Source organism: Paroedura picta, chromosome 8 (assembly GCF_049243985.1).
Source record: "Paroedura picta isolate Pp20150507F chromosome 8, Ppicta_v3.0, whole genome shotgun sequence".
NCBI lineage: Eukaryota > Metazoa > Chordata > Lepidosauria > Squamata > Gekkonidae > Paroedura > Paroedura picta.
This window is the reverse complement of record NC_135376.1, coordinates 67,623,589-68,152,857: the sequence shown is the minus strand read 5'-3', so window position 1 is coordinate 68,152,857 and position 529,269 is coordinate 67,623,589. Positions and strand designations below refer to the sequence as shown.

General features: G+C 42.3%; 1 protein-coding gene across 3 annotated transcripts; it reads right to left on the bottom strand.

The window, feature by feature from the left end:
* Positions 1 to 46,907: 46,907 nt before the first annotated feature.
* ADGRA1 (adhesion G protein-coupled receptor A1) lies at positions 46,908 to 499,694 on the bottom strand. 3 transcript variants are annotated; one of them, XR_013233660.1, is made up of 20 exons: positions 498,988 to 499,694; positions 444,338 to 444,409; positions 370,425 to 370,496; positions 363,605 to 363,676; positions 354,015 to 354,086; positions 351,973 to 352,136; positions 307,208 to 307,421; positions 283,892 to 284,056; positions 277,345 to 277,543; positions 276,542 to 276,691; positions 273,115 to 273,276; positions 267,522 to 267,725; positions 161,413 to 161,620; positions 160,319 to 160,527; positions 145,479 to 145,606; positions 140,984 to 141,107; positions 111,170 to 111,315; positions 56,186 to 56,287; positions 50,760 to 52,679; positions 46,909 to 50,309 (listed from the first exon to the last, which is right to left on the bottom strand). XR_013233660.1 is itself a non-coding variant. In XM_077350198.1 (19 exons), exons 1-19 carry the CDS (start codon positions 499,209 to 499,211, stop codon positions 51,458 to 51,460), a joined length of 3,909 nt encoding a protein of 1,302 aa, XP_077206313.1. In that variant the 5' UTR covers positions 499,212 to 499,694; the 3' UTR covers positions 50,663 to 51,457. The 3 variants fall into 3 exon arrangements, 1 of the variants encoding a protein (XP_077206313.1); XM_077350198.1 differs by lacking the exon at positions 46,909 to 50,309 and having other exon boundaries at positions 50,663 to 52,679; XR_013233661.1 differs by lacking the exons at positions 307,208 to 307,421; positions 351,973 to 352,136; positions 354,015 to 354,086; ... (2 more) ...; positions 444,338 to 444,409; positions 498,988 to 499,694 and having other exon boundaries at positions 46,908 to 50,309; positions 277,440 to 277,543; positions 283,892 to 284,024.
* Between the last annotated feature and the right edge of the window lie 29,575 nt (positions 499,695 to 529,269).

Sequence of the window (529,269 nt, the reverse complement as noted above, 5' to 3'; positions counted from 1 at the left end):
TCTGAAGTCCTTAAACAACTTAAATGTTGAAATAATTCAGCAGAATCAAAAAAAAGATTTAGACAAAGTTGTGGCCTAAATAAGTAGGTGGCAGGCTATGATGAGAAAGTAGTCATATTATTAAATACTATGGGATGGGACAAGATGCAGTTGATACTTTAAATATGTACATCACATTGCAACTGATTTATGGCGACCCTAGCAATGGGGTTTCATGGCAAGTGAGAGGTTTTTTTTGTCATGGACCCATCCATGTACTGACCCTGATGAGATTTGGTGAGATTAGACAAAACTCACCCTACTATAATGATGCTTTTAATACCATTTAAGCCATGCCGAGGCCAAAGTATACTGTGTACCTGGAGATTTGGGAGGTGAAGTCTGGGTAAGTCAGGGTTTGGGGAGGGGAGAGTCTTCATGAGGGTACAAAGCCAGAGTCCACCCTCCAAAGCAGCCATTTTTTCTAGAGGAACTAATTACTTGGAGATCAATTATAACAGCAGGAGATCTGCAGGTTCCACCTAGGGAATTGTAACCCTAACCATTATCCATAATGGAGGGGGAACTATATAGGTCGCTGTTTCCCCATTGCTGCTACAGTGAATAACTGCTTTAGAGAAGAAAATTTCTGTTTTGGCTTAAACACCCACCCCCAGTTGTCCTAGGCCAGATTCAATCACCTCTGCTATGTTGTAGTAATAAAGAAAACATCAGGAAATCCAATTAAAGATCTTCCATATATAATGTATAATTTGGTCCTCTGAGAGAGCACAGTTATGTGGAAGTCTGAGGAGTTTTGCACCCCAAAGAAGGTACAAGTTTTAGGAACCAACGCAGAGGAATGGAGGATCATTTGAATAACTTTAAACAGACTTATAGTTTATATGTATGTGTTGCAACTTTTAACACTTCCTCCCAAATGATCAGATTGTGATTGGCTCTAGAGACTCATATTTGCAATATTTTTTTTTCATAAGACAGGCAGATCTCAGCTCAGTTAAAATGTACAAATTACCTGAGAGTACCTGTGCCAGACTAAAAATAATGGCATTATTTTAGACAGAGTAGCCAGATGCCAAAGAGATCAAGTAAGGTACAAGAAAACAACAAAAGAACCAGGAAACAATGTGACGAAAGGCACAAGCTGCAAATTTATAGTCCAAACCACATTGCCTTGCTTTGGGAAAATACCACAATTTGTGCTGGAGGTACAATCATTCTGCAGGTATACAATCAGAAGCAACAGTATAAGACAGAAAACTCTGCAAGCTAATGAGGGACAACAGGACAACCATGGAGGCAGCACTGAATAAGACTTCGATGAAGATAAAGAGTTTGAATTTAAAAAAGAGAGGAACTGATGGAACACTGATCAAGCCTTTAGTTCATAAAATGGTGACAAGGCAGTGTCATTTTGGATGATGATGTAAATGTGAAATGATGAGGGACGGAAAGGGAATACGTAAAACTACAGGGACACCATGGAGACAACTGAATGGCAAAGCAGAAGAGCAAGTTGCATTGGCAGTGTTTCTAGGAGACAATGGGAACAAGTTCCAGGATTGTTTCTAGTTCCAAACAAGCTGAGCAAGTGTGCTTAAAGGGGAAAATTGCTCCTCTCCTGAGATGAACATTTTGGTGATAGAGCTGATACCAAATATTTCTGGTCACATTAGATAGATTCAGACATGTTTACTATGTGAATTCTCTTTTTATAAACTTTCAATACTCGCTTTGTAGATACTTTATTTACTTTGCCTTTTGGAATACAATAACCAACTGAAGACTTTTCATAGGGAAAGGCAGCAGTTTGCACCCAACTCCTCTTTGCATGTCTCATGAGTTTAGTAGACCAAGTTTCTGACCATCAGGGATGTGTACAAGGGGATTAAACTTATTAGGCTGAATTACTGGTTTGAATACACTGATTTAATTTTGGAGATTCTGGTTCTCTGAACTGATTTGGCTCCATCATAACCTATGGCGCCATTAACATCAATGGGACATTCTGGCTTTTCATTTATTCTGGTGTAATGTGGGTTTGAGGTAGAGTCACCAAATATTCGGCATAGCTGTGAAAGCATCTTCTCAAAGGATCCCCCCAATTTCAGAAGGATTAGACCAGGGGTCCAGTTCTCCAGGTATCCAATTAGTCTGTTCCCTTCTGAGCTCCATTGTTTCCTATGGTGGGGGGAAATGGATAGGAACAGAGAATCTCAGCACAGACAAGAACAGAGAACCTCAGCATTGATTTAGGTACTTTTCAGCTTATCTCAATCAAATGGCCCATCACTATTTTCAAGAAAGCTCAGAAGCAGTATTTTAATTAACAGGGTGTACTCCCAGTACTACTTGTGCATTATTTGTTGTCTAGATGCCTGAATCTAATCTTGGTAATTAGACTTTTATTCAGATCTGCATAGACAGGTAGCTCTGCCTTCTTGCTCTATCTTTTTCACCTCTTGTTGATGTAGCATTTACATTTAGTAGAATCAGTGACATACTACTTAAATGAAATGAGTGATTCAAACTAATTATACCAGCTCATACAATCAACATATGGCTTTGTAAAAAGAAAGCTGACTGCAAATCTGACCACGAATGGGAAAAGCTGAAGCCATTAGTAGCAAATCTTACATGTCTTCGAGAAATCACAAGAATTGCAATTTGAAACCACTAACGTTCCTTCTCTGTTCAATGTAGTGTAGTAGTTAAGAATGGCAGAGTGTAATCTGGAGAATTGGGTTTGATTCCCCACTCCCCCACGTGATGCTTGCTGTGTAACCTTGGGCCAGTCACAGTTCCCTTAGGACTCTGTCAACCCCACCTACCTCACAATATGCCTATTTTGGGGAGAAGAAAGGAATTCCTTTGTAAGCTACTTTGATACTCCTTAGGGTAGAGAACAGCTGAGTATAATACTAACTCTTCCTCATCTTTGTCCCTCCTCATTGCCCAAATTTTTATAGGCACCCTATTTCTGGTTCTCTGCCCATTAGTTGTCATCTGTCCTTTCCCAAGCTCTCTGCTTGCCCCATAGTTCTACAGCCCTTTAAGTCTGCTTGATGCTTTAATTAACAGTAAAAATAACAACTGTCCCTTTTTACAAAGAAACTGCATGGTAGTAATTTAACATATTTGTTCTCTCAGCAGTTGCCATAGCCATGAACATTCCTTGACAGTAGCTCAGCTGAATCTTCAGGGCAAGCACAACAAACTGCAGATGGGAAGAGAAAAACGGATGGTGGAATCTTTACTGCCCTGGCACATTTTCTCATGAGCATGCTTTTAATTTAAATTACTAGGGTTTTCCCTTCCTTTTGATTATAATAATTAGGCTATTCTTCTTTATGGATTGCCTAATCATAAATGATTCTACTACGTTTTAGGAGCACCACTACTGTAGATGAAAGAGTACACATTTGTTATACTATAATTAGAAGCATACTCTATTTTTAAGAGCTTTGTTTACTGCCAGCTTGCCTGAAGGTTTTCATTTTAATTTAGTTTGGGTGAAACCACCAGAACCAGAGGGGTGCCAGTATAAATAATAATTCCTTGCACGTGGTTGGCCCATTCAGTTTCACTTGTTTGACTTTTATTATGATCATTTCTGTTTAATAGCAGTTTCATTAATACTGTTCCTTTTCTTTTTCCACTTCTTCCCCCATATAGCAATTGCATCATGATTTAAGCAGAGGAAAATTTGTTCTGGCAATGGCTGACTGTAGCTCTCCGTGAGGCAGCAGTGGGAAAGCCGTCATGAGGAAGGAAAGCAAATCATGTGCCATTGCCCTGTTAACCTCCTACTATTAAGTAAACATGAATGCACTAAATGCAGGTGCAAAGAGGCTGTGGTTTTACATGGAGCCCCATTACCCATGGCATAGAACCCTCTGTACATTATTACAATATGAGATATTATTTGGTATTCTGAATACCTTACAAGCATATAAAGACTTTTGAGATTGCAGTCGTTGCAATTATATCCTTCTAAAAGAATTCTCGTTGCAGCTGAGTCTCCCCTCCCCAACAAAGGATTACAAAGATGTGTCACAGGCTGTTTCATGTAAAATGAAGAATAAGAGTGGTAGTGTGTGTGTGTGTGGGGGGGGGGGAGATGTCTATGTTTACAGATGATACAAGCATCCTTAGATATAGGTTAGTGAAAAGCCCCGAGCAATCACTCCTCCTTATCCCAGTGCTTAGTGGTACTCGGCTGTTTTGTTTTGTTACGGAAAAATTGTATTCAACAGAGAGAAAGCTCTGCTTGAAGTAGGACAGTCAGATTCTGACTTACCAATTGTACCTGTTTAAGAGATGCAGAGTATATTTGCTTTGTATGTGAATGGCTGCAGATGTACCCTTTGAGCAGGACTAGCTTCTGACTGGCTGCATTTTTTGAGGAAGAGCTCCGATCCAGAGGGAAGAGATTCTGTAAAAACTTTTCAATGTGGTCTTGAAACTGCAACTTATCACTATGTAAAATCAGAGTCCAGTAGCACCTTTAAGACCAACAAAGATTTATTCAAGGTGTGAGCTTTCGAGTGCCAGCACTCTTCCTCAGACTAAGAACTCCCTACATGACAGTGGGAATATATAGCAAAAAAGTAATTCCATTAAATTAGTAAACTGTGTCACATATCCAAATACTGCCATATGATAATTATTTGCCAAAACAGCCAATCAATCCCCTGGAATTCAGCTGTAGTTCATAAAAACATAGGAGAAATAAAACTCTGTCAGTGATCAAAGGCTCCCACCCCACCATTTGCTGTTTGCCCCATCTGTCACCATACAAGTATGAAACATTCCTGTAAGAGAATTATATTTCATTGTAGCATTGACAATTTAGCATAAAACAAAGCTGCAATGGGCAAGCAAGTTGCATCAGCCAAAATTCTCCTTTCTGCACAACAGTTTGGGATATTGGATTATTGTTCCATGCTGATTATGTCATCACCATAAGGTATGGGGGTTCAGGAAAGGAAGGGTGTGACTAGAGGAGAAGAGAAACAAATGGATAAGCTACACTGTCTGGCAGGCAGCATTCAAGGACATGATTTGCGTAGAAGAAAATCTCCCAGTTCAGACAGTGAGTCACTGCACACAGCCAGTTTGTGCCATGGGGGCAAAAGGAAGGATATTCATGTTACCATAATATGACTTTGTCACAATGCACCTCAAAGGCTGAAGAACTGTCTGAAGCCAGTGTGTGGGGAGATGTTGTTGTTCCTATGTTCATTTGTTTGATCACTCTCAATCAGCATTGATAATTTGGAGGGAAAAAATCAAGGCTTTCCACCATCTCCTTCAACCCTGGTTTTGTAAGGTTTGGAAGAAATTGTAAGTTACTGCCTTTTGACATGTTATTGTTTGTGATGTGAGAGGTTGAAGGAAGATGTTTTCTTGAGATGTGGGCACAGTAAAAGCTCACACATGAAGGCAGCAGCCACAAGACCCAGTTCTAGCACCCCTGGCAAGAGTAATGCTAATAGAAACCCGAAGGTAAATCAATCAACATCACTCATGCAAGAAAGGAGAATTTCCACTGATTCGTCTTCCGTTTCTTTGCTCTACAGTGGATGTTTTTCTGTCACCCTTTTCTCAGTTTGAAGCCTTTGTCATCTCTTACTGACAGCCAAATTTTGTTGCTTTCATTTGTTCAGCATTGCTCAAATCATGTGTTCTTTTCTTCTCACACTTTGGTACATTTTCTTATTGTGTCTCACACAGCTTATTGTAGAGCTCAGCCGGTCAACATTCCTTATTCTCCTGTTAACAGTGCCCATTGCCTTCAATGGATGCAGAAGTATTTTCTCTCTCCTTAGGATGGCATTGTAAGTCGCTCATTTCGGTCTGGCATTCCACTGCCTGTTTTATATTTTTTCCTATATAAAATAATGGTTGTATGTCTCTGCTTTTATTATATCACACTGGTTACCTTCTTTTTAAATTCAGGCAAGGCTTTTGTTATCCTCATTCAAATGATTCCATTCTCTAGCATCTCCTAATCTTTGATTTTGGTCTGTTGGTCCACTTGATTGTTAGATTTTTGCCAGTTTTTTGTTACTCATTGACAGCACAATCCTAAGGGCTGGGGTGCAGGAGCAGCCAGCTGATGATGCAAAAGCATTGCCACTGGTCCAAACCTGACCCCATTGGATCTTGGAAGCTAAGTAGGACCATCCCTGGCTAGTATTTGCATCCTCTTTGAGTTCTTTCCAGAAAGTTGTTGTCTTTACTTCTTCATAATCTAAAGAAATTAGCATTGTTTATTCATGTACAAGCCAGTAATGTAATGTTATTCTCTTTCAAATGTCATCTACCACTGATAATCTAATCAGTTTTAAACAGTATTTCTGGTTGGCTATTGATCTTGGTTTATGACAGTAAGGAGCATGTCAGAGGAAAGTCAAAGAGCAAAGTTGTAAAGAGCTTTCAGCCTTCAAAAAGATGAAACCAGGGACTCCTCCCACATGCCTCTGTGAAACATATGCATTTTTCCCCTCTGGGAATTTTAACAGTTTTTTTAAACCTCTGGACACAGAACAGGCAGGGCGGAGGAAGTTAGTTGATGGCTCTCTATGCTCACCTCTGCTACCTCAAGAAATGCTAATAAGTCAAGCTAGACAATGGAATAGTCAATCCTCCACTTAATGCAGGGAATAGAGATTTGGAAGACTTTATACTAGACAATTTCCAGGAATACTTTCTAGGATTGTTTATTTCCAAGAAGTAACTTCTGGAGATCTTCAGGAAGTGCCTTGTTAACCCAGCTTGATCTGATCAGGGGATGGAGAAACAGATATGATAAAAACTTCTTGCAGCAAGGAAGGGGCTGTTTTGTGCTGAGTCCATCAGTGGAGACAGAACTCTTAATCTGAGGTCTGGGGCAGACAGTCATTGACTACGTGCTCGTCTAGAGATCTGAAAGAAATTGCAAGATACTGAAAACCCTGTAGAGACCTGTGACTTCTTAAGCTATGGAGGTTGTACTATATTTTACTAATAGAGAGGGATAGAGGAATTGTGTTTCACACATTTTTAGAACCTCTTGCTCAGTCTGGTGCTGTGCTAAAAATATGCTTGTAAACATTTTCTTTATAACAAATATTTTATAATTTAAATGCTAATAGGGATTCACTGTACCACACAGACTTCTATTATCTTGGACACACTATTGTAAAAGAGTGATCCAGGAGGGGGAAGTCCAGCAGTCAGCAGTTATTCTTCCAGGGGTGCACAAGGCAGTAAATTAGCCCCATGGTGGCCAGGCATTATGCAGTAGAAGATACAGAAGCAAGGGCTCAGAACACGGAAGTAAAGCTGGGAGTCTTGACCCTCTCAGTGGGTAATTCCAAACAAAGATCAGGTGGTGGTGATGAGTTACCCGGGAGCGAGAAAGAGAGAGAAGCCTCTCCAGGTCTGGGGAAAACCTTGGAATGGGCAGGATGGAATAAGGCCTGCAGGCTGAAGCAGGCCTGTTACATCACAGCTTCAATTTTAATTTTATGATTTGTTGTATGAAAAGCTGTTTATTTATCAGCAGCCATTTATTGCTTCATGGATTACATAATAAAAATTATCTCTAGAAATTGTAATAGTTATTTGCATGTGGATCAGATCAGAGAATATTTAATCAACTGTTTTGAGATTTTATGTACACACAATTTAAGATAGAGCAATTATATTTCAAGCCACAAGAAAATACTTTCATTGATTTTATTGACTCAGCCTCAAATTAGCTAATATGCTACTTTCCTTTTCTGGCAGGACCCTTGTGGCATTCAGAAATAAATTAAAAGATAATACAATAAAGGGGTAATGAGATGTAGATATTAAAGGCAGAGTGTAGAGGAAAGGACTGGGGTAGGAGATATACCCTTAGCTGTTACATTTGCCTTAGTTCCCCTTAGCACTTCTGTCGCCAATAAAGCACTTCGGTTCATTGGCTTCAGCTCGGGGGGGGGGGGATATCACCCTGGGTCCTCTTCCTCTTCCTTGCTTCTTCGGCTCAAGAACTCAGATTTAGTCATGAGGGAAGAATCCTTGGCCACTGCCTGACTAGCTTTATTGTATCTTCCAGATAACCATTACGGTTTTCAGCCCTTTCCATCACACATCTGAGCTCTAAGGGAGTGTCACTATCACCATAGTAATGGGATTATTTCAACCTACCTTCTCTCTGTCCCTGTCTTATTTGGGCACAATGTTGATTCAATAACCTGAATAGCTGTAGTGGGAGAACACAGAATGTGTCCTCATTGGCCTGTTACCCAAATATGAGGTTTCCAGATTTAATTGGGGAAATTAGTGATTTAATTAGAGACTTAGCAAGAGGTGAGTAACTATGGGATCTCCAACAGCATTTACAGAGAAGTTCCCTTAAAGTCTAAATAAATCAGTCAGCTTTTTATATAGCTTTTTTTCTGACGCACATGAGATACACTCTCAGCACAGAATTATATAATAGCAAAGAGTGGTGACCCTAGGCATATGTCATATAATGGTTGGAGCCATAATTTACAGATCCCATTCAACCACTCAGCTACACTTTATAATGAGGTTAGTCTAAATATTTTATATAGAGTGTATTGTCACAGTTCTGACCACTGAGGAAGACCCAGTAGGGTCAAAACGTGTTTGGTCTTATGTGCAGTTAGTTCTGTATAGTTTTTATGTACAGTATTTGCTGGCGTATAAGACTACTTTTCTCCCCTGAAAAACATGCCTCCAAGTGGGGGGGTCGTCCTATACGCCGGGTGCACTTCAGTTGGGATAGACATAGCTGCCCATAGGGGCCCATAGTACTGTATTTTGAGTGGAAATGTTGAGGGGTCGTCTTATACGCCCAGTCATCTTATATGCCGGCAAATACGGTAGTTTTTATTCTGTTTTTAATTGTAAGGTAAAGGTAAAGGTATCCCCTGTGCAAGCACCGAGTCATGTCTGACCCTTGGGGTGACGCCCTCTAGCGTTTTCATGGCAGACTCAATACGGGGTGGTTTGCCAGTGCCTTCCCCAGTCATTACCGTTTACCCCCCAGCAAGCTGGGTACTCATTTTACCGACCTCGGAAGGATGGAAGGCTGAGTCGACCTTGAGCCGGCTGCTGGGATCGAACTCCCAGCCTCATGGGCAAAGCTTTCAGACAGCTGCCTTACCACTCTGCGCCACAAGAGGCTCTATTTTTTTAAATTGTACACTATAATAAATAATCCACATTTTTACATTATTTTATTTTACAGCTCAACTTCTGAGTTCCTTCCAATCATAAAACCCAGCCGTTTGACATTGCTCAGATAGATGGGAAGGAGGCAGAAAGGCAACTTTTCTGACAGAGCTCTTTCCCCCTTGCTGCTGCCAAGTTGCCACTGTGGTGACGTAACCTACAGCAAGGAAGTAGTTTGCCTTCATAGAAGGTGTCCAATGCCTTCCCTTGTTAGCTGGTCTAATGAGACTACTGAGCAAACCAAAACAGAAGTCCAGCGGCACCCTAAAGATTGGCAATGAGAAATGCCTCCTAAGCCTACCAATCAAGTCTTGTGTTTCTTTCTCCCAAGACAAAGGTGAGCAAAACCACGCACGCAATCAATGCTTTTATGTAACACTAGAGGCAAAACCCATTGTACCCAGGAATACAACGGGCACTAGGATGCAAACCTGCGCTGAGGGCTGACATGGTAAAAGCTCCTGCCCACTCTTGGACTCCCGAGGCCCCACTTCCAAACTTCAAGGAACTTTCCTGATCCAGGGGTTACCAACCTCCAGCTGCAGCCTGGAAATCTTGTGGAATTGGACTATAGAGATCAGCTCCCCAGAGGAAAATGGCTATTTTGGAGGGGGGGGGGACTCTACAAGACAACTCATCTCCAGGCTTCTGGAGAAGTAAAGGCTTACTTAGGAGGGGCCAACTCTGTGGCAGAAAGGCTACAGAATGGGAGAGTTTGGGACCTGGGGATTTCCTGGAATTGCAGGTCATTTCCAAGCAACAGAGATCAGTCCCCCTGGAGAAAAGCCCTGGCTTTGGATCCCAGGGAGGTGCAAAGATGCCAGGCTCCTGACGGGAAACAAAGAGAAATGCTGGGTGGCAGTAATTGCTAATAACACTAAACATCAAATAATTCATAGACTTGTCTTTGTTCCATGAAATATTTAATAGATAGCAAAATTTGCTTGAAGAACCGAAAAACTTTCAGTTCAATATCAAAGTAAAAAAAAAAACAGCTGTGTGTTACTATCAAACAAGAAAACATTGGTTGTCAGCTTTTCTCAACTTTTTTACCATTGAGAAACCCTGAAAAACACTAGAAGTGGGATCTCCAGTTCCCAGCTGGAGGCCAGTATCCCCACCACTTGTCAGGAGTGCCAGCCTCCAGGAGGGCCCTGGAGAAACCACAGAATGAAAGCTCCTCTCAGGAGTGCAGAGATCAGTTCCCTTGGATGAATGGGCTGCTTGGAATGGGGATGGAGGGCTGTGTTGCACTCCTCTCTAAATACACACATACACAGAGAGAGAAAGAGAGCCAACGAACACAGAAGACAAAAGTATTCCTTTCTTCTGAAATTGCAAAACTTATTAACCACACAATCACCTCTCTGCATAGGAAATACCAGAGTGTCTCTCTCCATTGGTCTTAAGGTACAAATTTAAAGGATAAGAATCCCATAACAGTCAATGAGCAAGTAAAAAAAAGACTTACACCAACAGCTTTTCCTGCCTGTGCTCTAGCTACAGCTCTTTAAGGCAATGGTAATCTGTACATCTTGGTGTAGTGGTTAAGAGCACAATAGAATCAGAGTCCAGTAGCACCTTTAAGACCAACAAAGATTTATTCAGGACGTGAGCTTTCGAGTGCCAGCACCCTTCATCAGACTAAGAACTCCTTACATGACCGTGGGAATATACAGCAAAAATTAATTCTGTTAGATTAGTAAACTGTGTCACACATCCAGATACAGCCAATGATAATTCTTTGCCAAAACAGCCAATCAATCCCTTTGAAATTCAGTTGTTATTCACACAAACATGGGAGAAAAAAAACTGTCTGTGAAAGTGATCAAAGGCTATCACATCACCATATGTTGCTTGTCCCAACTGTGCCCATACCAGTGTGAAACATTCTTACAAGGTAATTGCCGGTAACTATCTTATCCCAAGGCCAGGGATAGTGGGAAACAGTGTCTCCCTCCTCCACATGTCCCCACGGTGCTTCTGTGCTCTCTCTATACTTTCCCCATCTCTTATGCCATTGGTCTCAAATTTGCTTTGTTGTGATGGTCTTGGAAAGACTGCAACAAGACCAAGGGGGTTGTTGTTGTTATGTGCGAAGTCGTGTCCGACCCATTGCGACCCCATGGACAATGATCCTCCAGGCCTTCCTGTCCTCTACCATTCCCCGGAGTCCATTTAAGTTTGCACCTACTGCTTCAGTGACTCCATCCATCCACCTCATTCTCTGTCGTCCCCTTCTTCTTTTGCCCTCGATCTCTCCCAGCATTAGGCTCTTCTCCAGGGAGTCCTTCCTTCTCATGAGGTGGCCAAAGTATTTGAGTTTCATCTTCAGGATCTGGCCTTCTAAAGAGCAGTCAGGGCTGATCTCCTCTAGGACTGACCGGTTTGTTCGCCTTGCAGTCCAAGGGACTCGCAAGAGTCTTCTCCAGCACCAGAGTTCAAAAGCCTCAATTCTTTGACGCTCGGCCTTCCTTATGGTCCAACTTTCGCAGCCATACATTGCAACTGGGAAGACCATAGCCTTGACTAAACGCACTTTTGTTGGCAGGGTGATGTCTCTGCTTTTTAGGATGCTGTCTAGATTTGCCATAGCTTTCCTCCCCAGGAGCAAGCGTCTTTTAATTTCTTTGTTGCAGTCCCCATCCACAGTGATCTTGGAGCCCAGGAAAATAAAATCTGTCACTATCTCCATTTCTTCCCCTTCTATTTGCCAGGAATTGAGAGGGCCGGATGCCATGATCTTTGTTTTCTTGATGTTGAGTTTCAAGCCAACTTTGGCACTCTCCTCCTTCACCCGCATCAACAGGCTCTTTAGTTCCTCTTCACTTTCTGCCATTAGAGTGGTATCATCTGCATATCTGAGGTTGTTGATATTTCTCCCTGCAATCTTGATCCCAATTTGTGACTCCTCTAATCCCGCATTTCTCATGATGTGCTCTGCATACAAGTTAAATAGGCAAGGCGACAGTATACAGCCTTGCCGAACTCCTTTCTCAATTTTGAACCAGTCAGTGATTCCATGTTCAGTTCTCACTGTTGCTTCTTGACCTGCATATAAATTTCTCAAGAGACAAATAAGATGCTCTGGTATTCCCATCTCTTTAAGAACTTGCCACAATTTGTTGTGCTCCACACAATCAAAGGCTTTAGCATAGTCAATGAAGCAGAAGTAGACGTTCTTCTGGTACTCCCTAGCTTTCTCCATGATCCAGCGTATGTTGGCAATTTGATCTCTAGTTCCTCTGCCTCTTCGAAATCCTGCCTGTACTTCTGGAAGTTCTCGGTCCACATATTGCTGGAGCCTAGCTTGTAGGATTTTGAGCATAACTTTGCTAGCATGAGAAATTAGTGCGATGGTGCGGTAGTTTGAACATTCTTTGGCATTGCCCTTCTTTGGGATTGGAATGTAAACTGACCTTTTCCAATCCTGTGGCCATTGTTGAGTTTTCCAAATTTGCTGGCATATTGAGTGTAGCACTTTTACTGCATCGTCCTTTAAGATTTTGAATACTTCCACTGGAATGCTGTCACTACCACTAGCTTTATTGTTGCTCAGACTTCCTAAGGCCCATTTGATTTCACATTCCAGGATGTCTGGCTCCAGGTCAGTAACTACCCCATTGTGGTCATCAGGGATGTTAAGCTCGCTCTTGTATAGTTCTTCTGTATAATTTTGCCACCTTTGTTTGATCTCTTCTGCTTCTGTGAGGTCCCTACCATTTTGGTCCCTTATCATACCCATCTTTGCATGAAACGTTCTCTTCATATCTCCAATTTTCTTGAAAAGATCTCTGGTCCTCCCCATTCTATTGTTTTCTTCTATTTGTTTGCACTGTTCATTTAAGAAGGCATTCTTATCTCTTCTAGCTTTTCTCTGGAATTCTGCATTCAATTGGGTGTATCTTTCTCTTTCTCCCTTGCCTTTCACTTCCCTTCTCTCCTTAGCTATTTGTAAAGCTTCCTCAGACAGCCATTTTGATTTCTTGCATTTCTTTTTCTTTGGGATGGTTTTAGTTGCTACCTCTTGTACAATGTTGCGAACCTCCGTCCATAGTTCTTCAGGCACTCTGTCTATCAGATCTAATTCCTTAAATCTATTTGTCACCTCCACTGTGTATTCGTCAGGGATATGATTTAGTTCATACCTGAGTGGCCTAGTGCTTTTCCCTACTTTCTTCAATTTAAGCCTAAATTTTGCAACAAGAAGCTCATGATCTGAACCACAATCAGCTCCTGGTCTTGTTTTTATTGACTGGATAGAACTTTTCCATCTTTGGCTGCAGAGCACATAGTCAATCTGATTTCTGTGTTGACCGTCTGGTGATGTCCATGTGTAGAGTCGTCTCTTGGGTTGCTGGAAAAGAGTGTTTGCTATGACCATTGTATTCTCTTGACAAAATTCTACCAGCCTGTGCCCTGCTTCATTTTGTACTCCAAGGCCAAACTTGCCTGTTATCCCGGTTATCTTTTGGCTTCCTACTTTAGCATTCCAATCCCCCATGATGATAAGCACATCATTTTTGGGCGTTGCTTCTAGAAGGTGTTGTAGGGCTTCATAGAACTGATCAACTTCATCCTCTTCAGCAGCAGTGGTTGGGGCGTAGACCTGGATCACTGTGATGTTGAATGGTTTGCCTTGGATTCGAACTGAGATCATTCTGTCATTTTGGGGATTGTATCCCAAGACTGCTTTTCCTACTCTCTTATTGATTATGAATGCTACTCCATTTCTTCTGTGAGATTCTTGTCCACAGTAGTATACCTGATGGTCATCTGAATTAAATTCACCCATTCCTGTCCATTTTAGTTCACTGATTCCTAAAATGTCGATGTTCAGTCTTCTCATTTCTTGTTTAACCACGTCCAGCTTGCCTTGATTCATGGATCTGACGTTCCAGGTTCCTATGGAATAAAAATCTTTACAGCATCGGACTGTCTTTTCGCCACCAGTTACTTCCACAACTGAGCGTCCTTTCGGCTTTGGCCCAGCCGCTTCATTCATTCTGGCGCTACTCGTACTAGCCGTCTGCTCATCCCCAGTAGCATATTGGACACCTTCCGACCTGAGGGGCTCATCTTCCAGCGTCATATCGTTATGCCTATTGGAACTGTCCATAGAGTTTTCATGGCAAAGATACTGGAGTGGTTTGCCATTGCCTTCTCCAGTGGATCACCTTTTGTCAGAGCTCTCAGCTATGACCTGTCCGTCTTGGGTGGCCCTGCACGGCATAGCTCATAGCTTCACTGAACTACGCAAGCCCCCTTGCCACAACAAGGCAGCGATCCTTGAAGGGGGTATCCATATGGAAAGGGAACATCTACATTTTCCCAGTCCCACCCCCATCAGCATTATTTTCCCTGCTGCAATTGCCTGTGATGGCTACCCCCAAAGCATTTCTCTCTTCTCAGATTGCAAATCGTAAACCTCACATGACTTACTCATGAGCAAACATTCCTAGGGTAGAGGCTTTTCCAGAACACCCTGGGGCCCAGAGAGCCAATAGGGAGACTGTTTCTGGACTTCCTGCAAACCACCCCCCCCCCTACTTCAGAAGAAGTGCAGAAACTGCTCCAGCTTCCCCCCACATATCCTCCAAGTTGAAAGAGGCCATGATAACTTCCTGGCAGCAGAGCATGCTCTGAAGTTGGCTCCTCTTTCACTCACCAAATCTCTGAAACCACCAGGAAGTTGGAGGTAGAGAGCTGACTCATTATTAAGCCCTTCCTGGCTGAGGGCTGCCTCCTGATTGGGTCTAAACTACCTGGGCGGGCCATTCCTGAATGAGGGCCAATCAGTTAGTGGGTGAGCAGTCAGTTTGGGTTTTATAAGGTTTATTGATTATGATGATATGCTCTCTTTTCAACAGAGTGTTTGACTGTATTGCAGCAATTGTTTATTTTCCAAATCCAGGGATAATTCTCTCTAATTCTTGTACCCAAGCATACAAACAAGACATAAAATAAGTAATGATGTAAGTCATGTGAAAAGTGCATATAAATGGAATTAGGCAGTTGAAAACAAGAACCAGAAAATCATTCAAAGCTGACTGCAAAATGGATGCAAATCACTCAAATCAAACTGTTGCACATCTGGTGGTAACAGCATCACAGCACATGAGCGCCTTCCCTTTGCACCCAACTATATTATGTCCAGTGCACAGGACCAGTGGAAGACACACTTCCCATGTACAAAGCCCACTGAGGTCTGGCACTCCACCTGAAGAGGCAAGTAGAGGCTTAGGGGAGATAGGAGGGAGAGTTGACAAGAAAGGAAAACACAGTCACAAAGGTTTCAAGAACTGGAGCCTGGCCACCCTTCTGCCAAATTTGTCAAGCAATTAACCTGTGATAAAGAGTGGTAGAGGAGTAATGTTGCCAAAATGTGGATGGGGTGGGGATGGTTCAGAATACTAATTTGCTCATATTCCAGAGTCAAAGTATCACTCTGCCTCAGCTGATAATAAGAAGCCTAGACCCCTTATCTCTGTCCTTGGGCCTCCAAGTGCAGGCTGCCTTGTGAGATGAAGAGAGAGAGAAATCCCTAAGGTTGTAATCTAAATGCACTTTCCTGCAAGTAGGCCCCATTTAATAACACGGGCTTCATTTTTGAATAAGCTAGCTTAGATTTGCTCCCTGAGTGTTTTGTCTTTCACTTGTGAGGTTTCTGAAGCTGCAGCATATCAGATGTCAGGAAGTTTGTGAAGTTTTTTAAGGGTATCTGAGTGCACTGGACTTTTCCAGAAATGTACAGGAGAAGAGACTGCTTTCAGTTGTGGAGAGATTGCTTAGTTTACTGAACTCAATTCCAAACTGAGCCCAAGAAAATTCAGGTTTAGAATGTTCAAAGAATTTTATGTAACTGATCTTGTAAATGTTTACAATGTTTACAATGATGCTTTGTGATAGTCTAGCCAATCCTCAAACTACTGGAAATTTTAAATTCCTTGAAATATAGTAGCATTCTTTAAAGGTTTTTCCCTCCTCTAAACACTTTTTTTTTCTAAGAGAATACTGTACATTCTATTTCAGCTCCTGAGAAAGATAAGATGGATGAGTTGTTCTTTATTTGCAAATGGATTTCAGTAACCTCTAAGGTATTCTACAGTTATTGTTTTGGACACATTATTTATCATGTTTCTATTTTAGAGAGATAGTTTTGAATCAATCCATATGCTCACTTATTTCGCAATGGTATCATTCCACATTTTTCTATCAGTTCTCACATAATTATATCAATCATAGATACTCAAAAGCTGGAAAACAGAAACATTTTTTTTTGCCTGAGGATAGCAGCTCTTGCTTTAGCAATTCTATTTTGATTTAGCCTCCGAGCAGGAAAAATAAAAGCAAATAAATTTCCTCAATGAATGAGGTTTAGAAGTGCAAAAGTTTCCTCGGTATACTCCCCAAAGATTACATGTTATCGGTCAATAACTTTATTCGCTGATGTGGAATATGAAATAAAGCATTTGGCCCTTTTCATGAATCTCATCAAATTGCTTTTGTACTTCAATACAAAGAGCTAACCCCTAAATAAGGAGGTGAATTGGGAAGTGTGGAAAATGTCAGTTATTTCCCACATTGCAACTCTGCAGCTGAACTGGTAGAGCTGTGCTAGACATTAGCCTTTATTTGTCTCATCCTCTAAAACAGGGGTAGTCAAACTGTGGCCCTCCAGATGTCCATGGACTACAATTCGCATAGAAATTGTAGTCCATGGACATCTGGAGGGCCGCAGTTTGACCACCCCTGCTCTAAAAGCTTGTCCTCTCCTTGCCTATTTGGTTGTTGGTGAGTGTGATAAATAGGACTTTCAAATCTCCTTAGTATGTTCAAAATTTTTCACAGTCAGAGTAGTTCAGCAGTGGAATAGGCTGCCTAAGGAGGTGGTGAGCTCCCCTTCACTGGCAGTCTTCAAGCAAAGGTTGGATACACACTTTTCTTGGATGCTTTAGGATGATTTTGGCTGATCCTGCGTTGAGCAGGGGGTTGGACTAGATGGCCTGTATGGCCCCTTCCAACTCTATGATTCTATGATTCTATGGTTGGGTGCTATGCTGTGTGAATCAATAGCTTGGTTATAAAGTGGCAACAATGCCTTCTCTAGTAGACTTAGGCCTTTGTATATGTGGGACATCAGCACAACGGGAGTTGTAGATCACTCTCCATGTGCAACAAATGTGAATGTATTGTACAAGCAATTGTATGGAAAGTGTGTCTTTCCACACAGTTTATTGTGCAAAACTAAGTGCACATTTATTGTTCACCAGGTGTCATTCGCAACTCCCATTGTGGTGATACTACATACAAGGATTGCCTACAGAAAAGGGCCATAATTAAACACAGAATGCAGCATGTGGTAAAAAATCTATTGAACTCAAGAGCTTTAACCATGCTTGAGTGGATTATGGTCCATTAGTTCTATGCTCATGTTATGAAACCTTACATCTGGGCCCCCTTGTAGTGCGTACCTAGCTACAGCATAGAAGGTATGGGAATATTACAGGTTTGAAATTTTGGTCCAGGGGCTGTTTTTAGTGTGGTATCTGACTGCTGTAGCCTGATAAGATGTTGTGGTCCATGAAATAGCCTGGAGTGGACAATGGGTTAGGCTAGAGATACCAGTCCTCAGGTTGGACTTGGTGATCCCTCGGTTCTCCAGCTCATCTCCACCTGACAGAGATCAGTTCGCCTGGAGAAAATGGCTGCTTTGGAGGGTAGACTCCATAGGAATGTATTCAACTGAGGTCCCTCCATGCCCCACATTCTGCTCACTCCCGGCTTGAACCCCAAAGTCTCCAGGGATTTCCCAACTCACAGTTGGTAACCCTAAGTTGGTCACAGAGTGTCCAGTGGCAAAGCAAATTCCAGATTGGAGCAAAGCAGATTCCAGAAATCAGATCAAACCAGGGAAAGCTATGGAAAGACAACAGATAAAGGAAGCTGTTGTACAGATGTCCTAGAAACCCCATCACACTTCAATAGCCAGGGCACAGCAAATTCACCTTGTGGAAGCAGCCTCAATTGCATGTAAACAATTAATCAAACACATGCCATAAGCGTATAGTAAAGGAGGGGTATACTAAAGCTGGAGCATGTTCACCCACTGCTACTTCATCTCTCAGTCAGTTGTATGTTCCAAGGCATTTGTAGGGTGATTTTCCAAATTATCCCAGGGTCTTGCATTGTTACATTCTACACAGGTCCAAATACAATGCTGACAATAGGGATGGCACAAAAGTAAATTCAGCACTTGTTATATAGCCTGGAGAGACTAAGAAGTATCTCCTTTGCTGTTGACCTCTAAGAAATGAGGGTGTCTGTTTTCGTAAGTATAAAAAGTGAGTGCTTGTAAATTTGAAACTTTCTATCTGACTGACCTTTTATCACTGAAACTTCCTTGCAATGAATTAGAAATATAAGGTTATTGTTGTGTTTGCCAGTTGAGATAGCTGTATCTTCTCCTATCTGCTCAACTACTTGTGAAAGTCCATTGTTAGCAAGAAGCAATTATTTTAACTAATCAATATCGAATTGCCATTTCAAGTGGAGTAATTTCCTCCAGTGTTTTCAGACAGTATGTTTCAGATTTACCTCTATGAGAGAAGGATTTTTTTTTATGGGGGTGGAAAAGAAATCATCCCATATATATGATTTGAAGTCATAAGAATCACTCCTGGGAACACAACTCAATGATATATTAGGAAGAAAAGGCAATGTATAATAGAGACTTCATAGCTGGCTTCTCTATTGAAAAATCTCATAGTGGAATGTAGAAAAGGGAATATGTAAAGTATGAGGAAATCCTGCTTCTCTTTTTCCTTAGCCCAGGTGGGTTTATAGTACTGATGTGCTGGGGTTGATTGCCTTTTTATTTTTCCTAATCAAAGTATTTTATAACAAGGACTCTTCATCATAATCTGTCTGAAGGCAGTGCAACATTGGCTAAAATGTATGGTGGATCTCAACAAGGCTAATTAATATGTATGAGATACAAAAATTTATTAAATTGTCCTTGAAACTAAATAATGGATTTTTACCTCCATCACATGTGGTGTTAACAGCACTTGTCTTGGAAGAAGACACACAAAGCCAGGTATATGGATGACGACTTACCCATAGATCTAAAATCTGGATTCAGTCAGCCAGTTTATTAATACGGTCACTGACCAGTAAAGTCGCCAACACAACACAATTGTTGTTACATGCAAAGTTGTGTCCGACCCATCGCAACCCCATGGACAATGATCCTCCAGGCCTTCCTGTCCTCTACCATTCCCCGGAGTCCATTTAAGTTTGCACCTACTGTTTCAGTGACTCCATCTAGCCACCTCATTCTCTGTCGTCCCCTTCTTCTTTTGCCCTCAATCGCTCCCACCATTAGGCTCTTCTCCAGGGAGTCCTTCCTTCTCATGAGGTGGCCAAAGGATTTGAGTTTCATCTTCAGGATCTGTCCTTCTAAGGAGCAAGCAGGGCTGATCTTCTCTAGGACTGACCGGTTTGTTCGCCTTGCAGTCCAAGGGACTCGCAAGAGTCTTCTCCAGCACCAGAGTTCAAAAGCCTCAATTCTTTGATGCTCGGCCTTCCTTATGGTCCAACTTTCACAGCCATACATTGCAACGGGGAAGACCATATCCTTGACTAGACTCACTTTTGTTGGCAAGGTGATATCTCTGCTTTTTAGAATGCTATCTAGATTTGCCATAGTTTTCCTCCCCAGGAGCAAGCGTCTTTTAATTTCTTTGTTGCAGTCCCCATCCACAGTGATCTTGGAGCCCAGGAAAATAAAATCTGTCACTACCTCCATTTCTTTCCCATCTATTTGCCAGGAATTGAGAGGGCTGGATGCCATGATCTTCGTTTTCTTGATGTTGAGTTTCAAGCCAAATTTTGCACTCTCCTCCTTCACCCACATCAAGATACTCTTTAGTTCCTCTTTGCTTTCTGCCATTAGAGTGGTATCATCTGCATATCTGAGGTTGTTGATATTTCTCCCTGCAATCTTGATCCCATTTTGTGACTCATCTAACCATGCCTTCCTCATGATGTGCTCCGCATACAAGTTAAATAGGCAAGGTGACAATATACAGCCTTGCCGAACTCCTTTTGCAATTTTGAATCAATCAGTGATTCTATGCCCTGTTCTCACTGTTGCTTCTTGACCTGCATATAGATTTCTCAAGAGACAGATAAGATGCTCTGGTATTCCCATCTCTTTAAGAACTTGCCACAATTTGTTGTGCTCCACACAATTAAAGGCTTTAGCATAGTCAATGAAGCAGAAGTAGTGGAACTCCCTTGCTTTCTCCATGATTCAGCGTATGTTGGCAATTTGATCTCTAGTTCCCCTGCCTCTTCAAAATCCTGCCTGTACTTCTGGAAGTTCTCGGTCCACATATTGCTGAAGCCTAGCTTGTAGGATTTTGAGCATAACTTTGCTAACATGAGAAATGAGTGCAGTGGTGCGGTAGCTTGAACATTCTTTGGCATTGCCCTTCTTTGGAATTGGAATGTAAACTGACCTTTTCCAATCCTGGGGCCACTGTTGAGTTTTCCAAATTTGCTGGCATATTGAGTATAGCACTTTTACTGCATCATCTTTTAAGATTTTGAATAGTTCAACTGGAATGCTGTCACCACCACTAGCTTTATTATTGCTCAGACTTCCTAAGACCCATTGACTTCACATTCCAGGATGTCTGGCTCCAGGTCAGCAACTACCCCATCGTGGTTATCAGGGATGTTAAGTTCACTATTGTATAGTTACTCTGTACAATTTTGCCACCTTTTTAAAATCTCTTCTGCTTTTGTGAGGTCCCTACCATTTTGGTCCTTTATCATACCCATCTTTGCATGAAATGTTCTCTTCATATCTCCAATTTTCTTGAAAAGATCTCTGGTCCTCCCCATTCTAATGATTTCTTCTATTTGTTTGCACTATTCATTTAAGAAGGCATTCTTATCTCTTCTAGCTATTCTCTGGGATTCAGCGTTCAGTTGGGTGTATCTTTCTCTTTCTCCCTTGCCTTTCACTTTCTTTCTCTCCTCAGCTATTTATAAAGCTTCCTCAGGCAGCCATTTTGCTTTCTTGCATTTCTTTTTCTTTGGGATGGTTTTAGTTGCTACCTCTTGTATAATGTTGTGAACCTCCGTCCATAGTTCTTTATGCACTCTGTCTATCAGATCTAATTCCTTAAATCTATTTGTCACCTCTACTGTATATTTGTCAGGGATATGATTTAGTTCAAACCTGAGTGGCCTAGTGCTTTCCCCTACTTTCTTCAATTTAAGCCTAAATTTTGCAACAAGAAGCTCATGATCTGAACCACAATCAGCTCCTGGTCTTGTTTTTACTGACTATATAGAACTTCTCCATCTTTGGCTGCAGAGCACATAGTCAATCTGACTTCTGTGTTGACCATCTGGTGTTGTCCATGTGTAGAGTCATCTCGTGGGTTGTTGGAAAAGAGTGTTTCCTATTACCATTGTATTCTCTTGACAAAATTCTATCAGCCTGTGCCCTGCTTCATTTTGTACTCCAAAGCCAAACTTGCTGTTATCCCAGTTATCTTTTGGCTTCCTACTTTAGCATTCCAATCCCCCATGATGATAAGCACATCATTTTTGGCATTGCTTCTAGAAGGTGTTGTAGGGCTTCATAGAACTGGTCAAATTCATCCTCTTCAGCAGCAGTGGTTGGGGCATAGACCTGGATTACTGTGATGTTGAATGGTTTGCCTTAGAACTTAGATCATTCTGTCATTTTGGGGATTGTATCTCAAGACTGCTTTTCCTACTCTCTTATTGACTATGAAGGCTGCTCCGTTTCTTCTGCGAGATTCTTGCCCACAGTAGAATACCTGATGGTCAGCTGAATTAAATTCACCCATTCCTGTCCATTTTAGTTTGCTGATTCCTAAAATGTCGACACAACACAAATAAGCAAATTAAGGTATTGATTAACAATTGGGAATGACATCATTCCACTTCTAAATATATTCCAAGCAAATATTAATTTAATTCAGAGAAAACAACCATTAAAAGTTACATTAAGTACAAAATACCCAATCTGGATTTATAATTTAGATCCAAAATTTAAGGGAGTATTAAACTAGTTAAACTGCCAGGCCACCCCCATCAAAGAGTTCTAGTGGGGCATATTGTCAAGAGTCCAGAGCAGCTGTTTTCTCCAAGCAAACATAATCTGTAATACGGTGATCAGTTGTAATTCTGGGGAATCTCCAGGTGAGGAGGTATGGGTGCCTACTTCTCCACATCTCCTTCCTTGGCTACCACATCTCCCTATTTATCAACTGCTCAAGGCTAACCACAGGGTGGTAGAGAGAAGGCTCAAATCATGGACAGTCACAGCACCAGGTCATGTCCCACACTGGGATGTCTAACCTCCAAGTGGAGCCTAGAGCAAATTAATTCCCCTGGAGAAAATGGTTGTTTTGAAATGTAGACTTTACAGTATTATACCTCACTGAATTCCCTCTACTTCCCCCTCTCCCCCACATAAGAATTTCCTAACCCTGAGCTGGCAATATTGCTGCTTGGGAATGGAGATAGGGTTACTTGAACAAATGAGTCTGTACTGTTTGTATAACCAGAGGATTATTAGCAGGAAAGTTGTTTTTACAATGAGTGTTTCACATCACATAAAGGAAGTAAAAGCTTCCTTTTGTAAAAAATTTTAAGAAAAAAATACAAGTGCTGGAGAATAATACATTCCATCAATTCCTTTTACAGCAATTTACCAGCCACATTCAAGAACTGTATACTTTGAGTCAACTCTCAAACAGGTTTCTATTTATAAGCAGGAATGGGCAGAAGTTTAGCAGGATTCCTGGAATCCATGACTCAAGTGATGTTTCAGAGAATTTTGTTCTGAAATAACGTGTCTCTGGAGAGACACGTGCTGCTTGAACCTGGCTTAATTTCAAGAAAAGGCAAGAAGTTGAGAATCAATCACATCTACAGGTGCAGCCTACAAAAGAAGCAAAGAAGTGAATGGACAATTTGCCTCGAGGAACTCCTAATCAAAGACACACAATAGCTGCCACAACACTAAGGCCCATTATGCACGGCCGCTGAAACGGCGATTTCGGGTCACATGGAAAACGCGGAGGGGGAAGACGCGATGCACACCAGTTATGCACGGGGCAGGGCGCGACGGCGGCAAAACCCAGAGTAACCGATTATGCACGCGGCGATCCGGGCGCCGCTTCTGGTTGCGCCCCAGTCACCCAGAAGCAGCGCTTTCTTCTGCGTTTCACTGACGCAGCTTTTTCGGAGGCATGCACCGAAGCTGCGGCCGGTTGCAGCTGGCACTGTGCGTTATCGGTGATTTTAGTCGCCGCCATTCCACCCCGAATGTGCGCTAAAACCCCCGTGCATAATGGGTCTAAGAGATGGAAAAGTTAAAGACTTGGACTGATTCTGCATGAGGAATTTATCCCCTGGACAGCCTCTCATTGATTACAGGTTTTAGCGCTGCTTCCACATGATGTAGGCAGCAACCCGGAGCTCTCCAGTGGGCGGTGCAAGTTTTCCTCCAATTTGCTCCGCAATGAGGGATATTGCCAAATCCCGATTTCCCTTGTCTTATTGTGGTGCAATCCAGTGCGCAAACAGGGGTAAGCTTGTCTGGAGAGAGAAATGCATGATAGTCTCGGTAGCATTTTGCCCACCCTCTCACCCACCCTCTTCTCTCCATTTCCAGATAGATTTTAAAAAATGGTGTGGTCCACATTGCTGCAGGACCACAAAGCTACGTGGCCTCAATAAAAATAAAATATTATCCTCATTGCATATGGAAATTTTGGGATCGGGCAACCAACATTCCCATTTGTATTTTCTGGTGGTGAGGTATGAACGGGGAAAGGGGGGCAGGCTGTAATGAAGCAGCCCTCTCCCTATTAGCTTGCCATCCGTACTCTGTGTTTTAAATCTTTACTGTGGATACATAATCATCGGGGTCTAGTTAGCATGGCCAGCCTATCACAAATATACCCAAACATAAAGAGAGGCCATTATACTGAATCCTGAAAAGATATCTAAGGGAATGTCTTATTGTAGTGGCGTAATCCCACAGTAACACGGAAGTGTAAGTTTTTTTTAAAAAAAATTGTTCTACTGTTATGGCGTTGCACCATAGCGATGTGGAAGTGCTTTTTTAAAAAATTAATTTTGGGGCTCGGGGGAACAGAAGTTTGAGTCCCAAAAACAACCACTGTGAAGAAGGGATTGGTGGCTTGCCTTGATTGACGAGCTGAGGAGTGGGGGGAGAAGTTTGGGTTATTCTCGCTTCTGGCTTCTCCACTACCTTATTGGAAAGCAAAGAGCCATGATGAGGCAGCAAGAAAACACAGGAGGGGTCTCTCATCAGGAAGTTTGCAAATGAGCGGTTTCTAATCACATGTTTGTAAGCAGGAGGTGGCACAAATTGTATGCCTCCATGCAGAATTGGTCTTGGTCTTGCCTAGTAAAATCTCTTAGCCTGCAAGGGGAAGTTTGGAGGACTGAAAGCTCTCCATTGCTGGGAATGGCCCTTTGCACTGGAAACCAGCAGCCTAGTAAGAAAGCTAGGCCAGAAGTTAGTAATAGCCAGTTAGGGGATCTTTTGTCATATCATCTGATTCTGTCATCTGCAGTGGTACAATCTAAGAATATTTTGACAATGTAATGAGTAGATTTAGGTGCAGAGTTGTGTTGGTCTGAAACAGCAGTATGAAGTTTGAGTCTAGTGGCACTTTAAGATGAATAAAATTTTATTCAAGATGTAAGCTATTGTGATGGGCTGTTTGTCTAGATTAAGTTTAAGTGTTCTACAGGCATCAGCAGATATGCTGAAATGTCTACATATTTCAACCTGCCTATTGCTTGAGTTTATCAAGTTCAGATATGCTCAAACTGTTGTATATTTTTTTGTTTGCTGCTCAGGCTAACTCTGCTTTACCGTACATTGTACTGCCAGAGGTGCTAAAGGAGCTGTAACAACAAGACTTGGGTGCCTTACTCTATGTACTACTCTCCAAAGGAAAGAAATGCTCAGTTCTTCTTCAGCACAACCACCAAGGATAGCCAGAGCATAGTACTGAAGTTAGCAGGTCACCAGAGTTCAAGTGGTATAAGGGGCCAACAGGATGTGTCTGACCTTTTACTCAGCTACAGCAACACATATTTATTTATGAAGCACAGATTTAACTGTCTGTGATAAACCCATTGCTGTAAAGTTCTATGTGGCCAGATATGGAGTCCCTTATATGAAGAGTCACATCCTCTCAAAGTTGACACATTTGTTTTTATGAGCCCAAAACTATTTGAGGTGGCTCTTCAACTGTTACAGTTTGACTCCTTCTACCATTCTCAGCCTGCTTTCAGTAAAGCAAGGCCAAGTCAAATTCCCATCGTCCAAGTTCTGCACCATAATTTACTGAGAGAGGTACCTGTTGTGTGAATGCCTGCACCCATCACAGCTCATGAGCCATGCAAGCTGTCCACACTACATGGATAATCAGCTAAGGGAAGCAAGAGAGAACCATAGCCTGCAAAACTTCTATCTGATGCTATACTTAGGGCATTCCCGCATCCTTTAAAAAATGTAGTGAAATGCTTACATTATGTAGTTGTTATATTCTGGCCCCTCCATATGACGTCGCCAACATCCAGCATCTGGGTAGTAACTGGCTGGCTACATCCTCCATTTTAAAGTACTAGCTGGGGAATCGCATAAAGTAGATTCCCCAACCTAGTGGTCCCCAACCCCCGGTCTGGGGACCGGTGCCGGTCCGTGGATCAGTCAGTACCGGGCCACGGCTCCTCCTCGTCCTCCTCCCCAACTGCTGCCTCAGCAGCTGCCCTGCCACTCTGCTCACCTTTGGTGCTCTCCAGTGGCCACCATGGGCTGGGGCTCCCCCTCAGCGTGGCACTGCGCCGCTGCTGCTGGCAGGGTCACCCGCAGGAAAGCAAGTGGAACAGGGGCTCAGGCGGGGCTGGTGACGCCCCTTGGCAAAAGACTACCCCCCCGGGCCTCAGTAAAATTGTCAAGTGTTGACCGGTCCCCAGTGATAAAAAGGTTGGGGACCACTGCCCCAACCTATTCAGTGTGAACTACGGGAGAGCAACCAGCAGGCAACCAGCAGAGGGCAAGTATGGAGGTTACAACGCACTAAAGGCACCTGCCTTGTCCCGTCCTCGCACCTGTCTCCCTCTCCCTTGTTCCCAGGGACAGGAATTTCTTTTATAAAAGGTCTAACATCCTGGAGCAACAAATAGGCAGACAATCATGCAGGTGATGCCAAAAATAATTCCCCCCCCCGGAGTTGTAACACAAAGCATGCCTCTCTAAAGTCTCCCCCACCCCTAAATCAGGAACAAGATTAATTTTTATAAATTATATGTATAGGCATTTAAATGAAGAATTTATGAATTGAAAAAAATTTAGCAGGCATCGTGGGACCTTTAAAACATGGAGAAAGGGGATTGGCTGCCTGGATTGATTCACAGGCGGAAGAGAGTTGTGTGTAAAGTGCATTGCTCTCTTCCGCCATTTCCAGCAGCACTTGTGGAGGGTGAGAAGTATGAAAAGGCATCAGATGAAAGCGAGACAGCAAAAAGGTAAGAAGGGGCTTATTTAGCGCTACGCCATTCAGCTGGCCAGTTTGGTGTAGTGGTTAGGAGTGCGGACTTGTAATCTGGCATGCCAGGTTCGATTCTGCGCTCCCCCACATGCAACCAGCTGGGTGACCTTGGGCTCGCCACCGCACTGATAAAACTGTTCTGACCGGGCAGTGATATGAGTGCTCTCTCAGCCTCACCTACCCCACAGGGTGTCTGTTGTGGGGAGAGGAATGGGAAGGCGACTGTAAGCCGCTTTGAGCCTCCTTCGGGTAGGGAAAAGCGGCATATAAGAACCAACTCTTCTTCTTCTTCTTCTGGCGTAATGCTATTTGTTTTGCACACAGAAAAAGAAGAGAAGGCCTCTGATCCAACTTCAGAAGTAAATATTCAATTGAACATCTTAAAGTTGCCAGATCTTTTTAAAAAATGTATAATACCATTACTGTTTTTTCTCTTTTTAAATTGTCTTAGTTTTTAATTGCATGTACTTGAATTTTTGTCTGAATGACCGTAAATAAATATTGATTTGATTTGAAGAAGAAAAAGAGATAGATGGCATCGGAGGATTAACGGTCCAAAGGTAGGGCAAAATCTGGAAGTATTTTAACTCACCATGACATAGTAAGGTCATTTCTCTCTACATCAGGGGTAGTCAACCTGTGGTCCTCCAGATGTCCAAATGCTGGCAGGGACTTATGGGTGAGCAAAGTGCCAGTTCCCCCCCTCAACTTTCCTGTTGATTTGCAAGATTCAAGGAAAAGTGACTCTCCTAAGACCGAACCCTCACAGCACAGAGTCATAAAGTGTCTTAGCTTGTGGCCTCCAACACTTTACAGCCATAAAGTGCCCTCCATTTAGGAACTGCTACTGCCCATTAAAAGTCATAAAGTGGCCTCTTGTAAGGAGCAAAACGATTCAGCCCATCTTGGTTAATTACTGTGTCACATTAAGTAAAACTCTCCTTGTTTCTCTTAGTGCAGCAAAAGAAAAGAAAATAAACAGCGGCTATGTACTAACCACCTCTGGATGCTGCAACTATAAGCTACAGCTATTAATATTCATTATACAAAGGACGACGACAAAATAAGAAATGCCCAGAAGGCAGTGTTGGAACTTAAATACTTGCCTATTTCTATTGTCTCTTCTCACCCTGGTTGATTTGGCTGACATGCCCCAGGAATACTGGAGAAAGACCATCATACTTATCAGCTGCTGCTCTGCAGATAAAGAAGGGTTGGCATGTGTACATGGTTGCAGACATTACAAAACTTACAGTGAATGCAGAAGAGAATGTGGACAATGCTCCACATTCCGGTGAATATCTGCCATCATGGAGTTATCCAGGGGTAGTCAAATTGCGGCCCTCCAGATGTCCATGGACTACAATTCCCATGAGCCCCTGCCAGTTTGACTACCCCTGGATAAATGTCATCAGTCACCAAATGGAACTCCATAATTGCAGACATTCCCCTGATGCAGGAGGGACCACAACGGTTTGGCCATTTGCAGTTAATATATTAAATAATGACTTGTTTACCAGCAGAAAGAAAATAAACCTTTGCACAGCAAGCCAGGGCAAAAGCAAAAGCACAGGGCACATGCATATAATTCCTTCCAATGGATTTATAATCTTATCTTCCAGGGGGAAATGTGACAGAAAGGGGCAATGTGCATTTTTCAAAGCTGTACTTTTCATATTTCTCTTTTACTCTTTCAACTGCACACAAACACACACATCGTATATTACAACAAAGGGAGTTCACAATAGAGCTTCTAAGAAATGTTGGTTTCTTCAGCTTCTTCACAGCCAGTACAGGATGCTGAAACTGAAGGGCAAACAAGACAATAGGCACTCATGCGTGAAACAAAACATTCATTTGTGAAAAATGAAAAGCAGCCCTGGGGGTCTGTGATTTGAGTAGAGGAATAACATATACGTGGGCTCAATCCACTCCCAGTCAACTGTTTTCCTACTCAGAATCATTCCCTCATGAGATTTCCCCCCGGCATGTATGCGTATCCTGAGCACATATCTGAGCACATATCTGGAATACCATGTGGGGTGTGATTGATGGAGGGGGGGGGGTGGCCAGGAAGGTGACCTGCATGCAGCACACTCAGCCATTCAACATCGCAGCCTGTAGAGGCTTCTTCTTCGCTTGCCCCTGAGCTGTCCGTTCTCCTTTGGCATGGTGCCCATGGAATTCCACAGAGTCCAGGTTCCACTGCAGTCCCACCTTGCCATGTCCCCTGGCAGGGCTCGCATTCTCACACCTTCCCTTGCCATGGAGCCCTTTTGCTCTGTCTGCTCCCATCAGCCAAGCAACATGCATCCCTTGTTATTCAAATGTGTTTATACAAGGCTACCCAACGCCCGGCCGTACATCAGGGGCAGAAGATTAAGTGCGAGTGCTCCTGTCCCAACAGTGCTTTAGTGGTTTCCTTATGAATAAATTCTAGACCAGCCTGACATTTCAGGGGCACCTACATAGATTTACATTCACCGTAAATATACAAATTGGTTACCGGCATGACACACAATTTCAGTCTAAATAATATTGCCTTGCGGAGCTTTATAACAGCATAACCTCGATGGAGCAAAGAGTTTGTGAGCCACTAAAGGGGGAGGAGACAAAGGATGCCCTCTTGTTGTAAAAGAGAACTGAGTAGCCAAAGTATGTAGTTAATAATTAGTTACCAATAGGTATTACTGGTCACTATTAATTATTAAAATGAAGGAGACCTATGACAATGTATTTTTCTTCTGGTTTAAATGCCAGTGATTCCAATCTGGTTTGTCAACAGATGGCAGTTTCTAGTTTCATAAGTGGAAAAAGTTGCATTTCTACCTAAACCCCCTTTGTGTATACATAAAGTGCCATCAAATTACAGTTTTTCAAGGCTGTAGATATTTAGAGGTAGGTGGCCATAGTCTGCCTATGTACAGTAACCCTGGACTTCTATGGTAGTCTCCCATCTGAATTTTACCCAAAGTCAACCCTGCTTCACTTTCAAGGTTGGACAGGATTGGTCTCGCCTAGGCCATTCAAGGCCATTTACATGGAGGGAATTTACAGTTCATAGGTATGAACTGAACTCCTTTAAAAACAGCAACTGACAGGTACTGAGGACCACAACCTTTCTTGAATCATTTTAGCTGCGCTTCCTTTTTCCTTGAATGTAATTGGATATAATTGGAGTTGACACACGGCTCCTCTTTTTGCTAGGCTGTGGTAGACATGTCAACATCCAGGTTGGGAAACTGGGAGCATTTTCATTATTATTGTCAACCTTGACATAAAAAGGTAAAGGTATCCCCTGTGCAAGCAGCGGGTCATGTCTGACCCTTAGGGTGACGCCCTCTAGCGTTTTCTTGGCAGACTCAATATGGGGTGGCCTTGCCAGTGCCTTCCCCAGTCATTACCGTTTACCCCCCAGCAAGCTGGGTACTCATTTTACCGACCTCAGAAGGATGGAAGGCTGAGTCAACCTTGGGCCGGCTGCTGGGATTGAACTCCCAGCCTCATGGGCAGACAGCTTCAGACAGCATTTCTGCTGCCTTACCACCCTGCGCCACAAGAGGCTGTACTTTCTAACCTTGACATAGCCTTGGGTTAATTATCCTTGTGGGACCGGGGCACAGAGAAGCACAGGTTCCTATTTCTTATTTTAAAATTTCTTATCAAATCAATGCATTGCATTTAACCAAAGGTTATCAGCACTTCCCATCTTAAGAATAGCCATTATCATATAGCATTGAAAGCTTTCCTTGGTGGAATAGCCATAATTCCAGTACCATTGCAATGAAGCAGCATTATTTTTTTTAAGTATAATGTTATGTGCAACTAATTAAGACTCCCATTAAAGATCAGCTTCCCACTTTAAGCAAGCTGATGCCCAGTGGGATGGGGATTTGGCTCACTATTAGAGCATAAGTCCATGGCTCCTTTAGCTAAAAGAATCAAGAAAGGAGGTTGAACACCAGAGAGCTGCTGCCAGCCAGAGAAAGCAATTGGCCTTGAGAGACAAATGGGCTCTATATAAGGCAGCTCCAGGTGAGATTCATCATGTGCTTTAATTGCTACTGAAATGAGGAAGGCTCAAGAGGTTGTTAGTTCTGGCATGGTGCAAGGGGTTGGACTGGATGACCTTGGAGGTTCCTTCCTACTCTATGATTCTAGGTCTGCATGAGGAGGCTTCCTTAGGGTGGTGGTCCCCAGCCCTGGCACTGGGCCGCGGCTCCCTCTCCCCGCCCCCCCCCAGTAAGAAACTTCCCAGGTCGCAAGCAAATCAGCCGCAAAAGCTGCCAATTAGCTTGCGGCCCGGCAAGCTTCTTTTTGTGGGGGGGGGGAGGGAAGCAGGGCCGCATTTGCGCCATGCGAGGCTGCAAACGCTTATGGGCGGCCGCAAACGCGCATGCGCATTCCATGTCAACATCAAATAGTGCTCAAAGCAAGTGTATCAATAAGGCATGAATATAGATGTTAAGTCATTCCAGTCAGAGAAGAAGATCTATGGTCAGATGAAAATCATGGGTCACGTACTCAGGGGTGTACATGTGCGTGTATGGACTCATAAACCAGTCACCTAGAGAATGGACAGCACAATATAGTTTGGCAACACAGTCCACAACAGCAGGAGCATAATCACAGCTTGTTCCAGGCTACCTCTTGCCATCCAGAATAGTCTTTCTGCACAGCATGCAAATGATATCTTTCAGGCCCTACCTGGCCAGTACTTTCAACCATGGTTTCAAGCTGCGACGTAATGTGCAGAGCCAGTAGAGGTTATTAAGGAGAAGCCCATTGTTCACAATTCAACTCACAGTCTGAGTGAGAATCTAGAAATACAGAACCTCCTCCCTGCTTGGCACAACAGAATGGCATGGCTTATCATAGAATCATAGAGTTGGAAGGGGCTATACAAGCCATCTAGCCCAACCCTCTATTCAATGCAGGATCAGCCCAAAGCATCCAAAGTAGTTGTCCAGCTGCTGCTTGAAGACTGCCAGTGAGGGGGAGCTCACCGCCTCCTTAGGCAGCCTATTCTACTGACATTTGTTATAGCTTCTGAGTCAAAACTCTGTGGCTCACGATAACCCCGCTGTCTGTAGCTATGGACAGATTTAGAGGAAAGAAAAAGTTCCCACTAGGAACACAGGAATAGAACAAATGGCTTGATGGGTCACAGAGGTCTATTTGTCATGCTATTTTTCGCTGTGCTAGCACTGGCTCATTGGCAGTAGGTGAAGAGTTTAAGATAGCAAGAACTCTGATTAGCTCTCCTAGTATTTTATATAGGATTAAATTTAAAAAAAAACACCCAGGAGAAGTAAATTGGATCAAGAATAGAAATAGAAAGCACCATTAATAAAACAGAAAGCACCATTAGGGCTGCCAGTTCTGGGCTGGGAAATACCTGGAGACTTTGGGGTGGAGCCAGAAGTGGGAGGGATTTGGGGTGGAGAGAGACCTCAGCGGGGTATAATGCTAAGGAGTCCACCCTCCCAAGCTGCCATTTTCACCTCCCTTTACTCTGGAAATGAGCTATAATCCCTGGGGATCCTGGGAATGGCATTCAACTCAACCATCCACATATAAATCAATGTGCTTTTTGCAAGCTCTTAATCTATTACTGAGGGAGAGGAAGCATCTGCTGTGCAGGAATTATTTCTGTGGCTCACTGAGAAGCAAGAATATTGGAGGATGGGAATGACTGAAGGAGATGGGAATGTATCTAAACATTTCCCAAGGTTCAAAGCTCCGAAAATCCAATCAGCAGGTTGTACTGCAATAAGCAATAGGCTGTTAAAACAATGGCAAACATACGTATCTGGAACGAGCACTGATATTTATATGAAATCAATACATGGGATGAACACATGGGTTTTTTTTTTGCAAAGGAGACCCTGGGCATGCTCTGTCAATTGGCTGGGATGATAACTCTCAGTGCAGAATAAAAACCTTTCCTGCTCTCCATTTTTATTAATCCATAGTATCTGCCATACCCAGAGAGATAAATTTTCCTAATGTGGCCATTGAGCTCTCATAACTGAGCAAAGATCATCCCAATGTTCATTCTACAGCAGGCCATTTTAACATCCATCTCATTAGTACAATTTTCAGACCCAAAAGAAGCTCGGTCAAATCGAAGTGCAGAACCAATAAACTGAGACACTTAATTTCAAGGCCAAAGTTTGCCTCCTCTTCCAAAATGTATGGCTGCTATCAGAAATCACATATAAATGGGTTTATTTTCCAAAGATTTGACGGGCTCAGCACTTCATCCCCACCTGTTAATATGAAACTATGTTGGCAAATGAGTTCCAGGATTAAATTCTGACACAAAGTATCACATTTGAATCAAAGCTGCAGATCACCTATGCAATAGAAAAGAAATTATTCAAACACAAGCAACACACAGCAATAATACAGTGACCTTTCCTCTCCAAATGTTATCGGTTGTCTCGACATTAATGGTAGAATACCAACCACAAAGACTGACATGGAAAAAGGCAAACTTGTGTCCTTTGAAAAGCAGTAAGTGTATTTTCATATGAAATGATCCTGTTTCAGATATATCCATGTTTTGTATCCAACAGCTGTTTTGTTGGCAAAACAGATCTCTCTTCTTTTCCTTTCCCCCCAAAGCCTCTTTTTAGAACCACAAAAAGCATAACTATGTGAAGGGGGGAAAGTGTGTGGGTCTGGAGGCTGCACTGAGAAAGGGAACAGGAGAGATTGTCCCTCCTCCCACTTTATTAGTGGAACGGGAGTAGTTTGCCAGCCTGGGTTAGAAGTCATCTCAAAGCAGAGACTATTTTGCCTGCGTTTCCTTTGAAACAAATCTGCAACAATAAAGCTAGTGGAGGTGACAGCATTCCAGTTGAACTATTCAAAATCTTAAAAGATGATGCAGTAAAAGTGCTACACTCAATATGACAGCAAATTTGGAAAACTCAGCAGTGGCCACAGGATAGGAAAAGGTCAGTTTACATTCCCATCCCAAAGAAGGGCAATGCAAAAGAATGTTCAACCTCATTTCTCATGCTAGCAAAGTTATGCTCAAAATCCTACAAGCTAGGCTCCAGCAATATGTGGACCAAGAACTTCCAGAAGTACAGGCAGGATTTCAAAGAGGCAGAGGAACTAGAGATCAAATTGCCAACATACGCTGGATCATGGAGAAAGCTAGGGATTTCCAGAAGAATATCTACTTCTGCTTCATTGACTATGCTAAAGCCTTTGATTGTGTGGAGCACAACAAATTGTGGCAAGTGCTTAAAGAGATGGGAATACCAGAGCATCTTATCTGTCTCTTGAGAAACCTATATGCAGGTCAAGAAGCAAGACTGAGAACCGAGCATGGAATCATTGATTGGTTCAAAATTGAGAAAGGAGTTCAGCAAGGCTGTATACTGTTGCCTTGCCTATTTAACTTGTATGCGGAGCACATCATGAGAAAGGTGGGGTTAGATGAGTCACAAATTGGGATCAAGATTGCAGGGAGAAATATCAACAACCTCAGATATGCAGATGATACCACTCTAATGGCAGAAAGTGAAGAGGAACTAAAGAGCCTGTTGATGCAGGTGAAGGAGGAGAGTGCAAAAGTTGGCTTGAAACTCAACATCAAGAAAACTAATATCATGGGTTGATGTTTTAACTATTTGTATCCTTACCCATTGTTCCTCTTAATATTTGTGAAACAGCCCTGGGTTGGAGAGTGTCCTGGCTGTCTGAGTTGGAATAGGGTTGAAGAAGTGACCCCTTTACTAAAGAGCTGTTGCCTATGTGATATCCTGTACCTGTACTAGTGATGTTATATTAAGACTATAATTGCAACTACTGAAGAAGCACTAGAAAGCGGGATTGGATACCTGGGGCCCCGTTCTGGTTGCAAAATCATTCAGGACTGCATTTAATAAATTTCAAGAACACACACACAAACTAAGATCATGGCATCAGGCCCTCTCAATTCCTGCAAATAGATGGGTAAGAAATGGAGGCAGTGACAGATTTTATTTTCCTGGGCTCCAAGATCACTGCAGATGGGGACTGCAGCAAAGAAATTAAAAGACGCTTGCTCCTGGGGAGGAAAGCTATGACAAATCTAGACAACATCCTAAAAAGCAGAGACATCATCCTGCCAACGAAAGTGCATCTAGTCAAGGCTATGGTCTTCCCAGTTGCAATGTATGGTTGAGAAAGTTGGACCATAAGGAAGGCCGAGCATCAAAGAATTGAGGCTTTTGAACTCTGGTGCTGGAGAAGACTCTTGCGAGTCCCTTGGACTGCAAGGCGATATGCCCAATGTGGTCCAATACATCTCTGGACTGAGCTATGCCTTCTGTGCATCCCAGCAAATCCCTGCCTACTGCGGGAATAGGCAGATACCAAGTGGCATCATTCAATGAGAGGCAGTGGATTCTCTGGGAGAGGAAAGAACAGTTAAACAGAGAGAAAGTCTGTCCCAGGCTCAGGGTGGTCTTGGGGGAAGCGACAGAGAAATTGGGAGAAGGATCAGGAGAACAGTTAGGCAGTGAAAGAAAACAACCCTACAGGAAAAGAGGCCTGAATGTACATAGGTCTCATGGGCCGATAAAGAGAAATAGAGGAGGTTAGGAAAATAGTAGGTTAGGGACTTGTAAGGGGATTGAGAAAAATACCCCAAGAGATAATCTAAGTCTGTTTCAATAGTTTGAGATTTTTGAGTTTAAGGAGTTCTAAATGAAATAATTCTTTCTGTCTGAGCAGAATAGCCTGTCAGTTCGGGCGTGTGAACCTGTAAATGTTTTAAAGCAGAGTTCTGCTGTTCCTCACTGTAGTATCCAATAACTTGTTACATTTCTTGTCTTATGCACAAAACAGCAATCCCTTCTACAGAAGAGACAATAAATGTGTTTGCCTGTGTTGTGAAAGGGAAGTGTGAGTGTGAATCACTCTAGACCAAGGGGAGGCAGTAGTAGGGGAATTACTATTACCTCAGATTACTATTCTGTCTCCCCAGGCTTTTCTACAATCGCAGCACATAATCCAGCACACTTATGTGCTGACAGACTATTCACAACGCATGCCAGATCTAGCATTTGTTCTGTCACAGCTAGGCGTGACAGGTGTCAGTGGAGAATTGGGAGAGCTCCTGGCCATTACAAGAGGTCAATATGCGCTTTACATTCTGAACGTGTAAACTGAGCTTTAGTGTTCCCATAAAAAAAGACAGTAGTATCAGGGCCGGATTTACATGAAAAGAGGCCCTAGGCTATTCCACTTATGTGGCCCTTTTACCTCCCATTTTTAAGTTTGTAAATTACATGAGATAATAAAATACATCATTACTGTGATATATATCAATTTGTTAAATGAAACATGTTGTGATTGGTACTAACCTTTATAAAAAATGTGGAATATAGGCCCCTCTTGATCTTGAGGCCCTAGGCTGAGGCCTAGTTAGCCTATAGGAAAATCCGGCCCTGAGTAGTATTAACCTACAAAGTCTGTAACCACCCATAACCAACTTCCTTTTAAAAATTCATCCCATTTGATTTCTCAGTGTTTCTTCTAATTCACTAAATCTCATCAACTAATTAAAGTTTTTTTAAAAAAATGATCAGTATGTACAACAGCTTGAAAAATCAAGGTTTACTCAAAATATAGCATTTGATCATTATTCAGATCCATCTTGGGGGTGTATGTCCTGGTGGTATTTCAAATGCCCTCAACATTTGAAATCTCCAGCTTCCTTGATTTCCACAATGTGGCCCTTTCAGAAAGTTTCCAGAAAGCTGCCTTTGTTCTAATTTTGGTCTAATTTTCTTGAATTGAGTCACTGCTGTCAACAATGTGACCTTCCAGCTGGTTAGAAATGGAGAACAACAGGCCCTTCAGAGCACAAACGTTGAGAAATTGCAATTCACTCACTCTCTACCTGAAGACAAAGGGTGCCCTGCTGCTGGCGAGAATCCAGCCCCCCTTGATTTCTTTGCTACGGAGCCAGCCAGCACAAAGACAGACAAGACAGAATTTTACACAATGCAGGTGAACAACCACATGGGCTCTTCCAGATGGGCTTATTGGAACAAGTGGACCAGGGCAGAACCAGCTGGTATCATCATCATCACCACCTCATTCAGGGAATTCACTGTTCATAGAAGTGTGTAGAAAACATCCATTCTCAGAACTAACAAGTAGCACAATTACATCTCCCTCCTATGGAACAGGTGGCTCCGGAATCTATGAGATGGGGTTGGAACCTTCTGATGATATCATGAGTCCTTACCTGAACCAGTTAAAATTATCTACCCATCCTGCTAACATATGTACAGTTTGACATGTCTTAAACACAAGCTCTCAGTCTTTCCTATTCCGCAACCTGACCTTCAATAATGAATATGTTTTCCAGCTTAGCCCACCATGTCAGCAGGTCTTTCCATCCTCAGAACAACCTGTCCTCTCTCCTTCCAGATGCGGAGGGCGAAAGCGTTCCTGCAGATGGCACGTATACTTGCTGTGAACAAAACCTGTTGTCAGATTGCGCCCTTGCACAGTCAGTTTAGTTAAAGATAACAATCAACAAAAGAACTGGGTCTTTTTTGGGAACACAGAGCAGAGTCTACTGGAAATTGTAAGCACGCCATGTAAGAAAGAGCGAGTAAAGGATCGCAGTGCTGAAAACCTGTTTTCCCTGGTGCCATCTAAGCTCCTCTACTGTTTCTTCATTACAGTAACTGCTGTGGTTTGTGAATAGCTGCAGCCCTCTTGGCCTTTATAACGTTGCCCTGGGTCAGAAGGCTGAGCCTGGGACATAAAGCTCCCTTTTCTCCAAATTAGTGAATGACATATTTCCCCTCTGGTCTCTGTAGTTTAAATTAAACACAAAAATGGGGTGACCTCCACCCTACATACCAAATTCGGTTTTAAAATGTCTCATAGGCATCAGAGGAGGTCTCTGTATCTCCTAATAGCCAGATTGATTCAGGAGGAAAGCGTGAAGGAGCAAGGGATGGTCTTGAATCGTTCTATTATACCATCTTGCAGTCAAAATCACATAATATCAGAGTCCCCAAAAGCATACAGGCACGCCCCAGTAATTTTCGTGAAACAGATGCGTCTGCATATTAAATTGCCATATCCTATTTGGGGGCGGGGCACTTCACAAAGGCACTCTTCTTGGGCTGCTGGCGCATGGCACCATCTGAACTGGAGCTCCCTCACTAATGAATCCATCACTCAACAGCTTTGGATTCTGGATTCCAAAATAATGGCTGTTTTTTCATGTGGCATGCCAGAGTAACACAGGGTTGCTGCTCAGCCATTAGTCAGGGACAGACCTTCAAGGTCCCCCCCCCAACAGAATCTAATTTGAGAAGAATCCAGGAAACAGCACAAAAAAGCTGCTGGAAGAGGCTTCCTGACAGCTTTCTGATATGTTGTATCTCCAGTTTTCTCTCATTGTCAAATATTCCCTATGAATGCTAGCCATCTTCAGAAAGGTTACAGTTGACCCACTCAAAGGAGATGGTCTTGTCTAGTTGTGGAGACTATCAGCATACTAGGGGTGAGCCAGTTGTATGCTTTCCCCCCCCCCTTTGGTGACATACAGCCATCTCTTCTTCTTAAGATGTTATGCAAGGAAAGGCAGGTTGAAGTCAGGGATTCCATCCCTGGCATCTCCAATTGAAGAAACAGGCATTGGGGTGCCCCCTCCCAATTCTGCTTGCAATCTTCACAGAATCACCACCAGACATAGCAAACAACACCGAGCAAGATGAATAAATGGCCTGATGTAGTAAAGTCTCATTTATTTTATTATTTGGATTTCTGAGTCCTCCAACTTTTGCAGAATCTCTTGATTCTTACAAAAAAAATTAGCACAAGAGCTGTGAAATTTCATCAGCTCTCCAATACTAAACAGCTTTGCGTGATATCAAACACTGTCAGATCCTAGATGCCAGGGCCCATTTCAGGTTTTGGGAGGCCTTAGGCAGACATCACTCAAGGGGCCTCTTCTGCTGGCCGCCAGTCCCCACTTTCCAGCTATCCACCTGTGTATTTCCCACTTGTCTCTGAATCCTTACCTTTCTCACAGGTCCTCCCACCACCTGCGCTCACAGCCACCTGTACCATATTCATACCCTTTCCCCAGTGTGTGCAGCTGCTGTGGCCAGCAGGAATACTGCTTCTATGGCTCACCTGCATGAGGTTCTCCATCAATGTCAGGAAGCTGAAGGTGTGAATCCTCAAGTGCTTGCAAGCCAATGGGCAGAGAAAGTCACATGGACAGGCAGCAGCAGGGAAGATGATAAGGTGGGGGCAGAGTCTGTGAGACTGGGCCCCACCAGAAGCCCTGGGTCCCGGCACTCGTCCCACCTCAGAGTATGCTGATGCTCCCCCTGCTCAAGGCTGTTTCTTGGCAGGCACCTCATCACATCACACCCAATCAATGCTGTCGAATAGCAGTCAGACATCAAATGTGGAAACTGATGCATCCAACCAAAAGTACATCTCAAGAAAAGGGCTGTGAACATTCCACATAGTGAGAGAATAGCTGGTATATATACATGCAATAAGAGCCTCTTGTGGTGCAGGGTGGTAAGGCAGCAGAAATGCTGTCTGAAGCTGTCTGCCCATGAGGCTGGGAGTTCAATCCCAGCAGCCGGCTCAAGGTTGACTCAACCTTCCATCCTTCCGAGGTCGGTAAAATGAGTACCCAGCTTGCTGGGGGGGGGGGTAAAATGGTAATGACTGGGGAAGGCACTGGCAAACCACCCCGTATTGAGTCTGCCATGAAAATGCTGGAGGGAGTCACCCCAAGGGTCAGACATGACTTGGTGCTTGCACAGGGGATACCTTTTATACACTCAATATATATGAAAAGCCACAGGAAAACTTCAGCTTTAGAGCATGCTCTTGGAGAATGTAGGCAAAGGTCAGTCTAGAGTTAGGACACACAGAATATGGCCCCTTGGTGCAGAACAAAATGCCTGCAGGAAACACAGTGGACAGGAAGAGGAGGGCACTTATTAGCTGTTCACATTTGCTGCTGTCCTGTTTATCAGAAGCCCTGATTCTATTGCCAAGGCTTCTGAGGTATGACTCAGTTAGCAACCCTTCTGGGGATACTGTTCTTCTTTTCAATGCCAAATCCATTTCTCTCTGGGGAACAAACAAACAAAAAATCCTCATGCAAAAGTAAACCTCCACCATTCAAAACCAGGATTAATTGCGAACGGAAATCTTTGTGAGCCAGTGTCTCATCTCTTTCGATATTTGCATCACGCTAGTCCCTGGCGAACAATTTACTGATTGGAGGTTGGTACAGAATCAACCAAACGGAAAGCTGCTCAATTGCTTTCCGGCAAGTGCCAGCGTATTTGCCAGCAATGACATCTTCTCCCACGAGTTCAGGTTTATGAAGGACAAGCAAGGTCTTAAATATCCTGGGTGGCTTTTGCCTTGGGAAAGAGTAATTCTAGGTCTAAGAGGGTGCATTCCCTCCCCTCCTTCTTCACACGGCATTCGGCATAGGCTGGTGTATGATGTTTATGCAACACGGATGTGTCTTTTTGTTATTTATATTTCATCCGACTTCCGCACACCGTTTATTTTTCTTTTCCCCAGAGCCTCGGCTGAGCTGTTCTTGCTTGATTGCCTCGGAGCCTCAATCTGATGCCTGAGCCGAATGTGCTCTCGCACCGCTCAGATAAAAGGCTTTCACTTCCAAGTCGTGATGAGGATGAGGCTGGGGATCCTGCCACCATCAAAGCGGCAATGATGACACGCTGACTCACCCAGGGCCAATCAATGCAAACACGGGCTTGAATGAACAGGAGAGGGACTTGAAAAGAAAGGCCCCAATCCCACCCACCCCAAACCTGGCTCTCGTAAAGCTCTTGCTTGCCTGGATCCAACTGCAATCCAAGAGCCCGAGTGATCAATATTGTACAGTACAGCAACCAATTTCCACCGGTGTTCAGCACAGGACAAGACAAGGGGGAAAAGGTGCATCTCTAAATATGTATTTCATTTGTTTGATTCATTTGCATCCTGCCTGAAGGTGTGAATCCTTGAGTGCTTGCAAGCCAATGGGGACCCAGAATAGCTTACACTGATCTCCTTGCCTCCATTCTATCCTTGCAACAACCCTGTGAGGTAGGATAGGCTGAGAGAATGTGTCTGGTCCAAGATCATACAAGTGAGCCTCCATGGCACAAGCAAGGAGTCTTGGCTCTCCCAGAAGCTAGTCCAGGGGGAAAACATGACCAGAACTTCTAAATACAGTGCCAGATGTCAAAACACCGACTGAATATGGGCCCTCCATGATGTCCCATTGAGGACCCAGGCAGCCGCATTCTGTACCAGCTGTAACTTCCGGATCAAAGACAAGGGCAGGCCCACGTAGAGCGAGTTACAGTAGTCTAGTCTGGAAGTGACCTATATTCTCGGCCTATTACTATTACTTTCCTTTCAGACATGGAAGATTTCTTTGCATGAGATTGCATCTATGGGATGGGACCATATGTCTGTGTCTGATCTGTGATACCACTTCCATTGGATCCAGATAAATGATACCTGAATGCCAAGCTATACCTGAATCCAGTGTTATACAGGAGCTGGTATTTGGAGCCTGGGCCTGGGAAAACCCTGTGTAACTCAGTAGGGTAGCCTCTCTTGGTCTAAGCACCTTTCTGGGCACCGTGGGGAAAGGTAGCTACAAATGCACACCATTGCATTCAAAAGCATGGCTTACATACATTTGTAAAACATTTCAATTTCTTAACAAGAAATGACTGTCAAGAACTGAAGTTCTTTCTTAGTGTCATGTGCTGTCATATGTATTCATTAATTCACTAAGCAATAACATTTTTACCTCACATCATCTTCAAGATGTTCATGGAGCTAGACTAAGCTCAATGAATCTGCCCAACTATCCTACCAAGGAAGTTATTATGACCAATATAAGAACAGATCATAGCTAAGGACAGGTTTATTTGCCTGATAGATTGTCTCACTATAGTTTCCCCCTCCCCTATAGAGTTAAAGGAAGCTATTCTTCCATCTGTCAAAAGGTTTTGAACCCTTGAGAGGGTCTGAAAATAGACCTCTCCATGGACCTACCAGCTGTTCTCAAAGAAATATCCTGTGCCCATCCCCTGTCACAACAGAGGTGACTGATGACAAACTCTTCTCTTTTCATTTACTACCCACACATTTCTCAGATGCAACAAGCTCTTGATGAGAGACACTGAGCTGCAAATACCCAGGTGGGACTTTTTCTAATTTCCAGCAACACAGAATAGCTTGACCTTGCCTATTCAGATTGTGTGCCTGTTGATTAAACATGCCCCAGAAGCTCTTCTGTAGCATCTAATGTAGTAGGGATGTGAAATGCTTTAAACTTCCCTGAAATACAGATAACATTTGTGTATCAACAGCTTTTGCTGAATGAACCTCTACTGTCAATAAACAAACCTCTGAAGCCATGGCTGATTGACCTCTCTGTGTTAAGCATTGCACAGCCTTAGTTTCACAAACTCCAGTGAGGCTGAAGACCTGCTCGCTGTCCATCATAGCACAGGTCTACATAGTTTAGCATGAATACAGGTGGAAAATACCCCCAATGTTTTTGCTTCCAGAGGAAAGGTATCAGGTTCCTGGTAGGCTACAAGAATGGCTGCTACTGGAATTAAGCCTGGTGGGGTACAATTAGTAAAAGCCTGTAGTATATCTTTTGCTGCTTTCTCGAGATTTATATGAAGAGAACACAGTCTTTATGCAATCTCCAGCTAGAAGTCTGTGAAAGCACTGCATCATTTTGAATAGGGGCCTAGCCAGCACCTGGTTGAATGCTCTTGGAAATGGGGGCAAGATGACCTGATCCAGCAGGGCACCTGTTATGGTCTGATAACCCAGACTGGCCAACCTTCACCTCTAATAGTTGTCTCATGTCAGCTGAAGTGGTGCCGTGAGCCAGCTGTTGCCAACTGACTCTTCCAAGGATGAGTTGAGCTGTGGGGAAACACCTCAACCAGGACAGCCAGAAATGATTCAGAGGCTGCGGAAGAGCAGGTGGGAGAGCCACAAAGCAGGCTTGCTTCACCCCATGTGGGGCCATCTAGGGAGCAGGCTGAGCCAGGAGTGTCAGCCGAAGCACTCTCAGCATGCCAGCAGCTTCACTCTAGGCCAGCTGGAGGCCCTCAGGCTGATAGCTTCCCCCAAGCAGCTGTAGGTCATCACAGACAGCATAGTTGGAAGGAATTAGACAGTAGAAGGCAGAGCACATGACTCATGAGATGCCAAGGCTTGATCACTGACTAGAGTTCTCAAGAGGAGACCTGAAAGGAATGAACTTGGAACCCCTGGTTCTTACAAGGCAAGAACTGTGATTGTGGAAAGCCCCCTCCCTGCCTGAACACCACCTGGAATTCCAGCCCAGCAGGCTGCTGAAACTCCCAGCCTGGTTTCCGACCATGACAGTTTGTGACAATCTCTTAGGCCTCAGACACAGAGTAGAATTTGTGAGAGCTTATTTCCCAGTTTACCAAAAGCTGAAACAAGGTGACCCTCCATCACAGGCTACAAAAGGAGCTTAGGGGTGGCCTTGGGCAATCATATCAGCTGTATCTCAACTTAGTAATCTTATTGTCTCCCTGGAAAAAAAAAAAGGTCATCATCAGAAAGCCAATTTCCCCACTGCTGCCTGCGGGGCCCTTGCAGTTGGTGTGACACATAATACTCTTATTTCAGCACAAAAGGAAACTAAAATGAGATTCATTTGGAAGGAATGAGTTAGATTAACAGCAATCAAGTCTCTGTTTCTGTTAAGGCCACAAATATCATGAATGGCATTTGATAGATTATTAGGGTACCTCTTGTGTCATGTTGCTGCAGAGAGATGTTTGTTAGGAAATGACCAGCTCTTGAAGCAAAAGGACGGCATCGTTTTGATCTGTGGCTAATGGGAATGGCATGTTGGACGGTCTGGGCGAGCGTATGCAGCTGTGAAAGATTTTGTAAAAAAAAGTACTCGCTGTTCACATGCAGCTAAAATATTGGTCAGACAAGTATTACAGCTCCCCTTACCAGAATTCAATCCCATTTGAAGGCTAACAGCTTGGGGGGGTGGGAGGGAGAGAAACTCAGAACATTGCTTCTAAAGCTGAGAGGTAGGGACACAAATGGTTGCTGATCACATAAGTGAAATAAATGACTCACTTTACTAGGTTTATGAATGACAAAAATTATAGCCCCATAGGTCTCAAAGGTCTTGGTGATTGGTAGGTAGCCAGAGATTTGTTAATTATATCATATTGGTCCAAGGCTGTGTACAAAAAGAATGGACAATCTCTGAATTGAATTGCCTTGATTTTTGTTATTTGGCCGTGGCTCCGGAAACAACATTACAATCTGCACAGTACACCCTGTTCATTACTCTCCCCGATGAAAATACAATTTCTTCAAGTAATTTTTACTTGGACCTAAATATGCGACATGTCATCAGGTAAAGAAACAGACTTGCTAAATGCCTTAGTGTTAATTATATAGACTGATAGGATGGAATAAATCCATGGGAATAATAATGGATACTGTTAAGCTTGCAGTACAATCCTAAATGGAGTTACAAACTTTGCAAGCCCAATGATGCCAATGGATTTAGAAGGGTGTAAACGTGTTTAGGATTGTACTGTCAGTTCAGCATCTGGAGTTCCATCACAAGTCATCTGCTTTTGCCCTCTACACCAGGGGTAGTCAACCTGTGGTCCTCCAGATGTTCACGGACTACAATTCCCATGAGCCCCTGCCAGCAAACGCAATTGTAGTCCATGAACATCTGGAGGACCACAGGTTGACTACCGTTGCTCTACACTGCTCTTCATTTCCCATGATGTATTTTTGTAGATATCTCCCTACCTACCCCCCTTCCCTTCCCATCATCTAACACTTTTCAAACCTGGAAAACTTGGTCTGAATAAAATTACACAGATTACTGTGAGATTTTTTTTTTTTTTTAGAGAACGGACAATTTCATCCTAAATTCATTTGCTAGCAAGTAAGACCCTCTGACTCAAAGAACTTGCTTTAGTGTAAGAAGATTTAGGATTATGTAGCCAGGCTGAAATTGGGTTGGAGGGTGGAGGGAGCCCAATCTTTCACTGAGTAGCATTTCAGCTCCAGGGGCTTTCTAGCTAAAAGACCTGTTATGCAAGTTGACAGGCGTGCGCACGCATGGCATTGATTTAGGACAAGAAGAACTGAGGGCTCTTCACCTTGAGCAAAACTGGGAAGGTTTGTGTCAAGAACTAGGTTACAGAGTCTGCACTTGGTGCAATGAGAGCAGAGGGCAGCAAGTGTCTGTATATTATTAAGAAACATTTCCTTTTCACACCAAAGCATAGGCTTGCAAAAGCTGCCATTTTTCATTGTCAGCAATGAAATCTCAGAGGTGCGTGTCTCATGCTGGTTTCAGAATTGCAGAAAACACATATACCGCTAAGGATAATCAAGCACAAATGGTTCGTTTGGAACTATGTGAAGCATTGGCTTTCGTCCTTTCCCTTTGAACAGTTTTCAGAAGAACTGTATGATGCTTCTATTAACATATACATTTATAACAAAATACAGTTTACATTTACAAACCAACCTGGAACTCCAGTCTCTCTTACAATGGTCTATAATTCAGTGGTCTTCTTAATCTACTGCGATTTATATAAAAATGGCTTTCTTCAGACAATGCTTGAAAGTTGTTGCTTGGTGGGGCAGGGCTCCCAATGAAGGCCATCTGGATCCCATTTATCCTAAGGGAGGCTTTACATGTTACTTTGGTATTAACTTTTTTACTTATGGGAGTTCTCCAATCAAGCTTTGGCCTAGAGATCTGAGCTGAGGTTCAAAAACATTTGGGATATGTGAATTTTTAATGTCAACTTTACTTACGCTCAGAAGTACAAAACATACATGAATGTGCAAGTGAATTGTTTTTTTTTTATTGGGTTCAACTTTGTCCCATACCTAGCGGCTATTAAAAAAACCCACAAGAATGTGAGGAAACACAGTAGCAAAAGAAGGCCAACCATGAGTCAACCTTCAGCAATCTTAGTGAAGATTCCAGAGTAACAGATGCCAAGCCAATGTGATCGAGGTGCCTTCAACAGACAATATTCACACAAACAAGATACAGCTGTAAGAATCCATGACTGAACACAAGGTACAACAGACTTAGACATGAGTAAGGATCTAGAACATCTTGTTATGGGCCACAGTAAGAGCAGAGATCCAGGGTTTTCTGGAACATTGAGGAATAGCTTAGCAAATGTATTCATCCCCTGCCAGATCTTGGAAAAATATAAAGACATTTTGCTTTGGTAGATTTGTAAAAGAACCATGGGCACCATTTCCAGAGTTTAAAAATTGTCAACCAGGGCAAATCTGGAAAGATGTTAGAAACTTCCATTCCCCCTCCTTCAAATTTCCTTTTCCAGGATTAGTAAGGGATGCCCTTAGCTATTAGCAAAGAAACCACAATAATCTGCTTCCTTTGTTTATCAGTTATAAGCTTGGTATACCTCAAATCTTTTAATGCATTTCATTCATTTATTTGGAGTTAATATAATTAAAAAAAAATTCTAATCACATATACGTATATTTCAGGGGAAAAACTGAATCTAACATAAGGAAGGTTTCAGATCTCATTGAAGGAAGAGTAAGGAGAAATTGCAGCCCCTGCTTGGCATCCCTGTCTCCTGTAAATGGACAGGTGATAATTGGGATGAGCTCAGTTTATGAGCTTTCAAGAGGCATCTGGCATGGTTGAGGCTTTAACAAGAAAGCTGCACTTGATGGGTACAGCCAGCTGACTCTTGGCTTCTAGCAAAATAGGATTTTATATATACAATGTCTACAGCAGGGGTAGTCAACCTGTAGTCCTCCAGATGTCCATGGACTACAATTCCCATGAGCCCCTGCCAGCGGTTGCTGGCAGGGGCTCATGGGAATTGTTCACGAACATCTGGATGACCACAGGTTGACTACCCCTGGTCTACAGTGAGGGGAATGCAACATCAGGAACATATCAAGCAAAACATCTGATGCAAGAATAGCATGTCATAGGCCCATTATGCACATTATGCACTGAAACGGCAATTTTGGGTCACATGGAAAACACGGAGGGGGCGAGATGTGAAGCACACCGGTTATGCACAGGACGGGGCGTGACGGCGGCAAAACCCAGAGTAACCAATTATGCACGCAGTGACCCCGGCACCGCTTCTGGTTGCGCCCCGGTCACCCGGAAGCTCCGCGTTTCGCTAACGTGGCTTTTTCGGCGGCATGCACCGAAGCTGAGGCTGGTTGCACCGTACGTTATTGGTGATTTTAGTCGCCGCCATTCCACCCCGAATGTGCGTTATTCCCCCCGTGCATAATGGGTCATACAGGATTCAGCCAGTGTTTCCTTCACTTGGAATGATTGAAAACACAGGCCACTGAAGAAGAGGTTTTTGTCATTTCCCCCTTGCGTTCCACACAATATGTCGGGACAATCTTTTAGCTAACCTCCACCCAAGGCTCTCCTCTGTTTACAGAGAGAATCAGTTTTGCGCAAGGTTTTGTACTGGTAGCAAAGTGTTAAAAAAAAAAGCAGCTCAGCAATTTCTAGATTATTTATACTTAACTAAAAGTACTCTTTTAACAATGCTGCATAAACACCCTGACCCATTTCCCAGAGCCATCAAGTGCAACCTGGTATAAGAAGCTGTTCCTGTCAATGAAGGGGACCCAGAATTCTGGAGGGATTCAATTCGGCCACTTCCACTTTCCTGTGAGTCACCACTGATCTGTAGAATCCCAGTCTGGCTTATATTGTTGTTGTCATCAGCCATTCAGTCATATACGACTCTTGGCGATCCCACAGCACAGCTACCACCAAGAACCCCAACTTATCTATCTAGCCCCAACTCCTCAATTGTTCTGTGTATGTGACTCCCCATTCAAGTAGAGAAATGGACACAGGGGCTGTAGTGCTATAAGACCCCTTTCAGGGACTGAGCTCCGCTGAACAAAATAGGACTTACTTCTGAGTAGATCCGCTTATTATCGCTCCCAGATTCATCCATGCAATGGTGTTTCACTGCAACATTGCATCCACATCCTAGAACTGGCCAGTGAATATATACAACAGGCTGCACATTATTTTCTAGATAAAACAATATAGTTCTATCTTTAAAAAGGCAAAAGGACAAATAAACTGGGGTCACATCTGATGTTACAAAACATTTTAAATTTATTTAACATCATATTCTCCTACTCTGTAATTATATTGTATATTTCCTAAAAAAAATAATTTGCAAACAGATTATTGCATAACATCTCCCCCCCCCCCCATTAGCCCAGAAACATTTGCTAACTTAATATTCAGACACAATCTATGAAAGGTGTTTCGATATTTAATGTTAGTCTTCAGGAGAGGTATCTAATTGAAGCTCTTCTGTGGAAAGCAGCACCCATTTAAGTATCTCTCTTTAGGTGTCAGACAGAACAACAGTGGCAAGAGAAACACAAGCTGGAGAACTTTGACAACTCTGTTCCTGAAAAGTGACCATTTCACTGGGACCTCAGTGTGTGTGGACTAATTTGCATAATTCTAGAGACCTTCTAAGACTTAGCTAGTACAGAGCATAAATATCGCTGAGCTACAGAGATCTGGCATTTTACATTACACCTATGCCTAAATTGTCGCACAGATGTTGCAGAATGGCTGTAACATATACATGGAAAAGAATGATGAAAAAGAAAATATATTATGCACACAATGCAAAATACTGTATTTTAGTTTTGAGACAATTCAAGCATATACAGCATATACAGAATAAAGCTTAGAGCATCCCCCCCCCCTTTTTGCACCATCTAAAAGGAGCCATCGTGTAAAGGCGGAACACGGTTCAAAACACCCATCTAGTGCATTTCTGCTTTCTTCACCTTGGAAAGACACACGTAGCACACGCACACACAAAATGGATACATTATCTGTTGTAATTTACAATATATATATGTACATATATATATATATATATATATTTGAACTTTATAAAAATACAGAAAAAAAATTCCTTGCACTCAGATACTGAGCATTAACCCTTTGAGTACTAATTCCCAACTGCAAATACTGCAGAACACATTCATCCGACATGTATATATATATTTATAACATTCCAACAAGGATAATAATAATAATTTGTTATATACACTTTTAAGGAAAGAGATCTGTACATATCACAAATGGAGGGATTCAAACATGCTGATAAAGAAACACAGAATGGGTTGAACTCTGTAACGATCATGACAAAATAAACTCCTTAAAAGTGAATGTTTCATCCCCAGGGAATTGCCTAGATTACAAGTAACACTGCACTTACTTAACCTTGTATATATCTATGCATTTGCCATTGATAACCATATAACATTGTGCTTTTTCTTTTAAAATGTGGAAATACTGCTCTCTTTCACTGCAGACATTTCCCCCTCTTCTAGCTTTAGGATCCCATTCCCATTATCCCAGCAATTTATAACCAGACTCTTTCAGTTTAAAAATAAAATAAAAATAAGGGTAATTATAATTTTATATTTTCCCCGTGACTTGATCCTTTGTGTCCAGATGTTTATGGGTATCTCTAAAAAAAAACCCCTGCTTGCCCAAAGCATCATGAACAGAGGACATTACTGACCCTAGCAATGTCCCGGAGCTGAGTGGAATAAATCAACAGAGAAGTGCTTGCTTCTGAAGGTCAAATTGGCACTGAAGAATAAAGATAATCCTAAATGTGCTTTGGGAGAAGATTCCGGGACATGGGAGAAAAGGGGATTTCACCTAAAATTAGAGCGTTCATAAATACATCTTTAAAAGTATGCTTCTTTAAAGTGACGTAGCCTTCCCTTTTCTGAGGACATCAGACTACCTTGTTATTATCATTGTTATGTATACCTTCATATACAAGTCTCCCTCCCCAAAACAAGACCAAATAAGACCCACTGAGCTCTGTGTGTGTGAGAGGGAATACTGGAGCAGGCTGCTTTCCCCAAAAAAGAAGAAGCTCTTAAAGGGCTTCACTTGGTCTGGATTGGGCCTGTTGGTTCTGTTAAATGCCCGTAGTAGTCCTCAAAGAGTTAATGACGACACACTTTTTGTTACCAAAAACGAAGAATATAAAGATTGCCAGGCAGCTTGCTGTTGGGTTCCAAAAGGCATACTCACAGAGAGGTGAACGTGGTGGAAACAGCGTCTAATACACTGCACGGTGCCACAGACATTGAACAGAGCATGCGCACAAGAGACATTAGAGTGGGCCCTTATCAAAGCTATCATAGAACCTCAGACAAAGGATTGTGCCGCTTGAATAGTGCAGATTTTTTTTATCGTTCTTTTTTTTGTAGATTCAAAATGTTCTAGGTTAATACCTATAGCAGTGGTCCCCAACCTGCGGGCCGCGGCCCGGTGCCGGGCCGCAAAGGCCATGGCACCGGGCCGCGGCTCCCTCTCCCCGCCCCGCCCCCGCAGTAAAAAACTTCCCAGGCCGCAAGCTTGCGGCCCGGGAAGCTTCTTACTGCGGGAGGCGGGGAGAGGGAATCAGGGCCGGGCCGCGCCTGTGCGGGCCACGCCCGCTCGGCCCGATCCGCGGGCGCGGCCCGATCCGTGGGCGCGGCCCGGGCGCGGCTCGCAGGCGCGGCTCGGGTGCGGCCCGATCCGCGGGCGCGGCGTGGGCGCGGCCCGCGGGTGCGGCCCGATCCGTGGGCGCGGCCCGCGGGCGCGGCCCGATCCGCGGGCGTGGCCCGCACGGGCGCGGTCCGCGGGGGCGCGGCCCGATGCCCTGCCGGTCCCCAGCCTCGGAAAGGTTGGGGACCACTGACCTATAGGAATGATCAACAGCCTTTTACAGCCCCCCTTTTTACAGATTTTAACACTAGAAAACAGCAAATGGTATTATCTTGAGGTGTGTCATGCAAAAACAATAAAATTAAATTAATCAAAAGTACAACCAATACAGCACCAGAGATGTTAACAGGGATGTGACCTAGCACCTAGACACAACGGGGACTGTACATGATTTTACAAGCCATACGCCACAGAAGGTCTTTAGAGGCAGTATCACTTTTGTGTGTCTGAAAAAGCTGTGTCAGTCCGTTTAGAAAATCCTCCTCATCTTTCTACCACTGAAACTTTCAGTGTCAAGGGAACAGCAACAATGACGACAATAACATTTTGCTATAAGAAAAATAACCCAGGAAAGGCTGTGGTTGATGTGTGTAGAAAAATGTCTGACATTAATGCAGATCTTTAAACCAAGAAATGTAATGTGTCATAACAAAAGGATATTGCCTCACATTCTGGTTCCACAAATTGCCTTTTAGGGTTTTGTCCCCCTCCCCCCAGAACCATGCTCCACAATTCTTTAAAAAAAGACTCTTGCTGCTTTTAAAAAGCCTCCTCTTATTAAGAAAACAAGGTTGAAAACTCGTACAATTGATTCATGTGCTACACAAACACGTATCTCACTCATTACAGAAGGGAAACAAAGATTAAGATGGCAGGAGCTGTGAGAGGACAACTACACAGTAGTTTCATTCTTCCAAGGGCCAGTTTTGATGTTTCCTGTACTGTCGGAACCGTAGATCATGGCTTCATGCATGGTTCCCTTTAGAATCCCATTGTGGCTGGTGGTGCTGAAGGGCAAGGACTGTGTCCGAGGATGCATCTCAAAATGAGCTGCATGGTGCACTGAGTCGCTCTCGGGCACTTTAGCACAGCTGTAGATCACAGTACTCACATCGCTGCTTTCGGGCTGGCTGAGGGTAGGATAGGGATCGTTTTTCGCACAACACGGCCGCCTGTGCCCCGACTGACTGTCATGCGTGCTGTGTGGACTGTCTGTGTGTGAGCTGTGGATGCTGCCGTCAATACTGGACGGGATGTGGTAAGCGTACTCTCTGTCTCCTGCAGCGCGGTGTCGGCTGAAGTAGCGTGGCTTAGTTCTGCTTTTCAGGCATCTGTGAATGTGCATGTTGGGTCTGAAAGTCCCCTCGTTGTGTACGTGAATGTGAGCATCGTCTTCCAGGAGTTGATCGCAGTGCATTTTGGCACAGCACGGTGTCACTGGCGAAAGGCAGTTGACGTGGTTTTGCACAGCCTGTAGATTGGTAAGTTTGCAGTGACTGGCAGCCGGGTGATTAAAGACAGCAGACTTAGTAGGGCAAGGTGACTCCTGGAGGCACGGCGCATGAACCTGGTTTTCTCCATTGACGTTAACCTTTGGGCGGACGTTCACTTGCACCGAGTAGGTGTTTCTTCTAGATGGGCAACAGGACCACCAGCAGTGCCAAACGTCATCTCGCTTTGCACAGTGATGAATCAGGATAAAGAGCCCTAAGGTCACACAAAACGCTCCGTAGAGACAGCTAAAGATCATATCCAAGAAATGTCCTTGGGAAACAGCAAGGGCACCGAAGGTCCAAGTGGCGGTAAACAGGAACAAAGTGAATGCGGCTGCTCGAAGCTGAGCCTTGAACGAATGCTCATTTTCCAGCAAGGAAGAAGAAATCATTGAGCAGGTAGCCTGGGAGACCGATCCAGCATCTGTCATGTGACTGTGGCCAACCTCAGGACTTGCCAGCCTCTGCTGATCTTCTGTCCTTTCCTTTAATTCATACTTGCGTTCTGGGTGGCGCCTCAACTGCACATAGGTGCACAGGAAATAAATGCAGGTGACCAGGACGATGAATGCGACAGGCCCGTAGAATGCACCAAGGCTTGGCTCCCAGGCCATCCAACAACTGCAAAGAAGAAAAATGTGCAGAGGGTGTGGGAAAACGGTTTGACCCAACCAACCAGACCATCAACCACGCAACGGAGTTATCGTATTTTTAACTCCAGGTTTTGCCAGTATAAACCAAATAAAGCCTGTCACTAGTGACTGGAAGGAGGGGAGAGTTTGAAGCAGGATATGGTAATAACTATTTTTATTAACACAGTCTTTTTTTTCTCACACAGCGTAACTGTAAAGCCAAGCCTTCATTACAGCTTAAGTAATATGCTAAACATGGTACAGTAATAGAGCTAGGAATAACAGATGCAGTGATCTAAACACTTCACAAAACTGATCTGGGAGGAGAGTCAAACATGGTACTGGGTAGGCATAAGGCAGCACTGTTTTCTGGCTTCCTTCCTAGCTGCCTGGCACCCCTCTCAGTGCTAAATGAGAGGATGGTCTAGTTTTCACTGAAGTCTCTGGGATGTCCTCTCATTTCTGCCTCTGGGCCCAAACCCTTCTAAGCCAATACGTATGGGGGGGGGGGGGGAGCACAGCTTGACTGAGGAAGGACTGCCTCTTTGCATGGACATCATGGATCTGTGCTCACATCCCTCCCCCAGGCCAGACTGGCCCTTAGTTGTTTTAAATGAAATATAGTTTCATTACATTGCTTTGTCCCTGAGATCAACTCTTTCTTATCAGAAGAATCACAGATGATCTAATTGCAAAAGCTACCTGAGCGCTGCCTTGGTATGGAAATACTTTCAGGGTCCACCTGAGAAGAATGCCCTAGCAATGTCATAGTGGATGCTGCATCGCTTCAGCACAGCACCTTGGAGTTATGCGATGTCTTCGTCCGGCTGTGAAAAGATTGTCCTTGCTTATTAGGTGTGTAAACTGTCCATGGGGTTTTACTAACACTCGCAAAACTGGAAAATAGGGGAACGATTTTCATCTCTTGAGAGCGACCCACAAATCCATGTGCATGCCTTTAAACATGTAAAGACTGCAGAGTTTCTGCCAAGTGAAAGTGGAGCAATCCCCAAGGGAATTTTCCCTCTTAGGTTGCTGTTATTTTCAAGAGGAACCTCACCATGGGCCACTTCAGAAATCAGCTCCATAAAGAACGCATCGAAGTTGGTGCATCTACATTTTTATGTAGTAACATTATTAAAAATGGATAAGGTGCATCACCCACTGAGCTGTTGCTCAATTTGTAGCATTCTCTCCCCAAGCAATTTTATCACTCCACCTGCTTCCCAGTCTTTTTTGCTCACATTGTGGTATCTGGTATTGATTGCCTGTGATTAAAGTGATTAAATGAAAGGAGTAAAATCTCTGCAACAGTGCCAAAGGGAAAGTGTCTCACAGGTTTATGAATATAAATAATCAGACCTTTTAATACCCTGTTGATTGTAAGTGATTGTCTAATCACACATATTGGAATAAATAAACCTTTAAAATGATAGAATCTTCAGTATAGCCTCTGTTCCGTTCAGATGAGTGGCCTTCAGCCCTGCCAGATCCATGACCACTTTTCTCTCTCTCTCTCTCTCTCTCTCTCTCTCACACACACACACACACACACACACACACACCAGGGATGGCATGGGAACAAATGAACAGCAAGTATATGAAAGTAGCATGATTTTCCATTACTTTTGCAAAGAGCCTTTTCTACCACGAAGAGACATACCTCTCCATTTTGCCGCTTCTCTTAGTGTGCACACAAAGAGAGGCAGGAGGTGTTTTGCTGTTGCTCTTTGCAGATTTGCATTAGCATATCCTTCTAAAAAGCAGCAAAAGTAAGACACATCTTGTGATTCACCAGGCGGAGCTCCATGGCCCAGCTGAGGTTCCTGACCCATGGGTTCAAGACCTCTGGTTTAGGAGAAGCCGTGTAATAACCTTGCACATTTGATATTCCTTTCTAAAATAGCGTTTATTAAAAAGTGTTTTCATAAAGTAAAATATTTGCTTTAGTTTACTTCTTGTTAAAAGCAGGATAATACTGTCTTATGTTCTACCAAAATTCTTTCTTGCTAAAGGTTAAGTTTTGGGGAGGGGAAGAGAGAAACCTCAGCAGGATGTAATGCCAAAGTAGATGTTTGCTTCAGCTGAACATCCATTGTAACAGTAGAGGATCTCCAGGTGCCATCTGGAGACTGGCAAACCTATTAAAGAAGTTAGCTCAGATACCCTTACAGCAGCATAAGCATTCAGCTAAGCTAATGCATTGATGAAAACAGCAGTACAGTTGACCAAAATATGTTGAATCATAGCACCTGTGTAGACCTATGAGGCAGCCATAATTGGAATACTGTGTACAGGTCTAGTTGCTCCACTCTTAAAATATTTGTAAAGCTCGGAAAAGTCGTAAGAAAGGCAAGAAATATTTTCAAGGTGAGAAGGGTGTCATATAATTCTAGAACCGGCAGGAACCCAATGAAGTTAATGGACAATAGATTCAGCATGCATACACGGAACTGCTTCTTCACACAATTAATAATTAACTTTCAGATCTCACTACCAAAGAATGTGGAAATAGCCACTAGTTTAGGCAGCTTTCAGATCCATTGGCAGCTATTAGCCATCATAGGGATAGGTCAAACCATGAACTGAACCATGAATAGATATGAACCAGAAGGCTGGTTCACAAACCAAACCTGCTTGTATTGTTCTGTGATTCTTGCTTTCTGTTCCCCAATGCTCTGTGTGGTGAAGGAGGGGTCATAAACCAATATGAACCAATTCATGGACCACCACAAATGGCGTTAAAATTCATGCAAGTTACTGGTGGCTCTTCAGTTTACAAACTTTGGTTCACAGTCCATTACCAGCCAAAATTCGTCATGGACTTTCATTTGTGAGTTGGTTTATACTAATTCTTAATCATGGTCAAATGGGATCTTCAAACTTGAAGGTAGTATTTATGTGAATGCCAGTTATTGTGGAACAGCAACAGTGGGGGCCTTTGGCCTCTATGCATCTGTCAAAATCATTCTATCAGGCATGGTGAGAAGCTGAATGCTGTATTAGATGGATCACTAGTCTACTACTGCAGTGACCTTCTTAACTTGTGATGATCTAGGATATGTCCTCTGATACATACATGCAGGAGCTCTCTTGTGTGCTTTGAAGTATTCATAATTCTCTGGATCAATAGTATCCTGAATGTGTTTGTGTTGATAAGTTAACTTTTAACTCCCATTTACCTTAATTCCATTTTGTTTCCAAGAAGCCCAGGAGATATCACCTGCTCCTTGAAGATCATTGAATCTGCAGGTGCATGAATCCAGGCATCTAGAAACCAGTTAATCTGGAACTAAAGTGCTACTCTGACATCCTTCAAAGAACAGTGGATCATAAATTTTCCGAAGAAAGACATGATGGGCGTTATCAAGGCAGCTTTTAATCCATGCTGTTCACACAATGCTTGATACAAAGCTACGTTTCATGGCTCGTTAGGACGATGGTACAACTCAGTATGGCAACTAACAGTTTGAAAACATATTAAATTATACTTACTATTGGGCATCAGCTTTGCCTTCTATTCCGTAATTATTAATGTTGGTTGCTGCTGTAATTCCACAAATAATAAATGGAACGCCTCCACTAATCAGATAAAACCTGTTAACAGAGAATGACTGATGGTTGAATTTGTTTAGATTCAAGTCAACAATATTTTTAATGAAAATGATGTGTAATGCTTGAAACATCTGTCTGTGAAAGCACAATGAAGCTTAGATCGTTAACTTTAAATTGCCAATATAATCAGAATAAAAGAACTTTCAAAGCAATACCTATAAATGACTTTTGGCTAAGGAGTGGAATAGAACTATTGTAAATAAAATCAAATCAATATACCAGTGAACAGGATCCCCCCCCCCAAGGATAATTACTCAAATCTTGGGCTACTCAATAGTAGTTTTACCATAGATTTTCTTGGTGAACCCTAGAGCCACCCTTTGTCATGCCTGGTAAGAACTTCTAGTAAGTAAATGAGGCTGCATTTTTTAAAAAAGTTATCCTGTGATGTTGCATCTTCTCAACATTTCTGCCTTGTAACAAACACCATCCCCAAGCCGCTTACTGCTGTTGCTGCCTTCCACTGTCTCTATGCAAAGGTATACATGGAACAGTGATTTCACAAAGGCCCTAGCAGTCTGGAACCCCTTCCCTTCCTCCTCATTTTGCTGCCTATCACATCAGGGATTGTTTAAAAAAAATGTAAAGAGTCAAATGGGGAGGGGATGGCATACAGAATGACCTACCTCATACCATGTTGATACAGGAGCTTAGCTCTGTCACTGCCCACTGCAGTGGCCACACAAGTTGTTCCACTGTAGCCACAATGAGAAATCCCTTTTGAAACGTCTATTTTTGATTCAGTAATCCTATGAGGTGTACATGCCATGCATAAAATGCCCTGTTGACATTCTCACTTGATTCTTGCTTTATATTCTTATTACACATGCTACATCCTGGGTGGAGGACACAGAAGCCCTTCTGGGCCCGCCAATTAATGGTCCTGGGTTTTTATTTGTGGACATTGATAAAGGTGAAGTGGCTGGAAATGACTGTCAGATGAAATTCCCTTATGTTTAACTCTTTTCTTGTCCTGCCGCACAATGGCATGTTAGAGAGTGAAGCCAAGACCTAGAAGGGCACTGATAGTGTCTTTGTGGAACAAGGAATTGATTTAACAACTTTCTCCCAACTTCCCCAGCTTACAAACAAAAGAACTAGCAAGCTCTAGATACTCTCAAGGAACAACAGACAATCAAACTAAGCAACAGCAAAAACTGTACTTGAAGCAGAGAATACAAAAGAGGCATGAGCGGTAGAAAGTGCCATCAAGTCACGGCTGACTTAAAGTGACCTCGGTGGGCTTTTCAAGGCAAGAGACATTCAGAGGTGGTTTGCCATTGCTTGCCCCTCTGTACTCCTTGGTACTCCTTGGTACCTTGGTACTCCTTGGAGGTCTCCCATCCAAATACTTGCCAGGGCTGCCCCTGCTTTACTTCTGAGATCTGACAAGATGAGGCTAGCCTGAGCTACCCAGGTCAGGGCAAAAGAGGCATCCTTTCTGTTAAATCGCTGGAAAAAGCATTTTCCAAACACCCTCCTTTAAATTTCCTTAGGAAACTTCAAGTCACAATGGAGTGCCTTCCAAAGAGTCTCAGGAAGACTGTTCAACATAACCAGGAACAACATGCCAAAGAGGAGGTTTGAGCCAGCAGCATACCCCAACCTATAATTTTTTTGCTTTAGTGGCATCAGCTTTATTATTGATCACCAACTCCTCAGTGTTGCCTGGTCTGAACTTCAGTGTATCAGCCCTTATCCATCCCATTCCCTTCTTCAGGTACATGTTCAGGACTTCTACAGAATGACCTGATCCAGCTGGGTATCATTCACAAATTGATAGTACTTCACTCAAAATCCCTATATGATTTCTCCCAGCAGTTTTGCATCGATGGAGGACAAAGTAAAGAACTATGAGACCCTCTAGAACAAATGACAGAGAGCTGAGAAACAATTCACCAGCTCCATCTTCTGAATTTTGCCAGTGAATTAAGAGCAGAACCATAAAGGCATGGTGCCCCCACTCTCAACATGCCAAACCTCTCCCAAAGTATATGATGGCTGATGATACTGAAAGCCACTGAGAGATCCAGGAGAATCAACAGGGATGCATTCCCCTTGAAACTGTCCTGGTAAAGATCATCTGGCAGGGCAACCATGCTCAATTCTGTCCAGAAAACAGATCTGAATCTGACTGAAATGATCTAGATCAGTGGTCCCCAACATTTTTATCACCAGGGACCAGTCAACACTTGACAATTTTACTGAGACTTGGGGGGGGGGCGAGGGACGTTGCTGCCGCCTGAATCCCTGCTCCGCTTGCTTTTCTGACAACGCCCCTGACTTCCCGCTGCCCATTGGGGGGGGGGGGTGCTGCCAGCAGCAGCTGCACAGTGCCATGCCAAGGGGGAGCACCAGCCATGGCGGCGGCCGGAGAGCATCAAAGGTGAGCTGGCAGCAGAGTGGCAGGGCAGCCCCCGAGGCAGCAGCTGGGGAGGACCACGAGGAGGAGCCACTGCCCAGTACCGACTGATTCACAGACCGGTACCGGTCTCCGGGCCGGGGGTTGGGGAGAGCTGGTCTAGATAATCCATCACCTCCAAATCTGCCTGAAACTATATAGCTATCAACCAACCAAGCATTTTGCCCTGAAAAGGGTTGGGGACCACTTCTCTAGAGTTTCAAGGTGGGAACAATCTGCCACCTACAAGCCATACCAAGCAAATGGCATTGCCCACTTTCCTGGAATACAGGGTAGGTGCCACACTGTGGAACAGATCCACAGGTGATCAAGATGCCAAGATTAAGGGGGGACCCAAAGACCAACAAAAATGGAGGCCTGATGGCAATAGTTTTAGAAAAAAAACTAAATATGTGTGACTTGTGTGGAATGAAAACTAAAATACATGATGTCATACACTTAACTGCTTAAATATTACTTTCTTAATTCTTGGAAACACATTCATCCAAGTGTATGTAATGTTTGTTAATAATAGTTGTAGTAGCTAATCATTATCACACTCTATCATTAAATTAAAGCAATTTCATAAGAAATGCTTTTATCCTAAATAGCCAATCTAGTGACACATCCCCCAAATTCATGACAGTGTCACCTAAGTATTTTTCAAATGAATGCAAAGCTCCATTTCCAAGCTGCGGTTGAAGACTGTCCAGAAGCTACAGTTGGTACAGAATACTGGGACCAGAATACAGAGTGGTGTGGGCCCTAGGGATCATATCACTCCATCTATACTGGCTCCCAATTTGCTTCTGGGCTCAATACAAGGTACTGGTATTGACCCTTAAAGCCCTATATGGTTTGGGGTTAGCATACCTGAAGGACTGCCTTTTCCCATATGAAATTCAAGTCACCTTTGGAAGTTCTGCTTTGGGTATGGCTTCCAGCTGAGTATAGACACATGGTTTCTGAGGTGAAATTTCCCAGATTCATTTATTGAATAGCCCAGTCTATACCAGCAGCAGCTCTGATCAGCTTCCTCCAGTGATAAGGCTGTAGTACTTTCATTCTGATCCAGACCTAGCATTACATGCCCTCATCATAATCTCCACTGGAATTAAATCTATATGGGGCTATTACATTGCATACATATTCAGAGACATCATCTGATATAAAACATGGTAGTCCAACTTCTGATAAAGATTAGGGGTATTAAAACATGTGCTAATTTTTTAGTTTGGATCTATCCCCCCCCCCCTTAAAGTGGTAAAAGCAGGCTACTGGTAAACTCTTGTGGCACAGAGTGGTAAGCAGCAGAAATGCTGTCTGAAGCTATCTGTCCATGAAGTTGGGAGTTCGATCCCAGCAGCTGGCTCAAAGCTGACTCAGCCTTCCATCCTTCCGAGGTCGGTAAAATGAGTACCCAGCTTGCTGGGGGGTAAAACGGTAATGACTGGGGAAGGCACTGGCAAGGCCACCCTGTATTGAGTCTGCCAGGAAAATGCTAGAGGGCGTCACCCCAAGGGTCAGACATGACCCGGTGCTTGCACAGGGGATACTTTTACCTTTACTGGTAAACTTAAAAGGTGGCTTAAGCGCTTAATCCATGCTCCATCATCACAGGCTTTCCCATCCAGCCTCCCCCCCAGCAAATACAGAAAAGTCAAGAGCATGAATAGCTGCTGGTTTTTGTACCCTGCTTTTCACTAACCAAAGGAGTCTCAAAGTGGCTTACAATCGCCTTCCCTTCCTCTCTTGATGCCAGACACCCTGAGAGAGCACTGGGAGAACTACTCTGTGAGAACAGCTCTGGCAGGAGAACCCCCCCCCCCCCAGGTCAGCAAACCAGAGCAGAACAACAGTACCTGAAGTTGGCAACCTACTGCAACAAGTACAATAGCTACCAAACTGAGGGCTACAGTGCCCCCCAAAACAAAACACTGAAATAAAGAACTGTAAAACTGAACACTGAGAGAAAGAACTGCAAAAATCAACTTTTAAAAGAAACACAACCCCAAGAAGAAAAGGCAAACAATGCTGCCCCTCAGATAAAAGAAGAAAGAACTACTAGGAGAAAGAAACAGTAAATCCAAAAAGCACCCCGAAAACCTAACCCACCCACAAAACCCAAAATAATAGTTTGGAAGAAGTTATTAGGAAAAGAAGGGGGGGGGAATATCAGAATCCCTCAGTCAAACCATTGATGTTCTACAAGCTGCCAGAGTAAGCTCAGTTTTCAAGATCTTTGCAGAAGGCAATGTTTGGCTAGGAGCAATTAGCTCAGCCTGCAAAAAGCTCAGCTAGCAAAAGGCAATGCTACGATTGGCTGGTTGAGAGCAGGCTGTTATTTCAATTACCCGCATATAAGCCGAGGAGGGCTTTTTAGTGCTCAAAACTGTGCTGAAAAACTTGGCTTATATGCGAGTATATACGGTCGGTGATGGGAGGGGGGTGGGTCCATTCACTCAGATAGAAGGGAATAACTCTTTTGGTGACTGTAGTGTTAATCAGCATCCTTAATCCTTTTATTATCATAGAAGATTCATGGTGACAGCCTCCTAGTGGGAACCCTGCTTGCTTCCATAGCTGTTGCTTATCCAGATAGTTCCCCCTCTCTGCACCTGGCTATCTATTAGAGCATCCTTTCTGCTCACCACTCTTTCTTGTTCGGCATTCCTCAACTGTAAGGCCTTCACAAGGAATCGCCTCCTGTGCCAGCAGCTCTGAACTGCTGCAGTGCCTGAAAGATCTCCTATGCAAGTCCCAGGCATCCTTGGTAGCTATCTGAGAAGCATAGAAGATTCTTCCCTCAGAAATCCAAGGGGCTTTACGCACCGGGATCTTTGTTGCAAATTGGTCACTGAATGAAAAATCGCCATTTAAAATAGTGGAATTCGTCGTTATGCATACCTGCCTTTGTAGTGGAATCCAGTTGCGTTTTGTAGCGTTTCCCACAGCTTCCGGTCTCGGCAGAAATCGCTAGAAAGGAAGCGCTATTGCCGAGCTCGTCCCGCCCCTGGCCGTCAAGCAGCCAATAGGCAGCCGTTAGCATGCTCCCAAACAGCCCCTTTCCCTTTAAGAAAGGTTTTTTTAAAAAAAAACAGACCCATTGTAACGAATCTGTGTAGATTCGTTGCAACGGAGAGACCCATCCAGCTGCCTAATGTGTTTGAGCTGTCGTTTGATCGTATGATCGTTGCCACGCTGCCTCGAGTGAAAAAAAAAATCCCCCCCCCCTCACGGGCCCGATTTTCGGCTGAATGAATGTGTAAAAATTAATGGGAAAATACATCAGCAAACGGGCTTTTCTGTGGTTTGTGCTTAGTGACTAAAGGTGAAGGACTGAAGCCAGGGAAGCCTCTAAACAGAAAGAGGCTCGCTGGTGCGTTTATCCCCGCTCGCTTGGAGAAAAAAAAATGGTGATCGCTTCGCCGGAAGTTTGGAGGACAGGCTCAGGAGGAGGGACTTTGAAGAAACCGCAACAATGTTAACGCACAGGTCTTTTTCGCTAGTGTTGCAGATTGGTTGCAAGAGTGTAGCGCTTTCCGGAGGGTGAATCCACTTGTTGGGATTCCCCTGAAAGCGCTACAAGGAAGCGCTTTTTGCAGATTGGTTTCAGGTGTGTGGCAGATTGTCTACGACGTCGTGCGTTATGGCAAATCAATAGTGTTTCCAATTGGCAACCATTGTGCGATTTTGAAGGCGTGCAAAAAGCCCCCAAGTCTGAACCTGTGTATTTTTCAGAAGAATTTTCCTTTTGGGGTTTAGCATTAGGCAAAGACGGGATAGTTTTGATGAGAATGTTTTCATTTTGCCATGTGCGTTACCTGACCCAGGTAGGGGTGTAGGGAAGGGCTGGAAAGAAAAACAACTAGGCAAACAGATGAATAATAAAGTCTGAAAATATTTTCCAGTGGGAGATCCACTAGTAGCCATCATATAAAATCATTTGTGTGTTCGCGTGCGTGCGTGCGTGGGGGGGAGTCAGAGGATGTGACAAATGTTAGCACTTCTCAGGCACTCTGGGGAGCATGAGCAAGACAGTGCTCTAGAGAAGGACAGTCATCTCTTGCCCTGCTCCCAGTTCAGCTGCTGTGGCTACACATGAGAAAACACATCCTAGAAATGACACAGTGCAAAGTCAAATGCTTCCCATGTACCTGAGGAGGTACACTGCATCGATATCTAGCACTGAGTGCCCTGTCTCATTGCCAAAGGAAAATTAAAATACTGTCTAGAAATGACAGGCTGTACAAACGATTCTTCACTGTAATATCAAGCCTCTTTAGGGACAGAGGAGGGGGGAGAAGTAGCCTGCAAGCCTCTATGCTGAGAAAACACTCCCCCTTGGAAAAAAATCAGAGAGCAAATAAACAAGAAACAAAGGAACAGGAAGGAATATCCATTGGAGAATATAACAGGTAGGGTAAAGGCATTTTATAAAACAACGGAATTAAATCCCGTATCATCCCAGTTGTGCCCCAGGTCTTTGAATTAACTGATTTACATTAGCAACAGTGAAATCAGAATATACCAAGTGCCTCTGTTTCAGCTGAAACCCCTCCCCCTTAAAATCATGACTATAAAGTGATTCAACTGTAAGGATGAAGAACAAAAACCAGATTTAAACTGGCAAAGGCAGTGTAATGTCTGTGGAGATAAATCCAAAATGAAGAAATTGAAACAGAAAAGGTCTAGACGGCTGCTATTCATAAATACCGACTGCTGCTCATTTTTGTGTACGTGGAGCCTTCGTTTCCAAAGACCTTCCACGCTGCATTCTGGTTTGCCCTTCGTATACAGAGCCCCAAAACAAATTCATTGGAGAAATCTTAAAAAGCCTAACATGGATTTGCATGTCTCTTATACAATAGCCCAGTTTTCCCTAGCAGCTATGACATTTCATGCTCCAGCTGTGCTTGATGTTTGAGACTCTTTCACCAGTATGCAAAGAAGGTGCTAATCCATTTTTTTATGAGCTGTTGGTATATGTTTTTTAACATTATAGCTTGGTTGCTTGCTGTCCTTTGTCCATGTTTTACTTGTATGCTCAACTGTGACAACAAACACACTTGAGTTGACATGAAATAGAAAGGGGAATGGATGCAGCAACAGAAAACTCTTACGGAAAATGTGAGAAAATACTTGGGATGAAATGGGATATTAGGATAATAGTATGAAAAATGCTAAGTTATCTGTATGTACATTCACCCTACTGTAGACAAACCTAGTTATATCTCAGAAGCCAAGGAGAGTTGGTTCACCAGGGGAACTGCCTGCCTTAGTCAGGAGTTCAGTTGTAATGCTAGGAGATATTCAGGCCTCACCTTGGTGGTAGGCAACTTCATCAGACCATTAGTCCATCGACCTCAGACAGACAGCAACTCTCCAAGGTATAAGAAGCTGCTTTTCCAGTGTCTGTCACTTGAAGCCCTTCTGAATGGAGATTCCAGGAATCCAGACCAGAATCTACATACTGCGTATGTGCCCCTGTCTCTCCACAAGTGATTGCCTTTCATCGTTTGAATCTAGCCTTCATTGCTACTGTTCCATTCATCATGTCTAACAGGCAGTATTCTTTCAAAGACAGCACCAGAAGAAGAAGAAGAAGAAGAAGAAGAAGAAGAAGAAGAAGAAGAAGAAGAAGAAGAAGAAGAAGAATTGGTTCTTATATGCTGCTTTTCTCTACCTGAAGGAGGCTCAAAGCGACATACAGTTGCCTTCCCTTTCCTCTCCCCACAACAGACACCCTGTGGGGTGGGTGAGGCTGAGAGAGCCCTGATATCACTGCTTGGTCAGAACAGTTTTATCATTACCATGGCAAGCCCAAGGTCACCCAGCTGGCTGCATGTAGGGGAGTGCAGAATCGAACCCGGCATGCCAGATTAGAAGTCCGTGCTCCTAATCACTACATCAAACTGTCTCACTTCTGAAATGATAGACTATCCTTCACGCCTTAGGCAATCATCATTGCAGCCCCATGAGTTATTGATATACCATTAATTGTATTTAAAATACTTCACTCCTGCCTTGTTGTCGGTCTCTGAAATCCCTGCCCTGGCTCCCCTGCCTTACCTTTTTCAGAAGCAAGACTGATTCTGCACTTACTTTGTTTATTCCGTTATGGATCCTGCTGAATTCAGATCAATTTGAACTCAGGTCTTCCTCTATCCCCCCCCCCCCTATTGAAACAGAAAAGTGTTCTGTACATGGTTAGGGAAGCTCAGAAGGGGGGAAGCTAAGCGCAGCAGGAGCCTCTTTCTTTCTTTTCTTGAAGGGAGGGAAGAGGATTGGAGACAGCAGAGGAAGGGGAATAAATCCAAGAGGAAAATTTCTGCTGAGAGAAGTTAGGGTTTCTGGAGCTTCTACCGAGAGAAGTTAAGTTGCAACCTGGGAACGAGGAAGCCTTTGAATTGACGCCCTGGCCAATCAGGACTTTTCTACAGCATTGGAGGCTCAGCAGCAAATTATTTCAGGGAAAGTGGACAGCTGCATGCTTACTCATGCCAATTTTTCAAATAATGAGGGCTATATCAGTCCAGGATATCACAGGGGAAAGGTAGGGTCACTCTGGATCAATCATGCTTGTTGCAGAGGGAAAACTTAAAGCGTCCAAAATCAAAATGGAAATCTCATTCAGAGTAGATGGCAGGGAATTGAATAGATTTGGGATTGGAATAAAAGCTCCATGCAGATTCAGCCCAGGTCTCTTCCACAAGTCTGTACACTCAACCATTTTTCTTTAAAAAAATTGTCAAATCTCCATTCTCTTCCTTTGGAGATATATTTTAGTTAAATATGTGCCATTAAATCCTACACTGCGATATGTAGCTGAAAAACTGCCAGTGAAATGAAAAATAAAATGAGAGCAGCAATAATTTTAACAAAACCAGACACTTTGCCTCACGTGTGACATTTGAGACAGACTGCCTCTGGGTGAGCAAAGCTCAGCGATAATCCTTAGAATCTTGAGCTGGAACCATGTGCTGACTCTGAGCCTCAGGCGCTGCTGCATTGTTTTAAATGGAGACAGCAAGACTTTTAACACCACGTCCCCTGCAGCGCTCTGGGAACTCACAAGGGCTTTGTTCGTCCTATAGGAGATGGAAGCTGGAGGAAACGTAGCCCAAATGTGACATTCAAATATGAAAATAGGCCCTTTCAAAGAGCTGGAATGATGCACACATTATAACATTATTACATTTACACACTGTTATTCAAAGGACAAAGAACGATGAAAAGATATTCTGTAGTGGGATATTCCGAGGAACCAGACGCCTGCAGTCAAAGAACTGGCTGGTTAGGGTAAGCCAACATGACAAATCCAGACCCTTCTCCTGCTTCCTCTTGGCCCCTTTCAAGTTGCCAGGGCACTGAAGTCATATTTTGCTCCATTCTGGGCATATCGTAGAACAAGCATTTTCTATGTTACATTTCTAGCTTGCCATCCCTCCAAAAAGTTGAGTCTGCATACATGGTCCACTCTTTTCCATTTTACCCTCACAACAAAGTTGTGAGGCATTAATATGTGCTGAGAATAAGAGAAAGTGTGTGCTTGGCACAAAGTCATCCAGCTAATTTAAGAGTGAGTAAAGATCTTAGAAAGCCTCTTGTGGCGCAGAGTGGTAAGGCAGCAGACATGCAGTCTGAATCTCTGCCCATGAGGCTGGGAGTTCAATCCCAGCAGCCGGCTCAAGGTTCACTCAGCCTTCCAGCCTTCCAAGGTCGGTAAAATGCTTGCTGGGGGGTAAACGGTCATGACTGGGGAAGGCACTGGCAAACCACCCCGTATTGAGTCTGCCATGAAAATGCTAGAGGGCGTCACCCCAAGGGTCAGACATGACTCGGTGCTTGCACAGGGGATACCTTTACCTTTAAAGATCTTAGACTGCTTATCCCCTTACTAGATGTGAGACTGGCTCTCAGGAAGTCTAAATCTATCAGCCTTAAAGTTTTCTACCTCAGCGTCTCAACATTTTCAAAGCTTCCACCTGTTCCATTTCTGCCCCTGTCCCATCCCATGGCCCTATGTGAGGTTTGGCCTCAGTCCTACTTTTCTCACAGCGTGTGTGTTTGTACCTTTTCTTCAACAGCCGACTGGCAGTTCCATGCACTCAGCAGTTACAAATCTGAGAACATTCCATGAAATCAAATTGCTGCCAGGTGCCTTGCTGCCATAAAATTATATATCACTGAAATGTTTACTTGGAAAGTTTCCCTCTGGGGGCAAAAATGCTACTGCTTTTGTGTTCCATCAGCATTGCACTTAGTCTAGAAGGATTTCAAGTTCTTTGGTCCGCTGGTCTCACTGCCCAACCAGTTGCCTTCCTAACCCTTTGCCCACCAAAATCCAGCAACCTCCAACTCTGTCAGTTGGCCAGCAGTTACTAAACTTCCAAATTCCTTTTTTTCTTTCTTTACACCATTCCAATATACCCTCTGAAAATGCTTGCCTGAGGTTGCTGGAAGGCAGAACTTAAAACCTTCTGTCACACACGATATTTGTAAGGATAAAATGGAAGAAATTAAAGTTAGGTAAGCCACTTGGGCTCTTCCTCTCCTCATTTCCCAGGTATTTGAAACACAGTGCAGCAGGCTTCAGAGTATGTGTCTCATAAATAGAATCTTAAATATGCCATTTCCAAATATTCCAGTTCTAATTCTTAAACAATCCAATTCCAATGCGTTTCTTACAGAAGTACAACAAATCTAGAAGTTCCTCATTTCCTCCTTGGAAAATCCTTCCTAAAAGCATCAAGGCAAACAGTAAAGATTTCTTTGGATGACCAAGGAATAAAGGGATTGCTAAGGAAGATGGTGAAATGATAAAGCTCAATGAAATTTTTGCTTCCATGTTCACACTCCACAACCACTGTTTTCAGGAAAAGAATCTGAAGAACTGAGTCAAATTGAGATGATGAGAGATGAAGTTCTAGACCCATTTGGGAAATTAAAAGCTGATGAATTCCCAGGTCCTGTTGGCATGCCTCTGAGAGTTCTTAGGGAAGCTGAATGTGAGATTCTTGATCTACTAACCCATATATGTAGCCTATCTATAGATTCAGCTGCTGTACTAGAAGATTAGAGAATAGCATATTTTAGACCATTTTTTAAAATTTCACATTCAGAGAGGAACCATGAAGTCACAAGCTAGTAAGCCTAATATATTAATCAGGCAAATTAACAGAAACTGGCATCGAAGACAGAATTATTTGGTACACCAAACAACAAAACCTGCTGAGGGGAAATCAGAATGGCTTCTGCAACAAAAAGAAGAAGAAGAAGAGTTGGTTCTTATATGCTGCTTTTCCCTACCCGAAGGAGGCTCAAAGTGGCTTACAATCGCCTTCCCATTCCTCTCCCCACAACAGACACCCTGTGGGGTGGGTGAGGCTGAGACAGGGCTGATATTCCTGCTCGGTCAGAACAGTTTTATCAGTGCCGTGGCGAGCCCAAGGTCACCCAGCTGGTTGCATGTGGGGGAGTGCAGAATCGAACCCAGCATGTCAGATTAGAAGTCCGCACTCCTAACCACTACACCAAACTGGTTCTGCTTCGCCAACTTTTTGCAGTACTTTGAGAAAGTGAACAAGCATGTAAATAATGGTAAACCAGTAAACAATATAGACTTGGACTTTCAATAGGCTTTTGATGAGGAACCTCACCAAAGACTCTTCAGCAAACTTAAGAGTCATGAAATAAGTGTAAAGGTTAATTTATGGATTAAAAACTGGATAAATGTCAGGAAGCAAAGAGCAGGACTAAATGGACAATTCTTACAATGGAGGGAAGTAATCAGGTCACCCAAGGATCAGTATTAGAGCCGGTACTATTTAAATTGTTCGTAAATGCTCTGGACCTAGAGTATAGCAGATATAGTAGCATAGTAGCAAAGATTGCAGATGACAGTGTAGTGGAATGGTCCAGCTCTGGCTTGCAGGTCTTGTTTCACTTTGCCCTCCTGGGTTTTCCAAAAATATGGAGGGGCTTATCTCTCTCTCTATTAAGCTGCTTCCGCTACCTGACCTTCATAAGAATTGCCCCCTGGGAGGGCCATGACTCCCAGCTTCTCTTCCAAGTTCAGAGGCCTTGCCTCGGTGTCTCCTACTACTTAGTGCCTGGTTACTATGGGGACAGCTTATTGCAAGCATGATAATGGCCACATCTTTCTAGACCTCAGTTAAGAGTTCTGTCTGCTTCAATGGGATCAGCACCCAAAGAGTCTTTCTTTCTTGTTCCCAGGGCCTTTATCATCTGTCTTTTGCTCAACCACTGACTAGGTCAGGCTGTGTCGAAGAAGCTTTTCCTGAAGTCTCCAGAAGTTTCTTATTGAAATCCTTCCTGAAGTTCAACGCTTTGGTATTGACCTTCAAGGCCCTTTGTGGTCTGGGACCCACATACCAAAGGGACTGCCTATCACCTTATGTTCTTTGCAGAGCTCTGCAGGTTCTAATTTGTGGGTGATTCCTAGCCCCCGGGAAGTTTGCCTGGCCTCAACCAGAGCCAGGCCTTTTTTGTCCTGGCCCCAACCTGGTGGAATGAGCTCCTAGAAGAGCTGAGGGCCCTGCAGGAGCTTTCACAGTTCCAAGGACCTGCAAAATGGAGTTCTTCCACCAGGTCTTTGGTTGAGGCCAGGGCACAGAAGATCTAAGGGCCTCCTCCTCCAATTAGAATGACAGTTGGCACCCCTGGAAATCTATGCCTTGAGGAACTGAGAGTGGAGGACCGGGGCGGAGGGATGGGGAGGATGGATATGGGATGAGTTCTTGATTTTTTTCACTGTCAGAGCTTGTTTTCTATGCTTAATGTTAATGTATTTAATGTTTTAATTTATGTGGAGTTTTATTTTGTAACCCGCCGCAACACATTTATGAGAGCAGTGGGTAATAAATCTAACAAATTAATAACAACAACAACAACAGTACTTAAAACCTCAAAATCTCTGTTCCCTGCTGAAAGGGAAAGAGCTTGACCACCCCATTGTCTCTTGTTAGATCTATTAGCATTTCTAAAAAGATGGTTGAGGTAAGGTTAGAGCGGTTTCTCAGTGGAACAGGCTTCCTCAGGAGGTGGTGGGTTCTCTATCTTTGGAAATTTTTAAACAGATGAGCAATAGGGCTGTGAGTGTCCTGCATAGTGCGGGGGGGGGGGGGTTGGACTAGATTACCCAGGAGGTACTTTCCAACTCTGTTATTCTATGATTCTAAGGTAGAAAGCAACTCTTCCCTCCTTTACCTGTTCTCTGCCCAAAGAGAAAACTTCTTAAAATTCACAGTGAAGGTTTTGTTCAGTTCAAACCTCCAAAGACAGAAGATACTTCTTCATAGAAACAACATTTTCCAGGATGGTGAAAACCAAGGATGTTTATAAAGAGCTTCAGAAGAATCTCCAAAAACTGAGTGAGAAGGTGACAATGTAGTAGATGATGTTCAATGTTGGTAATCCAAAATTCAACTATAGGCTAATGCAGTGGTTCTCAACCTTCCTAATGCCACAGCCCTTTAATACAGTTCCTCATGTTTTGGTGACCCCCAACCATAAAATTATGCAAGTGTTCTTTCACAGAAATTAAACCAAAACTAACCAATGGCATGAAGATCCATTGTTCATGATTTTATATAATTTTTTTTCAGGGTTTCCCAGTTCAGCTTTGCCTCTTGTCCCACCATGCTGATCTTGCTCTTTTCCGCTGCTCCAGACAGACGAATGCTCTATCTCAATCTACCACGCAAGGCTGTTGTGTGGATGGTGCCCCCAGCCAAGCTGCTTGCCCTGTCGCAACCCCTGTGAAAAGGTCATTCGACCCCCAAAGGGGCCCTGACCCCCAAGCTGAGAACCACTGGGCTAATGGGATCTGAACTTCCTGAGATTTTGAGGGGAAAAAAAGATTTTGAGGTCATAGTGCATAGTTCAAAGTGTCATCCCAATGTGTTGCAGCACTGGAAAAGACAATGTCTATGCTAGGGATTATTAGGAAAGAATTGAACATAAACAGCCAATATTATAATGCCCCAGTATAGATCTATGGTGAGACCTCACTGGGAATACTGTGTGTACTTTTGGTCACTGTATCTTAAAATGGATATTGTATAGCTGGAAAAAGTACAGAGAAGGGCAACCAAGATGATTAGGTAGTTGGGTTACCTTATTTATGAGGAAATGCTGTCTGGAACTTTTCAGTTTGGAAATGAGATGAGTAAATGGGGATATGATAGAGGTTTATATAATAATGCATGGGATGGAAAGAGCTGAAAATGATAAATTTTTCTCCCTCACCCAAAATACTACAATTAGAGGGCATCCAGTGAAGCAGACAGGCAGTAGATTCAGGCAAGACAAAAGGAAATCCTTCTTTACACAGCTGGTGATTAAACTATGGAATTTGCTGCCAGAGGATGTGGTGATGGTTACAGGCATAATCTGCTTTAAAATGAGTTTACCTAGATTCATGGAAGATAAGTCTATCAGTGGCTACTAGCAACGGTGACTAAAGGGAGCCTCCAAATCCCTAGACACTGAACCTCTAAATCCCAGAACCAGGAGGCAACATCAAGGGAAGGTCTCAGCCTCTGGGCCCTGTTGGTGGTTCAGCAGAGGAATTCTTTGACCACTGTGTGAGACAGGATGATGGACCACATGGACCACTGGTCTGATCCAGTAGGCTTTTCTTTATGTTCTTAAAATCTCTTGTAATTCAGAAGACTGGAGAAGCTAAAAATAAGGGCTAGGGCCCTTCTATATCTGCCCAAAGTTTTTTCCCCCTTGTTGACAGTGCTCTGAGGGAAACAAGAAGAATTAATTCCGACAACCTTAATAAACTTGTATGAATGTTTTAGTCAGCCTGCCAGGGAATGTCATATAGTATGAATTTCCTCAAGCCAAACAAATGGAGCCTGAACAGAAATGTTTACTTGGAAAGTTTCCCTCTAGGATATAGTATATATATATATATATAAAATACTACCGAGCTTGTGTTCCATCAGAATTGCAGCTGTTCCAGCAGGTTTTCAATTACTTTGGTCCAATCATGTAAAGCCACTGGGCATATTCTTACCATGTATGATGTGCACAAAAAATCCATTACGGTGGGTAAAATTCATATGAGCACATGTTCTTGCTGATGGAATCAAAATACTGTGTGTGTGTGTGTGTGTGTGTGTGTGTGTGTGTGTGTGTGTGTGTAAAGACTGCTATGTCCTTGGGGGGGCATAATGAGAAACATGAAATGAAATACATAAAATTCGGGGTAAAGTCCTAATTACATTTAAAAGTCCAAAATGTCCTTATAACAATGTCACAAGAAAAAAATTCTTACTGCGTGCATTGTTTACTAATGGTCCATCTGCCTGAGGAGACTGTGGACTCTTGGAGGATTCAACAAAAAAGCTAAGCAGGGTACTATTACAGCAAACACATATCTTGATTAAACTGCATATCTGTTGGGTATTTTCATGATGCTGTTTACTAATTTACCGCTAATTTACTCTCTCCTTACATATGTAGCCTGGTGATTTCCTTTTCATGGTCTGAAGAAGTGTGCATGCACACAAAGGCTCACACCTTGAATAAAAATATGTTGGCCTTAAAAGGTGCCATTGGAGTCAAACATAGTTGTTCATTCCTACTAGAAATGTTTCAACTGTGCCTTAGGGCAAGAAGTAAGATAAGATGACCTCCTTGATTCAGAGCACATCTAGGATTTTATTCCACAAAGGGAACTATTTTCCATACTTTTACTTTTGCAGTTAACTTTTTATTTTCTAAGTTACTATAAAACTGCACCCCACAAAAGTGTCAAAAGCATAGTCATTGTTGCAATATAAAATGAAATAACGGGTGCTTATTAAATTTGCAGATGACACTAAACTGGGAGAGACAGGATGATCTTGACAGGCTGGAAAACTGGGCTAAAATGAATTTTAATAGTGAAAAATGTAAAGTTCTGCATTTAGGTAGGAAAAATTAAATGCATCACTATAGAATGGGTGAGACTTGTCTTGGCAGTAGTATTCTTAGTAGTCTTAGTAGACCATACACTGAACACAAGTCAGCAGTGTGACTCGGTAGCTAAAAAGGCAAACAGGATTTTGGCCTGTATTAAAAGAAGCATAGAGTATCTTGAGTCCATTGTTCAAAACTTGTTGTGAATGACTGCTGAACTTGAATTCATTCTTAAGTTCCGAACAATTGACCCTCCATGGGGATATAGGATACTTATCTCGCTGAGAAGCTAATTTTCAACTCTCAAGCATTTTCTCTTTGCTTCAATCAAGCTGATCGCAATACGCCTTGCATCTCTGCATTCCAAGATCCTACTTTACAACATCCATCCCACCTTCTGACTGGGATATAAAGACTTGGAGATTGCCATTCTTACTCATTTCTGAAGAAGGGACGTTTGACACTGAAAAATTTATACCTCCAAAAGCTTGTTGATTTCTAGGGTGCTACTAGACTCAAATCTACATGGTGATAACACTGTAACTATGAAAAATGCATTTGAAGAAGAAGAGTTGGTTCTTATATGCCACTTTTTCCTACCCAAAGGAGGCTCAAAGCGGCCTACAGTTGCCTTCCCATTCCTTTCCCCACAACAGACAACCTGTGGGGTGGATGAGGCTGAGACAGCCCTGATATTCCTGCTCGGTCAGAACAGCTTTATCAGTGCCGTGCGGAGCCCAAGGTCAACCAGCTAGTTGCATGTGGGGGAGCGCAGAATTGAACCTGGCATGCCAGATTAGAAGTCCACACTCCTAACCACTACACCAAACTGGCTCAGATTTGGCTTTCCAACTCATTCCACATGTGTTACAGCAAAGTGCCCATGTAAACAGCCTTGAGGAGGCAACTGTCATGCTGGCTCCACTCCTCCGAGCATCCCTTATTTACATGGTCACAGGGCGGTCATGATGTCAACCTTTTCAGCTGCAATAGTTGACTGGTGATTTTTAAAATTGTTTTTAATATTGTGTGGATTATGCATGGGGTTTCAAATTGCATGTGCATTGATACTGCTACAACGATTTCCTTCTGCTTAGCCTTATGTCGTTGTTTGGGGAAGGTTTTCCTGTGTTTTAATTAAGCTGCCTTGAGCAATTTCAGTGGGAAAATATAGCTTATAAATATTTTAAATAAACAACAAGCCAACTGGTTGATGTCATCACAGGGGGGACACCTGAGTAAGGTAGAGAAGCCAATTAAGTGAGGGTATGAAAAACAGCTTTTGGAGTCCTGGAGAAAAGCTTTGAGAGAGGAGCCCCAAGTCCTTGCAGTCATTATAATGGGGAATAGGAAGTTCATGTTACAGATCTCCATTCTGTGAAGCCAAATTTGTTATTCTAGAATCCAAGGACACACTTTTCGTTCACTGGCAGTGGGAGAGTGTGCATCTTAAAGGTATGCATTCTGCCTTTTGCATGCTGTGTGATTGTCCTCAAGGAAGAAGACAAGAAAGTAAAGGTGAGAGAGAAGGACTTTTATTTTTCTGGTCCTTCCCTAAACATTCCAGGATAGCCATCAGGAATACTTACTACTATTTTCCAGTTCTTTTAAACGCATGCCACCTTTTCTTGGGCTGTTAGGTTAGTCTTTCTGTGTCACAGAAACATTGCCACTGTCCTTGTGGTTTATTTACAGAGCTATGCCAAGTTACACCCCCTTTAGCCTGCTGACTGCAATGAACTTCAAAGGTGTAATTTTGCTTAGGACAGACCTGTAAATCACAGATACATACTCCAGAAAATACATGGAAGACATTATTAAAAGCAGTGTTTAAGACTAACTTGATATAAATGGAATCCTCAAAGGATGACCCCATTCATGTTGTTTCTCAAGGAAACCTCGCCAGCTTTTATAGCTGAGATTTACTCAAGTATAGTTTTAAATTAAATGAATGACAAGTATGATTTCAATTTTTGATGCTCTGCCATTCCAGCATGTGCAGGTGACTTGGCATCATTTTTACACAAACTTGCTGATTTATTATAACCAAGCTAAATTTTAGGTTAAATGCAATCAGGGTCTGGTGGAAAACTGCTGACAGGTCAAGTACCAGTTTTTAAAAATGCCTGCTACTTAGCCTGTTATGATGACAGGATAGAAGTAAAGCTGAGTGAGATTCTATGCCTTAGAAAGATTTAATTTAAAATATCATGAATAAAATACTAAAATACTGGATAAAACACTGAATCCTCAGCTGGACTCCACAGTTGTATCAACAGCTGGTAAACATTCTGGGGAGCATTCAAAAATCCTAATTACCTGATTAGAAATGAGTACGCAAGTTAGGTTTCCAAATCTTTTGGGGTGGGAAACACACCCTGTGCATAAAATGTAACGTGGCCAGTAGAACATCTCTCTCTCTCTGTCTGTCTCTCTTTCTTGTCTCTCTCTCTATTTTCAGGCTTACTTTCAGGTTATATCTCTATGACTGAGTATGCATGGGGCAGGTAATCCGAGGTGGTGGCAGCAGGGCAGCCCCATGGCCCCCCGCTCCACCCGCTTGGCTGCCGCCTCTGGGCAGTACGCCAGGCTTTCCATCCCCGGCATTTTGCATGCACGCTATGCCGGGGCAGTCTGCGTACATCGGGGTATTCCCTCCCCCGTGCATACATGGGAAGCATTTGAGCATGCTGCCCCGACACAATGCCCGGCAGCAGCCTAGCATGGCTACTGCCGTGCATAATGGGTCTATGTGGTTTTATGTAGATACATGTACTATAATAGTAAAGGATCCTATAATAAAGGAATAGTGACATTAACGTGAAATCTGAGACTCCCATTAGTTTAAAAGGTATAACCAAACCAGAACAGCTGATAAAACTGATTTTTTATGAGAATTACTAGATAGAAAGCCCGTTGTAACTGATACAATGGGTGCTAAAAGAGGGGGAGGGGGAGGCATGCCTGCTGCCTTGGGGCAGGAATCCCTCAGGCGTCTCAGCAAGGAAAGTGGAGGGCCTCGCGGGCCAAGGGTGAAGGGAAGGTTTCCCCCCTCCCCCCCCCCCTGGGCTGCCCATAGGAAAAGACACACACACACACACACACACACATATATAAACAGAAGGGAAGGATGTGAAGACAGGAAGAAAGAAAGAAGGGAAGGCAGGAAGGAATGAAGAGGAGAAAGAAGGAAAGAAAGAAGGAAGGGAGGGGAGGAAGGGAGAAAGGAATAAAAATTAGGAAGGAAGGAAGGAAGGAAGGAAGGAAGGAAGGAAGGAAGGAAGGAAGGAAGGAAGGAAGGAAGGAAGGAAGGATGAAATAGAAATCAGGAAGGAAGGAAGATGAGAAAGAAAGAAAGAAAGAAAGAAAGAAAGAAAGAAAGAAAGAAAGAAAGAAAGAAAGAAAGAAAGAAAGAAAGAAATGAGGAAGGAAGGGAGTAAGGAAGGAAGGAAAGAAGGAATTAAGAAAGAAAAGGCTGAAACACCCCCCTCCCACCTGCAGCCTCCCAGGGGACCGGGAAGCCTTCTCGCCCTCTCTGCGAGGCGGCATGAGGGCTTCCTGGCTCAGGGGCAAAGGGAAATCCCCCCCTGCAGCCTCCCGGTGGATGGAGGCTTCAGCACAACGGAATAGCCTCCTCTGCTGCAGTCAAGCAGAGCTCATTAGCTTCATTGGCAGCCTCACTGGTCAATTGGGAGCCCCCCACAGCTGTGGTCATGCTGGCTCAGGGTTCCAAGGCACACATCTCTGCTCAGCCTGCAGCTCCAGGGATGCCGTCCCGATTCCCAGCATACCAGGCTTTGTTTGACTGGGGTCCCGCTGGGCCTTGGGCCTGGGTTGCTGACCCCCCACTTCTGCAGACACAGAAGTTAGTTCAGCTTCTCTTTGCAGTCCCCTTCCATGGTGGTGTGAGCATAAGCAGGAGCTTGCAACACCCAACCACTTTGTGTTTTCACCCTGGGCTAAGGCTCATAGGAAGGAAGGAAACTGTAGGAGGAAACTGACTGGGGAAGGGGTTTGCCCTCCCTCTCCAGGCAATGCCGCTCTGGCTCAGTCAGCCCATGAAGATTTCCCGCCTCCCCCACACAGCCTCCCAGTGGGCCAGGAAGCCCTCATGCCACCTCGCAGGAGCAAAGGGAATTCCCCCCTCCCTCTGCAGCCTCCTGGTGGCGGCGTGAGGGCTTCCTGGCCTAGGGGTAAAGTGTTTAAGTGTTTCTCCCTGGGTGTAGTTCCAAATAGAGCCCTGGAGGGAGTGTCACTTGATCACCACCTCTCCTATGCAAAAGGATTATCTGTTAATGAAGTCATCTCTTAGGAATGCTGCTTCATATATTATGTGTCGTTTGGTCACACTTAATTCAGGCTTGTGGCCCTGGTACCTTAATGGCAAAATGTGATATTCAGTCTGCCTTCCACCCAAATGATCACTATTTGTTGAGTTTAATGGGGCCTGGACAAGGCAATGGGCAATTGGTTGCTCAGTTGCTTGTGAAGCCTTAAAGGCTTCTAGTACTTTTTTTGATCTCTGCAGATTGAATTCATTCAAATTTTTTTGTCAGCATTGAGTTTGGTGCATTTTTCAACGGTCCCCGGTGAGCTAGATGTTGGCCTGCCAGTTGGGCAGGGTCAGACATCCTTTGGGATCTTACCTCTTGGCACAGATTGATCATGCATGGAGCATTTAATTATATCATTCACGTGAAATGATGTTCATTCTCTCAGGTGGTGGGGGCTTCATGGATTTTGCCTTGTCTAATGCATTCCTTTCAGATTGGGGCTGCCACCTCAGCTGCTGAGTGTGGGCCATCTTCTGATGCAATGGGACCAGTGGGCCAATGGAGATCCTCATCTTACAGTGCCCACGTCTGCCCTAATGTTGGTCTTTCTACTAATTCCTCTAATTTGTAGTTTCTTTAAAGAAGAAGAAGAAGAAGAAGAAGAGTTGGTTCTTATATGCCGCTTTTCCCTACCCGAAGGAGGCTCAAAGCGGCTTACAGTCGCCTTCCCATTCCTCCCCCCACAACAGACACTCTGTGGGGTGGGTGAGGCTGAGAGAGCACTGATATCACTGCCCGGTCAGAACAGTTTTTTATCAGTGCCGTGACGAGCCCAAGGTCACCCAGCTGGTTGCATGTGGGGGAGCGCAGAATCGAACCTGGCATGCCAGATTACAAGTCCGCACTCCTAACCACTACACCAAACACCTAAACTTCATCAGGATAGTTTTGATCACTTGGTGTATTATCATGCACTAGGCCAGCTGCTACACTGCCTCTTCCGAATGAAGGACTTTGTCAGGATTGTATGACCATCTGTGGATTGTTTGGATGGGACAAAGGGGCATGCACTGGGACATCTTCATGCCTACAGTTTTGTTTGCTGTCACCTCCAGATGCCTTGGTGATACTGCTGGGGGTACATGACCTACCCAGTCATAAAAGTATTAACCTTACTTTGGTTATTCTGGTGTACTGGCAGACCTTGCATTCTTGGCTTCCTCCAGAGAATTATTTTTGTTGAAGCTGCTAAAAAGGAAGAATTGGAGGGGTGATGCTCCCCTCAGGTGGACTCAGCAAAGTGAAAAGTTTGCAAGGCCATAGCTCAAGTTCGAAGTTCAGTAATTTGCCACCTGACATTTATTTTAAGTTTTCCGCTCCATATAGGGTCAATGGGGTCCATTTGTCCTGCTGAGGTCAGGACTTCTGGCTTCACAGTGTTTGGGTCTCCCTCCTTTATTGATTGCAGGGCTAAAATGGCATACACCCAGCTCTTTTTATGGTTTTAGGCATTGAGCTGGATCTATTTTGTGGGTAGGCTGTGCCTGTGTGCCTGCCTCCACCGGTATGGGGCCTCTCATGGGGTCTTGTAGGTCAAGTCATTTAGCAGCATGCCCAGCTAAGGGGTGGTTGCCCAGCTACACTCCCAGGTGGCAAGGGTTTCTCACATGGACATGTGCCTTTGTGGGATCACTTCTAGTCACTCCTGATTTTCCCCAGCATGTGGGCTGGGATGAGGTTCATCCTCCGACAGTCAAATTGCTTGATACTTTGATCCTGTCCTATGCTGTGCCAAAATGCTCTGAATGGCATAATGGATAAAGGTGTTCCAATTCATTGCTTGTGATGTTTTTGTTATTATATTCTGCCTCCTTCCTCATTTGGTGCCCACATTTCCCTTAGGAATGCAAACAGATATCAAGGGAAATAACTCAGAATTAGTTATATATTTTAATTTACAGTCTAAGGATTAAGTGCTTATTTTTTACTTATTTTGCTCAGCTCAGATAAGCCATTTATTTTTAGAGAGTTCTGAACACACATTCTGATTAGGCTATAGAAAAAAAACATTACAGAAGCTATACAGCTGTTACAGTATAATATGAAGGAAATTAATCCAATAAAAAGCTGCAGAGTTATAAGTCATAAATGCTTGTAAGGTTTACTATGCTCTTTATATTTAAAAACAGAATAAACATCAACTTTCAATGAGAGTTGTATTTCAGAAAACACCACAGGAAAAAGATACGGAAAAGGCAGCAACATTCGCATCCCAGTATTTGTAGGTAGATTCAGTCTTCTCCATAGAGGTGTGCAAAAACCCCAAACAACAGCCCTAGTTGGTACAAACAGCCCTCCTCCCGTATTGTTCACGTATACTGAAGCTGATATATATTGTTATTTTCCTGATATTCCTAAATCCCAATACTGGTACGGTGTTCCGATTTGGTAAATATAGGGAAATGATGGATTTCCCCATAGGCTATAATGGAGCTGATAAATTCAAGGCCACACCTGAAAAATATAGTGAAAGGATTACCTTTTGCAGACACCATATTTTTGGCATTTCTCATGATATCGTCCAATTGTATGCCCCCCCCCCCAAGGGGTCCCCATCCTCCATTGTTTCTAATGGAGTGGGGAAAGCCATTTAAACTTTAAAGAGTACATGGTCCCTTTAAAATACTTCCCCTCCACTTAGATCATTGCCATACTGGGAATGAGAGATTTGTTTCAGCCAGAACTAGTCTGAAATAAGGTATGGATCATGTTCATTATCATTATATCCTTCCCTTGTCTGAAGTGTTACTATACAAATGACCCTGATCCAGCCATGTGCCACTGCCTGTGTCCTTGGTGCAGATACTCTACTTAAAAAGATGGCTTTAGCCAGCTCAGAGGGAAATGGATGAACATCACAGTGTAGACACAGAGGAAAGCCCCTTTTCTGAATCAAAGATTGAAATGCTACAAAATTTTATTATGAGCAAGATTGTTTTACACATTTTTTAAAAAACCTTATCAGGATAAGTTTTTTTAGTAGTATTTTATAGATGGTGTATATTGTTTTCATTAACTGTATTGTAAGGTCTCTTGTAAACTGATTTGTTCATTTGAAGAAGCAGAGTAAAAATATGTTATATAAATGCATAAATTAACTTGAAATACAGCTGCATTTTGTCCTTGAGGACATAGATTGGTGAATACATAAGCTCACAACATAATTAAACAAGATACATTCTGACATTGCAGCAACCCATAGTTTATCAACTATAGTACAATGATTCAGGTTTGGTTTGGTGTGTTGGCTGCATGCAGGTTGCCCAACAAACTGCTAAACATGGTCTCTAAACTGTAGTTTGTAACTGGCTCATTAATTTTGGTTTGTGCTGTGTTTTGTCATGATGTCTGAAAACAAGACCCCCATTTTTCTCAGTAGCACTGGTCCTTTTAATCTGCTGCATACAAAAAGGGAAATATAGCTAATCTGTAGCTTCCCTTTCCTTCTCCTTGTTTTCCCTCCACATCCCTCCCTCCCTCCTAGCAATGACTCACTAAGCAGGAATGTGCATTAGAGTCTTCAAGGAAGAACTTTACAATGCACAGTGTGTATGTCAGTTGCCTATTTTGTTTAGGGATGTGTTGAAGTCAATGGACAGAAAGTGTGGGTGTGGGGAGGATGACTAAGAACACAGTAAGGGGGGAAGTATTGCAACTTTTTTGTTTAAGTTTAGAAGTTCTAGAAATCTATAAAACAGGTAGACAGAAAGGGAAAGGACACAACTGCTCATATTTTATTGGACAGCTGAATGATGGGCTTTTATACAGCCTATCTTGCAATAGCTGCATTGCTACCTTTAAAATTCATAATGCTTCACTTTAACCTTTATGACCTAAGACCCCTCTATCTGAAGGACCATCTCTCCTTATACAAAACCATATGCTAGTTAAGTTGGGGTCAAGAAGCCCTATAATTGGTAGGGCTTGTTGTGCTTTTTGTGCGAAAGTTCTATGCTCTGTAGTGGAGCTTTAATGGCAGGCACTCAGTGACTATTTTGACCATCTATTGAGTCTTTTAAACTATTCATTCATTCATTCATTCATTCATTCATTCATTCATTCATTCATTCATTCATTCATTCATTCATTCATTCATTTATCATACTTCTATACCGCCCTCCCCGGAGGCTCAGGGCGGTTTACATTATAACAGAGAACAATACATAAAACAGTCTGTAAAACATGTATAACTGATAACTAATAATTGTAACCAAATAACAACACAGTATAACAGTAAACAATATAGTAATACAAACAGGCCCAGGGCTTATTGATGGGATTCTGAGGGGGGTGGCTTATTGAAGGAATTCTGAGGGGGGGTGGGGGGAGCAGGGGCCCTTGGTCGCTGTTGATTACGTCTGGTCTAGGCCAAATGCCTGGTGGAGGAGCTCCTTTTTGCAGGTCCTGCGGAACTGTTTAAGCTCCGTCAGGGCCCTGATCTCCTCTGGGAGCTCATTCCTCCAGGTAGGGGCCAGAACAGAGAATGCTCTGGCCCTGGTCGAGACCAGACGGACTTCTTTAGGGCCAGGGATCCTTAGCTGATTGGAGGCAGTAGAGCGTCATTTTTTTCAGGGAACCTCGAAACTGGTGAATTGGATGTGGAAGTAAGATGTGGGATCAATCAATCATTTACTGTTTCCATTGTTGAGAAAGAGACTAGGCCTGTAGAACAACAGGGGAAGTGGGCTCCAGTGACATTTAGTGATGTCAGCAGCCATCTGAACTTCTGAGAAAGGCTGCATAACCCCTGGCAAGTTCTTGCATAACCCCAGGGTTCCCCAGAACCTTGGTTGGGAACCCCTCCTTTATGGTTTAGTAGTTAGACTATTAGTTTCTGAGGTACAAGCTAGTGTCTGGGTGATGCCCCAACTCCGACTTATGGGGGACATAAGTGGGCTATAAATATTTAAATAAATAAATGATATAGCAATTCATTCTGAATTAGATGCTATTGTCAATGAATGATTTATAGGTTTTTTAAAATAAAAAAACCCTTTGGCTATCAGAAAGGTGGTTATACATATTTTATAGCAGCAAATAAACAACATCTTGGGTCCCTGTTGTGTATAATCAATTTGATTTGACTGAGAGGTGATGCAGAGTGATATGGCTGGACAAAAGTTCCCTGTTGGAGTTAGAAGGGGTAGTGGAAGCTGCACTGGAAACAAGGCTTGTGACTCAAGCCTTGGTTTCCTGTACAAATAACCTGCATGTACTAAATAAAAATCTCATCTTACAGAATTTCTCACACAAACCAGTTTCACAGCTGTCCCTTTCCTTGGGAACCGTTGCAGGGTTTTTAATTCTGTTTAAAATGTTAATTGCTAACAGTAAAGTGTCAGAGAACCTTAACACGGGCAAGTGGCTTCTTCTTTCTGCCAGCTACATAACTATATCAGTACAGAGGCGCTATCTAAAAATCCAATTCCAACTCTAGCCTGGCGATTCAAATGCAACTGCATCAGCAGGCATTAATACACCTTCAGAAAGTCAATAACCATCACGATGTCCTTCCGTTTTCCGGAGGAGAAAAGAACCATTAGCCTATCAACCCTCATCAGCATGAGAAATTCCAATTGCCCATTCATTACTGTGCCATTTTAGATCCTCTACGGCAGAAAGGAAAAGTAAGAGAGAAAAATAATAATAGGTGCATTACCTTTAAACTGCACCATTGCTAAGCCATTGTTTGTATGGTATCAAGTGTTTTAATCTTTTGTGGTCACTGCATTAGAACACAGTCCTCAAACCAGTCTGTAAACTGGATAGATTACAGCCAAATTGGCATAACTCGGACACTGGCAGGGTAACCGGCCAACGTCCTGCCATTGGAAAAGCGGTGTTGAGGCAGCCGCACCATCATAGGAAACAGAAACAGTCAGCAGGGTTCAGGCATAAATGCTCCCAATGAACTCCCATCAACTGCTCTCCCTGACTATCACTACAGGGGCACAATTCATTTTAGGAACCAGGGCAGTGGAGCAGATCCAACCACCCTCCTGAGCAGCCTTCCTCCAACTTTAGCACCTCCTGCAACAGAAGAACTTATTAAGTTAGGGGTGGACTTCCCAAGCTGTAAAAAAACTTCACAACTTGAGCTGGAATAGAAGGTGAGGTATGAACACATCTGGGTCCTGTTGGAGTTGTTGTAGTACTTTTATTTCCTTGGTGTGGGGCTATGAGAAGAGAGTGGGGGCCATTCCGCACCAGGATCTATGTAGCAAATTGGTTGCGGAACGAAAAAACGCCATTTTAAATAGTGGAATTCATCGTTATGGATACCTGCCTTTGTAGTGGAATCCAGTTGCGTTTCTATCGTTTCCCACAGGTTTCCGGTCTCGGCAAAAATCGCTAGCCAGGAAGCAATATTGCCAAGCTTTATCCCTCCCCTGGGCGTCAATCAAACGAGCAGCCAATGGGCGGCCGTTATCATGCTCCCGAAAAGCCCCTTTCCCTTTATGGAAGGAAAAAAAAATGGCGATCGCTTCGCCGGAAGATCAGAGGAGAGAGCCAGGGGGAGGGACTTTGCAGAAACCGCAACAATGGTAACGCACAGAACTTTCTCGCTAGTGTTGCAGATTGGTTGCAAGAGTGTAGCGCTTTCCGGAGGGTGAATCCACTTTTGGGGATTTCCCTGAAAGCGCTACAACAAAGCGCTTTTTGCGGATCGGTTTCAGGAGTGTTGCAGATTGTCAACGACGTTGTGCATAACAGCAAATCAGTAGCGATTTCAATTTGCAACCATTGTGCAATTTTGAACGAGTGCGGAATGGCCCTGGGTCTCTGTGGAGAGAACAACCTGACCGGGATTGCCCAGACTAGCCTGATCTCATTCGATCTCAGAACTAAAGCTCTGAAGTTTTTGGATGGAAGACCTCTAAACAATACCAAAGTCGAGATGCTGATGCAAACCACCTCTGAAAGCCTCTTGCCTTCCAAACCCATGGGGTTGCGATTTGAAGGCAGTTTCCACCACCATGGAGAGAACACAGGTGTGCACTGACATTGTGACAGGAATGCACAGTTGTCCAGGATTTTAGGATAGCACTGCCTGTTTGTAATTACATGGGTGGGGGAAGAACTCTCCATTAATGGTGAAAGAAGACATACTTCAGGTAGAGGTGGTTTTGGCTTATACTCACTGCTTTTCTGGGTAGATTCAAATGAGTAGCCATGTTGGTCTGAAGTAGCACAATAAAATCAGAGTCCAGTAGTACCTTTAAGACCAACAAAGATTTATTCAAGGCGTGAGTTCTTAGTCTAACGAAGAGTGCTTGCACTCGAAAGCTCACGCCTTGAATAAATCTTTGTTGGTCTTAAAGGTGCTACTGGACTCTGATTTTATTGTGCTTTTCTGGGGTATTTGATTTCAGGGATGGGACATGTCTTCAAGCCACCTGAGGCAAACATCTTTCCTCTTGGAAAGATGTCCATGTTAATAACAAATTCCTGGAATAAGAGAAGCATAAGGAACAATGTAGGGGATTCCTAGGACCAAAGATGAATGCCCACCATACATGTTCACTCCAAGTCCCCCTTTTCCTATTTGCTCCTGAGAAGTTTGATTGATTTATTAGGCTAATTAAGAATGCAGAGGGTAGTACAATACCACTGTCAAGAACCACATGACCATTGCTATGATATGTGCATTTGCTGATTGAACGTTATAGCTGCAGCTGCATTTTATGCACAGCAGAATTTGTACGATGGCATTGGCAGATTCAAGGGACAGCATGTCAAGCAGATTCTTCCATCCCTGTCTCATAGTTCCTCTAAACAATACCAGTCCCTAAAAACCCAACTGTGCTGCAAGTGGTCCCATTCTGGACTTACAAGGTCTCCCAGATAACATGTACATGCAGGTACAGTTAAAGAAAGCAACCTGGATAATCTTGGCATCCCTCTTTGTTATTCCCATTGTGTGGCAGCTGCTGCAGGCAAGTCAGGGCATTTTCTATGTGCTGAAGTTTGCGTGAAAGGGAGCAAAAGCTCTGAAGTGTGAAATACTGGAAGCAGGATTGCAGGCATCACATGTAGGAAGGATTTTCCCTTGAATAGCTACAGTGCACACCGGGGTTACTGCTTTCATAGGAAGGAAATAGTTAGACTCCGGCTCCTAACCCCCACCCTCCCATAATTAATGCATTCCTAGTTTGGAGTATTAGGATTTTATCTTACGGTGTGCATAATGACATTAATATAAACTTTTTTTAGGGGGGGGGAGTTTATAGATATGTTCAACCTTAAAATGAATTTTTACACAACACCTGGCAAGAGTAGGGGTTTTGTCTTTTTAAAACATCGAGAACAAGAACAGTCATGGAAATATAGCTCTAAACAAAAGAGATCACCAGAGATTTTAAAAACAATCCTCTCTTCAAAGGCAGAATCATTTAAGCATTACACAAAGGCATGTATGATTGATACTGACATTAAATTTATGTGCCTCGGAAATGTAATGCGTCTCCATGAAATTTTCCATTTGCATTATAAAAAGAATATGCTATTCTAAATGAAAGAAAAATTATAGGCTAACACATTACGTATATGTAATATTGGCTCATTTCTTTAAATGTACCAGCTGGCTCAATCAAAAATAGTAACTGTTAGGCAAAGTAACCTGTCACAAAGAGGTTCAAATTATACCTTTTGGGCCATAATGTAAAACATTGCTGATCTGTTTGATTTCACAGATGCACATTTTTCCCTACATTAGTCTTTATTATGTTGTGAATTTTAAACTGAAAATGATATGTTTTGCAACTTGCAGAAATCTGGCAAACTGCCTGCAGAGGGTAAAAGCCTCTTCTGAGGCTCAAACAACACATTCAGTTGAATTTTGCATTCATTTTCCTGGCAATTGTACAACCTGCTCTGGATGGCATTACGCACACCCCAAAAACATAAAGAGATTGGAATCATGGTTTGGAAGGCTGCCCACTGTCTTTGGATGGGCAGATGACAGAGGTTCCAGTGGAGGGACCTTTTGCTGTCTTGGGGTCTTTTGCCAGTTATGGCTGCTGCTGAAGGAAGCTGTTCTGGGCACTCTCTTGTATATCTTACTAACATCTAGACTAGACCACTGTAACATGTTTTATGTAGACCTACCTTTGAAAATGGTTCAGAATCTTCAGTTGGGACTAGGGTTGCCAGTCTCCAGGGGACCTGGGATGTCCTAGAATTACAGCTCATCTCCAGGCAACAGAGATCAGGTCTCCTAGAGAAAATGGACTCCACAGCATTCTATTCCATTGAGGTCCCTCCCTGCCCCAAATCCCACCAACCCCTGGCTCCACCCCCAAAGTCTCCTGGTATTTTAACCTGGAGCTGGCAACCCTAGTTGGTACTAACCATGCATACATTCAAATGCTGCAATACCTGCACTGGATTTTAGAATGTTTCTTGGGCCAGTTCTCATTTTGATCATTAAATCCTTAAAATTGCTGCTTAGGTCCATAACACTGACTCTACCCATACCAAGTCATCAGAACCTTGAGATCAATGACACTGCAGGAATCTGCAGGATCAAGAGCTTACAAGAGGGCCTTTCTCAGCCATCATTCCTGGTCTATGAAGTTCCTTCATCCAGAAGATAAGAAACACATTGTTTCTTTTTTGCTTTTTGAAGGGGACTGAAGGATTTTTTTAAAAAAATACTGGAAGTCTTTTTCATTATGCATTATTAGGCATTTGTATTGTTTTTTGTTGTTCCACTGTTTAAACTGATAGCTGACTCTGTTGTCCTCATGGACACAATTGGCCACTGCATGTAAAAATTGGATTATTTCACAGTGCCATTGCATTCTGCCTGCAAAGCACTCAAATGTAGGGAAATGGATCTCATTACTGCTGCCACTTCCATCTCAGCTTAAAACTCTGCATGCATTCAAGTCATTAAAGAACACATAATTTTGTTGAAGTAAGCCTACTATCAGGTAAAAAAAAACACTCAACAAAAACTGTAAAATAGTAAGCAGTCCAAAGGCCGTTTAACAGTCTTTAGCAAAGACTGAACAGTGTAGGAATGTCCTGACTTAGATAGCTCAATCCCATTGGATCTTGGAAATGAAGTAGGACCATACCTGGCTAGTATTTGGATGGAAGACCTCCAAGGATTTGGGTGGTAGTTCCTTAAAGGAACATTAGAGGTCATGACATGGAGGCAGGAAATGGCAAACCACCTCCAAACATTTGTTGGCTGACCACCAGACAATCCTTGGATCTCCTGCCATACAATAAATAACAGTGAAGGAATTGGGCATGTTTAACCTTGAGAAGAGATGAGACTACACTCTCCAAATACCAGAAGGGTATATTTGTTTTCTGCTGGTTTAGAGGGCAAAAATGCATTCAAGGGGACTGGTTGAATTAGAAGTTTTCTGACCATCAATGTTATTTGAGAATGACCCCCACTGCCCCTCCCCGACTATTTGGAGGCCTTCAAGATGAGGTTGGACAGTCCTCTGTCTGGAATGTTCTAGTTTTGGATCTCATGCACTGACCAGGGCATTGGACTAGACAGCCTATATTTCTACATGGCCAGACTCCATGTTTCTATGAAAATGTGAAAAGCAGCCTACTCTCCCCTTCTGTTCACTGGTTTATATTGAAATCAGTTGCTTGAACAAGGATGTTTTCATGGTTGCCAGCTTCATATTGAAAAATTCCTGGAGGTTTGGGGTTGGACCCTGAGAAGGGTCAAGTTTGCGGAAGGGAGGAAGCTCAGCGATAAAGTTCAGCAGCTGTTTTCCCCCAATGAACTGATTTCTACAGTTTGTTAATCTGTTGTAATTCTGGGAGATCTCCAAGTGCTACCTGAAAGTCAGCATTCCTTAGGTTTCTTATAAGTGTCAAAGAAACGCTGCCTCCTAAAACATCATTCTATAAGCTTCTGCAAGCTGTAAAAATGAGCAGAGAGACTAAGGAGAAAATAAGGGGAGGCAAAGAGAGGCCTTGCCCTCAGAGTCTGAAGAGTTTAATTAAATTACAAGACTTGGCTGTGAAGTTGGACTATGAAAGAAGAGGTGCTGAAACTTGACCATTTGACAGGACCATTTGACAACACAGCTGTGAATAAGCAAGTCTGATACCTCAAGATCATCTTTCTGTAAGCTCCTATAAGCCACTGCAAAGACAGCTATCAGCCAGAGAAGAGTGAGAGTAAGAAAGATACCTTGAAGAGAGGCTATCCTTTTGATGTAGGGTGTGGAGGTGAGAACGGAAAGATAAGAGCAGTGTTAAAAAAATAACTTTTCAAGAAATGTTAGAAGCAAAAAAGTAGCATTGGCAAGGTGCAACTTAAAAAGGGCTGCCTTCCAGACTGAAAAGCAAGCTTAGCGTCATTTGTGAAAACACCCTCAGGTACAGCAGCTTGCAGAACATTAAAGAGTTCAAGCCCATCCGCAAGACTTTCCCATTAATTCCATTGGCTTGCAAACCAAGCCAAGAACCAATTTGTTGTCATGCATTAAAGGCTATTCTTTTGAGTCATTCATTTTTAGCAGAAATATCTTTTAAAATTTTCATTTGCTGCCGTTGGTCAGACTGATGAGGACATATGGTGACTCATGCAAGTAATGCCCCTGGCCTCATTCAGGCCCTATGCAGATAGAAAGAGTCCAAACTCCACATGAATCCAGACTACAGATGAGCATTGTTCTTCAGTGGAAACTGAACCATGCTGGGAGGAATGCATGCAAAATGACAGCTCTTTAGTGGGTTTTAAATGCCAAATTCTTTTGCATGAATGAAGCCATGGCTCCCTCTTTTGACAGTGCAGTTTTACAACAGATTCAAATGCCTAATGATTAATATAAGCTGACAATGCTGAAAATCTCTTCTTAAAGCCAGGGTGAATGGGTTCTAGTTCCCGGACTCCCATAAGCTAGACTTCACATATTTTGATTCTCTTCTACCTAGTACCCTACAATTTTCAGGCCTCAAGGATGAGGGCTCCATGTTAATATACTCCTGTGTGCCATTATGGAAAAGCCACAAACAAAAAATTGGATTTGCAGATGCAGCCATTCTGAAACACTGGCCATAGTAGCTCTCTTCATCCAGGGTACATCATTTGAAATCAGGGTGCAGAGAAGAGAAATGGCAGCACGACGATTTCCGCACTGGAGGCTCTGCACTGGGCTGCAGGCGGGAGTTTGAGTCGGGGCAGGTTGCCCTGCCTCTTCCTGCTCCCACACAGGAAAGCATTTGGCCCAGTGCATCTTGTCTGTCCCAGATTTGTGCTCCTGCAGAGGAACTGGGCAGTAAAGTTCCCAGTGTGTTGGCCCTGCTTCCTGAATACATGTGATGTAGACAATCACAGGGGCAGAGCCCATGGTGATACACACATGTAGATGCCATGCTGATGGTCTAATGTAAGGCTTCCCAAAGTGGGCATTGGAATGATCCAGGGGGGCGGGGAGGAATTCTGGGATAATGGGGGGGAGGGCTACAGTCTGACTGCTGCTACATTTTCCTAGTTAGAGACGATCCAAGGTGGCTTGCCATTGCCTGCCTCTGGGTAGTAGTGACCCTGGACTTCCTTGGCCATCTCCCATCCCAGTGCTGACTGAGGACAACTCTGCTTAGCTTCCTGAAGAGAACAAGAGCTTCAGAAGCTGGCCAGGAGGGTATTGTATTCCTGTTGAGCTCCATCTGCTGCCCAGGCTCCACCCCAGATCTCCAGGAATTTCTGAACTGAGGGTTGGCAACCCTTCCCCAAAGGTCCCCATCTTTGGAAGGCTGGAAAATCCTTCTCCTGCTTGCTCTTGGCCATGGGATTATCCTTTATTCCCCCCCAGACTGTTGCACATGGCCACTGCACAACAGCCCTCCCCACACAAAAAAAGAAGCATTGGCAATATTAGTGTGTTTTGAATTTGCAGTAGGCCTAACACCAAGAAAGACACATATGTTCATATGTGTGGGTGGGTGGGTGCAAGGACAATGGCTTAGGAGCTGAGGGGGCAGCCCAAAAAACATTTGGGAACCACTGGTCTAATTCAAGAAGGTCAAACTCATTGGTTAGAGAGCAGATCTGACATAAATGTCACTTTGTCAGGTCAGGTCACATGTGTCCTAAAATGCAATGCCAGGCACTAGAGTTATTTTACCACTGACCGTGACCCATATCCCTCCTCTGCACCTAACTAACCAATCTGTCCTTGATGTGATTAAGTTGTTTTGCACAGTACAGAGAGCTACTGCCTGACGATCAGGGTGCAACAGCCAGAGACTTACACATTTCATAAGCTTTTTGATGAGCTGGATCGTGACAGGCTGCATTCCGTTGCTGCAAGTGTGGCAGCCAAAGAGCATCAACCAGGGGAACCCAGCAAGTACAATTCTAAAGAAACTGCTACAGTCAATAGGCTTCGGGGAGGGAGGGAGGGGGTGAGGCTGCCACACAATCTAAAGTCCCACACCGAGCAACAAGCTTGGACCTCAAGGCGAACCACGATGTTCCCCAGCACCACAAACCGCCTAGACGCACTGCCACTCTCAAAAGATGCCAGCTCCACTTTCATTGCCTTCTGCAGACAACACGGTGGCATTATTTAGCCATGCAAAATATTACTTCCAATGTGCAAGACACACATCCAGCATCTGTCTCTGCCGTGTGCTAACCTAGTGTGCTTTTCTGAATGCCCGCTTCTATCCCTTACTTCCCGCCCTCTGTTTCCATATAAGGCAGCACTTGAGTGCAGGGAACCTGCAGAGTGTATGTGCATTTTGGCCTTGCCTCTTATTTAATCCTCCCTGTACTGCTGCAAGAGGGAAGCAGGAGAGGAGTCCTCCACATTTTGGGTTAGCGGATTTGCTGACTAGGCAAGCCTCCTCCATCCACGATCCTTGGCATTCTGCATGCATTGCACCCTTTAAATAACAACTGGGCTTTCCTTTCATGCAGGATTCTGTGCACAGCATGCCCTGCTTGGCCAGTTGCTTCATTCACACACTTATATAAGGGAGCACAAATGGCGACCCAGCCAGGGGGGTTTCCAGAAGCACCTGGAGGTGCCTTCTCCAGGCTGCCCAAAAGTAAGAAGCTGCTTGGCTGGGCTCAGGGAGGTGGAGCCAAAGAGATTCTGCCTGCCACACATGAACAGACAGTCATCTTTCAAGTAGCCCAGGTGATACAGGCAGGAGTCCAACATACTGCGGCCAGATGAGGCGGAGGCAGCAGAGTGCCTTGGCCAAGGGTGTCATACAGGCCCCAAAGGAACTGGCTGGCAGAGCTAATGGTCAAATCAGCCCTCCTTGCCCCTTATGGTTACCAACATCTGGTTGGCCAATCCCTGGATATCTGGGGAAAACCCTTGCTTTTGGGGAAGGGAGGGACCTCAGCAAGGGGTATAATAACAAAATATATAGGTCCTTTTGGTTCACATTCAGACTTGTTTTTCCACCATTGTTCACAGGTTAGATAAGAGCCCTGAATGGGCTGGTTCAGGCCCCTAGGCCACATGGTTGACTATTGACTAGATGGGAGGACTATTGACTAGGCAGGGGGACAGGTTACTGAGCCTCCTCTTAGTTGATTTCAATGCTTGTTTAAACAGGACTACTGAGTTAGAAATTCAGGCAGGAGGCTCTTCAGCTGTCTCCCACATGCTGGAAAATACCACCAAGTTACAGCCAATGTATGGCGACCCCACAGGATTCTTACGGTAAGAGTCAAGCAGAGGTGGTTTGCCATTACCTGCCACGGTGTAGCAGCCCTGGACTGCCTCAATTGTCTTCCATCTAAATATCAGCCAGGACCAACTCTGCTTAGCTTCTGAGATCGGACAACATCAGGCTAGCTTGGGCCATCCAGGTCAGGACAATGTCTCTTACGCAGCCAAGGGTAATGAGGGGCAAAGAGAGAATATTGGGGGCAAAATATAGCATCACATCCAGCATCAAATATTAGGAACATCCCCTCCCATTTCAAAAGACAATGAGGGAGTAGGATGAACAGTTTAGTGCACTATCTTCCCCCTTCTTTTCCAATCCAGCTGCTTGAATTCTATTTCTAAATATGTCTGAAACAGTCCATATTGAGAAACTTTGTTCCCCGTTAAAGCTGCCAGTGCAGACAGGGAGTCAAGTTTAAAGTGTCAGAAGAGGTTTCCACATTACTGGGACAAGATGGCAGCCAAACACCATGTAGTGCATGAGGATCTATTTTAAGACATCAAGTAGGAAGACTCTTGCCTGCTATTACCTGAGTTTTCATTCCTCATCCCCTCCCCCAGCTATGGCCAGCATGCCTCTAGACAGAAAAATTAATGATGCTAACCAAGGAGCAAGATAAGTGTTTTTTGACACAAAAGGTGAAGACAGATACGATGGAAACTGTGATTTTCATTTCTGTTAAATTAACTCTATTCTAAATTAGTTCTATTAAATTCATATATTGAAAAAAATCAAAAGCAATAAGCAAAGTGTCTGAGTATAGTAATGGCATGCATGTACTACTTTTCCGCATGTTTCTAGGCGGCATCTAGTGGGATGTGGAGAGATCACACATCTAAAGAACACACATCTAAAAAAAGAATTATCTTTTTAGGAGCTTTTAAAGTTGCCTAGGTCTTGAAATGAAAAGGACTTAATTTCTACTGTCAGGCATAAGTTGGGAGATACGACGATCATTTGACAAAATATGCGGCCTTATGCAGAAACGCGCACATTAAATAAATTAGATTTACTGTAAAAAACATACACATATACATTTAGGATGGCTATGGCAGATAGTTAGGCTGTATTGCTGTGGTATATGGCAACTGGGATTTGTAGATGCCTGGTAAATTTCAATTATTTTTAAATTAGTTTTTGGGTGTTATCAAAAGATGTTATAATGGGTTATTTTAATTTCCTGGAAATGGTACATAGTAATACAAGAAAGTAGAAGTTTGGGTGTCCCCCCCTCCCCGTTAATAGGGCGTCATAGAACTCAAAGAACTAAAACTCGGAATGGTGGGTTGTAGATGAACATGTGAAAGGCAACAGTCCTAAGACCATGGTCCTAGGAGTAGGCTCTACGAATAAAGCGGGGCTTACTTCACAGGAGACCCACTCTGGATCACTCGCTAAATTTCCAAAGAACATTTCCTCTGTACTTCTAACTTTATGGCCGTGACCTAGCAGAGTAAGAATACCTGGAGGACCCGCTGCCAGTTTCCACTAGGCTCACAGTATTTCCAAAAGACCATGGGCAGATTTAGCACACGTTAGATTTGTCAAAAACCGGTTGCATAATAAAAGACGTCATCCTGCAATAAGAAAGCCACAGTAAACCCTGTATCTGAATGTGAAAATGTCACGAATGATCATGTTTACACCAAGCAAATATTTTTTCCTAACACATTTTAAGCAAGCCAAGTGCCTTATTTCATCCATCACCATTATAACCTCCTCCAGGCAGGCTATTGTTTAGAAAACTGAGACTTAAAATATATTGATTTGCCACAAGTCATACAATGCAGCTGTGACAGAATTGAGTTTTGAACCATGCCACACCAAATGCAGTGCAGGAAAACATCTCCCACCAGCTCTAGATGAACACAAATAAAAGCAGTGTTTTAAAAATGATTTTGTGGGGACATCCCTTTATTGACTTCCATTATTTATTTCATTTGGTGGCCTCTAAAGTCGCTATGATTTTGCTTCCCTCTAGTTTCTGTATCTTGTTCTCAAAAACATCTCATCTCTAGGGCCTACATGGAAGATTATATGACTGTTGTCTTCTAGGCCAACAGAGCATTAATGAGATGCACACACACAGCTTACATCACGAAAAAACAGGCAGTTCTGAATAAGTATCTTAGCAGAAAAAGAGAGAACCTGTCCCAGGCTATCAAAATCAGTTAACAATATATTTATACAATCTCTATTTTAATGATTAATGAAACAACCAGAATGGACTCTAGATTTTGTTCCGTTTTCAAAGTAGACCTTTCATCGGTGGTTGTTTCCTCCTATGATTTTGAAACTTATCCTAGAAGTTTTCAATATTTCAACCAACTCAAAGTTGTAATCAAAATTCTATGCATATAATACCGGCCTTTAGCTCACAGATATGGGAGAGCTTTGTCCGGATACCACACAACTTACTGCAGAGAATCTGAGCAGTCAGGCTTTTAATCTTGACTTCAGATTTCTGTGCCTACTGCAGACCCCATTCTTTTTTCTCCAGAGTATTTATACTACAGGCACAACCCAATTTTTTTTCTTAATTGGGATGAGAATGTCCTGAAATTGACCAGACTATATTTGAAGCTGACTAGACCACCTGTGAAATTCCCTTTTCTTACTGCCACACTCTAGTGCAATGGTAGTCAAACTGCGGCCCTCCAGATATCCATGGACATCTGGAGGGTCACAGTTTGACTACCCCTGCTCTAGTGGATTCTCTGTTATGTTATTGGCCAGTGTGAAAAATGGAAAAGAATCACCAGCCTCCACTATCCCCTCCTTTCATTGCTGGTCTTTGCTTCCCCCCTTTCAGAACATGGGAAGAAGCTTCTTGGAGAACTGCTAGATAAGCATTCCCCCCCCCCCGTCACTTTTTTCCTCCACTGAATCCAAATTAATGATAGTCTTAGAGCAGCCTCATGTTACTTATAATTTTTTTGAAATGTAAAATAACTAGGGAAAAGATGGTGCTTGTGTGCTAATGAAGAGGGGGAGGTGACAGAGAACTGTCCTTAGAAATAAAGAAAATGGCGCTTTGCAGCTGCTCTAGTCAGACTAAGGAAGTTTTGTCAGTTTCATGGGGATTTTTTCTGGCTTGAGTGTTTTTCTTTGTATTCCCTTTGATGCAAGGGACTGAGCCATGGGGATTTCAATAGAAGGTACAGGTTTGCTGTATTGAACTGTCATCATGAGTAATAGTTTTATTAAATGCCTCTTAATAAACTTTTAACCGCACACACACTCACATACACACCATCTAAGGATTGGTAGTCACTGGACTTGCTGCAGAGCTTGATTGGTTGCACATGACCTGATGCTGGTTTTGACCCGCCTCCCTCCACCATTCTATTAAAATCCTCATGGTTCAGTCTGTTGCATGAAAGGGAACACAAAGAAGTGGAGTCACTCATATTCCAGGGGAGTGCACAAAGCAGAGAAACCCAGGAGACAGCTAGGGCAATGGAAAGAATGAGGGAGCTGTGAGGGCTGGAGGGGGGGGGTCACTGAAATGGGAAAGGGAAATAAGATCACATTTTGTATGAAAGTGCTTGGTAGCATGTCCTGTATGTGGGTGTGCATGCGTGCGCACACCCACCCACACACCAGCTAAGGATTGGCTGCTGCTGCACTCACTGCTGGGCTTGACTGGTGGCACAAGACCTGATGTAAATCTTGACTCTCTCCCCCTTTTCAGAGCTTGCAAAGAGATTTCTTGGAGAGCTCAAGTCCATTTAGCCAAAGAACTGCAAGGTAACGCTATCTCTTGCAAAACTTTTAAAACTTTCCCTGTCTATACTCTTTCCCCCAGTATTCCAAGTTTAGTGATAAACTCATATCACTAGACTAATTCAGCTTGCTAAATATGCCAACCCCCCCCCCATTTATATGATGGGGAAAGTAAGCAATAGTGGGCTTTATACCCTGATAAAGGGATGAGGTTGGTTGAAGGTGCAGAGTGGGAGGTACTACCTCAATGTGGGCAGCAGAATGGATTTTGAGGGGCTGGAAAAGGGTAGAGGGGAAATATGAGGGAATCTATGTTTTTGAATTACCTTTGGCTTGAAAGCAAAGTGAAGGGGGAAACTGCCACTAAAGCAGTCTCAGAAAATATGGGGAAAGCAACTGAGCTCTGAAGGGAGGAAAAACAATGTAGAATGAAAAAGTAAATCTGATGGACATGCACAGTGAAAGAGGTGGGGAATTAATAAAGAAAAAGAAAACCTGATGGACACGCATGTGAAAACAAAGGAAAATACAGAATGGGAAAAATATGGATGTGTACAATGAAAGCGAGGGAAACACTCTTGCATAATAAGCCATTAATAAGATTACCATTTGTATATCTTATTTGAGCCATTTATACACCACTTTCCCTCAACTGCTCAAGGTGCTATTTAAATAACAATAGCTTATTATTAGATCTGTCTGCAGTGCTTGACACAGTTGATCATTCTACTCTAGTCAGCTGCCTAACCTAACTGGGTAAGATACTGCCTTATCTTGGTCTGTGTTGTTCCTCCAGGGATCCAGAGTGTAGCTATTGGAGACAAAAGGCAGACCAAGCAGTCTCTGGATCTCACATGGTTTAATCTTGTCTCCAATATTATTTTGTATTTTTATGAGCCCTCTAGCAGAGTTCAGCAATAGGGTCAGGACTGGGTGCCACCAGTATGCTAATGACATTCAGCTCTTCCTCTTGCTGGATAAACATGACCCAGTGTCTGGATGATGTGGTTGACTGGCTGAGGCAAAGCTGGCTGACATTAAATCCAGCTACGACTGAATTCCTGTGGCTGGTAAAAGCTGGGTCATTGAAGGATTTGCAGCTCCCTGCTTTGGGTGGAGTCCAGCTTATATTGGAGGCTTGAGCATCTGGCTGGAAACTTTGCTTATCTAGGGCAAACAAGTGTCCTCAGTGGCAAAACTGGCATTTTTCTATCTCTTCCAGGCTGGTCAGCTGCCCCCTACTAATCCAGGTTGGATCTGGCCACAGTGATTCATGAGACAGTCACCTCCAGATTGGACTATGGTAATTTGCTCGATAACAGGGTGCCCCTGAAGATGCTTCAGATGCTTCAGGTTATTTAGAATGTGGCTGCCAGGCTGTGCATCAAGGTCTGCACATCCTGCAGATATCGAGCCTTTTTTGAAGCAACTGCTCTGGCTTCCAATTGGTTTCTAGCTCAAATTCAAGGTGCTGGTTTTAACCTTAAAGGCCTAAATGGTCTGGGACTATCATATCTTAAGGACTCCCTCTCCTATTACAACTCCCTGTAGTGCCTCTCTCACTTCATCCAGACTTCTGTGATGCCTGGCAGAACAAGAGCTTTTTCAATTATTGCCTGAGAGACTTGAGCTTGCCAATGGCTCCTCGACTCTGCACTACCACCTGAGTACATGTTGTGATCAGTGATAGCACTAGGACTAGGACCTGCTTACACAGCCTGTCTTCCTCCACCCTCTAGCTTGCCCAACCCTTCCACAAAATGGGAGAGGAGAACAGGAGGCCACCAGCTCACCCATCTCAAAGGCCTGTCCCATCCTCAGCAAACTCGCTTCCTGTGATTCTAGTGAATGTATTCTGTTATTGCTCTAAGGTGTTACCATACAGTTTCTGGCATTTTTTTGGTCTCTTCCCCTTTTCTGCTCACAGTCCTTCACCTACCAATGGGAGCTCTGCCTTTGTCAGCGATCACATGTACATGCCATTTGTCCTGGCAACCGAGCTGTATGTAAATTAGTAGAAATTACCCTGTGGTATTTATGGCAGTGGAACACTCCGGACTACAAAGCTATACCTCTGATCAGTGACGGGGGGGGGGGCACAAGTCCCCAAAATGCAAATTCAAAGAGGGAGGCAAGCTAGGATTAAGATAAGGTATAGATAGAGCACAGCCACAATTTATTTATTTTTTTTATTTATTTATTTATCATACTTATATACCGCCCTCCCCGGAGGCTCAGAAAGGTGGTGGGGAGGGAAGGCACTGGGCACAGCTGCAGAGCAGACAAACTCAAAATTTAAAGGGACAAAACCTGCTCCCTCCCTTGTGCTGGGTCAAGAATGCCCACTGAAAACTATGGGAAACACAGTGGATCTGCAACAGCATTCAGCATCTCTCATTGTCCTAGGAGGGTGAGGGAGGGGGGATTTGTTCTTGGTTTGCTGTATCCCTCCCAGTGGTTTGGCACTTAGGTGCCCTCAAATTTCCTGAGACCTCCTGCCTGCTGCTGGAGGGGGGGATTTGTGCTTTCACTGATCTAGAAAGGTGCCTTACTCACGAGGTGACTGTGTCTTGAATGACAAGAATGCCCATTGGAAAGCATGGGAGATGTTGGAAGACCCGCTGAAAAATTAAGGGCAGCAAGAATGCCAATTGACTTGCATGGGCTCCATTGAAATGTATTATAGTAGGGAAACAGTTGCAAAGAAAGCATGGAATGGATTATCCATTACACTCAGATAAACTACTCTGGAATGGCAAGGCACAGAGTAGAATGACAGCCACTGGGAGAACCATACGGGATGGTCGCCAGGGGCGAGGGAGGGGAGGGAGCCGAAGATGGCAACATTGGGGGATATACTAAAACCAATGAGAAACCATGGAGACGCTGGAAGACCCATTGGGAGGGGCTAGGCAGATACAACGACTCAGATTTTCTGTGATGTAGAACTGCTTGGGACATTGTATTTGAAAATTTCCTGCAGAATGCAGAACCACAAACATTTAAAAATGCAACGGAGTAAATTTAAAACGTTGCATTTTAAAACAGTTTTTATTGGGGAATGCAGAATACGCCTAGGAAGGCCAGTGTGCTGGTTCCTGCTTGAGGATCTGTATCTGGCCCTTCAGAGACTGCCTCTTCCTGCAGTGCATCAGCAGCTAATTGTGGGTTGAGGTCAGGTCTGCTGGCTTCCTCTTCCTCGGAGCAGTCTTCTGTGTTTCTTTGCTCTGCCTGGCTTGGCTGGTCCACAACACAGCCATTTTTAATTTTATTGTTGTCCATCTGCTGCTCTGAGAGGTAGCTGGAAATAGGAGCTGAAGGCTCAGGGATACCTAAAAGCCAAGCCAGGCTTAGTGTATTGTGGATGGGATGTTCTGATGCATGGGGCAGAGGCTGTGGTGAGCAGCAAGTTTGCTCCCAGCTTGATCATTGCTGCTGACCTTACCCCTCACTTTCTTAGTTTATGTATATTCAAAGGGAGGCTTGTGGCCACATCTGGTACTTGGTAACTTTCAGAAGCCATATTTTATCATAGTCCCAGGTATCAGCATCTGGAGTAGAACAAGACCAAGACTTATGACTTTGGGTTAAGCTGTCTAAGTAAACTGCTATGTAGGATTCTGGTAGGCCTTTCTTTGCTTTTCCTGCATAAAGTTTTACTTTGTTTACTTAAGAAGACCCACAGCATGCTCCTTTTTACGGCATCCTACAGGTGGAAAGCAAGAATAACTAGCATTTGAAAGGAATAACAGGCAAAGATTTTTATGTCACTGTAGGGCTTCTTAAAGATGCTTTACAGATGTGAACAGCTGTCAGTAATCCAAATGCAAGCCATGAACACATTTTTGCCAGGACACCATGACATCACACAGTATGCTCCTGTATAGATCTATGGCTTGTTGTGGGAGTTTCTGTAAGCCAATACCTAACAAAGGAATTGCAACAACCAGTGCTTCAGCTGCAGAAACTTTATAGATTATTAATCAACATGTCAATTATCAGTAATGTTAAGCTGCATATTTTCAGTTATGCAAATAGACTTTATTATACCGGCTCATAAAATTTTACTGCTGTTTGGTTCTCTAATTATAAAAGGTTACCGATTACTGGTTTAGAGCATATTATCCAAGAACATGAATACGTGAACAGAAACAGGTAACTTTAAACAAAGAAACCTTCTTCTCTGGCAGCCATTCCCTGCACATGTTTAAGAATCAGTGCATATATTTCATGGTCAAGTTTTTCCCATTGTATCATAGTTCAAATACAATTTATTTGCATGCTTCCTCCAAAGTAATTAAAAACACTTGAAAGCTGAGAAGAGATTCTACTCTAAGGCCACTTCTTTATTAAAAGTTTGGATAGAAAAACATCATATCTCACATGACTATAAGTAAATGAGCTGCCATTAAACTACCACAGTTCAAGATGCTGTGAAAATATTTGATGACAATTCACACATTTTCTTTGGGTCGAATTCTTTATTACTCACAATAATTTCTAATTGACAGCAACATCAGTTTATAATCAGCAGAATCCCACACATCTCCAAAGATCTGGTGAATTGGAAGAATCTCTGTATTTTGCAACCTGCAGTTATCAGGGAAACATGTATGTGAGAATACCCCCAAAATTAAACCCTTTATAATTTATCTCTACAGCAGATCTTAAAATTCGAGACAGTCTGAATCAACTCAATGTGTGGCGCGCCAAGGTTTTAAACCTGCTCTATAAAGCATGTTTCTATAATCATTCAAATTTTAGGTGCCCCCCTCTCTTTCCCTCTGTGGTACAGCTGAAGCTCTGACAGATATGATCAGCTGTTCTTCACACTGCCAACACAGAGGAGTTACTAGTTTGTCAGGCCAGGACCTAAATCAGGCTTTCTCAACCAGGTTTTCGTGAAACCCTGGGGTTTCTTGACGGCCCTGGAAGGGTTTTTCAAAGGGATGGAAATAAATTAATTCTTAATATATTTTTAAAATTTGTTAAACATTTATCAGGTGATATGATATATCACCTGATCAACCGACTCACCCCCCTCCCAACATGGCCAATGATGAGTCTGAAGGGGGTGGGAAGAGAAGAAGCCCCAGGTACACATGTACACATCCATGTTTCCCAAACATATTCTGGATGACCATACCACTTGTGGGGTTTCTTGAAGCCTGGAGAATGTTTCAGGGGGTTCTCAATGGTAAAAAAGTTGAGACAATCCTAGACAATCCAGACTCAAATGTCAGTTTATTTATTAAATCCATTGGTCTAACCTTCTTCAGATAGTTGTGATGAAGATGACATGATAACCACACATGAACCTCCCTCATCTCCTTGTTGCCATTTTAAGAGTCTTTCTGTCCTTGGATATATCCAGATTAAGGAATCACTAGGTTCAGAATGATGGCATCTTTATATACCAGGCATTTCTTAGGGAATCTATCCATGAAATTGTTGGCCTTCTAAATAAAATGCAGTTAGTAAAATGTGACTTCTTATTACAGGAAAATCTGAAAGGAGGCAATGTAACCAAGTTTTTCTAAAAATAGTATCCAATAATTTCTAATGGGATGAAATTAATTCAAAAGAATTTCCGTCTGAACATCCAGAAGAAGTTCCTGACAGAGAGGTATCTCAGTGGAACAGGCTTCCTAGAGAGGTGGTGGGTTCTCCATCTTTGGAAAATGGATAGCCATTTGACAGAAAGGCTGATTCTGTGAAGACTCAAGGGGGTAGCAGGTTACAGTGGATGAGAAATAGGGTTGTGAGTGTCCTGCATTGCAGGGGGGGGGGGTTGGACTAGATCACCCAGGAGATCCCTTCCAACTCTGTTATTCTATGATTCTATGTTTCTACATATCTCAGATTTTGTTGTTGAAGAAACAGAATAGAGAGGAGTCAAGAGGGAAGCATTATTGATAAAACATCTCTCTCAGGTAAACTGATGAAATACATTACTGAAATTGCATACACAGAATTAGCTTAGATTTTATCAAGGAAATCCTGTCTCAAAGTTCTAGAATGTTGTACGTGCCTCAACAAGCATGAAAATAAGGATAACCTGGCAGATAATATGCCTTCTGCTGCCTCCAGCAAGATTCCCATATGGGCTATGAATACTCAGAACTGTGCAACACAGGTAAACTGCCAGCCTTGCCCTGGTGAAAATTTTTCACTTTTCTCCAGGTCAGATGATACTTCTGGGAGGAAGGGAACAAAGGAATAACTTGCCACCCTGAGTGCTTTCTGCTCAGGGGCCACATGATCCATCCCAATGGCTATTAGCAGATGGCTGAAGGGAAGCTCCATGCAGTATCTCTGAATACCAGATGACCCTGACCAAGTGTTTAGAGCAGGATGAACCACACAAGGGTTTTTTTCTGTTCTTATTCTTGCAATTTAATCTGCCGCTGCAAGTTGCTACGTGTATTTTTTATTCACTGATACATTTCTCGTAAGTAGTACTTTGCTATGAATTTCGTGTTGTTCACTTGGGCTAAACAGATTTATTACTGAATTTCCCTATTAAGTTATGCCACCAGTAGCTATCAGTAAATGCCAAGACTGATAACTTTCTCTTTAAAGCTAGCATATGGTATTGCTTATATAGCATTGCTTATATACCCTAGCTCCTATAATCAACTTATGTCTATGCTCCACAGTCTATTAATTTTGGAATGTGGGAATAAAGCATTGGACGATCATCATCTGTGTGGCAGATTATTTATTTGAAAAAACAGATTTGCTACATCTGAGGGTTTTTTTTTTAACAACCCCATCGCCCAGAAGAAGCATGAATGTTTTATCTGAAAGGTTTTCTAATCGTGGGCCTACATTTTGTTGAGAGCAGCAAAGCAACATTCTAATTTTGCCCTTTCGCTCAGCTTTTGGTAACAATTTATGCATTACTTTGTGGAAACAATGAATCCAATCACAAGACATCCAATTAATCCATAAGATCTAGATGTGAACTTCTGACATAATACAAGACGTAAACTCACTCATAATGCTTCAGTACATAGCAAAGGAGTTACGCTGTTATTATTTCTTTAGGACATACACTGTGGGATGGTTCAATGTGAAACTACAATGTGAAACTGCAGCTGGTTTGTGAAATCAGGATTCTGCTTCCAAATTGCCCAACTGTTCAGTGGGGCAGTTTAGGCAACATTATTATTTATTATTTATCATATGGCATAGTGTAGCCAGGAGATCCTATAACTGTAGGATTGTATGGCAGCCAGGCAAGAGATGTCTGATGGTTTGCCATTCCCTGCCTCCACATCATGACCCCTACTGTTCCTTGGAAGAGCTCCATCCAAATCCTTAAAGGTCTCCCATCTAAATTTATCCAAGTATATCTGATGCGTGTGTGGCATATTAACAAACATGAGGATTTCATAATTCATCAGACAATATTTTCCTTGCTAAAATTATTATGAAATCACAGCCTTGTATAAGGAATCTATCCCTCAAGCAGGCAATTTAGGGATCTGATCATCCAAATGGACAATTCAGCAGCTTGGATCCTATTATTTGTTTCCGATAATGGAAAGGCATTTCTATCATTTGAAGATGAGGGAGATTTCTATCCATTCCCCTTCCCACCACAGACCTCCGCTTTGTTCTCTATATTGTTAATGATGGTATCTTGGTCATCAGGAACAGAACCGAGAAGGAGGTGGAGGCTGAAGTTTCAGGGGGCCATTGTCACGAGAAGGTGGACAAATCCTGCTCCACAAGTTCTGTGTCATTCACAAATCCCACAGTATCCAAGTCATAGTTTTGAGAGGAGATATTAGCAGAAATGGAAGGGAAAGTGGGCATGGTGGAGCCCAATGTCATCACATCTCAAAATCTAAGCAGGGTTGGTACTTAGATGGGGACCACCAAGGAAGATTTGGTGCAGGGGAAGACAATGACAAGCCACCTCTGCTTCTCACTTCCCTTGGAAACACCTTACTTGGATTGCCATAATTGGTTGTGACTTGATGGCACTTATGCACATATATCTTAGAAGTAATTTTGAACTCCTATTGCTCTCTGCATAACCAACGAAGGTGGTAATCATGAGCTAAAAGAATTTTGGTAGCATCCCTGGGAAAGATCTCTAAAACATTAAGAACCTTTTCCACAAAGGGATGCCAGTCACCAGGTGGGAAAAATAAGGGGAGGGGGAACACTGTTTGAGGCTTGTAGAAAATTGTAAAAAATGGAACAATTCATGAATGTTCATGTTATTCTGAAGCATTCATTTTTTTAATTTTGTACTAGCCTCAAATAGTTTCCCTCCTATTTTTCAGCTTACACCATTTGGCCTTCTCATTTGAGTTCACAGGTGGGACCAGGGGATCCCCTGGAATTACAGATTATCTCCAGACTAAAGGGATCAGTTCCCCTGAAGAAAATGGCTGCTTTGAAGGCTGAAGTCCATAGCATTATACTCCACTGAGATCCTTACCTGCCTCCAAATCCTGCCCACTTCTGGCTCTACCTCCAAAGTATTTCCCTACCCAGAGCTTGCAAATCTCACATAATTTCAAACCTGATCAGACAGACATTATAGATTTTTGTTCCTCTTTTCCCCAGCCATCAAAGTCTTGTTGGCCTCTTAGGATTATAATACAACTATTTTACTAAAGACCAGCACTGCTGATTTTTGAAACGGTTCCTCTTCAAATGCTCCAGTAGTTCTAAGTGACTCCTTTGGTTCACAACAGGCCCATGACAAGGAATAAGGAGTTTGTTTCCACTCAGTCCAGCTTCACTAATTGAATCCACCATCCAGTGTGCTGTTTTGCTTTACCCACCCCTTTTTGTCCTGAAAAGCTCTAATAACAACATGGGGGAGAAGTTAAACTCCTTTCTTCTTCTCCTAGACTGTTTCTGCATTAGGAGACATACCCTGTTTTAGCCTCCCTTTGGATTTCTTTTGGACGACTCTATTGTTTCTGCATTTGGCCTTCATTTCCTTTATTTACCAAGCTGAAATTTGCAACATGCTTTCTGCACTGACTCTGACAGAGGCAGCTTCTCATCATCCTTTGCTCTCCTCCCCTTTTCCAAAAATGTGTTTTTTGCAAAATGCTGCCTGTTTGCACCTTCACTTTCATTGCGCCCCTTAATCCCACCATTCTGCATCATTGATCACCTCCCCCATTTCCCCAAAAATATCCTGAATGTAATTTAAGAAAAACCTAAATTATAACATCATAATGCTGCTGTGTACAACTGTAAGAATGCTTTTTTAACAATTTAGAAGCAGCATTGTAAAGGGCTTATTAAAAAAAAAACACCATGTTTTCCAGGGATTCTTTTCCTGTGGGGCAAGTGAGGGGGCAATTGAGGCCTGTGACTGAAGAGGTGAATTTTAGTGCAGAAACGAACAAAAACCATTTAAAACTGCAAATCCAAACAATATCCCTAGTGCAGAAACAGTCCTAATATGGTCCCAACTTGAATTGGAGCTATAATTGTGCTTTTAAAATTAATGCAGATCTGTGATCTCTGTTTGCATCTTGGCAATAGGGAAAAAAGGTCCAAATAAGCACATGTCACTTAAAGTCTTTTTCAGCTTTTCTCTCATCTTTGTTGCACATATGTGGGGGGGGGGGGGAGGCAGTTCTCAAGTTCTTGTATTGCGCTTCTGAATCAACTGGTAGCCCTGCAGGAAGGTTGATTTGCAACAGTATTTTACCCTTCCAGTGCGTTACATGTGTAAATTTGATCTGGAGCCCTTATAGTCCTTCTAATTTGCAGATACTTTTATTTGTATGGGAATTCCTGAAAGTATTAGTCTTTTAATGCAAATTTCTAAAGAAAACATTCATTATATTGCATTCCCAACATTTTCTTTTTTATTTTATACTTAAGCTTTGGCATAACATTAATTGGCATTACCAGCAATCCAGCCCAAGGCCAACAAAACAGCTGTTTGTGAAATAGTATATGCTGAAATTTTAACTGACTACTTCTGCTTCAGCTACTGGAAGACTTCAAAAGGCTATACTGTTTTTCTGCATGTTGGCTCAAATTTCTTGGCAAGTATTTTAAACTTCAATCCAAATGCTATGAGGGCTGCTGAAAAGAGAATTATATCTGGAAGTTTCTATCATGTCGTGTGTCCTTTGATCGACTTCTATTATTCAAGGAACATGCAAGTCTGCGAATGCATAAGAATTGCTAAAAATTTCCATTGTTTGCTAATGAATTAAGCTAATTACAGCACAATTCACACAATCCAAAAATATACATTACAATTACTTGCACAAAAGAGAAGCTCATTTACAGTGGTCCATTGCTGAGATTAGAAGCATCTGAACTGACATCAGAGACTTAAGTTATATTTCCTGTTTTCTTTTGAAATGATGGTAGGGTATAGCTGTGTACAAACCCTATATCAATTACTGCATTACTTATCCATGAATTAGTACTACTTTGCAGCTCAGGATCCAAACTATTCATCCCCCAAGAAGAAAAAGACTTATGCAGAACAAAATATTCCTGAAGAGCCGATCTAATCTCCACTACTATTGGCTTCCTAATGATGCCATGTTCTGTACCATCTTAAAGTCTGAAAAAGTGCACTAATGTAGATTGAATTATATTACAGTAACCTGAAAAAAATGAATGGAAACAGACCCAGCTTTGGTATTATAGTGGTCATACATTTAATTATTGTCCCACTGTCTTTATCATGTATCTCTTAGATAATAGTTCAGTAGGTGTCACATTTACCTGCCTGGGATGTGGAACTACCAGCTCACTGTCCTAATTTCCTATCCACAAGGATTTTCTTGCCCTACCACCTAAGAGACTAGGGGAGCCAGCCTACAACATTGTCTAGAAGTGACATCATATCCTCCTAAAATTCCATCTTCCTCCAGCACTGAACTCCAGACTCCTGGCATTTGCCAAGGCAGTGTTGGTAGCCCTATAGTTCAGTGTTAAAGAGCATGATTTGCACAGATAAGGTCACAGTTTCAGAATCTAGCATTTTCTTTTATCATATATCAATCAAGATTAGGGTTGACAAGCATGGCATGGCAACCAGCAGGAGTGGGGGCAGGGATATGGGGGTGGCCATCAGCAATGGCATGATGCCACCTCTGGGAAAACCGGGAGCTCATTCCCACCAGGTGAGGGCCAGGACAGAGAAGGCTCTGGCCCCAGTTGAGGCCAGGCAAGCTTCTTTAGGGCAGGGATCATTAGCTGTTTGGTGGTGGCAGAGCATAAAGCTGTTTGTGGGGCACAGGCAGGGAGGTGGTCACTCAAGTACACTGGGCCTTGACCATGTATGGCCTAAAAAGTAATTACTAGAACCTTCAGCCTGATCTGGAATTCACTTTATTTATTTATTCATAATTACATTTTTATACCACCACTCCCAGCAAAGCCAGCTGGTGGTGGTTTACAGTAATAAAATATACCCTAAAACATTAATAAAACCTCTAAAAACATCCTTAAAAACATCAAACCAGATTACATTAATACCCTGAAATCCCAAATCAAAACAAAAATCGAAAACAATGGTGGTTAAAATATAATCTCCTCCCCATGTCTCAATGCACACACAATCAAGCCATCACTGTTAAACATGATGTAATACAAGGGGAGTTGCTGGCCCAGTAGTCATGGGCACAGTCTAACACCAAGGTCAGGGACCCTAGGGAGGGGTGGGTGACCTGATCATATAACACCCCAGGCTCTCCACCCAGCCTCAACCAAACACGTGGTGGACGAGTTCCATCTTGCAGGCCCTGTGGAACCATGAAAACTCTGTTAGGACTTGCAGCACTTCAGGAAGCTCATTCCACCAGATAAGGTCCAGGACTGAAAAAGCCCTGGCCCTGGTTGAGGCCAGGTGTACCTCCTCGAGCCCTGGGACAACCAGAAGATTCATACCCGCAGAGCAAACTACCCTCCAGGGGACATGAGAACGTAAGTGATCTCGTAGGACCCAAGCTGCGTATAGCCTTTAATGATCAAAATGAATACGCTGAACTTGATCTGGAAGTGAACAATCAAGCAGTGCAGCTTCCTTAGCAACAGCTGGACATGGGTCTTCCAGGGTGACTTAGTGAAGACCCATCCTGCTGCACTCTCTGGGTCAAAGACAAAGGTAGGCCTACATAGAGCAAGTTACAGAAGTCAAATCTGGAAGCGGGTCATATAGGCAAGTTGAGTTAATTTCTGGCATTTTTCTCTTTTGAGGAGATTAACTGCATGAGGAGAGGGTGGGTCTGAAAGAAGAGGACCCTTGCCTGGACAGTGGTTTGGAAACCCTACTCAGACACAACCCTTCCCAAATCCCAGTGAGCTTTGAACTCTAGCAGCCCAACTTCTTTTCTCATTCTGTCTTAGATCCCATATAAATGACATATTCATGTTGATTGTGCTAAAAAATCTTTTTGCCACATGACAGGCTAACACTGACAATCAGATTTTCTTCTTCAGTGCTCTTTGTCTGTATGGCTTTGTAAATCCTAAATAGACATGAGCCTCTTGATTTCAATGGTTAAGATGACACTGTTAGCAACTTTGTCCATCAACCACTGGTTAACATCTGGACCAATTGCCAGAAGGCCGAAGCATAGGAGGAGTTTTATCTTGCATTGTTTACTGCCATTTTTATGCTGGAGTTTTTCTGTGGATGTTAATATTGGGGTGTTTTTATGGAAGATCTGTTTTATGTTCTATATTATTTGTGAACCACCGCGAGCCAGCTTGCTGGGAGCGGAGATCTATAAATCTAATAAATAAATAAAAATAACTTCCCAGTCACAGTAAAGCTCACAATTCACCTTGCAATCGGTAAGTGACTTTCAAAGGCATTTTGAGTTTCCAAGCATTGATTAGGTATTTTGTGGCTAATTCAATTGCCCATTAATCACATCAAGTTACACCTTTAAGGAGTTCAATTTGTATGGAAGTTCTATGGTAAGTGTTTTGAAGCCTGTCATTGTTTATTGTGGCGAAACAACAGAAGAACAAAATGTTTCATCATGAACTACTAGCAAATTCATCAATGTGCACAAGAAAATTAATTTTGAACTCTAATTGAAAAACATGACATTATTCAATTTTATAGCGCCATAAAGCATTGTACTATGCAGCAGAAGTCTTTTTGATTATCACAGTTTAACAAGGAATACATGAAGTCAAACATTCCCAGACCCACATAATAACCAGCTAGTGAAAAGTAATAAAATTGAACTGTGGAGACTGGCTTAGAAAAGACAAATATCTACCAATACTGACAAGGAACAAAACCTGGTAAAACTAAGTACATGCAGCTCTTTTCTTGTCCTCCGACAATGTTTTCTATGAACCATTCCTTTGCATGGATCTATGTTGTAATGACAGAGAGTTCTGAGAGCAATTTCCCCCTCATCCCTCACAAGGATTATGGTCGGTATGTGTGCACACAAAGTATAAAGAATAGCCTAAAAAAAGAAATCTAAGCCTTTACTGTTGGCTTCCATGCACATTCCATGTTGCCATTCTATATAGAAAACATTTGACATGACTTTGAAACTGATAACAGAACATTCACTTGCTTCTGCAGTTCCACCTGCTTCAAGAAATAATAGTATTTCCCTTAAAATGTCATTTTAAAAATATATCTTGAGAGGCATCTTGGTTACTTAATTGTGTGCAACAGTATTCTTTATTGAATCACTGCAAATAGCCACATGTCCCCTAAAGCAACAGTATTCTATAAAAATGTCTACCTGGTACCTGGGAAACCAGTCAATTCAGCACATATAGTAAAACAGGCAAGGATTGCATCAGAAAAGCCATTCTTCCATTATTATTTAGTTTAGCAAGAATTACTGGATACTTTAGGTATTTCTGGGGATGTGTCTCTAGAGTGTACAATGCCTTTAGCAAACACACCATAAAATAATTTCAGACAGCTATTAAATGCTTCTGCTTCTGTACTCGATTGCTTCAAAGGTAATCTTGTGCTTTCTATGCAGTTCCAAGATATACTATTATAACACTGTTGAATTGACAGAGGACTAATTGAGGTTATCAACTAGGAACTGGCCTTCAGAAACACCTAGCATACCTAAAATGTTTTCCCTTAATAAGTTTATTGCAGCCTACAAAAATGGGCTACAATTCATTTTATTATGAACTATGGAGTGAAGAACATTAGAATGAATCACAAACTGTGTAGCTCAATAAAAAAACCACACACACAAACCTTGTCAGTTATTGGGCAGCACTCAGAGCTTCCATTAGGTAGATTTTTTAAAGAGCCTATAATCAGCCACCTCTGGCTAGACCACATTTTAAACAATAGAAATCCAACGAGGTAAATAAATATAGATGGGCTTTTTGAATACAGAAATACAGCAAATTACTTTACCTTTTAAACATATACTACGCAGTCACACAGCAGATTTCAAATTCTCAAGGTAAAATGCCATTTTTTATGCTGAAGTGGGCATGCTGGATTGAATTCGCCTGCATTTATGGCCGCTGGGCAATTGCCAAACAATCTGTGCCACATGGCTTCTAAAGCAAGAGCTCAGCCCCTTCAGCTATGCTGAAAGATCTCCAACAACCCTGCTCTAATAGCCACAGTCACCGGGCCCTTGACTTTGAAGTAGACGTTGGATTTAACTGGATGCTGCTTAGCCTTTTAATTGAATCCGAGTTAACCTAAGAAAGCACTCTGTAACCAAATGGTGGCCTGAAATTTATCTTCTAGGGAAAGAAAAACAGCAGAAGGGAGATCTGTATCCCAGAAAGAGAAAGGAGATCATAGATGGGGGGGGGGGGGGGGCACTGTTGACAAGAATACTAACACAAAAATGACAGAAGTATACAGGGCATACAATTCACTTGATACTGATGTTTATGATCCAGTGGCCCAAAGCCTTACATTTAGTGCGGAATTGTCAGGCTGTCAGAATTAAAATATCAAAAAGCAAAGAAATAATACTTCTCTGGCTGGGGGCAAGTACGCTTTGCCCTACAAAATACTAGAAATCTCTAAGGCTGTCCAGCAACCATTTTGCAAGTGTTTGCCATGTTTAATGTTCACCAATGATTAAATGCAATTAAGCTATAGACATAGGCCATTCTTTTGCCCTATACTCAAGGGCTAAAATCCATTATGAGTAAAAGCATCCAAGGTTTTTTGAAATGAGAAATAAACCACCAATGAATAATTCATAGTGAAACCCTCCAATGTGCTCCTGCCTGTCTACCTTTTATGATGAGTTAGTTTTTGGATTAGTCTGAATGTACATAAGGAACTTCATGGTTTCTATACAGGCTAACTAGCTTTAATGATTCAGTGGTTAGTCTTTCTACCACTGAATAATAGAGTTGCCGGTTGCAAACGGATTCAACATCGACTTGACCACAGATAGTTTCAACTATATAGTTGAGCAACATCAAAATCAGTTTTGGATGGTTTGTTTGTCTTAATAACAATGTGTGGTGCTTTCAAAAGATGCAAATCAGTGCTGGGTAATTTCCAGTGCAATGTTTTTGGACATGCACTTGTATGTATAGCAGAGTACCCACATTTTAATGGTATGTTTTTAAAGATGTGGTAAAGGTACATCTGAAACCTTCCCATGGGCTATGTTGAAAGCTATGCAATTCTGGCTCCATTCAACTGCTATATATTTTGGTGCAAGATCTGAAAGAAACTTCATTAGGCTGGAAAACAAAGAAATGTTTACATTTCAACTTTGATCTGGAGGGTCTAAACGCTTTAAACTGCAGAATAAGTCCCACATAAATAATACTTATATTCATCCATACCTGAGCAATGGCTGTTTGGGGTAAGAAGGCTGGTCACTGTTTGGGGCAGTCTGAGGCTTTTTTGTGACTTGCTTATATATATTTCTTGCAGTCACTCCAATCCACAGCATAGTAGAGAGTGTAGAATAATGCAACACTATCCCAACCTAGAATAAAATGATGATAGGATCAACAGATGGCTACAAGAACGACACATTATAGTGATCTGTCTGCTGTACATATTTATATGTAACCTGTAATATTTTTTTCAAAAATAAAAGAATTGGTGGCTGCTTTAAGCAAACTTTTTTGGATTTGCCTGACGCGTCCAATGCAAGGAAATGAAAGCAAACTGAAAATGAGGGAGCATTTCAGGCTTAAACCCATGCTGATATTTTCTAATACTTGGCAAAACAAGTAGGATTTTTATAAAGCACAACATGCAAAATTCGTGAGTTTCTTAGAGAAAGATGGATTGTTACCACGACCCTCTTATCCTACTTAAAACAAAAGTAAGCGAGTTAAAAGAATTTTAGGTTTAATTAACTGCTCAGATTATACAGATACAAAATAAACCACAGCAAATTTGCACAGATTCTTCCCCTTCTTCCATTGTGTACCATTTAGGAAGTTTAATTTATTTCATTTATCCCCCCATCCTTCTTCCCCCCACTGAGTTCAAGACACAATTTTAACTCACCACAACCCTGTAAAATAGCTTGGAGATATAAAGTTTAATGGAATGCTCCATTTGATTACTGGGGATTCCAGGATCCCCCCAGTTTTACATGCTTTAAACATTACACCACACTGAACTATTCCCCTCCGCCATATTTCAGATCATTTGTGAGAGTTCCTCCAGATGGGGTTACCAATCACAAGGTGGTATTAATAGCCAAACCCTGTCTCGCTTTTGGGGGATAGTTTAGAGACATTATGAACATAAATGTCCTTACACAGCACCTCACATATTATATCTGCAGTGCTCTGTCTGGCAGAAATAGACTTTGGAATAGATGGCCAATGCATCTAGATGCAAAATGGTATGCAGTCTGCTCCTAAGAAGAAATAAAGTTCTCCAGGCCTTTCCTGGAATCTTTAGATTAGTTCATTGGGAATGAAGGGTCTACTACAGTGGTCCGCAACCTTTTTAAGGCTGCGGACCGGCAGGGTGGGGAGGATGATCTCGTCTGTGCCATGTGCGGCACTTCTGCGCATGCGTGAAGCTGCTGTGCATGCATGTTTGCGGCTGTGCATGGCGCAAACGCGCATGCGTGGCCCTACTTCCCTCCCCCCCACACAAAAAGAAACTTGCCGGGCCACAAGCTAATCGGCCGCTTTTGCGGGCCAATTTGCTTGCGGCCTGGGAAGTTTCTTACTGCGGGGGGGGGGGGGGCAGGGAGAGTGAGCCGCGGCCCGGTGCCGGGGCCTTCGCGGCCTGGCACCGGGCCGTGGCCCGGTGGTTGGGGACCACCGGTCTACTATACTAGAAGAAAAAGAATTGTTTTTATACCCCATTTTTCACTACCCAAAGGAGTCTCAAAGTAGCTTACAACTGCCTTTCCTTCCTTTCCCCACATGGGGTAGGTATGGCTGAGAGAGCTCTGACAGGAATGCTCTGTGAGAATAGCTCTATCAGGATTGTCACTTGCCTAAGATCATCCAGCTGGCTGCATGTGGAGGAACAAGGAATCAAACCTAGCTCATCAGATTAGAAACCACTGCTCTTAACCGCTATACTGAACTTTCTTTTCCCACCTAAAGCAGGGATGGATATCTTTGGGACAATAGGCCCTCTTGGAAAGGTACTACTAATCATATCAACTCCCGGTCTCTCCTTCCCTTCACACCCCCAAAACTCAATTAGCAATCACTAACAGCCTGCCCCACCTTAGCAGTTTCCTGTTCAGCAATCAAGGTAATCAAGAAACAGTAACATCTCAAGTTCTAAGTCCATTAAAACAATGACAGGTATTGTGCACTACCTGGTAACTCATCATAAGTTCACCCTGGGTATTGCCCCTACTCTGGGCAACCCTATCACCTGCTTCCTAGGTTCTTTGCCAAACACAGACAATTTCATCAATAGGGTGCCATGTTAGCCATACCCTGAGGTTATAATTTTCCCATACAAGTAGAGCACCTAGCACCATTCCATGTGTGTGTGTGTTCTGGGTCTCTCCACACTCCCCCCACCTCTGTATGGGTCTGCCTCCTCTTCCTGTGAAATGCTGGTCATTCTGCTGCCTCTTTTCCCCAAAACACTATCCCTTTTCACCTCTTGTTTTTCTTAGACTTCTTCAGTGTGTGTTTTACATACTTTCCTATGCTTGTGCTTCAAATTCTAGTTAATAAGTAGAACTTTCTAGTTTACTTTGGACTGGTTTATTTAGAATTTCTTCAGGGCATATCTTGTTAATAAGTAGAACTTTCTAGTTTACTTTGGACTGGTTTATTTAGAATTTCTTCAGGGAATATCAGTATAGTTATTTATTTATAGTTGCATTTATTGACCGCTACTCCTGGGCCCCGCTGGCTCATGGCGGTTCACAAAAAATGATAAAACATATAAAATACAATTAAAAAAAATACAACCCGATAAAAGGCAGCAAAACCCCATCTAAAAACTCCTTTCCCTTTCTACCCACATCCGACCACAGTACACACAGTCCCACACTGCCATCTTATGGGGGGCGGTTAACCCCTACCCAGATAACCAGTACATTGGACTTATAAAGGGCCTATATAGGGAGGGACCCGATCTTCCTAGCCTGGCCTCAACCAAATGCCTGGTGGAAGAGCTCCATCTTGCAGGCTCTGCACTGCTGTGATGGCTCCATCAGGGCCCTCAGCTCTTCTGGGAGCTCATTCTACCAGATTGGGGCCAGGACTGAAAAGGCCCTGGCACTGGTCAAGGCCAGGTGTGCCTCCTGGGGGCCAGGAACAACCAACAGATTCAAACCCGCAGAGTGAAGGGCTCTGGATGGAGCATAAGGAGACAAGCAGTCCCTCAGGTAAGCAGGGCCCAGGCCATGAATAGCCTTAAAGGTAAGAACAAAAATCTTAAACCTGATCCGCAAGCTAACCGGTAACCAATGCAGCTGCCTCAGCACAGGCTGGATGTGGGCCCTCCACGTGAGGATTCTAGAAGCCGCATTTTGGACCAGATGCAATTTCTGGGTCAGAGATAAGGGAAGACCAGCATATAACGAGTTATAGAAGTCCAGTCTAGAAGTGACCGTTGCATGGATTACCATGGCCAGGTGTTCTAGAGACAGGTAAGGCATTAATAGCCTTGCTGGAACTACTATAATGATCTGAGCCTCCATAAATAGAGGCATCAAAGATCACCTCTAAATCACCCTGATCTACGGATTTCAAGAGGACCTTCATGGGTGCAACATGTGTTTCCCCTTCCTATCTTCTCAGACAACTCCTTGCTCCGGTTCACTACGGAGAAGCTCTGCCTACCTGACTTCTGGTTCCTGACTTTGGCCTGACTCTTGACTACACACCCAGCTCCAGACAGGATTGGTGCTTCAGCGTATGAAGTGGTCATTTGCGCCCGAAGCAGCCAGCACTATGGCGTGGCCCGAGGGGGAGGGGGGGCGCTGGTGCTGGTGCTCATGCATCAGTCGGTGCACACACACAGGCGCAGAGCACGAATGGCCACTTCGGACGCCAAAGCATCCAACCTTACTTTCAATCCAACTCTTGGCTTTCAATTCCTGTCAATGCTCCCAGCTCTAGACCTAAGGCTTGGCTTCTGACTTGTGGGGGGACCCTCTTTGTGGTGTCACATGCAATCCATGCTGATGAATCCTGATTCTTTTCTAGAAAATCTTTATTCCTTTCTCTACATGCATTTTGCTATGAAGAAGAGAAATGAGTGTTTGGGTGGAAACAGGAGAGTGCTCCTGATGACCCAAGATAGAACCCCCTTAGAAAGTTACCCATTTGTGATAGATAACAGGCTTTATAACAGTTCCAGTCCATGACTGTGAAAACTACTCCCTACGTAGCTACAGTTCACGTTTGAATTTAAGCTTCTGGAATTAAAGTTGAATTGATTCGCTAAGCTTTGCTGGCAGGCAGATAATAGACCTGCTACTGTTTTGCTAATTATGTTGCATGTAATGCAAATTAAATGTATAGGGTCAATGAAAATGCAACCTCTCCCTGTAGCATTATACCATTAACATTCAATTTAGCCTTGAATAGTGATTGGAGTGGCACATCCTAAATCTTTCTCAAACCTATACAGTAGTGAACTGTTGACTGATAGCTTTGGCTTGGAAGAGAGACAAATTTAATTACATTGGCTCCTACTGCCAATGTAAATTAATATGTTAAAACACCAATTTTAAAAATTAATTTTAAAAAACATTTGTAACAAATATTTGATTTAATTTGGATATTTTTTCCTTTTCATTTTTCCACTACACTGCTTTCTAAAATAACCTTGTTGGATTATCTGAATGTATTGCAACTAAAATGTATTGCATATGGCTAAAGGCCACTACAATCTTGAGAAAAATCAAGAATATATAAAACACAATAACATTCAAAAAAGCAGCAATGAAAATGGATTAATACAAGTTGTGACAGCCTGCCTCTCACAGGTATGTAGAACACATATCTGCTCTGGGCTCTTTGGTCCCTCCCTCACACTCACACAGACACCTCTCCCCCCCCCCTTCACCTCCACTCTCCCTCCTTCCCTCTAGCTTCTTCAACCTCCTCCATGATCCCTCTCCTCCCTCTCAGACAGACAGACAGACAGACAGACACTCCTTCTCCCCTCCCTCCTTACATCTCGCAGCAGGAGGGCCCTGGCCTCTTCTGGAAGCCTAGGTGACATCCCAGTGACTGTGTGGATCATAGGGCACCCCCAGCAGCTTCAGGGGTGGTGCCTTGCCCTGCAGCAGTTGTGTAAGTCACGGGGCAACCTCCAACAGCTTTAGGAGTGGTGTCTCGCTCCACAGCAGTCACACTGGGCGACTTCCGGTGGCTTCAGGGGCACTGCCTGTGCCTCAGCTGCAGACTCAGCCTCCTATGCTGGTGGCATACCTGCATCTTCTGGCTTGCTCCCTGGGGTGGTACTACGGACGTCATGTCCATATCCATTTCTATCCCGGGGGGGGGGGCGTGCCAGAAGATGTGCTCTACATTAAAAATGCCCAGGATGATATTGTACAAATTCATAGTCTCTTTGAGCAGAATCCATGATCCATCAAATATACCAAGTTAAAGATTTTTTTTTCACAATACGGTGAAGGGAAATATAACTTTTGAGACTCTGCTTCACAAATATATCACTGTGGGTCATAAATTGTACTTGATATTATAGAAGTTATAAATATTACTATGACAATAAAACATCATGGACACTTACTTTCTAGGACACTGCTTACTCCAGTGATCAGTAACCCTAGCTTCTGCAAAGTTTTGTGCATTTACTCATATGGACTGATGAAACTGCTTTATACTGAGTCAGACCACTGATCTGTTAAGGTCCGCACACTATCAGGCCGCTTCTGGGGCTTCTTGAAACCTGAGGAATGTTTTAGGGGTTTCTTAACGGTAAAAAAGTTTTAAAAGGCTGGTTTAATTTGAGATGTCCGAGACTCAATGTGGTACTTTATGCATGCCAAGCAGAGGTTCTACCATAACCATGCCCTCTTCTTCTCCATCGTTAACTGCATATAATCATCAAGCGAGTGTATAAGATGTCCATCTGTCCATCTGTCTATCCGTCTATCTTTAGATTTATACCCCACCCTTTCTCATGCCTGATAAAACAGGCATGACAGCTACATGGCTAGATATTTTTAATTATACTCCTTGATCTATTCAAAGCATCTGTTTAGTTTAGTTGCAAACAAAGTGGCTGCTGCTACAGTTAAAACCTATCAAAATGCATGCTTTTCCAGATATAAGTAAAGCAGAAATTTAAATGTATCCCTTTTATAGTTAATTTGGGCCAGTGACTCCACTAGCCTTGATTTATATCAATCCACTGTTATTTCCATTGTGGAAAAATAGCCCCAACCATTCCCCAAAACAGAACAACAGAGTAATAGAACAACAGAGTTTGTAAGTGGAATGCGTTGAAGTCCCATCTGACGTATGACAACCCTACAGGGTTTTCAAGGCAAAAGTTGTTCACAGATGGTTTGCTATTGCCTGCCTCTGAATAGCAACCTGAACTTCCTTGGTGGCCTCCCATCCAAGGAGTAACCAGGACCAACCCTCCTCTGAGATCTGACAAGGTAGGATTAGCTAGCATGGGCCATCTAGATCAAGGGATGTGTCCTGCAAATATTTAGAATCAATATTTAGGTTCCTATTACCAAAAAAAAAAAATTAAGTCTCATTATAAACAGTATGGCCTCTTATGCATGGAGGGGAAGGTCTGTATTCAGAGTGGAATGGCGGCAGAGGAAATCACCAATAATGCATGCCAGCGGCGGCAGCTGGGCGCAGAGTCGACGTAGGCTGCTGAAAAAGCTGCGTTAGCGAAACGCGGAAGAAAGTGGAGTGGCTGCGTGCATAACCAGGGAGGTCCATGGGGTACAGAGCTTCTGGGTGTGCTTGCTCTTTCCCCTTCCATGCCCTTTGGTTCTGCTGGCAGAGCCTGCACCTGCATGTGCCATGGCCGCCCTGCCTGGCGGCTGCTTCCAACACAACACCATGCTTGGCAGCCCAGCCTCAGTCAGCACCGCGCTCGCCTCCCTTCCTGTTTGCTCCGCATTGCCGCCTCGTCTGCTGCAGCCGGTGGCTGCTCTGGGTTTTGCCGCTGTTGCGTTCCATCCCGTGCATTTGCGGCTTGCCTCGCTTCTTCCTCCTCCGTGTTTTCCATGCGACTGCCAACTGCCGTTACGGCGGCCATGCATAATAGGCCTATGTGATACCTCCATAGAAATAGTTGTCTCATAGGTGGTTCTACCCATCCTATCTTATTACAGTACAAGGCCTGCCATTACATTGTGTGTTTTCCTCTCCTCCTGCATCACAGGCCCTTGCTGACAGAGAAATGAACAATGTAATGGCGTAATGACACAAAGTACATACCCAGGGTAAGGAGAAATGGGATAACAATGCACATGGTGGACATTTGGGGGTAATAGCTGTGTGTCTGGACAAAAATGTTTACTGTTCTCAAGCCTCTGTATGTTACCCAATTTAGGGTTGCCAGCTCCAGGTTAGGAAATCCCTAGAGTCTGGGGAGGGCAGGGCAGGGACCTCAGTAATAAAGTCCACCATCCAAAGCAGCCATTTTCCCCAGGGGAACTGATCTCTGTCAGCTGGAGATCAGCTGTAATTCCAGAAGGTCTGCAACTTTACGCCTCATTGTCAGTCTGCCTAGATCAGCATCATTATGAGAAAAGGAAACCTGATAAAATAGAAATTTACCTTAGAGAGATAGAATGGCACCATGTAAGATGTTGCCTAGATAAGAGCCAGCTTGCTTTAGTAGTTAGGAGTGTGAACTTCTAATCTGGCGAGACGGGTTTGATCCTGCACTCCCCTTCATGCACCCAGCTGGGTGATCTTGGGCTCGCCACAGCGCTGATAAAGCTGACCGAGCAGTGATATCAGGGCTCTCTCAGCCTCACCCACCTCACAGGGTGTCTGTTGTGGGGAGAGGAAAGGGAAGGCGACTGTAAGCTGCTTTGAGAGTCCTTTGGGTAGAGAAAAGTGGTGTATAAGAACTAACTCTTATTATTCCTCTTCTTCTTCTAGATATACAAGATCTAATAAGACAAAAGTCAAGAGCCCCTCTTCCCCAAAGCCATTTCCCTCCCCCAAAAAAGCCAATGCAGCAGCTGCACTCACAAATGAAATCACACACTGTTAAAATGAAGCTTCAAAAGAAATATATAGTGAACAGGTTGGCCTCTTGAGTCCACAGTCTTCAAGGTCAAATGTTGTCCTTTGACACTTTGGTTCCACCATATTCAGAAAGTCAAACAGTGCTCTAAGTTAGATGGTTTTCCTGTTAGGAGTTAAGACTGCTCTGAGGGAGATTTTGGTTCCACAGTGTTGAAGAAGTCAAAAGCTGCCCTGTGAGAATTTGTTTCCATGAGGTCCAGGAGGTCAAAACTTTGCCTCTGGTATGAGACAATTTCCTATTAGATGCGGTCTTTGTGGTAAAGCTTTGTCGCTATAGAGGAAAACAGGAAGATTAATGTGTCTTGAGAGGACTTTGCTTGTTCAGAAAAAAAATCTTCCCCTTTTGAAGAAAAGAGGTCCTCATTGGGTACTTCCCCCCTCACTTAATTGCTACCCCCACAAAACAACCAAGGAGTAACAGGTTAAGTCATCCCGGGTGAAAGGGGATATTCCTAAGGCATTCAAAATGCAAGGCCGTTCTGCTTGTTCAAGGATTGTTTTGCACATTACACGAAGCATGTGCTCAGCTGGGATCTGACGATTTAGAATCTCAAATTAAACAGCTTAAAGCTGTAAATGAGGAAAGCGATACAGCGGTGCCGGCTATTTTGAAACAAAGAATGGAGATCACTCAAAATGTGGGAGGGCAAGAAGAATGCCAACAGCAGATGGATGCTTTAAATGCAAAGAAAGGGGATAACTGCAACATTTGGCTAGGCAAAAAATGAGGACATGAATTTAAATGGAACTGTAGGAGAGGTCTAAATGGCCTGCTGGTGGAGGGATCTCAGGCTTGCGTTCATGTATAGAACTAGCATTTCAGAGGAACTTATTAGTTCGGAATAGGTCCCCAGGGGAAGAATTTCTAATCACTAAAGGGCCAGAGCATGCTAGGATTTGGTTTGCAGATGGTTCTGGATACTATCAAAGCAGGAAGCATTTAACCAGATTTGCTGCCATGCTGACGGATGATGCAAAAAGACAGCAGGCAAGGGCACTGCACGTTGCATGCAAGGTGCAGTAATCATCGCTATCTCAAACTGCGCTTTAGACAAGGCAGCCATTTACTCAGATTCAGAGTGGATATGGGACATCACATTGACTGGGTTACAGGTCTGGCAAGGAATGGCATCAGGAGTTTAGATGGCAACCCCTCTGCCCACGATGAAATCTTTGGTTTGTATTGTTTGCTCAGACTGGAAACAACTCTTCTAGATCTCAGACAGAAATTTCTTCACATGCCCTGATCATTTGAATTGCAGATGCTAGGAATCTTCTGTGCACAAACTGATGTTGCACCACTCAGCTACAGCTGCAATAAACTGGGCACAGTGAAATAAAAAATAAAGCTGTGATACCAGAAAGACTTCTTTAGCCATTTTAAAGACAACCTCGAAAGCTTCTAAGCATTATTGTAATCAATAACTAGGAGTATTTGGACATGGGCTCCAGAGAACATCAGGTCATTATTGTCAAGGGATGAAAACACAGAATAGCTCACTGCTCAGAGGTGAGCACAGTGTGGGGAAGCCTGTCCTCTTTGGTTCAAGGCGATTCAATCATTTCAGGTTGTTGTTTCCATTCAAGATGGTATGGAAGTTCATTTTCCTAACTTGACAAAAGTTTTGAACAGAGGCCATATGTTATTTATATTTATTGTTCACTTACTTAGTTATTTATACCCTTTCTTCTCCAATGGAGAAACAGACTAGCTTTCAGCATTCCCTACCTACCATTTTATCTTCACCACAACCGTGTGAGATATCAGCCGCAGTCAAATTCCGGATCAGGCTTAAGGTTCTGGTAATCACCTTTAAGGCCCAGTTTACTTGAGGGGCCACCTTTCTGCCTACACCCAGCAAAGAGCTTTACGCTCTGCTACCTTCAACTGCCTGGTGATCCTGGCCCCAACGAAGCTCGCTTGACTTCAAGCAGGGCCAGAGCTTTCTCCATCCTGGCCCCCACCAGGTGGAACGAGCTCCCACAGAAAATCAGGGCCCTAATGGAACTTGAACAATTCCACAGGGCCTTGCAAAAGGGAGCTCCTCTGCCACGCATTTGATTGAGGCTGACCTGAACTAATCACCTCCCATTGGTCCTCGAGCCTCCCTCACATGAAAATCACTACTGATTCGTCCAACCCACGGGGTTGTCAGTATGCTGTAGTGTGAATTACTGTTTTTACCACTGTTCTATCATATAGTTCTGTTTGTCATCACTGTATTGTTACTGTTTATAACTACTGAGTTATCCGTACTGTTCCCTGTTCCACTATTTTTTATGTAAACCACCCTGAGCCTCAGGGTAGAGTGGTATATAAATATAATAAATAAATAAATGGCTTTGCAAAACTGCTATTTGACCTCTTGTGCAAAGTCCATATGCTTATTCCAGTTGAGCAAACAGAAACTCAATAGGTCTGTTTAGAGATCAGCACAATTGAAAGTGTTAAAACAGAATCAAAATAGCTACTTTTCAAAAGGCAAGTGAACAAAAATGCTTGGAAACTCCGGTGAATGATTTCCTAGTGTCATAAAAGCTCTTCTGTCTGCGGCACACACAGAGAGAGATGGCAGGTTGTAGCCAAGAAACTAAGTAGCAGACTTTTATAAAAAAGACTGAGAGACATTCTGTTGTGTTCGTCTTGTAGGAAGGAAGAAATTTACCAAGAAGGCACTGGAAAATTGCAGTCCAGAGTCCTGGTTTTGTTGTAAATAAGAGCAGAATGAATCACCTAAAGAACCGATAGTTCTGTCTATTTAAAAGCGTTCCACAGAAGATAGATAGCATCTTGGATTTGAGATCAAGCAAGCCATCTTAAAAGAGAGTGCTTCTTCCAGGTTTCTAATAACCTTTTAATGGCAAAAGCTTGGCCAATGCCAAGATTCTTGGGATTTAACAGATGCCTTGGTAGTTTTTTTTCACTGGAATTTGGCTATGAAACATGAAAAAAAGGCAACAAAATGAAAAAAATGAGAGAATACTGGATTTTTTTTCTGTGAAGGTCCGTACAGGAAGGTCCGTAAAGTACCATTTTATCAACTGGCTCAGATATTAATGGCAACATACAAGGTCAGTGCCATAGCTGTGAGACAGGGTGATAATAGTTTTAATTTGGAAATGCAAATAAATTAATCTGCTACTGTTTATCAAATGTAATAGGACATTAAGTTCATCATTGTTCACCAGTATGGACTCAACGCACATTAAAGAAGTATTGAATCAGTATAAATCCGTCTCATCATATTGGGAAAAAGAATTTATCTACCATTGAGCAGCAATTCAGGTACCTGAACCTCGTGACTGATTGAAAAAGTAAAGTAAAATAGAGAAGCCATTTTATTGCATGACATACAAAATAAACCCTGTATTGAGAATCAAAATACAAAGAGAGCTGTGAACTGGTTATTTCATCCCATGATGGCAACTCAAGGTTTGAAGATTTGTAGGGTCTTTGGGATCCTTTACCTCTATTGCCCAACTCGGATAGCTCAGGTAAGCCTGATCTCATCAGATCTTGGAAGCTAAACAGGGTCGGCCCTGGCTAGTACTTGGAAGGGTGACCTCCAAAGAATACTAAGGTCATGGTGCAGGGGCAGGCAATGGCAAACCACCTCCCAACATCTCTTGCCTGGCAGCCAGACAATCTTAGAATCTCCTGCATGACACACATGCTATGTGCCAAATAAAATAAAAAATACCTCTATCTCAAGTCAGATCTTTCACTACAGGTTCCCTGAGATTCTTTCTGGACCGTTCATTACATGGAGAGCCAGCTTGGTGTAGTGGTTAGGAGTGCAGACTTCTAATCTGGCATGCTGGGTTCGATTCTGCACTCCCCCACATGCATCCAGCTGGGTGACCTTGGGCTCGCCACGGCACTGATAAAACTGTTCTGATCGAGCAGTGATATCAGGGTTCTCTCAGCCTCACCCACCTCACAGGGTGTCTGTTGTGGGGACAGGAAAGGGAAGGCGACTGTAAGCTGCTTTGAGCCTCCTTTGGGTAGAGAAAAGCGGCATATAAGAACCAACTCTTCTTCTTTATCTGATTCCTTCTCCTCCATCCTCATTCAGAAGAACCTGCAGAAGATGTTTCAGTAGACTGGGAATCTGCTTTTCAGATGTAATTTGTCCAGTTCCACTAGACAATACGGACCCTTGGAATGTTGTACCTGTTGCCCACTCTCTTGGCAGTACTGCTACAAAACAAATTGCTGTACTGAACATTCAGTCCAGTAGGAACAGTCAATAATGGTGGGCTCATTGAAATCGGGAAGGGGGTCTAGTAACAGACCTTATACCTCAGGGTGCTCTCTGGCAACACAGCAAAATACAATACCAATGCCTTCACAGCTAACCTTTTGTGCATCTCATTTAGAAAGTTTTCTTTTGTTGTTGTTTTTATGTTGAAGGAGTCTGCTATTCTGAATCACGAATTTTAAAAAAATTATAACTGTGTCTGTTGGCACACAGAGTATTGGTTTTGAAAGGGCAGAAGAAGAACTGTTGGGTTCTTTTGGACCCCACTTTTTACTACTCAAAGGATGCTCAAAGCGGCTTGCCTTCCCTTCCTCTACCCACAACAGACACCCTGTGAGGTAGGTGAGGCTGAGAAAGCTCTGAGGTCATCCAGAAAGCTCTGTGGTGACTGGCCCAAGGTCATTCAGCTGCCTGCATATGGCAATCAAACCCTGTTCTCCAGATTAGAGGCTGCTGCTCTTAACCACTACACCAAAGCTGGCTCTCAATAATTTAATGTTATCTTCTTTTGCATACGTTTCCTGAGGAACCTAGATTATGAAGTTACAAAGTTCTCTCCTGTAAATATTTCTGGTAATATAGAATCCTAAAATAACAGGAAAAATTTGATATAAGGAGATGATATATGTATTCCGAGAAATGGCTCCAGTAATGGATAGGGAAGCCCATAAGAAAGTTATCTAAATGAAAACACTACTCATTAAATCTTTTTTCCCTGTTCGATTGGCTCCTAGGGGAAGGTTGGGTAGATATTAACTAACTACAAGATTAGTTAATTGCAAGATTCTGGATTTCCATCATCATTTGAGGATCCTTTACACCATCTTCTGAACAGACACGCGCCTGTAGAAGGTCATCTGCTTCTTTAGCTTACATTTTCCCATTTTAACCAATCAGCTTCCACATTCTAACAGCACACAGTAGAGTTCATGTGGCCAGTAATTACCCTGCTCCAGTATCCATGCAGAACGAGCCATTTATGTCCATTCAAAAGTAGATCCTACTATTCACCTATGTAAGTGGGCAGCAAATTGCAGCTTGCAGACCATAAAACTGAGTTACATTCTGAAGGGTGCATTATGCTTATAATAGGTCATTGTCTGGAATTATCATTTCTATATCACACCCTTTACCCCCAAGGCATAAATTGTAGAAGCAAAGTAATAGGCAAGCATGTCAGGAACCTAGTAACTGAATGATGACTGCATCGCTATATCTCAAAGTCAAAACCCAGTCTTCATGGGGATAGCCAGACTTGTACAATGAGGCCAAACATGACTACAATCCTTAGGGAATGTTCTAAATCTTTCTTTAAAATAAAGCCTCCCCACCCGCAAGTTAATAAACGACCCAAACAGTGACAGTGGCTAGAAAGAGGTTAAAGAGGTTGTGATTGTAGCACGGGCAGAAAGAGAAGAATCCGTAGACGTGCGGAAAGCAAGCCAGAGCCAAGGGAGAAGAGGGAGGCAGGGTGACAAGGGAGAAAAGGGAGCCAGGCCCAGCAGTGGAAAAAGTGGAGGGGATTACACCTGCCCAGTTATTCCTCACAAGTTCTCATTTTGTCCATTTCTGTGACTGAGATTTTATTACCCTTTCCAGTGTGCAAAGTTTCACTCTATTAAAAAATGAAGAATCATATACAATTAGTTTGTTGGATGCGGTACCCCGCCCCCCCCTAATTATAGCAACTGATTCATTATTGTAATAAAGCAGTGGATCACTGAAGTAAGACGAACGGAGAAACTGAAATGAAACATGCATGTGGTAGTATTTAATGACAGAGAATAAACTTCACATCTAGGTTTAGATTGTCCATAAGAAATAGGAGGTTTTGTCTCCTTCCTTGAGCCTTGGTTTTCCTTAATATGTAAAACAAGAAGGTTCCATTTCCACTGAGGTTGTTGCCAGAGGTAACGGCCCAAATACACACAATGGTGTCCTTATGGCCGCCATGAGGATGCCACCACCATTTAAAAGTCATGGGGCGTAGCTGTTTTGGCATTTGACAAGGCACAGTGAAGGGAAACAAGAGCACCTCTCCCAGCTGCGTTGGGGCTAAAATGACTTTTAAATGGCACTGGTAGCACCCTCATGAGGATACTGTCATGTTGAGAAACAAACAAGCAACTTAGAGCAATGTAGAGCTGGTAGATGTTGTCAGTCCTACAGCTAATGCTGTCCGAACCTATTCAATCAATGACTAGCTTGCCACATCAAAGGAATACTGAATTGTGGTCAACAACCAAGGACCTTAAAATTCTATTAAAGACCCAGTCAGTGATAGTCTTTAACGAGACTCAGGGACCTCATGGACCTAACATTAAATTCCACAATAAAATCCGAGTCCAGTATCACCTTTAAGACCAACAAATATTTATTCAAGGCATGAGCTTTTGAGTGCAAGCACTCTTCATCAGACAAACATATTTCTACTATTATGATGGTCAGTTCTTAGTCTGATGAAGAGCGCGAAAGCGCATGCCTTGAATAAATATTTGTTGGTTTTAAAGGTGCTATTGGACTCTGATTTTATTGTGCTACTTCAGACCAACATGGCTACTCATTTGAATTAAATTCCACAATGGACCTAACATTAAATTATTGAATTCAGGGCTACTGTTGGTGAGAACAAATACAAGCTACTAGATATATTAAAAGTAGGAAGTGTTAATATACTGTCACAACAAAACAAATTTCTCTGCAATTTTCAAGAAACATCACATGATTTCCACCCAGGCTTGCATTCTATATATTCTTCTGGCTTGTATCCCGTAATTTCTGCCACAGAGGTAGTACTCCGTTGTGAATGTACTGTTCTTGCACACAGAAGTACATGTTCTGCATAGAAGACTGCCTGCAAGGGTGTAAAGTCTGGGACCAAGAGGGCTGCCATAGTCCCCACAATAGCTGAAGAGGACATCACAGATATAAGATCCAAGAAATGGCTTTCATGCATTTGTAGCTTTTTTATTTGCCTTTAATGCACAGAGAGAATACATGCTGATGAAGATCAAGAACAGCTACTGGTTACCCCTTAGATCAGACTTTTTTTCACCATTAAGAAATTCCTGAAACATTCTTCAGGCTTTAAGAAACACGAGAAGTTGTATGATAATGCAGAAGATGGTAGGGATGCATTGCTGGGACCCTTCCCTTTCCTACCCCCTCCAGGCCCATCACTGGCCATTCTGGGAGGGGGGGGGCAGATTGACATGACCATATATGGTCATATCACACAATAAATGTTTAACACTTAAAAAAATATTTTAAAATTAATTAATTCCAGTTGGGAACCCTCCCAAGGCCATCAAGCAACCCCAGGATTTCACAAAACCATGATTGAGAAAGCCTGCCTTTGATTTTCAAGTAGGTGCAAATGTTGATAAGTCTGCTTTTTCTCTTACTATGGATCCCGCTTTTCAGCCCTGATGCTTCAAAAGGCGTGCATGTCATAGAAATGTTTCACATTCAGGGAAAATCTTATAAATACAGGCAATTAAAATAGCTAAAAATAAAACCTATAAAATACACGTTAATAATACAAACCAGATCTTTCCGAAGCCAATTTCGCACACACACTTTTGATTAAAGAAAAGCATTAACAAATAATTTAATATCACAACATAGCAAGCATGTTGTGGAAAAAATGATGGAATAAGCAGCATGTGGAATTTTACTGGTAGGCTGACCTGATTGGAAGTTGAATTAATGAGGATGCCTACCATGCTGCTTTCAAGATGAACTAAAGTTAATCAGGCACTAAAAGGCCTGGTGATGGATACCAAAGTTAATGCCACACTCAAGGCCTAACAACAAGGTACATTTTTCTGAGGTATCTATCTGAGTTGTGACAGATGCAGTCTGGAATTTCCATGTTTCCTAGGTGCACATTGGCCTGAGTCAGAAAGAAATTGTGGCCTCCAGAAAGAGTAAACTTACACCTGCTCCATGTGCTTACCCTGAAAGAGCCTCAGGAAGTAGCTATTTCCCCTGGTTGACAAACATAACACACAGCCACAGCAGTCTATATTAAGTACTAAGGCAAATTGTTGCTGGGGGGTGGGGGTATTTTGTCAGGAAAATAGTGTGGATAGGAAAGTGTAAGCCCATTTCCCCCAAATGCCATGGTCCTGATAAAAACTGGGCTTATGCAAACCTGGGCCCATTCTGCACACCTTAGATAATGCACTTTCAGTGCACTTTAGAAGTAGATTTTCCTGTTGTGCACTGGAAAATCCAGCTGCCAAAGCACATTGAAAGTGCATTATCCTGCATGTACGGAATGGGCCCTGGAAAGCATGAAATTCCCAGACCATACCTATCAACCTGACTCAGGGATATGCCTGAGAAAACTGTACAGTATGTATAGTTCGGACCAGTCAGCAATCACAGGGAAGTGTGCTCGATGAGTTAGCTTAGCTGTATTTTGCCATACTGCTTGGATTCAAAAGAGACTGCATACCAAGCAAGTCTATTTTTCATCCGCAGCTCAATGGGTTGGATGCTATAACTTTTCTATACTACCCTGCGGCATCCATAGTTTTTTTTTTTGCAGTTTCCTAGGACTTCATGGAACGATTTTTTTTTAAAGACAATTTTCTGCAAGGTTGGCTGACAAGCCAAAAACGCAAACAAAACTGTCAATGGCTCGGCTGTCTGTATGAGGTGACTCACTGCTGTGTTGACACAGGCCAGAAGAGTTTAAAAAGAGTAGGTGATCAAACAGAAATGCAGATCACAGCCTCCAAATTAACACTCCCTGGGTGTGAACTGAATTAAGGTGCAGATACACAAGCCTGAGGATGAGTATGCACCTTTCACTTTCCAGGTGGGAGTTGTTCTGCTTAATTTACATTCACTGTCACAAAGCCAGTTCATATAGTTGGTAGAATCAAGCAGTAAAGCTTTTCTAGCATGCTGATCTGATGCCGTGCCATATGCTGAAATGTTCTTCTTAGAAAAATAACTTCCTTGTCAATCTCTCTGTACAACACTTGGTCTTGGGTGAGTGATAGTTCAAAGAGTAATCTGATCCAGGATTTGACTCTGGAAGGAAATTCCTGTTTTCGCTCGAACAACATGATTCATCTCCAGAACCTGTGTACTATGGGGACTATTATATATGGAAAATCAACAGAGACACATAGGGATGCCACTCCCCAGGCGGGACCCAGGTATCCTCTTGTTTTACAGCTCATCCACAGATGACAGAGATCAGTTCCCCTGGAGAGAGTGGCTGCTTTGGAGGGTGGACTCTGTAGCATTATACTCCTTGCCCCCAAATTCTGTCCACTCCCAGCTCTGCCCCCAAAGTCTCCATGTATTTCCCAACCCAGAGCTGACAACCGTAAATACATAGGTGCTTCTGGGTGGCTATGGAGACAAAGCATTGTACATTTCTGAGATAGCTTTTGATAGTATCTTGATTTCTGAGCTAAAACTACCTGGCTCATTGCACACTGGTATAATAGGTGGATTCTATAGGAAATCTCCCTGTGTAAAGTTCTAATCTACACAGTTTGGGTAAGTCACACTTAGAAGAAGAGTTGGTTCTTATATGCCGCTTTTCTCTACCCGAAGAAGTCTCAAAGTGGCTTATATTTGCCTTCCCTTTCCTCTGCCTACAATAGATGCCCTGTGAGCCAGTTTGGTGCAGTGGTTAGGAGTGCGGACTTCTAATCTGGCATGCCGGGTTCGATTCTGCGCTCCCCCACCTTGGGCTTGCCGTGGCAATGATAAAACTGTCATGATAAAACAGTGATATCAGGGCTCCCTCAGCTTCATCCACCTCACAGGGTGTCTGTTGTGGGGAGAGGAAAGGGAAGGCGACTGTAAGCTGCTTTGAGCCTCCTTCGGGTAGAGAAAAGCGGTATATAAGAACCAACTCTTCTTCTTCTTCTGAGGTAGGTGAGGCTGAGAGTGCCCTGATATTACTGGTCAGTCAGAACAGCTTTATCAGTGCTGTGGCGAGGCCAAGGTGACCCAGCTGGTTGCATGTGGGGGAGCGCAGAATCAAACCTGGCTCACCAGATTAGAAGTCCTCACTCCTAACCACCTCACCAAGTCTTAGAAGTCTGTAATTCTGTTTAGGGATGCACTATACGGTTAGAATGGTAAAGTGTACAAAATCTTCTGGACACATGACTCATGCCATCATCCAATGGAGAACTGGGCAAGCAAAATTCAATCTACAGCCTAATACAATAAAAAAAGAAAAGAAGCAACAACCCAATTGTAACAGATTCAGATTCCACCATGCATTATGAGAAGTATTTGTGTTTGCCTTTAAAATCTGTTCACTTTCTTTAGAGACAGCTTAAGGAGTACGGGATGTGGCAGTTGCTATGGTAATGACTAGTTTCATTATTGATTACTGAATAAAAACTTGTGTAAACCTACATAGCATGCTGGCGTGTAATACTCCCTTGGGGAACCTTAAGTTGCACTTCTTTCCTTTAGTCAATTTGTCCCCCCGCCCATGCCTTTCTACAACTCAGGGTTTCTCCTGCTATAACTAATCCATTCTAACACAAAAATTGTGCAAGCTCCATACAACCTACACAAAACTACACAAAGCTGGCATTTTCATCCAAGTGATCTATCTCCCAGCAACATGAGGTTACGGGACTAAATGCAATTTTCCAAAAGCCTGAACTCCCACTTCAGTTGTGGGTGTTGTATGGAATTAATTAATTTGCCTGAGTGCTACAGAAACCGATTGACTAGTATCTTATCTACGAATGATATATTATTGATGAGTGACACATTTTTCACCCATGCAGTTTTAAAAGAAATCTCCCTGAATGCATGTGTCAAAATTCTCCCTCCTATAGTATGCCAGGAGAAGCATTAATTTATTAAATATTAATAATTTTTATTTTATGTTTTATATTTAATACTTTAAAAAAATCCCCAGTAAATAGCAGCAATGGTACTCCTTGTGCCACAACACTACCATCCATTTCAAAAAGTTTGTTTAAAAGACATCACCATCCATGGTAACCTCTCCTTTCCGAAAGAAAGGGAGACAGAGAGCTCAAGATTTTCCCTTTCCCTACTGTGGAAGAACAGTCCTTCTTTCCCCCCAACATAAGGAGGGGCTTTTCTCTCTCTCTGTTCAACTGCTACCACCACATGACCTTCACAGGAATTGCCCACTAGGAGGGTCAGGGATCCCAGCTTTCCTTCCAAGTTCTGAGGCCTTGGCTCTGTGTCTCTTGTTCTCCAGCTCTTGGTTACCAAGAGAAAAGCAGCCTTGTGCACCAGTGGGAAAGTAGCCATTTGTCAACTGACAGCCTTCCCCTTCCTCTTGGCACTCCATTTAAAAATAGCATGTCCAAGATGTCTGTGTGGCACAGAGAACCACTACCAGGATCAAAAGTCTCCGGGAGTTTCTTCCTGGAGTCATCCTAGTACTTAATTTCTCCAAATCTCTATTCCCTGCTTGGGGTGGGGAGCTTGACTATGCCACTGTCTCTTTCCAGATCGATTAGCATTTCTAAAAAGGTGGCTGAGCTGATTGATCTGTCTCTCCCCCTCCCCTCTTCTGCCTGTTCTTTGCCCAGAGAAAAACTTTTAAAATTTCTGGTGAAGGTTTTGCTCAGTTCAAACCTCCAAAGAAAATAGGCATTTCTTCACACCTACAATATTTCATGGTTGTCACAAGCTAAGGTGAGCACCTGAGTTCCGATGTCATATGCTAATTCAACAAGGATCCATTTTTTTGGCATTTAACAGCACTGGCTTGTAAAACTGTGGTTGTGTCAGAATTGAAAAATCTAATCTAAGTTGGGTTCAGCATGAACAGTTTGCACTCACTTAACTAGCACAGCCTATGGTAGAGCAGCTGAAAGCAAGTTTAGGTAGAGGAGGAAAAAATGAAGCTGCCCTATTTAAAATCCATCTTGTCTATTCAGATTCACCATGGCTCTCCGGGGTCTCTGACAAAGGTCTCTGACATCATTTACTGCCTGATCTTGCCAGTGCTAGGGACTGAATCTGGGACCTTCTGCATACCAAGATGATGTTCTGCTACTGAGTCACAGTCCTCCCCTGTGCTACTATGGGTTCATATAAGCTCACTAAGGAGTAGAATCTGATCATTCTGCAGAAAGATTCTTCTTGAAGTTGATACTCCCAGAGTACAAAACTACTGTAGACAATTCATTTCATTGGGGGGGGGGGGGAGATGTCTAAATTGCCCCTGGAAAATGTATAAGTAACTGATTCAAGAAAACCATTGTTTTATTACCATGTTAATACTGTTGCCTTGCAGTATGCAAGATAACCAACCAGACTCTGATTGCAATAAATAGCCATTTGTATTCATGTAATCACCTAACTGAAGCTACTCTCACAAACTAACCCACTGCCCCTACTTGCAAACTACAGATGAAGGAAATGCTGATTAGCTGTGCCTAAAATTAACACCTCACATTAACAGATATTATCTCAGAATAATAAAATGAAGCATGATTCGTGACAAAATCTAAGGCTATGCCAATCTCAGACTTTGCATTTTCTCTATTAGTAGATAAGCCTGTGACACAAAGACCTGCAGCCACCATATAAACAATTTAAAGTCATAAAAAGTAGATATTTTGTTTCCATTGTATTGTATGAAAATCATACAATGCAAAGAGGCAGGAATAAAGACAATGGTATGCTGAACAGGGAGCGATTGAGGGCAAAAGAAGAAGGGGACGACAGAGAATGAGGTGGCTGGATGGAGTCACTGAAGCAGTCGGTGCAAACTTAAATGGACTCTGGAGAATGGTAGAGGACAGGAAGGCCTGGAGGATCATTGTCCATGGGGTCGCGATGGGTCGGACACGACTTTGCACCTAACAACAACAATGCTGAACAGTGGTCACCATGAGCTAACGTGGACTGAATAGCACAATCTTGAGACTAATCAATGCATGAAATGTTCCAGTGGATTTAAGTGACCCTTAGACAGAGGTTTTTGCAAGCTGTGTATTCCTTTTTTTACCTTCTTCCTATCTTGACAGGATCCAGTGGCCAGAAGCTAATAAAAAGGGCAAGAACAATGTCGTATCCCTCAACTGTTGGGGTTAAAAACTCTGTCTTCTGCCTACTCACACAGAATTCTGTTCTGCAAACAAAGGCCAGAATTGAAGTCCAGATTACAGGGCCAGCATCAGCATACTCTTAGGTGGAGCAGCTGCCAAGCCCTAAATCTTCTGGTGGGGCTCATTGCTGATGCCCTCTACCCACTCAGCTGCCCTTCCACCCATCTACTTGTGACCCCTCTCACCACCTGCACTCCTAGTACATTCATTGCCCAACATAGTTAGGGGAGGGTGGGAGAACAGTGCGGAGACTGGAAAATGAGCAAGTGGGTGAGGGAAGGACAGATGTTTAGCTAAGGGGGATGGGAATGCAAGCCAGTTTTAAAGTATTTAAAACTTTAAATACTTTTATGAGGTGTGAGGGGGGCACAATAGCAAGTAGAAGAGGGGAGGGCCCCCAGGAACGCTTAGTCTAGTGCGCACTGAAACCACAACTGGCCTTGTCACATACTATTCAATATAATCATAGGTAGCCTTCCTTCTCATTAAGCCTAAATCTGGAAAACAGGTTCCTTCTCATGTTGAATCTGTGCAAACTTTTAGAATATTGGTAACAGAAAATGGGAACCAACTCTCTGTCATGGAGGGTCAGGGCCAACCTGAAAATGGTTGCCATAGGATATTGGAGCCAGTCACAAAATATTGAAAAGTTGCAAGTCACTCATCCTATGTATCTGGTTTTCCTGCTTTGATGAGGTGGAGGAAAACTTGGACTGGCTCTTTTCTTTGTAGTCATTTTTTGCTTTCAAGTCACAGCTGACTTATGGCAACAACATTTTTCAAAGGAGGAGACATTCAGAGGTGGTTTGCCATTGCCTTCCTCTGAGTCATGCCCCTGGTGTTTCCTGGAGATCTCCCATCCAAATACTAGGAAGGGTCATCCCTGATTCTGAGATTGATCTAGCCTGGGCTTTCGAGGCCAAGGAGAAGTAAATCAAGAGGGGAGTTCCATGATGCTTATAGGTTCCATGTTTGAAGACCAAGAAATGGCAAATCAGATCAGTTCCTTTTTGCGGTTGGATACTCTTTCCCAAAGAGCCTCTTGTGGCGCAGAGTGGTAAGGCAGCAGAAATGCTGTCTGAAGCTGTCTGTCCATGAGGTTGGAAGTTCAATCCCAGCAGCCAGCTCAAGGTCGACTCAGCCTTCCATCCTTCTGAGGTCGGTAAAATGAGTACCCAGCTTGCTGGGGGGTAAACGGTAATGACTGGGGAAGGCACTGGCAAACCACCCCGTATTGAGTCTGCCATGAAAACGCTGGAGGGCGCCACCCCAAGGGTCAGACATGACCTGGTGCTTGCACAGGGGATACCTTTACCTTACTTTTCCCCAGTTGTTCCAAAACAAAGAACTATTCCTCAAAGAATAGTAATAAGGGAGAAGTACTGGTTGAGCAGATGTTTGAGAAGTTCCCTTATATGCTATTCCCTTACATGCCATGTTCAGCTTTCCATTCCAAACCTCTTTTTAAAAAAGTGTTTAGGCAATATTGTCTTGCAAAACCACAGAAAATGAGTTTTCCAGCAGGACTGTCTCCTCTTCTCCGCAGAGTACTGAAAAACAATTCAGCCTTACCTAAACCTAATATGCTACAGACAGGACATTTTTTACAACTGTACTGTTTAAAAAATCAGGCGAGCACAACAATAAACATGGAGGAAAGTACTGACTATCTACAGGAACTCACATAGACACACACACAAAAGGTATTAAGAGGCTTGTAGCAAAAGAACTGACAGGTTAGTTCGTATCAATCAATACACAGACATCAGCCCTCTCCCTTAATAGCTTCTTGATCTTCCATAACAGTTTAGGTTGTCAGCTTATAACTGGAGAAATTTTTATTCTATGCAGGTTTTAAAGATACATCAGCAATATCTGCTAGGGTTGGGTGCTTTGGCGCCCGAAGCGGCTGGTCTCTTCCGGTGCAGCCAGTGCCGCGCTGTGGTGGGGGAAGGGGAGGCGCGGGCATCAGTGCATGTGTGCCAAAGCGCCCAATCCTAATATCAGCTAGGCACGTGCACAGGAAAAAAATTCTGACCCATCACTGGTTTGGGTTCGGCTGAGTCTGAAAAAGTACTGTTTTTTTCTGTGCATATGTCTCCCCCCAACATGGTTGCCTGAGAAAGGGGGGACATTTAAAGGGTGCAGCAAGCAGCTGATATGTCATGATCATCTGCTTGGCATGCCCTTTAAATGTATCTCCCTGCTTTCTCAGACAACACCTGGGAGGAGGCATTTAAAGGGTGTGCCAAGCAGTTGATCATGACAGAGCACCTGCTTGGCTGAGCCATCAGAGGGCACTCCAGAGGTTGCAGCTGATCCTGATCCATTGCCCGGATCCGGAACTGTCCAGGCATCATGTGTAGATCTGGCCAGTGAAGATCAGGTTGGGGATTGGGACCAGTATGATGCCTTAGAGCAGTGGTCCCCAACCTTTTTTTCACCGGGGACCACTCAACGCCTTTTACTGAGGCCCGGGGGGGGGGTAGTTTACTCCTCTACTCTCAACCACTGCCCTAGTGCTCTCTGATCGCTATGGTAATGTTTAAACATCCCTTCAAAATAAGATACAGACACGCCACAACAATGAAGTGTGTTGTAAAGGGCTGGGGAGGGGGTGAAGTAAACGGCCGGGGGGGCGAAGGCGTCCTTCGGGGCCCACATCCAATTAGTCGAAGAACCACATGTGGGCCGCGGCCCACAGGTTGGGGATCGCTACCCTAGAGGACAAGAAACCATGTCCCAGCCAGACTGGTGCCCAGCCTGATGTGCCAACCCTGAAGACTCACTGAAGGAATGGCATCACTGGTCCCAGGCGAAGAGCCAGCGAGTCCCACACGACAGCATCAGAGGAGACAATCTACTCTGACAGCTGTCAGGAGATTGGAACGCCTGGCAGTTTGCTGTCAGGGTAGATGGTGCTCAGCTGTACATCCTTCTTCTTCTGAGGTCTATGACCAGCAGCAAGCCCTCTGGCTGAGGGCTGCCCCACCTGGTTTGGCTGTATTTCAGAATGGCCTTGAAGCAAGGACTTTTTGGCTGCAATGTGTGCATTACCTGCCTGTCTTCTCACACAACTCTTTGTTATAGTTCACTATGGCAAAACTCTGCCTGACTGACTCTTGGTTGACTGACTTTGGCCTGACTCCTGGGCCCATTCTGCACTCATAGGATAATGCACTTTTAATGTGCTTTGGCAACTGGATTTTCCTGTGCGGAACAGGAAAATCTACTTCTAAAGTGCATTGAAAGTGCATTATCTATTGCATGCAGAATAGCCCCTGATTACACTCCCGACTCCAGACCCTTGGCTTTCAGTTCCTGACTATGCTCCCAGTTCTAGACCTATGGCTTGGCTCCTGACTACATCCCTGGCTTCTGACAATGGTTTGGCTTTGACTGTTTCTCTAACTCCTGACCCCAGCTCAGCTTGACCTTGCTCCCCACCCTGTCTACTGTGTGAACTGTCACCACAACCCAGTCAGGTAGGTGTGGCCCAGTAGGACAGCACACCCAGCCTTCTCAGGTATTGCCTGAGAAAGTGTGTGTGGAGGGGGGGAGGCATTTGAAGGGTATGCCTGAGAAAGGGGGGAAACATTTAAAAGTCACATCAAGCAGCTGATCTATCATGATCAGATGGTTGATGTGCTCTTTAATTGACTCCCCCCCCCAGCATTCTCAGGTGGTAGAAAGCACCTCTGCTAGGATGGCTGGGAGAGTCATTTAAAGGTCAGGCCAACAGCTGATCATAACAGCTGTTTGATGTGCTCCCTTCCCACTGACCCTTCCTTTAAATGATTCTGATACCACCAATTAGGCCATTTTAAAGTACAGAAGTGGGCTATTCGTCTCAGATCTGAAAAGCACTTGAACCAGCACTGATTCGAGTACTTTTCAGCTTATCCAAAGCAAATCAACCATCCCTACAGTTAGTGTCTGGACTAGGCTGCTTACTGGCACACAACCCCCCCAGCCCTCCTGGATAGAGACAGCCATCTACAGATCATACGTGAGATTTTGTGAAAGCTCTGCTTTCTTGTTGGAGCTTCCTTTCTGTAACTGCATCTCTCCACCATCATGTTCACTACAGCATACACAGCCATGCTAGCTTAAGCCTCTTGTGTTTGGGATAGGGCCTCCCCTGCATCATTGCCTTACTTCATCTCAAGGCATACAACTTCTCCTGATCTTCAATACTGATCAAGAGGTGAGAGCTCTGTAATGAACAGTCAGATCTCTGTATATGAGAGAGGCCATGACTTAAGCTACCATCTCTAAAAGCACTTCTGAATGGAAGGATCAGCTGCCCATTTGAAAGCAGAAATGACTGTGAGTATATTCCACCTTTATAAAATTAAACTATTGGGTGGAGAGGAGATAAAGCTAGCACCTTTTATTCCATAGGTCACTGAGGATTACTGTTTAAAGCATTTGATTCCACCAAGCAAGGTTGCTGGTACCTTGGAGGGTGCTTAAAGGTACCTTACATAAAGCACAAGATGAAATGATTCAACCGAGCACAGGATTCATGCACATATTCAGTTTTTTTAGAGTAGACCTCTATTTCCCTGTCCATATCATGAAAAAGCAAAAACAAAACAAAACAAAAAAAGGAAGAAAAAGTTATCACCAAACTCCCAGGTGCTAACTCCACACAAGAAAAAGTAAACAGTGAAAACAGGGTCTCTAACCTGTTTGCAATTTCTAACAATTCCCTTATATGAAAGCTACAATATCTGAGAATTTCATTCCATTTGGTTGTGACAAAGTTAGAGCTTGGATTGTGTTTTTAATTTCATTGCCACTAGAACAGAGATGCTTTATCCTCTCAGCCTGAAATTTGAGAGGGAAGATCCCTGGATGAAGGGTACAATCCCTGGGACTCTCATTTCAACTGGGGAAAGTAATAATAATAATAATAATAATAATAATAATAATAATAATAATAATAATAATAATAATAATAATAATAATAATAATAATAATAATAATAATAATAATAATAATAATAATATGACCCAATTAAAATATAAACCCTGGTGGCAAAAAAGCCTATCCTCCCACGCCCGCAACAACTAACCCCCTCTCGGTGTGCCATGGAAGGAGTCTATGGATGCTGATAGTTCACCACAGGCGATGGTCTAGCCTGATGCAGTCTCTGTCCTGGAGGGACCTATGATCTTCAATGCCATGGCCTTAGCCATAAACCTGGCAGAAGAGCCTTGTGTAATGCAGGGAACTCCTGCAGGGCCCTCAGCTCTTCCAGGAGCTCATTCCACCAGGTTGGGGCCAGGACTGAAAAGGCTATGGCTTACTGTTTGATTTCTTCAGCATGAATCCCTGTTCTGCTCTTATTGTTGGTATAAATGCACACGCATTCACACCTACAGCAATGCTATCACAGAGGGTTAATCTCCATGGTATCCCATTACAAGAATTATGTTTTAAATTATATACAAGAAGTATGCGGAGTGGCAAGCATGAGGCAATATAATGCAAGGCATCATCAAGGAGGTACAGAAGTGTGAACTGCCTTCCTGTCCACATTGTTCCCTACCTGGAGCAGAGGATATCTAGAAGGCAGACAACCACATTTGCATAAGATCCCCAAAAGAGCTAGTATAGCTGTTTGGATGTTTTTGGGGTGGGCAGGATATGCAAAGGAAAGTTAAAGCAACCTTCCTCTCCCAAACAGAATTGTAAACCAGCCCCACATTATAATGTACAATTTTTTTTTGGGGGGGGAGCACAAAGATCAGCATAATACCAAACCATGGTGTACATTGAATCAGAAGTCACTAAGTTGGATCATACAAGAGAAGGCAGGAACAGAAGGGACAGAGGGGTGAGGTGGGTTGGTTAACATAATACAGGACCACAGTTTATTGGCCCATCTGAATCAACCTATAGATTCATACAGGCATGCAAAAGGATTGTTCTGCAGGCTTAGGACATCCTATGATGAAAGCTATGTGAAATGTTGATAAAATATAACTTCCTGGGTCATCCAGAGAGAACTGCTGCAAAGCAATTAAAATATATGATTGTCCCCTAAAAGAAGTAATTTAAAACAGCTGATTTTGTCCAAAACCAAGAAGAATAATTTCCAAATTAATTTTGAAAAGGAAAAGCAGATTACTATTGTCAGTGAAGATTTATTACAGGGGATATCTCCACATCTTTTCATAAGCTAAAAACAAAATGCTACGAGAGGAGAGGGGCAGAACTTTGTGTGGTGTTATGGTCAGACTATACAGACTTTCAGTTTTCTCAAATTAAAGGGAAACAAATGAAAGATCTCCCGCATACTCATTATCATTACTCCAAAACTGAAGAGTTTTAACAAAAGGATACATATTTCAAAAACTAGAAGTGTCAATCCTGAATCTGTTGAATAAAATTTAATGGATTTATAGATATTATAAGGAAATTCTGAGACAATGACAGAAAACATAGTAACAAAGACAAATAATTAAAGGCTAAATCATATAGCAATTAGTTTAGATAGGGAATAATTGAGAAATGGGTCTCTTAAATACCCCTTCCCCTCAATTACCTGATGAGGAAGACCTCACATATAAGTAATGTAATACAGACACCAGTTCTCCAAATGTTCCAATCTGAAAATCCAGATGGTATCTGGAAGTCTCCCAGTATTACAATGGATCTCTAGACTACAGAGATTAGCTCTCCTGGAGCAAATGCTTGCTTGGGAAGATGGACTCTATGGCATTATAGCTTGCTGCAGCTCCTCCCCTCCCCAAATCACACCATCCCAAGTCTTCCCAAAATAACCAGGCATTTCCCAACCTACAGTTGGCTATCTTACTCATAGCCTACGAAACCTCTCATGAAACCATCTATCTCCAACTGAACTGTTTGGTCAGCAGTCTGCCTTCAGACTGAAGCTCAACCAAACCAGAGTTTGCTGTGATATCTGAATGCAGTAAGAGACCAGAGTAATTTCTGGTTTGAATCTCATAGATGCCAAACCAAATTCTCATTCTACAGTGTGGGGGAAAGACAGGGTTCCCAGGTGGTTTGAGGATGGGGAGAAGCTTTCCAGGAGCCTTTAGGAGGGGAGGGGACCACCAGGACTCGCTGACATCACCTAGAAATGACATTAACACATTAGGGTTGTTGGGAAGGGATGATGTTCTAGTTTTTGGGCAAAACTCTTACAGTAAAATTTGCTTAAAACTATAAAATTTTGCCCCAAACCCTTCCTCCCCATGACCCAATGTGCTGACATCAATTCTGGGTTATGTCAGCAGGTTACATAAAAACACAGAGTTCTTCTGGATCAAGGTAAGTTTAGGGAGGAGTTGGGAGGGGTGAGGTGAGTCTAGAAGGCAGGGGACCCCCAACCAGTCCAGTAAACCTGGTAACCCTAGGATAAGAGCATGGGCATTCCATAAAAAGCCTTCTCAAGGTTAATTGAGCATTGCATGCTCAGTATTATTCAAGCCTAGGGAAGGAACAAGCAGTCATGAAACTTGTTTTAAAGAAACACTGATCTAAAATGTAATCTCATTGAAAATTCTCTCTGAAACTAAACAACAAAGCACCAGCCCTTCCATTTTTTTTATTTCATTCAAGGAACGGTCTATTTTCAAAACAAGATACCCAAAAGTGTACTTAGTAATGACATGTTAAGAGCTGATGATATAATTTAAAAGGCTTAGAAGTACTTAACAAGAACACTCTCAATACAAGATTGTAAGGAGAATTACAAATAATAAACAAATTTGTTCTAAATGGAAAGAGTAAAGGAAAATAGCTTTGCAGTGCTGGTCGTAGAACGTAAGAAAGATGAAGTTAACACATTTAGACTATAATCCAACACATATATAATTCCAAGTAAGCCCCAGTGAGTTCAGTAGGAGGTACCTCTAAGTAAATATGGTTAAGACTGAACTGTACCAAAATTTCCCAGGCCTAGTAAACCAAGGCACGTTCCCTGCCTGAATTATTGTGCTTCAAGACTCAGGCCAACTTTGGGAATACAAATAGGATTGCGAATATATTAGGGTTGCTTTGGCTAGCCTGGCAACCAATTGGAGAGTGTGGGGAGCTGTGAGAGACGAAACAATCCCATTTCTGGGGGAAACCAGAGAGTGATGTCTCGCCTCTGGAACCCTAAGTCAAGCCAGAGTTTTAAGTTATTCCTACTGTAGGACTGTCAATGTAATTTCCAGAGAAACCCCAGATACAGTACCCGTCCTCTCTAGACATCAGTAACTTTCTGGTTTTACCATGAGGTTTCTCTGGTTTTACCACAGAGTTTCTGGCAATTTATGGAGAATTGTAATATCACTTCTGGGATTCCCTGGAAGTGACATCACACCATAGGGACAATGGCCTTTTTATACATTTATTTTCCTCCTGCTGTTTCCACCTCTAAGTGATGCCTGAAAAGAGGAGCTTGAGGTTGAGATCACTTACTTGGAGGCTGGCAACCCTAGAATATGTTTATCTATCTATGATTCATCTATTGGCATAAAAAGTACTAATGACATTAGTCTGTACAATGCAAAGCTCTCCACATTATAAAACAAAAGCTAATTGTAAAGGCACACACTCACCGCTTGACAGACTATCGGATACTTTACACGATTTATTCCACCAGCGAAAACAGCAAAAGTGAGAGCAGTATGGAAACAGAAGTTGAGAAGCATGTGCCAGCCTTTCCTGCTGATTCGAATGGTGCTGTGCAAAGTTAACATAAAAGCAAAGTCATATATCTATTTTTAGAACTGTTAAAGAAATTTCAACAATACTTTTGAAAGACACTGCCATGGCTACAAATGTGCAGAGCTGGGCACTCCTACAGACAACAGGAGAAGTTTGAGGCAGAGACAAGATTGCTATCTGGCATCAGTAAGCCTTGTTTTCATAGACGGAACTTCTCAAAATGGCAGGATTGTTTGGCCTCAGCCTAGTACCTTGGGGACCATATCTCGAATCACTATGTTACGTCCATACTGACTTTTGAACATCACTGCTCTTTGAATCCCTGGTCATATGCCAGGTATTGCATAATCTCCTATCCTGAGATGACTCAGAGGCAAGGAAAGCATGCATTTAATCAGGGTCTCTCTCTCTCTCTCTCTTTTTGCTTTAGCATTCAATTAGCCATTTGAATGTGCAAACAAAACAGAGCCGGAAGCAAGTTTTAAGAGGCCGTTATGCAAACAAGCCCTCAGAAAGATATACTACCTCCAGAACAACAAATGCTGTTTTTACATTAAGCTCAATTAACAACGTGGTAAATATTAATTTATTTGTTGTCTTTCTATCCCACATTTTTCCTCCAAGGAGAGGCAAACTCTCACCGAAGAACAAGGCCTGCTCAGCTGATTAGCTTCATAGCTACATTAGCATGCTCCTGATGAAACAAGGAGTAATATAAAAAGAGGGATATCCTCACATCTATTAGAGCCAAACTACACGTTTAACCCATGACCTCCATGGAAAGTTAGATGGTTTTGCATGGGATCTCAGTCTCATGTGTGCAAGGTCCGGATTCAGATCAAGATCAGAGAGCATGGGAAAAATCTTGTCCTCCTCTTATGCCATTTTCCCCACTCAAAACAGACGGGGAGGGGAGGAGAATATTTGTCCTTTTGGTGGCTGCATGTGTATTGATGGGTTGCACAAACAGCAGCCAATGAGCTAAAATGTATCCTCAGGGCCATTTTACTTCAGGAAAACATCTCAGGGAGAGCAAGAGTCCCTTCTCTCATTTACTACAGCTACAGTCTACATGAGGAAAGGTTGAGATAATTTAGTCTGTTTAGCCTGGAGAAAAGACAACTAAGAGGTGATTTGATAGCCATCTTGAAGGGCTGTCACACAGAAGATGGAGTTGTTTTCTGTTCCCCCATAGGTTAAAATGAATTCAAAAGAATTTTCAGCTTAACATTTGGAAGAAGTTCCTGACAGTTAGAATGGTTCCTCAGTGGAACAAGCTTCCTCAGGAAGTGGTGGGTTCTCCATCTTTGGATGTTTTAAAGCAGAAGCTAGATAGCCATCTGACAGAAATGCTGATTCTGTAAATTTAGGTAGATTATGAGTGTGTGGGCAGAAGTGATTGTGTCAATGCTTGGCTCCTCTGGCTATTTCAAGCATGCCCAGGGAAATGCTGATTGCTAGGGTTGGGTTCTTCGGTGTCCAGAGTTGCGGTTCACACCTGAAGCAGCCAGCACTGCAGCGCAGGGGGGGAGGGGAGGCACGGGTGCCCGGGTATCCCCTCTCCCCCATGCTGCAGCGCTAGCTGCTTCGGGTGTGAACAGCTGCTCCGGATGCTGAAGTGCCCAATCCTACTGATAGCTTCTTTGGGATCAGAAGGTGAATTTCTTTCAGGCTTTTGGGGGGCATCATTTGGCCATGGCATTGTGGTCACTGTGGTGGGCAGGTAGTTGTGAATTTCCTGCATTCTGTAGGGGGTTGGACTAGAAACCCTGGGAGATCCCTTCCAACTCTGTGATTCTGATCTCCTGTATAATATGCCCAGAACCTGCATTATCCCAGCAGTATGGGAGCTGTGACAGTACTACTACTCTTTCACAGGTTGCATGGGTAATGCAGGAAGGTTGGAAGCAAAATAGCCCATCAGAGAAGCTGACCTTGATAGACCAGCTGTCTGACTTAGTATAAAGCAGTTTCATGTGTTTATGTACTCAGGTTGGGGAGGGTGCATATGCATACAGGAAGTTTATGTTTTAGGGATGTCCAGAAGCCTCTGTTTGGGAAGAGACTGACAGAGTCAAAAGATTGTTTGCTCAAGGAAAGTCCTGGAGATTTCGGGTTGGTGCTTGGGGATGGCAGAATTTGGGGAGGGAAGGGAGCTTAGCAGGATATGAGTCTGCCTTCTGAAGCTGCCATTTTCTACAAAGGAACTGATCTCTAACTATAATTACTTATAATTCCATGAGAACTCCAGACCCCAGCTGGAGCTTGGTAACCTTCTGGAGCCCTCAAGCACTACAGTTTTTCCAAGCAATAGTAGTTGATTTTTCTCCATGGGGAGAATGACACCTATTAATTTGCAAGTTGAAAAACAAAAGGGCACATGACACGAGAGTATTACTACTGGGGCCAAGCCCATTGCATTCAGGAATATAATGGGCACTAGATTAGAGGGGGTGGAGTGGAAAAAGTCTGTGGATTGGCTGGCTGCTGGAGAAACAATCAAGCCGGTTGGAGGAGGAGGCACTCAAGGGCGGGAAAGATGCCCTGAGTGGGTGTTAAGCGCTGAGTAGCACTTAAGCTATGAGACATGTTCATCCTCCAAGGCCTTACCGGAAATATACTATGTGGAACAGATTATTAAATGAGATTTATAAACAGCCCCTATGAACAAAGACTTGGGGCAGGGCACAACATGTTTAAATTACATAAACAGTTCCAATAAAAACCATGTACACTAAAAACACATAAAACCATCATTTTAAGTCCCCCAATATTTTCCCAATTGATCATATTCTTAGCCTATATCATTGGCCAGTTATGCTGGTATGATTGGGGGAGGGGATGTCCTGGGAAAGAGGGGGAGACCCACTGATTTTGTCATTTACTCTGGCCTCAACTATATGCCTGATGGAATAGCGCTGTTTTGCAGGCCCTGTGGGACTTTGATAATTTCTTAAGGGCCCGGATCTCCACTGGCAGCATATTCCACTGGTCAAAAAGACCCTGGCCAAGGCCAGACACACCTCTTTTGGGCCTGGGATCAACAGCATTTTGGCACTTGATGATCAGAGGGCTCTTCTGGGGGAACATTGGGAGAGGTGAATCATTGAGCTGAATACTATTCCCATTTCTAGCAATTTGCAATTCAACTGTTTGAATTAAACCTATCCCTGTTTTTAACAGCTCCATCTTGAATTCTGTTTCCAGGTCAGGTACAACAAAACAGTGAGAGCTTGGTGTGCCAGTTTAGTCGGACGGCAAGACAAGCATTCTGATATGATTAATGTCACCATGGAAGCAAGTTCATCTTAAAATTTAGAATTTGACCACCTTTATCATGCAAACGTTGTTGTTGCTACATTGCTTGTTTCCACTGGAAAACCAGAGCCTCTCAAACTCTCTACAACAGGCTTCCATAATGTACACAGAGGGGAAATGTGTAACCAAATCACTAAGTGAGTGGTGATACAAGTAAGCGAGGTTAACTCTTACAGCGAACTGAGTCATGGCTGAGTGAAGATTTAAATTCAGCAAGACCTTGTAAGCCCCCTGTCTTCAGAAACCACAGACCCAGCATTTAACACAAAAGCTGCTGAGCCCTCTAAGCTTCCCTCTTCTGTTGGGTACTTAGCAACTGGAACCATGCCTCTAGGTAGTGTATTGACAGGAGCCGTCAATCATCCAAACTATCCCCACAATTCAAAAGAGGGAGCTTTGATCTAGCTACTCTCAGACAATAAAATGACACCACCCTGGTTTCCATTAGGTTCCATTCTTCCTGTCCTGCTGAGAAAGAGACATGGCTGCCAATCACAATGGAGCTTTCCCCAGGCCTTCAGTTCCAAAACCAGCATTCACCTCTAGATAGTAGGTACCAGGGAGGACTTCCAGTCATCCAATCCTAACATTATCACACTCTTTATGAAATAATCTCTGTTCTGTGTTTTGGTGACCTATTTCCAAGGGAGCTGCTGGAGCCTGTCTGCCAAGCTCCTAGATCCTCCTGTGCTATTGTAATGCTCTAACCACTACAGCACAATGGGTCTCAGATTTAACTCCTGGCACATCCAGTTAAAGGATCTTAGGTAGGGAAATATCTGTAGCTTGATACCCATGGAGACCTGTTGTCAGTATGACAAGGCAATAGGGAATTAGATGAGCCAACTAGGCCAGGTTAATATTGTTTGGTGGAGAAAACCATCTAGACAGCTCATTAGGGGGGGGGGGTGGTGAGCACAGAAGACAGGCCACAGGTTTTCACCACTGCCCAGGACAAGTGTGCATATGCTAGACTGTGGGGAGATTGTGTTGAGTTAATTTTTTACGCAGCAAAGAAAATACATTCTGGCGCCAGTAATTAATAGGAATTATCATGTCCCTTCTTACCTGTGATGCACAATATAGGTGATAATTGAAGCAAACAGGCACAACAGCATGACAGCCGTACATGCATAGACCACAGGGTGCAGGAACTCCCCAGGGTACTGGGGAAGGGTCAACACTGTCTTCAGATCCTGCCAAGGGAGAAAAACAAAACAGATTCATCTTCTATAAGAGCAAACCAGATCTTTTGCTTTGGTGGCTTCTTACTAGACCAGAATGATGGCGGCCCTTTTACAGTGATTATTTATTAACCATTGTGGTCCTTGGTCATCAATCCTCATCCTGGAAAGGAAGGACAGTGTGCTTTGGAGGGCAGACTCTAAGGCATTATTCCCTAAAGAGGACTTTTCCCTCCCCAAATCCCACCCACACTGGCTTGCACTGGCCCTTTGCTGTCTACAGCACCACAGCAAGAATTACAGATTCCATTGAATTCACCTTCCCACCTTTTCCCACCCCTTGAAGGTCATTCCCCCCCAAACTGAGGGCATTCTGACCATTCTGCCCCTACCAGCACCCCCCCCCTGCCATTGGTGCACAAGCTCCATTTTCCTCTCATTTTTAAATGTTTAACTTTTTGGCATGAGTCCAAAGATATGAAACTATCACTAGTTTCAGAATGATGATTAAAAAAAATTTTTTTAATTAAATGACTGGTATAAGTTTAAACGGAGCTGCATGAGGTTTAATTCCATTCTGGTATTGACTTGAAAGGGGGATCAGAGAGGAGACCAATGACAGCATCCCCAGTGCAACCCCCCCCCCCCCAACAGTTCTGCATGCAAACAAAAATGGGGTGGGGGTCAGCATTGTGGATTGAAATTGACATGAGATGTAAAGAGAGAAAGACACTGGGATGGGAAGCCTAAAGCTTTGAACACATTTTTCCTTTAATGCTTTAGTGAGCAAAGTTTTGAGGGAACCATTTGTGCAGTCTCTGAAAGCCTAATATTCAAATAGCAGCTGAGGCACATGGTCCTCCTGGGAACTGCTGAACCTAAGAATTGGTTAGGATCAAACAACTGGAAGGAAGAATGCAATCCACATAGGGCAAGTTTTTCAACACTGCCGAAATCATGACCAGTGTACAGGATCAAATCTGAGAACCACAAAGAGAAAACCATGCAAATTTGCAAGAAAGGTCAGGAAATTAGTGTCACTATGTGGCTGAACTACAGCACTGGTGAAAATACCTCCTTCTCTTTCAATTTAGTGGCACAATATTAAAAGAGGATTCCTTCCCCACACAAATTTCAGGCCTGTGTAAAACATGGTGGAGTTGTAGCCAACATTGCACAGGTGTATGCACACACACACATATTGCTAACAATCACAGCTTGCAAGGCCTGTGTCAGTGGGTTCTACCATGCATTCTGAACACTCAACATGTTTTCTCAAATTATGAGATTGTGTGACTCTTTCCTATTTTTCACAATGGCTGATAACACAGCAGAGAATCCCCAGTATGGAAAACTGGTCTTCACAGTTTTTTTTTTTAAGGCTAGTCAATTTCAACAGCGTGTTTTCTCCCTTTGCCTGTGTTGCTTTCTGTTCACTTTCATTCAATGAAATATATATGTGCAAATATACGTGCAAAACCTGAACCATGAAGATTTAAATGGGCTTGCTAAACACCACCATGCAGCTGTGAGAAGGCAATTGCCTAATTTTTTAAAAACAGCTTTGAACTTCACCACTCCTCATCACAAGTAACATTCCATCTCAATTTAGAAAAGTGATTTAAAAAAATTGTAGCTGCAGAATAAATACACCTGAGTAAAAGAACAGTGTGTAAGGCAGGATTAGAATCTGAAGCCAAGATTAAAGGCCTACCGCTCTGAAAAATCTGCAGTAAGGCCTGCATGTGTAATAGGCCTCAGGCTGCTCTTCTTTATACCTCCAGAAATTTAAGAATGTCACAATTCTCATCAGAGAAATGCAGCCCAAATGTTCAGCAGTTGTTCTGCTACCTGTGTAGTAGCACAAAACAGCTATACCAAAGTTTTTAAAACTTCCCCTGGTGTGATGATTGTTTTGGACTACCGCGTCTGCAGGTAGAGTTGCAATTCTGTTATCAGCACACACATACTTTAGAATGTATCTTACATTACAGAAGCAATGAACGGATTTCAGCGAATAACACTTTTGTGATATTGCTGTACCTCTTCTTGGAAAAGGAACATCTCCTGCTCCTCCACACACACACAAATTGATAACCGAATGGCTGCTGCCTAAACACATTAATGGAAGGTACAAACAAAACAGCACTGGGATAATAGCAAGCTCCGAAGAAGGTCATGCATACAGCCCCGCTGACCATATTCAGGAGCACGGCCCAGTATTCATCTCAACCTGTTATGCTTAAATGGCTTCATGAAAGCAAATGCCATATATCTTGCTGAGCTGAGCCATTTTTGCCAGCAGAAGGAAGTCGTGAACAATCAAGCCTTTAAAAGCCCTTTTCATTTCAAGCCAGTCCTAATTTTATCTTTGCTTTCAGTTTTGATCCTGCACAGTAAACCTGTCAAGCAACGAACCTTTTTGTTCAAGTACTACAACATATTAATGACACTGCAAAATACCCTTTATTCAAGTTCTGTATGCAGGGAACTGATTTCATTACAGATACATGATAAATTCATCTCATCTGCCTTTTAATGATAATTAAATCTTATTGATCAGTCAGCCTCCCCTGAGTGATCCCCTGAGAGAAAAAGCAAGCCGAAGTTAAAGATAATTTTTCCACATAGTATGCAAACTAGTGTAATTGTACATCGCATCAGAACAAGGCAGTCTGATTTTCTTTCCGAGAGGGGAATAATGGGAAGGTGTTTTGGGAAGATTAATAATCAGGAAAAATAAATATTTAGCATGGCCACAAATGGGGAAAGATGGAGCCCTTAGTGATAAGGAACAGAGAACAATTCTTACACCTGCCTTTTCATTTCAGTTATTCTGAGCCAGTATTCATCAAGCATCTTCAAATAACTGAGGGCCAATAGAAAAAAATATCTCTGAAAAAAAACCCCATAATACATGGAAAGTGTATATAAATCTTTAGGTTATGAATAAGAAGAAGAAGAAGAAGAGTTGGTTCTTATATGCCGCTTTTCCCTACCCGAAGGAGGCTCAAAGCGGCTTACAGTCGCCTTCCCATTCCTCCCCCCACAACAGACACCCTGTGGGGTGGGTGAGGCTGAGAGAGCACTGATATCACTGCCCGGTCAGAACAGTTTTATCAGTGCCGTGGCGAGCCCAAGGTCACCCAGCTGGTTGCATGTGGGGGAGCGCAGAATCGAACCCGGCATGCCAGATTACAAGTCCGCACTCCTAACCACTACACCAAACTGGCTACACCAAACTAAGAGACAACTTAGAAGGATATCTTCAAAGTAAATATTGTGAGTAATGAGGATAGGGTTGCAAGATCATAGAGTTGGAAGGGGCTATACAGGCCACCTAGTCCAACCCCCTGGTCAATGTAGGCAACCAGAGGGATGAGGGGCAACTTATCGGGAGCATGAGAGAGGTCCATCCGATGTCCAGCCATGTGTCTACATCACTGACCATGAGACATCGCATCTGGGTCACATAGGCAGCGATGTAGAGATGTCAGAATCTCCCTCTTTTGGGGGGTAATATTCCCCCAACAGCCAGCTGAAAGGCAGCAGAGCAGGGTACCCCCTGCCATTACCAGGCAGTCTGGCAACCCTAAATGTGGAGACAGTTCTTTAAGTATGTGGTAGTTGAACAGAAATAATGCTTCTGGTGCATCAGGGTTACGCTCTGTTTTTTTGGGGCAAAAACTCTATGGTAAATTTGGCTTCTTTCATGGAGTTTCTGCCCAAATACCAGAGCTTCACCCTGATGACCTCGATGATGTGATGACTGGATCATGCTGGCAGTGATGTAGACATGTTGCTGCATGTCAGATGGATCTCCCTTTGTGTATGTGGTGGTAACTTCCCTTCCTACCAGCCAGCTAGTAACCAGGTAGCAGGGCATGGAATTCCTGCTATTGCCAGGTTGGGGTGGTGGTGGTGGTAGTCTGGCAACCTTATATGAAGAGATGGTTCTTAAATTTGTGCTAGTTGAACAGATGCTGATTTACTTCTGAGTACAGATCTTGTATATCAGTGGTCCGCCACCTTCTTGAGGCTGCGGACCGGTGGCAGCAGGGAGGGCGATAGCCCGGCTGTGCATGCACGTTTGCGCCATGCGCGGCAGCAAATGTGCATGCGTGCCCCTGCTTCCCTCTCCCCCTCCCTCTCCCCCCTTAAAAAAGAAGCTTGCCGGGCCGCAAGCTAATCGGCCATTTTTCCAGCCTATTTCCTTGCAGCCTGGGAAGTTTCTTATGGGGGGGGGGGCGGGAAGAGGGGACCACCGTTGTATATGACAAATCAGAATCTAATTCATGACAAAACAGAATCTAATAATACTTATGGTATGTGCCAGAAGTGACATTGATGCAGTGCTGGCAACAGAAGCTTAGGCCAACATTTACTGCTGGTAAGGCCTCCTGCTGGTTGGATGAACAAAACTGGCGTGCAAAGTGGGGATCCCTAGCCCCTAGTGAAGGTATGGGAAGCCTAACCCAGAGCTGGCAACCCCAGTTATTTGCTCTTGATTCCATGCTAATGAGAAGTGCATGGGTGCTTGCTCACCCACGCTCTTGGGGGTTCCATGGCTTTCATCGGAGTTTTCCAAACCTATATTGCAGCAAAGTTTTGAGAAAAAAATACAGCAAAGCCTACCATCTAAGTGGGAAAGGTTGGATTCATGGAGCAGTCATTCCCCCCACACCATCCATGTCTTTCCCCTATCACTTGCAGACTTTCAATTTGTTTGTTTTTTAGACTGACAACTGAATATCATTGTAGCGATACAACCCTTCAGGATGTCTGTTGTGTGGTGAGGATGGGGAAGCAATAGGAAGCCCCTTTGAGATGGCCTTGGGTAGTAAAAGTGGGGTACAAAAAGCCAGCTCTTCTTCTTTGGAGGAATGCTAAGCAGTTGTCAATTTAAAAACAACAACCACCCTGAGAAACCTTGGTGACGTGGGTGGGGGGTAGTTTTTCAAGAGGCCTTCCCATTCAGATTTTCACTATGAATGTGAAGAAGAAATGCTAGAGAAGTAATGATTAGCCATTGGGTTTTAACCACTGAGCACTTGAAACCATGGTGAGGTCATTACTTTCATCAAGGCCAAGTGCTCAGAGTGAATAATTCCAGCAATATGTACGACTTTCAGTAGAGAATTGCCGTCATACATACCTGCTTCTCTCAGTAAGTTCAAAAAAGGCTGTCTAGTCTGAGTCATCATTATTATCATCCTGTGAGGTTTGCTTCCTTGAGGTAGAAAGCAGCCCAAGCTCTGAAGTCACACTCGATCGACAGTAAGTTATCTCTCTCTCTCTCTAATATAGGTAGTAACATCTATATTAAGTTATCTCTCTCACAAGATTTACAGACGTACAGCAACTCATCTGCAGGGTAATGATTACAGGCATGGGGTTAATATTATCAGGCACAGGGGAGCCATAACTGTACCCAATAAACAGACATTCAGTGCCTAGGACTCTGCTTGTATGAAAACAATGGCTGGAGCATGTCTACTTGCTTATACAGGGTAGAGGTGCCAATTTCTACGTGGTGGCAGAAGAAGAAGAGTTGGTTTTTATACCCCACTTTTCACTACCCAAAAGAGTCTCCAATCAACTTACAATTGCCTTCCCTTCTTCTCCCCATAATAGACAACCTTGGAGGTAGGTGGGGCTGAAAGAGCTCTGAAAGAAATTGCTCTGTGAGAACAGTTCTAACAGGACTGTGACTAGCCCTAGGTCACCAAGGCTGCACATGGAGAAATGGGGGATTAAACCCAGGGCATTTCCACACATTGTTAAAAATACCGTTACACCAGCTGAATGGTGTAGCGCTAAATATTATTGTGCCTCCTGGTCATTCCACACCCTTTTGCTGTCTTGCTCTTGTCTGCTGCCTTTTCACGCTTTTCACCTTCCACAACTGCAGCTGGAAATGGCAGAAGAGGGCAACATGCTTTATACACGACTCTCTTCTGCCTGTCAATCATTCCTGGCAACCAATCCCCTTTCTCCATGTTTTAAAGGGTCCGCAATGCCTGCTACTTTTTAAAAAATTAATACTTCTCCGTTTAAACACTTATGCATCTAATCACAGATGCATAGTGCATTCTGATCGCCACCCCTTATGGAATCATGAGTCATGATACTTTAAAAAATTAATCTAGTTCCTGATTTTTTTTGGGGGGGGAGGGTTAGAGAGGCATCCTTTTTGTTAAAACTTCGGGGGGGGGGAATATTTCTGGCATCACATGCATGCTTGTCCGCCTATTTGTTTGGAGTTTTAATTTTATGTGGTTTTATGGGGTATGTTGCACTTATTGCTGTAAGTCACCTTGAGATGACTTAGTCAAGAGGGGTGAGATATAAATCAAATTATAAATAAAGAAAAATAAAATAAATTTGTACCTATTCATACATTTATGGATTCAAGAGACTCCCAGCATATAGGACTAGGTTTCAGATTCCATCATCATGTTTGATGGTATAGGTATCAAAGGAATATCTCCCTTCTACAGAGCCCTGCAGAGATTTGTAAATCTGAGGGCCTTTTCGCATGGGGATCTTTGTTGCAAATTGTTTGCGGAATGAAAAATCGCCATTTAAAATAGTGGAATTCGTCGTTATGCACACCTGCCTTTGTAGTGGAATCAGTTGCGTTTTTTAGCGTTTCCCACAGGCTTCCGGTCTCGGCAGAAATCGCTAGAAAGGAAGCGCTATTGCCAAGCTCGTCCCGCCCCTGGCCATCAAGCAGCCAATGGGCAGCCGTTAGCATGCTCCCAAACAGCCCCTTTCCCTTTAAGAAAGGTTTAAAAAAAAAAAAACAGACCCATAGCAACGAATCTAGGTAGATTCGTTGCAACGGAGAGACCCATCCAGCTGCCTAATGTGAGCTGTCGTTTGATTGTATGATCGTTGGCACGCTGCCTCGAGTGATAAAAAAAAAAATCCCCCCCCCTCTCACGGGCCCGATTTTCGGCTGAATTAATGTGTAAAAAATAAAGGGACTTTATTTCAGCAAACGGGCTTTTATGTGGTTTGTGCTTAGTGACTAAAGGTGAAGGACTGAAGCCAGGGAAGCCTCTAAACAGAAAGAGGCTCGCTGGTGCGTTTATCCCCGCTCGCTCGGAGAAAAAAAAATGGCGATCGCTTCGCCGGAAGTTTGGAGGACAGGCTCAGGAGGAGGGACTTTGAAGAACCCGCAACAATGGTAACGCACAGGTCTTTAGCGCTAGTGTTGCAGATTGGTTGCAGGAGTGTATCGCTATCCGGAGGGTGAATCCACTTTTCTGGATTCCCCTGAAAGCGCTACAATGAAGCGCTTTTTGTTGATTGGTTTCAGGAGTGTTGCAGATTGTCTGCGACGTCGTGCGTTAAGGCAAATTAGTAGCGTTTTCAATTAGCAACCATTGTGCTATTTTGAAGCCGTGCGAAATGGCCCTGAATGTTGAAAAGTATATCTGGGGGAGGGAGGGAAACCTGGCTTGGTCTCACCCACCCAAAGGAGCTGTGGAGGAGGAGAGAAAGGGCCTCTTAGCTTTCCAAGCTAGACTCACCTGTCTGGGAACTATAATCCCACACTGAATGTGGCCCACCCAGGCACCACTCTTCTCACCACTGGGAAATGTTCTGGTGCTCATAATGGTCAGTCTCTCCTACACAGAGCATAGATACACACTGTGCTTTCCTATGAAATCTTTATCAGTGGGTATAGACTACACTGTATCAGACTTAGATTACATGTTATGCTCTTCCCACAATACAGGATTCTTTTCCCCACAACATCCAATGATTGGGATTCACCTGACAGAAAAGATAGGTCCCACAAAGACTGTTTCCGCATTTGGGACATACCTTGTTTTAGCCTCATTTTTTATTTTCATTTGAATCTGCAAGTCGATCCTAGGCTTTCCACATTTGGGCATTCCCCCCCCCCCCCACACACACACCTTTGTTTCCCAGGCTGAAATCTGCCATATGTTTTCTACATTTGGTTAGAAAGGAGGCAGCTTTCCATCATGCTTTACTCCCATTCCCCTTTTCCATGAATTTTTTTTAGTCTGCACATGCTTTGCAAAATGGTGACTGATTGCGCCTTTCTTTTCAATGTGTCCAATCATTCCACCATTCTGTGCCCTCCTGATTTCATTACTGACTGCCCTCCCCCCTTCCCCTCCAGTATTCTGGATATTAATATATATTTTTAAATGTACTTTACCACATTACAACACTGTGTTAAAAGTGAGGCTGCTGCTAGTTTTTGCTTTAGAGACACCGCTGTAATACACTCATTCCCCTTAAAAATGTTGGGGGGGGGAGGGAAAGGGGGGATGGTGGGAGGATGGTGACAAACATGATGCTGGAGGGGAGTGGGGCACCAATGGCAGTCACAGTAAAGCCAAATGTTAGAGCTTCCTCACTTGATAGTTCTGAATTGGAAACCCACCTCAAAAAACCAAATCGATGTATTCGGGAATTCATTTATTGCAGGGTAAGTGAACAGGCAATTCAGGTCTGTGCCTGAAAAGGCAGATTTAAATGCAGAAATGGATTCAAACTTCAGCGCTTTAAAAAGACAAAACTGATGGAAATTGCAAGTGCGGAAATGGTCAAAGGCACCATTGGCATAGAAGGGGCTAAACTTGTTTACTGCTCCTGAAATTCGCAAGCATGTTTTTAACTGCTTAGTTAACTCTGGTTGCTGTTATCCTGCTCTTTCTTCAAAAAGCTGAGAATGATATTTTTCGTCTCCTCAATCTTCATAGAATCATAGAATAATAGAGTTGGAAGGGACCTCATGGGTTATCTAGTCCAACCCCATGCACTATACTCACAACCCTATCGCTCATCCACTGAAAAATCACTCTAACTGTCAGGAACTTCTTCCTGATGTTTAGACGGAATTTCTTTTGAATTAATATCATCCCATAGGTTCTGGTCCATGCTTACGGGGCAAGAGAGAACAACTCTGCTCCATCCTCCATATGGCAACCTTTTAAATACTTAAAGACGGTTATCAGATTCCCTCTCAGTCATCTTCTCTCCAGGCTAAACAGACCAAGCTCCCCCAACCTTTCTTCATACGTCTTGGTCTCCAAACCCCTCACCATCTTTGTTGCCCTCCTCTGGACACGCTCCAGTTTGTCTACATCCCTCTTCAACTGGGGTGCCCAAAACTGAACACAGTACTCCAAGTGAGGCTGAACCAGAGCAGAGTAAAGCGGTACCATCACCTCCCGTGATCTGGACAATATACTCCGTTTGATACAGCCCCAAATCCCATTTGCCTTTTTAGCCACCAAATCACACTGTTGACTCATGTTCAATGTATGGTCTACTACTAGATCCTTTTCACACATGCTACTGCCAAGACAAGTCTTCCCCATCCTATACTGGTGTATTTGGTTTTTCCTACCTAAATGCAGAATTACATTTGTCCCTATTCAATTTCATTTTATTCAGTTTAGCCCACTTCTTGAGCCTATCACGATCATCCTGTATTCTGATTCTGTCTTCGGTTGTGTTTGCTACCCCTCCCAGTTTAGTATCATCTGCAAATTTGATAAGTGTCCTCTCTAAACCCTTATCCAAATTATTTATAAATATGTTGAACAACACAGGCCCCAGGACAGATCCCTGGAGACCTCCACTTGTCACTCTTCTCCAAGAGGATACTGACCCATTAACAAGTACCCTTTGAGTATGATCTGTCAACCAGTTATTGATCCACCTGACAGAATTAGGATCCATACCACATTTTACCAACTTGTCAACAAGAATATCATGTGGAACCTTATCAAACGCTTTACTGAAATCAAGATAAACTATGTCCACGGCATTCCCCCGATACAGCAAGGTAGTCACATTCTTGTAAAAAGAGAAGTTTGGTCTGACATGATTTGTTCTTGCAAAACCTGTGCTGAGTCTTATTTTATCTGGAGTGTGATGGATAAGCATATATGATTTACATTGTACATAATTCAGCCTTAGGGCTGCTAGCCTTCAGGTGGGGTCTGATCTCTAAACTATAGACAGCAGTTCTCCTGGTGGAAATGGTAGCTTTGGCGGGGGAACTTTATTATACGCTCTTGCATCATACCCTGCAGAGTGCCTTCCTCTCTCTAAATTGCATCCTCTACAACCAGAATCTCCAAGAATTTCCTGACCCGGATATGACAACTCTAGTCAACATACACTGTGAGGTTGGTAGATTTCAGCCAATGCTGCTGCAAAACTCCTCTTTCCAGGGTGTGACCTTTTGAAGTGAAGCATTTCACCAACCAAATCTGTGATTAACCTTCCAAGTAGAAAATAAAGGACCGCTATCAACTGGGAAGGTAAATATTAACACATGATCCTTTGGTTCAAAGACAGCATGAGGGAAAGGTTTTCAAGGATGCCAATGTCTGCACTGCTATTTCAGGTCAATAGCAAACTACTTTGGGCGTATGGATGGAAATGTAGAGTTCCCAGATCCAGGTTGGGATATACCTGGTTATTTGGGGGAGTGGTGAAGGCTGGGGAGGGCAGGGGGTTGGGAAGGTGAGGGACTTCAGTGAATTATAATGCCACAGAATCCACCTTCTAAAGTGGCCATTTTCTTCAGGTGAACTGATCTAAGTAACCTGAAGATCCCAGGAGATCTCTAGCTGCCACTTAGAGGTAGGCAAACCTTCTGAAACACCTAGAGCTGTAGGTCATAGTTTAAAGTATGATACAAAGACATACAGTCTTCTGAGCATCTAGCCTTCCCAAATCATGTTGTCATTTCACAAAACCCAATAAGAATAGAAATTCCTATTCCTTATCCTCTTTCTAATCTTTTTTACATTCTATAGCTCCCATCAACATGTATGTTTCCTCCTTATTCTTATTAACAGTAACTTGTATTTTTTGTGCTATTGTAACACAATTTTGTCTGCAGATTATTGTATTAATTCCTACTTCTTTTCCCTCTCTCCCTGGAATCTTAATTAGAACACTGTTATTTGTATCTGAACATTTCATGTTTTTATTTCATGTTTTCATCTTTTCCCAGATCCCAGTTGTCTACCTTGGTTTGAATGCCACTTACTGAATAAGCACCTGTTTTTGTTTTTTGTTTTTACCTAGTGGTTCAAGACATGAACTTAATATTTTATTTGTACAGCTGCTCATATTTTACTTGTACAGCTGCCTTGAGTACTTGGAGAAAGATGGACTGAAAACAACGTTTGAACAAATTATTAGCATAAAATAAAGCTGGGGATGATGCCCCATAACATAGCATCCATTTGTTCCTCAACATATTAGTTGGGAACTCAGTTCATTTTTGTTAAGTATCTTTCAGTTGCAGGCAGGTCAGGTCTGTTCTGATTCAAATCTAACTGTACCCCTACTGATAAAAATGGCTGCCCTCTGAAACCTACTCCCACTGATTATTTGTGTACTTGTCCTTGTTCCAAGGAGAGTGGTAGACATGGTAGGTAGAAATGGTAGGAAATGGGTGGAGGTTCCAGGAACACCTCAGAGTGTTATGACATTTCCCAGAGACAATTTAATTACACTCTAGGACAGAGTTTTGTGGAAATGTGGTTTTTCAATGGAAGTGATGCTGTGCACTGACATGCCTATCTACATCCCCCAGTTTATCCTGAGTGGGTTGTCAAATGTGTTTGGCAATCCTATTCTGTTGATTCCCACACTTAACTTGGCAGCTGTCTCACCTTCTGCCACCTGGGTTGTATAATCTACTACAAGAATCCTGACTGACTACACATCAGGGAGAGATATTTACAACTGCTGATGCACAATTGTGTCAGGTTTATGCCTTCATAATAAAAGAATTCCAGTCAGGTGTTCAGGCCCATGTATGAGCAGTGTTTCCTCTAAGCTGTGCATGTGAGTGGCTGCTCATTGACACAGGAAGCCCCCCTCTACAGCAATCTGGAGATATACAGGGTCTTGCACTGCCCATTGCCCATTTTAAGATTACGGTAGTTATATTCTGTTCAGGATGTGAACTGCTCTTCTCAGTGGGGAACATTGTGTGTGGGTAAGTATCCTGATAATGGCAAACTACATAAACAGGTAGGGGTGGAGCTTAAGGAGGTTTGGGGATGGGAGGGACTTCAGTGGGGTATAATGCAATTGGGTATAGTCTACTTTTCAAAGTGCCCATTTCCTCCAGGGGAATCTATTGCCTGGAGATCAGCTTTCTGATCAGAATAAGTACCATGCTACAGAAAGAGCCAGATATTTCTTTTTCAGGAGCAAAAAACCAAAATGCTCCTAAAAATTTAGAATTCTGCAGTGATTTCTCCCTTGTCTGAAATCCAAACACAACATCTAGTTTACGTATCAGAATGAGCAATGAGATCATTTCAGAGCAACTCAGACAAGAAACCTTCCCTTGGAGTATGCCACTTTATCACACTTGCATAATATCCTGCTTTAGCTCCAAAAAACTCAAGATACTTGAGGGCTCCTTTCATCCACGGAGCAACACTATAAGGTTGACAGACTAGTCCAAGGGCACTGAATCAGCTGTATGGCTGAATAGGATTAGATTTCAAAGCTTCCTAGTCTAATTCAAACACCCTATCCACAACAACATTTTGCATTAGATGGCATGCCTATGTGGACCTTCTGTTGCTTGTACAGAATGTATAAGGAATGATATATCAGGACTAATGTGAAAAAAGACCCACAACATTTATCACAATGGCTGATGATAAAATGACACTCTTTATGGCATATCCTGGCACTTATCAACCAAATGCACGTCAACGGACCTCCCTTTTCCATTCCAAACACAGTCTGCTGGAATGGAAGGGAACCATTTTACAAGACCTGCACTAACAATGCTAGTTTAAAGTTTTCGGTTCATCATTTTAGAAGAGTTAAGAAATCACCCTTAATGCCCATGGCAAGTGACTGGCCCCTAAAAAGGGAGCGAGAAACCATACTGGGTTCTTCCTAGTTTCATAGGCACTGAATGAACATTATGTGCTGCTTCTGGCTTACAAAAATGATTTTTAAGGATATGCCACACAGTGAGGTTTCACTGTTCATTTGCCAAAAACCAAAGTCCCATCGAAGTCAATAGTACACATCAGGTCAAAATAGTACAGACATGCCTTTAAACTGCATGGAACACCACCATCTTTTTCAAGATATATCCATTATATTAAAAGGAAAGGAAAGGAAAGCAGAGGAGAGGGGATGGAATTTCTCCTGCCTCAACCCCCACAAAAGTTTTGCATGCATCACTGAGGACCTGAGTCAGTTCTAGGAATGAGTCAGCCATAATAGGTGTGGCTCCTGCAGCCTCAACAGGTGTTGTTGAGAAAGGATACGAGGACTCCAGGGCAAGCAAAGCTACATTCTCTAACACAGGATTCAAAGGGCTCCGTGTCTGAGGTAAAACTGCATTCAGGGGGGCTGTTTAAAAAGTGACATGACGGATTTGACAGCATCGGTTTCACAAACCTCTCTGGGGATTCAAAGCAAGTCTTGTTGTGAGTTAGGAAAAGAGAAAAGGATCAATCACAATAACATGAATGGAATTCAGTTCCATGAAACAGATGCTCGTATCTGTACTTAACTACTTATTGCCACAGCCTTGTGTAATGACTGGCTATCATCGGGGCTCCATCTGACAGCAGCAGATTGGTATTCTCTGCACACGTCCACTCAAATCCTGTCGTCTGCCTTTGCTGTCCTTTACACATCACACACAAGGCGTTATTTACTCAACTATAAGCCTTCCCGACGTGTTCATCAGCAGCACCTTCCAAGGAGCCATCCGTGCACCAGGATTAATGCCTGGTTCAACAGGGAGTTGCAGCTCTGTGAGCCCTGACTGCTTTAGAAACAGATAAATAGATGAACACCAAGGGGTTCTGAATAACCCTTCAGAGCACTGCAGAAGATACTCCCCAGCACGGTTTCCTGCAAAATGTTTCATTTGCTATTTATGTTGACTTCTCCATTTTGATGCGGTGTGCTATTTAGCGTGTCTTTCGGATTTGTCACAGTAACTTTCCAGGTAGCAAGACAGTTAAATAACTGCATTCTGAACTGCAAGAGGGACTGAGAGACAAACCTTGGTAAGCCTGGTGTGGTAGCACTGCACGAATAATTTTTTTTCTTCACAAACAGCCATTTAGTAAAAGGGATGCTGTTGTCAGCACACCGATTCAGACTCCAAGAGCAGCTGGCAAAGACCAGGGTATCCTTGTTTAGAGAGAGACGCAAGCTATCTTATTCGCTCCCATTTATTAAATGATTCAACATTGCAGTATGCCAGCAACTAATTAGTATGATCAACACCGTACTGAGCATGAATAAGGATAGGCAATCCCCCCCCCTTTAGAATGTAAAGCAAATGGACATTTCATACATCTGGCCATGGAATTTATCACACACACACACACAATTTACTAGTACCTTGATGAAACTTTGGCTTTCCCCTATTGCATTAAAAGTCATTTGTAGCAGGGCTTGTAATGAGATCATATTGGTTGAACAGATCCCCTTGTCTTATTCCCAGGCAGTAGTTAAATTAGTTTCTTCAAAGCAATCTCTCTCTCTCTCTCTCTCTCTCTCTCTCTCTCTCTCTCTCTCACTCACTCACTCACACACACACACACACACACACACACACAGAATTGCAAGATAAATAACTAGATGCTGACAAGTATGGGCCGTAATGGGTCCAACACAGACATACCCACAACATACGTGAAATGGCATACTTACCATTAGCACAGCAAAGTTTCCGAAGTGAGTACTATGAAGAGTGGTAATATTGTCTGCTGAGTTAATTATGTGGCACCCTTCTCCCCACCAGCCTCCATGTCCATCTAGAAGGTCAAAATCCCAGAAGACTGCAATGGGGTTTATACCCTGTGTAAAGTGCTTCAGTGCTATAGTAAGAGGGCTGGTGAGGTTTCCGATACTGCACCCATCTGCAAAAGGACCAAACAGTATTAGAGCAGTGAAGTGGCAAAGGTGCTATTGCTATATGATTTATACAAGGCTGCTTACCATTATTTATATATGCATGCACACCGCTGCAAAATAAAATAGCCCAGATTCCTCTGAAAATAGGCTGTAGTTTATCCTCTAAACTTTGAAACGCTTAACATTAATCATGACAGGCATCTTAGTAAGTTAGTGTTCAAAGGATCTGGTGATCATTCATAAAACTAGATTTAGTGTTGACATCTCCTAAATTGAAATGATGGCAGATTATTGCTTCGGGAGGGGGAGAACCCTCAGTATCTTTGACATGATTAACAGTGAAGGCAATTTCTTAATCTGAGATACACTTAAAAACCTAAAATATACACAGAAACATGAACACGGCTGAAACTGCATAGGATAATCTTCAGTCCGTTACTTTCACCTTTAAAAGCACCTGTTTTTGACTGATCATACCAAGAGGTTTATTGATGACAACAAATATACATGCAACAGGACTCAAAGCACCCCCACCGCTGTCTGGAATGGCAAATCTCAAGGATTTGACATTTCAATAGTCACAGTCAAGATTTAGAAAGCGACATTCTTCTCCCTCCCCCGGCCACTTTGACTATACTTGCGAACTTTAATAAGCAAAATAAGGAATACTGCTGAGAAAGATTAATCCTGTGCTTGCAGCTACCGAGCTTTGGTTAATTGCAAGTTCATCTGAATAAAACTACAGAGGGATGAATTAACTCACATCTCTGTCTTAAAAGCAGAAGCAAGGCTCACATCGGCATACCTGCGTACTCCACTGCACCATTCTTTTATATCCTCGAATGTACAGCCTAGCTTTCAGATTAAGGGAACGGCAGCTCAACACTTACCTATTTTAATGAAGATGACTGTGGTCCCGATTGTCCTGTACGTCCCATAATCTGCAAGGTGAGACGAGTTGCCAGTGCTAGGAAAGAGTTTCCCATTCCGAAAGGCGATAAACTGTAGCTTGCAAGAGGAGTTATCAACAGATTGCAAGGCTGGAGACCGAGAGAAGGCAGACCGTGGCAAATGAACTGAAGCTACTGCCACAGCATTCTATGCAACGAGAAGGGGGGGGGGGAGAAGAAAATTTAAAATGCAAATCACAACAGGGTTGCTTTCATTATCTTTTAAACTCCTGTACGAGAAATGCAGTTTCCAACATACTAGAAGCAACCACAGAAGCAGGAGCTGTAACCATGGGAATAGGACTGGTACAGTGCATATTAAAACAGAAAACGTTTTTGATTGAATGTGCAAGCCTGTATGGTCAAGCTCCCTGCTGCAGAGGTGAGAATGGTTCTTACCATGCCTGCTAGAGGGTCCATCAACACTGCAGATCTGATTTAAAGAGACAACCTCTACCAGGTTTTCTCCTTCACTTTAAACAGAATCAGACAACTTACATTAAAACATATCTCTCTGGAAGGGTAATTAAAGGGGACTGAAATGTGTTTTCTTAATATAAAGAAATGCATCAGAGAACGGCTCTCAATACTGAAGTATGCAATGCAGTCAGTATCTTCTTCCTTATAAAAGCATGATTTCATCCTTAAAGAAAATCCTGCATCCTACCATGGTAGGAATTGTAGAATTAGATGTATTAACATAAACACACTAGAACCAAGTAAGGGAGTTCAGCAGGACTATCAGACCATAAGAGTGGATCAGACTTCTGGTGGAGTATTTCCAAGGTACCAGCACCAAACAGTTTTCCATACACACCACTAAATAAAGATTAAGTTCATTTTCTATCAGTTGACTCCCACTTTCCTTGCACAATGGTGACCTTGTCATCATTAAATCCAAAGACATGAATGAAAGGGAGGGGGTTTCAACACAGAGTCCAAAGAAGACACAGAGACAAAAGAAAAGTCTGTTCTGAGATTCACAAATTCTTGTATTTTTTTCCGCTTAAAAAAAATAAGGTAAGGACTGGGATCCTTTGCAGTGCTGATGGGGCTGTACTCCATTCACACTCTCTTCCCTTTCTTCCTCCTTCTGCTGCAGTTATCTCTGCCTCTAAAACTGTGCTCTTATGGGTCAGAGGACCTCCAGGAGTATTACGGGACAGTCAAGGGAGGGCTGTAGTGAGGAGAGGGAGTCAGCAAAAATCACCTTCCCCCTCTTCTGCCAGCAGAAAAGGAGTTGAGGATTGAAGCCCTAGCAGTTTTCATTCCTGCCAAAGGCAAGCTTCTGCTTCAGTGGCACATCATTAACACACATTATTCCACAGCTTTGTAAACAGACAGAGTCTTTTATGAAACAAGAAGAAAAAATAAGTTTTGAAATCGTACAGATATACGTAATATTATAATATTTACATGAGCTGGGATGATATCTGACCAAGAAGCAGACCGCCAAGCAAAACGACATGATAAAAGAGACACATAACTTATGATAAAGAGGATGAAGAGAGGAAATGGAGCAAAGCTTGAGTTATGGTTGGAATTACTAGAAAACTTGAGGAGGCAATTCAGAGGCCATTTACACAAAGTATTCCCTTTGCAGCCAATGGGCCAATAGTATATGAGGCATCACAGATTTACTCTGCAGATAAGCTCTGGCTCTTTCACAACTAGCTCTACTATTAGGCAGCATGAGATGTTTCAACATTTTTGGATCCTATCAAAGGGTGGCAATTTGTCAGATTTCTAGTTTATTATTGCTACACATTATACTTATTATTGCTGTATGTTATTGCTCTATATGAGGGATGGATTTTTTGCCTCAGGAAATTGACAATATCTCGACTCTCCTCCTGTACATAGTTATGCCCATTTTACTTATTCATGAGTGATACAACAGTCTGTTAGTCAAATGGTCAGTCACCTCAGAATACAAATCACCTCTTCTTGTGGCAAGCAAGATTTCACCATCTCAGACAAGAAAACTGAGAATTCAGATCAGCAGCAGAACCATCCACACATCTTGATGAGACAATACAGTTGAACCATGTAATCATGGTCATGCACACACCAACATAAGTTGCCCTTGACTATATTTGCATGGGGATTTGGGGCAGTTCCATGGAGGTTTAGAAAAGACTTTAAAGAGAATTAGATGAGGCTAAAGAGAGAGATGCTAAAAGGTGCCAGAAGTAGTTTTAAAGTATACTTTCTGTCCTGAAAACTGGCTGCTTTGGAGAGTGGATTGCACAGCTATACTCCACTGAAGTCCCTCCCTGCCCAGATACTGCCCACTTCCAGCTCCACCCCCAAAGACTCCAGGAATTTCCCAACCCAGAGCTGGCATTCATCACACCTCAGAAGGCCTGCTCACATACCTCCTTCCTTTATGAGTGTAATTCTATTTGGAAGAAAAAGCCAACACATGTTCATTTTACCAATGAATCCATACTGGTGTACCTGGATAAATGTGGGGTTTGTATCACATGTTTAATTGTACATGTGTTGACTGCAACATGAGATTTACTCAATGCACGTACAAAGAACCATCAAGTGTACATAGATGGTGTATGAGTTCACTGTGACCTGTGAACAGGGCTAGAATGATTTTCTTCATCACAGCTGCACAAGTCTTCCTTCTTATCTCAAAGTCCACAATGCCAAAATGGCCCAGTCAGGTGTCAGCATGAGGCAGGCTACCTGCAGAGCTAGTTTCTCAGTTTCAAAGAAGGTGAAAAGGCTCCTTTGTTATGGAAAGAGCCTTCCGATGTGAAATCCTCACTTCTTCTTAGCATTGCAGCGTGAAGTTGGTAGTATGAGATTTCAGAAAGGGCTTTTCTTTTTAGGTGCCCGCTGAAGCCCATTTCTATTTTTTGAACTTTAATAAAATGCAGTGATATGAAAGTGTTTGCATTTTAAAAGGAGGGAGGTGACGCTTCAGCAGTTATTTCTTGCTTTACAGCTCTGGGGCTTGACAGTTTGAATCTTGCGGCAGCCTCTGCTTTAAAGGATGCTAGTGACTGTATATATATAAAAATTCTGGATTGTAGTCCATTTTATTAGTTTAGAGTTGTTTAGACCACAGGTTTCTTTATCACATCTTCACCTTGCCTTTCTCTCCAATAGGAACTCAAAGCAGCTTATATTAGGGCTATGCAAACCCACAGTGTTTTTTTGGATTCAGGAATACTGAATCCCAAAACTATCAGTATTTCCGATATTCCCCAATCCCAATACTAGTATGGTGTTCATATTAAGTAAATATTCAGGAATTCCGCTTTTTTTCAGATCCACTATACCTTATGGGGATCATTATAGTCAATGATCTCCATAGGGTATAATGAAGTATCAGTCCAGGGGTATCTTGGGCTCTGCAGGGATTATGTTTTGAGATAGAGGCACCATATTTGCAGCATAGCTGCTCCTCAAACCCCAAGTTTTAAAAAGCTTGGACTAGGGGCTGCAATTCTATGGAGGAGGGTGGGGAGGTGTTTAAAAAGATCAAGGCCTCTTTAAATGCCTTCTCCAAGTCATGACTTTGGCTCGGAGTAAATTCCAAAGGTATCTGAAAGGCTCACAATCACTTTCAATGCCTTCTCCAAGCAAAGAGTTCACCTGGAAGACATTTAAAAGGAATGTGATCCCTTTCAATGCCTTTTAATGTCAGGATTTTTGGAATTTTGGGGCTGGGCCATTGTGAATAACCGAAATTCAGCCCAGTCTGTATCCAGCAAAAGGAATATCCAGGAAATACTGATAAAGGCATTTTTGGAATTTTTTTGGCTTGGATTAGCTGAATGAACACCCCTTGCTTATGTTGTTCTCCTCTCCTCCATTTTATCCTCAAAACTACATTGTAAGATACTTTAGGCTGAAATTGTATGGCTGGCCCAAGGTCACCACATGAGATTTCATGACAAAGCAAGGATCTGAACTGGGGTCTCCCATGCTGGCTCAATGATTTGCATTTTCAGTGCAAGAAGTCTTGGATTTGATTACCAAAGAAGTCCATGATTGTAATTAGGCATGTTGCTCTAGTACTATGATTCAGGCTTAGGGTCCAAAGGCCATGGGTCCAAGGGGTCATTAAGAAGGAGAGGCTGCTTTTTTATTGACTTCTCTATTTTTGGAACTTTATCTTAATACTTATAAACCTTAAATACAAATATTATTTTTTAAAAACCCAAGGAGAGGCTGCAGCACATCTTCAGCATGTGCTCTGTATGAAGAACAATTCAGTACAACCCCTAGCATCCCCAGTTAAAGACATCACAAACTAGAAAAAACTCTCGAGAATAGCTGTCAGTCACCATAGACTGGATGAACCAATTACTCAATATAATACTGCTTTGCATGTTCAAATTAATTAGAGCATATTCATGTGTGTATATGTTCTCCCTTTCTCTTCTTAGTTCAAAAAGGAGTGATTTTTCAAATTTGGCAATTCACCCATTACTGTCTACTTAATGCCATTTGCCTACTGCAGTGTTATTGACTTAAAACAGCAATCTTTGTTGTGCCTTTGTCTCGGTCCTTTAAAGAAATTTAGAAAGGAAGAGAACTGAAATACCACCTGCACTGGAGCTCTAAGGATTTCCTCCTCTATGGGTAGGAAGGATGTCAGTTATGACCATTCAGTAACCAGGCTAGGATTGCAGGTAAGTTATAATATTATCACCATTTACAGGAAGCTAAAATAGTATGAAGATTACATCCCAGTGTGTGGTTGGAGAGTTCAGTAACCTAGGTCTAACTAAGCAGGTCAGGTCAGTAGATAATTGGCACCTTCTAGATCCACTACTTTGTAATCCGTGGCAGAAGAAAGGTGAGAGAGAAATGCAACACTAGAATTCATTTCTACACTCAAAGTGACTACCACTACATATATTGTTTAATGTATCAAATTGATCAAGCACATCTAAATCTCTTTAAAATTTCCACTTTAGTCCTGAGCACACTTAACTGAGAACAAGTGCACAGGATTTCTGCTGTTACTTCCATTTTTACCTCAAAGGGCCTAGGATATTCTTAATTTTTGCTGTTCCATTTTAAAAAAAATAGTAGTTGTTTTTATGTCCAATTTTGGGGAAAATGGGTATCTTTTGGAATTTGGGTTCTGGAAGGGTATAAATAACAGTATTCTTGGTTTTCAAGTCCCAGTTACCATTTCAACATTCAGATCCTCCCCCCTTCAGAATGGTGAGATTTTGAGGGTCAATTATTTCCTAAGAGGCATGTATGACTGTGTGGAGTCAGTGGAAATGTAGTCCTTCCACTAAAGACCCCCCCCTCCATCTCAACTAGATTAGATCAGTGAGTCCACTTCTATGGGGCCCCAAACAAGGTTCCCTCAGCCATCTCATTTGTCTTCATGGTTTTCTATGAGGAAAAATTCCATGCTTCTTACAGCACAAAGAAGGCAATAGCTAATCACATAAGAGGAACTCTAGGCCAAAAACCTCCAAATGCAAAAAGAGCCAACAAGCACAAGAGAGTCGATACCAAACTAGAGAATTTAAGCAGAACCACAGACCAGTGTGGCAGCCTAATACAACCGATGTCAAAAAAGGTAAAGCACTAACCTTATTAGTCAGTCAGTCAGTAACCTTTTATTGGCATAAAACAAGTGTAAAACATACTAACCTTATTACTTACTGCAATACAATAGAAAACATATAAGTCACATTCTACATGATTGTTCTTCAATGGACAGAGGAAAGGATACTTCAAGAGGACTTTGGGACTGAGGTTGGATTCTGGCCTGGATTAGTTAACCCCTTACTGTCCAAGTACTGTCTCATAGGGCCTGTTCCATAACCCCTTCTACCATATTTGTTGTCTTCTTTCTCTTTTGCTTTCTCCCTTCCTTAATGTCAGCAGGCACACGTGAGAACAGTAGACAGAAAACTGTAGATAGATTTATCTTTGTTGGTTTCTCTTGGAAATTTGCATCAACAGTAGTATTGAGATGACTTCTGGTTTGACCTGCATGACTTACTGAATGCAAGGGACGTGGTTAATGATGAAGGCATTCCACAGTTGAAATTATTTCCTAAATAAGAGGGAAATCAGGAGGTAAACCATGCATGCCTCTGATACTGTTTTTTCTCTCTGGCCAGGGAAAAACAGAAATTTTGCTTCTTCAGCCAGAGCATGGGGTATGCTAGTGGGATCTTATCTTCACTCCATGCTGTATTTGTATTTCTAAGTCAGCCCAGGCACATTTCCTATATGATTGATTAACAACAGACGTACTGATGAACAGAGGTTTTATCTATGATTTGAACAGATTCCTATGGTGAGAATTCTCTCTCTCTCTCTTTCTCTCTCTTTTTTGAAGTTAGAATTGATAAGCACATTACCACTCATCAATTTATGACTTTTTCCACAGAAAGCAAATAGAAGTGGAAAGAATTTATGGCTTCTGAGATTCTCATTTTTCTAACAAGTCATTATTTCACTGTATTTTGTTTGGACTTTTCTAAAAATATCCTTCAAAAGTTTTTTTTTCCAGTTGACGAATGTTTGTTGGATAATGAAGATACATTGGGCTGCTGAGAAAAGCTTTTTATTTACATTCCTAGAGTTCCAATTTAAGATAAGACTTATAGAAACTCTGTTGTCTTGGAATTGTTTAGCAAGAGACGTGCATAACCAACAGAAGAGTGGTTATTCCAAAACTGAATTACTGGACTAGATAATTTTAAACTCCCATTAAAACATCAATCTACTAACATGACGGCTAAAAATCCCATCCCTCCCCCAATTATCAAAGAGGTGAAGAGGAAAGGATAGGGGAGTAGCGTATACTCCAACTCCTAGGGGGGGAGCGATGTCCCTGATTCGCTGACCCCAGCCTCAACCATAGACCTGATGGAAGAGCTCCGTTTTACAGGCCCTGCGGAAAGCTGACAAATCCCCAGGAGCTCATTCCACCAGGTAGGGTCCAGGACTGAAAAAGTCCTGGCCCTGGTTGAGGCTTCCTTTGGGCCGGGGACGACCAACAGGTTCTCACCCGCAGAATTAACAACAACATATTGCACTGTGAAGATCCAAATTTCTGATGGGTATGTTATGCAGAAAACCCAAACCTCTGATGCTGTGAGGAATTACTGAAAAGTGAAGAATACGAGGTCAACTCAATATCTTTTGTCTAAGACAGCAACTTGAAACACAGCCGTCATAAATTAAAAACAGTCATCCTGACTCATAGACTGATAATCCCTAGTCATCGTCAGAACAAAATCATACCACAGGCATATTAAGGATTTCTTTCTCAATATAATTGCATAACAAACCAGGAAACAACACTTTGGCTTTGTCCCTGCAGCCAAGTACTGAAGCATCCCTTTGGTCCTGGAATTCAGGAGCTAACACTGCCATCCTACCTAGAGTTATGGCCTTCAATGCCCATTGCATCACCACACCTAGTCAAAAAACTGAACAATGAGCCTTGTCACATTATACACATTATACGGCTTTGGTCAAATCACTTAGCCCTGTACCTGAACATCCCCCCCCCCCAACTGCAATATGCAAATAACAATTTAATATATAGGGTCATTAAAAGGGTTAAATGAGACAATCACTATGTACTTTGGTGGCTCTAAAACTTCAAACATTATCATTACCAAGCAGTCAATACAACAGATAAAATATTTGCATGCAGTGAATGTTGAATGCTATTGGAAGGTGGTTATGAATTGCTAATGCCTTCCAGACATATATCTGTTAATTGAAGAGATCAGTTAAGTAATTAGCTGTGAATCGTCCTGTGAGTAATATATTATATTGAAAGGAATATATTGATTTGGATGGACACATGGGTCATTTGAAATGTACTACTGTGCTATGATAAAATTAAGATTTCTCAGAACTGTTTCTAGATAAAGTTATAAACCTTGCATTGGAAGCAGGCTTTTATATAACACTGACCAAAAACTAGATCAGGGAAGCAATCCTGTCAAGTATATAGACTAATCTTCACCACTATGCTGCAATTCTGTTAAAAATATATTGCAATGTAGGTTAGCTAGTCTTAAAATGTAAACTAAACTAATACTAATATGTGTCACATGTCAACTAAGGAGAAATCCTGTAGACTAAGGATTGCTTCAGGTTGCTCACACTGCCTGAATTGGACAGGGTTCTTGGGGCTGTGTAAACCTTTCCCTCATCAGATTGATAATGAGCTCTTAAGAAAAAATAAGGCAGTTATGTGTAGTGGTTAGGAGTGTAATGGTTAGGAGTGTGGCAAGCCAGATTTGATTCCACACTCCCTCATATGCAACTAGTTGGGTTGCTCCCTCACATGCAACCAGCATTCAGGAACTTTTCCTTTCCCCATGTAGGTTTAAGCTGTTTGATACAGTCATTATAAGCAAAGTCAAATGCAGTCTTGAATCAAACATGAACTCTATCTTCAGAACTGTCCAGTATGAGCAAAGCTGATCAGATTTAGGGAGCTTCCAGTTTGAGAGCTTCTGCTCCTGGCAGAGCCAGCTTGGTGTAGTGGTTAGGAGTGTGGACATCTAATCTGGTGAGTCAGATTTGATTCTCTGCTCCCCCACATGCCACCATCTGGAGGGCTTGCCACAGCACCGATGTTTTGACCTAGCAGGAATATCAGGGCTCTCTCAGCCTCACCTATCTCACAGGGTTTCTGTTGTGAAGAGAGGAAAGGGAAGGAGAACGTAAGCCGCTTTGAGCCTCCTTTGGGTAGAGAAAAGCGGCATATAAGAACCAACTCTTCTTCTTCTTCGTCATCATTGTCATTGTCATCTTGGTTTTCTATCTTTGGTTTGAGGTCATTTCCTTAGAAGAAGCAACTCAATAAAGATAATTTGGTGATGATTTACTCAGAAAATTGGGCATCCAGGAATGGTATTAATGTAGTTCACAGATCCTTCCCTGTTATTAACATGCCTTGTGTCCTTGTGCAGAAGACTGAGGGCTTGTCATCATACCTAACCATTATCCAATTCTAGAGCCAACTAAAACTCATCCTGCACGGTTTCCTCCCATGGTCCTAAAACCTGCCCCCTTTTGTTCCTCTTCCCCCAGCACAGTGTGAATTTAGGGCTTAACTAGAAACTACAGCATCATTGAAACCACTGTGGGGAAACCACAGTCATTTTAGGAACAAAATTTCCCTCCGTTTACAAATGTCACAGGTGAATGATACTGATTTGGCTTATGGCACAGGGGAAAGGCACCTTTTTCCTCCTGCTTGCTAACAGGTTAATCAAACACCTTAAAAAGGTGAAGGAAAAGCTAGGGTCCCTCAGTTTCAAGTCCTATTCCTCTTTTGCTTTCCATGCTCTGAAATAACATAATGTCTCTTTTTTATTGTTTGACTTTGGCTGCAGTATTGGATTTTTTGCTGGAACTCTCAATTGTTATCTCTCTTTTCCTTTCCCTTCATGTTGCCTTCAGCTTGGGCCTGCCTCTATATTTTGTTTTCTCTTCCCCTTCCTTCTGTCTCTTTCATCCAAGTGGGATAACTTTCTTGCCTTCTTAGTATTCAGTACTATCATATTTTATCATTCTATCCATTTCCTCTCTTAATGTATTTTATTAAGATTTATCTTCCCAATAAATCATTGCTCTAATTTGTATCCTCCTTAGGTTTTTGGTCCATGCCTTTACTCTTTTCAGTTGTGCCCAAGCACTTCATCACTTATCCTATTACTGGCATGGGGGCCATTGCTCTGGGTTGGTGTTTACAGAGTCAACAGATCTTAGGAAGCCATGAGGAGTGCTGCTCCCTGGAATGTTTCCCTTGAGCCAGTGTTAAAATCTGAGTAGAAGGGTTTGCGAACTCCATATTTTGAATGTGGACTCTGTTCAAGAATACAACCACATGAATGAAATAACACACTTTTTTGTCTCCATGTGGTCACATTAATCTAGGTTGAGGTTGATGATGGGATAGAAGGAGTTAAGCCTTCAGCTGAGAAGTTCAGATGATGAAAATGTCATCAGGAGAGACTGTGGGCAGTAGGAATGGAACACCCCAAAATCAAGGCTTGGAAAAGGGATTATATTTTACCCCTCAACATAATTGTATAGGCTTTAAATGGGGGATGACAGAAAAAACAATGAAAAACCTTTGCAAAGCTAAGGCCTTTCAGCTTGTACTGTCATTAGTGACCATAACTTGGTGAAAAAAAACAGATCACAATGGTTTCATGTTCTGCTTTTTGTGCTTCTGAAGGATCACTTTTCTGATTTAGTTGCAAGGCAAATTGGCATACTGGTTCTACATCTTAATGTATTGCTATATATTCTTTCACAATCTGTCCCCAAAAGCAAGATCCTATTATATGGCTATCTGGAAGTAAGTCACCCTCAGCAGGTTTCTCCTTTCCCTGGCCACTTTGCTCTGGTTTCTTTGCTTTCAGTCTCATTAGTTCCTTCCCATTTTATAAGAGCTGGTTGGTTCTCTGAGGCATTTGCAAACTAACAGCTAATCTCAGTTCTTTTGCTTTGGGTAAAGGGTATATGTGTATGTTAATACTCCTTTTCATTTTGTACCCAGCCCAACTCATCTCTCACTGTTCATTACATTTTATTATAATAGTGCAAATTAGTGCAAATTAATATATAGTCAATATAAAATGTCTACTACTGCTTTGACTTTCACAAGGCAGTTTGGAATGGCAGTCGTCCACTGATATATTTTTTCAGGTAAAAATCATGTATGAAAAATGATGGGGAAACTGTCTAAAATGCAAAAGATTGTCAGTGTTGCCTGCATTGTCCATAAAAGATAATGGCAATTCCAGACTAAATGACCCTTAATCTGAAAGCACATCTCTGCACGTGCAGAACCTTGTTTTCTATTGCAGACAGTGGCATACCTAGCCTATTTTAACACCCCCCCCCCTCTAGGTTTTTAAGTTTGTCAACAAGTCACATCTGACTTAGGAAACCCTGTAGGGCTTTCAAGGCAAGAGACATTTGGTGGCCGGCCTGCCTGCCTGCCTATCTATCTATTATATTGTTTGGTGTAGTGGTTAGGAGTGAGGACTTCTAATCTGGAACATCGGGTTCGATTCTGTACTCCCCCACATGCAACCAGCTGGGTGACCTTGGGCTTGCCACGGTGCTGATAAAGCTGTTCTGACCGAGCAGTAATATCAGGGCTCTCTTAGCCTCACCCACCTGACAGGGTGTCGGTTGTGGGGAAAGGAAAGGGAAGTAGACTGTAAGCTGCTTTGAGACTCATTCAGGTAGAGAAAAGTGGCATATAAGAACCAACTATTGTTATTGTTGTTGTTGTTGCCTGCCTCCACATCAGCCCTGCTTAGTTTCTGAGATCTGATGAGATCAAGCTACACTGGAGCTACCTAGGTCAGGGCCCTTCCTCTATATCAGTGGTCCGCAACCTTTTCCAGGCTGTGGACCGGCAGTGGCGGGGATGGCGATTGCCCAGCTGCGCATGCCACGCATGTGTGGCACTCCTGTGCATGCGCTGTAGGTCGTGCATGCACGTTTGTGCCATGCGCGTCTGCAAATGGAGTGTCGCGCATGCGTATTTGCAGCCATGCTTTTGCAGACGTGCATGCGTGACCCGGCCACACTTGCGCTTGCACAGGAGTGCCGCAAATGCGCGTTTGCGGCCACACATGGCGCAACTGCACATGCGCGGCCTGGCACGGCCCAGTTGGGGACCACTGCTCTATATGACAAAATCACTTTCATGAATAAACTTTAACTGCTCCTAGCGGAGCGGATTAAATAATTCGGTAAGGGCCCCGAGGGTGGGCCCTGTCCGTAATGAGGAAGGGTGCTGATAGGCCCCTTCTGCTGGACTGACTAATCGGGAGGTGTAAAGCCGCCGCCATTACCTCCTTTGCCTCCCAGGCGGCCAGTCGCTGCCTCGCTGGCTGCCCAGGAAGGGCCAGCTGCCGCGGCCCTGGTGCCGCCTCCAGCCGCGCCCACCTCCAAAACACCTGCCCCTGGATCACACTGGCGGGAGTGGGCCGTGCCGCCACCCGCCATAGCAGCAGACAGCGGTGTCAGCGGCGGCAATGCCGCCACCCCGCACACACATGGCTTGCCCGGCCTCGGAGCCTCAGGAACCAGAAGCCTCAGGAACTACGCCCGCCACCAAAGACCCAGCCCCGCCTCCTAATCCACCACTGAGATAGGCCATGCTGCGGGATGGGGGGGGGCCGAGGACGAGCTGCCGCCGGGTCACATGCCGCTCCTTGCCCACCCTCGGGTCCCGGCCCTTCCCAGCACGACCTGCCAGACTCCCGAGCCCCGCTAGTGCCCGCTGCATTCAGAGTGCAGCCGGCTTATTTAGTAGTCATGAAATAAAATGAATACTAATACTGGCCAGAATATAGATTCAGTTGGGAAGCTTAAAGCAGCAGAACAAAATTTGTCTTAAAGTACTCTCTTTCAGTGGCCAGAACTGAATTGCAGACAGTGAAAGACTTTTAAAATTTAATTTCATATATATAATCATGCTAGTAAAAAAATACTTTCAACATTGTTCTATCACGAGAGCCAGTGAGGTGTAGCATTTAAAGCGTTGGACAAGGATGTGGGTGACCTTAGGCCAGTCACGTTCTTCCTAACCTAACCCTGACCTGAATAGCCCCAGAATAGCTTGATCTCATCAGACCTCAGAAGCTAAGCAGGGCTGACACAAAGACAGGCAATGACAAAACACCTCTGAATGTCTCTTGCCTTAAAAATCCAACAAGGTTGCCATAAGTCACTCTGTGACTTGATGGGAGGGGGGGGGTCCATCAAACCACTTGCAGGCACTAAGGAGGGACTTCTGTTCCCCAGTTCTGAAGCCCAAGAGATGACCATTCCAAACATCTACATGCATTTTTGAATGATAGGAGTCTACCTTTATACTATCTTTTACTAACTAGCACTAGCAATAACATCACAAAATAGTGATCATGTGTCACCAGACTTGTTGTTGAGAAGCACACTATCCCTCAAAGAACGTATCCCAATCCACAATAGTTTCCAACATCAAACCAGAGAATCTCTGCCATAGAAATTGAAGTGGAGGCATTTTTGCAAGCCCAGCAGAACCCATGCAATATACAGTACCCAACCATACCTGTGAAATCACAGAGTGGCTAGCAATACTTTATGTCATTATGGCAATGATTATGGCAATGCCGGCTGATATCAAGCACAGAATCACAGTCTGAGCAAAGGGCTGTGTATGTAAGCCCAGCAGAACCAGTGCAATGTATAGTGCCCATCAAACCCAGTGCCTTCTGTTTAATAAAGATTTGCTAGTATTTTACTCTTAAATATATTCTGTCACCCAGCAGGATAGGTATGAGAAGGTCTTGAGATAAAGAAATAAAAAAAAGGGGGGGGGGAATTATGCAGAGAGAAAAATGAACAAGAAACATATGGAAAAGGGAGATAAATTAAGAGGGGGAAATTTTTTAACTATGCTGCTTTGCAAGATCTGGTTTACCTGGGTGTAGGAAAAGAAGAGGAAAAGGCTAGGCTACTGGAGAAAATTATTTGCTGGCTAGCAATTATTGTAGCATCTATTAGAATCATGGCCTGGATGTTGATAAGGAAGTTTGCTTCAGTCTTGGAGAAAAGGAAGTTAACCAATCCTAGTGTGCTTTTTGCTATACCCAGACTTCTCTGTGTCCCTAGTGGCTGCAGCTAGAACTGCATTTTTAAAAATAAAAGGAAAGGTATTAATTTGGACACACCATGACGCTGGCTTCCTCTCTTCTTCAAGATGCACTCAGGGTGAACTGTACCTTTACCCCACCTGTGGTACGCCACTGATTCCAAAACATAGAAAAAACTTTTAAGAGAATGGATGTTGGATTGTAATACATCTGAGCCTTATTAACTAGGAAAATTCTAATTCTGAACCAGAGAGTTATCAATTTGGGGAGTCTCATTCTCCCCTTTCTTGCCCAGAACTTGGCTTCTGTGCTTAGCTACTTCCAGTCTGCCTTTCCAAAATATGGCTGCAGTCCAGCATGGCACTATGCCCTGTATTTTACAGATCCCCTATCAGCAGCTTCCCCAAGGAACACAGAAAGAAAACAAAGCCAATATGGCAAAACATATAAGCACTCTGCTGCATCACTGATAGCGAGGGTTTTTTCAGAGATATTAGTAAGTTCTGTTCCCATTCCCATCCAGGTATAGTATCTTCAGGGCTTTCAGGGAAGAGAAACTTTCTAAAAATTTAGGAGGTTGGTGATTAGGGAGGGCATATTTTGGTTCTTTATACTTCTCACAATATTGTCCATTGGATGCAGTTAGAATATGTGCATACTGACATGCACATTTCCTCATTTACACTGGGCTGTGCTCATCCTCACTCACTCTCATTGTCCTGGCTTGGCTGGGAACCTGCTGTGCCAATCAAATGACATGATGTAATCAACAGCAACCAAAGGGCCCCTGCTCCCCCCCCCACCCTCTCTCAGAATTCAATCAATAAGCCACCCTCCTCAGAATCACATCAACAAGCCCTGGACCTGTTTGTATTACTATATTATTATACAGTTATATTGTGCTGTTATTTTGGTTACAATTATTAGTTATCAGTTATACATGTTTTACAGACTGTTTTATGTATTGTTCTTTGTTATGATGTAAACCGCCCTGAACCTCCGGGGAGGGCGGTATATAAGTATGATAAATAAACAAATAAATAAATAAATAAATGACATGAATTATCTCTTAGTCACAACTGCAAGAGTGGGTGCCCCCCCCCTCACTTCTTCATGGTCCCGTCAGCCTATTTTTTTTTACCACTTCCAGTTAAGTTCAGACCACACTATTGCAGAATTTCTCCCAAATTCAAAGCACACCTTCCACCACATTGATATCTCAGTAACTAGGGACAGATGTACGCAACCCACTCTGTTTGTGGTGGCTGCTTTTCGTCACCTACAAGCAGACTGCGGCTCTGCACATCATCACAAGCCTCTTCAGTGTAGGCAGGGTTGTGTCTTGGAACAGTGCAGGTTGATGAGTCAGACTCCCTGTTTGTCTTTAGTAGGGAGAAGCTACCATAGTCATAATGGAAAAAGAAGAGGCTACTGTAGGAGAAGCTGGGGGCAGTCAGTGACATTGAGCATAGGTTCTTTGGGGAAGCAACAGACGCCTATTAAAGAAGGCTCAAAGCACGGTGTGGGCATGGCACATGAGTTACATGGTCACGCAAAGACCATTTGGTGGTACAAATCATGCTAATAGATTAAACAAGCAACTTATTGAAAAACAAAACTTGTGCTGCCTTTAAAAGCTCCCAAAAGTTTGCAAACTAATAAATCTTTGTCCCAAGCCATCTAGCTGCAAGTAGGTACACAATACTAGTTACAATAAATTGAGAAAGAGTGATGACCATCTACTTGAAAACAATAGTATAGCTTGAAAACCTCAACATTTGAATGAATATCCAAATCACTGTATCACAGCTGCATTCTAGACCAGCTGCAGTTTCTGGATCAGCATCAAGGGAAGGCTCACGTAGAGTGCATTACAGAAATCTAATCTGGAGGTGAACATTGCATGGATCACTGTGGCTAGGTTTCAGGATCCACCTGGTGAAGATGGTAAAATGCCAGTTGAGCTACCTTAATGACCGGTTCCTCCATTGACAAGGAGGCAACAAAGATCATGCCCAGATATCTAGTGGATCATGCAGCAGTAATCTGCACCCTGCCTAGGCAGGGCAATCACACTTTCTTGCCCAGTCATCTCCACAAGACCTCCATCTTGGAGAGGTTGAATTTCAGACAACTTGCTTAAGCCAGATTGTCATGGCATCCAAACATCTGGCAAGTGTTTTTTGGGGGGAGTGCAGCCAACCATCCATTAGGAAGTAGAGCTGGGTGCCATCTGCATATTGATGACATCCCAGCCCAAACCCCTGAACTAGCTGGGCTATTGGACACGTGAAGATGTTAAATAAAGTGGGAGAGAGAACTGCATCTCCAAGGAATACCAGGGTCGTGACATGGGGACAGGGAATGGCAAACCACCTCTGAATGACTCTTGCCTGGCAGCCAGACAATCCTAGGATTTCTTGGCTATACAACACATGTGCCATACAATAAATTAATACCCAGGACAGGAGGGAATAAACACAAAGTTGCTGATGCCACTTCAGAGGCATACATACACATGCCTTGCCGGTTTCTGTGACATCTTACCAGAACTACAGTGGGGAGTCTTTGCTCCTGATCATCAGAGTTGGAAAGAAACTAAAAGCCCAGCAGGAACATCTGCACACTATCGATCAACTTCCGCAATCCAGACACACAGCAAGACATGAATCCTCTTCTCTTCCAGGCCATCCCTGAACAAACGGCAGCCTTCTCCCTGGGACAGCCTCCTGTCCGTCATCTGTGGCAACAGCCCTGAAAGAATAATTAATGCCAGACTATCCTCTTATTGCTGAAAAGGTAGCTTAATTAATCCTCAAGTCATTTATTCCATAAAAGCCCCACGGAAGTCATATGCACTACCCTGAAGTGAACGGATTGTGCTTTTAGCCTTGTTTGAACAGAGTCACATTTCATTAACGTGAACATTTCCCATAAGAAACTAAATGAAATACTGAAACAGGCGATCGCTCCACAATAACCAGTTTTTAAAAGGACATCTGTTCTGTGGGATCATGTATGATGAGTTGTTTTGGGCTACCCAAATGAAAGCCAGAAATGGTAATTAATTTACAGATAATTTCTTTGGGGTTTTATGGCTTCATCCAGAGAGTAGCCCACTGACTAAAGTGTGAAACGACACAGCCCCATATCAAAGCCATGTGTTTTTTTATTCCTAAATGAATCTACTTGGATGATTTTGTCTTCCTTGGTTTCAAAGAGCAGCCTTTCCTTTTTAAAGTGTCTACACAACACTATCATTTTATATGCTTTTCTGTCCTTAGTACATACTTTCTCAAACTTTGTGCGGTATGATCTTTCCAGAAAGCCCAAGTATGTTCACAAGCCATTTTAGAAGTCTACACTCACACCATTTTCCTTGCCTCAGCCCCTGTGAAGAGGCCAGCATGTTGTGGGGCCAGGGATGGAGCCTGGGAATCCATACCTTGAAAAGGCATGGTGCTTAGGTGCTCGGCCTTTTTGCCCTCATTGGAATCTTGCCACTCACTCACCCATCCACCCTATGTTTTGGGATTTTATGGTAGCTGTTTACATTGGGGGGGGTCATTCTTCACTGGATGTTTGTTGTTCAGTGTCATTATTACATTATTCTGTATGCCTTATTTGTTACTTCATTATGACTCATGGTTTTGGGCTTGGGCTGGATCCTTTGAGAGTTGACTGTGTCTGCACACCAGATTCTCCATCATGGGAGCCTTCAGTAGAGGCAGTGTGGATGCTGAGTTGCGATACCATCCCTACTGGGTAGGCCCAGATGGGCTTGCATTTCCAGGTGGCAGAGGGTGAACCATGTAGAGGTTCATACCTGAGAGGTTCCCCCACAACTTGCTAACCCCTGGTGGATCCCAGCTGGCAGGGAAGCTGGGCTCCAGGCTAGCTGAGGACCTTGGCAGCCATTGTAACTGCCACTGGGATCAGGGTCATCGCGATCTACTGACCATAGGGGTCAGATCTGCCACATGCTGCACCAAGGCGCCTGCTGGAGTTTAATAAAGCCATGGCTTCTTTTATGCCAAAACTGAGATCTTTCTAAGCCTCTTTCTAAGCCCTCAGTATGCTCTCCAGCCATGCAATCTAATGCTGTGATTTACTAGTTCCTCAGAATTATCAGCTTTCTTTTTTTATAAAAGTGTGGAGATATAAACTGCAAGGGAAAAAAACAACAAGCGTAAGGGCAATAGCAATTACTGTATCTCTAAAAGGCTGAGACAGAAAGAGAAAACAGAAGCTGTAGTAAGGAAATGCACAGATAATTTCTTTGTGTAGGTCTGTTGTAAGTGTTCATGCCTTACAATGAGAAACAGAAAATCCTTACCTTGTCGATCAGTGGTTCTCAACCTTCCTAATGCCATGACCCTTTAATACAGTTCCTTGTGTTGTGGTGACCTCCAACCACAAAATTATGCTAGTGTTCTTTCACAGAAATTAAATCAAAACTGACCAATGGCATGAAGATCCTTTGTTCATGATTGTATATAGACTGTTTCCTCCCCCCCCCCCGGGGTTTCTCAGTTCCGTTCTGCCTCTTGCTCCCCAACATGCCGATCTCGCTCTTTTCCACTGCTCCAGACAGATGAACGCCCTATCTCAATCTACCCCACAAGGCTGTTGTGTAGATGGTGCCCCCTCCCAGCCAAGCTGCTTGCCCTGCCACGACCCCTGTGAAAGGGTTGTTCGACCCCCAAAGGGGTCCAGACCCCCAGGCTGAGAAGCACTGTTGTGGATGAAGCCTAAGAAAAAGGAGTTCATGTACGTGAACTCAGTTCCAACTCCCTACACTCCTAATGCCACCCATTTACAAACTGGTACCTTTATTACAAATCTCAGAGAACAACAGGATATCCACCTAGCTGGTGATTTTACTTCAGTAAATGTGCTTTGAACAAAGATGTATCAAACTAAGTCCAAACTTATGTATTTTTACAAGCTTTTCTCACAGCAAGTAAAATTATAATTAACGTTTTCACAATGCTCGGGTAAATAACCATAGGGAAAGCAAAGATACTTTGAAATTGGCAGGCCAGAGAAACCCTTGGCTTATATAACCTAGAACTATACAACCTAGAACTAGGCATGCTCGAACACCCACTGGTTCGGCTCACATCTTGGCAAGCTATTCATGTGTCCAAACGAATATGGATGAGTCCATTTGCATGATTACACTGCTTTCTCGCATGATTATAGTACTTTTTCACAGTAACTGTACTCCACTATTCATTTGTCACTGCCTCCAATTTAAAAAGCCACATAGTTAGAAGGGATGGAAAACTTCACATTTTTTGATCTGAGACTTACTATTAGTGTCTCTGTGTGACCTCAATGGTTTCCTTTGAACCCACTTAATTTGGCAATCATTCTTGCAATTAAATTACTTTGTGAATATATGCCACTGACTGCATAGGGACAAAAAGCATAAAATGCAAACTAGCCAAAATGGATTTTTTTAAAGGATGCATCCAACTGTACAAGGGCAAAGCAGGGCGAATTTGCAAGTATTTCTCTGCATTACAATATATGCATGTCAGTTTAATGCCCCAACCATGAGTTAGGGAAAAACATACTTCCACTGTCAATTGAAATGACCTATTTCTACAACTTGACAAAATTATCTGCTAGTTACATCTTAGACCCTGTAAAACAAGTGGCTGCTAAACAAACACAAAATGGCTCACGGCAGGACTTGGACCATGACTATGGAGGTGATCCAATAAGGAGTTCATCTATTTCATAGAAGGAGTTGAGCAAGATGAGTTTGCCCGGTGACTGTTTTTATATTAAATTTCACAGTGTGCCTATATAGAACTCCAAAAGAGCTCCATCAGGTAACACCAATCTATGAATCAGGGCATCATCAGATAACACAAAACTATGAAGTAGATTAGAACTAGGAGTGCAGCTCACCAACAGAAATCACCAAGATGTTCCTGACAAATAAAGCCAGAGCATACAAGAGCCTTATCTCAAGATCTTCATGAACTGATGAGTCTGCTTCAATCAACTCAGAGTTACCTTGGAGTGTGGTTAATATGAGACCTCCAGAATGAAAAATAAGTCAAACTCAGGGCATTTCCGTACATCAATAAAAATAGCATTTTGCCAGCTGAATGGCAAAGCCACTTTGAGCCTCCTTCGGGTAGGGAAAAGCGGCATATAAGAACCAACTCTTCTTCTTCTTCTATACAATTACAAATGAAACAAAGTGGGAAGGAGTAGGCAGCAGAACAGAATTGATATCCACTTGCAGTTAAGAGAAAGCCATTTTGGTTTTGGCTATGCTGCAAAAAAGGCCCTGAGTAAACTAATTAGACCATACAGGAATTCTGGGCTTTGGACAACTTAGGCACCTCTACTATTCTTCCTCAACATAACTTTGTGCATAAGCACCATCAAGTCTCAACTTATAGTAACTCCCAGCAAGGGGCTTCCAAGGGAAGCAAGAAGCTGAGCTAGTTTGCCTTTGCCTACCATTGTACAGTTTGCCTGGTCTCCCTTCCAAGTACAGACCCTGCTTGGCTTCCGAGATCTGATGAGATTGGGCAATACTAAGCCACATTCCCTGAACGCTCTTTAAGATGATGATAATGTGAAAGTGATGATTCATTACAAGGGGCAACTAACAGGAAGAGAACTGCTGTTTTTACTAGAAGTGATCAGGAAGTGAAGGTACAAATGCATGGTACAAATGCAGACTTGCTGACTAGCTACATCCAGAGCCTTGGGACTGCCCCAGATCAACCAGCTACTCAGCATTCACACACCTGTTCAGTACTGATTGAGATGCCTCCCCTCCTCCCTTAGTCGCCCTGCAGCGGCAGCTGAAGGTTTGCATTAGTGAACTGCTTCAGTGGGTCTCGCTTACAAAGACAGCAGGAGTCTATACTGATGTCTCCTTCAAAGGACATTGGTTCTGTAAGAGCTGCTCTGGGTTCCCTAGTGGCTGGAGAAGATGAAGCAAAGCGTTACGAAAGAAGCCTTGTGGAATTTCGTTGATAGTTTTCAGAACAAAAATCCTTTTATTATTGGGTTACATATGAAAATCTTAAAGTATGCCAATCTTATTCAAAACGATTAATTAAAAGGTAGACAGCCAGATAGTCAAGGTATTAAGAGTAGATTCTGACAGCCATCCTTTTTATTGTGAAATTACTCTCTTAAAAAAAAAAACATTTTCAGGTTGGATTCGTTCGTGAAATTATGAGATGCTGCTATGTGCATGAGCCCTTTAAGGAACACTTGGACTCATCTCCTCCGCCTTTCCCCCTTTCCCTCTGAATTCAGAGGAATCCAGAATTTCAGACCGAGAACAAACCACTATGTGGAGACCTGATCTTCAGGGAAACCACACCAAAACCACATTAAAGAAAAAAAGTATCTAAAAATAGAGCCAGCTTGGTGCAGTGGTTAAGAGCAGCAGCTTTTAATCTGGAGGACTGGGTTTGATCCCCCACTCCACTCCTATCTGCAGCTAGCTGGGTGACCTTGGGCCAGTCACAGTCTCTCAGAGCTCTCTCAGCCTCATCTACTTCACAGGTTGTCTATTGTGGGGTGAGGAAGGGTAGGTGGTTGTAAGCCACTTTGAGATTCCTTCAAGTAGTAAAAAACAGGGTACAGAAACCCAGCTCTTCTTCTAATTAGCTAGCTGTGTGTGAAGGGAGATGGAAGATAGAAGAAGCAGTACAGAAATCTCCAAGGCATCTATCTCATAGGCTCATTTATGTAGCACTAAACTATGGTGTGTTTGAACTCAAGCCTAAATCAACTGTGTTCACAAGACTGGGACTCCATTTGCATAATTTAAAAGTGTGTGGTTACTATGGCCACTCACGATGAAGGAAATATATCAAACTTTATTGCACTAGGCCATCATAGGCCATCACAAGATCAGGCACACAATAAAATTGTTCAAAACAAGCACAGATTGACCACAGTTATCAACTAAACATAATAAAAAATTACCTTTAACCCATATATTCTGCTCATTAGCTATTTAGAAAGCCCACAGTATTTGCCACAAGGCCAGCTCAAACCTTTCTTGCAGCCAATGCAAACGTGTCAATCCTTTGTGTCACAAATGGATTCATGTTGGATATCAAATATCTTAATTTATCATGAGCTGAAGAAAATGCCCCTGGAATAATTTTATTTAGAAATTTCCTCCTTGGATCTGTGTAAAATGCACATTCCAACAGATAGTGTGGCAGATCTTCAACTACTGGGTTCCCATAGATAAAGAGACATTGTGAAAGATCAACTTGAGCATATCTCCTGGTCCAAACAGAAGAGGGCATTGACTGAAATCTCAGGGCTGAAAACGCTGTGATCTTTTTTTAAGGGTCTTTAACCACAGAGTACACCTGGGCTGCTTCTGCACTGTTTATTCCGGTGTGGATCTTGCTGAATTCAGATCAATTTGAACTCGGGTCATCCTCTATCCCCCTCCCCCCCATTGAAACAGAAAGTGTTCTGCACGTGATTGGGGAAGCTCAGAACGGGGAGGGAAGGCAAGCACAGCAGGAAGCTCTTTCTTTTCTTGAACAATTTGGTGGGGGGGGGGAAGGAGAGGATTGGAGACAGCAGAGGAACGGAAATAAATCCAAGAGGCAAATCTCTGCGGAGAGAAGTTAGGGCTTCTGGAGCACAGTCACTTTAAGGGAAGCCTTGCAACCAGGAACCAAGAAGTCCTTGTACAGATGCCCTGGCCAATCAGGGCAGACTCCTTTGCTCCTAGGCATGGAGCAGTAAATTAATTTGCAAAAAGGAACCATCTACACATTTACTCATGGTGGTCTTTCAAATATGGAGGCTTATATCCACTCCAGGATACTGCGGGGGAAAGGTAAGGTCACCACATAGAATAATAGAGTTAAAAGGGATCTCATGGGTCATCTAGTCCAACCCCCTGCACTATGCAGGACACTCACATCCCTATCACGCATCCACTGTAACCTGCCACTCCCTTAACCCTTCACAGAATCAGCCTCTCCATCAGATGGTTATCCAGCCTCTGTTTAAAAATTTCCAAAGATGAAGAACCCATCACCTCCTGAGGAAGCCTGTTCCACTGAGAAACCGCTCTAACTGTCATGCATGTTGCAGAGAGAAAATTTAAAGCACCCCAAATCAAAGTGGAAACCAAATTCAGTGTAGACTGCAGGGATTAATTCGAACTGGGAATGGGTAAAAAGCTGTGTGCAGACTACACCCTGGACTGCTCGATTAAAGATCTGTCAATTTTGCATCCTAGAGGAAAACCCACTCGCTTAGGTCTTTATTATTTCCTAGTGCTACTAATAAATCATCTGGGACAGTGTAACATGAAATAATATCATCTATGAAGGCAGAAAGCAGCTCTTTAACTTCTATGGCAGAATGAAGGAAATAGTGTGAATCTGCTCTTAAATGTACAGCACAGAATTCTATTTGATACAGGTGGGTAGCCGTGTTGGTCTGAAGTAGCAGGGGGGGGGGAACTGCGCCCAAAGGCACCTTTAAGACCCACAAAGGCACCTTTAAGACCATCAAAGTTTTATTCAAGGTGTGAGACAAGTTGTCTGAGGAAGTGTGCATGCACACAAAAGCTCATGCCTTAAATAAAACTTTGTTGGTCTTAAAGGCTCCTTTGGACTCAAAATTTTGGGCCTTTACGCACGGGGATCTTTGTTGCAAATTGTTTGCGGAATGAAAAATCGCCATTTAAAATAGTGGAATTCGTCGTTATGCATACCTGCCTTTGTAGTGGAATCAGTTGCGTTTTTTAGCGTTTCCCACAGGCTTCCGGTCTCGGCAGAAATCGCTAGAAAGGAAGCGCTATTGCCAAGCTCGTCCCGCCCCTGGCCGTCAAGCAGCCAATGGGCAGCCGTTAGCATGCTCCCAAACAGCCCCTTTCCCTTTAAGAAAGGTTTTTTTTTAAAAAAAACAGACCCATTGCAACGAATCTGTGTAGATTCGTTACAATGGAGAGACCCATCCAGCTGCCTAATGTGAGCTGTCGTTTGATCGTATGATCGTTGCCACGCTGCCTCGAGTGATAAAAAAAAAATCCCCCCCCCCCACTCACGGGCCCAATTTTCGGCTGAATTAATGTGTAAAAAATAAAGGGACTTTATTTCAGCAAACGGGCTTTTATGTGGTTTGTGCTTAGTGACTAAAGGTGAAGGACTGAAGCCAGGGAAGCCTCTAAACAGAAAGAGGCTCGCTGGTGCGTTTATCACCGCTCGCTCGGAGAAAAAAAAATGGCGGTCGCTTCGCCGGAAGTTTGGAGGACAGGCTCAGGAGGAGGGACTTTGAAGAAACCGCAACAATGTTAACGCACAGGTCTTTATCGCTAGTGTTGCAGATTGTTTGCAAGAGTGTAGCGCTTTCTGGAGGGTGAATCCACTTTTTGGGATTCCCCTGAAAGCGCTACAACGAAGCGCTTTTTGCTGATCGGTTTCAGGAGTGTTGCAGATTGTCTACGACGTCTTGCGTTATTCCAAATCAGTAGCATTTTCAATTAGCAACCATTGTGCTATTTTGAAGCCGTGCAAAAAGCCCCTCAGTTATCCTTCAATTAGTAAATTATTCCAGATTTATAACTAGTTACTGGGTCTGCTCTTATTCTCACAATTAAAAATATGAGCTAGAGTCATCAACAGTACCAGAACACATAAACCTAGATGCAAACATGGGGAAAACATTTTGTTCTACCTTTCAATCTGCAACACCTTAGTCTGACTGAATATTCAGTCTTCTAAAGATTCATCGAAAATTCAAAAATACTGGCCGTATGTGGTAAACAAAACTTTTAAAAATGGTATATTCAAATATCACTCATCTTAAACTGGAATACATTACATAATAGACTTTAACAATTCTTTAATTACTTTTGGGGCAAGGAAGTATTAAAATATTCAAAAAAGAGAGGTAATAAAGCAGACATACTAGTACCATGTATAATTTTAATCCAGATTTTCTATTGACTCACCTATTTTTAACCTCACATTTTGGCTGCAATTGTAATAATGCTTTCCTAGGAGTCAGCCTTATTGTATAAATGAAACTTGCTTCTGAGTAGACCTGTGGCCTGAGCTTACACAGGTTTACTCAGGAGTAAATTTCTTTTACTTTAATGGGATTAGTCATCAGAGGTCAGGTTTAGTGGATCACATTAAACCTCCCATTAAATCTTCAAATAAAAAGCAAAAGGCATTATCCAAACCGATGCCTCAGTTTTTGTTATTAACCCTTTATCCACTTTGAAACCTCTTACCAAAGAGAAGAAAGTGAATTAGTGAGTAAATCACATGCATTCTTGCAATCTCATGATTTCAAGACCTTGCTCGATGCACCTGAGTGGAAAAATCAATTATTCAAGAGTCAAGAGCTAGGAGAAGCTCTTCCGACAGAGTATGGGGTGAGGAAAATCAATAATGGGAGGGGGGAAACCTCAACAACTACCCCTCTTGAGACCAACAGAAAGGCAAACTGTGTATGCCAAAATGAATAGCTAAAATTATTATCTGGAAGAAGACACTGTCTTGGAAAAAACATTTAGCTATGTCCTAAACCATTTACATCAGGTGTCAGGAACCCTCTCAACTGCCTCCCTTCACCGAACCATGCTCTTTTCCCTGCAAATGCACCAGAAAACATTATTTTCTGATACAAAGCGAAATGTAGTTTAAATTCATCTGGAAAAGATCTCGCTCCTTTTTAGCAAAGCAGTTTTTGAGATCAAACACTGTTTCTACAAAAAGAGGTATAAGCACACTTCCCCTCGGAAGTGATGCTGCATTTGGCAAGCAACTAGCAACAATTCCTTTCTTGGAAGTTTGCATTAAAACCATTTTAAGCTATTGAAATGGAACAGTGTAAGTCAGTGCTTTCTTTTCCGCCACGTCCAAAAGTACAGCAAATAAAAACAGCTGAAGATCTTTATGGTTTTCTGCTGTATAAAAATGCGACGCCTCTACAATTCGATTTTCACGAAGCAATGGTTGTGACTCCCACTTCGCAGAGCAAATACATTGCCAGATATATTTTGAAGAACAGAAAGGTAATATGATTACAAAGTTAAGACTAATTTGAGTCTCTCATAATCGAATTTATTCCTCTATGAGGAGTCTTATTCAACCCCCATTTCCCTGACTGCCTTTGATGGAAGTGTATTGCCTGCTATTTAATAGAAATGCTTGCTATCAATAAGCCGACCTGATATGGCCAGAGGTGCCTGAGAAACTGCATTATTTTCTAACGCAACCTTGACATGGATAATGCTATATATCTGTAAAGGCTAAAGCCTGGTCTATTCAGCCACATTGTGTCAGCATTCTTCACCAAGTGGAATTAAAAACGGCACTACCGTTACCATGACAACCAGCTGTCTCCTACACACAGCATCCGTTTGGATTTGTGCAGGCCATTTCTAACAAAGATTTAAGTGAACAAATTCAGTCTTGCCCTGAGGTAAAACCTGGCTTAAGAACAAATAAATAAAAATATGGAAGAGAACATATTTCAGCTTCATGTATTTACATTTGCTAAATCATTCTTACGTCATTATGCTTCATTTCTCTGCCGTGACTTTGGTCAGAAACTTATTGGTAGGGGAGACAAGACATGCCCATTCAAGCAATAACTAGGGATCAATAGTACTCATATCCCAATATTTTAACCACTCTCAAATATGATTAAAAACATGTTATATTCCAGATACAGATAATTTTTCCCTCCCTCACCCCTTGCCTCCTACACATACTGAACTCATTACTTTAGAAGTTAGACACGTAATAAATGGAAATGTGTGCAATATCAACATTTACAGCTTTATTTTAAATCTCTGCAAAGCATAAAATATAATTACAAAGTAAGAGGTTGCTGATCCCTTTTGCTTTAACAATTCTGCAAATTAGCCACCGAACTGAAGAGTAAAGCTTGCGTAACTAAATAAATAATTTAGGGCAAGCCGGTTAGAAAAGACAGCACTGTCCCCAATAGTCCAATATATTACAAGCTAATATTTATCACTATCTAATTATGTTCTAAACCACTGCATGGATTTTCTCCCACAAAGGCAATGTTATTACGCACTGGGGGGAAAGGCTCACACTATTTATTTCCTTCCGAAGAGAGAAACAGGTCGACAGGGAGGCAAAATACAATTAAGAGACACATGGCAAGTACCCAACCAGCCATAGACTCCCAATGTAATCCTAAGGGTATTTACCAGGAAAAAGCCTCATTGAATAGCATGGGACTTACTACTGAGGAGGCCTGCTTAAAAATGTTCCCTTAATGGATTGGGGTGTTCCTGCCTTTGCCTCCAGCTTCAGTCCACTGAGCACATTTTTATTCTGGGGATGGGTAGCAAATCTTCAGAAACAAGATAGGAGGCAAAATTGGAGTATACAGTAGAAGGGGGAATTGGAAGAAGTGGCTACTCTCTCTTTGATGAACATCGTCCCATGAAAGGAATTTTTGGGTTAGATAAATGCCAATATCCGTATTAATTAGTAGCCGCTACCCAAAGGCCTATGGATCTCTGATGTGCTCATGCAGCTCCATTTTAGCAAGGTGAGTCATTCAACAATTCAGGAATGCTCAATGTACACTGGAGGGCTGGGATCATTGAACATAGGTATAATTGCCTAATGCATAAGTGAATATGCACATCATGCAGTATATGTTAGACCCCCCCCCCCACCACACACACATCCTAGTTTGGCATAATAGTTCGAAGTGCAGACACCCAACCAGCTGGGTGACCTTGAGTTAGTCACAGCACTGATAAAGCTGTTCCGACCGAGCAGTAATATCAGGGTTCTAGCAGCCTCACCTACCTCACAGGGGAGAGGAAAGGGAAGGTGAATGTAAGCTGCTTTGAGACTGCTTTGGGGAGAGAAAAGCGGCATATAAGAACCAACTCTTCTTTTTCTATTTCATTGTCTCCAATGCACCTGGTAAATGCTTAATTGACTTTTGGGATTAGTAGTAAAATCAGGAAAGGTTCATCCATACTCAGTATTAAATGTATCTGTAGTTAAAGGTCACTTCTACACACAAGTGTTTCGATCCAATTTGCTTCTGAAATTGCAGACTGATTTTTAGTTTCCACAAAGCATGTACCTTCTGGCTTCCACCCACCCCCCTTTTCTGTGAACTTTCATGACCTACATCATAGTCAACACAAGGTATACGCCACAGGAAAGTGCAGATTTTTTCTGGGCCGACTCACAACACCACTATTTCTCCTTTCCCAGTTCCCCTGCAGCCACCATCTCCTCCCCATGCAACTGGAGCAATTGGTCTATTACCATTTAAGGGGGGGGGTTACGAAAATCCTCCAGTGGTATGTGGGGACAGTCACATGGGATTTGAACAGGGAAAGTGTGGGGAAACCTGACATGACTGCTGTATTAACAATGGATGCCTCTGCATTCCCAGCAGCTATGAGAGCCCTGTAATAGCAGTACCCAAAAAACATATTCCACAGTATTTAAGCCTATGAAGAACAGAAGAAAAGAGGGGATACACAATTTCAGATTTTACAAGAACATTTCACAAAGAGTTTATTGAGTAAAATAAATTTCACCACCTATACTATGTTATAAGTGCTATGGAAGATCTGCCCAGTACAGCAATAACAAAGATCTATGTTGTCCTGACTAAAACTTGACATCACGCCACATACCTGTGATTTATGTGAGAGGGAGAAGGGGGGGGGGAAGGTGGTGCAGAGATAAAATGTTGCTTATTTAGCCGTACCGTGATCAAACCCAGTTTATCTAAGTTGCTGTTATGTCTGTTAAGGTTTTCTCCTAAGCGATTATTCTTGTGCAGTATTTTCCATAATTAATTGTACACTTTTGAGTAATAAGAAATGCATATGACCTTGCTTTTTAGCGGTTTAACCAAGATGATTCTTGACAGATTTAGCAGAAGAAAGCACCACGGGTATAAAAAGATGAATTAACTCCTTTCTCAACAAAAGTAGAAAGGGTAATTGAAGGAATCCAATACTCCGGAAGCAAAGCTTTCATTATATCTCTTTGTGGACTCCAATAGCCCACATGGGACCAGAATACACTCCTAAACAAACTGAGCTCAACAGCTCTTTAGCAGCCCACACCTCCATCATATTTGGAGAAGCCACATTATTTTTCATAGGCTATGGCACCATACAGTGCAGGACTCCACTGTGCTGGTATTAATCTGGTACTCTTCCAATTAACAGCTGGTTGACTACTTAATAATGACAATCTAGGTCAACTACATTCTTTCTTTGTTATGTATATTTACTCCTGCTCAAAAATTTTGCTTACCATATTCAACAAATTCCACTTCATGTGTCTAGCATGTACTCTGGAAATTCAGGTCAAAGGCACAACAGATGAAGAAAAACAAAGCCAATCTTTTTCTTCTGCACATGCCAACTCATTTAAAAATCTATTATTTCTTCAAGTCTCACCTAATTCCTTACAGGCTTACTATATTATGCCAGTTGATCCATTATCTGTACACCGCCCGTGGCGCCACAGGCGCCACGGGTGCCACGGACTAAATAAAAGAGTAAGGGGTTGTGGGGAGGAGTTAGGGCAGGACTGGTCCGGGATAAAAACTCGGAGGCATCCAATCAGGAGCCGCGAAGCGGCTCCTGATTGGGCCCCTCCGAGTGCCACTCGAGGGCCAAGTGGCCAATTGGGAGGCATGCGTAGCACGCCTCCCTATTGGCCATTTGGCCCACCCTGGACTGGCCGCCCACATCCGCCATTTCCCCACTTGCCGCTGAGCTGGACGCATCTCCAGCAGGACCAGCGCCTCCTCCTGTCACCAGCAGCCCGCATACGGCTGCCAGCAGACTGCCTTGCCGCCCTCCCAACCGGCTTCTTCTCGCCCGCCAACACACTCGGCCGCCGCCCACCCGCCGCCGCTTTCACCTGCCCCAGTGGCCCTGATGCGAGCCGCGCCGCCGCCAGAGCCTGCCACAGAAGCCGCCGCTGCTGCACGAGGCCCGGGACACGCCCGGCAGCCTCGCTCCCTTCCCCAGGCCGGGAATCGGCCCCAAAAGCCACTGCCGCTGGAGGCCCGGGAGACGCCCGGCAGCCGCGGGGAGAAGCCCAACCGGCGCCACGCCCTGAAACGACTCTTCACCGATCTGGAGGTGCACCATCTCAATGCCAGCCGCCCGGTGAGTGAGCTCGGGCCAGCAGCGCTCCGCGCAGCTGCCAGGCGCTCCCTGCGGCAAGAGGCTAGCGCCCCTTGTATTTAGACATACAATGGGCTTTTTTACTAGTACAAATGTATAATACTGTAATACCGTATCAATATCGCAATATAATTACAGGTTAATAAAATTCATTGAGCATTCTTTCTTTGAGCATTCATATGTATATGTATATGTATATGTATATGTATATGTATATGTATATGTATATGTATATGTATATGTATATGTATATGTATATGTATATGTATATGTAAGAGCCTCTTGTGGCGCAGAGTGGTAAGGCAGCGATATGCTGTCTGAATCTGTCTGCCCATGAGGTTGGGAGTTCAATCCCAGCAGCCGGCTCAAGGTTGACTCAGCCTTCCATCCTTCCGAGGTCGGTAAAATGAGTACCCAGCTTGCTGGGGGGTAAACGGTGATGACTGGGGAAGGCACTGGCAAACCACCCCGTATTGAGTCTGCCAAGAAAACGCTAGAGGGCGTCACCCCAAGGGTCAGACATGACTCGGTGCTTGCACAGGGGATACCTTTACCTTTACCTTTACCTTTACCTTTACCTTTACCTTTACCTTTACCTTTACCTTTACCTTTACCTTTACGTATACGTATACGTATACGTATATGTGACAGAGATAATTATACAATAAGAACATACTTAGAACCTAGTGTATGCAATTCTTACAGTGCAGCAAATAATCTTTGGTGTTTATTTGATAATATAGCACTCCCCCACATACAACCAGCTGGGCATGCCACGGCACTGATATTAGAAGACCATAACAGTGGCTCTGGTTACAAAAAAATTAGACCTAGATTCATGTAGGTAGGCATGCTGGTCTGAAGTAGAAGAACACATTTGGTGTCCAGTGGCACCTTTAAGACCAACAAAGTTTTATTCAAGGCTTGAATTTCTGTGTGCACAGCACACTTAGTCAGACTTAAGCCTCTTTTGGTGTAGTGGTTAGGAATGCGGACTTCTAATCTGGTATGCCGGGTTCGATTCTGTGACCTTCTGCACTTCCCCCCATACAGCCATTTATGATACATTTTTTGGTTCATAATAAAACTCTTAACTGTTCATAATTATCTGAGCAGATATGCTTTAGATTACTCATAAACATCTTCTAAGCTTGCCATATTTTTATATATACACTTAATCATTTGTAAAGATTTAGGTAAACCTTTAAACCAGGAAAAAAAATCAAATGATTCAGGCAATTCATTTTGATCTTAATAAGGAAATGTAATGGGGGGGGGGAAGAGGTGCCAACCTGAGACTGAACCCAGCAAGAGCATTTGTTATTTGGCATTGATCCAGAGCCATGATGGAACCTCTGGCATGAACCTGGAAGTGACATCATCACATTGTACCAATGCTCTAGGATTCTATTGAAATTATATGGTTTCCTAGATCACCATTCCTGTACAATGACATCACTTCTGTGTCTACTCCAGAACTGGCACTGTGGCATAAGAGTGATGCTGATTCCTTCCCCATTCTCTCCCTACTGCCCTACTGAGCTCTGATGGGGACTAAGGCTGCCAGGAAAATCTGCTGCCAATGTGGGAGACCTGGTAGCCCTGTAAGAGGCCCTGTAATACAAACTGCTGACCAATGCTGTGAGCTACAAATTCCCAACAATTCCCCAAAAATGGTTGTTTCATCTCTACCGAATTTAAGCCCATTAAATCTACCAGTAGATACTGCATGTCTCTTCCGCATGAAAAACTTACATGTATTTGAAGAGCCTTATCCTGTCCTTCCTACAAGTCCTCTTTTTTTGTTTATTCAACTTTGTTTATTGCCTGCCTTTCTTAATGAGACTCAAGGTGGGTTACACCATACAGAAAACAATTCAATCAGATAGCATAAGACCTCCAATAAACTAAGCAATAGCGGAAGGATTACGGAGATAGAAAATAATGTGGAGGGGGAACTGCTTAAAGCATAAGAGCCAGTTTGGTGTAGTGGTTAGGAGTGCGGACTTCTAATCTGGCATGCCAGGTTCGATTCTGCACTCCCCCACATACAACCAGCTGGGTGGCCTTGAGCTCGCCATGGCACTGATAAAGCTGTTCTGACCGAGCAGTGATATCAGGGCTCTCTCAGCCTCACCCACCTCACAGGGTGTCTGTTGTGGGGAGAGGAAAGGGAGGGCGACTGTAAACTGCTTTGAGCCTCCTACGGGTAGAGAAAAGCAGCATATACGATCCTCCTTCTCCTCCTTCTTCTAATATGCCATATGCAGAAAGATGATTATAAAGGTAGAAGATTATGCAGGAAAAGCAAGGCGATACATACAAGAAATGTTGGAATAGACTACAACTGTACTCCCTTATAAAAGCATCCTCTTGAGCTATTCCATTACACTACAGTTCTAATCCCTTTTTACAAAATGCCCTGCTGAACATTTCTGTTTGACACATTCTGTGAAATGACAGTAGTGGGGGCTCATTCTTGATCTACACAGACAGGCTGCTCAACAAGGTGGCTCCCATGACAGACAACACACTTGTATGGGCAGTTGCTAATCTTATTCATTCGGTATCTCTCCCTGTTCTGTGTCATCCAGAAATCTGATATGGATTCTCTCCACTCATTACCCAAATCGTTGCTAAATATGCTGAAGACTACAAGGTTCAGAATGGTGCTTTCTGGCACACCACTCAAAACCTTCCTCTAGACTGTTCTAGTCGCCCATCAGAATAAATTAAATCTTCAGTAAATCCCCCTTTCTCTAGAAATGTTTGATTTTATGTGACACCACAAAAAGAGAGAGGGAAAATACCCAACCAAGAAAGATAATGAAAACTAAAGGATTGGGAAAACAAAAGAACACTGTGTGTTGTAGATATCTGTATATTGCAATATACAAATAATGATCAATTCAATGGTGTACACAAAGCATTGCCCAGATAATATAATAATGATTACAGAACAGAATACAAACATCCACAGGTAATGAGACACAGAGGAAGGGGGGAAAGGATGAAAGGGAGGGGGAGGGTTAAGCAGAAAAATTAGATGAGAAAAAGTAGTTTGACAGGGGGAATGTGGGGGGAGGGGAGGGAAGGGGAATTAGGCATTAGGAATTTCCATGTAGATCACCCTGAATTATTACAAGCTAAACTGGTTACCCTAAATTATCACAAGCCATGTCCTCTAATTATCACAAGCCATACCCCTAATCCTACCAATCATTACCACAATTAATAATACCCAACAACAACAAAATCACAGCTCCCATATGTACTACCCAATCCCCAGAAATAAATAACTAAATAATAAACCGAAATAAACTCAGCTACCACAGCTCCTATAAGTACCACTTACTCAGTTAAATGAAATTCACCCTTAAAAAGTGTTCCTTTCCCCTCCCTCCCACCTGATTGGGAGGAAAAAAAAGTACTTGGCACCCTAACTAAAAAATCAGCTCCAGATTGAGTAACCCTGAGATGTAGCAGATGATTGGGCCATCCCTCTGGAACTCAACCCACCTGAAACTACCAAAACCAGATCAACCCGTCTGACTCAGACTCAGAAAACCTGTATTGCCAAAGCAACCAAACCCAAAACAACCAAACAAGAGCCAGAACCAGGGAACAAAACCATAGAAATCAAGCAGTTCACAATCCCAGGGAGAAAATACAACATCATTCATGGACAGCTCCCAATCATTGAGCCCAATTAAGGGTACAACAACAACAAAGGGGGAACCAAGGGAGTCAGGGATCCCAATAATAAGGGGAAGAGGCAGAGACAGTGGTGGAAGGAGGCCCTTCAGGGCTCGGCACTAACAATTCCAGGAATTGAATGTGTTGGCCATGGGTGGGGCACAACTGAGAGCTTGGCCATCTAGCTGGTGTACTGCATGCCCAATGCACCTCCAGATGCCCTGTTCACCCTGCTAGAGGTGGGCACTGCCTGGACATTACAGTTCCCTAGACTATTAGTTCTGAGGGACTTTAATGTCCATGCAGAATTGCCATCCTCTGTCAATGGGCTGGACCTGGTGTCAGTGATGGTGACGCTAGGGCTCTCATAATTTGTGTGGCCCTTCCCACCAGACAGGACCTCATCTAGATATCACTGGTCAAAATAGGAATACCGGTATACACATGTACCAAAGAAAGCAGTGAAATTGTAAAAGACTGGATAATTTAAAAAATGAGATATAGTTGTTAGAACACTGAATATTTTGTCTAGTTGTAGGATTGTTGGTTTAAGTAAAAAGCCAGAAGAGAGAGAATGTGGACCAAGATAAAATCTGTATTGTGCATGCCTTGCCCTAACAACAGCATAACAGATTTTTCAACATAAAAGAAAAATTGGCAAGTGTGTGAACTTAGAATCTCTATAGCTACATAAGCATCTTGTTTTCAAGGGAAGTAAGAATAGTGGATACAAATTCTGCTGTGATTACCATCCTTCAATCCCACAGGGGTAATTCTCATCATCTGTTCATTATTGAAAGATAGCAAATTAAAAAGTAGTTTCTTCCCAAGGGTTGGAAGCAAATTAAGACATACTTAAGAAAATGAAGGATATTTCTGTAAACAACCCTGACAAACTACTCTCTTACAAGCAACCTTTCAGTACTTTTCAATGTCTTTTTTGGTCAGCCTTATGATTAAAACATTTAAATAATAATTATTGACTCTGTACCTACACACATATATTTTTTAATGTGTGTTCTGCATTATTTTCTTTTCTTAAAAAAAATATCATATTTCTACAAAGTTTTGGACCTCTATATTAAAAGAAGCTGTTCTGATACAGAATGTGAGCATAAAATGACAGCATAAAATGACAAATTATCATTTAATAAAGATTCATAACTCAAAGCCCCATGGAGCTCCCGTTCAATATATTCTTGGTTGTGCTGATGGAGCTTTCCTCAAGATTAAAATTGACAGAACCCCAATGTATACATAAGACACTTATTTTCATGGATTTCAGCTGTAACATCCTATATATGGATTATTTATTAATATACTTGATAAAACACTTTTACAGCTAAAAAAAATCTCCTCCCAAGGATCTTACAGAAGTGCTAAAATCATAATAAAATACACAGTTAAAACACAATAATTTAAAACAAAATATATATCAAAAGTCATATTTAAAGGAGCCAGACAATCCATTTCCCCTAAGGAAACTGAAGTTGTAAGGCTATCACCTGACCCATCAGATTGTCCTAAAGTGTAAAAAAGCCTAAAATGGCTACATGGTAATATCAATGCACAGATTAATCAGAAGTTGTTACACTACTGGTTCCTTAATCTTCATGGGAATGACAACCTCTGTGTCATCCAAGTACCCAAGGTCTACGAGCTGTCCTGAATATCCAGAAACAGATATGTGTGCTTGTTGTGATAGATCTTGCACACACTCACCAATCTTGTCCATATCTTCAAGGACTATGAAAATAGAATAAATGGTAGTGATTGGGGAGAGGAAAGCACAATGGAATAGGCAAAGGGTTGTAAGCTCTGGGTTGGGAAATACCTGGAGTCTTTGGGGGTAGAACTGGGAGTGGGCAGGATTTGGGGTGGAGAAGGACCTCAGTGGAGTATAGTGCTATACTCACTCCAAAGTAGCCATTTTCTTCAGGGGAGCTGATCTCTTCATTCTGGAGATGAGCTATAATTTCAGGGGATCCCCAGGTCCCACCTGAGGATGGCATCCCTAAATAGGCAGGTGGCAATAGCAATCTGAGAGTGAAGTAACAGTTATCAGTAGAAAGGGAATAAAGGAGGAAATCTAATTCCCCCCTTTCTTCTTGTATTCTTTCCTACCAATGAAGACAGTACTCTTATCAGCATGGCTTAGCTTTTAACACAGAACAGAACACCTACTTTCCTAAGCAAAGGACCAACAAAGAGTGACAAAATGGTGCAACAGCAAGTGGGTAGTCAGTCAGAATGGACATCTTCATTCCAGGGAACCACTGCCCATCAGTGTTACCCACAAATGAGCAACAAAGGACTATACCAATAAATGAAGATAGATTCAAATAGGTAGCCATTTTGGTAAGGATGCCAATTCTCAGGAGGAACCTGGGGATTCCCTTGAATTATAGATCATCTCCAGTCTAAAGAGATCAGTCCCCTTGGAGAACATGGCTGCTTTGGAGGGAAGATTCCATAGCACTGAACCCCATTGAGGTCTCTCCCTGCCCCAAATCTCTCCTCCTCCACCCCCAAAGTCTTGGGTATTTCCCAGCCAGAGCTGACAACCCTACAAGTCGTTCTGAAGCTGCAGAGCAAAGTTTGAGCCACTAGGCTCAAATGGGAGTGTCTGGAGGGGGGGGGAGCACAATAGAATAGGGCTCAAACTATATCAATAAAAGGTTTAACTCTCTACAATAAGCTCTTTATGTATACCAAAATGCAACTTCTAACTATTGACTAATTTCAACCAATTTTTTAAGTTACACTAAAAGTTATCCAGCATCAAGACTTCCACCTTCATTTTCAAGGATACTGCCATTTCCTTTCATCAAAAGGGGACCTGGTTATCTCATTAGATGGCTGGAAGGATTATCTCTTTAGTGTCAGAAGAATAAGAATAAGAAGAGTAGGTTTTATATGTCACTTTTCTCTACCCTTCCCTTTCCTCTCCCCAGAACAGACACCCTGTGAGGTTGGGTGAGGCTGAGAGAGCCCTGATATTACTGCTAGGTCAGAATAGCCTCATCAGTGCTGTGGTGAGTCCATGATCACCCAACTGGTTGCATGTGGGGGAGCGGACAATCAAATCTGGCTCACCAGATTAGATGCCCACACTCCTAACTACTACACTAAGCTGGCTCTTCCAGGAGCAGAAGCTCTCAAATTGGAAGCTCCTTAAAACTGGTCAGCTTTGCTCACACTGGACAGTTCTCAAGATAGAGTTCATGTTTGATTCAAGAGTGCATTTGGCTTTGCTTATAATGACTGCATCAAACAGTTTAAACCTACATGGGGAAAGGAAAAGCTCCTGAATGCTATCCTTTATGGCTAACGGGTAATACTGTAAGCACCGATGATATTAAGAAGTTTTGTTTGTGATCCATTTTTATCTGTATCTGAAGGCCATAAAATTCCTGCCCTTCAGCGAAATCTAAATTGGATTCCAAGTAAAGATTCTGAGTATGGCCTATTCTAGTTGCAGCTTCAATTTATTTTTTATTTACTTAGAGCCCTTGCCAGAGGATAAAAGTTGGGAAAAATAAACAAAAACTAGCATGAATCAGTGGGAAACAGCAAGAGAAAACCATTTAGTCCCCAGCCACTCTGGACACATTTGTTATTAGTGACAGGTAACGTGAAATGAAGCATAAACTGAAATCAAACCCATCTTTAAGGTTACATTAAACTGAACTGACAAGAACACTACATGCAAGGGAGGGAGAGGAATGAATTGTTATATAGTGCTTTGATCTCCTAAAATGGGACTGCACAATATTTAATTTTGAAAACATGGTGGAATTCAAGGCTGAGAGAAAGACAGAGTGTCAGGAGCAGCATATGGTGGCAGTTTTAATCTGAAGTGCATTATATCCCACAAGTGCCAAAAGATTATTAGTCTCTTGAAAGAAATCCAGGGAGAAAACAAAAAAACATGAAGAGGCACCAGTGGATATGTCTTTCTGATGATCCACAGTTTCTAACACATTGTCTCTTCTATGTTTGAAAGAGGAATAAAAGGAACAAAATGTTCAGTGCATTTTTTTCTTTATTTTAGCAATCAAATATCTATTCCAACCCAGTGGTTCAGCAGGTTCGGAATGGTATGGTAACCCTAACATCATCATATATTATCTGGACTGCCAGATTAGTCAGAAAAGCCAGTAGTACAGTGGGGGGGGGGGATTTACTGGGAGCTAGAAAAGATGTCCCTGTATAACCTGGTTGTGATGTAGCATGTCACAGATGTCTGTGGAGTCGTTCTTTTTTGTTGGCAAAAACTCTACAGTAGAACTGGCTCCTTACCATATAGTTTGTTGAAAAAATCCAGTGGTACCTCCCCAAAATCACCAACCTAAGTCACTTCTGAGTTATTCAGAGATATCATCTTTACCGCCTAGTTATTCCTTCCTCACCCCTCATAGGTACCCCAGGCTTCTTAGAGCCTTAAAATGGGGGGGGGGCTCAAAATTGGGGGATTCCATAGTAATGTACCACTTAGCAGTAGTGCAGCTGCATTCTCCATGAGTTCTAAATTGTTCTTCAATACACTCCTAGACGGCTTCCCCCAATGGATGTGGCCTCAAGGCAGCTGACCATACACAAACCATATCAAGAAAATCCAGCATGTCCATATCCAATACCAATGATTCGGCAGCTTAAAACCAGAAACACCTTTTGTAGAGTAAAAGGCTGAAGAACTTGGGCAAGACAGTTCTTCTGAATAGAAACACAAACCATCTTCTCATCCAAGGACAGATAAGGCAGAAATAGTTCCAAAGTAGGCAATTGCCCCTTTAAAAAGACCTGGAATAGGTTTCTGTTATCTGAACCTTTCTACAGGCAGGCACAGAGAAGTTGACAAAATGAGCAGCGCCAGCACTCAGGTTCATACATGGAGAACTAAAGTCATTGAGATTGTTCTTAATCTAATGAAAACAATGTACATAAATAACTGGACTCTTTGTTTCATTCCAGGAAACCTAATGTCAATAAAACATGTGAATTGTGCAAAATGCCAAAACTGAAAGGCGTTTTAATGGGTGAATTGCTATTTGGATCAACTGAATGAAAGGAGCAAGTCAGGAATGTTTATTTAGTTCTGACCAATTTAACCTCTTCATAGAGATACACAAAAGGGATATTGGATGAGGAGTTATTTGTGACTTCTACTCACAGAGAGGAAATAACATTTTCGGTTGTGCAGATAATCAAATGAGAGATTTAGAAGACTTGGCTGACTGAACCAATTATGCCAGTCCAAGCTTTGTGTTCCCGATAAGCAAATTAGTACATAATGAACAATCCTGTTCCTAAGAGAAGTTTTAATTATCTACAGTGGAGGGTACTGGGCAGTAAAATTAAATCTTGGAGCAGAAACGTAGAGATTTCCCCCCATACAGATTCTTTGGCAGCAAATCCAGCTATAGTGAAATAATTTTATAGATGAAAGTAAATTTTCTTTCTTGCTATAGGCCAGATTCTGCTGAACTCAATAAGAATCATTTTAAACAAAAATAAAACTCATTAAGAATAAAGGTACTGACTAGCTAAATGATCCAAATTTGTGAGAAAACTCAAAATATAACCATTCAGCTTAAACATATATCCAGATAACTTATAAAGAGATTTATATAGATATTTGCTTCTCTGTAAAATTGCAAATACTTGATGCAATTCAGGCAGACTTCCTTCTTCCCTTTTCCAGTGAATTAAAGAACAATACTGGACACTTTTACATGTTTTCTTGGTGATGTTCCTCTTCATACCCCAGAGAAGTTATTCCTCTAAGAGTCTTCTATAAGGAGAATGGTAGGTTCTCCCAATTGGAACTGATTTAAACCTGACAGAAGTGATTTCTCTTCAGTTTCCTCCTCACAGTGACTTCTAACATCACCCTTATGTGAAATGTAGCTTCCAACTGCACAATGTTACACCACTTGTGTGAAATGAAGAAAGGACTGGCTCTCACTGAAACTCACCAGGGCACACACACAGCACCCTAGTCTGGAAGCCTGCCCAATCCCCAGCAGTGGCATATTGCAGGAGTGTAGGAGGGTGCTGGGAGGAGAGAGTGGCAGTGAAACATTGCTTTTGTCAAGCTGTTAAGGCGCCATTGGATGCAACCCAATATCATAAAGAATAAAGAAGTCTGAAATAAGGCACCTATTGGACCCCCCCCCAAAAAAAAGGGACTCTATTGAAAAGCAATTTAAAGAACCAAGAAAGTGTAACTTTCACTTACTATATTTATATCCATGTATAGAAAATGAAGTGCCCAGGCTATTTATCTTCAGTATTTGTATCTGTGTATGTGTTTTGGTAATAAAAAAATCTACTTATTAATTCTTCCAATCTTGTTACAGAGCATTCTTGAACACATGAAACTTGCTTTATACTAAATCAAATCACTGGTCCCATGAAGCTCTATTTGGACTGGTAGAGGCTCTCCAGGGCCTGAACCAGAAGCCTTTCCTATCAGCTACTACATGATCCTTTTAACTGGAGATGCTGAGCCACATCCCCTCCCCCTAACAACCCCTCTTCTCCTATTAACTGTACCCTCAGTCACCATTATGTCAGATGAAATGTTTGATTCTTCTTGGCACTGTTTTCCAAAGAAAATGCCCTGTGACTTCAACCCATGGCTGCTGCTGTCATTTTAGGGAAGAGTCTGACTATTGGAAGGGGGTCACAAGGAATGTATATTTGTAGTATTGTGTTTATGGAGAATCTGTCCCTGAAGATGCAATCCACTATATCTACTTTTGTCCACTGAATGTGGAACCTAGGGAGAAATTCTTGGACAAATGGTTTTCAGACAGTAATAACCTAACAGTTATTGATAAAATGGTTAAGCTTTTTTTTTGCCTTTAATTACCTGTTGTTGTTAGGTGCGAAGTCGTATCTGACCCATCACGACCCCATGGACAATGATCCTCCAGGCCTTCCTGTCCTCTACCATTCCTCGGAGTCCATTTAAGTTTGCACCAACTGCTTCAGTGATTTCATCCAGCCACCTCATTCTCTGTCGTCCCCTTCTTCTTTTGCCCTCGATCACTCCCAGCATTAGGCTCTTCTCCAGGGAGTCCTTCCTTCTCATGAGGTGGCCAAAGTATTTGAGTTTCACCTTCAGGATTTGGCCTTCTAAAGAGCAGTCAGATCTCCTCTAGGACTGACCGGTTTGTTCACCTTGCAGTCCAAGGGACTCAGTCTTCTCCAGCACCAGAGTTCAAAAGCCTCAATTTTTTGATGTTTGGCCTTCCTTATGGTCCAACTTTCGCAGCCATAAATAGACGCACTTTTGTTGGCAGGGTAATGTCTCTGCTTTTTAGGATGCTGTCTAGATTTGCCATTGCTTTCCTCCCCAGGAGCAAGCGTCTTTTAATTTCATTGCTGCAGTCCCAATCTGCAGTGATCTTGGAGCCCAAGAAAATAAAATCTGTCACTACCTCCATTTCTTCCCCATCTATTTTCCAGGAATAATTACCTATGACATGTAATATTTTGCACTGGCCACAAAAAGGATTAGGGTAGCCTTTTTCAACTTTTTTGCCACTGAGAACCCCCTGGAATGTTCTTCAGGCTTTGAGAAACCACAGAAGTGGTGCACTTATAAAGAATGTAGTTGGGAAGCATAGCTGTGTACGTGCCCACCCAGGGGCCTTTCCCTTCAGGCCTATCATTGGCCATTTTGGGAGTGGGGGCAGGTCAACATGTCTGTATGTGGTCATATCACGATAAATGTCTGCCATATGTTAAAAAATTAACAAACTCCCATCCATTTGGGAAACCCTGGTTGAGAAAGCCTGGATTAGGGCCAAATTAGATGAGAGCAAACAAGATACTAATTAACAACAATCTATAAAGTAGTCTTGTAGCTTTTCTCCTTTTCTTCTTTTTAACAATATTTTATCTGTATGGAGATAATTTAATTTTAAAATATATACATTTATGTTATTTATGTTATTTATAATTATAATTGTTTGGAATGGATAATTTTAATGTCTTATGGCTCCATGCAATCAACCTTTGACTGAACGTATGAAGAGACCAAGGATATAGCCCCCCCCCAAAAAAAAACAATTTCTATCCAAGCAGGATCAGGCCCTCGTGGCATTCTTTAAATGATTAAATTCTTCCCTAACATGGCTACTTCAGTCATGGATTGAATCCAGGGCCTCCATAATGTCTGACTTGGCCCTAAGGGTTCTGCAGAGAATAGTGGATCATGAGCCAACTGCAGCTGTAATTCTTTAGCCATAGCCAGAATTCACGACAACAATAATAATACACACAAAGTACTAAGCAGTCTCTTAAATGTCAGGAATCATTAATTAAACTGATTGCAGTTTGACTGAAGTCTGCGGTGATTAATAAGAAAATATAACCGCCTGCTACTCAAATACATCCTACGCATTTTACTCTTAAATATTAGTGCTGGGAAACTAGTAATTTTCTTCATCATTGTGAATACTACTGTTTCCATAAATATGCCCTGCAAAGGTAACTGTTTCAACATAATCTTTGCTCCTGCTGAACTTGTTTCACGACATGCACTAGACCGTATAATGAACATGGGTGAGGAGAACATGGTGAGCATAGCACCAATAGTTAACTCTGAACCACCAATTTGGTCCAGGCATGCCAAAGTCCAGGAAGGCTTAGACAGCAATTCTAAGTAGGTCCATTCAGAAACCTACTCACTTATGGGAGTTACTCCTAGGAAAGAGTCCTTGGGACAGGCACTGTATTTGCTGCCTTGTTCAGGTCAGGAATTTGTTATGCCATCATAACATGAGGTTGACAAGTTAAATATATACTGACTTATATCATAATGGAAAGCCCAGGTGAGCCCGATCCCGTCAGATCTCAGAAGCTAAGCAGGGCTGACCCTGGCTAATATTTGGATGGGATAACTCCAAAGATTTGATTAGTAGTTTTTCCAAGGAACACTAGGTGTCATGATGTGAAGGCAGGAAATGGCCATCCACCTTCGAAGGTATGTATGATATGTGTGTAATGTAGCCACAAGATCCTAGGACTGAAGACTAGTCTGGCAGCCAGGCAAGAGACATTCGGAGGTGGTTTGCCATTGCCAGCCTCCACGTCACAACCCTGGTATTCCTTAAAGGTCTCCTATCCAAATACTAACTGTCCCTGCTTAGCTTTCAAGATTGGACAAGATCAGGTATGACTGATCTTGTCCAATCATGCTTTTGTCTTGATCATGCTTTTGTCAACATTTAAAAAATGAAGCTGTCTCTTTCCCCGGAGGGATGGACCAGAACCATTGGGATGAAATTAATTCAAAAGAAATTCCGTCTCAACATCCGGAAGAAGTTCCTGACAGTTAGAGCAGTTTCTCAGTGGAACAGGCTTCCTCAGGAGGTGGTGGGTTCTCCATCTTTGGAAATTTTTAAGCAGAGGCTGAATAGCCATTTAACAGAGAGGCTGATTCTGTGAAGGCTCAAGGGGGTGGCATGTTACAGTGGATGAGCAATAGAGTTACGAGTGTCCTGCATAGTACAGGGGGTTGGAATAGATGACCCAGTAGGTCCTTCCATGATTCTATGATTCTGTGATTCTATGAAGCTCTTCCAGGAAAAGACTTTCTCACATTTACATATAAACTAGTGCAAAGACAAGAATACAGCTTTCATTAAGCAACTCTTCCTAAGGGACAGAAGGCAAAGGAAAAGGAAACCTGTCATCGAAGATGGAGATGGAATAAAGAGAGACAACACAAATCTTTAGATACTGAACAAGTCCCAATTGAATAACCCCAAATTCAAGTGAATATTTTTGGCTTGGTTGTACCTGAACTCGCATACCTAGTCAGGACTGCACTTCAAATACAGATAATTCTAGCAGATGAAGGATTCCAGTTTCTCTCCCAGCTACAAAGGGTGGATAGGCAGAAATCATATATGCAAATACTATAGGAAGACTGGAATATGACTGTAAATCAACCTTCCTGAATAGACTGCATTAGAAACTCTAAAAAGAAATGTACTTAACACATCTTTATTCTTTTTCCTCCTGCAGCAGCAGCAGGAGAGGGGCTGAAAGGCACGTTAAGTGGGCTGTGTGAATTCAGTCTTAAAAGCTGCCTATGAATATGCTGACATTGATTATTACTTAGATGCATACAGAACAGCCACTTTAAACAAAACATACAAATGCTAGATTGAAGAAACTGTTAAATACTTTTGTACATTCAGTGGATACAAACAGAAATAAAAAGATAAATACAGACGGAAAATGCCATTCCTGTATCACGACAAGGTAACAGTTTTACAAATAGCCCATGATTCCCACAGCTTAACCAAACATGTATTTTGTTCTTCCTTATTTATTTATATTATTATTCTATTTTTATTTCTAGGCCACCTCTCTCTAGCAACAGTCTTGGGGCAGCTCACAGCAGTTAAAACTTCATACATAAGATAAAACCATGCACATTAAAAACAATCAATTAAAACAAGGATGAAACAAAATGAAACAACAACTTACTCCATCCCTATAACCTGGAGACAGATGGATCAGAATATCACTCAGGCCTAGACGGAAGAAGAAAAGGGGTGGCAGGGGTGGCAGTTCCAAAAGAGCCTGGCTCTTGACTGGCGACTCATTCTACCAGACCGGAGCCAGGGATGAAAAGGCTCTGGTTCTGGTTGAGGCCAGGTGCATTTCTCTGGCCGGGGATTTGGGGCTGATCATTTATTGTATGGCATATGTGTCATGTAGCCAGGAGATCCTAAGGTTGTCTGGCTTCCAGGCAAAAGATGTTTGGAAGTGGTTTGCCATTGCCTGCCCCCACGTAACTACCGTGGTATTTCTTGGAGGTTGCCCTTCCAAATGCTAGGCAGGGCCAAGATCTGACAGGACCAAACTTGCCTGGGTTATCTGGGTTGCTGCACCTCATTGCTCCTCACTCTCTGTGTCTAGGTTCATGTCTAGGTCATGTCTAGGTCAGGCACTCACCTCATCAGACACCACAAGCACTTCTTACATACATCTTTTCCTTTCCCATCTTTGCCCTCCCCACTAGGGATGCCAGTACTCAGGTTGGGCCTGGGGATCTCCTGGAATTACAGGAGGTCATCTCCAAACTAAAGAGATCACTTCCCTGGGAGAAAATGACTGAGGAGGAGAGGAAAATCAAACCCAGTCCTCCAGATTAGAGGCTGCTTCTCTGTGTGATTCATTCTCACATAACAACTGTAATAAGAAATCACATGGGTTGGGTAAAATTCTGACACTAGTTCCTAAACTGGCTTCATCTCTTTCTGCAATGCTAGTGTGGAAATGAACCATGCAATTTATTTAATACCTCAATTTACCTATACTGCATGGCAACCAGTCATGTACTCCAGCATCCATCCATGCATTTTGAAAGTTGTAACTCGGATGTGCCTTCCCTGCTTTACTTTGTTCCAAGTATGCATTCCATCATCAGGGAAGGATGATAATGGGTAATCTTTTCTCAGCAGAGTGGCATTAGCTGTTCAGGAGAATTTAGATGACTGGTGATTAGTAGACTGAATAAAAAATTGTCAGTGATCAGATCTAACACATCCAACTGGTCCCGTACTATATATCTGTCATTGACGTGGCTATACTACTGTCACACTTTGCTCAGTGTAAAAGGATTTCCCCCCCTGAAAAAATATGACCATCTGACAAGCTTACTTTATGGACAGAAGGCATTCCAACTCTAAAACGCCCTTTCTCTCTCCACTGGAAGCTATACTTCTTTGAGAATGATGAAAATGATATAAAAATGAAACTTATAAAGCCATTCATTCTTTAGATGGTGTTTATAAAATCAAAGTCGTCACTGGAAAGACAGGTTCATTCCCCAAGATTGACAGCAGCACTTTCCCCCTCTCCACATTTTAAAACAACCACGTGGATTAGAGAGATGAAATGCCTGCAGTCCAAGTACCTTCAGCTCCTGCTGAGAACAGAGTAGCAATGAGGGCTAAACAGCATAGCAGCATCTAGGGACATCTCTTCACCACCTATTTTTAAAGCTGTCAGGAAGCATTTGCTCTTTTGTCCTTAACAAGGGCTATGCTTTCTAGCCAAATGTTCCTATGTATATCTTTCATCACATAGTAGGTTTGGATTAGTTACAGAGGATCCCCACAGGCCTCTACTCCAACGCTAGCATTCCTTAATATTTACAGCGGCATTCCCTGCTAACTCGCTGGCATGTGTCCCTATTAAATTCCCAGCACACACCTCTCTTACCAGCTGGATGATACCTTTCTTGATCTCCCCTTCTCACATAGGGTTTACACATAGGGTTTACCTTTACAATCCAGGCATCATGGCTTTTTAAATCCCATTGAGCCTGGATGTTCCTGGATGCTTCTGGATGCTTGTTCCCTGGCTACCTGTCATATCCTACAGCTGTGGTATCACCTGTTAACCTCTTGGCCTCCAATGAATTTGACAAGTTCCAGCCAAGGTGCCAAGCCCGTTCCAGATATGCGGCAACCACCAAGCAGAAATACTCCACATATCCTCTCATCCGGTTAGGAATGAGCAATCTACTTGGGATGTCTCCTTTTTTTTCCCCCTCTTCTTGGATTCCGTCCTTTGGGGCATACCATCTTGAAAACATCCACATAATACCCATCCAGGGCCTGTTCCCACAACTTCCACACTAGGTATGTTCCTGGGGGATTATTTCTGGCAGGATATCCTGACAGAAGCATCGTTGGAGTAGTTGCGTCATAGCCCTCTGTAAAATATGCATTGGCCAGCCCCCTTCAGGCTATTAGCCATGAGGGAAGCCCTGGCACAAATGTGCCTTGAAGCCAATATGTTCCATCCCTTTGGCTCTCTGTCATTTCGTCTTCTGAAGAAGACTCATCTGATGTGCTCGTTCCATGCCACACACTTGTCTTTTTAGCTATTCCTCTCCTTCACCTGCTGGACCCTCTTGAGGTTGTTTGCTGGCCCCCTACTTGCTGCTGCTCTCCCAATCCCTATTCTGCCGTTCCAGCTTCTGCCCTTGCCTGGTTAACCCCAGAGGGTCCCGCCTGCATGGTTGTGTTAGTGCCATTATACTGCTGAGCTACGCCTGGGAGATGCTGCTGCTGGGCGGAGAAACCTGTGGGATGCATCCTTTTCCTCTGCGCATTCTCATGGCAGCAAAGGTTCCTTGTGGGTTAAGTCCCTGTTGCTCTTTTTTTCAAAATCATTAAAAACACAACTACAAGCAACTAAGGAAGTAATCCTAAACAAGTCCCATATTTTTGTTCCAGACACTCCAAGGAAATGGTCCTTAGGAGTGCAGCCTCAGTGAATTACTCGAAAACAGTGCAAAACAATGTTATCTGGAGAGATTTAAGATACATAAATTAATGGTATGATTCACTGGATGTTGTCGAGAAGTAGACAAGTCTATTTGTCTACCCATCACTTATTATTTTACTTACTTTTCCCCAAACAAGGCCCAAGGTGACTTGTATTGTTCTCCACTCCCATTTTATCCTTGCAACAACCCACTAAGGTAAGCTAGGTTGACAATGTGTGACTGGCCCAAGGTCAACAGGCAAGCTTTTATGGTACAGTGGGGATTTGAATTTCGGTCTCCCAGATGCTAGTCTGACACTATAATATAACCAGTACATCAAAATGGCTCCAGAAACAAAACCAATTTCTTCAAGGCTTCAGGGCAAACACAGATGATAACAATATACTGTGGCAATTAAAAATTAGCTAAACTAGCAAATGTCAGACTTTCCTTTTTCAGGTATGGAGCTCTTGGTGCTCTTCCAGCTGATGCAAAGGCAGAGGCTTCCTTACAACGTTAATATAATGTACTTTCAATGCACTTTGGAGGTACCCATCCAGGGCCTGTTTTGCACAGGCAAATCCAGTTGTAAAAGCACATTGAAAGCGCATTATCCAATGTGTGCGGAATGATCAATAATGGCCAGGAACAACACAGAACAAAGTAGAATAGAGTCTTTCTCCTGGAAGGATAATCTTTCAGCAGGAAAATCAGCAAACATTGAAATACAATGGTTTCTAAAATCAAACAAAAAACTTCACAAAGGATGAAATAGTTTCTATTGCATAGCTTGTCACGACTAAATTATCATGCTAATTCATAAAGGATGAAGTAATTTAATTCAAACTTTAAACTGAAAATAATGTGGTCACAAGCAGATGTTAATGCAGTTTTAACAAACAACCCCCCCCCCCTAAATCCTGGAGTTGTGACATGATTTTCAGAAGGCTGCACATAGTGTCTACAATGTCTTAATTAGCCACAATGGGGGAACTCTAAGAGAAATGCAGGTCAGTAATGCAACAAGGTGCCACTTCTCCCTTTTTGAGAAGTTTCTGTTCCTTCCCTCTCGTTGCTAAGCAACCACCTGTGGGAGAAACACTCAGGAGAGTCTTTATGAAGGCCTAGTTCTTAAATTATTTTTGATTATTTATTAACTGGACTTAACCGCTGGCTCGTGGCGGTTCACAAAAAAGAGACAATGTACAACAAGTCACCTCTAAAACATAACCTAAAACAATCCCCAATAATCTTAAAAACAATCTTCAACATCATAAAAGGCAGTATACTTTGTATACTAATAAAACCTCTGTTCATATATTGGATCATCGGGCCGGTGCTAATGGCAATATTGACAGGCAATAAAAATAGATGACACAGGATCCCTAATGTTGCCTAATACTATGCACAGGGTAATGGCAGAAAGTGAAGAGGAACTAAAGAGCCTGTTGATGCAGGTGAAGGAGGAGAGTGCAAAGGTTGGCTTGAAACTCAACATCAAGAAAACAAAGATCATGGCATCCGGCCCTCTCAATTCCTGGCATATAGATGGGGAAGAAATGGAGATAGTGACAGATTTTATTTTCCTGGGCTCTAAGATCACTGCAGATGGGGACTGCAGCAAAGAAATTAAAAGACGCTTGCTCCTGGGGAGGAAAGCTATGGCAAATCTAGACAGCATCCTAAAAAGCAGAGACATCACCCTGCCAACAAAAGTGCGTTTAGTCAAGGCTATGGTCTTCCCAGTTGCAATGTATGGCTGCGAAAGTTGGACCATAAGGAAGGCCGAGCGTCAAAGAATTGAGGCTTTTGAACTCTGGTGCTGGAGAAGACTCTTGCGAGTCCCTTGGACTGCAAGGCGAACAAACCGGTCAGTCCTAGAGGAGATCAACCCTGACTGCTCTTTAGAAGGCCAGATCCTGAAGATGAAACTCAAATACTTTGGCCACCTCATGAGAAGGAAGGACTCCCTGGAGAAGAGCCTAATGCTGGGAGCGATCGAGGGCAAAAGAAGAAGGGGACGACAGAGAATGAGATGGCTGGATGGAGTCACTGAAGCAGTAGGTGCAAACTTAAATGGACTCCGGGGAATGGTAGAGGACAGGAAGGCCTGGAGGATCATTGTCCATGGGGTCGCGATGGGTCGGACACGACTTCGCACATAACAACAACAAAAATGCACAGGGACCTAAATGGGGCGGGGGGGGGGTAATAAATTATCCGGATGATGTGATGGCTGCTTTTATGTCGTTGCATCCTAAACTACTCTGGCAATGTTGAAACAAACAATGCACTTGGGATGGGTAGATTACAAGGTTACTATGTTAGCTTTTGCAATTGGCTCCCAGTGAGGGACAGTTTACAAGGAGTAATGATGATCTGCCAGTTCTGTTCACAAATTAAAATAAAATCATCCTCATGTTAATCCATTTCAGCCAGCGCTATAATTAGATGGGTAGCTGAATTTTTATTATCATACTTAAAGGACACAAACAACCGTTATCCATATATAGAATTTCTGAAAACCCAAATAGGATCCCCTTGAGTTCGACCACCTGATATTTCTTTATGAAATAATGGATTAATTAAATATTAATGAAACCAGTCATTTTAGTAGTATCAGAAGGAGCCTAAATGAAACATATAATATTTGTTGGTCTAATATTAATTCAAAAATTTAAAATATAAAGGTAGAAGAAACAAAATAAATGTTGATTCCTATATTAATTCAGAATGTTAACTTGTGGATATATAATTTAAACAAGCCTACATAGAATTAAAAAAAAATCATACATGGTGTGTGCATTTGGTAGTGGGCAGGATCATGTTCCCTGGCCATGACCTTGATCTTGACTTCAACACAAATCACTGCAGAATTAAACTACGGGCCATCAGCTGGAGAGGTAGCTGCAATCTTGCTTTCCACTAACCACCTACAGTGCACAGTTTCTAACATCTGCAAGGGCTGGGGCCACTTAAACAACAGATGTTCCAGTTCAGACACGGTTGCATGCACAGTTTTCTTCTTTATCAAAGATCGAAATCAGATGGTGTAGAACTTGCTACTCTTTAGTACTTCAGGAGTGCTGGTGAGAAATCTTCTTTATTAATTTTCCCCAAATGTAAAATTAAAAAAGAGAAGAAAACAACAATCTTTGGACAAACAGTACATTAGAAGCATATTCCTAGCATAGTGACCTCTGTTTTGTGCTAGTACTCTGTGACTGGACATTCTAACAAATGTTCAGCATGGTGGACTTAGGCTGGACCAACTGCATATGGACTTAGGATGGACCATATTGCACTGGTACTCATCCATAATCTGACACAGTTCTAGAAATACTCCACCTCCTGGTTTTTCTGGAAATGCAGCTCAACACTGGAGATCTGAAAATAATTAATTTGAGCTCATGTCCAATGACTACACAAAATGTTTCTGTTTCCTTTTGAGTAGAAGATGCTTTATTTTCTTTCACATTTTTGCACAGGGTTCTTCATTTACACTTCCCAATAAGTGTAATAGGATAGGAAATCCCCAAGCCTCCAACCTAGTAGGATAGGAAATCTCCAAGTCTCCCAACCTAATAGATCTCCAAGCCTCACAAGAGTCAGTATAGTCCTCTTTACTAAAAAGAAGACAACCTTCTGTGAACCAGGGGGAAAGAATTGTGACACTGCACAGAAAGAAAATGAATATTCAACTATTGCCTTCTCAATATAAGTTTGATGAAGAAACAGGGGTAGCTGCTGCTGTTCTGTTAACCCGGTCAGGTTTTCTCAACCAGGGTTTCATGACTCTTTGTACCCCTGCAGAAACCTACTCAGTCAGAACACAATAATGAATAATACCCAGAGTTCAATCACCTACAGAATACAAGGCAAGGTAAAAGGAATCAATGCCTATAAGGCTTATCTTCTTATTACAGTTAGCAACCATCTTCTGTCAACCTCCAAGATATTGAGACAACAAAGAGACACTGGAATGGCGTCCTGCAATGTCACAATGTTGAAAGTGGCATTAAAGGTAAAGGTAAAGGTATCCCCTGTGCAAGCACCGAGTCATGTCTGACCCTTGGGGTGACGCCCTCTAGCGTTTTCATGGCAGACTCAATACGGGGTGGTTTGCCAGTGCCTTCCCCAGTCATGACCGTTTACCCCCCAGCAGCAAGCTGGGTACTCATTTTACCGACCTCGGAAGGATGGAAGGCTGAGTCAACCTTGAGCCGGCTGCTGGGATTGAACTCCCAGCCTTATGGGCAAAGCTTTCAGACGGCTGCCTTACCACTCTGCGCCACAAGAGGCTCTTCGAAAGTGGCATTACCACAGTACATTTAGAATTCCTTAAGAAAAGAAGTCAAGCACCCTTCTTAAGGGTGTCTTTTGCTCAGGGGTTTTGAGCAGCCACAGCTCCAAATGCCACTGGGGTTAGGTTGTTCCTGGAAGTGATGTCATAATGCTCTAGGAATTTCCCAAATAGGGGAGTTTCCAGAGTTACTTTGGAGTATTCAACAGGACACTGTGTTGTCATGTGATATTTTCCCCCAAGTTCCTACTCGCCCCCCCCCCAAAAAAAAACACTCCCTTTCCTACAATACACCCATGGTTTAGATAACAAAACGTATTGGAGATTTTATGCTTTTTTCACACTGTGCCTTTTCATTCTGTGGGAAACTTAAAAAGCGGTGAGATTTATTCTTACAGAAAAATCTCAACCATCCAGTTTCTTTTACAACGAAATGAGAAAGGAGACCTTCATTTCAAGGGTTCTTTGACTATAAAAGTGGAAACATACAGCTGGTTTAAATGTGAAAGTTGGATCTTACTTGCTCAGAAAATTTGTAACTTCAGGGTAAAAATGTTTTTTGTGCAAAATTCCAAGGTCCAATCATTTTAAAATGACATTGGCCAAGGCAACAGGATTACAGGACAATATTTGCTTTCCTTTGCACAGCATTCAAGTCAGAGGCAATCACTATCAATTTGACTATAATTCTTGACAAAATGATTTCAGACACCTTGTAACAATTTATTATAATTTAAAAATAGGAATTGGGGCATGGAAACAAAATCTGTTTTCAATGTATAAAGTTAAAACTGGGTAAGAGTGCAAGGATTAGAGGACCCACAAGTTCTGCAGTTCTGTTTTTGAACTGTCCAAACAAATTCTCAAATCTAAAATTACAGCCGTTCATAAGTCAGATATGCAAGAAAGTTTTAAAGGTTGTCAGAAGAGATTCTTTCTACCATTTAGTAGTGTGAACTGGAAATGTGCCCAAATTAATAGTGTGTAATAGGATAGGAAATCTCCAAGCCTCCCAACCTGTCATTGTAAATTATATTGGGTTAGCGCTTTCCTCGATGCACGGCAGAATAGATAAACACCATGCCATTATCAGTTTTGGAACTGTAAGGGGGGAAGTAGGAAACATTTTAAATTAAAAGCACAAAATTCAATTGTGCCTACATCTGCACAAATTCTCTCCAAGAAATTCATGGTACTTAAAGGAGTTTTTACTGAAAGCGGAACAGCTTCATATAACTCACTCGTAAGCATATTTCGTTTATTATTCAGTGGCACCGCAGGGGCAATAGTAGTGTTAATAAACTACGGCGCATTTTATCTGGGTTTTTTTTTTTGTCTGTCTCTATTTATTCTTGGAAGAATTATATCCTCCCGAACCACAAAATGCAGTTTTGTTGAGCTGCTGTGCCCCTGTGGTTGGATTATTCACGGTTATGTTGAATGGCATGGTGGGTATTATTTCCTATCACTTCCACAGCAGTGCTAAACGCAAAGGTAGCAATTCCCCTTCAGAGTAAATGTTGCTTTCAGTATGATATAAATATTCTATTTGTTGCATTATGCATTTTTTTAAAAGAAAAGTATTAAAGGTTAAATTCAGAATATCCAGTTAAGTGATCATATGCTGAACAGAAAACTACACAGATCCGAAATAACATTATTTTCAAATGGAGAATTTTGCTTCAAGATACTCATCAGAAGCTTTTCTTATTTATTGACGTAGTAACAACATGTTTTTTTATTCCACGCTTCCTCCAAGGAGCTCAAAGCTATCATTCTCCTTTCTTCCATTATCTCCTTCAAAAAATCCTGTATTGCAGCAATCGCCAAACTGTGGTTCTCCAGTTGTCCATGGACTACAATTACCACGATCAATTACCAGCATGAGGTCATGGTAATTGTAGGCCGAGGAAATCTGGAGAGCTACAGTTTCGCCACCCTTGCTGTATGGTAAGTTACACTGAAGGGGCACAGTCAATCAGCAAGCTTCATGGTAGAGTGTCTCCCAGATCTGAATCCAACATTCTAAATCAGGGGTAGTCAAACCGCGGCCCTCCAGATGTCCATGAACTACAATTCCCATGAGACCCTGCCACTGAATGCTGACAGGGGCTCAAGGGAATTGTAGTCCATGGACATCTGGAGGGCCTCAGTTTGACTACCCCTGTTTGAAACTGTATATCACACTGGCTGGGGGGGGGGGGGCTGAGAAATAGCAAGAATCTGAACTGAATTGAACTGTTTCAGGAAACTAAGCAGGGTCAGCCTTAAATAGCACTTAGAAGGGCAACCTGCAAGGAAAACCAGGGTCGTGACATGGGGGCAGGCAATGGAAAAACACCTCTGAACATTTCTTGCATGGCAGCCAGACAATCTTAGGATCTCCTGCATATATTAGACACATGCCATACGATAAATAAATATAAATAAGAAGGCAGCAACGCTTGACATTTTACCAAACACATTTTTTAGCTTTTATAAATGTTGCTTGGCAATTGGATACAAACTTCTGAATTCATTCAAAAATTCATTCAGGAAATGTCACCCACTCATGAGCACCATAGTTAAGCAACAATCTACGGGACTATTTGAATCAGTCTGTACATGCAGAAATGGCTTCTGACCAGCATGGTCCAAGATTGCAATTTCATTCACATATAAGAATTTGCCTTAACAAGAAGTGAGCTCCAACCTGGCTTCTCTTCCTCACAACTCAAATGGTATATAAAAAATGACCAAGAGGCAGACTGCTCATATGCATGCCATCTAATACAGTAAGGACAGCATCTTATTGATGAACCTCTTTCATTGATCAGCCTCACTCAGGGCTTTACCTAAGAACCATTTCTCAGGATGATGGGTTGCTGGTTTTAATACAGGTAGAGAAAGTAACTGGAGAACAAATATTGGCTTACACTTAGAGAACCTCTGACACTGCTTTCAGAATCTTTAGTGTCTACCCTGCTTTTGCTTTTAACTTCTTTGCTCTCTCAGAAGCCCTTGTCAACTTTTTTACCACTGAGAAACCCCTAAAACATTCTTCAGGCTTAGAGTAAGCCCAGAAGTAGTGTGATCATACAGAATATGGGAAGCATAGCTGTGTACATGCCTACCTGGGACCCCTCCCTTTCCAACCCCCTTCCAGTCCATCATTGGCCATTTTGGGATAGGGTTTGGGTTGACATTATCATGTATGGTCATTACACCTAACAAATGTTTAACTATATATATAGTTGAGAAAGCTTAGTCTGGAGAGAGACAGTAAGAATTTAGTCACAATTAACAATAACACCACTATGAATTAACATTGCCTCTTTATTCCTTGTGGATATGTTCTTTGGGGATACAATAGAGAAACATATGACAAGACCGCTAACCAATGCTGGGGAAATTATAGTAAAATGATTCTTGATTTTTTTTTAATTCCGGAAAGAGCGAAATATGACCTTTCTACATAAGTCTCATGATTTGCATCAACATTATTACATTTGATTTTATCCTCCATTATACCCCCATAATAAGTTGTATGACAAAGGATGACCAATCCAAAGACACCTACCAATTTTCCCTGGCAGAGAGTGAGTTTTAATCTGGGACATCCAACTCTTTAACCACTACATTACATAATGTCAACAGGCTGAAAGGAAAGTAATTTCAAATGAAACTTTATTCTTTAAGAGTAGCAGACCATCAGGAACACCATAAAGAGCAAACTCTGAAGAGGAAATCAGCAGAGACAGCTGCCCCTCCCCTTCTCGAGAATTAAAGGTCTCCAGAAATACATGGTTGGATGCATGACAACATCTGTACTTTGATCCTTTTCTGATATGACATCTAAAGAATTCTTGTGAATGCTGTAAACACTTTATTAGATCAGAAAGAAAGAAAAAATTACCTTCAAATGGAAAAAAAAACAGAGCAGAGATAATCTAACTATCATGTGGCTGCCGAGACCACCTATAGACATTGTACTTTCTTATAAGAAAAGCACTAGAGATAAAAGCAAGGAGGAAAGTAATGGTTCACTGGCTGCTATAATAGAAAAGTCCAATGATGACTTATCATTTTCATCTGGCAGCAACATGGGAGAAAATACATTTTGAAAATTAAATATCCTAATTGTCAGATTAAAAGCAATACAGAAGAACAGCAAAAATCTTAATCGTTGGTTGTATTGAGAACATTCATTGCAAGCATTTCAGTATCACTACCTGGCAAATTCTCAGGGAGCCTTAAATTATTTTCATTAAGGCTAATTATTCCAGAAATTATTCACTATCAGCCATTTTTAAACTGGTTTCCTGGAATCACAGGACTTCTCCCTTGGCCTATTCAAAATTAGTAGTGTTGGAAGAGCTTTCGGGAAAGACAGGTTGCGTAATACTATTGATCGTCTCCTGAAGTGCAGTGCTACCAAGGTGTGCTGGATGTGCTCTAGGGCAGGGGTAGTCAACTTGTGGTCCTCCAGATGTTCTTGGACTACAATTCCCATGAGCCCTTGCCAGCAAATACTGGCAGGAGCTCATGGGAATTGTAGTCCATGAATATCTGGAGGACCACAGGTTGACTACCCCTGCTCTAGGGTGACTCTCATTTCCCACATAATGATGAAGCCCATCAGGCGTGACTGGTGCTCTGTCCTGCACCTTTGAAAATTTCCTAGATTCCTCTAAAACATGTAGGAGGTCCACAGCAGATGTGCAGGAGCTTTGCAGCACAAAGTGAAAATGCTACGAGAACTAGAATGTTTGGAGACTACTATACTAACAGTGCAATTCTAAAAAGAATTAAACTTAAAATAAGCTTAAGGTAAAGGTAAAGGTATCCCCTGTGCAAGCACTGGGTCATGTCTGACTATTGGGGTGACGCCCTCTAGCGTTTTCTTGGCAGACTCAATACGGGGTTGGTTTGCCAGTGCCTTCCCGAGTCATTACCGTTTTACCCCCCAGCAAACCAACCTCGGAAGGATGGAAGGCTGAGTCAACCTTGAGCTGGCTGCTGGGATTGAACTCCCAGCATCATGGGCAGAGCTTTCTGACTGCATGTCTGCTGCCTTACCACTCTGCACCACAAGAGGCTCAGTAATAAGCATAAAGGTAAAGGTAAAGGTATCCCCTGTGCAAGCACCGGGTCATGTCTGACCCTTGGGGTGACGCCCTCTAGCGTTTTCATGGCAGACTCAATACGGGGTGGTTTGCCAGTGCCTTCCCCAGTCATTACCGTTTACCCCCCAGCAAGCTGGGTACTCATTTTACCGACCTCGGAAGGATGGAAGGCTGAGTCAACCTTGAGCCGGCTGCTGGGATTGAACTCCCAGCCTCATGGGCAAAGCTTTCAGACGGCTGCCTTACCACTCTGCGCCACAAGAGGCTCTTAGTAATAAGCATATAAGGGTATAATTTGTTATTTAAATAAATAAATAAATAATCTAACTTAAAAGGCTCTGCAACTCACTTGCCAGGGATAGTTCTTGTGTAAAACATTCATTGTAGGGTAGTTCTGAAAATGTAGTTTTCTGTAGTTCTGAAAATGCCCAATAACAATGTGACCATCTAACAAGCCAGCTGTTTTTTATACAGTGCTAGCCAAACATTTGCCAGGGGTCCGACTTAATACAAAGACAATTTGATTCAGTTCATACAAGCTGTTGGCTATTGTAAAAGGCAGACTTCATTGCACAATGACAGCAGAGCAGCAAAAATAAGAGAACATACTCAGTCGTTGTCTGGAACTACAGAGCTCCTCGCTTGGTAGCACCGAGAAAAATGTCTATGCTTATTAGCGCAGACTTGAAAGTTGATTCCTTGTCAACAGACTAGGTTAATCTGCACTTTGCTATGGGGTCAGTTATCACCTGTGGATCCAAATGGCAGACAAGCATTCAGTAAAGCAACTGCTCTGCCAAAGTCTGCAGAGAATTATGCTGCTTCACAGCATTGTTGATTTCCATGTCAAAGGATTGCAGACAAGACCCAAGATTCCACAAGTGACATGTAATAAGCAATTTCTGGCCTTTCAGCAAGGGCTGTTCTACGATTGCGGGAATCAGCAGCAAATACAAAGGAAGCTACCGCATACTGAATCAGATCATGGGCATATCAAAGTTAGAACCATCTATACGGACTAGGAGTGGCTCTCCAAAGGCGCAGGGTTGTTGTTTTTTACATCACTTGCGACCTGATCCTTTAAATCTTTAAATCTGGTTCAATCTTTAGCATCTCCAGTAAAAGGCAGCATCTCGGGAAAAAGGCAGTAGGTGATGGGAAAGACTGCTGCCTGGGAACCTTGAGAGCTGCTACCAGTATGAGTAGACAATAATGACTTTGAACAGTGGTCTGATTCAGTATGAGGCAGCTTCCTGTGAACCTTTATCTGGAGATGCCAGAGATTGTTCCTGAGACCTTCTCTGCATACAAAGCAGATGCTCTACCAGAAAGCCATGGCCCCCATTCAGATTATTAGCTATTCAAATCACAAAAGGAAGTAAAGAAGTGATAATATAGATTAATTATCTTCTGCTATATTTGTTCACAAATGGTCCTAATATCTACATCAGTGGTCCCCAACCTGCGGGCCGCGGCCCGGTGCCGGGCCGTGAAGGCCATGGCGCTGGGCCGCAGCTCCTTCTCCCCGCCCCCCCCGCAGTAAAAAACTTCCTAGGCCGCAAGCTTGCGGCCCGGGAAGCTTCTTACTGCGAGAGGGCGGGGAGAGGGAATCAGGGCTGGCCGCACCCATGCGGGCGTGGCCCGCGGGCGTGGCCCGATGCGTGGGTGCGGCCCGCGGGCGCGGCCCGGTGCGTGGGCGGGACCCGCGGGCGCGGCCTGATGTGCGGACGCGGCTCACGGGCGTGGCCTGATGCGCGGGCGCGGCTCGCGGGCACGGCCCGATGCGTGGGCGTTGCCCGCGCGGGCCGCGGGCCTCGCCCCGATGCCCTGCCGGTCCCCAACCTCAGAAAGGTTGGGGACCACTGATCTACATGATATGATTAGTGATTTTGCAAATTCCTGCAAAAGACAACCTTGTGGGGAAAAACTTCTACAGAACAACATGGTGAACTCAATGGGCCATTCCGCACAACAGGCAATGTAGCTAAATCTGAGCGCTATTGAAAAGCAAATAGCATCAGGTCTCGGTAACGCACACAGCCGTTTTTTTCTCGGGAAAAAGGCTCTCTCACTAGCGCTGTTCTCGTAATGTACAAGTTTCCGGTCTCGCTGAAATCACAACAAAGGAGGCAACATTTTTCTGCGCTTCCTCCCGCCCCTGATCGTCAGTCAAACAAAACAGCCAATTAACTGTTGTGTTTGTGCTTCCCTTTAAAATCCTTTAAAAAAAGTTTTTTAAAAAACCCAAAATACCTGTAGCAGCGCATATTTGTTCATTCGATGTATCAGAAATACCTTTTTGACTGGCGTAGGAGCTGGCACTTAATCGTTTACACGCTCTTAAAGTTAAAAAAAAAAATCCCCCCCCGGGTGCAAAGAGTCTAGCAGTTTTTTTTAGGGCAGCCGAAAAGTGCTACAATGAAGCGATTTTTGCGGTGGTGTTGCAGGAGTGTTGCAGATTGTGTACGACATTGTGCATTATGTTTAAAAAATAGTATTACACAATGGTAAGACTTCAGCAACATTAACACTGTGCGGAATGGCTCAATGTGAATCCACAACAGTACAAAAGGAATGTGAGCCAGTGGAGATACATGCCAAAACTAGAGTGACATGGTCCCTATGATTAATACCATCAATATTCTGTAGAATTCTGTACCAATTGAAGTTTCTGAACACAAAGAGCTCATTGTAGTAATCTAGATGCATGCTGCAAAAATCACAGGAATAAACAACAAATTCAGGAACTACGAATGGAAATGTGTTTATTAAGCTGGTTCCCAAATCTGAAAGCCTGGTTTACAGTGAGCCACCATTACATTTGCATTGGATAAGTGGACAGAAAACATCTGGGCTATTTTGCAGTAAATTAGTCTCCAAGGCACCAGAGAGATCTGTTCTATGTATTTTTGTATTGAAGTTTTATATGAGAGCACAATGCAGCATTACCACTGAGATACGATTACTCAATTATCAGCTTTTAATTGTCCACAAATCAGTACCAACCAGATTAATGAAATTACAGCCAGTTCTCTGATTAGATATTTTGACACCTTTCATTTTCATTAAGAGTAGTTGCAAGGGGTGTGTGTGTGTGTTTGTGTTTGTGTTTGTGTGTGGTCAACTTTGATCATAACAATGATGCCAAGTAGGGTTTTTAATCCTTTCTTCCTTGCACCATTTTCTAGATAGAGGCTGAGGCATGTAAATATTCTATTAGCCTCAGAAGGAAAATGCAGATAATGGCAGTCTTTTTCCTCACTGTCAAAAGAAACAGCACATATCACAGTATAGCTGCTGGATGATTACCCTACTGGGTCATTTACTCTACAATCTTCTCTTGATCAATGGCAATACTTTAGAATCATAGAATCACAGAGGTAGAAGGGATCATACAGGCCATCTAGTCCTACCCTTGCTCAATGCAGGATCAGCCTAAAGCATCCATCTGTCCAGTTGCTGCTCAAAGATCACCAGTGAGGGGGAACACACCTGTGAGGGGGAACTCACCACTTCCTTAGGCAGCCAATTCCACTGATATCTAGGTGGTATTGTTCTACAAGCAATTTAAAGCCATTACTGCAGATCCTATCCTTTGCTGCCAACAGGACCCTTTCCCTGGCCTCCTGTAAGTGACAACCTTTCAAATACTTAAAAAAAAGCAATCATATCCCCTCTCAACCTCCTCTTCTCCAGGCTGAACATTCCCAAGTCCCTCAGCCTTTCCTCATAGGGCTTGGTCCCCAGGCCCTAAATCATCCTCATTGCTCTCCTTGGCACTTTTTCAATTTTGTCTACATCCTTTTGAAATGAGGCCTCCAGAACTGCACAGAATACTCCAGCTGTGGTCTGACCAATGTGGTATGCAGCGGGACTATGACATCTTGTGATTTTGAAGTGATGCTTCTGCTGATACAGCCCAATACTGCATTTGCCTTCTTTACCGCCACTATCTGCTCATATTTAGCTTACAGCCCACAAGTACTCCAAGATCTTGTTCACACACACCCAGACGTATCTCTCCCATCCAGTATACATGCCTCTCACTTTTGTTTGATAATCTGTTTTTCCAAGCATTTGGGATACATTTTTTTTAAATGATAACATCAAGACTCTTACCAGTCAAGACCAGTCTTCCTTAGTAGGTGGCACTTCCACACTGTCAGGTGAGGTTTAAAAGAAATGAATACAAAAGTAATGTACATTCTTAATAATGAACAAGAAGTTCTACAGCCCTCCTTAAAAGCTTAAATGTCTGTGCATTTTTCAGGAACTATTAGTATCAAGCATGCACATTGAATAATAACTGTTAAAGTTCAGAAACGTTTCTCTACATCTTTATTTTAAAAATACTTCTTTACATTATACCTGGGGATCCTAACTGCAAGGCCCCCTTGCTGGAACTTTGGAAGCAACTGACAACTTCCCTTTGCTGAAAGCGTTTCTTGAACTTACGTGGAATGTGCTCATTTTCTGGTATGAAGCATGAAGTGAGACCAAATTTTTTGCAAGATTTGTATTATTTTGGATAGTGCATCCTGACAAAAACTGTACACTGCCACTACAGAGAACAGCTCCTTTGGAGAAAACAATGACTTCAGAGGTGAAGCGCTGGGTGAAGCGCTCAGGTCCCTCCCCTCTCCAAACTCCACCCTTCCCAGCTTTTACCCACAAATCTCCAGGAATTCCACGCCCCAGTGCTGTCAGCTCTGTGGTTGCCACAGCAATCTCCTATCCCTGCAATGCTGGGGATCACGGAGTTGCATTTCTGTTCTTTAAACACCTTGTCAGGGTCATAATCAAAGCGCGCAAGAACAATTTGTTTAACCAGCCAATCAATCAACCAAGCTCTATCCTAAAAAACGTAACACACATTTGAAAGCATGTTTTTCTTCCTGGATAGGTGAGGCAGATCTTTAGGGACGCAATGTTCCCCATGGCTCCTCCTACAGGTCATATGAAAACACAGGCAAACTTTACTGGGCTGCATTCTTCGCAATACCTATGATATTTCCTCATTTGTGATTTTACTGAGCTGGAAAGAAGATGAATGAAAACATCAGGAAAGACTGATATTTCTTCCCTAGAACAGAGAAATAATTTTAAAAAACAGTTACCTCTGTATTTTGTAAGCTATATATTACTGGGGATCAAGTCTTTTACCGATTAATCAGTGAGATTAATTCAAGAAGAGCGGATAAGAATGTAGATTTCAATATAGATTTTAACTCAGGCTGCCCTCTATAAAAAGATCTTCTGTCATGTATCCAGCCTCTCACAGTGTGTGCCACAAGGCATCAGTAACAGAACAACTTTATTCAACCATTTTGAACATAATCTCCTCTAGAGAATGAGTGCTCTATTGTCCCCTCTTCTTCTACCAACAAATTGCACTTCTAACATGCTTTGTATATTACATGTTTCATGATTATATGAATTATCTAAAAAGGGTCTCAAGTTGAAAACAAACTCCCCTGATTCACAAACTATTACAACCAAATTATTAGTTTTAGAAAGCCTCTGGCTCTTTTGGGCTTTAATCTAATTGTGGCTAAGGCTAGTCATATGTATTAGTCTGTAGAATCTGTGATTAAAGAATCAGTGTGGTGCAGTGGGTAGAGTTTCAAATTAGGACTAGTGTGTTCAATGTATGGGTTCAGTAAGACACAGATATTCAGCTCCAGCAACCAAAAAACTTTACTAGAATCTGAAATGCTGAATAATAACACTCAGAATCGTGGAACTTAAATGCACATTCATAGCCCCCATCAAGACATATAATTGCCCATTAATGGAGGACCGTGATCGGTTCTTAAGTCTGTTAAGTGAATGGCTGGGAACTGGGAACTGATGAATCCTTAACAAGAGTCTTGGATCTCAGACTCAACTCCAAAGTTTTCAGTTTTCAAATGTCTACAGACACAACATAGTGAGCAGAGATTAACTATTTAGGTCTTCAGAAATTCTAAAAAACAATAGTTGTGTAAAAAAATGGAGGGCTTAAATACTACAAACAACTGTATGTGCCTTTGCAAATTTCTATGAAGTTGGAGGGGGAAAGGGCAGAGTAAGAATAAAAAGATCCTCCATTTTTTCTTATTCAGGTCTCTTTTCTGCATCTGACTTGTGCATTGAATGAAGGAGCCAGCAATGCATTCTGCACAAACAGCTTGAAATAGACTTTTCCCAGCTCCCTACTTTTGATACTTTTTCTGATGAAGATTTCCAGAGAACTCACAAGCTTCTTTTTGCCCTCAAAGGATACACTCTGTTTTGTGATATTTCAACTGGTCCTAATAAAAGAAGTTAAACAACTTTGGTTGTTGGACTACAGCCACAGAGAGTAGAGTTCTAATTCACACAGATGTCTCTGGCATGATGATGTCACTTCCTCTGCAATGCCAGGAACATGACTAGGACTGCTTCTTTCTCTTGGTAAGTCACCCTACTCCATTCCACACTGGTTGCCAGGAGGGGCCTGGCGACCCTATGCCTAACCCACATGCCAGTTTTGTTGAAGCATGTCACATATGTTAACATGAGCTCTTTGGGACAAAGGTTTACATAAAAATCTAGTAAAATGGAGAAATTACATTTAATCAAAATATCACCTGTATCTAGGATTATATTATCTAACAAAGCCTTTTTCAACCCTTTGACCATGGAGGAGCCACTGAAATCACGTTTCAGGCTTCAAGGTGCCTGGAAGATGTCAGTGGACCACAACACCCTGTTATGCCACCAGGAAGTCACATATCCTCTGAAGTGACATCACCCCCTATGTAAACAGGCAGGCTCAAGGAGGACTGAAGGGGAAGACAGGAGAGGATTTAAGGCAGGAGTAAGTGTGTAGGTTCTGCCTCCTCCCAGGCACAGAAACCATGAGAAAACTCATTCATATCAGAAAGGAGAGAGGGGGAGCAATGGAAGTGGCCAGTTCCCTAGTTTGTGGACAAATCCATTAAGACAGAAAGCCATGGATTCCCTCTGGAGCTCTCGTGGACCCCTCAGGGTCCCTGACTCACTCCCTGGCTGAGAATCCCTGATCTAACAGATTGTTCACTGGACTCTTAGAAAAACAATAGTTAACTAGAGATGAATTATCTAAATAGCATTCCTGTACACTACAGTATTAAGCTTAGGGGTTGGCTCTTATTAAGAAAAATAAGCAATTAATTTTAAAATACCTTTTCAGCATCTAAAGACCTGTACAGAAGCTTCAAGACAGAAAAAAATATTCACGTTTGAGCCAAAAAAGTGATCTTGTTAACACTGTCATGATAAAAGATGTTTTTTTTTTAAATGAGAAAAGGTCAACAAATCACAGTAGTTAGCCTGAATAATCAGTAGCTTCACATTAAGGATGTTGGAAAAGAAAAGCTATTCATCTTTACAATCAAATGCTATGTAGAGATTCAAGAGATCAGGGCTTCTTTGTGAGTCTTTGCCAAAACAAGCCATGGAAACAGTAAGGGCGTGAGTCAGACTGAAATTTTAAAGACTCTCCATGTGGTATTTATTAATTATTATTACTAGTATTATTAATTCATCTATTTATACCCACAACAGGTATTGGTACCAGAGATCAATCCTGCAACCTTACACCCTCTTCCAGTGAAAGCTGTACGCAATTGTACCATTATTAAAGAACTGCAGCTTTATCTTCTTTTTGCTTGAAATTAGACCTGAGATACGACAAAAGAATGGAGCATTAAGTACATTCAAGACACAAAGGTTCTGACAGATACTTAGCAGGAATTCTGGTGCTTAAAATTCTTGAAAGAGAAGAAAAAGAGAGAGAATAGCTACGTTTCTCCAGAGCGGTAAAAAGACGATTCAATTTTTTTTTGCAGGGGTGGTATTTTGACATATAGCCTCTATAGAGCGATAAATTCCACATGACAAAAGTTTCTGGAGAACCTGGGGGTGGCGATAGGGGGAGAAACATGCTGACAAAACAATATGGAGTCTTGATATAAAATGGAAAGGATGGATCATATTTGTGCACCACTGCTTATTGGTCCCAGAGAGAGAGAGAGAGAGAGAGAGAGAGAGAGAGAGAGAGAGAGAGAGAGAGAGTGATGGAGTCTGAAGTACTATCCTCTAGGTCCATTGGCATTACTGTAAGTTACCACACTACCAAACATGTATTATATAAATCTCAGTGTCAGGAAAGCCCTGTGCCGCACAGAATTCTCTGTGCTAAAAGATGGGCAATGACATCATCCTAGAAAAAGAAATAAAACACAAGGTGATTCCCCGACACAGCTTGTGCTACAGTTGACAAAAGTGGGGGAATCCCAGAAGCGTCCCCATTGACACCAAGGCACGCCCCCTTCCTTACCCCTAACAGGTGAAAGGAAGCATTTCAGGAGCCAAAATTACCGTATATACTCGCATATGAGCCGAGGCACCTAATTTTACCACAAAAATCCGGGCAAATATATTGACTCTCATATAAGCCGATGGTGGGAAATGCAGCAGCTACTGGTAAATTTACATTAATTGAGGCACCAGTAGGTTAAATGTTTTTGAATACTTATTCCAAAGAAAAAACAGTAAACTAGCTCTGTAAGTGCAAAAGAAGGGCCAGCAAACCAGAGCAGAACAACAGTACCCAAAGTTGGCAACCTCCTACAACAAGTACAACAGCTACCAAACTGGGAGAATGGATTACTCTAACTACCATTGCAGTGCCCCCCCCCAGAACAAAACACTGAAATAAAGAACTATAAAACTCAACACTGAAATAAAGAACTGTGAAAATCAACTTTTAAAAGAAACACAGCCCCCAAATAAAAGGCAAACAATGCATTCCCTCAGAAAAAAAGAAATAAACATTAGGAGAAACAGTAAATCCCAAAGCACCCAGAAAACCCACCCACCCACAGAGACTAAAAGAATAGTTTGGAAGAAGTGAAGGCCAAAATATCAGAGTCCCTCAGTCAAACCGTTGCTGTCCTACAAGCAGCCACAGCAAGCAAGCTTCAGTTTGCAGGAGGCTCGTAGAAGCAATGTAACGATTGGCTGCCTGGGAGCAGGCTGTTATTTGAATTACTGTATATACCCGCGTATAAGCCAAGGAGCACTTATTCTGTGTGAATACTGTGCTAAAAAACTTGGCTTATACACGAGCATATATGGTAACTGGGGTATCTCACAGTTAAACAATTAAGTCTGTCCACTGTGTACATGTATAGTGTAATCCTGGGAAATAATATTAAACACGTGTAAAATGTAAAGTATCCCTGAACTAACAAAATTGTCACAGTAAAACAAAATCTATTTAAAACAAGAATAAAACAAAAGACTCCAAATCTCCCCTTCCTGGAAAAAAAAATGCCTGCAATTTACATCCCTGCAAATGCCCTGGCAAAAAAACCAGTTTTGTAGTGCTTCATGAAGATCTCCAGTAAAGGGATCCCCTCACCATCAAGCTTGCCAAGGTAGTTTGTTTTCCAAGAAGAAGCAGTGTTGGGTTTTTACAGTCTTCTTGCCTTCCTCTCCCCACGATGGATACTTTGCGGAGAAAGCGGGGCTGAGAGAGTTCTAAGAGAACTGTAATTGGCACAAGGTCATCCAGAAGGCATAATGTGGAGGAGTGGAGAATCAAACCCAGTTCTCCAGATTACGATCCACTGCTCTTATCTATTACACTATGCATGCTGGCTCTCACGTTAAAATGTTCTCTCCATGTTACGGACATTACATTTGGTTGATTCAACAAGGTATCTTCATTTTGTGGGGAGGATAAACACAAAGCTACTCGAACCAGGGGCTTCACATGGGTTCGGCACTCTTCAGTGGTGGCAGCAAAGCTGGGGCCAGCAGAAAGCAGGTTGGCCATGTGAGACAACTAATCCATATGATATCCCAAGCTGGAGCTTTCCTGCAGATGCTATCTCCCCTACCTCCAACTTGGCCCCCTGGATAAGCATGGCAACTGTACTGCTGCCATAGCCCATGACTGCATCCCTAGTGATGCTGCATGGCTGGCTATGGCCATCTCCTCCACCTTACTACTGACTGTCTCAGCTGGCTGTCCCTCTTCACTGCTGGCCTCTCCTCCTCATTCACCAACCTCTCTCCAGTAGATGGTCTGGGTATCAGCAACAAACTCAGGCTAAAGGGAAGGGTGGGTAAATGGCTGGGCAATGGGCGGGGACTTCCCCTGTGGAAGCAATGCCCAGCCCAACCTGGTACAGGCTACTCCCCATTTTCTGGCTTTCTTGTGCAGTCCCTTTAAACTTTAATCCAAACCGGATTTTGTAGTTCATGCTTATCCCTATGTATTAGTCCTATCCAGAAAAATTAAACAGTGAAAAAGAGGGCAACTCCCTTTGTGTGAGGAATAAGGGAAAAACATTATTTAATGGAATGGCTTTGATTTTTAATGTGTAGAAATTTGTGACATGAAATCAACAATATTTTGTCATGGAAGATATACTTACAGATCTTGATATGATATGAATAGAAATGTTAAAAATGGATACAGATACAGTTCAGAAGATTGCCTCATGAATAAAGAATACTTTAAGCAGATGCATGTTTTAATTTTCTAAATAGGAAGTGCCATCCAGATCAGCTTTTGTATATGATTAATAAAATCAAACCCAATCACCTTGGAAAAGTCTACTTGCTTCACATTAGCACATGGGTTACTTTAGTGAGAACAAAGATTTCACTACCATTTATGAATGGCAAGCTATTTTATGTCAATACACCACTGGATGGACTAATGATTAAACTAAGGATTTATAATTTGAGTAGTGAGTATAGATCAGAATGGGTACATAACACTGTAATTCATAATTTTGTTAAGATGAAGTGTGAAATTTGTACATATGAAGGTGCTGTATAATGTACTTTCATTGTCATGGCAACCTCTGAGTACTTATACAGTGTACTTTGTTGCTACGCACTGTCCACAGCAATATAAATACATAAATATATATAAATATTCCACAAATAAGGCTTGAAAAATCATTTTGAAACATAGTGTGTTTTCCCCCTTGTTTCCATGCTTACAACAAAATTTCAGTGGTATGGCACATGCTATGTGGGGATAAAATCCTTGAATTTTCATGTAAAACATTAGTTGTACATGTTCTGTATAGATTCAAATAAGAAAAGTATTCTGCAATACATAGAAGAAGAATCCTACCACCACGGAAGATTTCCTCTTTAAAGATGGCTCATTTTTCATTGTACGATGTCACTGAGAACACTGCCAGTTTTTAAACGACCCATGGCAAAAGTTAAACTATTAAAAACCAGGTTACAGGGCTGAAATGCAAACTTATATTTTACTTAAGGTGAAGGAGATGATCAATACATTTTAGGAGGGCAATATAAATTATGATGGTTTTCCAATATTAGTCTGGGCATTTCAGCTGAGTGATTCCTGGTATTTCACTGAATCATCATGTAATATATCCTCCTCTTTCTGCACTGTTCCAGAGAAGATTCATGATTCAGAAGACATAATCTACTGATACAGATTCTCCAGTTTTAGTATTTTTCCTTGCAGAGTAAAAGTTTTATATATTGTGAGCCTGGACAGTTACTCTTTGTGACTGAAGCAGCTCTCCTGAACATGCTGTAGCTCACCATAAAATTCTCCTGGTCTGATCAGAGGACAGTGCAGTATTTTGTAGGGACTCATAATACACATGTCAAGAGACCAAATTCATTTGATCCATTTCTGAGGTAAGATGACGTTCCTCATCTGAAGCTGAATTTTTAGGCTCATGTATATTTTGCTTCCAAACATTATGTTTTTGAAAACCATGAAAAGAAGGAAAGCTCCGTCTTTAATTTACGTCTTTAATTTTTCCCTCTCTTGGATCACTTTTTAAAATGTATTTCAGACCGATACTGTATTTGCTTCTTTTTACATTTCTTTTCCATTTCCTTAGAATGTGTAGCTTCTTTTTCCTGAATTAAATACAAGCTTGATTGAAGAGGACAATATACTCAGACAATATACTCAGGACAATATACTCCCTAGGTGTAACCCAAAATCTCCAGGAATTCCCCCACCCAATGTTGATAACCCCAAATGCAGTACTTTGTCATTCAACTACGAATTACATAACCATTATTGTGTTGACGCTAAATGGGACATACGGATGAAGTAGCTAGAAAGCCTGTGAATTACAGTGCCAAAAGTCATTATTATTAATACAAATAATATTTGAAGTTCTAAGACATCCCTTGGGATTATACCTAATGAGTTTGTTGTTCAACTGACTATTTGATAATCTAGCATACAATTACAGAAATGGGGGAATTGATAAAAAAAAAACATCACCCACAGTGTTTTTGTCCAAGTCAGCAATTCGAGAAAATTGGCAAAACATACAAACAATTGGGGACTATAAAGAAGACCTGTTTGTGTTGATGCTACAGTCTCTTAACATGCATGAGAATAAAACACTGATGAGGCAAGCAAAAACCAAAATAAAACAAGAAACAAATAAGAAGAAACCATCAGAAGAGATGTAGAAATTATGAAAAAAATTCAGAATGGGTGAATTACTCTTAACTGATGATATCCCAAATTTCCAAAATTCTGACATTACAAAGCACTTTGAAAAACTTTGTTTTATTCTTCTGCCTTGGCCAAACATCAGGGAACTGCTGCGGACAGCATTGTCATAAGGTACAAAGAGAGATCACAAATTTTACTGAATATTCATTTATTTATTATTTGAGTTTATATACCGGTTTACATGATAAAAGAATAAAAACACAATAAAATCCCATAAATCCTCTAATTACCTTACTAAAATTAATAAGACTAAAAGATGGCAGCAAAAAACTGCTAACTCAGTTTACCCCCCTCGACCAGCCAAGGTCAACATTAATATATTGTTAATCCTTATCTATTGCTGTTCCTCTAAATATTTGTGAAACAGCCTAGGGTCCGGCTGTCCAAGTTGCAATAGGGCCAATGAGGGTGCAGCCAGCTTTGCCCTGATTGGCTCTGCCCCTGCAGCTCCCGCCCTCCGTCCCTGGACTCTAGCTTCTTTGCTGTCAGATGCCTCAGTGCCTGGAGCCAGCAGCAGGCAAGGGGAGAGGGCCCTGGGCAAAGGGTCGTGGTGGAGGCCTTGCAAACAAGGGCCTCTTGGCCTGCTAGGCTGGGCCTGCTGATGAGGGCCTCCTGGCCTGCTGACTGCCTGCTACGGAGCTCTGTCCCGGCCCTGCTAATGAGGTGCCCAGCACCCGCCTGCCCCAGTTGATCTGGCTGCAAGCTGCCTCCCAAAGCCACCTTAAGCTGCCTGGCCAGGGGCCAGGGGAGGGGACCCTTTCAAGGCCCATTCTTAGGAATGGGCTTTGAAGCTAATATTAATATATTAATGTACTCTCTGTATCTGGACCTCTTGGCAGGTTTTGATACTATTCTGGAAGGGCAGGTCAGATAGGGATGGGGATACCATGCTTTGGTGGTACACTAATTAAAGGAGGTGGTGCTGGACAGGTGCTGCACAGTACTACGGCATAGATGCTATCAGCTCTCATCTTGGCCACTTTACTGTTACATGTTGGCATTCTCACAAGTGCTGCCTGTTCCACATGCAGGGTCAACCAGAATGGCACAGATTAGGAGTCTCAATGTGTGGATAAGATGGTGGTCTATGGAGGAAGAGTTTACATTTGTTAGGCACTGGGATGCTTTTTGGAACAACCAAGACCTGTATAAAAGAAAAGGATCTTACTCTGAGAAGGAACCAAGCTGCTGGTGCTTAAAATCAAAAAGGTAGCAGAGCAGTTTTTAAACTAGGTCCTGAGGGGAAGCCAGCAGGAATCAAAATGTCTCTGGTTCAGGATGGTTCATTTCTAAGAGATTAAAGTGTAGTAGCTTAAAATGTAGTTACTGAATCTACCAGGGGAAGAGGTGATTCTGGACTTAGTCCTATGTAACGCTCAGGACCTAGTGAGAAATGATAGCACCAGTTGGGAACAGTGATCATGATGTTTAGTAAATAGGGAGTAGCCCCAAAAGGGCACCACAACCACATTTAACCTTAAAGGGATAATTTCTCTGAGATGAGTTTCCCTAGGTATATTAATACATCATATAACGGTAAATGTAAAGGTATCCCCTTGGGTAACGCCCTCCAGCGTTTTCATGGCAGACTCAATACGGGGTGGTTTGCCAGTGCCTTCCCCAGTCATTACCGTTTACCCCCCAGCAAGCTGGGTACTCATTTTACCGACCTCGTAAGGATGGAAGGCTGAGTCAACCTTGAGCCGGCTGCTGGGATTGAACTCCCAGCTTCATGGGCAGACAGCTTCAGACAGCATTTCTGCTGCCTTACCACCCTGCGCCACAAGAGGCTCTAATACATCATATGTGCATGCTTAAATATGGCTCCAAAACAATAATGTCTTATTGAGAAACATAAGAGTCTTTAGTCATACTTTATTCATATTTCACTTTTCCCATTCATTCTTCTGGTCTCACAACTAGGTGATCCAAAGTATTCATTCAATAGAATCAAGGTCAAACTTATTAGACTCACTTGAGCTCACATCTATTACACCCATCAGTGAAGGTGATGTAACTATAATTCCAGCTAATTGGATTTGCCCTATTGAGATGGAGTGCTTAATAAGGCTTAGCATGGGAGAATCAAGTTAGCCCTGCCAGTTTCTATTGTAATAACTTTTTTTTACAAGCATGCCATTGAAGTAGTTATTACGCAATATTGACATTTTCTCACCAAACAAAACCACTAAAACCTTTTTAGCTTTCTAAGATATATTAAGAACTGTTCATGGGAAAACTGGCGTGTCCACTTGAGCATTTCTGCAGACAGAAAGATTTCTACAAGCAGAGCACATCTTCCTTACCCACCCTGGTGCAGCCCTCAACTGCACCAGCACCATCTTGTTCATGGGTTCAGGGGGAAGTTGCACTCCATGAGTGAAAAACCCTTCTGTCTATGGAACTGCTCCAACACATCTAAATCACCACCTTTACTGTCTGTGGGGACAGACGAAGGATTAAAACACATGAAATGCTGTCTTAGTATTATTTAATAGTTTTATCAGCCTACATTTTTATTCCTAAATATTCTGATTCAGCTGCTTTGGTGCAGTGTTAACATATGGATGAATAATTATACCTTTTGAGCATAAGGGTTGCTCCATTATAACATTTTGTTTAAAATAAAAGGGGCACCAAACTTTCCATCAAACATTAGACGGCAAATTAACATTCCACCCATGTCACTAACAGAGTATCATTAATTATGCCTAGACAGGCACAACAGAGATAACAGGTGTTTCTGATAAGGTCATATGGAGGGCTTTTTATACAGCTCAAATGGAGGGAATGACTGCTTAATATGCTGCAAATGTTATTTAGAAATACGGTTTCTTGAAAATTGTTACTGTTGCTAAACAATAACGCTATATTAATTTGATATTATACCTCTGAAAGGATTGGGGGGGGGGATCTCATTTCCCCCCTGCTCCACTATTTCCTCTTTCCTTTATCCAAAAGCCCCCACAACCTCTTTTCTTTCTCTGTTGCTTTCTTCCCATTCTCCAGCCAATCTATCTTTACCTGACTCTCCATATTCACTCCCACTTCTCCACCTGGCAACTTCTACCTGGGAAAACTATGACCCAGTTGTGCAGTACCAGTTACATGGTAAGGAACCCACAAAGCCTCATAAGTGGGAATCTCATTTTCCACTGTATACCCTTCCCCACACTAATTCCTATTTCCCTCCTCCTGGCAACCCACAAATCCCTCCTCACTTTTCTGAATTTCTTTCCTTCCCACCCACCTACACACCAGCCTCTTTTATCTGCACACCATCTTCAGTAATATTTATTATTGATTAACTTCATTCATACCCTTCCTTTCTCCACAATAGGGACCCAAAACAACTTACATTGTTCTGTATCCTCCATTTTATCATCATAGCAACTCTTTGAGATAAATGTGGTCCAGCTGTTTAACTAGCCTAAGGTCACCCAGGGAGTTCCCATAGCAGTATGGGGATTTGAACATGGGTCTTCCAGATTCTAGTCTGAAACTCAAACAACTAGACCACATAGTTACCAGCTAGTTGTGAAAACCCATCCCCTTTTTACTGACAGAACCAAGGCTCGAAGGCCTACAATACTGTTGTGGCTGCCAAGCTACAGCAAATAAGAACAATCACTTCCTAAAACTACAGATGTTGGTTCTATTACTGGGGTGTCATCCGCAAAGTTTTTAAAGAAATATCTGCAATCTCAGAGTATTTTCCAAGTTTATCAATAGATCTGTTTTGTCAGTGTCTCCATTCTCTGGTTTTGAGTACCCACAGACAGGTCCACATTGAGAATCAGATCTACTGATACAATAACCAACTTTTCTGAGATATGAAAATCTTATGACATCATCTTTTCTGATAACCTCTCCAGTCCTGAGGCTCCTGACAGAATTCTTAAATCATGGGATGGAGACTATGCAGAGAAGCAGCCAATGCTCCAGTGGGGAACCAGGAGATAGCAGGATCAACGGGCTCCTAAGAAGCAGGTCTTTGTGCCAAATGCAGAAGGGAATGATGGAAGACGGCATGTGGAAAAGTGGCAGGGATACTTGCATGCTTCTCACAAAAACAATGGATAGTCACAACCAAGAAAATTAATCCAGATAATTACTTGTGAATAAGTAATAAGATTGTTTGTGAACTCCTGAAGGAAAAGCATCTGTGAGTGAGAGAGAGAGAAGGCTTTTATATGCTAATGTGACTCAGCAAAAGGTACTGATACTGAGGGTGATTAAATTGATTCTGATTTTCTGAATGTTGCAAAAGAGAAATTGGCATCTGAGCTACGAAACCTATTACTGGTATCTTCTGTCCCACTTTTCACCCAACAGTCAAACATTTCCATCATGATACTCAAGATTAATGATGCTGACAAAATTCAGTTACCTGGATCAGAGCTTGTAATGATCTCATGTATTATGAGTCAAACATAATTTTTCAAAGAAGTTTCAAATTAGCTCACAATGTAAAGTGAAGTTTTGCTAGAGACAGATTATGCTCTTTCGGTCTGAATCTCAAGCATTAATTATCACTCTGACAAAGATAAACAAATACACAAACTCACACACACACACACACACACACACACTAGGTTATTTGAAATCTCCATGGAATTGTTATCCCTCCACCCTTATATGACAAAGGAAAAGCAGGAAATAATGTCATTATATTTTATTTTCATAAATGTTTCAATACTGGCTAATACAAATATTAAATGACTTCAGTAATCCATCAGAGTGATCAAACCCATCAGTGTGCTGGGTGAACTGCTTGATAATTTGTGAGATGTGAGGCTTTGTCACAGCTAGAGCACACTGCAAGTCATGGATCATGAGGGGAGAAAAACAATATATTACTTGCCTTGGTTCTAATGGTAGAAGAGTGAGCCTCATTGGTACTTTGCATTCCGCAAGATGAGAAGAGTTCTGCTAGACAGAATTAGGCATTCACCACTAACTTTTCACTGAAAGGTTGCTAAGTCTGCTTTCAGTGTGTAATCATTTCACAAACCAGGAACTTTTCTTTCACCACGATAGTCTCATTTTTGATGACTTTTACCTTTACTGAAAAAGATTTCGTGCAATCTGATGGACACTGTGTCATGGGAAGTAATTACTAATTGTATGGAAACATCTTAAGTGAACTCTAGACTGGTAAAGGTGGATGCAGTCTGGAGCTGTGAGAATAATCACATGACCGTTTGCTCACCGGAAGCTTCCTGCCGGACTGCAGGTGGAGTTTGAACTGGGGCAAGTTGCCCCTCCTCTTCCTGCTCCTGCAGGGAGGAGCATTTGGCCTGGTGCACTTCATCCACCCTGGATTTGTGCTTCCACATAGGAGCCAGGGCAGCGAAGTTCCCAGTGTAGAAAGTGTCATGTATTTCTTCGTACAGCCTGATCTCTGTGAAAGAAAATACCTGCGCAGTGGGCCAACTATAGAAAGAATGTATGGTCTACCACCTTCACATAAAAATTCTGCTCTCTGGCTGTTCTCCTTTCAAGGTACATGGTGATTTGTTTCTCTTCATTCCCTCATACAGTTTTCCCACAATAATCTGCCACTGTCTGTACAGAATTTGTCTCCAGCCTTTTCACACAATACTTTGAAAAGTCACACATTGGTGACACAGCCTTGGATATGACTAACAATTTTATCACCCTCACAGCATGCATTGAGAAAACCTGGGGAAATGTCTTTGCAAGCCAAAACTTACCAATGAAGCATACAATACGTATATGCACTTATTTTATTTTAGCCATGTCATTTATAGTCTGCCTTTTTCACTGAGATTCAAAACTGATCATAACATATGAGACAATTAAATCAACAGTGATGGGGCAACACCACATACCTTGGAACCCAGAACAAGCTAGTAGCAGTTACATCTGGACTCACTCCTTGCTCCAGAGTGGCCCCAGAAGTGGTGGCTCAATGGCAGAGCATCTGCTTGGCACTCAGAAAGTCCCTGGTTCTATGCCTGAATATCTCCAGTTCAAAGGACCATGTGATAGATGGTGTGAAAGACCTTTGCCTGAGACCCTGAAGAGTTGCTGCCTATCCGTGGAGGCAATACTGACCTTGATGGACCAATGATCCAATTCAGTAGACAATGGCCTGGTCCAACCAACACTGTCCCATAGAATCTGGTGGACAAATGCCTGGTTGCCCAAAAGTCCCATCCACAGAGGAAAAACTGGAGCTATGATTAGTGTCTTTGACCTGAACTAAAAATAAACCGATGGTATATTCATTTTCATTTTACGCTGCAAGGCAATTTGGAAATCTTAGAAATAAAAGCCAATTCCCCCCTGAAACATTCAATTATGTTTTACCTGAATTTCAGTAATGTCTTTGACAAAGTTCTCTGTGATGTTCTGATGGGTAAACTGGAGAACTGTAGACTGGAATTTCAGATGCTTGGATAGTTAGGGCACTGGCAAGAAAACCAAACCCAACAAGTGGCTGTCAATAGTATATCATCAGACTGGAGGGAGGTGTATGGCCTATATGGCCCCTTCCAACTCTATGATTCTACCTGCCAACCCAACAACGTCAGGTAGTAAGACTGCACATTTTAAAATAAATTCTTGACTGTCAAATCCATACAGTGAGGGCAAACAGAGGTGTGCAGCTGTTCCACTTTAATTGTGCATTTCCCTTACCACAAAGTTAGAGGACTCCCATGTGTGGGCTGACTTCATGCTCGGCCCAAACTGAGAAGTGATTCTTTTAACAGAAAACATTTTATTTTGTTGGGTTTACTAAGGTGGGTTTTTCTAAAAAAAAACAGTATTACCTACCTGATGCTGTTTGTAATAGTTTGGGCATTTTATCAGACTACTTCTCTTCCCTGGTCTTCAATAAATCCTCTGAATGTAGCAGGATATTAGAGATGTCTGCAAGTTCATATCAGGAGTACTTCATCTTCCTGATGACTTGGTATATATATCATATCTCAGCGGTGGGCTCTAATATTTTGTAACAGAGGTACACCTGGACACTTCAAAATGTTCCACCCCCCCCCCCAGAGGAATATGTGATCAAATAAGAATTGCCTTGCAAATACCACCTGTTTAAAGCCTATGCCAAGCAAACCGGATACCTTAAATCTCATTAATACCGAAGCAAGGGTACACAGCCTCGATGTGCAAATGTTAATAGAACTCCTATCTTAGCAACCATATTTCCAGGCTGCGGACCAGAAGAGTAAATATTTCACCCCAATTTAAGAGAGCTAATTCTAGGTCATGGCTGAAATATGCCACTGAAGCAGTTGAGAAACTCACACTGTCAATCCCCTGAGCTGTTATCTTTTGCGTTTTGCATACATAATTGTTTACTTGGGACTTTCAATCTGGGAAAATCTACACCTTTGCTGTAAAGATAAATAGCAGCTTGCAACCCTGACAAAACTGCATCTGACAGTTTATTCAGGGCCTCACCAGTTTCATATGGAAGTGCTACTTTTATGAGCTCTGTGTGAGGCTGTGCATACAACTGTAATGAGTTGCATTACTGTGATGGAACAGAACATGTAAAGGAAAGTAATCGTATATGTATTGTATTGTATATCAATGCTCACCTTGACCTAGCTGGTCCAGGCTGGTTGGATCTTGTCAGATCTCAGAGACTAAGCAGGGTTGATCCTGGATAGTACTTGGACAAGAGAACCTCAAGAAAGTCCAACGTCATTACACAGAAGCAGGCAAAGGCAAACCACCTCTGAGGGTCTCTTGCATTGAAAACCCTACAGGGTTGCTGTAGGTTGGCTGCAACTTGACAGCACTTCACTCACACACACATGCACACATATACACATATTGATACACAATATTTGCAACAACAGAGATACAAACAGAGCTGACTTATGGTGCCACACTAGCCCTACACATACATAAGACAGCAACATGCTTATGTTATATAATTTTAAGCCCCAATTGAAACTTAAAAGGAAACATTGTGTAATTTAATTAAACTGGTAGAAAAACTGTCATATTTATGTTGAGGATTCTTTAAATAATTACAATTTTGATATAGACAACAATTGAGTTTATAATAGTGTTTTACCTATTGTGTTTGAGCATTTTACAGTCCAATGCATATCCTGCTTGCTGATCAGAAGCAGGGTGCTTACTCTACTTTCTCATACAATTAGATTTCTCTCACACAGCAGCAGCCCCACCCTGATTGTATGATACTATTACCTTCAAATTTAAAGGGTACATTGGGTTAAAAATTTAAAGTTACTGATTTGAGGCTTTCTACTTAGGTGTCTCTGTGTCATTTTTGTGTCTGCCCGTGAACTATTTAATCTTGTTTATTTTATTATTTATTTTATTATTGCTTGTCTACCACCCCTCTCCATGAACAATTAAAGCAGCATAAAATACTAAAATTAACCATTAACTGTCAGCAACTAATAAAGCCCCCTCCTCCTCCCCCAGCCATCCTCCATCTGGCCTGCAGACCTGGTAGTATGTGGCAGCAGAGGAAGGAGAGGAGGGAAACAGAGGAGAGGAGGGAAGCCTGTATGGTGTTAAACTGCCCTGACCTCAACCATAGGCCTGGCAGAACAGTGCCATCTTACAAGCCCTGAGGAACTGTGATAGCTCCATCAAGGCCCTGATCCCAGATGGCAACTCATTCCACCAAGCTAGGGGTAGGGCTGAAAAGGCCCTTGCCCTAGTTGAGGTCAGGTGGATATCTTTGGGGCCAGGGGCTACCAACATTTTGACACTTGAAGACTGGAATGCTCTCTGGGGGTCACTTCTCAATTACACATTGCTAACTGCTTTTGCAAAAGGAAATTGCGATCTGAGAGTGATCATTTACAAAATACCTTCACGAAGAGAGTAAGAATATAAAATAATTCCATGCTTTAAAAAAAAAAATTCTAATGATCATGCTTTGGGGCAGCACTGCCTCTTCTCCACTTAAATGAGACAATTTAGGTCTTGGATTGTCCAAAGAGAGTAAGCAAGTAGGTTATGGGCCGATACCAAACTCTTTGACATGACCCTATGCTTGAAATGAACTTTGCACGAGACATTGAGGCAATCTGATCAAGAGCTTGTTTGGCATGCAACTGAGGAAGTTCAAGCAAAGCATGTTAACCACAAAGCTTTCAGCATGCCTATTGATAAGCATTTTCTTATCTATATTTTAAAAAATAATGCACGAAACCTTACTTTGTGCTTTCCCCATCTGTGTTAACATGTCACCTTTTGCTGTTAACAAGATACTATTTAAAGTTGAAGCTTCAGTGACAGCTAAATTGATTTGTTTTTACTGTCAAAATTACATCTTGGCTTTTCAAACTGGGTGGGCTAAAAGTTATATATTTATTAGCATTTGACATACTGTTACCTACACAAATGAACACCTAATTTATAATCACTCTTTAAAATCTCTACACTGTTTCTAAAGTGTGCGTCAAGAGTCTAGTTTTTGCAGTGCCAAGGATTAGGGTGTCAGTTAGCCTATCAAAGATAGGGAGTCCTTTGGGAATAGGTGGGAATGTTATGGGGGAAGCAATCTGTCCATGTCTTACCTGATAATTCTCTCATGATGAAAGTTTTAATGATCATTTTATTAGCACAGTGCTCCGTTCACAAAGAATCTCCCCATCTAGTGTTTGCTTCATGACATGCTTCATTTGCAAGCACCCTGGCTAGAGAAGGGATACCCCACCACACAAACACCCCTAAGAAGGCAATCATGACTTTGATATGGCACCCCAACATCTCAAGTCTTGTCATCTTGCCAAAAGGCAGCAACTCTCACATCAGCACCAAAACCCAAATTATTGCCTTTTCTATGTTGCCTAGCAGGGTGCATGGAAAGAATTTCCATTCGTGCCCTTGGCAAGAAAGCAGAGGTACATCAAAGAAACTGAATTAAACAGAGCTGAAAAGCATGCCTGATATGAAGAATTCTGGAATATTACCAAAAGGAGATGTTCTTACATCATGGAGTACATGGCACAGTAGCTGTGCATTGGGTACTAGCCATGCTGCAGTTATCATTTCCTTGGCGTACTGTATTAGTGAAGCATTCAACAATATGCTCCCCTCAGATGGTATATGATGAAACTAAGAAGCCCTGCTTGAGATATGTCAAGTGCTCAGAGGAGGAGCTGGAGGAGGAGCCTCTTAAGTCTTCTTGCTCATGTACCACTTCTTCCCTTCATATGCAGCTCTCACACTGGAGGTTCTTGGAAAATGCAGTTTCTCGGGACATGTGTATCAGATGAATCTGCAGCTTGTTCTCTTGCATACCAGAGAGGATTCCAATGCGTCAATCCTTCAATGACAAGGGTATGCATAACTAGAGGATGGAAAGAGACAGCATGCAAATTCCAATGCCTCAGAGGCTTGTTCACATGACAAAGTGCTTCATGACATGTGACTTCAACTTACAGGTTACATATTACCATACTTTCACATTAAAAATAGATATACAATTTATCTGGTGTTTGAACTTCAAACAACAAACTCAGGCTTTAAGATATCCATGCCATTTTCATTTCAATGGCTTAATGCTCAAGGAATGCTCGGCTTTTATTTCTGAAGTTGTCACAATTCCTGTTGAACTTGAGGGTACTTAATTACACAACCAAAGCAAGACTCCTTTGAATCCTTCAATTATTGCTTTATCAAGTTCCTTTCTTAATATCCATAATATTTACTGGAATTTTTACACAGTTTTCCTGATAGCACAGTCATTTTTAATGAGGCCAATTACAATGTCATGACTAGTAAGTAAGTTTCCCGCTTCTCCAGAGAGGTCTCCACTGGGCTGGATGTTAAACAAGACAAAAGAGGAATGAGGTGGCTGCATCCAGATATCACATCAGGTTGATATTAATCTGTACTTGCTTTGTTACCAGGCTTCTGGACGCCCCTTGTTCCTCCCCTGACCTTCTTTTATATGGAGCGCATACTTTAAAATGTACTCAGATTTTCTGTGAACACTGAGCTCTTCTAACACCAATTTGCTAGTAAACTCTGGCCCTAAAGATGTTCACCGGGTCTTGGCCAGGGCCTTCTTGGCCTGCTTTGTTTAACATCTAGATAGGACAGCACAGTGGTAAGACTAGGTTCTGGGAAATTCTGTTTTGAATCCCCATTCTGCTGTAGAAGCTCACAAGGTGACTCTTGGCCAGGCCCCAGAACAATTCCCCTGGGAAAAAAGGGCTGCAAGGACCCTATTGAGGTCCCTCACCACCCAAAATCTCACCCATGCCTGGCTCTGCCCCCAACGTCTCCAGGTATTTCCCAATCCAGAGTCGGCAACCCCACTCAGGGCCATTCACAAACTCTCATACTAACTGACCTCACAGCATTGTTGTGGGGATCAAATGGAAGAGATGAACTGATACAAGCTGCTTTAGGTCCCCATTGTGGAGAAGGATGTGACATAATTAAAGTGTTGGATTCTATTTTGCTCTGTCAGCATCAGTGTTATTTTTTTCCCCTGGCAGAAGGGGGCTTCTGCTGAGCTAAGATGCTCTTGAATTGATGGAAGAATGCCCCATGGTTGTGGAATGATCCTTGCCCTGGAGGGATGCATGAGTGCCAATGAAACAAAATGGTAAAATACAAACTAAAAAAAGTGTTATAAGTACCGTTGTTTTGGGAGTTTTCTAATGGAGCAGCACAAACACCTACAATTTGTATGTGATTTTCTCAGAAAGTTAAGAATAACATTGCAATACAGAATTCAATACCTCTAAAATGATGGTGTGATTGTCTCTGCCAAGGAAACCAAGTAGAGGATAAACAGAAATTGGAACTGCTTGGGTCTTCCATGAAAATTATAGCATTTGTCAAAATTAGATCGTGATCCAGAGAGTTACTTTAGGCATTCCCAAGGGCTTAAGTATATTGCTCAGTTGGACTTCTAGTATTTTTTTTCTCTGCAGAGCCTCTCCATTACCATTCAGAATTTTTAAAAAACAAACCTGTGTACTTTTGCTGTGTGTGACAGATGAATACCAATCAAGAAGCAAAGGTATACAGCCTGCAAAGTCACTGCACAGAAAACAAAGCAGTCAACAACTACTCATTTGAATCTGACTTAGGGAGTTTTGACTCTCAAACACTTGTTCCCTGAAACTCTTGTGGGGCTCTAAGCCTCTACTGCAGTGGTCCCCAACCTTTCTGAGGCTGGGGACCGGCAGGGCATCGGGCCGCGCCCACACGGGCCACGCATGCGCGATGCGCAGCCCGGCCCTGATTCCCTCTCCCTGCCCTCCCGCAGTAAGAAGCTTCCCGGGCCGCAAGCTTGCGGCCTGGGAAGTTTTTTACTGCAGGGGGGGTGGGGAAAGGGAGCCGTGGCCCGGCACCATGGCCTTCGCGGCCCGGCACCAGGCTGCGGCCCGCAGGTTGGGGACCACTGCTCTACTGGACAGGATACCAGTAGTTCCACTGCAGACCAATACAGCTGTTCATGCCAATTAAACATTATTTAGCACACAGCCATATGCAAATTAACTTAATTCACAGATTCAGTTTTATTGCCAATTTCTTATACTTGTTAATTTTTTTTTTAGAATAAGAAATTCACCAAAATGTGCATTCAAATTATTACCTTCAAATTATCAAACATGAAAACAAGGTAATACGCACTAGTCCAAGAGCTCAATACCAACCCTTATGCCTTTAAGAGAGATTAATAGATTTTATGTATTTTATGTGGGATATTAAACAAGATGGCTTGGCTGATAGCAGCGGGCAATAAATCCAACAACAACAATAATAATAATAATAATAATAATAATAATAAACCCAGAGACAGTTCAGGACTGGGTTCTCCTTCCTTCTAGGGCAGTGGTTCTCAATCTGGGGGTCGGGACCCCTTTGGGGGTTGAACAACCCTTTTATGGGGGTTGCGGCAGGGCAAGTAGCTTGGCTGGGGGGTGGCCATCCACACAACAGCCTTGCGGGGTAGATCGAGATAGAGCGTTTGTCTGTCTGGAGCAGCAGAAAAGAGCAAGATTGGCATGGTGGGACAAGAGGCAGAACTGAACTGAGAAACCCCAGGAAAAAAACAATTCATATACAACCATGAGCAATGGATCTTCACACCAAAATCAGTTTTGGTCTAATTTCTGTGAAAGAACACTTGCATAGTTTTATGGTTGGGGGACCCCACAACCTGAGGTCACAGCATGAGGAAAGTTGAGAACCACTGTTCTAGGAGCTGCTTAAAGATCAGTGTGTCATGAAGAGAATGTAAGAGACACAAAGTTCGTATTAGGGAGGAACCATGTTCATGATTTCCCCAAATATATTGTGGAGCCCCCCTCTGCTGATAGCCAGAGAGGACCTGACACCCCTAACTGTGCAATTAAAAACAATTATGCAATTAAAATGAATTCATGCTATCTTTTTTTTAAGTCAATGTAGTTTGGTTCATTTCACTATTTCAGCCTTTTTGCAAGGGTGGAGGGCTGTCCCTTGGCCATACGGGGGGTGGGTTATTTTTTGGCATTGACTGTCAATGGCCTGAGAGTATTCCATGGGTGTGCTTCCATCCTTTGAAACTTTAAAACTATACACTGCCTTGACTGCCTTGACTGCCTTGGTGCAAAAGCATACAAAAGTGATAATAAATAAATAGTGATTGAACAAATAAAGATTATATATCCATTTGCTCAAAAAATTCATTGCAGTGACATTTTAAGTATGAGTATCGGGGTGGGGGAAGAAGCATCTTAAAGTTTCAAGTGTAACATCTCAGTGGAGTGTATCTGACCACTCAGTGTGTAGAACACAGAGTACTCAGGAGAGGGATATGGAAAAACTTCCAGTCTACTTGGTAACATTTCATTAAACCATTACATATTTCATGGTAATGTAACTTAAGCAAGGGGCAGGGAGCACTCGCTTGCACTCATCTGAAAAAATATAATAAAGTTATTTCTAGCATTACTTTGAATAATTTTACTGCAACATAATGTACAATTTTACTGCATCAGTACCTTCAGTGGCAGTGAATGATTTGGTGCCTATCTAAAAATGGAATTTAAATTAAGGGATTAATTCAGGCCTTGAAACCGAAGTTACCATGCTCTCACATATTAGCCAAGGCACCCATTAAACAAGCACTAATTTATAATCACATGGGTAGGAGTGCCTTGAGACTTCACGAGTGATTACTGACTTCATCAAAATAATTGGCTGTTACAATCTATGGACAAGATCCTGAAATGTCGTGCGATCCCTTACTAACCATATGAGAACTACCTTTCTAAAAGGCAAAATCAAATAAAAACGAAGAGTAAAGAGTTTGGAGCATTCCTATTCAGCTGAGGGATTTCATTAATGAATTAGCAGGAAACTTTATGATTTGGGTAAGATTCAGTCCATCAAGTTTTAATTTTTTTTTAATCCCTTGATCTAACGAGTTGTTCCCACATGGTATTACAGATGTAATTCAATATTCATAATCTGATGTTCATAATGCAGATTAGATTTAGTTTAGATATGGGGCCCTTGCCACCTATATGTCCTCAGAGTGCTACACAGTTGCATCTTATATGTACTGAGGTTCTTCTTTTTTCATGGCAGAATGGGCAAATAGTGCATCAAAAGTAGCTAACATGGTAAGTGACCACTTGTTAAAGGAGTATGCTACTGCAGGGACATTATTGGAGAAAACTAAAGCACTGATCCCCAACTGGCAACTCCAGCCAAGGAAGAATCAAGCTTGTGTCTATCTCCATAGCTCCAGTCCAACTTCTAATTTCTTGATCACAGCATGAAACATTTGGAGCATGGACTGACAGACACATGGGCCCAGCAGGCCTATTACATCTCATGGCCAGCATGATTGTAATCTGGGTTGGAGGCACAGCTCTAACTCTGTTCATTTCTCTGGCTTCATGGCCACTGACCATTCCTACCGTACTCGCTTCCTCATTGCCTCTCTCTCTTGTTTCGTTTCCAAGCATGCTGTTGGGTTACAATGAACTGTGCAGAAACATATTGTCTTCTACAAAGGAAAAGTATTAGATGATATGAGGAATACATTCCCCTCATTTTTGTCCACAAGTTCTAATATTCTATTCCTTGGTCTCATTCATAGAAATATAGCATATTTTCAACATGCTGATGGATGAATAGATCATTAAGGGATCTACACACCCTGACAGGCACAGAATAACCAAATCAAGATTAAACCTTAAAAAAACAAACAAACAAACAAAAAAACTAGGGCTGGATCCCACGGAAGATTTTTTGTGTATGGAAAGGGAATTTTTGCCAGTTCCCCCATCTGGGTACAGTCTCATGCTGTTCTCGGAAGTCCCTTCTCCTTCTGGAGCAGCATTTCAGGGGAAATTTGGGGCTGTAGAAGAAGGGGGAAGGAAAGGAACATTTGGTATTCTGACCAAAGACACTTGTATCAGTGGAAATATTCCATGAAATCCAAGTCTTTTATTTTACAAGAAAAGAATTGACATAATGAAATTTCTAAATGTTTCCCATAAACACAGTATTTTTGGAAGTATTCTTTAGGTCATTAAAAGCAAAGAAGTTTGTAAGTAATTAAAATGCAAGAAAAAGTTTATTTCCATAATTGAACCCTGTTTCCTTCTGGGGATAGGTCATGTTATATGAAGTGGTCAGCAGCTACAGGTGAGTGGTTTCTTGAAGAACTTTTGGGCTTTGTGCCCTGAAAAGAACTTAGTATCCAAAAGAATAACAAAATTCAGTTTTCAAGTTTACAGGAAGTGTTTTTTGCTAGAATTTATTAGACATAAGAATGCTATACTCTTAGCCTTCTATTTTTCCAGTAAACTGTCAGTAAGGTGTATTGGTTAGGCACCACATTTTGATATAGTAGCTGTGTTGCTAAAATCAATACAAAATATAATTTTCTGTCCGGTTTTGACATCAAAAAAATGGAACTGTTACTTTCACTCTCTAACTTAAGCAGAGCCTCCAGATCAAAACTGCTGCTTTGTTTTGTGTTTCCTGCTTTGTTTTGTGTTTCCTGATGCAATATTCTAACTGTAATTGTCCCTGCTGAGTTCTATGGTTCTTCAAAAATAAAACCGAATCCTGGTATTTATCTGTCAAAGAGATTATCTTCAGTAATCTCTATGAATCATCTTGGTAGTGTGGCAGGCTCTAACCTGGGGAACCAGGGTTGATTCCCAGCTCCTCTACATGCAGCCAGCGGGGTGATCTTTGGACTAATCATAGTCCTGTTAGAGCTGATCTTGCAGAGGGGTTCTGTCAGAGCTCTCTCAGGCCTACCTACCTCACAGGATGTCTGTTGTGGGGAGAGGAAAGGAAGGTGACGGTAATCCGCTCTGAGACTCCTCAGGGTAATGAAAAGTGGGGTATAAAAACTAACTCTGCTTCTTCTTCTACTCAAATAATAGTTTAATTAGTATTGTATTAATCACTCTAGTTAAATTCATTAATTCTGCCACTTCAGAACCAAACAAGAGATTTGCTCTATAATTTTCATAGTTGTTGCAAATGTAGTTACATTTATAATTGTACATAACAGATTGGACCCAGCACAAGGATCTTGCGCAGTATACACAATTATCCCCTTACCCTGGAATTTTCAGTACTAAACAAATTAAATTAGGGCTTAGGGATGCCGGCCTCCATGTGGGACTTGGGGATCCCCCAGAATGACAGTTCATCTCCAGACTACAGAGATAGGTTCCCCTGGAGAAAATTGCTACTTTGCAGAGTGGCCTCTGTGGCCCTGTACTACTCTGAGGTCCATGTTATCCCCAGGCTCCATCCCCAAATCTCCAGGAGTTTCCCAGCCTGAGTCTGGCCACCCCATCCCCTGCCACTGGCAACTCTACTAGGTTTGTACATTGTACACATTTAAAAATACTAAGTATTACAGATTTCACAAGAATACAAAGTGATCATTACTGTACAAACTGAACATTTACTGTGATTTGACATTGAGTGCAGATTTCAAGAGGACTGAAACAATTTTCAGAGTAATATTTAGAACTCTTAGAATTTCAGGATTTGATTAAGACCCTGTTGTGGAATCTCCATGGCTGCAGCATTAAGTTTCCCCTCAGATCTTGCCCTCAGTAAAACTAATGTTCTGAGTTCCTTACAGCTAGTCAATGCAATTAAATGGTATAATTTGACATGGTGATAAAACACACAGTGGTAAGGGTAAGTATTTGTTTTAAAAACACATGGAAATTGGAATGAATAAACCCCATTCGTGTAAGATGCTTTTACAGTGGGCATGTTCATTTCTTTTGGGACATATTCACCATGCTTTTTGACAGGCACTGTGGATTCAAAATACTTTACTCTCTCTCGCTCTCTCTGTATATATGTATACGTGTATGCACATGCACATGTATACGCACACATACACCAAACAAACCAGCAATAGAAAACAACCAATATTTCAACACAGGTAATTTAACAATAAATTTATCTGCCATCAACAAAGTAATCCACAGGTTGGGGAGGAGAGCAGAAACGTGTCCCTGACAGCAACAATCTTACTCCGGGCCTTAACTGAATGGAAAAGGTAAACGAGAATCTCATGAAACATGGCAGTAATTTCATTTTTGTGGGAACGGCGTAACTGACAGAGTTCCAATTTACAGCAAACAGGAGAAGACTTGTAGACTCTCTGGCTGAAATGAATGGGAAGCCTATAAGATGTACACTTTAACAGCTATTTCTAAAATGAGCTCCTTGAAATTGGGCAGAACTGACACCACCAGGGAGTAGCGAAAAAGCCAGAAATTATGCTTTTTAGATGCAAAATGCCAGAGTTACAGGAACAAGACTGGCTGGGCTTCCCATGTAAACCCATGGGAAATGAAAAACAATTACAAAATGAAAATGAATAACTACTGGGAGAATGGGGGGGGGGGGAGTAATTAAAATGAATTTTTAAAAAACCAGATCTTTAAAGCAAGGAGAACAGATGGATTTCAACAATACAATTGTTACACAACTCCCCCCTCACCCTGAGAGAATATCAGTTCTTCGTACCAGATCAGTTACTGGATCACACTAAAGGGGGGGAAATATAAATGTGTAGTAGGACTATGACAACTGGCATTAATTTCATAATTATCTTTAGTTGCAGGAACAGAAATATATGTTTTATTTCTTCAAAATATTTATAACTCAAGGCTCTACAAACTTGTAAACATAGCTCATCCTCAAACAATATAGATCATTTCTCCTGGAGAAAATGTAGGGTGGACTCTATGGTATTGTATTTCTCTGAGGTCTCTGTCCATACAGGCTCCATTCCTAAGTCTCCAGGAGCTTTTCAACCAGGGCAAGTTCTGCACACATGGGATAATACACTTCCAATGTACTTTTGCATCTGGATCTTCCTGTGCAGAACAGGAAAATCGACTTTGTATGTGCATTGAAAGTGCATTGAAAGTGCATTATCCAACATGTTCAGAATGGGCAGACTTTCCCCAAATTCTCATCCCACCATCTCTTACCCCATTCCTTCCTTTCATCCTTCCTCCACATTCTTTCTATTGCTGCCTTCAGTCATCCCTCCTTACATTCCCTCTCTTAGCCTTCTTCCTTGGAATGCCATTCAATGCAACCACATAAAGTAGGATCCATCATGGCATTGGTGAGATTAAATTGTTCCATGTGAATAGATACACTAATCATCCCATGAGGCAGTTTTCAGTATTCCTAACTGAACCTAATAGTAGCCTGCAGTCAATGCCTGCAGAGCAGCACCTGTCACTAAGATGCAAAAAAAGACCTACTATTTAATGTAGCCATATTTTTTCGAATCATGGTGTTGGAGATGAATGCTGCGAATACCATGGACAGCCAAAGTTACCAACAAGATAGTTTTAGAGAGGAGCAAACCAACTATGTCATTAGAAGGCAAGATATTATGGCTGAAGCTCACTTACTTTGGACACATCATGCGATCAAACTTGATAGAAAAATCATTAATGCTCGGCGTGGTCAGTGGCAAAAGGAAATGTGGTCGCCAAAGGATCCGCTGGCTCGACACGATCAAGGCCGGTACAGGGATGACCATGAACCAATGAAAAGAAGCAGTCAAAGACAGGGACGCATGGCAAAGACTTTCCCATAGAATTGCCGAGGGTCGGACACGACTGAACAGATAACATCATCATCATATTTTTAAAATATACCTACCAAAGTAATATACCTACCATCAGCCTCACATTTATGTCTTAACAATGCAATCAATTATGTTGGAGATGAGACTTTATTCCCACAGCAGGGGTAGGAAGAATGGAAAGAATACAAAGAAGAACTCACCCTAAAATGTTGGCTTGCCATACAAAAGCAACAATATGGAAGCTGCTTCCCCATGCAACAAAGCCTCACTAGCAGGGAGTGACACCAGAGAGAGAGAGAGAGAGAGAGAGAGAGAGAGAGAGAGAGAGAGAGACCCAAACATAACCTGCATACACTGAGCTTTGCCACTGTGGTTCACCCCAAGTTCTGGTTCATCAGATTTTTGGGTCTAAGTGTTGCAGTCTATTTAATGGAAGGAAACAGAATTCAGTGCTATTCTGTCAAGTCTGCTTTAGAGGAAGTGGTGAATGCATCCTCTACTCATGTTCTTGCTATACAAGGAGGTACTTTAAAAATCCATTATAAACGTTAGCAAACATCTAAGAATACTTTCTTTGATAGAAAGTTCAATTAATTAAGCGTTGGTAAAGATATAGATTTTTGCATTTACGTGCTCACTAAGTGGGCCTGTATTTATCAACAGCCAAGGCTCCTTCACTGCCAATACTTAAAAAGGAAGCTCTACAAATAAAGCATTATATTAAAGCCCACTCAAACGATCATTTTGAATTTATGTCATATAGAATCCAATATGGACAAGGCACTTTATATTTCATTCCCAAGTCTATTCTTGTTAATTTTCTTAGATAATGTACTTCTATTTAGTTCTAATAAGGCTATTTAGTTTGTCAACCCTGATATTTCTCCAACTTGAAAAAAGATGGGTTTCTTGAACTATTTCCCCCTCTTATGTGAAAATATCCCACCATCTTTCAGAAGATATAGGTCAGGTTGAAGACACTGATAGGCTTGTATGATAAGAATCTGCTTATTTCTAATCAGGCATAAATCCATAAATGTCTATAAAAAGATATATTTTATGAAATAATTACAAAATGGGGCAGAGTCACCTCTTAAATCATTTTTAAAGACAGTCACTGTTCTATTTCAGTGCCAGGCTGGTCATGAGAGAGTGATCCCCTCCTCAGGGAAGAGACAAGGTCACTAATCCACTTTGCAGTAGGTTGGGACACATTCTGGAAGTGATAAGAATCTTTCTTGTTGCACCCAGATGAGCAAACAACCCTGCCTATCCAAATACTGCAGAAGGGCATAAATGAACCTTTGACGTGGTCTGGGGAGTGGGAAGAGTCTACCTTACAGCTTCTATAGTGCTAGGTGAAAAGCTGATGATTTCTCTCAGGGGCAGTTTGGGGTTGTTCAGTAATTTCTGAAATCGCTACTGAGTGTGTTGCAAACTAGCACCTCCTCTATCCAACAAATCCTCTGTGCATGTCAGAGAACTAGCTGAGGGAAAGAATCTCTTTCACCAGTCAGTTGAGGCAAACAGTGCAACTGGGAATAAGGCAGCTTAGGGCTGTACTGTTCTCTACCATCAATGATTTAGGGGCACCTTTATGGAAGTCTGCTGAACATTTTATGAGCTATGGCATTCTTAGATCAAGGCGTATCTCAAAAGGGTATTGTTTCATTACAGAACTTTCTCAACAGAAATTAACTGGACTGTTCAAATAAATGTATAGTTATTAATAAGACATAAACAAGCTGACAATATATTACTAATTGATGTTTTTGAAGGGAGAATATGGACTGGAAGACTAATTGTGCAAATTAAGGGCTGAGAGAGCCTCAGAAGCATTACCTCATGTCTTCTAAATCAGTGGTCCCCAACCTTTTTATCACTGGGGACCGGTCAACGCTTGACAATTTTACTGAGGCCCGGGGAGGGGGGGTAGTCTTTTGCCAAGGGACAAGTGCCTGCTCCACTTGCTTTCCCACCAGCGCCCCTGACTTCCCGCCGACCACTGTGGGGTGCTGCCAGCAGCAGCTGCGCAGTGCCATACCGAGGGGGAGCCCTAGCCATGGTGGCTGCCAGAGAACATCAAAGTTGAGCTGGTGGCAGAGTGGCAGGGCAGTTCCTGAGGCAGAAGGGAGGAGGATGAGGAGGAGCCGCGGCCCTGTATCGACTGACCTATTTACTGATCCACCAGTCCCCGGACTGGGGGTTGGGGACAGCTGTTCTAAATAATGCATCGAACACCTATCCATGAGCAAAGCTGCCCCCTGGCCTGTGGAATTTCACATATTTTTAAATGATTTAGGTATTTATTTAATTTATACCCCACAGTCTCTCCCCACAGGGAGCTTGGGCAGCTTACAACATTTAAAACCATGGCTTTAAAAATATATAATTGCTGTATAGTTTTTACCTCTTGGATGATCTGTTTTATTAACCATTCATTTTTATTCTAAGTTTACTATTTTATAATGTTTTGTTATGGCTGGCAATTGCTGTAAATCATAGTGATTAAGCTTTAAAAATACAATAAAAAGAAACAAAACACAAATAAAAATAATAAAATAACAAACTGCTTGAAAAATTAAGACAACAGGTCATTTCCTTGATTCAAAACATTAGCTAAAGCTTCCCAAAACAAAGGAGCAACAAAATGCAGAAATATCCTATAGGGCAAGGGTAGTCAACCTGTGGCATGACGTTTCCAAGGCAGCCACTAAAAATGCCTTGGCTCTGGTAGGTGACAAGGAGCCAGTTAATAGACCAGGCACCAGTAGAAGGACCTGCAATGATGATCTAGGGAGGTGAACGGGAGGGTCATAATGGAAGATTTTTGTCCCTCAAGCTTTTCAACGTCTAGGTGAAGCTGCTAGAAGTCATCTGGTGATCTGGGCTGAGTTGTCACCAACATGTAGGTGACAGTTGTACCTCAAGTTCCAATGGATCCCAGGAAGACTATGGAAATATTGAACAGGCGACTTGAGGCAGCTTGAGATGTATGAGAGCTAATAAACTGAAACATAAGCTCAACACTACAGAGTTGCTATTGGTGCGGGGAAATATAGACCCAAAAAAATGAATATTTCCTGTCCTGGATGGGTTGCCTTGAAAGAGCAGGCTCATAGCTTGGAGGTGCTGCTGGATCCATACCTCCTGCTGAGAATGAAGATAGAGAGTAATTAAAATGTGGATTAAAATTCAGAGCGTGATTTAAAAATGGAATTCACTGCCAGAGGATGTAGTGATGGCCACAAGAGGGATGCAGGGTAAGTCTATCAGTGTTTTCTAGCCATGGTGACTGAGAACAACCTCTACATTCAGAGGTTCTAAACCTCTGGATCCCAGGGCTAGAAGACAGTATCAGGGGAAAGCCTTGGTCTCTATGCCCTATTGTTGGCCATTCAGAGGAACTGGTTAGACAGTGTGTGAGGCAGGATACTGGATGAGATGGACCATTGGTCTCATCCAGCAGGGCTCTTCTTATGTGCCTAACAATTCTGTCTTTGATTATGGTTTCTACTAATTTGCTTGGGATAGATATTAGGCTGACTAGCCTGCAATTTCCTGGATCCCTTTTTAAAAATTGCTGTAACATTTGCTATTCTTCAGTCTCCTGGTACAGTGGCTGAATTTAGTGACATGTTACATATACAAGCTAGTACATCAGCCATCTCACATCCTTAAGAACTCTTGGGTGCATGCCATCAGGCCTTTTCCTTTATGAACCTACCCATTCCCTTTGTCACTCTGAAGGCCTTGCTTTGGGTAGCCAAACCATTTGAAGACAGATGGGTGGCAACCTGTCTTCTCAGATGGTTCCAAAACTTTAGAACTCCCTCTCCAGGGAGATCAATCCATCATTGTCTTCTGTCGGCAGATGAAGACTTCTTTGTTTCAATTAGCATATTCCCAGTAAACACTTATTGGCTCTCTCCCCGCTTATATGCATGCATGGTTATATTGCTAAACTAGTAATCAAGCCCGCTGTAATCTAAATACAGCGGGCGCTAGACCAGGGAGCCTCTGGCAGTTGCGCGGAGCGCGGCTGCCGGGGGCTCCCTTTGTCGGGGGCCTGACGCGGTGAGAGGCGCTTAGCGCCTCTCGCCACGTCAGGCCGTCGGGCAGGGAGCCTCCGGCAGCCGCACGGGGTTCCCTTTGTGGGCGGCCTGACGCGGCGAGAGGCGCTTCGTGCCTCTCGCTGCGTCAGGCCACCGGGCAGGGAGCCCCTGGCAGCTTTTCGCCTCCCAACGCGTCAGGCCGCCATCAAGGGATGTGCAGTTGCTTCCTTGTCAGCAGGCTGGGAATGGGCCGGGCCAATGGTCTGTCCGGAGGAAGGGGCCAATCAGGCCCCTTCCTCATCACGGACAAAGCCCTCCCCCCAAGGGCTTAATGAATTATTTAGTCGGCGGTGCCCACGGCGCCACAGGCGTGTTAAGGATATTTAGGCATGCACTTTAAATGCTGTTTTAATGTTTTAAATGCCCTCATGTTCTCTGTTTTGGGGAACCTATTAGGGTAGAAAGGCAGCGTGAAAGCATTTTAAATAAACATTTCCAGCATTTTTTTCTTCCAATGACCAAGCTTTATTTTAAAGGGCACAGCTGCCACAACATCAAATACATTGGTGAGCAGTTCCCATAATTTTAGTTTTTAGAATACTACACTTACTGCACTTTATTGCACTAGGCCACAGGCCATCGCAAGATCAGACACACAATAAAATTGTTCAGTACAATGAGTTAGTTCAAAACAAACACAGATCGATCACGCTTATCAAATAAGAGAGTTAAATTACATTTAACCCATACATTCTGCTCATGAGCTACTTAGAAAGTCCACAGTATTTGCCATGCCAGCTTGAATCTCTCTTGTGGCCAATGCAAAGGTGGCAACCCTTTGTGTCACAAATGGATCCGTATCAGCAAGCAAATACCTTAATTTATCATGAGCTGAAGAAAATGCACTTGGAATAATTTTATTTAGAAATTTCCTCCTTGGATCTGTGTAAAATGCACATTCCAACAGATAGATTCAAGTGGGTAGCCGTGTTGGTCTGTCTAAAGCAGCACAACAAAATCAGAGCCCAGTGGCCATTGGACTCTGATTCCAATAGATAGTGTGGAAGATCTTCAACTACTGGGCTCCCAGTCTAGGGTTGTGCGCTTTGGCTACGGAAGCAGCCGTTCACCACGAAAAGAGGACAGTTCGATATGAATATGATAACAGAAGAAAGAACCTACCCTAGGCTATAATAAACATTTAAACAATTTAACAATAAATACAGATAGAAATGTCTTATATCTTCTTTTAATTGTCATAAACAACCAAAATGGCCTCCAGATTTAAACCATTTTCAAAGGTATTTTCATCAGTGGTTGTTATCAGTGGTTGTTTTTCCAACTTAGTATTTGCTGGTGAAGTCCTTCACTAGGACTTATTCTTCTTCACAGAATTTAAACAATATATATTGTTTAAATTCTGTGAAGAAGAATAAATCCTAGTGATAAATAGTGAATAAATCCTAGTTATGGCCTTTGTCTCACAGGTATGGGGAAGTTTTAGTCCAAAGACAGGGGAACAGTCTTTGGACTAAAACTTCCCCATACCTGTGAGCCAAAGGCTAACATATATATTGTTTGAAATTTTGTGAAGAATAGATCCTAGTGAAGGACTTCACCAGTAAATACTAAGTTGGAAAAACAACCACTGATAACAACCACTGATGTAAATACCTTTGAAAATGGTTTAAATCTGAAAGCAGCCGTTCAATCACGAGGCAGACAATGTAAGAGGAAAAATCATATAAGTTGGAGGAAGATTCTTTAAGCTGGAGAAAGGCTCTGTGGAGAATGGCTGGACCTACCCCAATGTTATTACTAATTTCAGGACTATGTGTTCTGTTACAGTACAGCTGTCATTGACCGTTTATGCACTGGAGGTTTCATGCTGGGCTGCAGGCTGGAGTTTTAGTTATGGCAGATTGCCCCACCTCTTCCTGCACCCATACGGGAGAGCATTTGGATTGGTACACCTCAGCCACCCTCTATTTGTGCTCCTGCATGGGAGCTGGGGCAGTGAAGTTCTCAGTGCATAAACGGTCATTGTGACTTTCGTCCCCAAAAAACGGGCTAGGAGGAGAGGAGGCCAATCTATTATTTAGCTCAGTTTCACTGCAACTCATTAGGCAAATTTAGAAAATACATACATACCTTTGATTTAAGAAAATGAGCAACAGATTTTTCCCATTTGTGACACAAAGAGTACATGCTGCACTTCTGAAGTTCATAGATGCCAACAAGCAGAGTTGTGTTACAGTTTGCACCGCATGCTCATTAGAAACCTGAGTGATGCAACTCCATTGGTTTAGTGAAATATCTTATGCAAACATATGAATAGTACACAGTAAAGTACTACCCACTGCTGCAAACGAAAAGTGGAAGAGCAAACTCCCTACTATGGTCATGGTCATGATAAACTAGGTGTAATCAACTATCTATTTAAAATGGGAACTGTGGATTAACCCATTTCGACAATGTACCAGATCGTATTTAAACTGCACCAGAAATTCTCTTTTCTAGGCAGCATTAGATATAGACTTGTCAAAGTGGTTTTAGGGATGTTCCGAAAGTATAGACTGTTGTTCTGTTCTCTCATGGCTGCGCAAAGGGTATTGGAATAGAAAGCTTTATGCACACAATACTAATAGGCTTAATGTGAAAGAAACTCATCACTCAACATGTAGGGTGTCAATGGCAGGCAGTAAGTACTGTGGGCCAGACATCTGCTCCAATGCCATATATGTTAGGCTGGATAGGACAAGCACCAGCGACCCCGAAAACAGAGATCGCAGTCAGTCAAGCTCCTGTTCCCCAGTCACACATTCTCTACACAGTGCCACATCGACAAAGGTTGTTATAATCACTATTATTATTCTAAACTGCCTTTCTCCTTTAAAGAGGGTGTAAGATTTTGTCACAGTGGCCTAGAAGAAATCTAACCTAGGTCCTGAAGGTCCATTTTCTGGTATGAAGCACAAAGTGATATCCAATTTTTTTTTTTTGCAAGATTTGTATTATTTTGGATAGTGCATCCTGACTAAAACCGTACGCTGACAAACCTTTGAACTGGCAGGATTTTGACTAATTTCTCCCAAAGCATATACAAATTATTGATCCTGTTTCTGCAATACGGCAATTGATATCATTAATTTCACTTGCAATGCATGTTCCAGAAGCTAATGTAGTGTGTTATTAACTGTTACAAAGTCAGTGTTTTTATTAGCAGATTTTTCTTAATTAGAACAACGGCTATTATTTACCATCACATTGCACATGAAGGAGTTCAGTTATTTAGCTTTCTTGCCTCATAATACACAAATTGCCTATATGGGAAATATTAAAAACGGAGTTTCCATTAGGGCAAAGGTAAATTCATTACTTTGAATTATGAAACACAGTAAGACCAATATTCTAGCAAGTCATATAAATTCAATGACTTGGACCCAGAGATTCAGGGATGCAGGAACCGTGGGTTTCCCCATGTCCCCCCTCCCCCAGCAGCCATTTTCAATCCTGGGAATGTTTACTCCCAAGACTGCAGGTCCTGCATGGAGTAATAGCCATATAGGTCAGGAGACTTTAGTGGGAAGGGACAAAACATATCAGCAAAGCTCTCCTGACGGATGAGACAGAAAGAGAAGCTCACTTCCCATTAGACATGTACATTTGGTTTATCCAAGTTGAAAAAAAATACTAAATAAGTGCCAATTTGGGTTTTATTCAGTATTTTAAAACCAAACTATGATTCTCATCTTCGTTCCGGGTGCCGACTCGCTAAATTCGAATAGATTTGGCTTCATTCAGGTTTCCCAAATAGATGCTGAAGGAATAGGTCTTTCCCACCTATTGCTGTGGTTTCCAGGTCAACAGGAGAGAGGGGAAAGAGGCATCTTTGCAGATCAATGGAAAAGGCCCCTGAGGGGGAGGTTCAGCCACTGATGGCAATGCATTTTGCAAATGGCATTGCAGTGAGGTCTGCAAGTTTGCAGCTGCCTCACAGAATATAAAAATATTAGTCTACACAGATCCCATAGATCTAAGGATAAATTCTCCCAGGGTTGAAAAAGAGTGGTGGGGGAAAGGGAATGTGGGAAATTACTGCACTTTCTGCTGCTGAATCACTGGATTGCACACAACATGCAAACTATGCATGAAAAGAATCTTGAATAATTGTGCCTGGAGTAGGGGAGGATGAGAAGAGCCACACGGATACATTGGAATGGGAAAGGCTCTTCATGTCCTATAGTGGCATGGATGGAGAACAATGGGTCATATTTCCCCACCCATCCATTTGGGATAAATGAAGAAAGATAACTAGTTTTACAGGACAAAGTGGCAGAAGTCCCTGTTCCTACCTCATTACCGACCTCATAGCTGCATAGTCAACCCACCAGCCCTGGAAGTGGCTGTGATACACCCAGGGCCTGTTACAAGGAGAAGCCTATAGGAGCATCTCTGTTATGTTCAATCGGATGCATTGCCCTTCAGGACCCATCTGCAAACATTATTTCTGCATTGTTTTTTAAAGTTAGGGACAGAGCTGTGGCTTGTGGAAATGGTATAGCACTGCCTATAATAATTATCGAGAGGAACTGTAGAGGTGGCTCTAAAATAACACAGTCTGCATCATATACACACCTCAAAATCAATCTCCAGGCACATGTATGCAAAATTCTGCTGCAGCACTGAGTACAATACAAGGGAATAAAATGAAAATTGATTTTAAAAGCACTGAACTTATTTGGAATGCAAAGTAATTTTGGAGTGCATTACATCTCTTCAGTGAAGTGACTTCATTAAGCGGATCATTGCCTATCCTGTGAGCGAGTGCGTATGAATTTATAAATAAGATAGCTTCACATTACAACCAAGTACGACTATGACAGAGTGGCAGTTTCCTCTATATTTTCACAGGCTCATTACTTGACTGGAAAAATGTAGTGTGTGTTAGAAATGGAATATGACTTTGTCTCTTGCAGAAGTCTTTAATTTTGAGCAGTGAGATGGCTCCCATCTGTTGACATTTCCCTGACACTTGTTAGTTCAGCACAGGTTTTTTCATCAATGCAAAAAAATCCCAAAGAATTATTGAAGTTAGCAAGCATGAATTATAGGGTTTTGCTAAATATGTTGAGCTGTAAAAGATCAGTCTTTCCTAGTTCATATTTGGAGGCTCTCTGGAATTGCCATAGTCACAATGGCAAAACAGACAAAGAACACAACCTATCGTGTTTGGCTGCATGTTGTGCAAAGCCAGTGAAACCAAGGAAGCCAATAATTTCACACTAGAGAAACAGTTTGCTAAGGACATAGGTGAAAACTTGCTGTTCTTGCTTATTGCCACCTTTAGCTCTCCAACACATGATCACATTATACTGCTATTATTCAAGAGCAGTGCTATTTTTTCCCTGCAATTAAAAAAAACAAAAAAACAAGAAACCTCAGCCTAACTTTCTGATGATTAATAGTTTACTACCATTTCCTTAAAATTAATTAGAATTTTGTCACTGATACAAATATTGGCCAAGCTTTCTCAGCATCTCTGGATGGTTTTCTATGAAGTCATGCAGTCAAAGCAATCAGGCCTCCTTTTAATAAAAATGGCAACCAAGTAATTGGTAGAGACAAACACCAACCAACCAGGCAATGTGCTTATGTCTCCACAAAATTCTTTGCTCTTATTATCAGAAGCCCAATTACTAGAAGGAGATAAAAATCAATAATAATATTATTTGCTTAGGCCAGCTCGGTATTAACTATGCATCAGGAAATGGCTGCAAGCTTACAGGAAATATATCAGGCTACAAATACAAAATAATTTGGTTTCAATACAATACTGGTTCAAAATTCCATGCACATCTATGAATGAATTGTGTCTGGAAAAAAACAAATGTGGGGTCTTTATTCAGCTCTGGAGCTCATTGGGTGGTCTTGGGCTTGTTTCTCTATCACCCAATCTAATTTACCTCGGGGCCAACTAGAAATTGTACTGTCCTTGTGGCCACCATGACCCTTTAAAATGCCAAAACATACAGCAGAGCAAGTTTTGAGTCCAGTACCAGAAGAAAGACCAACTAGATTTCCAGGGTCTAAGCCAGCCTTTTTCAACTTTTTTACCATTGAGAAACCCCAGAAACATTCTTCAGGCTCCGAGAAAGCCCAGAAATGGTGTGATGGTTCAGAATACAGTTGGGAAGTATAACTGTGTACATCCCCACTAGGAGCCCCTCCCCTTCCCACCAGGCTCATCATTGGCCATTTTGGGAGGGGAGGGGCAGTTCAACATAACCATATATTGTCATATCACCCAACAAATATTTAACAATTTGTTATAAAATATAAACATTAATTAACCCCCACCCATTCAGGAAACCCTTCCAGGGCCATCAAGAAACCACAGGGTTTCACAAAACCCTAGTTGTGAAAGCCTGGTCAAGAGTCAAAGACCCTTTTGTCAGATATTCTTGAAAATTTATACCCTGGAAAATCGTATGCTTTAAGGTGCTACTGTACTTGAACCTTGCTCTTCTATTGCAGGCCAACATGGCTACCCATCCGAAAGTATACAGCAGTTGGTGAAAGGTATACAACACAAACAACCAATGTTTAAGGAAATGGGATGTTGTTCCAGGTGGTTTTGGATAAGAGCTTTGCTTACTAGATTGACCTGTTTCTAACAATAATGCTATCTGCACTTGTTACGTTGCTACATTGTTAGCAGAAAGTCAAGTACCTTTGCTGGTTAATGGGTTTATAGAGCAAACGGTTTTGGCACCAGTATCTTTATATGCACCAGCAATAAAATAAAATAAATAGAAACACTGATATTCTTTCAGAGAGTTAGCCACAGTAGGTGGGGAAAGAGAAAGCCTTGCATTCATTGGGTGGAATGTATCAGACAATGGTGAATCATGAGATTAGTTCTCCAAAAGCAAAGCATCTTTCAAAATGCATCTTTCATAAGATAACATTTAAGCCAACCACATCATATATTCCTTTTATTTCCCCCCCCCCTTTTTTTGCTTTTTTGGCTCTATTGCTATTAATATATTTCACAGTGAGAATGGCCTTTTGATTTGTCACACTGCATTACAGGAGATGTCTTTATGGTGGAATGTTTCAAGCTGAACTGGCTTTGAAACACAGCACTTAAAAAGAAATACAAAGGAGACTACTAAAGAACACTGGCAAAATGTGTTTTTTAATGTAAGCATTTTTAAATGTTGTTTTTTTATTGGAATGGGTCTGATAATAGATGGACAAAAAAGTGCATGTCTCATCTATGACAGCTCATCCTCTGGTACACTGTAGTATTATATTTTAATTCAAAACCCTATAAAACCAATACACTTTTATAAAGCTTCATTTTTTTAAAAAAGGACTCAAAATATGCTGGCATTCAGAACAGTAGCTAGATCACAGAAATTCTAGGCCCTCACCCAAAGATCTAAATGTGCAATTGTGCACCACTGGAAAGTACAGCCTTGTTGTTGTTGTTAGGTGCGAAGTTGTGTCCGACCCATTGCGACCCCATGGACAATGATCCTCCAGACCTTCCTGTCCTCTACCGTTCCCCGGAGTCCATTTAAGTTTGTACCAACTGCTTCAGTGACTCCATCCAGCCACCTCATTCTCTGTCGTCCCCTTCTTCTTTTGCCCTCAATCGCTCCCAGCATTAGGCTCTTCTCCAGGGAGTCCTTCCTTCTCATGAGGTGGCCAAAGTATTTGAGTTTCATCTTCAGGATCTGGCCTTCTAAGGAGCAGGCAGGGCTGATCTCCTCTTGGACTGACCGGTTTGTTCGCCTTGCAGTCCAAGGGACTCGCAAGAGTCTTCTCCAGCTCTAGTGTTTTCTTTCTAACACTGAAAAGCCTAGCAAAACTTGATTACCAGTGTATGTACCATGCAACTATAAGAAGAAGAAGAAGAAGAAGAAGAAGAAGAAGAAGAAGAAGAAGAAGAAGAAGAAGAAGAAGAAGAAGAAGAGTTGGTTCTTATATGCTGCTTTTCTCTACAGTTCTTTAAGAACAATACAGCTCTAGCATCCTAGATCCACTGGCTAAGCTTTCTCAACCCCACCGTCTGCATGCCATGGACTAAGTGCCAAGGGGCAAGAGCACCTTTGACTCTTGTCCTGAAACTCACACCTTCGGCCATGCTCGCTTAAGTAGCTATATATGGAGGGAAATAAAAGCTTAGTCCAGACTTCTAACACTGACTGTGATGTACCTAAGATACTTTTCCTCTCACAGAAGAGCCTCTGGCCATACCTAGATTTAAATACCTGTAAGAGTAGGAAACTGATGTTCTCATAACTGGCAGAGATGTTCCCAAGAACCCATTCCCCAACCTTCAAATTAGAAAATGTATAATACATTACCTATCTATTTGCGTAATCACAGTCCTAGCATAGAGACTAACTAAACTGACTGGTACCTATTAGATCATCTCTGATTTACAATTGGAGCATTTGCCACAAGCAGGTACATGTAGATGTCTTCAAAGAAACTATCAAGACTGTGAACTAGTTGACAGACCTGAATTTTTACCCAGAGTCCCTAAGACTGAGTTACAAAACCAGAGTCTCAGGGCCAAAATATGAGACTTGGCAATCCCATCTAGACGTATCAGGTGACCGTCCTCATACTGCTAAGCAAGGAAAAGGATAGAGTATTGAGGTCGTATTGCTGTCCAGAGGCTTTTAATGAGAAGTCCGTGCCTGATTCTACAATACATTTCAGTCATTCCATCTCCATTGAATTTTATTCATGTGTCAACTGTTAAGATACCTGAGTGCATGCAATATTGATGCTAATTCATTCTACTGAAATATGTTCTTTGGGAACTCATGGAAAATTGATTGTCCCAAAATGTAACATGTGTGCCTGATGGAAATGCTGCATATGATGCTTTCCCCCCCTTTTTTTTAACAAGCAGTGCCTTCTGTTCTAATAATATCCCCAGATTTTGCTTTACCTATCACCATCTAAATGCCAAGTTTTGAGACAATACAGTCTGTTCTTTGACTATGTGGAAATTTATTGTAATTCACCAAACATTGTAAATATTCAAGAAGCACATCATAATGTCAGTATTGTGTCAGTGTGAAAATGGATCATTATCATAAATTAAAGCTACATGGGCACAATTAATTACTTAAATCACATGATGGAAGTCTGGGTTGGATTTAGGCTTGGAGACTCAGCATTTTATAGTGGTTAAGAGTGGTGGCCTCTAATGCGGAGAATAGGGTTTGATCCCTCCCAGTCCTCCATATGAAGCCTGCTGGGTGATCATGGGCCAGTCACAGTTCTCTCAGTCTCTGCCACACCTACCTTACAAGGTGCCTGTTGTGGGGACAAGAAGGGAAGGTGATTGTAAACAGCTTTGAGACTCCTTAGGGTAAAGAAAAGCAGAGTATAAAAAACAACTCTTCTACTCTTATTCAATGGATAAACAAAACTTTGGGCAATTATGCACTGGGGAAAACCTTGCAAAAATTCTACAAAAAACACTGTGTTCCCCCCTCCCCCCGGTTTCTGCATGTGGCACCGTTTTTCCCATAGAAGCACCACTGTTGTATTTTTAATTCTGCATGATACTCCTTCTAGCAGTGAGTGCACCTTTTGACCCATTATGCACGGGCCGTATTACCTGCATTGGCGGCAGCAGCACTTTGGGGGAAATCCCCGATAACGCTCGCTGCTGCCACCAGCGTGGGCGCCTCCTGGCCCAGGGCTATGGAAAGCCCGTGTTAAGCGAACGTGGAATCTTCTGTAATTTCCTGGTTAAGCCAGGGCTGCGGTAGGCCAGCGCTATGCATAATCGTCAGCTTGTTGGCCAGCCCAGCCCCGACCCTACGGTGTCCCTTAAAGCAGGGGTAGTCAACCTGTGGTCCTCCAGATGTTCATGGTCTACAATTCCCATGAGCCCCTGCCAGCAAATGCGACCCACTGGCCCCACCAGTGTGTGTGGAGGGGGCCTGGCCCCTCCCCACCTCCCCACCCCCACTGCTTCACTTACCTCGGCTGGCAGCGATCCAGCCCTCCTGGCCCCGATGTAAAGGGCACGCACGCTACGCCGGGGCAACCCAGCATGCCTCACTCCCGTGCGTACATGGGAAATGGCAGGGCATCATGTCCCACCGCAACAGCACGGCGCCAGCGCAGGGAAGCTGCCACTGTTCATAAAGAGTCTTTCCATGGCATTTCCTTACATTATTTGAAACTTGTTTTGTAATGTCTTTTCCTTTACACTGGTACCATGGGTGCCTTTTTTTTTTGGGGGGGGGTGATATACAGATACTCCCTGTCTCTTCAATAGAGGTTAAGGAAAGTTTCTTATATACCAATGATATTATTTACTGGCATACTATGAAAAGCCTCATCTGCCCATTTCCATGCATTGCTCCTATATTAAAAGGACATTTTCCCTCAGGGCTAGTTGAATCGTATGAACCACTATTGAAAGATTATCACAACAGCAGCCCCATAAGACATTTGAGGGGGGGGTCAACTGAATGTCATGAGGAATAGGGGGCTGCAGTGAAAAAGAGGTAATTCTGTAAAATTGCTTTTTCCTTCCTCTCTTGACAATGGACATTTGCTTCACCATGCTCCTCTACCACTGGAAGGAAAAAGGGGCAAATGTGTTCAATTTCCCTTCCTCACAGCAACAACCTCATGGCATTTTGTCTATAAAGCAAATTTGACTTTCAGTGTGGCTTTTTCAAAGGCTGTACGGGGGGGGGGGCAGGAGGAAGACAGCTTTTCAGAGGATAACAGTCCCATTAATTTAGTCAACTCCTTGAAAGCAGCTGAAATTGATTGATATTCTCTTGCCATTCAAGACTCTTTATGTTTTTGTTCTACATCTTCAGGTTTCCTCTCCACCCACCCTCCTGCTAAGAAATAACAAAGTCCTATTTAGCCAGTACTTTAGTAAAAGCTGATATTTCATACATGGTAGTTGCAGGACAAATGGATACAGGAAAAGGTTTAATTTTCAAGTGAATAAAGTTAGAATATCAATGAATTGTGAAATTATGCAAACATAATCTTACTTTAACACAACCTGCTGTAACGGCCAGATCTAACTTGGATTCCAATTTAATGACACTTTCAGAATGAAGCCTTACATTTGGTTATCATTAGAAAGAGTTTTCTGAAAACTGCACCTGCAGTTCAAAAAAAAATATCTGTTCACCGAAATGAGACATGACAATCAAAGTTTGGCCAGAAATTTGACTTGGATGCTTTCTATAAGCATGGCAAAATACGTAAGAAAAGATTAAGCCACACTAAAGCTCTTTATACAGTGATGTACTGCCAAGATTATATACGTTTCCAAACAAAATGTTCTGCAGTAGCTTGAGATAAATTCTAGATGTCTGGCATATTCCTGGGGCAGCAGAAAGGAATCTAATAACTTGTTTTTCATTTTTAGGAAGAAATACTTTGTCATAACAAAGAAAAGAGGCAACAGGACTCTGGCAGACAAATATATTTGGGGAAGAAAATCTAAATTTTTTGTACCTGAAAATACAGACAATATGTCAATCAAGTTACAACACACAGCACAGCTTTGAAATGGAAAAGCACAATCTGCTGACTGGCAAGAGAATCCAATCAAGTATGAGTTTGCCCATTTTCTCTGCCGTTTGTAGCCACATACATGGATGAAAACATTTAGCAGACCACAAGTCTTCAGAACTTGGATGTTCCTGTGAAATTCAACTAGGGGTGCCAGCTTTGGGCTGGAAAATACCTGGAGGCTTTGAGGTGCAGCTGGGAGTAGGTGGGATTTGGGGCAGAGAGGGACCTTGGTGGAATATAATACTATGGCTCCCCACAGGAGCCATTTTCTCAAGGGAAACTAATCTCTTTAGTCTAGAGATAGGCTATAGTTCCAAGGGATCCCCAGGTCCCACTTGGGGACTGGCATCTCTAAACTCAACACAACTTGAAGGATTCTGGTTAAATTGGAAGGAGTTGCATCTGTTCTGAACTCTAGCATTCTCTGTCTTAATTTTAAAGGGACCCTAGCAGAATCCCCAAAACCAAAGGTAGAGGCATTTCAACATGAAAGAAAACCCTTCCACATTGGTTCATTTGCCACAAAATTCCAACATGCTGCAATTATTCCTAAGGCTGGTTCTAGGATGAGTACCCAGTTGGGTTAAGGTTGCCAGCCTACAGCTGAGGCCTGGAGTTTCCCCAGAAATAGAACTGTTCTTCAGACTACAGAGATCAGTTTCCTTGAGAAAATAACTACATTGGGCAGATTCTATGGCATTCTACCATGCAGAAGTCCCTCCCCTCCCTAAATTTCCAGATATTTCCCAATCAGGAGTTGGCAGCCCTAGCAGTGATGGAAGACTTTCTTTCACTAAGCCTTTTCACCATGATTAATATCTGCAAGGCACAACCCCTAATAACATTCAGTATTACAGAAAACAATTTGAAATTGACAGATCTAAAACTACATGCCCTCTCTTTCTACAACTCATTCCCTAAATCTATATAAAAATAATTTGTATGTACTATATTTTTAACAAAAAAATAAATTCAGAAATATATTTCTATCCATTGTGTACAAGTAACAGAACCGAACAATTTCTCTCCCCACCTCCGATGACAGCCATTTTAGGGGGATTACAAAATGATTACAAAGAAATGTTTGCAATTCATATGTTTTGCTCCAAATTTTACATACACTCCAGTGCAAGGATTTTGCTCCAATTTTACATCAGTGCAAGGATTTTGCTTTTCAGAAGGCTTTTTAAATTGTAACCTCTCCCATCAACCCACACCATATTTCTCTGATATTTAAAATCAGCAAAACACACAACAAACGAGTCTGCAGGAAGGGGGGAAATGCATTTAAAGATTTCTAAGTGTTCCTGAAGCAGCTCTGCAACAGTTCTTGTGAAACATAATTTCTGTAGTACCCAGAATACTTCAAGAACTAAGCCTATTAAAATAAGATTCTGTTCAAGGATAACAAGAACTTCGACTTGGAACACTTCAAATTTAATAACATGCTCAACCAAATGCAAAATTCCATTTTGTGCTGGATCAGAATTTAATTGTTCCGCTTCATTATGTGATATAAATAATACATTCCACCAAGGATCCTACTTCTATTTGTTTCCTTAGAGTTCTTTAGGCATTATATAAAGAGATGATTTTAAAGAGTCATAACATTATTAAAACAAAATTAACTGAGTTTTCCTAATATTTATTATTTCCTAATATTTTCATTTAGAATATTCAAGTGTCTAAACATACAATGGGCCCACTAAAAACCTTTTATGGGTGTGTATTCACTCTCATGCATGCATGCACACATACACACACACACACATCTGCTGGTTTCCCAGAAATTTAAGGTGCCTCATATTCACAGATAAGCAAACAATCTGTAAAATACCAATGCATAAAGAGCACCATAAAATCATTTCTAAACATCATTAACTATGTAGCTTCAAATTGCTGCAACTGTTGACATTTCTCAGCGTCCACCATCTTTTATTGTCTTATGATTCTTGTGTACTTATGATTTCTATATTCTGCCCAATACTCACAGTTCAAATAAATATGTTTTCTTAGAAACGTAATAACCACATGGGAAGGTTACAAAGACTTGAGCACTTGGAATGGGAAGACTTAGACATGTGGAAGGAAAGGGACATTTTTTATCAGAATCAGGATACACAGTACTAGATTTTAAACCCGTTTTTAAATTGATTCCCAAGTTGATTTAAATGAGGTAAAAAAAAAAAACCCCAACATACTCAAATGGATTAATACATTTGTATATTGTCCCCTGCTGAAATCAGTTTAAAACTATCAATATAACATTTCAGCGTTCCAGAACATTTGAGAAAATCGGCACTGCATTTACACATTTGGCCCTGTAACAAAATTAGAATTAATTCTTTACTAATCAATATGCAAAAAGATGAAGCCATCTGAATTTCAGTTTTAGATAACTCATTCTCATTCATACAGTGAAGGTTCTGAACCCTGCAAAAGGTAAGCTGTTTTTATGACATACATTTCAAGTTATTCATTGGTTGCCCCACTTACCATTGTAGAGAAATTCACCACAGAGCCACTATGACTCCCAGCATTGCACTTAAAATTCAAATGTTGCTCTGGCTCCCCGCTCCCTGTGTCACGGGTCAGTGACCTGTCTAAATTTGCAGATATCTTCTGAAAGGCAGTACAAGTCATCCCCACGAAGCTGGATGGTTTGATCACAAACGCCTCCAGAGCAATATTAAGAGAAACCTGTCAAAAGAAATAGGAGGGACTGGTAACACTGCTTTAGAGATGTACAAAAAGCCACATAATATATTTGTAAACTCAGAACACTTTTCTGCATAGAGAACATATGTATATATATACACACACACATACCCAAGCATATAATTTGTAAAATAGTGTCATAGCCTACAACGACTCCATTTTTAACAGCAAAGCAGTACAAGGGCCTAATTTCCTACAGTTAACAAGCAGAAGTTCATAATAATACTATTCTGAGTAATCATTATGTTTTAACAATATTTTTACAGCTAAATTGACATAACACTGTTGATTAATACTACAGCTATCCAGTCCTGACCTGGACCATTTATGCACTGGAAAATCCAATGCCCTAGCTCCCATGCAGGAGCACAAATTGGGAGCAGATGAGGCACACCAGGCCAAATGCTCCCTCATGTGGGTGCAAGAAGAGGTGAGGCAACCTGCCATGAACTCCAGCCTGCAGCCCACCATGAAACCTCCAGTGCATAAATGGTCCTGGAGAGCCAAGGTTATCCTGAACTTGGCCATAGATAGTATTTAGATTGGTGACCTCCGAAAAATATCCGAGTCATGATGTGGAGGTGGGCAATGGCAAGCCACCTATGAATGTCTCTTGCTTTGAAAATTCTGCAGGGTCACCCTGGCCATTTCTGCACTCAAATCTTAGTGCCAGTTATCGCTGAATTCTAGTTTGTATTCTTTTAATCTGAATCCTGTGCCTGCACTCTGCACCTGTTTTTTTTTTTAATGGATTTCTCTTGGGAACCACAGAGTATGTATTCTGCTCCACAACAAGAAAAAGTGAATGCTGCAGCACTGATTTAAAAAAAAAACTGAAGCACTAAACTTTTAGCAAGAAGGCTACATAACACTGAATTGAGCAGGAGCTATTTCTCCTTACAATTTCAAAAAACACACCTTGTCAAAAACTGATCAATAAGGAGTGGAGGAGTAGCCTCCCAGAGGTGGAGGGGGGGGGCAGAAAGTCTGATGGAATTGTTATGTTTGTGAATTACCTTTAATTTGGGAATGAAAAAAGGGGGGAAACTGCAGCAATAGCACTTAAAAAGAGAGAGAGAGAGATAGCAAAGGGGAAACAAACTGAGTGCTGAAGGGAGTAAAATCCAAGCAGAAAGAAAGAGAAAGCCCGACTCATCTGCAAGGTGAAAGTGAGGTTGCAGAAAGGAAAAATATACCCCATAGGAATGCACAGCGAAAGCAAAGGAAAACACCGGTGTATAAAAGGCCCGCAACAGCTGAGGCTTAACTTTCCACTAGCATGGCTAGAAGTGAAGTACCTTTTTTAAAGGGGGAGGTTGCAAAGGCTGGAAAAAAGAAATGGCACTCATGTAGATAGACCTGCAAACATGCATACCTTCCCTTCCGAATACTACATAAAGGCATTTCGTCCATGATATTTCCCTAGAGATTTTACTACACTAAGCTTGGGGGAAAACAGGCTAAGTCACAGACAATAAGGGGATGTTGTATGGATCCTCCCCCCTCCCCCCCAAAAAAAACAAATTTCACTTAGTCACAGAGCCTAGGACAAAAATAAGGTCATGAAAAGGATCAGAAAGTTCTGTAAGTTCAAAAGGTTGCACCCTAGAACCAGCAGATATTCCATATGTCTCAAGCTGAGGAATGTGTATGCAGGGATGGCACTGGTCCAATGGTTTTCAGTGCTTTTTCCTTTATAGACTGATGAACACTGCATTGTCTTTTCATTTTAAAACAGACTACTACAACCTCAGTGATTCAGTCTGCTAATTGCTGGCTGGCCAGTCTCCAGAAGGAACAGCAGTTGTTTGGGTTTCCATGAAGCTACACTGGGAAGTCTACAGCTTTATTGACAACTTGCAGTTGACTGTACACTAATTTGTCTACAAAGGGGGGAGGGAGAGGGATATTAAATTGGCTAAGTAGCAAAAGAAGACTATTCCACAGCCTGCAAAAAGGATTATTCCAAAAAAGACAATTGACATCCTCTCTAACTTGTAACTAGAAAAGTGACCTATGGAACTTGACAATTTTCTCAAGGTGAACACACAACATATAAGCTGCCTTATACACAATCCCTGTTGCATGGGCATTCCATTGCATATCATCACTTGAACTATTATTAAGATAAGCTAATAGTTGACTAAAAGATCAAGGCTTTCCACTCTATTTCATTTGTACCCTGCTTTTCTCCCCAATGGAGATGCAAAGCAACTTAATACTTGCCCTGTCCTCCACTTTCACCTTACAGCAACCTTGTGAGGTAGGCTGGGTTGGCATAGACTGTGCAACTGGCCCCAGGTCATTCAGCAAACTTCCACAGCACAGGGAAGATTGGAATTTGGGCCTCCCAGATCCTCAGTCCAACACGCTAACCCCTAACTTGGTAATGCATGTGAATGGCCAATGTTTCTAGCTCACTGTCTTCAAAATCAAGCAAAGAATCAGAATGAGGGACATGAAAGGTCTGCTCTATTTGAGGTTCCCAGCTGGGGAGATTTTCCTAACTTTGGGGTCTTCCAAATGAGCCCACAACTGAAACACAATCATTGTAGAATGACAATAGGTGACTATTTTTATCACAGACTATCCACAACAGGTGCATCAGACATCAAGGAGCAGACGCAACTGAGGATCTCCTCTCAGCTTAGAAGATGCTACCTAATGTGACTAAATGCTCTGCACTGTTTAGGCAAAATACAAACCATAATGCAAACTATCCTTTCAAAACTGGTACTCTGAGAAGTCATTTTTTTTCCTATAGGAAAAATCTCCAAACTGGCCTTTGGTATACATAAGTTTCCCTAGTGGGAATAAACAGTGATTCCCTTTGACCATTTCAAGTCAGGAAAATGGCATGATGAAAAGGCAGTTGAAACCTCTTCTCCTTGTGTTTTGCAGTCCTGATTTCAACTGGGCAATTAAATTCCCAGCTGGGAACACCCAGAATATATTGGTACAAAGTCAGCATGGGACACACATGGTCTTTGTACATGCAAATCAGCCTTAGGTCTCGAAGTACATTCTTCTACATATTGGCAACACTTTGTACCAGATGGTTTGTTTTCACATCTCCCCCCCCCCCCTTCCAACTTATACCTGTCAGTCTATTTCCTAGGTTCATAATCTCACTTTTCACCATTTAAATCTTTCAGACTGATTATACATTTGTTTTTAATAAAGTAATTTCAATGCCAGCAGTGATGGGCCTAAATTTAGTTTTATCCCAGCTTTTAACTGAAGGGCTTCATCCATTTTTGTTTGTTTGTGTTTTCTTAGCTATTTTTATTGTCTGCTTCTAGACTGAGGTATAGGCTGCTGAATGCTGTTTCATGATTTGTTATGCCCAGGTGGGATCTCAGATGTGTTCTTCTCTCTGTCCTGTTTGCAGGTACGTATTAGGCTTGGGTGGCCAGAAGCAAGAGCCCTTGGGTCGTGAGCTAAAACATACCTAGAGATTTTCGCGAAGTATCTGGGGAAGGATACCTGCTTCTTCTAGGTTGATACACAACAGGGTCTGCTTTCCAAAGCAGCTATTTTTCCATGGGAAGTGATCTGTATGATTTGGAGATGAGTTGTAATTTTGGAAAAGTACCAGGCCCCACCTGGAAGTTGGTGACCATAGGCAAGAGCCAAAGGGCTCTTAGCCTGTGGCTCACAGCTGTCATCTTTGGGTGAACCAGCTATGGAATCCTGGACCAGCCTACGTTTGTTATTTTGTTTTGTGTTGGAGGAAACTGTTTTTTCCTGTTGGGAGCCATTTTGTTTTCTCTGGAGAGAGAAGCTGGATACAAATATTTCAATAAATAAGCCAGCCAGCTAGCAAACGAGCTGATTTCCTTGAGCACTGCCAGAGGTCCATGCCAAAAAACTATGCCAGATGGCCAGTTTCCTCTAGCATGCCCTCTAGCAATATTCTGCTTCAGAAGGAGGATGAGCAGTACAAGAAGCAGTTGCCCTCTACTAGCTAAGGAGTGAGGTAAATAATAACATCAGGAATTCAGGGCAAGGTTTCTTACTGAGTATCATATGTTGTGACAAGCCACAGTGAAAACAGGAGAGTCAAAACAGAGAGCATTGGAAATGAATTAGACCTGAATGGATTGTGGATTCACCGTCACATATGTATGCCATGACTTTCCCCTGCATTACTGTCTTTAAGTTTTTATTTAATTTGTTTATACCGCAAACTAGAAAATGGTTCCTATAGTAACAGAAATTGAATTCTAATAGATGGAGTCACCTAATAATTATGTTATTACCATTCAAGAAGGAAAAAAGGAGAGTTCTAATCATTTGGGCTTGTGAAATCAATAGTTTAAAACCCAGTGTTAAAATCATGGCTCTCTCTACAGGAAAAATTAATTCCAAGCCCAAAAGCACAACTGGTATTCTGCGACCTCTATTGCTCTGACTTAAATGAATTATTCAAAACATGTTTGTACCTCAGGTGTAAAAAGTGCTTAAGCAGAAAATGGGAGGGTGGGGCGGTGATGGAAAGTGTGGTCAAGTCACAGCTGTCTTTGGTGGCCCTGTGTGGTTTTCAAGGCAAGAAACATTCAGGGTTGGTTTGCTATTCCCTACCTCGGCAACACAGCCATGGTATTCCTTTGATGGGGTCCCAGCCAAATGCTAAGGGCAGCCCTGATCAGCTTCTGAGATGTGATGAGATCAGGCTAGTCTGGTAGGGATATCAGACCCCCTTCTAGGACAGAGGAAACCCCCACTTTGGCGTTGCTCCCCCTAATTTCGGGGGTTTCAGAAAATGGGGGAACTTCCCCCCAAGCAGCCACTGTTGCAAGTGATCCTCACCTCCCTGGACATCTCCCCCCCCCCCACTCACAGGGACCGGGAACAATGTGCTGACGCCACCTGGATGTGATGGCACGCTGGGGTCATTAGGGGCAACATTCCTGGTTTAGGGCAAAACTCTATGGTTTGAGGCTCATGAGTTTTCCCAGCACCCAGATTGTTACCCCTGATGTGCTGACATCACTTATGGGTGCATGCTGGACGCTCTTCTGGGTTCAGGTAAGTGCATGAAGGAGCTCCTGGAGAGCACCCCCATACTCCACCAACAGCATGGCAGTGCCTGGAAACCCTACATCCAAGTCAGGGTTGGTAAGGTAGTAAATCAGTAACATGGCTGCCACTTTTAACCACTGCAGAGCTTCTTGATCAATACAGAGTTGTTTCTAAGATCTGATACCTAGCATCAGACCCGGTAGCTAGCATCACTCACAAGCATTCTGTATTATAAAATCAGGTATGATGAAGCTCAGTGCATATGGCTCAGTACAGGAAAAGCTATGTCCCCCCACTACATCCTCATGCCCAAGTTAAAAAGACAGCAATAAATCTGAAGAAATACCTTTGATATGGCTTGTGTACTGCCGGTCAGTGTTTGATTTGCAAGGCGCTCCACACACTGTACAATCCTAGCGCAAGCTTTATCTTCCTTTTGTGCCATCCATAACGCATGGTCATTTACCAGCATTATATTGCTGGCAATTTCAACAATAGCATCAGAAAGCTGGCAGTGGGAGGAGGGGGGAAAACAGCACAAAGTATTTGACTACCGTACCAAGAGAACATAAGATTACAGCTGAAAGCGGCTGCATTTAACTAGTCCATCGAGCATTTCGGATACTTGCAGTTCTTAAAGCATCAGCTTACATCTGGGTATTATAGTCATAAGAGTAAATTGATTGCTTATGGATATGTCTCTTCCCAAATCAGTGATTATAACCTCAAAACTGTTTCAGAGTTATATGAGCTCAAGCAAGTATGCTGTAAAGATTAAGTGCTGTAGGGTTTTGTTCATTGTTGTTTTGTTTTTTGTTAAAAAAAGAAACAACAAGGCTTCTATTTTTGATCATGAATACATTCTAGAGAAACTCTGCTACAAATACAAAACCATGGAAAGAAATGGTGCCATGCTAAGGATTTAGCTCTGTCCAACATTGTCTGTAGTGCATCTGCAAAGTGGTTGGGTGCATAGATCTGTGACTGCTCAGTGAAATTTTTCGACCAGGACCACATTCTCCTTTCTCACTGCATTGCACTCAGTCACTGATGTGCTCACACCATTCTTGGCACAATTAACAGCCTCTGCCAAACAAATTCAGGATTCACTGAGGCTAGACCCAGGACTTGTTCTAATTTTTTTTGTACAGTGTTTGGGTTCATCCCCTAAACATATTAAGAAAAAAATAGACGAGCAGATGCTAGAGCTGCCAGGTTTCCCTGTCCACCCATGGGAGATAGGAAGATACGGTTGCCAGATCCTAGTTGAGAAGGTCCTGGAGATTTGGGGGTGGACCCTGGGGAAGACAGGGATCTCAGTGAAGTACAATGCCTAAGCATCATTTTTCCCCAGGGGAACTGATCTCTGTAGTCTCTTTAATCTCGCACAGGGTGATCTGTAGCAGACTTCAAAGGATTTAGAAAGGTGTAACCCTGATTAGGAATGCTCTGTGAATCTCTTTATATTGGAAACTGTAACAAAGGACTTTGTAGCAATGGATATAGTTCCAGTCAGTGCTTCTTTTGTGAAGAAAATGCCCATTCTCATATAAGGTTCCACTAATTTTCACCAGTCCCTCCCTCAGGGCTTGAGAGAATCCTCCAAAAGGTGCCAGTGCCCAGGACAGGTAAGTATCATTACAAAAAAGGCCTGGTTTCAATAGAAGAGTTGCCCGACAGCATGGCAGGGAGGGAGGGAGGAAGAATGCCACTGCTTAGAGTTGAGTGTGATGGGGCTTAAAGCTGCAATGCTACACCTATGGAAGTATAGTAGTGCTCACCTCCTAGTAAATATGTATAGGATGCTGATATAATAACAGCCCAGCCCACAATTGGCGCTTTGTAGCTGCCAGTCTAGGAATACAAACTTTACAGTGAAAGATGCATTGCCCTTTGAAGTTGAAAATGATTGATGGAGAATAGCAAATGTTCTTCTTTTCCCTTTTTCATTTCCCACAATGATGGTTCAAAAAGCATCACAGATGCACCTGCAGCTGAAACACTCCTCCCACCCCAGCAACCCCCCCCCCCCCAATTTTAATGTAAAGATTCACCCTGGCCTTATCTGATACAGACCTTAGAGCCAAGTCTGGCAACCATGGCATATTTACCTGTGCTCCCATGATCTTGGCTAAATGATTTTGTGTGAGTTGTGACTTGCCACAAAATCACAGTAGATCTATGACTGTTATCAGACTCCTGATTTTAAACTGGATTTACCAGGACTTGAAGTCTGAAAAATTATTTTAGGGGCTCCTCCATGGTCAAAAGTTTGAAAAAGGCTGCTTTAGAGCATTGCATACAAGCATTGCATAGGACCAGAAAATGAAGGGATTCAGGTACCTAGCAGATGAAGACCTGCGTCTGAACACCCGAGTCACTCCTTTTTGCTGGTACCTTTAAAGCTTAAGCATGCCCAAATGTATATGAGCTATTGGGCCCTTGGCCTCTAGCTCACACCCTACAGGTCCTGATAGCCTTAAAGTAGCTTTGGCCAACATGCCTGAATACTTTGCTACAAAAACAGTGGTGAAGGAAAGAAAGAACCGTTTCTATTAAAGATGGCTACACTTCTGAGATTTGTTCCCAGTGGAATGTCTTGTGAAGGAAGAAGGAAGAAGAAACTCTGCATTCCCTTTGTTGTTTGTTTAAACAGTAGTTTATTTATCTTTGTAAGCCATTTTGTGTCCCCACTAGGGAGAAAAGCAAACTAGAAATGACTAAACTGATAAAACACATAAATGTGCTGCTGCTGGTAAGCCCAGAAAAGCTTCACTCATTCAAAGCCAATATAGTTGACATGTAAATGCACTTAAAATTATTTGGGGAGGGATTATGTAGTGCAAAACTGAACTGGGAAAGGAAAAATAAATAGATACTGGTAGAGAAGACATGGAGAACAACTGGAGAGCATCACAGTGGGGTCAAAGCACTATCAGAGTATTTGCAATAGAACTAAAACAGCACTTAGAAGATTATGACAGACACTCATGTCAAAAATAGCACTTGGCTATTTATTTGCCAAGGTAACTGCCCTAAATGGAAACAGTGTGCAAGATGTAATGTAATAGCCTCTCTAAAAATACGCCTCTCAGAAAACATTTTTCATGCACTTTAGTTCTCGCATGAAAGAGTGTAAATTAAATGGTAACGTGAAGATTTTTGACTGTTGCATTCTCCGAATCTAGGGCTTTTGGGGGGTGATAATATTTACCAGCACTTTTATGGCACTTTTTTCTGGGGCTCTCCAAAGTCTTTGTGTGCTGGCGCTAGCTGGGAAGGAGGAGCTTAGGGTTGCAAGGGCACCTCCCCCCCCCCCGCGACACCAGTAGGGGATGGGGATAGGGTTCCAGGTTGAAAAACTCACAGGGATTTGGGGATGGAACCACCCTGAGATGACAAACTCAAGAGGAGTGCCCTTTAAATTTAAATAACAAATAAATATAAATGAGCAAGAGTCCAGCAGCCCCTCAAAGAAAGACTAACCGTACTTGTAGCAAAGTATGAGATTTTGTGAGTCACTGCTTGCTTCTTCAGATCTGAAAGATCATCTCCTGCCTCACAGGCTGGATGTGACTCTTGGTTTACTGTTTGTTTGTTTGTTACTTTGGAAGAAGCATCACAAATGTGACACCATCTCCATCTACAGTTTGCAGTGCTATGTTGGACTCCTATCATCTCATTCTGCTGTATCTTTAGACCAGACCACAGAGGTACACACTTATGGTTTACTATTAAAAGACTGTCCATTCATGAATCAGATTATATCTTACATCTTGGATTTCATCCACATATGCCGCTAGCTTTTCCAGCATGTAAGCCAAATAGATAACATCCATCTTATCTGCAAATTTGGCGGCATCTCTGGTGTAGGCTGCAAGCTGGTGTGAAAATTCAAGTGCGTTGGTGGCATTGAGATGCATCTTAAAAAAATCGAAAAGAAATATTGCAAATAAAATGCAGCTAAAATGTTAACCATGCTTGCTCTTCGACTACAATAAGTTCAATTAAAAAAACAGCAAGTAGCATCTTAAAGGCTAACATAATTTGCACCTGGGTAGAAGCTTCCATGAGTCACTGCTCACTTTTTCTGCCATGACTCATATCCTGCCTCAAATTGTGTTAGTCTTTAAACTTCCACTGGACTCTAGCTCTTTTTTTACTGCTACAGACAAACATAACTACCCATCTTAATCTTGCAATACATTCAGTCTTGTAAATAACAATATAAAAGAGATACACCAGCAAATAAGGGTTCGCTAATACTTTGTGGAGAAAATCTTCCCTTCAATGCTACTAACAGTAACCTTTCAACCTTCTTCAGCAGCCAAGTAACCATCCTACCATAAGAAAGATCAGAAATAATAGCACAAATCTCACATTGCTATCTAAAGTATCTTGCTCAAACCTAGAATACTTGCAGAGGTTGTGTACTCCAGGATATCTCAGATCACATCCTTTCAATAATGTGTACCTTAGGCAACAGAGAAGCAAACTTTGGTTTCTGTGCATTGTACTGAGAAGAAATATACAACATCTCCAGTATGCTCTAAGCATAACAGGCATGTCATTTTACCTGACTAAAGCCATGAAGGACTTGAGTTGCTTCTTGAGAATAAGGACATTCAGAATAGCTTTCTTCAGCCCACCGACCAGTGCGATTACACTTACGCCATGCTTTTGGCTCTTCTGCTCCATGCGGACGGGAAACTGAACTGAGTGAATACTGAAGACATGAGTGGTAAGCAATGATTCCTGCCAGAGTCCTGGGCCACCTACAAGCCAAAATAATCACAAAAAACTTCAAAATTATGCACAACGTGCATTAAAAATATACTTTAAAATATTGCAGTCCCATGACCACTGGGGGCTAAAACAGATGCAACAGAAGTCACAAGTGTCCAACTGTCTGCACAAGGTAAATTGTGCATGCTCATAGCCTTGATTTGGATTGGGGCCATTGGGAAGGGAAAAGAAAAATTATCTATCACATTTTTTTGGGGGGGGGAAGCATCATCCGGCCATGAAATTGGGATCACTGTGGGTGGGCAGGTAGTTGTGTGTTTCCTGAATTGTGCAGAGGGTTGGATTAGATGACCCTGAAGGATCCTTCCAACTCCATGATTCTATGATTCTAAGTTTCACTAATATCATATTATAATAGTCATATTTAAGAGGTAAAAGACAGGTTTAAAAAGACATATCCAGCCTTTAAAATTGCTAACAATGGTGTGGTGGAAGGCTGGTTTCAATTTATTCAATCAAGTGAGTCTTCAAAGATTAACTTTCTCCTTTCATAGCAGGGATACTGGCACATTTTGTTTGGCCCTAGGTTTAATCACTCCAGTCTGAACAAAACCATAGTGCCAATGAAGTTTTCTAGTTTTTGATTGTTTTCAGTCTTCTATTGTTGTACAGCAGGGGTGGCCAAACTTGGCTCTCCAGTTGTCCATGGACTACTATTACCATGAGCCCCTGCTTGCTGGCAGGGGCTCATGGTAACTGTAGTCCATGGACATCTGGAGAGCCACAGGTTGGCCACTCCTGTTGTAGAGCTTCAGAAAAAAAGGCTGTAAAATGATATACTGTATAGCACTAACAAGCACAGAAATTGCATAGCATTAATTTATTTATTTATTTATTTATTTATTTAGATTTATATACCGCCCTCCCCGAAGGCTCAGGGCGGTTTACATTAAAACTAATCAACGATACATAAAACAGTCTTCGTTAAAATATACAGTAAATAATAACAGTGGTTGTAACCATATAACAGAATAATATAACAGTATAACAGTATAATAAAATAATATAACGATGGAACGGTGCAATACCACAACAGGTCCAGAGCGCTCTGGTGGAGTTCTGGGAGGAAGGGGGGGGAGGGGGGGAGGGGGGGAGCGGGGGCCCTTCATTCGCTGTTGGTTGTGCCTGGTCTCAACCAAATGCCTGGCGGAGGAGCTCCTTTTTGCAGGCCCTGCGGAACTGTTTAAGCTCCGTCAGGGCCCTGATCTCCTCCGGGAGCTCATTCCACCAGGTGGGGGCCAGTACAGAGAATGCTCTGGCCCTGGTCGAGACCAGGCGGACTTCTTTAGGGCCAGGGACCATTAGCCGGTTGGTGGCGGTGGAGCGCAGAGCTCTTTTAGGGGCATAGGCAGGGAGGCGGTCCCTCAGGTACACTGGGCCCTGACCGTGAATGGCCTTGAAGGTAATTACCAGAACCTTTAGTCTGATCCGGAATTCAACTGGCAACCACTGCAGTTGGTGGAGAATGGGCCGGATGTGGGACCTCCACGGTGTTGCTGTGAGGATCCTGGCCGCTGCGTTTTGGACCAGCTGTAGTTTCCGGGTCAAGGCTAAGGGCAGGCCTGCGTAGAGCGAGTTACAGAAGTCCAGTCTAGAGGTGACCGTCGCATGGATCACTGTGGCTAGGTGTTCCGGGGCCAGGTAGGGCGCTAGTAGTTTGGCTTGGCGGAGATGGTAAAATGCCAGCCGCGCTACCTTTGTGATCTGGGCTTCCATTGTAAGGGAAGTATCCAGAATCACGCCTAGGTTCCTGGCGGAGTGAGCCGTAGAGAGCTGTACTCCATCCAGGGCAGGCAGGCACGCTTCCTCGCATGGGCCCTTCCTACCCAGCCACAGGACCTCCGTCTTTGAAGGATTGAGCTTCAGACGACTCTGCTTCAGCCATCTCGTCACTGCTTCCAGGCAGCTGGCTAATGCTTCTGGGGGGGAGTCAGGGCGGCCATCCATCAGGAGGAAGAGCTGGGTGTCATCGGCATATTGATGACAACCCAGCCCAAACCTCCGTACCAGTTGTGCGAGAGGGCGCATAAAGATATTGAATAGGATAGGAGAGAGGACCGCTCCTTGTGGGACTCCACAAGTAAGTTGACGACGGTCTGATGTTTTGTCTCCAATTGCAACCCTCTGTCCACGATCCCGGAGGAAGGAGATCAGCCATTGGAGGGCTGTCTCTCGTATTCCGGCATCGGTGAGGCGGCGAGCTAGAAGCTCATGATCGACTGTGTCGAACGCTGCTGAGAGGTCTAGTAATATCAGCAGTGCCGACCCGCCTCGGTCCAACTGGCGACGGAGGTCATCCGTCAGGGCGACTAGCGCTGTCTCTACCCCATGGCCAGGCCGGAAGCCTGACTGGGATGGGTCTAGGACCGAAGCTTCTTCCAGGTACTCTGTTAGTTGGTTTGCGACAGCCCTTTCAATCATCTTCCCCAGAAACGCTAAATGCGAGACGGGTCGATAGTTGTTGGGCTCTCGCGGGTCTAAGGATGTTTTTTTCAGCAGTGGGCGTACCACAGCCTCTTTCAGTCCCTCCGGGAATTCTCCCGTTGTGAGAGATAGATTGATTATCTCCCGGAGGGGGCCCTTAAGGCAGAAGACATTGGTTCATTAGAGTATTTTTTAAAATCTTTTTTTTAAGATACTGTTTTCGTGTCTGCTAACAGTTTCCAAGTCAGCCATGCATTTTTCAATTCCAAAAAAATTTCTACCAGAAGTTGTTTTCATTTTCTGCCCCTGGTTGGTCTCTGCAGTGGTTCATGATGTTGGTGAAATGGTTTCTGGATGCCATATGAACCATGGGCAGAATTTTATAAATAAGTCAACTGCAGAAGGAACTATAGAGCACTTCTATCTTGCTTCTGGGATAAGCCTCACTTGAAGGGAAATACTATGGTGCTGGTAGTGGAAAGTGGAAAGACCCCATGAGGTTTCAAGGCAAGAAACACTGAGAAGTGGCTTGCCATTGTTTGCCTCTGAGTCACGACCCTTCTATTCTTTGGCCCCCTCCCATCCAAATACTAGCCAGGGCTAACCCTATTTAGCAACCGTAATCTGATGAGATCAGGCTAGCATGGCTATCCAGGGCCCATTTCACACACACTGGATATTGTACTTTCAATGTGCTTTTGCAGTTGGATTTTCTACTTCTAAAGTGCATTGAAAGTGCATTATCTAATGTGTGAAGAATGGGCCCTGGTCACTGGTGAATTATGGTACTATAGCTTATTTACCACAACTAGGATCCTTTATAATGACTTCAAATGCATGGCAACTGGTTTCAAAGATAAAATCATTTGGACTCCCCTGGAAAGAACTTACTCCTTATAGCAGTAGAATATACTAGCTTACTACTTGGAAACAGTGGAACTCAGTTTTAAGTTTTTTAAAAAAATAATAAAGTGTCTTATAATGAGAGGGAAAAGAACCCATGCAAACCTTTAAAAAAATAACAGCCATCACTTCATAATAGGTTTTGTTCACCGATGCTTGAATTACAGCAAGTTTTCAATTACAAATACCACCTGGGCCTGTCAACTCAAAAGGCTCAACCTTTCCATTACATTTAATGCTTTTCCTTCCTCTAAAACGGACTGCTCTTTTTTTTTAGTTTTGCTTTTTGTTGGCAGTTATATCTTGCTTCCTGCTTTTGCCATAATATCAAAACCCCAAAAAGACCTTTTCAGGATAAATTATTGGAATGTAAGCTGCATCCGAGAGGAGAAACCTTTCAAGAAATCTTCAGGTGTGAATGTTAACTTGAGTTGCAAAGATGTTCCCTGTAATTCTGAATTCATTACTTTGAAATGCCAAAGGAAATCTATGGATGCGGTATGCTTTTGATGTAAGTGTCTAAAATAAATTTGTGCGGACTTTCTGAAAGATGATCAATAGGACAGAGATGTGAGTTCCTGGGCTTTTTTTGATTGATAGAAAATGAAACGGCACAATGCCTCTGGCGTTAGCTGAGCATTTATATATCTTTTATTTATAAAGAAGAGAATGACATTTACTGGCAAGGGAGTGAAGGGTTTCTTAATGAAAGCTGCATTATGTAGCAGTCAGTACAAGTTTATCTAATATATTTTAAAAATGACTCATTAAAGAGCACCTCAAGTTGAACCTTTTTGTGCTGAGTAGGAACACAGGCTGCAGAGACAATCACTTCTTCCACTTTTCAAAGAAAGAAAAAAACACAAGGGCTTTTACTTTCCCCCTGAGAAAGATCCCTTCTGTACCATGAGTCTTATACAGATAGCCTGCTAAGTGTGATGAAAACAATGTGCATTTTTTTCAAAGCTGAAAAGAACTCCTAAACTGAATGCTAATTATACTGTTTAAGGATAAAATAAAGGGGAGGGAAGAATTTCGCTTCCACTGCAAATTGTTAACACCCAACTAACATCTGGCTAACACTGCTGGAAACAAGATTGCAGGACTAAATGTGCCAGGGCTCCTCTTCTTTGTGTTTTTCCTATGAACTACATGAGAGAGGAAAGGGAGTTTCAAACTCATAGTGCATTATTCCCTTTCACCTCTGAAGGGGGCATGTGGACTGAACCAATAATATAATGTACCTAGTAGCATGCAGCTTCTTTGCTGCCTTTAACATTGCAAAATAAGAGGTTTTGTACTATGTCATTAGAGTTACTTGCCACGCCCCCCCCCAAAAAAAGTTATACAGAAATTCAAAACATTCCCACATGGGACCAGTTTCAAGGACCAAATGCACCTGTGCTACAGCTCTTCCTCTCTACAGGCAACAAGCAATTCTATATGTGATGGTTCCTTGCTTGCTCGAAAGAGAGGATTGTAGAACCAGAAGAGGGTGAATGCTCCAAATGGGCATCTTCCAACTTATGAAAGTTAATACATTACTGGAGCGGCAGTCAGCTATCTTATTGACTTGCAGGTGGGGCACTGTGGGCTCAAGAAGGCATGTACTCTATTTTCTTGGCTTTTAAAACAAGCCACAGATTTATTAAACATATAACATTCCAACTCCAAGAGCGTTGGCCAGGCATGGGGGTGGAGGCCTGCACAATGTGGTCAGCCGACCACTTCATTTAAACCCATAGTCCCCAGGGTGCCTGAGCTGTTCACCTGCTGGCCCCAGGACCCTTGCTGTTGGATTCATCCCCAGGGAGGTGTCCCACCTGGGGTGCCACTGGAGGTGTATACTTCCATTGGCCCACCCCAGGCCACCCGGCCCTGTGAACCCTTTTGGCCTTCCTCAGCCAGGGTCAGCCCAGTTGGTAGTCTGGCCTCCTCATAAGAAGGTCCCTATGAGGTACAGTCAGGTGCCCCTAATCTGACTTCTCCTTTTAAAGCAGGGTCCACCCCATGCCTCCATCCACCAACTGTGATGATTATATAAACCATCCAATAATCATATAACATTAATTCTAAACATCAATAACTTGGGTGGGAAATGCCTCGCTTGACCACCAAGAGAATGGCAGGCTGCAAGCATGCCTGCTCCCGCTCTCACACAGAGCACATTATGCATGCCTGCACTTTTCCTCCATGTGCCTTCCCCTGCCCAGCCCGCCGCCGTGTCAATAGTGGCCTTAGGTGAGTCCTGGCTGCATTAAATCAAAAGCTAGTTATTTAAATTCATAAACTGACTTTAGGATCACACAAAATCTTTTTTCCTCTGAAAATTCTTCTATGAAGTGTTTGAGTTTAGGTGGAAATTTGTAATTTAAAAAGAGGGCTAGATCCTGCAGATTCATTTAGCTTATGGTGATGCCTTCCTGCTTTAGGAGTTCTCTGCTGAAACAAAAACTTCTCTTGTGCTCACAAGAGGCTTCTTGGTGCCAGAGAATAGTACTGCCTTTGGGAAAACAAATAGGCAGGATCCAATCCATAATCTTCCTTCAGGGAAATGTTAACGCAGGACATTTATATTTTGTTTCTTTATGAAATTTTCCTAGACATTGTGCTACTGCTAACACCCTAGCACTGATATCAGAATCAGTCTGGTATTATGGCTGGAGTGGCAGACTAGGAAGATTAGTCCTACTCTTTGCCGTGAAGCTCGCTGGGTAGCCTAGGCCAGTCACTTTCATTCAGTCTTCTTTAGGAATCGCTGAAGACTCTATGATTTCACCATAGAGTTTCCAGTGCTTCCTAGAGAGATGTAATATCACTTCCTGTTTTTTCCCTGGAAGTGACCATTTTTTTACTCCCACTGGACACTGGCATGCCAGTGGGAAAGTCAGCTGGCCTATGACAACCCCATTTGCAGGTCAGATTCTAACAGGCCTCAAAGATGAGCTCTCATTGGTAATTTGTGAACCTTAGAAACAAACAAATCATACATGAAATCCCCTTTATTGTTAATTATCCTTTCAGCAGGGCAGTAGGGTGCAGCTGTTTCAAGCACCATGATTTCCACTTGCTTGAAGACACTTCCATAGGAGTTGTTGACCATACATTCCCACATTCCTGTTGCATCAGTATCAATGCTGGACAAGATAAGCTCACTGCAAGAAGATCAAAAGTATAAAAATTATTTCCAGTACCCACACATTCCTAAAATTCTTGATTGGATAGAGGTCTACAACCTTCCAGGAGGCAAGATTCTTGCATGGTCCTTTAATTTATTTATATTCAACTCAAACAGGCTCCTGCCCTGTACACCCCAAGAAATCAGAATATTGTATTACATTTTTATAGTGGCTTTTGGACATGCACAGTCCAGCTCACAAGGTCAGAGATACATTTCAGGATCTTCTTAATTGTAGAAATCTGGACACACAGTCCTGTTATGTATCCAGTCATACAGCGAGCAGAAACCCAAGTATGCCACCCAACTCTACTGGCATATCAAAAATAAATTGTTCTTTGCCAATTATATTTCTCCAAAATTAAGAATGACCATTGGCAAAGCTACTGGCCATGACTCAACAAAAGCAAAGAATGCTTAGGCCTACTGCATGAACAATCATTATTGCACTGATCTCAGTGTTAAACTACTGCTATTAAACAAAGAAATCCAAATGGTTTTAGGGCTGGATCTCAGAAACATGCTCACGTATGTTGTTGGCAGAGCAGATTTGTCCTGCCTATTCTCAACAGTTTCTTGCGTGTCCCCAATACCACTCAGAAGGACATGGAACCCCTGTGAAAAATGCACCAGAAGCTGCCAGGAGATTAAGAAGTAAAGAAGATTCTTTCTTGTTCCTTCTTCTTTCTCCTCCCTTTCTCCTCCTTCATGTATGTTGGTCCATCTTGTACATATGAGTACCCCAACTCTGGGAGAAAATGTTCAAGCCAAGTAATGGGAATCTTGACCCTTTAATACTCCCTAAATATGAACCCAAAACTATTAGTAATTCAATTATATTATATAAAAGCTTGATAAATTAAGCCTTACTAGTAAATTGTACTTATTTAAATAATGAATTCTACCAAGTGAGTTCTTTTTGTGAGAATTCAATGCTATCCATTTGCTTTAACTTTAAATGTAGCAGATTTTAATTATATTAAGCCTTCTAAGTTGAACATTTACTTATTTATTATCCCATTTTGCAAGCTACACCATTAACACAATATTACTTAGTTTGACATGAGCTTCAGTAAAGCAAGAAAATGTAAAAATAAGAAACCTTTCACTGACAAATGGAGCAATGAATCCACAAGACTTCAATATTGCAATAAATTTCCTTATGTCAAAATACTAGTAGATGACCTCTATGCACTAGTCACTACTGAGGCAGTGTTTCGATTCTCCAGAGAAAGTATTCCAAAAAAAAATTGGTAAATAGCTTGGCTAAACAGTTCTGCAATGCAAGTATGTTTTATGAGGATGCAATGCTAGCCATCTGCTCTAACTTTAAATGTAGCCCAGAGTTTATTCTTCTTAACTGTAGCCCTTAACTTACAAGGATGGGAAATCTTAAATGTGCTTTTAGAATTAATCTCTCCACACGCCTTCTCTCATTGTGCTGTTTAATCTTTGCATAAGGGTCCACCACTACCTAATTCACTTGTATTCAGTCACTGGGGTATGACAGTTATTAATACAGAACAAAGTTTGAGACCAATGGAAACTTTAAAACCAACAAAGTTTTATTCAAAGTGTGAGCTTCCATGTGCATACACACTTCCTCAGACAATGAAATGGAAATCACTATACATATATAAGGAGAGAATAAATTAGCCATAAATTAGTAAACAGCATCATGAAAATATCCAACAAATATATGAAGTATAATGAAGATGTTTAACATATATTTAATGCCTTTACATTAAAGGCATCCAAGAGAAAATCCAAGAGAAAATTGATGGCAATTTATTTATTCACTATAGTATCCTTGTCTAATGCATACTGATGCTTCTAATTATACAAAAATGCCAACAGAAGGCATTCCCCCCTCTTGTGCAAAATACAAAGTATAGAACCTAGACATGTCAGATAACAGTACTGTCATTCAAGATGATTTGGAGCAACAGGGCATTTAATACCTTCCACAGTAAAGGCAATGTTGGGTGACCTTTTCTGTCACTTTATGACCTCTAGACTATGCAAGCTCATTAAACATGACATAGTTTCCCACTTTGGCTCTGGTTCTCAGATTTGTCTGAACTTTCTAGCCTACCTGTATGGACTGTGTTTTAAAGACATTACCAGTTATCAGGCACAGGCCAGCCCTATGTTATTATCAGGTTTTTATAGCATTCTTCCTGCCAGAAATGCAGAGTGGGCTATATTGTTCTCCCTTTCTCCACTTTATCTTCATAGTAACCCCAGAGAGGGTACTTGAGTGGTGATATCAATAGAGATCACCCTAGACCAGAGGTAGCCCAAAGTTGTAACACAAAGCATGCATCTCTAAATTCCCCCCTCCAAAATCAGGAACAAAATGTTTTATCTTAAGTTTCAAGACTTGTGATTCCATAATGGATGGCATTAAAAAAGCACTATGCATCTATGATTAGATGCATAAGTGTTTCAATGGAGAAGAATTGAATTAAAAATAATTTGTGGGCATTGCGGGCCCTTTAAAACGTAGAGAATGCGGATTGGTTGCCTGTCTTGATTGACAGATGGAAGACAGTCACATTTAAAGCACATTGCACTCTTCCGCCATTTCAAGCAGCACTTGTGGAGAGTGAGAAGTGCAAAAAGGCGGCAGAAAAGAGCAAGACAGGAAAAAGGTGAAGAGGGGCCAGGAGGCGCGATTATGTTTCGTGTTATACCATTTGGCTGCTTTAACACTATTTTTACAGGTGTGCAGAAATGCTCCTAGAATAGGGTTCAGAAATGGATCAGGGACCAGTGTAATCACTGTAATTGACTCCAGGTTTATGTATTTAATTGATTTACAACATTTATATCCTGCCTTTCACCACCATCCAAGCCATTTTTCCACGTACAGGAAAAAATATGGGTTACTAGCTTTACATACAAGATGTGACCAATCCATTCTGTGGCTGTCTGCTTTTGTCTGGTGTGTTATGTAGATCAGAATGAAGTGAAATTTGATGCAGAAGACTAAGGTGACAGAATGCATGGTGCTACTTAAGACTGCAGGACAGGTAAGGGATGCCAGGCATTTTTGTGATATTCTTAAAAGGAGGATTGGACACATTTATGCAGGACAGGGTCATCAGTGGCTGTTATCATCACAGACAGAATGGGACCACCCTGTTCTGAGGAAGTCTACCACTGATTGCTTATTGTTCAAGGGTAGGGCAGGCAGCAGAAAGTCTTCATGCAAGCCTTTAACAACATCTCATCAGCCATTGTGGGGAATAGAATACTGCAAGAAATGGAAAATTGGTCTGATGTAGCCCGGTTCTTCTTATTTTCGTATGTTGACTGAGTGCGGACACCAAAAAAAAAAATTGTAAGTAGTCTGCTGCTTATTGGAGACAAGGCTAGCCTAGAGGCTTTATACCTGTTACACCAAGTTGCAAGGAAAATGTATATATATACATGCAACACTCACACAGCCCAACACACACACAAGACAGCATTCAGAAGGGCCATCCCTTAACTACAAACAGAATTGGTGCAGTCTGCTATTCCATATCAGGATCCTATCATCTCATTCTTCTCGTTGTCCAGACCAGACATTCATTTTCTCCTATCATTTCTGAAGATTAGGACCAAAGTTTGCTACTTTCAGCCAGTTTTGCAACATTGTAATGTCCTTGAGCCTCTTGTGGCGCAGAGTGGTAAGGCAGCGACATGCTGTCTGAAGCTGTCTGCCCATGAGACTGGGAGTTCGATCCCAGCAGCCGGCTCAAGGTTGACTCAGCCTTCCATCCTTCCGAGGCCAGTAAAATGAGTACCCAGCTTGCTGGGGAGTAAACGGTAATGACTGGGGAAGGCACTGGCAAACCACCCCGTATTGAGTCTGTCATGAAAACGCTAGAGGGCGTCACCCCAAGGGTCAGACATGACCCGGTGCTTGCACAGGGGATACCTTTACCTTTACCTTTAATGTCCTTGAAGAGACTCTTGTAGCGCAGGGTGGTAAGGCAGCCGACATGCTGTCTGAAGCTCTGGCCATGAGGCTGGGAGTTCGATCCCAGCAGCCAGCTCAAGCCTGACTCAGCCTTCCATCCTTCTGAGGTTGGTAAAATGAGTACCGAGCTTGCTGGGGGATAAAACGATAATGACTGGGGAAGGGAATGGCAAGCTGTCCTGTATTGAGTCTGCCAAAAAATGCTAGAGGGCATTTTCAGACATGACTCGGTCCTTGAAAAACTGTAGCCCAACAAAATTATTATTATTTTTCAAAGAAAACAGAACCAATTATTGACATCAACCCAGCAAGGCACCACTGGAAGCATAACCTAACTTAGTTTGGTGTAATGAGAGCCAGTTTGGTGTAGTGGTTAGGAGTGCGGACTTCTAATCTGGCATGCCGGGTTCGATTCTGCGCTCCCCCACATGCAACCAGCCGGGTGACCTTGGGCTCGTCATGGCACTGATCAGGCTGTTCTGACTGAGCAGTGATATCAGGGCTCTCTCAGCCTCACCTACCTCACAGGGTGTCTGTTGTGGGGAGAGGAAAGGGAAGGCAACTGTAAGCCGCTTTGAGACTCTTTTGGGTAGAGAAAAGCGGCATATAAGAACCAACTCTTCTTCTTCTTCTACTGCAGGTGGGTAGTCAGGTTGATCTGAAGCAGCAAAACAAAGTTGGAGTCCAGTGGCTCCTTTAAGATCAAGGAAGTTTTATTCAAGGCGTAAGCTTCTGTGCACAGCACACTTCCATTGTACTGCCATAGTATCTTTGCAGTGATTATGTTCCATGCTAATGGACATTTAAATGTCAGAAATAAAACCAACCCAAAACAAAAACAAAGAGGTCACACCAGCATATTTAAGTTCCCATTTCCCGCAAAAGGTTCTCAGAATCCAACCTGATTTTGTGTGTGAATCATGAAGATATTATCTCATTTCTGGCAGAGAAAGGAAAACCAATTACTGGGTTAAGAAGACAATTCATACACACACTCTCTCTTTCTCTCTTCTGCAGCAGGAATAAAACAGATAAACAGGTTTCTTTTCCAGAGTTTAAGCAAAAAGCTCACACTGCCTACATCTATTCCAAGATACCATCAATTATTAAAGCAGACAAAGAATTTCAGAAGTGAACAGCGTCCCCGGTGTGTGATGCTGATGCACAAAATGAAGTTCAAAAGGTTAAAACACTGAAAGTCAAGAGAGAGTGTACAAATTTAAGCCCATAAACGTTCTCCTTTCAATTGCTTAACTAACACAGAGCTTTAAACATTACTCTAGACTAGGAAGACCCCTTATTTTCTGAGTGGCCCACATGTGTCTGTAGTAATTACAGCATGTGAACTTTGATCACATGGGTGCTCCCCAGACAACTGAACCTCCTTCCTAGTGAGGTACCAATTCTGTGAGGAAAACTCTCCCATGATCAGCCCACCCACGACCATCATATTGATGTGCAGAGATGCATTTCTCACTTTAGAAGTCCCCCTTTCCCTGCAATACACAATTACTTATTGATCCATGGATTAAACCTTGCTATAGCAAGAACAGAACACCAGCCAGCATGGTGTAGTGGTCAAGAGCAGCAGCCTCTAATCTGAAGAGCTGGGCTTGATTCTCTACTCTTCCATCTGCAGCCAGCTAGGTGACTTTGGGCTAGTCACAGTCCTGTTAGAGTTGCTCACACAGAGCAGTTCTATTAGAGCTCTGTCAGCCCCACCTACTTCACAGCGTATCTGTTGTGGGGAGAGGAAGGGAAGGCAGTTGTAAGCCATTTTGAGATTCCTTTGAGTAGTGAGAAGGAGGGTATAAAAACCAACTCTAATATTTATGCCCAAGAAGCAATGTGAGGATACATTAAAGTATAATTCATGCTTATCCACATCCTTGGACAGACAAATAAATGTTTAGCAATGGTTTTTACTGAGAGCTACGTTAAATGCAAATGTAGCCCATGCTTCCGCCCCACCCAAATACACACACTAATGTCCTTGCATCACAAGTACGGAAGAATATAGCATTAATCTCCCAGTTCAATGTACAATTAGTAAAGGCCATGTTCTTGTTATGGCTGACGCTGTTTACTAATTTAAACTAATGCCATTCTCAGGGCTGGTTTGCATACTTCAGCAGTTACATGAAAGATGCTTTAAATAATTCCACGTGGCAAGCCTTGTGTGTGGAGTGCTCACCACACAGCTTGGATCCCCCCCGCAAGGCATTACAAAACTCTCACTCCTAAGAACTGTTACTGCCCAACTTTAGGAATGCTGCCAGTCTGGGCAGTGACCCACGCAACAGTATCAAGGAATCCACTGTCAAAGTAGTCAGGCAAGCTTGGGACGAGACTCCAGGCACAGGGCAAAGAGAAAGAAAATGTATGGAAAAGAATAATGCAATGATCTAGGCTGAGGAATCCGCAAATTTGCAGCACATACTTATAAAGAATCACATCCTTCTAAGCACGTTGACTGATGTAACGCTGGTTAGCATTACACTGTTAAGCTGTGAAAATAATATCAAGCAGCCAAGCAAAAATTTTCAGTGCTCGGAACCCCACAGAAAGGAGCCAACTATCCCAAACACCCAAACACAGTGCACCAAATTGGAAGAAAAGATGCCAAAGACATGGAGTAAGAGAAGTAAAGCAGTGGCTACAGCCACCTAGCCATGGAGGTCCCATTTCGAAGGCAGGATCCCAAAGTCAGGGTAATTAAAAATCTAAAAGGCAATTTAAAAGGGAAGAACAGTAGGGACACATCATATACGTTCAGAACCACTACACCAAGCTGGCTTATAACTTATAACTCAGCTTATAACTTATAACTCAGCAAGTGGGATAAGATGGATCAAGGTTGCTCTGCTGGCTTTCCTAACTTCATGGTGCTGATGAACAAAAACATTTTTACTGGCCCTGCAAAGACAGGAGGAAGAGTAGAGTGTTTCATGTTGGATGTCAGAGAACCACCCCACACCCCAAGCCAAAGCCAAGCAGAGGTGTTTGGGCAACAAGACCCATTTCAAGATCACAATGGATACCGATGCATAACTCAGACCACATATATTTTCATTCATGCCTCTCAAAACACTACGTGTGCTGACAGCACAGCTCTAAATGTATGCTTATGGTGCATAGAGAGAGGAGTAGCCACTAGAATGGTCAGAGTACAGACTCATTTGCATTGCTGCTCTCATTTATTTAACACATGAAGTTGCCTTACACTGAATAAGATGGTCAGTCAGTCAAAGTTGGTTTTGTTTACTTAGACCAGGGGTAGTCAAACTGCGGCCTTCCAGATGTCCATGGACTACAATTCCCATGAGCCCCTGCCCACATTCGCTGGCAGGGGCTCATGGGAATTGTAGTCCATGGACATCTGGAGGGCCACAGTTTGACTACCCCTGACTTAGACTGACAGTGGGTGTCAGGAGCTCAGGCAGAGGCCTTTCATGTCACCTCCACAACAGGGATTGAACCTGAGACCTTCATCATGCCAAGCAGAGACTCTTCCTCTGCCCCATTCCCCCAATTCTTCTTACATTCTCACAATGACAGTTGCTTTGATGCAACTCAACTCTTTCTTAGTTTATCAACCCGGAACACAACAGGTATCAGACAACAACAGTCAGTCTAATTTTTTTGTAAAGGCCCTGCTCAAAAGCTTTGTAACTAAAATATTTCCAAGTTGATGAATAAAACACGCTAATCTCCTTATGATAATCCTTGACTATTTGATTGCATGCCTTTGGGAACAACGAGAAGAAAGCAGCCAACAGAGTTTGCAACTCTAATTATTCTCAAAATCATTCTTTGCTGCATGATTCTCAAGCAGTCTTTCATTGGGCTACCTCTGCTAGTGACTGAAGCTTCATCTTGCCCAGAGGGTAGCTACTGTATTAAGCTGCATCCACTAATGCAGCCATTCTCAACAGAAGCCATATGGCCCCCTGGGAGTCCCTGACCCATTTGAAGGGGGCCACAGACTGAAAACGGTGAGAAGGGAAGCCCAAAGGGTTTATGGGATGCCCTGGTAACAGAACCAATGAAATACCCTTTTTGTCATGTATGACATCATTAATTGCTAGAAAGTTCAACCGTTGTCAAGTGAAAGAAAAACAAATCATGTAATCCATTCCTTTTTGTGTGCATTCAAGAAAAAAAAATGAATGCACATGCTTCTCTTGGTTGAAAATTCTAGAAAAGTGTCTCATGTATATATAAGACAAGGTATGTCACATATAGTGAATTCACTTTTAGTTTAGGCTTTTAAAAACCTAGCTCATTGTACAAGTGGCCAACTTACCACAGGGGGCCCTGGAACCTTAGAAGAGCTCCTAAAAGAGCTGTGGCCAAAAAAAGATTGAGAATGACTGCACTAAAGGACAAACAGCTTTGTTCCAGAATTACAGTAGAATAAGAGGTCAACATCTCTGACAAAGTAAAAGAAGCATGCCACCAGGATATGTGAAGCCAACCCATGACTATTACCAAGTAGCCATACATTTAATTTATAGGCCAATACAAGCAACTTCCTCCCACTTAGCTTTTGCACGAGCACATGGTATACTCACTCTTCTGAGCAATAATGTCCACAAACCACTCATTTCCCCCAAGTCTATGATGGATTTACTTTTTGATCCCATCCTGGATTCCAGAAGATCTTATTACTGGGTTCAATTCATCTCCTTTCTTCTGCTAGTAGGCCAGTGAGTATTTAGGAAAGAAAGCCATGATTTATCTTTGCAGCAAGTCTGCATGGAGTCAAAGACATGATCAAAGACTTAATTCAAGGCAGCTTCAGCATTTGTTGGGCTTTTAAAGCTTCAAAGGTCTGGTGTTATTATTTTTGAGGAATCCTATTTACAGAAACAACAATGATTATGTTCATAGTTCAAGGGGTACAGTTGGATTCTCTTCCAGTTACAGGTTCAAGCTCACATGATGCCATATAGGCAATCATGCTGTCTAGCATTGGGGGGGGGGGAGACTGGGACTCATCCCCAGTACCAAAATAATCCATCTCCTCCTTCGATTCCTCCTAGGATAAAACGGTGGAAGGAACCAGAACCAGGAACCCCAAGAATTGTGTTGGGCAAACTATTCAAAGAGATGTATAGTTCTATTAAATATTGTAACAGATCCCTCTTGGATTTTACTAGTTATTCTGAACAGCTGCATAGGAAGCTGCCTTTGCTCATGACATCCAGCAATGGCTGACAGCCCTGGCTACTGACTGATCTAATTATTATTAACCAACCAAGAAACTGGTCATTTCTTCTCTGACTGCTGTCAAATACTCTATGAATTCACAGTGTGAAACTGAAACTATCTTATTATATCATTTCTTACTGAGGGCTGCTTTCTCCCTATTCCTGCAGCTGCCAAGGACTAACCAAAAATGTCTCCTGCTAGTTACTTGCTACAGCTGCAGGTATCTCTAAACAGGACCAGAATACATCTGTCTTTGAATCTGAGAGTAGCCCTTTCATCTATCATGATAGGGTTTTTTTAAATTTATTTTAAAATGTGCTGCATCTCCAGGGAACCTGCTGGAAGCAGCTCACAAATTAAAACATCATTTAGAAAAAACATGAAAGTTTTTAGCGATTAAAATTCTACCCACAGCATAAAACATAGAGAAGCTTTAAAATATCCTAAAATAGTTCTCATCCTAAAAGCAGATCATACACGTTATGTTAACAAGTTATGTTTGCTCCTTATTGAAAACCTAAGTAAAATTAAACATTTTTGCCTGGTGCCTAAAAGAGAATGAACAATACAGTCTCTGAACAATTTTATGAGAAAAGTACATGGGAAATTTCTGTGCGAATTCTGTTCAGAATGTAACAGAGGTAGAGAGGACAAAGAAGAACTAGTTAAATTTTTATGTTGTCTCTCTAGGAACCCTAACCCTCTCCCAGCATAGTAGCTGTGAATCACAGTGGAGCCCCCATGGCTGCTATGAAGGAAATTTAAAAATGTTGAGATCTTGCAGCACTGATCTGTCAGATGCTGTCTGCTCTGGCTTTATGTCTATCTCTCTGTGACTTGATGATTTTGATGCATACATACTGTGGGGAAATAGTATGGCAGACAATGGCTGTCATCCAAGGTCAACATAGGTCTCTCTGGTTCCGTCCCATTCCCCCCATCTCAAGTGCTGCCTCCTGTATGCCAGCATATAGAAGCAAACTGTGTCCCTGTGTTTAGCAGGCACAGAAACAGAGAGAACCAAAAAGCAGGCCAACAAGAGGCATTAATTATATAAAAACAAAGCCTCTTTGTTTTGATAATACTATTGGGTCGTCTGATAGAGGTAAACAGATTCTTTATCGGTACTTTCCGGCTGAATGTGACAACTGACATATTTTATTGAGCCATCTTCTCAACAGTCTTCCTCAAAATATTTACAACCACTACCCTTTTTATTGACAGGCGTTCTACATTCTGGGTCGTCATGAATCATTTTTATATATATATATATATATATATATAACATAGTGTTCCAGCTTCTGGGTTACCTGAACCATTTTCATGGGCCACTTTTCATTCAGTTCCAAGTCTGAGCTCAAGACAGAGAACTGGGATTCTACGAGGTATGTCCCTCTTGGCTGATCTTTGATCACCAGCCCCAGATATGCTGGTTGTTTTAATTCTTTAATTCTTTATTGGCTTGTAATATTTGACATTTTTGTCGTGCCAGCAGACCTTCAAAACAAAGGGAAGGCAGAATGTGCGACATCTTTTATGCTGCTTCAGAAGCGCATCATTGTTTGAAATCCCCACAAAGGACTGTCATCTCTGCAACATGGTGTGGTGTCAGTTTTGTCGACAGTTTGATGTTTGAAAATCCTGTGAAGATGCTTACCCCAAACCTGGCTTGCCTCTAATATTATATCCCATGTTTCTTGATTCAAAATCCAAGGTGACAATCCCCCTTAAAAAAAACAAAAAACTAAAATAATGATATATAGTCACAGTTGCCAGAGCTGGATGAAAGAGCCCCCCCCCCCATTTTTTCCTATTCTTTGTACCTAGCAAACTTAAATACCTTTCAGTATGGACACATAATACCATCCAGCCATTTGCTAGAACATGGCTTTGTTGAGCATTTCTGCTCTTTGATGAAGAGGTGTCTAATCACAACTCTTATCACAGCTTCATATCACTGGAAAGCCTGTGTCATTTATTCATATGGCTACATCGGACACTGAGTCAGCTTTGCAGCACTTAGCTATGATAAATAAGTCTGTCATTTTTCCAGAGAAATGGCTTCTCTTTCTCTTATGTACTTGTCATACATGCTTTCTTCCTGTCCAAATGCAAGTGATATTAACTGAGAAGCTGTATTTAAAAAATATTAGGACTTAAGATAGACCAAATTAAAATTGTCCCTGATTCCTGTTCATCTTTCTCAGTCTTCCCCTGCTAAAATGCTGTTTTGTTTATGCCTTCTTTAAAATTAAATTAATCTATAAAACCAAAAGCTACCAAGCCTAGTCTTCATTTAAGGGCAAAGGAACGGAGAATAGGAATAGATTGAGAGGCAGGCTCCACCTTTACTGACAGAAACCAAAGTTGCCTAGCAACTGCCATAATGGCCAATGAGCGCATTCATTCCTTAAAGGTACAGATTTCTATTACTGTTGGCATCTTAAATATCCATTTTTTAAGATTCCAATTATTTTGAAAACTTGGCCATTTTTCTCATGTTTCCAGGAATATCTGTCTTGTCTGTTTCTGGCTCCAAACTCTGAATTTAAATATCCCCAGATAGGGCCATGTTGATAATTAGATATATTGCTGGTTACTAATATATTTTCTCATATGACTATAAAAACTGTAAGCTAGAATCACTCTGACAGTTCCAACATCATTCAACAACATTATTGAAGTAATGATGAGAACTGCAAGCAAGTTGAAAACATCTTCTGGAGTCTCCCATATGGAGCCAACTGTTGCCAAGAAAAAGATCATGGGCAGAACATGACTGTAAAATTAATTTCATTAGCATAGTCAATCTTTCACAAGGATATTCAGTAACATGTTGGAATAGCTTTTTTTTTTTTACACAAAGTTAATATAACTGAAATGTTTATGCAGAATACTTGTACTGAACTTCAAAATGCAGGTCCAGAACAATTAGAATGTATGAGCCACAAGCCAAGAGCTTTTGCAAAGAAAAAGAAAAAAAGAGTTTAATCTTTAGGAAAGATTTATACCTCAGCTAAGCAACCACTTCAAAATACCACTCTATAGAGTTAAAAATTGATGCTTGTACAATTTTTTTAGATTCCCTGCTAAGGAATCCCCTGAGAAACTATTTGTTCTGCATAGTAGGGATAGAGTCAGTGAGTGGATATCAGCAAAGGGAAAGTCTGTTTGCTATGGAGCTATATAAATCTCTGGGTTCCTATCACCTTGTTTAAGATAACTGAAATGTATATGTGTTAGGAGGAAAGCCCATTTTAAAAACAGGCTGCAAAAAGGCAGAGGGGGAGCAGAAGGGCCCCACAGATCAGAGCAGGTCTGGAAGCTAGGTTGGCCACCAGGACTAGCATGGTAGAGTGCAGTTGGGTGGCTCCCCGAGCTCTCTCTGAGGCTAGGAGGGTGGAGAGCATGGTGAAGAGCATGGGGCGGTCACCACAGAGTGTGCCTGGATGTCCCTCCTCAGCCTCCTGGCAGCCAAAAGGGATGGGGAGCTCAATGCAGGCACAGTGAAATGCAGCTGGATGGCCAACCCCAGCTCCCTGGTTTACTTCCTGCTGGCGCTTCCTCCTCAACTGCTGGGAAGTTGCATGGAGGAGGAGAGCAAGGAAGAGCCTCTGATTGGCCCTCAGTTGGGGAGTGCCATCACCCTATTGGGGGCATGTCTCCCAGTGAGGGCCAATCAGAGGTCCAGCAGGTCAACAGAAGGACTCAAACTTCTGTCCCACCCGAGTCCTGAAATTAATTTATGGGGAAATGCCACAAAAGAAAAATATATCTTAAAAAAAAAAACTTCCACTTCTGTATTGCTACGGGATCACACACACACACACAAAACATTTCCTTAGATCCCTTTTCAGGATACTTAGTATAATGACATCTCTTTATGTTTGGTTAGATTTGTGATAGGCTGGCTATGGTAACTGGACTCTGATGATTGTGTGTTCACAATAAAGATTTAAAATACAGAGCATAGGCGCCAAGCTAATAGGGAGACAGTGGCATCATTACATGCCACCCCTTCTTTCCTCGTTCATACCCCCCCCCACCACCAGAAAACACAAACTGGAATGTGTTTTAGCTGCCTCATCCCAATATTACCATGCACAATGAAAAAAAAAACATTTTATTTGTACTGAGAGCACGTCATTCACGGTCCCATAGCAACACGCACCATGCCTTTTTTTCTTAACTTTTGATCCAGAAATGGAGAGGGGAGGCCAGGTGCAAGGGCGGGCAAAACACTACCGAGACTGTCACACATTTCTCCATTCAGATGACTTGCCCCTGTTTGCACCCTGATTTGTTGTGTGACAGGAAAGGGAAATTGCTTTCTTGAGATTTCCCTCATCACAGGGCAAACCAGACAAAAACTCAAGCCAACTCCTGCACAGGACTTGACGCTTTTTATGAGATATGACAATGATGATGTTAATTGGAAAGGGGGGAATTTAGTATGCCTAGCATTGTAATTTCACTGTTATTTCTGAGCTACATTTTTTTTTTCAGTTGAAGACAACAGTTTGGATTCTGTGGTCTCCAATTCTCTTTAGCAAGAAGTCTGTACTGGTAGAAACCATCGTTTTGATGGGCTGAATAAACTGGAGTTGGCTCATGAAAGTGCTGTTGCAAGCAAGAACCAGTTCCCTAACTGAACTCACAGAGACTTCAGTGTTGCCAGCTGCTATTCACTCTTACGCTTATATTTTAAGCTGTATAAATCTTGTTGTATTACTCAGTATGCTGAAAGGTTCGGCATTATTGGAAGTTTATTGACCTGAAATTGTTTTGCAAGGGATCATGTTTTTCCTTTCATTTCCCTCTCCGCAACGAGATGTAGCATAGGGCTAATTTGCCACTATTAAACAAGCAGGATTTTCTGATCGGATATGTTTTGAAAAACTCTTGGTAGCCAAAAACTCTTCCATTTCAATTCCAAGATGTGTTGCAAAGTTTTGTGCCTCAATATTTACAGCTAGTAAGGATACAATTATAAAATTATAAGGATCTGTAATCTTATAAATTAAATTTCTGATTTTAGCTCTATTTCTCAATATATCAAATTTTATTTTGATTCTGATAAGGTTTATGAATAATAGTTAACAACAAAGTATGTTGACCTTGTTAAAATAAAAAATATCTTTGGCATATGACTGCAAATAAATTTGATTTTATTTTGTTCCCTGATCAGTCCCATAGATTCCACAAGAGCAGAAATTATACTAACATAGCATGCATAGTGGCTTCACGATACTAATATGGAGTGGGGTTCACTCCAGTTGGACTGAGCTATAGTTTCGGCTGGAAGATGCTCTGATTCCATAGTGTTCTGAAATGAGTCTCACTTGCACTGATTATTTGAGGAGATTCTGGGAAAAAGAGCAGTGTTTGTCCACCTGATTTACTAAGTCCTTCCCCTATGATGCTATTCAGAAGGAAGCAACTCTTCTTGCCCTGACCACAAAGTAGGCTTTATGACATGTGAATTCAACTGGCCATGTGATATCATGACATCAATTCAGTGCAGAGGTAGGAAGCATTTGCCCCTCCTCTGATATAGAACACTAGGACATCAGTTTTATTTATTTACTAGCAGAGCAGTCAATGCTGAAAATGGGCTGGGGAAGGAGAGGGTCCCCCCACCCTTCAGCTCTCTTGGCTGGCAGGAGGCTGGTGAGAGCTACGGAGCCATGGTGGAGTACATGTGGAAGCATCCCCGCATGCTCCAGCAGCAACTAGAAAGTGCAGCAGCATGGTTCATGAATGACAGCAGGAAAGAGTAGGTGAGTGGAGCAGGGAGTGCAGAAGAGCCATAATGGAAGGGGCTTTTTCCTGCTGATCCTCAGAGGTGAGTCTGGCAGGGAGAGTTGGAGAGTCGGGGAGAGTACAGGTGACCTGGGAAGTGCAGTTGCGACTCCTTGCAAATGCCAGGGGGGTGTCCCTGGAGCAAGGCAAGGACACTGGGAAGAGTGGTGAGGAGGGAGCAGAGTGCATAGTCAGCCTTCTGTTACCATCTCCATCTGTCTGATATGTCCTGAGTGGGAGAGAGCTGTCCTACTGTCCTACACACACACACACACACACACACACACACACATATTGCTTTCACTGGGAAGATGGTTTTATGGCACATGAGACCCCCTGCCCCAAGAAATTTACAATCTACACTTGTATGATCTACAGTTCTCTTGGAATATAATTCCAGACACCTAAGGGCAAAAGAAGAAGGGGAATTCTCAGAGAATGAGGTGGCTGGATGGAGTCACTGAAGCAGTTGGTGCAAACTTAAATGGACTCTGGGGAATGGTAGAGGACAGGAAGGCCTGGAGGATCATTGTCCATGGGGTCACAATGAGTCGGACATGACTTCGCACCTAACAACAACAACAAAGGGAGATAATGGCAGGGAAGATGGCATGTACAGTCCAATCTCAGAAGGGTCTGTACCTGTAAAGGTGCTCTGTATAGGAAGACACTGAAAAACTAGCTCTGTTTCTCAGCTGCCTTGAAGACCCCTTGTGGTGTTGTCAGCAACTTGATGGCACCTTATATACATACAAGATAATAGCTACTTCTAAAAAGTTCCGAAGAAATTGGTGAGAGTAACAGTAAGCAACAAATATGGGTTTTAGAAAAGAGAATTTCTGTGGCTTTCAAGAAGTTCAACCTTAGTGCCAAAATGCCTGACAAATAGCCTGACATTAGACACAGTTGATCTGCTGCTATCCTGAGATGCGTTAACACTTGCTTCTTTCCTGATTGTCAGCTACAGGGATTACGAGATTTCCACCAGAGCAGGCTAAGCAGGCTTGTCTTCTTTACATTGGGGGTTCTCCTGCCCCCAGCTCCTTCTGCCTGCTATTCAACTAAGCAACAGGAGGAAATGCCCAGTGAAATATTTGGGGGAGGGAGGCAGAATTAGCATCCAGGTATAATGACATCACTTCTGGCATGACTCAGGTGTGATGTCATCATACTGGGTTTACATTCTAACATTTGCCCTAAATGCTATGGCTTAGCCATGGTTGAATGCTACAGTATTGCTCCTGGCATAACATCACTGCATTAGATACACTGATTTTTTCCACTGGTTATGAGGAAATGCCTAGAGTTAAAATTTCCTAACTGTACCCAATTATATTGCATCACCAAACCACCATGCCTTATCCTGCTCTCACTCTGTTACCCGAGACTACAATTTTATTCTGATTTACAAGCCTACAAACTTACTGCCCTATTTTTTTTAATCATTGTTTGCCTAATCAAGGAGGAAAATTTGTGAATTTAAACATGCCAATTAATCTATAGGCCATGAATGAATCTATTCTGCATAAGAAAAGTCAACTGATGAAACAGGAAGTGGCATCCATTTCATATATCTACTCAGTTATCCACAGCACTTAGCAAACACTTCACCATTTTAGTTGACATACCATTAATTTGGAAGAAACTGAAAATAATTTAAAATATAAAAAATCCCTTTTTAAAAATCCAATTTACTTTTGGATACCAAGGAATCCACATCATAAGGGTAATCCTATTTTGAAACTGAAATTGTTAAAAATAATCCTATTCCTTGATTCCACCATAAACTAAAAAGGAGACAGAGGCTGATTCTGCATAGGTGGAAAAGGCTTTGGCCGCCAAAGCAGCCAGTGCCACTGCGCAGGGGGAGAGGGGCAGCAATGATGGCGGTGCATAACCCAGTACCCACATGCGTGTGCTGACTGGCATGGGCTGCTTTGGGCACAAACGCTGCAGCAAATGGTTGCAGCAAATGGCTGCAGCCAAAGTGCACATCCCTAGTTGGGAGGGCGCTCATATGGATGTGGGGCTAATCCCCACATCTACTTGATGTCACTGCTGGACCAGCACCCTCCCAGGCATGCTGTGAATTGGGCTCTCAGAAGCCCCACACTAAGGAAAGCAGGAGAATCCACTTTAACTTTTTGCGCCGCAAGTCTACTGAGCACGCCCATTTAGACAGGAAGGAGGCCCAGCTTGAAGGCCCAGCTCCTCCCTAACCTACAGAAACAATGTCCCGGTCATCTTCACGGTGCTTTGTGGCACTGCATGGCAGACCGGGGCTCCTGTTTTTATTTTGCAGGAATGTGGGATTGCATTCCAAGCAAAGCCACCTTCCTGCAAAATACCCCCCAACACACACACAATGGAACCAGTCCGCCATGGCTGTATCCCCTGGGGGGATAGATTTCAGTGGGGGACCAGGTGCCCCACTGAAATGTGTCATTCATGGGGAAACATATCAGCGCTGGAGTATATCCGGTGCTGAAATGTGACCCCCATAGGGACACAGAAAGCTGCAACTGCGTAGCAGTGTTGTCCCAGAGTGGTGCTGCCAGTGCAGAATTAGCCAGAAGCTAAGAAATCAGAAGGAGACTGAGACTTGGAGGGGGGCAAATTCTCCTTAAGTGAGAAGATATGTTGCTGGCAACTAAGTCCAAGATAATTCATATCATAGCATTCTCCATTACTATGTATGGATGTGAAAGCTGGAGAATAAATAAAGCTGACAGAGAGAAAGTTGATTCATTTGAACAGTGGCATCAGAGGAGAGTTTTCTCCTCAGAGGAGAGTTTCATCCTCGGTTTGCAGGACCTGAGCAAGGCTGTTAATTATAGGACTTTTTAGAATAAATCAGAGGGCTGCTATAAATCAGAAGCACTTTGCTGGCACTCTGCCATTGAACCACTGTGCATGTCAGAAGTGCATGCTAGGATGCATTCTCAGTTTAGGTTGGTACACATACCATAGCTGTCCATTGCAGGAGACTGCACATGGTGGAGAAATTTTCTCTTAGGATTTAGGATTTTTATCTACTATTCATAATTTTTCTACTTACTGTAAAACAAATTAGCCAACAGAGGATGCTTAAATGGCAATGACTTGACAAACCTCCAGAGAGCCCACAGATGTCCCCAAATTGTGGGCACTCAACTGAAATCTCCATTAATTCCTTATTTATAGCTTCTGTTACAATAGAAGATAAAACAGAATTAGCTTATAAAAACTGATGAATATTATATTTGTAGGACTTGCATGCAAACAGCAGTCATTCACAAGTTTTAACCGTGCCAAATACTTTGCCTTTTGAAAATATAATCAGTACCACATTCAGAAGCAATCTGAGACCACAGCATGGTAACACACAATATGTGGATATTATTCTGCAACAGCATGAGGTACAGAAATGTACAGAGCAACAGCAGCAGCAGCAGCAACAACAACAACAACAAAATCTGCTATAAATCCTCAGATTTGTCCTAAAGCTAAGGAAAATTTGACATAATCTCTCAGAAGGTTAGTTTTTTGATGAGATGCAAACCATAGATGATGCCCACAGCTTCAAAAAGGAGGGGAAGGGAAAGCAATATCTGCACAGTGATTTAAGCAGCAGGGATTTTGTAATTTAATTAGTTCCATCAGAATAGTGTTAATGATTTTTATTCTGCGGTTCAGAAGAAATCTGGCAATATTAAATGCACTTTCACCAGGTCCCTCACTTCATTCTGTTTTTTTTTTTAAAGAAGCATTAAGGCAACTATGTAGAGGGTAAAACAAAACTGTTGCAAGTAAAAGATGAATTCAATGGCACACCTTCTCATTTCATTATAAAGACAATTGAGGAAACTACTGCCCTTCAATATTCAAATTAAAAAAAACACAAAGTAAGGGGATTTGGCAATTCTTAGTTAATACTCTAAGGACCCTAGGGCAGGGGTAGTCAACCTGTGGTCCTCCAGACGTTTATGGACTACAATTCCCATGAGCCCCTGCCAGCAAACGCTGGCAGGGGCTCATGGGAATTGTAGTCCATGGACATCTGGAGGACCACAGGTTGACTACCCCTGCCCTAGGGTATTAAATTCATTAAGCACAATTATCTGCGCTCCCAGCATGTTCACAATGACTACCCATCAGAATCTGTGCCAATGCATGTGGCTTTGAGAACTGACCAGCCTAAGCAGTGCTACCAGTCAGAACAACAGGGCTTCACCCCCTCCCCCAACCACCCTTATACCTCTTCATCAAGAGCTGTCAACTGGCTAAAAATAAGCCAAAAACAAATACTGCAAAGAATTTGGGGGTGAGATTTTTAAAAATGATGCACAAATAATTGATTTCTCAAAACTAGCAGCATTGTTGTGAATAAAGTAGGCTGAGGTGGGAAAAACGTGATTTAACATACAGGATTCATTTTCCTTAGTGTTCTACTAATTACAAGGAATAGTAAGCAAGCATGAAGGATTGATCCTTCCAGGCAATAATAGGAAGTGTCCAGGCAGGCACTGAGAACTGTTTGAATCAGCAGAGAAGCATTTAGTCAGTTTTGTAATCCTAAACAGAATTACACCTTTCTGAGTCCATTTACTTCAGTGGGCATAGAAAAATGCAAGTCTGTTTAGGCTCTACTGTAAATTAACGGCAGAGATGAAGGGAAAGTATCGTCATGAAGAACTGCAGAACCTGAGAATATGCTATGAAGCCTACCATAACAGAAGAACAAGCTCTGGGTTATATTTGTATAGTACCTGTCCAGGAAAACTAACAATTCCGCACTGGCGGCACTGCTCTGGGCTGCTGCCAGTGCATTGCGGTGGAGCTGTATGCTCCATCGCTTCTATGTCCCCATGGGGGAAATTTCAATTGTGGAGAAGACCCGCTGCTGAAATGTGTCCCCACAGCCATGGCGGGACAGTTCTGCTGTGTGGAGGGATGCAATCCCACCTTCCTCCAAAACAAGAAACAAATGCCCTTTGGTTCCGTGGCACAGCGAAGCACTGCAAACTGAGTGGGGCATTTTTGGCCCCTTCTGGGCCTACATAGGACAGACCTGCCACTGGACAGGTCCCATTGGCCCCTGCTTTGAAGAAGAGAATGTGGATTCTTCCACATTCCCTTCACATGGGCCAAATGAGAGCCTATCTGTGGCAGGCCTGGGAGGGGGCTGGCCCGGCAGCAGCATTAAGTGGAAGTAGGGATTAGCCCCACTTCCATGTGAGCTCCCTCCCTGCCTTATTTACCCATGCAGAATGGGCCAAAGTGAATGATGACAATAGCATGGTATCAAAAAATGTACAGACTTAATTAAATGTAAAAAGGGTTAATTTGTAAGCAGCAAAAATCAAGCATCTGGGCCAGCTAAATACAAGGTACATTAAATAGACAAATCCATGACATTTAATCTTGTGATCTCCTAGAAAGGCAATGAAAACACTTTTCATTCTTCTTTATAGCAGCTGTGATCAGTGAGTCTTTCCCTAAGAACATAGGAAAACCACGGTTGGATCAGATCAGTGGTCTATCTAGTCCAGCATCCAATCTTACACAGTGATCAACCAGTTCCTTTAGAGGCCCAACAACAGGGCCTAGAGATAGAGGCCTTCCCCTGTTGTTGCCTCCTGAGAATGGAACTCAGAAGTTTATTGTTTCTCAATGTGGAAGTTCCCTTCAAGAATCATGACTAGTAGCTACTATCCTCAATCAATCAATCTAATCCTCCTTTTAAATAATTGCTGTGGTTATCACTACATCCTGTGTTAGCAAATTCCACATTTTAATCACTCTCTTTCTTTGATGTACATTACACTATTATTTTGTGTTGTTTTTAGTATTTGCATGGTTTTGTATTTTTGTTGTAAATGTTGGTTACTATTTATAATAATTAGTGGCAATGTTAACTTTAAAAGCAGGCTGGGGGGCAGTGCTTCTCCAAGCAGGAAGCTGGAGAGAACACAAGAAGTGCAACAGGGTGCAGTGCATCCCCACCCCTGACAGTGGCTAGGAGGCGGTCAAGAGCGATGGGGCCTCTTTGGGAGAGGTGGGCCACTGGCAGGGAGCAGGCATGAGAGATATGCAGGGCCTCAGCAGGGGAGGTGGCATGACTTCTCCGCTCCCACTAGTAATGAGGAGGTGGAGGAGGTTGGCAGAGCCTCCACAGAGGAGGCGGCCAGCATTCCTAGCCTCTGGTGGTGGCAAGGTGGCGGACAGCAGTATGGCTTTGGTGGAGGAGGCAGCTGTGCCTTGTAGCCCCCACCTACAATGAGGTGGTGGAGAGGGCCTCTGGACAGGGATGGGCCACCTTTCCTACCACCATTGGTGGTGAGAAAGCAGGCAAGATCAGGGGGGCCTCCGTGGAGAAGGTGGCTGTCTTATATTCTCCCACTGGCAGAAAGTAGGTGGGCAAGAATGGCGGGGCCTCCACAGAGAAGGCAGCTACCTTTCAAGTCCCACCAAAGGGGAGGTGTCAGGGGAGTGGTGGTGCCACCACAATGGAGGCAGTTGGCCTTCTCTGGGTTCAGATGCAATAAAAAGGATAGCAACAGCTGCAGGTTCTTGTTGGAGAACAGGATCGGCTTCCCAGTGGTTGGCCTTCAGTTGGGGAGGGCCCTCCTGTTGAGGGGCAATCAGAGGGCTGGGGGAGAGCATGACAAGCGTGTGATTGAACCTTAGTGGGATGATCTTCCCTACTGAGAGTCAGAGGGTCAACAAGTTGTTGGAAGTACAGTCATGATTCTATGGGGTATGATAATAATCTTCATTTTTATAACTCACCTTTCTTAATATTCAGGGCAGGGAACAATGTAGATTCCACAGTCATATTATAAAATCAAATATAAAACACCATAAAACCATCAACTTCTGTAGCCCCCCCCAACTAATTCAAGATTTGATTGGAGGAGGGGTCTGATCTTTAGAGGTAGGTCCTCTCACAATTTGTGGCAGTAAGAAACCTGTATCTAGAGTTTCCTGGGCAGTGTGTTCTTCAACAGTAGATTTGCTTTACTGCTTAAAAACAGTACTTTGCCATATTTATATATATATGCACATAGTGTGTGTGTGTATAAAAGCAGTGTTTAATCAATATGCAACTTTTACTGGTAGGTAGAATCACTAGGATTTATTGAGAATCACTTAATTTAAACCATGAGATATGCTGACAAAAATGAGTGAATGTCCCAGGAAAAGTTTTGGATCTGTGGCTGCTAAATATTAAAAAATTCAAAAGGAAAAAAAAAAGATTCAGCAGCTGACTTAAACATACGGAGGTAGAGCCAGAATTCATTACATATGTACTGAGTGTTCCAGAAGAGAGACATTCAGCTCCCTTTTTCACTTTGGCTCTTTGAGAATGAGCAGCTTTTTATTATCTTCAAGTATTCCTTTTCAATAAGTCAGACTTCTCGAATATTGCATTGCAGACATCCCTGGTGACCAATTTCACCGAGTGAATGAGAAAAACTAGTATTAGTTCAGGAAGGATTTAGACTGCAGTTTGGACCCGAGTTACCATATCAGAAAGATGATTTCTGAAATCTTTATCAGCCTATCAACTCATAACACACACAGGCAGAATCTAGTGGGATATTCTTGTTTTCCCAGACCTTAGCAGGCTATAAAAAAGGGGGCTTCTCAAACGCACAGTGGACCACCATGTATGTAACATGGGCTGTGCTTGGCTCAAGGTCAGAAGTTTTACAGACCACATTGGACCACAGTTCCTGCTTAAAATTCAGGAACATAAGACGTGGAAGTCAGTGGGCTGGATGCAACTAATTGCAAGCCAATCTCACCAGCAGAATATTTGTCATTTCCACCATTCTCCCAATCATCAGCATCTTCAAGGGACAGCACATCATGTGCCATGGGAGAGCTGCAGCGGAAGAGGAAATTTCCAAAAATCATCCCATTTGGAAGGAACAGAAGTGCCTTTCCACTCTCCCTGATTCCCCATCCCAGAAATGCAGACTTGAATCCAACTCAAAATGTTGATTCAATTTAGTACTGCTTGAAATTCCTGTTATATTCAGTTGTGAGCTATCCATGTCACCACACTATGTTGAAACCACTAATACAGGTGCTGCCTAAGAGGCCTTAAATCTGAAAAGAGGGACCTGGAGAGTTTAAAAAATAAAACTACATTACCGTGTAATCAAACAACAGTCATGTGTTATACTGTCTTCCACAAAGATGCCCCTCTCCTCATCCGTTTCAACCAGGTGCCCATCATGATACCAATGAACTTGTGTCAGGTTATCAAGGAATGTTGCCGTGCACTGAAATGGCAAGCGATCACCGTGGAAAACTACTTGTCTTTGGGATGGTATCAGTTCAAAAAGAGGCAGCTCCAAAGGTCCAGCTATAGAAAGGAGTTAAAGAAAAAACATATTAATTTTTTGTCAACCTACATATATTACAAAACATTTTACTAAAAAAAGGATTAAGAGTAGTATATCCAGCAAACACTATAAAGAGTGGGGAAGAAGTTATCTGCTGTGCTGAAATTGCCTGCAAGCCCCTTCAACCTGACAGCTGAGAGGAGCCCATGACCAACTATCAACCCTTAATGGCTGCTGGCCATTTCAGCTCCCTGCTTCTAATCAGGCAGAAGTGAAATGGATTGGTCCAAACCACTGGTTTGTTTCAGGGGGATTGGGTCATCTGGGCTTGGGGTTTAGTTTGGGAATATCCCAAACCACAACCCTGAACTAGAATTTTCCAATTCGTGCCCATCCCTAATTATGAGAATCTCCTTTAATTTATTTAAATGCAATACCAATAGAGATGTTTTGTTCTATATTCAGAATCTTATCACTGAAATGAGTAACATACTCAGCCAGCTCAGCAAACTGAGGATAGATAAACCTTTTCTTTGTTCATTCCTTTCCTTTTCTTTCATCTTCCTTCAATCCCTCTCCCCTGGTCCTCTTTGTGGTCCATCCCTGGCACAGAATGCTCACTCAGCAAGAGGCTTGGTTCTCATGGTGCAGCAAATTTTTATTCATGGTACCTTGAATAAAAATTTGTTGGTCTTAAAGGTGCCAGTGGAGACTCTAAATTTGTTCTTAAGATGTCTTAGACTTCCTCTTGTTTTTCTGGCGCAGAGTGATAAGGCAGCAGACATGCAGTCTGAAAGCTTTGCCCATGAGGCTGGGAGTTCAATCCCAGCAGCCGGCTCAAGGTTGACTCAGCCTTCCATCCTTCCGAGGTTGGTAAAATGAGTACCCAGCTTGCTGGGGGGTAAACGGTAATGACTGGGGAAGGCACTGGCAAACCACCCCGTATTGAGTCTACCATGAAAGCGCTGGAGGGTGTCACCCCAAGGGTCAGAAATGACTTGGTGCTTGTACAGGGGATACCTTTACCTTTGTTTTCCTTTCATGCAACTCTTTACACATATGGCCTACTCAGTATAACAATTTCACTGTTTTTCTGCTTGAGTACATTTTCTGTTCCTGTACTCTCATATTTCATTTAATAAATTCTAAACATTGTTTTGCAAATGATCTGGTTTATTAGATGTGCTTATTGAATAAGATGTGCTTATTAAACTAGCTTGCTTGCTACCCAGGTGAAGATTCCTAAACCACATAATCTGTGCCTCCCCCCCCCCGCCCAAATTGGCAAGTATATCAGTTTCCCAAACTAGCCAGGCACTGCAAGCATGAAGAAGTTTCCACCAGTACGGATTGTAATTCTGCCGAATGGGTCATAGTTCAGATGAATGTCCCAAAACAAAGTTAGAGAGTCCATGTGTGTCTAAGATGCATGCAAAAGAAAACAAATATGGTAATTCTGGGTCACCCTGTATCTCTGTGCATTTTTCCATATTTCTTTCTGATACCCTGCGGAAAACAATACAGCTTATAACAGCATTAGAAACAATTGTGTGCAGCATTATGTGTGTGCTTATTCATATTTACCATATTATAAATGTACAAAGACAGAGAGAGATTATATATGAGGCATTTCAGTCTCTCCATACAGTCTGTCATGGGAAGCTACCAAAATGGTTAGGCTATTCCCACATGATCTAGACAGGTGATGTTTGGCACACGCCAATTTTAAATTATGCTTATTTGTAAACTTCTCCCTCAAACATAGAAAAATGAATGGAACCCCAAAGAGTCCAAGTATTTTAACATGAATTAGAATGGTGGGACTTGATGAACGAGTACACGGATCACCTTGCCTCAAGAACTGAATTAAAACTGGCACACTAGCAGTGCCCAAACCACAGCTGCACATGGAAGAGGATGTGGGCTTCTGGAGGTTCCATTGTCTCTTCACACACTTTAATCAGGGTTAGATCGGAGAAAAGAGGTATCCATTTCGGATACAGGGACAGGCGCCTATATATGCAGAATGTGTTTCCTTATAATGGCATTACAGCATAACTGCAATTAAGGCCACTGCTGGTGAATAAAGTCCAGTTTTTGCTATTAAAAACACTGCATTTCTTAGTTCCCCATGAATGCAACCTAATGAGATGGTCACAAGGCTAGGCTATTATAGAAACTGAAGTTGGCAGTAGATGCAAAGCTCTCTGCGATGTTAAGAGGAATGGACCTCTAATTGAGCTGATACGCCTAAAATGAGACTGCGAGATAATGCTGGAAGTCAGAAATCTTATTCAGTATTTCAGATGCCACAGAATTATATAACTTGAACTCTAGCATACACTTTTTTGTTATCAAAATGGGGGGGGATCCCCAAACCTTTCATTTGAACTGGGAAGAGAGGAGGAGCAGCGGGTTTTTTATACCCCACTTTTCCCTATCCAAAGGGATGTCCCAAAGCAGCTTACAAGCATCATTCCCTTCCTCTCCCCACAACAAACATCCTGTGAGATAGGTAGGGCTGAAAGAGCTCTGAGATAACTGTGACAGGAGCAAGGTCACCCTGCTGCTGCATGTAATGAAGTGGGGAATCAAACATGGTTCTCCAGATTAGACGCCACTGCTCTTAACCACAATACCACTCTAGCTGTTTTTCATGGAAACAAATAACCGGTGCAATAGGTTACTGGGAAAAGGTGTGGAATGCCACTCAAGTCATATATATATATCACTTTCCCAGCAACTGCATTTATTAAGAGCAATCTTACTCTAATGATAAGGAGATAAGTCCCTCCATCCTCAGCTCATGATTGACCCACTGGAAATGGCATTTTCTGATTCAAAATGGCCCATCCAACAATAGTTGCTATGGCTTTGGGTGTAGCATGTAGAATAAATGTGTTTCCATATGCAAGCCAGTACACAGTTTCTCTGAATGGAACTATGCCCACCTGGTTATCTGTGTATCTCCACTCATATCAACAGAGTTTGGGGGGGGGGCCTGGACAGACAATGCTCAGGGGTCCCATCTGCCCACCAACAGGATGCCCCTAATGCATCCTACCACCCCCAATACCTGCATGCCCTCAACCTGCTCATGCATCCATGTCCTGCTTGCAAGCTACCCAACCATGTTCAGTTGCCTGTCACCTGCACACCCTCTCCCTAACAGTGCTGGCCATTGTCACCAGGAACACCACCAGTGTGTACCACCCCCAAGCCCTTCATCAATGACTATAGGCATTTGGGAGCATGAGTAGAGACAGGGGGCAGAGGAGGTTTGTAGGTGAAGGTCAGCAGCCATGGGCCCACCCGAGAATTTTGGCCCTAGCAGCTACACCACCCCCAGGAATGCTGGCACTGGGCCTTCATCTCAATATCTGAATCACATAAAACTCCAAATGTATTTCATGTAATAGAAGCACATCACATATTATAATACAGAAATGTAGACAGCTATGAAGGAAAACGGTATCTTCAAGCACAGATTTAGTTACAAGACCAAATGTTAAATGGAGAGATCAAACATAAATATTTCTGCGGTTCAGTTGCATATGAAGCTTGCAACACTGGATCTTCAGCAGGCTCATCTCCAGGGTACACTAGTACTATTTTATAAACAATGACAGCATGGATGTCAAAAATGATTTAGAGTTTATTTGCTGGTTTGTTCCTTAATGCTAATAAAACACTATGCCATTCAAAATCATTTCCATTTGGCTGACCAGTAAGTTATGTACAACATCATGATAAACAGCTTGAGTAAACCTCACACATTCTCTTCAGTTGCAACTTTCCCTAAAATAAATGCACATGGTTTTTGTTTATGAGCAGCTTCCTAGAGAGTGTACCATGTCAAGTGAGTTTATTTATAATGGATCAACTCCACATTGGAAAGATTAGCCATTTTCCAGAGACATTCCTTGAGGCCAAACAATTTCATTCATGCACTGGCAACACTCAGCTTGTCATGCATACAATTACATAGATGGAGAAACATTTAGAAGATTTTTTATATCTTTATAAAGAAACTTCTAGAAACAATGTCTTACATAACATACTTAATCTCTGCAAGTTCATTTCATAGCCACATATGAAATTGTCCTTTGCACTGGATATCATAGGGACTGAACACTGGATTTTGGTTGGCTGGGGCTTACTCTGCACACAGTCTTGTTCATATACAATTCACAATACAAACCGGCTTGTTGGAGAATTCACCTTGAAGAAATTGATTAACCGGTTGATCCATGTGGGGGAACAGTGCTGTGATCAAAAGTATGCGTGCCCACAGCTTGAACAGGCATGCTTTAGAACATCAGCCAGTTACTCTAGACGTGGAAGGTGCAGGTAGAACAGTTCAAAAAGGTATGTGTATCAGGGAGCCACAAAAACCCAATTCTATACTTATGGACAGTTCCTTAGAACCCCCAGCTTTGAGAAAAGAAGAAGAGCTGGAGGGGTTTTGTACCCCACTGTTCACTCCATGAAGATCGCCTACCCTTCCTCTCCCCATAAAAGACATCCTGTGAGGTAGGTGAGGCTGAGAGAGCTCTGAGATAACTGTGCTCTGCCCAAGCTCACCCAGCTGGCTGCATGTGTATCAAGGGGGCTTACAACCACTTTTACCTTTCTCTCCCCTCAACAGGCACCCTATACAGGAGGTAAGGCTGGAAGAGCTCTGAGAGAACTGTGACAGGCTCAAGGTCACCCAGCTGGCTGCATGTAGAGGAGAGGGGAATCAACCTGGGTTCTCGAGATTAGAGGCTGCTGCTGATAACAACTGTGCCACGCTGGCTCTTGTATCTAAGCATACCAGGAGGACAGTGTAAAAAGAAGGAAATGTGTTCCCAACAGGCAGGTAAGCACCTAGGGCCGTCTGTGGCACCCTGTATTCCATCACTCATGCAGTGCTAAAACCAGAGGAATTGGTAATCCCTGCTTTGCCTCACTCTGATGAGTTTACCTAGTCCTTCTCTCCCTCCCCTTCTGGTGCAACTTGGTTTCTTGTTTCATTGAACTATTCATGTACACTGTGACAAAACTGTGTCACAAAAGGAAACAAGCTACTAGAGCGTGAAATGCAACGTGAATATTTTATATGCTTAGCTAAATATCTGGTCTGACACACATGGTTTCATCGTGACTATATAGCATAGTCCTTTCAATTTATTATGCCATTCACAGTTGGACGGAACTTCACTGCTTGGTGGCTTGCCAGAAGCGTTGGGGAACCGACTCAAGACAAGAGGTGAGATAAAACACCAATTGCTCTTTCAAGATTTCCAAGATTAAAGATGGCAAACAAAGGAAGCTGCTGTTTACAAATCACATCAAACAAGGGGTAAAAGTTCTCTCAGCATCCCAGCTGTCAGCGAAAATAGGAGCAAAAACAGTCAAGGCTGGAGGCTGGAGACGCTACTATGTTCCTATAAATTTCCAGCTTTGTGATCTTCTAAACTCTGATCAGCATTGTTGCCTTTGGTTTATTTTGTTTTGACGAACTCATTTCTTAAGACTTCCCATCTCTTATTAATAATTTAGGCAGCATAGAAAATGTCTTTAGCTTCTTTAGAACTAAAAGAAAAAAACCCTCTTTATGGCTCCAACAAAAGGCATCAGGAATCTTTCATTCTCATATTCCGCTGATAAGCTAGTTAAAATCAAATTGCAGGCTGGTTTCTCAAAATTCCTTCTGACTTCTATAGGGCTAGTCACTGAACGTGACTGCGGTAATTTGGTTTCCATGGATGGATCGTTTGATTGCATCCCAGTATAATTAATTCTAGTTAGTGGTATGCACCCTGCCTCCGATTTAATTGAGGATGAAATTTTCCCGACTCCTTTTTATTGAAGCAGCAAGAGCACGGCAATGGATCCAAAGCACTGCTACAGTAGCCAAGCTGAAGGAGTAGGATGTCCTATTCTCCTACATATTACCCTAGATAACTCCCCCCCTCAAATTCCCAGGGCATCAAGTAACCCTCAGGGGAGGGGGGAAACAACCCTCTCTTCCCTTACCATTTCACTGCTTTTTGTGGGACGTATGAGTCATCAGATCTTTTAGCTTGCTGCATTTGCTGTTTTTTGTTCCTTTTGAAATTCAGGCAAAATTTTAGCATTTTATTTCATTCATTTTTTCATTCCTTTGCACGCCACACCTTTCTCTTTCATGGGGATCCCATGTGGCTGACATTTTTCTTCTCTCCTCCATTTTTATACTCACAGCAACCCTGTGAGATAGGCTAGGCTTAGAGACTGTGATTGGCCTAAGTTCACTCAACAGGCTTCTGTGGCATGAGTGTGGATTTGAACCCAGGCCTCCCAGATACTAGTTCAACACTCTTAACTACTACACAACATTATGTTTCATGATGTAGTGTAATTATTCCCATTTAAGATATCTGGAGCAACTGAAAGGGTATAATTTTTACACCTTTTGTGTTTACACAAAACCCTACTTTTCAAAGTGGCACTGAATTCATTTTCCCACATTATCATCCGCTTTTGTGAATTTTACCTCATCACATTTAACAAAATCATTTTTTTAAAAGAAAGACTCCCTAGTCTACAATCTACAACTGTATTTAAACATAAAGGCTGCAGTTGCTAGGTAGATGCTGAATTTTCAGGCAGTTGTGAATATATTATTTTAAACTGAACTAATTTCATTTACAGTGAATGGCCATTATGTTTCCTTGCAGCCATGCTCATAATGTGAGACCTGTCAGCTACATGTGATGTGGTGCTCTTGGCCCACCACCTTGCTGGGACCAGGATTTGTGGGACAGTCTTTCAGTGGCTGCTCTCCTTCCTATGGAACTGGACACAGAAGGGCTGCGGTGGGGAAAGAGCTGTCACGCTGTTCTTACTCCCATGTAGAGTTCCTCATGTAATGGTCCTCTCCCCCACGCTCTATAACATCTTTATGTGCTCTCTAGGCCAATTGGTCCAGAGCTTTGGGTTGGGCTGTCATCAGTATGCTGATTACACCCAGCTCTATCTCCTCACGGAGTTACATTTGTCAGTTATTTGGAAGCCGTAGCTGGATGGCTCAGGTAGAGTCACCTGAAGTTCAACCCATCCAAGATGGAGATCCTGTGGCTGGGAAGAAAGGGGGCAGGCCAGGAATTACAAAGGGGTCTGACAACTCTTCCCATACTGCAACCCTCTGTGACCTGTTCTTTAAAAAGGAGGTCAGCCACCTCAAGTCTGTTCCCCCAATCCCTGTGTCAGTGAGGTAGCAGGCCAATACCTCGCGGTTGACCACATCAAATGCAGCTGACAGATCTAGTAATATGAGAATGGATGATGGCGGCCCCTGACGGAGCTTTCAGGGTTCTACAGGGCTTGTAAAATGGAGCTCTTCCACCAGGCGTTTGGTTGAGGCTAGGTGCAGGGCCCGGGGTTATATCAGATCACCCCTCCCCCCTGAGTGTTAGACTAGGACTAAGTGTTAAACGTGGTCCAGAACTATTGGACAATCACCCCCTTGGTTACATCTTATCTGTTAGTGATGCTATGGTGAATTATTGCCAGGGCGCTGAGCTGCTGAAGGGGGAGGGGAGAGAATTGGTTGCTTCCGTCATCTTGAAATGTTTGGAATTTTTGTAATTATGGTATTGTTTAGATTTTATAGTATGTTTTAAGATGTTTTTAGATTACTGATGTATCATATTTTTACTGACTGTAAACCGTCACAAGTCAATTATGCTGGGGGCGACAGTATATAAATAAATAAATAAATAAATAAATAAATAAATAAATAAATAAATAAATAAATAAATAAATAAATAAGTAAGTAAGTAAGTAAGTAAGTAAGTAAGTAAGTAAGTAAGTTTTTCAATCATGTAGATCATGAATATTCCAGGAAGAGAAGGCAAAACCAGTTTTTTCTGTGAATAGTGAAATCCAGAACTACTGAAGCTTTTAGAGAGCCAGCTTGGTATAGTGGTCAAGAGCATAAGCTGGGTTTGATTTCCGCTCTTCCACATGCAGCCAACTGGCTGACCTTCGGCTCATCACAGCCCTGAGAGGGCTGTTCTGAGACTCATTATGCAGGGGCCAGAATGCCCGTGCTGGCGGCGGCAGGGCCTTGCATAATCTGGGATTTTCCCCGATGCCTTGCCACCTAGCCCAGGGCCATGGAAGGCTCGCATTATGGAAATGCAGGAACCTCCGCAGCTTCCTGGATACTGCGGTTGCCTGCAGCAGCTGGGGTAGGCCAGCGCTGTGCATAATTGCTTTCACGGGGAATGGCGGAGCAGGATGCCCTGCCGCAATGGCATGGTGGCCGCCATGCATAAAGAGTCTGACCGAGCATTCCTGTCAGAATTCTCTTAGCCTCACCTACCACACAGGGACCATATCTGCCATATCTGCATAGGAGGCTTTGCACCAGGCTTCAGGCTGGAGCTTGAGTTGGGGCAGGTTATCCCACCTTTTCATGTTCCCACATGGGGGAGCACTTGGTTTGGTGAACTTTGTCCACCCTATATTTGTGCTCCTGCATGGGAGCTAGGGCAGCAAAGCTACTAGTGTGAAAATGGTTAGGGAATCTGTTTTGGGGAGAGGAAGGGAAGGCAATTGCAAGCTGCTTCAAAACTCCATCAGGCATTATAAAAACCAACTTTTCTTCTAAAATCCCCCTCACTGCTTCTCCCTTCCATCACCACTAAGTCACAATTACTATGCAGCATCAGAAAAATCACTGATTAGGATCATGAATCCATTGCCCTGAACTATCATTACAATAATTAAACCATTTTCCCCTTTGCTATCCTACTCTATAAAAAATTCCTTTGTGTTGACTGAAAGCCATACCCTTTACATTAAATGCTGATTATACAGTTTAAATAACTAGGATAAGCAAAGTGAAAAACATAATATCAGTTCAGGTGCATGGATTTCTGCTAGCATTTTTAATGCGCAGGCTAAAGAAGGCCAATATTTTCAAGACTGTAGGTCTAAAATGTAATAAGGGTACAGTATATTAACACAATATAGAGATACAAGCAATAGCCTGAAGCAACAAAATGCTTTAAAAAACATACTGATATACCAAAAAAGATTAAACATCAAGAAGGGCTCACAATAGAGTAGTCAGGTTCTCAACTTTAAAAACAAATCAAAACACAGAATATGGAGTATCAACCGGCTGGAGAGAACGATCCTGCCTGTATGCATGGATGGATATATGATTACATACAAATGACGTCATCCAGGATGCAGTCATTACCTCAGCTTAAATTAGGTTTTAAAGTCTGCCCCATATAGGACTAAAGCAAGCACTAATGTGTTTTTAATGTGGAGCATTTTCCTTGTTAATGAGTGGTGAAGAGAATAATCTCAGACTCAGAAGCTGCCCTGATACAATAAACATTTTAAGCATTTTAATTTCTAATGTCAGACTGTCTGTCATTAGTTAATGAGACATACTTATTCCATGCATAAAGGGAAAACAAAGGCTAAGTGGAGTTCAAGTAAAAAGAAATGCTTTGGAGCAGCCTAGGGGACCAATCTTAACTAGGAGTTTATGTGATCATATTAGAGGCAAAAGAGGCATTTTCCCCATCACATAGCCCGGGGGAAAGGCCTGTGCAGTCATAATCCTGGTATCTCTGCAAACCTGTTTTTTCCAGTCATGAGCTATTCTTCCTCCTTTCCCATCCCTGTTCTTATTGAAACAACTGCTGCTTCCCCTCTCAGCCTAAAGTTAGCCAAAGTTTCTCATTCCATGGATATTAAGATGAATCCGTGATTAACACATGCTCACATCCCTTAACTAAGGTTTTTAATTCCTTGTATCAACCTACAGTTTCAGTTCTCGGTTTTCCTAGGAAACCTGCTTTGTGTTGGAACTGATGTTTCTGTAGCACAAAACAATTCTCAATGCCAGAGAGAACAGGAATTGTTTCAGAAGAGAAGACACAAAGCTCCTGATTTGCACACTGTACTTTGCAAGACCTATGTTATTTCTGTAAATGTCAAATAAACATACTCCCTTATGAATGTTCTCCCTCTACACACACACACTTATGTTTGTATATCCACGTTTAGACATAGTACTTTCTGCATGGCTATTCTATAATACCAAAAGCTTCTACAAAGGGAGACACATGAACACTAGAGGTATTTCTGGTTAATCGCTTGATCTGTTGTATTGCCAATGGGGTTTTCAATTCTATTTGAACCTGCTACGCCTACAGCAGGAAGCGTACACCACAGACAAATCTGTGAGTTAGAGCTTTAATATATGTATACAATTTCACTGGGAGAAAAATATGGCAGAATTCAACTGGAAGAACCTGGAAGACAGGAGAAGCAAATCAAATAACAAATGTGGAGGAAAATGGGGAAAGGATTGGAAAAAAATTGAGGACTTTTGTTTTTAAACAAAGAGAACTGCTGTCCAAATGAATTATATATGGTGATACTATGACATGCACCAGAGGAAAGCAGAGAGAATCCAGGTCATTCTGAATACAGGTCTTGCCAAGCTTGGGAAGAAGCCAGGAAAACAGTGCCAACTCATATTCTGCAGAGCCCTGCATGGGATTCTGTGTAGAAGCTGGATGGAAAGCCACAGTTTAAAAGAGGGGGGTTCAGCTGAACAGAAAAGTGATGCTAAATTCCAATAAAATCTTAGTGTTAAGAACAAGACTATTTATGACACTGCACCTGTGAGGTATCAGATGCATCAACATAAATCAATTTATTTTACCGCTGCAAGCATACCTAAGCACATATCCATATAGTTTGCTTCCAATAAAATAATGGTGTCTCATTTTTTCGCCAGTTCTAAAGAACCAATTGCAAAGAGGCTGTTGATCTGGAGTCATTTTAATAGCTACTTTCATCATACTATAAATTCTGTCATAGGTAAATATAACACTGTATATTGTGGATTAAGTGGCACCTTTTTATGTTTGGTTTTAGTACAAAAAAATATGATACAGAAATGCCAGGATTTTTTTCCTTGCAATGATTTGTTCTGCATGTATATAGAAATGCAGAAATTTTGGTGTTATGCTCTGCCATAACTGATATTAACACTGGAGTTCAAACACTAAAAAGAGATCATTTCTGCAACATGCAAAAAATACTCAAGAGCATATTCACTTAATGATGTTGTCCCAATCACTCCCTTCTCTTGATTAGCTACAGGCCCATATCCTGTGGAGAAAAGAGAGAAATCTAAATTCACAGGCCTCTTTTGTGTTTGAAATTTTGCTAGACTTTGCTATGAAGAAGAAGAAGAGTTGGTTCTTATATGCTGCTTTTCTCTACCTGAAGGAGGCTCAAAGAGGCTTACAGTTGCCTTCCCTTTCCTCTCCCTACAACAGACACCCTGTGAGGTCGGTGAGACTGAGAGAGCCCTGATATCACTGCTCGGTCAGAACAGCTTTATCAGTGCCATGGTGAGCCCAAGGTCACATGTAGCCTCTGCAACTTTCAAAAGGAAAGCAAGGCATTTTACATTGATTAGATGCCAGCTGAAGAAATAGAATATTTGCAAAGTCATTTGTGATGACTGGCTATATTTTCTGGTGTTTTTGTTTTATTGAGCACCGACACAAATTGTCTCCCCCTATTTGGGAAAAATGGGAGTAGAAGTATATATTAATAAATAAATACTATGAATAAATATCTTATTCAAAGTGTATCTCTTCGCTATTATATCTTCAAAAGGCTCAAGGGAGGATATCTTACATTTATAACTTGCTAAGCAGAGCAGACACAAGCCACACAATGGGCACAAGTTTCATTAGAAACTGGGGGGGGGGGGGACCTGCAGCACCTACCTGTGATTGCACAAGTATTTAGCTGACCTCTAGGAACATGCGAGATAACTGTCAAATGCATTTGTGTCACAGGCATTAGAGTAACAGTACTTGGCAGTCCTTTTGCAATAAGGGTGTGCCCCATTATCCTTGCACAGTATTTCTCCTTGTTGCTCTGATGTGGGATGCCTTGAGCATCAACTAGCTACGATGACTAGGCCAGCCTCTGAAATACATGAGGCTTTGCAATTCTATTTTAGATGGAAATATAAAACACTGCTTTGAGATTAAAGGTGGCATTCAGGAATACAGAGACCCATACAAAAAATATCAGGATATTTGCTTGTCTTCTTTGAATGTTAACCCCAATGCCGAATGGCAATGAATGCTTATCAGAAATAAGTATTCGGAATGCAGGATTAAGACTTTTTAAATGGGTATTTAACCTCTAACTTCTTGCTAGGTTCATTACCAGTTTCTCCTCAATCATGAAAAAGGAAGCTAAATATAACTGCACGTTGTGCAAATGTACAAAATATAATATACAATGTAATGATAGAATCACGAGTGATAAAATATCATTTAAAAACAACTATCTTACGGGTACACATATAAGTACCGTATGGAGACATCATGTATCTTTTAACCTGCATTTATATGAATGGACATTTGTCTTTATATTGGCAATAGCTACTTATATGCATAACCATAGGGTTCCTGTTTTTAAATGATATTTTATTACTTGCGATTGCATTACTAATTCATATATCTTTAACTGTTCCTGTGGAGCGGATTAAATAAAAGGGTAAGGGATGTTGGGGAGGAGTTAGGATGGGCCCCGTCTGGGATAAAAACTCGGAGAGCCCAATCAGGAGCCATAAAGTGCGGCTCCCCCTTGGCTGCTTGGCCCAGCCTCGCCTGGCCCAGCCGGGGACTTGCCGCGTAGACAGACCAGCCAGCCTGCGCTGTGAGTCCTCCGGCCAGGGTTCTCCTCCCCTCCACAGATCCCTTACCGCTGGGGGGGCGTAGGTAGGGGATTTTTCACAGCCCCAGGAACAGCCTTGCCACGTCTGTGACGCGACAAGGCTGCTCCTGGGTCTGGGAGAAGGCCCCAGGATGCTGGCGGGTGGGTGGGTGGGCCCGCTGCCTTCTCCCACCTCCGATAGCAGCTTCGCCGTGTCGCAGACGTGGCGACACTGCCCCTTGGGCCCGGAGACGGCTCAGGGGCGAGGCTGTGTGGGTGGGGGGGACAGGGCCTTCTCCCGGCTCCAGGAGAACGCCCCAGGTTGCGTCCTGCTGCCCACGGCATCCCAGCCCCCGGGAAGCCTTCGCCCTGCGAAGGCTTCCCTGGGCACAATAGCCTAGCGCCCATTTTATTCACATATAAAATGGGCTTAATTTCTAGTTTTGTATATTTGTACAATGTGTACAATTATATTTTACTTTCTTTTTCTCTGTTTTAACCTTTTTTGTTAACCTTTCTCATGCAAGGCATTAATGGGCCCAATTCTCAGTGTTTCTGCTTGCCCCAGGGCAATTTCTGATAAATATTATTTCGTATTGGAGGAAGGTCAATATGCAGATGATATCTGAACACTAAGGTGACCATATTTTAAGATTGGTAAAGCGGGACACCATTGATCGGGGGGGGGGGTTCTTGATTAAAAATGTGGTCTGTATGGTGCAACAAAAAGTTTCATAGAATGCATAGAATGCAAAAATAGTATTGTAATATATATATTTTTAATTTCAACATAAGTACAATTTGCTAGGTGCCCCCAGATGTCCCTCCAAAAGTGGGACAATCTGGTCACCTTACTGAACACCTGACTGTTCAAAAGCAACCCCCACACTCTAGGCTTTGTACTGCTGCAGTCCATATTACACTTATTAATTATTGATAAACAATTTCCAATTTTTAATGGGGGCATGAGCAGCTAGTCGAATTGCCAAAATACGACACTTGTTATATGTAAATATGTGCTAGACAACGGGAAGCAATTTTCCTTGTTCGTACAAGCCATAATGCCTCCAAATGTGAAAGTCACTCTCTCCCATGTAGATGATCAGAAGCTTATTGATAAATTCAGGGCACAAGTTAGAAAATATGCTGATTTGTTGCTGGGAATAAATAGCTTAGCCTTGGGAACTCTGGTTCAGTGATGCCAAGGAAAAACAGCTCTAATACCTAGTGGTGCTCATTATAACACTGAATTGGTTTAAATTCTGTTTTCCAGCCCTGACCTGCATAGCCCGGGGAAACCCAGCACTGTCAGATCTCGGAAACTAAGCAGGGCCAATCCTAGCGAGCATTTGGATGGGAGACCTCCAAGGATTTGGGTGGCAGTTCTTCCAAAGAACACTATGGGTCATGATGTAGAATCAAGAAATGGCAAGCCACTTCTATATGTTCCTTGTCTGGTTGCCAGGCAATCCTCTGGTCTCCTGGCTATATTACACATGCCATACCATAGATCAGGGGTAGTCAAACTGCGGCCCTCCAGATGTCCATGGACTACATCATTATATTCGCTGGCAGGGGCTCCTGGGAATTGTAGTCCATGGACATCTGGAGGGCCACAGTTTGACTACCCCTGTCATAGATAGATAAATCTGTTTTCCAATGGAAAAATTTCAAGCATAGAAAGATGGTACTCCCCATCCATGGCAAAAAACAGCTCGTAGCACTTATCAACTGAATACCAGTAGTTTTACATGACTTTGGTCTCCTCCTCCTTCCATTTCTGTGATCAGCTTTGAAAGTTTTCCAATCCCTATTAAGGTTGACCTAGGCTACAAGTTTTTCACCAACTAAATAGCTTCTCAATATCTTGGCTCTACCAGGGAAGTGAGATGCATTAGAATTTGGGTCAGGGCCTTTTGAACTGGGGCCACAGAGTCAGCTAACCTCTGAAACATGCACTGAAGCAAGCCATGTACAGAGAATAAACACTTTTCAAGGGAATAAAAGCTTTTCAAGTGTAGCTGGGAAGGGTCTCACCGGATTGTTTTGAAGATGCGAAAGAATGGAAAGGCTCCTTGGGGCTTGCTGTAAACACTTTGAAAAAAAGATTATTCTTTAATGATGTTTCAGGGAGGGAGGGAGGAATGGCATGTGTGTTCACAAAATATTTAAAATAAAAATAGGGTCCCTGGGTTTCTAAAGTTTGAAAACCAGGCAGCTCACTTGCAGCAGAAGAAAAGTTTCTTCCAGCTAATCATTTTCCTTCAGCTTTGTGCAAGCTCTTGAAGTGCAGACAGCATATTGGTGAAAAAATTAGGGCTTCATTATGTTAATTATTATGGTGAACATATTAAGTAAAGTATTTTATTTCCTTAGGAACTTAAAATTCAAAACTTTATGTAACCAGGTGTGTAAGCATCCTGTGTTTGAGTTATATTCCTTAGAACAATATTTAACAGGTCAATTCAATAATTCTATGAATTGTGAACATTTCATTAATCTTAAAATATGGTATATAACACATACAAACAAACACAATCACCATTCAGTAAAGCACCTGAAATTTAAACCCTGAAATATACAATTCATTTTCATTAATTTTGACATTGCACATCGGTGCAACCAGGCTTTCAAAAAGGTAACCTTTCCCTTATCAATCACACTTGTCAATTCATAAGCAGGTCTCTTCGAAGCACATGCTGGCTTCCAATTATGCTCTGGCCCGAAACTGTCTTGCTTTGTCAAGCACAAAGGAGCAAACACATGCTGCATGTCAAATGAAAGGTCAGTTATAACACGTCTAGAACATAGGAATCATTCATCAACTCTTCAACCAATGCACAAGTTAAAATGCTTTCCTGTCAAGAGAAGAAATGCCTTCTTAGGTCAGTAAGAATAATGCACAACTTTATATACCAGCCTGCAAGCCCACTGCATTCAGGGATGCAATGGGTGCTAGTGGGCCTGAGGGAGAGGAGGCGGTGGGGGGGGGGGAAGAGGCACCCAAGTCCACCCTCTCTCCCCACCATGCGGAAGAGGAGCTCGCCTCTTACTGTGAGCCCGCAGAGCGGCGCCGAGGTCTACAGCAGAGCTTGAGGGGGGAGGCAGCTGAGTATCTCACCACGAGCACCCCAAGAGATCTGCTGAGGGTCGCAGTGGGGCTTGAGGGGGCAGGGGCAGGTGTAGGCAGCAGCCAGTGGGCACTCCCTTGCTGCCCAGCTGCAGAGGGCTAGCACCCCTCGGTGCCAGTCCTGAGCCTCAGTAAGGGCTGCAGAGGTGGCAGTGGGGCTTGATGGGGCAGGTGTAGGCAGTGACCAGCCCTGTGTCCCTACCCACCATCCCCAAGAGGGCTGCCCCCCAAGGCCACCCACCTCCTCCTGTGGTGGCAGGCAGGGGTACACTGCCGTCTATTGCAGCAGAGTGCCCACAGAGAGGTTGGTGGGGGCAGGCGCAACCAATCCACAGCCCAATCAGGATGCGAAGTGTAGTCCAGACAGGCCCCACCTCTTCTGGCCTTTCCCTTTTATTTTTTATTTAAGGAGCGACAGCAGTTAAGGATGTCTGAATGGCAAAAGCAAACAATGACTGGCAGTATTTTGATAATTGAAAACATAGGAAACATGATGGCAAAAGTCCACCCTACTTGCCAGGAAAAAGATGGGAATGCATGGAAGTCTAAAGAGGACCCCTCCCCCCAAGTGAGTTCACTGCCCCAAAGCCAAAGGGCTTTGCTGTGACAAGGTGAGGGTCAGCTATTGTTCAGAGTTCCAATTTGTTGTTGTTGGCAGTTTCTTTAACCCCCTCACCCCAAGAAGAAGTGTAGGTATTTAAGACAATCTTTAACATTCCTTTAAATATTACAAAATTTGTATGGTTACAAAAAACAAATTAAAATACAGGGCCCCAGTTAAAAATATAGTCCCCCCCACACACACATACACACCCCAAATACACTCAGTAGCATATAAGCAATAAACCCACATGTAAGAACCAAAGAGCAGCCAGAATACAAACCCAGTGGACAAAATACCAAGGAAAGGGTCTCTTTAAGAGTACTGCCATAACTTGGTGCCACATACCTGATATTGAGTTCCACCAGACTTGCAAAGGCTTAAAAGAAGACAGGCTCAGGTATACGTTTTAACACTTATGATATATCTATTTTAACACTTCAGTTTTAACACGTATAGCTGTTGCGGACATTGTGAGTTATGGCCTCAGGATGCTTGAAATGATTAAGAATAATGGGGAAGTATAAAATTGTGAATACCTGGTCTTATTATTTGGAGGGAACTTCAACGAACATGAAAAGAATGTACTCCTTCTTTTCTCATGACTGCTGTTCTTTTGGGGTAAAACCTTCCTGAGAATTGTGTGACTACAGCAGCACAGACAGGTCCATGAAGAGCTAGAATCATTCATAATTGTGCTTTCCCAAGAATTACTGTACTACATTCCCATTGAAACACTGAATAATGTTTTAATGAACTAATTCAAAAGAAGAATATGCTTTGACTAAGTTAGCTTGCTGAAATTTCTGACAGACAAATTACAGTGAACTTTTTCGGAATTAAAAAAAAATCTATTCTAGATAATGTTCTTTATGTGTCTATGTGCTAATTTCACTCATGACCTGACTTTTAAAATTGAGATAGCTTTCCAACTTGATGGACTGGAAATTTATTCAGATGCTGGCAGTTGTTACATGAATCTCAGTTACCCCAAGCACTGCCGCCCTACTTTCTTTTCAGCCTTAACTCATATGGCTTAAAACTCTCATAGGGATATTGTGAAATCAGTGTCATTGCTGCCCAACAATAGAATGTCATTGAATTGAAGAATGACTTCCATTAGATTTTGGAAGATTCCTTTAGATTTGGAAGATTAGATTTTGGAAGTTTTTGGAAGACTGAACTGGAGTGTTCGGATCTGGAATGACCTTTTGTATGTGATGATGGTCTGTGCTTTGGTGGTTGCATTATTGACTGGCAGCTGCTGGTAGGCTTGGATGAGGTCAAGTCTGGCAAAAACTTTACCACCGGCAAGCAACATGAAGAGATAACTCACCACTGGCACTGGATAACTGTGTTGTTTCAAGACCTTGTTGAACATGCACTTGTAGTTAGCACATATTTGGATGTCCCTATTGAGCATGGGGGGGGGGTGATAATTGAGGTCTCCCATCTTGCATGAGGAACTGGTCCCAGCACTCTCAGTTGAGTTCAGCATCAAATTTTTGTTTGAGTGCAAAGGGTCTCATCCGTACTGGCAGACCTGTGGGGTCGACAGTAAAGGACACAGGCAGGCCAGTGTTTCAAAGACAGCTGCAAACTCTGTGCAGACCTTGTCAATTCCAGTGATGTTTATGCCCAATAGTTTGAATCAGTCAAGTCTCAAGAGACTGGTGCAGTGGCCATCAACTATGACCAGCTCAGGATGCCAGAGAACTGATTGAATTTTACCCTAAAGTTCTCTACTTCCTGGACTGGCCCCTTTTCACTTGGAAATCCATGAGAAGTTTGAGAGGTTGGGGACAGGGCCCCCCATTGGGACACACTAGTGGAGAGTGCTGAGCCAGCCTATTTCCACTTCACATGGAGCTCCTTGGATCTGGATGGTGACTTTGATTTTCTTTTGTAGTGGGAGTTGGATGTCTTGGACTAAAGTCTGGGCCAGTGATGAGTTGATTGTGTTGATGTTCATATGGCACAGCACGGCAGAAGTTTTAATTATTTTTTTCCTCACTCGGGGATGAATTTGCAAAGATGGTGCCGGTTGGCCACCTCAAATGGCAGGCTCCTGCATTGTGGCCCTGTTTGGTGTTCTGGAACTTGCATACATGACTTTGATAATTTCCCCCAAAGCTGGCACAGGGATTCAATTCTTGGCATGGTGCACTGGAATTTGAACAGGCGAGATGCATGCATGCAATCAACCTCTTCTTTGATATCCTTCAAGTGGACTGGTTCTGTGACAGGCTTTGGCTTGGGTGGAGGGTTCATCCAGCAAACCTCTTGTTTTCCTGTAAGCCGCTTTCACTGCCAGGGTGTCTTCCAATGCTGTTTGGAATGTGAGTTCTCTTCTAGCAAAGAGCTGCCAGTGTGTTCTTCCATCCCAGAGGCTGCATGAGTCAGTGTCTCAGTATTCCCTCTAGATTTGAGAAGTTAGTGTTGGGCAGCCTGCTGCAGAGCAGTGATGTAAGATGTCACAGACTCAGTCTCATCCTGGTCTCATTTGTAAAAGGCATGCTTTAGAGCCATTTCAGCTGGTTGTGGAGCAAAATGCTTTTTGAGTATGTCTACGATAGCACGATATGTTGCCTCCTCTATCTTGTTTGGTGACATTAGGTCTTGGGTGAGCTCACAGGTAGCTGTCCTGCAGATGCTGGAGTAGCATGTTTCCCTTCATGTCTGTTTCTATGATTCTGTTTTCCACCAAGGAACATCTAAGACAGGTGGCGTATGATTTCCATTTGGTGAGAAAGGCAGGCTCAAATTCTTGGATGCAGCCTGTAGTGGCCATGATTTCAGCACTGAGTCCCTTATAACAAGGAGGGCATGCCACTGGTATCGGGTAGTCCCTCCTTAGAAGGTAGGGCACCAAAATGATTTCAGCATTCCCTCCATGGAAGACAGGGAACGGAAGTGATTTCAATTACTAGCCAGAGCTGCCTACCTACAATAGCAATCCCATCCTTGTCACCAGTATTAAATCTGTGGGTTCAGTGAAGACATGGATGCTTCAGCTCCAAACAACCAAAACTGGAAATAAAATGCATGTTTGTGAGCCCTGCCAAGACATGTGATTGGTCCGTAACGGAGGCCATTGTTTGGTTAGAACTCAGTAACTGGCGAATCTCTCTCAAGAGTTCAGGATTCCAGACTTTGCTCTGAGCTCAAGGCTTCAGAATGTTTATATGCACAACACTTTCCAAAAAGCAGGGAGCAAACTTGCCCCTTTCATTTGTTTTGGCAATCCATTTCAATGTATCAACCCCACAACCAAAAGTGCCCCAATTAAGGCTGTTAAGAGATGGATTCACTAAAGTTGCCAACTATGGGAGTGGAGCTAGAGGAGGGACTCCAATAGGATACGTTGTAAAATCTATATTCCAAAGCAGTCATTTTCTCCAGATGAACTGACCTCTGTCACCTGGAGATCAGCTGTAATAGCGGAAGATCTTCAGCAACTACCTGGAGTTTGGCAAGCCTACTTAAGGGAGGACTTTATAAGGAGGAGGTAACCTGAGAAACATGTAATACATAACACAATACTGGGAGGGGCAGTCCAATACATATGAGGGACCTAGGGTGTGAAGGGCTTTAAAAGTAATAATTAGCACGAGCCTAGGAGCAAGCAAGTCATCCATGATGTTGTTGAAGTACCAGAGTTATATTCTCTGAGCAGTTGGCCCCAGGCACAAGTCTTGCTGCCACATTCTGTACTAATTGCTGCTCCCAAAATGTTTTTTTAATGTAACAATAGCCCAAATTGGAAGTTACTGGGGCATAGATCAGGGAGGGTAAATCTGTAAAATCCAAATACTTATCAGCAAGATATAAGCAAAGGAAGGTTCTCCTAGCAACCACATCCTGTTTCTCCATTAACAGGCTAAATTCAAAGGCACTCTAAATTTAATCTCTGAAAGAAAGCTTTGCTCTCTCTAGGTGGATCAATCCCAACCAAAGTTTCCACCTTCCTACTGGCATCACTCCTGTCTTGTCAAGATTCAGTCTCAGCTTCTTCACTCTTAGTGGAATGACCACAGCTTCAAGACATGGGCCAAGGATCTGTTTTTGACTGGGAACCAGCTCAGTGTAGTGAAGCAGTGGCTTCTAATCTGAAGAACTGGGTTTGATTCCCACATGTAGTAAGCTGGGTGACCTTGGGCCAGTCAACAATTCTCTCAGACTTCTCTCAGCCTCATCTACCTCACAGGGTGTCCATTGTGGGGAGAGGAAGGGCAGGTGATTGTAAACCATTTTGAGATTCCTTCAGGCAGTAAAAAGTGGGGTACAAAAAAACAGCTCGTCTAGAGGGTTAGATAAAGAAATACAGAGCTGGGAGTCATCAGCATTGGGAACAAAACAGATTCTTATGGAATCCTACATATTTAGTCCTAACCAGCTGAGCCTGCCTTTCACATGGAAGCACTTTACCTCTTATCATTATAGAAGGCCTGCAATCAATGGAGCGCTGTCTCTCCTTGATGATAAATGTAGATAAGCTCCTCCACAAACAATCATGGTCAAACACTGCTGACAAATCTGGCAATATTAAGAAGGATGAATTGCCCTTATCCACCCATAACTGGAGATCATCCACCAGGGCTATCATCACCACAAGTGACAGCCAACTCATTTAGTGCCTAGCCTCTCAGTCAAACAAAGTCAATGCAAGTTTCTTTACAATCTGGGTTACTGCCAACACTGGAAAAAGAACAAATGAGGGAATTCCCAGTCAGAAAGCTGTCATTCAGGAAATTAATTGCCCGACTCAAAATATTTAACCCACGTTTCTCCTGAGGACTGAGCTCACCATCTTAACAAAGAATTAAGAGACCAAATCTCAGTTGTAAAAAAGCTGTACAATCTATATAACAAAAAATAAAAATAAAAAGCCCGAATGAAAGACCAACAGAAAAACTAGTTTACGCACTTAGACCCATTATGCACGGGGGAAATAACGCACATTCGGGGTGGAATGGCGGCGACTAAAATCACCGATAACGCACGGAGCCGGCTGCAACTGGCCGCAGCTTTGGTGCATGCCGCCGAAAAAGCCGCGTCAGTGAAACGCGGACGAAAGCGCAGCTTCCGGGTGACCGGGGCGCAACCAGAAGCGGCACCCAGATCGCCGCGTGCATAATCGGTTACTCTGGGTTTTGTCGCCGCCGCGCCCCGCCCCATGCATAACCGGTGCGCGTCGCGTCTTCCCCCTCCGCATTTTCCATGTGACCCAAAATCGCCGTTTCGGCGGCCGTGCATAATGGGCCTTACTAGTAATGCCCACTATGACCTCCCTGAATAAGTTTTGTCTCACATAATTTCCTGAGGGCCATGAGGATTTGTACTTCCCCCACAGATTGACTGGAGTGCTACCAAGAAAGAATTGAGTACAGACATTTAGAAATTGTGGTTCAGAAGATGCTTCCCTATAGCTAGCAAAGCAAACATGGCAGTTCAAACACTCTTCCCAGTTGCTGCCCACTTCTGAGCATACTTCAATAAAGTGGGCAGGACTCGGAGACCCAGTTGTCAGCCAAGCAGGGTATGGTACATTAAAGGTTGCCAGACAGTCTCCATTCAATTAGAGTACATTTGCTGCAACAACAACAAAAATCAGATCCTTGTACATAAATTGTGCTGAGAGGAGCTTTTTTTTACCTCAAGAGGGAGGTAAAAAAATTCACAGTGCAACCAACTATACGGTGAGAGCAAAATTGCTTCATATGTCTCTATTAAAAAGGCTACTCTTAAGTGTGACACAGAACCTCTTCAAGCTTCAGCAAATACCACTTAGCTGTCTCTCCTGTCTGTGTGCCATTGGAGATCTTCTCTTTTACCAGTCAGCACCTCAAGTAGGAGAGGAAAATGTCACTTTTCATCTCCTGTTCACAGCGCATGTCCCACTGCACGTCTTATTTGATGAACACTTTAAAAATCACTGGACACATTACTAAGATGGATTATGGTGCTTATTTTATAAAATTATTTTAAATATATCTTCCAAACGACTTGATTTACAGTTATCTTAATGAAGACATAGCTTTATTTTCCAGGGTTTCTTTTCAGCCAAGTAAGTATTTATGTTTATACCATGAAAAGAAAGCAGTTTATTTGGGGTAGATTCAAGTGGGCAGCCATACTGGTCTGAAGTAGCAAAACAAAAATTGAGCCCAACAGTACCTTTAAGACCAAGAAAGATTTATTCAAGGCATGAGCTTTCGAGTACAGGCACTCCTCACAGTCCCCTAAAGCTTGCATTCCTATTCCCAAGTCCTGACTCTTCTCAACAATTTCTGGAGATCGCATCTCAGAAGACAATTTTCTCCAGGGTTGCCTTCTCTCTTCATTGTCTTGCTCCAGATGTTTCCTATGTCTGAAGGATGCTTGCTTTTGCCTAAAACCTCAAGGCGCATTTTTGTTGTCTTTTCTCTTTGGTTCTGTCAGATAGAAACCAGGACACTCAATAGGCTTTTCCATAAAGTTTGGAACAGTATATATAATGCACAAAACACTGCACATATAATGCTCACTGTGATCCTGCCTATTAGAAAGCTACAAGACTCATTCAGCATGCAGACTGCAATTAATAACAATGCCTAGGAAATTCAGATAAGACATAAGCTTACTGAAGAAAAGCAGTGGTATCCGTATACTCCATCAGAAAGATAATTACTCCACAGAAGAACTTTCAAAGGGGAGGGGGAGACTTTATCCAGCAGCAATTAAGAAAATACAAAATGAGAAATCCAAGGGCCTAAAAGCTATGTAAATGGAAAAGTAATGCCTCCCTGCTAATCCTGACTGACAATTTTTGCCTTTTTGTTTCCAAGAGAGTGGACTGCAAATTTAGAAGTTAAGAGCCATTATGATATGGAAATGCGGAAGGAAAAGCATATCAAGGGCTTTATTTGAGGAAAAAAGCCACTATGTATTTATAACTCTCTAACACTGTACATGCAGAGGGAGGCAACACTGGAAGAGATAATCAAGTCTGATCCTCAGCAGAACAGTCATAAATAAAACATTAGTATTTGGGTTGGGGTCCTACATGTCCCTCAAGACCCCTTAAAGGTGTCCTGAACAAGCGGGGGCAGATCAAATGGATCTGATCTAATGCCTGAAAAACCCCAAATGGTCAGGCACAGGCTTTAAATGGGAGGGGGGGAGAAGACCAGACCAAAGCCTTTATGCTTCTGGCCCACCCTTCACCCAGCAGGAAACATCCCTGGGCAGCCAGTAGTTGGCTTGCCCTCAGAAAGGTTGCTGTGGCCCAACCAGAACACCCCAGAACTGCCAAGGCAGCACTCCAAGCACCATAGTAGAGAACATGCGGCCCCTTCTTCCCAGTTAATGCCCCAGCACAGTGGCCCCAAAGCAGCCATCAGTAAGTCAGTGGCTGTGAATTGTTGCTGTAAACTTTTAACTAGGTCAGTACTTAGGCTTGGACATATTTCTCCCTTGCTACCAATAGTAACGATGACATTAGCTATTCAGGCATGTCCGACTCTTGGCAATCCTGTGGCTCAGCAGTTGCCATATCTTTTGATTTTGCACTGCTTCTTTTAGTTGTATGATGTTCTGGCCAGTGTTTTGATCATGTCTAAACATCATGTTGATAGTTGGCCTGGTTTCCTTTGACCACTGAACATTCCTAGCATAATTCTTTTCTCCAGAGAGTTGGATCACATAATATGGCCAAAGTAAGTGAGCTGGAGTTTCATGATTTTGCTTTCCAATGACATATCAGAAGCCTTCTCCAGCACTAGAGTTCCAATGAATCAATTCTCCTCTTGTCTGATTTTTTCATCATCCAACTTTTACAGCCATACGGGGCTACTGGAAACATGATAGATCGGACTAATCAACATTTGGTAGTCCGGCTTATGTTCTTGCTTTTCCATGTTCAGTTCAAGCTTGTCATTGCTGAGCAACCTAGAACAATTTGATGTTTTATTTCCATACTACAATCACAGCTCATCAATTTGTGATCGAAGAAAAATGAAATCTTGAATGCATTCAATCTCTTCTCCATCAAGTGTTATTGTGGCATGTCTGTTTTTTGCACTGGTCATTAATTTTGTCTTTTTAAAGAAACAACAGAGCTTCTTGCTTTCTTCACTGATTTTTTAACCAGCAGTTCTAGGCCTTCTTTAGTTTCTAATAGGAGGGTAGCATCATCAGCATACCAGATTATTTATCCAGATTCCTCCAAATTGAATTCCAGTGCTTGATACTTTGAGTTCAATCTCTCACACAATAATCTCAGCATTTAACCTTTATGCACTCTTTTTTATTTTGAACCAGTCAGTGTCACTAAATAATGTATGTTCAATGGCTTATTTGATTAAATGCATTGGCACCCCCAAATTTTGTAGGGCTTTCTATAATTTGCTGTGATACACACAGTCAAAAGCTTTCTTGTAGTCAATAAAGCCAATGTAAACACCTTTCTAATATTCCTATGACTTTTCCAACATCCAGGGCAGGTCTGTTATGTGGTCGTGAGTGCAATGCCCCTTTCAAAGACTGGCTTGAACATCTGGTAATTAATTCCCTTTCAATGGTTGGTGTATAATTTTAAGTAGGATTTTACTAGAAGGAGTGATGAGAGCTATTGTGTGGTAACCGGGGCATTTGTTTTAGACACCCTTTTAGGTAGTGGGATGAACACAGATCACTTTCACTCCTCTGGCAAATTACTAGTTTCTCAGATTTTCCAGCACAAAGCTGTAATGGTTTTATTGGTATACATCTCAGCAGTTCCACAGGTATCTTGTCAATGCCTGGGGCCTTGTTGTTTGGCAGCTGATTCAAAGCCCACTCAGCTTCATCCTCAAGGATGGCTGGTTCCAGTTCTATTTCTGTTTCTTTATCATTTTGAAGAAAGCAAACTTCATTTCTGCTCTTCTGCTACCAAGAGTAGCTACATGTAGCTTAGCTAGGGTTCTCTTTTACCGGGGTTCCAGAAGCTCTTTTTTGTCCTTTTGCACACATGATCATCCCTGCCACACATCTAAGCATATATGTGATGCCACATTTAGGTGCTCTGCATTAGCAATTGAAACAAGAATACGGATTACCTACAATTTGGCTCATGTTCTGTTTGCAGGTAGCAATTATGGGAACTGATTGTGTGAGGGATAGTTCATTGCCTTCAAATGACTCAAAGACATCCACAGCATATATGCAATTCCTTTCCCGGCACTCTCCTTTGCTACATCTGGCAGCATTCCCACCTCCAGCTTAGAGTCTTGGCATTATTCCTTTTATGCCTATATGTGGCTTATGACAGCATAACTCTGTATCCACTAATAGCTGCTAAGGTGTCTGGATCCAGATCAATTCACTCTTGCATTTTGCCACTGTCTCATGGGAGTTCAGGGGTTGATGTACAGTACTGTGGAATAAGGTGCTTCCATGTGGCTCAACAGTCCTCATGTCCACAAACTCTATGTCCAACTCAATACACTAATGAGAACCATCAGTGGATATATTAAACCTGATGTACTGGCTATTTACATTGCACCATGTTGTTCCCCCACATCTCCGAAAGCAAGATGCTCTTCTTCATGCATATAGATAGATCACTGAAGCACAGAGCTGCCCATCCACAAAAACATGGCTGATGTGGGCCTATCCAGACTAAAAGCCCAACACCCAGTAATAAGTCATGCACAAATCCTGCAATCGCAGAATTTTGATCTAGGGAATGAATGGTTGCAAACATGGATGCCATCGGTTCCACCTGATATCCATAATTTGATGAATGCCAGCGAGAAGACCATATGATTTGACTTGTCACATAAAATATAGAAGACAGCTAATAAAATACAAACATGCTTTGGCCAGTGTTCAGACCTGTTGTTTAAGTGGGTCAAAATACTGAACAGGATTGTGATGAAGCTCATCAAACTATTTTCCATCTGTCACGGGAATATGAGTGCCATGCTTTCAGGGACATGTGACGCAGCTCTTTGTACTCTCTCCAGTTGTGACTGAGTGGATTGAAGACTTAGATATTCGTATTTAGGGGATTGCCTAGTCTGTCTGCATAACCGTTGTACCTACTTGGCAACATATTTTATGTTATTACTAGCTTCAAAGCCCATTCCTAAGAACGGGCCTTGAAAGGGCCCCCTCCCCTGGCCCAGCAGCTTAAGGTGGCCTTGGGGGGCAGCTCACCACCAGATCAAGTGGGGCAGGCAGGCACTGGGCAGCTCGTTATCAGGGCCAACAGAGCTCCTTAGCAGTCCTTAACGAGCAGTCAGCAGGTTTGGAGGCCCTTCTCAGCAGGCCCAGCCTAGCAGGCCAAGAGGCCCTCATTAGGAGGCCCTCCACCAGGACCCTTTGCCCAGGACCCTCTCCCTTTACCTGCTGCTGGCTCCAGGCCCTGAGGCATCTGAGAGCAAAGAGGCTAAAGTCCAGGGACAGAGGACAGGAGCTGCAGGGGCAGGGCCAGTCAGGGCAAAGCTGGCTGCACCCTGATTGGCCCTATTCCAACTTGGACAGCTGGACACGTCCTACCCCCTAGGCTGTTTCATGAATATATAGAGGAACAACAATGGATAAGGATATGCTTCTTTCCTGTATTTAACTCTGCCATATGATAAACATTGGAGTTCATTTCCTTCCCCTTCTCTTCCTCCCACATACATCAAAAATGTGTTTTCAATCTTCAGCACTCATCAGAGAGATGCCGCTTGCACTCAATGTGATGCAAGATTCCTGGGACATGTTACCTGCAATGATAAGGAAAAGTCATAATAGGGATATCTGTCCTCCCAGGAATACCTCTCCATGCAGAGGGGGCTAACTGTGAATAATCTGCTTTTGAAAAGTAGGGCAATTTAAGGTCCTACTAGGGGAAAATAAGTGTCATCTGCAGTAATCCAAAAGACTGCCAACCGTCAAAGCCTAGGACATTCAGCAAGCTGCTACACAGAAGTAAATTAAACTTACCTATGAAGGCATGACAGATTCATGACCCTACAACACAAGTGGCTTGTGCAAAACTGCAGAGCTGGGTGCTCAAGGTGAACATCAAATGGTAGTGCTGAGAAGTACAGTTGGTAATTGCAATTTGTATACACACTGGGATAAATGCATTTAACAAAACATCACACTTTTTGCAGGGTAATTGCGTATGCTGATCTATTCAGATAAACTGCTCCCCCCCCCCGACAAGGGACCAAACTTGACAAGCTTTTAAGTTCAAGTTCAAATAGCCTGTATTGATTGTGTTTCTCCTTTGTGAGAAAGTACTGCTTTGCTTCCTGGCAAAAAAAAAAAAAAGTAGCACATGTGTAAAAATGGCATCAAGAAATGAAAGAATTTTCACCTACAACAAAAATGAGGCACACCAAACCAGTATCACTATTGTTATGAGACTAGGTGCCTTTTGGCTCACCTGAACGGTGGTGGGTCACAGCAAACTCAGTAGAGGTCAAGCCTCCATCTGATGAAATCAAAACATGAGGCATGAATAAAGTTCTATGGAACACCTTTACTGCGCATGGTGAACCTGCAGTTACAGTCATCCAGACCTGCCTGCTATGTGGCAAGCCCCTCTTCCTCCACCAGTAACCCCCAAGAATATTGTATTGCAGCTTTTAAGGCTCCTTCCGTGGAGTCTATTCCCACTGGCTTGCCAGACCGGTTGGGTTCTGTCATACCTAGAGACAGGCCTTCCACTGCAAGGGCTATTGACACCAAGATTCACTCCTGCCCAACTGATGGCTGATGCATGATGGCTAGACCCTTTCAGTAGGGACCCCAGGCTTGCAACCAGGCAGAGGTTCATACCCCTGCCACTACCACCCAAGTCCTTGGCCTGTTTGATATATATAAAACTGAAAAGAAAAAAATTACATCTCCTAATCCCTATGCCAAACCCCTTAACATATAGATTTGAGGAGAAATTTCTTAGAGAAGAAGTCTGGTGTACAGCACATATTTTGCACGCAGAATGTATATGATCTATATCAGGGGTAGTCAGACTGCGGCCCTCCAGATGTCCATGGACTACAATTCCCAGGAGCCCCTGCCAGCGAATGCTGGCAGGGGCTCCTGGGAATTGTAGTCCATGGACATCTGGAGGGCCGCAGTCTGACTACCCCTGATCTATATCAATGGTCCCCAACCTTTTTATCACTAGAAGAAGAAGAAGAAGAAGAAGAGTTGGTTCTTATATGCCGCTTTTCCCTACCCGAAGGAGGCTCAAAGCGGCTTACAGTCGCCTTCCCATTCCTCTCCCCACAACAGACACCCTGTGAGGTGGGTGAGGCTGAGAGAGCGCTGATATCACTGCCCGGTCAGAACAGTTTTATCAGTGCCGTGGCAAGCCCAAGGTCACCCAGCTGGCTGCATGTGGGGGAGTGCAGAATCGAACCCGGCATGCCAGATTAGAAGTCCGCACTCCTAACCACTACACCAAACTGCTTCTCAGTCAACGCTTGACAATTTTACTGAGGCCTGAGGGGGGGGGACTCTTTTGCCGAGGGACGTCATCACTGCCACTGCCGTTGCCTGAGCCCCTGCTCCACTTGCTTTCCTGCTGGCACCCCTGACTTTCTGCCACCTGCTGGGGGTCACTGTCAGCAGCAGCTGTGCAGTGCTATGCCAAGGGAGAGCACCAGCCATGGCGGCCGCTGGAGAGCACCAAAGATGAGCTGGTGGCAGAGTGGCAGGGCAACCCCCGAGGCAGCAGCCGGGGACAAGGACGAGGAGGAGCCGCAACCCGGTACCAACTGATCCATGGACCGGTAGCAGTCTCCGGGCCAGGGGTTGGGGACCACTGATCTACATGGTATGATATTGTGTAGCAGCTTTACATGAGCCCCTATTTACACCAGAGAGCCAGGTTCACATATCCCTTGAAGGCTGATTTCTCAGCTATGACTACTTTCAAGCAACTGTGTTTAGGATTGAAATATTATTTTGAAAAATAAACTTGGATTTAAAAGTCATTTTAGACATAACAAATAATATCATGCACAGGTATGCAAAAACCCATGTGGAAAGTAATTCAAAATTAATCTGAGGTAGGAAACCATTTAATCACACTTCTGAATCCCACTTCTGAAACAGAGTCCCTTAATCCTCTTAATCACACTTCTGAAACAGAGTCCTCCTTGGTCCAATGGCCCTCAGTCAACATATAGGAACTGTCAGATAATTCACCCCCCCCAAATTGAAATCACAAGCTCCTGATCCCCCACAGAGCTATTTCCTGGTAAAACCAATTGCCAATTGGCATGTATATTTTAATTTTTATTTATCTATACATGTAGTTAGGTAGACAATGCAAGGTCTCCACACCTACTGCCTCTCTTTCCACATTTGCTGATTAGAACAGCAGAATGGCAGAATAAGGCATCTCTGCTGTGCAGTGGATATTCTTTTAGCATAGGCAGCTTTAGCATCCCTAGCTTTTCTTCTTCCTGTCACATGACTTCCTGCTATATTCATCCACCTCAGTTGTTTGCCTGGGGTTAGAAATCAAGAACAGAATCAAGACAGGGAGGTAGGTGGAGCCAGATTGTGGCCCCAGCATTACCTATGGCTTATGTCACTTCTGCCCCCCCCCCCAAAAAAATAGAAAATGGCAATGGGTAGCTCTAGGAACTGCTGGAAACTGTATGGTAAAACCAGAGAGCTTTTGGTGATTCCTAGAACTACCCTTTCTCACTTTCAGTAATAAATTATCATAAGAAAAGAACACTGCAGTTTTTTAAATAAAAAAATCTCTGTCATCAGGTAAATGGACCTAGCTAAATATCACTGCAACTAGTCACATGTAGAGCACATGCTTCTAGTAGTCCTATAATTCAATCCCTGACATCTCATGTTAAAGGATATTAGGTAACAGCAATTTGGAAAAGATATCTCTCTGCCTCAGACTCCTATGAGTTGCCATCAACAGACAGATCAATGGTCTCACTTATAGTAAAAGCTTCCCCAGCTATGCTATTTACTATTTCAGGTTGTTATGAAAGAATTGAGAAATTATAGCCATTGGAGACTGTCGTGTGACCATGTGACAAGGTGACCATGGGATACTCACTCATTCTCACCCTAAGCTACCTCACAGGTTTGTAGTGAGGATAAAATTGAAGGGGGAAGGGGAAGAGAAACCATTGTATGTTGCTCATGGAGAGAGGGCGAGATCCACATGAACTAATTAAAAACAATCTATTTTAGAGAACTTTAGTTAATGGTTTCATAATAACTAAACATTCTTGAAGAACATATTCAAATGGCCTCAAATACTGGGAAAGGGATGGCATACCCAAATGTTACCTCTGTATTCCGCTGGGTTCAAGTCCCTGCTGCTCAGTTTAAAAATGGAACTCTGCATCTCTTTTAGCAGATTGCTCAATTAAAGTAAATCTCTTGAGTAAATCCTTTTATCATACCTCTTCTTTTGGCTACCCCTTCTGAAGATGATCCTGGAAATGCATATAAACCATCCCCTGTGGAATTATATGATAATTATTGCCAGAAAGCCTAAATCTGACAGAGAGCTTACAAACAACCATGTGCCATTTGTGTATTGTTATATATTTATGTTAATAAGTATTTTATATGTGCATGTTCAGTTTAACAATTCTCTCCATATTAAACGGGTGGCAAACAGAGAAAGAGTATGAATCAACATTAGGCAAAGATTACATTGTAACAAGTCTGTAAAGAAAAAATAATTAAAAACATTTATTGTCTCCACATCTGCTGCACAGAAATATGCTTAACAGCATGGACTGAAAATGTATCTCAACGCTCAACATGCAAGAGAGCCTTATGAAAATTCTATCCCACCATCTCATGTCACTTCACTTCCTAATTGCTATGCAGTAAATCACAAGAAGATGTGATATAAAATAAATATATCAATAAAAATGAAACATTAGATTGCCTGGTCTCAAGCAGTTAAAACCTTTGGAAGGTTATCAATGTAGAAACCTCTCATTAAAGTTAGATGAATTTTGTTTTACTTAAACAATGAAAGTAATAGAATATTTGCATAATATATCCTTGTAAGGGAAATACATTTTGTTCTTCCAAGATGAGCACAACAGGTAAGCCTTGCCTCAAGATGATGGGCAGAGGAATGTCTGGCATACAGAGAGATGATGACCATGAGACCCCCCCCCCCCGGGGACCTCCATTTTCTTGATGGTATAAACTCACGTGTAGATGGTATAACCTTCTGTGCACGTGTAGGCTTTAATGTGGGCTCAGAAACAAGTGAAGGATCCCAAATTAAAAGGATGCCAAGGGAGGAAATGAATGCAGGACTGCTCCTCCATCAATCATATGCAGAAACCCACTCAAAGAGGGATTCAGTTGAGTGTCATTTCTTTCAAGAACCCCAGAGATTCCTGCTTGATAATCTGATCCTAACCCACAACCCCGAATGAGCAATGGGCCTACCCCAGCAATGTCTTTCCTTTTGAAATGATTGTAGAGGAAGATTTCAGCCCTTCCCTGATCACAGTAAATGTCCAGGCAAACATTCTAGATCTCCCCTAGGGAATATTCAAGTCAAGTCCAAGGGAATATTTTTGGCACTTTAAATTCAAAAAGGGAAATTATCCTCCACAAAAAGGAAACCATTTCAAATACGCGCGCACACACCTCATTACACTTTTATTATTTTTGCATTCCAGTGCCAAAGACCCTTCTTCTCAGAATCCCTGGGTAAAATGTATTACAAAGTCACCCTCTGAGTCCCAATTTTTTTAGCCAGTTGGAAATCACTTTGTTGTCCCAGCCTTACAATGGGTCTCTCATCTCCGTCAGATCCTGAATCCTTGCTCCACTGTGCTTTCTGCCTTCGCCTAGTCAGTTCCACCTACCAACACAGCTTCTTTACCACCAAGGATACTTCCCTTCCCTTGGATCAAACTCCAAGTCTTTGTTTGCTCTTAGAAAGTTTATTTTCCCTGCAGGTAAAAAGCTGTTCGAGGAAAAGGTTTTGTGTTTTATTGCTGCTACAGTTCTATTCGGTATTTTTCATTACTTCCCTATCGTACTGCATAAATTACTTTGATTTCTTTTTATGTTAGCAAAATAAAATAAAAAACCCTTTGGTTAAAGAGTCTTTCCCCCATCATTTTTCCAAGTGTCAATCTTTATCTCCATAAACACAGGCAATATGATCCCAAGCATTTAAGTACCCAAAACACTGATCTGGGTAAAAGAAGTTCCCAGAAAAGGGCCAAAACCTAAAGCAACAAGGAGTATCTTTTTGCCCAGATAGGTAGGTGCAAATGATTCATGTTCGAGTCGGACTGACCATTCAACTCACAAGGAAAGCTCCTAGTGGACTCTTGCGGTGGAGGGCAACTGACAGCCAGAAGCAAACAGAAACAAGACCCAAGAACTCAGTCAGTATTTGCAGAAGCTGGCCAGATCTGGCCTGGCCAGGAACATCCACTGGGGGTAATATAAAATGTAATCTCACCCAAAATGTAAATCTGGAACCACCTCTGTTTTCTAGAAAAAAGAAAGAATCAGGTTCCTCCTCTTCTGAAGGGCAGGAGCTAGCAGAGCTGCCACCAGCTATAGTCACCTCAGCTCTCCTCAGAATATGTGCCAGACAATGTGGTGATTGGTTGCTGAAAAATAACAGCTCAGTCATAATGACTCTAATTAGTTGAACGACACCAAGGAGATTCAACCATAATCATTATCATTACCTCTGATACAAAACTGAATTTTTAAAAACTATTTTCTAAGCAAAATAATTTTAGTGTACAAAGCAGGCTTTCTCAACCAGAGTTTCATGAAACCCTGGGGTTTCTTGATGGCCCTGGAAGGGTTTCCTGAATGGGTGGGAATTAATTTTTAGATAGTTTTTAAAATTTGTTAAACTTTTATTGGCTAATATGGCCATACTGAGAGCCTCTTGTGGCGCAGAATGGTAAAGCAGCCGACATGCTGTCTGAAGCTCTGACCATGAGGCTGGGAGTTCAATCCCAGCAGCCGGCTCAAGGTTGACTCAGCCTTCCATCCTTCCGAGGTCGGTAAAATGAGTACCCAGCTTGCTGGGGGGTAAACGGTAATGACTGGGGAAGGGAATGGCAAACCACCCTGTATTGAGTCTGCCAAAAAATGCTAGAGGGCGTCACCCCAAGGGTCAGACATGACTCGGTGCTTGCACAGGGGATACCTTTACCTTTTACCTTTATGGCCATACTGATCTGCCGTCTTTCCCACAATAGCCAATAGGGGGTGGGAAGGGGAGAGGTCCTGGGTGGGTATGTACACAACTATGCTTCCCAACCATATTCTGCACAATTGTGTCACTTCTGGGATTTCTCACAGTCTGAAAAATGTTTCAGAGATTTTTCAAGGGTAAAGAACTTGAGAAAGGCAGGTATATAGAAATGCATGATAGCCAAAAAGTGGTTTTCAACTGAATTCCAGAAAGTTTAGGTTTTGTGTGACACTGAACTTTCTTTCTTTCTTTTTCTTTCTTTCTTTCTTTCTTTCTTTCTTTCTTTCTTTCTTTCTTTCTTTCTTTCTTTCTTTCTTTCTTTCTTTCTTTCTTTCTTTCTTTTCTGCCTGCCTGCCTGCCTGCCTGCCTGCCTGCCTGCCTGCCTGCCTGCCTGCCTGCCTGCCTGCCTGCCTGCCTGCCTGCCTGCCATTAGATTTTTACCCTGCCACTCCCACACAAGCTGGCTCGCGGTGGCTCACAACATAGTAAAAGCATAAATACCCCATAAAATACAATCTAAAACAGCAAAAACAACAAAGATGGCTATCACACAATCCCCCATTAGGCCCAAATTTCTTGATTCATCTGTTCCTGGCTATGTCGGTCCAGTATCAGATGTAAATGTGGGGCGATGGTAGGCCCCCTTCTGGGAGGAGGGTCCAGATTATACAAGGATGGGGAAGGACCCACTCTTATCATCAGGTATTCAGCCCAGCCTCAACCAAAAGCCTGGCAGAAGAGCTCCATCTTGCAGTCCCTGCAGAACCCAGAGAGTTCTGACAGGGCCTTCAGCTCTTCTGGGAGCTCTTTCCACCAGGAAGTTTTTCCAGGCTCATTCCCACAGTGAAGGTATTCACATATTTTAAAATGTGTTTTCAAGCATTTTTAACATGTCTTTTCAAGATATTTAACATTCTTATTCTCTTGCTTTTGCCGTAATTACGGCTGTCCGTGTATTGAAATTGTAATGGCCTTGGTTTTGTTTGCTTGCTTAGATGGCTTCTAAGATAGGAGTTATTTTGCAATAAGCAAGTTTCTTGCTATTTCCAGCTCAAAGTTCCTTCCAACCATAGAGTCAGACTGATTAGGGCTATAGTCAACACCTTTGGCCCTAAAAAATCCTCTGACCAGGAGGCAAATACAAACATTTTGATTAAACTTAATTTTAAAGAGAAGCTGATGTGGTTCTTCCTACTGTATTGTTTTGAAACCACTAGAGCAGAGGTAGTCAACCTGTGGTCCTCCAGATATTCACAGACTACAATTCCCATTAGCCCCTGCCAGCAAATTCTGGCAGGGGCTCATGGGAATTGTAGTCCGTAAACACCTGGAGGACCACAGGTTGACTACCCTTGCACTAGAGAACAGAGGTCTCCATCGTATAGATATCTATCCTGTGGGCTTCAGAAAACGGGAAGTCTTGGAGGTCTACACAAAACTGAATCAAAATGGTAACTAAGTCAGGGAAGTATGAGAGCTAATTGTATTAATGCTGCCTTAATTAGAAATTGGGATAAATGTTTTAGCAGTCTTAGGCTGGCTTATTTCCTATTGAAACCATGGACTTCTTCATTGGAATTTTGGGCAATTTTGCAAGCTGAGAACTTTGACTTGTGGTTCAAGGTTGGTTTGGGTGAGATTTACTGATATTCACAACACAGGCAATTTTTTGACATTTCAGGAAATAGCAAGAAAGTGTGCCAGAGACAGGATTCCATTGTTTCAATACTTCCAGCTGAGACATGGTACTTAACTAGAGTTTGCCACCTCTGGGTTGAGAAAAACCTGGAGACTTTGGAGGGGTGCAGCCTGCAGAGGGTAGGGTTTGAGAAAGGGATGGGCTTCAATGGGATATAATGCCATATAGCCATTTCCTCCAGGGGAACTGATATCAGCTGTAATTCTGGGGGATCCCCAGGTCCCACCTGGAGGATAACATCCCTATATTAAACACATTCTACATCTGCAAATATATTTAGACCTCTAAAAAAGACAGAAAATACTTTTACTACTCAAGGGCAAACTAAAGGACTGTTGGCTATGGTATACTCATGCCTGCAAGAAAATTACAAAACAAGGTGGGATTATAACAGGAGATGGGAAATAGATGTATGAGCATAATTCCCCATTTTAAAAAAGTTGGAAAGCTTTTAAAGCCTTTACCACGATTTCTCTAAATACAGGAATTAGGGAGAGAATGTATTCAAGATGGCTTGTATAATAGATGCTTAACAGGAATTACAGATGGCCTCTGACCCCACTCAGTTTAGCTAAGATTTCAGGAGTTGGAAATGCAATTTTATGTTGAAAATGCATTTTTAAAGGTGATTTTGCTCTATTACATTTCCAACATTTTATTTACATATCCTGGACCTCTTTCACTCCTGGGAATCCCAGCCCCATCCTCCACCAGTTGCCAGGAGGGATATGGCAACCATAACATAATCAATACTTATAGTACTTGCAGGTATGTAAAGCATGGCCAGTACAGAAATGCATGCAAACATGAATACCATCTATTAAATATTGGAATAATCACAATCCATCCTGCAAGGTACAATAATAGTTGTTGGAATATATTTAGGAGACCCTTCCAGAGTTGCATAGGTGTTCCTGAACAATTTGAGAATGACAATTTCTAAAGATAGGAACACACATCTTATTGTTGTAATTATGCAATAATTTCAGGACAACTGTATGCCATATCTGCTGCTAAAGACAATGTTTCTCATCATATCATATAATAATAATAATAAAACACACACAAAAATACTCTGACTTGGTCATTTGGATACTGAATGTGAAGATGAATAAGACAGCCACACAGCTAGCAAGCAACTTCAGACAACAAGAAATATGAACAGCCACAAATCAAAGAAATTACCACACCTGCAACACATGGGGGAAATTCTCTGGAATCGGCTGTGTGCCAGGCAGCACAAATCAATGTGTTCTGTCTCTATGCTCATGTTTTAATGATTCTAAACAAAAACAAAACAAGCCCAATATTCATGTCAAAAGAATTCTGTTGTCAGTTCTATACCTTATTTAAGGCAGGCCCACTTTTTAAAAAATTGCTATTTATGGCAAGTAGAGAATCAAAGAATAATAGAGTTGGAAGGGACATCATGGGTCATCTAGTCCAACCTCCTGCACTATGCTGGACACTCACATCCCAATCGCTCATCTACTATAACTTGCCACCCCTTTGCCTTCACAGAATCAGCCTCTCCATCAGATGGCTATCTAGCCTCTGTTTAAAAATGTCCAAAGATGGAGAACCCACCACCTCCCGAGGACCACTGTTCCACTGAGAAACCACTCTAACTGTCAGGAACTTCTTCCGGATGTTTAGATGGAATTTCTTTTGAATTAATTTCATGCCATTAGTTCTGGTCTGTCCCTCTCAGGCAAGAGAGAAGAATTCTGCTCCATCATCTGTATGGTTTTAAATACTTGAAGATGGTTATCAGATCCCCTCTCATTCGTCTCCTCTCTAGGCTAAACAGACCAACTTCCCCCAACCTTTCTTCATACATCTTGGTCTCCAAACCCCTCACCATCTTTGTCGCCCTCCTCTGGACACGTTCTAGTTTGTCAACATCCCTCTTCAATTGGGGTGACCAAAACTGAACACAGTACTCCAAGTGAGACCGAACCAGAGCAGAGTAAACCGTTACCATCACCTCCCATGATCTGGACACGATACTCCATTTGATGCAGCCCAAAATCCCATTTGCCTTTTTAGCCACTGAGTAGCACTGCTGCCTCATGTTCAATGTATGGTCTAATAAGTCTCATAGATCCTTTTCGCACATGCTACTGCCAAGACAAGTCTCCCCCATCTTATATTGGTGTATTTGGTTTTTCCTACCTAAATGCAGAACTTTATATTTGTCCCTATTGAACTTCATTTTATTCAGTTTAACCCACTTCTCGAGCCTATCAAGATCATCCTGTATTCTGTTGCTGTCTTCAGTTGTGTTTGCTACCCCTCCCAATTTAGTATCATCTGCAAATTTAATAAGTATCCCCTCTAATCCTTCATCCAAATCATTTATAAATATGTTGAACAACACAGGCCCCAGGATAGATCCTTGGGGTACTCCACTTGTTACTCTTTTCCAAGAAAATGCTGAACCATTAGCAAGTACCCTCTGGATATGATTTGTCAACCAGTTATTGATACACCTGACAGAATTAGGATCCATACCGCATTTTACCAACTTGTCAACAAGAATACCATGTGGAACGTTATCAAAAGCTTTACTGAAATCCAGATAAACTATGTCCATGGCATTCCCCTGATCCAGCAAGGTAGTCACTTTCTCGAAAAAAGAGATAAAGTTGGTCTGACATGACTTGTTCTTGCGAAACCTATGCTGAGTCTTAGAAATCACAGTTCTCAGTTACAGCTGCTCAAGGACCGAGTGTTTGAGTATTTTTCCAAAATTTTGCCAGCTACAGATGTCAAGCTGACGGGTCGATAATGATCTGGATCCTCCTTTTCCCCTTTCTTGAAGATGGGGACAACATTTGCCCGCCTCCAATCCTCTGGCACCTCACCTGTCCTCCAAGAAGTGTCAAAAATAATGGATAGAGGTTCAGAGATGACATCTGCAAGTTCTTTTAGTACCCTTGGATGCAGTTCATCTGGCCCAGAAGACTTTGTTTCATTTAAAGTCATTTACTTTGGTCATAAGTATCATGCCAGGGTACTTTAGCAGTCTAATATTCACCTAATTTCCCCCTATATCCTCCTACCTCATTGTTTCTTCTTTCCTTACACTGCAACCCATATAGTCTCTCTTCATTGCCTTTTTTCTTCTTTGGCCCACCTATGTTTTTGTCCTCCCCTCATCCCAGTTGTCCCTCTCAGGGTAAACTCTGGATGAGTTGCACAGTGGCCCTTGGCAGGCCTTCCTGGGTTGCATGGTGTTCATTCCCAGCAGGAATTAGTTTTGTAGATAGAGTCTAGTGGTCAACAAGTGTGTCCCAAGGAAGTCCTCCTCCATTAGGGGACATGGCAGGGCAAAGGGATGGTACCTTTCTTAGGGCTACTTCAGCCATTTAGTTCCCCCCGCATGGCTCAGTTTTACAGAAATATGAAGGGGGGAAAACTCATGTAAGGTCAATGAAAAAAACAAATTGCCACGCCTTCTTATATTTCTTTATTATTGGATATGTACAAATGAATATTTTCAGTACCATTCCAATGCACTGAAATCATGTAGTATTCAGGAAAGATTTTCCTCTTTCAGAGCTTATTTTTAATGTTTTTTTATGTTAGTAAAATAATGGTAAAGTAATAGTAAAAATATTATTGTGATACAACTATGATGAACTGTACTTAGCACAGGAAATAGTATGTTAGCTTTGTGTTAATATATATTAAATATTAGTGTCAATTATACATTTATGTTATGTTAAGTAAAAATGCTACTTTATTTTTCAACTGAAGAAGCCAAAACTTGTGGAACCAGTACTTATACCAATATATTGGTACTGAAAATATTGATTTGTATATATCCAATAATAAAGGAATATAGTTGGCCTCATTGACCCTACATGGGTTTCTTTTCCTTCATATTATTGTTACTGTGTACTCATTTTGTCCTTTTTTTGTTTACAGGAACCAGTGCTTGTAGGAGTGATACTGTTGTGGTTGCCTAGCAGCCCCTCCTAATAGCCACTGTTATCTCAAAACGTAGTCTCAGTAGCACACTTTTCTTAAAGCTACATCTCCTATTTGGTGGGAGTTTTATTATTCCAAAGCGTATTTTTCTAGATTTCAGATTTTTCTGTCAACCTGGTGTTTTCTGTGGTTTAATCAGGAAAAATAAAATTATTTTATATCCAATATGGATGAAATTATCTAGGACAATCCTAGGTTTCCACTTGCAGACCACTCATATATGTGAGAGCCAGTTTGGTGTAGTGATTAGGAGTGCGGACTTCTAATCTGGCATGCCAGGTTCAATTCTGCGCTCCCCCACATGCAACCAGCTGGGTGACCTTGGGCTCACCACGGCTCTGATAAAGCTGTTCTGACCGAGCAGTAATATCAGGGCTCTCTCAGCCTCACCCACCCCACAGGGTGTCTGTTGTGGGGAGAGGAATAGAAAGGCGATTGTAAGCCGCTTTGAGCCTCCTTCGGGTAGGGAAAAGCGGCATATAAGAACCAACTCTTCTTCTTCTTCTTCATAAGGAAGCCCAGGGTGCTACTTATCTCCACAAGGGTATCATTCGCCTCCCGTGCTCTTCTGAATATAACAAACCTGAGGGGCAGACTTGTGTGTGTATGTGTGTGTGTGGGGGGGGATATTTATTCAGCAATTCTCTCAGAATAAAGATCCAGTTTTAAAAGGCATAGATCGGAAAGGAATCAGAAAACACAGAAAAGATCAAATAAATTGTTTCTTGTTAACTCAAAATGCATAGGGGTTCTCTGATTGAAAGCAAACAGAGGTAACAAAGATGGCCAGATGCTGATATGGTTCCCCATTCTTGCTGGTTCGCAGTTCAAGGGTTCATCATTGACTAATCAGAAAAGGATGGGCTTATGCCAAGTTTCCTTCTTTTAAAAGCTGCAGATTGATGAATTACTATGCCAGGCTTGTGAGTTTTTTAATTTAGTAAGTTTGAGGTTGCAGGAAATGCTAAGAACAAGGTACAAAGGTCTCTTGGCAGGTCCTCCAGAATTGTCAGAGAGAAGGAAGTTTTCTATTATCCCTCTTCCCCCCCCCCATACCTGATATTCTACTTTCAAAATGATATGGGTATAAGAAATCTAGACCACTTATTTAATTGCTTTAAGCTCCTGGAATGGAGTTTTGTTCAGCCAAGACTCTCAAACATATATGGTCTTTCTTCCTTAAATACATCATTCTCATGTCTAAAAGAAACAACTTGGAAGTATCTGTTAAAAGCCTAGCCTTGGTTTAAACATGGAACCATATGAAACATGAAAGAACCAGATATATGTAGATTTGCCCTCTTTGTGCCAATCAACTTCTTTTTATTCTTGAAAATGAAACTTTTAGGACATAACTCCTGCCCTCTAGGTGCGTATGAAATCTGAAAGAAACAGAAGAGGGGAACTGCTAAAATAAAAGGGATGGATATAATTTTTTAATACTGGAAAAACACTGAACACAGACTTCACTTTTATGCTGTGTACAAAATATACCATGGAGAACAATCATTCAAATAATTTTAAAACTCCAATAAATCTTAGCTACTGAAACAAACCACATCAACTATTAAATCAGTAGGCCGAGATCACCCACTACTGGTCTACAGGGAAAGATATCTTTCCTGTTTTCACTAAGTGAAAACACTAAATGATAAGATCAGTGATGATAATATCATGTTTCTCTTTGCAAAAAATCCAGAAATCTACTTTGGTCTGCCAAGTCTATGTTCTTGTTCTTCTTAGGCTCTCTTTTCCCATTTTCTTATAGTCCATTACAAATGCCATTTCTTTTATTTACCCTGTTTTCTCAGGCCATGTTATTTATTTGACCACTTGCAATCTACCACAGGCAACTGGTTAGGAAGGGGGGGCTAACTGGGAGCAAGGAGAAGCTTAGGCTAGCATCACTGGCAACATCACTTCCAGCAGCACTAAAATGACATTATCATATCACCCACAACACAGGGATGTTCTGGTATCTGGGCAAAAACTCTATGCTCAAAGTCATTTTTACTACTGAGTTCTTGCCCAGATACTACAGCATCTCTGCACTGATGGCAATGCAGTGACATCACTTCCAGAGCACCCCAGAAATGATGTCACTGTATTGCTGGCAATGCTGGCCTAGGTTTCCTTTTGTGGCTGGTATGTCTTCCATCAGCCAGTTGATCAGCCCTGAGGAGGGGCCCTGGAGTGGGAGACCCCCTGCTCAAAGCAGGGTCCTGGCAACCCTAATCTACCCCTTTCTCAAAAGGGGTTCAAGGCAGTTCACAACAAAATTTGCAATGAAGCAAATAATAATAAAACAGATGAGTAAACAATTTAAAATATGAGCCGATATGAAACAGCAACAATCAGTTTTAAAAAGATCACCATAAAAAAGTCATGCAGGCCTTAACAAAGGCCACCGTTGGCCAAGCTCCCAACCTCTATTCAGAGAACATGTATTTGGGCCCACTGCTGTAAAGTACAAACAGCAGATTGATGCTATTCAGACCATCAGGAAGGACAGCTCAACAGGCAGTTACAGATAAGGAAGAGATGGTTCCTAATGTGGCTGGGCTCCATGTTACGAAGAGCTTTAAAACACTTTACATTGATCTTGGAAACAAGCGACTTACCAACCAAGCTGTCTCAAAAATTGATGTTTGTGCACTGACTTGTTTGAGCAAAAGAATGAGCTAGTTAAATTACAGTGCTACAGTAGCATATACCAGGATAGCCAGAACATCTGAACATCAATCTTAATTCAAAGTTCCTAGAGGTGCTACTGCCTCTGCCCAGTTGGCTCACACAATAGCAGGGCAGCAGTCCCTGTCTCTCCTTCCCCATCTTTCCCTTCCCACAAGCTGCCTCTGGCAGCCTGGTTCACGTGATAATATGGGGGCAGGGGCAGCCATGGTTCTTCCACCTTCACCTGCCTGGCTCATGGCAAGGAAATGGAAGTGGCTCCTACCCTCCTCTCATCTGCCCCCAGTATTTCCACTTTATCATGCCTGGCTCATGTCACGGTGGATTCTGCACCTTCAGCCTACTTACCTCCCTCATAAAGACAACCTAGATCCCATGACACAGCATGGACATCTCTGTCTTTTCCCCCAAACTTAAAATTTTAGGGTTTCTTCCTTGAAAACCCGAGAATGTTCCAGGTATATAGAAATATAACTTCCCCATCTGTTCTTGGCCTCATTCTCTGGGTTTATTTTTAAATCTGCATGGGAGTATCTCAGTCTTTTGAAAGCTTTTACGACTCAGTCTACCATTCGCCTGAAAGTAGAGGTAAAGCTAATCCTTCAATGGTTGGAAAGGCGACAAGTAGACAAACACAACTTGACATTTATTCCATGCCATCAATAATATAACTCAATGAAAATAAAATGTTTACCTGAACAAAAGATGCAATAAGAACTTCTTTTGGTATATCACATACAAATGTATGAGATGGTTATCTCAGAGGAAGGTGAGGGCCATCAAAATTATGTAACTTCATTCTTTACATGAAAGACATTTTAAATCTTATTTCATGTTTTTGTTGCACTTTCTTAAACCTTAATACTGCACTGTATATATTTGTCATCTTATACCTGTTTCATAGCTATATAACACCAGCTAGTTACTGGTAAGCTCCCGTCAGCTAACAATCTCAATTACATTCAAACAAAATAAAAGCTTAAAAACCATAATATAACAATCAAGTGTCACTAGAACAAGAGTGATTAAATGCTAAGCCTTTTCAAAAAGAACTCAGTTTAACAAGAGATTGTTAAAGGCTTCCTTTTTTTAAACAGCCTGCAAAAACAACTTTTCCTTGTAGACCTTTTGAAAGAATGACAGAGATGACACCTTATGCTTTCCTTCTGAGACCAATTAGGTACAAAGGGGGAATGATAGAAAAATGCATGGAATTGCCAACAGATGTACACACCCCTCTTCAGGGCGGCAAAAGACCCAAAGGATGGATTTAAATGTTCCATGAATCTTTTAGCAAACCAAGTCTTGGGAGAAAGGATGGTGCGCAATCCTTGAGGTTGTCTGACCCACCTTTTGCATACATTCTCTTAAGGCTATAGGGGCTTCCCTCTGTTCCCTGGATAGGGATGCTAGGGTCCAGGTGGGAATGGAGAATCCTTGAGAATTACAGCTCACTTCTAGGCTACAGAGATCCATTTCGCAGGTAAAAATGGATGATTTGGAGGGGAGCCTCTGTGGCATTGTATTCCACTGAGGTCCCTGTCCTCCATAGGCTCTATCCCTAAACCTCCAAGAGTTTCCCAATCTGGATCTGGCAACACTAACCCCCCCATGCCCTGTTGGTGACTGGGGCGGGGGGGCTATCAATCCTATCCCTGGATCCTTAAAAAATATCATTCCTGGGGGCTATTGAACATTTCTCTGAGATGGCCTTCCTATGAACTGCACAAAAAAAATTAACAACCTAAAAACAAATACCATGCTTCTGTGCCTGGACTCAGTTTTATGGGTGCTTCTCAATTTCACTTTGCAGTCTACTGCAAAGTACTCCTCGATTTATTATTATACTAGATTCAAAGTTTATTAGAATGAGCTTTGAAAGCCCCCCCCCCACTCCACGACTGCCCAGCATGCCCGGTGGCCAAGCGAGGCAGCAGGTATGCTGGGCATCCATGGGGAAGCCATCCCTAGTCCCCTACCTCCTGGTGAGGCTGTGGCTTGTGCAGGGCTTGCCGAGCACAGCCACTGCCTCTGCGAGGCGGCATGCGTGCTCGGTGGGCCCCAAAGAAGCCATCCCCGGCCCCCTCCTTGCCGTCGAGCCCATCGACTGGACTGATTGTGTACTCACGGCGCTTGGGTCGGCATGGCTTCTGAGCAGAGCTCTGGCTTGTGCTGGTGAGGGCCCAATCGGAAGGCGCCTTCAGATTGGGCCCTCACCCGACTGGCTAGAACTGTTGTCTGTCCTGGTGAGGGGCCCCACCCACTCTCCACCCATTTACACCTTAGCCTTTTATGTTTATACAGTGACATCTGTATAAAGATGGCACTTGTTATTCAGCCAAGCTTTACAACCTCAGCAAATTTGGGTTCAAATAGTTTCAAAATTTTACAATATCACTCATACAAGTCACCACATTATCCTTCAGTATATATATATATTTTGAGGACTAAAAAAAACCCCGTAATGCTGTTTTTAAAAGTGTACAACTCACCACATATTAGTTGATTTTCCTTCAGGTTCCGAAATACAGCTCCTTGTAAAATCCTGGGATAAGCACAAACTGTTTCCTCAGAGATCCGAACAGAGGCATTTTTAGCCCATTGTAAGACCCATTTGAGATTACAATCACATATCAGCGAATCAGTGTAGAAATGTCTAAAAGTCAAATAATAATAATAATAATAATAGTATTAATAATAAAGATAATAATCTATATTCTTCCTGTAAGCTCAGGGAAGGTTACAGTATGTTAAAACGATCCATTCTTTAAAACTAGTAGAAATATTAGGTATTAACAACCTTTATTTACATTCAGCCTCATCTTGATAAAGCTTGGGAGAATTCCATCTCTTTCCTGGGGGGGGGGGGTCAGTCTTCCATCTATTTTCTATCCAAACAAATAAATATGGAAGGCATGTATTTTCTTTTTGAAATTATTATTTATAACACTATATCTGTAGCTATCGAGGTTCCTGCTTTTATTCTGAATGGTTTCAGACGTCAATGACATTCATGTACGACAGTTCACAGATACTGTGTACCTTGTTTTGGTTTTTAGCACACATTATCCTGGTTTCTACAGATATACCAATAAGCTTCCTGCTTATGTTTGTGCTGTCAACCTAAAATGAATATCTGAAGAAAGGAAATGATTTTTCTCCAAATGCCATAAGTTCGATAACTGAGAATAACTTACGGATGTCTGAAGGTCAACCTAACCACCTCCCATTATACAGTATTGTTGGAAACTCAGGGTTTTTAAACTTTTACTTATCCTCTTCATTTGAAACATAGTTTCACCAAAAATAGTATATTTACTTATTTTCTTATATTTATATCTCAACTTTCTTGCATGACACAGAAAACTGCATAGCTAGGGTTTGCCATGTGGTTTCCTGTCCTTGCTGATCAGAACAAACCAACTTCAAAAAATTTCACTCCATTCCCAGATCCAATGATCACAAAGAAGTATATATTTATATTAAATTATGGTTAGACCTACAGAGCACCCATGTCTAATCCATGTAAAAATTTAAACATTCAATAATAATAAAATGTAATTTTTAGAATCACTGAGTTATAGTTGAGCATAGGAATTCTGAGCTGGCATTTTAGGTAAAAAATGTGTGTGATCTCTGAGCTCTTTCTAAATAAAGAATGTTTGATACAGTTTCCATCCTTTTATTGAACAGGGACCATATTCAGTTCCTAATTCAATGAACCCAACAGAAGTATAGACTCCACAAAATTTAACAATATGGTTGAAGCTAGGGTGAGGGTCCCAATATTCGGACTGAGGATCCCCCTATGGTGTTATCAGATCTGGCACCTCACTCCCAATGGTAGAAGGTTTTGCCTCTGGCTAGACAAGAAGGGTGGGATATTAGAAGATTTATTTATTGCCTGCCACCTTAGTTGTTGGTTGTAATAAAGGAAGTTTTATGGGGCTTTTATTATGTTTTACTCTTTTATTATCATAAACAACCATAAGCCCACTAGGGAGTAGCAGTATATAAATTGAAATATAAATAATTAAAAAAAACTCTTATTTGCCAACAAGAGGAATATTTAAATGTTTTAAATATAATATGTTCATTTAATCTAAGTATGGCTGTAATGAACATCTAAGAGGTTTTATGTAAATCCTGTAAGGAATCCATTGTTTGTACTCTGCTTTCATTCATCCGTTCATAAAATGTAAGGGAAATTAACCGCAAAGCTTCAGTGTTTTTAAAGTCAACTTCAAATTGAGAAGAAAACCTTTTTATAAAGCTATTACTGCAGATTTTACCATTGTGACTCCAGCACAATTGCTTAATATTCCAAAGATCTGAAATTAGTCCAAGGCACAGAAAGTAATTAGTATGCATTTTATAAAAATCCAACCAGGGAAGTAATATTATTTTCAGCCCTTATTAATTATAGTTGGAACATGCAATACCCAAACTCTAGATAATGATAGATAAATAATACTGCGTTGATATGTGAAAATGGTACCCAAAGAAGGCATTTACATGATGAAGCTGTACTTACAAGGCTTTCAAAGCTAAGAGCTCAGAAAAAAGTCCGTTCATGAGACTTGAAAAAATGTTCCCTGATAAATTCCTAAGGGAGAGGGGGGAAAAGTGATTATTTCAAATAACAGCAAAAATATGTCTTTAATTGTGTTATATTTTTATCAGTGACAGAAAAAAGAAAAGACAAACATGTATTTTTCCATTCTTCTTTGCGAGAACTAAAAATAATGGAAACATACACACAAAGAGAGTAAAATATCTGTTTTTATCTTAGATCCACTGAACAGAAATGTTAGCCAGTGTTATATTGTTAAAAAGATTACAGGACTAATGGAAGGAAATTAACATTAGCCAGTTCATGGGCTCTGATGCACAAATGGAGAATTGTACATGTAATGGATGCTTTGGCTTATTCTAGAAATCAACACTCCAAGGCAATCTGGCCAGGTGTCTGGAGCCCATAGTGAAATGGCTCAAGCAAAGTTGGCTGAAGTTGAATTCAGTCAAAACCGAATGGCTGGGCATGCCAAGAGACAGACGGTGATGATCATGGCTCTTGATGGAGTCCAATTGATATCTGTGAACACCACCAGGAGCTTGGACATGATTTTGGATTCCTCCTTGACAGTGGAGGCCCAAATCACGAATGTCACTCACCTGGCATTCTTCTATCTATGCCAAGCATGACAACAAGGACCTTACCTCTCGGTTCCATGCAATGGTCACCTTCAAGCTAGACTTCTGCAACTTATTCAATATAGGGCTTCCTTTGAGATTGACCTGGAGACTCCAACTGGTTCAAAATACAGCAGCTGTATGGGTCCGTATTGGGAACCAGTGGAGGGTGCATTGGTTCCAGATTGGAGACGAGAGCAAATTCAATGTTTTGCTGTTGGCCTTTAAAACCTTAAATAGTCTAGGACCATTATACCTGTGGGAGTGTCACCCCACTATGTCCTCCAAAGAGTGCTATGGTCTCTGGCCCCAGAGAGGACTCAACCAGAATCAGGGTTTTTTTTGGCTGTGGCTCTGGTCTGGTGGAATGCTCTGCAGGACCTTGATCAGTCCTGTAGGGCCTGTAAGACATAGCTATTCTGCCAGGTCTATGGTAGAGCCAGGAAGATAACACCCTCAACCTTATATGGACTGGCCTCCATAGAAGAACCCAGAAGAACTTATAATCCATTGGAACATTATGGGAAGATTAGTCTCCCAAACAAAGATACCCTCCAATAAAAAGAGCAATATTGATGTTATTATTTCATAGGTAATGTTTCTATCCATGTACAGTGGAAGGATAAGCTGGAGCTGTTTAATATAAATAATGATTTTAAATTTTAATGTATTTATTATTGATGTTATCTATCCTGGGCCTTGCAGAAAGGGCAAGATAGAAAAATAAAGATGACGATGATGATAGAATACAACTGTAGGAGCCACAATACATTCAACTATAATGGGGAGTCAGGTCACACAGATATAATCACAGGACTGTACCTACATAAGAACAGCCCTGCTGCATCCTACCAGAAATTCAGTCCTGCACAGCAGTTGGTCACTTGTTCTGGAGGGTCAACAGGGAACAGAAATCAAGGCCATTCCCTGATATTGCATGCTAGCACTGGGTTTTAGAGGTTTACTGCCTCTGAATGTGAAAATTCCTTCTACTTACCTAGTAACTATTCACTAGGAATATGTCCAAACCACTTTCAAAGCCATCTGTGTTCACAATCATCAATAAAATCAGGGAATGCAGCAATTTAGCTACTCATTGAGTAAGAAGTATATCCATTTGTTTGTCCTATATCAGTCCCCCATCTATTTCACTAGGTGTACGCGTATGTTATAGTATTGTAAGAGAAGAAAAAAAAGCTCCCTTAGACCAATTATGCATGGGGAAGAATGGCTGGGATAGTGGTGGCATGGCAGCAGGGCTAATCCCTGCTTACATATGATATTGTTGCCAACTTGCCCCCCTCCTAACCCCAACCCCAACCCGCTTTAGAGCCTCCGATGGCCCGCAGCAAGGGAACACAGATTTTTCAGCATTCTTATTTTTGCCATGGCCATCATCAGAGGCTAGGCCAGGGCAGGCCTGTGCACACAGGAGGAGTGTTACAGTGGCCGGGGGGGACACCAAATATGCCCCACTCGGCTCTGTGGCATTGCATGGCGCCGCAGGGTTGACTGGGGCTTTGTGATCTATTTTGCAGGAAGGTGGGATTGCGGGTTCAGGCAATCCCACCTTCCTGTAAAATTAACCCCCCTCCGCCCCTCTACAGCAAAACCATTACACTGTGGTGGCATTCTTCAAGGAGATGCAGCTTGCAGCACTTTACTGCATCCCCCAAGTATCCTCTGTGGCAGAACATGCTGCTCTGCCACAATGCTCTGGCAGCAGCCTGGCACCACCACTGCCATACATAATTGGTCTTAGTCCACTTTCTCTATCCCTCCAGCATTTTATATATCCCTCTCTTGTTGGTGGATACAATTTGTATTGTAACCTAGGTAATGTCCAACAGTTGAAACCTTTCCAAAAATACATGTGGTAAATACGGCAAAATGGAAGCCATTTCCTTTTTGTGTTGTGGGCTTTGACTTCCACAGGATTCTTTTGATTAAGATGACAGTCAATTGATCCCACTGTTACTGCAACACTCATTTTTGTCAAAAAATAGGTTCTCTGTAATTGAAACCCCACATAGTAGTGGATACAATTGGCCAATATATAATTTACCAGATTGCATTATTCCCATTACAGCTTCATTGTCTTCAAAGATGTCTTGTAAGTGCATAGGGACTTCCCATGTGAAACAGAAAATCACTTTAAAATTGGATCTCCTAGGGTGCTCATAAGAGTCTTCCTGCTGTAGAGGTATGTTAATGAGGGAATGTGGAGTGGGAATGCAGATTCCCTGGATCTGTCAGGGGTTCCATGTCTTCTGGTGAATTTTAGCAGCAAACAAAAGAGCAGAAACCAAGAATAAAGATGAAGAATCCTCCTTTTTCTCCAAAGTGCGGGGAGGCCAGCAGAAACCCCTTCAAAACTCTGTATGCAGAAAAAGTTTAACATTAGAATTTTCCAGCATACAAAGCCTAGTTTTGCAGGGATTATTTTTTGTTGTTGTTTCTCTCATACAGAAGCGTATGACTGCAGTTCTCTGCAATAAAAAAGAAATGCAGCAACAAAAAAGACTACTTTTTAACCAACCGTTGTATTTGTCGTTTTATAACCATATATAGATTTTTGTTTTTTCTGGGATCACTGAATCCCAGGCTTCCAGAAACCATCTCCTCACATGCTGGGATGGGGCAATTAAACTGGGCAGTACCTCCCATAGATCAAGTTTAAACCAAAGTACAGTCAGGAAAGAGGGGAAGAAGATAAAAATGAAATTGCAAAACCCATCCTAATAGGATTTTCTGAATATTTTTAGGATGGCCTATTTCCAAGCACAAGCTGATGTAGAATCCCAAAGGCCGAGTACATGGTTAGGCCCTAATGAGTTCACATTGGAAATGGGGTCACCGTTACCCACAATCAAAAATGCAGTTTTCTGTCATGTGGCCCACATAGCACTTGTGATTACAGTGATCTTTTAAAAAGTACACATTTCAGAACACAGATTTTCAATTTGTGCTTGAGTGGATTTATTATTCTGTTTTCCTGTATCTTGCTTGTTACTGGCAGTGAAGAGAGCAATTAGCTGCCCCAGTGACATTTACACAGAAGTGGTTCTATGATACTGAACAGCTAACTTCTGATGATTATTCAGTTCTTTAATCAAATAACTGAATAAAGTTTAAGATGCTAATGCACCACTTAATTTGGATCAGAACATTTATAAAAACATGAGCTGTTGATGTCGTTAGCATTATCAAGATGGACCCAGATACATTATTAACGTGAACATCACATTTCCAGTACCACCTGATATTTTGAGCACAGTATTCCTAAGAGATATATGAATCACACTCTCTAAAATCAATCGGTGTAACTTTGAACAAGAAACATGGCCCACTGAAATTTTTTAAACAGAGATAAATAAAATGTGCTTCTTTCAAATGTGTCATTTGTAATCATGTGTAGAACATGAGCAGTTCACCAAACATAAATATGGCCATGGGATAAATAAGCGAGAAATCAAAAGTCAGTCCAGTATATTAGTCAGACATATTTTTAGCTATCAGCTACTGTCAACCACATCTGTCACCCAATGTGAATCACTCTAGTAATCTTCCACTGTAATAATAATCATATGCAAGCATTAAACTGAAACCAGGAAAAAGGGATGGATGGATGGATGGATGGATGGATGGATGGATGGATGGATGGATGGATGGATGGATGGATGGTTGGTTGGTTGGCTGGATGGTACACACGCACATACAGAGCAAAAGCAGCCATAATGGTTTGTGATAACATTAAAATAAAGGTTGCGGTTGTAAAAAGGTTTGAGACATGAAGACTCTCACAATGAAAAATCTTACTCAACTGAAAGAACACAAGACAATAAACCAAAACTATGTATAGCATCTGTCATGGATGATTGAGCCCAAACTGTTGAAGGTGTGAAGTAATCTGAAAGAATCCAACTCTGTGCAAGCATTCCAGTCATCTGGACATAATTAACTAGAGAGCAGCCCCCAAATAGTTTTCGTTCTACGGTGACCTCATTAAATCCTAAGGTTTGTGATAAAATTTATACATTGCTGACATCTGTTCTATACTTCTCTATCTGACCTCCAATCTGCAACCCCATCTGCCTGTCTGATATATCTGTTTGGAAATCTGTCCACTGTTTCAGACTCAACATGTCCGAATTATCTTTCCTTTCACACTTTACTTTCTTTGATTCAGTCATCATAGCTATCATCACCATCCACTAGGCATGTACAGCTTTGATTTTTCCTTTTCCTGGATTCTCCATAGATTGAATTGTATGCTATTATTTTATTTTCCCCATTAAATCATTGCAAAGGTTCGGGAATTGGCCTATCTCCTTTCTTTTTGACTACTCAAACTTTTGCAGTAGTTATCACCAGTCACTTTCAGATAACTCCATGCCATTCTATTTGCCCTTTAAAAAAGAAAAGATACCATGGCATTTGAAAAGATGCAGGAAAAGGCAGTTCAAATGATGAAGGATAATAGCTGCCATGGAACTAAATAATTTTGGGCTTTTCAGTTTAGAAAAAGCCACAAAAACTAAGAGGATTATAACAGGCTAAAAGTATAGAGAGAGAACTTGCTTTGCCTTTCTGAAAATGCTAAGAATTGGGGCATCCAATGAAGTTGATGGGAAACAAATTCAGGACAGGAGGAAAAAGTATTTATTCAGACCATTAACCTATGGAAATCTTTCCCACAGGATGTGGTGATGGCCACTAGTACAAATGACTTTTAAAATAGAATTAGACAAATTCATAAATCAGCCGTGGATATTAGTCATAATGGCTAAATGTAGTACAAATAGTGGCCAACCAGTGCAACAGGAAGGATAATGGGAATGTTAGTCTTTCAGAGACATTTGGTTGGCCACTGTGAAAAAGAGAATGCCAGGCTACACTGACCACTGCTCTAATACAGTAATCCTCTTATTTTGCTCTTAACCTCCTCTTTCCCATCACCCCATTTCTTCTCTAGCAAATCTATCAACACTATGAAAATATAACTATTGTCTTCTTGTGAGTACCTTGTGATTCACCTCATTAAATCACTTTACTTGCTTCTCCCTTCCCTTCCATGTTTCAAAATGAAGTGAAACTCCTTCACTACATCTTAACCAATACCACATGGTAGCTGCAAATAGATTTTTCAGGCTGATGGCAACCACTGGAATTTATCCTAGACATATGTCTTCCAATTCATAACATTTGCCTTTCTTTTCTTTGTTAGATGTTGCTTCCTATTTACTATATTTATTTTATGTTAATAATGTTATTTTTTATATTAATATGTCATGGTTTGATTACCAGATTGGTGTTGTTGTTTATTTTGTTGTTGTTGTTGTTGTTATCTTGTCACCAATTTAATATCTACCTCAGTAAGGATTTCCATTCAGAATGTATCCTTCAATTGAAAAGAACTGGAAGGTAAGAAGTGAAACTCCTATTCTATCTTGAATGCATTATATCGATAGCTCTATATATTTCCTAAATGGCCTTCAGCATCTGACACTTTAACACCATTACCTGGCCCCTAGAAATATATCCTCTAGATCAGGGGTAGTCAAACTACAGCCCTCCAGATGTCCATGGACTACAATTCCCAGGAGCCCCTGCCAGCGAATGCCAGCGAAACAAGCGAATGCTGGCAGGGGCTCCTGGGAATTGTAGTCCATGGACATCTGGAGGGCCGTAGTTTGACTACCCCTGCCCTAGATATTGTCAGTGAGAATGTGGCCCTCTTTGCAATATGAACTGTGGTTGCCAAGCCATGCTTGCCAACTGACAAAAGATTTAGGGTTTGGGACATTGGAACACAAAAGCACATATTCTGTTATGTCATTTCTGATGAAAACCTGGTTGTGTTGTGGGATGTGGTGGGCAAGTAGTGGTGGGCAATCCAAATTAAATCAACCCGAAGCAAGAACACTTTAAGCAGGAAACTATGTGAAGGAAAGTCTTTCTCTTGCAGTAGCAAAGGGAGCAGTTGCTTGGTGATCAAGTCATACTACTGAACAAAAACTGAGTCCAATAGCACCTTTAAAATGAACAAAGATTTATTCAAAGTGTGAACTTTCATGTGCAGCCACACTTACTCAGATAAAATGGAACAAGGATCATGAGAGTACAGATATATAGAAAAGGAAAATTAGTAAACTGTGTCATACTATCCAAATTATGCCATATTATGCCATATGATAATTCTTTGATAATATATATAACAAGTCCTTTCGAGTTCAGTTGCAGTTCACAAAAACACTGGAGAAATAAAACTGTCCATGTTAGTAATTAATGGCAGACATTTTCCCAGTTGTGAAAATAAATAATTAAAAGTATTTGCCGGCGTATAAGACGACTGGGTGTATAAGACCAACATTTCCACTCAAAATATAGAATTTATTACATTACATTACAATACTATGGGCCACTATGGGCAGCTATGTCTATCCCAATTGAAGTGCACCCGGCGTATAGGACGACCCCACCGCTTGGAGGCATGTTTTTCGGGGGGGGGGGGGAAGTAATCTTATACGCCAGCAAATACTGTAGTTGCTTGCCCCATCCATCTCTACCCAAACATGGAAGCATCCCTGCAAGTGATAAGCTGTGCTGGCAAATTATTTTGTCCTGAGAAATGTCATGATTCTTGTTCCATTTTGTCTGAGGAAGAGTGCCTGCACACAAAAACTCAGACCTTGAATAACTCTTTGTTGGTCTTAAAGGTGCTATCGGACTCAGTTTTTGTTGTGCTACTTCAGACCAACACGGCTATCCATTTGAATTTATCACACTGGGGTCTAGAGTTGCCAGGTCTGTCAGACCAGCTGATGGGGGATGGGGGAACGCCACATCATCTGGAAGTGACACAGGCATGTTGGTGATGTCAGGTGGCAACACTAGAATTCTTACCATAGAGTTTTGCCCAAAAATCAAAGCATCACACCCTCACCGATGGCACTGATGTCCTATATCATTTCTGGGTGATTTAGCAACCTCATGTTTACTTCTGGCTTCTTGCCTGTTTTGGGGAGTAATTTCCTCTGGTTTCTGAAAACCCTGAAATGAAAGAGAGGCTCCAACCCAGGGGATCTCTTCCCCACAACTGGGTCTGTAAACCCTAGAGAGGCCTCTATTGCAGGTACAAATCGAGTGAGATCTTACTCCGATTACCTTTTGTAATGAAAATAGCTAGAAGCCATACTTCTTAGCCCCATGTGACACACAGGCAGGATTTGGACCTAGCATCAAAGTGGGCAAAGGGAGATAGAAAAACTAAAATGAAAATATGTTGGCAACAGCCTAGCCTCTGAAATAGATCCGAGCTCTCTGAATGCTGTACTAACTGCAAGGAAGCTACTATCCCAGGCATCCTCCAAGCTTTTCTTTCAAGGTTTTTCTTTTTAGTAACAAGAATGTGTTTGGGAGTTTTTTTGACTAATGTAGCAGAAACAAAACAGAGCAGACAGGATGGAAGGCTGTGTGTATACAACGCAAACAATTAATCAGCTTAAATTAGTGCCAAACAGCATACTGACTACATTAAAATTGATCAGCCTGTGTTAGTACCTGTGAAAGCAACCTAGTGAGAAGATTATTGGCTTTTCTGATCAGCTAATTTGTCTCCAAATTGTCTATTAATATGAGAAACTGCTTTTACCTCCACGATCAGTTTGAATGTTTCATACACTTTTCTATAAAGTTCAGATTAGAAATGTGTACACTATCTTCTGCTGGTGAATACATGCAGCAGATATTTACAAGTAAAGCATTCTTTGACGTATATGAACAACACATACTAAGCTCTAGGCAAAATGGGAGTTAAATTCATTCCATTTAAGGGGCATGATGCTCAGCTGTATCTTGCTGACTGAAAGATCAACTATTTCAAGTGAACCAGCAGACTCATGGATTTGGAAATCAACCCTTTGGCAATATCGTGAACAAGCTGTACTTTCCTTAAACGTTCTGGACCTGATAGAATCAAAAGTTTAATCATGATGGCTCAGTGGATTCGTTAATAGTGATCATTTGTAGTAATCTTCTGTTCTCATCAAAAATATTTTAAGAAAAAGAGGCAGAATGTAACAGAAGTTAATATTCCACCTGTATTTTCTGTATGGAGGGTACTTCACACTGCATCCTACGTGCCAAAGAGCAAGGTTTAGTGTACATGTTCAAAGTAAATTGTTGTGAATAAACAGGATGTCTTTTGATTACGCATCATGAAAATCTTTTTTTTTATTTATTTTAGATTTGTTTAATATTGGCTTAGTAAGATTGGGGAGATCTATACAGCTTTTGCTAACACTCTCTTCAAAATTATCATATTCAACGAGAGAACAAGTAATCCTAAACAGAGTTTCACCCTCTTAGCCCAACAGATTTTTAAAAAGTCCACTTGGGCCTTCACTGAGAGAAACCCACCTATCTCAACACTGATGCTTTTTCTTCACCACTTGGTGCCCTTTTAAATTCTTGGTTACTGTTTCTTGGATCCATTTTTCTTCATCATTGCCCTTCTCACTCACCTACACATTTATATGACATGCATGGCTACAGCAGCTTAAATGATTTTGCGCCCAGGTATCTTTCAGTTATCATCATTAATGATGGAACCTGTGTCAGATTAAGCATCTCTGATCAAATAAAACTGAAGGCCATGATGAAGAAGAAAAATCGTACCATGAAATAGCTGTTACGTGGATTTTAAAAGGATGACAAAGAACAAGCTATGTCAATAATGATCAGCTTCACATAAGAGGGGGTGGGGTTAGCTGATGGGTGTGGTAAAAACAGAGAGACTTACTTATGAACAGTACATATTTGTATTTATCATGCCACTGTGAAATTTCTAATTGCTGGAAACCAGAACCAATGTTTGGGTTTTCCTAACTGAAACCAGTTAGGTCAGCTTTTAATGAGAGCCATACTCACAATTTGTGAAGATTTTTAAGGCCGATAAATATGTCAGGTGTTAAGCAACCAATTCTATTATTAGAAAGATCCCTGAAAGAAGAAAAGAGGTGGGGAGAAATAGCATTAATTATAGTGGAAAGTATATAGCTTAAACAGACATCTGGCATTAAGGAATCTTTTCTGGGAAAATATTTAAATATTTTTTTATTAATTAGTCATGTGTATACAAATTCCAAATAGTATATAAAACACAGAAACTATTCATACAAATATCTGTTATATGTAGCATACTTACATTCTGATTTCCAGAGTTGTTCAGTAAATTAAAGGTCATAATGTATAAAATGGGCACACCTGGATCAAAACCTCCTTTACACAACTTCCTTCTCACTTCTCTGTAGGGCCATATTTTAATGCTAAAAGAGATGACTCTTACTGATTATGCATGGGAAAGAAGTCCCGCCATGCTGGCCAGCTAGTGACAGGGCAAATTCCTGGTTATATATGACATGGACAGCGGCTCAGAACCCTCTGGGCCCTTGCTTGGATTAGGGTCTCCGATGCCTCATGTTAAGGGAATGTGGATAGTTTCCGCCTTCCCTTTTTGCTGCAGGCACTATCAGCAGCCATGCCGTGCCAGGCACATGTGCATAAGGAAGAGTCAAACCTTCCAGACCCACCTCCTCCCCCCTCCTATGGGCTCCTGGCAGGGACAGAAAATACCCTATTCAGCTCTATAGCAATTTGCGGCAGCATGGAAACTAACAGAGCATTTATTTTTACTTCCAAGAAAGTGGGATTGCATTATGATGTGAAAATAATTTCCCCCACCCCCACTGCAGCAAAGGATGGCAGAACCTTTTCGCCCCAGTGGCATGTACGCACACCAAAATCCGGGTCAGGCCATGTCCATCAGGGGAAATCTCCCCCTGTTCATACACGGGAAGTGATGGGGCATGCTGCCCTGCTACAAGAAACTCCCAGCAGCTGCATAAGTCCTTCTTACGTTGCAATAAAGACACATATTTTGAATCTAGTTTGCTCCCTAAAGATTGATAACCTCCAGATGGGGCCTGGGGATATTCAAGATTGCTTACCTCCAGATGGGGCCTGGGGATATTCAGGATTGCCTCCAAACCATGGGGATCAGTTTCCCAGGGTGGGGGAATGGCTGCTTTAGAGAGTAGTCTATGGCAATATATCTCATTGATGTGCTTCCCTTCCCCAAACCCTGCCTACTTCCAAATCTCAAGGAATTTCCCAATCAAAAATTGGCAACCCTAGCCTAGGCTGGACAGAAGAAATATAGCCTCAAGATTTTAGACAGATAAGGCTGTCAACTCATGACATGGTTGACAGAAAGCCATCTTGGCGTAGTGGTTAAGAGCAATGGCTTCTAATCTGGAGAGCTGGCTTTGATTCCCTATCCCTCCACATGCAGCCAGCCGGGTGACCTTGGATTAGTCAGTCTTGTTAAAAGCTGTTCTCACAAAGCAATTCAGCCTGAGCTCTCTCAGCCCCACCTACCTCACAGGGTGTCTGTTGTGGGGAGAGGAAGGGATGGGAACTAAACCACTTTGAAACTCCCTCAGCCAATGTAAAGTGGAATATAAAAAAAGAACTCTTCTTCATTACAAGAAATTAATTGCATGTAATGAATTAATCTTTGTTACAAGAAATTATTAGCATTAATCACTCACATTTTCTAAAGGCAATTGGCTGTTCTGAATGATACTTCAATAACGGACATGAAACTAGTGTTTTTGAAGTGACAAGTTCCCCATTCCCACCACCTGACTCCTTCTCTCACTCTTTTAGAAGAAGAAGAGTTGGTTCTTATATGCCGCTTTTCTCTACCCAAAGGAGTATCAAAGTGGCTTACAGCCGCCTTCCCTTTCCTCTCCCCACAACAGACACCCTGTGAGGGAGGTGAGGCTGAGAGAGCGCTGATATCACTGCTCGGTCAGAACAGTTTTATCAGTGCTGTGGCAAGCCCAAGGTCACCCAGCTGGTTGCATGTGAGGGAGAGCGGAACCAAACCTGGCTTGCCAGATTAGAAGTCAGCACTCCTAACCACTACACCAAACTGAATATGGAACTACACTATACAACACCCGACTGGATATGGAATAGTACAGCAAAAATCAACCTTGTTGGATCTCAGAAGCCAAGCAGGGTCAGTAGTTGGATGGAGTCTAATAAGGAAGACTTTGCAGAGGTAGGCAATGGCAAATAACCTTTAAAAGTCACTTGTCTTGAAAACCATCTGGGGTTGCCATAAGTCAGCTATCTGTCAGTGTTTTCCTCACACACAGTTCCCTGACTGCTGCTGACTCGGTTACATTGTATTTTCCAAAACAGGTCTTCTTACTTGAACATTAATCCCCCTCCCCAACTGGGAATTACATATGGGAATTACGTAATGTCCAAGATGACATTTTAACACTATGAAAGCAATCAGATTTAGCTACATAAAGGCAGCATAAAACTAACTCAGGATCACAGCAGTGCCTCCTGTATCAGCCTCGTCCTCATCCTGAAAGGTTAAAGGCTTGTGTTGTCATTCAATGTTCTAGGAGGGTGGAGGGAATCACCAAATGGAAGCTGTGCCCAGAACATTTTCACAAAAAACACCACCCCATGCTTTTGATTCTAGTCTAATTTTCACTATCATTAATCTGTTCAGGGAAGCAACTGCAAAACGTATGAGAATTGTAGGAGATATATTGGATGTGTGGGTGCATGTGAGGAAGACTCAGCTGGAAGTGTAACCAGCTTTAAGAATCTTTCCTTACAATTAAAAAAGGCACCTCCCCTGACTGAAATTACCCATGAGCAGAGACCCATCTGCAGCACCTCCCCCCTGAAAAGGACTAAAGTCAAACCAGAGAACCTTTGCAGTAGAAACTGAGTTGCAAGCCTAGAAGTACCAGCACAATGTACAGTGCCCAGCAAACCCAGTGCTCTTGTAGCAATGCCAGCTGATGTCAAGCTGTAGTCCAAGCAGGGGGGAAGGTCTGGAAGCCCAGTAGAACCAATGCAATGTACAGTGCCCAGCAAACCAAGTGTCTTCTGTTCATAACAGTAACAGAAGTGTTCTACTACATTCTGTCACCAAGCAGAATAGGAATGAAAAGGTCTTCTTGAGACTAAAAAGTGTAAAAGAAAGAAGTGAAAAGAGGAGGAATACAGAAAAATTAGGTGAAGAGACAAAGAAATGAATGAGAAATGTGTTGAAAACACTGAGAGGAATTCAAAGAGGGAAAGGTTGCTTTATCCTGGTGCAACACCCTAACTATGGCCTTGCAAGACCTGGCTGAGCTGAGTGCAAAGAAAAGAAAAGACAAAGCCTAGACTATTTGGAGAAAATTACCTGCTGGCAATTATTGTAGCAACTGTCAGCATGCTGGTTTGGCTGCACAATCTGTTAAGCAAGTCTGCTTCAGTCTTGGAAAAATGGATGTCTAGCTGATCCTAGGGTACTTTTTCCTACACTCAGATTTCCTGTACCCAAGTGGCTGCAGTCAGAACTGCATTTTAAGTATAAAAGGAAAGGCTACCAGCTGGACTCAGGATGACAGTGGCTTTGAGGCTCCCCCTTTAGAGGCCTTCCTCAAGCTGTGCCCAGGGTGGAGCATACACTTCCCCCGACCTTTGTATGCCAGGGTAAGGATGCTTCAGGTGTTCATTGTACAATGAAATGAAGAAGAAGGGTGAGACTGAGGGATAATACAGATGAACTTTGAATAAATGAACTTTGACTTTGAATAAAATAGCTTTGAGTGTTCAGCACGGCTGCCCCACAATTCTTCTGCAAAGTAAGGAAGGAGGTATTCTATTTGGCTCCAACTCTGCAGCAGCTATCTAGGGATTGGCTCCACTTCCTGTGGAAGCAGTTTTGGGGTGCAGACCACCACCCCTCTCAAGATTCCAACGATGCCTACATATTCAAAAGACTTTGGGAAGCTTCCTTTCCCTCAGAGCCAAAAACAGAAAGATCTAAGAATAGGATCATTACCTAAGCACTGGCCCATCCCATGCAACTCTCTCATCTATATGTATTGATCACAGAACCAACTACAAATATGGTTACTTTTCTGAAATAGATGGCCCTGGATGTATGAGGATACATTTTTTAAATGGACTTATTAAAATATTGGGATTGCCAGAACTTGGTGAGGGGCTGTGGTTGTGGGGACAGTGGTCCTTTCTTCTCAGAGTACATTTCTCAGAGTACACAGAGAACCCACACACATTTGTCAAGTGGTGTAAATGCCTGGATCAAATATTAAGCAAAGCTGTAGAAAAGTGTTCTTTAAAACTATTTTCAAGGAAAGAAAAATTTACTTGGCAATCCTTAGCGTATTTGGATATGACTCTTACTGATTAGGAATATTGGTTAAACAAAGCCATGCAAATGTATTTCACACTGTATGTAATAGTTTTGTCATCAAAGTACTGCCACAGACTTCCAATACTAAGTGTTGTTTCCCCAGCAAATATGTTGCACCAACTTTTGAGCAACTGCGTTCTTATAATGGAACATTTGGAAAGAGAAGCAACAGTTTTTAGCAGCTTGCTTTTTATAGGACTTTCAACTGTTCCTTATTATTTCAGACCAAATTCGCCTCATGTCACACAAATCTGGTATTCTTTTTTTTTTTACTGTAAACATTTATGCCAGAAATGTTGACTCATGAAGTTGATTCTGTAAAACAACCAGACACGTGGCCAGGATTCTGGTATATTTTCCCTTGTAGACATCATTTTGTGTTAATCCATAAGATCTCTTACTCTGCTGTTACAGATATGAAAGAAACTCGGTACAGTCCAGACACACTGAGAAGGGCTCCAAATGAAATTGTTAATTTTATGTAGATTAGGCAACCTGTGGTTTTTCCAACTGACACACAAAGCCCCACATTACATACAGATGTCTGTGTTGCATTAACTTTCAGCTGCTTACTATATTCTCTGTGGGAGAGATACGAATGAATAGGAAATAGATTCAAGTACCGCCTTAAAACAGCTAACCTCTCCCTAACACTAAAAGCAACTTCCTCAGGAGATATTTATTAACCTTGTGAAGGAATCTTCCTTTGTCTAACGCTGCCCAAGTTAATACAATTACTTCCCTAGAGACATGTGTTCTCTTTTGACACAGGGATTTTGAGTCTTCGGTTTAGACTTATTAGAGACATATCATACACTTGCGTTTTTACTATAGCGTGTAACCAGATTACTGCCCCTTCCACCGGGGGGGGGGGGGAATGGTGTATCCTGCAACCAGTTCCATTTGAATGAGCTCTATCTCTGATACAAGAGGCAAGCTTGACTAGGGCTTTGCATATTGTCCTCAGGCGTTTACCTTTCCCACAATATCCCCTTTTTATTTTAATTTTTATTTTAATTTTATTGTAACAGCCTATCTAAAGAAAAGGTTCAGAGAACTCGAAAGCTTGCATGTTGTTATAGGTCATCTGATTGGGCCCAACAAAAGGTGTTATGCGGTGGGCTGTGTCCTAATCATTCTCTGGCAGAGAGAATTAAGTAACCTTTTCACTGAAATGAAATTAATTAAAAATTAATTAAACATGCTTTTTATTTCAGAAGACGCTCCATGATTTAGAAAGAAACTTTAGTACTAGTATTATAATCACACTGTTCATTATGTTAGATGCTCCATTTAATACTGGTTTTATTTAGTTATTGGCTGATTACATGTTTAAACAGCATCATCTTCTGTGCAGCTTCGGAACGTTTCAAAATAAAACATTCAACAATATTACCAGAGGTAACCAAAAAGTACCGAGATTACTAAGTAACAGCTGTGTGTATACTAATGCCCCCGTACAAGAGATTACTTTATTTCTTCCTTTAGAGAGCTTGCTGCAGCATTTTAGCACAGAACTTCCGTCTGTTGTGTGACCTCTGCCTTTCCCATTCAGAACTGAGACATTTTGCATCATAGTTTTTTTTTTAAGTTTACCGATTCTCCCCACAAGAGGTCAGGGTTGTGTTATTGGAATGTATCATCTCCGCAGCAATAAGACATATTTGTCATCACAACCCTTTTACATTTCCTGTATTTATGCTAACTCAAAACACATTCAGATTCACAGGCAGATCCATTTGCAAATGTGTAAACTATTAAAATCCAGATCACTTTGGGGAAGGAATGACAAGGCACGATGAGGGCACCCACAACTGGTGCTCCACAGCAAACACAAAGTGCATGCACAGCGACTTAAAAATACTTTGCTAAAAGAGCATTTAAAATGCACATCTTTCAATAGCAGTCTGCCTCTCATTGTATGTCAGTAGAAAATAAATACACCAAGTTAAACCTTAGACTGGGAATGGGTTTTGATCTAGGATAGTAAAACAACAGTATACATAGGGGAATGTTACAGGAAATCTGCATGATTCTAGTAGAACTTTGGCCACCATAAGCCTTTTTCTTGGCATAAGGAAATACTTTAAGAATAAACATTAATAGAACTTTACATTTTAAGTTTTGGACTACCCACTTACTATCAACTACAAAGGGTTCGTTTTTAGTTTTAATCAAAGTTTCCTAAGAGGTTAGAAGCCAACTTCAAAAGATCCAAAAGTTTAGAAGAAACAGAAAAGGAGTCATATAAATAATTAACAACTCATAAATAAATAACAGGTCATGCATTGGGATGGGGGGATTTAGAATGGCACAAACAATGATATGTGGTTGCCATGTCTTTCTGTGTTATAATTGCTTGGTGACATATTCCAAATTCCCTAAGGACAGAAATGTCAATACAAGTGCCATTTCCAATGCAATTCAGATGGAATTAATACTTACAGACGCTTCAGTTCCGAAAGTCCATAGAAAGCCCCAGGCTCAATGGTACTTATCAAGTTATTCTTCAGATCTCTGGAGACACAATAGCAAGAGCAATTAATTATCAGTTTACATACAGCTTTTAGTCTCAAACACAGGGAGAGGGGGAAAAGAGGAGTTAAAGGTTTAGCAATGCCTTTGAATGTTTTGGTAGCTAAAAGGGAGGAGTTATCAAATACAGGGGAAAGCTACAATATTTGCAAGGAGAGACTCGGTTTTTAATTCAAGAAAACCACGGTTGTTGGCTTCAACTTAAAATAAATGGGGGGGGAGTACGTTCAGTTTTTGCTCCCTCCCTCTTAAGTTAGGAGTCCCAATTAAAACTGGCAGTTCTACCAGCCGCAGGGAAAATTTAATGGAATATTTTAAGGGACTGAAATAATAAGGACAGAAAGACAACGTATTTATTTGCTTACTACTCATGCAGAACAAGTTAATGTTCTACTTACTGCTAAGGCATGCATGCATTGATACCAGCATACTTTTTAAAAAATTTTTGGCAAGTCTCACAGTAGCACACACACCAAAAGATTTCTGCAGAAAAAGTAATTTTAATATTGTGCTTGATAGTAACCATGGGGAACAGGAACCATATATATTGAAGAATATTTCACTGCCGTCACTAGCTAGTTAGTGTTTGCAGCAGTGATATTAGGACATGTGCAAATGCCATACAAATAGGACGAATAAAGGCATTCAGAAGAATGCTGCTATAAAGCTTTTATTTATTTTAAACATTTTAAACATTTAATTCCACTTTCCAATGATCATGGTCCCCAAGGCATCATGCATAAAACATTAGAACAATGAAGACAACATGAACGTTATGAACTATTTCAACCATGTCTCATACTGGGGTGAGGGGGCTGCCCGTTCCTGCCCCCCTACCAACTGACATGCCAGTGGGAGGACTCACTGGCAGCAGGGAGGCCTACAACAGCACCTCAGTGTTGTTACCAGTGACACAGATCATCATGTCACTGGCCATGCGGGGATATGGGAGAGGAATGGGAAGGCGACTGTAAGCCGCTTTGAGCCTCCTTCGGGTAGGGAAAAGCGGCATATAAGAACCAACTCTTCTTCTTCTTCATATTTGTATTTAGACGTTCTGGTAAAAATGGTGTGTAGGCTTCCCTTAATGCCAGTAAACCCCCCACACATATACACTGCTGCTTGCCAGGGTTAACTAGCAACCCTATAGCAGAACTAGGGAGGAGGGCCAATAAACCCTTAAGAAAACTATGCCAAACAAAACAAAAAAGCACTAATGTTTGCTAGTGCTGTATCAATGACTTTAGCTGCATGTGTGAGTGCTTTCCTACATATAAAACAAATCAACCTGAAATTGGGAAGCAAATTCATTAGAGGAAAGCTGTGCAAAATCTTCTTGGCATGCTGAGAGGTTCTTTACATTCAATATGGCCTGAGGTTCAGCCCTTGCTGCACCCACTTACACACTTATGGGCTTTCCGTGGGCTTCCCCAGATAATGCATACTTAGATACTGAAATGCATACATGTACCGCATCTTTACAAAGCAGAACCCAGTACATTAAGGCAGGGGTAGTCAACCTGTGGTCCTCCAGATGTGCGTGGACTACAATTCCCATGAGCCCCTGCCAACAACCGCTGGCAGAGGCTCATGGGAATTGTAGTCCATGAACATCTGGAGGACCACAGGTTGACTACCCCTGCCTTAAGGTTACACAGAAGCGAGAGAGAAAAGATCACCTGTCAGCTTCTTTAGATTTAGATACATTGTTAACTGTGGCCAGGTAATGTATGTTGTGTGTTCTGTGAACATCTGGCATGTTTCCTATGCAGGGCCAGTAAAGAGGAAAGACTGCCTCTCCCACTTACTCATGCCTCACAATGAGAAATGCTGTTCTGTCACAGGAATTGCTTCTGGGCCAACAATGCAGCACCTTAAAATCCAAGCCCTGGAGGGCAATACTGAAATTATACTATGTCTTCTAGAGATTGCTCTTCCGCCAGGTTTATGGTTGAGGCCAGCGGGGCGAGAAGGTCTGCTGGGCCCCCTGGTGCTAAGAGGTGTAAGCGATATAGCATTTTATCTTCCATGCTCCTTCTTCCGACCCCTCTGTTAGATGCAAGTGAGGGTGAGGGGGGTCAGGAGGTTGAATACTGCCATGTTTTTCTGTTTTTTTGCAGTTTTGTCTTATTGTATGGTTTAATGTCCAGAGGGTTTTAACAGGGTTTACAGGTTTTACGTGGACTAATTGTAACCCGCCATGAGCCAGTTCCAGGAGTGACGGGTAATAAGTCTAAAAATTAAATAAATAAATAACCTGCCTATTTTTTTTATTATTACTAACTAAATGCACAATTAGAGCCTCTTGTGGCGCAGAGTGGTAAGGCAGACCATGAGGTTGGGAGTTCAATCCCAGCAGCCGGCTCAAGGTTGACTCAGCCTTCCATCCTTTCGAGGTCGGTAAAATGAGTACCCAGCTTGCTGGGGGGTAAACGGTCATGACTGGGGAAGGCACTGGCAAACCACCCTGTATTGAGTCTGCCATGAAAATGCTAGAGGGCGTCACCCCAAGGTTCAGACATGACTCGGTGCTTGCACAGGGGATACCTTTACCTTAAAATGCACAATTGGCTTTTTTTGTTACCATTTATCACCATTAGGGAAATGTACTTTCTGTTGGATGTTTTAAAAACCCTGTAATTTTATGTCTAATATCCTTTGCCAGCTGCAGGATTACATTAATTTCTACAACAGTGTTTCATGGTATAGACAATTCTCATTCTTGCTATAAATACATATACCATGTTTATAAGCACAATAGTACTGCAAGCCCAACTGCACAGCATGGCATTTGTCCTAACAAGGATGCATTAATATTTTCAATTTTCCAAATTAGGAAACTTGAGCAAAAAACAGCATCTGGCCAGAGAAGAGACACCCAGGCTGATTTACACATTACTATAATTATTTATTTAAATTATTTATACTCTGCCTTTTATTACTTGGACACAGGTTGGATTACACTCAATGACTTAATACAATCAACAGATGGGACATTCAATAATCAATGCAATAATATTAGTGTTGTAGAACCAACCAGAAACCTAAAAACAGAACTGAAGCAAAGCATAAGTATTAACACTACACAACTAATTGATGCATAATTCCACAGTAGTTTCAAACAGTTATTTATTTGTTTGTTTGTTTATTTATATTAACTACCAGTCCCAGATCCAGCCGGCTCATGATGGTTTACATAAACATTAAAAAACCCCCACATAAAACAATGCAACCCCAAACAACCCAAGATGGTGACAAAATCTCAATCAGTGGAATGGCCACTTCACTCACACACCCCAAATCCCATTCACAACAGCCGTCAACCCCCCAGGGGGAGGCAACTTCAGGCAATGTCTGGCCCAGCAGGCCTTAGAGAGGGAGCCCGTCTTCCTAGCCCAGCCTCAAACAAATGTGTGGCAGAAGAGCTTCATTTTACAGGCCATGCAGAATGCTGACAGATCCATCAGGCTCTTTAGCTCTTCCGGGAGCTCACTTCACCATGTTGGGGCAGGACCAGAAAGGCCCTGTTCCTTGTCATGGCCAGGCATGTCTCTAGGGGAATGTGGACAGCCAGCAGATTCCTACCTGCAGAGTGAACAGCCCTACAAAGGGAATAAGGAGAGAAGCAGTCCCTCAGATAAGTGGGGCCCAGGCCATGGATGGCCTTAAAAGTCACCAAGACCTTGAACCTGATTTGAAAGCCAATCAGCAACCAATGCAGCTGCCTCATCAGGACCATAGTGGCTGCATTTTGCACCAGCTGCAATTGCTTGGTCACAGACAAGGGAAGGTCTGTATAGAGCAAGTTACAGAAATCTACTCTGGAAGTGACTGTTGCATGGATCACCGTGGCCAGGTGGTCTGAGGACAGGTAGAACGCTAGTAGCCTAGCCTGATGCAGATGGAAAAATGCTGCTTGTGCTACTTTTGTGACCTGAGCCTCCATAGATAAGGAGGCATCGAATATCACCCCCAAGTTCCTAGCTGCAGCCCTCCTAGCCCTAAGCTGTACCCCATCCAGGAAGAGGAGGCAATCTTCCTTATCCTGTCCCCTTCTACCCAGCCACAGGGGTTGGGTTTCAGGCAACTCTTTCTGGGCCATCCAGAAATTTTTAAACAGAGGCTGGATAGGCATCTGACAGTGGCTGATTCTTTGAAGATTCAAAGGGGTGGCAGGTTACAGTGGATGAGCGATAGGGTTGTGAGTGTCCTGGACTAGATGATCCAGGGGTTCCTTCCAACTCTATTATTCTATGATTCAGACACAGCTTCCAAACATCTGGTGAACGTCTTCAGGAAGGATTCTGGCCATCCATCAGCATACTGGTGACAACCCAGTCCAAAACCCTGGACCAGCTGTGCCATAGGGTGCATACAGATGTTGAAAAGCATAGGGGAGAGTATTGCAGCACCACACAAGGGAGCACATAGGGGCCAGACAGCTCTTCCCCCACTGCAACCAGGATCTCTCAGAGAGGTGGGCTATACAATTATAAAAAATAAATAAAACTTGTCATCAGGGGCTCTCCTGGACCATCCACCCAGACCTAACCTAAGGCTAATCCTCCCCACCCCAAAACTCCCCTAATGCTACTCTCAGAAAACACAGTCCACCAATCTTCCAGATCTTCTTCCAGATTGAAGCCAACATTCGGTCCATGGCAGCAGATGCTCCTTCAAAGGTGATTCCACCAGCTACCAGCAGGTGTCACTGGGGGATCTCACTCTTGTTGCTTTTCCCAGTTGGAATCAGTCCCAACCCCAGATCTTCAGGTGGGAGCCACTCCCCTCTCACAGGCAGTTGCTCAACTGGTTGTCCACCAGCACCTGCTGCTCCTCCAGAGTCTGGGAACAACTCTGGAATTATAAGACCACGCCCCCTAATAATTCTTTCAAGCAACTTTGTGTACCATTCAGCACAGTGCAACTCTACACTCTGTGGAGAAAAGCCCTCTTGAATAATTAGGGTTGTGAGACACACCCCCAGTGGAGACGAGGGTCTCCACACTGCCAATCAACTGATCAGAAGAGGGGACTTAGTGGTAGAAAGAAGGCCTAAGCATACACAGGTAGTGACATGATCATGCCAGTAACTTCCAGGTAAAAGTTCTATGGGAGAAGTTGGTTTTACCATACACATCACCCCTAAGTAGCTAGTGTGATGATGTCATTTCCTGTGAGATGCCAGCAACGTGGCCTTAGCCTTCTTCTTTCAACTAGTGAGTTTCCCCTATCTTGCTGGCTGCCAGGAGGGGCCTATGAATAATTCAGTTTCACAGACTTTGTAGAAAGCCATGAGAATGTGAGTCCTTCCTAACCTCCTCAGGTAGGCCATTCTACAAGGGGGGGGGACCACAACAGAGAAGCACATATATGGGCAGTTGATGCATTTGAAGGTTAGAACCTGCAGAAGATCCTGCTCCTATGAGTGTGGCAGAGCACAGTGGAAGAGGGAGAGGGTAGGTACCAACACAGTGTAAAAACTGTGTAAACTGTGAAGCTCAGATATGTTTGGGAACGCATTAGCAAGTTGCTGCTTACCAGCAGAATGTATTCCCATTGGTGGATAATTACGCCCTGAGCAGTTTGGCTTGGGTCACTAAATAAGCAAGGGAAGGATTCAGAGACTGTTTGTGCACTGGGAACTTTGCTGGCTTGGCTCCCATGAAGGAGCACAAATCCCAGGCAGACAAAGTGCACTGGGCCAAATGCTGCCCCATGTGGGAGCAGGAAGAGGGAGGGCAGTCTCCAGCCAGCAGCCTTGTGTGGAGCCTCCAGTGTGGAAACGGTCAAAGAAACATTTGTCTACTTTAGCTTTGCTTTGTAATATACTGTTTTCGTCCTTTATAATGTTTTAGTCCTCTTGGAGGCCCAGAGAGCTCGCATGAATTTGAAGTATTCTGGGGACAAAAATTCAAGGCAAAACATTTGTTCTGGATGTCTGCCTTATAAGGAAAAGAACAGGAACAGTTACACTGTCCAGTTTATATAATTATTGTGTTTAAAAATCTCTATGCTGTTGGATGACAGGTTTCAAAGTGATTCATAAAAAGAAATACCCATCAGTACAAAATCACAAAATCAGAGAATCAACCGCTCAAACAGAAATGTCTTGATTTCAGCTTAGATAGTACTGTCATTATAACCAAGCTCTTCACAGTCATCTTAAGTTGCAAAAGCTCTCTAAAACAGATCACCCCTGCACACCCTCCAAAACCTAGGGAGAAACGATGAACTATGGACCTTCAAAGAATTGGCACTACCATAGAGGAGATGTATATTCTCCCTGAAGACACGAAAGGCAGCAGATGCATGCAAGATTTTGTAGTGAAATTCCCTCTACACTAGGGCACAGGTTAATTGTTGGGTTTGCACGGTGCTCAGGCACAGAGGCTTATCTAGTATTCATTGCTGATCAGCAATAGGAAAGTTTCGAAACCAGCTAACATGTCTGCCTTATGCAAAGCCATCCAGTATCGTAGAAATGTAAATGACCCTGGATAAAGGAAGACAATAGAAATATCTTAAGTTCTGAACTCAGAGCCAGCTTGGTATACCGGTTAAGAGTGGTGGCTTATAATCTGTAGAGACGGGTTTGATTCCCCACTCCTCCACATGCATTTATCTGGGTGACCTTGGGCTACTCATAGACATGTTAGCGATTTCTCTCAGAGCTCTCTCAACCTCATCTTCCTCACAGGGTGTCACAGGAGGAAAGGAAGGGCAAGCAACTATAAGCTGCTTTGAGACTCCTTTGAGCAGTGAAAAGTGAAGTGTAAAAACTAACTCCTCCTCCTTCGCCTTCCCTTTCCTCTCCCCACAATAGACACCCTGTGAGGTAGGTAAAGCTGAGAGAGCCCTGATATTACCACTCGGTCAGAACAGCTTTATCAGTGCTGTGGGGAGCCCAAGGTCACCCAGCTGGCTGCATGTGGAGGAGTGAAGAATCAAATCCAGCTTGCCAGTTTAGAAGCTACCGCTCCCAACCACTACACCACACTAACTGTTTGAAAACCATTGTTCTAAGACAAGTACCTAAAGTATAACTGTGAGAACCCACTGATGCATTAAAATTAATGCAATTAAGAAATATCCAATACTTAGGTCATGGAATACACAGATCTCCCTCTTCTTCTCCCTCTACCTCTTTATTTCCCAAAGCCTGGAATATTGCAGAATTTTAAAGTGAAGTTGTGAGTAGGGATGCTTGAACTCCCATTAGTTTAGATCAGCCTTTCTCAACTTTTTCACTTGCTGCAGAGAAGCAAAACATACTTGCAAGGCAAGGAAATGAAATTCTACAGCAATTAATGTGCAACCACAAAGCTGTTCACTTTGGATAGTGGCCGGATGAGGACATCCATGGCTCAGGTAGTGAGTGACCACAGCTGTCGACCACTGTCTGTGCTTGTTGAACATGACTGCTGCAAAGTTCACAGCATCCCTAGCTGCAAGTAAACCGAGGGGATCCCATACTTGGCGGGATAAAATTTGAATAAACAAACAAATAAATAAATCACGTGTTCTGTATTATGTTATCAGTTAAATGTATTATTAACATGAAAGCCAAAAAGTCACAAGTATTCACTGAAAAAACATCAGTTTAGCCTGATGGTCTTTTGTTCAATAAGTACACTTGCAGAATGCCCAGCTTAGCTAGCATCCAAACACTCTGAACATGCACCCTTTCTTCAGGTTGATAACAGAAGCACAACTCAGGAATTCTTTTCCCAACTTCTTCCACCTATCAAGATTCAGGAAGCTGCTAGAAATCCCTAAATTGATTTTCAAATTGCAGCACTAAAATCTGCATACAGATATAATGACAAAAATCATGATTCTGGAATGCAATAAATCAGATTTATCCCACCAGAAGCACTAATCTTACCATTAATAAATAATTGTATGATATTACTAATGTCTAGAGCAGGGGTAGACAAACTGCAGCCCTCCAGATATCCATGGACTACAATTCCCATGAGCCCCTGCCAGCAAATGCATTATATCTGTATGCAGATTTTAGTGCTGCAATTTGAAAATCAATTTAGGGATTTCTACCAGCTTCCTGAATCTTGATACCTCTTGTGGCTCAGGGTAGTAAGGCAGCCGACATGCTGTCTGAAGCTCTGACCATGAGGCTGTGCGTTTACTTCAGAACCCAGGGGGTCCTGACTGTGGAAGCTCCAACAAGGAGCCAAGAGGGCCTCACACAGCACTAAAGAGAAGGAAAGGAACCTTGGCATGTTACCTATTCTGGGATTATAACTGTTCTCTAGGCCAGTGGTCTAGAGAACCTAGAGAACAGTTATAATCCCAGAAAATCTCCAGCCACCACCTGGAAGCTGGCAAACTGAAGAATAGGGAGCAGCTACTGTATTAGTAGATTTCCCCAATTTATTCTGTGTTACCACCATAGATCTTGAGTATAAATCTGTGCCTCAAAAGTTACACAAAAAAGTAGTATTCTTTTTTCAAAAAATAATCGTTCTTATTCTATAGGCAAAAGTCTACAAATTTAACCTTCACAAATAATATTAATTAACCTTTTTATCACTGGGGACCAGTCAACATTTGCCAATTTTACTGAGGCCAGGGGGGGTAGTCTTTCTTGAGGAACGTTGCTGCCTTATGCTGCCTGAGCCCCTGCTCCACTTCCTTTCCCACCGGAGCCCCTGACCTCCCACCATCCGCTGGGGGGGGGCAGCCAGCAACAGCTGCGCAGCGCCGCGCCGAGGGGGAGCCCCAGCCATGGCGGCCACTGGAGAGCACCAAATGTGAGCCAGCGGGAGAGTGGCAGGGCAGCTCCTGAGGAAGCAGCTGGGGAGGAGGACAAGGAGGAGCCCCAACCTGTTACCGACTGATCTACAGACTGGTACTGGTCTCTGGACCTGGGGTTAGGGACCACTGCTCTAGGTAATAGATACTGCTTCAATGGTCTGCTTCAGAAAGTAAACTAGCAGGACAGGTCAAACTGTGGCTCTCCAGATGTACCAGTGCTGACAGGGATTCATGGGAATTGAAGTCCACTTTGGCCACCACCAAAATCTCCAGCTACGGGTCTGGCAATCCTAACTATTATACTTAGTAGCACTCTTGGGCTAGGTTTGGCTCCCCCAATCTCCCAAATGCATCAGGAAAGGAACCTTGGCATGTTACCTATTTGATATTTCAGAAAACTCTTTGAGAAATCTGCACATTTTTTCCAAAGCCGATTTTTTAAAAAGACTGAAATAGTAGCAAACAAAAAGAGGCCAATTTAAGCATAATGTTGTGCAAGCAAAACTTACTCCCCTGAGTGGCAAAGCATACATCTCATTTCAACTGGGTCCTCAGGTGCAATGTTAGCATACCAGCACAGCACCTTCACCCACGTTAGGGTTCCTTGGTGCGCTAACAGTGGCCAGTGAGGCAAGTTCATTTAAATGAGACACTCGGTATGTACAACGCTGGGCGATTCAAGTCTTTTTCATGTTGGAATATGCATGACCTGTAGTGTGGATTATTTGAGAACATATGAGGAATATCCTACAGGGGGAATAAGAGGAAATGTGTATTTAGCATAGTTAAAATAGGGACTTGCTGGTTATAATTATTTTACAGCATCCTGATTGGAGAGTTCCTGGGAGTGGTCGTTCACTACCATTCCCCGCAGTACCCTAGAGAGCCTATGGCTGATTGATACTAAAATATTAAAATAGGAAAGGCGATAGGATTTTGCCACCTTTTATGCAACAAACTGTTTTTGGAGGATTGAAGTCAATGAAAACGGAATTTATCTAGAAGCTGTTATGGTTGTTCCTTCTGGTATATAAAATAATTGTAAAAGAAATTGTATTGAAATCCATTATATACACAAACATATTGCCTTGGAAAGGTTCCCTGTTTTCTTCTGTAGATTTTCCATTGTGAACCTTTCTTTTTTCGTATTGTAATTTGGTTATAATTATTTTACAGCATCCTGATTGGCTCAATTGGAGAGTTCCTGCTCCTATGAACATACTTCCTCCCTGATTGCCTCCAGAACTGACTGAACTAAGGCAATGCAGAAAACAGAAGTTAGACACGACTAGCTCTTCCCTCCTTCTTTACAAAGTGGTTTTTCTTCTAAGTAAAACTATTTCATTCTTTTTAAGAATCCTGGTGCTTCGCCCCTCTTTGCACATTTTAAATTTGCAAGCCTTTTCACACATCGTATTTAAATTGAGCTTGAAATCCCTGACAGAAGATTAGAATAACTGAGTGAAAGGCGGGGGGGCGGGGGGGGGCTGTATTCCTGGACACCTGGTCACCACTGGGACCTCTAGAGCTAGACAAGATATGTGATTTGTTTTCACATGATAATGGTGAGGAGGAGAGAGGGAATCTTGTCCTAGGGACTCATAGTAGCAGCTGGACAAGTCAGACAGGAAAAAATAGTTAATAGTATAGTGTATTTCTGAACATGCAAGCACTGGCCATGATATGTCAAATATATTGTGCCACCTCCTTGATCCAAGTTCACTGAATCATAGAATCACTGCTTTCAGGATTGTTGTTATTTTAAAAGCAGCTATTTGTGCCTTGCTCAGCATGGGTAAGTATTCCAAGTAAAGAATACGTGATGCCATCTGATTTCATGAAATAATCACGATGATTTCCAAGGGCGTGACAAAGTGATGAGAGCAGCATTTTTAAAGCTGAGCAAAAAAAAAAACCCTCTAAAAATGCTGGAACTATTTAAGAAACACTTTAAAATGAAAAGCAGGTAGAACAAGTGGCCTTTGTTTACTTAGCAGTAATCCCTGTAATTAAATACTTGCCTACAAAAGCAAAAACTTTAAAAGAAAACCGAGAATTATTTAAACATATAACCAGAGCTTACTAAATCAGTATGAGCACTTTCACCGCAACAGCATAAACATAGGTTTGTGCTACAGTGGTTAATGAAACATTCTGAACATGATGAAGGGGAACAACAGAACCGAATAGAACCCAGGATACATTCCACCCCCCCCCCATGCCACTCAATCTTTTTATTAATAAAGATTTTATTCCAGGGTTTTTAATCTAAAAAGGTAAACATTCTAAGAATGAAAAAAGAAAAAGGATGAAAAAGAGAACAAAGAGTAATGATAAACTCATCACGCTCAGTGTTTGAGTTTCCAGTCCACAAGGCCATAACGAATTATCCAATAATTCAAATTTATCAATTTAACAAGATTACTTACTGAAATTTAATAATTTCAAACCTTGGAAGTGCAAGTCATCAGATTTTTTTTTCAATTTCCTGCAAGTCTATATGGGGTTTCCAATTAGTCAAAAAGGAAATTGTTGGATTTTCAGAGCCATCATGATGTACTGTTAAGATTGGCAGACTCTAATCTGGAGAACCAGATTAGAATTTGGGCTAGTCACAGCTCTGTGAGAGCAGTTCTTGCAGAGCAGTTCTGTTAGAACTCTCTCAGCCCCACCTACCTCACAGGGTGCCTGTTGTGAGGAAAGAAAAGGACAGGTGTTTGTTAGCTGCTTTGGGACTCCTTTGTGTAGTGAAAAGTAGGGTATAAAAGAAACCAGCACTACTACTTCTAATCAGTGATGTAAATTTAGTCATCTCTATATGAATTCTATCATCTGTCAGCCAATTCTATCAGCCAAACCAGTGCAGTCTTCTTCAGCAATGTTCAGGGAGATCAGGAAGGATACTTCAGTAGCAGCGACAGCCATCAGCCTCAGAAGAAGAGTTCGTTTTTATACCCCACTTTTCTCTACCCAAAGGAGTTTCAAAGCATCTTTCAATCAATTTCCCTTCCTCTCCCTACAACAGATATCCTGTGTGGTAGATGAGTCTGAGAGAGTTCTCAGAACTGTGACTAGTCCAAGGTCACCCAGCTGGCTGCATGTGGAAAAATAGAGAATCAAACCCAGTACTCCAGATTAGAGGCTGCCGCTCTAGAAAACCTTCTGTGATTGTCCAAGGGCAGTTTCCGACACACACACAAAAAAAGCAATGCCAATTGGCTGAAAACTGCCCCAGAGCCTCCCCCTCCCTTCAAAATGGGGCTTAGGCATACAAAAAGCTTTGCACGCTGCAAGACCTCATTGCAATGCATTTGAAAAAATGTATTGCAATGATTGGCTAAGCTCTTACAAGGAAGCTTAGCCATTGGTCTGGAAAGGATGCCTCCCACCCCTCCAGGAAAGGCAGAAGAGAAAAAGTGGGAAGGGTAAGAGTGTTTCCTTTTCTCTCCTTGCTTCCCATTAAATTTTAAATGGCCATGAATTTTGTCCGAATCGCACCAAATCTCATTGCGGACAGACTCAATTCAGCCATTTAAACTAATGGTAGAATGGAGATTTGGATGAAATTCAGCCAATTCATTCATGAATTAAGGCTGATACGGATACTGTTCAGCTAAATCAAATTGGACTGCCCATATCTAGTTCAGCCACTTATTTGACTGCTTCAGAGTGGGCCAGCCGCAGAGGAGTTTTCTGGATGCTCCTGGAGAGTGCAGCTGAGTGGTCCCCGTTCCCTTGGCACAGCAGAGCTTGAACCTCTGTTGCTACCCAGGTGAATGTGTGATGGGGGGCAGAGGGAGCACTCTTCCCTCAGTCCTATCAGAAATCTCTAAATGAAGGGGAGACCTTGCTTTAGGTGAAGGGTTCCTGGGAGATTGTGGTCCCTGTCACCCTCTCTGCCTAGGTTGTTGGCCTCTAGGTTGGGCCTGGGTATTGAAGGGGTAATGGTAGTGTTGTTGACTCTGGGTGAGTGGGAACCTATAGGACTTCCAAAATGGATACTGTCGAGTGTGTCTGGAGAAATACCTAAGTTTAAAGTTCCCGGTTTGCTGGGAGGTGTTACCCAAAGACTTGGCTGTTAGCCTGTTCTTATGGATCCTGTCAAGCACTTATGGATCCTGCTCACTAAAGAGTGTCAGGAGGTGGGGCCCAAAGCTCTCAACCAGGGATGACATCTTAACACTTGCTGAAGCCATGGTTCGGCAGCATACATTTGCCACATGGAGTGACACACTGAGTTCCTGGTTTCCCAAATTTACGCCCTCTGCTGGTATGACCTTTGTCTAATTTTTCTTGTCCTATGGGAGTGTCTCTTTGTATTGAGACGTTTGACCCCACAAGCAGATCTGATTATGAACTATCACTGCCTTAAATTAGCTATATGGAGACTTAGGGCTCCCAACATGGAGGTTTTTGCCTTGAATGTCTAATTTATGACCCTACTTATCAAGGAGGGCTGGATGAATTTCTGCTCTCTGTTAAGATGGGAGAACTTCAATCACTAAGGAATTAGCAGAGGGATGCTGAAGTATGAATTCATATTCCTCCGTTCTAATCTTATATAGATTCCTGATTTTCCTAATGGAGGCTTAACTGGAGTCTGGTTTAGCCCATGTTTCTATGATTCTATGATCTTCTGTTTCCAGTACTGAGCATATAAAGTCCTGCAGCTGTTGTCATATATAAAAACAAAGTCACATGGCTATTTTTCAGATTTTTATCTATCATTTCAAAAAGAAAAGCTTCTGACCACTTTTGAAGATTAATCTTCAGGAATGTTGGCATGTATTTGTTCCCAAATTTCTTTGCTTTATTATAAGTCCACCCAATATGGTAAAAAGTACTTTCTTATTGTTTACATTTCGAAAATGTATTTGATGTATTTTTATACATTTTACCCAGTTTATATACCATCTATACATCATTTCATTAAAAAAAATTCTTTGACTAGAACTTAATATAAATGTAATCTTCAACCACATTCTTTCCCGCTGTTCCATTTTAAAAAGATAGTTCATCAGCGCAATGAATCAATAAAGTAAGTAATCAGTAGCATTAGAACTACAGCTCTACTACATGCATGATACGATGACAAAACCTAAATCATCACTGCTGTAGTAACCACACAACTTCTACAGGTACCAAGCAATCGACTGTAACAGCTATCAGTGGAAAGTACCAGGCTGGAGGAGGAGTAGGAGTTGGTTTTTACTACCAAAAGGAATCTCAAAGAGGCTTACAATTGCCTTCCCTTCCTCTCCCCACAACAAACACCTTTTGAGGTAGGTAGGGCTGAGAGAGCTCTAACAAAACTGCTTTGCAAGAATAGCTCTCACAGAACTGTGACTAGGCCAAGGTCACCCAGCTGGCTGCATGTGAATGAGTGGGGACTCAAACTCAGTTCTCTAGATTTGAGGCCACAACTCTTCATCACTACACCATCTGGCTCTCCTTGGACTTTCTGTGCTCTTCAGACCTGGCTCTACTAGAAGAATCAAGAACTTTGAAAACTGTGTTAGAGCCCAGCTTGGAGCCAAACCCACAAGGTTAAAATCAAGAAACTGAAGCTACACATCATATTGCATATTGTTCTCTAATAATGAAACCAGAGCACTTTGCCTGAAGGAAGGCTTTAGCAAGAACAGGTACAAGAAATACTCCAGCCTGGCATGTGCACATCCCTACACCAATATTCATACATCCAGAAAACTAACATTTCCTTGTGCCATACAAAATTATTCAAGCTTATAGAATGCCAGAAAAAAATACCATAGTTCACTTGTGGACTTTGTGATCACTATCTTATCTTTCCAAGAATCTATGCTCCAACATTAACCAGCATACGTTTATTTTCTTTTGGCAGTCCCATGTTATTCTCTCCATGTAAACATCAGCTCTAGCCCAGTTCTCAGATGTTTCAAAAATACTTATCGGTATGACCTGCTTTAGCTCCCTCCACAATACTGTAGCTGTAAGAGTATCGTATGTTCAGCCAGGCTTTGTAGAAAATCCCCAGCTGTTCTCTGAAGGAACTTTTGCCATCTGACTCTATTAATCTTCCAAGTACTCAGGCTTAAAGTACTTTCATTAACGGGGACAACTGCCTATCACAGAGAAGGCCGGTCAGCCTTGAGTGCCTGTTCCTTTACTGCATCAAACAAAGTGACTGAAAATCATGGAAGTTTGTGCTACATTCAAATCTGTTAAGCTTCACAATGCCACAGGAAAAGTTCTTCCCCCAAATGGCTTTGCTCTTATCTGACCCCTGCTGACCCTACCAAACCTTCATCAAAGTACAATGGAAGTTTTGCTCACAATAATGAGAATGACCCAAAACCCTTCAAGTTGCAAGAAAATGAAAATGCTGTGTGGAAAATATATTCTTGGTCCCAGCTCATTGGAACACACAGTGGCCTATGAAAATACAGAAGGTTGCATTAAATTAGGCTTGGCTAAATCATTTTTTAAAATTTTTTGTGGAAACAGTAGAAACAGTTTAGTAGTTTCTATAATCAAAAGAACTCCCATGTAAACTTCTTCTACACTCCAGTTTGATGCCATTGGCAACTTACAAAACAACTGCTGTCAGAACCATGTTATGTATCATGGAGAGTCTACTAGGCTTGCCAGCTCCAGTCTGGACAATACCTCGAGATCAGGGTGGAGCTAAATGAAGGCAGGGGTTACAGAGGGACCTCAGTGGAATAGAGCACCATTGAGTTCACCTTCCAAAGTGGCCATTTTCTCCTTCTGAACTGATCTCTGTGGTGTGAAGTTCAGTTGTAATAGATCTCCAGCCACCACCTGGAGATTGGCAACCCTATAGTCTATGCATTTTGGTCTGTGCATACATTAAGTATTGTTATTATGTTGAGACCCCCAAACTGAAACTGACTCACTTGCATGCCATGCATTAATTCCTGCTGGGATTCTACTGGTGGGCTTCAGCACTTTACTCCCCAGAAAATTGTACTCCCCAGAAAAAAGTTCCCTGTGAAGGGGGGAAATGTCGTGCAGTCAGATCTGGTTGTCTATCTGTAATTGTAACTGGGGATGCTCAAACCCCTGCCAGTTCAGTTTGGTGTAGTGGTTAGGAGTGCGGACTTCTACTCTGGTGAGCTGGGTTTGATTCCCCACATACAACCAACTGGGAGACCTTGGGCTTGCTGTTCTGACCGAGCAGTGATATCAGGGCTCTCTCAGCTTCACCTCACAGGATGTCTGTTGTGGGGAGAGGAAAGGGAAGGGGATTGTAAGCTGCTTTGAGACTACTTCAGGTAGAGAAAAAGTGGCATATAAGAACAACTCTTCTTCTTCTTCTTCAACTCATTTCCCATTTGAAAGTGGTGACCAGGCAGTCAATTAATCAATGCCTGTTTGATCATTTGCAACCTGTTCATGTATCTTCACAGGACTAGCTGATGCTGCGCTGCACTGCCAGGCTGCACCTGAACGGCCAGGTAGTTGTGCCACAGCAGAAAGCTTGCACAAAGTCCAGAATCCAGTCTGGGAGGTCAGGAACAGAGAAAGACAGAGTTCACAGGAACAGGGTAGACAGCCAATCTCCCAGACAGTTGAGCTTGAGAGATACCAGTTTCCTTGGAGAAAATGGTTGCTCTGGAGGGTGGACTCCATTGCATGATGACTAGGCCTTCCCCTCCCCAAACCTCCCTCCGCAGGCTCTAACACTAAATTTCTAGGAATTTCCCAACCCAGCCCTATTTTTCATAGCAAGAAATCAGTACTGTACTAGTTAGGCTTGCAAACTCTGGGATGGGAAATTCTTGGACAGTGGGAGGAGGGGGATTCTAAGAAGGCTAAAGTATTGGAGTGGAGGGAGTTCAGCAGAGTTACTATGTCATACAGACTACCTATCCAAAACCTACCATTTGCTCCAGGGGAACTAATCTCTGTGGTCTGGAGATGAATTGCAATTCCAGGGGGTTGTAATCCTAGGCACCACCTGGATGTTGGCATATCTTACTTCATCTTGTTCACAGTTACTTGCTTTTTGAATAAAGTAGACAGGTATCAGTACTACATATATGGCAAGTACAGAAAACTCACTGTCAAAAATTCCCTCCTAAAATAATACAGCCATTACCCACCACAGGTGAGAAACAATGTACTTGTTGATCAGTTTCTCAGAATCAGGAGAAACTATACTAAATCACAGGACTTTCAGAGTGAGGTTTCAATACAGTATAACATTTGGCAGACAAAGGATACCCACAGCAAGTTCTACAAACATCTCTTACTGATGCCACTGCTAAAATACAGAAGTGAGATTTTAAAAGGTAAGGGGGAAAGTGACTTTGGAAGACTTCTATGCAGTGCAGTCTAACATAAGTCTGTAAGTGCAGCCTTTAAAAAGAGCACTTATAAGAACTGGAACATACTGGGCAATATTCCTGTGTGCAATAAAAGACTTACTGTTGCTTATACAAAAATAACTAGCATGAAAAATCTCTTAGTACACAGCAACACTCACCCAAAAAATAATCCACAATGTTTTGCATGGATCCAACCCTCCATCAGGTCACTTTCCTTGTGGGCATTGCTGATTTTGCAAAAATACAAAATCCATGAAATAATTCACTAATCCTGTTGACAATAAACAATATTGTCTTAAAGAATGCACAAAATGCAACACTGATCATGTGGCCCATGCAATATCATGTGGATGTGGAAAAATGTATATTGGCGAGACATGTAGGCCTCTCATATTAGGACTCTCTTAACATAAAATCATAAGAGCCTCTTGTGGCGCAGAGTGGTAAGGCAGCAGGCATGCTCTGCCCATGAGGCTGGGAGTTCAATCCCAGCAGCCGGCTCAAGGATGACTCAGCCTGCCATCCTTCCAAGGTCGGTAAAATGAGTACCCAACTTGCTGCTGGGGGGTAAACGGTAATGACTGGGGAAGGGAATGGCAAACCACCCCGTATTGAGTCTGCCATGAAAACGCTGGAGGGCGTCACCCCAAGGGTCAGACATGACTCGGTGCTTGCACAGGGGATGCCTTTACCTTTACTTAACATAAAAGCAATATATCTTGCAAAAGAATTGGTGCTTTACTGGTGGAACACTTCTTAGAGAACCATCACAAACCCATAGACTTCTTGTTTGGGGTAATATTCAGATCTGACAGACAGGATGATGGAATTCTGTTGAGGAAAGAAGCTGAATGGATTTTGAAACTGAAAATTCTGCACCCTACTGGGTTAAATGAGAATATCTCCTGGCAGATGCTCATGTAGTTAAGAGCCAGCACAAGCCCACAGCACACTCTGTTTAAGGGTATGTCTGGGAACGGAACGAAGAAGAATGTGAAAGGTCAGTATGGTTATTTAACGCCTACTTAACAAATAATTCAAATACAGATTCCTTAGTAAATATGTAATATACAGCATATGGCAATGCTGGCTCAGTTGTCTCAATATTAGCAACAAATTATGAATTGCACTCTGTTAGTACTCTGTATTTAAAAATGGGCGTTGAATAGGGAGTACGGTGAAGGGAGACAGGCGGGCGCAGCCAGCCACCCACCCCGACTGAGCACAGGCACCCTGGGGGGAGTGATCGGGGCGGGCATGGTAAGGAAGGGGAGGTGAAAGCCGCAGGCTACTCACATGGCAGGGATCCTGGCTGCTGGGGACAGCGCGGCTGTGGGCAGCAGAAGGGCGGGAGCCACAGTGCAGGTGGGCGAGTTGGGGCATCATGCGTCATCCTCTCCCCATTGCGGGCCTAGGGGGAAAATAGTGCGGCTGAGGGCTGGTGGGCAGCGCGGCGACGGGGATGCCGGCACAGCAAGGGACTGGCGTGCATGCGTGGTGGAGGGGCGGGGCAGTGGTGGGAAAGGCAACCAGGCATGTGCCAGAGTCAGCACATGCCCGGTTCAGTCTAGCACCATGGCGGCGGCCGCGCACAATGCACGGCCTAGCCACAGTGCTACAGGAAAGGGCGTTGTCAGTGGAGGACGGGGAAAAGGTAAGGCGGCGCGGGGCGAGTGTTGGTCGGGTGGGGAAAGGGATGGGCGGGGTGGAGGTGGAAAGGGCAGGGATGGCGGCGGGCGTTCTAGCGTGGCAGCGGGGTCGTGGTGGAAGCAGGGTCAGGGTGGAAAGGGGTCTGGAAGGCGAGGGGGGTAATTGAGGGGTGGGTGGGTGCTTGCATGTGTGTGTGTGAGTGCATGTGTGTAGCAGTGGAAGCGGCGGTAGTGTGGTAAGGGTTCTGGGGGGAGGGGGGTCTTTTGCGGTGGGTGGGAGCGTGAATGTGTGTGTGTGGGTGCGTGTGTGTCTCGTAGGGAGGCGCAGCATAGTGGGAAGGGGCTTGAGGGGGAGGGGGTAGCTGTTGGCGTGTGTGAGGATTAGGGCGGGCGGGAAAGGAGCATGGATGCTGCATCTTCGACGCAGCATCCCTGCTCCTGTCCCTAGGGTAAGGGGAAGGTGCTGGGAGGGCTCAGTGTGTAAGAAGGCTGCTCGTCTTTCTGCATAGCGAGTCCCCTGGCGGGTGAGGCCGGAGTAAGCAACCATTGGCTGCTTGGTCCTCGAGTGGCATTCGGAGGGGCGAATCAGGAGCCCCTGATTCGCCCCGCCCCCCAAGTTTTTATCATGGAAAGAGCCCACCCTAACTCCTCCCCATTAGCCCTTAGGGCTTTATTTTATCTGCTCCGCAGGAGCGGTTAAAGATTCTTTTCCTTCGGCACCATTTTGTTTTTTTTAATCTTCGTCACACATGGCAAGCCAATCCATTAAGAATGAAGAACAAGCTCTGTGTAACTGTATGCTAATACTCATCCTGCCTCTCCAGCCTGTCTCCTACTGCAGGACAAGAAACAAGCTGAAGAAAGTCCTGAGACAGATGGAACAGCGAACACCTTCCCCATTCTTTTCTTTGCCCCTAGGAGAAGAAAGGCAATGGAGTGGAGAAGACCCCGCAGGAGCCCAGATGCAACTTCCCTCTTATCTCATATATACTCCAAGAATCCTGCAAATGGGAAAGTATCTGGGTGCCAAAGTCTCTGGATGAACCTTGACTTTGGGGTTCCGCTTATGCACTCAAGAGCAGCCTGTGCAGGAAACATTCCCCCCCCCGGGGGGAGGGGGAACATAAGTGGAAGCAGGACAGAGATTAGTTCCCCTTCTCATGCATATCATCCATTTAACCTTTAGACTAAAGAGATGACTGCAGTACATCAGTGTGAATAAAACTGTACAAGCAATAGAATTTGGCTGTCTGGAACTCACCGTTTTAACATCACATCTAATAGCATCAGAGGTTAATGCCAAATTTTGACCCATGCTGTTACGCACTCTCTTACAAAATATGCTTTCTGATAGTCAAGAAAACTAACCTTGGCAAATTTCAAAATGAGCAGATTTATGACTACGAGAGGTCATTTATAAGAGCTACGCAGAAGAAAAGTAGATTGATTTTAAACTATTATATTCAGCAACAGAAAAGCAGTTACTCAAAGCCAAAAGGCATCTGGAAAAATTGTCCATCATGCCTCATCAAGGCCAAACTACGACATCTGGCTTCTTGATTTTGGAATTACTTTGAATCTCACAGGACATTTGACTGAACACTGTTCCCAGAAAATTGCAGATTATATACTGCCCACAGATCTGGCACTTATGATCACACTGCACAGTGGTGCTGCATGCATTGGCTCAACAAGCCTTTTCAGGCTAAATTCCTTTGCAGAAAGAAACATGGCAACAGTAAACGGTTTCCCATTTTGGCAACAAAGTCATGTACTTTATCTTTGAATTCCTTGCCTTTAAAAGAAAACACATCTGCATGCTAAGGTGGGATGCCATTTAGCAGCTCAACTGAAACTATTCGGGAACATTTAGTGTGTGTATCTTTAAGCGTTCTTTCGGTTTGTATCAGTCTTTTAAAACAAGTTATATAAGGAAACTAAAGAAATTTTGGTTACATATTTACATCCTCCACCCCCCCCCCCGGCCCAGTAACTGCTGAGTTTGGCAAAAAATGTTTGCTACTAATTACAACAAGCAGATACCGTGTCTGGGCCACACACACAGCACGAGCAGTGGCCAAGCAGAGAGAGAGAGAGAGAGAGAGAAAGAGCATTTCAAACCATTTTACAGAAACAATTTATATAGTATGATCCATTTTTAAAAAAGAATAAGTAACACTTATGGTTGAGTATCATTTTGGCAGAGAATTCTAGGCTGAGTATCAATGATGTGTTATTTGTGGTGTGGGCGTGCACATCTGGCTGTATGACCTGAATATAAATCAAAACCAAATTACTATTATAACCCAGCTATACAAGGCTACAATAAGTCAGGCCACACTGTAACAATTGCACTGTTTATAATTAAGATTGCACAGCTGCAAAAATAATGTGAGGAACGGTATTGGAAAGTTAGGTTTCTAGCAGATTACTGTTCAAATTACTCATAGCACTGCACCACAATTTTAATTGACCTTCCCCAGGGATGCCTGTCTCCAGGTGGGACCTGAGGATCCCCTGGAATTACAAGTCATCTCCAGGTGATAGAGGACTGTTCCTCTGGAGAAAAATGATGCTTTGAAGCAGGCTTTCTCAACCAGAGTTCATGAAACCCTTAGGTTTCTTGATAGCCCTGGCAGGGTTTCCTGGATGGGTAGGACTTAATTAATTTTAATATATTTTTAAAATTTGTTAAACATTTATCTAGTAATGTGTCATACAGGTGATAAGATGAACTAGGCTTGAAAGGCATTGATTTGTAGTCCTGCCCTATATTGTTGTTATTTCAATTTATTTTCCACCACTTCCGAATCGGCTTGTGGCGGGTTACAAAGTCATAAAACCCCATTAAAACCCCCATTAAAAAGACAAAAAAAGATTCCAACATGGCGGGAACCCCCCCTCCCTTTCTACAGGAGGAGTGAGGAAGGAGGTCGGCGATGTACAACTCATACCCAGGGTGGGGGTTGTTCCCTCTACTATTTCCCCTACTGCCCACCTGCAAGAACACCTCACGATTATAATTGCATATGAAGAACTCTGCTCCTTCAGATCACAGGTCTATCCAATACAACAACCTGCTTCCTGCAGGGGCCAGACAATGTCTTCAAGGAGCCTACAAAGACGGTGCAAAGGTGACAGCCATTACCTCCCTTTCCCCCCTCCTCATCCACATCCAGAGGTATACTGACTCTGAGCCTCTGTTTGTGCATGTTTTAAGTGCCATCAGGTCACTTCTGACTCATGGTGAGCCTATAGATTAATGTCTTTCAAACACTGTTCCCTTAACAGCCTTGCTTGGGTCTTGAAAACTGAGGGCTGTAACTCGCTTTCTTGAGTCACTCTATCCCATGTATGGTCCTCCAGTTTTCCTGCTACCTTCAACTTTTCAGATAAGCCAGTTTGGCAATTCACAACATCTTGTGTGAACCTGATTTAAAGCAACCCCATCAAATTCCAGCCCATCAAATTCCATCAAATTCCCATCAAATTCCAGCTTAACTTCCCTTTGCACATTTTCCTTAATTAGACAGTACAACACCTTTCTCATAGTTTTCTTGTCTGGTACACACAGGGTCTTTAAAAGCCATTAGTACCCATAGTTTACTTCCCGAAATCTCATCACATGCCTCCCAAAGTCATTGTTTCACTCATCAAGTTATTGTTTCAGAGGCAAATGTGTCAGCAGAGCCTCAGGGAACATTATTCCTAAATCAAGAGACATTGTGCTCCCATCCAGTGTGTGTGCAGTTCTGGACTGTCGGCACACTCCTCACTGTTATGGGGCCTGCCTCCTCTTCTTCCTGCATAACACTGGTTGTTTTTGCTGCTGTTTCTGCAGGCCTCTCATACTGTGACTGGTAATATTGCCATCCACAAAATCAAATCTCCATTTTCCTCCCTAATTTCTTTTTAGCTAGCCTTGTGTGTTTATTTTTCAGTGCATTTTGTGTGGGTCATACCCCCTTATTCCCCCTTAATAAAAGCTTTTCCAGTTTAGCACCGGACTAGTTATGTTGAGAGTTCTCCAAGGGAACAATCCCCATAAACATTGGTGCAGATCTCAGTTACCTGCCTCTCTCTCTCTGTCTCCTTGAAGCTAATTTCTCCCAATTAATTTAGGAGACGTCCTCTTTGGGTAGGATGAACGTCAGTTGGAATTCCAGGAGAACTGCAGGCTCCACCTAAAGGATGACAACCTCTGAGGCTCCCTCAGCCTCACCTACTTCACAGGGTGTCTGTTGTGGGGAGAGGGAAGGGAAGGTGATTGTAAGCTGCTTTGAGACTCCTTCGGAAAAGCGGCATATAAGAACCAACTCTTTTTCTTCTTCTTCAACCCTATAGGCTGGGCTGGGGGAGGGACCTCTGCCAATGAAGTAAGAGACCTAACCTCACTATCCCTGCCCTTTCCCAAAAGTATGACACAGGTAACAGTGGTTTAAGGGGAACTAATATGCAAAGTATGTGAAAATTTTAAGTTCCAACCCAGAGAGTATCCTATATTACTGTAATAGTAGATATGTACTGTAGCATGCATTTGTTCTTTCCAAGTATGGCTTTTCACAGAATTCTAAATAATAAATCCATGAGTCAGCACAGTAGCCATCCAAAAGGAAAGCTAAAGAACACCTCACGATTATAATTGCATATGAAGAACTCTGCTCCTTCAGATCACAGGTCTATCCAATACAACAACCTGCTTCCTGCAGGGGCCAGACAATGTCTTCAAGGAGCCTACAAAGACGGTGCAAAGGTGACAGCCATTACCTCCCTTTCCCCCCTCCTCATCCACATCCAGAGGTATACTGACTCTGAGCCTCTGTTTGTGCATGTTTTAAGTGCCATCAGGTCACTTCTGACTCATGGTGAGCCTATAGATTAATGTCTTTCAAACACTGTTCCCTTAACAGCCTTGCTTGGGTCTTGAAAACTGAGGGCTGTAACTCGCTTTCTTGAGTCACTCTATCCCATGTATGGTCCTCCAGTTTTCCTGCTACCTTCAACTTTTCAGATAAGCCAGTTTGGCAATTCACAACATCTTGTGTGAACCTGATTTAAAGCAAACAACTTACTTTGAGTCTTTTCTAAAGTTGTTCTCAAGAGTCTACATTCATTGTTTCTCTTGGGGATGATACAGCGCAAGCGTCTCTGAAAATAACTCATTGCAACAAAATTTACTACTGTTGCCAGAGATCTCAATAATTGATGCTATGCTTTCCTCAGAGACTTCTTTCTTGGTTCTTTTCATTTCAGCTCATGCTCAGAACCAGGAAATATAAACTGTTTAGAAACAAAGATCTAAATCAGACATGAGTTAAAAGCAAAAATGGAACACCAAAAACCATCTAAGTACCCTAAATAGAAACAAACCCTAAGAAACTCTATTTGCCTTGGTAATTGAGAAGTTCTGCCCCAACAGCCACGAGCCTTAACTGACTTGGCTCTGTACCACTTGAGTAAAATTCCTTACAATCATGGGATTGCGAGGACGGAGTTCTTATTGTGTTGAACAACAATGGAAAACAGTATCAGTTTGTCAGTCCAACATTACATTAAAAGACTTTTGACAGACAGCTATCTAGCTTCTTGAAAATTGTAAGGTATGAATTCCACTGCCTTTCTCTAGTGCGATTTATTCCATGCTGAACTGCTATTAAATAGAACTCAAAGTATATAGCTAAGCCATTAAAAAATTCAAAATGATTGCATGTTCATCTTCTCATATCTTAGACACTTCTGTCAAAGTGGTTAAGTTTCTGGAGTCTGTTTCCCATTTGTACTACATGGCTTCCACCCTCAGCCCCTCCTCTTTGGCTGATAAGTGGTGGGAAAGGGCAGTTCTTGCACAATGACCTTCCATATCTGGCTTCCACTCAATACACACTATGCCCATTCTCCTCAATCACATCATACTGTTACAGCTCATTAAATTCAACTGAAGGATGAGAGCTCAGATGTGCCACTAAATACGCACAGTTTGTGTTTACCGGCTAAAACACTGTATGCAGTGTTGCTTATAACACAGTCTTCTAATGCAGAAGCTATGTTGCTGGCTGGCAACCCCCCACAATTTATCTATTCATATCGAAGTGGAACAGTGGCTGCTTTAAAACTGTTTCTGCTTGTGCTAATGGGCGGGGGGAGGGGGGGAGAGGAATATTAAAAACAATCACAGTCAAATCTTTGCTGCCATGAAGGGGTCACTGATCCATGAGACAAACAACCTAGTGTTGATGATTTAACAAAACATTTTTCACACAGATTACATGCCCATCCATCAACATGTAATATTTTTCCCATCACAGAATAAATGCTTGCTACCTCTTTATGCTCCGCTGTTCACTAATTATAAGAATTAGTAGTCCCATCAAATGAAATGTAGACACGCTTATATTTTTAATCAAAGTGCTTGCTTTTGAAAGGGCCAAGAGAAAAAGGTGAGTGGATTCCCATTCAAAATCCAGACATAATATTCAGATTAATGATGATGAGAGGAAAGTGAATACAGACTCTTTGGAAGTATCCTCCACTGGCTCCTTGAATGAGTCCAGTGTACTGCATGACCAGTGCTTTCCTAGGGCTTGAACCCTGGCAATATTGTGCCCAGCTGGTTTCCTGAGACAAGGATATAGTTTATGGCTCCTTTTTCCAGTGTTCTAAGTCAAGTGAGGTAAGCCTTTTTCGCCAGATTCCATATGACATCCTTGATCGGCTTGACACAAAATGGCCCTTGTTCACTACTAACTGCAGTATAAAAATAAAGCATCTAATGGGAGCCTGATGATATTCACTGTTAGAAAGGGGGTGGAGCACTATTTGCATGAGACTGCCATAAATTACTTGAATAGGAAGCCTTTTACCCCAGCAGCCTAATTTCACATTGCAAAAAATCTTAAAGTGATAACCTTCTGTCACCAGAACAGTTTGATAACTCTGACAGTTTAAAAAATCTGAGCAGAAATGAACCTGCATGGAAATATTGTCTAATTTTATGTAGAACCCACTTTGGAAGGTCAATAGGGAAAAAAAAGAGTCCAATAGCACCTTAAAGGCAAAAATACAAACAAACAAACAAAAACACTTGGGACACTGCTCACTTCTTCGGATCAAAATAGTGATCCATAAAGTTATCTAATTAGAAGAATTTACTCCTGCTTCCCATTTCTTATCGCTACAACTTCAGAATAATGTTGCCACAAATTATATTGCATGCTGATGTTATTCCCACCCACCCCCATTCATTACTGTTTTACAAAGATGTTTTCCTTAGCCGTTCAAGTTTAATATTTGCTATATTAAAGAAAAGACTCAGCATGAGCAATTAAATTGGCATGAATAAAGTGTTTTGTTCATAATAAGGATGTTTTGTTCATACTAATGTTTTTTCAAGTCATTCTTAATAATAATAGCACAGAGCCTTCAATGTACACAAAAATTTACAAAATGTTCACAGGCAAAAGGAGAAAGAGATATCCACCACCACCTCAATCCAAAAATAGATCGTGAAGGGAATTATCAGGGAAGGGGAGGGAAAGAACAAGATAGCACAGGATGAAAATGAGGAAAAGGCAGTTGCACACAGTTTAGATACACTTGGGAATGATGATGAACAGTGTAATCCTATTCAGATTTACTCCAATCTAAACTTTCTGATTTCAATGGTTTTAGATTGGAGTTACTCCACATAAGATTGCACAGTAAGAGGTCAAGCCAATGCCCTCATAGAAAAGGCACATTTGGGAGAACAATTTGATGGGTGGGAGGAAAGAAGAAACAGAGAAGCACACCACATACACAGTTAAGGAACATATTCCATGCATGATTTTGTAACCCAGTTTTATTCCTGTATTCATGTATATATTGCTTTTGTATTTTCTGCCGCTGCATGGTTTAAAATTGTGTAATCTGCCTTAAATCTCAACAAGAAAGTCACACTATAAACAATTGGCTGTGGAATAGCACATATTAGATAACACACTTTTAATACACTTTAGACGTAGATTTTCCTGTTACACACAGGAAAATTAAGCTGCAAAAGCACACAGAGACCTATTATGCATAGTGACAGCTGCGACAGTCAACCGGCAATTTCTTGCGACGGGGTAGCATGCCCCACCACTTCTTGTGTTCTGATGGGGGAAGGTCCCGCAGTGTTTCTCCATCATGGTGGGGAGTGGGTTACTTTCATGAGGCTGGGATTGCATGACAATACAATCCCACCTTCATGGAAGGTAGGATTGAATGACAATGCAATCCCACCTTCATGGAAGGTAAAAAGAACACCCGATTCAGCTCCATGGTGCCGCAAAGGTGAACAGGGAATTTTCTGTCTCTACTGGGACACCATAGGAAGAGGAGGAGGGCCTGGCTCTTCATGGAAGGCCCAGCTTCCCTGTATGCACAGGCCTGGCTGCTAAACCAAAAAAAGGAAACACAAAAAAATAAGTGTTCCCTTGCCACAGGGCATCAGAGGCCCTAAAGCGGGCCAGGGCCAGGACGGGGTTTGGCTGGCATCAATGTCATGAGAATTTGCCCCACTGCCATGCAAGCATGGGCCTGGCCTTTTCCCCCATGCCTAATTTGTCTGAAAGTACTTTATCCAGTGTGGTAATCTAAGATGAGAGCCCATGGCCAATGACACCCTATCTTAAAAGGGAGTTCCTAAAATTCAGACTGCACCTAAAGAATTAACTCATGATGAAAGCTTGATATAATCACTCTTTATTCCTGCATTTCCTTTTTCCACAGTGCATTCTGGTTACTGACATTCCTGAATACCCAGTATTAACAAATCATGCATTCTGAGAATGAAGGTTGTCAACCACCAGGTGATGGGTGGGGGTCTCCTGAGATTACAATTGATCTCCAGGTGAAAGAGATCAGCTCATCAGGAGAAAATGGCCACTTTGGAAACCCACTGAAGTCCTTCCACTTCCCAAATCCCACCAATCTTAGGCTCCACCCCGAAATCCCCAGTTATTTCCCAACTAGAGCTAGCAACCCTACTGAGAACAGAATTACTGACAGGTGTTCTGGAAAGTGTAATTCATAGAATAGATTGGACAGGAGGAGGTGGAAGTATTAAAGCAAGCTGGAGGATGACCTAAGAATGTTCTCTCCTCTTGGTCGCCTTGTAGTACCACTGCCTCACTCCCAATAAACAGGGCAGATAGATTAGTTTGTAGAGGAAGAAAGGAGTGGAGTGGAAGAAGGAAATCTTCTCTGGTTGATATAATCTATCTGAGCTAGAAATAAACAGGGCAGCTAAGAAGTATGTCTTCCCCTTTAGAGGAATTCAAACTAGAGCAGCATGTCTTAAACTAGTCAGATCAGAGGTAAAGGGAAGAATAACGCCACGTGGGAGAACCAAAGATCTTAGGATATGCAAAAGGGTAATTCCATTGCTGAAATGCACTTTAATAAATGTCATAAGCCTATGATATTACTTTTTTAATGCCAAGATAGAGGCAATTTACTAGTAGAGAAGGACACTCTCGCCTTTTCAGTTTCTTTTGATAATTAAGTTATTTTAATGATCTTTCAGCCTTAAAAAACTGTGGTACCATTCACACATCAAAACTGTATGTACATGGAAATATGTGCACAAAATAATGTCCGTTCATAGAGTATTATTCATAGTGCACATTCTCACAGCTCACTAAGAATGAACATATAAAAGGGGCATACACCAAAATGTAGCAGAGAAGAAGCACCAAGTTGGGACATTCAAATCTAGCAGCAAGAAAATCATCTGTGAACTTAGTAAAGGCAGTTTCCAGAGTGTAGTCAGTATCAGAACCAGGATGATGTCATCGTGAATGGAGAGATCATGGGACAGCGGTCACAGACAATGAGCTCCAGAAATCTGGAAGGCCAGAAAGTACATAAGCCCCTAAGACAGTGGTTCCCAAACTTATCTGGCCTACCACCCCTTTTCCAGAAAAAATATTACTCAGCGCCCCCTATCAATTTTTTTTTTAATTTTTAATAGCAATTAATACCGGCCGGTAATATCGGCGCGTGCCGCTTGGTGTCCAATTACTGAGTAGCCGTGCTGAACAGCGTCGGCGTCACGCTATCAGCGCTAGCTAGAGACCGCGACCAGCTATTCTCAAATACATTATTCCCTACAAATAATGGACCTATTCCAAGTATACGACTGACCTATTTATAGCTGCAGCTGGTGGGGACTGGAGAACCGGTCCGTTTCTCTACAAATACTTTACCGGAGAATCGATAGTTTTCAGGCCTAGTAAAAAGGCTTAAGTAGGGATCAGAAAATGGTTATAAATAAATAAATTACCGATAAATAAGTAAGAAATTTTGGTTTCAGACTAAAAACGTAATACAAATAAAGGATGACGTTTTATATTTATTGGTATGTTTACGAGTTTGAAAAAAAATTATTCAAAAATTCAGAGCGAGACAGTCTTGCTCTTCGGCGGAGAGAATCGAAAGTGTGGAGTGATACTGACTCGTTCTTCGGAGCGAAAAGGTTTGTAAAGCGCATATAATTGTTACAAAATAAATAAATAATACTCACCAATTATAGTCGCGCTATTTGTTAGTTAACTTTAACTTCTACAATATCACAACAATCTAACTTAGATTTATATTACGCTGTAATTTTACCCTAATAATTACGGGAAACCTCCTGATTCATGGTGCTCCAAAATCTGCTGGTAGTACTACCGCTGCCGTTCCAGACTTTGGCCTTGCGATTGACCAATCGCAGGAGTGGCAGTTGCCCGCAGCAATGCTCATAGTACTCACGTGTTTTGGAACGGCAATTCAGTGGCACCGCATGAACAATAGCAGTGTGCTATTGCACATATCTCAATGCAAGTGAGGGAGTATGCTGAAACCGAGCTAACGTCCAGTACGTTGTTCAAAGAAAAATTAAGCGTTATGATCGGAATACATAAATCAATTTTTCTAAATCTTCTCTTCTTTCTTTAATGCTTTCACTGCCCCCTTACAGTTATTAATCACCCCCAAATGCACCTGTGGCCCATCACCGCCCCCCTGGATCGTTGCAGCACCCACCAGGGGGCGGTAGCGCCCACTTTGGGAATCACTGCCCTAAGAGGTAAGTCAAGGGACTTTGTTAATAAACAACAGGGCAGACAGTTGTATGTTTCACCACAGTAGTGAAGAGCAGATGAAAAAGATCAAATGAAGTCAAAAGATAATGACTTGGGATATGGTAACAAAGGCTCATTCATTACACCTCGGGTAATGCACTTTGAGTGCACTTTAAAAGCAGATTTTTTTCTTTCACACAACAAAATCCAGCCATAAAAGCACAATGAAAGTGCATTATCCAATGTGTGCAGAATGAGCCCAGGACTTGGGAAGGAATAGGATCAAAAGGTCATGTCCAGACATTAGAAGTCACACACTACTTTTGAAAGTCACCTTAGTTTCAAAATGGAGCTATGTGATGTCAAAACCCTGTGGTATTTGCCATATGTTGTATTTCTGTTTTGATTTGGTTTTGCAAGCAGGCAGCCATTAAGCCCTAGGAATTCCACATATCTCTCATATCTCTCATATCACTCACATCCTCTAGTTTCCTTCATGTTCCCCACTTCCTCCTAGTTGCCTTTTGTAATTCATATCCCCTTGGGCTAGCCTGGCACCTGGGCAACTTTCTACTTAGCGTGACCAGTCCCCCACTGTTGCCATGCTGACCACCTGCAATCCCAGCAAAGCGTTACCTTGTGGAGAAGGGGTAGACCGCCTAAAAGGTATTTAAGACCTGTACTGGGGGTATCTTCCCAGTTCAAGCAAGAACTGTGTGTGCTGTTGCTTTGATATTTCCCATTAAAGAATTCTGATTTCTGCAAATCACGAGTCTTTGTGGTTTCTACAGGGCAATCCTCATATACGAAATAGAAGGACATCTACTATGTTGGCCTTGTAGCCTTGTAGCCACCTGAACTCAAATGCAATCCTAGGAGCTCTTGCAGTAGGACATTAGTCATGAATTATGCATATATTGCAAGCTATAATAAGAATCGTATTTGCATTTATCTCCTCTGCCAACTTTGCTACGATCACATGGCAAAGTAAAATACCCTTTGCTATCTACTTTACTTTTCATTCTCTAAGCTTCTAACACTAAATTAACAGAGTAGTACAAATGTGATCCTGCTCATTACTGGATACTTCTTTTCAATAAATGTATTGATTGTCTTGGTAGACATTTCAACTGCTGGTTTTAGGATTAAACTCATAAGATAAAAGCACAGAGACCTCATAAACTCTCTTAACACTGGGCAAATATTTTTGATTGCTGTGTTAGTTTGTTGCTTTTGGAAGATCCAGGTAAACTTATGAACCACTAATTATTTTGGCAAAAGGCAGAGCCCTCACGACAGGAACTCTATTTCAAATGTTATTTGCATTCTCTTACTTTAAAGCTAGCATTTATGAAACATGCATTTATTCCTGAAAGATTTAAGGCTACCCCCACTGAATAAACTTTTGCCAATAAAGTCTTTGTTATTTCAAGAGAAATGTGGAATGTGTTTATTGTTATAAGCTGTGAGGGTTTTTTCTTTTTTTTTGGTGATCTAATCAAATGTGGCTTAAAAGATTTTCTGCTCATAAAAATCACTAATTACCAAAGAATGCATTAGAATTTGACAGGGCTGGAGTGTTTTTCTCCACTACAAGACTGTCTCTGTCAGCTCAGCATAGTGGAAAAAAGGATCACAGTGATATCATATGTGCTGCAGTTTACAACATTTATTAAAGTAAACCTCGGAAAACAAATAACCCTTTAGACATCCTGAGACCTTTGGTTCTCCTGACATTTAAAAAATGGCTTGCATAATTAAAACATTATTAAAATATGCCTAGCAATGGTAGTAGATATATGTTCATTCAGCATATTAGCAACCTGATGTCCCTTGGCTAATGTGTGTGTGTGTGGGGGGGGGGGGTAGTGGGGTTAGTTAGTGCTCATCTGTTGCCTAACGTTGATAACATTGATAGGATGGATTGGTTTTAATGGTCTTAACTATGGGTATTATTGTAATTTTTATCTTGTAAACTGCCATGAGCCTAAGGGAACGGCGGTATAAAAGTTTAAGAATAATAATAACAATAACAACAATAATAATAATATTTTTTCTAAAACAATTTGATATTACATGGATGCCACCCAACAAGTAATATCATCTGGTTTCCCCTAGTCATAAACCTGCTTGGATGACACAATGCACCCTGATTTTCTGATCCTCTTCCTCCTCGCCACACTCACTCTTCTAAAACAAAAAACATTACATTAATTCCTCTTGACTGGTCCCCTTTAAATCATAGGTGGCACACTCTGAATGGCCACTACAGTGCTTCAAACTAGAGATTGGTTATTTGGTTTGGATAAGCTGAAATCAATACTGATTCAGGTACTTTTTCTACCTATCCCAGCCAAATCGCCCATCCGTGAACTTTAAACCAGCTGAATCAGCAGTATCCGAATTGCAATTTAGCAATTTGGTCATCATTCTGCCAGTTTAAAGGAAGGTTGTGGGCGGGAAGTGAACACACCAAGCAGTTGATCTGTCATGATCAACTGCTTGGGCCATGCTTTAAATGCCTCTCCCCTGAGCATTCTTAAGCAATGATGCTGCCTGAGAAGGCTGGGAGGGAGGCATTTTAAGGACACACCAAGCAGCTTATTATGACAGATCAGCTGTTTCGTGTGCCTTTTAAATGCCTCCTCCCCACTCTTTCATGCAGTGGAGCCATTCTCTGCTGCTTGGGAAGGCTGGGGATGAGAGATAGAGGCATGCACCGGGGGAAAAAAATTCAGACAATTTAGGATTCAACCAAATCTGACCCAGTGAAGAGTGATTCAGATTCTAACCAAATCAATTCCACCCAAATCCAAAATGGTCCATTTTTGTTCTGTGTACATATCTACTCCAAACTCTTGACCTCATCACATCACCAGCAATGCAAGGTTGCTCTGTTATTTGTGCAAAATCTCTACATTGCAAATGATTTTTACCATAGAGTTCTTGCTCAGATACCAGAGTGTCCCTGCATTGCTCATGCCAGAATTGATGTCACCCCATCACCACCCATGCCAGCCTCGGCCTCTCTTTGTTCTCAGTAAGTCTTCACTCTGCTAGTTGCCAAGGGTACCAGGTAGCTCTAACTAATACTAAAGTAAGGTAAAGGTAAAGGTATCCCCTGTGCAAGAACCGAGTCATGTCTGACCCTTGGGGTGACGCCCGCTGCGTTTGGCAGACTCAATACGGGGTGGTTTGCAAGTGCCTTCCCCAGTCATACTGTTTACCCCCTAGCAGCAAGCTGGGTACTCATTTTACCAACCTTGGAAGGATGAAGGCTGAGTCAACCTTGAGCTGGCTGCTGGGATCGAACTCCCATCCTCATGGGCAGACAGCTTCAGACAGAATGCTGCCTTACCACTCTGCGCCACAAAAGGCTCATAATACTAAAGTAGACTTGGTTAATTTAACCGAGACCACTTCCACATTTGAGACATGTCTTATTTTGGATTTCAATTTTCATGCTGCAAGTTGACGCTAGACTTTCTGCATTTGGGCTGTACTCCCCTTCTTTCTCCAGGTTGAAATTTGCAATATGTTTGAGAGTGACAATCTAAGATTGCAAATAGTTTGATTACAAACATCCAAAGCATGCATACAATTAGGCAGTGAGGGGGGGGGGGACACTAAGCAGGAGTTTATTTATGATATGGTTGCAAAAGAGAGCTATGATATACCTTGTTGAGTAGGCAAAGAGAAACAGAGAGCCCTTCCTTCAGCTGTGAAATATAATGTGAAGCCTACAGTTTGAAAGAGGTGCAAAAAAAAAATCAGCAACAATGATTTCAGTACCAGATAATAAGCATTCTAGAATGCTGATCAAAAAGCATTATAAGTGATACCTTTGATAATGAAGCCTGATTTTTTTCTTTACAAAAAGACAATGAACATTAAAAACCTGTTTCAAGTCATGCCAATATCTGGGAGTTAATGCTAGATGAGTACCTATTATAAATAAGAACATTAACAGGTAAATTAAGGGGACAGTAATTATAAGGAGAATTATAATCATGGGAGGATGTATAATTTCTTGACATCTCCTAATCTCTCATTAAAAAGTATCTTTTATGCTAATTATAATGGAATTGATACCAAAACCCTAGTTGGAAATGGTAATAATATTGTTCTTTCAAGGCACACGGTGTTATGTGTTATATTCCTCCCCCCTTCTCTTCTCACAGCCATTTGAGAATGATATCTCTGGCTACTTAAGAGGTTTTAGCCAAGGCTTACTCCATAGAACATAAATCTAATCAGAATGTACATATACCCACACACACAACTGGAACCTATGACTTAGACCCAGTCCTCTTTTATACTCACTCCAAATCCAGTCCTCTTTTATTCTCACTCCAGAGCATGTATTTTTAAACACCATATACAACATTCTATTTATTAAATTAAGCCTTGGGCCTTCAGCAAAGTTTATTAAAAAGTTATGTTTGTAATCTTCAGTATTTATTCCACTATGAAACCAACATATTCAGCAATAAGTCAGGTTTATTGTAAAAATAAACACACTGGAGTCATATAAATAATTGTTAGAAAAGTTCCATATGGCCTGCCAAACAGCTCAAATGATTTGTTCATGAACTCTTCCGCTAGTTGCTATAATGGTTTGACCAAGAAAAATCATATTTTTTTACAGAATATTGAATAGATGGGGATAATATATCACCCATGGTTTTCATTAAGACACAAGTTTTAAAAACACCATCCAGACTTTTGGGGGAGCATCTGACATCCAATAAATTGTTTGCAAAAGAGATATACTGGTTTAGCCAAATGATCGGTACACACATGTCCCAACCATATTTTATCCTTGAGTGATAAAGACAATAATGTTAGACAGTCCTCATGAGCAATGACAAAGGGAAGGGACTAGAATAGTCAGGAAATTCCTAGATATTTGGGAGTGTAGCAGGGTTTATGGATAGAAGGGACTTGATGGGGTACAATGCCATAACATGTTACTTAATAGTGAGATAATCATAGAGTTGGAAGGGGCCATACATCCCATCTAGTCCAACCCCCTGCTCAATGCAGGATCAGCCCAAAGCATCCTAAAGCATCCAAGATGGCTAGTGTAAAGTCCTACTCTGTACATTTTCATCTGTACAGTCGCACTCTGCACTGATACAGTAAGGCAGTGGTCCCCAACCTGCGGGCCGCGGCCCGGCGCCGGGCCGCGAAGGCCATGGCACCGGGCCACAGCTCCCTCTCCCCGCCCCCCCCCGCAGTAAAAAACTTCCCAGGCCGCAAGCTTGCGGCCCGGGAAGCTACTTACTGCGGGAGGGCGAAGAGAAGGAATCGGGGCCGGGCCGCGCCTGCGCGGCCCGATCCGCGGGCATGGCCCACGGGCGTGGCCCGATCCACGGGTGTGTCTTCCAGGCACGGCTCAATGCGCGGGCGCGGCCAGAAGCGTGGGCGCGGCCCCCGTGGGCGCGGCCCGATGCCCTGCCGGTCCCCAGCCTAATAAAGGTTGGGGACCACTGCAGTAAGGGATAATTTCATTGCTAAAATAGTTTTTATGGTGCCTTATTTTAGCATACAGTCCCACTCTACATTTTAATCTGTACAGTCTCACTCTGGATTCAGCAAGGGACAATTTCTTTGATAAAATATTTTGATAAAATATAAGGTATTTGAAAGACCAATTTTTCCTGTGTAAACCTACCTTCCACTTGAGATATTTATTGGTTGCTCTTCCATAGGTCTCTCTGCCACTAGACAGATGTCTAGAGTAGACAGGCTTTTCTATAGCTGTGCCTATTTATCCAAGCCTTTGGTGGCTAAGAATTTTGTTCGCTATTTATTGCTACTGTTTTTTTGTTATTAACATGGCTTATTCTGGTTTATACTGGTTTGCCTTTTGAGCACTGGAAGCATCCTTGAGTGCCCTTGGGGGAATAAAGTTGCCTGTAATTTTTTTTAAAAATCCATATTATAGCTAATATTCACTGTCTAATCAATATATCTGCATTCCTACACCAATCATGATGATAAATGCAGTACCTCGGGAGGAATTACATTTTCCCAGGTATGAAAATATGGTAGTGTGCTTATACAGCAAAAGGCTACTTATTTATTGCATTAAAATTGTAAAAAGTCTGATGAGAGAATGGGGGGGGGAGAGGAGTGCTGTTTTCAGGTTAAGAGTACAAAATTTCTTGAAGTTCTAGGTTTTGACAATATACATGAGCCACCATCAGCGAACACAGAATTTGGTAATGTAAAAATTTAGGACATTCCTTCTTCTTTTGCATAATGTATAAAGCAGCTACATATCTTAACTGTGTCTTCTTCATGACACATAAGACACACATACTGGAAGCTAGAGCAGATCAAAACTTTTGGTGTAAATGCAGAAGGAACAAAACATTTTGGGGCCGCACATGTTATGGAGAAACAGTCGGCAAAACACTAAATCTTTAACTGGTACCTACTTTGTTCTTTGCAAAGCAAAAATCAAATGCATCACTGTTCAAGTGAGTGAAATTGCTCTTGAAATCAAAAGAAAATCAGCTGCCCCCCACCACCAAATGCAATATCCCCCTATTTTGTGATGTGTTCTACTTGGTAGACAATAGAGACATGATCACTTGCTTAAGCAAGGGAAGAGATTTAATGAACATATTGTACATACACAAGTGAATGCTTTCCCTCAGGAGAATGAATTATGAATTATCTCCAAGTGTACACAAAACCCCGTATGAATGATTCATGGATTCCCTGTGAACTGGGCCACCAGTCAGAAGCTATCAATTGTCTTTTTGCAGTATGATTCACAGTTGAATGCACTGAAAGCTGCTGCTAAACAAAGCTAATAAAAATGGAGAATATTGTACAGGCCTAGTTAGATGAGGGTTGCCAACTCTGGGTTAGAAGATATATGGAGATTAGGGGAGTGGAACCTGAAGAGGGTGGGGCTGAGGAGGTGGCAGATATCAATGGGGGGCCATGACGTCTACTCTCCCAAGTAGTCTTTTTTACCCAGAGGAACTGATGCCTGATGCCTGGAGATCAGTTCTAATTCTAGGAGATCTCCAGGCCCCATCTGGAAGTTAGTAATTCAATCTGGACCTGTCCTGCTTCCTGTCCTGCCCCTTTTCTACTCAGCCACAGGACCTCTGTCTTGGAGGGGTTGAGTTTCTGGCAACTCTGCTCTAACCATTCATTAACGACTTCCAAACATCTAGCAAATGAATCCAGGGGGAAGTTCAGGCATCCATCCATGAGGAGATAGAGCTGGGTGTCATCTGCATAGTGATGGCAGCCCAGCTCATAACTCTAGACCAGCTGTCCAAGAAGGGACAAGAAGATGTTCAATAACATGGGGGATAGTACCCTCCCCTGTGGTTCCCCCAAAAGGGAGTCCATAAGGGTGCGATAACAGAAGCAGCAGGAGGCCAATGCTGGTGTTACAGCAATGTTGCTGATGAGGTCACTTCTGAGCTGCACCATAAATGATGTCACTACTGAATTGATCGGTTTATAATTTGATTTTTATATGCCTTTCCACACCAGCAGGTTCAGCTTACGACAATAAGTAAAAACATCATGCAATATTAAAAACCCAATACAGTCAAACACAGTAAAAGTCCTGTTCAATGCCCCACCACCACTGTCCAGCCATGCACATTAATCATTGCAAAGGTAAAATATATACCCAGGGGGGTGAAGAAGGGAAAGAGGAGAGGAGGGAGGCCTACATGATTCTAAGCCACCATGGTCTCAACCATAGGCCTGGCGGAAGAGTGCTGTTGTGCAGGCCTTGCGGAACTTTGACAGCTTCATCAGGGCCTCAGTTCTCAACTTGAAACTCATTCCACAGCCTGGTGGTGGTCAGGTGGGTTCATGTAGGAGTAGGCAGTTCATAAAGTATGCTGGTTCCAAAATAGAGATGGCTTTAAAGTTCAACATCAGAACCCTGAGCTGATCCTGGAATCACACTGGGAATCAGTATAGATGGAACAAGACTACAGTGTGTTATGGTCCTTGCCTTTCATTCCTCTCAGCATGCAAGCCGCATCATTCTGCACTCATTGGATAATACACTTTCAATGAACTTTTGCAGCTGGATTTCCTTGTGCAGAGCAGGATGTCCTATTTCTAAAGTGCTCTGAAAGCGCATTATACTACATGCGCATAATGGGCCCAGATTTCCCTGTTTCACAGAATCCAGCTGCAAAAGCACACTGAAAATGCATTATCCAATGTGTGTGTAGAATGGGCCATTTTCAAACACTTTTCAAGGGCAGTCCCATGCAGAAGGCATAATCTAATCTAGATGTTCTCTAAATAAGCATGCCAGAATGCAGACCAGTTATTTAGCATTTTCAAATGTCATTTGCTTCAGGAGACTTGCTTGTCCCCTGAACTACTTGGATTAAGGCTCTATTCTATAAATTTTTGAAGAATTTTCTCTTGAACTACAGTGTTTATTGTTACAAATACCAGTTCCATATGAAAACTAAAAAAAAATATTTGTAATATTTCTAGTTGCCTTGCCACTGAGGACAAAAATATTTGCAAATGCTTAATAACCAGTCAGCCTTCAGGCATACTTTATTTTTGGAATAGAAGAGGTCTTCATTTATTGACTTTACTTGTATAGCCCATTTGTCAGGTTCCTTGATTGTTCACTTCCTGCAAATCTGACAAGTAATTTTTCTGTTACCTCTAAATAAGCATGGTAGTCTGTGTATCTTCAACAGGATTACTCAAACTCTCACAAGAGAAATCTTACCAGAGTTTGGAAAAACCCACTTGGCACAAGCCGGTTATTTCATGGTATTTAAAGATGATTGAGGGACGGGGAAGAAAGAAGGATCAACAGCTTTGGTTCCAGAGTTGGGCAGCAAACAAGGGTGGAATAATGGCAGAGGCTACTATACTTTGAAGAAGAAGGAGGAGGAGGAGGAGGAGGAGTTGGTTCTTATACGTCGCTTTTCTCTACCCGAAGGAGTCTCAAAGTGGCCTACAGTCACCTTCCCTTTCCTCTCCCCACAACAGACACCCTGTGAGGTGGGTGAGGCTGAGAGAGCCCTGATATCACTGCTTGATCAGAACAGTTTTATCAGTGCTGTGGCGAGCCCAAGGTCACCCAGCTGGCTGCATGTGGGGGAGTGCAGAACAGAACCCGGCATGCCAGATTAGAAGTCCGCACTGCTAACCACTACACCAAACTGGCTCTCATAGACACCGCCTGAACCTTCCACTTCACAGTTATAAAGACAGTCACCCAAACTGACCAGCAGCTCTCTGTGGGGCTGCAGTGGTTTTTGATATAAACAGAACTACTAAAGCATAGCACACAGCAATCATTGAATGACCAGCCTGTTTAACCAAAATTAGTACATTTTCTGAATGAGACATTGCTGTTCCAGATGGCCGTGTATCGACACCTCTATGTGAACAACATGCCTGTGCTGTTGCCATTAAATGAATCAGCTTTCCCATCGAATAAACATCTGCCATTAAAACAAAACTGCAAACAAAAGAGAACGTTGTACTAGCTCCTTTTAATCAATTACTCTATGTGAACAGAGTAATTAATAAACTTCTGGATTAATTAATGGTCTTCTTGGGATGTCACCAACATATCTCCTACAGGAACATTTATTCCAGTGTAAACCGAATAGCTACATAATCATCACCTCAGTATTGGGAGGAGGAGGCAAAATAATTCTCAGACATAAGGTTGCAAATTAGGGGGTGTTTCTCACATTCAGTACACTGCAGTAGGGACCCTGACCCTTTTATTTCACTTTGTTTAATGACAAGCTATTTAGCGTTCCAGTTATAGCAGTCAACTTCCACATACTTCACTAGATGTTACAGTGTCTGCCACAGGGGCACACTACCATTTCAAGGCTGCAATTTTTTTATTCCAAAAATATTGCAAAGACCAAGTTTTGGAACCCAACCTAGGCAGGCTTGGAAATGGGGCAGTGGGAGGGGAGACATGAGCCCCAGTAGCAGCACAGGAGACAGACAGTTCTTGCCAGGATATAGAGATGTATCCTTATTTGTGCCAGCTGCCCCCTTCTTATCTGATAAGTCCCACCCCTCACCTCCACTGCTGCTGAAGCTCCTGTCTGTCCCACCCACCCACCCCCACTCCCATTTTCACATGTCCTTTGATGGAAGCCAACCTGACTTCCCGGCCCAGCTGGGGAGCTGTTTGGTTGGCTTTCAGGATCAAGGCTCCATGAGGTTTTCGAAAGAAGAAAACCGCAATCCGTGGTAGACACTGGGCAAGTCAGCTTTCCACTCTTGGCAGCAGTGATTAGTAGAAGAGATTTTTTATATATGTATATCCTGCTTTTCACTACCAGAATGAGCATTGTGTCTAGTAGTGTACATCTTTCGTGTGACACCAGGGAGTGGACAGTTCTGTGTAAACTTGACTAGAGGCCTGTTACCATTTGTACAAGCATTCCAACATCTTAAAAGAGTAAAGTGGACAAGTTACATACATACAGCTTGTTCATTTCACACAGATCTGATAAGCCAGTCCTACTGCAAAAGATGTCTTATTTACTATTAATAAACATTACCACCATGGGACACTTTATTGTTACAACCTCAATAATGATGGGTCAGTTCACTGAAGCGAAGCACAACACTTACATTTCTTTGCTAGAGTTACCCGCAATCTAGAAGTGTATCATCAGAACTCTAGAAAAGTACACATAAAAAGAATTTAAAATCTGCAAGACAGACAAACTGGTTTGCTTTGATTTTAAAATAAATGGTCCATGTTCTTTACATGGTATCTGATTTTAATTTCAAATTATATTGGTTCCTCTTAAGTTATAGTAAAGTCAATATTGGTGAGCTAGGTATGCAACCATGAGTGTGTTCTTATGATAAGATTAGCTGAAAGGCAGCCAAAATGCACATCATGTTTTGCAAATCTTATAGGCCTTTGGATGAAAGCGAAGTGCACACCCTGCAGACCACGGCAAACTGCACAGATGTTTTCACTTGTTTCTCTTTAACCTAGGCCAGCCTAGCCCATTATTTGGCAAAGAGGTACCTTAGGAAAAACCATTTTTATATTTTGTTAGTGTTATGCTAGGCAGCAAATGCAGAACTGTAACACTTTTTCTCCAAATTATCGAAAAAGTACAGAATTTAGAAAAGCAGGACTCCTCCACAAAAGAAAAAAACAGTAATTCAATACATTAGATGCATAATGCTAAATTAGCTTCTTGTTACATGGTACCCCACTGAAATAAGAAGCCTGCCAGAAAGCTATTTTAATGTAACATATCTTATTATTGGATCTATGGTACATCTGGTGTGGGTTTTTCTACATGTTTAGTCTTGCACTAGATTATATGAGATGCACAGAAAATTCATAATATGTTTAAGTATATTTTTATCTTGTGTGACATACTAATTATTAAAATACTTGTTGAAGAACCATTATATAGCAGCACGACACTGGCAAAACAGATGAACTTGCATGTTTTATATCAGGCTTTCATGAAATGCTGGGGTTTCTTGATGGCCCCTGAAGGGTTTCCTGCATGAGTGGAAGTATATATATATATATATATACACACACACACTACCAGAATGAGCATTATGTCTAGTAGTGTACATCTTTTGTGTGACACCAGGGTGTGGTGTGACACCATTACGTCTAGTGTACATTATGTCTAGTAGTGTACATCTTTGTCTAGTAGTGTACATTATGTCTAGTAGTGTACATCTTTCATGTGACACCAGGGAGGGCATGAACACAACTATGCTTCCCAATCATATTCTGCACGATGGGGCCACTTAGGGGGTTTCTCCAAGCCCAAAGAATATTACAGGGATTTCTCAACAGTAAAAAAGTTGAGAAAGGCTGTTTTATATAATAGATCTTACCGGGGGGGGGGGGGTATTTATTTATTTGATTTTTGTACCGCCCTTCCATATGGCTTTCCATATGAAAAAAATATTGTATGAACAAGCATCACTATGTTTTACTTAAACATTGGTTCTGTGCAGAATTAATAACAAACCACAGTCTTGCATTATATAACAAAGCCTGTGAGTTCATGGGCTTATACGCACACACTTCTTCTCCCCTTCTGCTACATCCTCAAGCAAGGACCAGTTGATTAGACAATCTGTAACATGAAATCCCCTGAATTTAGTGTTCAAGAACACTCACCCCATACCCAAGTTGGAATATAGCTAATAAGTTAAAACTTCATAGACTATAGCCAAGAAAAAGAAAAAAAATCCACCTGTGAAGAGGCCTAAATAATATAAAGGTGATTTCCAAAGTTGTGGATAAAAAACTGAACAGAGCCAGTTGCTAAAAGCCCTTCTAGTAGACAAGAAAAAAGATAAGGAACTTTTGGTTAAACTGGCCATGGCATATATGAGGGTCTTTTGCATGAGTGTCTGGAAAACTGAATGGACATCTAGCTTATGCAAACTATCAGCAAGCCTGGCCCTGAAACTTTCATAGGGATTTGGGACTACCATGAATCTGGCCCTTTAATGTGAGGAGGATTCCCTGGCTGGTCTGACTGCAGTTTCTCCTTTGACTAGAACTTGGTGAATGTGATGGAATCCCAGTTGACACCCATCAGGTCATTAGTTTCAGATGCACTGAGATCTGGAATCCTGGCATCTTTGTGCAATTACAGCTGCTCTGGATGCTATCATTAAATGGTCAGAATGATCTCACTAATACACCGATCTTCAGATCTTCATCTTGGTGAGCTGGAAATGTTTTCTGCCTAATGAAGGCAAAGTCATTGATATATGCTGAATACAGGGAAACTTAATAATAGTTCTGTCCTCACAAGCCATAGCCTTAATCAATCTCACATCTTGGAAACCAGCTAAATGTCACAGTGGATAATTTGAGAACCAAAGGCAAATGTTTTAGGTTAACACAAAAATTACCCTGGAAATTAAATGGTACATAAAACGAAGCAGAATTTTTCATTACAAAGACCTTTTTCACACCGCAGGCAATGGTTAAATTAATCAATTTAACCAATGGTATTTTGGCTATTCAATACAAATTAGAAAGTTCTGCCACAGAAAATTGGTTTTACAATGCTGTGAAATTACGTTTGTTTCGTTTATTACCTGTATTCAGCACCAGAAATAGCATTACATACTACAACATTAATTCTGATCTCTTGATAACCTGATCAGAAAGCTCAAGTCCCATATCTTGCTTTAGTCATGTATCAAGTAGAAAATATGATACTTTCCTAGGAAGGTATAGAATAGCAGTAGTATCACATCAAAAGGGGAACCTATCCCAAGCATTTCACAGAGACCACCAAGGAAGTCCAGGTTTGCTACTTGGAGTCAGGCAACGGCAAACCACCTCTGATTGTCTCTCACCTTGAAAATCCTACAGGGTCACCAGAAGCTGGCTGTGACTTGACAGCAAGCAAGCAAGCAAGCAAGCAAGCAAGCAAGCAAGCAAGCAAGCAAGCAAGCAAGCAAGCAAGCAAGCAAGCAAGAAAGAAAGAAAGAAAGAAAGAAAGAAAGAAAGAAAGAAAGAAAGAAATTGTTTCCCTCCTGCTATTGTCACAACAACCAAAGCACTTTGTTTTTAAAATGAAGCTATAATAATGTTGTGACTGTCAATTCGATTTATAAATAAGGTTTGTTCCATTAATGCCCTTCATTACATTCTTCAATCTGTCAGTCACCTCACTGCCAGTTGAATCTGGGAAACCATTCCCAAGGAGACTAAAAATATGCAACTCCATTCGTAAGGACTTTGATATAAAACATAACTAATGAAGGGAAAATCTAGAATTGTTAATTTCTATCCATTATAAACAGGAGTTTCACTTTAAAGTGTCACGTTTTATTCCAGAATAAATGGTCACAGACTAGAGCCCACATCTTTTTTTCTAAAAAGAAAAAGGTTACAATGAAATAAAATGTTAGTCTTTAAGATATCACAAGATACTCATTCATTTGTGCTGCAACAAACTAGCATAGCTACTCTCCTAAAATTTCTAGTCAAAACCCCAGTTTAGTGATAACCCTTCTCTAGCCCATTACAGGACTGCAAAGGTAGTCCCAGATCACACTGCTTAAGTCTGAATTTATGCAGTGTATTAATCATTTTCAGTATGTTTTCTTTATTTCTGCTAAGTAGCAATAGTTTTTTGAGGAAATGGAAGTATATTATCAACACAAAATAGTTTTTGCTTTAAAAGAAAGATTATTTCACTGAGAAAGGAAACAAAAATTTAAAAATATTTCCCATCCTTCCTTTCTTCCCCTGGAAAGAGTTTTCTATAACTTAGAAATAAGGTGTCCAGATTTTAACATTGGTAAAGTGGGACACCATTGACCAGGGGTGGTGGGACAATCTGGTCACCTTACTGGGAAAGCTCAATCTATTTACTGAGATAAGAACAAGAATGTTTCTATTCTGCCATTGGTGCTTAGTTACTGGTTTGCTTGTTTAGAGTCAACAAGATTTTAACTTTGCTAATATCTATTCAAAAAAAAGTAAGAGGAATAAATCTGAACACATATCAAGAAACACAAAGGTACTCAGAGTATAGTGATTGTGATGGCAAACACACATACAGAAAGCCTTGTCACTTATGATTTTCCCTCTGTCTCCTTACATGAATGTGTATTTTTGCAAAGACAGTGATAATAGCTCGGGCTTAAAATTTGGTATCATGAACATTCATAAGCTAAATGCTACTTTACGAGATCATGAAGAGGCCTGCAAAACTGGTAAACCAGTACACCTAATTTAGGCTTGGATCTAATACAGCATTTCCACAGGTGCAAGGACTTCTGTCCATGAGGTATGACTTTTTTGACTCATCCTTCCTTTGCCAACCCATAACACATACCCTTTCAAATCCTGTTTCCTAGGGACTATTCACCCCAAGTCTAAACAAGACTTCATGTGGCATTTTGAGCTATCACAAGAAGGGGGAGCCTAATAATTCATGCTGCTTGGACAGGAAGCATAGTATCCATGGAAAATCTGTGCTGGATCAAAGCTATTGGGTCTGCCTGGAATCCACAAGGCAGCCATTTAGGATCTTTGCTTCCAGACAGATATCAATCCTTCATGGTGCACATAGACAATATTCCTGTCATCCACCAAGTGTTTTCAGAAAGTAGGCAGGACTTTTGCCCAGCAGGGCTTCTGACTGGCCACTAGAGATCTGATTGGCTGTGCAGATTTTTAGAAGTCTTGCTTCAGTTCTTTAAATGTGTGAGTCAAAGAAAGTTGTGTGCAAGAAAGAAAATAAGCAGAGTTGTTAAACAGAGTTGTTGACTGAAATGCTGAAGACTTACTATTAGAATTGAGCATAACCTGACTCCCTGACACTTGGTGGTTGGTCCTGCTACCCATGGCAGCCATTCTGTAACCGCGCCCATCTCTCTGCATCAGAATTCCAAAGGTGTCCACAGGCTTAAGAAGGCTGGGGACCCACCGGTGTAATGGATACTGCATTACACGTCTTACATCTTGTTAAAATAGCTGTGTTCTGTTTTTCCTTTCCTTGCTGTGGAACTGGTCACTGGGCTCTAGTGTTTGACAAGTTTACACTTGTGGAGTTGGTCTCAGTAGTTTAAATAGAAAACTAGTTGATAATTGGAATGGAAAAGCAGCAGAGCTGGAATCAGACAGTGTGGAGTGCACATCTGTTCAGTCTCTCTCCCCTTTTCACATTTGTATTCTTCAGCAGTTCATTTCCCATTAGATAGATCAGCTTAAAACCAAGCCAATATTTCCTTTCGAGTGCCAATTAAATTTAATACGATATGCACATTTAATTCCCTCGAGCATCAATGGAGAAAATGGGCTTTAGGGATATTAAAAGCAGCTATTATTAACAATAAAGAAACACAAAAGAAGCAAAGGAGTAATAACTGCATACACAGTACAGGTTCCAATATTTCTTCACACTGTACCTTTTTCATGGAAAAAAGTGCTGTAGGGGAGAAGTATTCATAGATGAACAATCTGAACTACTGCACACTATGAAGAAAAAGTTGTTCCAGAAACAATCGGTTTCTCCTCAATTTGCCCATGATGGCAGTGAGAAACAAAGCTTCCCTCCTGATGAGACCTCACTTAGGGGTTCTGAGTGTGAAGCCTCATTATCTTCTGAGCCAGTGTTTGGTTATTGTTTGTATATCACCCCTCCCCGTGGATGCGCTTGGGGTGGTTCATAATCACAACATAAAAACAAACATCAATAAAACATCATCACCATCAAAACATCAATAAAGTCATCATAGAACCTTAAACAACTGTAGCCATCCTTAGTCCACACCGCTATCCTTCTCTCTTGGTCTATCCATTTATAAGTGATCAGCTCTAAGAAACATTTATAAATGTACAAGTACAGTTACAGCAGCAAAATTATACAGTGTGGGCAACCGTAACAGTTATTTATACTTAGGCTTATATGCTGCTCTTCTCTGAACTGTCTCAGGGTAGCTAACAATGATGTTTAACAATTAAAAATATGTACAATTTCTAAGTTATTTTAAAACTACCCTGAGATAGTTCACTGTCTAAAATCATTACAGCTAAATGATCAAAATATGCATCGAATTCCCCTATAATGCCTGGAAACCAAGCAGACTAAACACCAGTTATCAACTGGGCATAAGATGGCGGAAAAAGGAAACCGGCAGAGGGGCCATTCAGATGGTAAAGTTGATTCTTGGCCTCAACCAAACACCTGGTGGAAGAGCACTGTTTGGCAGCCCCTCCAGAACCTAAGAAGCTCCATGAGGGCCTGCGTCTCTGCCAACAACTCATTATACCAGGCTGGAGCCAGGGACGAAAAAGCCCTGGCTCTGGTTGAGGCCAAGCACACATCTCTGGGGTCGGGGATCGCCAGCAGATTGGAATTAGGAGCTCTTTGGGAGGGGGTGTATTCAGAAGCAGTTTCTCAGGTATACAGGTCCCAGACCATATAAGGCCTTAAAGGTTAAAACCAACATCTTAAACCTGATCTGGAATTTGACTGGTAATCAATTCAGCTGCAGGAGGTCATATATATGTTCTCCATGGAGTCATTGTGAGGACCCGGGCAGCCACGTTCTGGAACAGGCCAAGGATAAGAGAAGGCCCATGTGGAATGAGTTACCACCTCTGTGGTAAAGGAGACATCCCAAACATCAAAGGTCACCCCCAAGTTCTTGATGGTCTGTGCAGCCTGAACTTGTATCCCATTAAGACAGGGAAGATGCACTTCCTCCTCTGGCCCTTTCATTTCCAGCCACAGGACTTCCATTTTCAGGGGATTGAACATCAGGCAGTTTTGCTGGAGCCACTCCATATTGGTGACAGTCCAGCCCATACCTCTGGACAGGCTGGCCTAGTGGGCTCATGAAGATGTTAAATAGGAGAATGGAAAGAATTGCTCCCTGTGGAATCCCACAATGGAGTTCTTAATGGCGGAACTGATTATTCCCAATGACAACCCTCTGTTTCCGACCTGAGAAGAAGGAGATCAGCCATTGTAAGGCTGGCCCTTGTACCTCCACATTGGTGAGACGGTGAGCTAACAGCTTGGGATCTACTAAGTTGAATGCCATGGTAAAATCAAACAATACCAAGAGCACTCACCCCCCTCGGTCCAGCTATATTCAGAAGTCATCCGTCAGAGCAAACAGTGCTTTCTTCACCCCATGGCCAGGCCAGAATCTGGACTGCAATTGGTCCAATACTGAAGTTTTACCCTTTAATTGGTCCACAGCTGCCCGCTCCATCACCTTCTCCAGAAATGCTAAATGCAAAACAACACAGTAGCTGGCAGGGTCCTGTGGATCCAAAGACGGTTTCTTCAGCAGAGGCCGAATCACTGCTTCTTTTAGCCCACTCAGGAATGTTCCTGTCATTAGGGACTGATTAGTTTCACACATTTTAAGAGAAGAGTAGGATGGCCTCTTGTGGTGCAGAGTGGTAAGGCAGCAGAAATGTTGTCTGAAAGCTCTGCCCATGAGGCTGGGAGTTCGATCCCAGCAGCTGGCTCAAGGCTGACTCAACCTTCCATCCTTCCTAGGTCGGTAAAATGAGTACCCAGCTTGCTGGGGGGTAAACGGTCATGACTGGGGAAGGCACTGGCAAACCACCCCATATTGAGTCTGCCATGAAAACGCTAGAGGGCGTCATCCCAAGGCTCAGACATGACTCGGTGCTTGCACAGGGTTTACCTTTAGGATGGCCAACCTCCAGCTGGGGCCTGGAGATCTCCTACTTTTAGAATTGATCTTCAAACAACCTCTAGAGAAAATGGTTACTTTGGAGGGTGAGCTCTGCATGCCCGGTATCATTTACAAGTGAAAAGGGTGACTTTTTCACACCACTTTGCGCCTTTGCTTTAGGCAGGACTGCTTGCCCCTGGGATCCAGGTATGACTCACAAGGTTGCTGCAGGGTTTCAGCATCCACTGAAGTGGAACTTATCTGACTTTTTGTTTCTGTGTCTGCTTAGAATCTTGCCAGACGCAAGCCTTTCCCAGTGGCTGCTGGGCTGCCACCCGCTTCAATAAATAATGATTGCTAGAACAAATATGGAAACCTAGCTTTGGTTAGAATGCACTGGAAAGAGAGACATACTTCCTTCACACTTTAAAAAACCACTCAGGAGCACTGGATCCATTGCTAGCCACTGCGTATGTTTCATTGTACCCTTTGAAAATACAGATTTAGTCATGCCAAAAAACACAGGAATTATATCCTAATCGTTGCAAATGTGAAACTTCCTTGGGGCATACCGGGGTGCTGAGTATTTCGTATCATACAGACTTCAAAATTAATGAATGTGTAACTCGAGCTAAGATTTAAAAGCAAGCATTTGTACGCAACCTATTTTCCCTGTGTAAACCAAAAAGGTGAGAGCAGGCAATCAATCTATACGTTTGTTATAATTCATATAGCAGCTTATCCAAAGGCTTTAATGTAAGTCAAGGTAAATATGATGGAGTTTAGAGGGAAAGAAAGCAAGGGGGTTAACCCTTTTAGCTCTGCATACTTTTGTGTAAATTAATACCAAGGGCCCCTCACTGTTGCCCATTATTAGTATTTTAAAAGAAGCAAGACAGGGTTTCTGCCTGAAAGAGCTATAATATGCAGAGCCTAGTTTCAACTTGCATAACGGTGGGGCAGTGGGAGGAGCATATGCCTGTAACTGAGCTTCTGAAAATGCTAAGAGGATTCCAGCATGGGTCCTCCCCACTATCTCTCCAGAGGTTCTGTTTTCTGACTTTGATTCTTATTATTATCCATAAATCTAATACATCAATTGTCAGTCACTACTCAGAAAGACAAATGGGCTTTGTAGAAGTATATAAATGGATACCTAATCAATAAACATATGAGCCTCTTGTGGCGCAGAGTGGTAAGGCAGCTGCCTGAAAGCTTTGCCCATGAGGCTGGAAGTTCAATCCCAGCAGCCGGCTCAAGGTTGACTCAGCCTTCCATCCTTCCGAGGTCGGTAAAATGAGTACCCAGCTTGCTGGGGGGTAAATGGTAATGATTGGGGAAGGCACTGGCAAACCACCCCGTATTGAGTCTGCCATGAAAACGCTGGAGGGCGTCACCCCAAGGGTCAGACATGACTCGGTGCTTGCACAGGGGATACCTTTACCTTTACCTTTAATCAATAAACTGTTAACCTGGAAGCTAAAAAATCAGACTTCAAGTCACTCAGTGATAACTTAAATACATGTACAGGTCAATTCAGTCTAAACCTACCAAAATCAACGGGCTTGCACTGAAGTAACTGCATGGGATCACACTTTTCAGCTAACAAAAAAATTCAACAATAGATGAAAGAAATGGCAACATACATTTGTGAAACTCTCTGAATAGCAATAAGAACATGAAAGTTGCTTTCCGGCATGAACAGTAACATAAATCTGCAAATGGCTCTTTGGTTCAGTCCAACAATAACCAGCCAGACACCTCAAAGAATCCCATAAGTACTACTGCGGATTCCAGCAACTAGAACTACTATTCCTGAACTGGAAGGCTGCTTTTACTAAAACATGGATATAGTGAATCCACACATTCTTCCATGAGCCTTCCATCCTTACATGAGCGTTATTGTTACAGGGAGCAGGAAAGTACACCCGGCTCCAAAGGGAGGGCTGAATACCAGCTGACTCCCATACCTTGAACATAAGTGAGCCCAAAGGATTTCCCCAGAGAAGTTGTCAAAGCACCGTGCTTTGGGGCACTTCAAGAAATTTAAACGGCAGCCAGTGACATCCAACAAATAGCCTCAGGCAGCAGCAGCAGCTGTAGGGCCAGGCCGTGTTGCCACTATTGACCTCAGTTATACTCTGAAGGCAGAATTAAGTTGTCTGCCAGCAGTTGCAGCTGGCATAATACATGACTCTGTGGTGTCATGCTGCTTTGCCATAGTCAATATTACGCATGCTGCCAAATTCCATTTATTTTTTTAAAATACACTATGTGCGCAGTTTTTTTTTAAAAAAGGACTGACTTGAATATGATTGAGTCATTCTAAACCTAGCCAACACATGCCGCAATTTAAGAGCACTGTCCAAACACACCACCAGTTTCCAAAATACAGCCCATCTTCTGTTATGCACTTCCCCATGAGGCACCACCAATGAGAAATGGTCCAGATGTTGTGACATGCTACCATAACAACATCCGCTGGATTGCTCTGGGCTCCTGGGAGAAATTAGCAAAAAAAACCAAGTTGGTGGTTGCCCAAATCCTAAACTGAAGTGAATAATGCTTCCGTGAATAATAACCAACAATGTAACACAGTAATAAGTTCTTTCCTACTAATTCATTGCCACTAAGAGCCTGAAATGAGCTGCTGACAGTAATGTGATTTATGCAGGGATGTTTGGAGGTTGGAGCTCATGCAAAATGTAATGGCTTGTCTCCTAACAAGGTTTGACCACTAAAGGCACATAATACCAGTGTGATCTATACATAGGGCATGATGTCGCTCAGCATAAAAGCAACTGCACACAAGCAAAAAAGCACACAACAAGCACATAGTTCTTATCCTCTATCTCTCTCGTACATATGAAGCAATATTCTAAGTTAGATTCACTAGAAAATGTAATGCTTGGGCCCTCTCAAAGTACTTTGGACATGCACATACATTTGACTGTGCTAACTAGTTAGTTCCTTCTATAATTTTTAGCTCACTTTGACACAAAAGAGACAAGATCTTTTTGCATAAAAGACAGCCTTATGAAGCCCAGATCTCTTGCAGGGCAGTGGTTTAACTCTTTCACCTCTGCATGGTTCTATAAATCACCATCAGTCCTGTGCTGTTATAGTCCTTTAAAGGGAAATAAGCAGGCATAAGACGGGTATCCATCCCTTTTTACTTTAAAAGGCCATTCAAATAGAGGCTGTGCACAGAATCTTATTAAGAAAACCATCTGTACTTCATAGTCTAATAGTGAGGTTTAATGTTGACATGGAACTTTTCTGCAACATCTGTCAGCTTTTCTACACTCTGAGTAATCAGTGAGAAGAGAGCATAAACAGCCAGTGTAACTCAGCATATAAAGCGTAGCCAGAAACTTTGCAAACGTATACAGAAAATCCTCAAAAATTTTCAGCAGGGACTTCTTAAGGAACACACTTAACCTTTTAAGGAAAACAATTATTTAAATGAACACTCTGAACTAATACATTTTCCTTCCCGAGAGATGTTGAGAAGATGCTGGGCACTGTGAAAGCGACCACTTTTACGCTTTATCCTTGCTTATTCCTAGTTAGTGAAATCATAAAGTGAGGAAACTGCTTATGAAGATTACCAATAACTCACTCCCTGGAGTCCCCCCTCCCCAAGATACTGAAATAAATGCTTATTCTCCCACTACTGGGAGAAAAAAATTATTTTGATAATAAGATATGTTGCTAACTAGAGTCAAATACTGAAGTTGCCTAGGAGAAAGATGACCAAAAGACTGATGACACAGAAATCCTGGGATTTTTTGGCCTTCACTCTTTCCAGTTGTTTTCGTCTGTCTATGGTACAGAAGCTAGCACTGGTTGCCATGGCAGATAATCCTCATTTAACTGTAGATAAGGGCAGCCTTTCCCTATCACCAGTGTTCAATCTTTTGGCAGCCTGTTATAGGATTTAACCTTAGGAGAGGAGCTCAGAGGAACTGTAGTAGTCTGCTTTAAACCTCTGGAAGCCAGCTGTTCGGAGGGGTGTGGTTGAAGTCTACAAATCAATAATATGGGAGATTGTTTGCTGGGTGCCATAAGGCTATGTTGTCCCCAAGCCTTTTCAATATGAAAGTGAGCATGCCCTGGTCTCGAACCATACCTGAGTGGGGGCACTGGGACTGCATTGATAAACCTCCTAGAATTTTCACAACTGAGTAAGCCGTGTTTATTGCCTGTACTAATGATATGACAGCCTTTACCAAGCATTCTTTTGTACCTACACTTTCCAGGGGATCCCCAGGTCCCACTTGGAGGCTGGACTCCCTACTTATGATAATGACTGTAATATATTTTTCTATTATCTCATTTAAATCTTCTGTTCCCTTTGTCTAGCACTAGCAGATATGTGTACTTTCATATCTTATGCTTTGTATTCATTTTGGGTTCAATTTTTTGCATTCATTGATTTTATACCACACATATCTACAACTTCCTTAAAAATTAATCTTCTCTTAACAACATTTTTCTATCTCAATAGTAGCATTGACCTTCACTCCAATGACCTATGAAGAAGATAACACTTAAGTAAGCATTGCTTTCAAGCAGATAAATGCCCTGGCCATAGATAACACTCTAATCAACTTTACGTTAAGATGTTGCACTACGTTAAGGGAAGGGCTTCAAGCTGAAGCACACAAAACACAAAAACAACCAATATTACAGGAAGGAATGCCTAAAACAGAGAGAGAAAAACAGTATTGGAATGTAAATAAAAATGGCTTAATGTGTCAACCTAACCTGTTAGCCCTTTTCAAGAAACAAAACCCTGTTCTTTTGAACAAGGGAAATACAGAACATTTCCCCCTAATTCAGAAAGGTAGATTAATCATATAATTTTGGCAATCCATAATTAAATTAAAGTGGGTTCAAAGAACAGCAAGGCTACATTAAAGAGCAATTAATTAAATAGCAGAGATTAAAATAATCCCATCAATTTAAGAGGTAAAAGGATAGAAGGCATTCTGACAGTATTAGAGGATCTAAAACAGAAGGGAGAGATTAGCCATGTAGGTTAAAGGAAGTTTCAAACTAAAAGTGGAAGGTACAAATTGAATATAACAAATTAGATCAGAACTAGGATTTTTAAAATATATATATTAAAGGTACAACATTTCAATATTTTCTATTAGAACAGCTACTTGCCTGTTTTAATTTAGAAGGAGTGGGTTTTTATACTCCACTTTGAATTTCTATCCTAAGGAGTGTCAAAATGACTTATAATTGCTTTCCCTTTCACTCCCCATAACAAGTAGCTTGTGAGGTGGGTGGGGCTGAGAGAGCTCTGAGAGTCACTCAAGAGTCAGTCAGCAGTCTTTGTGTGGAGAAGTGGTTGCCCAGATTAGAGTCTGCTTCTTTTAACCACTATACCACACTGGCTCCCTGCTAGCTCCACACTCTTAACCTATGCTGGTTTATCACTGCATTGATGCACTGCACTAATGCTAAAGAAAAGCAAAGATACTCTACTTTGGCCTGGCATATGGAATTAAAACATCATTGTTGCATTTTATTTATTTTGCAATGTTATGTTTAATTTTTTTACTGACCTTGACATTACACACCATGGGTAACAAATATAATAACAATAACAACAAACAATAATATTATGCTTAAAGGCCATTTGGCAAAGGGCAATGATTATAAACTAAGCTTCAAAGCCCACTCCTAAGACCTAAGGGGTGGGAGCCCTTCCTGCCCTTATGGTGATGTTCCAGTTCCATTTGAGTCCTTCTTGATATTTGAAAGCCATTTCTCATGCCTACTACGTGGCTGGAAGGAACCCATGCTGGATTCATGGAGCCCTGACCCTGAGCATCTAGTCTGGTTCTGTGTGCTTTAGCAGGGCTTAAGGCATGGACCTATGTTTCTTCTTGAAGAGATTAAACTTAACTCTGTAATTAATGAGAATTCACTCAAAAGCTACTATTCACTCAAAAGCATGACCGCTCTTCCCACAGCAATCTAGCCCACTACAAAAAGGACCTCTTAAAGTTACTGATACTAAGCCATTAAAAAAAGACAAAAAAAATCTATTATGCAAAGCAGGGTAGAAAAGATGTTAGTATTTCCCCAATAAAAGACTGGCTGTTGAAACCAACTTAGAAAACTTCTAAAAGTTGGGAGGGGGGGGGAAGAGGAATAGCACAGCAACTCTTTTTATTAATCTTCCACCAATATAGTTGTCAGGGCAAAAGAAGCAAAGCAGCTACCTTTGTGCCAGCTTTACAGAAATCTATCATGTTTACAAAGTTCTACTGTTGAAAAATATGTATTTAAAAAAACCTTTTATGGCATCCTTTCCCATTTACTTTTTTTCAACACTGTGCAGTCATGCATTACAGAATGGCACTTGGAATAGCCGGACAAAGTGGCAGATCACATCATTCATCGGAGAAGGAACATTAAGTCCCTTTTAATGGGGATATAAATAATGTATTCTTTAAAGTATATGCACAGAAATGCATGGCCTCTGGTATATTAAACTGGTAATCCCAGTATCGTAACAAAAAGGCTTTCTGAAGGGAAAGCTCAGGACTGCGAAGAAGATAGACATTGCCCCAGTACCCCACGTGGAGTACAGCTGATCTATATCATCAATTAAATTATGCTAATAGTTAACTAAGGGTGGGCTACACTAGGCAACCTGCCAATGCTACCATTTTGTGGCAAAACTATAATAGCTCCAATTTGGGTCTTGTTTGTTCTTGTCTGCCCATAATGTGCTGAGGAGGAGGAGGAAAAGAAAAAGAGTTGGTTTATATACCCTGCTTTTCACTGTCTGGAAGAGTCACAAAGTGGCTTACAACTGCCTTCCCTTCCTGTCCCCACAACAGACACCCTATGAGGTGGGTGGGGCTGAGAGAGTTCTGACAGGACTGCTCTCTGAGAACAGCTCTAACAGGACTGTGACTAGCCCAAGGCCACCCAGCTGGCTGCATGTGGAGGAGTGGGGAATCAAACCTGGTTCACAAGATTAGAAGCGGCTGCTCTTAGACCGATTACGCATGGAGCGGAAAGGCTGAGCTGGTGATGGCAGTGCAGCAGGGGTAATCCCTGATTGTGTATGACACTGATGCCATCCCAGCCACCAATCAGCCATGACCTGACCCAGCGCCTTGGATGGGCTGTGGTAAGCAAATGCGGAAACTTGTTTCGTTTGATGCCACGGGTGCCATCCGCAGCCCTGCCAGGCCAGCCCTACGCATATTGGAAAAGCCGGGCCGTTGGGTCTGGCGCCTCCCCCAGCCTACTGTCCTGGCAGGGACATCAAACGCCACTGTCAGCTTCGCAGAGCTTCAGCTTCGCCCCTGTCAGCTCCACCCCCACACTGGTGGGAGAGCGGCATGATGTTCTCCTGCCAGTGTGCAGCGAAGCCCCCATGCCACCCATCCCCCTGCCACTGGGCAGCACACCAGGCTCTCCCAGCCGCAGCGTTCTGTGTGCACACACTCTATGCTAGGGCAGTTCGCGTACACCGGGGATTCCCTCCCTAATACGTACGTGGGAAGAGGCGTGGCATACCACCCCGGTGCAAGGATCCCGCAGCAGCCCAGCATGCCTCCTGCCACGCATAATCCATCTTAACCACAACAGCAAGCTGGTTCTCAAGTGCGCAGCCTCAGTCTCTTTACCAAATGAGGTGTAAAGTCACTACAAGCTTTGGTAAGATGCTGCTCAGTACCAAATATGCTCCTTTATGGCCCATTATGCACGGGCAGCACTCACGGCAGCAGCGCTTCGGTTAAAATCACTGAGAACTGCCACTGCAAGTGTGGACGCATCTTGGCCCTAGGCTCCAGAAGACCCGCATTAAGCGAACACGGGATCTTCCGGAACTTCCCGGGTAAGCCGGGGCTGCGGCGGCTCAGCGCTGTGCATAATCGGCAGCGCCGGGCTTGTTGGGCCGCCCAGCCTCGAGCCGCAGTGTCCCTTAAGGGACACCACTCGCCCCTGCGGGCTCCATGGTGGCACAGAGCTGGTAGGGGTAACCCCCTGCCACCCCCCTCTCCCCCAACCCCTCCCCACCTCCCCCCCGCCCCCGCGCCGCTGCACTTACCTCGGCCAGGCCTCCTAGCCCTGGCATAAAGCGCGCACACATGCACTATGCTAGGACAACCCAGCATGCCCTGCACCCGTGCATTCATGGGAAACCGCGGGGCACAATGCCCCGCCGCAACAGCATGGTGCCAGCGCACAGAATCTGGCGCTGTGTATAAAGGGCCTATGAGTCCCATTCTGCCATAAAGCCAGTGGTGGTCTGTTCACAGCACATTCTCCATCACACTTGATTGTTCAGGGTGCTTGTTGCTAATTATCTCTACTTATTACAAGAAGCCTGCCCACTGATCTCTGCTAAACTAGTTATGGCCCAAACAGCCAAGACCTAGCCTAGTGAAAGCTTTTTAGCACCACAACCTGAACAGCATGAAGAAGGAGGAGGAAAAGTTCTATCTTGTTGCCAATTTGGGAAAAGCCCCCATAATTCCTGCTTGGTCTCAAATGGAGATTGGCTAGTCCCATGGTATTCCAGGGAGGCTGGGTGTGTCAACAGCAAGTGGTAAAACCTTGGCAAAATATGTTCTCTCCCTTCTGCTTCCCATTGGATAGCCACTCTCTTGCTTGCAGCCAATCCGGACTTGGGCTGCATTGGAAGAGGGACTGAGGTAAATCCTTCTGTGGCTCAGTGGCCATAAATGTTTGTTTAGTGGTCACAAGAATGGACTTCTGTTTCATTCCTATTACCCCCTTCAATGGTGACTCCTCACAATTTATTAGAGAAAATATAATTTTCTTGAATTTCTATACCACCCTCCCATGAGGCTCAGGGCGGTTTACATAAAATGTTGTGGGTAAACATTATAATCATATAAGGATTCTGGGGTAGAATCAGGAGCAACAGCACCCAATGAATAACAAAAGATATTATAAAGTTATGAAACTTACTTTGGAATAACACAGTCAATCAAATAGTTGCAATGCAAGATGCCTATTTACCAGTTGCTCGTTCTCTGTAAAAAGGAATTAATTATGGAAAAATTAAATCACGCTATTTGCAAATTGAAAAGAAAGGGGAAAGGGTGGAGTGAAAATTACCTTCCAAAGGCTGCCAAAAATTTCAATTGTGTGTTTAATTGTTTAGTGCAGGGGTAGTCAACCTGTGGTCCTCCAGATGTTCATGGACTGCAATTCCCATGAGCCCTTGCCAGCGTTTGCTGGCAGGGGCTCATGGGAATTGTAGTCCATGAACATCTGGAGGACGACAGGTTGACTACCGCTGGTTTAGTGCACGTATTGCAGAAAGTAAAGTGGCTGCCTGATGGGGAAGAGAATCTTATGTGATGAGGGAGAGAGGCCACAGTGCTATTAGGAGGCCATGCCTATCCTGTTAGGACCAGTTAGAGCTACAGGGAGAGTGAGGGGGGAATAAAGGACTTCTGTCTGTGTGCCTGTAAATGGACACCTTTCCATGTACAATTAAGGCATGGAAAAGAAGAAAAAGAACAAAAATGGAACAGCATTTCATACTTAAACACACATCCAGTCAATCTCTTGATTGAAACCTGCTGGTTCCAGAGTCACAAGGGTGAGAATCCAAAAAGTGTCTCTTCTTTTCAGGGCAGACATGAGAAGTTCCTTAGATGCAGTAATCTTTTCGATGCCATGATCTTTGCACTGGGACCCAAGACTAATGCGGGTGAGAAATTTCTTGACAGCAGCAGATAGATACCAAATAAGTGATATAAGCATCCTAAAGGGAAACGGCTACCAGAGGGGGGGGAAATCATTCCCCTAGTAATATTTAGAGATGTGACCGGTTTGCCAGGTAATTGAATGACTCTCTATATATCAAATGTTGTGAGTGACTCGTAGATCAGACAAATGGCCTCCCCTGGGGCTGCTAGCAGGCTTGTGAAGCATCATCAATGATCTTTATAAGCCCATGCTCATGAATTTATATTTACTTTCATTGCAAACCAGGAATCTGAAATGAGCACAAGCCATTAAGGTATGACTTGGCATAATATGTCGACACTGTGCTAATCTGTTAAATTATACCATACTAAACAGAGTTTATTTTGAGGATAAGAGATAACTCATATTATATAGGAGGGGGCTCGTTTCTTAATTTATTTTAGTAGCATGTTAGTAGTAGTCTGCACAAAACAGGCTATAAAGAATATCTGGAGGCTACCAAGTAACAAATTCAAGACTATATTATTTAAAAGGCATCCTTTTTTAGCCTGTAAGACTTTGGGAGCAGTGCTACATTCAACAGAGCAGTGTCCTCTGTTCCTTTAATGCTGAGATACTGCCCTTGGCTTCTTCAAGGGACAGAAAGGCCATTCCTTTTAGAATATACTTACTGGGTGATATATCAGAAGTTCGCTTCAGGTTCCATAACTAAAATGTATGGAATCATTTTAAAAACCATAAGATATGTACAATTTTCTTAACTCCTGGAGATTGCAATGAAACTATATTCCTTTAAGTTTGCAAATATTGTACACACATACACAGCTCTTTTATAAACCACAGGCTGCTACTTGAGAAAAAACACAACTTTGAATTTCTGAAGATCTATTTATTATCCTGGACCATAAAGACATTTTTGATCTCATGCAGTTGTGTGACCGTGTGAATGTTAAGGACAGTAATTTGAACAGCATACCCAACGGCATACTGCACTGTCTATCATCTTTATCCTTACCTACAGATTATACAGTCACAAATTTGGGTGCAGCTTAATCAGTACCATAAATGTGCCCTATTTGGGACTTTAATACTTACAATCCCCCAAATGGCACCTTTGTTTGGATACTGGAGATCATCTCATGCTGTTGTTTTGTTTTTAAGCAGGTTACTATTATTACTTTCTGCATACTGAATAGATTGCTCTCCAAAGCTTTAGTGTCCTGTGTTATATCAGACAGTATCATTTTATTTACAATGGCAACTTTTCCTAAATCTGCCCTACCTTTCTCTTATAATAGGATTGCCACCCTCAAGGTAGGGACTGACTGTCTCCTAGAATTGCCACTGATCTCCATCCTAGAGACCAGGGGTAGTCAACCTGAAATTCAACCCCTCCAAGACCGAGGTCCTGTGGCTGGGTAGAAGAGGGCCGGATCAGGAAGCGTGCCTCCCATGCCTGGACAGAGTGCAATTAACACCTGCACCAATAGCCTGGAATTTGGGCGTAACCTTTGATGCTTCCTTTTCCATGGAGGCTCAAATCACGAAAGTAGCCCGGACGGTGTTTTTCCATCTTCGCCAAGCCAGACTACGAGTGCCCTACCTGTCCTCAGATCACTTAGCTACAGTGATCCATGCAGCCATCACCTCCAGACTAGACTACTGTAACTCGCTCTACGCAGGCCTGCCTTTGTCTTTGACCTGGAAGTTACAATTGGTACAGAATGCAGCTGCTAGGATCCTCTCTAGAACACCTAGGAGGGCCCACATTCAGCTGGTACTCCAACATCTGCACTGGTTGCCAATTTGTTTCCAGATCATGTTCAAGGTTTTGGTCTTAAACTTTAAGGCTACACGTGGCCTGGGTCCTGCCTACCTACGGGACCGCTTAGTTGCTTATGCCCTTCGCTCTGTGGGTGCAAACCAACTAATAGTTCCAGGCTCTTGGGATGTTCGCCTGGCCTCAACCCGAGCCAGGGCTTTTTCGGCCCTGGCCCCAACCTGGTGGAATGAGCTCCTGGAAGAGCTAAGGGCCTTGTCAGATTTAACAGCTTTCCGCAGGGCCTGCAAGACAGAGCTCTTCCGCCAGGCATATGGTTGAGGACAGGGCAAGCGGTCCCGACATTAGATCTGGGCTCCCTGGGTTCATCTGAATGATCTGATCACTCCCATATTAGCAACTTGATGTCCCTCGGCTAACCTGGGGTGGTTGGGGGGGGGTTAGTGTGGTTAGTTAGTGCTCGCCTGTTGCCTAACGTTGATAGTGTGGATTGGTTTTAATGGTTTTAATGGTTTTAACTATGGATTTTATTGTAATTTTTATCTTGTAAACCGCCGTGAGCCTAAGGGAACGGCGGTATAAAAGTTTAATAATAATAATAATAAGAATGTCCATGGACTACAATCACCATGAGCCCCTGCCAGCATTTGCTGGCAGGGGCTCATGGGAATTGTAGTCTGTGAACATCTGGAGGACCACAAGTTGACTACCCCTGCTAGAGACCACTCATCCTGGAGAAAATGGCTGCAGTAGAAGTTGGGCTCTTCCATTCCTCAAACGCTGTCCTCTCCAGACTTGATCACACAAATCTCTAGGGACATGTCATCCTGGAGTTCACAACCTTACCTTAGATCAATCATGTGCCCTAAAACCATCCCTTTATTCAACACAATTTATATATATATATATATATATATATATATATATATATATATATATATATATATATATATATATATATATATATATATATATATATATATATATATATATATATATATATATATATATATATATATATATATATATATATATATATATATATATATATATATATATATATATATATATATATATATATATATATATATATATATATATATATATGTTTAATCTTGGTCCAGAAGCCCCAATGACCTTCCATTCTTGCTTTAGCCTTGTATTACTTTCCTCCAACATCTCTTGAATGAAAATGTCAGCCATCTAGGCCCCATTCCCTACCGGCTTTCAAGAATCCCATTTCATTTTCTTTAAGGAGATTTCTTTTTATCTGATGTCATTAAATCAATTTTTTAAAGCTCCAAGTGGCCTTTTGTGTTTCCATTTGACACTATTAATCTGTCTACTCTGTGAGTTACCTTAATGAAAATTCTATAGACTTTACAACTTCAGGTGAAAACACTAACCTCTGGAGTGTGAAGGACACCCTTAGAAAGAAAAAAAAAGTATGGGGAAAATGAGTTGATCCCCAAAACTTCCATAATAAAGCAGTGAGAGGTAAGCAGGCTTTGGGCATGTGTTAGCATAGTGTGTTGTTTTGCTATTTATCAGGCACTTGCTTTATGACATTATATCTACTGTAGACCAGGAAACCTACAAATTTCACTAAATGGGAAATATTTCTAAACATATTTCTAAAAATACATCCTTTACCAATTAAAAGATACCTTCATTTGGCAAAACTGCTTGCATGTAGCCTAAACAACCACATGATATTGATCTTCTGGTATGTCAGAAGCTACTTCTTAGATAATGAAAATGAGAATACATTTGAAATGCCTTAATTTTTGAGTCACCTTTGTGTCCTTAATTTTTCTACCCTTAAGTCTGCAATTAACAACAATTAAATCTGCAGTTAACAAATCAAGCCTGTGTGCAAATTTTGTATTTTGACACATCTCTGGATAATAACAAATTGCTAAATATTTAGAAACATTTTATTCAGCTGTCTGCCTAGGAGAGGCACAGATCCGCCAGTGAAGGCACTGTAGAAACTTCTTCCCTGCATACTACAGGACGAATCCATTCTGTTTGTCATCATCAGAAAAGTAAGAGAACCTAGAGCAGCTGCCTTGTAATAGGCCAAGTGGTCAACAGGCATGGATAAGCTGGATATTTGTCCCTGCTAATAGTGTTGAATTTTATTTGATCTACTAAAACATAAATAAATTAGTCATAGCCCTTGAACCAGGGCCCAAAATGACTTGTAAAAAAGAGACAGAATGGCTGCAAGAGAGAGCAGTCACAGACACATGTACAAGTACAAGATGATCAGATCACAAAACAGTTGAAATAATGAGCATGTGATAATTCTTACATGTATATTGGTACAAAAAAAGTTGTTATCACTAAAAGATCCTCATTAAGGCAGTTGTTTGCACGATCTACAGTTCTTGTCAAGCATGTTTGGACAAAGCTATATAGGTACTGGAGGGCCTACTTGAATGCCTGCTTCAACCTCCGAACTTAAGACATTTTCAGAGAAGACTATATACATTGCACTGAGGGTGGCGGAATGGATTTTATTGAATGACAGCCACAGTTAAGATCTTTTTTCACATACTCTGTAAACTCGGTATGAACTATGTTCTTCAACAAAGAGCAGAAGCAAATGGAACATTGTTCAGGTGTCACATGCCGTATCCAGGTAGATGTACTTTCAGAGCACCGAAAAAGAACAGCAAGCTACAGATTTTTTTACCAATGGTTTCACTGTGAAATTGGGAATGCTTACAGCAAAGATTTTAAAACTTTCTTTTTTTGTAAACATAAGCTGATTTCTAATACTGTAACTGAAGTTGTGGCTAAGCACAGCCATTGAAAAATTGGTGTAAGCAAAGGCTCATAAAACACAAACCATTGAGCTCATGTCTTAGTTGCAAGCCAAGCACAAAAAGTACTGTATTTGGAATGCAATGCCATTTAAATTTGTATTTTGTATCTGACAAGATGCTGCCCAAAACTATTTTAATTTCATTACTAACTTGCCTTGCCTGGGGAAACAAGAGTGAATGTTAAGCATTATAAAATGACTGCTCACTGAAAGCAATTACTGAAGCTACAGCTGCTGGAAAGGTTCCCGCCCCCTCAGTTGACACCAGCTATAACATCACAGCTTTGACAGGACAGTCAAGTTTAAGAATGCAAGGCCCTTATTCTTGGTTACTTTACAGTTTCCAGCCCCGAATGTAAGGATAGAGTCATCCCTCTGCCTTTTCACTTCTCATACATGCTTATAGTGACATATTTGGTTACACAGTTTCATTCAGCCCCTTTTGAATTATGCAAGTTTGGGGAGAAATGTATTTGTCATGCTTCAAGAAATTTCTTCCATTAGAAAGCTTATTTTTAAAAGTTCAAGTCCCCACTCAGTGAATTTAATCATCTCAATACCCATTCATGTAAGGGATCAGGTAAATGAACCATTCAGTAGAATAGTTGCTTGGTTTACCTCCCTCCCAAATAGCGTTAAGGAAATTCCCTAAATGCAACCCTCTCTGTGGATGTAGAATTAGGCCACTTGGGCTAGATCTAAAGACTCTCTTTTACTGGAAATATTTGGCTGTTTCCAATCTTTACTTTGGCTACAAAATTTTGGAATATGCCCCCCCCCAAGCATTTGCACAAAGTTATGGTCTAATTGTGCTCCAGTCATCCTCTCTTCCATCCTTGATATGCAGTATTCCTAACTTGTTTTTCTCTGATCTTTTTGGAATGAACATAGCCCAAATGTAACAGCATGCTATCTGGATGGGAAGGAGCATGTTTTCATTGGCATCAGTTTCCTTCTGTCATACCTTCACTGCTGCACCTCTAAGCTTTTTTTGGAAAAAAAATCATTAATTGTTATAGTGCTACAACAACAGCCCAGTGAAAAAAAGTAGGAGAATGAGAACTTATGAAGAAAAGGATGCTGGAAATTTCTGTGTTACTTCAAGTGGGACCTGGAGATCTTCCGAATTACAATTACAATTGATCTCTAGACTAAACAGATATTATCCCTGGAGAAATTTTCTGTTTTGGACTTCATGGTATTATATCCACTAAGGTTCCTCCCCTTTCCAAACCCTGCCTTCTCCAGTGTCCACCCCCAAATGTCCAGGAATTTCTCAACCCAGCTTTGGAGACCCTAGTGCAGGGGTGGCCAAACCATGGCTCTTCAGATGTCTGTGGACTACAATTCCCATGAGCCCTTGTCAGGAAGTCTTGACAGGGGCTGATGGGAATTATAGTCCACAAACACCTGGAGAGCTACAGTTTGGCCACCCTTGCCATAGTGGAAGCTCTATAAACAATTGCTAGTCAGTACCTGAAAACTCTCCAAGATCACTGCAGATGGGGACTGCAGCAAAGAAATTAAAAGATGCTTGCCCCTGGGGAGGAAAGCTATGGCAAATCAGCATCCTAAACAGCATCCTAAAAAGCAGAGACATCACCCTGCCAACAAAAGTGTGTTTAGTCAGGGCTATGGTATTCCCAGTTGCAATGTATGGCTGTGAAGGTTGGACCATAAAGAAGGCTGAGCGTCAAATAATTGAGGCTTTTGAACTCTGGTGCTGGAGAAGACTCTTGGGAGTCCCTTGGACTGCAAGGCGAACAAACTGGTCAGTCCTAGAGGAGATCAGCCCTGACTGCTTTTTAGAAGGCCAGATCCTGAAGATGAAACTCAAATACTTTGGCCACCTCATGAGAAGGAAGGACTCCCTGGAGAAGAGCCTAATGCTGGGAGTGAGTGAGGGCAAAAGAAGAAAGGGAAGACAGAGAATGAGGTAGCTGGATGGAATCACTGAAGCAATCAGTGCAAGCTTAAATGGACTCCAGAAAATGGTAGAGGACAGGAAGGCCTGGAGGATCATTGTCCATGGGGTCGCGATGGGTCAAACACGACTGTGCAACTAACAACAACAACAACAACCTGACAACTACTATGAGATTTAAGAGTGGGAACACTGGGTGGAGGGGGGGGGTAACATTATATCATTGCTTCATTTCCATAGAATTTCTGACAATTCCCAGAGCTACCATCAGTCGCTTATGGGAAAAACCTGGAATCAACATCATAATACACACAATGCTGCTGTTTTGGTTTGGTTTGGGGGGTTTATATCACTGTGTTTGTTGAAGGAAGCCTGTCTTCATTACTAAGTAGTATCTATTACAGCAGGGGTAGTCAACCTGTGGTCCTCCAGATGCCCATGGACTACAATTCTCATGAGCCCCTGCCAGCATTTACTGGGATGGGTTCATGGGAATTGTAGCTCATGAACATCTGGAGGACCACAGGTTGACTACCCCTGTGTTACAGGGAGCAGTGGTACACAAAGGTTCCAGGACTATGACAACTGTCTGGCCAACTTGGTTCAGACAATGTCAAATTGTGGCTGAGTACTGCATGAACTAACCAGGAAGGAGCTTCACAGTCTCGTGGTCCTTTCCCTCACCTGCTTTTCTCTTTTCACGTGACTCTAGGAGCCACTTACCTCCTAGTTTGCCCCCAAGACATATTTATTTATTTATAATTTAATTTTTAGACTGCCCCTGTGCCTGAAACAAGCCCATACTGCACAAATGAAAGAAATGCAGAATCTAAGAAAAAATCTGAGCTTGAAGATAAAACAACAGGAGACAAGTTTCAATTCATCTTGCTGAAATAAGATTTAAAAAGCAAGCACTGGGTAGTGAGGGCAGCAGAATAATTTGATGATGATGATGATTCCACTGACATCTATAGTTCTACTACTGATGACAATACTTAAATGTGCATGATAACAAGGTTTGGTATGAGGAAGATATAAATTTAACCATCCATCTGCCATTCCACGTACTGTTATAGGGAGACTCCAGAGACTTCAAGCACCACAACTTCCTTCACAACTCAGTAAGTGTGGTAAACTTTAACAAAGAGCCTTGCACAGATATTCATCTGGGAAGTTGATACAGAGAGGGAAAAAAATTAACAAATGCCCAAACTTCAAAATTAAGACATCTGATTTCTAGTGATTGACAGTTACTTATTGCATTACATGAAATAGTAATTGTCATGACCGTCCCAAGGAACCTAATTCCAGCAGAATATTAATAATGACAGAAAATGTCTCCCAAAGAAGCGTGAATCATCGGCAAGAATGCTGGAAGACAGGCATGGCAGGATAAACAAAGGGATGGGATTGGCAGGAGCAGGTGTGCGCTAGACAAGACTGACTGCCTTGGAGCAAAGACAGTCAGTCCCAGAGTCACAGTGATGGTTTGAAAGAGAAGCTGTGAAGGAAGTCTTATAACAGAAAGAAAAGCCTGGGTTGCAACAAGATATTAACTGGGAAACTGTCAAGGCATAATGATTAATCTATTTAATGTCTTGATTGTCGGCCAGAAAACAGTAAAAGACAACAAAGGAGGATTTTCTTCCCTTTGATGCATGCATTTATGCTTCTGATTATCATACATAAAAATAACCACAATTTCCTATTTCCAAATATAATACTGTCAGTTTCATCCATCAACATATATGGGACGACATCAGTTACCTTAGTAGTTTGGAAGTTTGTTTTTTAAACCCTCCTTCATTCCTTCCCCACAGTGTGCTGGATGTTCTGTTTTCAGACACTGATTCTTAAAAACACTGACACATATTTCCTAATAATGAGAACTAGAAATGATGAGTTCTGTACAGGGCAGCTTATTTCTCAGTAAGAAATGGAGTTTGAAGATGGGAAACAGAGCAATTAAAATTTGCTTAATTAGAGGATGCACATCCCTTGAAACAAAACTGTATGTTATTTACAGTCTGATTGTTGTTCTTATGGCAGTAGAATTTGATGTTTAACAGCTCAAAATGTATTATTTTTAAAAAGAGCCGTAATGATCATGGAGGTTACGTTTACTAATAAAAATGAAAAACAAGCCCCTGAACCTCACATGGCAAGGTAAGCTGGAATCAACCAGGAAAATTAGGGGAAGGGAAGTGACAGGAACGATGGCTTTAAAACCCCCTGTTGATCTGCCATTAGTGGCAGATGTTGTTCCACCCCCTCCAAAACCTTGTCCCATTTTGTTAACTTTTAACCCCTGGTACTCTAGGGCAGCTCTGAATAACTTATACTCCCACTGGGAAAAACAAAAAAACAGAGTTGCCACCATGAGAAAGACCATCCCCTGTTTACTTGGAGACAATATATTGACATACTTCGTACTGATTTACCGCAAATACAGCAAGAGGAACAAAAATAATCTATTTTAATCATCAATGGCCTATAAACAACGTGCCTACTTTTGTATAACTTGGCACAATCTCTTATAGTGGAGGGAAAAACCCTAGATTTGCAATTTAAATGATTGTCTGATAACATAGAGACTATCTAACTTTAATAACCTAATGAATCATGTGCTTTTGAAAGGCTTGGTCTTAAACATCCACATTAGCATGACTACTGAAAATAAAACATCTTGACTGTTATTGTCTAGGGCCCTGACAGCTCCAAAACAAACATGGAGTGGTATGTCGAAGGCTAATTAGTTGTGGGAAATTCTTTATGCACATTTGCAAGGCTACAAGCCCTTCTCGCATTACTGAGAAGATGCACAGCATTCAAAAGGTGAGTTATTCTGAATCCCCTGAAGTTTAGTAAAAGAACCGCAGGTGATTCACATACGCCAGCATTCTCACTTCATACAAAGAAAAGGAAAAGTGGTCACAGGGAGAAATTCCTTTCTGGCAATCAATTATACTCTTATGTATGATGTATGAAGCTGTACACGTTCTGTCCAGACTGTTCAAGTATTTTCAATTCAGCTCAAACCAACCTTGTTTGTTAGCTCTTCTTTAGCACCTTAGAAAATCTCAGTGAGGAAAGAGAAAACTCCTGGGTTCGAATGCTGCACTTGTCCCCCCCCCCCCCCCTTTTCCTTTTTCATTCAATGTTCACTAATGCTAGAAAATCCGTGCTCCAGAGGCCAGTTTTGCCCCATTGTTTTGGAATGTTTAGCTTAATAAAATCAGATCAGATTCAAATTATGACTCTAACCATTGTCACATGAATTACAACTGCCCTTTTAAAACTTGCTTGTTGCTATCAATTCCTTTTATGTTAGGATTTCAATTAGATAGCTGTGTGCTCATTATCCTTCCCAACATTATTTCTTTAACATTATGCACCAAAATGGTTTCTTCAATGGGGTCTAGGAGTGATAATACAGTGCAATTAATCTTACTGAATTTCCCCTCTTAAGATACAGTGAAATTATGTTCCACGGTTAACTTGTGGTGACCCTGATGAGGCAAGACATGAGTCAACTGAACACCAAGAGAAGTGATAGATTTTCTTTTAAAGATCAGAAGCAATTTTTCTCAAGAATGTTGTTATTCTGCCTCTACAGTATTTAAAAACCAATTAGGAAGAATGCCAGTCTTTCAATATGCTGCTGGTGGGGGAGCATTCCTCTCCTAGAGCACCCCTTCATGCACTTATCCAAGCTCAAAAAAGTGTCCAGAGTGCTGGCATCATCTGGAAGCGATGTGAGCATCTTGGAAACATCAGGGACTATGCTCGGGCTTTGGAGAGAACTCTACAGTAAAAATTTGGCCTCAAATTACAGAGCTCTGCCTAACATCTAGAGCATCACCTCTGCCGTCCCTGGGGTGTGGTCGGTGACTAGCATTTCCCACAGTACCCTAGAGAGCCTATGGCTGATTGATACTAAAATATTAAAATAGTAATATAAGGAAAGGTGATAGGATTTTGCCACCTTTGATACAACAAACTGTTTTTGGAGGATTGGAGGATTCAACCACGGATGAAGTCAATGAAAACGGAATTTATCTAGAAGCCGTTATGGTTGTTCCCTCTGGTATATAAAAGAACTGTAAAAGAAATTGAATGGAAATTCATTGTATGCATTATTACAAACATATTGCCTTGGAATGGTTCACTGTTTTCTTCTGTTGATTTTTCATTGTGAACCTTTCTTTTTTCGTACTGTAACCCTGGGGTGCTGACATCAGGATGTTCTTCCTGGTCCCAGTGAGTGTAGGAAGAGGTCCACAGGGGGGGGGGGGGAATCTTTGCAAAAGCAGTTGTTTGGGGGGGATTTCTGACTTCTTTCTGGGGGAAAACCCCCATGCATGGGGGCAATGCCAAAGAGAGGTTACCCTCGCCCCAGTAAGGGTCTGGCATCCCTACCAGGGTCCCAACCTTCAGGTGAGGTCTAGACGTCTCCTAGAAACCAAGTTCACTTCCCCTGAAGAAAATGGTGGCTGTGGAGGGGAGAGTCTATGGCATTATATTCCATTAAAGTCCCTCCCCTCCCCAAGGCCCATCTGCAGGAATTTCCCAACCCATAGTTGGCAACAGTGCCCAAGTCTCTATCATAGCCAAGCTGCCTCATACTCTGCACCATTTGGCAGCATCTCTGAAGAGGAAGCTGTTGGGCCTGCTCTCTACAGTGTTTATGGTGTCACCCCCACAGAAGTGCAAGAGATATTGAGCCAGTAGCAACAATAATTGTCAGGAAACACAAGAGGCAACAGGATTTCATTGATTTCATCTTTGGGCTAGAAACCAAGTTGACACCAGACTTTCCCTAGCTTTCTGCCTGCCTGTCAGCTTTTGTAGTAATCAAATAGCAACACCATCTTGCAATTATTTCCTTTGCTTCATCCATGTCGACAGCTCCAAATATTTCCCAGAAAGTTCATCCATTCCAAGCTCTATCACTTTTGCACACATCAACCAGATTAGTTACCTCACCAAGTTGCTGGGATACTTCTAGATAGTTCACAGAGGCAAGCAAGTTAAACATTTATGTGAGCTTATTCACACATAACTGGGGATGGGCACAAACAAAAAAACAAACAAACAAACCCTGATTTGGGTTAGGGGCATGTCCCAAAACTGAACCTAGTCTTTCTGCTGAACCAAAACATGTCAGGATGCAGGGGTGGCCCCCATGCTTCCACAGTCTCCAAATCACAAAAATACAACTCCAGCTGACTCTTCTCTACCTGCCCACCAATGTTGGTGAAGATTGAACTTGAAGGGTCCAGGTTACAGATACCCAAACAAGGTGCCCCAAAGAAAGTGCTTTTCGGGAAGATGTCAAGTGTAGGATCTGGAGTGTATATAATGGGCCCTGTATGAGCCAGAGGCATCAAACACATGATGTGCCTCCCTGTGATGCCCCCACTACATGATCTACAAGTTACATGCAGATTGGACTTTGGGGGTCCAAGTTATGGACACCCAGATAAAGTACCCCCAGGAAAGTGGGATATGTCAGGCTATGCGAAAGAGGAATTCAATCCTGATTTTTCTACCGTTTGCAACAAAGAAACAAAACCCAAGCTGCAACATAGAGGAACCCAGGTCAAAGCCAAGGCCCCTGGCCCCTGACCAAGTAAGCTACCACTTCCAGCAGCAAAGCTTTTTTGCAAGTGAGTGCACCCTCTTCAATCAAAACCACGATGCTAACAAAGGGAATGTGTGATCATCCTACACATATAGATCTGAGTCCTGTTGTCACAAATGGGAACTCTGTTATTCGCAACCAGTAATGGCTGTCAAAATTTGGAGGGTCCCTTTTTATTTGTTTGTTTATTTAATTTATAACCCACCACTCCCATATAGGCTCATGGCAGCTAACAATAAAATGGACTCAGAATAAAACCCCCATAAAACATAAAATTGAATACAACATTGGTGGCAGACTAAAAACCCCTCCCATCCCCACTCCCAGAAAACACATAATGCTTCAGGGGAGGTTATAGGGAGTGGTATAGGTCTTACTTGCTCAAGGGGGAGCCCAGATCTTAACTGCCCTGGCCTCAACCAAAGACCTGGCAGAAAAGCTCCGTCTTTCAGACCCTGCAGAACTGTGTCAAGGCCTGCAGCTCTTCTGGGAGCTCATATCACCAGATTGGGGCCAGGAGCAAAAAGGCCCTGGCCTGGGTCAAAGCCAGGAAAATCTCCCTTGGACCAAGGATCTCCAGTAGGTTTGCACCCGCAAAGTGACGAGCTCTCTGGAGGGAGGTGGCATACGCAGGTAAGCAGTCCCTCAGATAAGTGGGGCCCTGACCGCAGATGGCCTTAAAGGTTAACACCAAAATATTGAGCTCGATCCAGGCCACATCGGCAATCAATGCAGCTACCTCACCACAGGCTGGATATGGGCCCTCCATATCCTTGGGTAGAAAACTCCACCCCTCCATTGTCTTGCCTTTTCAAACAGTTTTTTCTGGGTGGGTTTTGTTTTCTGAGTCACCCTTAGCCATGGCCAAACACTTGGCGATTTCTTTGGAGACCATGTAAGTGCCAAACGCCACCTCTTGATACAGCCAGAATTCTGCTTGAGTTTTGGCTCATCATGCAGTTTGTGTCCATCTCTACACATAACTAATAGAGCAGTTCTATTAAAAGTTCTATTACCAGTTCAGAAATACACAAGAAGACTATGAGGAAAGAAACACTGTATAACATTCTAGATATCACAACAAAATGTATGGTATCAGAATGCTGAGCCACTCCCTTGGCAGTAATTTCTATGCTGGAAAACAATGCAGCATCCTATATTCAAAGGTTTTTTTCTCTATTAGAAACCTCTTGACACTTCAAATATCTTTGGAAATATTTTCAAACATCAAACAACATTCACAGATTTGCTGCTGTCCAACTGTTTGCATAAACGGTTTAAAACAGAATGAGACAGACAGGGCTTCTGTACTCGTTCTTAAGAGTAGTCATTAACTTAATAGTCGGTTTGTAGTAGAATACATTGCACAGCAATGAGAATCTAAAACAGCATGTAACTGACAGGTATATGGTGCTAATATTTACAAATCCAAACTTAGCTAGCGGAGATTAATGTATAGAGCAAGTTATAAAATTATTTGTGCTACTGGAGGGGGGGGGGAGAATCCAAGTAAAATAGGGTACATGGTGCTTGTATGATCAAAAAGGTACCAAAAGTGAATTCTAAACTCTGTCACCTGGAGCTCAGGTGCTCTCACTGGTCAAAGGGCTTGAAGTGGGAGTTTAGAACGCCTACTCACTGATCTCTTGCAATGAGGTCTGTGTGAACCATGTGGAGCAGCCTTCAACTTATTGTAGCACGGAGCCAGAATAAAACTGGTCTGGATATGTTTACTTCTCTTTCCTCACAGCTGCTGCCAACAAATATAATCTTTGCAGTTTCACTAATTGCCTATCCTGCCAACTACATAGGAGCATAGTGCTTAATAAGATCAGGAAAATACCTAAACATCCTTATTCTGGTGGTTGCTTCATAATTAATTTTCATGAGGATATGTGACTTCAAGCTTCAGTTTAAATAAGGTGCATACTATCACTGCTGTTCTTAAATATTGATTCAAGTGGATAGCAGTGCTGGTCTGAAGTAGCACAACAAAATTTGTGCCCAGTGGCACCTTTAAGACCAACAAAGATGTATTCAAGGCATGAGCTTTCTTGTGCATGCACACTTTTTCAGAGTCTGAGGAAGTGTGCCTGCACACCAAAGCTCACGCCTTGAATAAATCTTCGTTGGTCTTAAAAGGCCATTGGACACAAATTTTGTTATTCTTATATATTGTAATCAGCAGGATGTGCAGTCCCAACTGCAAACAAAAAAACAAAAAAAACCCTTTAAACCTAAAATAGTTAAGTAACACTTCACGTTGGATCTGAATGGCCAGCAGTGCAATCCTACCTAGGGTTACTCCAGTCTAAATCCACAGGGCTTCACTGAAGCAACTGAAGACAGGATTGTCCTGAACGTCTCCATTTGCAAGCAACAGTTGGCTAGGGTGAAGAATTCTATTTTGTGAAACTAAAATTGTTCCCTAGGTGCACATTTGAGGAGGTTAACTATCTAAATTTAATTGGTAATAAAAATAGATTGCAGCTGAATATTTTATCTGGAATGAACCTCAAAGAAGTTGAATGGACACACACCGGTGTTTATATATTAGAATAGTGAAGCTGCTGAGGTTAGACACGTATGCTCTCTCTCTCTTTTTTTTTTTTTTTGGCCAAAAGATCCATTAGGAGGATACATTTTTGAAGGACTGTCTCAAATATCTGCAACTTGACGGAGGGACTGTTTTTAGATTCATATAATGTAATTGACTTGCGGCCTCACAGGATAAAAAAATCAATCTAACCAGTTTATAGGATTATTTATTCAACAAAGATCTTTGTGAGAGGAGGGGTTTTTACTGTAACATTAACAGGAGAATTCTGAAAATGCTGACCCATTCTCATTTTCCAAGGGAGTTAAAGGACTACAAGCAGTAGGTGTGAGCCAAACCACATGTTATGACCTACAGGTAAGCTTTCCTGAATCTCCCTTGACATTACAAAGCACCTGCCAGCTTCCATCATGGCTGTGGCACTACAAGGAGGGGATTTAATCCTTTCTCCTCTCACCGTATTATCTCCCTGACTGAATTTTTTCTCCGCAACTTCCCTTAAAATTAATATGCTTCAGTAAGAAAAAATGATAGTTATCATATTTAATATTTTCCTGCCCTGTTGTGGCTAGCAAAGAGAGTGAAATGGCATGCATGCCATGGCCCCAACCTAAGATGACCAGATTTTAACATTTGTAAAGCGGGACACCATTGACCGGGGGGGGGGGTTCTTGATTAAAAATTTGGTCTATATGGAGAAACAAAAAGTTTCATAGAATGCATAGAAAGCAAAAATAGTATTGTGTATATATATATATATATATATATATATATATATATATATATATATATATATATATATATATATATATATATATATATATATATATATATATATATATATATATATATATATATATATATATATATATATATTTAATTTCAACATAAGTACAATTTGCCAGGTACCACTAGATGTCCCTCCAAAAGTGGGACAATCTGGTCACCTTACCCCAACCCCAACTTAAAGACCCTGCCCCAGGTTTTATCCACTGACATTGAATGGGAAAGGGCCATACAGGCCATATAATCTAACCCCCTAAGCAGGATACAAAAAAGAAAGCTCTTCTCTCTCTCTTGCATTATCTTTCATTTGCCAGCCTTCATTTCACTAGGACATGCAAACACACATTTGTCTCTTTGCTTTTTCATGTATTTTAATTCCCACAGTTTTTGTGCGTTTTTCATTTTCCTTATGCTTATTAGTCTGAAAGACTATTTTTAAACACATTTCAGGACTTCTATTAGATACTTGTTTGAACATTTCAAATAAACTGCAATGGGGGTTTTGAACAAAATGGAAAAGGGAGCAAAAGAACTACTCACAGTCTCTCCAGGGATCTCAGTCCAATGAAAGAGTTGTTCTTTAACCATAAGATCTTGTTATTACTCAAAATGCTGAAAAGGAGTCAAGAAATATTTTAATCAATATAGCACGATAACCATTTTGCTGATTAAAAACATGTAATTACAGTAAATGACAGTTCTGTAAAACACTAATCACTGAATTCTCTGCTCTATTTGCATGTCCCCTTAAGGCAGCAGAAAAGATAAAGAGGATTGCTTACAGTAGAAAACAATTATATCTTCAATAAGCTCTTGTTTATTAAGCAAGAAGCCAAGATGATGAACATTCAATACAAATTTTAAAAATAGCAAACTTTTAGAATAATTTTGTATTTTCTTGTTTGCAAGCCGAATGCATGTCATCAGCAGTTTAATGACGAATCATTGCCTAACCCATTAAGTTGGAACAACATTAATAAATATATAATGTAGATAATTAATACATTTATATCCCATCTTTCTTTATTGTTCAAGGCAGCTTACCATAACAGTTAAAAACATTTCCAGTTAAAACCAAAAATAAAATAGCAAACCTCAAATCTCTTCCTCTCCCTCTTTGAAAGAAGAAGAATAGGTTCTTATATGCCACTTTTCTCTACCCAAAGGAGTCTCAAAATGACTTACAATGGCCTTAACTTTCCTCTCCCCACAACAAACACCCTGTGAGGTAGGTGAGGGTGAGAGAGCCCTGATACTACTGCTCGGTCAGAACAGTTTTATCAGTGCTGTGGAGAGCCCAAGGTCACCCAGCTGGTTGCAGTGGGGGAGCGTCGAATCAAACCTGGCTCGCCAGATTAGAAGTCCACACTCCTAATCACTACACCAAGATGTGTGCTATTCAAACTCTTTCAAAAGCTTGGCAGACAGGCAGCTTAATGACAAATCATTGCCCAACCCAATAAGACTGTATCAACAGACGCATCACATCAAAATCTCAAGATGTCACTGTCCCACAGTATACCACATTGGTCACCCCCCACCTGGAGTACTGCAGGCAGTTCTGGAGGCCTCACTTCAAAAAGGATTTGGACAAAATTGAAAGAGTACAGCAGAAAACAACAAGGATGATCTGAGGCCTGGGGACTAGGCCCTAGGAGGAAAGGCTGAGGGATTTGTAGGTAATGCTTACAAATAATCAGAAAATGCTCCTTCAATTAGACTTTCTTCTGAGTTACATTTCTCTTTTGTGACCTACTAACAATCCTTCAACTAAAGCAGGCTTTCTAGATGGCCCTGGAAGGTTTTCCTGAATGGGCAGGAGTTAATTATTTTTTAATATTATAAAAAAAATGTTAAACTTTTATTGGGCGATATGACCATATATGGTCATGTTGACCTGCCCCCTCTCCCTGGAGGGGGAGGAGCCCCAGGTGGATATGTACACAGCTATGCTTCCCAACCATATTCTGCACGATTGCACCACTTCTGGGGTTTCTTAAAGCCTAAAGAATGTTTCATGGATTATTCAGAGGTAAAAAAGTTGAGAAAGGCTGAGCAAAAGCATCAAGTTGTAGCTGAAGGCTTGACATATCCTGACTCTGAGAGGATACTTGTTGCTCAAACAGCTACAGAGAGATGTTATTCTGAAATGTTTATTCCTGCTCTGGTGCCCCAGCAACAAATTCTCTTGCCTTCCTCACATGTATTCTTGCTTACCTGAACAATAGATCAATATTTTGGAACTGGTATAATCCCCAAGTCACAAGATAACAGCCTTAGCGTTGTACTTCCTTTTAAAGAAAAACCCATAAGGCACACTTTTGTCAGTAAAATGTACAGCCTAGGCTACAAAAATGGGAAACTTGCCCAAGTATGAATGAATGAATGAATGAATGAATAGATTGTATTGTTTATACAAAGGCCGTTGCAATATATACAGTTTGCAGTATATATAGTTTAAATCAATATATGTTAAAACAATAAAGCAATATAAATAAAGGTATGGATCTAAATCAGATCCCAGTAAATATCAACCACTGAAAGGTTAAAAATATTAACTGTCTAGTTGAGTAAGTTTGGCACAAATTTTCCAGGCAACCAGCAAAAAAAAAAAACATATTATAACTAATCAAAATTTACAATTCATTTCCAAAAATACCCATTTACCTTTATCAGTTTAAAAATTGTTGCCCAATAGAAATCTAGTTGTAAATTTAGTGTTTGGCTCCAAATAAAGAGGACAATCTAAAACATGAGGAAGGTCTTAAACTGCAGGTTCTCCATAAATACATAAGCAAAAGGCTAAAGATACATGGGAGTAACAACCAGAAAGAAAACACCAGTCCCAGCCTGCCTTCCTCTGCCCCCATGAAACAGGTAGGAAGGAGGAAAAACTACCAGATATGTCTGGTCTGGGCATGGCCTGAGTTGGGTACCTACAGACAAGGGACACCACTCCCAGCACAGTGGCACCTCCTCTCCTGCCTTTATGCTCTCAGCTCAGGGCATTCCTGAACCCAGACACACCTGGCTCAAACTCCAGGAAGTGATTAGGCATGTTGGTGATGACAGGCACAACACTCTGGTTTGTGGGTTAGGGTTAGAGTAGAATTAGCTTTTTACCATAGAGTTTTGCCCTAAAACCAGAACACTGTCCATCCCCAATGCCACCTATGTGAGATGCACTAATGTCATGTTTACTTCCTGCTTCTTCCCTCTCTGCTCTTGGTAAGTTGCCCTGGTTCCTGAAAGCCATGAAATGAGGGGAGAGACTCCAAACTGGGGGATCCCCTGCCCCCCAACTAAGGGATGGCAACCCTAGATCACAGTCCCTTGGCTTCTCATAGAATCATCATAGAATAATAGAGTTGGAAGGGACCTGCTGCACAATGCAGGACACTCACAACCCAATCGCTCATCCACTGTGCCTGATACCCCCTTGAACCTTCACAGAATCAGAGAGCCATTATGTAAGAAGATCTTCAATTTACCCATGATGGCTTCAGTGGATGAACTGCGTAGATTCAATAACATTAGAAAAGCCGATGCCAATGCAGACAAGGCTCTACATTAATTCCTATTTGATCTCCTGCCACCATTGCTTCAGCCATAATCCTTGCTATTTCATTGCCTGTTGCTCCTATTAGTATCAGAAAGCTAACTAGTTTCCCAAGAGTAAGAAAGGTGCCTAGGTTTTATATATACTTAAGAGCTTCTCTTCTTCAGCTGGGTCCCTATTCAAAACTGTAATACTTGTTCACATTAATTCCAGATACTGAATGTCTACATCACAGATTTGTGTTAGTGGAGTCGCCCTGAATATATTTTCTCTGGAAATAGCTGAGAGTTATTGTGTTCTAGAACATTCACTCAACTACAATGTGCCCTCTAAATATGCCTTCTGTAATCATCCACCATTGCTTTACTAGAATATAGTGAAAGAGTTCATCAAGGACTATAAATGTAGACTTCATGAATTTACAAATAGGCTTCCAACATAAGCAGGGCCTTGCAGCCAAGTTAAAGATTAAAAGCTTCCTTGTGCTGGCATAATCAGCATAACATGAAACATTACCAGCATTTGCAAGTTTGTTAATCACTCACCTGTTAGACTCCTAATCACAATCTGTTAGTATTCTAACAAGCTAATTTAATTACCAGCTGGAACCAGTAGCATGTGGGGCAGCTTGACCTTATCCACAGGGTAGACAGCTGTGATACAACGAATGATGTATTCTGTTTTCAGTCCTTGCATGCACAATAACTGGGTGACTCGCAGTGCCATACTGACAATACTTTGCTGGGAGTAAGTCCCACTGAACAGACCTGCTTATGATAGCATTACATGGCTGTATAGGCTAGGGATGGGCAGGGCAGTCTGGCTCAGGTGAGTCTGAAAGAACGCTAATCAATGCTGATTAGATATTTTCCGGACATATCTAAACCAGATTAAACCAGCTGAGTCAGCTGCATCCAAATAGGGAAGCGGGTTGACTAACCCTGTTCTAGAAGACAGCTCCAGTCTAAAAGTCACTACACCACAGCAAGCCAGTTGCTAACTGCAGAAACCTGGGAGTCATCACAGAGTTAGGACTGAGAGGCTGCTGCCAGCTTGTATTAACTTAAGGCTGGGAGGCCTGGGCTGTGGACACAACCTGTGACTGCTCCTTCCAGTGATGTCCTTGGACTGCATGAAGGAACCCTTGACTCACTGGATGGAGTTAAGACATTCATAGCATTTTGTCTGTACCTTGACATTGTGTTTTTAAAATATTGATTATTTCTGCCTCCCTTGCAGCTCATCTGTGCTTCCTTCCAGCAGAGAGCTGAAACCTGAGACCAAAACAGGCAAAGCAAGCAGCTGGCTTTCTTCCATTGCCTGGGGGAGATGGAGGGAGGGAAGAGGCTGAGAATGGATCAACTGATCAGAAACAGGGCTTTTCAGAAAGGCCAGTGCCTCTTCCACCTGGCAAGCAGCAGGAAGAGAAAGAAGAGGACAGATAAGCCCCATGATTGGCCCTCACTGGAAGAATGCTGTCTTCCTATTGGCAGCTCTCCCCATGAAAGGCCAATCAGGTAGGGAGTATATTGTCTCTATGCAATTTAAACTAATTGGTCCTCATTGGCAGAATGCAGTTTGAACTGATTGGCCCTTATTGGCAGTGTTCTCTCCCTATTGGCTCCATACTCTCAGGGAGGGCTGATCAAGTAGGGATTGAGTTGTTTGCATGTAATTTGAACTGATTGGCTCTCACTGACAGAGTGCAATTTGCACTTCTTGGCCCTAATTGGCAGACTGCAATTTTAAGTGATTGGCCCTCCTTGCAGGATTTTAGTCAAATAACTATTACTTCAGAATATTTAGAAATGCAAGATTATTATCTCATTTACATTTCATGGTATAAACCCTTTTCCTTGGGCAGCTTTTCCTAGCAAACACTAAAGTTTGCTTTCTTTCTGACATCCCTGGAAGCAGAATGAATAGACTCTGAAGAACTTAAAGCTTTAAGTTGGTAGCAATATCCAAAGTCTTGCCTTTAGAGAGGTAAAACTGCTTAACTTTAATAGCTTCATGTATATTCCTGCACTGCACCTGTAATTTTTGGCTCAGTGAACAAGGCAGGCAGCAGTACCTTGGCAGTATTTTTACATTTTTCTCACTATTCTTACTTGGAAGCAGTGGAGAGAAAAAAGTGTCCATGTCAGATTTTTAAAAGTATGGTAGTAATAAAAGGCTCAGTAGATTGTTTTCAACTGTACCTGATGCAAGGTTATCAAACTCCTCCTGTTCCTGTAATGTGTTCTGTTCCATTTCTTGTTTAAGATTCTTGAGAGGGGGGAAGTATTTATACTATAAATTCTTGGGCACACAGCAGATGTATGAGACCATTTGAAACTCTGTGGGGGAAACAGACTAACTGCACAATAGTTTGGGTTGGATGTCATTTCTCTATGGCTCTGATCACTTCCAAAACTAATATACTGAAGGCATCTACACAACTTATGCAGTAAAGACACTCCCACAAGGGTGTTTGATGAGGCTGTACAGCTGACATGAAACTGGGTATGCAAGAAGCATGATATACATAACAGTACCATTAAGCAGCATCCTCAATGTACAATGGCAACCACTGATATAATCTACATGTGGCATCTTGCAGGGTTAATATCAGCCAGTAGCTACTTAGTTCCTGGACTGCAGGGTTGCAACAATGTTCAGTCATTCAAGAAAAGCTGCCCTGTTTGGCTACTTTCTTCAAACATATTTCTAGGATGGTACAATTTGAATTAACTTGCATTCAAAATTTGAAGAACAGAAAACACAAAAAGGCTATGGGTAAACACACTTGAAGCCTAATCTACCATTATCAAATATGTAAGAAACATTGGACCACACTTTATCATATAACTAAGATTTTTGTCATAATTGAGTTAAACACATTTTAGTATCATTTATTCACTCTACTTGTTATTTTAAAAAAAACCACATGTGCCGTGCCTAAGAGACCTCCAGTCACATCTACATAATTAAAATACTTACAATGAATAATTAACGTGCAAAATATAGGATGCAACATTAAAGTCATAACACGTTAAAACTACAGAGATCCATCCTCCGTACATCAGCAATTCCAACTTAAACAAACCAGGACAGACCAAGACCCAGGGCACATATTCAGTGCTCCACATACCTATTCTCTACTTCAGGGGTAGTCAGCCTGTGATCCTCCAGATGTTCATGGACTACAATTCTCATGAGCCCTGCCAGCAAATGCTGGTGGTGGCTCATGGGAATTGTAGCCCATAGACATCTGGAGGATCACAGGTTGACTACCCCTGCTCTAGTTTACATGTTCTTGCCATGATGTCTGTATTGTGGCTTGCTTATATTTGTTATGATGTATAAATCTTTTTGTGCTTTGGTCTATATCTATTGGTTCTGTTCGCTTGACATGTTTTATGCCTTTGCTTGACCTGAGTTTGGGCCTTTCATTCCTGGTGCTTTCTGGGTGTTTTTTTTAACTGTATATTTCTCACTGTATATTTCCACCCTGAATCTCCTGACTCCAGTGACTCTCCTGGTTATTTCCCTGACCTTGGGATGGCTGTCTTGGTACAAACAAGGGAGTCATTTGTTGTTTGCTTTTGTGAGATTTGTAGTGTGGGAATGTTCAATGTGTTTTGCATTCCAAGCAAATTGGGAAAGGGATCTGGGATAAGCCCTATAGGTGTGCTGTCTCATGCAAACTTAAATTTCAGCAAGGACACACTTGCTTTGTTTCACTTATTTCTTCAATAAAGTGTTTTTTTTCTCATCAAAGAGTCTGCTTATTGAGAACGATGAGCACTGACCAGAGGTAGTTTGTCTTGTAGTCTTTAGACTGCCTGATCCCTTAGGGAGTGGGGTTTCTCTTAACTTTGCTTACAGAACTCTGTAAATTGTCATCTTCCAAGCCAATATAAAATGGCAATACCCTTCTACACTTCCCGCAAAATTGAAGCGTCATTATGCAAAATTATTGGAACAGTGTAGGAAGCCACTTTACATGGACAGCTTGGCACACAGAGTATGTAGTATTCAAGAAGCCATTTCCTTTCTACATTATCAGATGCTACACTCTCTGGGGACCACACTCTGCCTCCTTCCTTCCAAACCTATAATTTCAGGAGTACCAATTTGCTATATATACTATATATGTAACTAACTGATATATATCTGTAGATTATGACAAAAAAGGTTTTGTTCTTGCTATATAGAACTCCTTCTCTTGGACACATCCATATCTTTCTACAGGGATGACAAGAATATGAATCCACAAACCTCACAAGGATCAAAGCAATGCAAATGAACTACTTCAGAAAAGCAATATGATTGTCCATTCTACAACATTTCTAAAGTACTAGCAAACCTTTGAACCAGGATCCAACTCAAGTAAAATGTATCGTTTCTGTTTGTTTTCCCAAAGATGAATTTGGCTGCGCAAATATTCTCAGCCCTAAAGGTCAAGTTTATAGATCAGCCATGACAGGGAAACATGGCCTTTCGGAGGTTCTATGCAATCAACTGTATCCATGAAATTCAACACCTGGAAAATCTATTGCCTTGGCATTGGACTATGGAAACAGTTCCAAAAGGGTAAACAGTAGGTTGAACTAGAGAGTCTAAAGCTTCAAAATCTTATTACACTGGTTTAAATAATATTTAAAATAATATACTGCATTCCTTAAGTCCATACATTTATTTATTCAATTTTCTGGTTCACTGAACCCAAAAGAATTGCGAAAGACAACATTATTAAACTAACAACCCCCCCCCCCCAAAAAACTTTTTGACTTCATTTAGACTTCACTTTTCTCTCCAAGGGGTGGGGACACACAAAGTAATGCACAACTCTCTAAAGACGATGCCACTTTGAATTCTAGTTGTATTGGTATTTGATACAAATAAAATGTAACGCCACACCTTTCTTACCCAGATCATTTCTAGCCAGCAAAAATGACAATATTACCCAAGTATTCCTTGTAGGCAGTGCTGGTTCCAGGATGTAGGGGGTGGGTGGAAAGTGCCCAGGGGCTGCCTTTTGCTCCTCACCAGGCTCTTCTTGTGCTTCCCTTTCCACCCACCCAACTACAAGTCTCCCCACCTGACCACTCATTCTTCCCTGGCTCTGAAGGCCTTCCGCTGCCTGTACTCACAACCACCCACATTTGTGGCCTTTCCCCAAGAGTACTGGCTGCTGCTGTGGCAGCCAGGACTGCCATCACTCTTCACCATTGTCATGCATGTTGCCATCAGTACTGAGAAGCTGGGAGCATGCCTAGCGGCGTGCTCACAAAAGAATGGGCAAGGAAGGGCACACAGGCCAGGGGAGAAGCATTGGCGGAGGGGGTTAGCAACAGTGGGCCCTGCCAGAAGCCCTGGGCAGCTGCCCCAATTCAGGATATACTGACACAGCCTTGATTCCAGACTGCCTATTAATCAATCCTGAGGGAGGACACCAATACAGAAAAAAGAGGGAGAGATTGAGGGAAACAGATGTGGACAGGAGTCTGGCAAGTGGAGCAGAATTAGTCAACCAACAGTGGAAGATTGTCACAGTGAAAGAGAATCTGTGGTCATTTTCTAGCATGATGTATTTTCATTGTCACTTGCATTAATTTCTTATATTCCTATTTCACCCTTCACCCCAGGACTACATAATTTTACTCTATTTCTCCCCTCACAGCAACATACGTTAGCCTAGTTCCATGTCATCATGTGACCTTCATAACTCTGTATGTACCTGAACCTAGATCATGACAGACACTGAGGTAGATCCCATCCCAATCATTCTCCACTAAGCAAAGTCTGAAGTTTGCCTTTAGCCAAAGGACCCTTTCCTTCTAACTTAAGTGGTTCTTCCTTTAGAAGCCACTTAAACTGGAGAAAGTCTCCTTAGGTTCCTCAGACAATGGCTGATGCACATCCCAGTATGTCCAGTTCATTATGTCAGTTCTCCAGCACCCAGCGGGTTGGGGTTGGGTTTTTGCTGATTTTTTTTTTAAACCCTCACGTCCCTGATGCAATCAAAACTCTGAAATGCGCTACTACCCTGAAAATCTAATTCAGAAAGTTATGTTATCAGTAGTTTTAATTGTACTATTTAGGGCTTAAATAGAATCACTGAATCTTAGAATAGCTATGACTGCTTTCTTAGCTACGGTGTTAAATTGCTGAAGATAATTAGATAGCCTCTGTTATCACTAATTATAGTAGCTGTTAAAAGGTCGGAATGATTAGAGAAATTAAATGGCACATTTTATATGATGAAATGGATGGCCTATTTAAAAAGGAAACCTCTAAAAATATTGATATTTGGAGGCAAATGGTGAATCAGATGGACAATTAATTTTTATTTGTATTATATGTCTATGCATTAACTATTTTCTCTGTGTAACTTTTAAACAAATTATTTAACAGATCATTTTGCTTATGTTATACACTGCTGAGTTAGTACAGAAGGGTCACAGATTACACTTCTCGAAATGTAATCCCACAGCTCACAATGTTTTTTCTTCCCTGTATACAGAAACATGTAGCAGCGTAGTGTGGTTTTTCTTCATGCACCTGATGAAGCTCAGACTGTATCCCTTAGAGTTGCCGGCTCCCGGTTGGGAAAAATCCTGGAGACTTTGTGGGTGGAACCTGCAGAGGGCAGGGTTTGGGGAAGGGAGGGACTTCAATGGGATATAATGCCATACAATCAACTTTCTAAGTGATCCAGGGGAACTGATCTCTGTTGCCAGGAGATGAGTTGTAGTGTACAGTTTTTCTCTTAGTGTTTCTTTCTTCTTTTATCTGAGGGGCAGCATTGTTTGCCTTTTCTTCTTGGGGTTGTGTTTCTTTAAAAGTTGATTTTTTTACAGTTCTTTCTGTGTTCAGTTTTACAGTTCTTTATTTCAGTGTTTTGTTCGGGGGGGGGCACTGTAGTTGTAGTTAAAGTTGTCCAGTCTCCCAGTTTGGTAGCTGTTGTACTTGTAGTAGGTTGCCAACTTCGGGTACTGTTGTTCTACTCTGGTTTGCTGGCCCTCTTTTGCACTGACAGAGCTAGTTTACTGTTTTTCCTTGAAATAAATATTCAAAAACATTTGACCTACTGACACCTCAATTAATGTAAATTTACATTCTGCATTCCCCACCCTCGAATTATATGCGAGTCAATAAATTTGCCCAAATTTTGTGGTCAAATTAGGTGCCTCGGCTTCTATGAGGGTCGGCTTATATGCGGGTATATACAGTAGGTTTCTTTAAATAATGAATCGGTAGGACTTCTTGGGATTACTAGAACCGTAAATATATTCTTATTTTTTAAAAATCACAGGTTTTAAAATGTTTTCCAATAAACTTCATAGTAAAAAGGGATTCTGCATTGCAGTGCTATGACATGTATGCTGGCACAGAAATAGAAAGCTTCCAAATACTTCTAAAAGGTTTTTAAAAAACTGAAACCTAACAAGAATCAACACTGTACTTTTTGAAAGTTAAGTTGCAAACACTATGGAAAATAAAGTTCCTGCCCCTCGGTTATTTTAGCAAAAGATAACTTTCAGGAGTAACGGATTCTATTTCTAGCAAGTAGGGGGATCAGACCAGCACCTCTCCCAGCACTCTGGTTTACCTATTTGTAAAATGGATATAGTAGCAGGTAATTCACATGGGACTCAGACATTTCAGGCAGATACTTCAAAAAGTGCTCTGAGAAAAAAAAGGAACTGGAAGTTTAAGAGGATATAGTCTTTGGATGCATATGACCTGCAGGCACAAAAGTACAAAAATGGTGTGTTTTAATTCACTGCAACAAGTATTTGAAAGCCTATCATAAAGTGTAGTTATATTTTATTGACTGCTAATACTAGTATGAAAGAATGGGTGGAGATGCAGGAAGACAAAGTGGAAGTTCTATGAACAGAGATTTATAACATTTCTGACTCTCTGTATGTCAAATATTCTCTTTTACATGGAAGGTGAGCCCGTTATGAAATAAAAGTTATTCTCTGGTGTGCCAAATACAAAAAGTGGAACATAATCCCTAATCTAAAGGTGGAACAGTTGCCATCTGAAATGTGTGTTATAGATAGAGCTCATAACAGAAGTATGTTATAGATAGAGCTCATATTCTTATAGCAGATATACGTATTAAACATTTGAGCCTTTTTATGCTGCTGTTCACCTGAATGAGGACCCAAAGCAGCTTATAAAATGTGATTTAAATTAATACAGGAAAACAAACGGACATGAATATTCCAACTCGAGGGCAGGTCCTGGATCCACTAAGTCAGAGTCACTTCGAAACCCCTGGTTGCAAATACTAGCAAACAGAGGAAGAACAAAAGTTCAGTTCAGATATTATTCACCTGCAAAAAATATCCCATCTTCCTCCCATGCTACTATGCTCAATCAAGTATAAATTTGTGCCCTCCCCCCCACACACATATATTTTAAACAAAAATCCAGGTAGTGTAGTGGTTAAGAGTGGCAGACTCTAATCTAGAGAACTGGGCTTGATTCCCCACTCCTCCTCCACATGAAGCCTGCTGGGTGACCTTGAGCCAGTCACAGTCCTCTCAGCTTTCCCTCAGCCCCACCTACCATACCTACCTGTGTTGGGGAGAGGAAGGTAAGGAGATCATAAGCCACATTGAGAATCTTTCAGATAGAGAAACAAAGGGTATAACCAACTCTTCTTCTTAAACAAAATGCAGTCATCAGGGTTCCAAATGAAAATCTTTTTCCCTTGTGGCATTTATCAACAAAAATATCCAACTCTCTTCCTTTCCTTGAAAGTAAAAGATACAGGAATATAAGAACTTAAGAAGAACCCTGTTGGATCAGACCTAGTCCAGCATCCTGTCTCACACTGTGGGCAACCAGTTCTTTGGGAGGGCCAACAACAGGGCACAGAAGGTGGGACTATGGGCATGCAGTTTTGCTTTTTTCTAGTATTTTTGGTTCTATTGGTGTGGTACTCTGAGTCAGAATTTTTCAGATACCACAAAAATTTTGAGATCCAATAAACCTGAACTGAAAAATGTGGGTAAAAAAAAAACAGCCTGTTCCTGGGACTGGCTTCTCTTGTAGGTCAGTTTAAACCAAGCTGCATGAGAAGGCATTACAGATCTGTACCTGGGGGGAGTGATTGGCTCCCCACAGGTACAGAGATTCCAGCTGAGCTGCCTTCTCCTGCCACCCAGCTACTTAAAAAAAAAACTACATGCAAAGATTCATGTGCTGTTTGTTTGGCCCTAAGGCCCAGTACAGATGTAATGTTCCCTATTACCAGCCCATGTTTAGAAGACCAAGAATATGGCAGGAGTTTTCAAGCTTTCAACACTTGGTGGTTTTCACTCACAACATCATTTTGGAGAACATCCACATGATACTGTCTTCTATTTGTCCAGCTTCTGCATTTCTCCCCAAATTGTTGCAATGATCCCCAAAAGACTTGTTCAAATGGTCTTGGTACAATTTTAAAAAAAGAAGACAGTAATCCAAGTGGATGCTTTTTGGATGGGAAGGTGTGCGTTGGTCACCAGTCATGGCCCAGATCAGGTTCAAGGTTTTGGTTTTGACCTTTAAGGCCCAGCCTATCTGAGGAACCACTTGTCTCCTTATGCTCCACATCAAGGTCATAGCTGGCCCCAGAGATGTACACCTGGCCTTGACCAAGGCCAGAGCCTTTTCGGTCCTGGCCCTGTCCTGGTAGAATGAGCTCCCAGGAGAGCTAAGGGCCCTGATGGAACTGTCAAGGTTCTGCAGAGCCTGAATAACTGAAGATCACTGGACCCCCCTCAGGCTCTGCTACACCATCAGGTGAACCCCAGCTGTGGGAGGTTTGAGGGTTTTTCCATATTGGTATGTTGAGGAAATACTTGGTTTTAGGGGATTAGAGTTTTTTGGGGGATTGTGTTATGTGAACTGCCTTGAGTCCTTGGAGGAAGGCTGCCTATAAATTAAAAAAATAATTATAATAATAATACATTTTTGTAGGTCCTGCTTGGGTTGCCAGCTCAGACAAGGGAGAAACAGAGGTGTTTTGCCATTGCCTTTCTCAACAGAGCCTTTCTTGGTGGTCTCCCATCCAAATCCAACCTTGTTTAGTTTCCAAGATCTCATGAGATCAGACTATACTATGCCACTGTCGATGCTGAAGGATCACTGCAGTGTATTGTAACAATTTATTGCAATGACATACTAGTTCCCAGCTTTCATTAAAAAGCAGGCTTCTAGCCCTAGTTTTGTAACAGAGAAAGCTAGAGAGTTTATTAAAAGCAAAGGATCAGCATAATTATTTGATGGCAATAGTTATAATGATAAAGCCAATCTACTAATTACCATTTTTTTAAAAAAAGCATTCAGGGAGAAGTGGAAATGGAGGCTGCAGGAGGCGATGGCAAGGAGAGTTCTGAGAAAGCAGTTGTATTGATGCACTATTGCCACTATAAAAGATTCTGTATTCATACCAGCAATGAGAACTACACAGCAGAAACTCATGATTTGCTTTAGTCAGCATTATATAATTCGTAATAGCAGTTAATGCTAACCAGATCCCTTTCATTGACACAGTTTGAAGTAGGTTTGGAAACTGTTTGAGAGGAATCTGTATAGACCATCCAACTCTAAGTTCTGCCAATGAGGTCCTAATGAGGATATTATCACACTGAAATTTATAATTCCAAGGAACAACCAGACAATTTTAACTAGGAACACACATAAAACAGGCTGAATAAATTCAGAAGCAGCAGTTCAAAGCAATCATCTCTGAAGAAATCCATTTTCTTCCTGATGGAATAGTCATAGTGTTAGGTTAAAGCAACTATAAAGGCACAGGATAGGACTTGGGAGCTTATGAACTGAGAGAATGGAGAACTGTAGGACCCAAGAGAGCTGGAACCAACTGGGGATGTGATGCTATGAAGGCTATCAGGATCAGACAGTGGGATGCTATGGAGGCTGTCAGGATCTGCTCCTGCATCATCGTACCATGGTTTCAGCGGGAGGGGGCTTTGTGCTCTGGCTTAAGAAAGATGCCTTCTTTTGCTTCTCTGTGTTATCTCACTTTGTGCTGAATGTTTGATCCATTGTCTAGACTAACTGCTAGAGTTATGTTGACAGCATGGAGCCAGGTGAGGGGGGAAGCTACAGTGTTATCTGTAACTCAACCTTGGGTACTGAAAGTGGCACCTGGGTGTTACTGGGCTGTTTGTTCTCTTGGGATAATAGTGAGCCCACCTTTTCTAAATTGGAGCATGTTAGTGTGTGGGATGTGTGTGTAGAATGATTGGAGAATATAGCAATGTACATGTAGATAACAAATCAGTTTCAATAAGAAATATCTTGGACTCTATTTTGCTCTATCAATAAACTACTTTTGCTGCTATGCCAAACCTGGTTCATTGAGTCATCAATGGAGACATAGCAAAGACGAGGAGAAAATCAATGACACAGTGGGGAGGCACCCTGGAGACAGAATATACCTGGGGATGTGCATGGCTGGCTAACACATGCTGCTACTGTGCAAGTGGAAGGGGTCCCATTAGGACTGAAGGCTAATTGTAACCAACAGCCTGGAAGGTAGGGGGGCCAAGAGGAGGGGGGGGGTACAGTAAACTTGGGAACTGGCCAGGAACTGAGCCTAAGCAGGAATACATTTGGAAGTCAAATGCATGCCTCAGCTCACTGTGAACTACCTACAGCATGGGGAGAGTCAAGTGCCATCTCATTAAAGATGACAGCAGCAGTTAAAGACCTCTTTATTGCCATAAAGCTTAGCACAGTCTGCTGTGGGCCTCCTCATTACAGGTATCATGCTTGCCCACTCACCTCAAAAGCCAGTGGCAAGTACATTAAGCTTATTTTCACCTACTACTGCATCGTGTATTACTGTCATCTAAATTTCACCATAGAGCACTAAGAGTATCAGAACCCTTACCCCAAGCTTTTCAATAAACCCTGAAAACAAAGAAAGTTATTTTTGGCATGAGGACCCCAGGTTCACTGCAACAGAAACCAACCCTTTTAAAAAGACATTGAGCAGCAGCAAAGCACAGAAGATATTTTCAAGTACTTGGCCCCTGAGTCAAAGAACTGCTATTACTTCCTTCATTCTCTCTGCAACATGTTCAGCACAGATGCAAATGAACTTCTGGATGCATATCCTCCACATTGACCTCCACATTAACCAGATGGACTGGCATAATTATCATTCATGGACATAACATTTTTTACATGCAGCTAAACTGGGATTAAGGTCAAAAAATTATCCATTAAGTAACATACTCTGCTTAAAATTTAGTGTGTCATAAGATAGTATTACTCCAAGAGATTTCATCATTCAGTTATATAGTGCTGATAGGATATGTTTTCCAAAACCTCCTATTCCATCTGTTCTTGGCAGCTACAGAAAACTGGGATCTTTGTGTGTTTCATGGGGTATGCATGACCTTCTGATAGAGGAAGGGCATTTTACAGCCTGCTTCCTACTTACATTTAATCCGGTTTTCAATATTTCTGATAAAGCACGATCGAGAAATACTGCTATAATCTGAGTGGCCCAGGATATTGTTGTTCTCCTACTAGAATATGGTTATTCTACTACAGGGAATGGTGACAACAGCCCAGTGTTATAGCTCGGTTCTTTATATCACAGTATTTTTTTCAAGCCCATACTACTGAAATAGCAATCATGCCAACTCTCCTCTTAGGATTCTTCCATCAAGTCATCACAGTAAAAGATGGGGCTTACTAATTCTCTGTTATGCCCTTTTACTTTAAAGAAAGAAAAAACCCAGTTCTGAATTTGGGACTCATTTTGAAAATTTTGTTCTTGGCTTATCCAATATTTATTTAATAGCTACAGTCTTAAATTTACTACCTGTAACATAAATACTTTATCTAGAAAAGAGGAAGCACTGAATGATTGATAGATCCTAAAAGGTTTGTAGAAATAAAACATGAACACTGTGTCTATTAATGAGAAAATGCATGATTACTACATATTAGGCATTTTCTCCCTGGAAACAAGCACATTTCTATTTTTTACAGTACACTAGTCAAAATAATGACAAAAATATAAAATGCACTTGGATAGAGTATTTTGGATAGTATGATGATGACTATTGACTATTACTCTCTTTACTGAACTCATTTCTAAAGCCATGCACTGTTCAGTGATGTTACTTATTTAAAATCTACATTTTTCTGAATTATTATTTTACTAGTAGTAAAGCCCACTGAAACTGAAATTCAGTGGGCACTAGAGGCCTGGGGAGCTTTTTTCCTCCCCCCCCCGCCCCCGATCTGGAAAAAAGCTCCCCAGGCCCCGGGGAAGGCACTGGGTGGCTCAGCGAGCTGGCCAGCGGCCTCCCCGGGGTCTGGGGAGCCGTTGTCGGGTAGATGGCGGGGGCCAGAGAGCATACCTTCGCTCTCGGCGGCCAGCAGAGCAATGGCCGCCGTGGAGCGAAGGTAAGCTCTGGTGGGGGGTGGAGCGGGTTGGGAGGTGCTTCGCGCTTCCCAATTGGTTGTAGTCCAGGAAAACAGCCAATCAGCAGCCGCGCTATGCGCGGCTGCTGATTGGCAGTTTCGGGCTGGACTGACAAGCGGAGCGCCCAATTGGGAGGCGCGAAGGGCCCTCTGCTTGTCAGTCCAGGGGAAGGGGCCTATCGGCACCCTTCCTCATCCCGGACAGGGCCTGCCCTCGGGGCCCTTACTGTTTTATTTCTTCCGCTCTGCCAGGGGCGGTTAAAGATTGAAGGCTATCTTGAGGATCTTTAAAGTAGAATGGCTGTCCAATTCACAACTTGTCCTAGATATTATTCTATGATGATGGGGCTCTCTGAAGCAAAATGTTTAACCATTGCTAAGGAGATTGAGAATCCATGTTTGTTCAGAGTTTATCCAGTCATTTCCTATAACTGGTAGTTTTGCCCTTGGTTTTCCCACTTTTGTAAGCCATTCCTTTAAGCCTAATTAAACAACAAAGTGCCACCGATCTATAGTATGAAGGTTCATAAAATCGTGTACCCATTTCCGGAGAGTTATGCCTCAATCCTCAGTGCTGATGAAAAGAAAATAGGACATTTCCCACACAAACTCAAGTGCTTCATCTTTGACATGTGGGAATCAATAACTGAAAGGAAGTGTCAATCTTCAAACTAACCTTCCTGATAAAACTACGACAGAGCAACAACATCCTGGTCTTTTTATTCTCTGCATCAAACACATCTTTGGTTTCTTGCAGCATTTAATACATATCAATGTGTGTACTTAAATTGCCTTTCTTTAGCTGAGCATGTTGTTCAATATTTGATGCTCTTTTCTTTTTAGCCATATCTGAAACCTTTTAAAAACCATGCTTTCAGAAACAGTGTTATCTAAATAATGAAAACGAAGAACGTAAGATTTGATCCCATGTGCTTCCAATGAACACCCTCTTCCCATCTTGAGAACGTTTTAACTGTGTTTCCCCATTGTTTCACCTATATTACCAAAGGCACACTCCATTAAGTTATCTTTCATTTGTTCCATGACAGCACAGATTACCAAGCATTAACTTACTACCTAGATTTCTGCCCGATGCCTCTTGAAACATTTACATGTATAGTTACGATGGCTGGCTGAATTGCTTTTAAAATAACAAAGTCTGGCAGCAGTATCCTCAAGGAATTCCAAAGCCTTTGCCGGAAATCAGTGTCCTGGAGCTACAATAAACTTAAAATGAAGTTTGGTTAATTTAAGTGTTTCCCTATTCATGGGTAGGTAATAGGTTTTGCAACACTCCCAACATGCCTGGTTTTCTGCAGGACAATCAAAATTTTTGTATAAAAGTCTAGCAACTGGCAACTATTTGCCCGGATAAAGAACAATAGAAGCTGAAAGCTCGGTTGTGAACTAAAGTTAGAAAGCTGGTAATGTGCTGCTTCAAATGTGAGAGTCATTGTAGTGGTCTGAGATGCAACCTGGGACACAGGTTCAAATTCTGACAAGTCTACAAAGGCCATTAAGTGACTTTTACCCAAATCCTTCAACCAGGCATCTAGTTGAAGCTTGGCTAAGGAAGATCTAAGGAGGTGGTGAGTTCTCCATCTTTGTAAATTTTTAAACAGAGGCTGGATAGCCATCTGATGGAGAGGCTGATTCTGTGACGGTTCAAAGGGATGGCAGGTTACAATGGGTTAGCAATAGGGCTGTGAGTGTCCTGCATTGGGGGGGTGGACTAAATGACCCAGGAGATCCCTTCCAACTCTGTTATTCAATGACTCTATCCCTCCATTAGGGTTGTCCCTGGATGCCCATCCATCTGGGCAGATGACCTCACCCAAGGCTAGTCGGTGCACAGGGACTGAACTGTGGGCTAGGAGGGAACAAATGGGACTGTGCTGCCAGTATTGTATCATTTCATACTGTTTTATGGGATTTTATCTGTAAACTGCCTCGATCCAGCATGGCTGGGAGTGGCAGTTAATAAATTCAAATAAATAAACAAACACTTCTTCTTAGCCTAAGCTACTTGATAGGATGACTGAGCGGGCAGAAGAAAGAGAACTCCATAAGCTGTTCTGAATTTAGGGTTGCCAGGACTAAACTGGGAAATATCTGGAGATTTGAGGGGTGAAGTCTGAGGAGGGCAGGATTTGGGGGTGGGGAAGGCCTTTACACAGTCGACCTTTAAAATTGGCTATTTTCCCCCAGGTGAACTGATCTGTCAACCGGGTATTGCTTATAATCCCAGTAAATTTCCGGGCCCCACCTGGAGGTTGACAACATTATCTGAGCTCTTTGAAGGGCTGGATAACATCTTTAGTTACTCACCATGAGATTTCAAAATGACTAGCAAAACTGATAAATTTAACCCTGATAAAAATCTGTCTGCTCTCAGGGAATAAATTCTGAGAAAAATGGTTCTTATTTCCTGAATATTTTGACTGTAGTTGTATTTATACCACTCTGTTACAAGGACCATGTGAAAATGCAGGAATAAGTCTTGTGGTGTAGAATGAACCCTGCACAAATATAAGATCAAAAATTTTAGATGAGCCTTCCAACAAATAAAACTTTTTAACTTGAGTTCTATCTAACCTTGTTTTAGAATCATTGTATCACGCAGGAATTACTTTTTAGGAGAAAGGCAGGCTAAAAAAATATATTAAATAATAAAATCATTCAACATCCTTGGACATTATATCCCCATTACCCAGATCACTCTCACTGTGTTCTTCACTGGGGCCAAAAAAGGACAAAGAGGATAATCGGCCAGCAGGACAGCTGCCCTGCCATGGCATGGGGCTCAGCTCGAGGTGGGAAGACAATCACCATGTGTTTTTTCTTACATAGCTGATCAAGCAAACGTGGAATGAAGGGTTGGGGAAGTATGCAAGGCATATGGAAGAGCTGAACAGTAGGACAACTTTCCCATAGGTGGGGGAGCAAGGGGAGAGGACAGTGACGAGGGAAGGGGCATACCCAAACACTCAAAATGGCAGACACTACAAAAACCGGAATGGACGCTGTGGGCCTGTGGGCTGAAGTTGAGGTCTGAGGCGGAATCCAAGCAGACATGAAACTGACCACTGAGCAGTGAAAATCCAGTCTGCCCGATCCCATCAGTTTAAATCAATCAGTGCTTATTTAGCCAATCAGTTTAAATCAATAATGCTAATCTGACCAATCCCACGCAGAGGCAGGAAAATCTGCTGTCTGCTGTGTTTATATAAATTGAGGTTTTCTGGGGAGTTTCTCAGTCTTGTTGTCACCTGCTACAAACATGTACTCACCGCTGAGATCACTAACAAAGAACTGTTCATTTGCCCAGCAGCCTGGCATTCTTCCTATGAACCCACATATTTAAAAAAAGCATTGTGGCTTCCCACCCCAATGTGGAAAGCAAACGGCAAACGACTGCACAACAAGGGGAGGAAAGCCCAAACGTGAAAATCGAAATGATCCGGTGTGTGATCCTGAACCAAAAAGCAGGGGTCATGGCAAAATGATGGCTAGGTGAATCCTCAGCACCGAAACGATCCCTGTGAAGTAGGAGGCCGAGAGAGCTCTGAGAGAACTGTGACTGGTCCAACGTCACCCAGCTGACTGCATGCGGAGGAAGAGTGGGAAATCAAGCCCGATTCTCCAGATTAGAGGCCACTGCTCTTAACCACTTCACCAAGCTGGCTCTTTTCCTTTCCCATCTACCTCAGTGCCCAAGCTGGAAGCAGAAGAGCGGCACAAAAGTAACGAAACGACTGGAGAGTAAGGAAGAATTGTCAGCAGGATTCCCTCTGGAATTATTAGCATGATTTCCAAATCACTATTCTAACAGGGCACTCATGGGGGGCCTGTGGGCTGCCACTGTCTCCTCAGTGAGACCAGCCAGTCAGACTTGTTGCTGACCAGGGATGCAAGCCACCCGCTGGGAAGTAATTTGTTCCATGCAAGGATTTTTTTTTCTCAGACAAGTACATTTTTAATGCTCTTGCAAACTTGAATACTGAAAAGTAAAAACAAAATTACTGATCCTCGTCTTTTTTATTTAGTTAGATGGTTGCCTGGGGTGCGATTTAAAAGTGTTCGTGTTGAGCTTATTAGAGAATGTACAGTGCATATGCTGTTATATTTCCCAAGGCTTCAAGCTAAATTTTATTACTTGCACTAACCCAAAGTATACACTTTTTGCAAACAGAAGACAATAACTAGTCATATTGTATTATTCTTTAAAGTGGGAGAGGAATATCTGAATGACAAAAAAAACTAATCACCCCCCCCCCAAAAAAAAACCCCACATTGTTTCTAAATGATTTACCACTTAAGCCAATATTCAATTACCATTTCATATTGGAAGCCAACACGCTGCGGGAAAAAATATATGCACCAAGCAAATAAACATTAAGTTTGTCTCCACAGAGAAATTTGGAGCATTGGCTTAACTCCTTTGGGAACTCCATCAAGAGCTTCTAATAATTCTGTAAACTCTAAATAAAAGTGAAGCTCTTTTCTGTAATGCTTTGGAATGCTAAGTCTATAAACCAGCCAAAGGATTTTATATGCTTAGGATGTTTTTGTACCCTTTCAATAACAAAATATATTTAAAATGGCTAAAGGCTATGCCAACTCTATGAAGCATCTGGACAGACTTCCAAGAGCAGTAACGGCGTGCCTTTATTTTTATACAACTTCTCGAGTGTTCAGAATCTTTTATGAAAGACTGGTGACTGATTAATATATTTTAAGCTATAAATCACATTTTGATGAAAGGAGACGACCGCTTGAACTCAAAATAGAGTTTGAGAATTTAACAATCCAGTTTCCTTAGAGAATACCTAAAACCTCATTACAGGAAGCTACAGTTCCTGACTCAGGGGAAGTGTATGGAAGGAAAAAGTAAAACAACGAAATGTACAGCCGACCCAATCATGATACAAAACAAAAGCAAATACTATGTATTGCCTTAGCAGAGATGATATTAAAATAACGCCAACTGTTTGGGAATAAGTCTGGAAAGTTTTTTTTTTATTAAAGAAGTCAGAGGGATATATATCTACTAGGGGCAAAGACTGTAGTATCCAGGAATACAATGGGTGCTAGAGAGTGGGGGTGGGAAAAATAAATGGAGAGGTGTTCAGTCTGGAAGGACATGTGGCTGCAGGAGTGTGTTGTGTGAGTTGTGGTTGCGTGTTAGTGGAGAGATGTGTGGCCAGTATGTGTACTCCCTCAGGCTTACTACAGTGTAAAAGTGGACTGACCTGTGGGAAGTGTAGTGGGGCTGTCAATCAGAGAAGGAACTCACAGTAGATGACATTGTTTGTCACAATGTGGTCAGATTGTGGGAGAAGTATTTCCTGCTGTGGTCCAGGGACAACATGGGCCCTGAGGTCTGTGAAACGTCTGACTCATGACATGGTGACATATAGTTGGGAAAATGGGGGTGAGGGGCTACAGAGTTAAGTAGTGGAAGGGTGATATGGGACGGGTGGAGGGAAGAGCAATGTGGAAATGGGTGAATGGGGATTGGGGTAACAGTAGCATAGAAGCCGGTTAACTGGGAGTCAGAGCATCCCCCATCTCCCCCAGGCAAGTTAAGGAAGCCAGCTGCTTCCTTTGCCTCCTGTGTTGGTCTCAGGTTTCAGCTCTCTGCTGGAAGGAAGCACAGACGAACTACAAGGAAGGCAGAGATAATAAATATTTCAAAAACAGAATGCCAAGGTACAGACAGAAGGCAATGAATTATTAACTCCATCCAGTGAGTCATGGGTTACTTCAGAGTTGTGTCCACAACCAAGGCTTCCCAGCCTCAAGTTAATATAGGCTGGCAGCAGCCTCTCAGTCCTCCCTCTGTGATGACTCCCAGTCATCAGCAGTAAGCAACTGTCTTGCTAACATGGTGTGGTACCTTTTAGATTGGAGCTGTCTTCCAAAACATAGCTGGCATTACTTAATTGGCTCTATTTCCTTCTCTTCTTCTCAGCCACCATCTTTCAATGTACCACCATTATTCATACTGCACCATTCTACCTAATGGGGAGCCAAAGCATCTTACATCATTTTCTTGGCCTCCATTTTGTTCTCACAACAACCGTATGAGGTAACTTAGGCAGAGAATGTATGATAGGCCAAAGGTCTCCCACTGCATTCTCACAGCAGTGGCAATTGGAACCTGGGTCTCCCAGACCCTAGCCTTAAATATTTCCGTTCATGCTGCTATCAAACAGTAACAAGCAGGTTGCCCTGGGTAAGTCATGCAATCTGTGTAGTTGCAAGTCACTTAGTGGTCGCAGCTAGGCCTGGCTACGATCTCTCCTCCTAGGGGCAAGTTGGCCATTATGGGCATCAGGCTGCCTCCCATTGGACTGATGGCCTCGCCCTCTCACCTGGGCTGAAGTAGCCCAGGGCAGAAGAGTTATGTCTGACTCAAGCTTTGAATGGTGTGAAGAAAATGACATCTAAGTCCACAAAACATGCTACCCAGCCAACTGAGGGCACCCAGTCTTGGGGCAGGCTAGGGCAGGTTTTATTGCCTCTTCTTTTTTCCTGTCCTCCTCTGGACAAGTGAAACCCTTTTTCAACCCCAGTCTGCCTACTCCTATCAAGGCCCAAACAGTCATGGAAAGGGCCCTGGGAAACTTCCATGTGGAAATAGCCAAGGTTACAACTGTCACCCTTGTACAAGCATCAGGATTTTACTTCCAACATAGCATCAGCCAACTGTAGTGTTGCAACAGCATCCTTCATCTATCCCCAGATGTAGAGTAATGACATTATGGAAGAACAGTTCTGTTGAAAAATATGGCGAGTTGACTAGAAAATCTCCAGTAATCCCTGGAGTCATCATTTGATATTGTCTAGTGCAGGGATACTCAACACAGCACCCACAGGCAATGTGGTGCCCACTTTCTTGGCACCTGACAATGATTTTGACAAAGGCTGTGAGGGCTAAATGGAGCCTTTGCAGAGCTTCTAACTGGGATCTGATTAATTGGATAGATCTTTTAGAATGTTGCTCTGGTTGACATCACAAAGCAAGGATCTTCATTGCGTAACAGAAGGTAGGCAGTATGTATGCTAGACAGTCTTTTTAAATGATATGCTTATTTTAAAAGACATCCTGTTTAACAGAGCTTCTGCATGAACAGAGCTGCATAATAGAGTTATGCATAACCTCACTCCTTGCCATTTGGTGGTTGGCTATTCCTCTTGTGGCAGCCATTTTTGCAGTTCCACCCACTACCCTGTGTCAAAATTCAAAAGTGCCCACAGACTCAAAAGGGCTGGGGCCCCTTCATCCATTGTATTTAAGTATCCTAAGTTTGGTGATACCAACCAGTAATATCTGGGACACCAGGGTTCAAAGTCCCATTAATGGCATGAAGACTAACTGGATGACCTTGCATCAGTCACACTGCCTTGGCCAAACCCATCTCACAGGATTGATGTGAGGATAAAATGAAGGAGAGGAGAATGATTTAACTGACTCTGAATACAAAGAAAGGTGGGATACAAATGCACTTAATAACTAAATAAATAAACCACTTGGTGGATGCAAAAATCAATAAGAGGAAGAAACAGTCATGCACATTTAAACAAGCATGTTCATTAATCACTGACTGCTGCATAAGGCATTAACTTTCAAGTGTTAATAACCATCACCAAAGAAATGAAGTGGAAGGCATTCATAAATTAGCTTGAGATCAGATATCTAGAACTGCTCATAAATGTATTATCAGCCCTAGCTTGATTCTTAAGATGCCACCCTCATAGGTATTTACCTGCTTCTGTAAATGCACAAAGCAGATTGAGACCTGGGCAGAGTCTGCACTTACTTTTGTTATTCCATTGTCAATCCTGTTGAATTCAGATCGCTTTGAACTCGGGTCGTCCTCTCCCCCCACCCATTGAAACAGGAAAGTCTTGTGCACGTGGTTAGGGTCGTTCAGAAGGGGGGGGAGCCAAACCTCTTTTTCTTTTCTTGAAGGTGCGGGAGAGGAGCCAGGCAGGGAGCCTCTTTCTTTTCTTGAAGGGGTGGGGGAGAGGAGCCAGGCAGGGAGCCTATTTCTTTTCTTGGAGGGGTGGGGGAGAAGATCGAGAAAGGCAGAGGAGAGAGGAAAAATCCAGGACCGACAGAAGTTGAGAGAAATTAGGGGCTTCTCCTTTAAGGTAAGTTTGTCACATGACCAGGTGTGGCCTATCAGAGGTTCTCTACCATGGAGCTTGGTTTCCCAATCCGGATATTGAGCATTAAAAGCACTCTAAGATATCGCACAATAAAGGTTGGGTCACTCCGGATCAATCCTTCTTGCTGCAGAAGGAAAATTTAAATTGCCCAAAATCCAAACGGAAATCGCATTCTGTGTAGAGGGCAGGGACTGAATTGATCTGGGGTTGGAATAAAAGCTCCGTGCAGTTTACACCCTGGTTTACACCCTGGCAAGCTGTCTCCCGTCAGATCAAAGAAGGTAAGCAGGGTTGGCCCTGGCTAGCAGTTGGAAGGGCAACCTCCAAGGAATACTAGGGGCATGATGCAGGTGTAGGCAATGGCAAATCACCTCTAAACATATCTTGCCTGGCAGCCAGACAATCTTCATATCTCTTGGCTACATAACTTACATGTCATACAATAATTAGATTAATGAATAGACCAGGGGTAGTCAAACTGCGGCCCTCCAGATGTCCATGGACTACAATTCCCAGGTGCCCTTGCCAGCATTTGCTGGCGAATGCTGGCAAGGGCTCCTGGGAATTGTAGTCCATGGATATCTGGAGGGCCGCAGTTTGACTACCCCTGGAATAGACAAACAGATTCTGAATTAGAATTTGCTCTTCAGTTTACTTTCAGCGGCTTCTGTGTTCAGATTTGAATTATCAAGGCTATTCTGAGCCATGCCACTGGTCTAGACAACAGAGTACCAAAGTCTCAAAAGGAAAAAAAGTGAGATTAACCCTCCCACACACAATATTTAATATAGATTTGTTGCTCTTAAAAGGTTCCAGTGGACTCAATTTCTTTTCTACAATTTAATATAGGCAAAGATTATCATATGAATTAGCTCCAATGACCATAGAGCCTTATTGCATTACAAGGAAAGTTTGACACTATTGCAATCTATATGTAATATTGAATCAAATAAGGGTATCCAAACAACACTGTTCAAAGTTATGGCTGTCTGTGGAAGAAACCTATTTTATGAAACAGGATGTTTTACTTCCTGTTGAATAAAGTTGCAAAAAGTAACCAGTGTTCTCATGAGCTTATAGCTATTTTTACTTTTATTTCTTCTAAAAGCTGGTTGTCTAAACATTTGGCTATAAAGTGTTTTAGGGATATCCAGTTCTTTAACAAAACCCATGGCCTTTTTTATCAGATGGAAAAATACTGCCTTTGAGCTATAATTAGTTATTTTATTCTTGTAAAAAGAATGTTACAGCCAAGCAGTTATTGCCTCTGATTACATTCCTTAAAGACCTGGAGTCTGGGTTTCACTTGGTCTTGTACCAGAAGGCAAGCTCCGATCCTTTCAGAAAATTCTATGGGGACATGATGCACTGGCATAAGTCAAAACCACTCAAAGCAATTCTTCATGCCCGGAACACTGCCTTTTTTCAACATACTTCTAAAACTTTTTAAAAAAATAAGTAATAAGCAGGAATATACAACTCATTTGTTGTTCTACACTCCTGTTAATTCCTCTTTTCGTAAGTAAAAGGCCTCTTAAATATTTCTAGCTTCAATCCAATTTACAAGTAAACTTTGTTGTTTACTGTAACAAGCATGTCATTTAAAAAGCATTTTGAAACATTCATGTAAATCCTCCTAAACAAATAATTAAGGGTTAAGTTAGACAAGATGCTGGAGAGATCCATTCTTGGGTCCTTTTATCGTTTTAATATTCTACTAGAGGCCATGGAGGGGGTGGGGAGAATTTGGATAGGGGCTCTTTTGAGGTAAAGAGGAATTTTAACTCTTTCCTTCCATGCACTTTTACCAATCTGAACCATTACCACCCACCATTGTTATTAGCTCTCAAAAGGACAGGTTACCCAATCAGCTTTTTAAGTGCATTTGAGAAACCTACCCAGCATCTTCTCCTTTAATAATGGTCTGGTCAACAATAGGGCAGAATTGACATCATGCAGAATTCCATTACCCACAGCTAGGATTACTCGAAACGGTGGGGCTGTGCATCCAGTGCGTATGTCCCTGTACATTCATATACTGCAACATTTTGTACTCATCTCTGTAATCATCCTCCCCTGGAAAATTGGGGGGGGGAGGGTACGGGTGCCAGAATTGGGTTGGGAAATACCTGGAACCTGGGGAGAATAAGTCTGCCTAAAGAGATGGTGAGCTCCCCCTCACTTGCAGTCTTCAAGCAGTGGCTTAATAGATATTTATCCTGGATGCTTTAGGCTGATCCTGAATTGAGCAGGAAGTTAGACTAGATGGCCTGCATGACCCCTTCCAACTCTTTGATTCTAGGTCCCTACCTGGAGGCTAGCATCCCTGCCTGGAAACCCTACTTTCCTTGCAGGTATCAAAACAAGTGCTGAACAAGAGGATCCACTGGATCCCTTCTACAGGTATAAAATTTCTAAAATTTTTGAAGCCACTGAAAAGAACCCTCTGCCTTGAGGGGGGCATATGTAAGAAATTTAAATATATCCAAAATTTACATTCCTATTTAATTGTCTTTTATTGATATAAACAACATCAAATGCATCATTTATAACTTCGTATACAAAGCTGTACTACTGGACAAACTTATAGAATTTAAAAATGTAGATAGGGTTGCCAGGTTTCTCCCAGCCACAGGAAGGAGATGGGGGGCAGTATACCCCATACTTGAGAAAGAGTTATAAATAGCTGTGCCATAGCACTTGTATCTTTATTTTTTCTATCTACGAGGTAAGAAAAATAAAAGTTAAAGGTAGCAAATAATTTCTGTCATTTAAAAATGTTAAAGAAAAATTGTTGAACAGAAACTCTCATAGAATTGGTAAGACTACCAGCATGTTTGGATATTAAGCTAAACTTTATAACATTAAAGACAATGGACTGTTTAATAATGTATTATCATTAAATACACGATAGCATATTGTTACCCAAACTAACAGTTACACAAATAACGTTATTTAAAATCTTATGGCTACAGTATAAGGCAGCCTTTCTCAATGTTTTTACCATTGAGAAACCCCTGGAAACATCCCTCAGGCTGCAAGAAACCCCAGAAGTGACACAGTCGTGCCTCCAGGCCCATCACTGGCCTTTTGGCGTGGGCTGTTGACATGACCTATGTTCATATCACCAAATAAATGTTTAACAAAATTTTAAAAATTATATTAAAAATAATTAATGCCCACCCATTTGGGAAACCCTTCCAGTGATGTCAAGAAATTCCAAGGTTTCACAAAACCCTGGTTGAGAAAGGCTGTTGTTGTTTTTCACCATGGTCCTAAAAATTTCCAAATTTTTCTACTGTAAAAATGTTAAAAGCCCTCAGTTTTTTGCTATAGATTTTTGAGTATGAAAAATGTTGACTTAAGAAGCATTTTAAACATTCTGAAAAAGAAAGCATTTCATAGGAGTATTTTAGTTCTCCTCTAAATTTTCCAATTTTTCTTATAGGAAAACTAACACAGTCCTTGAAAAATTCAGGGGGGGGGTATTAATTTTGATTCTTCTGGGCCTCTGTGTCTGTAGTCCCTTCCAATTCTAGAACTTTTATTCTTGCCAAAGTTAATATCTTTTCAAGTATTCAATAGACCTCTGCTTTCAGCTACTGTTCTCCCGGGAAACTTTACACATCTATTGCTTTTCCAGCTTCTAGTTTACAACACAGAATTGCTTAATAAAAATACAGAAAATAAATCCAGAGTACATTGCAAAGGGAATTAAATGTACTGAAAAAAATCTTTGAATTGCTGTCAACTATCTCTCATTTCATTTTTCTTGGGATTTAAATCATACAAATCCAGTTTCTAAAGAATCCTCTCTAAAAAGTACTGGAACTTTTCCAACTTTTAGAATGGTAGCTTCCATAATCCTTCCAAGTCTGTATCGTTCAATTATGAAATAATGTTTTGTGAGATTTCTGACCATTGAAGTTCTTATAAGTGATCTTTAGTATCAGACTGCATATTCATCTCTATCTATTTTCTCCATTTTGAACTCTTTATTCTATAGTATCTAGTTCTATGATGCTATGACTAATTTTCTCAAGACTAAAGTCAGGATGTTCCAACTACAGTACTATATGGTACCATAATGGCCTCTCAATGGTACTGTGCTGTGTGGGAGTTTCAAAACAGCAACTGGGGAGAGCTCCCTGTCCCCAACCTGTGCTGGTAATTTCCAGCTCCTAGGAAAGGATTTTTTTTTCCAAAACATCTTTTAAAATGTCTTTCCTTATTTGGGCAAGTCAACCCATCCCCTCCCAAAGTGGCTAGTGATAGGTGTGTAGTAAAAAGAGAGGGGCCCCCACCATTCAAACCTGGAGCTGAAGTCGAGATGAGTCCTTATCCAAGGGGGGGGGTTGAATGGATTGGAGGGGGTGGGGGTACCCCAGCCTCATACTACTAGCCACCTTCACAGGCTGGATTTTGACACGAAGCAGCAACCAGTGGCATAAAACTGGGCCAGGCTCACTTGGTGGGTGGATAGGTTAGTGAGAGGCCCACCCCCAGCCTCATGTTCCTGGCTACCATGATGGGCTGGATTTTGGCCAGTAGTGTGGGACAGGCTCACTGGGCTGTTACAGACATTGTCAGGCAAGTGAGAAGCCATTCATTGAGTGCTGTTCTAGGTTGTCTTGGATGTGTGGGGAGGGGAGAGACCTACCTCTGCCTCACACTACTGGCAGTCCATGCAGGGCTGCTGTCTCTGAGTTCGGAAATTCCTGGAGATTTGGGGGTACAGCCTTGGAAGGAAAATGGATTTTTTTTTAAAGGGAAAGACTTCAGAGTCTGGGAAAGAATACTAGGCTTATGAGTGCCCAAGAAAAGAAAGGGTAATGGCTACTGCAAGTGACTGTAATTCCAGATGCCTAATTTGAGATTCAAAACAGTTGCACAGGTTAGGGTTGGGTCTGATATGGACAAGTCCCTCTGTTATGAAAAAAGTTCCATTGATTACAATGGTGTATGCTTACAATACACTTAGGATTGCACTTTGTTCAAAGACCCCCAAAATTAAAACACTATTTTTCTATATTTAGCATGGAGATAGAGACCTATTTAGACGCTGAACACACAAATGAAGCTAACTTATGTAACAAGCATATTAGTTATGCCATTCACAAGTGAGAGCTTTTATGCAGAGGGGTTTTCCCCCCAGAGTTTAGAATTCACCACGATTTCTGTGTGTGGTTAGGTGATGTCACTTCCAGTAACACGTTACTTCTGGGGGGTGTGGCAGGGAGGTATGACAAGCTGACATCACTTCCTAGGTCCTTGATACATTAAAAATAATTCAGTTGGACCTCCATAGTTGAAAGGTTAAAAAATGCTGCTATAGGCAGAAAGACCATTTATTTTTCTCATTTATTTTGTGTGTATTTCAATCTGCTTAATTTCACTATTTACTGATGACAATATTAAGGTTAGCAGTGGCTTGATTCCTCAGCAGTCAGCATATAAAAAGGTATCCCCCGTGCAAGCACCGAGTCATGTCTGACCCTTGGGGTGACGCCCTCTAGCGTTTTCTTGGCAGACTCAATACGGGGTGGTTTGCCAGTACCTTCCCCAGTCATTACCGTTTACCCCCCAGCAAGCTGGGTACTCATTTTACCGACCTCAGAGGGATGGAAGGCTGAGTCAACCTTGAGCCAGCTGCTGGGATTGAACTCCCAGACTCATGGGCAGAGCTTCAGGCTGCATGTCTGCTGCCTTACCACTCTGCACCACAATATACACAAGAAGAAAAAAAGGCAAACATTGAAAAATAGAGCTTTCACCTGAAAACCTTTTCTGTTTGCTTTTTTAACACTGGAAGATGCCAAGATGTGAACAATTTTACAAGGTTAAAATTCAACACTTTTCCTGGAATGCACTTAGTTTGCCTTTAATAAGCATAACCCCATATTAAATAAGTCCTGTTTCTTTCAAATGAATGGTTCACACTTTCAGGAAGAGTGCAATCCCAAGTGGCTAGGAAACAATTTCTCTACCTTGGGACTCCCTTGAAGTGTCAAAAACAAGGGACCACTCTTACTCAGTTGCAAGCGTTAGTTCCACTTAAGCTATCATGCCTTTAGGCAGCCCCAGGTCATGCTCTTTTCACTCTGCCTTCATGTACAGTCAGTGTGCTGCCCTGAATCCAAGGTAAATGACAGGAATGTTGAAAGCCTGGCAGCTCACAAATGGAACACCTCCCAAGTGTATCAGTAAACCAGTTGCAGTACTTGGGGGCATGGGTTATCGATAACAGAGACAAAGGGCAGTAAAGTATAATTATACTTATTTTAAAAAGGAATAAACACTGCAGAAAACAAATAATTCCAATTAATCAGTTCTGAACATATACAGCGGGCTGCTCTTGTATCATAATCTGAAAGCCAGTAGGGAATGGTCTAGATTGGAGTCCAGGAGCACTTTAGAGGTCAGCAAGATTTTGGGAGTATAAGCTTTTGGCAATCCACACTCCCTTTATCAGAGAGGGAAAGGAACTCTGCATGTTAACATTTGCATAGCTTAGTCTTCAAAGTATCATAGTGCTTGAGAAGAAATATTGTCAGAAACCATATCATAGTGATGCCCACTTTGGACATAACATTAAACAGTGATGCAATTCAATTACCCTACAATGGCTAAAATTATTTCAAGTTTCTTGTGTCATCCTAGCCAACCCTACCACACACACATACACACACAAATGTCCAAGATAATTTTAAAGTGTTCAGCAAGGTCCAGATCGCGATCTGCATTCAATACAAACAATGCTGAAAGAGACTCATACCCAGCTGTAGCATTCCCCCTGTAACTGGGAGAGACTTGACAGTGACAATATTGAGATTCCTGATGAATTCATTCTCCTGCAATCTCATAAGGACAGCGTATTAAGCAAAAAGAAAAGGGGGGAATCTTTGAAAGCTGGATCTGTTACCTGAGAAGAACATCTTTTTTAGCACTTCAACTGCAAAGGTCTTAACTACAACTTTTATAAGTATTGTTTCACCTTAAGATCCTTCCAGCTGTTTCTCTCATCCTTAATTTCTGGGTCATCAAGCTCCCATTAGCTAGGTGGCTCTGCCTTCCTAAGAGACCTATTCAGGCCAGATTGTACATATTGCAAATATCTCAAACCAGAGGTTTCATAATAAGTTGATCAAGGCTACTTTGTCAAGAATTAGCCCACTCACTGACAACTCTCCACTATTTTGTCCCAAATTGACAGCTAATCCAAGCAAATTAATTGACTAAACTTAGCCCCAGGATATATTTTCAGTTATAAAATCTCCACACTTGACTAATCCAGTGTGTGTAATGTCCAGGCCCAACATACACCAACACCACACACTGATGCCTGCTCCACGATGGAGGCTGTACCCGCATAGCACCCTCACAGAGCCTGCCACCTCCGCCGGGAATACCACGGGCCCGCCACTGCCTCACGGGTCAGCCGGCAGCTTCCGACAGACCCCATGGTACCCACCAGCCCCCACGCCAGCGCACCTCCACCCTGCTGGCTTCGGGGCTGGGACACTGGAGAGGGGGCCAGAGGCCTCTTTGTGCCTCCAGTGGCCTGCCTCGCGTTGCCCCCCCCTGCCTTTCTGCTGCTAGCACCCTCTGCCTCTTATACTGCAACGGGTTTCCCCACTAGTATTTATATGTGTGAAGAATCTCACTTACCAGTTGTATAAAGCAAAGTCTCCTATAACTGCTAATTTCCATATCAAAAATTCAGGAGTAAGGTCTATTTTAGGTAACTGTTTAATGTAGGCGAATGTGGGTGCTAGCATTCTAATGGTGGTTCACAAGAGCATCACCCTGCATCTTTGAGTGTGTGAGTGCACATATGTGTCCCAGAGTGCAGATATAAAGGATATTCCTGCTAGAAGCTTGTGGCAGAAGATAGTGTGTGCAAGAGAGTGAGGATTCTTTTGTGCGTGAACTCTGTGGTTTGGATTTTCCCCTTCCCCACAGCATTCTTAAATTTATTATTGGGAAGTAGTTTAGTCTGTACATCAGAAGTTGTTACTGGGTTTCAGCCTGGTTGTGGAGTAGTGCCCTCTGAAAAATTAGCCTTGGTTCATTTAACTGGGAGCTAGTTCAGTTTGACACTGGACCCAGCTGGGAAACACCTGCTGAGCATTTGCCCCCCTCTTATTTTCAGGTACACTGCAAATCCAAAGCTTGCCAGAGGTACAAGTTAAAGAGCTCCTGACCTTTGGCTGTTAAACTGTGGCTCTCTAAGCTTCATTAGTATGAACTGAGCCATCTTTACCAGAACGCTGTTCCTGAGACGCATGGATGCCCGGTCCACTAGACCTTTGGCAAAAGAGAGAAGAAACATCTGGTTTTAATAATTTTATTTTGCAGTTTTCATACAGAGTGTGTTTTTTTTAATCTGTGCCATTACACACCTTAGTTAGTGGATAATAAGAATAATATATGATTCTTATTCAGGTTCCAAGTTCAATCCCTAACATTTCCAGTTAAAATGATCTCTGACATCAAACACAAGCAGTCAGGGTACAGAATGTCATCCTAGATGGACCGGTGGTCTGAAGCAGTGCAAGATGGTTTCACATAGAGAATATGCCTCTCTTCTGCAATCATTAGCACAGTCTACGGCCCTCATTTTAATCTGGTATTGGCCTCTTGGGCACCAGCCAAAGAACTATCAGATGAGCTATTTATCCCCAGCATTGTCAGAATATTGAAAAGGCAATTTTGGGCCAAACTAGACATTACTTCCTTTTTTTTAAGAGTCAAGTGCAGGTTTCCCAGACTTAACCATCAGTCCCCACAGCCAAACAACAGCTGTGGGGACTGCCTGTTTAAAAATACTGTTCATAGAGCAGCCAAAAGGAGAAAATAACTCTCCCCAGCGCTGTTATTGGTTGGGAAAATGGTGGAGGGGAATCAGAGAGAGAGAGAGAGAGAGAGAGAGAGAGAGAGAGAGAGAGAGAATGAACGAACACATGAATTAATGAAAAAACAAATGAACGCTGGACTTGACTCTTTTTTAAAAGGTTACATCGAATTTGCCCTAACACAATAAAGGGATGGGGATACTACACAAGTAAACAGATCTCTATGTGACTTTTCCCCGTCAGAGGACCAAACATTAGCAGGCATTGCAGCAGCTGAGACTGCAGCTCAGGATGGACTTTGCCAAGCTGCAAAGGCAAAAGTTCTTTGCAACATCAAAAATACTTGATAAAAACTATACAGTTGATTTGCATTTGATGCTTTCTAAGGCAGTGGTCCCCAACCTTTTTATCATCGGGGACCGGTCAACACTTGACAATTTTACTGAGGCCGGGAGGGGTAGTCTTTTGCTGAGGGATGTCGCCACCTGAGCCCTTGCTCCACTTGCTTTCCCACCATCTGTAACATCCATCACAGAGCATGCTGAACCAGACTGAGGCTTGCAGGGTAATAGCAAATTGCCTGATTAACAAGAGTAGCTATGCCCGTCAACTGGAAGAAAAAAATGAAGTAGGGAGCAGCATCCCAGAACAAAATTTAAAAGAAAAATCAGGCTACATCTATTTATAGAAAGGTCTTACCATAGAGTCCCTAGTGGGACCCAGAAGTGCCAAAAGGTAACTTGAGCAATTGCTGGAAATTCCATGGTAAAACTAGAAGTTCAAATGTGGTTTGGAATCCTAACACTGTTAAGTGGATTTGTAACTGATTTAAAGGTCACACTCAAAGTGTGCTTGATAATGATTCCTTACTCTCTTGGAGAAGAGGGACAAGTAAAGTCCCTCAGAATTCCGTCCTGTGCCCTGTGTTGTTCAACATCTTTATAAATTAATTGGATGAAAGAACAGAGGGGATGCTCAAAAAATTGAAGCAAATACAGTAGAAGACAGAATCAAGAAACAGGATGATCTTGAGAGGCTGGGAAACAAAATGAATTTCAGCTAGAGTTGCCAGCTCAGGGTTGTGAAACACCTGGAGCCTTTGGGGATAGAGCTGGGAGTGGGCAGGGAATGTGGAGGCTTTTTGCCTTACTCTGGGGATAGAGCAGGGGTCACTGGGAGGAGAGGTAATTGTGAATTTCTTGCATTGTGCAGGAAGTTTGACTACCTGACTGCTCAAGTCCCTTCCAGCTCTATGTTTCTAACCATAAAGTTTACAACTATTCTTAGAGCAACCCTCTGTTACTTTTGGGTAGCTCTAGGAATCACCAGGTATTCTACGGTAAGGGCTTCCTGTATGTAGACAAGACCTTATTTTTCTTTTTAATTTTTCTCCTGCTACCTCTTGGTGGGCATCAAGACTGGGAGCTTGATGGCCCTAACAAGTCACTCTTGCAAAGTTGTAGTAACATTTAAAGTCTGGTGCCTCAGAGCACAAGGGACCAGTAGGCTAAAAAACAAGCAACCTATGTTGAGCCTTCCTCAACATTTGCTGACTGCTCCTACCCTTGTGGCTTTAAGGACAACATTCAAGACAAAAGCATTTTAAAAAGAGAGAGAGAAATACATGGGGATTTATGAATATGGATAATCACTTCCTGCTTCTCTCACATTTTGTGCATTTTAGATCAGAGGTCTTCAGAGCCAACTTGGTGTAGTGATGAATAATGGTGGACTCTAATTTGGAAGAGCCAGGCTTGATTCCCCACTCCCCCACATGCAGGCAGCTGTTGACCTTCGGCTATTCACAGTCCTGTTAGAACTGTTCTCACAGAGAAGTTCTGTAAGAGTTCTCTTAGCCCCACCTACCTCACAGGGTGTCTATTGTGGGAAAGAGGAAAGGTGATTGTAAGCCACCTTGAGACTCCTTTTGGTAGTGAAAATCTGGGTATAAAAGGAGCGGGGGGGGGGGAGTTCAGGTAGTCCATGCTTCTGGCTTAGCCTCCATAGAATCAGTCCCACACTTTCTACTCTTCTTTGCAAGCATGGTGACGCAAATTCACTCCAGCGTAGGCATAGTCAGAGACTGGGACTCCTCCTCTCTCAGTCATGTGCTTGCAGCTCAGTGGAGCACCAAGATGCTGTATGCATTCAAAGGTCTGGTCTGGAAAAGGTCTGGTCTGGAATAGGTGAAGACTTTTAAAAGCTGCACTAAATAATTTTAAATTGTCTTGTATGGCTTTGGGTACCTTAATATTTGAGACAGACCAGTCAGTCTGCTGCACAAGGTTGGGAGGAATATTTGAAGATACATTTTCTTAAAGGTGGAGTCAGATGACTAGGCTTCACATACACCATTCAGGGGATTCCTACAGCATCCCCTTCCTTTTTGAAGGGAACAGAAATTGACACGTATTAGATTACAAAATTAATTGATTATTTTGCAATCTTCCTAATCTGTTTTGCTCTCACTGCACTTTTGTTAAGCTCCTTTCCGATTAATTTGTGTTGCTTTACTTTGGCAGAGTTGATTTGTTTTAATTGAGCATTCGTAATCTGTTTTTATTGTAAACAGTCATGGGACACACTGCAGCTGAATGGTAGACTATTATTAATACCCCACAATATATAAATACCCCACAGTTATATAAATAAATCACTGGAAGGTCTGGAAGCACAGGAGCTGGGGGTAGCAATGCACCGCCCTTCTCTACTGTTCATCCACCAGAAGGCATAGCAATGCTGATCCCTGACACCAAGTGTAGTTCACTATATTGCTTCTGGAAACTTCAGTCATAATATTGTAGTCGTTCGAAGACTTTATTTTACTCTGACATTTAAGGATGCTGGTCCCTGGGTGGGACTTGAAGATCTCCTAGAATTATAGCTCATCTCTAGGCTAAAGACATCAGTTCCTCTGAAGAAAATGGCTGCTTTGGAGGATGGATCCCTAGCATTATACTCCACTGAGGTCCCTCCCCACCATCAATCCCGCCCACTCCCAGCTCCACCCCCAAAGTCTTCAGGTATTTCCCAACTCAAAACTGGCAACCCCAGACATTAATGTTAGCAGCAGTGGGTATTGATGGATTCCAAGACCCCCACCACCAATGGAAACCCCCTATCCAGAAAATATTTACAGATTAAACTCAAACTACTCATATTGCTGGAAGAAACAGACCGAGCCACTCTGATGGAGCTACAAGCTAAAGCTCTTAGTTGCTGGCTCATATAGAAAAATTACATCTTTTACTGTCTCAAATACTTAAAACATTTTAAGAAATGTCAAGACCTCCACAACAATAATAGCCTGATTTGCCAAAGACTTCATCCCCAGCCACTATTATTTCCTTATTCTTAACTAGTTCTGTGAATCCACAAACATTTCCCATGCAGCCCTCATTATCTGTGTCAATTGTTTGCAGCAACACTTGGATGCTTTAGAGATTTGACAGCAGAAAATAAAGGCCAATGTGTATTTATCACGGCAGAGCCCCATCCTGACTTGGGAAGATAGTAAGTAAGTATGGCAGTTAAAACAAAGCCAGTAACCAGCAGCTCCTCCCAACTGCCTGCATTTCCAAATACCCCCAAAATAAATAAATAATAAATCAAGAGTCAACTACTTCATTCTGGGAAAACAACTCGGTTTTGAATACTTTTATAATAGTTTGCACATTGTCAAAAATAATTCAGCCAGGTGTTTCAAATTGTGACTTTTTATCTACCAGTTATTTAAAATGTTGTGTACAATTATATCTACAGCTGTGCAATTCAGAACATTGCAAATAAATAAAACCTGGTGCTGCTGCCACAGTCCTCCCCTTCAACAATGTTTGTTAGAAACGGACAGCTTGCATCAGTCAGCCATGCAGTTTTCCACTTGCTAGTCATCTTGGGCGATAGCTGCTGCTTCTGCATAAGCACCCAAATGATAAGCTGTGCATGTCATAATGAACCCATAACCCCTTCCCCATTCTGTTACTTTTGATCCCATTCCTTGCTGCATGCTATTACTGCAGTGTTCTAAAATTTTTAATAAATTACCACCATGATGGAATATGCATTTCAAAGCATCGGAAGCAAATAGTTTCAAAGCCAACTTGACTTCTTTAACCTTGTATTTCCTGCTAAGGGTTTCAGTAGTACCTCTCAAAGATATTTTAGCTCTGGCAGCTGCATGTAAATTTAAAAAGCAATTCATTCATTGCATAGAGGAGGCATGTGTCTTGGATAGCAACTGATATTGAATCCTGGGGTTGCTTCCACTCAAAGCTCATGCTCTGAACCTCCCCCCAAACAGCAATGAGATCTGATCAGATCAGGCTTGGCAGGGCTGTCCAGGGCCCATTCTGCACACGTTGGATAATGCACTTTCAGCGCACTTTAGAAGTGGATTATCCTGTTCTGCAAAGGAAAATCCAGCTGCAAAAGAGCATTGAAACTGCATTATCTAATGTGTGCAGAATGGGCCCAGGTCAGGGCAAAAGAAAGGAAGGAAATTCTCAAGGGAGAAGGGAGGGAGAAATAGACTGGGGAATAACAAGAAAGAAAGCCTGAAGACAGAATGGATCCACAAGCTCAGCAGCTTCGGTTCTCCTAATCCTCCAGCGGCTGTAGAAAACCCTTGCCTTTTAAAGAAGGCATCCAATTGCAAGCCCTATCCTACAGTGCCTTCACTGACTTTTTTTAAAAGCTCAGTAAGGGCCAGAGAAAATAATAGCCGATGCCATGCTACCCAGAGGGAAACCAAAACACACAACTCTGAGATGAAAAACGATAACAAAACAGGATAAGAAGCAGCCTCAAACTGACAGACTACATTTACACGATGAGAAATACTGAATTCCTTTACCTGTTGCATATCATGCTTTCACAAAAAAAGTAACAAACTGCACATTTAAACAGATGCTCAATGGTTTTATAAATATAATCCGTACAATGAGAAAGTATTAGTATAAATTTTTAAGAAGCAATTGCATACTCCCACATAAATTAAAGTGCTCATGCTGTCATGAAGTCTTGAAGCAGGGAAAAATCCTGTCGGCCTTATGCAGCAAAATCAGTTCAAATCTTTCTCCCTGCGGACTTCCTGAGAAATGTGGTTTGAAGCATTCAGTGCGCAACTTGAGGTGCTGTGAGCTTGCCTGTACCAATTACAGCATGTTGGCATATGAAAAAACTAAGAGTTTAGCAAAACAGGAACTGACCGGAGTCCTGTCTGCCTTGTCTTAACTCGCTATTTGGATTCAGGACAAGAATTTCACCTACCCTTGCCTTTGGATTCTACACCAGAGGATACAGGAACTGGATTGTTTGGGCTTTCTTCTATTCTCCTAGGACAACATTTGAATTTCTCAGGAAGTCCACAGGGAGAAAGATTTCAACTGATTTCCCTGCAGAAGCGTGACAGGACTTTTTCCTGCTTGAGCCAAAACTTCATGATTGCATGAGCACTTTAATATTGGGAATGGTACCCAGAGGGGCCATACTGGGGAACCCTGTTCTGACCCATGTAATGTCACAAGTCGAGATAAAATGGTGTGAATTAATGTTCCAGGCAAGCTGCCTTATCCACTTAGATGGGAGTGAGCACAACTCTAATGGGACTTACATCTGATTGTGGCGTAGAGTGGTAAGGCAGCAGAAATGCAGTCTGAAGCTCTGCCCATGGGGCTGGGAGTTCGATCCCAGCAGCTGGCTCAAGGTTGACTCAGCCTTCCATCCTTCTGAGGTCGGTAAAATGAGTACCCAGCTTGCTGGGGGGTAAACGGTAATGACTGGGGAAGGCACTGGCAAACCACCCTGTATTGAGTCTGCCATGAAAATGCTAGAGGGTGTCATCCCAAGGGTCAGACATGACCCAGTGCTTGCACAGGGAATACTTTTACCTTTTTTAAAATAATATATCTTTATCACAAGTTCCATTCATTTTGCATAATAGTACCTCAACAAAAAATGAAAAACAAGTAAATAAGAAATTGTTTGGGGCTATAAGTTTTTATGGCCAGCACACTAACACACTACTCACTTTTCTCATTTCCTTGGGGATGGATATTACACAGCACCATATTAAGGACACAATCCTATGTATAGGGCTGCCAACTTCCACTATTACAACTGAGCTCCAAGCAACAGTTATCAGTTACCTGAAGAGAATGACTGCATTAGAAGGTGAACCGCATAGCATTAAATCCCACTGAAATCCCTCCCCTGCCTCCACCCTCTCCGGGGCCACCCCCAAATTTTCCAAGCAATTACCAGCCCAGAGCTGGCAACCATACCTATGTGTAGGGTTTCCTGATCTGGGTTGGAAGAATCCTGGAGATCTGGGGAGTACAGGGACCTCAGTGGGGGGCAATGCCACAGAGTCCACCCTCCAGAGGAACTGATCTTTGTAGTCTGGAGATGAGCTGTAATTCTCAGGGATCCCCAAGTCCCACGTAGAGGCTAGCATCTGTACCTATGTACCTTTAAATATGATTCACTGAATAGTGTGGAACTTCCTTCTGAGTAGAGCAAAGTTCAAGTCCAGCAACACCTTTAAGCCCAACAAAGCCCAACAAAGTTTTATTTAGAGTATGAGTTTTTATGAATAAAACTTTGCTGGTCTTAAAGATGCCACTGGACTTAAACTTTGTTCTGTGCTTTAGACCAGCATGGCTACCCACCCAAATCCTACTTTTGAGTAAATAACCATAGAACTGCACTTCATGTGTCATGGTAATGCACAGTAATGGGAACACTTTCATCTTATTGTAGAAAAGCAGTGAGCCTAGGTATGGAAGCGGCCTTGACTACAAGTGAACTGCAGCCATCAGTAGTAACAAAACCTAAATGAATGAGTTATTCTCTTTTGGGGCTAAAATTGGCTTATGCTGAGGTCCATTTCTACTGGAGTAATAAAGAACACTCAGAAACGCATTAATATGCAGTAGTTAACGACAAACACCTTATGGGACTGCCACCTAATCAACCAGAAACCAAACGCACATAAATTAAATTATTGCAGCACTGTTTAAGGAAGGCAAATGATCAAATAAAAGTTTACAGCCACCTGATAAACATGAAATATTCTAAAGAAATGCCTTTGCATGGGTTGCTATTTAACTAGGTATTCTAAATTTATGAAGCAAAGCACTGTAAATTATACAATCAATTTATGAAGAATTGGAAGTTAATATAAATTACAGGCTGTATATTATATGCCACTCAGCATTTACTCACTGTTTATGCTTTGCTGAAACTGCGCAGAATGTTTGTGAAATTGAATTCTAGATCTTGAAGTGTAAAGCTGCCATGAAACGTTATTGGTTTAGTTATTAGTTTTTGTTTTATAAGAGCTAAAGACCAAGTTAACATATACAATTTGGTTTTTACAGAAGTAGAGTTTATATGATGTTCTGGTCACACTACCTCATTTTACAACGTATACAAAGTGGTTCCCAGAAACTAGAACACAGGAATGTTGTTGTGACTGTAGACCAGGGGTAGTCAGACTGAGGCTCTCCAGATGTCCATGGACTACAATTCCCACGCTGGCAGGGGCTCATGGGAATTGTAGTCCATGGACATCTGGAGGGCCGCAGTTTGATTACTCCTGCTGTAGACATTATGAAGCCATTGGATCCTGAACTCTTGTTAGGGATTTGCCAGTTCCCGGGTTCTAGCCGATCAGCAAACAGGCCTCCATTAAGGACCCATCACATGTCTTGGCAGAAGTCTCAAGCATGTATATAAAGTCCCCAGTTTTGCTTGTCTGTGTTCAGTGTTTTCTGATACAGTTGTTTTGGAGCTGAAGTGTCCATGGGTCTTTTCTGAACCCATGGATTTAATACTGACAATGAGGATGGGATTGCTGTGCTAGGTAGGCTAGCAAGTGAAATCTCTTCTGTTTCCAGCCTTCCGATGAGAGACTGCTGATATTGTTTCGATGCCCAGCCTTCTGAGATGGGTCTGTCTGACATTACTGTTGTGCCCTACTTGAGCCAAAGGATGTAGTACAAGCTGAAATCATGGACACTGGGGGCTACACTGAGTTCAATCCTGAATTTCTTGTCAATGGGAATCATTCACAACTTACCTCGGCTGTTTCCTGGTGGCAAACAGAATCACAGAACATGCAAAATGGGAGACCCCGATTGTCAAGCCCCTCAATCTATATGGGGACGTCTGAATTTGTGCCGACTCCATGTGCACAGTCAACAAGGCCCAGCAACAATGTATACATCTGGTGTCATTGGTGAGTCATTTCCTCGCATCACACATCAGTGGCAAGGTCTTCGTCAAACTTTACGTAGCCCAGACCTACCAGCAGCTGCCTGTCAACAATGAAACTACTGAAGTGAAAACCATGGTCATGCACAGCGGGGCATTCTGGGTAAGAACACTACGATTCAACATTAGTGTGGTTTCAAGTATCTAATGAAAGGTGTCCTTAAAGGCCTTCTGAGCATAATTCCATATTTTGGAGATGTTCTGGTGTCTGGCAGCTCTGACACTGAACTTGCAGATGTACTGTGCCATTTCCAGTCTGTTGGGCTTAAAGTTAAGAGCAAAAGGTGTCACCTTGGGGTGGTGTCTATAGAGTTCCTTCAGTTTTGGATTGTCACTGATGGCATGCGCCCCATGGATTCCATCATGAAGGCATCCATCAAGCCCTACTTCCTCAATTAAAACAGGATCTACAATCCTTCTTAAGACTAGTCAACTTCTTCCATTCGTACCTTTCCAACAAGGTGGCTATCGACAAGCCATTGCACTATGTATTGGACAGGAAAGCCACATGGTTCTGAGACCAAGCTCAACCATTTGACATGGTCAAGAGCCTCCTGTCCTCCAACAGCATTTTGGTGCACTTTGACAAATCCCAGTCGATTGCCCTTGCCTGCAATGCTTCTCCATATAGGATCAGAGTGGTCCTCAGTCACAGACTACCCAACGATATTGAGGTGCCCATCACTTTCTGTTCCTATACACTGTCCTTGGACAAGCAGAATTACATGCAGATTAATAAGGAAGATATCGCCATCATTGTCAGTGTGAAGAAATTTTACGACTGTATATGGCTACATGTTCACAATAGTCACAGATCACAAACCACTCTTGGGCCTTTTTGCTGCAGACCATCAGAAACCTCAAATTCTCTCTCCAAGAATGTGGCATTGGTCCATCTTTCTCAATGGCTATGACTACCCCTTGCAACAGCACCCAGTAAAGAGCATGGAGAATGTTGATACCATCAGCTGCCTACCACTACCAAACACTGATGCAGACCTCTCACCAGCCCATGGGGTGCTTTTTCTTGAGACTCTTCTTCAGCCACCTCTCCATGATTCCAACATGGCAGCCCAGTCAGTTAAGGAAGGGGTAATCTCTTGCATCCTCAACTGGGTGTGGAGGGGGTGGCCTGAGGATGTCATGACTAAGTCATCAAACCCTTTCTGTCCACAAGGGATGCTAGTTGTGGGGAAATTGAGTGGTAGTGCAAACAAAGCTGAGTATTGTAGGCCCTTCATGACAGTCACCCAAGCGTTGTACACATGAAAGCTTTAGCTAGAAGTTACGTATGGTGGCTCAGCATAGGTACAGATTGAGGAATGGTCAAGCAGTGGCAGGCCTGCCAGGAGAGTCACTGGAAATGACTCAAGCCCCCATTCAGCAGTGGGAAATGATGCAGACTCCACGGTCACAACTCCACATAGATTTTGCTGGGCCGTTCCAGGGCCAACCTTTCTAATTATTAGGGACTTGTAGTGCAAGTGGTCCAAAGTGGTACCAGACTCTGTGATGGCATCAAGGGTCATTATCAAGGCCCTCAGTTGACTCTTCATAACCCACGGACATTTGGACACCACTGTCTCGAGAACAGAGCTCAGTTCACATCCACTGAGTTCCAGGACTTCATGGCAGCCAATTTAATATAGCACGTCATATTGTGTCCTTCCACCTGTCCACCAATGGCCAGCCCAAGCAAATGGTACAGACAATGAAGGAGTCACTCTCTCGGATCCTCAAGAGAGATTGAAAGCAATGACAGGCCGAATTCTTAATGTGGCAACACATCACACTGAGCTCAGATACTGGAAAGAGTCCTGCCAAACTTCTTATGGGTTAGCAGCTGGCAAGTATCCTAGATCAAATCAATCCCAACTTGATATTGGATCATCCTCTGGATCAGGAGACAACCACCACCTGGATCCCAGCAGTGGTCACCTGGGCAACCTGTCTCATATCAAGTCCAATTGCCAGATGACCAGACATTCCATTGACACATGACGAAGTGAAGCAGCACCTGCCCAACGTGCCCAAGCAAAGGACACCTACAGTAGCCAACCTGGTGTTAAAGCCTGCAGTGACAAAACCGGCTGACATCATAGAAGGTGTTTTGGCCCAGAACAGCCAAGGGATGATCAAGCAGGAGGTTGCCCTAGCACTTTCCTGACCCCAGCACTCCACCAGAACCCCACTGCTTGCAATGAGTCTGAGTGAAACCCTGGCACTTTCAGGATTTTGTGTGCCAATTGGTATGTACTTATTTAAGGGGGGAGGGGTGTGGCGTCTGTGGACATTTTGAAGCCATGAGCTTGGAGCAAAGAGTGGGGTACTCCTGAACTCTTGTTAGGGAGTTGCCAGTTCCCAAATTCTAAACAATCAGCAAACAGGCTTATGGACCTATCATGGGCCTCCATTAAGAACCAATCATGTGTCTTGGCAGGTGTCTCAAGCATGTATATAAGTTTCCGACTTTTGCTTGTCTGTGTTCAGCGTTTTTTGGTTCCAGTAAAATGTTGGTTGTTTTGCAATTGAACTGTCTGTGTCTTTACTGAACCCATGGATTTAATAAATGGAGTGAAACCTGAACATCTTAACAGAAGACTGAATCTACCTTTTATTTCAAGCACAACAAAGGACAATTTCTGCCCATTACAAGTTCCCATTACAGTCCTCTGTGTCACATCCTATACTTTTCTCAACAACTGGCTTTTCAAGAGGTGTAGAGGGTGAATGTAGAGAGGCTGAAGAGATCGGTTCAACAAGGGGCACTTAACTCTCAATTCCATGCATGCTCTTCTTTGGCTGTAAATATTGATCGCTGTCCTACTGATTAAATCCCATTACATAAATCAAAAATAGAAGCAGTTCTGTGCCAGAGATAAATGTTGTCATGGTCTTTTCTCACTCTTATGTTGCACCCACAAATATTTGTTCATATTTAATGGATATATAAAAAACATTAAACATTTCCAAATCTGGGTACTGATTTATCACGTAGTATCACTGGATCTATAAATGTACATGCAATTTTCCATTCAAGTTTTTTTCTAACGTCCTAAAATCTAACATTTGTTTAAGTGGTATGTCCCCCCCTCCCCCGCAAAAAACACAAAAGCTAAGCCCGGCAGTCTGCCACAAGAGATAAACAAAAGTGTCACTCAAAGCCTTGGTTATATGACTCTTTATGGACAGAAAAGATCTTGCCACTGTGCTGAATGTTCTAGTGACATATAACATTAGATCACCACAATGCATTGTGCGTAGGACTGCCCTTGAAGACTGTCTTGAAGCTACAGTTGGTACATTGGAGTGAATCATAGGGACCACATCATTCAAGTCTTGTTCAAATTTACTTTCAGGTTCTGTTGGAATGATACACATGTACAAAGAGTTGGTCCAGCTGACTCCAACCCCCCCTCTCTGAGAGGCCATTCATAAACTGTGCTAATACCTTTGCAGAATACAGTTTGAGGGCTGCTAGTATAAATTTGCCTCCTTTAGTCTAAAAGAATCTAAGAATAGCTAAGGCACTTTTTTATGCAGAATATAAAACCAATTGAATATGGGCAGACCGGCCACCATTATATTGACAATTCTCTTAGATATCTAAAGCACTTTACCCGATTGATTGCATGCCTAACAATATACCAGCAGTGATCCTCAAACCTGTTATTACAATGCATTATTTTAACTTTATGTCATATTTAAATATTTTTCTTGACAGTGACAACACAGAATAAGAAGAGCATGTTTCAGGCCTGATTTTGATCTGTGAAAGAATCACAGCATCATCAGCATACATAAGAATTGGAATTTTTTTGAAATTTAACATGGAGGCATGAATATCAGCATTCTGAAGGTGTTTGATTATGGAGTCAACAAAGATGTTAAATAAGAAAGGGGCTAAAATGTATCCATGTCTCATGCCTTTCTGAGTATTTATTGGTTTCATTAAGTTACCCTCAATACTAAATCTCACTTGCAACCTAGTCTCCTTAAGCAATGTGACCATAAGATGTAACAAACTTTTATCAATAGTGGTATCAGCCAACTTAGCCCACAAATGGTCTCTAGGTATGACATCAAAAGTGACCTTTATATCAATAACAGGTACATATAAAGAACCTTTTGTTGTAGTAACATATTTATAGATTAAATAATGCAGAATGAGGCAGTAATTCACGGTGAATCTTCCTGATCTAAATCCAGTTTGGTCATCTTCTAATTGTACAAAAGGAAAGTAGGTAAGATGGAGAACATAGTCAAAAAAAGGAGTCAGCAAATGAACTGAGATATCATCTTTTCAGGTGTGTAGTCATATAGGTCTGTAGTAGATTTCAGTACAGTAGCACCTTAAAGACCAAAAAGATTTCCAGGCTGTAAGGTTCTAAGAGTCAGGGGTCCTTTTGTTCAAGTTTATACAAAGACTCTCAAAAGTGTATACCCTGAAAATCTTGTTCTGTAGGCAGCCACTAAACTTGAATCTTGACAGAACATTTTCTAAACAAGCAATAAACTTCACTCAATTGCAATTTTATCATCTGTGCCTGGGTGCCCTAGTCTTTAGGTCACTAAATACCTTCACACATTGATAAATACACCAGTTTTTCATAATTTACAACTTTGATGTTTACTAAGTAGATACTACTCAGTTCCTAGTTAGAGTCTGATGATCCCCAAGGTTGGAGCTTCTTCCCCTGTTCTGTTCTAGGGCTCTCAGAAACTGGGGGAACTTACTAGGAGAAAAGAAGCAAGAAATAAACATGATATGCTGACGTCACTCAAAAGTGATACAGGCATATCATTGACATCAGTGGGATGTTCTGGATTTTGGACAAGCCAGCTTGGTGTAGTTAAGAGCAGAAGCTTCTAATCTGGCAAACCACGTTTGATTTACCACTCTTCCACTTATAGTCAGCTGGGTGACCTTGGGTTGATCACAATCTTTCTTATTCTTATTGGATTTCTAGCCGACCGCTCTCCTGAGGCTTGCGGCGGGTAACAACATGTAAAAGCCCCATAAAACCCCTAATACATAAAACACCTCAAAACAATCCCCAGCCCGCTCAACCCACCCCACCTGATGGTGGCGGAACTATCCGGGAAACCAGGGGTCACTTCTGATGTAGATGTAGGGGGGGGGGGGGCAAGATCTAAAAAGGGGAGGTGCCAGCCTCAACCATAAGCCTAGCGGAAGAGCTCCATTTTTCAGGCCCTGCAGAACGATGGCAAATCCCGCAGGGCCCACAGCTCTTCCGGGATCTCATTCCACCAGGCGGAGGCCAGGACCAAAAAGCCCCTGGCCCTGATTGAGGCCAGATGCACCTCCTGGGGGCCAGGAACCACCTCGGTAGTCCCCACCGAGCGTAATGCCCTGCGGGCAGCATAAGGCACCAGGCGGTCTCTCAAGTATGTGGGTCCCAGACCACGGAGAGCCTTAAAGGTTAAAACCAAAACCTTAAAGCTGATCCGGCTAGCAATCGGTAGCCAATGCAGCTGCCTCAGCACAGGCTGGGCATGGGCCCTCCAAGCTGTTTCTGTGAGGAACCGCATTTTGTACCAGCTGTAATTTTAGGATCAGGCGCAGGGGTAGGCCCGCATAGAGCGAGATACAGAAATCTATTCTGGAGGTGACCGTCGCATGGATCATGGTGGCTAGGTGGTCAGGAGACAGGTAGGGCGCTAGTAACCGGGCCTGGTGAAGATGGAGAAAAGCCTGGCTCGCTACCTTCTTGACCTGGGCTTCCAGTGTAAATGAGGCATCCATGGTCACCCCCAAATTCCTTGCCTGAGCCGCAATGGTCAGTTGTGTCCTGGCCAAGGTGGGTAATCACACTTCCTGATCTGCTCCCTTCCCCCCCAAACCCCAGGACCTCCGTCTTGGCAGGATTGAGTTTCAGACGACTCTGCTTGAGCCATCCAGCTACAGCTTCCAAACATCTGGCAAATGGATCCAGAGGGGAATCAGGGCGGCCATCCATCAAGAGATACAGCTGGGTGTCATCAGCATACTGATGGCAACCCATGCCAGCTGGGCCAGAGGGCGCATGAAGATGTTGAAAAGCACTGAGCCCTGTGATACTCCACAGGAGAGCCCAAACAAGCTCGATAGCTCATCCCCCAATGCCACGCTCTGGGTCCGGTTTAGGAAGAAGGAGCGTATCCAGCGTAATGCTGTGCCCCTTATCCCCATCCCAGCGAGGCGGCATGCTAGTCGTTCGTGGTCGACCACATCAAATGCAGTCGACAGATCTAAAAGAACTAACACAGCAGAGCTGCCTCGATGCAGCTGGTGATGGAGATCATCCGTCAGGGTGACCAGCACCGTCTCCACCCCGTGGCCAGGACGGAAACCAGACTGGTATGGATCGAGCGCACTATCTTGACAGTTCTCACAGAGCAATTTGTCAAAGCTCTCTCAGCCCCACCTACCTCACAGGGTGTCTGTTGTGGGGAGAGGAGGGCAAGGCAATTGTAAGCTGCTTTGAGGCTCCTTTGGATAGTGAAAAGAGGGATATAAAAACCAATTTTAGGTGACTGTGAAAACACCTTGAGCACAGGTAACACTAGGCCTACTCTGCACATGTTGGATAATGCACTTTCAATGTGTTCTTGCAGCTGGATTTTCCTGTGCAAAACAGGAAAATCCACTTCTAAAGTGCACTGAAAGTGTATTATCCAATGTGTGCAGAACAGTCCTAGGATGAGAGGAATTAAGAGAATATTCCATTTTGCCCTGGGATTTCTGAAACAGAAGAATGAGTTCCTGAGATCTGGACAGCTGCAGGCCCAGTTACTGGCTGGGAAAAGATAAAGTAGTGAAGTCAAAAGAATATGTAAGAACTAAGGCAGATGTATGAACTTGGGAGACTAGGGGAGTGATCAAAATATCAAAACCAGAGGAACAAGACTGATAAACATATTCAGTGAATCAGCTTTGGTTGATCTGATAATTTTAGAAAGAAAAGGCTTCACACACTCTGCGTAACAGTGGGTTTGATCATGTATACCCTTTTAAAATGTTTGTATTAGAGAACACATTACTCCCACGGTTATAATGATCTTAAAATAAAAGAGGATTGCTATCTTGGGATGTATACACTGTAATATTCCAAATGTGCTGAATATCAGTCATTCAGCCACAGTTCTATGTAACTGTATCTTTCAATAATGCGGAGAAACAAAATTCATGGTTGTTGGCTACCATCAATGAATAAATGGCAGCACACTGTGAATATTGCTTCCCTAAGTGTTCACAACATGTAAACTCTTACCTACTATTGGTTTTAAAATGAGAAAAGAAATATTATTTAAGAACACTGACTGAAATATCGAGTTTGTCTTCTCCAGAAGTGTTAACTTAGGATGCAAACATCCCAGTTAAGAAGGGATCTTGATCACTAATAATTTCCATGAGAAGACTGAGAGAGACGTACCACTTTATAAATTCTGCTCATCAGACCCACACATCTATTTATTTAATTGATTTCTATACTACCCCTTGCAGACTTGCCATCTTGGGGCAGTGTGGAAAACTGGTCACAAGATAAAAACAATACAATTAGCATAAAATATTAAAAAATAACCGAATTTATAATATCAAAATCATCAGCTCCAATAGTAAGTCAAATGCATGCCTGATGGTGTTAAACGTGCAAGGAGGCAAATTGGGTTGGGCTCTTTGGCCGCCGAAATGGCCGTTCACACCCAAAGCAGCCAGCGCCGTGGCATGGGAGAGGAGGGGCGGTGCCATTGCGCAATTGGGTGCAGGCACGCAGGCACAGAGCTCTGCACCTGCATACGGCTGCCGACTCACAAGCCAGCGTCTGTGCTACTTCTCCCCCCATGCCGCGGCACTGGCTGCTTTGGGTGAAAATGGCCGGGTGACCTGAACACCTGTTTAGATGTACTTCCTGCCGGCCTCAACCATAAGCCTGGTGGAAGAGCTCCATCTTGCAGGCCCTGCAGAACTTAGTAAGCCCCATCATGGCCCTGATCTCTCCAGACAGCTCATTCCATGAGATCGAGGCCAGGCATGGATTTCCTTGGGGGCATGGATTCTCAGCCCACCGGCACTGGCTGACTGAGGTGCTCTCTGGGGAACATAATCAGAAAAGTGGTTCCTTAGATACGTGGGCCTGGACCACATAAGGCATTGAAGGTTAGCACCAGAACCTTGAACCAGATTCAGAATTCAACTGGAAGCCTGTGCAGCTGCTGCAAGACTCCATCAGGAATTGCTGGGATTACTATTATTCAAAGTAGCAGAGGACATGACTCAGTATCTTTCTATGATTGTTCTATCTCGCTAGAGTTGACAGCTGAAGGAAAAGGTGGAGTCATGTGTTCAGTTAATCAGCCATTAGTGATGAAGAAAATGCTATTATTGTTTATAAAGACCCAAATTCTTTTAAAATCCATACTGCTAAGAATGCAGCGCTCCCACATGAATTATTAGTCAGAATGGCACGCGTGCAGAATATTTTAAACCAGGTCCCCTTTTTGACATCAATAAAGCAGAACAGCTGCCTAATCTTCTCAGCTGGGTTCAACTGCCAGTACACGTCTTTAATTTCTTTGGATTGCACATTCAACAGCAAAGACAATCATAAGATGTACAATTTTCTAAGACCTATTAATATACATTCAGACTGAGTAGCTCTTTCTGGACACTCAAAAACAAGATAATGGCCTAGTTTTGCTAATCGTCTAGCAGTCCTTACGCTAAATCCTGCTGCACGTGTTCAACTCAACCAGTGTAAACAGAAATTAAAGCACAACTCCCTTTCCTTCCAATGCATGAGTTATTACACCTTTAATCAACTTCACTGATTAGTGAATTTTGCAGTATGTCTTGTATGTTTCTGTGTGACTAATATTGTTCAATGTAATTTCCATAGTCATAGACAAACATCTTAATCTATAGTAAGCACCACTGTCCAACATCAAATGGATTTTCTACCTTCTTCCTAACTATTTGCCAGGGGATATGCTTCTCTACAACACTGGTGTGCTGCTGGTACAGTAGCCAGATCAATCATTAAACTTCCTTGTTCATGCAAAAATTCTGGAAATTTGATCATTACGATTATTTTTCTAAAGGGATTACCCTAGAAAACGAATATTGATTTGTTACAATTTTATTTCATCACCACATGATTTTTGAGAAGATGTTATTGCATCTGTAATGCACATTTCCTTTACTCACCCCTCAACTCTCAGTTTGTTAAAACAATCTGAGAAGTTATGTTCCATATGCTGCAGCACCTTCTCTATGGGCCAATAAAACTGAATGGAAACAGGGACTGAAATCTACATGGCAATGCTCATTCCCAGATCATCTATGCAGCTAGAAAAACATACCTATGAACGCTAGTGTTTGAGCTTCTATCAACAATTTCTGCAGCTGGCCAAATGTCACACCAATGTAACTTAATTCATCATAAACACTTTCTAAAGAAGAAAGTATTTGACACTCTCAATCAAAACTGTCAGCCACATGTTCAGCTACTGAAAAAGATCTTTCTTCATCCTCATGTTTACTTAGAGTCCTATTTTAACATCTGCTTTACAATCCCAAAATTATTCTGAGTTAGTAGCTTCAAAACAATATAGTGATTTTCAAAGCATGAAGAAAACACTAACTCAAAACGATCCAAAAGTTTTAATAAATATTAAGATGTATTGCAACTAAAGCCCTAGTCCAAATGTCCCAGGCTGGCCTGATTTCATCAGATCTTGGAAATTAAGCTTGGCTGGCCCTAGTTGGTATTTAGATGGGAGACCACCATGCCCAAGTTGCCAAAGCAGGGGAAGGCAATGACCAGCCACCTCTGAATGTCTTTGGCCTTCAAAACTCAGCTATGACTTTATGGCAAAAAAAAAAACCCACCAGCAACTATTTTACTGTTTTGTATTTTATTATTATGCCAAAAATAAGGCACCAGCAAATATACATCACTATCAATTGGAATTGCTTGAATCTTTATTTTCTACAAGTCACATAAACGCATGATGCTGCCTTAAACTCAGTCAGACTGTATTACTTAACCTGGCTGGCAGGGACTGTCCAGGATCTCAGGCAGAAATCTTTCATATAACCATAGAATCATAGAGTTGGAAGGGGCCATACAGGCCATCTAGTCCAACTCCCTGCTCAACGCAGGATCAACCCAAAGCATCCTAAAGCATCCAAGAAAAGTGTGTATTCAACCTTTGCTTGAAGACTGCCAGTGAGGGGGAGCTCACCACCTCCTTAGGCAGCCTATTCCACTGCTGAACTACTCTGACTGTGAAAATTTTTTTCCTGATATCTAGCCTATATCGTTGTACTTGTAGTTTAAACACATTACTGCATGTCCTTTCCTCTGCAGCCAATAGAAACAGCATCCTGCCCTCCTCCAAATGACAACCTTTCAAATACTTAAAGAGGGCTATCATGTCCCCTCTCAACCTCCTTTTCTCCAGGCTGAACATTCCCAAGTCCCTCAGCCTATCTTCATAGGGTTATTTGAGTTTGGAGATTCTGGGGATTGAACCAGGGACCTTCTGTATGTACAGCAGAGTGTCTCCCAATGAGCCATGGTCCTAGTGAACATTCCTGATACCACAATAACTGTGTCAGTGTGCTGTATGCAATAGCTTGAAACCAAAAATAGAATGTACGTAAATATATTCCTAAACACACTTATTTGGAAATGTTATTAGAGTTAATAAGTTAATAGAGGAATGGGGCTTACTTCCAAGCAAAAGCAATTTAAGTCCATACTGTAAAATAAAGCACAGATTCCCCCCCCCCCACAAGTGATATTTTTAGAAGTTGCAGAAACTTTTTAACTGGCAGAGAGAAGTCATTAGATTACTGCAGGCTCACCTCATACTCGTGGGCAAATTAGAATGCTGCACGGTAAAAACGATAAAGAGAGAGGTAATAATAGGACATACATAAGTTTCAAAGCATTGCTTTGAGCATTTTTGAATTTTTGCAGCTGAACATTCAGTTAGCACATCTGTACATGAACTAAGATGGCATTCCCACATGAATAATAAGAAAGAGTTATTCAACAGCGTTTTCAAAACCTGAGCAACACAGCAGATTAGTATGAGTGCCACAGATGTTGTAAATTACTATCTTTTCCAGTTGCCTCTTTTTAAAAAGTGTTGACTTTGAAAGGTCAGCAAAGAATGAAGAATTTCACAGCATGACTTGTCAACAAAGAGATTAATCACTGTAACATCAGTTGGGTAATGTTGTTATTTAGGAAGCAACATTATTGCAAGTAGTAACTCCTGTAAAGTGATTACATTAACATAGCCCTACAACCAATTAAGCCAACATCATGTGTTTGAAATGTCCCATGGAAGTTGCTGACAGTACAGTGGCTTACATGCAATCATTTTTCCTTAACGGGTTCATAGTATAAAAGGCTTTCAGCCACAAGGACTACATCGTGTATGTAAGTTAAGTATTTCAGTTTTGTTGGCTAAGAATTAGTCTGTCCATTGATTTCACATGATAGGGAGTGCAGATTGATGCTATCTTCATTTTTGTGCATGCAACAGGCAACTGAGTCTCAAAGAGGTATTTTTAACATGTCAAAGAATTACAATTACCATATTCTGCCTCACATTAAAAAAACTATGATGCTTGTGGCAAACCCCAAATAGTTAAAAGTGGCCTCTAAAATATGGACATTATATCTCACTTCCCAAACACAGTTAAAGAAAGGCCCTCAATTTCAGTAAACAGTCCTTATTATGCAGTTCATTTCGTCTGTTATCTTTAAGGTCTGAAAATACCCTCTGTCAGATTTAAAGATGCCCCAGTTGATATAATCAGCATTCTGGGAGTATTATTTGCAAAACCGCAGGCAAGGCAGTGTGCAATTTACTTCACAGTATGCCCAGCTCCCCCCAAAAACTAACAAAATGCTACCAAGGGTTTCCAGAAACTGGAAGCAAAATCAAACTTTGCAAGCCTTTTTAGAACACGCACACACATACCAGAGGAAGAAAAAGGGAAAGGGGGAAATGGAAGTTTTGAAACCACAGTTTGACTTCAGCCTCATATTCACGAAAGGGGTACAAAAATATTATTCATTCCTTTGCTCTTTCACACCAAAAAATTCTCAAAAGAATCTCCTCCTGTCAAACTTCTCTGCTAGGGAGTCAGAAAACACGGAGACATTTAAGAGCATTTATGGTGCACAAGTTGCCAGCTCAGCATCAGGTCTGTAAGAAGGACTTGCTGTTGCTCAGTCATAATCATTTTGGGGCGTCAAAGCTTTCCTATTTGGGGGGGGGGGGGAATGAACAGCAATGAGGATGTTGCACTGGAATATAAGATGTGGGGAAAGAAGTCACCCCAGAACCTTCTGGATGACCCCAGCCTCCCCCTCTCCTCATAGCCCCAACACCACAATTTCCTCTGCAAAGGCATCCCTATGCAGAGGTGTCTCTTGTGGCTCTAGGAAAGCCCCTGATGATCAATGGCAAGCCAGTGGGCTCCCAGTCAACGCACCGTTCCTCCATCCTAGGCAGTTGGATTCCCTCCCCAATAGCCCGTCTCCCCAACCCATCCAACAAGTCCCTCTGACGGAGCACCAGAACACTCCTTGCCTTAAACCTCACCATCTGGACCAAAGTGCTCTCGAAATCCATTACACTGAAGTTGAGATCAGCGCGGCACGGTCTTCCGCGTATTCCTTCCGCGAGAACCAAAAGGAAGGAGGAAAGGAAGCTGGCTTCTGAGCTAGTACAAAGTTTTTTTTCCCCTCTACCCTCCTCCCCCCACCCCGCGGATTCAGCCCTGGAGTCAGAGCCGCCTGTCGAAAGGGCCGGGCGCTGCTGTTCGCAATACTCACAGGGACACGGTTCGGTTGGGGAGTAAGGAAGGCTGCAAAGTTTCCACCAACTCGCCTCCGCTGCAGACAACTTTGATGCGGACGGTCTGCCGGCCGGGCCCCTTGGAGCGCTCGGCGGTGCACAGGCAGCTGTCAACGACGAGGTCCGGGCAGTTCCGGTTGGCCCCCGCGAGCCCCACCAGGGCGGCCACCGCCAAGCAGAGGCAGCCGCGCAGCCCGGGCATGGCGAGGGGAAGCGGCGGCTCCGGCGAGGGCGCCTGGGCTCTGCTGCTGCCTTCGGGCTGCTCCTGCTGCTGCTGCTGCTGCTGTGGCGGAGGCTAAGGAGGCGGCGGCGGCTGTTGGTGCCGAGGCGCTCATGGCATGGTCGGCGCGCACAGCAGCCGGCGGCAGGCGACGGGGGCTCGCGGTCCACTCCGCCTCCTCCTCCCCCGCCTCCTCGCGGCTGCGGCGGGGCATGGACTGCGAGGCGCCCCCGCCCTCCTCCACGCAGCGCCGCTGGGCGGGCCCCACCGGGCGCCACTTGGCCCCCCGCTGGCCGCCCACAGGCTCGTGTGCTCCGACCGAGGGCTCGCTGGGCAGCCAGGCTCGGCCGCGCCTTGGCCGCTGATGTCAGGCCGGGTGACCCGCCCCGGGAAAGCTCCCGCCGCTCCTGAGCTCGGCCAGGTGACGGGGAAGGCACGGCTGCGTCAGAGTCGCCCTCGGCCCCCCTCCAGCTCGCCCGGCGGCGGCGGCGGCGGCGGCGGCGGCGTCTGTGGAGCGAGCAACGTGTTGCCCTCCGCGCGCCCGGAGGTGAGCCGGCACCTCCGCGCTCCCACGAGCCGTGATTTCAGCGCCACGCGCTCCGACTGCTGATCCCGCGGGAAGGCTCGCCCACAGCAGCCCATGCAGTGAAGTCGTTGAGGCAATGGCAGCCTGGCACAGAGGCTCCCTCTCGTATCTGTCCGCCACCTTTTCCCCTCTGGGGCAGTGTGCACGATTCTCCGCTCCAACAACCCTGTGGAGTAGGCTAAGTTACTGATGCAGGCCAGCGAGCATTTGGACCCAGGTCTTCCTAGCCTTAAAGCGTAGTGCTAAGACAGGTGAGGCCAGGGATCAAATGTGTACTCTGCTCTGAAACTCAACAGCTCCTGGGCTGTATTGGCTGCCTATCACAAGTTCTCTGCCTGTTCTCACAGGGGCAGGGTTAGAGCAACTCAGCTGCCAACGTGGGCCATATACTGGAACTAGTTTAAAGCAGTTGCCCACTCAAGGTAGCTTGCTTCTCTGCAGAAGAGAGAGGTCTGGGAAACTCACCAGAATTCAGTGAACATCATCCTTATGGTAAGGAAATGGCAAACATAGGCTTGCACATAAGGTTACATTCAAATCCTCTTAATCAATGTGCCCAGCATTCATTCTGAGCCAATGTCATTCTGAGCCAATGTAAGAGTGGTGGATCCTGATCTGGAATACTGGGGTGGATTCCCAGCCTGCTGGGTGAACTTGGGCCAGTTATACTTGTCTTAGAGTCTTACCTAATCCAGTCCATTTACACTGAAGATTATTAAACATGAAAGTATGATATGGGAATTTAAGGGCTGGTTCACAGTACAGCCTGAACCACACCAAGAGCCAGCTTAGTGGAGTGTTTAAGAGCAGCAGCCTCTAAGCTGGCAAACTGGATTTGATTCCCCTCTCCTCACAAGCAGCCAGCTGGGTGACTTTGGGCTAGGCACAGTTATGGTAGAACTGTTTTCACAGCAATTCTGTCGAAACTTTCTCAGCCCCACCTACCTCACAGAACATCTGTTGTAGGGAGTGAAAGGTGAGGTGATTGGGGTATAAAGTGGAGTATGAAGATGAGGCGATTATAAGCCACTTTGTTGGGACAGTGAAAAGCAGGGTATAAAAACAACTCTTCTTTAGACCCCACTTTTCACCACCTGAAAGAATCTAAGTCCCTTATAATCACCTTTCTTTCCCCTCTTCTTCTGAAGAACTCAAAAGCTTCCACAATATGCTGTGCTATTCTGGTTGGTATGAATAAAAGGCACCACACAGATTTTGGATTTTGCTATGGATTAACTTTTTTAAAGAAAAAAAACGTTCTATTATAATAAGAGGGCTTAACAATACTGTTTGCCTTCTAAACTCCATCAAGGAGACAAGGTGGTCTTGCCAAATGCCCATGAGGGATATCGGAGGAATAGGAGGTGATAAACTATATCAGCTGCAAGAGCAACTGGGGTCCAAGGGCTGGGAGGAAATCATTTGCCCAGACAGAGGAAGAACCTGTCTGCCACATCCCTAAGCAGCTGGTCCAAGAAAGGAAATGACCAGCACTTAACCCTCTCAGGGCTCCTGCTTGGAGTACAGTGATCACTGTATACATCTTTTCTGACAGCCACGGGATGTGTGTAGAATTTAGATCCAATGTGTTGCAGTGTTTAGCATGTTGGAAGAGATGCAGTTCAGATCCCCATTCTACTATGAAGCTCGCTGGGTGACCCTGAGTCAGTTCTTTTACCTACAAAAATGTGGGAGGAAATCTTATGTTTCTTGCCCTTTTGCCTGGCAGCTATAGAGTAGAAATATCAAGCGGGTAACTATGTAATACCCATACAGTTCAATCCTGAATGCTGTTAATAGGCTTAGAAGTTCATAGCTCTCTATGGAATTGCATTGTTAGTAAGGAGCATATCCATAATTAGTCTCACCAAAAGGGCTGCTGGAAAGAAGAGTTGGTCTTTATACCCTGCTTTTCACTACGCAAAGAAGCCCTTCTCCCCACAACAGACACCCTGTGAGGTAGGTGGTGCTGAGAGAACTCTGAGGGAACTGTGACTGGCCCAAGGTCATCCAACTGAACACATATTGAAGAGGAGTGGGAAATCAATCTCAGTTCTCCAGATTAGAGGCCACCACTTTTAACCACTACCCCAATCTGGCTCTCCAATGTGGCAGAACCACACACTATCAATATTGTCGTATTTACATGATCTCATTCCAGGCTAGCCTGATCTCATCATATCTTGGAAACTAAGCAATGTTGGCCCTAGTTACTACTTGAATGGGAGACCACCAAGGAAGTCCAGGGTTGTGATGTATTGTTAGGCAATGGCAAACCACCTCTGCACATCTCTTGCCTTGCAAATCCTATGGGGTCTTCTAAGTCACCTGTGAACTGACAGCCTTTTTCACTGCCATGTAGTCCACAGGTAGCAGATCTGATGCTAAGAGGCTGTTTTTTCTCCTCAGTATTTCCATATTCAGCAGAAATAATAACTGTAGTGCCACATGATCCCTGACTGGCACAGGAGGCACTTTAGCAATAATAAAATTCTTGCAGTACTCACATCATAATGAAGTCACATTGAATGTTAACACAGCGTGGAGAAACTAACAGTGAATATCTAATAGCACCTAGGAACCACGGCACCAAAAAAAGTTTCTGGAACTTTAAAAACATTGTGAGGGACAGATTCCAGAGGTACAGTTCTGTTAGTCCATTAAAGCAATACATAAATAAATGAAAATGGATGCCATAGTCAATTGGTTTGTATTTAAGATGTCCCAAGATTCTATTTTATTTTGAGGTAACAAATCCTGTACTGAGGATCCACCACAATGGTGACACAAATCAAATATATGTTTACTCAAAAGTAAGCCCCACTGATTTCTGTGGGACATACCTCCAAGAAATAGGAATTTTATTTTATTTTATTACTTCTAACCCGCTTTTTTTTTTACTTCACAAGCGCTAAAAAGAAATAAAAGAAATAAATCATTTCCCACTATATCTTATCAAACACACAGGTAAATAAGTTGGATGTCATTGAGCAAGAAAAATACATTAACATTGGCACTAGACCTATGGGATTCCACAATTGGAATGCTCCAACAGAGAATACTCTTTCTCTGGCAACTCCAGGCCTGACTATAGAAAGCAAAGGTGCCTCCAGGTATCCCCCTGAGATCTCAGTGATTGTTGGTAGCAGGTGGCGTCTAAAGTTCTGGGCACCTCTTACAAATACAATCAGACCTCTACCACAAACAATGGGGAAAAAACATCCCACAAACAAAGCGAAAACATGCACAGGTACATCCCATTGCATTCTTTTACTGCCAATAATCACTGTTCCTGCTATTAAAGGGATCCTACACCACAATATTTCCATGAGAAGAAGGCACAAATGGCTTTAAATTAGTATACAATTGTGATTCCATTGTTTATTTGAAACAACAAAGATATTTTCAAATGGGTAGCCGTGTTGGTCTGAAGTAGCACAATAAAATCAGAGTCCAGTAGCACCTTTAAGACCAACAAAGATTTATTCAGGGTATGAGCTTTAAAGTGCAGGCACTCTTCGTCAGACTATTGTATGGTTTATCATACAAATTACCCGATAGTTTTTGAGCAGCAACTTCTAGTGCTGCTAGAAGTTTAGGGCAAGTTTTTCAAGCATTTCCCAGTAGTTCATCTCATGACATCATATTCAATATATTCAGTGGGTAGCTTGCAAAATCTATAGCTTAAATTTGTCCATTAACTGATAGTCGGCTGTGGCAAATTCATTCGTAGCTCATTGATGAAGAAGACTAGATTGCAGAAGAAAGACAGGAGGCAAAGGAAAGGCAATTATTCCTTAACTAATGAAGAATAATTGAAGAGCGGATGGAGGGAAGGGTGCCCTGATGTGAGACTTATGTCCAGGCTCTGTAACATATTGATACCATTTGCATCTGGCAGAATCTTCAGCAGTCTTTAGAGACTTTCTGAAGACCAAAGGCAAGAGTTACATGAATTATATAGCCTAGCGATCCCCAACCTGTGGGCCGTGGACCACATGTGGTCCTTCGACTAATTGGAGGTGGGCCCCGAAGGACGCCTTCTCTCCCCCCCCCAGCCCTTTACTTCATCCCCCCAGCCCTTTCCAATACACTTCATTGTTGTGGCGTGTCTGCATCTTATTTTGAAGGAATGTTTAAACATTACCATAGCAATCAGAGAGCGCTAGGTCAGTGGTTGAGGAGTAAACTCCCCCCCCCCGGGCCTCAGTAAAAGGCGTTGAGTGATCCCCGGTGAGTGGTCCCTGGCGTTGAGTGGTCCCCGGTGATAAAAAGGTTGGGGACCACTGATATAGCCAATTGCTGAGAGATTTTCTTTAAGCCAATAAGCATGATGGAAAGGGAAAATCTGTTTTCTGTACCACCCCGATAGGTAGTGCCTGATCAAGTAAGATCACATAGGGCCTATAGAGTAATCAAAACATATTAGACCAGTTTTTAAAGCATAATATAGATAACAGATTAATACTATGATGAAGCAAATAAAAGAAATGTGAGGAATTAAATGGTTTGATTTCTGGCCCATGTGGGGAAATAGATGGTGGTGGTGATCAGAGGTTTGTTTCAAAGTTGCTGATTTTTTTTTTTGTAAAGACCTCTTGGCTTCAGGGCAGAGAGGAGAGAAACAGCTGTCAAACTCCTTGGGCACTCCACCTCTCTTTCTTGGACCACTCCTTTAGACTGCAGGAAAGGTTCTAAGCATGTCTTCCTTGGCTCCTGACCTGGCTGCTTATGGAAGCTGTGCTAAGGGTTTGTCTGTCCTGAGAGAAGCCTGAGGTCATGCAAGGGAAGGAGCCACCTCAAGGTCTCAGGGGAGGGGGGAAGCTGTCTTGCCTGGTGAGCCACATTCCAAGTTTGTACTGGAGGGTTTGGCTACAGTCTGGCTGGTCCTACCATGCTCCTTTTCCTCAGCCATCCTCACTGCAAGCCATGGCCAGGAAAAGGCTCTACTTCTCCCACACTCTTGGGAACATCAACACCCAAAAGATTATTGCTGGCCAGGCAACAGGCCTTTCTCCACCTTCCTGTTGGACTGTGTGACTGCTCTCCTTGCACTTCATGAGCTTTGGCTCCATCCCACATGTATTTCCACCAACCTCAGCAAGGCATCTTCTGAGCTGATTCTTCCTGCAGACATCTTCACCCTCCTACCAGATGAGCACCATCCTCCTCAGCCAGCTTCATAGGCTCCCCTTTTATCCCCGACTCCAATCCAAGTTTGTCTTCTTCCTGTTTAACTTGACTCCATGGGAATATGACCATCTGTCTTAGGACCTCCCTGTGAGTCACATCACCATCAATTAAGATTGTTTATTGTCACGGTGCCAGCCCCGGAATCCTTCCCCATTTTCCCAATCATCCCTCTTGCCTGGTTGCCAGACAGTCCTTGGGTCTCCTGGCCATACTACACATGTCACATGATAAATAAACAAATAATGCCCCTTGTACTGGGGAGGATTGCTTCTAGCAAAAGTCTGATAGAACATATAGAGGATGCAAGAAACATGCAAACCACACAAAACTGAGTTATTTAAGAGGGCCTTCCTGCATAGGTAATAGGATTGCGCTGTCAAAATGGTTCACAAACTTACTTGGGTAAATGATCCCAGACTGTGTCCTATACTGCTACATATAGCTGTCTATAATTAGGATTCTGTGGTGTACTTTTTACACCACTCAATATGTCATGGTAATCCTCATACCATGTTTCAGATCTTTCTCACTGGTTCCAGACTTTATTTTTATGTATTTATTTTATTTTCCAACTTCTATACTGCCCCTCTCAAACCAGTCACCTTGGGGTGATGTACAGGCTTAAAAATATTGTCATGGTCCTCAATTACAAAACACATATTACTCAATAAAATATAATTTAAAAGCCACTTAAACTTCACTCTAATCAACAACCTGATCTGTGGGTTCGAAGGAAGCCAGGACACTGGGAGTTGAATCAGTTCCTTATTGTGGCCATGATGGTACAAGAGTCTAAACTTAACCAAAAGCCCCCTGACAACCCCCAACTTACATACATGCACAGACAAAAGGATCTTCCCACCAGTGTGCACTATTGGTCAGTTTTGCTTTAAACTGACTGGATTCCACAGTCAATAACTATGGGGTCATAGTCAATAACTTAGGCCTGAGGCAGGATGTAAATCTGCACTGTAACTGACCATGCATTGGTCAGTTACAGTGCAGATTTACATCCTGCCTCAGGCCTAAAGCTCTGTCCTCAGCAGGTTTATAGACACAAAAAAACAGGGTTTTTTGGGGGGGGGGGTGGACCCTGCACAAAATAAGGGGGAGTGAGGATGAGGGAGGTCCAATGGTGGAATGAGAGGTATTCTGCTGGCCTCAATCATAAACTTGGTGGATGAAATGTTTAATTCCATCAGAGCCCTAATTTCATCTGGGAACTCATTTCACCAAGCAGGGGCCTGGCCTTGATTGAAGCCAAGTGTCCTTCCTTGGGGCTGGGGACTCTCAACCATTCAGTATAGGGCAATCATAACACTCTTGGGGGAACATACTCAGAGAGGCAGTTCCTCAGATATGCATCCAATGCCTTGTTTATTGAATGACCCATTTTTATTGCATTTTGTGTAATTTGAGTCACTGTGAGAAAGATGGACTATAAATAATGTAAACAAATAAAGAAATAAAACCTGGTTTTGGTCCCAGAGAAAAAGAGAACAAGAACCTTGTTCTGAACTTTTCCTGTCTTTTTCTTGATCGGGGATGTCATTCTGGTGCTATAACAATGTTTTTTATTCAACCATTTTCCCCAGGGGCAACATGATCAGTATCTTCCAGAAACAAAACAGCAATTATTCAGATTTTCCCCCCCTAAAGAAAAACCAGGTATGAGATGTCATTTCACTCCTGATAACATCTGTTCAGCATTTTCCTTTGTCCTAGCAAATGAATTTTTGGTCTGTTTTCATTATGCTTCATCTTCATCTCCTTTTTAGCCAAACAGCTGACTTCTCTTGAATGCTGCTCTTGGTAATGCTGCCTGAGTTATCAAGGTCATAGAGTCTGATTGCTACCAGGATTCTTTTAGATCATAGCTAAATCTGTCATAAGCCAAACTTAGCCTTCTTTGGGGTTCAACAGGGCCAGATTAAGAGGAGGACAGGAAAAATGATTGCTCTCAGCCTGGAAGGAGGCTGTGCTCTTTTTACAATTTGCCTCCTTTTCCAGGAGATGTTAAATCCACTGAAGACCCTTCAACATTTGTACATGTCTCTCTTCTGAGTGACCTCTTTTGATTTCCTTTTTCTATTCCTGTTCTTTTACAATAATTTCTCTTTTCTCCTCCTCATAGAAAGTAACTTTTCTTCATTTAAATTCTTGTTTGTTGTAGTAAAAATGAAAAGGAGTCTTCTGGCTAGCCCACACGAGCTTATGCCTCAGTTGATCTGTAATTTGTTATGGTTCCACATAAGGCGCCTTATTGTTTTTCTCCTGTAAAAGGACTGTACATACCTAAGTGGCATCATGTTGCAACCAATTGATGGGGACTCCAGCAAGTTTTTTCCAAACCAAATGCACAGCAGAGATGGTTTAACTTCCTCTGCAGCATCTTCCTTGGTAGTCTCCCATCCAAGCACCAACCCAGCTTAACTTCTGAGATTTAATGAGATTGGGCTATACCCTGCTGGCATCCCTCCCAAAGGGATTGTAAGACAACTGTCACAAACATTTGTGTGTAATCTGTAGGAGCTGTCAAGTACTGTAGGCTCTTCCAGAAATACTTTGAAGTATCTTAAACAACAATCCATAGGCAATAGGTTCATTAAGACTAGAAAAGTTTGATAGTGATATTGTCTGTATAAAAATCATATAAAGACCATTTCCGCACAAGTCATTTTCCTTGGTTTACCCTCTCTTTATTTGCGAGGTTTATTCAGGCTTCCAGATGACATCACCTCCCTCCCAAGGCTTTCCCAGAGCTGGCACGACTATGCCTGGCCATTGCCCCATGATAAGGGAACGCAGATAAATCCAGAGTCCCTTTTTTATAGTGGGAGACAATGAGCAGCAAGTCACAGAAGGGACATCAGGAAGGGAAAACTCAAGCTTCCCCTCCCAACTACCCACATACCCACCCCCAAGAGTCACTTCCGTCCTCCTCCCCTAGCCCTCTTTTTCAAACGTCTTTTTCAAAGCTGGCTCGTGCAGGGTTGGCAAGGGAACCTGCTCCTTGGAGCGGAGCTGCATATATATACACACACAGTATGGCATACTGTCCCCAACAACCAGTGGCACTCCTCAATAGTCTAGGCTTGTGCCAAAGCCAGACACTGTTAAAAGTCTGCCAAGACCCTACTGGGCCAGACTTCATCTTTTTCTCAGCCATAGGTTCAACATGACAGCAGCAGCCTGAAACATGTATTGCTCTCCTCGTTCAACGCCCCATTGTATTGCTGATTAAGTGACTGGCAGAACTTTGTTTGCCTAGGGGCTCCTAGGCAATCTCCTGTTATCTCACACTTCTGACTCATCTTAGGCCAATCTGCCAGGGGAAATTGCTCCTCCATCACCATAGCTGGACACATTGAGACAGCCATCTCCTACCCCTGACAAGCCACTGCCTAACTTCTCACCTATAGAAAATTCCATCCTGTGCCTATATGGTTCCCATCACGTGCCCACTCTCTTCAAAACATATTTAAACAATGGCTTTCCCAAGCCCAATTGTGTATCTGATTCGGATCACTACATGCTGGTCATATCGCCCTCTCTGCTTCTACCCTCTCCAGGTAAATATACTATTTATAACCCTTTTCCCGCTTTATTTTCCTGTCTGCTCGAATGCAAGTATGCTAGATATATTTTTGCCTTTTTATTTTTGCTATTTTCCTTCCAATAAAGATTGTTATTATTTTACTATAACTATCTGTTGTCTGCCATGAGTTCTAAAGGGTGTAATCACCTCGTAAACATTGGCAAACGACCCAAACACTACGTTACCAAACCTCTCGCAAACAATTCCCCACTGCTAAATATGCACATGCCTTGGACACGTGTGTGCATTTCTGGGAACAGGGAAGACATGATAACGCAGCTTGCCTAACTTTAAATCATTATATGTTGTGGTGGCTCTGCATTGCTATGTGGATCTTGATCTTTTTGTTTAAAATATTGTTTTTCTATGTTTGGGGGGGGGGTTGGAGGGCACTAGGATGTGAGACTATGGTACTGAAAGATGATTGGTGGCTGATGCTGCATCATAGTGATTGACAAGCCAAAACGGGGTGGGGGGGGGATGGGTTGTCCTGACTTCTGCTCAACCACCTAACTTGTCAGGAAGCAAAAACTCAGGACAAGACTGGGAGATAAAGCAAGAGGAGACTCCTGTCAGGAAGACAGAAACCACGCAGTAAGTGGGCACAGATCTATAACCAGGAGGCAGTGTCCCTTCAGCACCTCTGTGCAGAGACAGGGATGTAGGCAGGAGAAAAGCTCCACCTGTGCCCTAACAAAACATTTGCAGTGAATGTTAATCAGGGCAGAATGGGTATTTAATATACAGTGAGTATTCCTGGTAGCCTTCTGTCCTGGGGGACCATTTCCAGCTGGGAGAAAATACAGCCAAACTCCAGTATCTCTGTCAGCATTGTGGGAAGGGCCAGTTGCAGGGTTTTGTGGACAAAAAAACTATAACCTGAACCCATTTTCCCTTTAGTATAGCTCTCTTCTCCTTTAGCAACATCCCTTCTAGTTGCTTCCTCCCCTTTGATTCTACGTTTTCTTCTTTAGCCACTCCCTTTTCCATGTCAATTTGCTTACTTTGGCAAAGATAAATCATACAAAATGTTGCCTACTTCATTACTTTTCATCACCTTGTATAAAACAATATAACTTAGATGTAACCTTTTTCTTTTTCCATAACAATATTCCTCTAAATATGAATTGCATATGCTGTTTGTAAACAAAAGCGACTGAACTGAAAGCCAGACCCTCTGAGTGTGCAGGCAATGGTGCATGTAGAGTGAAGACCTGGAAATTTTCTAGAAAGATACTTCTCTAGATGAATATAAAAGAAGAGCAGTGGGTTTCTATACCCCACTTTTCTCTACCTGAAGGAGTCTCAGAGCAGCTTACAGTCTCCTTTCCTTCCTCTCCCCACAACAGACACCTACTGAAAAACGTGGAGCTGAGAGAGCTCTGTGAGAACTGTGACTGGCGCAAGGTCACCCAGCAGACTGCATGTGGAGGGATGGAGAACCAAATCCAGTTCTCCAGTTTAGAGGCAGTAAATGGGCTGAATGTTGGTGCCTGTAGTAGGTCTGAGTTTGAGTGGCCCCTACAGCACAAGCTTGTAGCTCCACTGGGTCACTGACCCTGGATTGTTCATGAGCCATTTACTTTCCCAAACCACCCCTGCTGATAATGAAGCAGGGAGGATTCATTATTTAAACTTTGTCATTCGTGTTGTATTTATATTTCATCAGGTTTATGTGACAGTTTAGATCTTGATCTTAAAAACAGGTGTGAGCTCAGCTAACGGATTCATAATTTATATCTGTAATCATGAGAGGTTTTAATTTTTTTTAAAACCCTCTACAGGCTGCAGTAAAGATTTTCGGTAGATACACACCACCTATGCCATGGATTGTAAATCGCCACTGCAAATCACAAGTTCAGGTTGTAACCTTAATGATGATTCTCCATGTTGTATTAATTTGTGTCAGTTGTCAACATTTACAGTGTTTGCATTGTGGGTTATTTATACTTTTAAGGAAAGGGTTGGGGACTACTTTATAAATGACTGAAACGGCTCGAATATTTTTCAGGAAACTGTCAAAGAATGCTCAATTGCCATAAGCCCTGCTCATTGTCACTCAGTCGAACTTCTGCTAGCATAACAATATTCCTTTTCAAATATAACGACTGCCCATTAAGAAGTCAGTAAAGATGCTCTGCTGGTTGGAGTAATAAACACCAAAGGTCAAAAACAGTTTTTAACCAGGGTTAAACGTGCCCATTCCTTCCACGGTTCTCTGCAATCAAGCCAATTTTGCATAATTTTGGACCCCTTTAAAAGTCTGCAAAAGATATTTGCCAAAAGGCACTAATTATTATTAAAATATACACATTTCAGTTTATTCAAAGCTGTCTACCACCATCAAAATGGACTCCACCCCCAAAGTTCTGGAATCCAGAGAGCTTTACTTAAGAACAGTAGACACTGAAACAATAAAAGCAGCAAATCAAAGCAGATCTGAAACAACATCAGAGTGACAACATTATCAGCAGGTAACTGAAGCACCCGTACAATAAATAATTCACCAGGCCATAGGGCAAAATCTATTTGCAAAGAGAGAGAGAGAGAGAGAGAGAGAAACTTTTTCCTGATATCTACTCAGATATAAGAACAAATCACAAGCTTAGTCAACCATAATCTTGGCCTGATTAATTATTTTTATTTATATGTCACCCTCCCTTCAGCTCAGGGTGGTTTACTGTGTCTCCTCTCTAGCTATGGGTGCTCAGAGCAGGCTCTTCCAAAAAGAACTTAGAGGACAGTTAATGAGATGGTCCTTCCAATAAACTGATCCTACGCTAGATAGGGCTTTGAAGACCAACACCAGCACTCTGAATTGTCATGCCTCCAGATGTAAACATGTTGCACAAATTCTCAGCTGGCTCTCAGTGGCCCATCAACAGAGAAGAGACACAGCTCCTTTCATCACTGAAAAGTGAATTCCTGACAAGTTTAAGCTCAACTGTAAATATTACATAGTATTCCATTATGTTTTTCTCTATTTTTAAGACTACAGAATAGACTGCAAGTGTGTGTAGAGGAAAGGAATCCAGAGAAGCATAGCCATAAATAGATAATTTTGCATTGAAGGCAAGAATATAAAATTGTGCCTCCTATACTTATGTAAGAACATAAGAAAAGCCCTGGTGGATTAGATTAATGGTCAGTCTTGTTCAGCGTTCTGTTTTACACAGCAGCCATTGGCCAACCAGTTCCTCTGGAGGGCCAACAACAGGGCATAAAACCCAAGGCCTCCCCTTGTTGCTGGCTCTGGGATTCAAAGGTTCAGGTTCTGAATGTGGAGGTAGCTCTGGGTCACCATGACTAGTAGCCCCTGATAGACATATTCTCCATGAATCTGTATGAATCCCCTTTTGAAGCTGTTTATTCCTGTGGCCTTCACTACATCCTCTGGAAGCAAATTCCTTTAATCTCTCTGAGAAAGTCCCTGACACTAGAGACTGATTGATAATCTCCCAGAGGGAGATCCAAATCTCTTCACTGTTGGTTTTCGCCAGCTATGAGACACATGGATCAAGGGGGCATTTGATTGGCGAAACAACTGCCAGAGTCCTTTCCACAACAATCAAGAAGATCAGAATGAAGTTGTCCAAAGTACAACCTTGAGATGGCCAAAGGGCCTGTAGTTCACTTATAGCATCAAAGACAGAGAGAAATGATCTCAGTCCTTATGAGCTTAACCCTGGCCTGGGTAACTCCTACATCCCTCGCAAAATATAATAATTTGGGTATAACACAGGGTGCCAGTTTATTCCATATACCTCTATTATATCAACACTAGCATTAGAGCCCGCTGTCCAAAAAATACAGCGGGCCCTAGGGGAGGGTTTGCTTCCCTTCCCCCCCCCCCATGTAGCAAAATGCTCTCCAGGCCCCAGGGCTTGGGGAGTGTTTTTAGGCAGCGTGCAGGTTTTAAAACGCTCTCCAAGCCCCAGGGAAGGCGATGTGCGCCTTCCCCGGGGCTTGGGGAGCGTTTTAAGGTGGCGTGCAGGTTTTAAAACGCTCTCCAAGCCTCCCCGGGGCTTGGGGAGCGTTTTAAGGTGGCATGCAGGTTTCACAACGCTCTCCAAGCCCCGGGGAAGGCGATCCGCGGCTCCGGGAGCCGCGGATCACCTACCCCGGGGCTTGGGGAGCGTTTTAAGGTGGCGTGCAAGGTCGGGGCGGGGGCCAGGGAGCCTACCTTCGCTCTCGGCGGCCAGCAAAGTAATGGCCGCCATGGAGCGAAGGAAAGCTCTGGTGGGGGGTGGGGTGGGTTGGGAGGCGCTTCGCGCCTCCCAATTGGTTGTTGGCCGGGCAAACAGCCGATCAGCAGCCGCGCGATTGGCAGCTTATATATATAAATGTGAATTGTATGTTTTAATATATTGTGATTATATAAAAAACGATCTATTCCTTTATTTAAGATCTTATTTTACACAATGTGATTTGTTAGCAATCCTGGAGGCATTAGTGGGAAGGCATGACATAAATCTAACAAATAAATGCCACTGCTAAGAAATATGATGTGCATTTTGCTTCAATACCTGGGACAGAACAAAATTCAGTGAAGTGTATTTCCAGAGCCATAGAACTCCGACATGTGTTAAGCATAATAAGTATAACCAACACCATCAATTAGATCTCTCCATTTCGATCTCACTGAGAAGGTTTTCATTCTGTTAATACAGACAAATCACCATCACAGTCCAGGAAAAGAGATTCTGTTATCACTGCGTGGCTGATTTATTGCCCAATCGACAAACTTGCTTTCATTCCTGCAGACGCCATGTGGATGTGGAAAACGACATTCCCCTCATTTAAACTACTCTCATTCAGTTGCAAATTATAAATAAATTAACTTAATAAACAGATGCTTGGAAACAAAGCATTCCAAAATGTGTATAATATAACCGATGATTAGTATTGAACAAGTGTTCAGAATTACCCAAACTGATTCAGAATTGAAATTGGTTCTTATGTCAAAATGCTGTCAGCAGGCTCAATATGCACTAGAGCCAAATGCCTACATGTCTCTCATTTTTCTCTCTCTCATCATCCCTCTAAGATGCTTCTTCTATTTTATCTCTACAGCTATCTGTGCGGCCCATTAGACTGCAAAGGAGTTACTTGCCCAAAGTCACTCGGTAGACCTTGTAGCTGAACAATTCTCTGAACATGAGTCTCTCCATTCCCACGCTGACACTCTTAACTCCTACACCAAATGGATTCATTCCTGCACCTTCAATAGCTGCATATTAATCTCGGATATTTATGGCATGAACTCTTCCACCAAAGTTTCTAAACACATGCAAGTGACCATAGTCCATGTGTCATGGTCAGTTTCGTTTCTGATGTAATCCTGTATTCATTTAAGACACTGTAACCCGCCATGAGCCCTTTGGGAGTGGCGGGAAATAAATCAAAATAATAATAATAATAATAATAATAATAATAATAATAATAATAATAATAATAATAATAATAATAATAATAATAATAATAATAATAATAATAATTAATATTTTCACCCTACAAATACTTGAAAACGCTGCATTACTACTATTACGTTTATGTAGGATCGGAAAATTGGTGCCACCTCCCTCATATAGAGTGCTAAAAACAAGCTAAAATCCACTTTGACCTGAAATCCACTGATCACCTGAATGGCTACTAGAAACGGCCACTTCTGCAAAGCAAGGCTGAATCCAAGATGGCTTTACACTCCACTTGGATTACCATGATCAACAGTTTCTTTTGCTTAACCATGATGTTTTTATTGCCTTGGCAGCTTCATACTGTTTTAATGCACAGGCAGGCTAGTCCAGCCCACAGCTACACCGTCATGGACCCAGGAAGTTCTGTGCATGATCATAGCATGTGAGTCTGGCAGGGCACTGCAAGTGCTCAAAAAGTTAGCTCATGCAAAAAAATTATCCCTGGCAAAAAAAAAAGCCACTGCAGACTGACTATTATATTTATTCAAACAGATCCATTTGTTAATAACTTTGAATGGTACTGCTGGTATCAAGGAATGTATTGGAACCATATGGACAAATTGGAAATGACAGCCCCAGTAGTCTAATTAAAACTGGGCAGACAGCTGTGCAACAGTTCTCACCAAGGGCTGCCCCCACTTCTTTTTCTCAGGCTGTAAGTGAATGATTTCACCCAGTCTTCACCCAAGCAAGTGTATCCTGCTGCCATGGCACAGGTTCATGCCCTAGATGAATCAGGGAACTTGACAGGTAGAATTCTGAAAGTCTTTTTCCCCATTCGTGCTGGTTTCCTCCCCCCCCCCCCATTTTCTCCAGAATCATTTCAAAGTCCGATATACATAGCAACTTTTTTCACAGTAGTTATAGATACTATTTAACACATCTTAGAAGTGCTTACATCATTAAGTTCTATGCTGGCGTGCCTAATACATGCAGTATCACTAGTGATAAGAAACTACCAGTCAGAAAAGAAGCTTTGTACTAATCATTCTTGCAAATTATGAGGCTATTCCCATGAGCAGGAGAGCAAGATCAGTGCTCTGTGAGCATTTCAGTGCTTTAGTAAAGGGTCATGTTGGTTGGCAGAATGACGGACCCCACCCAAAAGAGGATGACAAATGTTCCACTAACACCCAGATTAACACACGAGTCTTAAACACATATGAAAATGTTTAACTGCTTTTTGCATTAAAAACATCTAGAAAAGCTTTTCTCAACTTTTTTACTGTTGAGAAACCCCTGAAACATTCTTCAGGCTTCAAGATACCCCAAAAGTGATGTCAGCAGGAAACACCTCCCAGCCACACCTCCAGAAGTCACAAGTCACCAGAAGTGACATCACTCCACCACTCCATTCTCCCCTTGCCGCAAAGCCAGGAATGGAAACAGGGCAGGCCTCCACCGTTCCATTGCCCACCCCAATGCCAGAAATGGCCTGGTAGCCTACCCCACCAGGCTGGGAATAGGTCAGGCCTCTGTCACTCCATCATGCCCCCACCTACAGCATGAATGGGTCAACAGCTTACTCTACCGGGCTGGGAATGGAGAGGGCCTTCATTACCCCCTGCCACCCTACCACCCTAAACACAGTTAAGTTAAAATGAGAATACTTACCTCTCTGGACTCTTATTACTCCCATGCATGATGAACCTCAACCAGCAAGGACTTTAATGTTAAGGCCCCCCTCCCACCCCCTCCAGGCCTATCATCACCCATTTGGATGGGGACAGTTCGACATGACCATATATCACCTGAGAATTTTTAAAAATTAAAATGTATTAAAAAATAATTCACTCCCACCCAATTATTGAAACCCTTCCAGGTTGAGAAAGCCTGATCTAGAAAGATGGGTTATGAGGCATTTTAATGTGCTAGAGGGCAGTTGACTTGCAAGAGGGGCCTGCCAGTATTAGTTAAATCCATTTTTTTTAATACAGAAAAATCTGTGAAAATTGTTTTCACTGTTCCATAGTGAATGTTTTAATGTTATATTTTCTTTGAATAGAAGAATGTCTCCTGCTTTTTACTACCCAAAGGAGTCTCAAAGTGGGTTACAATCTCCTACCCTCCCTCTCCCCACAACAGATACCATGTGAGGTAGGTAAGGCACTGGGAAACTGGGATTGCCCAAAGTCTCAGCTGGCTGCATGTGGTAGAGTAGGAAATCAAACCCTTTTCTTTATATTAGATGTCACTGCTCTTGACCACTACACCCAGCTGGCTCTCAGGACTGAGGAATGAGGGGTACGGTATGAACTGTATTAATAATAATAAAAATATTTTCAAATTATTTGTACAGTTGTATGCCACATATGTTTTAATGATAGGTAAGCAAGAGTACAAGATATTAGATGTATAAACCTCACTTGTTTCTCGGTTATACTCCAGTGCCAATCTTGGGCTACCTGGTGTGGATTGAAGAGGGTTTTCACATGTATACACTCTGCCCCTGTAGAGGGAACAATGCAGAAAAGGAACTTTCCACATCTTTAAATAAGTTGCATTCTTTGACTCCATTCCACTAATTTCAGCAGAAGAAGCCAGTTGTTGACTCAAAGGGCACTTCCTCTTACGTTAGCCAAAATGTGGCTGCCAGCTCCAGGGTAGAGAACATCTCCTGATTTGGGGGTGAGGCCTGGATAGAGTCCACCCTCCAAAACAGCCATTTCATGCAAAGGAGATGTTTCCTCTTAACAGTTATAACTTCAGATGTACAGGCAGCACCTGGAGGCTAGGGACCTTAATGTAAACTCTTCAAACTATAGCTCTGGTGTTAGTAAAATACAGTTACAAGTAACAAACTTTAAATGTCATTGTACCTCTAACTTTTAGAAGCATTTCCAATCTTCAGATCCACTTCTTACCATTGGCTGTTTTGCATTTGAATTTCATCTTTTCCACCTTTCTTTACATCCCATATGGCTAAGTTCTTGTGGGTGAAACATCTCATCAAATAAGACTGTAAATTGTTTTAACAGTGCCACTCATTTAGTGTGTTTACCAAATTAATGAGTGTTTTATGATATCAAAGAAACACTCAAAGCGTGAACATGCAACCACTTAAAAGGAAAATTAGGATTTATATTTTGTTCTCGAGCCTTCAAACAAATAAGGCTGAGCTGGCTGAATGCATGGATCATTAATCATAAGAATGTCGGATTTTATGCTGTGAAGGAAATCTGCCATAATCCAGTTGTGCCCAATTTATATTTTTAATAAATCAAAAACGCAAGTGTCAGCAATTGATGGAATTGCATGTGATTGCCGTTTCAAACAACATGGGACAAACTTCAGCTAAACTGCTTAATTGCTCTTTAGCTATATGGTAAACTATATGGTATATACCTGCTCCATTCTGGTATCACTAGTGTGCTAATTTAGTCAAAGTCTCCATGTGATGCACCTTGGAACTCTGGGAGGAGTTTACATATAACCTGGGCCATCCAGCTTCATAACAGCACTTTCTGCCAACACTGTTTGATCACTTTTACTTCATGAATCACTTGTAAATAGCTGTCGAATCTGTAGGTGACTCAGCCATATTTTGCATCATGCAACCAATTTTATAGGAAGACTACTCTGAAGAGGAGATAGAAGATGTCAGACATACTAGTTATGCACAGAAATTACACATAATAATTTCTATGAATAACGAGGATGTTTGATATGGCATTGATCTGGTGTTTCATATCTTTATTGTTGTTTTTAACCTTTTAATCTTTTAGCTAATTTTATGAAACAGGCTTTGTACTAGAATCCTGTTCAATGTGCATTGAGAATTTTTCCTCTGGCTTGCCAAGCACTGGATAATAAACAGGACTTATAATTTTATTAACAACTTATTGCATAACTATCATTCCCTCACCGCCTACTGGTGGCAACCAGGAATGTTGGTGAGGTCTCACTGAGTCCCCTGAGGGTGGACATGTTGTTCTGCCTCAAGGTTAACCTCCCCCTGCTAGGCTACTCCAAGCCTCCTGTTGTCCTCCTGCATGTCCACTTGTTCCTCCTCCTCTCTGGGTGATCCAGCATGTGACCTGTGGGTTGCACCTTTAGGTGGGATGATGGCAGTCTCCCACTCAAAGTGGCACTTTGGCACAGAGATGTACCCATCTTGCCATGTCCTACCTCTGACGATGCCAACTACAGTCACTGGAAAAATGACAGGGACTAAAATTACCAGACCAAAACCCCACAGTTCAGAAAACCCACAACAGTCAGTACTCATTCATTGTTGTCTCATACTTCTGTCAGCCTCCCTCTTCATTGCCTATTGCCACTTGGTGTGGCGAAGGGGAGAATTGATAGAAAACTGATGTGCTAATGGCACAACATCACTTTCAGTGAATAGCCCAGAAATGACATGATGCCATCAATTTAGCACTCTAGTATTTGGGTGAAACTTAGTATTTTTTTTTTCTGAATTCTAGAGCATCCTAGAGCATGATAATCTGATGTCACTTCCTGGACTCATGAAATTACTGCAAATGTGAACTGGCCCCTTAAGTGTCTGATGATGATCAGAATGATGATGATGAATGATGATGATTCAAAAACTAAAACTAATTATTCAAAAACTTAAAAATGGCTTACAATCCTATGACACATAATAAATATAAAAAGTAATGGGAAGGAAGAACAAAATGTTTAGCAACATATAGATGCCAATTAAACATACATTTGGTACTTAATGTTTCACTTCTCATGGTTTTATATTTCCACAAACTTGGAACTTGACTCTGGCATCTTCCCTGGGTTTGGTGAAATAATCATTATTGCTCGTTCATTCCTCTTCAGATTAATTATGCATTGTCTCTCCTGGTCCTTTATTTCCACCCTTATAGCAAAGATGTGTCTGTATTAATGACTCACCTTCCCTAATGGAAATGATCTGTGTTGGGCGTTACATAAGAATTACAAAATCCTTTACCCCAAGGCCATGATTTTTTAATGGATGTGTAAATAGAAACAAGGGTAAATAGAAGCACCTTTAGAAGCCTTTTGTATAAGAATTTGACATGTAGGAACACCTTTCAAATAGAGTGGGTTCACTAAAGCAATGTTGCTAAAAGGCGCTCGAGATAAATAATTTAGGTAATGGCAATACAGCAGCACCCACTCCCAACAGCCAAAGAAGTGAACATGCTCCTAGGAGGTCCCACGATGGGTTTGTTTCTATTGTAACTGATGTGAAGAAACTCTCATATATATATATATCATTAAGCTTGCAATCTAAAAGTTCAGCCTGGTAAAAATTAATCAAAACAAATCATTTCAGATCTTCCTATTTAGTTTATCTTTCAACTCATAGCCCATTTCCACATGGAGAGGTAAAAGGTGAGTGGCTTACTTTTTGCAAATGCGGGAGGGTAAATCTTGTGTTTGCAGCCCTCCTCACGGGGAGACCCCTTTCACGTTTTCCCTCTGCCCCATTGAGGCTTTTTGCCTCCTGACAAGGCTGCAAGAGAAAACAAGCTGAACTTCTCCCTCCGCTTCTTGTATGAACACTGGAATCATACAGTATTCCTCCCCTTTTGTAGTTCATGTTCTTTTTTACTTTATTTCTGTCTGGGTGGATTTCTGAGATGCTGAACATAGTCCCTGGAGTCCAAAAAGACATTTTGTGCTAACAATTGGCTTTAAAACAAGGCACTCAGACCCCAGTATGATTGGGAGAAGGTTGCCAGATCACCTATGTTAGAATGATACACATATACATGGAGTATCATTCTCTGCCCAATCTCTGCCCAATCTCCTCGAGTGGCTGGTTTTTACTGAAACATAAAAATTACCATTGCATATGTGCATAGTTATACAAGGCTGCTTTCTGTGCAGCTGTATGCTCATACATTATTGACAATACTTGGTTAACTATGAGCTCTACTGTCTAATGATTGAAGGTTCGACTTCAGGAGATGACCATGCAGTGTTCTCATGGATAATGCAGTCTTAAACTTACCATATCATTTTCTCCATTTATTTATTTACTAGAAATTAAGCCCGCTGTTGAAGAAATACAGCGGGCGATAGTGGATGGGGAGGCAGACTATAGGAAAGGAAGGAAGAAGAGGAAAGGAGGTATGGGAGGGAGGGCAAGGTGTGGTTGAAGGGATGGGTAGAAGGGAGAAAGAAAGGTATAGGAGAAAGACAGGAAGCAAGTGAGAGTGAGAGACAGAGAGACAGGAAGGAGATGGAGAAATAGAGGAAGTCAGGAAGTAAGAAGGAAGAAAAGAAGGCAGGCAGAGAGGTAGGTGAAAGGGGAGGGGACTGGGGTGTGTGAAGGGGGGAATCGTGAGGGGGGCCAATCGGGAGGGGGAGGTGGTGAGGGAAGAGGGGGGTAGAGAGGAGTGTGTGCGTGGGTGTGTGGGATGGGAGAGCACGTTGGGTGGGTGGCTGTGTGTGTGTGTGTGTGTGTGTCTGGGCATGGGGAAGTGGCGCAGGATGATCGCAGGGGGTGTGGCCAGTGGGGGTTGCCTGGTGAGGCTGTGAGTGTGTGTGTGTGTGTGTGTGTGTGTGTCTGGGTGCGGGAAAGTGGCAGCGGCGCGAGGACCCCGGGCAGGAAAGGAGCTCCTTTCGCAAAGGCAAGGGGAAGCCAGTGGGAGTACTCACCGTCAGGGAAGGCTGCTTCTCCTTGTGTGGCAAGGCGAGGCTCAGCCATTGCGCAGCTCCCCAATGGCCGCTTGGCCCTGGAGTGACACTCGGAGGGCCCAATCAGGAGCCGCTTCACGGGTTGGGCCCTCCGAGTTTTTATCCCGGACAAAGCCCGCCCTTTCTCCTCCCCCTTAGACCTTACTCTTTTATTTATTCCGCTCCGCAGGAGCATTTAAAGATGTCATCCTTTTCTCTACACACACATTTATTGATATGGTCATTGAGCAGTCAGATTCCAGCATAACTTAAGAAAGATATGTCATCTTTTTCTCCAGAACACTCTGATTTTTGTCCCTGACCCCTTTTCTCTTCCAGTTTCATGTGAAGTAGCTGGAGAATTGTAATTTGCTATGGGAGCATATTATAGGAGAGGAGGGAAAACATACAGAAAATATATTTTCAGAAGCTTTATGGTGATATTGTACAGCTGTCCTTGACTCTGGCATTATACAACTGTCATTCATTTGTGTGTGGAACAGTACATGCTTAGAGTATGCAGTGTTTTACTTTGGTAGTGGGGAAAGCACTGAGAGGGCTTATAGCATCACAGAGAGGGCACTTAGTTTTAAGACCCAAATGGGGGAGGCCATTGTTGCAGTTTGCCTACAGGACTCTGTCCAGAACCCATATAGGTACCTCATCTCTGCAGCCCATCAAAGAGCCCTCCACCAAAATGCTCACACACCCAGCTGGAGGGGCAGAGCTTCTGCCTTGCACACACACTATGAGTGATCCCAACAATCTGGGCTTCCACAACCAAGGCTCACAAGGTGTGTATATGAGGACAACCTGAGGCAAATCACCCACTCATATGCCTTATGACATGCATGGCCCTAGAAAGTCTGCCTGGGATGTCAGGAGAGTTATGTGTTAGCAGTGATGCTGCCTGACAGTCCTAGAACAGCATTATGTCTTGCCAAGGTGCACCCCTAATCCAGATAGTGTACTGACCGTAGTGGAGCCCTGGGGTCATACCTTGTGCAACTTCTGTCACAACATCCATAAACACCATGCAGCAGCACCCACAGATAGTACAGGGAAAGTTACAGTTAAACTCCACATAAGGAAAGATAGATAGTAGAAGATGTGCCCTGAGGGGGTATCCTGACAACTGAAGTCCCTTCCCATACTGGTGGGGGAGCCACAGACCCAGTGACTGGGGACAGGCATGACTGTCTACTATGCTGTCCATGTTCATTGCCTGATGTCTCTGTCCAGATCCTGTGCAGATGATGGTTCAACTGAGAAACGACCTGGAAAGATGATGTTCCCAATGCAGTGTAGGCTGGCTGCAGTGAATGGTGTGGATCCTGCCACTCTCCCTTGGGAATGCTCTCTCATCAGTTCAAGCTTGGCTCCTGCACCATTCTGGATGCTCAGCAGCCAACCTCACTCACATGCAGGTTATGATGAAGAGGGCTCACCCTATCTCCCCATGGTTTCCTGAAAGTGTATTCATTTGCTTTTTTATTCATTTAAAAGATTTACTTACCCTTCTACCTTATGAAGCTCTAGGCAACTCACATATATATATATACACAAACGTACATGTATATACAAACATACATACGTATGTATGTATAACATAGCCATAATATAACCAGAATGTAAAATTTGGTGCTGCCACCAAATTAATTATAGTAATCAAAATTAAATAAAACCTTCAACTGACTCCTAAAATCAAAAGTGAGGGGTCAGGTAGACACCCCGGGAGGGTGTTCCATAATCATGGGGCTGCCACGATTTGGCCCTCTCACGTGTACCCCCTACCCAAGCTTCTTTGGTCAAAGGGACAGTCAGGAAGGCTGTGATTTTTATTCCTGGGCAGGAACATCCAGAGAGAAGACAGTCCTTCAGATAACCCAATCCCAAACCATGTAGGGTTTTAAAGTAAAAAACAACACTCTGAGTGAAGCTTGGGAATGGCCTGGAAGTCTACGGAATCAGGGTCACATCATCCCAATACCCAGCCCCCACCAGCAGTCTAGCCTCAGCATCCTGCCCTAGCTGCAGCTTCTGAATACAAGGGTAACCCCAGGCCCACACTTTACACAAGTGCACCATTTGTATTTGGCCAGAGGTAGTTCGCAACTCTACAAATTGATATAGTTGCCAGGTTCACTTGTGTCTTTTGCTACCTCCCACTGTAATCACAAGTTTAATCATCCCCCCCACTCCTGCCTGAAGAAGCTGAATCTGCACTATTTGGCGGGCTGTATTATCAACCAACAGCATCTCAGTTTTATCGCGATGAGACTTGACTTTGTCAGCTCTCATCTAGCCCAGTGCCTACCCTACAGACACCTGTTCCTAATTTCCTGTATTTCACCTGACTCAACTGAAAAAGGGAAACCGAGTTGCATGCCATTATCATATTGATAAGAATTCACTCCAAAATGCCTTGTTTTATCATCTGGAAAGGGCTGATGTGATATCCTGCTTTACAACTGGGGTGAACATTTCATCACCTTTGGTTCTCTGCCAGTTCTGTGAATGTGTGTAAGTAGGAAAAAGGCAGGGTGGGTCTCTCCTAAGCACACATTGCTTATACAGTGAATGCGTAGAACAACAGTTGGCCTCTGGAGTTTACATACTGCTTTTGTCAGTACACAGTAGAAATCCTTCAATTTATTTATAGGAAGGCGGAGAGAGACAAGGATATCCTCTGAATTATTGTAGATCAGAATGCTGAGAATGTTTCCTGATTCCAATGGTGTAACTAGGAAACAGGAAAAGAGCAAAACAGATTTTTTTTTTAAAGTCACTTCAACTAACCACCGATGTTGAAATAATAATCCAAGGTTTTAAAGGCTTAGTGCTGACTTTGTGGCAAGACTGTGAAATTAGGGACACAAATGCAAATTCTTATGCCAGCAAAAAAAATTCTTTGGTTTTATAGTCAAGGGGAAGGGATGAAACAGATTGGCGAAGAATATCAAAATGAACTCCAGCTCAACAATTTACAACTTTTTTGTCGTGTCACTTTTGTGTCATGAAGTAAAGAATTAACCAAAACAGAGTGTGGGTTTCATTTATTTAAAATATTGCCAACATTTTTTCCCTCTCCTGTCTTTTTGGCCATTCACGTATGTAGCCGTTAGGCCAGTGGAACATGCAAAACAAACTCTCCAAGCGTGTTCCAAAAGAAGCTTGCCAGGTGCTTGTTAACAGTGACAACAGCAGAACATTCTGAAGGACACAGTGTGGGAACAACTAAAGCAAGAACCTGTGTTGACTCTAAACATCAAACATGAAATAAAGTCCATGCAGAGAAACTGGTGGAAAGTAATCTTGTAATTCGATAAACCTTGTAAAAAAAAAAAGCAGACAGTTTCCAGAGTAAGTCTCTGTTTCAAGTTCTTCTTCAGACAAGGTCTAATATGGTAAATTCCACAAAAGGAATCTTTGCCACTAATACACGACCTGAGGAGTGGCAGCACTTCCAGGTTGCACCAAAAGAGAATATGCAACATGCATGATTCACCAGCACAAAAACACACATTATAGAACTAGAAAACAATAACAAAACTGGCTATGAAGCAGCCCCAGTTTGACGTAACTACGCTCCATTGAGGTGCTGAGAAATACCAAACACATTCTCATGTTGCATATTATGTCTTCACAGAAAAAATGCTTCCATTAATTTGCTAAATACAACGATAAGCAGCACTATTAACTCTCGGTAAGAAGCCCCAGGACTATGTGACTGCATAAGCACTTTAATACATGTGGGATTATGCACTTGCTTCTTAACTGTTGCAAGTACGTCACCCTAGTGCCACTAACACTGCTGCCTCTTTTTGTACATTAGTGTTACAATATTTCAGAGCCAAAGCGAAAGTCCTGCAAAGCAAACACACTGGAATTTCCTCCTGGCTTCCAAAAATTCACAAGGGGATGGAGTAAACAGGGAACACACCAGAGCAAAACCAAGAAAAAGAAACAAAACGGTGCAGAAGGAATGTAATACTGTTATATAACCCCTGTGTGTTTTGCATACACTTTCATTGGGGAATCATTCAGGTTCTCTTTCATTCCATTCCCATACATGCACTGACTTTGCTCCAATATATGTATGGGAATGGAACAAAAAGGAATCTGAAAGATTCCTCCTAGAGAAACTATATGCGAAACATATAGGGGTTATCTAACTAATATGCCATGCCCTCTGCACTGTTTTACTTCTTTTTCGTTGTTTTGGAGATGCAGTATGTTACTTTTAGGGCTACTGAGAAAGTATAGTAAAATCTGGAACTGCTGACCCATAAAATCATGAAAATAAGAGTTGTAAATAATATTTTCATTCTAAAAAGAATAGGTTGTAGTTTGTGTTCAGACATATGTCAATGATTTCTCACTGTTTATTAAAAAATAGTTTCCTGGGCTTATTGCATTCAGTAAAGAGGAAACATAATTTCTTAACAATCAATCTTTCTTTAAACTGTATTTGGCCTTGCTTCTTTTGACTCCTCCCTGTCTGTCAAACTGTACGTTGGCTTAACTTCACTGATGTTCAGCTGTCCTTATTAAATAAAGTGACACCATGGCAAGGAGCCACTAACCTAAAGGCCTGAGCTAAAAATCCAATTTAGTCTTTTCATTGCTTCTGCTGAGCAGTCTCCTAGTCTGCTCATACAACGTTTATGGCGGATACCTGTCTTCTGCCCTCTGCTCTTGGAGTGGAGCCAACAGGAAAGGCAGGCACTTGGTATATGGCAGAGTCCAGCACCCAGATGTCCTATCGGACATCCAAGAATAGCAAAACGTTAGGCTAGAAGATGAGCAAATGAGGCAATTATGATAAATTCAGTGGGCTCGATAGAAAAAAATAACTAGAAGATATGCTGTTGCATCTGCATCAGCAAACGTGAAATATTTGTGATGCTGAATTTAAATGATGTAACTCTAAAATGGAGCTGGGAGGGATGTGGTCCACTGGGCTGAATAAAGCCATGGCGGTCCCCTCCACACTTCACTGAGGCAAATTCTCCCTCCAAAATAAAATTATTTCCCTCATTGACTGAACTGGCCAAGTAATTCTTTATTGAGATTAATACACCTTGCTGTCCTACCCTGTCACTGAATGATACTTTGACTTTTAACTCAGTCATGGAACAAGGGAAGGTATGGGAGACTTTTTTACCCAAACCCATTCATAATGATTTTATTTAACACAGAGAGAAGTTCAGCTGGAATGAGGAGTTGAAACTTTAAGGTAAAATCTGTAGTTGTACAGTCTTTTATTTGTATATACAGCCCTTTAATTGTTATAGAAGCTTATTCCCATAGTTTCTTAATTCTTAATAATGAGAGGTGTTTGTATCTGTGCTTTCCCAAACACTACAGTGTTCTTTTAAAAATTTTCTTAAGGTCCACTTGTTTTTTGTCATTACCCAATCTCCCTTCCTTTCAAGCACCTTTCTCTCTAACTTCTGATGGGACTAAGGAAGTGTGTTTTTACAGCATACCAGGAAAATCGCCAGAGCTAATTTTCTTGTTTAACTCAGCAGGGATTCTTCTTCTCCCCCTAGAAGATCTATCCCCTTTCCCTTGGGCTGACTGTGAGTCTCAATCCACTACCCAAATCACTCTACTAAATATTATTCCCAGTTCTCCTGTCTCTGTAGAACTGCTTTCAGCTTAGTCTGAACCCACAAACATTAGTCACAACTGTGTTTTCTGAACCAAAATGCCTCCTGGTTTTCTGATGCTTCAGCATTTTGACCCATTATGCACGGGGGAAATAACGCACATTCGAGGTGGAATGGCGGCGACTAAAATCACCAATAACGCACGGAGCCGACTGCAACTGGCCGCAGCTTCGGTGCATGCCGCCGAAAAAGCCGCGTCAGTGAAACGCGGAAGAAAGCGCAGCTTCCGGGTGACCGGGGCGCAACCAGAAGCGGCACCTGGATCGCCGCGTGCATAATCTTGGGCATAATTTTGACGCCGCCGTGCCCCGCCCCGTGCATAACCGGTGTGCGTCGCGTCTTCCCCCTCCGCGTTTTCCACGTGACCTGAAATCGCCTTTTCGGCGGCCATGCATGATGGGCCTTTGAGCCTTGTGTTCAAAGTGCTGTCCAGCACAACAGCTTACCAAAAAAAGTATGAAGACAAACCTCTTGTCTTTGTGGCTCACCTTGAAGTGTAAAACAGAACCAGGGTCAGTCAAACAAGGATCAAGCTAATTGCTGAGTTGCATTTGAATCTTAGGTTTTATTTTTACTCCAATGCAGTTTGTTTCCAATTTTCCGTTCTTGGCATATTCTTTTAAACGGGTGGTCTAGCCCTCTTCCAGCCAGCCTTCCTCCATCCTAAAGAATTTTCTTCCAACTTAAGTGACTTTTCCACCAATGAATCAGTCACTTAAATTGCAGGAAGACTCCTTGGCCTGCAAAAAGACTTTAAACTTGAGTCAAAAGGCAAGGAAGGCTAAAATGTTTAAATAAACTTTGCTCAGTGGACTGGTGGGATGTGCTCCAGTATATAGCTGTTGTAATGCCCTGGGGTTGAAGGGTCATAACATGTACACAGCTATCTAGAAACTGTGGAATGAAGAACTGGACAATCACTGTAGCTTTGAGTAATGTGATCTCACTGTCATCCCAAAACTAGTTATATCAGAGCATAACTCCTTCCTGTTCACATTAATAGTCTCTTCCTCCTAAATATTCCCCATGCACCCAAGGTTTCTTTACAGTAGAGCTTCCATCTTGGAGACTTTGTGGAAAGATCTGTCTTTAGTTCTTGTATAGGTATGCAGGTGCCTGCCTTATACTAGCATCCACAAGAGGACTTACAAAGTTGAAGTGATACTCTGACACTGTACATGCATGGTCCAAGTTTGATGGACGTAGATCAAAACTCACCAAGCTCTTTCCTTCTCTGTAATGTCCAGCCTCATCTGAAACAGGTACCTGAAGCACTTACAATACCCCAGTGAACAATATGGTATATTTAGACCAGAAACCTGTGTAATCCATCCTGAGTAAATTTTTTGAATGTTATCTATATTGACAAGAGCAACCCGGTAGGTGTCAACAACAAACACATCAAACTGCTCTTCCATACCTACTCTTATCCCCTGAAACACTACTAAACATTTCAATAAAATGGGTCCCATGAGAAATTCCAAAGAAATACAGTTGGCTACATCTCTCCAATACTGCTTCAGTTTTATAAGATACTGAGAGCCAGTTTGGTATAGTGGTTAGGAGTGTGGACTTCTAATCTGGCATGCCGGGTTCGATTCTGCGCTCCCCCACATGCAACCAGCTGGGTGACCTTGGGCTCGCCATGGCACTGATAAAAACTGTTCTGACCGGGCAGTGATATCAGGGCTCTCTCAGCCTCACCCACCCCACAGGGTGTCTGTTGTGGGAAGAAGGAATGGGAAGGCGACTGTAAGCCGCTTTGAGCCTCCTTCGGGTAGGGAAAAGCGGCATATAAGAACCAACTCTTCTTCTTCTTCTTCTTCTTCTGATGTTCTCTGTGGATTGCTAACTGTACTTCATATTTTCTGTTTTTAATTTTAAAAAGAATAAAGATTTAAGGATGCAACTAAGCTGGTAATCCAAGATTGAGTTCCTAATGGGTTGGGAGCATTTTTTTTTTTGGGGGGGGGGTGAGAAGCATCTTGTTGTTGTTATTGTTGGCTTGTTCAACTGCACAGCAGAAGGCTGCCCTTTTGTTCAGAGCAGTGTGGGGAGGGGAAAATGTTTGGCCCTTCTTCTGGACTGTTTTCACCATCAATATATCATATTTTTACACACACACACACCCCAAAAAATTGGAACAGTTCTTTTCTACTTTTATTTAAAGATACTTTTTACAGATCATGACCAGGATGTTTTGTTCTCATATATATCCCTTCTGTTTTACTAGTACCAATGTCAGTGTGGTGAAGTGAATTCAACATTAGATCAAATTATGGTAACCCTGTACAGTTTTCAAGGCAAGAAATGTTCAAGGGAGTAAATAAACTGTAAAAATTTACTCAGTGTAAATGATCTAAAATCTGGTCACATAGATTCTGTGGGCATTTCTGCATATTAAAAAAATAGCATTATGCCAACTGAATGGTGTAGCATTAATATTATTGTGCTTCCAGCCAATCTTTTCCTTCTTGCCATCTCACTGCAGTCTGCCACCTTTCCTCGATGGTGGAAGAGAATAACACGGTTTATATGCAACTCTCTTCTGCCTGTCAATCAAGCCAGGCAGCCAATCCCCTTTCTCCTATATTTAAAGGTCTCACGATGCCCGCCAATTTTTTTTAATTAAATAGTTCTCTGTTTAAACACCTATGCATCTAATCATAAATGCATACTACTTTTTTATAAAGCCAACCCTTATGGAATCATGAGTTTTGAATCTTTAAAACATTAATCTTGTTCCTGTTTTTTTTTTGGGGGGGACTTTAGAGAGGCATGCTGTGTGTGACTACCTCCTCCTCCTCCTCCTCCTCCTCCTCCTTTTCTTCTGAAGAAGAGAAATTTAACACACAACATATTTTGAGCATCATATTTTGTGCAT

Coding starts and splice junctions, on each gene's coding strand:
- ADGRA1 (XM_077350198.1), bottom strand. CDS start 499,211: ATGCCCGGGCTGCGCGGCTGCCTCTGCTTGGCGGTGGCCGCCCTGGTG. Junction 370,497..444,337: donor CTGAGATCCCTGGAGAGACT/GTGAGTAGTTCT, acceptor TTGTGTCTCCAG/AGATCTGAAGAATAACTTGA. Junction 277,544..283,891: donor AACAATAAAGGGGATTTCAT/GTATGATTTGTT, acceptor TTTGGCTTGTAG/GTGGCCCAGGACTCTGGCAG.